This window comes from Athene noctua, chromosome 5 (genome assembly GCF_965140245.1).
Source record: "Athene noctua chromosome 5, bAthNoc1.hap1.1, whole genome shotgun sequence".
Classification (NCBI taxonomy): Eukaryota; Metazoa; Chordata; class Aves; order Strigiformes; family Strigidae; genus Athene; species Athene noctua.
The window spans coordinates 54,154,469-54,731,184 of NC_134041.1; the positions used below are offsets into that span (position 1 = coordinate 54,154,469).

At 41.9% G+C, this 576,716-nt stretch overlaps 1 protein-coding gene across 2 annotated transcripts; it reads left to right on the top strand.

Moving 5' to 3' along the window:
• The first annotated feature begins 111,320 nt into the window (after positions 1-111,320).
• On the top strand, positions 111,321-421,061 carry SORCS3 (sortilin related VPS10 domain containing receptor 3). 2 transcript variants are annotated; one of them, XM_074907682.1, is made up of 27 exons: positions 111,321-112,076; positions 212,333-212,400; positions 262,168-262,267; positions 284,044-284,202; positions 312,356-312,429; positions 332,387-332,451; positions 339,493-339,611; positions 352,328-352,417; positions 355,386-355,565; positions 357,288-357,434; positions 357,922-358,024; positions 362,289-362,365; positions 362,469-362,560; positions 367,133-367,240; positions 384,727-384,844; positions 386,356-386,489; positions 390,632-390,745; positions 392,221-392,392; positions 398,672-398,858; positions 401,836-401,969; positions 406,926-407,049; positions 409,705-409,817; positions 411,726-411,857; positions 413,741-413,840; positions 415,957-416,062; positions 420,194-420,354; positions 420,964-421,061. In XM_074907682.1, the coding sequence occupies exons 1-27, from the start codon at positions 111,480-111,482 to the stop codon at positions 421,026-421,028; spliced, it is 3,639 nt and encodes a 1,212-aa protein (XP_074763783.1). In that variant the 5' UTR covers positions 111,321-111,479; the 3' UTR covers positions 421,029-421,061. The 2 variants fall into 2 exon arrangements, with proteins under 2 accessions (XP_074763783.1, XP_074763784.1); XM_074907683.1 differs by lacking the exons at positions 111,321-112,076; positions 212,333-212,400; positions 262,168-262,267 and adding an exon at positions 279,854-279,946.
• Positions 421,062-576,716: the final 155,655 nt, after the last annotated feature.

The following is a 576,716-nucleotide window of genomic DNA, read 5'->3' on the forward strand; positions in this document are numbered from 1 at the left end:
AGTGTTGCCCTCAGCTCACTCCAATGTGAAGAGGCTGAATAGGGGTCTCCAAATGTTGAGCAGCTGGTGTAATGTGGCCACCCCCAGGTTAGGACCTACCCTGTGGCTGTCTCACGATGCAGCTCGGGAGGTGGGTGTCCCCACCGGGAGTAACTGAGTAGCGAGTGACCACAAGCAGGATGCCCAGGAGAAGTGGCATTGATTTTTAGGGTAAAGGGGGTGTTATTGAAGGGAAGGAATTGAGTGCTAAACTCTGCAGACTTCTCTGAAACAAAGGTGAAGGTAGGCTTTGCTCTTGTAATCTACCTTGGCTAGAAGCAGTATGTTTCTGAGGCTGTTGCATCTAATCCGAGGACCAGGGTGGCCACCATTAGTGCTGACCTTCTGCAGGTTGGCTGCTCTTGGCCAAGGCTTTGGCAGTATGGGGGGCATTTCCAAAGAGATGGTTTTAGCTTGGTTTTCAAGAGGAATTGGTATTCTCTGTGCCTTTGTGTATCCAATAGCCCTTGCTTTGCTCGCTGCTGGGTCTCCTAGTTTCTCTGCTGCCTTGCTGGCTTGTGTGGTGCTCATCTCTCCTGCAGCACCTCCTCTGAGAGGGCAACGAACACAAATGTGTAAGTCATGGCAAATTGTGGAACTGGTTCTTAATCAGAGGGTATTTGTGGATTTTCTGTTTGGGATCCTTCTTGTCTTAGCCGGAGTGCTTTCAAGGTGACTCCATGGTTTTCAAGGAGGTACTGCATCCTCCAGGGATGATGAAAGGCTGGCAAGGCTGACCTTGTCATGGCTAGTCAGAGATTTTTCCTAACAGAGAATTTCCTGGTTCTGCGTCCTATGCTGGCTTTAAGGGCAGTCTTGTTCCCTTTTTCCATTTCTGTGAGGCCTAGACCAGCCATTTTCTTTATTTTTACTATTTTTTATTATTTTTCAGATATTGTCAGTATTTCCCCCCCCCCCTTTTTTTTTTTTTTTTTTTGAGCTCTTCTGCTTACCTAACATCCAGAGAGAAAAAAGGCTGCAAAGGTTGTTCTGAAGGATGTTATTTTTGCAGGCTGGATCTTGGCAGATCTGAGTGTCCCTCCAAGATGGCCAGGAGCCTCCCTTTCTGGTGGGGGGCACTTTCATCTGTCCAGGTGTGAAGTGGATATAACAACTATGCTTTCAGCCAGTCTTGACTATTTAAACTTCACAGTTCTTCACAGCAAGAACCATTTCTCGGGGCTTTTTTTTTTTTTTTGGCAGAAGACTAAGCAGTAATTTAAAGCCATTTTAATCTGAAATGAGAATCTACACAGGGTTTGAATGTACTTCAAGTGAAGTATGTATTTGCAACTTTTATTGATACCTCTTAATTTTCCGAGTGTTCCTGTAGAAACAAGGTACGTTTGTGTAGCAGCAAAACGTGCTGATAGCTCGGCTTCATTGAGAGCTGTAGGGTGATGAAAGCAAAAATACTAAGTGAGAGTGGTTTATTTGGGATCAGCACTGGAATGCAGGTGATTAACCATTCTTTCCTGCAGAAAATAGAAAGAAACTGGTCAGTATGGGCTCCTGTCTCCCCTCCCCTGGAACACCCTGAAATTTTATGCTGAGCACAGTGTACCTCTGGAGGAAAACCATATGTTTTGTTCAAAACATTAAAATAATAAAAAAATTTTCGAGTGCTGTGTTCAGCTCCTGTGGGAAAGCACAGTTTTCTAGGACTGCTCTGACATTCTTGTGATCACAGGTGATCATTGCCAGAAGCAACCCTGTGGCAGCTGAGCTGCAGGAATTGACCACAGGTAATTGGCCAGATTTTTAGCTGACCCCAATTGCAGAGTAAAATGTGTTTGCTTAAACCATCTTTGTCACTTCAAATGAAAAATGCCTGGAGCAGTAGTTTAAACAAGCCTGTTTTACTTTGCAATCAGGGCAGGCTATGAGCAAATACATGCTCAGTTACTGCATCTCACTTGAAGGGTGGTAACTTGCAAATTTGTGAACATCCTCAGAATTTCTTGGTTTTGCTCTGCAAAAGTTGTGCCTCATTGCAGCCCCCTTTGATGAAGGATGTGCAGAGGCACGTGGTATGGTTGAATGGCAGGTCAAACTCTGGGGGCTGGCTGAGTAATAAATGTTCTCGACTCCAAGTCCCCGTTTGAGCTACCTCATCCCCTGCAATTTCTGTGTTATCGTTCAGATGTATTCCCTCTTGATGGGTTAGGAAAACTCATCACTGGAGTTTTATTTTAACAGAGTGTACACAAGTCTTCCAGAAATTACCAAGTCCCTTGCTGATTCAGATGCTGTAGAGGAAAGAGAGAGGCTGATCTGAAATGTCTCAGACCAGCCTTCTTTCACAGCCCTGCATTGCTTTATTTGCTTAGTGGTGAGCTATTTGCTAAGTCCTGATGCTTGCACCGGTCCTGAATTTGGAGCAGCTTCAGAAGTCAGCTTTTGCCAAAGTTACCTTCAAAATTCCTTAAAGCAACCTCTGTTGTGGTTTTGGAGTGGATCCTGTTGTCCTTGTTGCAGAAATAAGTGTTTCAATTGGTATGCAGCACAGCAGACGAGTTAAAGCTACCTGTATTAACTGGAAGAAGTGAGCAATTAAGTGAACTTTGGTTACAGAAGTCAACAGGTCTCTGCTTGAGTACATTAGCTGAGGGTTTAGTGTATTTCCATTTGCATCTCATCAGATGAATTTTTTTCTTTGTTTTTAATTTGATGTGTGCTTACTGGATTCAAGTCTGATTTTTTTTTTTTTTTTTTTCTCTGACTTTTATCATTGATATTGAATGTTCATGGGACACAAACCATTTCCAGGCCAATTCCTGTCCCATGGTCAGTAATACAGGATAAGCAGCCTGATGCTCTGGATGGATACACCGGGGGTCTTCCTCAGAAATGAGGTGCTTCTGTTTTACAGGAGTGTGGGGGCTCTGGTGGTGGGGTTTCTGATGGGTTTAGCTGTTGGTAGACCTCATGGTGGATCCTGTAGTGGGGAGGTGCTAAGGGAGGATGGGATGTCCAAGAAACTACTTTGGTATTCAGCCAGTGTTTGAACACATGCTCCCCTCATCTCTGCACCTCACATCCATCTCTCATGGTGTGGAGAAGTGTCAGAAGGATGTGATTCATAACCTTGAGAGATGTCATATTTCTTGGTGGCAAACCTGATTTTTTGCCTGTCTAATACAGGACAGATGACTGTCCCCACAAGGAACCAGGTGGCCCCTGCATGCCCAGCTCTGGTGGGGAGTGCAAAGGCAGGATGAAGCGGGGGATGAGCTCTGTCCTTCTCCAGCCAGCAGCAGAGCTGGCACCAGGATACTCATGCCCAGGGCTGTGTGCTCTGCTCCTTCTGCATCGGAACAGAGGCCTGTGGTTTCCAGAGCACCTGTGAAGGGTGCACAACTAAAATTCAAATCGGGTGATATCAAGGGGAATTGCATGCCAGCAACGCTTGGCTGATCAAGAGATTCACCTTGCGCTCTTGAGGGATGCGTCATGTAATTTACTTCAGGCTGAAGAATAACTGATTTTTCTTTCCTGTCTGCTCTAGTGCAATCTGGCAACAAACTACCCAAACCCTCTGCTGTCTGGTGCATCTCCCCTGTCCATTTCCTTTGCTAGCAGCATGCAGGTTTCTGCTGGGCTTTGATCAAGTTTTGCAGCTGGGGCCTTGCTTTCTTCACTTTCTTTTGTTCCATGTGCTGGCAGTTCTGGTTTCCTCAGTATCATCCCATGTCCCAGGGCTGCACCTGCTTTGTCCTCGGTTGGCTCCAGCTCCTAAATTGATGCATCCAAACAGCCCGGGGTCTGCCTGGGGGAAAAGTGGTGACGCTTGCTGCTGTACCACGGGGTCTGGCCTCTGCTTTCATCCAGGTACTTGCTCTGCCTGGGTTGAAGCTGAATTTGAGGAAAGAAGAGAAGCAGGAGGTGATGGCCATGTGTTGCCTTTGGTGCCCTGAAGGCACCGTGGACAAGACAGACAGGTCACGGAGGGTTTTTCTGCTGGAGCTGAGGATGGGAACCTGAGACTTCTAGTGCCAAATCTTGAGCTGAAATTTACCTGAGCACAGCATAGAGTAGTATCGGGGTCTGTGTTACAGGCCTGTGTCCTGGCACCAGAAAAAACAGATTTCTCATGCTCTTCTGATACTGTAACCTGCCCGATTCTCTCCCATCACCTCTGCCCACAGCCTGGTGCGTGCATGGACAAATCCTCCCAGGTGAGCTAGGCAGGGCTGCTTGCCCATTTTGCAGAGAGCCCCTCTCCTCCCCTCTTCCCCCAGCTCACTGGGAGAGGCTGAGTTTGCTGAGCAGCCAGTGGGTTTAATTAAACATGTCATGAAGTGCAGCTCTGGGAAAGGCTTCTCCTAGGGCTGCGGCAGCACAGGCTGCTGGCCTTGGGAAACTGCCTTTGTCAGCTGCCTAATGGGAGAGCTGTCAAATGGTTTTTACTGGACTCTTGGAAGAACAATAAGACTGGGTTTGGTGATCCATCCTTCAACTAGGAAATGTTGCTATTTATAGCACAGTCCATACAGCAATATACTGTGGGCAAAATGTTGCTCAGGGAGCAGGGATGTGTTGGGAGCTGAGATTCTTGGGGTAGATGAGAGGCTGAAGTGTTGTCCCTAATTTGAGCATGTGTTACCTTCATCCCTCTCATCTCCAAGCACCTGTAAGGCAGAGGACTGCAGAAGTGTGTTACCATGCAAGGCTTCCAAACCGTGGCTTGCCTCTTCCCTGATCTTGCCCTGGGCCCGTGCTGAGGCTGGAGAAGGGCACTGGGAATAAAGGTGTTGGGTTAATTGCCTGCTCAGAGAATGACTCTTGCCTAGGATCATAACATGCCATCACCAACAAGTTATTCACCTGGCCAATGCGGAGCCCATGAGCTCTGCTGAGCTTTATCTGCCCATCAGATTGTCCAGGGAAACCTCTCCACCCCACTGTTCTCTGGTTCAATGGCACTGCAGTAGACAGTGAATTTCAGGGACCACACCTGGCTCCAGATGTGACGAGGTCTGTAACAGTCTTTCCGCTTTTTCTAGCACTTTCCAGATGAAGACTAAAAGGAATGGGGCCAACATTAACCACATCATAACAACCCTACTCAGGAGAGATACCCACATCACATCTCAGACAGGTAGCTGAAATCTCAAGGTGATTTCTTCCCAGTCAAGTTTGTGGCAGAGTCCCTCAGAGAAGTGTTTAAGGTGTGAAGGATCACTGAGTCAGCATCCAAGCATCTCCCAATTTTTAACTGTTACCCGGCACAGCAGTGATGGGGAAAGGCCTCCCAGGCCTGGCGCACAGATGGGGCAGTGGAGCAGAGCTGGGGAGGGCAGCTGGGAGATGCTTCACAGCCAGGATGTGAGCCAGGTCCCCCATACCAAGCATACTGGCCCCAGGCATTTTTCCTCTTTGATTTGTTCACAAAAAAATTCCTGTTCCAATGCCAAGCCTCGGGCAATCCCTTGCTGGATTAGGATTTTACAAGCATGGCTGCAAATCTACTAAGGAGTTTTTCAAGTCGCTGCTTTCCCTGTGGAGTCAGCACAGCAAAAGCCATGTATAGGTGAGATGCTTCATCCCTTTTTTGAATTTTTTCATCTAATACCTTTGTCAAAGACTTGCGGGCAGATGCAGCTCAAATCATCCTGCATTTTTCTTATGATTGCTTTGCCTGATATCGTGGTGAGCATTTGTATCAAGTCAGTGTGTGATAGAGGGTTAGCTTTATGCGGTATGTTGTGATCCGGGGAAATAAATGTATTTAAGTGACTTATTCAGTTTAAACACCAGCACTGTCTGCTGCTCCCTCATCAGCATTACAGGCAGAGAGAGATAAAATAGCAGTAGTAATTGTGGTGATAGAGTGTCACTGGCAAATAATATGAGCACAAAGACCACTTTCAGAGACAGAAGTAGTATAACTCCTCTGTAATTTCTCTTGAATTATTTTTTGAGTAGGACAGACTGAAAGCCCCTTGAGGAGAAGGGTGGTATGGTTTGTAGGAAGGGATGGAAGCCTGAGCAAACATTAGGACTTCTGCAGTTTGATGCTTATTAAAAAAAACAAAGGCAGAGAGAGAAGAAACCTAAAAGTGAGAGACACAGCGATCCCAGAAGCACGAGCAGTTTTCCAGGGAAATTGCTCCCAGAACTGGAGCAGAATTTAGTGAGAGCCATAGTGATAAATGCAGCTGGCTGGATCATGGGGTTATAACCACAGCTCAGGGCTGGTGCTCTGCATAAATCACTGTCATGCATTTACGGCCCTTTTATGACATCTCCCTCATTTAAACTTAATTTACTGTGTGGATCAGGTGCCAAAGTCCCTTTGCCCTCAGCTTCTGGGGCTTCCTGCTCTGCTTGCAGAGTTTAGGGGTGGCAATTCAGGGGTCCTCCAAAAGAACTTCACCCCAGGGCTCATCTTGCCTCCAGGCTGGTGTGTCTGCCAGAGGCATTTTGGGCCATCTATCTTTTGAATGCCTTTAACAATTCTGCTGCTCCTTGCCTTTTACTTGGTGCTTTCTTGAGGGCAAAGTGAGCTCTGAAAACTGGGGGTTCTGGGAAAGGGCCTCAATGCAATGGGTGTGAAGCTGCCCTGGTCTCCATATAATGGGAAGGTCTCTGGGATTCCTTTCTCTGGGAACATGTTGGTCATGTCTTGCTCCACAGAAGCACTAATAAGCCAGCCTGTGGTTTTGTGCTGGCCCAGGGCCAAACCCTGCAGCAGTGAAGTCCACTGAATGTTTTGAATTATTTTTTTGTGAGTTTAGGGTTTTGTTCTCCAAGCTATCCTGTTGCTTTGGCTGGTGAGTACCATGTGGAAGAAGATATTATGCAGTTTTGGTGGGAAGGCTTTCTTATGGCCCAGTGTGATTCCAGGTGCTGAGAGGGTGGAGGGAACACATGGAGCTTGGCTTGTGCAGAAGCAACAGCAGAAAACAAACAACCCCCCAAATCCAAATGGTGCCAACAGGGGAAATTAGAATAATGAATGAGAAGGACCAGTGCGGTCAGTATTTCTGGCACAGAGTGAGCATGAGGGAGAAAACGTGCTTCCTCTGTGATATGTGGTAGCTTTTGACGGCTGGATGACACTTTGTCTTGCTTGGTGAGCAGGGGATAGAGATAGACTAATGAGGAGCTGCAGTAATTTGGGATGAAAAGCCAGAGACTCCTGGGAGATGCATAAGGAACATTTGCATAATCTTAACATCTTCCTTTGGCTCAAATCCCCAAGGTCTCCATCCTGGGAACTTCACAAACCCTTCTTCTGAATGCTGCTGTAACAACGCCCTCCGCTCCCCTCCCTGTGCGGCCCCCCTTTGCACTTGCATAGCGCAGTGGTGTTGAGTTTGTGTAAGGGACTCTGCTGCTCTGCTTGCTCGCTGCTTCTCCAGGTCTGCTGGAGAGGAGCCAGAAATGTGCCTGTGGCATAGCCCGGTGCCTGCTGTTGATCCAGTCATGTATGCATCAGGAGGCCAGGCTCTGGGCAGGAGCATGAAGCCAGGGTTAGTGCTGCCATGGTGTAAGCTGGGGTCTGCTGGGATGCTCTGAGCTGTTGCTGCTCCTCTCTGGAGCCACTCATGGTGGTGATGGTGCGTGATGGATGCCCTCACCATTACAGCAAGTCCTGAGCAGCTCAGCTGTAACCACATGGGCGAGAGCTGACCTTTGTTTGCTGGGGGCTATTGCCGTTTCTGGGCAGGCAGGCACTTGGTGCAATATGATTGTTCCTGAGTTATGCCCAGGCTTATGGCACTTGGTAAAACCACACTTAGGCAGGGAGAGCTATGTCTGTACCTGTGCAATAGATGAATTTGATGGCAGCATTGGCAGGGATGTGTTACAGGAGCAGGTGGTGGCTGGTGGAGCACTGGAAGCCCTCTCCTGGGCAGCAGGAGGAGGAGCAGAGCATGTTGCTCAATGTGTCTCAGGGGCTGAGTTTTGAATAAAGGAGGGGGCTGGTCTTCTTGCAGTCACCTTGTGTCCCCTCCCCAGTGTCCCAGCTCCAGTGTCCCGGGCTGATGCCTGCAAGCACTGAGCCTGCAGCCCTGCTCATGTAATGCCAGTCCTCCCATCTCCACTTAATCTACAGTGCTTTTCTTGTAACCGTTCTTATGGGGCTATAATTAAAGGTTTGGTGCAAGCTGCCAGTCCCTGAGGAATTGGTTAAGAGTGTTTCCAGTACAAAAATGGGTTCTTCTTTTATAGCACAATGTGTAAGTGTAATGATTGTATCCTGCACAGGAAAATTAATTGCTGATCTTTATTGGTGGAGAAGAGAAAGGAGGAAGGGGATGTGCAGCAGGTCTACTGTAAAGAGCGAAGCATCTTTCTTTTGTGCTGGGGATGCAAAGCCTCATTTCATTTGCAATGTACTGGCCAAATGTACAGTGAAGGGATAGTCTCACTCACAAGGACCTTTTATGGTCTCAAAGATTTAAAATGATGGTCAGGAGAGCATGGGCTAAAGAGAATGAACAAAGGGTCATGGGCTATGACCAAGCTACCAGGACAGACTTTCCCTAGCCACATGCAAGTCTGAAGCGTCCAGATGAGCTGCAAGGATTTTTCTTTTGAGTTGGATGAGATAAGGATCATTGCCCTTTTCTCTGAGAGCACCAGGCTGTGGTGAGGGCTCTGACTTTCTGGATTTATATGGACATTAAATACCTCTATCCCATGTGGCTCTTTGCTGTGTCCTGGCTCCCTCTCTGTGCCAGGAGGCCTCTGGTCCTGCAGAGCAGCTGCGTGGATGGTGAGACTTGGAGTACTGGAGCATCCTCCTGGATCTGCTCTGTTATCTTGGGGCAGATGCACTGCTTTGGAGACCTTTGCAGGTAGGAACAAGTTAAGTTTTTTGCTCCACTTGTCTTTATTGTTGATACACAAATACTGTGGTTTTCTCCTAGAGGGTCCTCTCTCTATCCTTTTTTCAAAAGTGTCCCTACATTTAACCAGACATCATGGGATGGGAAATAACAGGTGAATGGATCATTGAAGCAAATAGCATCATTCTTTATCGTTAGAGGAATAATATTAGTAGGAGTCCCAGATTGCCTTGCATGAGAGCTGTTGTGCCAGGGCAGGCTCTTCCCTAGCTCGGGGATACAGATGTCCCTGGTTCCTTCCTGTGGGTGAGCAGTGGCAACTGGGAACTTTGAGGCACCAAGGACCACTGAACACTCTCAGATGAGGAATAGCTCCACCATGTTGCTACCAACAGGACTCCTTCTCCCTGGCTGCTTGGTCAGGGGCACAGCACGCACTTGCTCTGAATGTCACTTTCCTTAATTCGACCAAAAGTGGTGTTAAGAACGCAAGGAAAGCAGCACAGCTGTGCCAACGTGCTGCTCTTCAGCGCTGCTGTGTGTTCAGGATGGGAAAGCTGTTCTGACTTACAGAGCTGAAGGTATATTTTCCCCTCTTCTTCCTAATTTTATTTTATTTTGTTACATTTTTGCAATTATCCCCTCTGGGGCTATGATTTTTGTTTAATATCTAATTCATTTTTAAAGGCAAAGTCATTACTGTTTTGGAACTATGGGTAGGTTTTATTTTTATTTTTTTCATACAGCAGCCGTAAGCAACTTTAAAGCACTGCTTTACTATATAAAACGATCTTCCCTTATGATTTGACATTGATACTGCAGCCTGATTTATTGTGGAGGACTGCAGCAAATGGTATAAATGCTTAAAAGATAATAGTGTTGGTGATGGACATATGGGTAGCATACGCACAGCATGTATTTAAAAGATAGGATGGCAAGGCTAGTATTGTTCTTCTGCCAACATTTCCTGATGTATATGGGTTATACTGGTAACTACATCAGCCTGCAGAGGTTGTGATCTTCCAGCCTTGATTTGGGTGCTTGACCCAAGGTCAACCTGGTACCAGATTGAGAGCAGATGGGCAAAATTTTTGGATCCTGTCTCAGTAATGGGCTGTGTAGATGGCTATAAGAGTTTCTCAGGCCCAAATGTGGAGGATTTAGGAGAAGAGGTGGGAAGGGCAGAGCTGCAGGAGCACAGAGGAGCAGCAACAGACATTCAGGGCCTGTGGCAGGAGCCAGGGCTGCAGGAGTGACCATACGCATACAGAGGGACCCTGGGCTTGGCCCCCACCTCCTCCTCCGTTGGTTCCTGTTGCTGTGCTGCCTCCCCAGGCAGCAAGGCTGTCCCAGAGATGCTGTGTGTGTCCCCACCTGTTCCCAGGCTATGTGTAGGACTGGCTTTTTTGTGCCAGCCTCTGTGAGGTGCCTGTACCAAGATGTATTTTAGCACTGGGAGCTGAGTGTGTTTCTTCTCCAATACGTAATTGGGATCTGGATTAGAGAGGGGAGCCTTTATCTCTCTATCAAAACCAATGAGGACAGCCTAACAGGTAGTAGGAAGGCTTGCTGAAGTGTAGTGAGAAGTGTTCAGAAACCAAATACTCAAGTCCAAAAAGAAGCAGTAGGCCTGGCTGGACAGCAGAGGTTTGGGTCAGGAGACTCCACCTGATTTATTTCCATGCCTGTGGTGCTTGTTGCCTGATAACCACCTCCACAGCCTCCTCCAGGACTTTTGTGCTGTCATGCAGCCCAGGCAGTTGTCTCTGCTGTGCTTTGCAAGTGCAATGGGTTATGATCCCTGCTTTTCTGCCGTGAGGGCACAGGATACCTCTGGGATGGGCAGCCTGGGCCAGTGTGAAACACAGAGGTGTCAAAGCCTGGGTGGGTCTGAAGGTGCAGGAGCAGCTGACTGAAGGGGATGCTCCTGTATGAAGTGGGCTGAGGCTTTTTGCCATGCTCGTCTCCAGCACATGTTATCTGAATGGCATCAGTCAGGACTGGTGTCGTAGCAACAAGTTACTCTGCTTCCCTTCAGTTTTCTGATTTGCAGTGAAAGCATACGTTGGTTATGCAGTCTAGTTCTGCTCTAGTTCCGCTCTAGTCCTGCTACTGTTGCCCAGCCCTGTGCCTAGAGTCCACCTTCGTCCATCGCCATCAGTACCATGCCATTTCTCTGAAGGAGAGAAGCATGGGTACAACTGTGGTGGCATCTTATTGCTGGACTCTTCTCCCCCTGCTCAGCTGAAGGGTTTTTCTTTGGATAAGGCCCAGAGGATGTGGCTGTAGGGTCATCAAATAGACCAGACACTGGGATAATGTTAGGCATTCAAGTACCACCACACCAACAAATGTTTTGGTGGGCTGAGCTGCTGTAAAATCATTAACGTCTGATTTGCGGGGAGATAAAGGTGGCTGACAGCAGTTATCATCTGTACTAAAAATGAACACAGCTTTTATTCAATAATATAAATTTTGTGCTCTCTCACAGTATAACTTGTTGGGGAAGGCCTGCTGCCCCTGTCCCTCTGCTATCCCTGTAAAGGCAAGAAGGCTGGTTTTATTTCTTCCTTCTGGAGCAGGACTCATGTTCTTATTTTCTGTCTCTGCTGTCATTAATGTACAATAAAATAGTCAGTTAAGTGGAAGCTGCCACAAAGAAGGGTTCAGGGGGAGGAGAGGGAAAGAGGTGGTGTGAGGTGAAGAGGGCAGTGAGTAGAAGATCGGGGAGGAGCAGTATAGTAAGAGCAGGAAAGCTGCTTCGTGCCTTTGCAGTCTGACTGCAGAGATGGTGAAGGAGACTAGCCCTCCAATAGTGCTGCTGTAGGGGGCTTAATATCACTGCCCTTCGCAGTGTAGGGTTGTGCTACCACTGTTTCAGGTGCCCTTGGGCCAGGGGAGGTCTCAGTGCTCAGTCATTTAGTCCCTACTGAAACTGTTTCTTGTGAAGTTTCTGGAAGCCTCTCAAACTTTTTTTTTTTTTTCCTCCCTCTGAGTGGATGAAATGCAGACCAGGTGATGGATGTGCTGGAGATGTGTGTGTTTGAAGTTTGCATCAATCCTCTTTGGTCTGAAAATCTCAAGTGCAGGCTCCCCTCTGTGGCCCTCACCAGCTTGGAGTGGTGAACTGCACTGAGGTAAATTAGAAAGGTTTGGGTGATGGCACTCAGTTCAGCATCTCCCTGCCTCAGCTGCCTGCCATTCCAGAAGGGGAGGAAGGGGCTGACCTCTTCAAAGAGCTGCATTCCTGTAGCTTTGCTGGCCTTCCCTTCCCTTAACCCAGATTTGTCTCCCTGTGCTGGTCATCCAGCTGCTGCACTGAATATCCTCCGCGCTTAGCCTGCTGCAGCCCTGTCTCCTCCAGCTTCTGTGGTGTGACGAATTGAGCAGGGAGTTAACCTCCTCTGCCCCAGCCTTAAGCATCCCCTGAACGGAAGATCTGTGCAAGGAATTGGATGCATCTCCTGCTGCTGACATAACCCTGAGCAAAATCTGCTTTATAGCCAAAGGGCACCTTTAAAAACTTTTAACATATGTATTCAGGGCTTCTTCATTGGAAACAGTGAATTTGCATAGGGCAGTGGTGGACAGTTTCCTGTCTTTGTAGAGGATTTTTTTTTTTTTTGTAATGTTTCAGACTTACACTATGATAAGGGGCAGGACTGAAACAGAAGGACGAATTCTTGGCTGCCTCCCTGTGAGGTGCTTCAGGTTCAGTACAAACTGTTTAAGTAATGGGACACCTCACACAGCTGCTTCATTTTCCTGACTCCCAATGAAGTGAGACAGTGAATACCTCACCAACCATGAAGGCTGTGGCAGTTCAATGCAACATATCTAAGGATGGCTAATCTGGAGAAATAGCTTGGCAATTTAGCTAGCTCAGGTTCCAGCTGCTGTATTGGTTTGTCTGGGGTGTGCAAAATGTAGTGCAGTGGGATTGTAGCCAGGGCAGGATGCTCAGCACTGGTGTCAGCGCAGCTCTGCTGACTTGCACCAGTGTAAACTCCAGAACAGAAGGATGCTGGCCAAAGAGCAGGGAACGAGGGTGTGTGGTGTCAGGGTTGAACATCCTGCCCAGTGTCCTGCCTGAGTCAACCCAAGCCCAGGAGCTGGGGCAAATGTTGGGGAGCAGCCTTTGTGCAGCCGGTGAGGGAAGCTCTTCTCAATCCCATATTCAACAGTGCCAAGGTGTGAGTGCATTGCTGTCCAGCTCTTCCAAATGTTTCATTTAGCTCAAGGCATTTATTTACACCCTATCAGACTGAAGTAAAACCTGTAGCACTCTGTTCTGTCCTTTTTTTTTTTCCCCTCTCCTTCTCCTGACCTAGTGCAGCTGGACTGTCCTTTCTCATGTCCTACCCTGTATGTCCACCTGGAAGAAGGATTTGGGCAGAGGTGATGGATAGTGCTTTCTAAACAGGGCACCCTGGGCCCAGGCCGATCATGAGCTTTGTCCTGAAGCTGCTGGGTGAACCTCTCACTGGAGCTCTGGCATGATCCTCCTTTGCCCAGTATATCAGAAAGGCTACAACATAGAAGATGTTCTGTCCCTTGCTGTAGCTTCTGTGGCAGTGGCACATCCAGGCAGTGGCTCATGGAGGGTTGCTGGAGCACCCTGAACCTTGAGGCTGCAGCAGGAGTGAGAGGCAGACAGGCACAACTCATGTCCCCAGATGCTCTATTTTTTTCCCCTCCAGTGACACCATGCACAAGCACAGGGGACTGATGCCGTGGCAGATCTGACGATCTCCAGGCTCAAGGCAGGTGCTGATCTCACTGCTCCAGCAGGATTGGAGCCTGCGGTGCTGCTTTTGATGTTAAAGATGTGACAGGACTCATCATGGGGAGCCTGGGTGCTGTGAGCATGGGAGGCGAGGAACGGCTGAGAAAGGCCACGTGCTGGGAAAGAAAATAGCTGCTGTCTGTGCAGCAGCTGCTTTTCCCTTCACTGTCTGGCTCAGGCGCTGCGACATGCTCTGAGCTCCCTTGCACTGTGCTCAGCCCTAAGTGCATGGAGAGCTGAGCCCATTTTTGGCTGGGAGGAGAGCAAACCGAGAGGCTTCACATCTTCTAACTTTATTCTCTTACATGCCTTGCAGGGGAGCTGTTGGCAGATTATGACTGAGCTGCTAAAGCAGATGATTTCATAACTTCTACAGGACCTTGCTCTTTAATTTGATTTCTTCCACTTGAAATATCTGTCTGGGGAGAGGCTATTCAGCTATTTGAACCACTGTTTTGATCTGTTGTGCCAATGCCTCTGTTGATAACTTGTTTCTGTGATGTGAGTGCAGAGAGAAAGCAGAACCACTCTACGTCCCTCTACAACCGACTGAAGGAAGCAAAATGCCTCCATCTAATTGCTAGAGATGAGTTTATTCTGGATACTCGTGGGGGGCTCATAAGCTTCTGGACAGTCCCTTATATGTGTCTGCACTCACAGAGACTGGGGAAGCTTAAAGTGAAACAGGAGCCGGTGAAGATGGAGTGTGAATCAGAGCAACCTCCAAACGTGGGCAAACTGGAGAGGAGGCTCTGCCACTATGCTCTGTGCTGCAGTATGAAGAAGGACCAAGCTGCTTTCTCCAAGCAGCCTGACTGTGTTTTGTTACTGGCTTAGCTGGAAGAGCCTGCAGAAAGCAGACAGGTGCAGACAGGAGCTAATTGTGCTGTTTTTCTCCTCAGGCCACCTAATCTTCTCCATTGATGCTTCTGTAGCCTTCCCCTTCTCTTTTAAAATTAAGGCTATTGTTTCTCCTGTTGAGGAACTGCCACTAAAGAATGCAATCTTGGGGGCATAAAAACTTTTTTCTGTCACTTTATAATGTAAAAATATAGACAGTCTTTATGAATGAAAAAGAAATTTCATAGAAATGTTGAATGCTATTACAGCTAGCTGGGAGTTTTCTAACTACATGCTTTTTAGCAGAATATGCTGACTTGTTGAAACTGAAACTCCTCAAATACATATGCTTATTTTAACAAAACTTGCAATGGCAAGGTATTCTTGGCTCCATCACAAAATTTCTGGCTAGAAATGGCAGCGAAGGAGCTGGGGCAGCTAATAATGCCCTAGTGCTGGGGTGTTTGCTTCTAATGTGGGATGCTCCTGCTAGACTAACTGCTTAACTCTGTGTTAAGAATTGACTTGGTGTTGGGAGAGGAGTGTCCCCTTCAGCTGCTGCTGAGCCTTGGTCCTGTCTCGTGACTTGTCTCTTCTGCACAGTGTCTGTTGTAATGTAATGCTGAACCAGGATATATCAGTCTCTGGAGTCCCTGTGGGTCTTGTGGGGGGAGCAATTAGCGGGTCACATGCAGCTGCATTGCAACATGCCAATTTCTATAAAACAAAGATGCTTTTTAAGGCCAAACTAGATTCCCTCATGAAGAAGGGATGAAAAGGAGGCAGGGGCCAGCTGCAGCGAGAATGCCACCGGAAAGGCTATTCTTTGATTTGGGGTTAAAAGCAGATTTCTGTGCATTTCAGCTATAAGCCCTGTTAAGTGCAGCTCTAGGCAGTCTGGAGCTCTGTGACAAGCACTAATTTTGAGAGATTGTTCTTTGCTGGTGGACGATTACACACCGATCACAGCAGGAATCTGAGCATGGCTAATCTAAATGTCCTGGCATTTTGCTATTCAGGAAGTAATGTTTTTTGATTTGTTAATGTTATAGAGCATTTACCCCGTACAATAAAAGTTCAAATGTTCTCCCCGGGTTTCATTATTTCTCAGGTTTACTCAATAAAGGCAGAAATGAAATACACGGGCATCAACGTTGTTTACAATTAGCAGAAAATTGCTATTTTACTGTAGCTAACCATTCCTGCGCATGCCACCTATAGCACTGCAGACAAGCTCCTGGTAGAGGCATGTTCCTGGTGGGTCTTGAATCACTAACTCTCTGTGCTGAGCTCTGCTGAGTCCCGCAGACCAACAGGACCTGCTGATGGCTGGCAGCCCAAGGGACCTGCATCTTAAACAACAAGCTCTTTGTGAACATGGTGTCCTTGGGACTGTGCATTTGTCATTGTCAGATGGAAGCTGTAGGGTAGGTGGCGGAAAGAGAAATTAATATGTACTGAGGCATATTTTTTTCCTGGTAATGTACTGTAGGAATGCCCGAGCTGTTTGGTGTCTGTCTGTTACAGTTGAGAGCAGTTTTGACATTTGGAGGTTGCTCTGCATGTGGATAGTACAGCTTCTCTCACTGAGCAGCACTGCCCAAAGGTCAGTGCCATCTGCCACAAGTACAAGACCTCAGCCAATTTATGATGTTGCTGTTCGGTGCTGTGAATTCAGCTACAAAGAGATCATTGGTATTTAAGAGGTATTTGACTGGACAGTTACCTGGACAGAAATCAGCCCCTCTTCTCTCCATCTCTCCAGGGAGTTAGTGCTTGGATTAAATGTGTGAAAATTTGCTTTGAGTTGCTCTCATCCCTGCTGAAGGCAAAGATGACACACGGAGGTGTCCCACTGCATTACTTCTGCACTAGCCACCAGAAGATCCAGGGCCAGTTATGTTGGAAGTGAAGGGCAGACACTGTTGTGCTGTGCAATATGCTGTCTTGTTCCTACTGTTGCTGCATCCAGTACTGGGATCCAGCAGTGCCACACGGGGTAAGGAGGATAGTCAGTAAATCCTTGGCTAGTATAAAACAGCTGATTTCAAGAGTTGCATTTCCTTGCATCAAAAAATCCAGCCATGAGCATCTAAATTCTTCTGAGAGCAGCTTGTTAGTAGCACCTAGATAACACAGTAATTGGTGAGCTATAAATACTGAAGGCAGACATAATATTAAACAGGCTGTGTCATCAATTAGCTAATGACAGAAGCATAGAAATGTTGGATAAAAATAACCTGTAATAGCACAATCCTTTCTTCTTACCACCCTCCTACTCTCCCTCACCCAGAAATGAGCAGCTCTGGGACACCTCATTTTTTACTATTAATAATTTAGGAGCTGTAACGTTCTGTGATGAGCAGTGTCTGATCTGCAAAACATTCACTTTTTCAGATTGCTTTACACTACCAATCATTTGCAAGAAGCAAAGCTGGTGAAAACAAGAGTATCTGATGCACAGGATTCTTTCAGGTAATGAGGTGGAGCATGTGGTGCAGCTTCTAAACGGAGTTTTTTTAGTTCAGTGGCATTATTGTGATGGCAACAGCTGCCCATTGTGCCTAAGTGTGGCACAACAAAGAGGACACCCAGGCACAAGATGTGGAGGGGGCTCCCAGAAAACAAACTTAGTGTTGGGCTTGAATTTGCAGCTGTGGATCAAACCCCACAAATGCAGATCAATAAAAACCTGAACTAACCCTGTCACAGACAACATAGTGTCAGAGTCCTCCTTGTGCTTTCACAGCACAGCAGGGCCCTGATCCACTGGCTACAAGTGGGCAAATGCTGTTATGGGTGAAGAAATCTGGCTCCCTGAAGAGCACTGGCAATAGCCCCTCTGTTTCTCCTTGATCATGCTTGTGCTTCTGGGCAGAGGATGAGGCTTTGGTCCTCACATCAGCCGTGTGACAGCTGCATGGTCCATAGAAATGCAGAGGGGTTGAGAGGACAGACTGGCCCATCACTAAGGAATGAAGCTTCTTTCCCTGAGTGCGGGCGTTGTGAGGCACAGATAGCTGCAGTCATAACTGCACGGCTCTGGTAAGGGAAGAGAGCAGATTGTCAGTCTGTTCAAAACTGACTACCAAGATTAAAAGGTTGTGGACAAGGAGGATACAAGGAAAGGGGAGCGCAGACAGACTGACCCACAGACAGTGTGATCATGCAAACCCTCTTCTGAAGTTTATCAGCCTGAGGAAAACCCCTTGTCAGGTTTCCAGAAAAAATGGAAACACAGAGAGCTCTCCTGAGTCTGTGTCTCAGCCATTAACCCCCTTATCAAGATTTTTTTTGTTTTGGCAAGGAAATGTTCTGGGTATGAGAGGCTGACCTGAGAGCTAGAGTCTGAGAACCATTTTTCCCCCCTCTAAGTTTCTGTCTGTGATTTAATAATAACTCAGGATCCTTTATATAAAACAGCAAGGCAAATGAGCCCTGACTTTCCATTGGTGTTTAAGTGGGCACAGAGCTCACTGGCAGGTTGCTGGGTTGCTCCCTCTCTCTGAAAGCCTTGGCCCTGCTGTATGTCCGTGCCACCACTGAGCTTGTCTCTGAACTTCAGATGCAGCCCTGGGTTCCCCCTTCCCCCTGGGCAGGGAGTGCAGGTGGCTCTCAGGGCACGGAGAGATGTTTTTAATGATGTTTTAACTCAAATGGTGCATAGCACCGTAATAAAAGTGGTTTCTGCTACTCTCTGCTCTGTCCCATCTATTTTTGGTTTGTTTGCATGAGAGTGCTTGAGGCAACAGTTTAAGATTTGGGTCACGTGGATTAAGCACTGAAGCAGACTGTGTGAGACTGGGGACAGGGATTCACAGAGGTAAACTTTCCGCTAAACTTTCCAGTTCCTTTTGCAGTCGGAGAGCAGCCATCTCTGCAGGGTGATTCAGAGAGGCTAAATTAAGCTCTTTCTCTGAATCAGCCTCCTGGGCAACTCACTTTGCAGTTCTCATCTCTACAACAGTCTCGAGTGCTACAGCTGGGCCAGGGCTTGAAGCCCAGAGATGGCTATGAGAAACGGGGGTCTTGGTGCCCCAACCCTGTGAGGCTGGGGCTGGACCAGCCCAAGGGAGGCACCTGTCCCTCCAGGAGGAAGGTCTTGCCACTGCCACTGTATGTGTTACATGCTGCTGATTTGGGGAATCTGGAATTCCCCAGAAAAAACTGTGATTTGGGCAATTCTTGAAAATCCTGCTTTATTTCTGGGAGGAGTTATGAGTTGGGAAACCCCTGCAGAGCCAGCTGCATGGTCAGCATTCCTCTAAGCAAAGTTGCTCAAGAGCCAAACAATGGCAAGAGGGAAAAATGCTGAATCTGATCTTGAGCAGAGAAGAGAAGCTGTCCTGATGCAGCTCTCATCTCTGTTGAAATTTCCTGCTGTTTTTTAGCAAAGTCAAAACCAATTTCTATTTAAATAATGAAATTGCATTGCAAATGTTGAAATTCAAACATTTTGGCTTTTCCAATTTTCAGGTTCATTTCTTGCCTTTGTCTTCACATCATTTTCTCCCTTCCAGGTTCTGAAGATTAGGATAAGGTTTGATGGGGATATCCTGAAATACCTCAGCTTTCAAAAATGGAAACAAAATAGGTTTAATTTTTGTTTGTTTGCTTGCTTCTTTGGGAACTTCTGTTAGTCTTTAGAAAAGAAAAAAGATCAACAACTTCCAAATATTCCATACGAAATGCTCTGTTTCTTTTTTGCCGGCTGTAACACATGCGTGTATGCAAGAAGCAATGCCCTTGTCTAGTTGTGGGGAGCTTGTGCTCACTGATGGGCAGGAAAAGCCTTTAAAAAAAGGCTCTTGCTAACCTGTGCTGTTGGGAATACCCAGACTCATAGCGAAGAAAACCAAGACAGTGAAAACAGCGCTGGATATGTGGGAGAAAAGAGCTGTGGCAGGCACATATAGGGAGGATGAGGGGATGGAGCTGGCCTGGAGGGAAGGCTGGGAGGGGTGCGAGGGGCCTGCTGGGACTCACCTCTTGGCAATGGTGGGAGCTGCAGCTCGTTCTCAGGCGAGCAGGTGGTAACTCCCCTCGTGGCTCCTTCTTCCCACTTCTGGCTTTTGTGGAGCTCTAGAAATTGCAAGCGGGGGTGATTTAGCATGTCAGTGCTGAACATGGGAGGCTTTGTGATAATTATCTTACTGCTAATTAGGAATATCTTTGGGTATTTCTCTGGAAGAAAACACTGATCCATTTATAACAAGTCACCGCTTTCGAGCAGTTGCCTGAAATGTTTTTCCCTTTCTGTATAAAAAATAAACTTTTAAAAAAATTTTAAAATCAAAATATGTCGAAGATGCCTGTCAAAAATGATAGGTCTTTAATTTAAATGTTGCAAATGTACCCTGTGAAATGTCTGTGATAAGTCTTGGTTTTATTAGTTTGAAAAAAAAAAAAAATCAACCAAGAAACCCAAAACACAAAAGAAAGTATGACTAACTACTCAGAGTATAAAAGGGACATTTTATTTTTCTAAAACAGTGACAAACTTCTGAAAGCTGAAGGCTTCTGCATACATATTTCCATGTAAATACCACAACACCTGTGGGTTTTCTGCCTCATTCTTTTTTACTGTTGACTTCTGTGACTGGCTGCATGTACAAGTGGTGGAGGTGACTGGTCTCTTCTTGGCTGGTTACAAGAAACAGGTTTAATCCAGGTGGTGCTCGTGTGTGATATGTTTGGATGCCCAGCTTTGTTGCCTGCTATAAACGTTGGACTGTTAAAATGTGGATGTTTCACATGGAGCCAAAAGATGGAAATAGAACTGGTGTCAAAACTGTTTTATGTGGAGTGAGTAGAAATGACTTTAGTGAACTCTTACAGTGAAGCAGAAAGCAATCATAGAAGTGAGGGACCAAGACAAATTTTTAAGCAACAGAGATTCATGGTAGAGCTGAAAACCGATCTGAGCTGTTGTGTGCACAGTGTCTGAACCTTATATATTCTTGGATATCTTAGTTGTATTACAAATGTCCTAATCACAGAGGTCACTGCTCTGCAAGTCAGCATGTGTAGCCACTGCTCTGTGGCCACTGAGGGTCCCTACTGCTGGTCCCTTCTGCCTATTTTTTTCTGTGCGTCTCCAACCTGCCTGCTAGTGGCAACAGGTTGCTATTTCTGATTTTGTTTGTGGACTGCAGAGACAATTAGAGCAAGGACTGAGTCTTTGGCACAACTCTCTGCCTCTGTAAACTAAGCAGAGCAAGAGAGGCCAAGGTTTGCTGGGATTAGAGGGGCACCAGTGCTTCAAGCTCTGCGCTGGAAACATTGCTCCCCGTGACTTGGAGGAAGCTAAATGCCATCTTGGTCTCCAGACTGTTCTAACAGTGAGGATGGTGAGTTTGGCTGAATAAATTGAAATATTTGAGAGCTTAAAGGGGGATGAAATGTTACTTGTGTTTATTTTAAAAAATACATACCACTTTTTACAATATTTTCATGGCTCATTAAGTTCTCCTTTATTTTAATTTCCTTCCTGGAAACTGTATGATGTGCTACTTATTGCTCAAACGCAAAATGGGATTTTTATCATTGGTACTATCTGTTTAAAATATTTTTGACAGATAAATCCCTCTTATTTCCCCTTTTCTACCCACCCCAGGGCTTAAATAGCTCATAAACAACAACAACATCAACAAAAATTGTTTTGTTATTCAAATGAGACTTCTTTTCCCCACTGCAAATTCCTTCCTCCCTGCAAACTATGTTTTTTAACAATAGCAACTGCCTAAAGCTCTCTGATTTTTCTTCATAGGCAATCATTCTGGCCAAAACTGAACAAAATAGGGAGCCTATTAAGCTAGAACCTGTTTTGCATACACCTGCAATAATTATTTAGATATGCACATCAAAGTGAATAAGCTGTTGCACAACATAATTGATTAATTTTGATTATGCAGGAGCATCATCTTGCTGCATTGATAAAGGCAGCTCTTGTTGTAGGCTGGACAGTTACTGGTTAGAAATGGGCAGGGTACTTCTGAAACACAGGACACGTACCTGTGAGGATAGGGGGGATTTGCCATCTGTCCACAGATGCTTTTGGTACTTTCCTACTTGCTAACCACCTGCCTGTTGCTAGAGACTTCTTGGTGTACTCAAATCAAGGACTGGCACTCACAGAATTACTGATGTTTTGCCTATGTGTGCTCATATTACAAATATGTAAACATCTTCAAGTGCATTAAAATAATTAACTAAACCTCACTGCAACCTGGTGAGATACTATCAACCTCATTTGACAGATTATTGAATGAGATATGGAGAGTTCAAGTGATTTGACCAATGTTGACTTGCTCTTGTAGACTTGGGTTCAGAGCTGCAGTGTGATACCGAGACAGCTTCCATCCAACAATAAGTTTCTGTGCTTCTGAAACAGAAAAAACTGAAATAGTAATGTGAACTTTTGCAGACTGGCTCTTCTGGTGGCCAGGTGGTGCCGTGGCAGCTGAGAAACCAAGTAGGAGAGGGGAGATCCTTGTAGAAAGCACTGAGGAGGCCAGGCAGATGGACTGGCTGCTCCACTTGCCTGATCCCTGCGGTGGTGTGTTTTGAGGGGTAGGGGGTAGCAGAGAGCTGGTGTTCCCAAAGGGAAGACCCTACTGATGCCAGTCTACCTTACTCTGGCTCCATGTTGTCATCAGAAGCTGGGGCATGGCACCAGGTGTCCTCAGATGGTAGTTGCTGGTGTTAGAGATGGAGGATGCAAGTTGCTGACGTGGGTCTGCATGGGGATGTGGCTATGGGGGGGCTTGGTGCCACAGTCACAGGTGGTGGAGAGTGAGTGGGCTTCATCGCAGTCGGTAGTCTGAGGAGGGCCCGAGTCACTGTTTTTCAGACAGCTTGAAGACTTTAAAGTGCTTTCTGGATAGCAAAATGCTTTCTTTTACATCTACTAGTCTGGGTGGCAGATATTACCAGCCTGTTTTCTACCCTTTGGAGGGATGTGACTGCCCCAGCCCTACTTATGGAAGGGCTCACCTGAGCTCTCTGACCTGCTGCATGGAAGGTCTACCAGCCTGCGCAAACACAGCCACAAAATGAGCTTGAAAGTCCTCAAGCTAATTTTCTGTCAGTTATACTAAGAAAAACTTTAGAGCCCCCTGCTGTATTACACAGGCGTGAGAGCTGGCAGGTGGCAACATGGCCGTGGGATGGCAATCTTTTTAATCAGCATGTCTGCCTGCAGAGAGCACCTGTATCTAGTGATCACAAAATGACAGAGTTTTCAATTGTTGGAGAAGTAAGAAAGGGGGGTCTGCAGAACTTGGATTTCCAGAGGGCAGACTTTGGCCTGTTTAGGGGACTGGTTGGCAGAGTCCCTTGGAATGCAGTCCTGAAGGGCAAAGGAGTCCAGGAAGGCTGGACATTCTTCAAGAAAGAAATCTTAAAGGTGCAGGAACAGGCCATCCCCATGTGCCAAAAGATGAGCTGGCTGGAAAGAAGACCAGTCTGGCCGATCAGAGAGCTTTGGCTGGAACTCAGGAAAAAAGAAGAGATTCTGACCTTTGGAAGAAGGGACAGGCAACTCAGGACTACAAGGATGTCATGCGGTTATGCAGGGAGAAAATTAGAACAGCCAAAGCCCACCTAGAACTTAATCTGGCTACTGCCATAAAAGACAATAACAATTGTTTCTCTAAATACTTTAGCAACAAAAGGAGGTCTAAGGAGAATCTCCATCCTATATTGGATGCATGAGGAAAACAGAGTGACAAAGGATGAGGAAAAGGTTGAGGCACTTAATGCCTTCTTTGAATCAGTCTTTAATAGTAAGACCAGTTGTTCTCTGGGTACCCAACCCCCTGAGCTGGAAGACAGGGACAGGGAGCAGAATGAAGCCCCCATAACCCAAAGGAAAATGGTTAGCGACGTGCTACACCATGTAGATACACACAGGTCTATGGGGATGGATGGGACTCACCCAAGGGCACTGAGAGAGCTGGCGCAAGTGCTCACCAAGCCACTTTCAATCATTTATCAGCACTCCTGGCTAACCAGGGAGGTCCCAGGTGACTGGAGGTTAGCAAATGTGACAGCCATCTGAAAGAAGATGCAGAGAATGACAGGCCTGTCAGTCTGAACTCAGTGCTGGGGAAGATTATGGAAGAGATCATCTTGAGTGCCATCATGCAGCATGTGCAGGACAACCCAGTGAGATCAGGCCCAGTCAGCAGGGGTTTATGAAAGGCAGGTCCTGCTTGACTAGCCTGATCTTCTGTGGCAAGGTGACCTGCCTAGTGGATGAGGAAAAGGCTATGGATGTTGTTTATCTTAGACTTTAGTAAAGCCTTTGACTCCATTTCCCACAACATTCTTGTGGGGAAACTGACTGCTCATGGCTTGGACAGGTATATGCTTCACTGAGTAAAGAAACTGCCTGGGTGCCCAGGACCAAAGAATTGTGGTAAATGGAGTTAAATTCAGTTGGCAGCTAGTCATGACTGGTGTTCCCCAGGGCTCAGTATTTGGGCCAGTTCTGTTCAATATCTCGATCAATGATCTGGATGAGCGGATTGAGTGGACCCTGGCTAAATTTGCAGACAGCACCAAGTTAGGCGGGAGCATTGATCTGCTTGAGGGCTGGAAGGCTCTACAGAGGGATCTGGACAGGCTGGATCGATGGGCCGAGACCAAATGTATGAGATCCAACAAGGCCAAGTGCCGGGTCCTGCACTTGGGTCACATCAGCCCCATGCAACACTACAGGTTGGGGAAGAGTGGCTGGAAAGCTGCCTGGCGGAAAAGGACCTGGGGGTGTTGGTCAACAGCCGGCTGAATATGAGCCATCAGTGTGCCTAGGTGGCCAAGAAGGCCAATAGCATCCTGGCTTGTATCAGAAATAGTGTGGCCAGCAGGGACAGGGAAGTGATCGTCCCCCTGTACTTGGCACTGGTGAGGCTGCACCTTGAAGACTGTTTTCATTTTGGGCCCCTCACTCCAAGAAAAAGACTGAGGTGCTGGAGCATGTCCAAAGAAGGGGAACAAAGCAGGTGAAGGGTCTAGAGAATAAGTCTTCTGAGGACTGACTGAGGGAATTGGGGTTGTTTAGTCTTGGAGAAAAGGAGGCTCAGGGGAGACCTTATCACTCTCTACAATTACCTGAAAGGAGGTTGTAGTGAGGTAGGTGTTTGTCTTTTCTCCCAAGTGACAAGCAATAGAAAAGAAGAAATGGCCTGAAGTTGTTCCAGGAGAGGTTTAGGTTGGATATTAGGAAAAATTTCTTTACTGAAAAGGTTGTCAAGCATTGGGACAGGCTGCCCAGGGAAGTGGTTGAGTCACCATCTCTGCAGGTGTTTAAAAGTTGTGTGGATGTGGTGCTTAGGTACATGGTTTAATGGTGGACCTGGCAGTGGTAGGTTAGTGGTTGGACTTGATCTTAAAGGTCTTTTCCAACCTAAATGATTCTATGATCTTTCTCCTCAATATTTGCTATAATCACTGCAATTGGCTTCTTCTGGAACCTCTTTTGAACTCAAGTTCTTAACAAGCCAAAGGAGAGCACAGCATCAGGTAAATGATCTTTATTAACCAAACTGTCCTTGGGTTTGCTATACGAGCAGCAATCATTCAGGACTGGTCATAAAAGCAACCCTATTACTAAGGGGTGGGGTGTGGGGAGCCCAACCTCAAACAAAGCTAAGGCAGTTGATAAAAAGGCAGCAATACTAAGATGGTGAAATAGATGGCTATAGTTCACTGGTGTTTCACAAATGAATAGTGTTTCTGATCACAGACTCACCTCCCGGCACAGAGTTGTGTGATGTTAGCTGCTGGCTGGTCCAAGGGTGTTGTGCTGAGGCCCAGCTCTGGGCAAGGTTTTGGCTGCTGTTGGACAGAGGAGCAGATGACTCCTTTGTACCTATGAAGGAGGTCTGTAGGCTCAGATTGAACAGATCCTGAGCAGGGAGAGCTGAAGTATGTGGTTCACTTTTCCAATCATTTAAACCCTTTTCTCTTTCCTTGTTCTGCTTTTTGCTGAAGAATAAGGTTCTCCCTTGTGCTTTGGACAAATGAATTCACACAAACCCAGGGACTTTTGGGTGCCCATAGCCAAGGCCATGCAGAACTGTGCAATGTGGGAACAGGCAAACACACACAACCAAGCCACTGATTTCACCAATACAGTGATTTTCCCTTCATCTTTGTGTCCCCAGCCCCAGTGAGTGTTATGAGCTGGGACACATGGAAAGCCTTTTCCCTGAACCCAAGGGGCATGTTTTGGCCAAGAGGAATGTAATGGTGAAAAGGATGAGGAATTTCAATCCATTTGCTGAAAGGATGGAAAAAGGGAAATCTTGCCTTGACTTCTTGTACATGTTGTCCCAGCTGAGAGACACAAGGCAGTCCTTTTAGTCTGGGCTAATCCATGAGAAGAAAGTCATGCTCTGTATCTCTATAATGTACTATTTTTGCACTGGTTGGTGGTGGCATGGAGGAGAGGCCTGGTTAATGACAGAGAAGGGCTTTTTGATGGCAATCCAGAAGGCAACTGCCAACTCATATAACCTTTTATGTTTTGGTTATTAAAACCACATGTGGCAGGGGGGTGGACTGCGAGGAAGGTGAACATTTGGGAAGAGAATTTTCATCACATGTTTCATCAACTGCTCTTGAACGTGCACTGTGGCACTTGGGGGGAAAAGAACTGAAATTCTGGGGTGCATGCTGACACCACAGCATAAGCATCTTTACACAGTGTTTTGGGAATTCTCCATTGACTATTATAGCACAGCCCTGGACCTTGTTATAACTCTTTTCTGTGTAAAGTACCTTGATCTATAGCTAAAAAGCACTATTTAAGAGCTAGGTATTAGAATGATTTTATTTATTTATTGATTGATTTTTAATGCACTCTGATCTTCTAGTCCTGAAGCAGAAGATTTGAAGTGTGACATGAGAAGTGGTACTGCAGGAATTACTCTCGACACATCTGGATTTGCAGAAGAGAGCATATCTGCAAAGCTGAGCCTTGTGGGCTCCTCCAAGGGGGACTTTTAGGCTGTTTGAGGTTTTCCCACCACTCCCTTATTGGACACTGAATGGTTAATGCAGTGAAGGTGAGTCTTTTCTTGCAGTTTTGATCATTGTGCTTCCCTGTGAGGTTTGGGGTGGAAGGGTGCATAAGACTCCAAAAACGTGGTAAAGGACTGTGCCAGGAGACAGGCTCTGTGCTGGGAAAGCAGAGCTGGCTCTGAGGCATAAGGAGTCATAGATGTGCAGTCTTGGACATTGTTCAGCGGGTTTTGCAGTCTGGCAGGGAGAAATGGTTGTTTTCTCTCTGCCTCAGCTGATCCTACCACTGATGCTGTTGCGGGAGTTGCCTTTATGTTTTCCTGAATGGGCTGGCTGGTCTCTCTAACTGGCACAGGAGGGAAATGGCACAGCCTGTGACTGCTGAAAGAAAAGGTCTCAGCTCAGGCAGCAGAGTTGTGTGGCCTGGGAAATGGACCTCTTCAGCTTTATCCCTGCCAATTGGCATCTTTTCCACGGCTCCTTCTCTCCAAAGCAAGCCAGTCTGTCCCTTGTCACATAGCCCCTAATGACCAGCATGCACGCTCAAAGTGGCACATGTAGCCTGATGTGACCTGAGGGTGTGAAGCCACATGTGCACTGAAGGGCTTTGATGGAGCTGTGAGTTCCGAATGCTAAATGCTTGTTCATTGCTTGGTGGCTCTCTAGATTGACTGTAGTATTCAAGGAGGAGGTGGTGAGTGGAGAAACAAGCCCAGTGCTTATTCCAGAATTGTGCAGAATAAGGCTGGAAGGGGCCTTGAAGGTCACCTAATTTTTCTTGTGCGGGATCAGTTTGACCTAAAGCACCAGCTATATCTGAACAGAAACCAAGTCACATTTGCATGTAAAGAAGCTTGCTAAGAGCCAGGATTTCATTGTCTGAAAGTAGGCAGAGACTCAGATCTATGTTGCTGAAAAAGGCAAACTGTATTTAAAAAGATGTTCTTGAAAATTTAGGCAATTTTCGCAATGCTGTGCAATGTCTCAGTGTAACTTCAAAAATCAATTATTTCCTTTTACACTAAACAATGATTAAGCTGTTCAAACCACTTGGCAAACAAAGAGCTGCAACATCCAGAGAATGAGAACTTCTGGAAAGGATCATAATGATTGCTTAGATACTCGCCTTTGATTAAATTAGAAATACAGATTCCCTGCCTCCCCCCCTTACTCCAGTTCTGAGATGGGTTATGCAGGAGGCTCTGAACTTGTATTTTACATTCTTGTGCCTACCTCTGAACCCATCCTGTAATAAATATTTGAAAGTTTGACTTAAACTGCTCCAAATGGTTTCTAGATTCCCAGATGAAATGTTAAATTGACTAAAAGAGGAGCCTGAAGATGAAACAAATTCTGCAGTAGAAAAGCAGACCTGAAGGTTATGTATTTCAGTAATTGATAAAAGTGACGCCTTTTCAGACCTTTCAGAAAAGAAGGGACCCGTGTATTAATGCTTCAGATTATCTGGGCAGACTCTGTAGCCATAGGAATCAAAGGCAAACTGTCAGTTCTCCCTCTGTTTTCCTCTCCTTTCCAGGTGTTGAACTTCTCTTCAAAAGGAAAATTTTTCAATGGGATCCTGGAAGGAAATCTTGGAAAACAGAGGTTAATATCCTTGATGTGCAACATAAAAGTGGGGGCAGAAAGCAAGGTATTAAACTCATGCAAGGCTGATAGTCTGCAGGTGTCAGGGTGGTGGTGCCCAGACATCGGGAAAGTAACTCTTAATTCCTCACCATTTGGCTTGGTGGTTTGGGAAGAAACATGTATCTCTTGTGCCAGAAAGTTGCCTCCCTGCATAAATCAATTCCATTCTCTTTGTAATATGGATCGTTTTTGTGAGCACCATGGTTGTGTTCATTTTGTTTCATACTGGGCTACAAGCTTGAGTTGAAATTTAGGTAAAGCAGCTGCACATATAGGAGATGCAACAGCATGTAAGAGTGCTGTCACCAAGGGGCCAGGGCTGTGCAGGGGATTTATTTGGAGTAACCAAGAGGGGATGTGTAAGTTGGCATTTGTGTTTCAGGACCTGTCATTTTTAACACGCAATACGTTCTCACTTACAGGTGTAATTCTTGCTAAGAGGCAGGTCCTGCTTCAGCCATGGCATTTTGAAAGCCCTATTGCTACTATCTTCCTACAGAAGTGTTTGGTTTTCTGTTATTTTTATGATCTTGCTGCACTCTAGCTGCATGGGATGTCCTGTCTGCATGCAGCAGGGGTTGAATGCAGTGGGTCACCTAATGCTCTGCATCCAGAGGGGGTGGCATGCCTGTGGGACCGGCTGCTTGGGACAGCGAGACACCTACACTCTGCATGGGACAGCCCACCTGGTACCCATGCTCAGACTTGTGGTTTCAGGATACCTTTGTGCCTTCCTTTGCTCTGGGGTTGACTGGAGGGTTGTCTGTCCTATGCAATTCAGAGCAACCTTGCTCGCAGGGCACAGCCGTGGCAGGAAACTGGGCACTGCAGAAGACCCAGACCCTGTACCGCAGCTCAGCACAGGTGCCCGCTGCCTGCAAAAGGCAAATGTGGTCTGATTGTTTATCATGTGATGGTGTACAGCCCCCGAAAGCTTATTCTTTTTGTCAGTTCTTTTTTCCCCTTTGGGTTTTAACTTTCTGCTGCTACTTAACTTTGTAAAATAATAAATGGTAAAAAATATGTTCTTAGAAATTCATGCCTGAGGCTGGGGCTTTTTCTAAGTGGTTTTGACTCTTCAGAGGGAAGCTACTACTAAGCAAAAATTACCATAATTAACTATAGTAAACTGCCTACCATTTGATGTCTGAGACTTAAAAGCTGCTGTTGGGATCCAGACAGTTTTTGAAAACAAGGCCTCAATGGCCTAATTAAAAAAAGAAAGTAGGGTGGGGGGGAATCAGGAAAGCCTGGTGATAAATCTAAACAAATCACAATGAGCTGACAAGATGAAAAGTAAATGCAGGCTTGCTTCTTGGTCCAAAAATATATCCTGGGAAGTCTGGATTTCGTCTTGCCCCAACATGCTTTTCCTCTGAAGCAAATGGTCCCTGTTCCTCTGGATCCACTTCAGCAGAAGGGAATTTTGGATCAGGGTGCAGTGTTTCTCTGAGCATGTAAAATAGACACATCCCCTTTAAGATTTCCAGTCTTGGGAAAACACATCAGATTTGAAGTAAGTTCACCCGGAGGCAGCAGCAGCCTTGTGATGAATGTGGGCAACACAAATATTTGTAGAGCAATTAACTGTGCAGTGCAATGATAATAACACAAATATGTTTTTAGTGCTAGTTCTTATAGCAGTCTAAATTGTGGCTGTAAATACATTGATTTCCCGGGAAGCAGGGGTATTCACACCAGCAGAAGTGCTTTCTCTGAGCTTGTAAATTGTTATACTGCTACTGCCTTGGTGGGGGGCAAGGAGGTTTCAAAGGGCCAGTGCTGATCGGTCAGGTACATCTGCAGCACGACAGAGGTCAGGCACATAGCACCAGGGAAGGGTCTTCCCTTGCTCTTCTGCATGCTCAGACTGCTTAGCTGCTCAGTGAAATGTGAGGAGGTGAGGCTGCTCTTCATCATTATGTGTGGAAGAAGACTGGAAAAGGAGTTCATGTGGACAGCAACCTCTAGAAGTGAGCGTGGTGGATTCCTGTTGCTTTCTAGTTGCTTTCCAAGGGCTCTGACTGACAAAATTGGCTTGTGTTCTTATGTTGGAGGGGATTTCCATCCCAGTGCTACTAGAGAAGCTTGTGGGTCACTTCCTGAGCCTAGGTCACAACCCCACAGGGCAACACCAGCCACATCCTGGTGTATGTCTGTACCTGGTGGGAAACATCCATTGAGGCTTTGAATTGCAATGTTGCTACAGCAGCATTTTGCAGTGCCCCCAAGAATGTAGCCAACTTTCTCACAACGGAAAAGCTTTTCTGGGATATTTGGAGCAGAGGAGCTTTGGTGGTGCTGTACAGCTAGAGTATGGGTGCGTGTCTGGCTGCTTTGAAGGCAAAATGCATCGCAGTGGGAGTTACCACCAAAAATAAGGGTGTTTTATGGCTTGAGGACCTCATGGTACCTACTCATACTGCTGTGCATGGAGGGAACACATCTACAGGCTCCAGCCTCAGGGGAACAGCCTGTATCTAGCCCTACAGGTGTTACAGCCTGGGCTGATGGTGGTGACCTCACATGGACAGAGCTGTTCGTCCATGCAAGGATGTTGTTCCAGCCAGCTGGCTGCAGTTGAGAAGGAAGCACTACCTTCTCAGAGGCTGCACCTTGTACCTGGTCATGCAGCACACGCAGGGTTGTGATGTGACCGTGTCACATCACATTTGTGAGTTGGAGGCTGACATAGGTGAACCGTGTCTCCCAGGTTGAGCTCTTCTTTGAGGTCCTCCTGCAGCCTCCTTCAGTGCTGCTGCAAGGCAAGATGCCAGGAGGTATGCGGGGCCTTTACAACCTCACAACTTCTGGCTGAAACAAAATAAGGAGCAAAGAGAACTGCTTGAGGGAGTTTGCACTTCTAAAAGAATAATCAGACTTTGCCCTCAAGAAAGAAGTGCACTGGATTGCAACTGCTTGCCTGCTCTGATAATGACTAGATATTTCCCTAAGCCTTTTAATGAGAATAATTGTGCTCACCTTTCTCAAAACCCTGATGTGATGCTGGGTTTCCTGCCTGTCCCTTTTGGCATTTTGTGTGGTGGAAGAAGCAATTTCTTTTCCTTCTGATGTTGATTCATCTCCAGTTGTGGCTCTCTGATGTACAAGTGAGCTTTTGAGTTTGGCTCCATGAATCCTGCTGTTTTCCCCAAGTCCACGAATGAGGCTGTAACCATGGCAATTCTGTTGCTGCTCAGACAAACCATCAATGTCAAAGACTCTCGGTCTGACATACATAAATGGAAAAGCAAAGCTCTCTTTGCTGTGACAGCTCAAAGCAGAAGAGAAAGAAGGGGTCAAGAAAGGTTTCTGGCCACTGTCTGTGGCTGCAGAGTGTCTAGCCTAGACATGAAGACAGACCTGGCAGGTCAGAGCAGAGATCTGTGATGATGCTGTGCTGTCACCAGCAGTGACCAGCAGCAAACACCTGTGCAGAAACAGGGTGAGCAAAGAGTGATCTGCTCTCCTCACCTTCGTGCTGTACTTCTGGTGATCTCAGAGACTTCCAGAACCAGGTGTGGTGTCACTGCGTGCAATAGCCCTAAAATATGGGCTAAGTCCCATTCCAGCTACAGAGAGTTTGCAAAAGCTTTGACAAAAGCTTCAAGACTTCATTAGTCTATCTGCTAAAATCCTGGCCAGGTTATGGTTTCTGTAAGGCTGTGCAAGTCCAGTGTGATTCCACTCACTAAAAGGGGATCACCTTGGCAGTCGTTTCCCATACTGCTACCATTACAGATGTCATAGCTGCATCCTGCCAAACTTCCTCAGGGAAAACTCCAAGCACAAATGAGAGAGCACTACATTTTTTGGCCAATAGAGCCAAACAATCCAGCAATGAGAATAAACTAGACCAGTAAAAATATAATTTCTTATATCCTGTGGGCTATAAGAGAGAAGTCACATATTTGTCTAATAAAAGGAAGACCAAAATGAGAGGCTCGATGTGTAATGGGAGGTACAGTTCAGTAGTGCAGCTGAGCTGATCCTGAGTATTTTTACTTTCTGTTTGTGTGTCTTTGGTGGTACAGCTATTGTGAGCTTTGATTTTGGTTTTGCCAGTTGCTCCTGCTGAGATGATTCAACTCACTAAATTGGCAGAAAAATAAACTTGGCCAAAAGTTTTTGCCCAGGATAGAATAAAAGCAGCACTTTGTCAGATTAGCAAGCTGAACTGGCTCTATGAAGGGTCTGATACAAGGGCAATGGAGGGAGTGGGACCGTGTGGCTGATAATCAGGCTGGGGAAAGGAAGGAGGACTGACTTTTCTGGTGTCAGAAAACTTTATAATAATCTTGTGTGTGGCTGAAACATGCCATTAGCTGTGACATCTAGCATTACAAGAGATTAATCCTGCCTACAGATTTTCAGCCACAGTGATCGGGTCAGTCAGTCTGTTGTTAAATGCAGTGCAAATGCCAAGTGTGAGGACATCTCTGCTTTCTGGGGAATAGATGTAGTAGGAGTTACAAATGATTCTGTCTGAAATTTCTCCCAGAAAGTCTCTACAAGATTGCTTATGTGGTTGTGCCTTCTTTAACCTAATTATTCAGCAGAAGCCCCACGTGGAGCTGCAGCGTATGCTAGCAGAAGCACTTGCTGGTAGACCTATTTTACCTTCCCAAGCAGCATTAGACATGGCAAAGAAAGCAGCTGTCTATGCTACAGTTGTTACAAGCTGTTATTCCCGCCTCCTACCTATCCTTTGTGATGATAATGTCTGCAAAATGCTGCAGTATATATACAGTATTTATGCTATAAATTGTAGTGCTTACTGTGCAGTGCACTGTGGTGATGGAACTCCCTTTTCTCGTTCCCTGTCTATCTGGGAGATGTATTGCATAGCTTGGTGGAAAGGCCCAGCAGCAGCTTACACCTGCAGCAGAATTTTCTCCCAGGAAGCCAGACACAGCTCTAGCTTCACTTACAAGTGACGTGGGGGGGGGGGGGGTAGTGGGAACCACTGGGGCCTTGTGATGGCCCTGGATCCTGGAGACCACTCATCTTTTCATTGGATTGGGCCAACCCTCTGGACCTGTCTCTACCATTGCATGAAAAACAATGTGGTCTCCTTGTTGCATTCATGTTTCCTTGTGGTCCTGACAATCTGCCTGGTCAAGAAGGCCTTTCCATGAACAGTAAAGTTAGTGCCTCCTGTTCTAATCCCACTTGCTGGGTGCAGAAATGAAGCAATAAGGAGACCTTGCAGCGTGATGCCATTGTCTGAGGAAGGATGAAAGGAGAGATATATGATGGTAAAGACAGTGGGCCAGGAAGCTGTACAGGAAGAAGGTTTATTGTAGTTGTAGGTAATCTGGGGATGATTTAGGCATTTTCCCCTAATGAGCTCCTTGCTTTTGGAGTGAACTGGATATGGGAGTAAACATGGCTCTTGCTTTCTCTTAACTGTCTGCTAGGTGCTGAATAAATTTCTGTGGCTTTTAGTCTTGCATGCTAACGGTCTCAGGCTGCACAACACGTGACTGGCAGTATCATGGGCCCTGTGGGATGTCTGTGTGTGATCTTGCAGACTAGATGGTTTGTGGGCCTGTTGTTAGGACCCAAACAAGCCACCCAGAGGTAGAAATGTAGTCACCACTGGCTCCATACATAGGCAATGGGAGGAAAGGGACATACCTTCAGCACTTGGCCAGGCATCTGGACCTGAATACCCATCTTACAACTGCTCAGTGTAGCAGTGTTGGGTATTCCTGCAAATACAGTGTTTACTCTGCGCTTTGCTATTACATTCTGCCCATGCCTTGCTTTGAAAGAGGACCAGTCCTGTGCTTCATGCCAGTAAGTGCCCAATTACAGCACTAACACAACATGAACTGCATGTTATTAACGTCAGCTGGCTGCAATTTCACCAAATTTGAAACTTCAGGAGCCAGGTGCTGGGCTGCCTTCTCCACATCACTCTGCCAAAGCACCTGTTTCTGAGCACCATCTCTTTCCTTCTCAAACTCCTCATGCCAAAGGCCATGCTGTCTGCAACCCCCGCTGTAGCTCCCTAAGGTGCAGACTGTGTGCAGATCTGTCCTGACACCTCCTCTTGCCTCCTCTTCTAGCTTTGTGCATCTCCCTGCCCTCATCTCCTCTCATAACTGCTGCGTCTCTCAGCAGCTGAAATAGCAGGAGTGAGTGGTTTGTGAACTCTGGCTGAACTGACAGGATCTCTTCATAACACTCCACATTTCTGCAATTAGTTTTGGGGTTTTTTAAATTTAATTTTATTTATTTTTAACAGGCTCTGCTCCCAGATTTACTGAGCTGAATGCAATTGCTTAGCTTCATTATTCTGTTGCAATAGGTCTGCTGGCAAGTTTATTAAGCAATAAGGGATGAAAGGCAGCAAGTTTCTAGGTGGTTATAGTGTGTGTTGTGTAGTGATGATAAGGCACAAGGTCGAAGGCTCACAGCTTTAATCACCAGAGAAAAACACCCTGGAGAGACAGGATCTTATTGGTATAATGACATGGAAGTGAGTCATAAAAAAGGAACTGCTATAAAAACTGCCGATTCCTCTTTGCCTGGAGAAACTGATGCTTAGGAGAGATCATTTGTAGAATTGCTCTAATATTAGTCACATCTACAGCTATCTTCCCCTCAAGCATTATAGACCAGGTGTGAACCTGAAATGGAAATCCCTTGAACCAGCTCCTTTATCTGCTAGTCAGAGAGTGCTCCAGTTTTGTTGATGAAATTCATGCAGAGGGACTTTCTCCCCCTGCAGAAACCCATGAGCTTTCTGTGTCTGCAGGGAACTTGTCAGATCTTATAAAGTCTGGCAAACTGCTGCTGGTGGCCCTGTTGGTGTGGTTGTGGCTTGACCCTGTGTTGCTGCTGCTGCTTCTCACCCGCTGGGATCCATTGAGTGTCCTTCATGACTGTAGAGAAAGAGCATTTTCCTTGGGCCTCAATATAGCTGAAGCCATGCCATTTTGTGAATGTGGACTCCAGTTTCCCTAAACAAGCAGGTCATGGACTGCTGTCTCTCATTCTTTCTTATCCTTACCTGCTGGTGTGAAATCCAACTTTAAAATCTCTGCTTGTATGTCTACTTTGTCACTGGTCATGACTGATGTTTGGTAAGTCATGCCATTGCTACCAGGCTCCTGGTTTTACACACACCCTGTCTGTCTGGGCTAATAGTACATCCCAACATAATACAGTAATTTTAGGATGCATTAATGAATTTTGGAAGATTAGAGACATATCCTTTAGAAATACTAAGTAATAATATTGTCTCCCTGTGGAGGCTATTAGAGATTGAAACATGACATCTGAGGGAAAGATACCATTATAACAACGCAGAGAAGCCAGACGGGCAAGTGATCCACACAGCTTATGTCATGAAAACGGGAAGCATCTGTCTCTGTGGGGAATGGAAGAAATAATTAATGTATCCATGTACAGCCTGGGAGATTGATAGCTGTAATTTAGCAGTGGCTGTTCAGCACTTATATCAGCAATGACAAAGTGGCCTGCAGTGTTACCTGTTTCTTAATCAGGCTCTTGATTGCAGTGTGGAAGGGTATGGAGTTACTCTCTAAAGAGAGAGATCTTATAAAGTGAAGCAGCAGTGACACACAACCATATGGGAGAGCATATGTGAGGACAACATCTGCAGAGGGCTTCATCTTTTCTTTCTCCTTTTTTCCCTCCTTCTCATCTTAATTCATTGCAAAGGGTTATTGGATTGATATGCAGATCAGCTCAACAGCCATAGATGAAGAGCCCAATACTGTGAATCAGACTCCTGTGGCAGGGAAATGTAAGCAGCAGAGTCTCGTGACAGCATCAGAGAAGTAGTGGATTGCTGATTTAATGCCCCAGTGTGCAAAGCCTGCCCTTGTTGTAGGGAACGGAGGCTGGAGGGGAGCTGTGCATTACTTGGTCTCTGGGATTAATGCTGAATGCTGTTGTCATCACCACTTCAGGTCAATGTAGATTGCTGGGATCACAGGGGACTGTTGAAAGTGCTCATCCTTGGTTTGTAGCTTTCCACCAGCAGTGTTGTAGCCCCAGTGCTCTGGTGGCTGGAATAGTCTAAGCCTTCTGTAGTTGGGGTGATGTGAGAAGGGTTAATGTGCTCAAAAGCTTCTCTGTTTCCCCCACCCTACATCCCAGATTATTTAATGTGAGAGATTACCTATGACTGCTAGTGTTATCCCATCTATACGACATCTTGCAGTGCACCAAGCTGCCTGCGGTGTGCTCTTGCTCAGAAAGCGAACCTTCCAGACGTTTCCTCCTCCTGGGCTGTGGGAGGAAGCAGGGTATGGCAGAGCTCAGTATTTGGAATAAGGAGTTGCAGGTATGTTCCTGACCCTGGTTCTCTGTGGCAGAGACCTCAGGGCAGGGGATTTGCAACAATGCAATGAAGAGAGGCAAAGCAGAAAGATGAGGGAGGGGTGGCCAGGAGAGAAGCACCCAGTGTCATGGGGTCCAGTCTCTGGACATCAACTGAAGGTGTTTTTTTCCACAGATATTCATTGGTGTCAGTGCAAGGTAGTCCTGAAGACTGACTGGTTAAGACATAACCTAAAAGTCTTGCTAAGGAACAGCTGTAGTAGAAGCAAGGATGGAGCCCAGGCCTCTGAAATCTCATACCTGTGCTGCCATCCTTGGAGCCAGCTTTGCATCTGGAGAAAGGACTTAAATGATGGGATGAAGTGACTGGGGGGGAGGGGGGGCTGGGCCCATCAATCTATCAGCTATGCTTCCTGCTGTGGCAAGTGGGTTATATCTGGCAGGTCTTGTCAGGGTCCATCTTTTTTCTTGTCTAAGTCAACAAATGGGGGGCCTTGTCTTGCACCTGACATGGCCCACAGATTTGAAATCCAGTGTGGGAAAGAGATTTACTTTGAGGACAGAAAATTGTGGTTTACTGGTTTTTAACAGTAATTTAATTTTTAATAATAATTTTAACATTTAATTTTAAATAATTTTAACAGCGATTCTGTTTATAACACTTGTTCTGTTCAACTTAGTGAAACAAATTTTCATCTGGAGTAAATAATGTAACTGTTCCATCCAGTGGAACTGTAATGATTCACACAAGCTTGGATTTGGTTCCACTAACCTTAACTCCTCAGTGTAATTTACTAACATAATTGCCCTCACATACCCGTGTTTCACATCTCTGAGACTACTGTGAATATTTTCTATAGCCTGGGATAAATTCAACCCCGATAAAACTTCTTTAAGGTTACTCTGCTTCTGTTAGGGATGGAGATACTCCTTTGGTCCTTATGATTTGCCAAGCATGATTTTCATATGACTCAAGCTGGCCAAGTGCATAAGGTTTTTAGTAGCACAGTAGGTACATGACATCTCTTTGCTTTAGGAGCCCTGATGCCACTGGTAGTTTAGTGTGGTGCTCAGGCTTAGCACTGTTACTCCAGTGAGGACCCCTAGAGAGGACTGTGGTGATGGCTCTCTGGCTGAACTGTACTGGAGACAACTAGGAGGAAGGCAGTTTGGAAACAGCCTCAGCACCTGCATCTTTTAATTTGACGCTTTGCTGCTGTGGTTAAACTGCAAGGATTTCTGGACAGGGTTTATACAGAAATGTGGATGTTCACCCTGCACCAATCATAGTAGGAGAGCTAGAGTTAACAGAGGGTTAATAGGGAAACACAATGTGTTCTGTATGCAGCTTGAACAGCAGCTGAACTGCACTGATCAGTTCACTTTTCTTGAATGTCCTGAGTCATAAGACAAGAAGGGATATGAAAGAAAGAGGTAGTGAATTGACATTATGGCAATGGATACTTTATTGCCCCATCATCTGGTTCCTGCATCCAGCTTGAGTCTAGTTGTTCATCACACAGCCCTTTAACTGAAAGCTCTATCTTGCCACATCCTAGCATGACGGCTTTGTTGTACATGAGAGTGTACAATGGATCCTTCTGTGGCTGCTGCAGTGGCTCTGGCCAAGGACCCATGCCATGGATTTCTTGCCCCCAGAAAAGATTAGAGTGAGCCAGGGAGAGGCAATGAGCCCCAGTAAATTAAGCCTGTGAGGCACTACAAAGCTCTTTTGCCTCAACATCCTCCCTTCACTGATGAAGGCAAAGTGGCTTGGTGATGGATTTCATGCAATGGGACACCCGAGAGCAACAGCTATTTGAGTATAGAGGTGTGCTTTATGGAGAGATTATGGTTTTGTTTAAGGTTGCTTGGATGTTGAGATGATAACTGTGTAGAGATTGTGTGGACAAATGAAGTGAGAGCTAATGCTCAGCAAGAGGGATGCAAGCTTCCCAGGGGGTATGGATTTGCAGTACAACACAAAATCGGATTTCAGAGATCAGCCGTGCTGAAAAGGTATCGACTGAAGATAAAATGCAAGTACTTACCTGCTCATTTTCTGCAGTGCTTTATTGCTCACTTTTGTTTGGTTTTGCAGTAAGTAAAGGGATCTTTGTCTTCTCTCTCAGGCAGGGCTACCCTTTGCAGGCCCACAGAGCTCATCACTCTTTCCTCATATAGAAAAGGCTGAATTACAAAGGAGAAGGCAAGGCTTCATTTTCTGAGTACACTAACAAACAAAAATTTGTATGATTTTGCCTTATCTGCCACGGACTGATGTGACCCCCTTCACCTCTTGAGAGTTTTTGGCCTCATTTCCCATTATGGGGTGAGAGAAGAAATGAGGACAAAGAAATTACGTGGCTGAGTGCTGCCAACTGTACTTCCTTGGCAGTGTAGGGGGATCATCTGGTTCCTCACCCACAATCCTGACCATGGACGGAGGCTGTAAAGGGAGCTGTTGGTGAAGGCTGTTCTGTGCCATGGAAATCCTAAATGTTTAAGTTGTTTTAAATGAAAATCCAAAGGTCAGGAATTCTCCAGAGTGCCCCAGGATGATCTGCTGAGGAACCTTTCCTTTGCTATGGGCAACCACAGGCATGTGGAGACTGAGTGTGGCTGTTAGCTGTGAACCATCAATATTGAAGAGGCGAGACTGCTGCAGATCCAGAAAGCAGGGGAGAAGGGCTGAGACAGTGACTGGGGAATTTGGCCTCTCAGGTTTTTTTAGGCATTCATTAATACTCAGGTGTGTGAAAACTAGCAAGTTTTTGAGATCGTCCCTGTTCCCATCACAGTTTAGCTGAAAATGGAGAAAATGGACTGTCTGTTTGGGATGAGCAGGTGGATCTTGTGGCCCTATGCTGCTGGATCTCATGCATTCAGGAGAAAAAGTCACTGTGGTTTAATGTCTTTCTGCAACCTATGCGGTCCCAGTTCAACTCCTTGTGATTAATGTCTTATTTCCAAACACTTTGGGGTTGATTGGACATGGAAATTGAGGTTTTCTCCATCAGTCAGGGTGGATGGACAGCATGGACTAAGGTTGTCCTGTACCCCTGTTATAAGGACAGGAATTGATTCCTCATGCTTTCAGCAGTCATCTTCCACTGTCAATAAATTCCCTTTGTAAAACATTGTGAAAATGCAGGCTGGTTGTCACTTTCTGCAGGCTGTGAAATCAAACTGACTCCTCTGTAAAAGAAAGCCAAGATATGGGCACAGGGGTTCAGGTGGCTGCAACCTGCTCTCTGCTCTTCCAAGGTCTCTAGGTGAGAAGCACACCAAAAGGTGGGCAGAAATCCAGAGCTGCTGAAGCAGCTACAAAGGAAATTGTGCATCTCTGTGTATGCATTTATCTCTCTGCATGTCTGTTTCCCTGGATTTGTCCTTTTCCGTGTTCAGAGCTGGTTGACTAAGTAAAAAAAAAAAAAAAGTGCATAAATGATTTGCCAATCAAAAATTATAAATAATTTATCTAGAGAATGTAATTTGTCCCTGTTAAGCTAGCCAAATTGCTGGAAAATGGATTTTCCATGACATAAGTGACCTATCAACAGTCTAAATGCTGGGGGGAACAATACCCGTGAGTGCCAGCAGGCAAGCTGTTGTGCACTGCTGGTGGAAGAAGGGTAAGAGCAAAGTAAAAAAACAGGTAAGAGGGTGTATGATGAAGTGCTTAATAAGTGATTCTATTATTATTATAATGTCTTTTGATCTTTTAAATGATTTATTTATCATATAATCCTAAAACACTATATATATATATATATAAAAAAATGAATAGTTTGAAAAACAGTATTAAGCTGTAGGAATCTGTCTAGAGAAACTGTGGAGGCATTGCAGCTATAACAGAATCCAGCATGTTGGGAAGAACTCTGCCTGCTAGAAGTGTGTGTGTGGTATGCATGGCCACAGTATCACAGAATTATGGCTGTTCATAGTAATGTAATAGCTTGTACTGTACAAGGGATCTGTAAATTCCAAAATGCCTTGGACAGTGAGATCTGCTGGTAGCATTCCCATCTGGGAGATGGCAAAGTGGAGGCAAAGCTGAGGAGTGGTTCTAGGTCTTTTTCCGTCTCCCCTGGGATATTTTGTTCTCCTTTCCTGGGGACCAAAAATGTGTTCATGGGGATTATATCCAAGGACACAATCTTGTTTTGTACAGGGAGGGAGGTCTCTATGGCTGTCTGGACCATGAGATCTCTCACACCAGGGTTACTTCACAGTAAGAGCTATAAGGTGTTCTGGGTATCCTAGAAGACTGGTCGTCATCAGTGTATTCATCTGGGAAGTCCAAGATCCTGCCTATGTTCCTGCATTTGTTGATCCCCTTTAAATCCCAGCAGTGCTGACAGGAAAAGAGGTTCGTGACGATTCTATTTCCCTTGAAGCTGAAGGAAAGCTACTGTTGACCCTGGTAATTGTGAATCAGGTACTTCTTTTTTCTGTCCCTGCAATCAGGGCTTCCATCTGCTTTTCCATAAATAGAAAGCACCAACCGCCTCAGAAAATCCTATCCCCACTCTTGACAGCCAGGGTCATGAAGGACTCATTAAAGAAAGTAAATAAAGGATGTGGCCAGGCCTGGCAGCAAGAGCTTTCTCATGGTGCCAGCAGGCCTTCTGCCAGGTAAAGCCAGACTCCCAGTGAGAGCTTCTCAGAGCACCTTTGGGGTGTGTACAGAAGAGTTCTGTGGTGAGATGAAATATTTAAAACTGCTTTGGGTTGAAGCGAGGTGGGAGAGCAGCAGCCTCTTTAATCTGTGCACAGTTTTAAGACTGCAAGTGAATCATTGATGAGGAGGGCAGAGTGTTTCTAAAGCTTTGGCAGGTCATTAAACCTAGTGATGGACTCATTAAACAGGGAGCTGCACGGAAAGCCCAGGACGAAAGTGCTGGAGTATTTCACATGCATTGCCCTGTGGAGTGCCAGCACGTTTTACTTGTGACTTTCAGGGTATCATAGCAGTATTTATTAATAAAGGTAAACATCTTAGGCCAGTGGATTGTGTTGCATAAGAAGATATGTATCAAAGAAGCTCTTTGATCTGTCAGGCAAAAGCATAAGATACAATAGTTGGAATTCAGGACTTGGGGTGTTTCTAACATTGCACATGGGGCTTGGGTAAATCACCACTGCCAACTTGTAACTGGGACTTAACGGTGGCAGGGAAGGGGGGGGAGTGTTGCAGTGTTAGTGCTCCCATGACTTTGGTGGAAGGGAAGTAGGCAATGCCACTTTGTCAAGCCGTGTCCTCGAGCCCGTTTGTGTTCAGGGTTTCTGCTGGCCTCAGTGCCCACACCATAGTGCTGTTTGACCTCTGCTGTACCTGCTTTTCTGTGCCTCGGGCTTTTTCTGACCCATCTGCAAAGATTCTATATATTGTTCCAGTCACTGCAATGACAAATACAGCATCACATTATCCCTTCAACTGGTTTAAATTTTGTTCTCTTCTGAGAGAATTTTGCTTTTCAGTAAAACTGTGCATAAGTGTTGGCCATAGACCTGAATTAACCCAGTCTTATTGTTTACAGCCCTTATGCTTCTTCTCTAATTGTTAATTACACAGACCTAGATACTTGGATGGTGTAAACTGGCATTACCCTTTTGGCTTCAGATAGGTTTACAGGATTTGAACAGTATCCCCTGACTGTCTTACATTTACATAGCTGTGTTCCAAAGCATTGTGTAAATGTCATGCAGAGGAGATGATATGGGCCTTCCTCAGGGGGCTGGACATTGTCCCTCAGCTGGCAAGCAAGCAGCGAATGCCCTTTTCTGCAGAAAGGCCACAACTGTGTGTCCTTGATTCCCTGGCCCTCAGGAGAGAGTGGAAACAGCTGTAAAGGAAAAGATCCTTCAAATCTGCAACGTGGAGGAGGAGCAAGGGGTTAGCAATGTGGAGGATGCTTCTGAGTTGAGAGCTCCGAGTTCCTCTTCCCTCTGCTTTTTGGTTGGGGCGAGAATGAAAGGAGCTGGAGGTAACTTAAAGGAGGGGCTTGGCTGGTATGGCAGAGGTGTGGGGATTTCTTGCTCAGATGCTGGGCTCATGGCTCAGGTAAGTCCATGCATTGCTTGAAGCCATAGGTGGTGAAAAAGCTCCATCCCCCTTGCGGGATGCACCTTGATGTTTATGCTTTCTATTTAAACTTTTGTTGGGACAGCTTACTTCTAAAATGCAGTTGCTTTTGGCAGAGTAGAGAGCTGATTGCTGCTTACTACTGCTAGTAGGAGTCCATAAGAGGAAATGAAGAAGAATTAAATATGAAATGCATTTTTTGCTGCATATAAAGGTATCAAAGGTGGTCTAGTTTTGTCTTCAAGTAAGCAGTAATTGACTTGTTCCTTTTGCTTTTTTTTGTTTATTGCCTGAAACAAATAAGCTCTCCCTTGAATGATCCATTTCCAGAAATCCTGCCAGCAGCATGCTCAGTGTAGGTGGGAAGAGGGGTGTGTGCGATGGCTTGGGAATGCACAATTGGGAACACGGAGTGCAGTGGGAAAGAACAAATGAATTCTGACAGTGTAAGTGAAGATTAAGCAGTGAAGAGAGTGCAGTTTCAGCTGGCAGTCATTGCATGAACAGCTTGGATATTTCAATAATCAGTTTAAAGTTGAGTTTATCAGGCATGCAAAAAGCTCAGCTCTTCAAGGTGTGTGGTTGTAGCTCAAAGCCATTAAAAGTCAAGAGAGATTATGATGGTGTGGTGTAAAAACTTATTAATGCAATCTCCTCCATCCATTGGAGGAAGAGACAGAGCTGGCATAATCAGGAGCAGATTTCTGTTTCCTGTGATCCTAAACTCCTCTTCAGCTAGGAGTAGAGAGGGAGGAAGCTGTTATTTATCCTCTGTAGAAAGCTCAGTGCAGAGCTAGTAGTCTGTGGCTCTCCAGTCACATGAAAGTCTCTGTTTTCTTTTCCCTCCAGATGAACAAAGTGGCCTGCAGTGGACAGACACAGAAGCATGAGCTCATTGTCCTGCTCATCCTTGCCCAGATGTGCTGTGGCTGACACATGCCACTCCCTCTGAAGTCAGTGGGGCTGTGGGGGATGACCTGTATGGCTGTGCTCTCCTGGCCAGACCTTCATCAGATACAAATCTGCAAAAGTTTCTTGCTTCAGTGGGACTGGAGTAATTTGTAGTGTGTTTTGCAGTATTTCTACTTGGGCAAGCCAGCAGGCAATTGCCTTGAGAAGAGCTGGCTCCCCGGGGAACCTCCACCTGGGACTATCTAGTGGCCATGCTGTGCTGTCTGTGACACTCCTCTGCCTGTAATTACAGGTGGCAACTCTGCTAGATGCCATGCTAAGAAATTACTCTTTATATCCTACTTAAGCAAAAACATATTGTAAGAACTGTTTATTCTGTTTTGGGGCTCTGTGATGTGTGATCCCTCTTACCTTCAGTCCCTCTCTGATTTCCAGCCCTCAGATTGAAAGGCACTCTGTCTCCACTGATTCTTCCAGCATGTAGCCAGTCTCTGGTTGTGCTTTTTGACATCTAGCAAGGGGCAGTCCTGGCCCAGTCCCACAAGTGGTAACTGCAGATGCTCTCAATTTCTGAACACGGGGAAGTTGAGACTTGACCCAGAGATAGGATTGGTGCTTTGAGTTCCAAACCTCTGCTGTGGCTGGATGTAGTAATGGTGTCAATATGGAATGTGCTTGCCTGGAAATGTCTTTTGTGTGCTCATGCTTTCCTTTTTTCTCTGTACCAGAAGTTAGCTTGATCCTTCTGCTAGGCAGGTAAAGGTGCACTCAAAGGACAACTCTTGCAGATAGAGGAGTGAACAGCCAATCTCCCATCCTGTTGCTTCACCAGAGAAGAAAAATGTCTGTGTTATATTTTCCCTTCTGAAAGGAATTTAGTGCAATTGATATAATTCCATAGTCTACTGTGTTCTTTTAGTCCTATTTCTTTCAGCAGATCAGTGTGGCAGTCTGAGCTTTTCAAATACAGTGGGAAAGCAGAACATAAAGACAAGTGGGAGGGAAGTTCAGGGAAAAAACATCGCAAAAGAAGCTGCCACTTTTCCCCAAATCTAAAGGGCTGGAAGAAGATGTGTTTACATGGCTAGAGGATAAGGAAGGATGCATGCACACATGCAGAATGCGTGCTGGGGAATGGCCTACAAAGCAGGCCACAAAAGGTTGCTGAGAGCAGTAACGTAAAATTAAGAAAAGGAGAAACTGTAGGCTGGAAAGAATTGAAATTGTCCTGGTGAGAGATCTTTAACAAGCTCTTGATAATCTCCTCAAGGGAAGCAATAGACTCTTTATTGCTGGGGTTGTTTAAAAAGTAAACTGGATGAAACAGTAAGAAATATGCTCTAAGGACTAATCTTCTGTCAAACTGATGGATTAATGACCTAATTGGTCCTTTGGTTTTCTTCCATCTCCTATGCCTACTGCTCTGTGAGCAGCAGCTTCTAGGCATTAGGAATAAGTCTAGGTGAAAAGAGTAGTATTACTGAAAATATGCATTTACTTTCAGTGATTTGGTCTTCTTCCAGAGATCTTGGCCATGAGAAGGCCTTAGTACTGTAGAAGATAGAATGGGTGTGGGACTTGGAGTCCTGAACTGTAACTTGCTTTCTGCTTTCTCTGTAATGCCTTGAGTTGTTTCTGTCCCTCAGACAGGATAGTCTTCTGAGACCTGTCACAAACCAAGCTATTTTCACAAAGCTATGGTAATTCATTGTCACTCCTGCATCTATTGGTTGAATTGTGCCAGCCTACTCTTTCTGTATGCTCCCTGGGGCTTTTTCAAGGCACAAATAGGCATCAGGTGTCATGATTTTGGGCTATTTGGTGATGCAAAACAGATGGGAAACTGTGAACATCCTTCTCCCTTCCCTACATGTTTTCCATCTACTAAATTTCCTGTGCTGCTTAACTTAGCAAATGTCCCACCTAGGAATCGGGCATGTGGTCAGGGAGAGGAGGAGCGTGATGTCTGTGTTTGGGTATTCTAGTGCCACGCATTGGAGGAAACTTCAGGAAGCTCAAGATACTCAAGAGATCAGAACCTGCCCTGCACTGAGAGAACATCAAGGAAGTTGGAGATAAACCCAGCAAGACACAAATACAGCTGGGTCTTGCACATATTTCATCCCAGTTATGATGAAGGGCATCCTTTTTTCTTCCCATTCTCCTTGACTGTTTACCTTTCCCTTTGTAAGGGAAGAAGTAGAGAAAGTACTGTTTAAGATATGTGGATCATAGCTACATCTACTGTGCCGCTATACTCAGGATTGCAAGTGCTAAGAAAATTGTCTTGCAGTAGTTTCCTTGTCATCCCTTTCCCTTTGTACATCTGCTGGTAAAGCAGCCTGGCAATAGACAAAACTTTAAATACATTAGACATGCATTTGCATTTGAAGAAGGGAAATAAAATATACATGACTCATCCTAATTCAGACTTGCAGACTGTTTCCAGATTACCTTCCTGCAATCAAAATTTGACTTCTTAAAACAATTTTAATTGCTGTAGGTTGTTTTTCTTTTTTTTTTTTTTTCTCCATGTTTAAATGGTAGAGTTCTCAGGGCATTCAATGAAAACTTCCTCAGTCGATAGAATTGATTTCTGGATTTCATGATTTCTTTTCGGAGTCTTCAGATCCGGTCCGTGAACTTCTAAGCATCATCAGTCCCTCTAATCTTGGGCGGGGTTACGTAGGCTGAGCCTTGGTTGGAATTGGTCCCAGTATTTTCTGTGTGCCTGAAGTCATCTCAGCTCTAGTCTTTTCTTGTCTTCTTTTAATGGTTTTTCTTAAACTGCTTTCAGATGTATGTTCCCTTGGAGCTTCTTAGCAGATTGCATCTACTGTTTTTAACTTGACCAGCACAACCCTGGCAAATGCCACTTGAAGCTGCAGCTCCTGTGACTCCCCTTATGTTTTACCTTTCATTGTTTCAGTGCTTACGTGTTCTGTTCAGCATTACCCAGTTGTAAAATTACCAGAAGGAAATAGCAGTGGAGTAGGATCACTGATCTTCTGTTTATAGTTCAGGCTAAACTTAGTTCATTGGCATAGAGCACAAGCTTTATGTTGAAAGGGGATTTCTGCAGACTGTATCCCTAGCTTGTTCAGTGCAACACAGGATTTATGCATGTATGGGAAGGCATGTGGTTGTGAAGACTAGCGCAGGTCTTGGAGTCCTCTGAGAGAAGTAGTAGTGAGATTTTCAGCCAGTGAAGAGCAGTGATGCAGGGAGATGAAACTGGTGACTGAGTGATCTGTTAATATTAAATGCTGGAAAATAACTATGTCTTCTGAAGGGAATGGTATGTAGTCCTGGTTGTGGGCAGTGATCCCAGTCTTTATCTCCAAATAATTGGGAGGGAAATTGAGGAGAGAGGTCTTGGTGAGGAATGTAAACAGCTACTTTAATAACTCTGGAAAGGTTCTGAACAGCCAGTTATTCAGTGTCCATATTCAGTCCTTTCTTGAGCTGCTAAAACTGAGGAAGAAAAGTAGGAAGGCTTTCAGCAGATATTCATTGGCAATTATAAGGGAAATATCCACTGTGCTGTGTCTGTTTCCCTTGGCCACTTCCACTTAACGAATGCCCTCAGAATAGCAGCTCTGCTATTGAGCCAGAACAAATTCTGCACCGTGTTGGCTAGTTCTGTGTGCCCTGCAGACAGAGAACAAAAGTGCTAATGCATGATTTATGTATCAAACCAGCACAGTAACATTAACTAGCTAAGCTACACAACGTGCCTGTTGAATAGAGACTACATCTCCATAAGCTAAAGTGCTTCTCACCCTGACCCATCTGTTTTACTGAGGTTGTTCTAGCTGTTCCTCCCCCAGCCTTTGGAGGTAAAAGCATCCTCTGTGCTGCTGCTGTGATACTCAAGCACAGGGAGGAAAACTCTCTGTGCTTAGCTGCTGTACAACAACTAGGATGCAACGTTATTAATCAAGGGTGCCACAGAGGTGAGTGTACCTGCTGAACTGGGGGAATGCAGGAAGGTAACAGAAAGAGTCTCTAGGCAGGTTTATTGCAGCCAATTCCCTGTTGATAGGAATGTATAAATTTTGGGGTTAATATTTGCATAGCAGGTTTGTGGTTCTTCCTTCTGGAGTCTGCTAAGGCCTGACTGAGCAGGGGTGGGGAAAGGGAACATGTAAAGAGATTAAATCAGAACTGTAAACCCAAGAGGGGTGGGACAGTTTGACTTGGAAGTCAGATCATTTTCCTTTTTCCTGGTTTTGTATTTTTGTGCTCTCTGTTCCGAACTTGTCTACAGCTCCTGGGTCTGTGTGCAGGTGCTGCCTCTTGGAAATGCTTCTGGGGCATGGCCAGCTATATGCTGTGTCTTCAAGCTGTGTAGGTTTGTGGCACAGGGGCAATAGTACAGCAGATGCAAGTAAATGCTGCGAGTACCATGTGGATAATGGCTATTTATTGATAATATCTATTCTCTGGCTACCATTTGGCAAACACAACAGCTGGACTGCCCTATAAAGAAATTCAAATGACTTCTAGGAATGGAGACATTCACTTGCTCAGTGAACTTTTTGCAGAAGGTATATTACCTGCAACGGTATGCTATTTTCCACTGGTCCTTACTTCTTACAGTTTTATTTCTATTGTTGATTCATAGCGTGAGGTCTAGGAAAGCCTTGTGTAACCCAGTGGGTGGTTGTCACCTTTATCTTGCTGGCAAGGTGTGGCAACAGGATAAACGTTAGGAATGATCTTCTCTATTGGCTTAACATCTATTCAGCAGAGAGCATGTTAAATGCAGATATACAGCTCTTCCTGGCTGGGTGGTCCTATCACCCCTTAATGTGGGTGATGGTGAATAGAAATATCAATCCTAGCTGTCAGAGTGCTTCCTCTTTTGAACCTGTGCCATTGTGCCATGTTTTAAAAAAGTGTGAAGGTTGTTCTTTAGTGTCTCTGGTATTGTGTTGGCTCAGTTAGAAATCCTAGCTTTGGGAGGCAGTCCACCTGTGAATGGGGAGATTGCAGGAGAAGGAAATAGCTACAAAACATCTTCCTCTTCTTGTGGTATAAGGATGTTCTCTGCTGTGCTCACTCAGCACCCAGGGTTAAGTAGTAGACTTGTTCCCAGCTGAGCTGAAATGGGACAACACTGCGCAGAGGTTCTTGATCAAGCAGATCTTCTTGGTATGAATCAGTGTTGGGATGTTATATTTTGAAGCTCCTCAGTTTTATTTGCTAATGCACCTATGATGGCAGTCCCTGTGAAAGAGCTGTGGTGTGTTTGGAACTGGCATGGTGCTTTTCATGATCTTAAGTGTGCCTATTAAAACAAAAAAAGGCCATATTGAAAAACAATTTTCTCCTTGCAGGTCTTGAGCAATTTTGTAAGATATAATAAGATGAGCAATCTGGTTCTGGCAGTGAAAAGAACAGATGCCAAGCTATAATTTCCCTTACCAGAAAATGCTGTGGAGTCACTTTGTGTTGCAGAAAGAAGGATCTGTGTTATTAATAGAGGACAGTTAAAACTTGGAGTCCTGAGAGTATGCACTTCATCTGGTCTGTGCCATATGGAGGATGGTAGGCAGGAAAACATCCTGGTCAGCCAGGAGAGAGATGACAAGATCTTAGAGCATAAGAGGTTGTCTGTACCTTGACTGAGTGGTGGAAATTGTTGGGTAACACATCCCATAACACCAAGAGGTGGTGTTTCTGACCATAGCAACTCTTCTTGTTTTTTTGTGGGGGTGTTTTTTTGGTTTGTTTGTTTTTTTGTTTGTGGGTTTTGTTTTTTTGTGTGTGGGTTTTTTGTTTTTTTTTTTTTTCAGGGCCAGTTTCCATGGAAGATGGCAGAGCAAAGCTGGCATTGCTCATTTGCACAGAGCTAGTAGCTGTGATGCCCTGACCTGGATCCTTTGTGTACTTCTCAGCTGAACAGATTCAAGGAACTGGCCAAAAAGGTAAAAGAAACTATCTTGGAAGAGTGCTGAAATTTGCCTCTAAATATATTCCTTCTCTTATCTCTAGAAATATCTTGGGTCTATTGCCACCACCTCCTTGTCAAGGTCAGACATCAACCAGCTTCTGGAACAATACAGTACCCCTGCCTACTTTACAGATATGGATGTGCATCACTTTTAAAGCAGGTGCTGGCTGGTGCAGGGTCACAGGGGTAAATTCACACCTGAATTTACTACATTTTTACGTCCCTGGGTAAGCAAGCCCTAACTCATTTAAACAGTCTTCAACTTGTTCCCTACTCCGGCCAGCTCTCTCATATCATTAGAATTTTGTTAAGCATCGAGTCACAACTAACTTTTATTTTTTTTTTTTTTTCCTGGAGGCTGTGGCAGAGATTGTTGCATTCTCAGCATCATCAGATTTGTTCTTCTCCATTAACTGATAGGCTTATGCTTTTCTTTGCTCTTCTCTTACTTTTAATGTATTTATAGAGCCTTCTTTGTTGCCTTTATGTCCTTGTTAGTTGTAATTCATCTTATGCCTTAGCCTTTCTGATTTATCCCTGCATGCTTATGCTATTCCTTTATACTTTTTCTTAGTTGTCTGTCCTTGTTCCCACTTTCTATACAGTTGCTTTTTGATTGTTCAGTCTTTAAAGTGCTCCTAATGTAACCATATTGGTTTCAAGCTATGTTCACTATCTTTCCTCTGTACTGGGATAGATTCCTATTGTGCTTTTGATACAGTTGCTTTCAGCAGTATCAGATCTCCTGCATTCCTCTATACCTTAGATTATCTTCCCAAGAGACCATGCCTCACAGTTCTGAATATGTTGAAGTCTGCCGCTTTTTTTTCCCATTTTTTTGAAGTCCATTGTCCTCATTCTCCTGGTCTCTTTTCCTTTACTCTGCTGTCTTATGATCACTTCCACCTGCATTGCCTTCCCTCTCTCAGTCCTTAACAGTTTCTCTTTACTGGAATAAAATCTAAATACCCACCTACTTACTATAGTTTTCTTCACCTTTTAAAACAAAAACTTATCACCATCACAAAGACCTTAAACTCTCTGTGTCCTAGTGTACTGTTTCTAGTAATCAAAACCCTCCAGGAAAGGTGGTATTTCTGCTATTTACCCAGAAATGACTCATCTACTTGCTTCTCTTTGGATCATCCCCTCCTCCCTGCTTTCTCTAGAACAAGAGATCTGAAATAGGCCCTAACATTTCTCCTGTTTCTGAGCTTCAAGCAAGCACTGCTGCCATGGAATACAGCACCCCTTCCCTTTTTCTATGTTGTTATTCCCTTGAATATGTGTGTGTATATATAACTTTCCCTTTATTTTTTTCCTTGTGGATTTATTTCTGATAACATCACTTTAAGTATGGAAAAGCCCAAAATTTACAGACCAAGTAAGTGAAAGCAGAATAGGATCCTTTATAACCTATTCCAGAAATTTGCTTTTTTTCTCCACAATGAACTTTGAGCTACTGTGAAACATCTCTACTCATTATTGGGTTCCAATACAAAAGCTGGTAAATTACTGCTTTAAAAGATGTGCGGATGTAGTGCTTAGGGACATTGTTTAGTGGTGGACTTGGCAGCGTTTGGTTTATGGTTGGACTCAATGATCCTGAGGTCTTGTTCAACCTAAATGATTCTATGATTCTACTTGTTTCTCCAGAGCAGAGCTATCTGGTAAGATAACTCTGGGAATCAAGAGGCTACGTGAATTCTCATTTGTCTTTTCCCCTCACAGTGTTTACAGTCGTGCCTCTTCTGGCTTTCTGTGAAAATAGTCAGTCTTTTTCCCAAAGAAGACATATTTGCAAGCTTGGCTGGTCTCAGGTGAAGACTGTTGCCACTAGTTTAGCAGCAGAAACAGATAAAGGTGGATGTGAAAAGAGGCAAACATTTTCAGTAGAACTGATGCATAATGAAATGAAGGAAACAATAAAGATGCAAAATGATAATATTTTTTTATTGGACCTACACTGCCTTGCACTATTTGACATATCCATAAGTGCTGTCCACCAGCACAAGACCTATTAGTTAAGTATTTACGTGGATAAGACCCAAGAGTGTTCATCCAACATCTGGAACGTTTACCACTAGAGCAGAAACACCTGTTGTTCCCTTCTTTGGTAGCAACAATAAGTGATTATACTGGACCAGTGACAAAGGATGGTGTGATTCACACCTTACTAATGAGGGCAAATGTATCAAAATGAGATGCTTCAAAGCCTCCTGTTGCCCCATGTTTAGGGCTCTATGCTGGTGTTGTACTTTTTTTTTTTTTTTTTTTCAGTGAGTCAATTTTCAAAATGTTTCTAGTGACAGGAAGGGATTCAAAACGCAGTTCAAACTCAAGGTCTGGGAGGTTTACATTCTGAATTTCCTTTTTTCTGGTTCCCCTCCAGAGTTGCTTCAGCTTGTAACTCATTTGCCAGAAAGTGAGGGGGACAAAGTTTTTTCCAGTGTCTGCTGCAGATGTCAGAATTGATAGATCTGCCTGGCTAGTACAAAATTGTAACTCTAGGTACTTAAATATGTTGCATATTTCATAATCTTATTCACAATGTAAAGCCATAAACACACATTGTTCCAGTGCTGTTTATTACAGTGGCTTTAGAACACCATAACATTTAATTCAGAGTTTTGCTCATTTTGGACAATTTCAAAAAGAATCCTCTTTCATAGGTCATGTGCTATGGTTTCTTACTGTCTAATTGTGAGTCATAAAGCACCCAGAATGGGATGCTTATATAAGTGTTTTGGCTTTTGATTCATTTGGCACAAAAAAAACCCCCAACAACCACAGATGCACAGAAAAGCTTGAGATTAGGAATTTTAACAGGTTCAAAAGTCAGAGTAACTAGAAAGTTGGGATGCATTATCTATTTTTGATCCCATTACTTTTGAAGCACATTTTTTTCTTTGAGTTCTTAAGATGTAAGTATTAACTCATTATATTAGATGCCACTGCAGTCTTGCTGATTTAGGATGGCTTCGAAAAGGTTGTTTGCCTCAAGTGAGAAAGAAATGCTTCAATCATAAAAAGTTTAGCAGATCATTTGCCATTCATGTAGGTTGATTGGCTCAGGTGGCACAAATCACAGATGAGCAAACGGTTTGACTACCATCTGGGATAAGAGTGGTAGGTTCAAGTTTCTGCTCTGGAGTTAATCCATTACCAAAATCAGAGGTGTTCAGTAGCATAACTCTGTAGAGGGGTTAGATATGCAAGTGATTCATTTAGATATCACAGTCTCTGAAGTCCCCGCTTGTTAAAGGCATCTGTAAATACTTCTGGAGGCCAGAAACTTTAAAGGTTCTTTAGTAATAAGTAGCTGGGACAGAGCTTGTCTACAGAAGTAAACTCAAGGGAGGTACAGTGTATAAACTAATGGAATAAATTAGCTTCCTAAGATCACATGAATGTCCTCATTCAGAAATAAAGTGGCCTTAGATTAGAGGAATGAGTGGCAGGGCTTGAAAACCTTCCAGAACACTGATGTCCATTTGGGATTTTAGAGAACTTTAATTTTTGTGTGCTACCTCCATGTCACTTGCTGATTCACCTCATCTTTTCTGAGAATTCCCATGATGAAATGGGCCACAGTTAAGTCTTGTACTCAATTATCTGGGCATAATCCTAAGGCTGAGGTTTCCTTTGCAAACAGCGATAGCAACACATTCAAAACCTGTTCTCCACAACTGTAACTGTTGTCAGTATTCCCCCTCTCTGGCAGCATTCCTGCCTGAAGCATCATTCCCTCCAGCTGTGCTATTCAAACATCTGTGCCAAGTTAAGAAGATTTCTCTGCATCTTGCCATATCTGTATGTGTCTGATATATTTTGAACCTTACTCTCTGTCTCACAGGGACATCCCCATGATGCTGCATACCTAGGCTTGACAACTGCAGCAGTAGGTTGCATAGATGTTGAACTGAAGTGCAGGGCCTATGTACTGGCCTGTTCCCAGGAGAAAATTAACAATGAATTGGTCTTCATATTGCCTTTTGCACACCTGGTAATTTTTAACCTAGACATGAAAACAAAAGCTGCTTTAATACACACTCTGAACAAACCAAGGTCAGCATTCAGCTCTGAAGGAAATAATTTGTAGCATTAACAAGAGAATTATTAGGGCGGCCTGTATCATTGCATGAAGTGTAAGCTTCCCTTCTGTGTGCAACAAGATAACAACCAGCTGTCCAGGGATCTTTAACCTCTAGCGTTGACAGCATGAGGATGAAAACAGAACAGCCTTCCTGTTAGAGCAAAGGGATCAGGGGAGGCCTGTGTAATTACTAGTCATTAAATAAAGTATGCTCCTACATCTTCAAATGCCAGGGCACATGTATAATTAGCTGATAAACTGCAAATGAATAATTATCCAGCAGCAAAATCCAAAGGAGTGAAGGTATGCTGTTCACCTTCTCTCTCTTCCTGCAGGGATGACTGTTATGTAAATTGCTTATTTTAATGAAAAGTTGGTTATTTGATGTTAAATGGCACAATGACCATCTGAACTGGGAGACAGCATTTCATAACTGGCCCCAGAATTTGCTGTTTTATGAACTGCTGGTGAGATTTCTGTAGCTTGGAGATGGATGGTGGATGCAACTTCAGTTATTTCATGTGGCTGTGTTTGCACACAGACAGTCTGAGGGTTCTGAAACAGAAGCTTCTGCTGAGCTACCTGGCAGTTGCTCTGCCCAGGGAGGTTAGCAGCCTGGGGATGTTTGTAGGACTGAAGATCATGTCCAGATCTGCAGGATGGATATTCAGTTGCCTTGTGCTGGTGCAGTGATGGGGATGTGAGAATTGCTCCCACATGCTGATTTCCACCACCTGTGATGTGGCTGTGAGGTACAGTTCATCACTCAGGTTACTGTGTTGAATTATTGCATATCAGCTGAGCTGTGGTAACTGTCCTTGGCTACTGGGTCAAAAGAAAAATAATACAATTAATTTTAATATCGTTGCAGTCTAAACTGTGCTAGATAATCTCACTCTTTCTGTGATGTGATAGTGTTCCCATGGATGTTTACAGTACCTCAGATATGTCATCAATTAAATGACTGTATGATCCTCTCCTATCTTCATAATTACTGAATCTCTAAAACCAGTTTTCCTCTAGGCATGTGAACATTTGTAGATTGGGCAAAAATGGGAATGAAACAAATAGAATCAGGCACAAGGAACTGAGGTCAGATTTTCTTTCAATTTATGCCCCAACTCAGGAATTCTCAAATCGCAGAATATAGATAGAAAGGTATTGATTGTCCTGAGTATTTCTCAACCTCAACAGTATGTAATGTAATGTTACTCTGTGCCTAATAATCTGAAGCATACTTGTTTTGTGTTAAAGGAATGAGCTGTTGAATGGAATTACATGTTTACTTGCAGTGTGTTACTCGGCCTTTAGATGTCTCCTCCTACTGAAAACAGTTTGGAAAGGGCACTCCATGGTTAACAGGAACAAGAAAGAGCATAAATTTTGCTGAAGCCTCTTTCTGTTACCTTTAATGGGTGTCTTCAAATGTTTTTTGAGAAAATCTCTAATTCTATATACCATGGTAGCTAACAAGGGTGGGTAGTGATGCTTATAGTTTCCAAAACAGTTCACCCATTTCTTTCTACAGCAGCTTTTTTGAATTTTGAAGCTTACAATTAAGTCTAAATATAACACTTCAAGTAAAGTATGTATGTATTTTTAAAGTTGGAACACATAGAAAGTGATTCATGATCATAAAATAGCAAAGATGGTTTTTAACATTAGATTAATTTATGCTCTAGAAGAAATAGCATTAACATGCTGGAAATGACTTTAGAATTTGCTCTTTTAATAGGTATGTACATAAAAATTATTTCATATGCATAAGCTTTTCCTCTTAAAAAATCATAGACTGGTTTGGGTTGGAAGGGACCTTAAAGATCATCTAGTTCCACCCCCCTGCCATGGGCAGGGACACCTTCCACTAGCTCAAGTTGCTCAAAGCCCCGTCCAACCTGGCCTTGAACACTGCCAGGGAGGGGCAGCCACAGCTGCTCTGGGCAGCCTGTGACAGTGTCTCACCACCCTCACAGTGAAGAAATTCTTCCTTACATCTAACCTAAATCTACCCTCTTTAAAACTGTTCCACTTGTCCTGTCCCTACACTCCCTGATCAAGAGTCTCTCCCTATCACTCCTGTAGCCCCTTTAAGTACTGGAATGCTGCTGGAACCTTCTCTTCTTGAGGCTGAACAACTCCAACTCTCTCTGCCTGTCCTCACAGGGAAAGTGCCCCAGCCCCTCGATCATCTTCGCGGCCTCCTCTGGACCTGCTCAAGCAGGTCTATGTTGTTCTTATACTGGGGGCCCCAGAGCAGGACACAATACTCCAAGTGGGGTCTAAGAGTGGAGTAGAGGGGCAGAATCACCTCCTTCGACCTGCTGACCTTACTTCTCTTGATACAGCCCAGGATACAGTTGACTTTCTGGGCTGTGAGCACACATTGCTGTCTCATATTCATTTTTCCTTCCACTAATACCTGCAAGTCCTTCTCTGCAGAGCTGTTCTTAATGCACTCATCGCCCAGCCTGTATTTGTGCATGGGATTGCCCTGACCCATGCGCAGGACCTTGCACTTGGCCTTGTTGAACTCCTTGAGGTTTGCACAGCCTGCCTCTCCAGCCTGTCAAGGTCCCTCTGGATGGCACATCCCTTCCCTCCAGTGTGTCAACTGCACCACATAGCTTGGTGTCATTGTCAGACTTGCTGACTCAATCCCACTGTCCGTGTCGCCAACAAAGATGTTATACAATGCTGGTCTCAACACTGACCCCTGAGGAACACTGCTCATCACTGTTTTCCGCTTGGCCATCAAGCTGTTGACTGCAACTCTTTGAGTGTGACCATCCAGTCAATTCCTTATCCACTGGGTGGTCCATTTGTCATATCCACGTCTCTCCAATTTAGAGACAAGGATGTCATGAGGGACAGTGTTCAATGTTTTGCACAAATCCAGGTAGGTGATGTCAGTTGTCCTTCCCTTATCCATCAACGCTGTAACCCTGTTGTAGAAGGCCACCAAATTTGTCAGGCATGACTTGCCTGTAGTGAAGCCATGTTTGAGGTCACCAGTGACCTCTTTATTTTCCTTGTGACCTAGCCTATATTCTAAGAGGATCCACTCCATGATTTTACCAGACACAGAGGTGAGACTGACTGGCCTGTAGTGCCTTGGGACCTCTTTTTTCCTCTTTTCAAAAATGGGAGTTATATTACTTCTTTTCTAACCAGTGAGGACTTTACCATATTGTCACAACTTCTTAAATATGATGGAGAGTGGCTTAACTGCTTTCAGCAGTTCCTTCAGAACTCACAGATGCATTTTGCAGATTGGTGTACTAACTTGAGCCAGTGAAATTAAAAAATTAAATGCACATTGAGAAGTGCTAAGTTTCAGAAAGATTAGAAGATTTTGAAAAAACTGAAGAATTGCTCCAGCAGTAGTTTTAAAATGAAATGGGTTTTATTTTTCTGTCTCTGATTTGCATAAAACTATTCCCACCAGAAATACATTTTTTTTCTACAAAACTTTTTTGAGAATCTGTTGTGTTTTGATTATTTTTTAATTTTTTATTTTTTTTTTTCCCAGGAATACACCCAATATGAGCTAATGTAAATGTGATGGTGCTGAATATGGAAGCAGCTGAACAGTGAGTGACTCCATCACATGTTTAACTCTGGTAGTCAAGGCTATGAAATAGGAAGTCAAAATTGAAGGAAACTTGGGAGAGCTGTGGTTCAGAGGGTTAAAAACCTGTTTGGAAGTGGAAGGTTTATGCCCCACCTCTTTCAATCAGTGCACTCCTCTTTTGATTATCAGGGTTAATGATCTTGTAGCTCCCAATCAAAGGGCAATGTCTCCAGTGCGATTAATTTCTCCTATCAAACAGTTGGTTTAGAAGCCATTAAACTACCTTCAGAATCTGCAGTATTGCTAGAAGCAGCTGTGACTGAGGTTAGTGGATAGCTTCTGGTTGGAGTTGATTAGGTAGTTTCTCCATCCCACTACTCTTTTTTTTTTTTTTTTTTTTTTTTTTTTAATTCAAAAGCTTTCTGCTTTGAGATCTTTCTGGATGTACTGGTGACAGAATGACCAGTGTAACCTGGTGGAAAGAAGTGTGTGTAATGAGTAGGCAAGAAAGTTCCCCCCTGCAATTCATTGCAGAGTGTGTGACCAGAGACTGTGAGGCTTTAGGTCAAAGGCTTCAGCTGCCACAAGGATCTCTGCTTCAGTGTGCCCCATATATGATGTGCTTGTGTTTCCATGTCTCTGCTTCTCGGAATCTTTTCTTTGTATGAAGAATTAGGCAATCCCTATGGTGATTCTACAGGGCAGTAGTTGAAGTATTTACCTGCAACAAAGATGACAAAGGTCCAGGTCTGAAATGGACACAGAAGAGACCTCAGCACAGATTTCCCACACATTACCCCACTGGTAGGTTATGATGTGTGTTGGGTTGCATGAACATCCACGTCTAGATACTGATCAGAAATCCCAGTCTTGTCAAGATAAGTTTCTCCTGAGAGGAAAATTAGTTTGAATTGATAATTTCTTGTGGAATACAGGTTTTGACGCAAAAATTCCTGCCCTGCTTTGGTTTTAACCCTGCTTGCTTTGTGAGATCCTATTCGATCAAAGTCATGCCTACATGGCTGCAAGCACAATATAATCGGTGGTGAACCTTTAAAGTTCACAAAAGGAAGGGAAATGAAACTCATTTTCTTCACAGTAGGCTTCCTGAAACACTTTAGTATGTAAAACCCAACATTGTTCATAGACATTTCTTATCCTTAGGGTGCCACTCCTAAATTCTGAAGGCCTTCAGAGACACGCACAGCGGTGTTTGATAAGATATACCTCCTTAAAATTTTAGCTGGCTCCTCCTACTTCTCATTGCCATTATAAAATAAAATAAAAGGAAGGGGGGAATTCCAAGTGCTAAATTTACTGGGACCAGAGAGGGGATAACAGGAGAAAGCTTTATTGTGAAGTCTTTTGCAGCTTTTTGAACTGTGCCCAATTAGGATGGAGAATATTTGGTTTTACTCAAAAGCAGCTAATATTCCCTGTATGCTAGCATTCAGTATAGAAGGAGGTATTTGGTTCCCAGAGAGTAGCGACAATAGAAATAAGACTGTAGTACTTGGAATAATTTTACAAATTAAAGATTGTGTTCTTGGATGGTACAAAATAGCATTGTCCATTTTGCATCCTCAGCACTGCAGTGACAATTTGCTGTCTGTTACTCTTCTTAGGCTTTTGTTCAGTGCTAAATGTCTCTATTTATATGGGGAAGTTCAGATTGGTACAAGGGAATTTTCTAATGAACCTCACTGAAAAAATAAGAAGAAATGTCTGTCATGAAGAGAGGGATTGTTCACTCTTACATGCTTTTATATGAAGTTTCCAATATTGGTTGAACCTCTGAGTCTTTATAAACCACTGAAACTATAAAAGAAAAAGAGGGTGGAGTAAGGGACTTCTCCAAGGTCGTGAACTGAATGCACTAAATTCTGACTTAGCTGTGAAGAAAGCTCTTATTTCAAGATGCCAGTCTTCTGAACAATGTGAAGGATGTGATTTTTTTTTTAAACACCCTTAAGAAAAATTAAGATTTATTTGGATTGGTTTACATTAAGGGGGTCATTTCTGAGGGCATAGAAATTGATTAGACAAGGTCATTTGCTAGCTGTGTCTTGTGTAATTTTGATTACCTCTCATTTCATACTGTATCATGGGATGTGAAAATTTGGTTTGGAATATTTGGACCTTCTCAGTGATTTTCTTGCTCACTCTTATTATGGCAAGGTTAGTGCTAAGAAGCACATTGCTGGAACATATTATATGGAAACATTAATCAACTGACCTCTACAGAAGACATGCTACATGTTGCTCACACTGTTGAAGTTATGCCTAGCTTTTAATTTGTCTTAATTTTAGAATGACCTAAAGAGACATTAAATGCTAATTTTTTTAATTACACAAGCAGAGATGAAAGTGTTTAAGTATTTAAAGAGTAGCTGGGTTAATTCATCATACTTCTCATGCCAGTTTGATCTTTTCTGTCAGCTACTACTGTCTTCCTAGTAGCTTTAACTATACTAGAAGACTACTGTTGATTCCCTTCCTGTGTCTCCTAGAAGAGCTTTGCACAGTTCTGAAATATATATGTAGAGAGAGGGAAGACTTCATGCTTAGAAAAGTTCTGTTTAAGAAAACCATCCAGTTTGATTTACCCTTGCCTTAAGGACTTCTAGGCCAACACTTTCAGTTGAAAGCCTCTAAGAGGAGTGAGATTATCTAATGTTGCTCACAGTCATGAAAAGTTAAGGAGTTAAAAGTGCAGTTGGGACTGTATTATTCTCTGAAGTCACAAAAATTAAAAATTGAAGGTGCCTTTTAGGATTTCACTCTGAGATTGTGGCACCAAATAATTGCATAAAGGAAGTAGCAGGACAACCAGGTGCTTGGCGGATACTGCAAGCTGCATCAGGTCAATAGAATTGTTTCTTCTTCAGTGTCATGTAGAAGTGAAAATAAGCGTAAATGGTTTTGCCACTGGTTTTCTGTGTGTTGCTTGGCTAGTCTTTAGCTTTCTGGCTGTAATCTCCTAGTATGTGAAGAATTGAAATCACCCTTTGGGTCTTGGATCTTTGGCTAGAAAAGGGAGGTTTGGGTTCGGATCTTGACCGCACTAACGAATGTTCCATGCTGCTTCCTATGCAATTGTCTTGAAGCAAAGAGATTACATATATTGGTAGATTACCCTCCTCCTTCAAAATGATGGACAGAAAATTACCACAAAATGAGCTTTTTCAATTCTGGTTTCTTCGGGATCAGATTTCATTCAGGACAATAACAAACTTTGTTGCCTTCAGCTACAGACGGTCATACTCTAGCTGAATTTTAGCAAGCAATAGGATTGCTTGGGCTAAAAAAAGAGGAGGATGTGGAAGTTTTGGTGTTACCTTGTTGCATTGAGTAATGCCCTTAAAAGGAAGCGCTTCAGTTTAAGGGAAGGTGTAAATAATTGCAAGAGGATGATATCCCTCCTGAACAAATTCAAGAATACTTGACAGCCACAGGCACTCTGAATGTGAGTGTAAACAGCTTATAGACAAGTGTTACAGCAGTAATGAGTATTATATGTGCAGAGATGCCAACAACAGGAATACAGAAATTGATGGGGGCAGAGTCTCTTCTTTTGTAGGTAATGCTTTACAGGTTTTAATAAATCAATACTTAAATCAGAAGTGAGAGCAGGACTGGGGTCTAAACATCTGGCCTCCTACAGACCCTATATTATGAAAGGTGAGAGTAAAAAGAAGGTTTCATCTTGGTCTTATCTCACTCTAGCTTTTTGCCACAGCTAGCTCCCCTGGTTTCCATAGTATATCTTGTTGATTTGGTCATATACCGCTTCACAGGCTTCAGGTCTCTTAATCTCATTTTCTGAATGGAAGAAAATCCATATTATTATTTTGTTCCTCATTCCCTTATATCTGTCTGGATGTAGGGACAGTCAGGCAAGCCTTAGCTGAGCTCAGCCTATGTTTGCTATAATTTGCTTTAAGACTACTTTCCTTTTAATCCCAGCTTGAGAATCTTGGAGCTGGCAGTAAGCAAAAGATCACAGGTGAGGATGTAAGTCCTTGGATGACTGAAATGGCTTCTCATCAGTGCAATTAAAAAGTAGGTGGCGTGAGGAAAGCAAGCTGAGATCTCCAAGTTACTAGATTAATCTAAACCAGTGCCATGCTTAGGGAATATGAATATCTGCAAATGGTTCTACTGGGGACTGAGAAACTAGTTGCAAACCACATAATGCATCATACGTGCACTTTGCTGTTTGCTAACACAGCCGTTCACAGGGATGGCCCTTCACTGCCTGAACCTCCAGAGAGGCACAAACAGGACAGAAAAGCACTGCATGAAGACCTACTCAACAGAGGCCCAAAGCTCCAGCTGCCAGAGGAGATTGCTCATCTTTGCATTGCAGCAGAGTGAGATTTGCATTACAAGAAAAGCTCTGGAAAAGAGCAAGTCTCAGTGGCTTTGAAAGCCGTGCTTCCATGGAGCTCCTTACAGTGTTTTCAAGGCAAGTTGTCTTAAGCTATTTCATGGGTGCTTGTCAGCCCAGAGAAAGGTTCTGGAGAAAGTTTTCTGACTAAATTGCTGTCTTTGTTAGTCCTTTGGCTGCAAGAATCTTACAAGAATCTCCTTGAAAGGCTTTTCTGGAGATAAAGGAGGCTTTAAAATCTCCAGGAAAATGTAGAAATTTGTAAATGAAAAAATTACCGAAGACTTCAGATACTCATGCAATCGGAACCTATAAATACACTTTATAAAAAGCCCCTGTTATGGCAACAATCCATCACAGTACTTCTCTTCATTAATTTCTGAGGCTGACTCTGGAGCTTGGTGGGAACCCATCTGGTGGTTGAATCCCTTCTGAGAGACTGCAGTGACTTGTTTTGTGTTCACAGGCTTTTGACCGCTACTAATGGTCAGACAGCAGGGAGTTAAGAGCAGAATGTTGAGGAGGGTGCAGAGGAAAGGTCTTTCACCCCGTGTTCCTGAGGTTGTCTTAATTAAAGTATAAAGGGCAAGCAGGTTTTTTTCCTCTTATGTACGTTGAAAACAACTGCTTGTATGTGTCAAAAACATTTCATTCCCTTCATGGCCTTCTCTGTTTATTGATTTACTCAATTAGTAGTGCATGGCATGTTTCTCTTTTTAACAAAACAGTGTGGGGTTTTTGACATTTAAAGGGTTAGACAATGCACATGAAACACATGCTGTTTAAGACAGTTTTGGTATAGAGATCCCTAGGTCTTTTTTTCACTGAGTACTTACAGCTTCTACAAAGCACCCCATCCTTCCCATCTTTGCAAAGTATTTATGGCAACAGAAACCTACTTTGTTTCCTGTAATTGATGAGACTCTTATAACACCACTAGCTGCAAGGAAAATAATGAATTATATATTCCTCTGGGAAAACTGACTGCTTGCGGCTTGGATGGGCACACGCTTCGCTGGGTAAAAAACTGGCTGGATGGCCGGGCCCAAAGAGTTGTGGTGAACGGAGTTAAGTCCAGTTGGCGGCTGGTCTTGAGTGGCGCCCCCCAGGGCTGGGTTTTGGGGCCACTCCTGTTTCACATCTTTATTGATGATCTAGACAAGGAAATCGAGTGCACCCTCAGTCAGTTTGCAGGTGACACCCAGTTGGGTGGGAGTGTTGATCTGCTCGAGGGTAGGGAGGCTCTGCAGAGAGACCTGGACAGGCTGGAGCCATGGGCTGAGCCCAACTGGAGGAGTTTCAATAAGGGCAAATGCCGGGGGCTGCCCTTGGGTCACAACAACCCCCAGCAGCGCTATAGGCTTGGGGAGGAGTGGCTGGAGAGCTGCCAGTCAGAGAGGGACCTGGGGGTGTTGATTGACAGCTGGCTGAACAGGAGCCAGCAGTGTGCCCAGGTGGCCAAGAAGGCCAATGGCATCCTGGCTTGTGTCAGCAATAGCGTGGCCAGCAGGGACAGGGAAGGGATCTGACCCCTGTACTTGGCACTGGTGAGGCCGCCCCTCGATTCCTGTGTTCAGTTTTGGGCCCCTCACTACAAAAAGGACATTGAATGACTCGAGCGTGTCCAGAGAAGGGCAACGGAGCTGGTGCAGGGTCTGGAGCACAGGTCGTATGAGGAGCGGCTGAGGGAACTGGGGTTGTTTAGTGTGGAGAAGAGGAGGCTGAGGGGAGACCTCATCGCCCTCTACAGCTCCCTGAAAGGAGGGTGCAGAGAGCTGGGGATGAGCCTCTTTAACCAGGTAACAAGTGATAGAACAAGAGGTAATGGCCTCAAGTTGCGCCAGGGAAGGTTTAGACTGGATATTAGGAAGCATTTCTTTACAGAACGGGTTGTTAGGCGTTGGAATGGGCTGCCCAGGGAGGTGGTGGAGTCCCCATCCCTGGAGGTGTTTAAGAGTAGAGTCGACATAGTGCTTAGGGATATGGTGTGGTTGGGAACTGTCAATGTTGGGTTAATGGTTGGACTGGATGATCTTCAAGGTCTTTTCCAACCTAGACAATTCTGTGATATAGAGAAGGAAAAAAACCCTCATCTTTAGTTGATTTTTTTTTTCGGAAATGTTGACATCAAATACCAGACATCAAATGAAGTGAAACAAAGCCCCTAATGTCTTGGGTTTTTTGAAAAGATATAATGATCTCTCCCTCTCTAACAGGCAGTTTATTTTTGGTCACCTTCAAAGCTCTGTTTCCTTTGCTCCTGGTAATGGGAAGATGTGTCCCTGAAATGTGTCTGTATGGGACAAGACTGGAGTTTGAACTGAACGTTTGAAGAAGGATAATCAAACATTTGTGCTGCGTGCTGCTGTGGTTTTCCCACTCTGCCAACTGCAAGCCAGAGACACTGCTTGATCAGAGCACAAGGGCTGAGGTCTGGCCTGGTTGATGACTTATTGATTACACTGCCATATTGACTCTGTCATACTATCACTTTGTGCCTCTGTTTTCTTTTGTAATGTTGGGCTGTGATTCACCAGTTTTTCAGCCAGATTCCAGAGGAGCTTTCTGGGCTCCTCTTGTTTCATTTTCATTAGGATTAAGATGGTTTCAAACTGGAATGAGCAAAACATTTAAAGAAGCTGTAACAAATGTTGGTCACTCACTTTGCCCTGTTTCCTTGCTGTGTAGGTTACTCACTTGGAAACTCATGTTGGTGGAGGGAACAGAACCTGGATGTTTCTGTTCTGAAATGGCAGGCTCTCTATCAGACTTAGGCATAACCTAATGTGGCTCTTAGCAATATGAGGGCTGCAATATTGCTGTCTGTAAGAAACCATGCTGATGCTTGTCAGCTTGACATAACTCAGTAGGGGTGGGTTTGTGTAGCTAAACTCCATGTGACTCGCTAAGCAAATCTTGCCTCAAGGTTAAAGTGTCAAATTTGAGTAGAATTTAAATATATCTTCATGGGCATTTTTGAAGATCTCAGTCTTGGTGACCTGCTGGGTAGCTTCCATTTATTGTGCATTGTTTTACCTGCCCTTCTGCTCTAATTTTAAAAAATAAACTAGGTGGATGTTCATCAGAAATGAAATATCTGTTTTCTTGGCAGAGATGCTATAATCAGTAATTTAAGCATTTTCCTTGAAAGAGGGGGGAAAAAATAATTTTTAAATTTAGTAGGTCTTTGTTAAATACTGAGCAAAAATACAGGTGTTGGGGAAACTTATCTAGTCCAATTTGAGTCCTGTAGATTTTGTGAGATGTTCATTTATTTCAGGTTGGTCTATACGATATTAGTTCCTGATTTGCTCAGTATTTGAGGTCTTAAAGATTGTTTAGGTGAAAAAAATGCTGATGGGATAAAACACTTTCCTGATATAATTGCATTTGTCCACGGTGACTGTATGCAAGCCTTTCCTTCAGTTAGCAGCCTGCCCCAGAGCTCCCTCTTTCTTTTGGCATACGTGCTCACTTGTAGAACCTCCCATGGGTTGATAAACAGTCTAGTTTCTCTGTCACGACTTCCCTGTCTTTCACTCTCACTGAACAGACGGGTTCCCCCATTCCATCCAAATGGAATAAAGCTACCAAACCAATCTTCTGCAAAGTGATGTGAGTGCCTATAGATCAAACCAAGAGAGCAGTGGGACATAGAAGCTCAAATATAACCATATTTGGACCTTGGCATGCAGAAAACTAATTTATTTCTAAGGCTTTGTTTAGGTAGTTGTACGGAGAAATGATTACTTGTTTTAAGATTTATTTACTTATAGAAAACTGTTTAGCAACTTATTTATTTACTTATAGTGTTTTTTTAATATTGTTAAGAATCCTGCTTGCCCAGACTGTTCTGTGGAATTTTACCAAGGACTGCAATGTTCATCAAAACAAAGCAGTTCACTGTGAAAATCTAACAAGGGCTACAATGTTCAGCAAAATATTATACTTTTGTCCTTGAGGAACAGGTGGCTCTAACTAGTTGGAATTTTGCTAATGAGTAAAGATAGCCATATGCGAATGGTAGAAATTCTGTTGGTTCTCTTAGATAAGATAGAAAGTAAACTGTCTGAAAAACACTCTTGTTATTTAAAAAATTGGCCAAGAGAACCTGCGCATGCTCCGGGAGAAAAAAACAAGGTGAGAAAGACTACGAGCCTTCCTCCCAAAGACCCCTGAAGACGACCACCAGGAGGCAATGCGCAGGTGCAGAGAGAACATAAACTGCTGACACCATGCTTTCTAACTAGCCCAGCCCTACTCATGCATATGTATGTTTGTGTTATGTAACCCAATGAATAGGGATATCCACACTCTATAAGTTTTGGTAAAATGTGTGGTGGGTGTGCAAGCTTTGTGGAGAGATCCCCTTGGACCCTGGTCGGAGTAAACATCCCTGCTTTATAACTCTATTCGACTTGTAGAGTCTTTTTTCTGTGAATCAGTAGCATATCAAAAATATTATTTTTCTTCCCACTCAGAACATACTTTGTCTCACCCATTTTTACTGTGCCCCTGCTTTTTGTCACAATGCACCGAATAATATGTGGTACCCAGCAGAACACAGGACAGAGTTCTGTTGTCTTATTAGCTGTGAAGGAGCCCTGAGAAATATACTGTTAGAGCTCTTGCTGACTGCTGATTTATTTCTGACAGCTTGCTCAGGAAAGGAATAAATTTATTGAGATGTATTAAACTCTTTACTTTCCCCCTCTGTTCTTTGGAAGGGTGGTCCCCTTATGACTACTGAAAGACAGCACCGTGAAACGAGGGTGTTCAGTGTGTGAGGTAGATACTTGCCCCAGCTGTCCACCTGATAGTAGCATAACTGCAGCATAACTGCTTGGCTGGGTTTCCTTTGTTCTGCACATCCTACTGCTCAAGGGGGTTCCCTTGTGAATTTGAATGCCAGCTGCAATCAAGTTAAAGTAGAAGGGCTGAAATCCCTTACCTGCTACTGCTGGGGTGCTTGTAGCAGGACTCTGGTCTGTGTGCAGGATTAAAGTGGCCTCGGGCATTTTACAAGCTCCATATCCTAAACTGCTGTAACTTTTTGAGAGTCACAGGGTCTATCTGATTTGTGACAGGAGGATCCAGCCTTCTTTGTCATCTGAAGGTGCTTCTAGCCTGGTGTCCAGAACATGGCAAATTCATACAGAAGTCCATGAACTGCTTCACCAGAGCAAGTCATGTTCTAGAAACAAAACTGTACCCTCTTGAACTGGCAGACCTGGTGTAACACAATGACTCAGGTGCTCTTGGGAAGCTTCACTCAGTCTTCTGCTAAAGGCGACTATTCATTCACTCTGCAGCATAATTGCCCTATTTCAAAGCTAGAGCTACCTTCCCTTGGGACAAGTTTCACCTTTGTTCAGCTGAGCATGTGCAGGAGTGATCCACAGGAGCACATGGAAAGCAATTTAAAGCAGAAAATTCCCTGCTGCTTTCGGAAACTGTTAAATCAGGTAGTTCTGGAGTGAAGAGAGGGTACAATGCAAGAAATTTTCCCATTCTGAATAGGCTTTCTGTTGTTGTGAGCTGACATGGCTATCTTCCTCCAATGCTAAATTGTTTCAGTATAAATTTTTCAACAAGGATTTTCTTTTTCCTTAACAGAAATGGTAAAAGCCCACAATAAAGGCAGGAATTTTGATGAATATGTTGTGTATTTGTAGCATGGTATTTCCTCTAGCTCAGTAGATCTGTGATTAAAAAAGAGGTGTGGATACAGAGGACTAATATTTTTCCCACTTGTTTGGCACTGATTGATGGGGAGGCTACATCTGGCTGTATGTTCTGTCTGAAACGACACAAATAGGTCATGAGACTGAGCGAAGTTAATAAATGATAAAGGGTACTGCTCAAATTTCTGCATGTCTCCTCCCCAGCAAAAGAGTTTTAATTTGGGCAATAAACCACTCTGTCTGGTTTGTCTTTGACTGCAGTGGGCTGTGCTGATGCTTGACCTAAGAATCAGGCAACTTATGCTATAGAAACGAAGGTCTTTGTTCTGGAGCCTGCTGTAGGTCCAGTGGGAGTGGTCCTCAGACACTGCTTGGTGAACTCTTTCCATGGCTTCAGGATGGTTAAAATTTCTCTGTTAGTTGAAGGCTTCAGCATCCTTCAGTTTGGGGTTGTTTGTGCAGCTGAGATTCTGCTTGCTCTTAGTCCTTCACAATGCTAAGTAAAATAGGCTTGGGTTTAACCATTCAGTTAAAAACCTGGCTTCCTAGGCCTCTGTTTTGCTACTTACTGCACATGCAGCAAAGCCACAGAGCTGATTTTATGCATGGCCTGATGGGTTTAATTGGTTTGATTTTCCAAAATCTTGGAATTTTTTTACCAACATGAATTAACTCTTTCTGCTCTCTGAGATGCATAACTCTTTCTGTTGTGCTTAGGAGAAATACCCCAAATAGTTTGAAAACAGGCATTCATAGAGAATCAGTTTTAGACTGGTTATTGTTGTTCATCTGTGATCAATGTATAGACAGCATTTTGCAAATGAGTGACCCTGTGCGACTTCTAGAAGTCTGTAGAAATCATCTGCTTGGATTTTTTGTTTGATCTATTTTACATAAAATTCCCAGGCAGTTTAACAGATATTAAACCAATAAAGTTCTGTGCCAATAAAATACCATAAATTCCTCCCAACTTTAATAGAAGAGAGAATCATCTTTGGATTTTAAATTTTATATTTTTCTAGCTGGTAGCACTTTTATTACCGATATCTCTGCTTTAAAATTGGACAGAAATATATTTTCTTTCAATTATTTTTAGTCACACTTTAAGTTTCCATTTATAAACAGTTCATAAACAATTTGTTTTAATTAAGCAATTATTAAAACGTTATCTTTTTCTCCAGCAGATCAATAGGACATTCTCCAGAGGTGTGTGTAGCCACCTGTAACACACAATATTCATGTTCATAATAAGTTTGTGCTGTCCATGGCTCAGCTACAGTTTGCTAGTGGTTAAAGCCCACAGCAAAGATACCACATAAAATTTGATTTCTGTTGCCTAACCTTTTGTTTCCTGTCTATGCCATAGTTTTTCCTACCTTCCTTTCAGAGATTATATTAATTAACCCTTTATAAAGAAAGCATTAGTTGAGAACCAAGATTATTGTAATAAATTACATATGGAACATTAACAAATAGTGTGGGATATTAATGAATTTTATGTTTCTCACAGAGTAATTTCTCTCTGTACTCCTAATAGTTTCAATCATTAATATGCTCAAGTCATCAGCATCTTGCAGTAAGGCAGAGGGATTAGCTTGGAAAATTCCTAGCTACCAGTCAGTGGAAAGAGATGGGCACAATACCTAAATTAAGCCCTACTGTAGCTTCTCATTTATCATTCTTTCAATTTTGGACATCACAGTAGAACTCTGAGAATTTTTTTGGTGCCAGAGAAGGTGCTATGAACAGGGGCCTGTGTGACCCGCTTACAAGAAGCCCATGTTACAGGAGGGAGGTGAAACTTGATCTCTCAAGTCCTTGACTGATGGGCTAATAACTGGGAACTCGCACAGTTTCTGTCAACAACTAGCTTTGGTTCTTGTTTTCCATCTTACAGATAGGGAAAAGGGAGGTTCACAAAGGAGAAATTATTGCCCCCAAGCACTTAAGATGTCAAAGGCAGAGCTGGCACCAGCTGCCAGCCACAGAGAGCTTTTGATGCAAGATGTTGCCTCGCTGTTTTTAAACATGTACAACTAAAACTACTCTGAGTTAGTGCATCTTTCTCTTTTGTCTCCATTATGTGTAGCTCTTCACTGTAACTGCTATACAAATTGTCAGCCTGACCTCTCTCAGAAGCTGCTCTGATTGGAGAATGATATTCTGAAAAAAACCCCAGCCTGTAAATTCATGCCTGCAAAGCCCTTGGAAACAACAGTGGAGTGATACCTGCCCGCCTGTCTTCCAGACTCAAAAAACCCAGGTAGCCTGTCATGAGAAGCCCATGTGTGTTTTTGTGGGTGCGCCGATTCCTCTGTGTACCCAAACCCAGGGCTGAAGGTGCACCTTTGAAATCACTTTCACAGAAGGTGTCTTAACTCTCAAGAACTTGTACCAGGAGCAGCAGAAGGTATGAAGACTGCTTCCCAGTGTGGCTGTGACTCTTTCCTTTGGCCTTTTCCATTTGGACCAGGGTGAGAAAGGGCTAAATTTTCTGATTTCTAATAGAAAACCCTTCCCAGGAGGAGACATTATCTTGGGGATCTCTCCTCTGCCCTACTACTTGTACTGAAAGTCTTTTGAGGGAGTTCATAACTCTGAAGCCTCTGTTTCATGGAAATGGTTTGAAAATGATGAGTGAATTCAAAAGCAATAGGGTGGGTGGGAGGGACAGCTGGCCAGGCACTCCCTAAGGGATTTCCAAGTTATAATGAGCGTGTCAGAGGGCATATGGGTGGGTGAGTTAATACCATTAACCTGTACTGCCCAGACTAAGATTTGTATGCTGATACTACTTTCAGAACCAGGGAATTTTCATCTCCAGATATATTGGTACTGGACTGTGCATTTAGAGTGGAGATATTGGGGTTTACTGTAGCGGCCTTTGCTTGATGCTTGTGTTGCTGCAATGCATTTGCTGCAGAGCCGTTACAATAAATTAAACTGAATTCCTGAGAGCCTCTGCTTGCTGGGATGACATGAAAGTCGACCCTGGCTGTTGTCCCAGGAGATGTATGTGGAAGCAGGTGTGTCTGTATGCTTTTACTGGTTTACTTTGAATTAAGCACTAGAATTCAGTTCATTTTGCTAAAAGGAGAACATGTTGCAGCACTGCTTTAACTTGAGAGATAACAAACAGGCTAGCTCTCAACACTGATTAATTGGGAGACCCCTTCTCTGTCAGAGCAGTCTTTTAACTGTGCTGTTCTGGCTGCCTTGCTCCAGAGGGCCCCTCACAGGACTGCTAGGTTGACTCTTCTACCCTTGGAGTAATGCACCAGACAGCTATCTGTTTACTTTTGTGAGCTGTATTGCTGGAAATGGTGGGAAGCTGGGAGACAGGAAGGACTTAGTGGAAATATGTTACACACATGACTAAACCTTCACCTTAAAGATAGGGTGTCAGTTATGGTCTAAGTAGTTACTCAGTTAATTCAAGCAAGACACTACGTAGATGGTAGGAGCACTGGCTTTGGTGGTATTTATAGACTACACGCAGTGTTCAATGGATAGAATGAAAGTGAAGCTCAAACTCTTCCAGCAATTTGGCCTTGCTAATCTTTTAAGCAGTGCTTGTGCTTCAGCAGCAGATGTCATTATAATAATTTTATTCATCCCTGCATATTCACTTTACAACTGACACCCAAGATGGACTAGGCTGTGCACATAATCAACTCACAGGTTTTGAAAAGAGTTGTTAAAAAAAAAAAATCAACGTTAAAAAAATAGTCAATGTTTGGTTCTTGGGGCTCTCATATAGAGCGGAAAGGAACTTTTCACTTGTCTTATTCTGAGAACTGTTTCTCCAAACTCTCTTCTCAGAGTTCTTTTCTGTTCCTTACTCTCTTGGTTGGGAAATGGAATAAGCTTGTGCTATCTAGTCATAATTCTAAAAAATCTTTTCCTCTTCATTTATGTTATTTCAATGAGGACTCTGTTTCTCCATTTCAATTGTTCGTCATTGATTTATAGTGATACAACTCTTAATCAGGTGAATTAGCTCATCATTTTCCTCTTGTATCTTTATGTTGGCAGGATAAGCAACCTGGTTTGTGTTCTCCGAATGCTTAAAATTCCCTACAGCAGTCTTTTCCCTCATACAATTTTTGATGTTTTTACCTATGTGACTGTTTTTTATTATTAAATTTTGTGTTTAATGGGATTTCTTTTATTAGCAGCACTGAGAATAGAATTGCTTTACCCTAGGTTAGGGACAGCATTTATTTATAAAAAAAAAAAAGAAATCATCCAAGCAGAAGAAAAGCAACATGTTCACACTCAAAGAGCAGAGACAGTTGGCTAACTAGTTTTGCTTGGCACATGGAGTCCTTCTGCCTGCCGCCAGCCTGTACTCTGCCTAGAAATAACAATCTCGCTCCCATGTCGCACCCTGATTTGGCTCTGTGGCTCTATTTGGTAAGATACTGCTGGAGTATCTGACACCACTCTTAAGCCTAGAACATAACACTCCTGTGTGAAATGGCTCTCACTCCCAACTCTTGCTGGGTCTGGTCTTTGCTGCTAGGCTATGTGCTTTTATTCTGCAACTTGACACTAAGTTCTGTTAATAAATATATAATATTGACCTTCATATAATTATCTTCTGAACTGTTTTTCTTCAATACATCTCATAAATGGCAAGCCATAAAAGAGTAGGAGGACAAGTTTTAATCATTCCCTTACTTAAAAGGCAAAACTCCCAGTGGTGAACAATCCAGACTCTATTAAATTGTTCCTATTTTATTTCCCTCTTGTATCCAGTGGACAATAAGAACCATTTCTTGATGGCCAAAGCTGAAACTTTTATGATCATACCCTAGAGATGTGCTCTCTTCAGTTTCCAGTTAAGAATGATGTGGCTATAGTGTGCTAAGTGCGTTTAGCTTCTTGCTCTTTAAGAAGAGAAGATTTTATGAGGTATCTCAGCAACAACTGTGTGTGTCCAGCCACGGGAAGCAGGAGCTACTGTAGCAGTGGGGTTTGCTGAAGTTGGGCACAACACACAGAGGGCAATGGTGTTTCAGATAAAGAGTGGAAACTTGACATGAGGGGGTAAAAGCTATCAACCATCCTGCAACCTAGCAAGCAATGAGGTGATCTATACCTGTGTAGGAACTCCTTAATAATACCATGTAGCAGTAGAATGCTCCTAGAGTGAATGTAGCTGTATGGACACAGTGCACTTTACAGAGTAAAGCAGCATCCTGGAAATGTTCTCTTTGCTTAATAACGTTCTCTTTGCTTTGCAGGTATTCGTTGTTACTATTAAATCAGTCTATATGACTGGAAAACCATCTCCTCCTCAGCTGTAGACACTGCAACACAGATGGATCTGCTAGGCAGGTCAGCTGCAGCAATATGGCATTAAAGAAATCAGTGCAGCTTTGACAAGCACATGGTCTGGTCAGCCAATATTGATTCACTAATGACACACTATTACATAATCCTCTCCTATTTGGATCTGATGGTTTCTAGATGTGATTGATTTCAGTGTTTGCAAGGAAGCATATAAGAAAGAAAGAATATAAATTATTCTGTGAAAGTTGGTTCTTGAAAGTAAAAATGTTTTGGACACTAGAGGGGAATTCTGTAGCAAACTGGCAGATTTGTGTATCCTCATACTGTGAATCTTAATGCTAACTTAGGAACATGTGACTGAATGGTCATCAAATCCAATTGCTTCTACTCATGGCAAATGTTATAGCTATTTGCTCTTCAGGGATGATAGAAAACGCGCTTTTCCTTCCCGTCACATCTCCACAAAGACTCCAGTTCATTGTCACACTTTTGGTACTAAATACCCAAGTTTTTTGAATTGCAAAGTACCACAGAACAGAGGAGACCTCAAGGGCTTTGCTAAAATTCTGTGTACCTGCAAAAGCCAGGAATTGAAAGTGCTCAAAGGACTTCAAGATGAGGACAACCTCTCACTTAGGGCGGATTCTTTCTGGCAAAGGGCTGAGGAAAGAGTAGAAAATATAAGGGATGAAGACTGTAAATCTCAAAGGCTTCCTTTCTGTTTACTTCAGCAGATTCTGAGAAGTTTCTACCTGGATTATTTCAAACATTGTGCAGGACTTGGTTTAGCAGTTCTCCTGCTTTGTTGCCTTGTACAGTTTGAGGAACATGAAGCTTGATCCTTTTTCCAGGGTATATTTATTATTTTCGAACTACCTGTCAGTTTCTTAGTTTCAAATCATGTTTTCAAGGAAACTCCTAATTCAGATTTGTGTAGCCATTCATCAGGTAAAGGACATGGATGCAAAATCTATATGGAAAATAGCTTTATGTCTGTCAGCCAGCTCCTTCCTTTCAGGCACCTCATTAAGACTTGTCATACACATATGGTCTGCACCTCTGAATTGCTCAGATTTGTGTGAGGGCATGTTGGGAATTCTGTGAAATTGGAAAGCAGATAGTGAGGGAATATAAAATGAAAATATGTTTGTAATTAAGTGTTTCCAGTGTAACCAGAATCTCAAAAGTAATCGTGTGCATTCAGTGCAGAATTCTTCTGTATCTGTAACAGCTAAAAGAGCCATTGCTTTCTCAGTTCAAACCCCAACCAGGGCATTATTTAACTGTATGAAACTCTTCAAAGCAAATAGGAATGGAAACATTACATCTTGGCTTAAAAAATTCATTCAAAATGGGTTTCTATTTGTAAAATATTTAAACATTTGCCTGCAGTTGTAGGAATACAAGCAAAATTATTCTGCTGCATGAAAATCTTATGAACTAGCACATAAATGGAGGTCTAGATGCAACTGCATTTTAGTAGATGACTCGTGTATGTAACTGTAAATTATTCTCTAGAAGAATTACTGACAAACACTTTATGACAATTTCATAACGGTCACAAAGGAAAGAAATACATATCTCTATACACACATATATAACATTTCATATGATAATATTCTACGGCAGATTTTTGAACCTGCCAAAACCAGACCAGAGCTCTGCTTCCACTGAACTTTTCTTTATCCTTCCATCCATCCCTGCCCCTTTGACCAGGACTGTAGTTTGTGTGCTTTTGTGATGTGTAAAATTTATGGTTTCTGTGCTGCCAGCAAATGAAGGCATTTTGTGTTCAGGAAAATATTCTCCAAGTACTGTCTGCCTGAAACCCTTTGCCAAAGTTTATTTTTGACCTGACTGGAGTCAGGTTTTTTTTTTTCCAGCTTCTTTCTTGCTTGCTATCTAAACATGAACACAAGGGAGCACTAGAGCATCCTTTTTTTTTTTTTTTTCTCTTGAGGAGAAAAATTCAGTGAGTGGGTGTGTTCGGGGAGGGAGTATGCCTCGAAGAAGGCATGAGCTGGATGGGAAGTGTGGCCAAAGCAGACAGTTAAAGACTACTCTTTATGGCCAGTCCTCTTCAGATCCAAGTGACCCGGGCCACATTACTGCCCCGCCGTACGGCTGTTGGAACGGCCGCAGCAGCCCCCGAGGGACATGTCAGCAGTTGCCAGGCCTCCAGGGCCTTGTGGTTTAGCGGCGGCCCAGGGTGCGTTAGGAGTGTTGTGTGGCTGTGGCATTGGTGCCAGGTGCCTGGTCATGGTCCTTGGGGAAGGCAGAGCAGGAACCCTTTCCACCAAGGTGTGTGTTTGCGTTTGCAGCTGAGAGTTGAGGCCTCTGTGCAGCTCTGCAGGACAAGGAGCAGCACAGAGCTGGGTGTATTAATATATTTATGTTGTTGTACAGCCCAAAGAAGCAAAACTATGATGTGCTAAAGCTACTTATCTGTTGCTTATGACTACTGCACTACTTCTGTGTAATCAGCCAGAAAACTATCTTAGGAAGCCCTATTTTGCTTCTCTTGATGTCAAGAAAAAAATCCCATTTACAGCAGTGATACAGAAACAGGAAGGAGCAGATGTTGGAAAAAATTCACGTGAAAATTATCTTGAAGAGGGAGAGAGAGGGTGCAGAAGGGACTATAGAATAAATTTACCAGGTTTGATCAGGTGTGTGACACAAAAAGCACAGAAAATTAAGAAATCTTTTAACAGGTGTACTTATAGGGCTATAAACACTGAAGACTAATTCCTGAGAACTGGGGATGACATTATATAGAGGTTTGAAATGTAATGAATCTGGGTCCTCTAGCGGGTGCTGCTGGGAACCTTGTGATTCTTCAGTGATGTTTGTCCATACCAAGGTGCCACAGGGCTTAATGTTGTCTTCTTCCAACAAGTGCAGGGATCCTGCGTGTGAAGTGTCCAGCGAGCTCCACTAAGCATTATGGCAGGGCATTTTGGCTTTCAGCTGCTTCAGCCCCGGACAGAAGGCTTTGGGATGGAGGCAGGACTCTGCACAACTGTTGGGGGTGAGTATGCAGTTGTCTGCTATTTGTCTCCTAGCAGGTAGGTCACTCTGGAGTGGCTCACTTACTGTACTGTTGTAGGGCAGCAGTGGGGCTCCTGGAAGAACAGTTCTTGTTATGTACACAGGTCAGTGTCCAGGCTGTGTGGAGGATACTACACTCATCCTCACATGGCTCCAGGAGAGACTCACTTTCTTAGGAGCTGCAGCACACTGCTGCAGATCCGTATTGTGCTGACAGTGTTGTTTCTAGCTGAGAGGAGAGAGTAGGATGGGACCCTGGTGAACAGTACCAGACCTGTAACCCTCAGCTTGAGTCTCTGTAAGCAACAATCTGCACCTTTTAAGTAAAACTCCTGCATTGTAGGTTCAGTCCCACAGTCTATGCTCCCATTAAAGGGAGTGTTGATACAGAGAAATGATTACTTGTTTTAAGATTTATTTACTTATAGAAAACTGTTTAGCAACTTATTTACTTACTTACAGTGTTTTTTGAATCCTGCTTGCTCCGACTGTTCTGTGAAATTTTACCAAGGACTACAGTATTCATCAAAACAAAACAGTTTACTGTGAAAATCTACCAGGGGCTACAATGTTCAGCAAAATATTATGCTCTGTCCTTGAGAAACAGGTGGCTGACACTAACTAGTTGGAATTTTGCTAATGAGTAGAGATAGTCATAGATGAATGGTAGAAGTTCTATTGGTTCTCTTAGATAAGATAGAAAAATAAATTGGCTGTAAAACACTTTCGTTATTCAAGAAATTGGCCAAGACAATCTGCGCATGCTCCGTGGAAAAAACAGGGTAAGAAAGACTACGAGCCTTCCTCCCAAAGACCCCCGAAGACGACCACCAGGAGGCAATGCGCAGGTGCAGAGAGAACATAAACTGCTGACACCATGCTTTCTAACTAGCCCAGCCCTACTCATGCATATGTATGTTTGTGTTATGTAACCCAATGAATAGGGATATCCACACTCTATAAGTTTTGGTAAAATGTGCGGTGGGTGTGCAAGCTTTGTGGAGAAATCCCCTTGCACCCCGGCCAGAGTAAACATACCTGCTTTATAACTCTATTTGAGTTGTAGAGTCTTTTTTTCTGTGAATCAGTGTTATGAGGACTGCATCAAAATAGGGTCATTAGTGACGATGCATTACAGTTCCATTGCCTGCAGCCAATGCAATTCTCCTCGGCATTCTCCAGGCTTCTGTCTGTTCTTTACTTTCAGTTTGACAGCTTATAGTTGCAGCTCCTTGACCAGGAGGCAGCATCTGTGTGCCTATAACTGTGCAGTTATATCAGGTCAATAAAAGTGTTAGTGCTGTCAGTAATGGCCTGCTATCAAGCTTATAGGCTTGAGCTGGGTCCTCTGGTTTGGCTGGGATGGTGGAAATCTGGGAAGCCATCATGCCCTCTCCTGCCGTGCAATCTCTCATGCAGTCTGCAGGCTTGGTGCTGTGTCTGCTGACTTGCTTGCATGAGACCTGCATGTGGGCAGTTCTCCAGGACTATGACTCTGGCTTTACAGAAGCTGGCTGCTAGAACAGTTGCTCCTTTGATGCTTATTATCACGCTGTGTCTTTAGTGGTGCTAAATGCACTGATGCATGCAGAATTAAGTGATTGCTTTTAGCCAGATTACAACAGTTCACACACCATGCCGGGTTCACAATTACACTGTGGCCTGCTGCAAGCTTGAGAGAGGCATTAACTTTGCTGTGGATCTCTTTTTACTACATGAGCATTGTGCCCTTGTCTCATCTGCCTGCTCCTGGGAGCAAGGGCCAGTCCAGCTGTATTTCTTTCACTGTCTGTATTGACTTATAGTTAACGTTTCTCAAGGCTTTTTAAATACAAGTAAAATGTAACTCCTGGGCCTTCTGGGAATACATGTCTGCTATTTCAGGTTTTATCTTTGTCATTGATCCCTTTCCAGTTACTTCAGCCAAAGGTGAGGAAGTGATGTGTGAATGATGGAGCAGCTCTTTTTTGTAACTAGACTGTATGAAAGGGTCAACTGTTAAGCTGGGATTCTTACAGAAGCCCCAGAAATAGGTTCTCTCTGCTTTTGTGCAGCCAAGACAATTACTCCAGGGAGAACATGCTTCAATGCACTGAATTCGCCTTTTTGCTCTTATTCTTTTTTCTATTCCCCTCCCTGAAGGTGAACTGGACAAAGACTACATAAGGGATGTATCCTGTGAGGTCAAATCCATTGCAGATATTTAGTATGGCCTCCGCAGTAAGAATTGCTCAAGTTGCAAGGAAGTGATGATAAATGATTTCTGTACCGGGTTTACTTTAAAAGCATTTGAAATTGATTCTGAGCTGACTTGAAGTAGATCATAGAAGAGGAGAATAACTGATGCTTAGTTTCATCTGATAAGGGTCTTCAGGTCATCGTGACATGGTAAATGGGCCTATAATTAAGTGGTGAACGCTAACAGGGTAGAGAATGTCTCCTGTCCTTAGTGACACTCTAGCATTGCCTGTTCCTTTTTCGATAGTCATAACATGGGCTGATAAAAGGCCCAATAACTTGGTGGACCAATTTGAGGGAGGATATACATCTTTGATGCAGGCTCAAGAGGAAATGGAAGTTTTTCCAGCAGTATTCAAGAAATATTATTTTTAGGACTTAATTATGCCATCTGGAACTATTATCCTTCTTACATATTTCATAATTCAGAGAGAAGAGGTACAAATAAATGTGTAAGAAGGTTACCATTCAGTGGTAAGTTCCAGGTTTGTTTCTTTTGTTAACCAGATACCACACTGTGGACAATATTTCACATAAAAACATAATTTCAAATCTAGGAAACACAACTGCCAGACTTCTGAGCATTATAGAACAAAGTAGATGTATATAGTTGATCTGCCATCTTGCTGAGGCCAACCTTCATAAGGAAACCTATCCTTGAGAGGGAAGGATCTAGACATGTTAGTTTTCTGGGTTTTGGTGGAACAGATGGCTTAACATTTTCCTACTACTGAGGAAGAACATAACCAATGGAGAGGTGTAGCTATGGGATAGCGGAAGGTGCTTGAACCCAGTGACAAGTTTTTGGGCAGCTGACAAGCAGTTCTCAGATGCATGAAGTCATGTCAATGTGCACTATTACCTGCTCCCTGTGTAGCAATACCAGAACACATTTACAGCAAAGCTATACGTGTGATGTAGGTCCATGTCATAACTAGATTTAACATGTTTCTTCATCAAGTGACTTTCTTGCATTGTGTAGCTACATGGACTGCCCCGTGTGTTTGGTCTTAAAGCACAGACTGCTACTGCTTGAGCAGAAAATACAATTCTGCTTCTCAAGGCAATATTCATCAGCCTCTGTCTTTGACCTGCAGCAAGTGGAGACATACTAGCAATGGAAGCCCTTTATTAAAAGAACCTTTTGGAAAGTATAGGCAAGGGACAGTGTCTTTAACGTTTTTTCTCCATGGTGTGCAGGTACAATGTGAATGCAGAGCATACCTGAACAAGGAATGTGGCAGAGTATAATGTTAAAAATGCAGAGGCAGAACCAGAAAATAACTTTTATGAATTTATTGAAATGAGAACAAGCAAAACAAAAAGGTTTGGTACTCTGGGGAGCTGGGGGCTTTCCGCTCCGCACTGACGGCCCGAGGACGCTGCATTGATGGATGCTCAATGACAATGAGTAAACAAACCCACCACTCTTTATAGTCTTTCTGATACATATTCATAAGATGGGTGTTTTTTAGTCCAGTGGACTTTCTCGAATTTTCTCAACTTTTCTGGTGTTGGGGGGGTGGGGGTAGGTTTCCAGTACTTTTCCACATTCACAATAACAGTCCAAATGAGTCTATGTTTACTTGAGGAAAAAACCCCCTCCAAACCATTTTAACAATAAACCCATGATAAATCTCTTAACTTATGTACATAGCAAAACACCAGCAGCACCTATGCTCCTCATATTAAAGGCATTATATTTTTAACATGAATCACCCCATATTCTTCACAATAATAATATCATGAGGATCCAAGTGCCACACACTTGGGTAGAAGCATTCATTTCTGAGGAGATGAAATCAAGTCTGCTTTTGGCTACATGTCTTGAAACCACTCTTGCAGGTCCAGGATTACTGCAGTGTAGATTTAATTCTCCCTTACTGAGGTTTTCTGCCAATTGATTGGTTAGGTAATTGACAGACTCTTAAGGAGAAGGAGCTAATGAGTAGAGATGCATGGCAAGGTTTCCCTATTCCAGGTGGACTGGAACGTCACACGGGGCAGCAATGTAGGAGATGAGTTCTGGTGACTGATGTTCAGCACCAGGGCTTGCACTAGAGGTCCAGGTTCCCTCATACACAATAGCATATATGGGGCTTAGCGCTTCAAGGACCTAAGGCAAAATCATGCATGTCACACGTAAGTAGGTACTTGGGATAACCTACTGTCAAACTGTCTGGAAGATTATTTTTTTTTCCCACCTACTCATCAAAGTCCAGCTTAGACTGAACAGTCTGGTTCTTAAATGCTTTTCCATTGCTCTTTAGGCAATAGTAATTATCCTGGATGCTGTATGATCATCTGCCTTGTAAAACATTCTCTGATATGGGTATGAGGGCATAGTCAAACAGAAACTTGATTGGGAATTGTAAGCAATCTGCAAAACTGGATCTGAGGTACTGGTTCATTGTCTTGAACAGTGAAGATGGCTGGTGGGATTTCTGTCCCTTTTTCCCCTCACAAAAGTGACATTTTTAATTAGAGTAATTCAGTTGTCCAGTTTCCAGGAGAACCCCATGAACAGCCTTATTAACATACCTCAGAAGAAGGTGAACCACCTCAAGAACTGGAAGAAATAGAATTGGTGGGGTAAAGAGGGGAGCATTTTAAGTTGGCATCAGTGCCAAAAACGTGATGCTACTTCCCAGTATCTCCACAGAGTCTGTGGAGAAGCATAGATGTTTCAAGAGATGTAGAGAACCTTAATTCAGTGCCTACAGTAGATATCAGCAGAATGTCAACCCCAATGAGTCTGACTCACTCCTGTTTTTTTAGTCTTTGTGCCTGGTTCTCTAGGTGCCCTTTAGTTTTCAACTGTGCTTGAAGATGTAATTTGATTGCTGGGGCCACCTCCAATCCCTCCTTTCTCCTTTATGTGTGTGGAGTTCTTCCACCCCGATTTGTTCCTCCCACCCATCCCTTTGTATAGAACGGGCGAGCAGCCTCCAACACAATGTGCCCAAAAAAGGATTGTGCAGTTGTAAGGTGCTTGTCACCATCACACCTCGTTCACAGCAGGGAGATGACTCAGCTGCCACCCCACATGGCTGGGATGTGTCACCAAGTGAACGGTGACATTTTCAAAAGCAGTGGAATCTGAAAGTGGAGTAGTGGGGAGAGGAGTTAGGCTGTGGAAGGACATTGGGGAACATCAATGTTTCCAATAATCTGAAGCTTTTAGTTAAAGAAATATGAAATTTAGAGAAGTATAACACTGTCATCTGAGAATCTTGCTATCTATTATTTTATAGTGAAGGACAGGCTGGTTCACTACTTAGAGACTTTGCATATGGCTTGAGTAATCTAAGTTCAACTCTGTTCTACAGTGAAGTTCTTGGATCTCTTACCCCAGCTCTAAAACAAGGTTGAAAATAGTGTTCCCCTCATGAGACCATGGGGAGATTTCAGTCACTGTCTATATACACTGTTGTCATGGAGTAGATCTGATTGATGGACCCCCCTGATGCATTAGTGTTTGAGAAGCATTTGAAGCTCTTATGATAAGAAGGACATGGACCTGTTGGAATGAGTCCAGAGGAGGGCCCCGCAGGTGATCAGAGGGCTGGAGCGCCTCTCCTATGAAGACAGGCTGAGCTTGGGTTTGTTCAGCCTGGAGAAGAGAAGGCTCCAGGAAACATCATAGCAGCCTTCCAGTACCTAAAGGGGGCCTACAGGAAAGATGGGGAGGAGCAAGGGCATGTAGTGACAGGACAAGGGGTAATTGCTTTAAACTGAAAGAGGGAAGATATTGATTTGATATATGAAAGAAATTCTTCCTTGTGAGGGTGGTGAGACACTGGCACAGATTGCCCGGAGAGGCTGTGGCTGCCCCCTCCCTGGCAGTGTTCAAGGCCAGGTTGGACGGGGCTTTGAGCAACATGGGCTAGTGGAAGGTGTCCCTGCCCATGGCAGAGGGGTTGGAACTACATGATCTTTAAGGTCCCAAACCATTCTATGATTCTTTGATGGGTAAAGCCATGAAAAGGGAAAATTTTATTTTAGCTATTCTGGAGGACATTCACTACTTGTGGTGGCATAGTTTGGACTAAAAGTAAATCTATTGTATTTAAATGGTACATAGACAAATGAATCTCAAGGCTCACATGGAAACTAATGTAAGGTGGCAGCTTTTTTTGAAAGGACAGTCTCCTTGAGTGCTTCAGTTACTAGAGACAGCAAAATAGATGTTGTTGAAACCCAAGCAGTTAGTCTGGGTTTTTGTGTAGAGACGCTTTATAAGTATGGGAGATTTTCACTGCCATGGATAAACCTCATATTTATTCTTCACAGCAATGGGCAGCTTCATGAACAGCTAAAGGAGGAACAACTAGAGTATGAAATGGGGTTCAATCCATCACAGATTTCCTTTGCTACTGTGGAGAAGTCACTTAGACACTCTAAGCCTGTAAACTGAGAAAAATAGCCTTATCCTGCCTCGCAGTGGTCCTAGGTCCTAATGCTCATTTATCAGATAAAAGACCATTTATGTGCCATCCTGCTGTCTGGGACAGTAGAGAGTCTCATTTGGATGTAGCCTAAAACAAAGTTCCCTGATAATTCAAAGACATTATGGGACCAGTTGTTGATGTTAGACGTGAAGTCCTGGACAGAGTCCAAGTTTAGTCTAGTCCCAGCTTGTCTACCAGAAAATCTTCTTTGCATGTTCAGCAGGATATGCTCTTGTTTGTTATACATGTCTATTGTGTGCTGTTAAAACAGCTGACACATTTCACCCTAGAGGAGCTGCGTGCTATAATTGGTAAATAGTTTCTTTTACTGTAAAGCAGTGCATAGCATTTAAGTGTTTTGAGATTCCTTTTGAGAGAAAGAAACCTATATAAAAGGATGAAAGAGCATTCTGTTTAGATGGGAAGTGCCTAAATATTTTCTTTCTTTGGTAGAGCTGTAATCCCATATTCAGTGCTTAATGAAAAGATGACAATGATAAATGTTTGAAGAATATAATTATTGAACAAATGTTTCAAGCCAGCAGGTGGAAACATGGATTCAGTTAGTGTTTAGGAGTCCAGAAACATGAAAGCAAAGGCAGAATAAATCTTCCGTGTCAAGAAGTCCAGGTCTGTGCTGTCAAAGACATTAACTGTTTCACTGATTAAACTCACTTTAAAACAAGCTAGGAATCACTGCTACCAAACAGTTGTTCCATAGTGCAGCATTTGTCGTTAGAAATGTTTCTTTATTCCTCAGCTTAAATATTAATGCATGTGAGTTCTTTCCTTAATGTTAATCACCTAAGAATTATACGGAAAACAATCATATCCCTTTTCCCTTTAGTTTTTCTAAACTAATCTCCCCTCGTAGGATAGATTTTTCTCTTCCTGATCATCCTGTTAGCCCTATTTCATACCATGTCTGATCTTAGATCTTTAACTATAGGTGACAGGGGAGAGTTCTTGTAATGGCCTAACAGCTTTCTCCCTTACTGGAATGGCAGCACTTCATGTGTTGCAATGATGTTTTTTTCCTGTTCCTGCATTTTGTTGGTGACATCTGCTGAGCAAATAATACAACACGCTCTGTCTTTTCTTTTGCTTAGCTCCTGGCTTAAAGACACAACTCTTATTAGACTTTAACGGCTTGCCTTGACTGTGTGATCCTTCAGTGTCTTCATGATGATTCTTCCATAAGTGTAATTTCATAAGTGGAAAAAGAGCAAGACTGGTCCTTGTGGGAATATGCTAGTAAATTCCCTCCATCTTCATATTTCCCTGTTCAGTACTACCTATAGCCATTTCCCCTGTCAGCATTTCTTGCAATTCCTGACCTAACCCCCTTTTTTTCCAGCTTGACTAACAACTTCCAATTTAGCACCATAAGCAGCTGGTTGACTTGGAGTCCGGGTAGCTGAGATGTACTCCAGTTCCTTTGCAGGTTAGCCTATCAAACAGTTATTGTAATATTCTAGATCTAGCTTTGGGAAAGTCTACCTTTGATTTAACTTTGTCTTGGATTTTTTTTTTTTTTGGAAAAGATTGTAAGTTCCTGCACATGGATGAGGCCAAAATAACTGGCCTGTAGCTGCCTAAATACAATTTTAAAAATCCCCTTCTAGCAGTTAGATAATCAAGGAACCAACTACAAGTCCTTGAAGCCAGGTTTGTGGATTCATACGTGGATTGCCCAATCTCTGACTGGCACAAATAGAACAGGTAGAGTTTTACTTTTTTGCCATGGAACTGGTAATTTCATCTCCTCTGTATATTTCCAAACATTATTTTGATCCTATTTTCGTTATTATCATCTTTAAGAAAAACTGAGGTAGACTACTTATTCTGAGTTCCTATCTCAATCACTCTAAATCTTTACCTCCTATTTGTTGTGGACTCATTTCTTCCTTTTTTGCTTTCCTTTCAAACATGGAAAAACTCTTTCTGTGAAGTCCTTAGTTTCCATTTCTTTTGCCAAATCTAATTCAGTTTGATTTTGGAGAAGTCTTGTTTTGTGTTTCTGAACTACCAGATCCTGTGGCTCACCACTGCTTCTTGTATCCTTCCTGAAGTACCTGTTCAGCCAGCTGTATCCAGAACCCTTCCCTATGACCCTTTTTCTCCTCTCTGGGGACACATGATTCAGGTAATCCTCTCACTGTCAGTTTAAAAAATAGTTACCAAATTTGATATGGATTAAAGTTCCTGAGATCTCTGGCCCTGGTAACTTTACTCATTCTCTTTATTTTTCCAAGTAACATGAAGAAATATGGTTGTTTGGAAGAGAAATGTGCAATATCCCAGGAAAAGCTTATGTGAGTCTGGAATATTTTGCACCTAAGTAGAATAGCCTACTTATGGAAGAAGGATAAAGCCTCATATTTACGTGAAATCCAGTGACAGGGGAGATAATTTCATAGAAAATGCCAAATTCAGTAGAACCAGAGAAGCCTGTGTGCTAAAAGAGGTAGAAATGGAGAGACATGAGCTGTCCAACAGGATGAGCATATAGCAAAACATACAAGTTTCCCTGCAGGTGTCCCGGCAACATTGCAGCAGAATTGCCTTAAAACCTTGATTTCTGGTAGGCTTCTACTGCCAGTCTGGTTATTCTGGGAATTTTTTTCTGTTGTGTTTTCCTTTGAGTGAAATGTGAGAGTCCTTGTCCTCATGTCCCATTAATCCATGCATTAATCTGACAGAGTGGGACCAGCCAAGGAGGGACACCACTTCATTTCCTGCATGCAAGAATTCTGTTTGGTTGCTTCTGATGCCATCATAGAAGACTGTGACCTGTATCCTGAACTGGCATAAACTGGGAGAGGCTTGCTGAAGTCAAGGGAATTGTGCTGGGTATAACAGAGATGAGTGTATTCACCTCTGTCCATATTCTAGGGTTGGTCCAGATCTGCAAACAAATATGGGGCCAATTCTTATTTTGTTCAGAAAGTCTTTCTGTGGCTTGATTGTATTGGATGATGAAGTCATATTTTCCAGATTAAGAGGGCTCAAACTAGGCATTCCACAGCAGAAGAGTACAGATACAGAGTGAAAAAAATCATCCCCATAGGGAAAAGCTGTAGCAGACTAGAATTCCCTCTGAAGGTAGGCAGACACACAGCATTGTTGTCATTTGCAACCTTTACTGCTGACAAGTCAGATTATTTAAACAAAGGAATATTTGTGAAGAAAGATGATGTGATATAGTCGTGTCATCAGTTATTCCTCACTACTGTCATGTTTAGGCTATTTCCCCTATAACCTGTCCATGTTTATTTGTTGCCTGGTTTTAGATTGTAAGGGTACCTTATTGCTTGCTGTCTGTACAGTGCCTTGCACAGTCCACATGCAATAACAACTGTCACATTGCTCAAGCAAGCATGGGAGGACAGAGATGAAATATTATATTATGTAGATCAATACAGGGAATTCTAACAGCCTAAGATGGGGAGCTGTGGCTGCAGTGTATATAATTTAATTTTTCTGGTAGAATAGTTTCACTTCAAAATTTGTCATAGCTGCTGAAACACTGTACTTGGATTGCAAATTATGACAATGCACATAGTCCCACAGAGCGCTCCCCTGCTTGATAAAGATGCTTCTGTGGATCCTGAGCTAACACAGGATATTATTTGATTTTGATTTAAACCCAGAAAAACTAGAAATGATTGGCTGCAGTGCTGGTAGTTCCCTCCCTCTTTCCCCTTCCCCTTCCCTCAGTGTAAGCAAGTTGCACTGAGGTTAGTTAAAATATGGATTTACAGAACATCAACTCCACTTCCACTGTAGGATAAACTACCTCATACTTACAAGGTAAAAGTCTGTAGACAGGCAGCAGCAACAGAGTAATCAATATGTAGTAAATCTATAATACATATAACTGGCTTCTGTAGGCACCACATCAGATTCTTGTCTCCTTCCATCCCCTTGGCAAGTAGATTCAGAAATTAAATAGCTGTAATTTTGTGAATACTCATTGGCTTAACTCAACAGAATCAGCTGTAGGCACTTGCAAAGAAAAGTTGGGAGCTGCAGTGTCACTAATTTGGCTGCCTTAAGCTGTAGACTACTCATCCTCCTAATTTATGTATGTGTTTGCCACTCACTAAGAGTGGCTCACCTGTGGAAGAGTTCCCATCTGGATTCATTGATCCCAACCCTGGACTTTAGTAGACAAGGGATGTGTCATGGCTTTTTGAAGAAGGGAAGGCAGCATAAGGTAAAGTGAGAAGGCTGCTGGAGGTGTGAGGTGAAAGTCAAGATTGAAAGACAGAACAAATAATGAAGATGCCTGACCTCAGTATGGAAGAAAACACATCACTGCCTAACATGAGACAGTGCAGAATCTGAAATATATAAATGCAAGATTTGGAAAGCAGATGACCTCTGCACATAGCCACTCTAGTTGCTGGAAATTATCCAGGAGATCTGGCTGTCTTTTTGCATGTTACCTCCAATCACAAAGTATTTTAGTTATAAATCTTACTTCATGCAGACATAAAAATCCATCTCAGGACTTAAGCAGTTAAATGAAATATAATCTTCCTGCCATTGTCTGTCAGGACCTCACTGTGTATAACTTGTTCCTAAGACAAGGCCTTTATTGCCAGGAAACCAGCAACAAGGCAACGAGACATTTCTCAGAGTGCAAAAAAACAGTTATCCTGACAATTGCTGAGGAAGGTTGACATTGCAGTGTAATAATATGTAGCCCTTTACTACATCATGTAGATTCAAAAAAGCTTTTAACATATACATGCCTGTTGTCAAACTGCCTCAACACCAACTTCTTGAGTCTCAAGCTCTATACAGCACAGTAGTAAAGAGATGCCTGGGGGAGGAACTCAGGTGGGTTTGAGTTAAGGTAAGATAGGTTCATGTCCACACAAGCATTCTGACTGTCAGACTTCAGTGGCTTCTAGTCAAAGTTCTCTGATGGAAAACTTTTTGCTGAATAGTTATTTTCTTCAAATTTGCTTGTGAAATTTTTAGTTGCTTCTAAAAAACATAAATAAAATGCTGTTTTCCATAAAAGCTTTCAAGTAAGTTCTCATTATCTCCTGAAAAATATGGGTTTTTAAACCTTCTGAAGAGGGGTGGGAGGAGTGAGATACTTTAATGCTTTCCCTATTCTTTGTGTAAATAGGAACAGACTGCAAGAAGAGGGAAAAAATGGAAGCAATCAGAAAAACTTGTTGTAAAATTATTGCCATTTTTAAACATCTATAGCTTAGTTTTGAATCTTCTTTATGGGAAAAACAAATTGCCAGTGGTTACAAATCTGAAGTGAAAATATGCATTTTATTTAAAATTTTGAAAATACATTTCTCCCAAACCAGCCCTATTTTTTACCAAAACTTCACAAAAGGAGAAAATGTGGCAATCTAGCTTCTCGAAGTAGCACACTATGAATTAGAAGCCTAAAGTGCAGCAAATGATGAGCAGCAGCTAGCGGAGCCTGATCTGGAAGATGGAAGCCTGAAATCTGAGCTGTCTCTGAGAAGGGGCAAGGAAAATGGTGCTCGTAGAATCTCCTGCCTTCTGTCCCTGTTGCAGCTCTGTCTGGCAGGCTGCAGTTCTGTGGCTGCTGTGATTGAGACATGCCTGTAGCACGGGGACCTTCAGTGCTGGAGGGTGTCTCTGGCTGCATCAGGCAGGCTGGTGTAGAGACAATTGTATGTATTTACCCTTGGCTTGATCCACAACTGGTTTTAAACTGTAGGACAAGCAATTATCAATAAATCTAATAGTAAAATTAATTCAAATTATTATTAATTTATTATTAATTTCCCCCCTTTGACCTCAGGAAAGTGGGGGAAATTACATAAGTCCTGGTCCTAGCATCTTTGCTTTCTTTATAGATCCACCACCACTCCAGCCTTTGCTGATGCCTGACAGCAAGCCAGGGTGCTGCATGCTTATAGCAGATGACTGTTAATATCTGGGAAAGAAAGGCAGCTGTAGGCTTGGAGCTGCTGCCATTTTGTATCAGACCTACAGGCTATAATTCTTTGCCTTTGAACGTGTGAGTAGGCTTATTTGGTTCCTGTTATATTCCCTTTACCTTCTTACTAGGGAGGTATAGCATCCTCCTAAGATACACAGTTTCTGAAAATGCTGTTATAGACAGTTGCTATGGTGGAAAACCACATTGCCCAGCATCCCCACATTGCTTCTGCTAGAATCTCCCTCCCCTACTACCACAAGCACTGGGAGCTGCAGATGTAGACCTGACATGGAGGTACAAAGTTCCGCACAGCCCCTGCCTCTACAGTGTATGCTCCTTAGTATGTCAGATTGCTCTGATTGTGCTCCAGGAGTCACAATCAAAGGAGTCAACCTGCAAAATATGATCCTTCCACCACAAATCTTCTTGAGAATATTGAAGCTGGCTCAGAAACCAGTCTACAAGAGTTTAGTATTAAAGAGTAGGGTTTTGTGTTTAGATTGCTGGGAACTCTTCTTTCTGGTCTAACAAAAGAGTTTAACTCTTGTTCTGTGTGGCCTGGTATCAGATACATGGGCTAGTGGAAAGCGGAGTCACTGACCCTGACCTCAGTGACAGGGAAGGTTGAGTGATGTCACATGACATGTGCAAGACAGTCAGCCGATCAGGCCCAGTCAGCAGGGATTTATGAAGGGCACATCCTGCTTGACTAACCTGTTCTGCTTCTATGATAAGGGGACCTGCTTAGTGGATGAGGGCAAGGCTGTGGATGTTGTCTACCTAGATTTTAGTAAAGCCTTTTCACACCGTTTCCCTGGAGCATTCTCCTGGAGAAACTGGCTGCTCATAGCTTGGATGGGCATACACTTCATTGGGTAAAAAACTGTCTGGATGGCCAGGTCCAAAGAGTTGTGGTGAATGGTGTTAAATCCACTTGGTAGCCAGACACAAGTGGTGTCCCCCAGGGCTCAGTATTTGGGCCAGTTCTGTTCAATATCTCGATCAATGATCTGGATGAGCGGATTGAGTGGACCCTGGCTAAATTTTCAGACAGCACCAAGTTAGGCGGGAGCATTGATCTGCTTGAGGGCTGGAAGGCTCTACAGAGGGATCTGGACAGGCTGGATCGATGGGCCGAGACCAAATGTATGAGATCCAACAAGGCCAAGTGCCGGGTCCTGCACTTGGGTCACATCAGCCCCATGCAACACTACAGGCTTGGGGAAGAGTGGCTGGAAAGCTGCCTGGTGGAAAAGGACCTGGGGGTGTTGGTCAACAGCCGGCTGAATATGAGCCATCAGTGTGCCCAGGTAGCCAAGTAGGCCAATAGCATCCTGGCTTGTATCAGAAATAGTGTGGCCAGCAGGGACAGGGAAGTGATCGTCCCCCTGTACTTGGCACTGGTGAGGCTGCACCTTGAACATCGTTTTCATTTTGGGCCCCTCACTACAAGAAAAAGACTGAGGTGCTGGAGCATGTCCAAAGAAGGGGAACAAAGCAGGTGAAGGGTCTAGAGAATAAGTCTTCTGAGGACTGACTGAGGGAATTGGGGTTGTTTAGTCTTGGAGAAAAGGAGGCTCAGGGGAGACCTTATCACTCTCTACAATTACCTGGAAAGAGGTTGTAGCAAGGTGGGTGTTGGTCTCTTCCCCCAAGTAACAAGCAGTAGAACAAGAAGAAATGGATTGGATATTAGGAAAAATTTCTTTACTGACAGGATTGTCAAGCATTGGAACAGCCTGCTCAGGGAAGTGGTTGAGTCACCATCTCTGCAGGTATTTAAAAGATGTGTAGACATGGCACTCAGGGACTTGGAAGTGTTAGGATAAAGGTTGGAGCTGATTATCTTAAAAGTAATTTTCAACCTAAATGATTCTGTCATTCTATGAAGACTGTGATGTGTGATGCTTATTCCCACCCTGACATACTGGTTCATGTGCCGTGTTAATATGAAGTTCTTTAAGCATGGATGCATGGGACTAGACCCTGAAGTAGTATGCACTGCGCCTGATACTTGCTGCTCCCACTGTGCAAGCTGCATTTGCTCTCCAGCTCTGTTAAGACAGACCTGGCTTGGTGGCTGCAAATTATTTATCTTCCTACCCTTTGTTTGTGTGCTTAACATGAAAACAGGTTTTGCCAGTGACGATCTCTGTACTACATTTGATATGACAGAGTCCCAGATGTGGTTGCAAAAATGCTGTTGCAGTACCTCTGCTATTGAGTTCTTGCCAGAATTACTAAACTAAATCCTGTGGATGAGGGCGTATTTGTATTAAAAGGAAGTTCTCCCTCTTCTTCTCTCTGAACTTGGTTTCCTATTTCCCAAAGCCAATGCTGACATCAGGTATATGTATCTAGTCACACAGACAATGGCTCCTTCTCTAAGCTGAACTATTCCTGTCTCAAAAGAATGGAGAATTTTGTGACTTACCCTGGAGCACTGCGGTGTAGCTGGCAGCAATGAAAAAAGCTACAGCAGTGAATGAAGGAAGGTCTTTTCTAGACGATTGGGAGTTCAGGATGCACTCACAATTGAGCTTTTGTTTGCTGTTGTTCTTTTTAAATAACTAAAAATTCAGGGAGTGTTTTGGGGGAAGCCACTTTGATATGTTGGGTGCTCATCTATCCGGGAGGATGTGGTCTGAGCAGGGTGGACAGTTTCCTTCTCTGCACAGAACAGAGCAAGGATTGTCTGAGCATGAGAAAGGCAAAGCAGTGATCCTTCAGGCCACGGCCTTATTACTCTGAGCTTTTATGTTTGGAATCAGGAGTTTCTTTAGCTCTGCAATTTGTACTGTGCTGTAAGGGAAAATGGATGAAAAACACAGTCTAGGGAAAAGACTGAGGCTTTCTTGGGTTTGCACTTATGTTGCCCCCTTGAAATATTTGTTTTTTCTGAGATTTGTCATTTCTTTGAAATAGGTAGGGAGGTCTGGGGCTTTGCTTTCAGAACCTGGGAGAGACTGGGCTTTGAAGAGATACATACTATCGCTCAATGTATGTAATAATACAAAGCTGATTTTTTCAATGTTTGGCATCACATGTTGTTTGATTCTTACCTCCATGACTCTCCATTCTTCCACTTAAGAGCAATACACAACTTATTTTGTGTATTTGCTTTGGTGGGGGAGGAAATCTATTTCCTTTTGATGCAGCTGATAGCAGCCTTTATTTAGGGGCAAAATCGTGAGTAGAAGTTCTGGTAGCTTGACTTCATTTGATAGACTCCATACTACAGCGGTGTCAATGAAAGGAGATGTAGAATCAGACAGCAATTAGAAATTAGCTTCTGTCTGTGCCCATATTCAGCAGTTCGGTGAGGAATCTCTCTCCTTTACACCTAAGGGTTGTGTTGAACTGCCTGCTGTGGTGAGGTCCCCACATCGCTGCACAAGCTGTCCACCTCTGCAGGATCTCTCCTCAGTTTGTGCTGGCGAGCTGCTCCTGGCTGGTAGCTCTGCCTCAGGCCCTTCCCGTACTCGTTCAAATGATGACAAAAAAGGACAGAGGAGTTATTCCAGCACCTTACTTTTTTTCTCGAGGCTATCCTGACTCTGCAGGGATTTTGAAAGCTCTACTGTTTTCTTTTTTCTCTTAGAAGCCTCTGTGCGTGTTTTTCCTGTTTGCAGGGGTTTGGATTTGCTAAACCAGTTCCCTTGCTGGTGGGCACACCTTTTTGTTTTTGAAACACGAGCTGCAGGATGCATATTCTATTTCTTTCATCAACTTTGTTAACCTCGCTGCAGGAAGGTGAGCTGTGAAGCTGGTGCTGGATGAGGGATAAATGTGATGAAGGGCTTTTCCCCCTCTCATATTCAGGCAAACATTCAGGTTTGTTTCATTTTTATGGAATCAGGATGGTATGAACTCAAATTGAGTGTTGCTTTCTCTTGATTATTCACCTAGTTAGGACCTTGTTTTCCTTGTTTGTCTTTCCTGTAATTACATATGTTCTTCTTACCTTGACACACATTTGATAGATTCAGGTCCTGGTATAAATTTTAGGTAACTGTCTTAATTTTAGTGGAGCTGTTTTTTTGGGACAACTCTCGCAGCTCATGCAGTTAGATGTAAGCCAGAAATGAATCAGGGAACAGTGTTCTAGTAGCTTTTGACCTCCCAGCAACAGATGCTGGCCCCATTGCCTTTCCTGTGCTATTGCCTTAAAGTTGCTCTCTTTTACTCCCCCCCCATACTTCAGGGATCAGAGTCTGACTCTCTCTGCTGCCTCTTACATAGGGCTGGTCCAATGCCACAGGAGATTAATGGAGAAAAGGCAGGCACTCCCTAGAAAAACATGGTAATTCTGTCCAGTGTTGAACTTGGAGTCTCTTACCCATGTTTATAATGTGACTTCTAATTCGGCTACAGCCAGTCACATTAAAGGTGAGCCCATGCCGTGTTTACACACATGAGTTCAGGAGTGACAGATCTTCCTGGGAGCTTCTAGCAACAGAAAACACAGAGCAACTAGAGGCTTATGAATGAATGAATGATTTATTGTGGGGCTGGGTAATGCTGTTATTGTGGCATGGGACAGGAGTATTTGATGTGCCGGTCTCTAATTCATGTGCAAAGCCCCAAGCATTGATCTGTGTGGATTAAATGCATGCTGAAGATGTTTTCAGTACTGTGCCACTTGAAATTCTCATGATGCAAGGCATTCAAAGCAAATCATTTTCCGTTTCCCATTTGCCAGTGAATGCGTACCATTTAGTTTGTAATTGGAACACAGCATGCTGCATATGCCTTTGCTAGATCATGAAAAGTGGTCCATTTTCTAAATTGTACAAGTATTTGTCACCTTTGTTTTAAAATGGGAGCCATAAATTTTATGGGGCATGTGAATATATATATTAGTTTTCTCACACAGGTGAATCAGTCGTATTCTGATCTGACCATGGGCTTTATCACCCTGCTCCAGGTTACATTCTGTACTAAACTTTGTCTGTTGCTTCTATATTTAGATTTTAGCTTTGAATATTTTTTAAGGAAACAAAAATATTGAAAAAAGTAGACATATCAAAGGGACTGTGCTTCTACATGTTATTCATAAGCCAGGAGGTTCAATGAGCTATACGAATTTGGCATGTTGAAGTTTGACAGTCCATTTCTTATTAAATATGGTACACTTAAAAACTTTGATTTTACACAACTGTGGATCCATTTGATTAATGTGTTTTCTAGGGAGTGTTTAAATACTTGTATTGGTTGAGAAAAGTCCCCTAATGCTTAATGGGGCATGAGAGTGGCCTCAGCCTAGCTGTAATGTGGAATGTCATCTGATGGGAGAAAGAGAAAGGGTTATGTTCCTAATGTTATGGGGGATAAAATGCAAATGAATTAATGGAACAGATTTTCTTCACACTTCTGGAAATACAATTTTTTTTCAGGTCAGCAAACATTATGAACACCTTGTCATCTCTGCCTCTAAAGAAACATGTGCCTTTCAGAAAGTGAGAACAAAACTCCTCTTATTTTTTCCTTTTCTGATCCTATTTTTTTCCTTGAATATGTGGGGTTTTTTGTTGTTTGGTGGAGAGACTGAGGGAGGGAAATGGGAGCAATCTGCAAACAACGAGACTTAACACAAGTTAATCGGAGTTCATGTGCAAAGCCAGCATTAGTCAAAAAAAGAACTGATGCTCTTTCTGGGAGGGTAAACATCTTTGTGCTCTTTGGCTGTCTTTCTATTTTTGTGGGGAAAAAGGATTCCAAGAAATGCTGTAGGATTCCTGTCTGTCTGTGATTTGTAATATATATGACATCTGTAGTGCAAAGAGGACTGCAAAGTGCAGTGCAGAGAAAAACGCTGTTGAAGTGGGGTTATCCGAAGCACCTAATATTGCTCTTGGTGCTGTTGGTGAAAATTTTTACTGTTGCTCAAGGAAATTGAATTTAGGCCACTGCCAAGAGCTGCTGAAAACTCCATCAGCGGCTAAGATCCCTTTTCTGAGGTTAACTCAGAAGGAGCTTTACCATTTTGTGAAGCAGGATTGAAACCAATGAGGAAATAGGAAATAAGAGGAAATCTGGAAATGCTCAGAGTAGTTAATGGGTAGTGAGGCTGGGAGACTGATGGTAGAGGGAAGCTCTCTTTTCAGTTCATTGGACTGAGTGGTGCTAAACTGAGGGGTGAGGTGGTTTGCGGGACTGAGTTGTATGTTGGCAGGAATAAGTACAGGGATTACAGAGAGACTGACCCTGAGTTTAATTCACTTTTGTTCTCATGGACTCAGTAGACAGTAGGATCTTATTCTCCAGTGGATTTGTTTGTCTATTTAAAGCATAACTCTGTGCTTATTCCTCTGGGATTCAGTAGTCTTATCTCAATTTTGTTATTTATCGGTAAGGAACAAACTTGACTGGAAATACGGGTACAATATGCATTCTAACACAACAGCCTTTAGATCAGGATTGTACTATGTGGAAGCTAGGTTTACATTACATCTAAATAAAATACGGTCAGCATCTTGCTCTGCCCACACCAGTACATTTTCTAAGATTCAGAGACAATTTCTATCCTCTTGCTGTCTCCTCTTGTCACCAATAGCCAGATTTTCACAAGAGAGTGTCACTCAGCAGGTCTCATTTTCACATATACCAGTTTCCTGTGCATTGTTTAAGGTGTCATAGTATGACTGTAATTTACATCCCTATTGAGGAGGCTTTACTGTAGATTTAAGAAGCTTTAGCATATGGGAGAACCAGACAAACATGATTTTGCTTCTATTTTTCCAAATGCACAATATGCAGAGGATTTTCTGAGCCAGGTGCCCAAGGAATGGTGAAACCCATTCAGGCAATGTACCTCTTGACACTCAAAGTATGAGTCAAGAATTCTTCCACACTCTAACTGGCTTGGAAACAAGATGTTGTACATAATTTTTTCTTCATGATACAAACCAGGTCATTCATCTCCTCACTTATCAATTAAAGAGTTGCTTTAGAACACACAGGTCTCATTAGATCTGGAAACTAAATGCCTTCATCCATCATAAATGGCTTAGGATTAATACGGAGGAGGCTAGCTTTCTTTTAGTACTTCACAGTTTGATTTAGCGTAGATAGTATTTCCCAATGGAGAAGGAGTTGTTTACTTTAGAAATATCATAAGTGATGGAACATTGACAATCAAGCAATCATTGCCTTGATGCTTACACACAGACATCACTGAGATGAAGGGATAATTACAAAATGTAGCGTCCAGATAGAGTCGCTTAGAGAAGTGGTTTGTTTAAACCTCATCAACTAATGACGAGTTGAATCCATACCTAGCAGCTACTATGAGTGCATTATGAAGGAGCCATTCTAACTTTTGTCTTTGAAAGGTATTGTACCATTCAGAGATATTAGAGTGTATAAAATTATACCACCTTTGTTAACATAAAACTTGTATCTATCTGACTCAATTCCATGTGTTGCCAACGGTAATGAAAAGTCCATCCTTCCACTCCTGGAGAGTTTCTTTGAAGTGGTGCAATTTAGAACAGGCTGTGGTTCCAAGTTTCTTTCATTCTCATTTGCTTATATTGACAACCAGTATAAATCTATGAGGGCAAAGAGTAAATTTGTTCTCTCTTTAATGGGACCACTCATGCAAGGGCTTTGGGATTAGATCTTAAATTGGCACCTTTTAAATCTCTGATACAGTTACAGACTCAGTGAGCCATGTAGAGCTCTCACCTTTCTTACAGCTAGAACTAGCTGGAAATTACTTTTCTCCTTTGTCAAAACATGTTTTCTAACAAACACTTAGCCTGCCTGCTAAAAACAGTGCAAAACACTGAACAACTAACGTAGTTTAGATGAAATTATTCAGCTTTATTTTCTGTTCTAGAGAAACAAACCACAGACAAACAAAAAATAGCTAGGAAAAAGTAGATGGCATCTGGGGATAAAATCTATTGCTGTGTTTAAAAGAAAATCTTGGGGAGGGGAAGGAAGAGGAAAGAAGCACCAGGTAAACAGTTTTACGATTCTAATCACCAGTATGTTTAAAGAAATACCTTCTCTTTGCACCTCCTCCAATGCAAAATGGCAAGATAGACTAACTAGTGAAAATGTTGTCTGTTCACTTCACTGTCCTCAGGTTTCCTTGCACTATCTCTTCCATATAAGAAGGAAAACAGTCAAAGAAAGATAGCAGATATATCCCTACTGTTGTAGCGGTGAGATAACTGCTCTTACAATGCAACTGTTGTGGTGACAGTCCAAACTTCAGGGGGGCAGATGCCGTGAGCATTCTACAAGGAAATGGACAGCTTCAGTCTCCGCCAGGTTTGTCAGGGGCTTGCACACCTAGAAATCAGGGTAGCTTGCATGTCTGAATGTGTTGTCTCTGGAAGAGTACTTTCTCCCTGTGAACAAGGTGGGCAAGGGGCTGGAGGTGGGTTTGTGTGGCAGGGAAGTTTGCGGTAGTGAAAGTTTATATTATACTGCCACAGCCATGCGTGCAATGTTAAGTGGTCATGAAATGGCTTGATTTTCACATTGTACCCTGGGTGTCTGAGACTACAATGTCTCAAGGCTTGGTTTGCAGCTTGTATTTAAATAATAGAGCTCAGATATTTAAAAAAGATCCTTGGCAACTTCTAGCACAAGACCCTTTTGTTAGTGACACTATTGTAACAATCCAGTCTTTAATATTACGTCTGTTGGGAGATATTGACAAGGAATTGTTGATCATACCTTCTCTGAGTACACCCTTGTAATTAGTTGCTATGCAAAATAGTATTAATGCTAGTCCTGCAGGCACCTATGTCCTTCAGTCGCAGCAAGAACTGGTCAATGCATCATGCAAGATGAGGAGGGTTGTAGAATAGGTGTAAAGACAATTTGTAGGCCTAAGAATGAATAAGATTTGTCATCTGAGATAGCAGAGTGGGGAAAGGGAGCATATAAGTGAGGAGAAATCCCCCTTTAAAATGAAGTGCAGTCCCTGTCAGAAATAAGTAAGTTTTAGATCTCTGCTCAGGGCAGTGAGTGAAATGAATTAAAAGTGCAGAAAACCTGACCATGCGTTTGTCAGAAGGCAGAGATTCTGGGCTTTTTAGTTCACTTTGCCATTGATACTATCTTAGTTGACCAGCTGAGCCTGTTCTAACTTTAAATCCTTTAAATCGTTAAAAAAAACAAGGTATGACCTGCATTCCCCTTTAAGAGTGATATAGTTTGCAAAACCTTCTGGGATCTGCTGGAAGAAGGGGATAAGAATATCACATATGTTCTGTTGGCTCCTCTCATAGCAGGGTATATTCAGAGCAGTTGGGGTTGCTAACTCACACTTTCAGTTCTGGAGGTATTTGTTCAGTAATGAATGAGGCAGAGGAGAAGACCCTGAGAAATCTGCACTCTTGGACACCCTGCTGAGTCTGCTCAGACGGTAATGTAGAATGTCTGTTCTCTCCAGGGGTATAAAGTACACCATCAAAATGCAGAAAAACAGGCCTCTTAGAAAAATCGTGCCTGTAGATACAAGGAAAAGGGAGAAATGAAAAATTAAATTAAGCCAGACTTTTCTTCCTCAAATGAAGACAGTTCTCACATTGCAAATGATGAGAAGCCTGCAAGATAATGCACCAGTTGGGGGCTTCTGTATAGCTTTAACTGGAAAGAGGACAACTAGCAGCAGCATCCCAGCACTGGTTTGCAAGAAGGTTGCTAATAATCACATTCCTGTATCAGTCATGAGAAGTAGAAATTAGGAAAAGAAGGAAGAAGTTAAAAGTCAGCAATTTTCCTTACATGTAATGATGTGCTCTTGGACATGCACTTTCTGCTGAGATCTTCTAATGCATCCAAATTCATCCTTGGTGCTGTGGCTGTTACAGACTTTTATTGCTCTGGTGCTCAAAGACAGTGCCTAAGTTGGGTTTCATAGTATGAGGACTGTAAAGAAATACAGTAAATAATCACATCCTGCAAAACCTCTTCTGAAGAAGTTAGAACAAAAGTAGCTTTCTCTCCAAAATTTACCTGACACTGCTGATGTTGAAAAAAGAAGGAAAAGGTAGAATAATAGGCTATACTGTCAGTGCCTACTCCATTTTTTATAGAAATATCTGCTGAAATAAAATGATGTGCTCTTTTTGGCCATAGTCTGGCAAATGAGCAAACACTTAATCTTGGTGTCTGCTCACAGTTGCTTGACTTCAAGGTGATTTCATCAAAACCTTCATTTAATTGTATGACAAGCAGCCTCTAGGGCTCCCTGACCTCAAGTGTGTGATGTGAAAACGGCTGACAACAGCTGGTATAGGCTATGTCTGTAGATTCTCCCTTCCGTGAATTAATTTTGGATGCCTGTAAGAATTTATTTTGGATTCTTACATTCTGCTTCATTTATAATGATGAAAGTGAACTTGGGTTAAATTACCAGATTCAAATATTTTTATTTTGGTGGATGAAATACTCGACATGATCCAGCAATGTGTGCTCACAGCCCAGAAAGCCAGTCATATCCTGGCCTCCATAAAAAGAAACATGGCTAGCAGGTTGGGGGAGGTGATTCTCCCCCTCTGCTCTGCATTCTGAGACCCCACCTGGAGTTCTGTGTCCAATTCTGGGAGCCCTAGCACAAGAAAGACATGGACCTGTTAGAGCAGGTCCAGAGGAGGCCACAAAAACGATCAGAGGGTTGGAGCACCTCTCCTATGAGGAAAGGCTGAGGGAGTTGGGGTTGTTCAGCCTGGAGAAGAGAAGGGTCTGGAAAAGCCTTATTGCAGCCTTTCAATATATAAAGGGTGTTTATGAGAAAGCTGGAAATGGACTTTTTACCAAGGCCTGTAGTGACAGGACAAAGGGCAACAGTTTTAAACTGAAAGAGGGCAGGTTTTATATTGAACATAAGGAGGACAGGTTTTTTATGAGGGTTGTGAATCACAGGAACAGGTTGCCCAGAGAGGCTGTGGCTACCTCATCATTGGAAGTGTTCAAGATCAGGTTGGACAGGGCTTTGAGCGATCTGATCTTGTGAAAGATGTCTCTGCTCATGGCAGGGGGGTTGACTAGATGATCTTCGAAGGTCCCTTCCAATACAAACCATTCTATAATTCTATGAAATATACTTATGAAGGGCGATGGGAAAGAGAATAAAAATAAGGGGAATAAAACCTGTTGTAGAAAGGAATGTAAAGGGTCAGTGGGCATTACCTTCAAGAGCTCTGCCTAAGTGGCTGCACAAATAAAGAAAGCCTCTGTGAATAGAGGGAAGCCCTGCTCCCTCTTCCCCATGAGATGGCTTTTGCTGCACTCATGAACTCATGAACTGAAAGTTCAGCCAGGAGTACTAAGAGCAGTGTTACACTACAGGTGTGTGTGCACCCTCATCTGTGACTGCCAAATCGGGTGAGCAAAGATTTCATCCCTCTGGTCTCAACTCAGCCAACGCTGCTACAGATTTTCTGTTTCTGATATAGAGGGGGGCACATGTCTGTTGCTCTGCTACCTAAAAAAGGAGACCTCTATTCTAGCAGGTGTGCAAATCTAAATCCAAGACCTAAAAGAACCTTGAATTGAGGATTAGAGATGTTAAATCACTTGCTGCAGGGAGAGATGTAACCTCAGTGTGAATGGGGTTGTGTGAGCTCCCTCCTGTGTCTACTTGTGTGATAAAGGTGGACCTAGGAGAGACCTAAGCAGAGAAGACTCTAGTTGCCAGTTTAAAGTATTTCTGAATCTCCTGTGCTGGTATGCAGTGATAATGGCAGAATAGGGGAAAGTCTCATCAGAGGAATAAGAAATATTCTGTTAAGTCTGGGTTGAGAAAAGTTAATTGCAACATAAAAACGCTGTTATGTTATTCATGAGGAATCCACTTGTCAACAGCACAGTGTCAGGCTGAACCTGCTATTTGTATAATTTACACAGCAATTCACTAATTCTAATCTGTTTCATTTAGTAAAAAACTTCAGTTTAAAAATTGTTTAAAGAAAAATGTAAAGATTTAAAGAAAAGACTGTCTCTGTTAAGGTCTTTGTGAATTTTTTTTTCTCTTATCCCTCTGATTTTCACTGAGACTAGAAATCTCAGTATTTCAGAATTTCAGTGGTGTTTGAAGATCATATTTTAACCCATTTTTGTCCCTTTTTTCTTCAGTATATGATAGAATAGTGGAACAAAAAACTTCCAGCTGATTTCTTGTTCTGTTTCTGTGTTACTTCCATTGCTCCTTTTGCCACATTGTCAAGCTTCCAGGGGTAAAGAAGTATTGAAAAGTTGCAGTGTGAGGAAAGGGAAAACATGCACACTCCAATATGGAAAAATAACAAAAAAATTCTGAAATCTTTAGTTCCTCTGGGTTAAACTGCAAAAGGTAGAAAGGAGGAAAGAAGGGAAGAACCTTTCCTTTCCTCAGAGTAAGAAAACTGAACTGGCAATGATGTATGGCCAAATGAAAGGTTTGTGTGCCTTTAAGCTCCTCTTTTTCTCAAAGTACCTTGAATGATCTATGAGAAGCTACCACTCCTTTCCAGCAAACCTTGCTTTCAAGTCTCAACTGCTCATAACTTTGAAATGATCGTAAAAAAGAGTCAACAAAAAGCTGTGAATGAAGAGCATGTTCTATCTTGGGATAAAGTGGGGTCCAGGTGTCCTCAACCTCTTTTTTCACCCAGATCTGATTCAGTGTTGTCCTATTGCCAGAAAGAAGGCAAGTGAGTGGTATCAGTCACAAAGTGTGGTCATCAGTCTTTTGTAACTGGGCTGAGATAAATCCCTCAGGTGTCAAGGTTATGTTTCTCAATTCCTTACTCAGGACATCCCTCTATAAAGAAGCAATAATTTAAGCAAAGTATTGTGAGGAGCAGGAGAGTGAATGCTTTCTGTGGAACGTATAATTGTATAAAAGGGTAGGAGGCGTGGGATAGCCAAAGCCCTGCTAAGAACTTTGCCTTCAAAGTGGTGAGGCAATTTCATCTCCATTTTACAGATGGAAAACAGTTTTAAATGATCAGCTCCAGGCTCTGAAGGGTAAATCAGTGCTGGTTTCACCACTAGAATTATCATCTCTATCTTTGTTTGGACTACAGTCAACCCCTTAAGGATTAATAATCGTAATAGTGCCGTTCAGCTTTTATCAGACCGTGTGATTTGATCTAACCTGTGGATGTGAAGATGAAAGGTTAATCCCTCAGGACATTTACTTTCCTTTACCTTTTCTGTCTGAATGCTTGTTTCCTTGTCTTTCCCGCCCATTTTTGGCTTATATCTCCTGATGTCTCATAAGACTAATACTACATCTGACTCTGTGCAGAGGACTGCAGCCTCTCCTAACAGCAGTTGCCTCTTTAGAGATGCTTATGAGTTTCCTTTAGTATTTCCTCTCCTCTCCTGGCAACTCCTCTCAGTATGATTTATGAATAGCAAGCATAGCTGGGGGTGATGTGAAGTATCAACACCTCTGAATTCCAGTGATAGGAGCTGGGGTAATTAATAATAACAAATCAGGAGTGTTTGCTTTGCATGGAGATCACGTAGCAGAGAAGTGTTATTCTGTATTCTTTGGGAATGGGGGAAGTCAGTCCTATCCCTTCCCTGTGCTGTTAAATTTGCATGTCATTTTCTTTAGATAATTAAGTAATTCCAGCCTTTCAAGGAGAGAGACTCCCTCCTTTTTCCCTGTTAGCTTGCAGATGTAGTACATGTACCTTGCGGCAAATCAATTCTAACTATATTACCATGCATTATTGCAGTAATGGAGTAGAGTAAGCCCAAGGAAAAATGTTCAACCCTTGCTGATTGCATTATGAGCATGAGGCTCTTTTATGTAGCAGACTTATTAATTGCATTTTCATTTATGTCCCTGAATTTTAACCCTTTTGAGATTGCTCTTCAGCTTCAGAGCATCACTAAAATTGCCAGGTGTTGGACAGATTCAGAAAAGGGAGAATGACAAGAGTGGTCTTTGCTGTACTGCACTGGAACCTGGATATCTGTGACAATAGATGAGGAATAAATTTAAGCCACCACCAAAAGAAGGCAGCTGTTAAATCACTTAATAGAACACAGAACAAATGTCCTCTGTGTTTCAGGTGACAAATGTTGTGATCGGGTGCTCTTAAGGGAAGGGAAATGAGGGGTTTTGGTCCCTCTGCCTGTGTACCCACTGGCCTGCTGCATGCTTTTGCATTGCACAAAATGCCTGCACAAGTTTTTCCTCCTCCCTCCCCGGATGGTTTCCCTGATTTGCACCAGCAGCATTTTTATTTTGTGAAGGTCAACCTCCTTAGCTGTTGTTGTTTGCACTCTGCAGGCAGTGGACTTGTGTGTTGTCTTCAGGTCATAATCTAAACGTCAGAGTGGGGATTGTTTCTTTGCTGCATTTGCAGGCCTTTTACTGGAGCCCGATAGGAACTCTAGGCATTGCTAGAGTTTAAATTATTATTAACTTAGTAATTGGCATTTCCATCATGAAAGTGCATACAGCAGTGATGCCTGGCCTTTGCCATCCCACTACTGAGCATGCATTACACTGTGTGTGTGTTACATGTTACTCTTTTCATTGTATTATTTTTTCTAATTTCCTCTGGTTATGTGAAACTTCAGTTAGTCCCCTGTGAGTTGAAGCTATCAGCCAAGACAGTCTAGCAAAGGCTGTAACAGCTGCCACTTAGTTTTGTCCTACTTCCTATTTTAGAGGTGTTGGGAACATAAATTTGCCTGAGACTCCCCCTTTCAGAACGTTTTGAACTCTATTTACATGAGATTTGATTCAACCTGGCTCCGTTTAGGAGTAAGTTGTTGCTGAATCAGTGTGCAGGAGATATGGGGGACTGCCAGGACTGGCTTGATAAGAAACACCTGCCTACAGCCAACTGCTTGCTGCTGTAGTTCTGTGTTATTTTTCTCTATATTAATACTTCCTTTTTGCTTTGTTCTTCCCCTCTAAATATACACTTTTCCATTGTATAAAGTCTTTCCTCAGTGCTGTAGTTCATTTTCTCTCTTGACTGGTGGTGTTCTTAAAAGAAAGGAAGGAAATAGCCATAGGTGAGAATCTTAAAAGGTGGTGTTTGTTGTGGGAGAGAAAACAGCATCAAGCTGTGACAGGTTGAACATCCTCCTGCAAAGTCCCACCATCAAAGCTGGGGTCCCTGCCAGACTTGTTTCTCTCTAGCTTGCTAAGAAAATTCTGCCTTTGCACACACATGCACACACACACAAATTGCTTTGGATTTAGCTTGAGTAGAGAAGAACCAAAACCAGCTTGTTCCCCTTCCAGGTCTGTCTCAAGCTTTGGGGTGGGGGGGAGTGAAAGAGGGAAAGATTTGCCTGGAAGAGGATACAAAGCAGAAAAAGTACCTGGGGTGAGACCAAAGTCTTAACTGTAAAGAACTGCTTCTGTGTCACTGACCACAGCAGCTTCATTCTTCCAGTATGTTCTCTGTGGAGTGGGAGAAGGCTGTTTGAGTCATTTTTCTGTCTTGTTTCTGATTTCTTACAGGAAAGTTTTCTAAAACACCTCCTGTGCAGTAACTGGTTGGCTGAAGGCTGTCAAAGAAGTTTTCCATCCTTGTGGACTTGTGGGTTGTTGATATTTCTTTTGCCTGTGGAGACCTGGATGTGTCTGATGTTTGGGGTCCCTCTTTATTTTAAGCTACTAAGTCCTTTTAGTTTCTTCCCTGGGGCCTTCTCCCCCAGACTAGGGGAGGAAGTAAGTCTGCTGGGATTGCTGAGAACAACATTATCTGGTTGCCCTGGGAGCTAGCACTGTGCTGCATGGGAACGCTCGGAGAAGGCATGGTCATCCGTGGTCAGTGACACGTTCCTAAGCTATCCCCTTAGTTGTGGTTTGTGTTGTATGGCATGTGGCCTTATGGGACATTGGTTTACAGCACTGAAGGGCTGATTACTCCTTAATTGGCTTTAGGGATGTCACTGTTGCAATCTTCGTATCATAACAGTGATCTCCACAATATGACAGTCCTAGAACTCCTCTAGAAGGGAAATCTTGTGTCAGACAAAAATCAGTGGGTCTTAGATGGTAGCATCCCTTGGTGGAGACTGGAAAAATACAAGTAATATTGCACACTCCGCTAGCTACACTTGATAATATTCATTTTTTCTTCAATGACTGGTCTATAAATAGGATCCCAACCAGCAGATGCTTGGGAGTCATGGAAATTTAATCTTTTTGAACTGAAGTGGGAGCAGCTGACTTCATTGAGTCTACAAGCCATGCGAAGCCTTGGAGAATTGGAGCCTAAGGAGATGTTTAGGGCAGGAGGGGGTATAGGCTCCTGAGGCATCCCATCAGGATACAGGATGAACATGGGATATTTTCCATTTCTTTCTCTTGCCTAGAGCCACCAGCTGTTGCTGTCTTTTTAGTGGGATTGTTGAGAGGATGGATAGATGGGCTCTGGCAATTGACCTTCTACCACAATGCAGGGTGTTGAGGGACAGTTTGAGCCTGATAGAGCACAATTTGTCTTTCATTGGCTGATTTCACATCTTCCAAAAATCTCTTTTAACTGAGTCTCATACTGCTATTTTAGCTGCAATTTTCACATTGTACTGTGCTTTGGTTTAAATACAGTTGAGTCTGTTTTAGCGAAAGATAAATTAACTGTGTGACCTCTCAAGGTCCCAATTTTTGAGGGTTGTATAAATGCTAGTCACTTCTGAGATAGTGTCACCCTAGTGACTAGTGAAACCTGGTGGTTTTTAAACCTGATTCAAAGCCTGTGCTTAAATACAAAGTATGTTTGGGTCACAGGGACAAGTCCTGCTCTGACAGTACAGTCATCAACTACTTTTTTACTGCACCTTCAGATACAGCAGCTGTGCTCCTCCATTATCCCAAACCTGTTTCAGCCAAAAAAAGGAATAGCTGAAATGGTGACTGTTAACGTGGGTCACCTGGACAGCTCAGGCAGCAGGGCTGAACTGGGTGGTAACTGGTTGCTTCCAGCAGGCACGGTGGCTAAGGATGGATACATCTTCTCCAGGCACAACAGGAAGGGTGTTTACCCAGCAGCAAGAAGTGGAAAGATTCAGCACTATGTTTTCCTTCTACCAAAAGTTTGCGCTAAACCTTGCCCTGTTCAAGGGCCTGAAATCACAGTAGCTGTAGCTACTGCTGTCCTGTGTGTTGAGACCTGAACCTTTCTAGATCCCACTGTGCCCCAGGGAAGGAGGGGAACAAGCAGAAGTGAAGTTTCATGTTCACAAAGACTCTTTTTGCACAGCAAGGCAGTATCTGTGCTTTGCTTCTTAGCAGCAAAAGCCATTCCTAAGCAATCATAGACATGAGGCTTTATTAGCAACCAGAAATGAAAAGCTGATGAGAGGTGCACAAAATTTCTAACACTAAGGAGGATTCATTTTCTCCATGGAATCTCCAAGACTGAGGTATACCTTGGGACGCAAAGGGAGACGAGGGTCATTGACTCTTTCTGAATCAATGACCATGCGAATATTAGTCTGTTTTTAATCAGATTTTCTCCAAATGAGATATCTTAGTACTCATAGCATGTTCTTGGATATTATGACATCTTAAGCCATGAATATGCCCCTCTTCATTATACATGGTGCAGTTGGACCAGGCTTTTTAGATGAGATATTTGAATCCCGAAGACAAAGAGGGGGGCTGCAGGTTTGAATGTCCTGACCCAGAGCTTTCTAAGTGACGCTAAGGAGCATACTTCCAAAAACTTGGCAAATGCTTCTGAAAATCTAGGATCTTATTGTGGTCCTGGATGATTTGAAATCTGGGAGACAGAGGATCCTGTATTTCTGACTGGGGTCTCCAGGACAGAAATATGTGCAACCTGCAGTATACAGTGAATTCAACACAGTGAACTTGTGTGCTGCACAATTTATCTTTGTATATGCTGCAAATGCATGAATTTATTCCACTCTGATAAGCTCTTTGGCATTCCTGATGATGCTGATTATCAGCAGAAGAGGATTTTCTTATCTTGGCTTTAGGACCAAGACCAGAACCCAGCATTAACTAGGAGCGTGATCTAAAACCTGCAGAATCTCCCCAGAGCATCCAAAACGCCTCTGCCTTCCCTGTGTGTTGCCAACTCCTTCACCTGCGCTGTGCAGGTTGTGCACCTTTTGGGCAGCCTTAGCAGTGGGTGAAGATAATGGAGCTGTCTGAGCATTCCTGAATGGAAAGGGCTCTTCTGTCTCCCACAGACAAGGTGTTTGGATAGAAAAAATCAAAAGGAGGGGTGCAGACAGGCTGGTCACCAAACCTGGCATCGCATCTGCTCACACTGGTGAAGTTGTGAGCCCGAGGGTGAGATCTGCAGAAGTGGTCCTTCACTCCTCTAAGCATCTACCTGCTGCAGTTCCAGTGTGGCCTGTGGCACCCTCTTCTGCTCTGGGACATCATGTAGATGATGTTGAGCAAGAGGATAGTGGTGCTGTGATGAGGTGAGGGAACTCACTACTTCATGAGAACCCTACTCTAAGATCTGCTGTGATCAAATTGTCCCACTACTGTCCCATGACCCAGGATGTGTAAAACACTTCCCTTGGCATGCCGGAATGTGGTATCCGTGTTGCATGCTTATGTGCTTGTCTGCCAGACTTGCACTTCATCATTTAGTGCAGGAGCTAGATTCCCTCTTGCAGCACCTGTGCAGTGGTTTTTCTGCAGCCCCTGGTTGGGAGCTTTGCAGCAAGTCTGGCAATGCGAAAGGTTCCCTGCCATGGGCCTGCTCTACTTCAGAGGCAGACTGCTGCACCCCTGACTGGCTGTGCTAGGAGAAAATCTGTCCCATAATGGGGGTGGTACTGTACCAGCAGAAATGGCGGGGGGCCTCCCTGCAGGTGATGTTTAGTCTGAAGCTACAGGGACACTTCAGCTTTTAATGATTTTTGTTTAGGTAGATTCAGGCCTTTCCTTAGTAAACAAGCATTATCACAGAGCTGCTTTGTTTTCCAGTGACTGGTCTCACACATAATAAATAGGTTGAAGTTAACTGAAGCAAGCATTGATTTTTCTCTTAGTACGTGTGGGATTTCCTCCCTTGGGAGGGCTTGACTAGTGTGGCAGACCTTCACAGGAGGGTGTATGTGTGTGAAGAGAGTGATGTGTAGCTGGTGCATTATTTTTTTTTTTCCCACTCTAAATTTTCCTCTTACGGTCTCCTCCCAACTCCCCCCTGCCTTTCTTTCAGGTTCCAGCAAGCAAGGTTCCAGCTCCCACTCAGAAATTTTCCAGGGTGACAGTGACTGGGAAACACACTCTGGGCCTTCAGGGAGACCTGGGTGTGTGTAGTCTTACAGGAAGAGAGAGCACAGAGCAGTGCTGGGCAGAGCTGAGCGAAACAGGAGGGATGAGGGTACTGGGGAGCAGGTCTACAACCAGCAGTGGAGGTAGTGATGGTGAAGTTATTGATATGCGTGATAGGAGGTAATGCTTTGGTTTCTTCTTCTTTTTTTTTTTTTTTTTTTTTATATGAAAGTCACAGAATAGAGAAAAAAAATATGAAAACCTCAAACAATCAATGCTGCTTTAGAAGGCTTTGGCATGAAATGGTTGCCAGGCTTTATTTCTTTCAATAGTGTCATTAGACTTCTTCCATCCAAATCATCCCCTCCAAACAAACATAACTCCCCCAATTGTCTTTCTCTCCTTAATTGAACCCAGCTCCCCCTTGGTTATAGCCATGTTCTGCTGCTTTATATTTGTGCCACAATTTGCCTTCCAGAACATTTACTTACTTGCTTACTTAGAAATCTACTGCATTGCCTGGTGTTATGGCATATGTTTGCCTTACATCAATTAAAAATCAACATGGTCCAACAGAATCTAACACCAACCCCTGCTTCTTTGAATGGCTGTTTGCAGCTGGGTAGGGATTAAAGCAGATTGTAATGAATTAGACCAGGGATTAAAACAGCCTGTAATAGATACTGTGTTGGACTATTCCATCTCTATTCTTGGATATAGACTCGGCAAATCTAGGGTTTTCAAATGACACCCTGCCACCTTGTCATGCAAGAGGCTAGGTTTTGAAGCAAACCTGATATTCCTGAAACAGGGTTGGTACAAACTCGAAAAACCCCTTTTCTGTCTGCTGGTGATGGGCACGCAGTTCGCGAATTGTGCAGGAGATGGGGGTGTTGCTCACGTTACCTTTGTCTTCTTGAGAAGGAAAGGGATCAGAGAGCATTGCTGCTTCTCTCTCTGGCACTGAGGCCCCTGCTAAGGGCCAGGAAATTTTAATAGACAGTCCCCCATCATCAGTGGGACTTCATCTGTGCATCCTATTATTTAACAGTAATAAGCAGGCTCTGATGAAGGGGTTTTGGATCTTCTTTAGAAACACCAGCCTTTGCTGTGGGTATGTCTGAGAAATAAGGGCCTGGGGTAATCTTGCTGACATAGTATGAATTGAACATCTGAGATTGTCCCTGAGTGTGGCAGGAATGGATGAGGTGATTTTAGTTGCAGGTAACAGCTCTTCAGTCTGTAGGGTAAGAGAGACCTGCTGCTGGGGTGGTAAAAATACTGCCCTAAAGAAAGTGATGGTGAACACCCCTGTGCATGAAGCCTGTCCCATTCTGTGCCACGTCCAGCACAACTGGGCTCTTGTGATGACAAAGAGTGATGTGGTGGACACAAAGCAATGCCTTGTGCTGGCAAGATTTGGGAAAGGAGATGTATCCACAAGTCCTGTCATGGTGTGCGCAGGCTTTGGTTATGAAGTCAGGGATGATGCTGCACAAATGAGTGGCAGATCCAGGTGTGAGGACTAGGTCTTAAACAGTGACCAGCAAGGCTGAGAAGATAGATGGGACTGGGTGGACTGCACAATGGCTAAGCAGTGACAATTGCTAGCCCCATGGTAGCTTTTACTTTGTTGTGACAGGGGTTGCAGACGTGCAGAGATCTTCAGGAGCAGCAGCAAGCTGCTGCTGCTGGGTGCAGAGGGACTGGAGAAACTTTAATCATAACGTAAGGACAAGTTCTGCGTGTCACAGCTGCAGCCTTGCTGTAGGAGGATGCCATGAGCCGGGCAGTGCCTCCCCTCAACAGTGCAGACCAATGGCAGGATCCAGGGGTGGCACGCGTGCCGCTGATGCCACATACCTGGGGACACTGTTCTGGCAGCGGTCGATCCGGGGAGGCAGCTGAGGTCCTTCCCGGTCCCCGTACCGTGTTGTTCCTCTACAGGCAGCAGGAGGCTGCAACCTCGGGGCTGGCCCTGCTCTGTGCGGGCAGGGCAGCGCTGCCACAGGTGTGTGCAACTTGTGCAGTCCCCTCGCCCGCGGTTTTATGGATCGGCTCTGGCTGAGGCCCACGTCACTGCTCCCACACAAACGAAATGTCATCTCCTAAACATCTTGGCAGCGTAGTTTGAAAAGGAGCCGATTCCACCCCAGAAATAACATCCGTTGGGTTGGGGGCGGGTGATTTGCTTCCCCTGCCCCCACCTCCCACTTTCCCACTCTGCGTCGGGATTTGCGGCTCAGGGGCAGGGCCGTGCCCGTGGGTTGCGGCCCCCCCCGCCCCGCCTTCCCGCACCTGTTAGCGCTTCTCTCTGCAAACCGGCTGCCACCCTGGACCCTCTTTTCACTCCCGCGGGACAACCGTTTAGCGACAGCCCCCCCCCGTTTGCAACAGACAGCGGTGTTTGCAGTGTCCGTCCGCCCCCCCCCTTGCTTCTCGCTGTCCCCAGCGGCAGCCGGGCTGCACACCCCTCCCCAGCCCCAGGCACCCGCTCTGCAGCAGGCGGTGCCGAAGCGCGGGGTATCGGCAAGCAAGGAAACCTCCCCCAGCGCGGACACGGCCATCCATACCCCCCACACCCCCCTTTTCTCCGTCCCTCAGCTCCCGGGCGGGCTGGGAGACCCACGTTAGGCGGGAGAAACTGTTGAACCGTCCCCGCTCTGGGGCTGGCGGTGGAGAGCGGGGGGCGGGTGGGGGCGGCGGGGAGATGCGCGTAGCTGGTGGATCCGTCCTTGGACGGCAAAGGATGGCTGGTGTGGTAAGTGGGAGGGTGGGACGATTAACAAAACCGCTAATTATTGACACTTTTCAAAGGGAGGAGGAGAACGGGGGAAGGTCGACCGTGGGTTTGATGTGAAGAGAAAGTGCCGACGTGTTGCTGCAATGAATCGCTCCGGAGGGACGTGGCACAGGCACGAATGGCTCAGACAAGGGTGACCCCCGGGAGGGTGGGGGACGCCCCGCAGCCGTGGGAGGCGGCAGCCTGCCCTCTCCCCTTCGCACCGTGCGATTACTCACACCTTTGTCCGGGGGCTGAAGCTGCAAAGGCTCCTTGGGCTTTGCCAGCAGAAAGCAGATGTCCTGGCCGGGGGAATGTTGCGTGTCTGCGGTGGGAGCGCTGCGCTGCCACGACCTACAGGAACACATCTGCCCGCTCCTTCTCCCGACTCGGTCCCGACATGCAGCTGCAGTGAGCTGCCTGTAGATCCTGCCCTTTCTCCCCCCCCCAATAAATCCGGCTAGTCTCCCTTCCTGGACGGTGGCAAGGTTGCTGGGATTACCACGCACACGCGCGAGTTCCCACGGCCGGGAGGTTCCGCTCGGGACGGGCACATCCCCCTGCCCGGAGCCGGCCCTGGAGCGGTGCTGCCGGATGGCCGGGTCGGTGGGTCCGCTGTTACACACGGGGAGTCACCCCGGAGCCGCTCGCCCCAGCCGCGCTGCCTTGTGCCCCTTACCCGTGCCCAGCCTTTGTGCTTACGCACGCATGCACACACACGGGGTGAGGAGCACCTACACTGCCGCAAATCCGACTGTGTGTAAATACACACCAGGAGGAACAGTGGGTGACGGCTGCTTTGTCTCCGGCAGGAGCACACATACCAAATCAGGAGAACGGGCTGGGTGATGCTCCAGCTGATTCGGTGCGGCGCGGTGTCCCGCTCCCGCCCCCGGCCCCGCTCCCGGCCCCCGGCGGCGCGGCTGGTGACTCGGTGCTGTATTTCAGCGGCGGCGGCTTGGCAAGGCTCGGGGCTCCTCCCCCCGTGTGGTGTTACCCTCTCACTTGATCAAATCCTTGAACGTGAACAGTTTTACTGAAAAGCACTTTTCAAAAAAAAAAAAAAAAATCCACCAACAGTAAGGAACAGAATCCAACTACCGGGGAGAGAGTTTTTTTCTTTTTTCCTTCTTTCCTTTTTTTTTTTTTTTTTTTTTTCCTGGTCATCGTCTCAGAGGCTGAGAAAGGGGGAAGAGAAAGAAGGAGAGCGAGAGAAAGAGGAGCCTTTTACAAATAATAATTATTATAATTAGAATCCGGCCCCTTTCTCCTTAAAAAAAAAAAAAAAAGCTCTAAACGCAGCGCCTCGTCCCCCCTCCCTCTGCAAGCCCCCCGACTCGCTCCGCAAAGGCATGGAGAAGGGGACCAACTGCTTTCCGACCTGCCACACCGTTTTCCTCGCCTGGACATGGCTCTTACTTCTCTCGTGGTGTTGCACCGGCGCCGAAATAACTTGCAGATCCTGCTCGTCTCCATCGCCCTCCTGGCCGTCCTCCTCGCCTCGCCTTAGGCAGGAGCAGCGACAGGCGCCGCCGCTGCGAGGATTACGGAGCTGGCCGGGCGGCCGAGCGCGGGGCTCGGCCGGGGCGGCGGCCGCCGCGGAGCCGCTGCCGGGCGGGGAGCCGGGGGGCCGCGGGGGGCCGCGGGGAGCGCCGCTCCGCTCGGCGGGGGCGGGCGGCGGCGCGCCCGGGGGCCGGGGCCCGGCGGCGCCGCGGACCCGGCGGAGCAGCGAGGGGCGCCGGGCGCTGCCGGCGGGCGGCGGCCGGGGGGTGCCCGCGGGCGAGGGGCAGCGCGGCGGCCGGGCTCAGCCCCGCGGGCCCCCGGAGGAGGGGAGAGCGGCGCGGCTGCGGGGGGCCGAGGAGCTGCGGCTGGGCAGCACCACCTTCGCGCTCACCGGGGATGCGGCGCACAACCAAGCCATGGTGCACTGGTCCGGGCACAACAGCAGCGTGAGTATCGCCCCACCGGCCCGGCCCGGCCCGGCTCGGCGGGGAGGCGGCGGGGCCGCGGGGCGGGTGAGGGGCGCGGGGTGGCGAGGGGCGCTTGGCGGGCACCGTGCGCTCAGCGCCCGCGGGAGGGGGACGGGGAGCGGTGGCCGCGGAAAAGGAGAAAAGTTTTCCCGGGGAGAGATGAAGGAGGAGGCTGGGAACACCTTTCCCCCCCCCCCCCCCCCCCCGCCCCCCGGGGCAGAGCTGTGGTCTCCGGGGTAGCGCGGTCCGAGCCCGCTCCCCGGCGCCGGGGAGAGCCCGGCTGCCCGCTCCCGGCTGTCCCGTGTGCCCGCACAGCCGGGGCCCCTTTCCCTCTGCCGATGTGATATACACGCCGGCACGCTTCGCTGCCTCTGTGCCAGGGGATGGATGATGTACAGCGGTGGTGGAAAAGCCCTCCCGCTCCCCCGCTCTGCATGCTGGCGACAGGAGTGATCCCGTTAATTCATTAAGGGGTGGAAAGCCCCCCTGCACGTTAGGGGTCTCTGACAGGAGGCAGGGAGTGCAAGCACAGGGAAAAGTTTAGAAAAAATCAGCGGCATCTCATGCCTTTTCCCTGAAGTCAGTAATAACGAGTCACTGAGGTGTCCCTGGCAGTCTGTGGGACTGTGTGGGGGGTGTCCCAAAAGCCCCCACACCATCGTGCTGTGATAGTGCAGGGCCCTCCCTCACACCCTGCTTTGCAACTCCCGGCAGATGGCTGTGGACAGAACTTCAATCTTCTTTTAACTTGGTATCACGAATGCTATTTCCACTAGGATGTAAAGTCTGTGAGCAGGTGTAATTGAAAGGACTCCAGGAAACCTTTTATGTCTGGTGACAGCATTCCCATTATTCTGGTTATTATAGCTTGTCACTGCCTTGAAAATGCCTCTTTTATTGTTTTGCTGCTATTGGAAATGGGCATAAAGCAATTAACAGCATAAACCAGATTGCCTAGATTTTCAAATACATTCTTTGTGAAACTTGCTAGTCATTAAAAAGCAAATTGTCCATCTATCTATCTGTCTGTCTATGGGTCTATCTGTGCATCAGCTGTAGCTTCATAATGTGCAATTCAACTACCTCTTAATTTCTTTGACTAGAAGTTTTTTTCTCTATTTATTATTACTTAGGCAATAATTCTGACAGCAATGTAGATGTTACTTTGATTTAACCAAATTTTAAAGGCAGTTGTGTTTGCCAGACGTCAATTCCACTCTCATTAAAGACGAAAGCAAACATTCAAGAGAAAACAGCTGCCTGGTATATTCTAGCGCTACACTCGTCTCTAGGATCATTTATTTTTAATATAACATGGCATGTAATGAAAAAAACAACCTATATGCCCTCTCTTGTTTAATTTCAGTGCTGAATCAAGGGGTGCTGAGCAAAAGAAGCTAAAATCCCCCCTACGAGTTTCCAATAGTTTTGAGTATTTCTGGTTAAGGTAGCAGAGAAAACTCATTCTGTAGGCATTTTCAGGGGAAGGAAAGGTTATTTTTTCTGAAGTGCAGGTCAGAAAGTGATTTTCACAAAATTCTCCCTTCTTCCTTGGTCTCTTTTACAGAAATATACAATTTAAATAACTAGTTTTCTTTATTCTTTAACTCCAGGTGACTGAGAAGGGTAACATTTCCATTGTTCACGACTTTCCACTAAGATTTTGCACCTCAGGATACCATGGATTGAAAGCTTCCAACTCAAAAGCACAAGCAAAAGCAAAAGACTGGTGTTTATTGCCAGTGCAGTGTTTGTAGGAAGGAAAAACAAGCATGTTAATAAATACTAGTGTTATCTTTTTGTAATTTTTCTATCATGAGGTTTAGCATCTGGAGACTTTTTCTCTCTGTCTCTTGGAGAAAACACACTGCATTTAGTGATTAATTGGATTTTTTTTTAAACAGTGTAGGGGGAAAGTTAAATGCTTGAACCTGAGTCCTCTAATTTATTAGCAGAGAAGGTTGAATCCAACGCCTGTTTTCGTGCTGCAGTTCAGTTTTTACCTGATTCTACTGTTGGGGTGGCTGTGGCACAGGCCATCAAGGAATTTGTACAAGGTCACTCAGGAAAACTGTGCCTTCTTTTGCCAGCCATATTGGTTCCCAGTCTCTCACCTCAAAGCGTGTATTTTCTTAGGTCACAGTAGACGTAAAGCAGCGGGAAGATGTTACTGAAAATGGACAAATGATATTAACTCATGTCATGATTATGCCAGATTACCTAGGAGAGCAGGTAGAACATGTCTATATGCTATTGTTTTCAGGCTACCAAAGCAGTACAGAGGTGTACAGCTTGCTTTTACCAATTCCCTGTTACCTGAACAGACTTAAGAACCTAAGCTTTTGTTGCTTACGATTTATTAAAAACGTGATCAATAAAATTTCACGCAATGAAGCTGTATATTTCAAATCAGACATTAGTGGTGAGGGATTCCTAACAACTGGATGGATTTGCAAAGAAGAGGAAAGCATGGTAATAAAAAAATCAGGTTTTTACTAGGACGTATAGCTCTACAGACACTCCACAAAAGGGAGATCTTTGCAACTGCTGCATGTCGCGTTACCTAGAATGTTAAAAACCTCCTGTGGGTTTTTTTTATTATTTTAATAGTAACTCCCCCTCCATCTCCTATGCCCATTTTCTCTCACGTCCCTCAAATTTCAATTTAACTTATTAAAAAATAATCCCTTCCAGGCAACAAACTTTTGTTTTCTCCATTGGAAGATAGTGAGGTCAGGATTAGGACAGAGGCAAAAGGCTGGTAAGATTGGGGAATGTGGGTTCTCTGCTTTGTCCTGCCCAGAGGCTTTTTCTGTGACCTTAGGAAAGACAATTAACCTCTCTGGATCTCTTCTTCCATATTAAATGAGGATAGTACTACTTAGCTACCACAAAGTGGTGGTGTGGAGCAGAATTCATTTCTGCTTTGTACAATACCTGAAGGTCTTCAAGTGGAAGTTATTAGGAAAACGCAAAAATACTGTTCTGTGTAGAAATGAGGTTTGTGTTTTCTGTGTTCTTGGGAAGGGGACTTGGCTTAATTTGGTGGGTCTGATATTAGAAAAAGGAGACTTGTATTTGGGCTTCGAGTATCAGTCTGCCCTGATGGAAACATTTATTGAGAGAGGTCACTGAAGCTCTTGAGGGACTTGGTAGAGATCAGATAAAATGTTTTCTGGCTGAGGCTTTTCTGAAGGAAGGAGAATTTTTAGTGAAAAATGCTATTATTCCCAGAAGATTTGCAAGCCATTGTTTTTTCAAAGCCATTCCTCTCTGAACACACACTGTGTAGAAATGTGCCATTCGGTGAGCAGTTGTATCCTCTACGCCTGTTTTCCCTCTCTTTGGATGGTTATGTTATTGCATGAAATTTGCCCTCGTTCTGCTCACCAGATGCTCTCTCCAACCTTCTTGTGAAGATGATCCGATTCCTCAGATTATCTTTTTTTCCTTCCTCTCTCCCTGATTTCTAGGATAAGGACCTGCAGAAATAAATAGCAACACCTTTAATGCTGTTACAGCTTTAAGTCTCGCTATCTTGTTTCTTGACAATAGTTTTTTCAAGAGATTTCAACAAGCTACAGTGGATAAAACACACTTAGATTGCTCTCCTGATATGATCACTAGTGGAATGGTAAATGGGGACTGTTGTCATTAGGTTTCAGAGTTGTCACTCTGATGAATGTAGCTGTTTATAAGAAGTACTTAATTCTGTCTGTGCTTTTTCCATGATGAAGTACTACAAATTCTGTGGTGTTGTGGTGGGTGGTTTTTTTTCAATATAAGAAGCAAAGATGCACATTTTTAGCTTTCTTTTAGTCTCTAGAAGACGTTTTCAATCCTTTATCTATGGAGAGTCCTCAGCTTATGATCACAGTGTGCTTTAGCTATCCCATGTATATATACATGCTTTTGCCTTTCTGGTAACCAGAGGCAAAGTTCAGACATAAAGATGAGGAAATGCACTATAATGCCACAGTAAGAGAAGGAGAGCGTGTTTGTCTAAGGCATGTGCAGTATTGCAGGTTGCTTCAGCCAGGCCAAGTTCCTGTATGATCCTAGGGGTTGGAATTTTCATACTGTAGGAAAAATGTCAGAAGTGCATATTTTTATCACAGTGCAGCAGTGCAGCAGATAAACGTGGAGAAGTATAGTGTGCCTAGGTGATAGCGCTGCTGCTTGTGCAGACCATGGAATTGCATTGATGCTTATAAGTATGAGCCAGGCTCTGAAAGCTGAGGAAGGCAGCTGAGAGCTGGTGAGAGACTGGACTGGGGCATTGTTTTGTCTTGTCAGCCATGCTACGCTGTTTTGTCCAGAGGTCCAGTCAGCCTGTGGAGTCTTGGTGTATGAGATGTCTTTGGGACAAGACTCTGGTAAAGAGGAGGCTAATAGTACTACAGTAGCCTACAGTCACCTGAAGTAGAGTTAGAAAGAAGACGCAGCTTGTCTTGTTGGTTGAAGAGGAAATAACATGTGGCAACAGCCACAAACATATGTCAGATTGGACATTAGGAAGAGTTTCTTCTCAAAGAAAGTGGTGCAGCAAGGCACCAGAAAGTTTTCTCTGCCTTTGGAGATTTTCAAGAGTCATGTAGACATGATTTGATGGGAACAACTCTGATCTGAACGGTCTTCTGCAATTCTTTTCCTTCTGCTACCGCTGATCCTACTGCTTTACCCTGCGCAAGCTCTGACAGCTGGCAGTGAAAAGCAGGTTGTACAAGTTCTCACAGTGAAGCCTGTCTCTTCCGGGAATGATTCTTCTGAATGCTGTTGGCAGCGTTCTGGTGTGATCTGCTAATGTACTGGTGGTTTGATGCTGAGACATTACTCACTCCCATGGTGAATTGCAAGCTGGGGAGGCTGATGGGCTTGCCGTGTGCCAGGTAGTTTTTCATTAAGATGCCTAGCAATGCAGTGTGTGATGGGCAGAACGAGATGGGCAATATTTGCAATTCCAAATAGACTGCTGTGCTTGGAAGGGAGGAAGGGGAGAAAATGAATCTAGGCAGGCAGTGCTCATTTAGTTGTTAGCCATGGCTAACTGCTCCAATAGTCCAGTTGGATTTTGGTCTAAAATGTTTACTCCTAAAGTGCAAGATGGTAACAGAGCAATCATATTAATTTCACTGCATTTGGTAGATATTTTAATTGCTATTATAGACTGCTTCTTTCTCAAATGGCTTTCTGCTACATTGTGGTCTCGTTGCCTTTGAAGGTAGGCTGGTTGTGTCACAATGTCTTGATGCATTTCCACTTCTCCACTACCTTTAGTAATGAAGTTTACCACTAAATTCCTTCTCCAGGACTTTACCAATCAATTTTTAATTAATATTCAAATAGAAGATGGGGAAATAAAAATGAAACTCTTGTATGGCAATTGCTTTTATGGTTGTGTTGAGTCAGTAGAGCAGGAAGAAGGCATCTGGAAAATATTTTTCGGGTTATTTCTCCCCAGACTGGTTTCATTGCAAAGTCAGGTCGGTGTCCAGTGGATGGATGTTACTTGTGGATCCTCTGAAGCTAGCAGATTCCCTGGGCCATTACCCTGCCTAGTGCAGAAAGCTGTCAATGTTCTTGTAGCTCCGAGTTCAGTAGCAGGACTGTTCCTGTTCTAGGTGCCTGTCACCAGTTTCCCTTCAGGCCGTGGTACTCAGACTTTTTCATGCTCAGGGATGAGGCCTAGGATTTGTGGCTAAGCTTTCACAGTGATTTAAATGCAAACAGAAACAGCTATGCAATTCTTCAATTATTTTTTTTAGTGGAAAACATTCATCCAATTAGATGACAAAGTATTCTGAAAATGGGTGTGAGCCAATAATTGATGTTAGGCGGGAGAAATTTTTCCCAAATGGGAGGTGAGATGAGACAAATATTTTCTTCAATGCAAAGCTGTGAGAAGATGAAACTTTCTGAGAGTTTCAAAATTTATAGATGGATTCATAGTAGAGATTTTAGAAAAAATATGAAAGCTGTGTCATCTAATGGGCAAAGCTCAGGTTAAGGAGCTTTGATGTTGGTAGTACTAAAGGATACTGGAAGCCAGTCTTGCAAACAGGCAAGAATTTCCTTAAGTCATACCATAGTGTCATGCTCCTTAAGCTCCCTGGATGTCTGTGGATAGAATGGAGGAGAGCAGTACATGCTCGCCTGAGTGAGTACTCTCTTACAAATCCAGAATCATTTCAGGATTGAAGGCCAAGCCTGAGCTCATGGTTGAGATTGGTTCCAGGACAACTGCAAGGAACCTGTCAGTTATAGAGTTGAGACTTGGCTTTGGCTGGGATCTGGTCAAGTTTATCTTCCAGTGGAAATCTGTGTTTGAAGGTGTGGAGTCCAGCCTGCCTCTAAGCACGACAATAAATTAAATGACATGATGCTTGCGAAGCATTTAATGCTGTAAATGCAGAAAGTCCCCAAAGCAGCAAAGTATTTGGTTGGATCATTAGTGTAAATTGATGTAGGACTGATCTAGGCCAGTTTACTGTAGTTGAGAATTCAACCTGCAATATCCTATAGCAGTGAAAAATGCAAGGTAAGAATGAAAAAGGATTACAGAGGTGAGGAAACATGGGGAGTACAGCAAGGAGACTGTGGGCCCTTTACATTCTCTGAATTACAGCCTCAGGGCTGTGGGTGGAGGAGCCTCCTTCTCTCCTGTGCACAGCCCTTCCCTCTTTTTGCTTGACTCTAGGAGGTGGGAGTTTGACCCCCACCATAATCCATGCTAGAGACTGATCTGGTGACTTTCTTGGCAGAGCCCAGTAGGGGTTTTAAGATGAAATAACCCTTAGCTGGAAAATACTGCTTTGCTGAAGTCACACCTTTGCATGCAAGTTTCTCGGTTTGCTTAAACTCCCTGCAGAAATCCAAGGCAAACAGATTCCCAAATCCAAAGTTCCTCTTAATGTCCAGGAAAAAACCTGCAGCATCGTTGTTAACATTTCCTCCATGCAAAAAGAAGGGCATGGCAGCATTCCCTTTCCTGCCTTTATGGCGTGTTGTGAGACTGAGGGAACTGAATAAAGTTTGCTGCATGTTTGAAGAGCATGGCTGTGTCGACGTTAAACATATTTGATAAATAATCTGCTCTGGAAATTTTGGGGTCAGTTCCCTTGTGGCCAGCAGAGTTCTAGCAAACAATAAAAATCAGAAAAGATTGATGCTGAATAATCAAGCCTCTCTTTTTTTTTTTTTTTTTTTTTTTTCCCCTCCCTCTCCGTCCTGAAGGAGATGTGATTGCTCTCTCACTGAAATGAGTGGCGAAGCCCTCTTGTTCAGGGAGGGTCCCTGTCACTGAGGCTGTCACGGTGTTGTCTCCCCTTCGTATTCCGATATGCGACACAAACGCTGGCCAGGCAGACCTGCAGAGCGCTACAGGGCCTCTGTGCCCAGAACAGCATCACGTTTAATTAGCTGCAGCGTGATTTGGGCACCGCGGGGCGCAGGCTGTACGGAAGGGTGGCGGGTTGCCGGTGTGTGGAAAGCAGAGCCGGGCGCTAGAGGGAGCGTGGGCATTTGCTAAAGGAAGGAAAATGCTGCAACGGGTGGGGAGGGGAGCTGAGACCTGGGAAACGCACGCTGGAAAGACAGACGCTGCTGAAATATTGATATGAAAACCCGCCTGGAGTCATTGACTCTGTGAAATTCCTGCTGTCTGGGGTTCCCTGTGCGAGAGAGGAAAATAGTCTTAGCGTGCACTCGGCCGTGGTAAAGCATTTCACCCCCCTTGCAGCTGATACTATCTTCCTTTTGTGTCGCCTCTAATTGCTGTCAGGCTTTTTCCTGAAGATGGGAGTCCCAGTGCCGGGGTCTCTCATCTGCTCCGGTCCCTTCCAGCCTGCGTCATGTGCCTGTAAAGCCACCAGCATCCCCCCTGCAACTGCCGGCAGCGCTGCTGGGTTGGGAGAAGGGACGATGTTAACCTTTGCAGTGCCAGGAAGCAGCAATCTGAGCCCTGGCTGCTCCTGCGGAGGATACGCTTGTCCTGACAGGTCCCTGCCTCTTGGGACTCAACAGGATTTTTACCACCTTGAGGGTGTTGCACAAGCATTTCTGTTCCTCTCTCCTTTTATTTCTTTTGAGTGTGTAGGAACAGAAGGGACTGGAATTCACCCCTGCCACTGTATGGTGGGACAAAGTAACATTTCTTCCTGGGAAAAGTGATTGCACTTGCTGGTGTCCTTAGGACTAAAATGGATGTTTGGTCAGTGATGGGCTAAAGGCCTCGGGATCTTAAAAGCAAGTGCTTTGGTGCTGCTTCAGACACGACACCAGTCTATAACATACAAATACTGCTGGTGTGTTTTCAGTGGACAGTGATGCTGCTGATACGCTCTGGAAACACGTTTTGCCCCTTGTGGGGATTTGGTAGAGGCCTCCAAGTGAGGGGTTGGTGGAGTGGAAGGCTTGAGCACAGAGCTCCTGTTGGCTTCCAAGGCAGAGAGAAAGGCATGGATTGAGTTCAGATATGCTTCCTTGGGGTGCCAGAGGAGAGCAGGCTGTGCATGCAGGTTGTCTTCGTGATTTTTGGACTTGCCATTGTGCCTAATGGGGTGTGCATTGCCCCATGGCTTGGTTTCCCCATCTACAAGGAAGAGTTAACTCACGTGCGGGGCTGTTGCTGAGGCTTAAAATGGATGGATATTTGCAAAAGCTGTTGGGTGGATGAGAATGTATAAAAGATGATTATTTAGCTCTTGCCAAAAGAGCTTTAGGACCTCATAGGTGCAGGGAGGAAGGAATCTGAGCGTTAATTGGTTGTTAGCCTTTCCCTGCTGTTTGTGCCTGATTGGAAAATCCCCCTCCAGCTGTGATCAATGCCATCAGGCACAGGCAAACAGGGCCGCCTGTCTGCAGTCCTTACTTGCCTCTGTCAGAAGCCCTGGGGGAAATTCTTTCTTCTTAAGGTGGGGGGTTGGATGATTATCTATTTGTGAGCATTTCTGTGCTCTAGACTTCCTGTCCTTTACCAGCAAACCCTGCCAATTTTGTGCTTACACGGTGACAGACATGACTGTACTTATAAAGCTCTTATGCTGCCTACTTTAGGTGTGTATTTCAAAGGTCACTAAGAGGAAGGTCAGTATTATTAGTTGGGGTTTTGGGGTTTTTTTTGAGAAACTGAGACATGCAAGAGAGGAGGGGTCTGTTCTGGGTTGTGCTGCTGATCAGATCTGAAGTTGGAAGGCAAGTTTTCTGACTCCTGTTCCTTATTGATAGGGTTTCTTAATGACAAATGACTTATTTTACTTTGTCAGCCACAGCTCAGATGCTGTGTGTATTTTCTATTTAGAAGAGATTGCATGAAAGAAAGGAAAAAAATAAGTGAGGAGAGGAGCTAAGAGGGGGAAGAACAGGACTCTCAATAACAGAAAGCAGAATGTGCTGAGTTAAAATCATTAACAGATTGATCAAGCAAAGGCGCTGCAGAGTTCTGGCTGAAAGTGATTTAAGAGCATTGTCTGCTGTTCTAACCCTTTACCAGTATGGCTGCATGGATTGAGTTATTTCAAATTGCAGCTCCTTTTGAGCTGGATGAGCATGGAGGTAGCGAGACTGTGGGAGCCATGAGTTTGACTTCCCTTGGAAATACAGAGATAGGAGAGGGATCACATCTGTCTGCTGAGGGGGTTGGGAGCTGGCTCAGAATTATGTGGCTTGTTTATAATGGGTTGGAATCATTCAGGATGATAGTTATAGCAGGGCACATGTAGGTCTGTGTGCTTGTTTGTGCAATCTTGTCATGGGATAACGTGGTATGATGTAAAGTTCAAGGGTCTTGTTAGCTTTTGAAACCATTAAGGTGGCTTCTCCACCCTTTCTATTACCCTTCACAACCCAAGGGAAAACATCTCTGCACCAAACCACGTGCAGGTGGAGGACTCTGGAGTGAGCCAGGGCAGTTAAATTTTCCTTCCGCCCTCTTGAACAGGGCCTGGGCTGGGTGTCTCCATGTCAGTCTTCTGCATGGTGGAGGGCTGGGGCAGTATGTGAAGGGTAATGTTCTTGTCCTGCCACCCACAATGTCTTTCTAGCTTTGTTCTCAATCACCAAAATGTTGGTAGCACTTGACACTGTAGTGGGAGTATGGATGGGGGGGCAGAAGGGTACCAGGGGCTGAGGCCCTGCACTGCTGCACAGACCTGCAAGCTGAACCAGCATGAACTCTGTGTTTGCAGTGGGACAGGGATTTGCTTCTGTTTGGGTATTGAAAGCCTGGTGCAAGACACAAGACTGATGAACCTGCATGTAAAGGATCATGATAACCTTGTGCACAGGAAGCCTTGCTCACAGTGCGTGGTGGGAGAGGCAGGCAGGCAGACCCGTGTATCAGGCAGGAGGTCTCTGAAAACTTCATTTGACATCTGGCCTGAAAAAAGGTTTGCCTATGAGATGGTGAGGTTGCAAACCAATATGATAACTGTTCTATCAAGTAGCAATGGTTATTTTAGACGAGAGAGAATCTTTATCCAAGTGTGCTTTGGCAACTATTGGAGCAACACCAGGAGAAAGCCCCATGCAGTCAGTGTCTGTATCAGGTGTTACAGAGATATAATTAATAGAGGTGGTTCAACTATCATTGGACAGACTTTTCTGTGTAGCTGAGCCTTAAAAGAAGGGCTTTCAGAAAAGCATCGGATATGGAATTTGTCTGAGAAAGATCTGGCCAGGGCACCCCATGGGGTTATAATTTCTGCTGAGTGTTTTTGAGGCTCTGCCCCAGCAGCTGCACTGAACACTTAGTTATCTGGCCTGTGAGAGCTGTCTGCTCTCTGAAGGATCAGAAAATTAGTAAAATGCCTGTGATTTTGTTAAGCAACAGAAGTTAGCCATCCCTTAACTGTTTGCCCTTCCAGGACTTTTCTGTCTCTCAGTGTTTTCTTTCATCTCTGCCGTGATCCCTCATTCTGCTGCCCACTTGGAGGAGTAAATAGTGGCACAGGGTGTACTTGAATGAGCGTTACAGGTGTGCTGGAGGGCTGGCTGGCTGTGGCTGATACGCTGATCAGCTGGAGATCTGCCAGCTATGAGAATGGACACTGAATGGCTTATGGTTCAGCCCAGATAATATTTTGGGACCTGCTTCTTCACCCAGATGATTTTACAGGAGCATGGTATACCTGTGACCATTTTCCCCTGTTGCATTCAGTTCAACTTGGTTAATAGATTATCCCTCCTATCCCAAAGTTATCCTTCCTATGGTTTATTTCATCCACAGCTAAAATGTTATTTCTTTTTGAAGTCAACTTAAAACACAGCTACAGCATCAGCCCCGAGGAGGCCTTAATTTACAATTAATACTTTTCACTGTTGTTTTTTTGCCAGCCTGCCTGGAAACTCTGTTCCTTTAATCTAAAGGCAACATCGATGGCAGCTTAGCATTCTTCATTTGCTTGCACTGCATATGTTTGTTGCAGGCTCAATTCTACCCTTCCTTGCTTTTAATTAATTTAAGATTATCTTCATTACTTGTTACTTGTAGCATGTGAGATAGGAACAACGCCTGGCTTTCTGAGTTGTGCCGAGGTTTTGTTCTGGTGGGTCTTTAGCTCTGTGCTTTTAAAATTATTTTATTTATTTGTGCTTCCTGTAGTGCTACTGGAAACAGGCAATAAACTCGATTGGGGAGAAGGTGTTTTAGTGAAAATTTACAGAAAGGGGAAAGAGTCAGGTCTAACTCCAGTGCTGAAGAATGAGAGCAAATGTTAGATGGTAAAATAAAATATTGGATCATTTGAGAATTCTACATCTTCTGTAAAATGTGAGAGTCTCATCATCTTCCCCAAAGGCAAAGGTTAACTAACAGTGATGAAAGTCACTGACTAGGGGAGGCTCTTGGACTGGAGTCTGAATGAGCCACAGAGACTTCTTCATGTGCTCATCCTAATGGAGACAAGGGCAAGAGGCAAGAGCTGATCCATGGAATGTGTGAGGACACAGGAATGAGTTGATACGTGTGTGAAAGCATGCACCGATGTTGTTTCTGTTTTGTGGCTCATAGGGAGACACCTTGTCTAACGCTGTGCATTCTTACCTGTGAGAGCTGTCTGTAAACGTGTATTGCCCTGTGTAGTGAACAGGTTTATCAGTACAAAACTTGCTATACCTGTGTTCATCAAAATGAGCTGTATCTGAGAGGAAGATGGGAAGGGACAGAGTGGAGATTTTTGGGCTGCTTATGTCTTTTAAAATCCGATTTCAACCACTGTGTGCTTATTAAAAAAAAAAAAAAAGTGTTTTAGAAGCATAGAAGATACTATGTGTGTCAGGATATGTGACCTGATACTTATAGAACCACGTATATAGCTATTTAACTAGATGTAAGTACCATGAAACCAGAGATGATTTGGGGCTGTAGTCTGATTCTGCCTGCTTTTCCTCCATTACTTCTCTACACTCTCCTGTTGTAGCTCATGTGCTCTGATCCCTTTATATGTGGTTGCAAGTCCCTTCCTTCTCCTTCCCTTGCTATGGTCTTTGGACAATGGTAGCAACTCATACAGCCTATGGTATTAGTCAGAAGTGAAGGGCTTTTTCTGTGCCTGGCATTGTTGGATCTTGGCATCCTTCAGTTATACACCAAGTTTCTTAGGTTGAATGTGGTTTTTCATGTGCTGGATTTGGAACTCTTGTAAAGCACGTGTGCTCCCTGGGTTCCGTTCTGCTCTGGTCTCATGTGCAGATCTAACTGATCAGGAGATGGGAGGGAATGGTAGAAAGGTGGAAAAGAACTGGCAATTTTCTGTCCTGAGCTAAAAGTGGTTTTTTTTCCAGAAAATGCCTGTGGAGTTATAGGGCTTTGAGAGAGAAATAGAAAACTCTGCTTAATGGTAAACATTTGGAAACAAGAAAGGCTTTACCCCCCCCAGGTCCCCCACGTGTACATACTGCATCTTGCACCAATCTTGTGTCTTTAAAGGGTGCTGTATTTAATATGGATGGCATAACCTTTCTGTTTGTTTTTTTGCCTGCATACACAGAATTTAAACTCCCTGAAGAGAAGGCAGCATGGGCATCCCCTGCTAGCCTGTTCTACAGACCACAGATGATCAGTTGTGATGGGGAAGATCTGGCCTTTTCTGTTGTTTCTGTCTTTTTGACGTGGCCTGTGCTAGTCTCTGGGGTGGCACACTAGTCAGTTTTTGCTCACTTTCTCTCTCCTGAATGTGGGGCCAGAAAATATTTTGCTCTTGCGTCGTAGTCCCCTGTGGTGAATTTGTGCTGACAGACAGTGATGACTACAGGGAAGCTGGTAGCTATTTCAGGTTCATTCTTTATTTAAATGTTCTCCCTCTAGAGGCAGGCTTGTGCTTGACTTGTACTGATGCATTTTCCTTGTGCATCCTTCTGCTACGGCAGCTCCTGCCCAGGGCAGGGACAGAGAATGAACCTAATGGAAGGAATTAACACCAGAAGGGAAAAAAAACCCCAAACAATACAACAACAAACTCCCCTGAACAAGGCATGCACAACTACTGGGAACTTGAGCAGTATTTTGATGCTGTGCTACTTTGTGGCTAAGTCTAATCCTCACTGGGAGAGGAGGGAAGAAAGTGATTATCTGGAGTCAGTGTGCAAGTGCCTGGGACATGGTCAGTTCAGGTTAGATGTGCCGTGACTGAATGATACCTGCAGTTGTCTCAGACAAGAACTGGGTAGAGAAATGCTGCCAGGAGGCTTTTCTCCTACTTATTTAGGTCGATAGAGCTGAGTGGGTCATTCTCACCTGCCAGGGTGCATAGATTGCTGTCATGCAAGCTAAAGCTTTAGACCAGTGGTTAACTGGTCTGTCCTGCCATTAACTGAAAGGAGAGGAAGGATCTCACTAGATACATATTACCTTTTGGAGGGATACTGCTCAGCTGATGTTCATGGTCCAAAATCCACTCTGCTTTATGGTGATTTTTTTGCTGGTGTTGCTTCAAGAGACCTTGATTTATACTAGTGTGAACAGGACCCTAGTGTGAATATTTCTGTATGCAGCCTTAGTTTTGCAAGTGTGGGTCTTTATGTGTCTCCTTGGCTTTGATTTTTTTAAATTTATTTTGTCATTCTTCTTGGATTTTCTTTTTCATTGTTCTGAGCTTGGGACATGAGTTGCCTGATTGTGAGGAACATGACTAAGTCTGCAACTTGAGGGAGGAAGATTAAGATATTGCCACAGTGTGGGCAAATATTTCTCTCCCTGTCTTGCATTGGTGGGAAACTTGGATTGGATGTTCAAGTGCAGATTTGCTGGAGTGAACTAATGTGTCCCTGTGTTACTGGTATTAGCAATGCAAACATAGATGTTTATTTGCTATCAGTGATTTAGACACCTTAGGGTGAGAATTACCGAGCTGGACTTGCCAAGTCTCTGTACTTTTGGAATGTTTCTAATGAAAACCTCAGTGTGAAAACATATTCTAAATGGTACTGTGCTGGTTCTGGTAAAAGACAGGTGTCCATTCCTGGCTCTCATGGTATTTCTCAAAGTCTTTCAGGCAACTGTGTTCTCTCAGTTCACTACTTTGCTAAATATCTTCACTGCTTATGAGAGGCTGTTGTTTTGAGGTATTGCAGCCACCTTCCTGAATGGAAGTTGTAGAGAAGGAACAGTTTGTAATAAACTAGCAAAATGGATTTTTAAAAATTGTGGTGTGATGTAGCCTTGAGCTGGGATTGCAGACTCTTCTACACTTGCTGGAGGAACAGCTGCTATGAAGAAAACTCTCAATTTTCTTTTTTTTGTTTTTATATGGCTGGGTAGATAAATAGTACACAGAGTTGGCCAGACAGGCCAAGTGCTGTGAGTGATCCCTTTGCCAGAGTGGAAATGCTGTTCTAGATCCTCACACTTCTACTTGGAGTAACTTGTCACTAGAACCTTTTGGTGTCTCTTTTGTTCTCTCTTTAATGGAACTGCTGTGCTTGTTTTAAAAAAACACTTGCCTTGCTAAGGACCCTACCTGACAAAGCAATGGCTTCTGTCAGAGCAGCATGTTTTATTTCAAGGGCTTATTTTTCATCTTCCTGATGCTGAAGTAGGACAGCAGTAATACCTTCAAAGTCAGTGGTGATACACTGATGGAGTGTCAGCAAGATGAGAATTAGACCACGTGTGCCTTCCCCTTCTCTGGCTGCTGGCAGGCTTGGACAAGATGGAATTTGAAAGTTGCTTCCGTCTACGTGTCTGTGCTTCAACCTGTGTTTCATAACATAGCAACCAGAAAAGCATTAATGTTATGAAAAATTACCACGTGTTACAAGTCACTGAGCTGCATGCTAAAGTAGAGGGTTGTCTCTTGAAGGGAGTGAGCAATCCAGGAATACAGTCCTTTAGCTTTTAATAATGATGAGGGCTTTGATTGCAAAGTTCCACAAAGCAGTGTCCAAACATTATGTCAAACAAAAATGATGCTTCTTTGCTGTCTTGGTGGAGACCACCCTGGCCTGTGATGTGGCACATTCTCTTGCTGCTTTGCTCATTGGCTGAGCAATGAATCACTTTCCCAGGTTCCCATGTTGGCAGTGACTGTCTCTAGCCATGCTGTACTGACCCTTCACTGGTCCTGGGTTTAGGTTTCCCACTAGCTCAAGTGTTAGTGGCTCATCTGAGGAGTGCAGCCAGTGCTTTATAGGGTCTTGGTGAAAGCTTAGAGAAATCATCTGGACTTTGGCTCAGGAGTTAAGGCTCCTTAGCTCTTGAGGCTTAATGACTTAAAGCACAAATAGACAGTGCAGTAAAGGTGGTGTATTTATTAGAACAAGTTCCCATTAACTCTTCTCCTTGACAGGTTAAATATCTCTAGCTTTTCCTGTCCGATGTCATACAAGATCTAACTCAAAGCCAGTGAATTCTTATTTTATACTGAGTTTAATGGGTTTTGGACATGTGCCCAGGAACATAAGATCAGATGTGCTGGATGAGACCAAAAGTCCATGTATTCCCAATGTCACATATCTGACATTGCTCAGTAGTGCAGCTCTATCTGGCATTGAATTGGCATATGGCATATCTAGCATCTATCTGGAATCAAGCATACGTAGTACACAGACCTCTACAAATAACTTACTGCTCAGCTTGGTGTTTTCTTGTATGTGTGTGGTGGTTGACAGAAGAAGAATAATTTTGGTTTAATTCTTAACCCACATCTCCGCCCTGACAGGTGTCCTTAGATTCTTTTTCAGACCAAGCATAGACTCATTCTGATTTAAAAAAACCTCAACCCAACCAACCAAATAAAAAACCCACTTCTTCCTAATTTTTAAAGATATAAGGGATTTTTTTTTATAGAAAAGCTGAGATTTTAATGTAAAAGGTTGAAAAGAAATATTTATAATTGTGTACTTATGAAAGCAAACTCAGCACAATTTAGGAGATATAAAATATTCTGGCCTTATTAAGATGCTACTTTACTGTAAAAATTCATGCTTGAAGATACTACCCCCTTTGATTTTCAGTGCTATGCTGTATCTTGATATAAAGTTGGTGAAAAGAAGGTTTCAGTGTTTATGTGCTCTTGCTGGAGGAAAGCAGCGAGTTCCATCAATAAAAATAGATAGTATCTGATGCAGGCCCTGCTAGTGAGACTGTGCTAGTGAGACACTGTTGCTTTGTTTTAATTACGGGAATTACCTTGCTGATGTCACTTCAGTCAGTAGGGTGGGTGCTTACATGCCGTTCTGGAGGTGTCCAGAAAGTAACAGTTACTTTAGAGAGTGGGGGTTTTTGTGGTTTGTTTTGGTGTGGGTTTTTGTTTGTTTTGTTTTTTTTTTTTTTCTTCTGTGGGAGAAGCTTTTAAACAGAAAAATTCAAACTGAAAAGTATGTCTCTGGTTTTGTTGTTTTGGTTTTAATATGGGTTTGGTAACATTTTTTGCTAATAATAGCAGTTGACAAAAACGAAAATCAAATGCCCTCTTCTTTGTCCTGTTAGAAACTCACCAGTTAATGGCTGGGGAGGTTGGGAGGTTTTTGTGTTTGAGAGTGGATGGGGAGTTGCACTTCAGGTTTACATCACTAGGTCCCATTTCTGAGATCCAAGAAAATATTTTGGCAAATGCTTTCATTTTGCCTAAAGGGCTGATTTTTGGTTTTGGGGTTTTTTTGTGGGTTTTTTTGTTTGTTTGTTTGTTTTTTATCCCAATGTTAAGTTGCCACTGAAATGGAGTCAGGAGTGCCTTTGGAGGAAATGGGGTAGAGCTCATGTGCTAATGAATCTTGTGCATGATGGAGAAATATATATGAGCTCAGTCTGTAGCCTTTACATTAACTACTGACAAGCTGTTTCCCCTCTGTGCCTCAGTTTCCCCATCTGTGAGATGAATCTGACCTCCTTTGCAAAGTCCTTTGAGACTGCCTGATGAAAAGCAGTGGATATGCAATGTTATCTATAGCTATTGGCAGCTGAGGTTTGGACTAAGATGTTTTTTCATTCTCCTTCACACAGAGAATCAGGCACTGGCCACTCTTCAAGGCCGGCAGTAAATACAAACAATTCTATTGTATTTTTTCCAATCTTAATTTCAATGGGTTGCATAAACAGCATAAAAAAGTTGTGAGACTTGTGGCCTGTTGGGCTGTAATCCCATCAGTCCTCAAGGGATTGTAGTCTAAGACCTGCTGCTCTAAGAGATGTTCCAGTTGAATTCAATTTATGCTTTGCTTTTTGAAACATTTCATTTCTAAATGTGGAAAATGTATGGAGCTGGAGATGTGTCCTGGTGCTGGGAGGAGAGTCCTAGTCTGATTATTTAAAATGAATTAGTTCTGATGAAATATTTAGCCTTTAAACAACACATTTAATACAGTGAATTGCATTTTATTTATTAATGGCTGTAGCAATGAGATTTGGAGAGGAGTTCTGCTAAAATGCACTGTTGTGTTATTGCAAAATATAGTAATGACTATAATATTTTGCTGAATTATTAATATCCACTGTGCCTACAGAACTGCATCAGTGTCAGATTTCAAAACTGTTTTTATCCAAAGATTCATGTGTGGGCATTGTTTTACTTTTTTGGATAGTTTTTCATACCTTTTTTTTTTTGCTGTTGTTAATTAAAGGGACAAAAATGAAAGCAGGAAGGAGAGTCAGGTGTTGCCAGTGTTTAACTCACCCCCATGAAACATGTCAAAGATTATTTCTCTCTGCCAGAGCCAGGTCTTTTTGCAAAAACAGATTCCTTATAGTGTAAAGATTGTAGCTAAAGGGAAGGGTGTGTGGAAGAGCCAGGCACAGGGCTGACTGAGACTACTGCTTCTTTAGCAAAGCACTCTTGGTTATTGCTACCTTCTCTACTGCCAGCTTGCTTATTTGTACATATCATCCATCCCTTGGTGGTTATTGTCAAAGAAAGCTGGGCAGAGCACTCTTACCCTCTGTGGACCAGATTTTCTTTCACTAGAACAGACGCTATTCTGTCAAAGGTTTGACTCAACAACCAGTGACTCTGCTCAGTTCACTTTGTGGCTGTGGTGAATGATGGCAAATTCTGCCCGTGGGACCCCAGTGCCCACCTCAGGAGGGATGGATGATCCTTACCTACCGCATTGCACGTGGTGCCCAGAGAGCTCCTTGATGTTGACTGGCACATGCTCAGGCTGGTGTGGGAGTGTGATGGTTTTGCTGTTGGTGTTCCCCCAGCACAGTTGTGTCCCATGCCAGTCAATGCTTTTAGACAAACTCAGACCTCATTTAAGGACAGGGTAGCCCAAGGGTGTTTCCTTTTGGCACCTTGTCTTGGGGAAGAAGGACATTTAGCCAGATGGAGGCAGACCCTGATGTGCCAAGTGGTCTCTGCCCAACAAATTGGGCCTGTGTTATTTTCTAATATGGACATAGCAAATGAAGGGCAAAAGTTATATGAAAGTAAAGGTATCTCTTCAGCGGTTGTTTTTCTACTGTTCCTTGTGAATGGAATAGAATTTGTTTGAAGTCTCCTGGACTTTATTTGGGGCCTGTAATACTAGTACAGAATAGTCAAGATGTGGGAATACACCAAAGATTTCCCTTATCCACCTAAAGCTACTGCTCTGGAAACATCTGGTTAAATTACACTTGATCTCTGGTGTGACTTTCTGGGTTGCCAAGCAACTGGGAAAAGCTTGCAAGGCATACTTGTTAATTACTCGCAACCAGAATGTTTTCCTCTTCTTCCCAGCATCTTTCCGATTTTATTTAATTTTCCAGCTGAAGCTGTCTATCCAAAGGAAGTATTTCTGGATATTTGGGTGTATCCTGAGGCACTTTGAAAAATCTAATTTGTAAGTCTGCACCTGGAGATGTCATTTTGGGTTTGGTTGGGATGGAATTGACTTTCCCCATAGCAGCCCTCATAGTGCTGTGCTTTGTAGCTATAAAGGTGTTAACACACCAGTGTTTTGGCTACTGCTGAGCAGTGTTGGCACAGCATCCAGGTGCCTCCCCCTGCACCCCCAAAAGCCAGTAGGTTGGGGGTGGGCAAGAGGTTGGGAGTGGATATAGCCAGACCAGATGGCCCAAACTGACCAAAGAGATATTCCATACCATGTGACATTGTGCTAAGCAATAAAAGCTAAGATAAAGGAGGAGGAGGAGACATTTGTTAAGGTGTTTGTCTTTTGAAGCAACTGCTATGCATACTGAGGCCCTACTTCCCAGGAGGTGGCTGGGCATTGCCTGCTGATGGGAAGCAGAGAATTTGTTTGTTTGCCTTTGCTACCATGTGTGGCCTTTGCTTTTCTTATTAAACTGCCTTTACCTTGACCCAAGAATTGTTTTAATCTATTTTCTTCCCCCTGTCCTGTTGAGGAGGGGGGTGATAGAGAGGCTTGGTGGGTACCTGGCAGCCAACCAAGGGCAACCCACCACAGATATATATAATACACATATAGACCCTATTTGATAATAAATTAGAAACTCTGAGAAGGAAATTCGGGTAGGAAGAAGGTGAAGTACTATGAGCATTCTGGGCATTAAGGAGTACAGATCTTCAGGATAAACTCCTAGCTGCTTGTTTTAGAGTAGAAATCTTTAAGGTGATCCAACCGATTGCAATAAGCAACTCTGACGTGTCCAAAGTCACCTGGATTAGGATGACCAACTTAACTTTAGGAGCCAAATATCTGAATCATTGTTCAGGAGCCAAAGGATATGGATTGCAGAGAATTGGTGGGAGAGGGAGCTCTGAACTTCATCTGAAGACAGGCAATTACATGGCTTTTTGCAGGCCCTGCCATGGGATAAATTTGGACTTTGTGTGCCAGTCTCAGAGCTAGTGAAGTCAAGAGAGTAATTCTGAGGAGGATAAGGTAAAGCCAGTAGGAGAAAGGGAAAAATAAGCTTAGGGTTACATATGAATCCCAGGAAGACTTAAAAAACTTTTGATCTATTAGAAATTTTCTTTCATCTCATACTTGATAATGCTGCTCCTACTCTTTGGCTTTCAGAGAACACACCTGAGTCTTTCAGCACAGCTATGTTTATGCAAACAGAACTAGTCTTAAAATAGCATCTATCATTAAACTGTCATAAAAATGTATTAGGTGGTAGTAATACTAAAATGAATAAATATACCACCTTAACCTTCTTAAGAGAGACATTAGTCTTCATGCTCTTTTAAAGACAATCCTTTAGTTGTAGGTAATCTACTGGAAAAGAAGGCATTAGTCTGGTCCTTTTTTCTAAAATCCTGCTGACAAGGGGAGCAAGCAGCAGTAATCTAATGGCTAAGTCTAGCAAAGAGGGATGCAGCTGCCTGGGCAAGTTTGCTCTGTGCTTGCTGCAAACTGTGGGATCTGTTTGTCTTTAAAGGGGAACTTTTGGAAGACATCAGTAAAAAGGCACAGTCAAGCAGCAGTCTGAATGGCACCAGTCTGAGATCACTTTTCATTGTGAGATGATCAGGAGCACAGTACAACATATCAGGATGACTGGTTGTTGACTCGTGCTGCAGGTAGGTCTTGACAGTAGGGTGAAGGTGAACATTTTCAAACTGTGATACCTAAGAATATCTATAGACTTTCATGCTTTCTAGGGGGATTCTTCCAATTCAAGGACACAATCTCCAGGGAAGGCTTGTGAATTCAAGGCTATTTCTATTCAGACAAGAATATACATTAGCTTGCTCGTGGAACAGGAACTTGCCCAGATATGGAGAAGATGCATCTAGTTGTGGTGGAAGCTTCAGGCTTAGAGAGAGAGAAAAATGGGACTCTTGTGAGAGAAAGATGTTTGAGAGTGGCAGTATTCCAGAAAGTTTCTCTCCGTGTATCTTCAAGAGCCCAAGTACCCAGGGCCCAAATCCACAGTTTGCATTATCTTTGTCATTCTTGACCAAGATGAGTTTTTCCCTCTGTTAGCTCTTCCATAACCCATTGACATCTTGAACATATTTGAGCATGGGGTGGCCTCAGTGTTGTGAGCACCATCTTCTGCAGTCTTGGACACCTACTTTGCCCTGCTGATGTAGATGCAGTTACCCTTGTTTATATTTGAAAGTCTATGGTGCAGCGGGACTCCTGGGCACTGGTATATTGCTTATGGTAGTAGAAGAGTGTGGAAGTGACAGTGCTGAATATTTGAGAGGTTGGTTTATCTGTGTTATTAAGTATAATAACAGAGGGGAAAGAGAGCTAGAATTAATGGAAACAGACACAGTTGAAACTCATCCTTGCAGTAGCAGTGAAGATGATCTGCTTAGTGAAATCCAATTCTTTATTAACCTTTAGGGCCTTTGCTTAGAATGCTCCGCACTTACAGAGAAAACAGGAAGGAAACATGGCTTTGTCTTCCAATGACTGAGTCTGTAGATGGATTGAGGACTGGTCCTAGGCAGAGTTTGTCAGCCTCCATGGGTATGCCAGCTGTCCCCTGACTCTGACTCCCGTAACTGCAATGAAATGATGGGAATAGGGAGGAGACATCCAGACTTACCTGGGAGCTGGTGAGAATCAAGTCTGCATGTGACTGATTCTTCCTTCTCTAAGTTCAAACATACTAGAGAGATTTGCTGTCAACAGCCAGCACAGGCATCTTCTCTCTCTCATCTTAGGCCAGACAGACCCTTCAGTTAGGGGCCAGTGTGGTCAACAGAAAGCAGTGGACTTGCATCAGCAAGAGGGAATTGATGGAAAGGGCAGTAATAGCAGGCAAAAATAGCTTCGGTTGTGAATACTGACAGGTAGCAGATAGTTCTGCATGGATAGGGTATGTGTCCAAAGCAGCACCTTTGAACACTCAAGCACAAGCCTGCTACTTGCAAGCTACAACTGGGGTTGGATGTAAATTTTGTCAACACCCTAACTAAACAAAAATTGCATGTTGTAAGCTTGTCTTTTGAGTCCGCTGTGTATCCATACAATGTTATTGCAGAAGGAGTGGGTGCTGTGGTCGCTGCAGCAATGCAAGTATAGAGAAGTGGATTTTGCAGAGTAGGTCCCCTGAACCTGAGTTATGCTGTGAAGCATCCAATAGCTCCCGTCTGTCTACACATCCTCTTTAATCCAGGCCCCTACTCTGTCTCTGCTGTATTGCCTGTAGCTGTGGCCTGGGGAGCTGGTGGTGAGGGAAAATAGCAGGCTTTTCCCCAGGGATAGCTCTTAGCTTCCCCAGGGCTTTCCACTGCCTGATTAGTTGATAGGGAAGAATCAGTGCTTTCACTGGTCTCCCTGGCTGCTGGTGGGAGGGTGCCCTGCATCACTGGGGGATTTCAGTGACACTAGTAGAATGCTGCAGGGGTGAGAGGAGGCAGGTTCTTTGGAGGACTAGCTGATCGTTCAGTTAGCTTTGAACAGTCCTACCTCAGAACTATGTAAAGGAAAGGAAAGCATCGGGGGGGCTAGAGCTGACTTCAAACTCCTTTGGGGATTTAATCCAGAAAGAATACAAGGGGAGGAGGAAATGCCCATTTATTTCCTGCCTGTAATAATGACCTCTGGCAATTATCTGCCACCTTCTGGTGAGACAAGGGGAGATGTAATAGGAGAAAGGAAGGGAGAGGAAACTGGGGTCTTAGTGTAGTGGTTGGGGGGTTCAGGGAGGCAAAACACTTGGGAGCCAAGGAGGAATATGGGAGCAGGGAGGCCAAGTGACAGTGAGATCTGAATCCATAGAGCTGCAGAAAGTGGTGCCCAGAATAAGACTTACTGTGGATAAGCAATTTGACAGGACTCTTTAGTCAGCCATGCTATCTTTAGTCCGTGTTAGGCAATCTTTGGGCCACTGTCTTTCCTCAAGAGTATTTGTGTTTGAGGGAGCAACATGGTCCTTTGACCTGCCTTTGGTCAGCATAGCTAAATGTTCCTCCATGGTGAGGCTGTGGTCCTCTAAGCCGTGAGTGCCAAGCTCCCATTAATTACATTGGCAGCAAGGCATCAAAATCCACTGAGGAGCTGGAGTACAGACCTTCTTTCACTAGAAATTATCATGGGAGAAATCTTGAAGCTCGTGCTCCTGTTTAACCTCAGAGATGTTCCTCTGATGGTAACGAACATGTGCCACAGTGATTGCACAGGGGGACTGCACAGATATTTGGATTTGTCTCATTGACTTTGCAGAGTGTAATAATCTATTGAAGAAGAAAACCATTTCAGCTCAAAGAGACAAAACTTTGTAGTAAACAAACTTTTGCTTTTGTGCAGGGGTTTGTCAGAGAGAACTGATGGCAATAAATAGATTAATTGGATTTAAAGAATAGGTTATATACAACTTCTGTCTGGGTTATACATAGAGGGTTCTAAGCAGATGATGAGCTGAGTGAACACACCATTCTTGATCCCCTTAACTGCTCCAGGTAGCAAACACTTCCCTCTTGCTTATTTGTAGACTTGTTTCTGGTGCTTGTTGCTTATGTTTTGCCACCAGACATTAGCAGCCTGCTTCCACTTGCTGGAAGACAGATTTTTTGCTTATCACTGCAAGAGACTGTGATGTAATTGTGACCACCCAAGGCTTAGTCTGAAGCCTTGCTTCCTGAAAAAATTAATGGAGATTGACTCATCCTTGATTAGCTTTCACTTCCATTGTAGTCTTAGGCTGTGAAATGCATTTATGTGGTGATTGTCCCAGCAAAGATATCACCCATCTTTTCTGAATTTACAGATGATGTTTTGTTTGTTTTATATGCGTGTTACTGGAAATGCGATGTGCTAAAGTGATTCTTGCTTGATAGTTTTCCCTACTTAGGCTGTAAGGGTATGAACACAGAGGGAAAATGGTTTGCTTGGAGGCATGAATTGCTTGGGAAGAGGGAGAAGGACCAGCCCCTACTATGTGTGTAGCCAGCTGGATCTGATCTAGATCAGGTTCTGGAGATGACTTTGTCCCTGTGCAGTTCCTTCATCTGTGTTAGAGCTGCAGCAAGCCCTGAATGCAAAGAATATGAAAAGGTGACTGAGGATTGTAGTGTGACCTGTGCTACTTCTGATCTATTGAGCTATTCCCCTGTAAGTTAAACATCCTCTTGCAGTGGTGTTACCCTGCTGCCACTTAAATAAATACTAATTTGAAGTGCAATCTGTAAAGAGTTTGAAGTATACAGCTTACTGTCTCTTTCTGTTGATTCAGGCAAGAGAGCGCTAGGAGAGCGCCAGGAGAGCTTGAGTTTCCTTGGGGGAAGTCTAGCGTCGATCTCTGAGCTGACTGAGAAGAGCAAACTGGATTTTGGGCAAAGTAAAGCAGAATGAATTTGTCTGAGTTGACCCTGGGCATGTTCTATTGACTGCTGGTGTTGATGTTCATAGGGAAGTAAACTGCAGTTAAGGAGCATGAATATTTTGTGAGAAAACTACATATGAAATATTTATGCCAAAGTACTTCCCCAAAATTGCTTTTGTTCTTTCTGCAGCTGGAAGAAGACAGAAAAAAGGAGGAAGGCACAATGAAAACCTATTGAAATGCTTTATTAATGTATTATCTAAAGTGACTTTGCTTTCAAAAGAATATTTTTTCATGTTTAGGTGATACCATTGAAAAATATTAGTCCTACTAAAAATTTGCTTTTGATATTTCATGTTGGTGTTTACTGGTTTTATGGAAATGTTAAATTGAGTAAGAATTTTCACTTAAAGTTTTCAACCTCATGTAGTTCTAGTTTTTAACACGAGAATAAAATTGATACCATGGGTCTCTGTAAGACATGGAAGAGGAGAGTGATTACAAAATTACATCAATTATTATTGATGTGTTTCTCAGTGCAATCAGTTCTTCAAGAAAATTGAAAATTTCTTGAAAGTTTCAGTTTTAATCGAAGGATTTTAAGAATTTTTTTAGATCATTGCTTTGATTTTTATTTTTTTGTTGTTGTTCAGTGCTGGAAAAATCTTTTAAGTATTTTGAGCAATTTTAAAAATGGTATGATAAATTTTATAAAAATGAGGAAAATGCTGAAACTTTAAATGGGAGCACAGATGATCCTTTCCAATCAGCTCCAGTCATAGATAAATCTGTCAACATTTATAATCTGAGTCAGTAAGTTTAAATATCAAGTATCATGTGCTGAATGTTTATATTGAACTGCCTACAATCAATCCATAGGGTCAACTTTTAAAATGTCAGAGGTTTAAATAGTACGTGTTGACAGGAAGCTGAGATTTGCTCAGAGCACTCGTATGCAGACCAAGATGCCATGTTTCTCAAATGTGGTACTTGTGGCTGATCAGTTACCTGGTTCTTGCTGGGAACATTTCTTAAATTATTGGAGCTGTCTTTAAAGACGTTTGGTGTGGTTGGGTTTGGGCACTGGAGCTGGTTCTCTGTTACTAACATATCACTAGGAGCTTTGGCCCTTGGTACTTTTGGCCTTAGTGGAAGGGAAGATCTGTCTGTTCTTGAAAATCAGGAAAGAAATGAACATGCGCTTTCAGGGCAAGGCTGAACAACAGATGAGGAGACACCAAGTGAGTTTTGCCTATTTGTGTAGCTGTTGAGAAATGAAGAAGGGAGAAAAGAAAGCTTAAGACATTAATGATCAGTTGGGAGATTTGGGTTTATTTAGACTTCAAATGTTAGCAGGTTGCTGATGCTACTGCTTCCATTGCCTCTGGAAATGTGGAAATGCTTCCCTTCTTCCACCTGTTAGGGCTTGGATCACAGATAGGAGTACCGTGGCTATAGGTGTAACGAGAGGGTTCAGTGAGAGTTGATGGGAGCGAGGTATGTTAGGTGACAGACATGAGGATGCAGACACATGATTATCAACAGGGCTGACAGGGTTTGGGGGTAGGGGACATCCCTCGCTCTTTGAAAAAGCAGTGTCTGGAATGATGAGAACCTGATCACAGTTGGAATTTCTGTGCTATTGTAATATAAGTTAAACCACCACAATACTGGGCTTCAAAGAGCTGATGTGAATCAGTAAGATAACTGCAATGTGCCTATCCTTTCTTTCTGTTGGAGCCATTCTTTCTGTTGGAGCCATTCTTTCTGTTGGAGCCATTCTTTCTGTTGGAGCCATTCTTTCTGTTGGAGCCATTCTTTCTGTTGGAGCCATTCACTTGGAGAGAAGTTAAAATGCTGTTGGTCACTCTGGCTTCTGGAGAAAATATATATGAAAATCTGACCTTCAGTAGAATTTTATGATACAATACATAACTGTGTTCAGGAAAAACAATGGTGAAAACCAGTGAATGGCAAGCTTCTCAATATCTCACCAGCCTCTAATCTTGAATTTAAAAGCAAACTGTTTGCTGCTGTGCTGATTTCTCTGTATCCACCACTTAATGTGCCCAGATGGAGTGGGAATTTTTCTCAAGGCCTGTGGAATCTGGGGGTCAGGTTGATGCAGCTGTCAGTGATGAGAGAAGTGTCTGGCTTGGAGACATTTGACTCTGGACTCTGCCACAAGTCCATTTGCAATGCTAGCCAGGACTCTGAGGGAGACACTGCAAGATCATACCTTCCCTCAGCCTGTGCTTTCTTATTCTGATCTCCTGGCTTGATGTCCAAGACAGGAAATTTGTTCCCTTTCAAGTGGTTCCCCAAAAAACGGATCATTTAAGTGTTTTTAAGGAAAGTTGAGGAATATTAGTCTTGACAATAGCAAGGAGCCATAGTTCTTCAGCTGTCTATATTACATAAGCCAAACTCAGCTCCAGCCTGTCAGCCCTTGGTGAGTTTGTTTTGGCATCTGTGGATTTTTCTTGTTTGGTTTTCTCTCCCTTGGCTTTTTTATTTTAAGGATGCTTGTTAGCCAGTGGCTGTAAAGAAGTATGTTTATTAAGTTCTTCCTTATCTCAGGGTTGAAGATGATACATATCGAAGGTTGCCACTGCAGGAGGCAGGCTTCCCCACAGAATATGAATGCTTTGAGCCTTGAAGTCAGTAGTGTCTGTCCTGCAAAGTGTGATCAGGGGTTGTGCTAGTGCGGAGGGTGTCATCATAGCCCATAGAAACACACCACTTCTGCGGGGTGGCACACTTGAAAATGGCTCCACTTAAATAAGCAGCTTACTGGTTAGCTGATAAAGACCTTTACAGGAGCCGAGAGAGCAGCCTGCTCATCAGTGAGCTGTAATCTGGCATGAGTATTTTGTGCCATCTATTGGTGTTTTCAGACTCCTTGTTACTCTAAGTCAGAGGGGCTCCTCGCAAGGACTGAGGCACCCTGGTCCTTTGGGAATTTTGCCCACAGATTAATTAATGCCTGCTATGAGGCTGAGAACTTATGATAGATCAGGCATGTTTGGGTGCAGCAATGAAACATGATTCATCAAAAGTGAAAGCCGAAATCTTTATGGTGAGAGGAGAAAATAATGCAGTAAAAAAGTTTACCCAGCTTTTCTGGTTATTGTCAGTATTATTATTTACTATGTTCGTAGTTTAAAACTCTGACTTTCGATCCAGTCCTCTCTGCTTCACCCCTTATGGTGCTAATGCCCAAAGAGCCTTCCGCTCAAGCTTAGCATCCTGTGAATGAGAAGAGATCCCCCAGGCCTTGACCACTAGGTCTCCCCAGTGTTCTGCAAGGCATGATGTCCTGGGTGCTGGGAGAAGAGCTGCCATTCAGGTATTACTCAGTGTGTCGTGGGCTGAAGGAGTTGAACTGCTCTTCTCTGAGTCTCTCAATGTTTGAGAACACACTGATTAGGAGCAGGTAAAAATAGCAGTGTAGGAGGATGCATGCTGAAAGACTGCCTTAAGTAGGCAGGAGAAAATAGAAACTTTGCTGATTATCTACATATATATATATGTATATACACACCCACCCCCCCCACTAGGAAACTCTGCAGGGAGTTGGAAATGCAGCAGCCTCTTGTGATCTGGAAGCAGCTGGTTGGAATATCCATGAAATCTGCTTTATGACTTCAGTCATCAGCTTCAGCATGTCTGGCACTGTCTTCAGGCTTTTTTTCCTTATCTGCCTGGTCTGCCAGAACCCTTTTCCCACCCCTAAAATCTTTGCTTGAGGAGATAATCTTCCAAGAAGTTCTTCCTTGTTTAGTCTTGGAAGCAAACTGTGCAAGTAACATGTCCTGTGCCAGCCTCATCCCAGTCCTTTCCTATATGTGAGTCTTGTGTGCTTACATCAGCAAGTGCGGTGGCCTTTCATGTAGTGCTGTACGATGCCATGGGGCACAAAATGTCCAGAAATTTCAAGATGTGTGTTCTTGAGGAAGGGATGTGCCTGGGCTTCTTAAGACTTCAGTGCACTTCAGACTTTTCAGATTGACACCTTGTTTTAAACTTTATGGTGATGTCCCAGCTTGTCATCCTGGGTAAACCAGTCTCTACATGGATCTCTAGCAATTACTTTTGCTCCCTTGTGCCTGGCGGAGCAGAGCATTGAGCTACAAAGGTAGTTGGCAGAGATGGTATGCTGCCAAGCATGGTCCTCCATCCGTGTCCACCTCCATTCTCTAATCCTTCAATCCTTGCTCAATTTCTGTATCAGCTGGCTGTTGTTTGCCAGTCTCAGCTGTTTTTTTTTTTTTTTAATGTGGAGCATCTACACTCCCTTGGTGGATTTTGATCCCTGTACTCTGTCTCTTCATGGAACTCTTGGGTATTTAAAAATATTCTCTTAGTATAGGTATTCATGGATTTGGCTGGCTAGGGAAGTGTTTAGAGAGAGGCACTTTAAGAGTTAACTGTATTCTAGACAGTTGTGCTGATTCCCTGGATCTCCTTCAAGCCTTTAACTCCATAGCAACCACATGTGCATCTCTGCCTCTTCCCCATCTCTCATCACAGCCTGATTGAAGTGTGCCAAAGGCAGGATGTTACTGAGTGATGAATTTGTAGAGTTGGTTCTTCTCATGTGTTGCTGTGACCCATTTACCCTCTTGGGATTAGAGCTGACCCTAAAATAATGTAAATGCACTATTTCTGGGGATGCTTCCTCCTGCTCCCATCTGGTTGCTCTCATCTTGTAGCCAAGTATTGTGCAGTTGTTTTATGGTAATTTTCCTCAAAAATGTGAAACTTTTTTCTGGGTATTTACTGCAAGCAAGGGAGGCTGTAAGTCTATTTTGACATAAAACTAAAGGTATTCATATGTTCAAATTCTATGTCTTTCAAAAGAAAATGCATAATTTCAGGTATACTTCTGCGTTAATCATCTAGAGAAGGAACAATTAGCAAGTAATTCTGTTTGTTTTTTCCCTGCTGCATGTCTTCTCTAGGTCTTAAATAAATAGCAAGGTCTTTGCTTCTGTTTAGAATGAAACTGGTTTTGGTTTTGAAGTGTGAGTTGTTTGCTGAGGTGGGACTTAAGTAATACTGACAAACTGTAAAGGTTTCACAGTGGGCGTGGACAGATAACTTGTAGGTATCTTCTTAAACCACAGATATCAACTGATGCCTTGGACTGTGGTATTTGACCATGGTTGTTGTTTTACTCCCTTCCAAAATGTGTTACCACAAAATACAAGTTAAACCAATTTGCTTGACCATTGGGACTAAGTGTGAGTGTGCATATGGCCAATTACCTTTGCTTATCTGAGAAACAGTAATTTCTTATGTGTGGTAATTTAATTGTTTATAACTGTCCTGTCTGTACCCTGTGATTTCAAAGCACCAGATAGATGGAAAAGCTCAAATTGATCTATAAACAGATGTGATCCAGACAGCCAGCAGGGTTTTTTTTACAGATAGATGGCATGCTGGATCTGTGCAGACGTAAGATGTTTTTTGATTATCTGGTTTGGAACGGATGGACAGAGAGCACCAACTCTTGTAAGACTGCAAGACTCCACTTTACTTGCTGAAGATACAACCTAATAAGCCAGCTGTCCTTTAGGGCCTGTGCAAAGAGCAAAGGAAATCTCATGGCATTTCTCGTCTTGGAAACAAAGCCACTGCAGGTAGAATGTCTGGGTTTTTTTGTTCAGTTATAGTAAATTGTCGTGCTGGTCTGTTGTAGCCTCAGTCACCAGAAAGAACTCAAAGAATCCCTTTAGCTGAAAATAGACAGATACTGTGAAAGTATTAGGGTTAAAGCTATATATATTTAGCCTGGCCTTATTCTTCCTTAGGTGTCTACTAGTGGCCGCTGTTGCAAAGTGGGATAGTGGATTAAATGGACCCTTGTTCTGACTCAGCATGGCCTTCCTTATGTTTCTGTAGGACTAGTGAGGTAGTTTTATAACAGCTGACATTCAGTGAATCGGCTCCTTTCATTTAGACAGGTATTCTTATGAGAGGCTCGTGATCTGTTCTGAACCAAATCTTTTACTTTAGTTGAATTCTCCTTACTCTGAGCAGGATCTGGACTTGTCTATCAAAGATTCTGAACAGGGTAGTTGGCCAAGAGCAAGGAGGCACATTGGGGAATAACATCTGCTTGTTGTAGGATGGTGACTTGGTGGCTGGCCTGACTACTGTGTTTGGTGGGAGACTGCTGGGATGCCAGGGAAGGCCCTTCTGAGAACATGGGTGCTGGAGGGTCTCTTAGAAGAGGATGGGGCAGGTTAAAGAAGTCTCATACCTGATGGCTCTCCTTTTCCTGGATCTTGGGACAGCACCAAGGTCTGGCAGTTGGGGCAAATTTTTGACAGTCAACTTTTGGCTCAAACCTAACTTTCAGCTAAGAACTATTGTTGTATGGAGCAGTTTAGAGCTCTGTATTCAGTAAGCTGTCATTGCCATTCCAGCCGGTGGTATGACAGTGCTTCATCTCTCTTGAGAAGCCATAATGCTAGTGAGGAGAGCATCAGTCCCTTCTGGGATTAGACTGATGTCACCTTAATGCCTTAAAGGTTTCATTTTGAGAGATAAGGGGGAAAAAGATATACCTTTGGAGATGTTGTGGAGTAGAGAGGGAGAAATATGGTCCTTCTGCCTTAGTGTTTGGTCTGTACCTAGGAGATTTCCTAGAGATCGAGTGTTAAAGTTGCATCTTAAACTACTCCTTTTGGAAGGAGGACCCAAGAGCTTCCAGCTCCTCAAGCTTATTGTGTGAACATTGCTCACCTTTCCTCAGCTGTGTGTTGTGCTGTGTTGTCCATCTCAAGCTGGGCTGTCACTAAAAACTGCTATGACAAACCATCTTCATTACCCTGGCAAACAGTAGCTGAAATTTTTTGTCACTTCTAATGGTTTTTAATGTGAAGTGCTGTTTGACAAATGGAACAGAGTCAAAGCCAATTTTTAACTCCATGCAGAGTTGGTGCTGGTGAGTGGAGTGACTTCTGATTCATGCTGAGGTCTGTGCACATGTTGATTTTCCAGTTGCAAGCCATGGACAAGAACTAACCAATAGATGTGAGGGGATTTTACCCTGGCCACCTGTATCTTGGTTCCCCAGGTAAGCAGAAGGATGCAAAAGGAAGGGGAGACTTTGTGCAAAGGAAGAGGTTGGAAAGAGAGGAGGGAAAGAAGTTCAGTGAAATCACCTAGGATCGGTACTCAGGAGCAAGTGTTTGGGAGTGAGATAAAGGTGAACAACTTGATGGGACTTCCTGCAAGAATGCTGTCGGTGAATTTAGGCTTTATCTCCAAATGTTTATGCCTGTTGTGGTGCAAGTTGTGCCTGGATTCTGGTTTTGGCAGAACTCTTGCTGCCTCGGCTACTTTTGCAGAATGCTGATATAGAAAGGGATTCTTCACACACGCAGGGAGTATCAGCCATGTTGGAGATGTGGGAGTGAAATAAATGCTTTTGTGGGACTGAAATCCCAGAACCACACCTGGAGAAGGCCTTCCTCTTGGAAGGTAGCTAGGCTTCTGTAAAACTGACTCATTTTTCTCTTGTTCAAGAGGTCACTGTTTGCTCTGAAGAGCTAAAGGAAAAAGATATGAAAAGATGAGCTTCTGAGATAACAAGCAGCAGTGTAATACTCGATAAATGTCTGCATTCTGGGTAACAGAATTGTATGCTTCAGTGTCTGTGGGCTAACATCTTGCAGCCTCCTACTTTCCCTTTCTTTTCTTCCCAAAACTCCTTGGTCCATGTCCTCACAGTGTCTGAGAGCAATGAGGACACTCATCTATATACATCTGATCCATTCCGGAGAGTGAGTCAGAGAAATCTCTCTCCCCTTCTCCAAAACTAGAGTTTTCCTGCAGTTCACATTTTCTCTGACCACTTGTTTCTTGTCCTGCCCAGCTCACCCACAATTCCCTAGACTCTTGCCAGCTACCTTGATGTATGGGAATGATCTAAGGCCTGCCTGTATGTGTGATGTTCTTGATGCCAAGATGACTTTGATATACATGGCTGTGATGTTGGTTCATTATTCTGATATATGTCTTGCTGAAGTTTGAAGATTGATTCCTGGAGGCACTAATCTTATTTCTTTTGTTTTTCAAAATGTTCCTTAATTACTCTGTTTAAGGTGTTTCTGGTGAGCCAGGCTCTACTACTCTCCTAAACACTGGTGGATGTAGCAATATAACACTGATTCAATTAAAAAACAAAACCAAAATATCAAACTAAGCAACTTTTATAAAGTACTGAATGCTGCTTTATTTTTCTCTCTTTGCTAGTAACAAGGGTTTTGTGACATTAATGCTGTCACAAATTGGTGACTGCCTACGATTGTCATTATCCTGCAATTCTCTGTGACCATTTGGATTCCACTGCACTCACAGGGATCAAACAGCTGCATGACGAGAAGGCACTTAGCATAAAAGAGTCTCAGGGACACTAGTCAAATAGTTCTGATCTCATCTACTGTAAAAGATGGTGGTATAGTTATATTCTTGCTGATTCATTGTAAGTGTTCCCTAGAGGAAGACTAATTTTCTTGATACTTGATTTAGCAAAGGATTTGGCTATTGAACACTGAGGCTTTAGGGGTTGTAAGATGTGGTCTTGCAATGAGATTTAAACAGTTTCTGTCCCTCAGCAGAGACAAGGTAAATTATTTTTGCAGGAGCAACCTTGCCTTAACTCAGTGTGAAGTCAAACAGGTTTTTTATTAGCTAATTAACATTGATGTAATGTTTAGCCAACTTTCCTTTGTGTTTTCCAAACTGATCTTCTAAATAACAGTGGTCTCCAGGGTACTGCTTGTGGAACCCCACTGATCCGCAGAAAGAGTTTGAGTTTGATGCGGCTGCTTCATGGTAACTGAAGGTGACAGAGTTGAGAATGCTCCTTTGACCCAAAGTTTGGGAACTGGCGATGTAAGTGTGGGGAAAAAGTTGTCCTTAGCAAATCGTGAGACTACTGTCCACTCTGGAATGTAACAGCAATAGTGTGCTGTACCTTCTCTTCCTAAGCAAAGAAGGAATTTGTTTTGTTTGGGGAGTTTGGTGACTGGGAATCTTAAAAGCTGGATTTTATTGTCTACTTGTATTGCTGTTGAACTAATTGATGCTTTGAGGGAAGTTAGAAAAATTTGCCATCTTAGGAACTACTCTGTTGCCATCTTGGGAGTGTTCTGTATTTCATCTTTTCTTTTTTTGCTTGTGAAGATGTCTGCATAAGGATGGGATATTTTGCTTATGAGTCTTACCTACTTGCTCCAACTATGGCCAGCATAATCTCTGATGTAAAGAGCCTAACGACTTGGTTCTTCAGGCTTTAGGAGAATAAAGATGATTAATAAAGAGGGGATAAACATGAGATTAAAAAAAGCTTTCCAGGGACTCCTCTGAAATCCTTTATTGGTGCTGTTGATGCTAATTTTGCAGGAGTATTTTTGCATTACCACATGAAAGTCTGAGCTCTGGGGAAGCCCTGTCATGCAGTTCTGTGGAGACCTGCAGTATCTCCATTCCTCAGGTTGCACAGTGTTAAGAGGCCGGCCGATGTGACTCTCTCAAGGCTTGAAACATGCTTGAGTTTTGCAAAGTGCATGATGGAGAGAGCTGCCTGGGAGCTGGAGCTCTGAAGACATGCATCATGCACTTTGCATTGTGCCACGTTAACAGTTGATTTCTCCTGGCAGTTGGCTGAGGACTGGGAGGATGGCTTACATTTCAGCAGAGGGCTTGCTGAAAGAGAGGTGCTCCTGCAAAACTTATTCAGTTATTATTTTTTTCTGGGGAGAAGCTGTTAGAAACTTCTGAGCAACCATAGTTGCAACATGCATATAGGGTAGGGATCACCTGGTGGTAGGAGTGGGGGAAAAGGAGGCATTCATATCTTATTTCTCATGTGTTTCAATAATACTGTTGGAGTCTGATTCTCTGAGTATTGAATTCCTGTGTGCCAAACTGCTGATATTGACAGGAGGCTTGTTAACCTCAGCACTTGGTGGAATTAGTGATTTGTAGAAACACAATGAGATGATTATTCTGTGTGACCCATATAGATTGCTTGAGATTGCAGTGATTCTACTGACTGGCTCCTGCTGCAGCCAGTGGATTCCTGCTTGGCTGTTGTGTCCAAGCATGGCTGATTCTCCTTTGCTTGTACCAGTGCTCTGAGGAGTAAATGATATTTTACGGATGTGGTTACACATTGAATTCTGCATGTGCTTTGCTCGGTATTACAAGTTAAGGTTGTCACCCTATGGCTTTTTTGTTTCCTTAAGGTTACCCATGTTGTCCTGTTCCTTAAAGTTTGCAGTCATCCCACCTGTAATAAATTACAGACATTTGATTCTGGTGAGCTGTCACAAGAGATATTGATGGAAAGATGGTTAATAGCAACAAGAGATGGAAAATGGAGATGAAAATAAAGTGTTTTCAGGGAGCTCTTAGCAATTCCCTTGTGATCTTGCTGTTGATCTTGACTGCACAGAAATGACAAGCATGTACTGAGACACCTTTTGCTATGTGGAGAAAAGTACAAATGACCTGTCTTCAGGGTGAACTGTAGAGGAAGGCTTGAGTCCTAGAGGCTAGCACAAGATTCTTGTCTCCAGAGACAGAAGGTGTTGGGTCAATTTGTTGTTGAAAGCTAGGTTTCTATATCCATATATAAGAAAACAGAACTGCAAAGAGTTCTTTAGAGACATATCAAAATCCTTCCTAAGGAGAGATGAACAAATTCAGAGTGGCTGAAGCTGTTGTTTATGTTGCTTTTGGTGTTAGGGGTTTTCTGTGTGGTTTTGGTGGTGGTTTTAATTTTTCTTTTAAATCAGGTACAAGACACACATGTGGGCACACACACGTATATGCAGTCCTTGGAAGTCAGGGCCCTCTGTTTGGAGCAATGGATTCAGATGCCAAAGCCTGAGTGAAAATGTAGATACAGACACCCACTGACGAGCAACTAATCCTGTACCCTGTGCTTTACTGATTTTCTCCTTAGGTGGTGGTTGAGGGAGGGCAAATAAAAGGAAGAGCTGGATTCCTACTCTGAGCCACTGAAGCAGCTGGTGCTTGGGAATGTGTTCCTGGGCATGTTCTAGCTGGAGACTAGGATTGGTGGCTTTTCATTAACTGACTCTTCATTTACCCAGTTGAGTTATAGTCTTTAGAGCAGAGATAGGGCTGTGGGGCTAAATCATGCCTGTGTGATGGCAGAAAATGTAAGCTAAAATTGTAAGCACAGTTTAGTTGGTATTCTTGCCTGTTAGAGAAGATGATGATTTCCCTGCCCTGTCCCGTTCTCTCACAGCCCTTGATGCACACTCCCCATCACACACCACAAGCCTTAGGAAGATGGTAAGGCATGTGGGAAAGTGATTCATTTTCTGCCAGATGAGGAGGTGGTTTATCCCAGAAAATTTTGTAAGGTCTTGCAGGCTCTGGCTCTACCTGCTATCCAAAGCTTTGAGGGAAAGGATGCTCCCATCAGTGCAGGTAGCATTGTGTAACACCTTATGCACTGAATTTGGAATGGGAGCAGACAGGGACCTAAACTGAAGGTTTGAGTATTTGTTTCTCTTGTGTATTGCTGTTGTCCTGTCTTGCCACTTCCTACTTGGCTTCCCCTTTTGGAAAGAAGACGAAGAAACACAAATGGATTTTGTCACCTTGCTGCTCTGGGAAGCTGTATGTTTTGGTGATTAGACAGTAGCCATGTAAGATCTTGGGACTTATGATTTTTAAGATGTATCATACAAAGACCCTTATGGGAAGCTTTATGGTTTACAATCCTCCTTACTCTTTGAGATTACAGCTTTTTTTTTTTACTGTGTTGTCCTGCAGTTGATTTTTAAGCCAGGTAGGTGAGTTCTTTACTCTTTTTCTTTTTTTTTTTTTTTTTTTTTAATTAAAAAGAAGCTATTCTTCTGCAGGGCAGGAGGAACTTTAAAAGGCCAGATTAGTAAATATACATTAATTTCACCAACTAGTTATTATTCCCATGGGTTTGAGTTACTTGCTGTTTCTTCCTTCTTTTTCTTAACTTTTTTCATCAGTTCTAGTTAAGTTATTTTGGGGAAGAAAGTGCGAGGAGGTGAAAGCTTGTTTGAAATGCTGTGGGTTTTTAGCGGGGGTTGTTTGTTTTGTGGGGTTTTTTGTTTTAATAATATTTAACAAAAGTGTTCTTTTGTGTTCACTTGGGGGCGGCACTTCAGTTTTTTATGGCTGGGAAAAGGACAGAATGTTTAGATCAAAAGGGCAGCGAAATGTTTGCCTTTGGTCAAAGGAATATGCCATTAGAAAGATGTTTGGAAGGAAAATTATTGACAAAGTCTAATATTTAGGTACTGAAGTGTTTCTGAGTGCTTTTTGTGCTTTATAACTCCTCACATTTATTGATCACTTGAGCTTTCTCTAACCTTAGTCCTTCCAGCTGCTTGTCCGGCAGTACATTACACGTTGTATCCCTTTTAGAAATCCCTCACATAAAACATCTTAGCTTTGGGCAAATATATTCATAAAGCATTACAGCAAAGAACCTGAAAGTAGAATGAATAGCACTGTCCCATTGTCACTTCATTATATGTGGCAGTGACTCTAAGCTGTATATTTACTAAGCTTCAGCAAGCCACAGGCTATTTGAATTCAGCGTTTATCTGGCAGTTTTTTAGCATGGACTAGATTTTAGTCCTGTTGGTTACATGGGGGTAAGATGACAGTAATAGCATTTTCTATCTTGCAGAATAGTGCATTCAGGAATGTTATGAACAATTTAGTAGAAGGCTACATGACAGGAACATTTCTTAAATGGGAAAGTTAAAGATTGTAGCTAACGCTGTGTTTCCCATCTGACACTATCTGCTGCTGGCAGAGACTCTTGCATTTGGCTCTGCTGCAGCCTGTTACCATGGCCAACCCTGGGCTAGCACTGCAGTTGGTGCAGCATCAGCCAGGCCAGGGAGCTGATCCATTATGTGGGGGACTCAAAAACCCCAAACTTGTCTGTGTAGCTGTCTTTTCTTCCCCCTGAATTTATCACTCATCAGGACTGACACAAGGTTTGCAGTGGGAATGAATAGCTGGGGGTTGTCAAGGGACATACGACCGCTGTTTCTGGGAGGAACAGGAGTTTGTGCTACATCCAGGTGGCTGCATAACCAAGTCCTTGGTTTATTTCTGCATTGACCAGCCATTTGTGTTGTTTAGTTCTGTTGTACTTATATTTCAAAGCTTATCCTCCCTGTCTGCCCTTTTAGATCTTCCACTAATGCTTTTTCAACCAAAGCATCTCTGGATGAGATTGTTCTGGTTCCGCACTGACTGGGAGTATGCAGTGTCTCAAAAAGTAGCACTCTCTTGGTGATAGGTAGCCAAGAACTGATGGCAATGGAGGAGAAAAGATAAAAAGAGAAAAAGGAAGCATTTCCTGCAGCTTCCATTCATCTAGGTCTCATCAGTGTCTGGAAAGATTGAGGTCTTTCAGGCCCAAATTGCGCTGCTGCATTGTGATATGTGCTTATCTGAAGCTTTGAGTAGTCCTGAAAATTGTTTGCTAAGTCATTTGAAAGTCATTACTTGAAGTTCAGGCCACCAGTGGGTTTTTTTGTGTTAACCCAGCCTGCTTGTCATGACCCAGCAGTAAGGAAAACTAGTTGAGAGCTTGGGAGTTCAAGGGCAACAATTTAGCAGCTATACTTCACTTGCAGCCTGGCTCAGAGTGGGTTAAGTGAAGCTTTGCTCTTTTGATTTCAGTAAGTGTTGCTCTGTACTTACATGAGTGCTAGGTGGTTGTGGATCTGCCTCTGTGTCTTAAGCATGTGTGATGGGGGTCATGAGTTTCCTTCACTTTTCTGTGGCTTTTCAGGTATTTTTCAGCTCTCCCAACCTCATCAGGATCAACTTCCAGACCTCACTTGGGCAGGAGGGGTGTAAGACTATTATTACTTTAGCTGGACTCAGAACTGAGTCCTAGTCCTACTACAGCTGTATAGCTATCAGGTGAGTTTGAGCATCTGGTCAAAAAAGGATGAATATACTATCCCCTCCTATAGTTGAAAACTATAAAATCCTTTCCAGACTGACTAAATGTTTTGCATTTCAAGTAGTGCTGTGAAAACTGATCCATTTGGCATTACGCATTAGTTGGTCTGTTAGAAGATGTAGGATATTGAATGCTGATTACATTTCCTACCAGTGAATCGTGGGAGCCTTTAGCTAGCTGCTTTGTTACTCATTTGGGATTTAAGGGCTGGTTATACATATGGGGTCCAATACCAGATGGATGGGTGAGTCTCATGGGAGATGGGTGCCAGTGCTGGCATGCAGAGAGGGTTTACTTGAGAGGGTTTATTTTACTTTCATCCTGCAGGGAGATGTTCCCCTGGCTTTGATGTGACTGTAGGTAGTCATAAAACCTATGTGCTTTATCCTGAAACAGATAACATGCTTGGCAGAACTGGGGTCAGTGACGGACGGCTTTAAGAAGTTAATTAGTTAGAACAGTGTTCTTTGGCTGGTGGTCAGTCTTCTGTCAATAAGCTGTGTGGCACTAAACATGACTACAAATTAAAAAAGCTGTACAATCCTATGCACACATCCATCCCCATACCTGCAGGTTGGCAAAAACTGCTTGGGTTTCTTCTAAGACAATTTAGGTTGGCGAGGGCTAGATATAAAAGGGTTCAGAAACATGGAATTGGGGGTATGATGTTATAATGTTTTGAGTGACAAAGCTGACTAAGGAAGTTCCTACACTTTCTGAAATCCCCATCTCTGGGTGTTGTTCCTCTCGGTTGTGCTGATGCCACTGTTTGTGGGACTGTACTTGTCATGAATTGTTGACAAGAAGATCAAAAGCAACACTTGAAGGGAAGGGAGGGTGAGTGGAACCTAAATCTAAATTTAGTCCCAGGAATGTCTGTGGGGATGGTAAGTCACTGTAGGGAGGGTTGGAGTGAACACAGTGGGAATTTCTTGAGGAATTTGCAGCCAGAGAGATTGTAAGGTGGAATTGTGCCTCTGTGTCCCTCAAAAAGTTAGTGCTGCAAGTAAGTTGTGCATCTGTCAGTGCTGGGTTTTATTGTGTGGTCTAGGAGTGGGAAAGGAGAAATAGCAAATGTGTACCACGTGTTAGAAGATACCTTTCTTTCTTGAACCTATATGTTGTGCTTGAACCTTCAGAAATATTTCTCCTTGCTCTGAGGGACTTAGGTGTTTGGGGAAGTTTTGGTTTCAGGTAGCAGGAGGTTACGGATACAAGAGGGCTGCAGGAGCCTCTGCCTTTGATGCTGGGACTATACGGGCACTTACCTGTGGGGGGGCAGGTGAAGGGGTGTGGACTTAAACAGAACAGTGTGACTTGATAGCCAAGCAATGCATCTGAACAAAGGATTTTCTTAAATGGGCAGAAGAAGATCTGATTTTTAAATATTTATTTTCAGTGGAAAGGAGTTGTTAGTGATCTCTCCTGATTATTAGGAAGGAACTGGCGTAGGGGATATTTCAGCAGCTGCAGGGGCAAAGGAAGGAGTGGCTGTTCTCTGAACTGTCTGAGGCCTTGGTATTTCCTATCGCCTTTCTTTAATTAACGATGAGTTTGTGGACAGTGGCCAGTAGGAATTAGCAGTTCTGTTTTTCTGCTGGTGTGAGAGGGCTATGGGTCAGTGTGTGATCTCTCTGATATGTCTGCAGTGGGTCTGTGAGCTAGGAGTACTCAGGCAAGTGTCAACTATTGGAAAAACTAAGGCAGCTTTATTTTGGTGGCACTAGATTTTCTTCTGGGGTGTATCTCCAGAGTGTGTTGTTGATATACATTACAGTAACTCTCATTAAAGTCAGAGACACCTTTAGTAGAGATGCGCATTGCTCAACTGTGGCATGTAGACCACAACAGCAGCCCACTGTAGGTATGTTGATGTGGCTAGAGCTGTCTGACTAATTCACAGCAATTAACTTCTTTTGTAAATGGAATGTGTTTTTTCTACTTGCATATTGTTCATTGGCAATTTGGGATTTTTCTCAGGTTTAGTCATTCTTCAAAATTACCTCCTATGTATCTCCTCTGACTCATTCTTTGTCCATGGCTGACTCATGAACTCCTTCATACAAGCATTTGATGTGCCAGTTAATTTGAATGGGCTTCATAGGTCATTCAACATTGGTTTGGTGGCTGATTTGACAAGTCCAAATGTTAGGTTCAGGGTCCTTGAGAAGAGTTCAGATCAATCTGTACAAAATTGTGCTCCTATACACATATAAATTTGCTCTTTCTGTGAACTTTTAGACAGAAATGTGCTCATTTACAGTTTTTTAAGAACGATTTCATCAAAAGATGCTGGAGCAAGATCAAGGCCAGATCTGTAGGTTGTCTGGGGAGACAGAATAATAGTACTGGACTAAATTTTTAGCAGTCGGTTGTGGTAAGTTTTCTGATCACTACATCAAGATTGGTAAAAGGTGTTCTTCAGCAATAGCTTATTCAACCTTCTCTTTTTGTTGTCTGAGCAAATCTGACTGTAGGCACACGCATGGAATGGGATGCCGTTAAGTCACACTGCTGTAATCACTCGCTACCTCTCATCTGAGTCTTCAGCACTGAATGATGTGCAGCCTTTTTGTGTGCTACTGCTGAACTCTGGAGAGACAAACACCAGTGTCAGTTGAAGCCAGTAACTTCTGTCTCATCCTTCCTTCGGTGTGGGATCATGGCTGTAGCAGAGAGGCAGAAGTGAAAGTATGTCCTCTTAGCAGCTGCTCCTCCCTCAGGTTAGGATGGTATGTGCTCTGAAAGAGATGTGGCATGTATGCTATCATCTGCAGATCTAGCATTTGTTGTGTTTCACATCCTGGCATATTAACTTAAGAATTCTGTCAGTCTGTAGGTAGGTCTGTGTGGCTCAGGAGCACTCTATTTTTGCTGTGAATGAGTGTGTCCTCTGGCAGAGGGGCAGAAGCAGCAGCTCAGGAAAGGAACATGTTAGAGCTGCAGGAATTGTGCAAGCTCTTCTCTCAGTACCCTTTTAATCATTTGTGATCTGTTTAACTGATGCATAAACTGACTATGGGACAGGTCACCTGTACCTTAGCAATTATAGCAGCCGAGCTTAAACAGTCTTTAGTCAATACACTTGATTCTGTTTGCATCTGGTATTGGCAAAAATGTAGCTTGGCTTCTGACTTTGCTGAAGGTTCCTGCCAGTCTTGCTGGGGTTGTATCTCATCATGGCCCTGACTGGCAGAGCCATGCTGATGGATGCTTGAAGGGAATTTTCTTGTGAAGAGCAGTGGGTAATAATAGCTATTTGCAAAAGCTGTGTTAGTGAAAATGAAATCCTACCCACTTGCAAGAAAATCTAAAATACTGTAGCAGTTCAGCACATTGGAATTGTGAGAGCAAGCCCATTTCCAAGGGCACTGGAGATGTCTTAGTGTAGACAGAAGGCTCATCCTTTACATGTCTTGTAGGCTCAGAGCTTGCCTGGATCTGTAACTTGCTGCTGGTGGCTTACGTGTTTTCCTCCTCACTGGTCTCATCCATCGTGGCCTCTGCCTGGCTGTGGCAGCAGTTCTGCAGGCAGAGGTGGGTTAAGCTATGGCAGAGCTTTTTATTATTGAAAGCACGTTCAGCCTGTGGATGTTAATCAATGGTAAATTAGAATGCAATTGATATATGCATATGACATGCACATTAATTTTAAATGTGTTTATTGTAATTAATGCTATTACAATGAATGCCAAAGGAAATGGGGAGTGATTAACCTCACGTAAGCTTTGTTATAATTTGTTTAAAAAGTTCAACTTTAAGATGAGAGAATAAAAATATTGCTGATTGGTAAGAGGGAAAGACATAGAAGGGATGTGTTTGACTGTTGTTTCCCAATGAGGTTTCTATGGAGCCTTTGGCATTCTCCTCTGACTTGCCCAGGTAACTCCTTCTCTACTATCTCTCTTTTTCCAATTAAGGCTTTAGACTTGGATCTGAAAACTTTCCAGTGCAGAAGCTTCTCTACTCCTCTGTGATACTCTCTGCCTCTGTCATCTGCTCTGTCTGTTGCCTCTGATTTATAGGGTCTGTGTGGGGCTGGAGTGAGCAGCTGTTGGGAGAGTCCCACCTAGCAGGGCCTTGTGTTCGAAGAGCTTCAGAAACCAGGGTTTCTCCTGACAATACACACCCACAATGGTGTGATCTCATGTAGCAGGGCAAGAGGAGGCTGAAAAGTCTGTTTGAAGTTTAAGTTGTATCTAGCAGAGGTGGTGGCTGGAGTATCCTACTCAAAGTGACAATGTCCCTCTCTGGTATCTCACTAATTCCTTACCCAGACCGTGTTGCTCATGTTAGAAACCTTGCTTGCTCTCATCCTACTGGTGTTTCCCAGTGGGTGCTGGTCCAGGAAGAGACAGATGTGAGCCTGCCAGAGATGTGGTGAACAGAGCTAGGTTTTAGCCAGCGGGCTGGGGGAAGACCAAGACTCCCTGGCTTGTGTTTTGTTCTTGGCAATCTGCTTGGAGCGTGGTGTTAGCTATGTCTTCTGCAAGTGCCAAAAAGGGTTGCTTCATTGTCTCTGTGCCCTGTCTGGTCTTAATTAACCGTAGGGATTAGGCAAAGGAAAAACAAAAAGCTGATGTAGAGGTCTAGCAGAAACTTGCCTCAGACCAAGTGCTGTGGGTGACTCGCTACATCCCTCCTCCTCTCTGCCAGCCACTACTGCCTACATAGTTCTGCTGATGCATCCTCATCCTGGTAAACTGCATTCATGGAGGAAGTTGTTCTGGTCCACCTGATTAATAATATATACACCAATAAAACTCACCACCACTTCAGCATTGTTATATAAGTATAAATCTATAAGTAGATCAGGCTTTGTTCCATGGACAAAAAACAACTATGAGAGCAGAAATTAAAGAGATCAAAGAGACTGGATATTAGAGATCCTTGCCTGCTATGCAAAAGTAGGGTTGGAGTATAGCTGTGGGTCCCTGCTATTTAACTGATAGAACTTTGATATTTTATCTTTCTTTCTTTGTGAAGTTCTTTTGGTTTCCATGAAGACTGATTCTGTATTTCTGGGTGTACACGTTCTGTGCAGGGACCCAGATCTTGAAGGAGCTGGCAGCTACCCAGCTATGTTGAGGCTGTTGCAGAGAGGTCATAGTGGAATGGTACTGAAAATATTTTTTTCTCACAGATACGCCCTGATCTGCTGTAGACAGAGCGTTTTTGGTACATGAGATTGTGTCTTTGCAAAGTGCTGTGCATGTATGTGGACTGGAGAAGCTGTGGGGCTTCTCTGCTGAACCCCTTCAGATGATGCTGACATGTTCCGAATATAGTAACCTGGCCTGTCCACTTTCTGCTTCTCCCCGCCCCCCCCAAGTTGTGCTAATCTGTGCAACTCTAAAGAAAATATGGATAAGCCAGTGCCTTTTATTTTTTTCTGCCTAGTTCTTCTGTCTGAAGTATGGCTGAAAACCAGCTCTGAAAACAGGTGTATTTTCTCTCATGTGCCTGTTCTCACCAATAGAATATAGCCTTTCAAGAACGATGGCAAAGTCATGACCAAGTTGAGAGAAGCCCTGTGGAACCTCTGGTGGCTGTATCTTGGGTAAAGGGCCTTGAAATCCTACCCTGCAGCTTACTTAGCTCAAGATCTTGGTGTTTGGTATTAGTTGGGGTTCCCAAAATGCCCTTCATCTTCTCTACAGCCCATTGAGAAGAAGAGGAAGATGTGATTGGAGACGAAATGTTTCAACTAGCCAGATTTCAAAGGTAGAGGCATTCTTCAGGGTTGTCTAACCTGATATACCCTGATAGAGGCCAGGTGTTTACACTGATTTCTGCCTCTACTGAGCATGGTTAGGTTATATTTGTAGTCTAAGAGCAATGGCAACGTGTGGCTTCATCAGGGGCTGCCGTTCTTGATTACAATGACAGCATGTCTTTGTTTCGGTCATGTACTCTGAGATCTTTGGTTTTGCTGGGGGTCGGCTTGTTGGGAATACATTTTGCTTCTGGGACAGCATAAATAGTTTGGCCAGCATCGTGCCTTCCTGAACTTAATGGCTGTCCTAGTTTTGGAAAGTATTTATAATGGCCAGCCTTCCAGACATCAGCTACTAATAGCTCATGTAGGAAGAGTGAATGCGTAGGAATTGCATTTGATAACGACTGCATGATGCTGTTGCAAAACAGCACTTTCACAGCTAACTTTTGTCTGCTTGTCCGTCATTTACCTTCAGCATCTCAGGAGAGATGCTTTCTTCATACTGGACTTGCTTGGTCTATTTGGTTTCCATGGGAAACAGTGGTCACTCAATCCAGGACTCTTAAACCAACTTCTTCCAATCTACTGGGGACATTGCCTGTGAGTCATGGTTAAGGAGTGGTAAATCTGCTGGCTTTAGGGATTTTTTGGGGTATAGGCCTTAAATATTATCCTGGCCTATAACATGCTGGAAGTGAAGAGGTGGTTACTGGTATGTGTTACTCCCTTGCTGCATTAAGCTGCCTTAACAACTGTGGCTGCCGCTGTGGCAGACAAACATGTGTAAATATACCCGTCCATTTTTTGAGACCTGTGTTCTAGTGATTGAGGTTTTGACTCTTGACAGAGGCTCAACTGATTTAGCTGGCAAGGTAATCCTCTGTGTTTGTGCTTCAAAATGGTAAATGGCTGGGTCAGGGCATGAATTTCTCAGGTTTGTGTCCTCAGAGTGACCATAAACTAGTATTGTCCACAGCCTCTGAATGCTACATGGAAGCCAGGGAAGGATCTGCCATTGTTTGAGCATTAAGCCTGTGTTTGGCACTTTCCCAGGGAGATGACTGTTATGTTTATGCTTATTAGGGTATACCAATCCCCTTTGCTTTTTTAAAAAACTTCTCTTTTTAAAGTTTATTTTTAAACACATTGGCTGATATCAGCCAAATTTGGCAAAAAGGCAGAGGCATCGATGCTAGAAAGCCTTTATAAATTTCCAGATAGAAGATGGCCAGAGAAGGGAGAGAGACCTTTGAACTGGGATGGCAGCTACTGTCACCCTGTATCTGATGTGAGGGAATCTACATAGGGACCTCAGGCACTCTGTGCTGAGCAGCTGGGAAACATTGGACAGTAGGGACCAGATTTATGCCCTGCTCTTGTCTCCTTTCTTAACACCTCGGTGTCAGGTCTGCATCCTTATGACTGGATGGTCGGAGATTGGAGTTTGAAGATCACCACCTCATCTACAGGGATTATTTCACGTCTCAGTAGAAAAGCACCCAAGGGTGGAAAGCAGGTGAAACAGCTTTGTGCTCAGGGAGTGACTGGGTGGTGAGCATCCCAAAGAAGAAGTCTTCCAAGGAGTGGAGAGTGATGGCCCTGAACATGCTTGCTTTGTGTTATGTGGTAGGTCTGTGATGGAGGCAGTAAAACTGGGGTGTCTGCAGTAAAAGAAGTCGGGGTGTTTAAGAGGGAGAGTTACACAGCAGAAGGTGGAAGGGCTGACTGCAAGCTGAGGAAGTGTCCATTGCTGTGTTACATGAAGTTTGAAATACAGGACACAATGGTGAGGTAGGAGCCCTCTGTACTTTAAAGAACAACACAGACCAACTTACAGCCAGCTGTGTGCTTTATTCAAACTGATGACTCACTGTCCTGCTAAAGAGTAGCTTTTGGCTTTTAATCTTGGAAATAATAACAGCGTGTTGCATGAGTCATAATTGACCAGTACAGTCCTGTGATGTGCTTCAGCCAGACTCGTGCTGCCGTGGTGGGTACCTAGTGCAGAAGCTGCCGGGGGGGCGGGGTGGGTCGGGTGGAAGGAGTGATGTGAGATCCGGATTCACAAAGGCTGGCTGTGTTTATAGCCATACAGACAACACAGCAGTAGTTAATGTTCACGTTGAACATACAAACCATGGTTTTTGTGGTTTAAAATGGACGTTGTCAACTATTTATTTATTGCTTTTAATTTCTTACTTGCTCTTTGCAATATACCCCACAGGTTCTTGAATTACATTTCTTTACCAACCAATTTTTCATCCTATTCTATTTCAAAAAGACAGACAAGATTTTTCCTCTTTTTTTTTTTTTGTTTGTTTGTTTGTTTTGGGTTTTTTCCCCCCTTAAACCTTTTTGTCACATCTTGTGTAGTTTCTGTGGGCAATTTAACCACTTAATTTTTCTACCTCTGAGGTAGCTGAATAGGAAATAAATTGTGATTAAGTGTAGGAAAATTGTGACTAACTGAAAAGAATTACAAGAGAATGCAATATTTTCCTTTCAAAAGAAAAATGTCATAAAAATTTCTGAATCCTTGAAAACTTCAGTGCATCAAGTCCTGTACATCTTTAATAAGCTGGACTATAGTTAAAAGAAAAATACCCTGCAGTGTGATCTGAAATTGTGTATTTAGCAAACAATGCCTTACATGATCTAAATGAACAAGTGCTATGCAGTGAAGAGAACTTAAAAATGCAGACTCTCCCTTGCTTTGTGATTTTCATCAGTTATCAAAAGCATCAGTCCACATTGTGAGCTAGCTGCTGGGCTCTTTCTTGTAATGAGAGCTGAGTATGAGTGTTAGAAATCTAAATGGAGTAATCAGAACCTGCATCTTTGCTTTTCCTACTTCTGCAACTTCTCTGATGGGACTGAATGGAAATAAATCAGCTTTAAAAAATCCCACCAAACAACCCATTTCATTGCTTTTCTGAAAACTTACATGCTGGGTTTTGGCAAAAGCTAATTTTTTCCACCAAACTGTAAACCCTTTGGCAGTGGTGAGGAAGGGGCTTTGCAGTGGTAACAGCAGGAGGGATCCTTGTCTGCGACAGTGTTAATGGGTGCTGTTAGATGGTGAGATTCTAGACGGTGAGAGCTGTCAGGGTGATTATCCCAGTAGCCCAATGAAAGAGAAAAGGCTTCAAGAGAGAAAGGAGATCAGGGGACCCAGAATCAATTGCGCATGTGTTCAGTGAGGGAAAGAAAACATGTTCAGCACTGAACAGCCCTCTAACCTTTACGGATTTCTTCTCCATCTGCATGTCCAAGGCCTGGCATTGGACATGTGGACAGGACACAGCTCAGAAGCTATTAGGATGGAGCTACTTGGTGGTTGCTGTCTGTGGGGCTGTCAGTCTGTCTTCTTTAGCACTAGCTTGACTTAAATGTTGTTAATCATCAGGTTTCTTTGGAAAAGGGGGAAAGAGATCCACAAGTAACACTAAGACTTGTTGCAAACAGACTACACTGTGGAGGGCAGAGTAGAGATGTGGTCGTGGTGACAGTATCTCCTTTCTCTTTAACAGGGCAAAGGTGCACATTGATAGTGTTCTTTAGCATGCAAAGGTGAGACTGAAGCCAGCCTTGTGAGCACATCTGCTAATTGAATAATGACGGGATGTAACAAACCCAGTTCCTTATTGATAGGAAGAAAGGTTTCTGTCTTTTGAAACTTCATTAGACTCTCTGTAGTAATTAACCACTGTGTAAAGGTAGCTCTCTGCAGTGCTGTCAGCTGGGCTAGTTCCAATTAGATGCACTGCCTGGACATACCTTATTGACTAATCTAGGCTGAACATCAAGCTGCTTGAGAGAAATGACTGGGAGAAAACATGCGTTTCTTTACTGCCTTGTTGGGTGAGGATCAGGTAATTTGTTTTTAAGGGAGCAGTGAGCCTGGTTGTAAGAGGTTTTTTTCCTTGTTTTGCTTTTTGTCTTGCCAGGAGACTGAAGCCAAGGAGTTTTTCACAATGCCATGTGTGACCAGGGCTGAATGTGATAATGGCCATTTGGGACCAACCTAAAGACTATCTAACTTAGCATCCTGGCTCCAGGGTTGATGGATAAGTAGAAGAGAATGAAAGGAGTGGGGCAAATTGGATTCTTTAGTTGGCTTTTGGCCATCTTTGTATTTAACTTTTTGTTGGAGTCCATTCTTGTTCAAAAGACCTGTGAACTGTATAGTAAAAATGAGCACAGTCTAGGGAAGGAAAGGCCAATAACTGTACAGGAAGGAAGGGCAGTGATTGGACCGCAGGGTGTTAAATCCAAGTACCCTGGTTCTCAGACGTCTTTTCCATTGGTATATTTTAAATTTTGCTTTAGATCTACCTTTAGCATAGTTTGTCTATAGTAGAATGCTTAAGTGCACTCAGCGCCCTTTTATGCATTAGACACACTGTTCCAGTTGTGTCCTTGAGTCTTTTTTCATTTGCTGTGAAAATGCGCTGTTTGCTCCTGCAAGCTCTGTAGAGCTAATATAGCTATAGGAAGAAGATGGATTCTCTTTGCCTCATCTATCATCAGCAGCATTGTCACCCGTGTACGTTTCTGTTGCTGAGCCCTTTATTTCAGGTATGGAATGGGAGAATGCCGTTCGCTGGCAAGTGAGGATATACCGCTGGTGCCCTCTCCTGGAGGCAAAGCTGTGCTCTGCTAGTGCTCATAAGAGTATCCCCTGCTAGCTTTTAGTGATTCATGACTTGGAGAGTATAAGGCATCGGGATGGGGATTGTGGTGGGGGGATCAGGAGAATGAAGTGTGCAGTCCCATACCTTGTGACAAATACCAGATGCTTCAGAAAAATGCTTGATATCTGATAATACACGCTGCAGGGAAGATTCTTCTCTGTCCTAGTTTGGTACAGGCCCAGGAGTATGATGCTTTAGATCTGTATGTAATGGTGTAATGTGGCAGTGTCATTTAATGTGATGAGGAAGCTTTGTGTGGCTTTCTGGGGCTTTGCTGTACCAGTAGATAGCCCATGTAGGATGTGGGCTGTGCTCTGTGTTCTGCTTTGGGGTTCAGGAGCTTGGAGCCTGTAGGGATGAGGTGTTGTTTGCTTTGTTGTTCTCAGCAGTCAGTAAGACAGTGAGAATTTGTCCACCAGAAATCTGCAAAGTCAAATTACACCACTGAAGGGCAAAACTGAGGGACAGTTCCACATATTTCCCCCCCCCCCCAACAATTAAAAGCTGTTGAGGTGGCAGGGGGCAGGGGTAAGTGCACTCTCTTGGCCTGTTTTTATATGGAGGCTGGCCCAAGAGAGGCTCTGCTCTATGACTGGGCACTATCTCAATGTGTGCCCATAAAGCCTGTCTTGTTCACTAGGTAGCCACAACCTTTCTTTTAAGAGCCTTCATTCAAGATGCAACCTCTAGCCATTAGGCTGGCCTATCCTTAAAACTACCAGTAATGCAGGTTATTTTATCCATGTGGTCATTTTTCACAAACATCATACAGCTTTTCTTGTCCTCTTCCCCTGCAATTCTTTTAGCTATCACAAGGATGAACAGTGTATTGATTGAATCTGTGAGGCTAAGCATGGACAACCCATTGTTAAAGCATTTATGTTGAGTAAAGAGAGACTGACTACCAGAGTCTAACAATGCCATGTAGTAGTCCCACTGATCTAGACCAAGGCCTGTCTAACCCTGGATCAATGGTATTAAAGAGGATAGACACATGGCCTGAGACCAGGTTTATAAACTGAACTGGATCAGGAGCAGTGAGTGCTACCAGATATGGAAGGGAGCTGAGATGAAGTATGTGGCAGCCTGGGAAAAAGAAGGTGAGGAGACAACAGTGTGGGTGTGAACATTGTGTAAGGAGATGAATGCAAGGGCGTAGGAGCTGGTAGAGTGCTAGGAGGCAGAAGGAGAAGGATAAGGTTGCTGGGGGTGCATTCAGTGAGGTGGAGGCCAAATGGCAGCAGATGAGTTGACAGGAGGGGAGCAGTTGGTAATGGGAAAAATGGGTGACAGAAATTGTGTAAGTTGCTCTAGCATCCAAAGCAGGTGGTCCTGTTCTTCCTCCATCTCCTGCCTGCTTTCTTGCAATTCCCAACCCATCCCCTGCCCTGTTCACACACAAGTCTCTATGTGGTCCTGAGGTGAACAGGACTGATACAACAGATCAAAGCTTGTTATTCCTCTGGGACAATTTCCCAGTCTATTTTTCTGTGTGGTTGCTCACACAGCAGAACTGGTAAAAGGCAATTTGTAGCTCCTGAGAAACGGCCCAAAGAGGGACAAGTTCCTTTAGCAGCAATGTTAGCTTCTGCTGACTTTGCTTGTGTCAAACCAGCGTGTGAATATGAAGGTGCACCAAGTCCAGGTCTTCCCCTTGCTTTATCTTTTGTAGGGATGTGTAAATGCCTTTAGGAACCTATGCCACAGAAACACAACCTTAGTGAACAAGTTGCTATCTTAGACACCAAATCTCTTTTCTGGTATTTGTGTCTCCCTTTGATAGCCCCTTTCTGCACTATCTGTGAAGCATGTACAAACCCAAGGATGCTTAAGGCAGTGCACACTGCTGGACAGTGAGATGCCTCCTTGGCAGACACTTGCAGTGCTTATGTTTGTGAAAAGGGTATGATGGCATTTCCAAGTTTCTCCTAGTGCTATAGGAAAAGCTGTGTTAGAGGTGGGTGAGGTGTAAGGAGATTAATTTTGTGTTAAGAGGGCTAAGAAAGAACCTGTGATACATTATGGAAAATACAGAAAACTGGCAAACTGAGTGAAGCCATCAGCTGCCTGGCAAGGCCTATATTAATTTACTCTACTGGGATGCTGAATTTTAAAAACTAAAAAAACTCCTCCAATAATACTGAGTCTCTGTATTCCCAGCCAGCTGGCTACAGTTGCTGTGATAGTCACCTCATTTGCAAGAAAACAATGAGTTGCCAGGATCAATTGAACTTTGAAACATCAGCAAAGACCAAGAAGTTTTGCTTTAGGGGACTCTGTGATGGGTGTGGGGCAATTTGACTGTTGCACCTCAAATTCTTCAGGTCCCTTGCCAGATATTTCAGTTTTCTTTAGATATGAGCTCCTCTTCCCCTTTTTGTTTTAAGGTTGTTTTGTTTTTTTTTCTTCTCACTGTTTTGTTTTGAGACTTTTTTCTGATCTGGAATTTGAACCTTTATTTTTAGCTAAGTTTGTGTGTGTGTATATATAAGTTCATATTTTATACATGTTGGATATTTTATGTTTCAGAAGAAAATTTTCTTCTCATCCTTTTACTTTGGGGAGCGTCTGGAAAGGGAGAGCAAGTGGGAGGGACAGGACTGCAATATTTTGCTTTATATCACTGATTTCTAAAGAGATTTCCCTGTCTTAGACTATGTTGGTGGAAAGTCATTGAAATCATTTACTCTCAGAGAAGTCTGACTCTTGGGACAAATCTCTGGAGTGCATCTGAGCTTTCTGTCTATTGAATTCTCCTTGCTGAATATTGATACTGTTGTCTGGGTTACAGAGAGAGATTTGAGCTTGCAAGTTAACATTAGTTCTTTATTGCATCTTCTTAGTTATGGCTGTATTTCATTTGTTCCTGAAGCAGCCAAAGAACTTCGAGTTTGAGTTGTAAAGCCATGACAGCACTCAAGAAACAGGTTTTTCTCTCATTAGTAACAGGTTGTTGGAACCAGAGCGTGCAAGATGGAAAGCTGACATGGTCTGCTCTGACACTGGGGCAAGGGGAGGGCTACAGTTCAGCTGGAGTTCAGCAAAGATCAGTGGTACATCCTGAGTGACTCAAGGTGCAGATGAGATTGAGCCACTGTAGCAAACTGTAGTAATCGATTTTGGTAAGACATGCTTCCAGATGAAACCTGGGAATATAGGCGTGTGACTTCCTCTGAGGTCTGGTCCTGTCCTTTCCTCTTGTCAGGTATTTTTGTAACTCAAAAATCCTGCCTGGGGACTGAAAGTGGCTTCTGATATTTAGTCTGTGTTGTGTGTGCGTGGGGAAGGAGATAACTTATCTTGCCACCACTGGTTTTGCTGATTTGTTTTTCTATTTAGTGGTGTGTAGCCAGACTAATGTAAGCACTTTTATGCCTTGGCCAGACCTGCGTTGCTGTCAGTGTCTGCTTACCAGCCTCATTCAAGCGTTTCCATAGCTATATGTAATCCTTGGCACAGGTAATGGGGTATCTTTGTTGGTGCTGAAAGCTTGAGCAAGTCTGTTCCCATTTGTGCCTTTCGCAAAACTAACCCATCAATAATTTATAAGCACTAGAAATATCTCACCTAGAAAACAATGTATAATTCTTGTCAGCCATGTTCAAGGAAGAAGAATTGAAAATGGAACAAGATGGGCAGAGATGGACTACTAAGATGACTGGGGAAAAGAGATTCCTTTTCACGAGAGGAGACTAAAAGCTCGTAAAACTGGTGGAAAGTATGACAGAGATGGGAAGTGCTTGTTCTCTATAAATGCATCAGGGTCACGGTACTAGGGAGGGAGAAGAGCTATTAAAAACAGAGGGCAGACTTGGTTCAGGAACAATCAGCTGTTAACTGTTAGTGAATGAGCTGAAAGTAAAATGGGAAAAAGGCTTCTGTGCAGAGCAGTGAGCCTGTGTAATGGCCTTCTTGGAGGTAGCATGAAGGAAATGGAACATTTTACTAATGGGAGGTAGTTGCTGATGATACTTTCGGAACACTTTGGCACACAGAAGGTCCCTGCCATTTGTGTGTTCCTAGACAAAAGTCGTGGAACACTTTGTAGAATTCTAGGCACCATGTTTTTCTAAGATGAATTTAAATGGAAATGGTCCAGCCCTCCAAGAGTTTTCACTTGATCATACTGTTACTGTGTGCATGTGCAACTCCTGCGTGTAAACAGCTGCTGCATTTCACTCCAGAACAGCTCATGTTTTAACCTGCGGAAAGTGTAAGTGGTGCTTTTGGATAATTCTGTACATCAACCTTGGCTCCTTTGAAGGTGTTTTGGAGTGAACAGTGTTTCTGCATACATAGGGAACAGGTGCTTGCTTCAGGAGATGATGATGAAGATTGAAATAGTTCTACTTGTTGATAGCATAAAACTATCTTCCCTTCAGAATGGAATGATAATTGGAAAAACTTTCTTGGACATCTAGAGGGTGATCTGGGGCATTTTGCATTATTAGCCCACCTCTCTGCAGAAGAATCTTCGATTTGTCTTTTAAGGAATAGGGCACAGTGTTTGCACTGACTTTGGATGGGAGCCCAGGTATTCTTTTCTTCTTTTCTTTGCAAAGAGCAGGTGGAAGATGACAAGTAAATGATGACATTATTACGCTTGCACTTTAATAGTTTCCAAGGAACTTGAAAGTAAGGAAGGCAACACATGAAATATTCATGGTTTGTCTTTGCTCGCATACAAAAGGTTGAAAGCTTCCAGAGCGGGAGTTCAGGGTACAATGAAGCATATGGAAATAGCACCTGCAGCTTTGCCTGAAGGGCTAACGCTGACCTTTCTTGGAGTGATAAATAAGTTCTTTTCTTTCATCTCAATTGAAAAAAGAGATCTTGTTTCCACACGGAGGATTCAGTCATTTTTGTCTGGAGCCGACTTCCCTCTAGATCTCTAGCATCTCTCCTCTACTGCCACCCCTCTTTTTGAAGTCAAAATAAGGTTTTGAAGGAAAATATTTCCCTTGTGCCTCCTTTCCCCCCAGTTTATCGAAGGACCACAACTAGAAGTGTGTCTCTGTAAATGAACAGACGAAAATGGACATTGCAACAGCAGAACTTCTGCAGTTGGTTATACCCAAGAGAAAGCTCTACTTTTCAGCATAGCGCCACAGATCTGTAAGCAGGAGGAATGCTCAGGTTGCTCAGTAGGTGTTAGGTGCCCATTTCCTCTAAGGGCCATGCTTCTCTCTTACAGGGGTTTCTGGTAACTCAAAAGGCAACAGAAATGCCTGTATACCTCCCTGCTATTTTCCCTTCAGGCCTTTCTCTGTTCCAGCACTTGATTGGCATTAATTCAAGATCCTGCTGTTCCTAGTCAGCTGTAATTGACTGGCTAAATGTGAAGAGCAGGCATGTGAGATCTTGCGCCTCTGACGGTAGGTGCTTGCCTCTCGAAGCACCCTGTGTCCTACCGCTCCTCAGTGCTGCCCTGCTGCCCCTGCCATGGATGGAGAGAGCTTTGTGCCCCAGGTTGGAGCAGTAAATTCTTGCAGGTTTCTGCATGTGTAAGCCCCTGCAGGGAGCATGCAGGATGTGGAGATTCAGTGTATAGGTGGGATCTTGATACTGTGGCCACAGCACTGTCAGTGGTAAATTAAGCCAAGGAGCACTTTGTCCCGGCTTCTTGTCATTGCTGGTGATACCTGGAATGCAAGAGAGAAAGGGAGACTTGCAGGTCTGTGATGGCTCTTTCTCTCTAGGTGACTAGAAAACTAGTCAGGAATTTACCTGGGAGTTGGAGACAGATAATCTCTAGTAGCAGGGCTCAGTGCAGGACTGTTCTTGAGCAGGTGAGAGGTCTTAGAACTGAGAGGCAGCGTTTACCTTCTCATCTGCCTAAATCCAGATGTGTACTGTATATTGCATGAGATAGGTACTGCTGTTGCTGTATTGTGTCCCCACTCTACCCTGGATATTTGTACTCCTGTGATGGGATGTCAGAAGGATTGCTTCAGTAGTGTGATCAGAGGCTCGTTGACTCCTTGCTGTCCATGTCCAGGGGCAGTCAGAGATCCTCTGATTCTTAAAGCTACTCTTACTGGTACTGATACTGAGAGCTGGTAGCTTTAGTTAAGTGTGGGTGTGAGGTCCCAGGAGGTGAGTGGTTCCAGCCACAGTGTGCTGACTGGCTCTAGAAGCCAATTCTGTGCATGAGCAGGTTCCTTCTGTGGGCCAAAATTCCCTGAGAAGCAGTTGGTTCACCTCAAACTCATGTCTGTGGAAGAGGGCAGACAGTATTGCTATGACCAGGTGCTGAAGGAATTGGAATAGGTTGTGTGCTCATGCCCTGAATGACTTCCTATAAGGGAGGATCACTTACTGTATTATCAAAACAGTGATGATTTATAGGCCTGGTTATCTGAAGCAGGCAGCTACACATGTTCATTTTATCTGTTTGAAAAAACCTTTAGTCATGGAGGTAGCAAACTAACAGCCCTATGACTTGTTTTTGACCTGCAGAATGGGCAGAGCACAGTACTTACCCTGGTAATGTCACTGGGAGCCTGCATTGACTTGGGGTAGGGGGAATTGCCAGCACTGCAACCTGTTTTGGCTTGCAGGAGAGGGATCCCTTTTATGGGATGTCAGGGAAACGCAGCATAACTTTGAGGCTGATGTAATTAAATTAGTTCAGAGACCAATGGCCTGTTGTTTAACCAACAATTCAGTGTGGTTGCATAGATTTTAATATTTGATTTACTTGAAAATAATGAATACATTTTGGGAAGATGAGTTCTCAACTAGAGAGTATTTGTACTTACTGCTGAAGTCTGAATTTCTCCTATGTATTTTTACTTACACAGACTGTCATTAGTTTTTAGTTTGGAGAATTTAATACCAAGTTGTTTCTTCTTTGGATAATGACATATCTGCAGAGATAGGTCTAGTTCTTGGTACCTCCCTCTCTTCACATTAGTAATGCCCTTTAAAGGGTTCAACCACCCACCTACCCTTTTCTCCATACTCTGGTGGTGTTAAAGGAAACCAGTAATCATGAAAATTTAGTATTTGGAGGTAAAATTAAAGGTGAAATAAGAATAGACTGAGTAGAAGAGTAGGTGTTCAGACAGTACATCCAGTCAGTGCAATATGAGAGAAGTGGCGAGAGAGGAGCAATGATACAGAAACACTCACTCTATATCTGTGAAACTTTCCTACATATAATTGTGTGGCTTTTATTTTTGCTGTGTTGGAGAACAGAGCAGTGATGGTGACTGGCATTAGTAGCTGAGCTGTTACTGGTGGGTATGCCAAGGAAATTATCATAGCCAGGAGTTGCAGAGGTTTGCAGATATTCCTCAGCACTTCAGATGTCAGCAGTTCTGGCATTTTATAATCCCACCTACTTTATTAATCTCTGCTGCAAGTGATTGATTTTTTTTTTTTTTTCCTTGTGTACATATGCGTGTTCTATAGTAATGCCCCATCAGGTCTGCCCTGTCATCCAGTGCTGCACAGCACTGGAGATGACATTTGCAAAGTGTCAGCAATCCAGCAGCTTGGAAAGGCCAGTCTGCTCTGTTGAGAGTGGATCTCACCTGAATGCTATTGTTACAGCCTGCCCAGGAAGCCTGGCCTCAGAAGGGTTTCTTTAGCACTGATAAAGAATAAATCCAAAGAGAGGAATGAATCTGTGGAGTATTTGTAACAGGTGGAAACCGAAGCAAAGAGAAACCAACAGTGTTATGAATAATGTGGGTCAACAGAAGGCAGTTTCTAAATGGGAATTAATTTTGTTTCATCTGTATCCTACAATAGTCAAACCAGAAACTCGAAGTGTTTCAGTTGTGGGAGAAAGATACATTTTTATCAAAATGCAAATGTTTTGTGAAGGCAGTTTTAGTTTTGAAACCAGCTTTCATTTCTGAAAAGTATTTGGGAAATAAATCCATTTGAAAAGTGAGTGGAGTATGAAGCAAGTAGGAAATATTTTAGCTTGCTTTCACCTCTCAAAAGCAAAAAATTTTAATAGGCTATGAAGACTTAATGGAAATTTTTTTGGTAGTAGCTTTGAATATTAATTTTTCTAAAGATTTTTTTTTTTTCCTACTCGCCTCCCCCCAAACTAAAGGAGTTTGAAAGCCTTGGCTGGTAGTACTGGCAAGAGTTTCCCAGTTGCTGTTCCAGTACAGGATTTCAGGACTGGGATCCCAGTGAACTTTGCTCTCTCAAGCTTTTGAGTCCACTAGTATGAAGCCTGATGTTTCTTTTGTTGATCTTTACGCAGATTAGTTCTTCTGCAGTTTTGTTCATACAGTTAGCATTTGTTCTGGAGCCTGGAATTTAGTGTAGTTTGAAGGAGTAGAAGTGGCATAGTTTAGCTGAGATAGAATCATAGAATGATTTGGATTGGGAGGGACCTTAAAGATCATCTATTTCCAACCCTCGTGCCATGTGCAGGGACACCTTACACTAGCCCAGGTTGCCCAAAGCCCCGTCCAACCTGGCCTTGAACACTGCCAGGGAGGGGGCAGCCACAGCCTCTCTGGGCAACCTGTTCCAGTGCCTCACCACCCTCACAGTGAAGAACAGATAAATGCCTCCCAGCTTTGGGTTCTGGTTGGTTTCCTTAATTTATGGGCAGTTTCATTCTAGCAACAATGGGAAAAAAAAAAAAAAAAAAAGAATATTCTTTAGGCTGGTATCAGAGCTGGGTAGAAATTGCAGTTCTATCACCAGCATTTTATTCCTGCAAAGTGTGATTGTCCAGATATGTGAATAATCCTCTGACATCATGGCAGTCATTTACCTATGCGTTTTGTTCTCTGATTTACCACCTAAAAGGCAAAATACCTCTGCTTATTAATTTTGATATCAACACTGAAAGTGAGAAAATAAAAATTTAATTTCGTATTTGATGTGAACAATATCAGGCTCAATTCATCAGGATACTTGGGTGTATTGAAGTATGGTGAAGTGTGCCAAATCATAGCTGCTATTCTCCTTGGTGACAAGCAGCAGGAGGAATGGATGCCGAGTAACAGCTAATAAGCTGCAGTGCTGGTACAGGAGGGAGCACAGCAATGAACTCTCAGACTGATGGTAGCTCTAGCTACAAAGTGTGAGAATGAGGTGCTGAACTCATCCTATACAAAGCTGCTGGACTGAGTTGCTTCTGCTGTTTGGTTGTTTGTTTTTTTTTTTTCTCCTTTGAATGATCTGGTGAGACTTATGTCCGGTTTCACCTTTAAATAAGGAGCTATAGGAGGAAGCACTCAAAGCTGTGCTGTAACAGGTCAGAGAAGGACCCTTGGACTCAGGTTTATCCCAGACCTGCAAGTGGTGGAGGACAGATGAACAGGCTCTTGCTGTCATGCCTTAGTGTCCTGCCTTCCTGTCATCCCCATTGGAGTTCTCATGGCCTCTCAAGGGACTTGCTTTCTGCTCTCTCACTGCACTGCTGGGTGGTAGATGTAGAGGGATGGCCTGCTCACTTCACTCAACGTCTACAGCTTTTACTGTCTTTTGAGTACAGGCCAGGGTGGGTCACTGACAGGTCTGTGGATGGGGGAACTTATTCAGCACCTGAAAGATGTCTGCATGTCAAGCAACACAAAGAATGCTTTCAGTGGGAACTGCTGAGCTTTAGGGCTTTTGTAAGCTGAGAATTTATAGGTGCAGATACACTTTAATGCCTTGTTGTTGAGAGCTGTTATCACATCAAAGTAGAAGAGCTGGACTCTACGCTTAGGACGGTCTGACCTGTCCTGAGAAGAGGTGCTGCTTGCACACACTTCTGGTCTAAGAAGCTGGTCCTTCCAGTAAAATAAACCTTTTTTGTGTTTAATCCTCCTAGTTTGGTTCAGTTTTGGTCTGTGTATAAAGGGCCAAGTGGCAGTGCTGGTGGTACTGAGAGCTCTTCCACTTGTGATTTCTGTGTTTTCTTATCACTGAAGGTAAGTGTACCAAGAAAGCCCTGTGAACACTTTTTCTATGGCTGATGAGCTAATACTGAAAACTCATTGTCCCCTCCTTCCACCCCTTTTTGTATGCATCTAAATATATTTCTAGGAGAAGGATGGATTTGTCATTGTTATGAAGCAATAGAAATAATCTTAATTCAGACTCATGCTCTGATGTTTTCTAAGAGAAGATTCAGTGTCTATTTTCTTTGCATAATTGGAACTGCTCTGCATTATTACTGACTTGCAGCAGTGTCTGACCTATGAATGTGTGGCAATTTCTGTGTGGATGCTAGCAGGTTTCATGTGGTGAAGATGGCAGAGGGGAGGAGGCTCTGCGATGTGGGAGTATGGTTGTTTTAATCTCAGTGAGCAAACAGGATCAGGATGGCTTTATTAAGGTGAGAGCAATCTCATGCTGCCATTTTTTTGTAGTCAGTCATGACAGCTGGTTTGGCTGCAGCATTCTCTTTGCCTTCCCCTTTCTAAACTTTTATGTTTCTCACATTGTTAGCAGGGAAATAAGATGCATAGCACCCATGTCCCCCAGCAGTCTCCCCAGATCATGGTGAAAGGGGGACACTGTGAGTAGTTATTCCCCTTGAGCAAGCATTATACAAATCTAGAAACTTGTTGATTAGGACCTGCCCATGTGCTAAGGCTGGCTTAAGTTGGGGAATGCTTTTGCTCATGTCCTGGCTGCAGTCTGTTGCTCTGAGTGTTTTTCTGGCTTAGTGTTTGTACAGCCCTTTGGGCATGTCACAGTGGGCTTTCACCCTTCCAATATACCAGTGGTGTCAGGAGTGGGTATCTCTGTTTCACTAGGAACCAGGTCATATTTAGTGACTTGTTTAGCATCAGACTGAAAGTTTGGGCTGGAACTGAAAACTAGTCTCTCAAAAAGAGAGGGCTGTGAGACATTAATTATTCTCATTTTCATGTCTAAACTTGCTTGAAAATAACTGCCAATGTCTCTATTACCCAGTATCAGTAAAAATATTGTAGCCTGGCCCCTGCCTTGTGTTTTCTCTCTACAGGTGTCCAATCCCAGCTGTTACATGCCATGATAATTATGTTACAGCTGAGGAGACTCTGTGACAGAAAGATTAAGTGTCTTACTGGTATATGCACAGATCAGTGAAGAATCAGCAATGGGGCAAGCTGCCAGATTTCCTGATCTGAAAACTATAGAAAAGAGCATTTGGGGAGCTGATCTGTTGAGGTATGCTCAATTTCTTTCAAACTCTCCCAGCTAAACATCTCTAGCAATCTCTTAGATTCTTCCAAGGTGTGTGTTTTGCTCCAGGGTAAATTGTGTCAGTACTTCACTAGCTCTGTGCATGGTGACATTTTCATGTCTGACTTAAGGGGTTTGGCACTGGCTTTTTTACCTTGGTTACTTCTTTAAGCTTGAGGAGACAACAGGAGACCATCCTTGGGCTTGTCCTTTTAGCTGTGTTACCACCTGTCCTCTGGTCTTTCTGCAGCTGGAAGCAGATTTTTCCCAATAGCATATGTTGTCACTAATTAACATGATACTGGGTCAGCACAGTGTCCCCCCCTGTAGAGGAGAACCAGCTGATAATGTGTGACATCTATGTAATGTAGCCTGAGCTGGCTGAATCTCCTATTTGTGCTCATGCACTTGTGTTGATTAACAATAGTTTGGCTCCCTTGCAGCAGTGTACAAGCACCACACAAATTAACAATTCTTAGGAGTCTTGCAAGGCAGGACAGGTCTTTCACGTTTTACCAAAAGCCTGGCCGGTAAAACTAGGAAAACTGCCAGGCTTTATCTCTTCTCCAGATGTGTGGGAGAGGGATGTGAACAGTCGTGGCTGAACTGCTGTGGAGCTCAAGGCTTGCAGTAGGTGAGGACAGAAGATCTTAGGTAAGGAGCATTGACCAAGCTGTAAAGGGAGCCGACCCGGAGAACAGCAAAGGGCAACAGGCAGCTTCAGGAGGGAGGGGATGCGTCTTCCCTTGTGCCTGTTCTTTGGCTACTGCTATTAATTTTCCCATGTACTAAATGATTTACTCAGCTACCTTTTTTTTTTTTTTTTTTTAAAGAACCAATTAATTGCTTAATTTCCCTTTGCCTGGCTCTTCTGTTGCACTGGGGCACAGCAGGGAGGCTGTGTGTAGAGGAAATGCCTGTTCTATTGGCTATTTCTAGGGAATTAAAGACCCGAACAGCAGCTAATCAGTGTTTTAGCTGTAGTTTTCAATATTCTCTCAGTGTTAATGTTGATAATAGATAGCTGGCCCAATTAAAACAAAAAATTATCAAAGCGTGTTTGAAGTGCCCTTAGGTAATTCTGCATGCGTTTGTTGGAGAGCAGCGAGGAAAACAAAATTTGACCTTCTGCAGAACAAAATCATGTTACAGAGAAAGATGGAGACTGTGGGAGAGTAAGAAGTAAAAGCTGATGTTAAATTGTGGCAGAGATTTGGCTCTACTGGATCATTTTACTGGTTAAATGCAGTATCCTGCTTATGGATGGCACTGAGCAATAAAGGGGTGTTATGTTTGAATCGTATAATCCTCTATACTAGTTCTTCAGTGATATCCAGAGGCAAGGAAGTAGGTATCTTTCTGACCCTGAAGGCAGTTAATTCACATTCTGAAGCATGAGATTTGATTACTGTTACCTTAGCTGCTGCTGTTATTGACAGTAAAATTAACCAGCTTTTTTAAGGTCTAGACTTGTTCTGAGTATACTGGCCATTTAATGGGGTCCCCTTTCACTGATGCATGAGGCAGTGGCATGACAAGTGGGTAGAGGGTTAGATTTCTGCTGGGATTTACACTCAGATATTTCCCAAACACCCAGCGCAGTTGGGCACTGAATTTGCGTGTATGCTTGCTGAGATCACGTAAGCAGAAATGGATGACTGCATATGACAGAAAACCATCAGACACAGTCAGTATTTGCTGGTGCACTTGGCATGCTGTGTGCTGTTGTGATAACGACATGCCCCCAGGGGGTAAAGTTGCTTTGTAGAATCAGGCCCCTTTAATTTATCATAGAAGTACAGGTACCAAAGTTGAGAAGTTCTGGCTTTGATTCTGTGTGTTAAGCTAGGTTTGGGCTAATTATTTTCTAAGAGGGTGCAAACGAAGTGCTAGATGAAAGCAGGAGAAAGTTGTGGCAATTAAGAGAGAGTGAGACTTCCATTTTGAAGTCAGCAGTAAGTTTTGATGCTGAAGATACCCTCTTTTGGATCTGATGTCTAGAATGTGGCTTAGCTTGGTTGTGGTCTTAACACACAAATAGACCTAATCCTGTGTATTATGGTGAACCCTGTGGTTACTGTGTGTGTTTTGTGGCACTTCAGTATCCTTTTAAACTCCAAAACACTAAGAGGGCTATCTGTTGTTACTTGGCTGGTCTTAATGTCATATCAGCAGACATGAAATATGCCATGGTTGTTAGCAGTGGGTTCTTGGAACTGGTCAGACAATGGACAATTGTTTGTACCATATCAAATCAAAGAAACAAACTTCAGTAGGATGGCATAGTCATCTTTGTCACTCTAAGAGCTTGATAGAGCAAAGCTTTGTAAAACCACCTCTTTCCACCCCATGAGAAGGAAAAACAGAAGACTAAAAGATTACTGTCCTTACAAGTTGGTTGATGAGTTTGAATGTAGTTTCAAAGTGTCTAGAGAGTGGGTCAGTTTGAGTTCGCTGAAGGCTGTGAAGTTGAGGGCTGTGTTGTTGGGGTGCTTTAGGACTGTAATACTAGTACCAGCTCTTGGAAGGACCTGCTTGTCTACTCAGGATTGTTGTAAATGGTGAGAACTGCTCAGTCTGAGTAGTATTATTTGAAAAGGAACTGCAGCACAAGTGATAAAGAGGAGGGATCAACTTTTTATTGGGTTGTAGGACCAGTTTCATTAAAGGAAGATAAAGAAGATTTTTCCTCTAAACCCTGGTTTTGCCAAGTCATTGTGCCACAGAGCAAGACACTAGGCTCAAATCCTCAAGGGGATTTAGGTGCCTGATGTCAGTGGCTGCCAAGTGCTTGAATGGGAGTTGGAGCTGTGTGAACCTGGTATCTCAGGCCCAGGAAAGTTGTTCAGTATAATGCAGAGGTGGTGTGCAAAGAATCTGCAGCTATTTGTTAAAACACCTTCATGGGACACAGTAATTCCAGAATAAACTTGTTCCTGTGGGGTGTTGCTACACTTAGTTAAAAATGCATTTCTTGCACCAGTTTCCCTTTGCAGACAGCCCATGGTCTCTGCAGCCTAATTGTCCACATGTAAAGCAGGTATAATGTCCATTTTTCTCATGTCTTAAGATCTTCTGGGGGCAGAGTTTGGCAATATTCTTACAAAAGACCTGACAATCCATAGGTTTGCTCCAGTTTGGATCTTGAAGTGCTATTTTTGTGTGAGCAATTGCTTGCAAAAGTACAGTTCAGAATCTGTCCTCTTGTGCTGAGCTTCTTAGCTCTGATCACACAAGGGGAACCAATTTGTCCAAAACAACATTCTCCAGCCCCTCTGTCTGTGTTCTGGAGCATTAGTCTATATGCTTGGTGTAGCCAAATGCAGCACTCAGAAGTAAATGAAATGGCCTAGATACTGCAAGTGTCTTTAAATGTAATATCCATAAAGGAGTTGAAAGTTTCTCAAAACCCCTTGTAGCTGTCTTTCTAGATCTTCTAGTCCTTAGCAAAAATGCTGCAGATCGAACTGCCAATACTAGCAAGTATTTTTCCTTGCATTAGCTTCTTTGGGGGCATGGCTTACTGGGCTCTATTAGTTGGTGCTGCAGACTGAAGTGCAGCTGAGGTTTGCAAGTCTTGGACTCTGAACTGTCTGCAGAGGCAGCATTGTTTTTTGGGGCTATACAACATTAAAATGCAAAGTGAAGATGTAATGCTGCTGGACAATTCTGAGCTGCAGATGATGTATTGGCTGTTAGTAGATGCTTACTCTGCTAGTAGAGTGCTTGAGGCCATGTTTGTGGCATTGTGCCAAAAGCTTCTGAGCTGCATGTTATTAATGGCTAAAGTTCTTGAGGAAAGGAGTGCATAAATGCCTTTTGCTGGTTTCATTTCCCAGTTCTCTGCAGAAGTACTCAGCACCTACTTGGCAGCTTGCAGAGTTGGATCCTGGATTCAGAAGGGGCTCTGCCTGGGAAACATTCTCTGTGTTAAGAAAGAAAAAGATGATTTGATAAGTCATGGCACAGAAATACTCCTTTCACATTAGTTAAGAGGCCTGGCACAGTCTGTGCTGGTGGGTGGCATGAGCAAGAGTCAGTAGTATTAGGCACAATGGATTCATCTGGGAAGGTGAAGGGCTTGGCTATTTGGAGATGTGTGTTTGAAGAGGTATTGAGGGATGTGAGGCAAAACCCAGTTAGTCCAAAACCTGTCAACTGTACTTGAGCAGTGTTCAGAAGTTCTTATCCTGTGGGATTCAGGCATGCAAGTTCAGGTCCTGGCTTGGCTACCGATTTCCCATGTGCCTTCAGGGTGGGTGTTCAAAAGGGATTTGTAATTTACAGAGCAGACTAGTAGGTAGCAGTTTCAGTCTTCTCAGGCTCTATCCTGTGGTTTTCTGAATACTTCAGCTCCTCACTGGTAAAGCAGGAATAAATATACTTTTCAGAACACCTGGAACAGTTGAGAACAAGTGTATTAATATATGAGGAAACCAGATACGATGATGATGGAAAGTCTTGAAATGCCCATATCAGTGTTCTCAGACAGATGAGGCATTCTTCCTTCAGGCAGAACTGAAATAACTACAGTGTTTCAAATATTAGATACCATCTTCCCAGAAGACAGATGTGAAACTGCATAAACGTGTATAAACAGCCCTAGCTTGAGCGGTTATTTATCTGCACAACTGGGTCTAGTTTTGAGCTAATAAACTCATTATGTCACTAAAGAAGGCAACACCTGTTTATCTTTTTTTCCAAGCTTTGAATGTTTGTCATATCAGCTGGAATGGATCAGATTTGTGGGACATTGTATTAGCATTTGGTGTTTTTCACATTGTCATCTCTTTCATTTTAATGGTTTGCAACCATTTAAAACAACAATATTAATAAAAGAACTTGAAAATGTTTTCCTCTTTTCAGCCCCACACATTGTCTCGCATTTTTCCTCCCAGCACCCCATGACTGCTTCTCCATTGACAAACCTGTGCAGAATCACCTGTATTGAGACATGGCATGAAGTACTTTCTGTGGGTGGTGAGCTCCATGTGCTGATGACCCTGGGCTGGAGGAGCTTTTTAGATCAGCCCCTAAAGTGACATATTAGAATCATTTTTAAAAAAGGGGGCGAGTGGGCAGGGGGAGGGAACCCCACACTCCCTTTTTCTTTCTGGTGAAGTATGACCTATATAATTTGTCTGGTGGGTCTACATTTGTGAAAGATAGCACCTTTGTGCTACAGAACTAGTGTCCAAAAGATCTGTTACCCAAAAGAGGTTTTTTTGGGAAGTTGGTGACTTAGAGAAGAGCTCCCTCTACAACAGCAACAAGGACAGACATTGTTTCTTCTGTTGTCTTGTCTCTGAGCCCAAAGAGGAATTTAGGCTGTGATAATGAATTTAGGTCTGCATTTTGTCTGTTTTGTATAATCCCCTCTCCTTGTGCCTGATGCACTGATAGTGTTTAAAGTGTTCCTTCCTTTGGCTCATCCCAAGTATAATTATTATAATTTTTAATTATTGGTGAAGTGATTATTACCATAGGGTAATTTACTTTGACCTTTTTGGAGCCCAACTCTGTAAGGTGGCTGAGTTTGTGTTCCTTCCATGTTGTGAGGAGTAACAACTTACTCTGTCCAGCTGGAGAAGCAGCTGTCTATGGGTTGGAAAGCACCACCACTACTGAACAGCTATCCATAGGGTCTGGAGACCTCAGGAAAACTGGAGATTAGATGTTTGCATTTTGGTGGAACTTTCCATTTTGAGGATGGGGACACTAGCCACAGAGTCAAACAGCGTCATTTGCTATCTTTGACTACAGACTTTCCAAGGACTTTGGGACTCAGTTTTCTTACCTTTGCCCTTTCACTTCATGGATCTAAAGGCCATGCTGAAGCTCTCTGAGGGTAGCTGGCATCTACTTCTGACAGGATTTATTGTTCCAGTAAATGGGATAAAGCTGATGTTATGAACCAACAAAAGCATGCTTACTGTGGGCTGTGGATGTCTGAGACGTATTTTGCAAGGGGTCATGTAATGAGAGTAGTTTTCAGTGCTGTTCTGTCTCACCTCTGCTGACCCACTGCCACACTGAATCAGTAGTGCTGTTCCCTGGGCACCAGAGTCTTTGCTTTACTGTGGTCACTGGAAGGCAAAAACTTAAACAATCGTAAGCCCTGTGCTGTAATAGTCTATGTATTAAAACCATGCCGGAGACTACTTTATGGCCTTCATTACAGCAAAATCAAGGCTCTAATTCTCCCTTGGAGCAGAAGTAAACAACTTCAGATCTCATGAGCATTATAGGCCTTTTGGACGGATGAGCTAATTTTTGTTGTGGCAGAGCACTGTGTGACCCAGTTTCAAAAGATGTACATTTTTCATGTCTCCTGATGCTAATAAATAATGCTGACTTGGACCACTTCTTGGGATGGCTTTCTGATATTAATAGGCCATGCTTGTTTTTTCTCCCAAGTGGGAAGGGAATGCGAACACATGCCTTAATTGTGACTAGGTGTGAAAGATACTACCTTATTCTTAGAAGAGCATAAAAGTAGTAAATCCCTTCCTGTCTTCTAATTGAAGATACCAAGCAAGATCCATATGGAAACTGTTGCTGAGTTTTGAAGTCAGTTTTGGACAAGTGACTTCTATGCTCTTTATCAGCAATCTTTCCTCTAGGGTTGGGTGAACAGATGCTATGCTGGTAGGTTTTATTAGAAATCTGTGGGTGGAAAAAATGACTACGTCAGCCACCAAGCTACACTGCCTCCTGCTTGCTATGGAAAAAGGAATTTGGATCTAGGTAATATCACCTAATTTAGGAAGTGTGGTGTGGCATGGCATTTTGCAAGAGGAAGCAATCCCTGCTTATGGCCTTTCTTTAGGTTGAGCTTTTGTTCACTGAGACTTTTAAGGAAAAGAAGCTCCTCTTTTGGTTAATATGAGCCCCTCTCCTGGTTGCTAGCAAGAAGAGCTGTGAAGACAAGAGAGAGCATCCTCTGTTCTGGTTGTGAATTTTATCCTTCCTCTTGTGGCAAAGGCAAATTAGTCAGTCTGCTGCCTCAGACCCTGTTTCTGGGTTGCAGAGAGAAGCAATGCTTCCATAGTCACAGTCAGTTTGGACTTGCAGTTCTGTTGGTAATGTGAGATTACCAATTGCTTGTTCCTTTAGGCCAGCAAGAAGATTGAATGGCACAGATCTCCGGTAGCTAGCTGTAAGTCTTGGTTTTATTTTGCTGAAGTAACACTAAGTTATGTGTATATGGGGTGCAAGGTTTGCCAGAGCAGCTGTTGTGTTTACATGTGTGTGTGAAATCCCAGTATTGTCACCCTTGAGGAGTAAAATGCTCAAGACTCCTAACCTGATCTCCTCAGGAGTGGCTACTGCATTTACACAGCTTTCCTTTCACTTGAAATGTTTGCTGGGAAAATCTATATTCTTCTACGTCTTTTCTGGGCACACATGCCCACCCTTGACCTAGACAAGTGCATGTTCAGAAGCAGCAAGTTCCTTCTGTGAAAAACAAATGAATGGTGCAAGAACTGAGTCACCTTATTGTTAGGATAGTGACTTATTTAACTCTCTGCACATCGTATATCATTCATCACAGCAGAGTTTGACAGGTATACTAACCACATTCAAACTACTGTTTGCTTGTAGGAGAACAGATGGGTGTTAGTCAGCTTTATATAGCAGAATGAAAGGCCTCAAACTCAATTAGATATGAAACATTAAGGAGAATTGGACATTAAGGTGAAGTTCAGGCTGAGTTTTCTTACGAGTACAAGTAATAAAATGTACTTTTATTATTTTAATGACCATGGCATGGCTTGAATTGCAAAGGTCACTCTGAGATCTAGAGAAAGAAAGAAGAGAGTATGGTCAAGGGAACAACTCTTTCCATCTTCTCTGCTATTATCTGTAAACGAGGTTACATTCTTCTTGTGCCAAATCATTATAGCACCAGTAAGTTTGAATGTGATTTAGCTGTATTACTTTATATATACCTATGATTTTGTTTGGGAGACAGGCAAATGTATGCTAAAAGATAAGGTTTTAAGTGTGATGACTGCTCACAGTACCACCTGGCAATAATGGAAGGGCATCTAACATCTAGTGTGGACTCTTCCATGCCTGAAGATCCTTCATGCACTCCAGTTCAGGGGTGGCATCCCTTCTTGCGATTGTGCAGAAGGATTCGAACTAGCTGTCTTTCCATAATGGTTGTATCTTGCTTGTGGTGTTATGAACACATGCAACTAACTGTGGTGTCGTCCTGCTTTAGAACTACTTAGAGTTATTTTCTTGCCATGGTATTCCAGTGCTTTGTGTTCCTCGACACTCAGGATGAAGTTTGACCCCTAGATTCTTTGCACAGATTGAAGTACTAGCAAGAGGAAGGGAGGAAGGCATCTAGTGCTGCAGGTAGATTCAGGTTCCTTTGGGATATCCAGCAGGACCTGAGATGCATCTTTAAAGTAATCCTTGGCGATGTGGTTGAAGAATGGCTGGGAATTTGACTCTTCCCCTTCTCCCCCATGGCCTTTAGTGTGTTAATAGCTGGAGCAATCCTGTTTCTGTTTAGGGGGATTGCACTGCTGTGATTACAGCAGGTTAGAACTTTGCTGATGAGGTTTTTGTTGGGTGCTATTTCCAGTGCCTGGTCTACTAATTCCTTTTGGGTTTTCAGTCTACCTGTCAGCTCCTTATTCATTATTTGGAGCTTTCTGTTCTGCAAATGGTGACCTTTTCTAAAAGAAGAATGTACAAAGAGAGCTGGCTTTCCTAAGAAGTGAGTTATACAATAGGAGTAAAATACCCTAAGGAAGGAGAAAGAGGGGAGGAAAAAAAAAAAAAAAAGGAAAAAAAGTCAGAAATTCATTTTTGAGCATGGCAGTGAGAGAAGTCAGAAGGCAGTATAACAAGCCTGGATTAAGTGATAAACCAGCCCATACTGTGCTTACAGAAGGCAAATACTAAGGTTATTACGTTATCTACAGTGGCAACAGAACTACTCTTGCTATTAATCTAAGGATGTTGATATCGCAGTGGCTGGAATTTAGGTAATTGTGCCTGTGGCAGATGCTTCTAAAAGTTCATGCCTGAGTGATACTTTTTGGGGAGAAAGCCTGACAAGAAGTGCATTGCCTTGAAACAGTGTTCACTTAATAGCCAATGTCCTATACATCCATCACTTACCACACAGCTTGCGTTCCTGAATCTGAGTGTGTGCTTGAGTTCTTTTTCTCACTTTATATGCATTTTTATTCACTTGCCCACATACACAAATATACATCATCCTAGCCTTTATGGTTATGCAGAAAATGTCAGAATGTGAACTGAAGCATTAGCTGCCTCCCCAGGAGTTCAGGCAGCCAGAACGAATAACTTTCAGAGGTTTGAACAAGCTTGTTCATTAAGTGAGGTGTTAACCCTGGAATTTGCAGATGACCAATTAAGCACTCGTAATGATTCACAAGTGATGATTTTTAGCAAAAACACCCAGCTAATTTGTCTAGTCATGAACTCATCCTGTTGAAGTCCTGTGTAGCACAACACAGAAGTCTTTGGCTACTTCTTTCTCATCTTCACATGTATCTTTGGTACAGTGAAAACAGAATATTTAGGGAAAAAAAAATCCATGCAGAACACTCTGAATACAAATAGTGATGATCATTCATGGTCTTAATTTACCTAGTTAGATGGGATCTGAATTAATTGGATGATATGTGAGAGAGTCCAGAGCTTCTGTCCCAGAATGTTGGTCCATTTTGTTCTAGGATGTGAAATAATTTATTGCATGGAAACCTCTGCTCTGAATTGTCCATCTGTAGGCAGACTTGCCTTGATTACATGTGTGTGGTGGTTTGAGGGTGAATAAGCCTTGTCACGGTCCCCGTCCCTCACCTCTGTTATAATTAACACTGGACCAGAGCTATCTATGGCAACAATAAATGTCTAACTTGGGCCTGGCAGCACTAGAAAGAATTGCTGACTTGTGGTCTGTTGAATGAAAGTTGTGTGTCTTCATCTACAAAGCAAAGTGTTAGGTGGGTGAGAACCACCTCCTATGGAAATGGTAAGCTCTCATCTGCCATATGACAGCCTCATGGTACCATCTCACACCAGTCAGAGATGGCCTACTGATGCTACTCAAGACCCATGTTAGGGTAAGGCCTGGCAAATTACTGTTTTGTGGACTGGAAATTATAACTTAATACAGAGAATGGAAGAGGAAGACCACCATGCTTTCTGCTTCCTACCAGCAAGATTATTTTAACTGTCAGGAAGACAGTATAACTTTGAGTCTATAACAAAGTTGAAAGGGAGGCTTAAACTAAGAGATAGGAGGAGTCTGGTACAGATCATTTGAGTCAGGGAGGACAGAAACAACCATGAACTTAAGGGCTCTGAGTCAAATTTGCTGGCATTCTGCTCCTTATTTCAGTGTGTTTTTAAACTACTGACCCAAGACATTAGGTATCTTGGACACAGCTGCACATTTTAGTCAGGGAAGTAACTCTAAATGTGTTATGATGGAATGTGTTTATATTATACTTTTGTACAGGGATGGAGAGGATTTACTCTGGAGTGGTATAAGTAGCTATTTGAAAGAGGAATTTTCCTTTTCCTTTCTGTGTTTGGAGGCAAAAGGGAATAGGATATTTAAATAAAGATTGACCCATCCATTATCCAAGACCTATTAGTTCATTATGTCAAACAGGCTGGGGAAAAGCAATGAGAAAATGCTGAATCCAAGCTTATTGTCAAAGCTCTGAGTTTGGCTAACTGCTCCCTGGAGCTCAGACTGGAAATGGGAACTTTCTGGACCCCATTGGCCTTCCTCAGTTTCATGATTGAATGAACTGAGTGTTGGCTAAATCCTAAATGTGGTGTAAGCTGCCTTTATTCATTTTCCTGATGAATTGCATAGAATTACTTGATTTCATGTTTTCTTGTATTTTTGTTCCCTCACCTGTCCTGGGGCAGATAACTGCCATCAAAGGAACAGGGAACCAAGTTCTTAAGATGTTTGCTTTATTTTTTGAGTAGAGATAAACAGTAAAGAGGATCATAAGTCTGGAAAGGTGCAGTTTATCTCTTCTGTTGCAAACATTTTCCAGATGAGCAAGGGTGGGCAAAGACAGTGCCACCTTTCATTCCTGGCTCCTTATAGTCAGAATTTTGTCCTGGTTGTCAGTGGGACAGGATGATACGAAGTGGTGGTGTAAAGGGCTGAGAAACATTTTTTCACACCCATAGTAGGCAACTAAGCAATATTTGCCCTTTAATTGCCGCTAGGAACTTGACTAGCGAAGCAGATGTGCTAAATATATCACAGGCCAGATTCAGCTTTGGTTGAGGAGGACCCATTGCTGCTGAAATCAATTACCATCAAGGTAAAATTAAGTTCTCTGGAAGGAGTCGGAGCAGTTGGTTCAGCAACTAATTCTTTCTTCAGCGCACTGGAAGGCACAGGTTGTGTATGCACGTGTGAAACAGGATCATGTAACACCTGCACTCCTGTGGTCCAGGAGATGGGCTTGACACTTACGTAGTAGAACAAACTGCATAGTCATGGCTGCACCTTCTTTTCAGTGGTAGCTGCACAGATTCAGCCACGTGCAGTGCTGGAGCCAGGGAACGAATTAATGTATTCATGCACAGCAGCAGTTTCCATTCCCTGTCGTGTCCCATTAGCAAAAAATGCACAAAAATATCTGATGTGTTACTGTCTAGACTTATGGCAGTGCAGTATTCCTCTTAGCTTTTCTCTTTCCATCTTCTCTTCACTTTGGACGTTATATATGAGATACTAATTTTTGCCTGGACAGTTGCTCAGGAGATGGTACAGAGAGACCAAACAGTTTAGTTGTCTCAAGGGGCTTGTAATCTAAGTATAGAAACAGCATGAGCTAGGAAAATAAACGAAAAAGAATGTCACCGTTAATGCTTAGCAGGCCAGATCCAGTGCTTCACTAGTACCTGAAACCCTTTCTGTTGTAAGGTATTTTGGAGACATAATGGTAAAGGAAAGGTTTAAAAGAAACTTAAAAGAATTTATTGTGCAGAAGCTCACAGGGGGTTCCTTCAAATGGCAAGGGAAGGGTACTGGGGGGGGATGGGCTCCTGTATCTAATGTGGGGGCAGAGAGTGTGGCAGATGATCAAGGACAAGTGACAGAAAAGTCAAGAAGGAGAAAAGAAAGAAGTGCTGTGTGTTGGTGATATAATTTAGGAAGAAATAGTCAGGGAAAAATTGAAGGAATTGAAGAGTAACTAGAAAGGAGTTGTGAAAAGACAGGCATGATTTCAGGGTTGGAAGCCTTTAGGATGAAGAGTACATTTAGTTTAAACCGTTGCAAAGAGAGAGAGACAGAGGCTCTAAGTCCTCCAGGACTTACTCCCAGAAATGAAGGGAGCTCATGAGTGGAAGCAGCAGTTGTTGAGAATAAGGGAAACCAGTCATTGTTGGCAAAGTAAACCGGAATGAAGAGCAAAACAGTTCAGAGTGCCCCACAGGGAAACCACAAAACTTCTTCCTGCTACCTGGCACTGGTGTTGCAAAGTGCCTGTTGCACTGCTGCCTGTTGCCCACCAGCCTGTTGTTGTTCTGAAAACACGCTCTTGCTCTCAGCAGCAAGAGCTTTTTGGGAACTCAGACTGCTAAGCTTGGTATGAGTTGTCTCTTTCCATAATGTGAAGCAAAGAAATGTATAAAGAGGTAGGAAGGTCTCAGATGAACTCCCTCTATTATAAGCCATTTCTTAACAGCTAGGACAGCAAATAAATGCCATTTATACACTGAATTAAATCATACACGTGGAGTTGCCAACCTCAGGGTTCTGAGCAGCTTGATCTATTAGTAAATCTGTTCTGCACATTCCTCCACACAAAGTTAGATGCTATAAATGAGACCTTTAGTAACTGTTACAGGTCTTCTATTTACAGTGGCCCTTTGCTTCTCAGAGATTACAGTTTCCTTTTGCTTGAAGCTACATACATTCACACGGTGAAAATTGGAGTTTATCCCCCATGCTTTTAGATGTGATTGCCTCCAGTGCAGGTTAAAATTCAGCTAGCCGGTAAAGCAGGGGCTTTTGTTAAACCATCAGCTATGCTATTATATGCCTCTGGGAAAGTTGCAGCACAGGGAAAAATGGAGAGCACAAGAAGTATCCTATGGAATTGCACTCTTAAATATGTATTGAGAATCACTTACAATAATACTGGTTTTTACCATTATGGATTTATGGGATGCCATTTTCTAGTTTCATTTTATTTTTTGTCAAGGAAAAGAAATACCTGCATTGGAACTTGAATACTTCATAAAGCCTGGAAAAAGATAACAAGTATTCCTTTGGATTCCTCTCTTACATTACTTTCCTTTCTCCTCTTTTCTAAGTCTACTAACATGACTCCATGTTTTGTTTTCTTTTATTCTGAACAGCCTTATTTGGCAGATACATAAGTAAATACATGTTTGAAAGTTTAAAAAGAGCAAATACTGTTATGCAGTTGTATGTACCCCAGGTTCTTCCGCTAGATGGATGTGTATTTGTAAAACTATAATATAAATATTCTTTTTATAATCAAATACTTTAAAAAGCCCTCATATGTGTATGGAAATTAGAGCATAAGTTAAGAATTCTAGTCTACCTCTACTGGTGAAAGATTTAATCTTCTCTGGGTTCTTGCCTCGTGGGCACTGGGTAATTGCAGCCTGGGAGGGGTCAAAGAATGTACAGGGCATCCATGTGGAAAGAAAAAAAATACCAGCTTCAGATGTTTTGCTGATGGAAACATGGTTTTTGTGGAAATGGAAATAAGGGACTCTCTTAGATTGGATGATATGCATAGTTTGGGTCCATTTCCTAGTGGATAGGCATCCATGTGACAGAGTCTACTAGTGCAGTTGGTAGAAATGGTTGGTGTCAACGGGGAGGTTGACTCTGATCATGAAAAACTGACTTGTGCTCTCACTCTTGGAGACGGGTCTCCCTGAGCCAAGGCTGATGCACACTGGGAGTGATGCATAGGCAACTTGCCTTGAGCTGCATATCTGTTATGATGGCAAAGAAATTGCTTGTTCTCAACTCTCGTCAGACTGATGCTTTTAATAAGCACCAGAGGAGGAGGAATAAAAAAAAAAAAAAAGAACCACAATTAAAAAAATGTGGTTGGATATGTGTCATTTCTGTATTGCCACAGAGACTGTCACATTAAGGTTAGCTTAAGCTACCCAGAAATGAAAAGTCAGGTACAGAAACTTGGGCTAAATTTATCACCACAAGTGACGGTAAGAACCAGAACCTGTCTAGTGAGTTACAGTGTCGCCTTCCTTTATGGGGATAAATTAACTACGTTATAGTCCACATAAATTGCATTTATATCACACAGATTTGTTAGGGCTGTATATCAGGAAGCACTGTCTTCTGTGCTAATGACGAAGTTGCTTTGGCCTTTCCAGAACTTGGTATATTGGAGCATAATCCAGCTATTTCTTTGCTCTTTCTCCAGCAATTGTCATCTTGTCTTTGATTGTTTTGCTTGTTCAGTGGCTGTGTTTTCTCCTTAATTCCTGCCTTCTTGCTCCCTTTCTATGTGAGGATAGGGTGACAGTGATTCTTGATATCTGCTATATTTGACAGGGATTTTTTTTTTTAATACCATTGCTGAAATACCTATACAACTATGTAGCACTGAATTTGTTTACTAAAATATTTGTTGAGGACTGAAAGGGAATCAGATTGGCTTGGAGGCAGGAGAAGAGGAATGTGTCTAGACTGGGCTCTCAGTTGCTTGCACGTGAACCTGTAAGCTTCTCTGCTGTGTCCTCTGGCTTTTCTTTTGGGCCACTTAGACCAGCAGACTTCACTGTGTCATCTTTTACTTCTGAAACAAAGCAGGTCAGACACTAATCCAGCCTCATTGTATTAGAAAGGGGTCAATAACAGAACCCTGTTTAATACCCTGAATGCTAGGAAGTTGGCCAGGCCCTTTTGCATTGTGTGTGCAGTGTACTTGATTCTCCTTTTCCTTAGTGCATGGCATGTAGTCTTGGAAGACTTGTTCTTCCTATGTACTTAGTGCACAAAGCCAGACTGGATTTGATTCTCACTCATACTGTTTTACTATTACCTTGCTTCACCGTCCCACCTCTTAAACTGGTTCTTTAATTTGTCCCATCCCAGGGTGTGTTGTTCTTTTGTTCTAAGGGAAGCTCCTGAAAAGCTCTCTCCCTCTGTACAACAGCCCTGACAGTGTCATCTTCTCTGGCCTGCCAGCAAATACACAAACATTTATTCCACCTTCCCTTCCCCTAGCTTGCTCTCACTCTTGTCAGTCTCTCATTTAGCAACTAAAATCTGCAGTGCACTGAGGGTAGGTCTTGCAGAGGGGAGAGTGTTTCCAGAAAGCAAATCCCCTGCTGCTTCCATGAGTAGGATTATAGATAGCCTGCAAGATACACAGGTAATCCTTGCAATGTACTCAGTGCAAGTAAGGCCTCAGCATTAGCTCAGTGGCCAGCCTTAAGTTCACTTAAAGATCAAGATCATTCTGAGAGAACCTGAAAGAGAAGAATGAAGATGCTGAAACATAGTGTAACCTGGCTTACAGGGACATCTTGAATGGGTGGGAGTTGTTTAGCTAAGGAAGAGGAAACTGAAGAGGGGTGATAAAATGAATGTAAAAGACAGTTGTTAAAGGTAATAATCTTTTCCCTATATCTGTGAAGGGTTGGATGAGAAATCATATGCTTGAAGTGCAGCAAGAAGGAGAAGGCTAGTTCATGCGAAAAGGCTTATAATGATAAAGTGTATAAAGCCTGGTATAGATCCTTTGGAGGTTGTAGTGTTTCTGGCTTCAGAGATCTTTAAAAACAGCCTAGGCAAGTATCTCTTGGGAGTGATTCAGAGAAGGTAGATCCTACCTGGGGAATGGAGGTTGGTTAGATAGCCTCTCCAGATGTTACTAGTTCAATTGTTCTACACTTCCAAACTGGAATGATCCTCCAGGTTTGTTACTTGTGGCAGTATAGTGGCAGCAGGTTTTGGTTCCAGTTGCATCTCTCTATCAATATCAGTGACATCTTGATTTGCAAGAATTGGTGTGTATCATGGCCTTCAGGCTTGTTAAATAACAAGAACCTTTGGAATAGCTTGTCATGTTTTTTCTGATACAACTACATTTAGGCTTCTGAGACAGAAATACTTTATAATTCTGGCAGATAAGACCTGGTGTCATTTTCATGGGTTTTCTTTAAGGAAACGTACAAGTACTTTCTATTGCTATACATATAGGTACAAGTTTTCAGTCTTTTCCTGGAAAGTAGGAAGCACTTTAAAACTGGGTTCCCTCTAAGCCACTGTAGCTAAAGAAAGTAATTGTATTTTTGCACTTTTCCCTGTGACAAAGTAATTTCTGGAGGATAACACCACAGCTATGGTGATTACATCTTTACTTCAGACTGCGGGAAGAGTGATAAGAAAAACAAGTTTAAGTAGGTTGTGCAGGAAAAGCTGCAGTGAGGACTAGATTAAGCTACCTTCTGCAGAGGAAGAAAATGGAGACTGCCCTTGTGTGCTGCTAAGTGGCAACAAAGCCTGTGTGGGGGGCAGAGGCAGGAGTCTGAATTTCCAGCTGGAGAGGAGAGCTGAGCAATGTCAAGACAGCAAGAGGTGGGAGAGCAGTGTGTGACTTCAGCTGATCTTAGCGGAGTACAGCTCAGGGGTGAAGTCAGATGGGGCTCTGCTTTCTGCCTTCCCAGCAGTGCTTGCTTCTGTTCAGAGGTCGATTCCTAGATGTCCGCTGGATCTGCTGGTATTTCCACTTTGTTGGGAGAGTAGTATCCTAGTCCAGGGTTGGTGAAGAAGGTTAACTCATTTACTGCCTTGCGGCTAGGGGAAGCAAAAGGCACTTAACATGTCTGAACTGTAACAGCATGTAGCTGTTGGAGGTAACTCTTTAAGCTGCTAGTCTCACTTTTGCTCAGGTGCCTGTCACCAAAGCTCATTCCTGACATTCAGATGTAATGAAGCTGTAACAGTGGCAGCGCACTGTGAAGTCCTCCCTTCTTTGTGAGTTCTGCCTATTTTTGGCATTCTCTGCTGTGTCTCCTCCATCTAAGGCTGTAGTTGCGCACTGTCCAGCTTGTGTTATTGCTATCTGCTGTTTCTGTGAAGTCAGCCAGCCACTACGGCCCCAGTGGCCTGGGCATCTAACAGCTTTGTGCAGTATGGCAGTATTGACTACCAGGAGACGGATGCTGCACTTCGGGTCTTCATTTGGAATATGGTTGAGAACATCTGTGTAAGAAATCAGACGTGGGCAAGACAGAGTGGACTTCACATTCACTTTCTAATGACAACATTTAGAAACAGCTTGAAATTGTCAATGCGCTGTCGTCTTTATGCGTGTGTTTGAAGGGTCCAGACTCTGCATCTCTAGGTGCCACATTCCTTATAGGGTAGCCCCAGAGTAATCTTGAGTTAGGCAGCATCTTGATTACTTTAAGTACACAGCGGCAAAGCAGGTGTGATCTGACTTTAAAGCACTTACCTTAGGCATTCTCAACACATATTCCTCCTCTGAGGTAGTCACTTCTTGGGCTGTGTAAAGGCAAGGCACACAGACAAATTGGTGTGTTGTCTGGATCTCAGAGTGACTCCTGTAGATGGGACAGTGAGTCTCAGTAGGTGGGATGGGAAACTGCTTCTAGGTTTAAAAGATGCAGTTTGCAGTTTCCAATGTGTTTTGACAGGTAAGTGCTATCAGCCAGTCCTGGATATTGCCAGGAGACACTTCAGGTATAATTAGGAGTGTAGGCTGCAGTTGGAAGCTGTCTATTGTTCATTTGCTCTGCTGCTGTGGCAGATGGGCTTTGAGTCACAAAGACATTGCCAAGGTCTGTACTGTCTGTCCATATATCTCTATAAGGCATTGGTTACATGACCATGAAGCTTGGAACAGTTGGACATCGGTCTACCTACCTGCAAGGCTGCCTCTTGCTACATGATTCATGGCTACTGCTCAGGGGAGCTCAGAGAAGAACATTATGCTCTTGTAATGAACAAGACGGTCATGTTTAAGAATGCACTGAGGTGATAGATCTTATCCACACCTTAATCGTGCAACCTTTCTGGACATGATGCAAAGTCCACTTGTGTAGCAGGGAAGGAAAGATTTTGATTCACCGGCTGGTTAAGCTTGTTGTCTGGCAGGTTGGTTGCCAATAAACTGTGGTGAAAACTTGGCCTTCCTGAAATCAGTAGGGATGGGCCTTTTGATTTACACGTATCTCTCAGTGAATCACCTCTGTGCACAGATGTCGAGATACTTATGCTTACTGAACATATGCACTTTGCAAAGCCTCATTTGTTGCTCACCTTTAGCAGATTGAATTCCGGCAGCCTTTGAAAACTAGTGATATGGGTCAGCATGGAGAGGGAGGCACACACATACTATATGTGATAAGAGGTAGCATTTCCAAGGGTTTATTTTCTCTTGCTTTTTTTGTTTGTTTGTTTACAGAAAAAAATTGATGATCTGAAATTAAACTTGCATCTGCTTGATGGAATGAGGAAACCACTTTATTTGTGTTTTCCAGATTAAATTAAGTGAATAGGGGGTTTGTTCATTTTGCTTTTTATATTTCAGAGATGCATTCCTGATTGAATTTAGGTGAACTTGGTTCTGAAATACAATTTTGAAACAGAAAATCCAAGCTCTGTAAGAAACCAGTGTGAAAGCCAGATAGCATTATCAACTGCTTTTTTGTTCTGACCTTATCAGACCTTTTGAAGCCATCATGCTCCCAGCCCTCCAATATGAGAGTTCATTATTCTGGGCTGAAAATAGGACCGTTTCTGTACCAGACCTAGGAAGAATCTCATAAATTGGAGTTTTGGAGTACAGTGCAGAATTTCTGCTGCGGTTTAGCTCTGCAGAGGAAATGGTTCTAGCACAACCTTGTCTGCTTTGTGTGGTACTGCTGGAACAGTGCTGCCCTGCCCTGCTAGGCTGCCGTAAATGGAGAGGATGTGTAGAGGTGTATATGTTGACTCCACATGGAGCTGTCTGGGATCTGGCAGTTCATTTGCATCTCTTCCAAGCTGTGTTACAACCCACTAGACTGTCTCCAGAAGTGGGTGTCACGTCCCGCTCAGATAAGGGAGACAAGTGACTCAGATTCACAAATCACCAGTGGAGCGGACAACAACTCTTCAAGTCCAAACATTTATTAACTACCCACAATGTACTAATTGAACACATGATAATTGGCTGAGTGTATAGCAAGTTGTGGCAAGCAATACGATATGCCTTGCATTTGTTAATTGGAAAGGGAAAAGAGGGAGATAGAGGGAATGGGGAAATACAGATCACCGGTCTGGGTTTCTGTGCTGATCCCATCAGCGAGGGTTCCAGGAGGCAGCCGTCTCTTTCGCTTGCATCTGTCTTCTTAGCTTCACTGCACTCTCCACTTTCTTTTCATGCCCCTTGATTTACATCCACTTTCACTGGGTCCGTCCCCTAGGTCGACCCTCATACCTACGTATCCCATGTATGGGGAGAGGTAAGGTGTTTCATGGGATGATGTAATTAACATGATCATGTTAGCCTTCGTTAGCATATTGAGGGATATTAACTTTAATATGCATTTTGTGGATAATGAAGCAAAGGTCATTCACTGGATGGATGGCCCTTGAAATTTGGCCAGGTGCACCAGAGTAGAGCCATCCTATCTCCATAGGGCTCCCTCCTTCAGCTGCATCTTGTGTTATTCGGGCAGCCTTATCAGCTTCGACCTCCACACTATGCTCCCCATGACTCACAGTTTTGTCTTGTGAGTGCTTGAGGCGTTTCTTCAATCAGCCTCAACTTTTACTTTCTCAGGCTGCTTTTCTTAGTTTCTTGCAGGCCTGGTTTCTCGTCTCTCACAGTTGGTTTCCATAAATGAACTGAAAGTTTTGACTCACCTTGACTTGTCTTTTTTTTCTTCTATAGGAGGAATGGTGGTAGATGATTTTATTTTTTAAAAAAATAGTGATCAACTGTCTTAAGTTAGAAAAGCATATGGTGTGATAGACACAGGGGCCTCTGGCTTTAGTGCTGTGTGACTGCTTGTGCTACTCAGTGATGAGTGGTGTTTCTATGTGAAGGGAGCAGAACTCATTAAATTGCAGAGTGATTTAGATTGGGCTGGTGGGGTGGGGTGTGTGTCTTCTGGTCCAGCTCCTGCTCAGATCAGCTTCAAAGCTGGATCAAGATGCAAAGTTAGATCAAGTTGCTCAGAGCCTTGTCCAGTCAAGTTCTGAATATCTCCAAGAACAGAGATCCCCCAACCTCCCTGAGTCCCTGATGTAGCAGTTGATCACCTTAATTGTGAAGGACTTTTCCCCCTCCTTTATACCTCACTGAAAATTCCCTTGGTGCAGCTTGTGTGTCATTGTCTGCCAGCAAAGTTGGTGCTTGTTAGTGATACTTGATACCCCTTTTTGTGATGATGACTCATAAGTATAGGGGTATCGTAGATAAGGGAAGTCAAATAATGCATCCCTGAGATATTACTATTTCTGAACAGGGCGAAGGCTGCACAGTGAAAGTAAGATTCATTTTCTGCCCGTCTCCCTGTTTCATTAAATTCCTGGTCTCAGCAACAGATTCATTTTGGACTATTTACTGTTCTTGTTGCCATCTTTGTCATTGGAATGGGATATCAGCATGTTAATGCCTCATATAACCTGTGAATGATGGTAGAACACTGTCGCTCTTTGACATTTTCAATGCTCTGTAATTTCATTATCTGGCCATTCTTCCCTTTCCCTGCAGTGTAGTGTGTCTGACATGGTGATTGCCACTTCTAATGTCTTTTTCTGCTACTACTTCCAAAGATTTTCCTCTGTCATTATGGGTGGTTTGTCTTTCCCAAAAGGAAGATAATTCTTCAGGTTAAAAAGAACTTTCTCTTACATCCTCAAACTAATTTTTTTTCTTGTGGTAGAAATAATCAATTGCTGCTGCCTTGAGATTTTCATCCTGAAGGATTTTATAGTACCATGTTATATATATAAGCATTACTCTTCACTGTAACATGGTCACTTGCTGAGTGGAACAGGAGAGGTCTATAATAGAGAACTGTTAGTTCTGCTCTTTGTTCTGTATCTTGTTTCTTTGGGTGCCGTGATCTTTACCTGCAAATGCTAACACAAGCCAAACACTTGGCAACTCTTAATGTGAAAATGCATTTTGAAAGCATGTTAAAATAGCAGAATGTTTAAAAAGTGTTTCCTCGTTCAGCTAGGGAGAAGGAAGATGTCATGTATCTAACGTGGTTTACTGCTCTCTGTGGTCTGCTTCAGATGACCATCTTGGCATTTCTCAGACTCCTCATTATTGCAAGGATGGAGGATGGTGGCAGTGCCCTTGACTTCTCTTTTCCTGTCTTTCTATGGTACAATAGAAGATTTTTTTGTGGGTTTTTCTTTGTTTTGGCCTTTGCAGTGAAGGTCTGAATTTTGTCCAGAGGAGTTGCGAAGTGTCTTGGGATTTGCAGGGTGCGCACATGCGAAGTTCTGTGGATTGCTCTAGACAAAATGTTGTCCCTTGTAGTCCTGCCTTTCTCTGATAGTGTAACGACCTCATGGAGTAAGTGTATGCAGGTGACTGGTTGAAATCCTGCTTGCAAATGTCTCTGGTTATCAAGGATAGTAGTGTTAGGGCTTATTTTAGAGAAGTGGTTAGGGCACTCACTGAATGCTTATACTAAACAAGAAGAATATGACCAACATTAACAACAATTCAGTTAACAGCCAGGGAATTTTGTAGTGTGTTTAAGAGTGGGCTGGAAATCCCAGAGAGTTTCTCAGTCATGGACATGTCAGTTTTTACTGTAAGTTTTGAAAGAGTGATAGAAGCAAGTTCTGAAGAAACTTTTCTCAGCAAAATGAAGTTAGAGATGCAAAAGTTAAAAAGCTTGATTTGTACATGCTCTTTTCCTTTGTTCTTGGAAAACTCAAAGCTGTTATGGGGGTCATTACTCATGTGCTGGTAACTGTTACAGTTTGAAAGGGTTTTTCATGGAATGCTTGGAGTTAAGAGGCAGCTTCTCTTGAGTTCCGGCTCTGTCTCGTCACGTGGAAAATCATTTCACCTTCTCATCTCTTGTTTTTTAAAAGGCAGATGGTAATATATACTGACCTAACATGTACAAGCTGAAGACTTAGTTTTGTCACTTTGGATCTGTAGTGGTTTTTGCCCAGAGGGCAACTGAACATCACACAGCTGTTCACTCACCCCTTCCTCCCCAGCACTGGGAAGCAGAAAAATGAATCAAAAGGCAGGGGAATCGAGATAAGGATGGGGAGGGGTCAACCACTTGTTTAACAGTCACAGGCAAAAGACAGGCTCCTTAGGGGAAGAAATCAAGAACATCACTTTACTTCAAACACTGACGAAACCAACACTTAACAGACAGAATAGGACAGTGAGAAGCGTTACCTTAAGCGATATCTTAAAACACCTCCTCCTACTCCTGCCTTCTTCCCAGGCTCAGTTTTGTTCCTGATATTTCTACCTCGTCCCCCAGTGGTGCAGGGGATGAGGGGTGGAGTCAGCAGTCCACTGTTTCTTCCTCCAAGGTAGAGGGGAAACACTCTTCTACATTCTTCCCCCTGCTCCACGTGGTGTCCCTCTCAAGGGACAGTTCTCCACAAACTCTCTCTGCCATGAGTCCTCCTCATGGGATGCATTCTTCTCAAAATGCTCCAGCATGTCACCATTATGTGTTGCAGTCCCCCCAGTGTAACTAAAACAGTGGGGGCTTCTCCTTCCCACAGAGTCCAGGGGGTCCTCCACAGGACACAGTCAAATCTCTGCTCCTCTAGTGACCTCCATGGGTGGTAGGGGGATGGCCCTGCTGTCTCACCATGGATACAGGGGGACTCTCTGCTCTGGGAGCTTCCTCCCCTTTCCTTCCACTGACCTTGGTGTTTGCATAGGTGTCATTCTTATAATTCCTCCTCAAAGTCTTCACCCCTCTCAGGTTCCCCCCTTCTTAAATACATTATCACAGAGGTGTCGTCACTGTCACTAATTGGCCTGGCCTTGCCCAGAGGTGGGTCCAATTTGGAGCCAGGGGAACTTTTGAGAAACTTCTCACAGGGGGCCACCACTAGCCCCCTCTCCCTGCTACCAAAAACCCGACACTCAAACCCACCACAGGATCTGTTGAAGTTCTAATTAGTGCCAAATGTTGCTGTTTCCACCCTCACACACAAATTTCTCATGATGGCATTACTGACTCTCCTGGGCACGAAGCAAGATGTCATTGGTCTTCAAGATGCCTGATAGTGACACCTGTAAGACTTCAGATTTAGCTTGGATAGTGGTATAATTGTTACGATTCCTATGTCTGCAAATCTCCTAATCCCCTTCCTCCCTCCTTCCCAGACATATCTGAGTTGTTCTTGTACACATATTAATTCTCTGTTAATTCTGGACTCTCCAAGGGGCTGATGCCGTGCATGGACACTTACTGAGTGGTGGAAATACAGCTTGGTATTTGGAGCCATAACTCGTACTGGTCACAGCAAGGACTTTTAACTAGATACAACCTTGTGCCAGAGTCCCTGTCCTGGTACAGGACACAGTGAGCTACTGTCCCACGCACTAGAGCTGCCAGTCTTTGCGCTAGCAGTGTTGTCACATATGCTCATTGAGGTATGGCTGAAGTGGATGTAGTGCACAGACACACGATGGGAGTGTTCAGTGAGTTGGAAGATGTGATTTACTGAATGAATATTTAGAGTGAAATCCCTATATGCATATATGGCCAAAGGACTTCTGAGGTGAAAAGAGGGGCATGAGTTCCTTTGTAGTGAGCAAAGGGAAGAGGTGGTGCTGAGGGTACTGTTATGGACAAGAGTTGGCAAGGACTACCTGGGTAGAGGGGAGATTGGTTTGTGAAGGCTGTTAGCCAAAGAAGGTCAGTCTCTATATGCTGCTGCTTTGTAACAAAAAGGGACCAACTCTCCCCTCTCTTCACTGACTAGAGGGGAATCCAAAGGAGGCCAGGCTCCTTGGACTAGCTTTAACCTTTTAAAAGAGAGGAAACATTTAAATATAATGTCGAGAAAAGGCTTTATGGAACTGAGTTCTCAGCCACTCTTGAGTAATCTTGCTAAAGAGGCTACCTTGTTTTATGGCTTTCAATCTACTTTGCACAGAGTATTAGCAATTATCCCATAGGGAACAATCCTGTATTTTCTGGATGAGCTAATAGGCCTCTTGCATCTCTAATTTCTATTGTGCTGTGAAGATGTGGATGATTGTTATTAAAGGCCGTGAGAAGCAACTGGTCAGCTCATTGCCAAACTGCTATAATTCATGGGTGTTATACATGGGCTGCAGTTTGCTTAACACTGCAATCCGTGTATTCTAAATTGTTTCCATAGTGCTTGGCCAATAAAATTACAGGTTTATTATGTTCGTGCGGATCTCTTGTTTAATCAAGAATGCCATGCGTGCTGTGAATGCTAAGCTGTTGCTCTAAAAATACCCCTTGTTCTCTTGGTGTAAGAGCGTGTGAATCAAATTGGTTTTATTTTTCTTTTATGTTTGAATGTAATTCCAGTATTCTTGAATGTGAAGGCCTCATGGCATCTGCAAGTACTGGCAATAGCTGTTCAAGAGTGCTCTGTGCTATTCTGACTGTAAATTGCTAATCTGAGGCATTTAAAACGTCGTGGGTCAATTTTCCATCTTCTTTCTTGGGAGGAGAAAAAAAATAATGCAATGGAGTTTAAAACTGTTATGTAGCTGCATCTATAGTTAGGAACAGATACGTAGTTAGGCAGTTGCCTCTACATATGTGGTATAAAAAAAAAGAAGAAGAAAAAAGAGAATGTGCAGTGTTTTGGGAAGTAGAAGTCAAAGACTTTAAATGGAGTTCTGAGTGTATTTTAAAAGTCACCCTCTGAATTCAGAAGAGTAGAGCTGAGATTGGGTTAATTTTATTTTGTTGTTTTAAGTCATCACTTACTTCCAAGACCTAGGGTTTTAAGAAAAACAAAATGCAACAGTCCATGAGAGATGACTTGAGCTCTTTGATGCAGTAGAAGACTCTGTGGTGCTCCAAGAGCTCGGTTCAAGCCTGAGCCCCTGATGCCTGTTTGTTGTAGCATTGATTTTCTAATGAGAGCTGCTCTGACTGTAGTAGTCTCAGGGAGGGGTCTGTGGAGCTGTTGGAATCAGTCTTGTTCTGGTGTAGTTACTGGAGAGGCCTGTATCAATTGCCTCTTGAAAGCCTGGAGTGGATAGTGCCTTCATTCTGATGTGTTGTGTATGTGAATTCACAACAGGTTATGCTGTTCCAGTTACTAGCTTTGCTGAAGATTATCTTTGGAGTGCTTGCTGTTGGTCCTGCTGTAAAAGGACCCAGAGAAATATTTCTGATTTGGGAGGTGCTTTATAAGAAGTAGTTCATGGATGATCACTTTTGTGAAAGGACAGTCATCAAATCCAAGGGCCTGTTTGCCTTTGTTTTTTCTTTAGTCTGTCACAGCTACTTAAAAGACTTGCTGCTCACCTTTTCTTACATGTGCATCTTGCCAGGTAAGACGAAGAACCCGTACAGAGTTGATATCCTGACACCATCAGCTTGAATCAGTCCTCTGTTCCAGACCATGCTTCAGCCTCTGGCAACGTTTGGAGCTCTAATCCTTCACCACCTCAACATTTACTCATGAAAAGCATGTTGCTGTTTGTCTTTGAACTTCTTTGGAGCAGGTGCTTGTCATGATGAACTTCTGCACAGTCACAAAGGCAGAACAGGAGACTTTTTGATCTAGTTTATGTTATAGTTCTCTGTTTGGAGGCTGTTATGCTTATTAGAATTATTCCTAACGATGGGTCTGCAGTCACCATATAATGAAATTTGATGCGGGGGGTGAGTTTGTTCACTGAGGGATCACAGAGAGAGAACTCACAGTGGAACTTGTGGAGATGACCTAGCTTTAGCTAGAGAGGAATTGGCACATTTATTCCCTAGTGCCCTATTCGAGATTTTGTGGTCATAAATCATGCAAGAATGGAATTGAATTTCACCTTCAGATAAGTCTTGTCACCTCTCTCTGTCTTTAGTGCTGTCCAGACTATTGCTCCTTTCTAGTCTAGGCTCTAATAAAACCGGACAAGCTGGTGTGTCTGGCCCATCTCCAGCCTATGTTTTCATTTTGGAGCAGGTGCGAATCTTCAGTTCTATTGCATAGTCATAACATGCTAGAGAAACTGTGTGGCAAGGAGAGAGGAGGAGGTGGGGAGTGTTTGAAGTCCCGCTCCTGTGTTCATGAAGACAGAACCTTGCAGCATGGTTGGTGAGGGAGAGAAGAGGATAGTCCAGTAGAAATCCAGGGCTTTTGAGGTAGCAAAGAGAACAAAGCTATCACAGACCTTGCATAATGGCCATTACAGATCTTGTTTAGTCAATTTGCATCTTCCTTTGTCTCCTTGTGCAGCCATTCCCTGTTATGTTCCTCAAGGGGCAGAAGAATTTTTGGAAGTTTTGAGAAACTTCTGGTGCTCAACTGAGAACATGCCAATGCTATGTATCCTACTCAGTCAGTGGGACTATTCATGTTATTTAGAGCCCTTCTGCAGTGATGGGCCGTTTTTGATGTCTCAGTACAACATGCAAGCCAACCCTACAGACCATGTATTTGAAACTCCTTGAAAGTTATCTGGAGACCCTGAAGAACTACACAGTATTTTGATAAAATATGAGACTCTTTCTTCTCCCTTTTCTACCTCCAGGTTTTGGGTCCCAGATGTTCTTGTGATGGTGAACAGAGCTAATGTAGGTGCTAGCAGAGCAAAGCACTGAGCCTTCTCTTTAAATCTGTCCTTTGTCATGCGAGAGTGACAGGGATCCATCTCCTAGGTTATAGCATCCTAAATTCTGATCTTAAAAGCAGTTCCAGTTTAAATGTCAGTCAGCAGTCCCAGTTGTCATAACTGGGATTCTTATGAGGAAGGATACAGATGGTGGCTTGAAATGAAGACTGTGCTTCAGTTTCTCTATGGGCTAGAGGGCAAAAATTTTTCAGGTCCAAACAAATTTTTAAATCCTTAAGTAAGAGGAGGAGGTTGATGTTGCAAGGTCAAACCTTCTGAAAGTGTTCTACTTCAGTGAGGGTTGCAATATGGAGTGAGTAGGTATTTTCATCTGACGAACTGCCCCTGGGCCCCAGTGACCCCTAAAAGGAGCTGCAGAAGTCACTAGTGCTTTGGATTTCTGCAGTGGTGATTTGCCTCTTTTATACAGTCTGTGTGCATAATGTAGAATCTGTACTTCTGAATTTCCTACTTTTACAGCTTTGAAATTCTCAGCCATAATGTTGCATTAAAGGAGATCTGAATTCAAGTTCCTCTATTTTCCCGGCTTCTTTTTCTTCAAGTAACAGAACACTTAAGTCTGTAAGAAAAATTGCCCTTGACAGCTTTAACTGCGCCGTTCCACATCTCCCTGTGTCGACATTAGCACAAGGTATTCCTAAAGTGGAAAAAATATATTCTCTTTCTTGCAGAACTCAAAAACAGATGAATGGATTTTTTTTTTCTTAATTTGCCCCCTAAAATTGCAATATTGGGCTGACACCAGAAGTTATGATTTTATTGTGGTTCGTGACACATTCCTTCTTGCTTTTCCTTCCCCTCCCCTGCCCCTAAGTTGGTGCCAGTTCTTCAGCGGACAGTTTTTTGGGGCAGAGCGGGGAAGGAAGGTAGTATGGGTTTTTGCCTTTTTTTTTTTTTTTTTTCTTTTTTCTTCCTACAGGGTCAGATTTTAAGCAAATATATTTTACCTGTCTTTAGGAAATACTCAGAGAAAAAGACTCACTGTGTTATCTGTATCATTCTTGCAAAGCTTCATTTCCTTGGCAGGCACAGAAATGGTAACTGGCTGCTTTGGAAGATAGGTTGTCTGGCTTGAGACACAAACCAGAGCTCTGAATTGGGGGTTCAGGTCCCTCTTCTGTCTTGACTCTCCCTCTCAGGCCCTGGGTATATACCAGGGCTAAGTTCACGGAGTGTGGCTATTGTGGCCTCTTGCTGCCTGGAGGAATCCTTAGCCTTAAGTTAGGTTCCCATGGTGGGGCATCTTAGGGTCCTGCTCTTTCAGCTGACATGGAAGGAGGCATTCCATCAGTCCCTTGAATTCACAGTTTTGAAATCTTCATGTGGCCAAGCATGAAGGAGGAGAAACTACAGTGTGTTCCTTCTGTTAGGCAGTACAGCACCTGCTCACATTTCCCCTTCTACTTGCTAGGAGGCTGCTTTATCTTGGGGTGAGGCTGTTTACAGGCTATTGTGATACAGGTCATGTACATTTTTGCTGATGTAGCTGCAATCTGAAATAGTTAAATGTCAGTTGGAGGCAGACCTGAACCCCATGACATCTGCGTACTGTGAATGTCCATCAAACGGCTTATACAGTTCTTTGAGTTATCAGGCAGAATCCAAACAACTCTGACCCCGTGGTGCTTAGGGTGGCTCTCTGGAGGGGATGGTGTGCAAGCTTGGATGCCTTATAAGGAAGGGAGAAGCTGAATTTTGAATTTAAGAATTATCTATCCTCTGTTCTGTTGCATAATTTGGAAGCTGTTGCTAGTGTCTTGCATAAGCCACTTTGCTGTTATCATACCTGTTCCTCTGGATCCATAGGAAGAACAGAAGCTGTTTTAGTGCCCTTAGGTGGAAGATGTTATATCTGGCTGACTCAATGTGGTGTATGTACGCAGAGGAATCATTCCCAGACCAGTTTCTGGAAATAGTTAGTGAGCTAGATTTCATGAAGGTCTGCTTGAGTATGCCCTTTAAAGGAGATAACATCAGGGCTTCAGGGGTGTTTGGCATGAGCCAAGGAGCTGCTCTGCACAGGAACAAAGACAGACAATTGCCCAAAGAGAGTTTGTTTTCACATCAACAGATGAAAATGATTTTGCTTAACTACTTAATGATACAACACAAATAATAATAATAATAATAATAATAATAATAATAATAATAATAATAATAAAAGCTGTGTAGCTGTGGCACAAGTTTGGGCACTGTGGTGAGGATGAAACATATGCACATGATGAATACAGAATAAAAATGAAAATAAATATAATAAATATGCTAAAAATAAAGCATAAAGATTAGTTCAAATGAATATCAGTAGGAAAAGGTGATGCTAGGACAGATTTTGACCTTACCACAGCTGAGCCACTAAGTTTCAAAGTAGGTTTGGGCATCTGCAGATAGGAACTGCTGCATAAACATAGGTTCAAGGTCAGAAGAGTACAGTCAGTTGGACTGACTGCGATTTTATTACCTTAATATATAAGATAATCAGATCATTTAATCTTTGTGGAATCTATAATAACGTAAAAAATATGTTAATTGGCTAGTTAGCACTCAAACTATTGCTTCTGACCTTTTGTCTATGTAGAGCCCTGACTCGTGCTTGTCTTTTACCTCCAGCACTTTCCTATTCTTTGTGTAGTCCTCAGCCTGACTGACCCAAGCTGTCTGTGATAGTTACTCATATATTCTAAACTACCACTTATATTTTTATCTTATGAGAATCATTGCAGGAAGAATAGTTCACTTTCCCTTTTTAATTATATTTATAAATATAATATATATATTCAAAGAATTATGATTAAATCATGGGTTTATACTAATGTGTTACACTCATTCAAGGTTGGGTAGTGAATGGGGAGGAAATAGAAATATTGGACTTTAGTACCTGCAGTAACCTTAACAGAACAATTTTGCTCATTTTTTCCTCTGTGCCTACACTTGCCACCTGGCAAACTTCAACAATCCGTATTTCCCTGGACTGTTGCAAGGAAGAGAATAAGCCAAAGTCTAAGGTACTTGGATTTGTTGGTTATAAGGATACAGTGGTAGGAGTGGAAGGTCTTTTAACTGGCTACTAAAAGCAGATGCAAGGGCTTGTCTTCCAGTAGGTACATCCTTTACTTTCATGGTAACATCTGTGAAACTCTAACTTCTGGGCTATTTCCCCTGAAGGGAGAAGGATGTTTTCTCAGAGTAATATTGTTCAGAATTAAATAATATTGTCTCAGAATAACATTGCCATCACAAATTAATCTCCTTGCAGGTGAGTGAGCTGGCATCAAAGCTGGGAATAGAGTGGTGAGGCTCCAATGTCCTTCCCTGCTCTGAGTGCCAGGGCAGTGACCAGACTGCACTGCTGTCACGGTCGCTTCTCCAGCATCCATCCACTGCTGTCGTGTTGAAGGCAAGGCTCCGTGTTTTAGGGAGCACAACAGGCGTGTGTTTCTGTGGCATGGCACCTGATTCCCTGCTGCTGTTCCCCTGTGTTAGCAGTGGGGCATTTTCACATGAACAAGTAAATCTTTGTGTCATAGACATGAGGCTGGAAAAGACTTCAACAGGTTATTTAGTCCATCTCCTGTCCCTGGGGAGAGAGGCAATCTCTTGCCCATTCTCCGTTCAATGCCAATTATTTGAGTTGCTAATTGGAACCTGAGGAAGGTCAGTAATAGTTATATATGTATATGTACATATGGGGGGAGAGAAAGTGTGGAGGAGTGAGAGTTCCTGTGTAGAGCCTGGAGTCTGAAATGGAAGAATAAGCAGTTTGAATTTTCTTGAAAAATCAGCTTTATGGGAGCTTTTTTCTCTTCCTTTCAGAAATGGCTTAGACACAAAATTCCCCATATAGTTTAGCTTCCTGTATAGAACCAGTTAGTCTTGCCTTCAGTCCTCAAGAAAAACCCTCACCTGTCCTGGGAGTTTATGACATCTCAAAGGACTGTGCTGTCTTACTTGCTGTCAACCATTTTTTTTCTTTTTTAAATTGAGACCTGTCCTGTGAAGGTAATGTACTTACTTGCAGTTCAAGTCATTCATTCCTTTCAGGTCCCCATGTCAGAAGCTTTAAGTAGCCTTTCAGTAGGTATATGACTACAAAGAGTAAAATTGCTGCACAAAATCTGCTGGTTCGCAGATAGTATCCGGAGATAACTGGAAGAACAACAGAGCCAGCAAAGTTACTGGGGCCTTTTTTTCATCTTCTTCTTGAATTTAGGTAGAGATGTGCACACAGCAGCTTTAAAAGGAAGGCAGAGAATGGAAAAAAAAGATAAAATTAAATTTCCCAATGCTTTGGTGGAGATTTCTTAGTAAGGGGGAAGAATTGGGAGATATAATCCAGCATGGGTTGCTGAATCAATAAAAATAAATTATGAGTTCTTTGCTATCACCTCTTATAATGTATGATAGGGGACCCTTAAATCATATCACTACCTGCCAGGAGAGATTGTATTTATGTTTAACTGAGTTACACAGAGATAAAGCTCAGGCTTCTGTTATTTTAAGCAATCTAGATGTCTTTTCTGGTGGGAATGTGTGTTTATGTGCAGCAAGGCCATCTTGAAGAGCTGGGAAAGAATGTGTTTTGTCAGGGAGGTGGGTCAGATAACCTGGGGTGTCTTTTCTCCCTCTGACTTCTCTGACTAGTGCTACTTGCTAGCTGCTGACAGTATTGCTGTACCCACCCTCCCCTCTAATGCATTTATTTGTAAAGGTCTGGAATTCTACTTAAATGTCTCCTGTGTTTTACTGCTGTCCTTAAAAACGTGACTAATTCACCACACCTTTCCCAGACACTCTCTATTGATGCTGTGTGGCTAATAATTCTAAAAATGCTTAACTTTTATGGAGTGATTTTTTTATCCCACCCCTGCAAAGAGGACAAAGGCTTTATGTTCTGAACTGGTAGCTATGTTTAGGGCTCTACTGTAGCCTCTGGGACAGAATCCAGCTGCTCTTTAAGGGCTGATAACCTTTCTGGAGGCCTTTCTATTATTTCTTTAGGAAGGAGGTGTTAAGAATGTGGTTGTAATTTTTTTGTGTATGTGTGTGTACTAAAGATATGCAGGAGGTATATTTCCTGAAACTGAGGCACGATTTACCTGTGTGTCTTTTTTTTCTGTTTCCTTGGAAAAAATGTGAAGCATACTGCCTAAGTTTTACTATGTAGTGGAGATGGAAGAGCAATGTGGCTCACTTGTAGATGCTATACAGCTAGTGGCTATGAATACCCCTCATTTGAGTGACAATTGGAACCTGTGGTTTGGGAGGAGGAGAATTTGACTTCTTTTCCCATGTTACTTTCAAACTTTATAGTCATGAGTCCTGGAAACATTAGTCATTGCTTTGGTGGTGGTGTTACTCAGCTGCATTCACAAACACTGTATGGACTTCTATGTGCAAGGCACTTCTGAGCTAAGTTACAGTTCCTGCACCAAAATGCTTAAGACTAAAAGCATGAGAAACTCTGTTGGGTTCAATTCAAAATCCTTTCTGGATTTGTGTGAGCCCAGAAAGGTAAATTCATGACACGAAGCAGTGTCTGTGTCAGTGTTGATGCCAATTTCTCTGCTTTTTCTCTGACAGGCTGGGCTTGCCCTTGAACTGCCAAAGGAGAGAACCAACATACAAGAGTCCTGCCCTGCTCCTGCTGGTAATCGCGCAGGAGGAGGGAGTTGGGCTTTCCAAAGCTGGCTCTTTCTGCAAAGCACTGTAGTCGTTTTAGTTATTTTCCACTCTCAGATTCTGTTCATTCACTGCAAGCCCTGTAATTGGGAATTTCAATCTGCTGCTTACATCCCGAGGGCTCTTTTGTGAAGATAATGTGATCTGTCTCTAGCATCCCAGGAGAATCCATGGGAAGACTTCTCCCTGGCTCCTGCTTATTCTGCTGCCTGATTTACATTGAAAGGGAGGAGAACAGGGGACAGAAAGAGCATACAGTGACAGTTTTCATACTGGGAAGTGAAAAGCAACACAGGCAAAGCCAGGATTAAAGGCACGTATCTTTCTTTTAGTTACTGGTGCTTGTTTTGAGGACAAATTTGACAGTCTCAGCTGTTCAGAGATCACAAGTTCACTGGAACATGTTTTGCTTTTGTGTGTGATCCTGGGACTTGTCTCTTTCAATTTCAGAGGGTTCTTTTGCCTGCACTGCCTGAAGCCACCCACAGATCGTTTTCATCTCTCTTGAGATTAAAAAAAAAAAAAAAAAAAAAAAAAAGGTCCTTTGCTGCCGCTTAAGTTGGCATCACTTTACTCTTGCAAAAGTGCCACTCTGATTTCCAGTGGGCAGGATTTGGCCTGTGTTTGTTGTTAGTACCTCTGCAGTTTTCTTCTTGTGTTTTAGGATGTATTCCTTAACTGCTAGTGTCTGGAAATATGTTTTCTTCAGACATGCTCACCAGGCAGGGGAAAAGAAAGTAGATTGATATTTAAGGTGTGTGTGTTCTTTTTTTTGCTAATTGTTGTGTTATTGTGGGTGAACTTGGATTGGTGCTTTATCTTTCAGGTGATGCTTCTGAACTTAAATTAACTACATGTGTTGAAGTGGATTATTTCAGCTATGTTGAATTCCTGGATGGAGACTTTTTTCAGAATAAAGTGGTCTTTAATTTGATTTTTCTGATGTATTTGCAAAATGAATTGAAGCAAACTCTTAAAGGTTGATTTGGATTCTTCTTCCTGAGTGTTTCCATGTAGAGAAACACTTAATCTCTCTGCCTCTGGTTCCTCATCAGTAAAACAATGATGACATTACTTGCCTTGTTTCACAGTGGGGATGCTTGAAGAATCTGTTAACACCTGTGGAATATAAATTCCTCACCTGGGGAGTTTTGTAATAATGCTGTATTCTTCTCACAACTGGAGATGGCACTCCTGGGTATTAGCAACTGCCCTTAGACCTCCAGGGTAAATGGGGATGGTGATGTGTAGTGTGATCACACACATATGTTTTTGAGGGTCTATTTGTATGAAGTGATTTTTGTGGGACCAGGGTTATGTAGTAATTGTTTTTGAGAATCACTGATCTAGGAAAACACTTGTATTGGAATAGAGTTAATTTTCTTCAGAGCAGCCTATGTCATGCTGTGTTTTGAATTTTTTGGCTAGAACAGTTTTGATAACACACTAGTGTTTTAGGTGTAGCTGAACAGTGCTTCCACAGTGTCAGGTTTTCAGTTTCTCATTCTGCCTGCCTTAGGAGCAGGGTGGGGGCAGTCAAGAACTTGGAAGGGGGAGCAGCTAAGACAGCAGGCACGAATTAGCCAAAGAGATATTCTGTCCTATATAATATCACCCTCAGCAATAATAACTGTGGAGAGGTCTTTTTCAAAGTAGCCATTGTTCAGAGACCAGCTTTGCACTGGTCTGCTGTGGGAGGCAGTCAATGACTGCCTTTGCATCATTTGGTTTTTGTTTTTTCACTCTTTCTTTCACTTATTAAGCAGTCTTTGTCTGGAATTACAAGTTTTTCTCACTTTTGCTCATCTGGTTCTCTCTTGCATCCCCTGGGGTGGGGAAAGAGTGAGTGTGTCTGTGTGGGTGCTTAGTTGCTGGCTGGTGTCAATCCACCACACACTTAAGCACAAATGTATGTTGAGCATGTAAACAATCCTCATATTCTGAGTGTTTATAAGGGGAAAATTAGGCTGATATTGGTGACTTTTGCCTGAACTAGCTTTGAATGCAGAGGTTATATGAAAAACCACCTTACTTAGCAAATTTGTCACCCTGAATAACTCTGTGAGTTTGATCAGTTCATCTTTAATTGTTAATTTTGTGCCTTGAAAAATCACAACTACAAAAACCAAAAAGAAAGAAACAGCTAGGGACCTCCTAGAGCAGTGCTGCTGGCTTTTATATCCCAGAGCATTTTAAACCAATTTGCCTTCAGCTGTGAGCAATTTACTGATACTGGTTCCCAGTAGCTGTGGCTGTTCACATTTTAAAGTTACTTGTTGGATGCTCTTGCTCTCATATGGATTGGGGAAAGGCAGAGGAAAATTACAGACAAGCTTCCTGTGGGTGCAAGAAAAGGTTACAAATATCACGGAAATCTCGGTTTGTAGGCAGGAGACCCCAGCATGCCAGGGCAAGTGACTGGAGAGGTCTTATTTTTCATGTATAAATCTGTCCGCAATTTCTTTGTTGTGCTGTGCGCTGCTCAGTGCTCATCCCTTTGCTCATTGTTAATTACACTGGGTAAATATGTGGACAGGGCTACTGATGAGTTGTGTTAATCTCTGTGCTGATATAGCAGGATCACTTAGAGAGGTGATGAATCTTACGAAGTGGATCAGTGTTGGCCTTTCAGATGTCTACCTGAAATGATCGCATACTCTCTCTGGCTGCTGTGCTCTTCTCATTCCTGTCTCTGAGTGTTGCCTGATACAGGAGCATGACTGCCTCTGATATGGCACTTTTCAGTTATTCTGAAGTTCATTGTCAACCTGCTGAAGGAACTGCAGTGCCTTTACACTCTAGTTTCTGGGAAACAGTTATATATTCCACTGTGGAATATATGCAAAGCACTGTGCCAGTTTAGAATTGGCAAGATCTGGAGGAGGGTTTAATGAACTAAAGTAATTTTCCTTCATAGTAAAATTTTATAGGTATGAAAGATTGTTACACCACCAAATACTCTGAACAGCTTCTGAGCACTTCTCTGATTTATGGGCTCAGAGATTCCAAATAATTTTCTGAACAATAGGGATCTCTTCAGGGATGTGTTTTCAAGATTGAATGAAATTTGGGCTACCATTTCTGGTTATATGTTTTCTGCTTTCATGCCAGTCAAGTTGTGGCAAGACTCAAGGCTGCTGGAGTAGGCATTCTTGGAGATTTTCTGGTCTTATTTTAGAGATGTGGTCTAAGACATTAAATCTGGATTTAGTGGTTCAGTGTACTATACAGCATGATGGTGGGATTTCTCAGTGCCAGAGACTCTTACTCTGTATTGTAGTATAAGCCATTGAAGCTAAATAATTGACAGGGGTTGGCATTTTTGTCATGCAAGCTGTATAGCAGGGTACTCAGCAGACAGTGTAGTTTTGGAAAAACAAAAATACATGAACTGTGGAGAAGGGGGTGTGTGTGTAAAATAAAGAGCATAAAGAAGTTCTTGCAGGACTGGAACATCGCTTGTTTCCAAAGAGAAAATATTTTTTCAGATTATCTTTTTTCCATCCCCACTTCTGTCTAGAAAACCAAAACAGTTTATTGAATTATTCAGGTCATTTAGTTTTGTGTAAGCTCAGCTTGAAATTGTGTTTTCCAGAGGGTTTGTACTGCCTTAAGGGAGCTGTAATTCAGCCTGGCCTATTTTCTCACTCTGTCCTGCAGGCTGGTTTTCCTTTTTTTCATTTTCAAACAGCTGAGCCTCTTGGTGCCCCGAGGGGCACCTGCTCCTGGAGTGTCCTGGGAAGCACATTGAGGTCCACAGGGGATGGGGAAATTTCACATCTGAGCTGTATTCCCTGGAGTGAGCAGTATGACCCTGGAGAAACAGTTCAGCATTGAGCTGACTTGAAATTAATTTTGGGAGATTGGTTTGATGAACAGAAATAGTTTAATTTGGCACTATAAGAGTGTTTTCTTATTTTGTAAAGAATGCTTTAGTGTCAGTTTTTGCTGTTTCTGAATCAGTATAACTCGGAACTTTTTTGGTTTTATTTCTTAGAGTGAATTATTTTCATCATAAATTAAGTTGAAGAGTAGAAATTTTCTATGGGATAGCAATCCTAGATTTCCCTTGGTTTGGGGGAAGAAAATGTTTTTTTGAAATAGTACATTAAATATGAAATCTCCAATTTTTAATCTAATTCAGCTTTTAAAAATCAAAAACATCAAGATTTTCATGCAAAATTACTCTGGCACAGAAAAGCCACGGTTATTCATTAGCATTGACAAAAACAAGCTAAGCTTCTTCAACTACAAAGTAGAAATCGGAATCAAATGTCTCAGCTTGAATCAGTAAGGGTTTTTTCTTTATCGTTTTTTTCTTTTGTCAGAATTCAGTTTTGGAAAATACGTCCAGTGTTTTTTCCATTCTCTTTCAACTAAAGCATTCAAACAACAGAATGTCTTAGAAAATCTGGTACTTGTCCACGTCTGCCGCTGATATCCTTGCTTCTAGTTTCTTCTTAGCATGGTTGCGGCAACATGATGTGGAGGCCTCAGAATAGCCTCTTGAAATGCTTTGAAGTTTCCTCTGCAATGCTGTTGTCAAAAGCACCCCATGAAAAGAACTCGGGAGCCAGCTGTGCCTTTCAGGCTTTGATTTGTCTTAACCGCATGTGACACTTCTTTAGTAGTTACATTTGCTCCGCAGTCTCGCGAGGCAGCGTTGTGGGGGAATTTGCTTTCAGGGCTTTTCTTGGGGAGGTTTTGTGTTCGGTCTCTCCAATCCTCTCTGGTTTTCAAACTCCCAAACCACTCCACGAGTTGCCTTTATTGAATCTGAAATGTCTTGTCCCAAAAGCAAGGGGGGACAGGGTAGAGGCCACGTGGGGTTGTGGTGCAAGGGTCTGTCTGTCCTGGGCATGTGGCGAGTGATTTTATGGACAGGTTGCTGTAGGTGACTGTACTGTGTATTACCACTGCCTCAGGCAACTCCTGCTATTTCCTGGGACCCTTTGTGAGGTTTAACTGTATCCCAATGCTCATGCTGTTGCTTTCAATGCATTAACAACAGGCAGAGCTGGATTTTTGTTAGTCATCCTGGGCAAAAATCCAGAAAAGCCGTACTAAACAATATGCTTTTACTTTGGATTTATAACCAGGAGCTGAGTAGGATTCAACCCACTCCTATAAAGCTGGTGTTATCCTGTGGTTTGCAGGGTTTATAATAGGTAAGTGACATCTTAGAAAATACAGGGCATAGGAGATCTGCAGAGAGGGACACGAAGAGCTGGGAGAGTATGGATGTTGCCTTTAGTTGTAATTGCAATTACTCTGTTTAAATTTGACCAGGATACAGAGATTTTTACTTAATATGTTTAGGGTTAGATCCAGGATCTGCTGAACTCAACAGAAGTCATCCTGCTGTCTTCAATGGGATTAGGCTCTGAAACTGGAAAACTAACTTTGGGAACCCTCACCATAGTTGTAGCAATAAGAAGACTGTAATATCTGTCAGGGCAGGGCTTGTGCTGTGGTACAAGGCCTCCTAGAAACTCTGGAGAGGGGTCCTGTATGAGTCCCTGTGGGAATATAAGAAATGTGCTAAAAATGTCACACTCATCAAGTTTTAGCTGGGAGCAGGCTGCGCTGCTTCCTTCAGTTGGTGTAAGGGGAGGAGGCATACAAACCTTGGTTGCTGCAACTTGCTTCCCCCTTTATATGGGAAGGTGTGTTCAGTGTTTAAGTTGCGATAAAAAGGATATGGTCCTCGTTTCCCCACTGCACAGCATCGGTTTAGGTTGACATGGGCTCACATATGCTGACTCAAATCTGCCTGGCAGGTTTCTTTTCACACCCTGCTGGAAGCAGCTTGGCTTTTATCTTCCTCCTAAAGGTCTCTGCGTGGGGAAATAAAGGGACAAAATGCAATCAAGGACGGGGAAAGTGAATCCAGTGGAGAGAAGAATGCTCAGAGCATCTATTCTAAAGCCATTAAATCGGGCACTGACTGCATAGTCACGTACCAAGGTCCCTTACTATTTGAACAGGTCTCTTCCCAGTATTATGCTGACAGTAACTGACTGCTACAGCCATTGTGATATTGATTAATCCTTTGGCATTTTTCTTCAAAGCTTTAAATGCCTCAACCAGCAGCCTTTCAGCTGGGAAACCTAAATGAAAGGTGTGGTGAGTCCCACTGCTGTGGGAGGAGGAAGAGGCAGACAGATGTGGCTTTTGTTGTAGAAAAGATCCTTGTTGCATAGGAAAACATTAATTAAAACTCAACCCTTTGGGTCACATCTGTCATTCGGACCCATCTTTTAGCAAAAATGTGAAGTACAAAACCAACAACCCCCCCCCCCAAGTACTTAGTAAAAATTTCCCTAGGTGCTTTCACAGCCCAAGCAGATGCAAGGGGAAGTAGTCTGTATCCTGAAAGGACGCAACAATGCTGAAGTGTTAAAAGGATGCAAACCAGAAATTAAGAGATGCCCCAGAGCTCTTCCTGAGGCTAGTCCCATAGGATCTGAGGGACTGAACTGTGTGACATTAAAAAAGCAAGGAGCAGATGTTCAAATGCTCTCAACGTTCACTGAGGAACCTCTATATTCTTCCTGCAGAAGCTCCCATCCCATCTGAGCCTGGGAGCTTGCACTGCCGCTCACAGTTTATGCTTACATAGCTGCCTTTCTGGGAGAAAGGGTCATTGGGGGATGTAGCTGGTAACTAGGAGATTACATTTACCTTTGAAATCTGCAGTCAGAGCACCAAGGATATCAGAGGAAAGTTATATTCTCCTGTGGTCCCCCATGTACTGCTTAACTGCTCTGTCCTCCTACCTCAGTTTTGCAAGGGCATGACTCAGGAGTGTTCATGGCTTGTCAGAAAGTTAGTGGGTCCTGAAGACTCTGACTCTTTCAGCACTGAAGGTACAGCTGAAGTTGTCTTGTTTAGTGTCCAAGTTGAATGCCATGTTCTGTGTCCCTCTATTTTACAACTGCAGAAAGGTGGTAGTGTGTGGAAATTCCCATGCTCCCCGAGTCAGTGACAGCAGATAGAGAACAACAAAGCTCATTCTGGGCAAAATGGGCTGTTTTGCTGGATAGAGATCTTCATAAACAAACTTGCCAATCCTTTCCATGGAGACTCACCAATTTGTGGTAGCACCTTGAGAAACAGCAACAGTTGACTATAATTTCTAATTGGGCTGTTGGGTTAACAAGGGTGCATCCAATTCCATCCCTGACCTTGAATAATCACAGTTATAGAGAGGACAGCTCACGACGTTTGATTAATTCCTGTTGACATGTTTTATTTCAAATGCAAAAAACATTTTGAGACTAAAATAAACGTTACTGGTTACATGATGAATTAAGATAATGATTTTTTTTTTTTTTTAAATAAACTTACTTGAGCCTATAATACTGCAATTTTAATGGATAAATGCTAAGCTCTCCTTTGGGTGATTTCAGATGCCTTGTGTATTGTTACACAGTCTAAAGGAAAATTTTTTTCTTTCTTTTCCTTTTCTCTTCCTCCCTCCCTTTCCCCTCCCTAGGTGATTCTCATTCTGACAAAGCTCTATGACTTCAACTTGGGGAGCGTTACAGAGAGCTCACTGTGGAGGTAAGTGGATTGTAGAAATCACAGTAACTGTCATAGAGGGGTTGCACTCTGTCTATTATAAAACTGGAAGGCTGAGCAAGAAGGGTATCTGAGTTGATCAGGGGAGGAGGTAGGAGGGAATCTGAGATAACTGGAGTTGCTTTTTGGAAAAGGGACACATGATTAAGAACATGTTGCTTTAATGAAGTGGGATCTGCAAACGGGGGTTTCTTGATGTAAGGACACTTCACTGGCACACAGAGGGGCTTGCCTTCATTCTTGCCTTTGTGTATCCTTAGACAAGTCCCTTTATTCCTCAGTGTCTCCGCTATGAAGCGGGCAATGAGATGGTCTCTGTAGATGGTACATGCTTGCTAGAACAATGTCCAAGATGGTATACAACACGGTGTGTGATATAATCTCATCTGATTTTAGCCACATTCTTCAGCCCTGTGATCTGAGATAGTCATCTTGGCAGTGAATCTGTGTTGCCTTGGGCTGTAAGGACCGTAGCCACTGAAGGACTAGACATGTCAGTGAGGTACTGGTGTCTTCTCTGTGGATCGATTTGGATGGTGTCATGTACCTGACATGCTTCTAGTCTGACATGGGAGATGGAGTGTCCTGGCCTAGGGAAGCATGCTGCTGGACTGAGTGTGTCTTTGTCAGTTTTTGTGCATTTAAATAAAACGCCAAAAATCTCCCTCCCCTCCAAAAACCCAAACTCACCTCTATAAACAGGTGAGTTCTCCAACACCTGAAATCACCAATAGTTTCTCTCTGTTGGGGATCGCTCTTCCGCCTAGCATCCTGCCTGCGGTGTGGAAAGTGTATGCCTCTAACAGAATTGTTAGGTGTTTTTTACCCTAAGGACAAAAAAAGGCAGCCAGGGATTGGGCGAGACCGAGTGCCTTGTGTCAGATTTAACCGGTGTGTTACAGCAACCTGCTCAAAGTGTAGTTGGTGGAACTGTTGATGCATTGTTGCCATTGCTCTGGGTGTGAGCAGCTTCTTGGCAGATGATTTCTTGTATTTCCCAGCTAATTTAAAAGCCACGGTTTGGAGCAGACTTTGGGCATGTGCTGCAGGTTTAGTCCCGTTAATGTATTTAAGGGTTAATTGTTCAGTAGAGCTCTTGAAACTTCTCAATTTGAACAGTACTTCCAAAGCCTAATTGCACTGTACCATGGTAATCTGCAAAAGTATAAATAACTATGCAGCTAATAAGAGAGAACACAGTCATTTCCACTTACCCTGGTACTTTTCAAGGTATTAAAGCCTTAAAAAACTTTTCCCTCTTTGCCTAATAAGTACAAATGAGACTGTGATTGTACTTTAAACGTAATTGCCAAGCAATCTGCTCTGCATAATTAATGTAACAAGCGGGCAAACCGTGTCCTGATACTGAACTCAATGTTACCTGAGCTCAGTAGAAAGGTACTAGCAACATCCCTTTCAGAGGTTTCCCAGAGTGACAGAAATGCGGTTTGTCATCAGTACAGCTGAAGAAGGCATCCAGTACTTGGTCAGCTGGGGAAACACACTGATTTGTGTGTTTCAGTGTGTCTGGGACACGTCTGCATCTTTTCTCTAGGGAAATAGAGGCCAGTGTTGGGGCTTAGAGATGTTGAGAAGTCAGAACTTCCTGGGTTCTCATCCAAGGTTTGGGAGGCAAGCTCAGGGTAAGAGCTAGTATGTAGAGTTCCTGGCTCTAAACCTTAGTTTCCTACCTGGAAAATTCAGGATTAAGCCATGTTGTATTTCAGTGAGCAGTGTGGAATCTTACAGACGGGCTATGAGTTTCTTTGGAAAGGACATTGTAGAAATGCAAATAGATACTAAGTGGAAGCAATAAGCCAAAAGAAAGACTCATTTTTTTAGGATTTTCTGTTCTATTTGCACATTAAGGCCTCTGAATCTTTGCATTATTTAAATTGGTACTTTTCAATATTTTATTTTAATTTTTGAGACCCTGAAAATTTCAAAAGGAGGATCTGTCTTTGCAGAGTGAATTTAAGCTTTCTGGCAGTAGGTTTGCTTTCCCTAGTTACTTTTTGTAGACTCCTTCAAAGCCATCTTTGAGCCCCCAAAACTGACAGGTCACAAACTGAACGCAACTATCAATTATCAGAAGGAGGTCTGGACATTTCTAGGAGATTGATGTTTTGAATTGTTTTCCCCCCCCCCCCCCCCCTTCCTGTTTTCTGGGAATATGACACAACCTTTCTGCTAACCAGGAGTCCTGCCCATCTGAGCAGTGGTGCTGCATGATATCTATTATGTACATTTGGCAAACACAGTTGCTTCCACAAGAGAGGAGTGGCTTTTGTGGCAGAGAGCAATGAATCACATGGCAGGGCTTCAAAGGATGCTAAGATAGAGCAGAGTGCAATGCAATCTCCAAATATTATCTTGCCTCTGCCTGCTTCATGCATCAAAAGCTTTTTCTCAGTTCCCCCTGGGTTATAGCATGAGAGGCTTCTTTTAATGGAAAACTGAATTGCCATATAAGAGAAATTTCTAATCCCTGCATCTAAATACAAAGACAAGTAAATCAATAAGAAAACATCCTGAATGTAATTAAAAAAGGGAGCGAGACCAAGAGAGGGAGAAAGGAGAATTAAAAGTTATGTTGGAAGCTGTTCCTACATCAGGCTGATAGGAATTTAGACAGAGGAAATGCTAGTCATCCTTTGAATGCAGGAACACAGACATTGCTCTAATAAGCAAATTCATGCTTCTGAGGCCCAAAAAAATCACAGAAAAGGCGTCGATTGCTACTGAAGCAGCCAGCCTTGAAGGAGTCAGTTTCAAAGAAAACACCACCACCCCCCCCCCCCCCATCCACCCAGCCACACCCCTGTCCCTTGTGAATGACATCTCTTCTTGGTCACAAGAGATACCTGTCAGTTTTGGTTTAGATTTTTTTTTTTTTTTTCTCACCGAATTGAGTGGAGATGATCGTTTTCCTGTGAAAGGGAGCTACTTTATTGCAGTTGTACTTGTGATGGTGTGAGACATCAGTATCTGTGGAGTCTTTGTAGGTCAGCAAATATAACTGTAAAAATTATTTAAGCTTTTCAGGCATGCAAACCCTTCATCAGTTCTCATTGCCTAGCAAAGTATCTAACTGGGTAACTGAGAATCTAGCTACATCCTGCCTGCCTGAAGTGAAAATTGGATTTAGGGTTGGACACATCATTTCTGCAGAATTCCCACCCCAACATTTCTCTATCAACAAAAGGAAAACTGTTCTCCCTCTTAATCTGTAAAATTATATAGTTTTGATTTAAGTGCTGTTGGAATACCTCTAATTCCCAGACTCTCTATAGGCCAGAGTCCCTGCATCAAACTTCATTGGCCGTGATGAACTGTAAGCACACAGGAGTGATTTGTCACAAAATATGAACACTCTGTTAATAGTAGGGGCCAGGCTGAATGAGAGGGTTAGATATGCAAAATATGGTGTCTAAAAGGCACCGTTCACAACCAAGAGTTGAAGGTTTGGGTAAGGGGCTTTTTTGGCCTATTTTTCTATTGCAAATCTCAGGCAAATTTTGTTAGGAGGAGGAGAGAAGGGAAAGTCTATTCAGTGGCTTATTTCTTCAAATGTGTGTGTTCATAACACTTCCAAATCTGACCATAGAAACTGTGATTGCAATAAATGAGTTTTAGTTTCAGGTGTATGTTGTTTGGATATATGAGGAGTTCAGTAGGTTATATGGTGGTCAGTAAGTCCTTTCATTAGTTAATCTTGTTGCTGTCCAGTGGTTTCCTTCTTGTGTTGTGAGTGTGAATAAACAGGAGGAATCTGTCAAGCTCCTTTTCTTATTCTGTGTGTGGGAATTTCAGATTTCACACGTTTTACATTCAAAGGAAGAGCCTTGTGACCGTTTCCTTGCTTGTTGCTAGTCCTGTGTCCTGTTTAAGCTGTACAGTATTGAGACAGGGTTATGTGAATGTGACATTCTGGGTAAGTAAAGGTGTTATTGTAATATTTAAAATGTTTTCAACTGTTTCAGCCAGCGTAGGTTGAGCAGTTATTTCTGTTAAGAGAACAGGAATAAGAATTTTTCCACTGTTGCCTTTTTTAGTATCCAGGAACAGTTATATTTATTTGGATTGCCGTAGCTAAAAAGATAGCCTCCATCCCAAGGGAGCTTTCAATCTCAGATGAAGACAAAGAGACAACAGGGCAATCCAACAGACAGGAGAAGTGCAAGTTAGCAGGGCAGTATTTATGATCAATGTGATAGCCATGACTACAACACATCAGCTAATTAGGCAATGGGGAGTAGTTCAGATTTTCTTCGAAAGTGCAAGCACTTGCATGTGTCAGCTCTGAAGTCCCTGCTACCATTTTACCCAACCTTTGATGGGTCCCTTGGAGTTCCCCTCCTCTGGCTGTGGTCCCGGTTAAATTATCTGATGGTACATAATGCTGGCCCATGCATTAACCCATACTCAAATCTGTGATTGACTCTTTCTGCTTAAGAGGCTAAAATGCTGATGAAGGAATTTATACAAATATGCCTTCTTGATTTCTTGTTTATTGACCAAGAAATTATGTTTCCATGGCAGCAGTCAAAAATCCCCAAGCATTTTGTGACTCTTGTGGCCACTGTACCTGAAGAGGTTGGTCTGTCGTCTTAGCCTCTGTGTTGAGTTAAAAGAACAACAGAAACTTTTAGCTTTTTAATAAAGACAGCTGCAACTCCCAGCAGCTGCAACTCCTAACTTGGAACTGAGAGGAGTAAAACTTCTCAGCTTGGTTGCAAGCTGCCTTATATCTTGCATTGCTCTTTCATTCAGTTTTGTTTGAATTACCAAAGGGCTTTATGCTGTTCCTCCTATGTCCTTGCCTCTTCTCTAGAGATACTGCAGGAAAGTGACCATCAGTATGTTTCAGTATATCTCTAGCATTTGTTGCCTCTGCAGAGTTTCACAGCTCACGATTTCTGAGACCTAGGTTCATGAATTGCACATGGAGCTGGCTTCACATAGGGCTTTTCTGTAGGTGCTAAATGGTGAATGTGGTATGAAATGCCATGTCTCCCCTTTGGGAACTAGGACTTAGTTGTAGCAGCCTCTAAAATGGGTGAGTAGAAAGGCAATGAGTAGGACATTGAAGAAACCTGACTCAGATTTCCATATCATCCTCTGTGAAACAAGCTAAACCTGAAATAAGTCAGGGCGCAGTTAGAGCTTGCTTAACAGTGTTTCTGTCCCAGTGGCAGTGCATTATTTACACTGTGGTGCTGAGAATGGCAATTTCTGGTTTGTGCCACAACCTCTTGCTCAGTACTGCTCAGGTTCCACATGTTTTGCAATGGGGCATTGTAGTTTTTCTGGAATTTGTTGTATTGAAATGCAGTCTCCAGGCAGCCACCATGACCAGCTGACATCTCCCTGCAGTATTGACAAAACTGATTATATTTACTTTTTCACTTTTATGCTGGTGACATGCATATTAGATACATTTTATTTTCTGGGGTCTGTATTCAGGCATCAAGTCAATGGAGCTGGTTTTCAAATTAGTAATGCTTCCCATTATTGCTCTTATTTGTCATTTTTTAACAATGTTATAAAGTGCAGAAATCCTGTACTGATGATGAGGAGAAGGGTTTCTTATATCTGCAATCAGTCATCAGGGCATGGAGGGAAGTAGCCAGATGGGTGTGCAAGCATATCCCTGGCCTCTCTTGGATTTGAAAAGCAGACTGCCCAAAAGTCTGGCATTACCACTGTTGTTGTTTGTTAGAGTGTATTAATAGCCTAGTTTGATGGTGGCTAGTTTTTTTCAGGCTATGGGAGCCACCTCTCAGAATCTTCATGACTGAGAGCTGCTAGGTGTAGACTATGTTTGCTGAAGAACTAAGCGAATGGCAAACTGCAGCAGGTGACTGCAGTATGAGATAGGAGAGTTGTTCCTCAGGGCTCACAGCACCCTGAGTTGCAATTAGTGTGGGCGTTCAGCAGCATCCCAGTTCTTAACCTCTAGTATTGCTGATTTGTCTTTTCCCCACAGCGGGTGATTCAGTTTACCCTGGCGCAGTGCAGCCTGGCTGTCACTCACAGATGCCATCTTGACATGGAGCCATACTTGAACTATTTGGGAAAGGCATAGTAGCTGCATGTGGGCTGTTCCTGAGCTAGCTGCTCCCAAATGAAGATCATGGCCATTTAATAGAGAAGTTCTTTGACCCAAAGAGCTAGGTAGTCACTAGCTGTGAAAAATAGAAAATGGAGCATTCTAGAGCTACATGAAAATTTTTTATGTGTTCTCATGGCTAAATTCCTGCTTATTTTGGAGAAACAGGTCTTGTTTTCTTGCTCAGGTTGACACACAAGGTTTGGCAGAGGCTCCTGACATCTGTATTTGTTCAGCTGTACATGTGTTGCAGCAGGCATTGGAAAGTGGGTCCCAGTTAATAAACAAGAGCAAGAGAGAAAGTTTTACAGGTGAAAATAGCTGTTGAGTGTCAGCAAGGAGACACGCTGATGAGTAAAGGGCATTGCATAGTTACACTGTAAGGATGCTAAATGTTCGTAAAAGGCTATACATACAATGGCTTTTCTGTGCTCTTTTCATAACTATTAAAAGCGATAAAGGGGTGGCTTACCTTCCTTGTGTTTGCTGGTTTAGGGGGATACCTGTGACAAAGTTAGAAGTTGCAGGTTATCAGGTGGTGATAACCACTGACCACCTTATCCTACTGTGTAAGTGAAGCTATTTGAAGGAACTAATTATGTCCTGATTGAAAATGTTTTTCCGGCTTGAGGTGATTCGTCATCCTTCCAGTTGTGGCTCTCCAAAGGCCTAAACAAATCTTTTATTGTGGACTTCAGGAAATGTACATAAGGGATTGTTTGGATTTGCTTGGGCTGTGTGTGGCTGAATGTGAAGATCCATGAGAATTTAAAAAAACCCCACACCACAAAGCAACAAAAAACCCAAAACAAAAAGGAAAGAAAATTCAAGGGGTGGACCAGAATGAACTATATAGGTTTAGCCTTCCTTGAATGTTCCAGACAGTCCCAGGTGGTGTCCGGAGCATATAGTCTTTGCAGTTCAAAATGGAAGCAGGTGCTCTCATTGCAACAAATGGATAACATGAGTTAAAAGTGTTTTAAACACTTGTTTCAGTAACCAGTGAAAATTAACAGGCTTATCTTAAATTCAGGGCTATGTTTTAGAGTTAGGTAAACTCATTAATGGTAACAAAAATAAGACCTCATACTTTAATTTTTTATTTAATTCTTTAAGTATATGACTAACTTCTGGAGAGAAGTTTAATTGATCTCCATGTTGCTTACCTAGACCTATTATGTCCCACAGGATTTTTCCACAAATGAATAGTAATGGTCACACCTCTACTTTCTAATGGTTTGTTGCTTTAACGAGCAACCACATTCATGTTACCTCAGGGATGGTGGGGACCAAAGGGAGCAATGCAAAATCATGTGAAAAATAGCCTAGCAAATGAGTCTAAAAGCTTTTGTATGTGTCTTGAGGTGGTGTGTAGATCAAAGTACCACCTGTGCTTATTAAGATGCCTGAGTCATGTTGTTTCACAGAGCTCATTTGTCTTTCATGAACCAGCCTTCTGGCTGGTCCATTTGTTGTGTCTCTTAATTGCTCCATCAATGACCTTTCTGTGGGGGTGGGGATATCATCAGACAGGGGACCTTTTGGATTTATTAATTTTTTGTTTGCCAAGAAAGCGCTGAGACTAATTGCCAAGACTTCCCAGAAGATATTAGTTTACAAATTTTAATGACACTTATGATTTATTAATATGCTTCCCCCTGCATCTGCTCATCCCTATTCCTTGGTGGAATTCCTGCTGAATCGGAGAGAATTAATAAAAACAGAACTGCAGATTGTAATGGTGTTTTAGCTAGGCTGTTAATTAAAAAAATTTACCAATATTCAGAGTGGTTTATTCATATCGGTGATTCTCTGAAGACAGAAGTAAGCCTTGGCTTTGCTTACATTCTGCCCCAGAATCTTGATTTGGTGAGGGTGTTGCATGGTGGCGGCACAGAGGTTCATGTTTACATGTACATGTAACTCACTGTTCAACAGGTGCTACACATCCCGACTCCGTGTTTCATTCACAGATCTTTTGCAGCTTGAAAGTGGGGGCTGCTTTGGTGAAGTTGTCAAACATGTGGCTGTGGAAGGGCTGGACTGGTCGCTAATGATGGATGCTGCAGATATGTTTGTGAGAGGATTGTGTTCATTAAGTAAGTCTAGAAAGGGCGTGTGGTTGTACATCAGTTTTGATCTCATAGAAAACTGAGTTATTGGGATGTTCCTGTTAATAGGTAGGCCTGGGAATTTTTGGATACATCTTGTTGTTTGGCTGGAGACACGGAGCCAGGATATCCACCTTTGTTCTTAGAACAAAGGTGGAATTCCAGATAAAATGTAGAGAGGGCAACTAAGCTGTATTTTGTTTTAATTTTCCATGTTTCATTTAAGAGTCCCAGCCATCTCTCTTTTCCTTTCTTCCTCATAACTGTTGAATTATTTATACCCTGCAAAAGAGCTCCAACAGGAGAGACTGAGAATCTCTCCAGGGAGAGACTGATACTAATCTTACGTGTGGAAGATCCAAGTTCAAGCCCTTGCTCTGAATAAGCATAAAAGGAAGTGCTTTTTTATTCCACAAGTAATTAAATTGTGTAACTCATTGGTACAGGATGTTGTGAGGTAGAAATAATAAAAGCATAACTGGATTTCAAAAGGGGATTCAGTGAATTAATGGAGGATATTTCTGTGGTGGCTGTTAAACGTGATAGTGTGGCAGTAGCCTGTGGCTTACATTAATTATTTTATGATATGACATTCAAGGAACAGACAGGTCTACAGCTTTTGGATCAGTGTTGCAGAAACATCATCCATTCTTTCTTATCTGTTCTTCAGCAATGAGCTATTCATGTTTTAGGTTTGTTAATGGAATAGCTAGGATTGTACTGGAGACAGGACATGCCACAGCATTTTAGTGGTTTTGGGATTTGAAGATCTCTAAGTCAAGAGAGCTGGGAGAGAGACCATGGGCAGATTCATGCTGTCTTTTATCTCTTCCTTATACTTTTCCAAGAATATTCTGTGGCAGATTAGCAGGCATACAAAGTTTTGATCTGACCTACAGTGGCTCTCTTATTCAACCAAGGGATTTGAGTCTTCTGCACCACGGGTAGGTTCTCCATCCATTGTCCAACTGGTGGCGATTTTGGATGCTGTCACATTTTCTTAGTAAAGCTGTTTTATTGGCTAAAAGTATATTTTGTAGTTAAAAAAAAGACGAACAAAACAAACCCCACAACAAAACCTTAGAGCATCTCTGATGACATTTAATTTTCTAGCCAGTCCTTTCAGGCATACAGCTGGGTTTCATCGTCCTGACAATGGAAACTTAAACCAGGTCAGATCTCTAGTCTTTCTATTCCAGAAAACTAGATGATGGAATTGGGAAATTTAAGGAATTAAGTACAAAAAGATGCTTCTGGTGTTGACACAATCATGAGGATCTCAGTGTGAATTAATATCTGTTGTGGAAAAAAAAAAGGTGTTCTAGAGAGCTGTAAGAGTGTGCTTGTCCCTGCTTTTTGTAGCTTGTATACACTATATTTAACATAGTATTCCTGTCCTTGTTAATGAATTTCTTTAATTTTGAGCTTCTCAAGAAGGGAGACATCCTGTCTCATCAGAAAAGAATTCTGGGCTCAGGTCATGTTCCCAGGTATTTAGTCCTGGGGCTTTGGTGGAGAAGGTCAGAGGAAGCTTTGCCAAAAGTGCATGTGGGTTTTTTTTAAGCATCACAGTCCCTGTGAGGTTATCTTGTCAGGGATGGCAGGCAAAGCGTGTTTGTAGTGCTTTGCCTACTTGTTTAGAAAAGTAGCAAGGCAGCATTCAGGAGGGAGTTAGTAGCCAAGAACCTGCTGTTGCAGATCCTGTGGGTGTTGTGACTGTTGCTGCATCAGCAGAGCTGCATCTGTTAACAGGAATTGGCTATTCCATCTCTTCTTTATCATTTGGAGCAGCAATTCCATTGCTCTCATTAGAGAGCTGCTCCTTTTGTTGAGTTATCTCATCTTACATTCTAATTAGATTTGGATGCCCACTGCAAAACTTCTCACAGGAAGCCACACTTAAAGATGAATTTGCTTTGGCCTTACTAATGTCTTTTTCTGATCGCTCTTTACAGTGCAGAGGAGTTTTGTTGGCACAAATTAGTAGTGGAACCATTCAACGTGGATATGTGCCAATATTAATGAAAACCACATGTTAAATTCACTTATAAATATGCAAATAGATAATTGCAAAATAGAACTTTCATAATAAATTACATAAGAACTTTCATACTAGATCTGATCTAGTAGGACTTGGAAAGCCTGAAAAGAGATGCCAAGAAAGAATTTGGTAAAAATCTTACAAAATTATGTGGCGTGGATTGGGTCTCTACTAAAGCAAGTGGGTGGAGCATCTTTCATATGAGGAAAGGCTGAGAGAGCTGGGACTGTTCAGCCTAGAGAATAAAAGGCTTGGGGTGGGAGTGAATCTCATCAATGTATGCAAATACCTGAAGGGTGGATGCAAAGAAAATGATACCAGGCTCTTCAGTAGTGCTCAGTGACAGGACAGGAGAAAAGAAATGGGCATGAACTGAAACTCAGGAGGTTCCCTCTGAGTATTGGGAATCCTTTTTTACTGTGTAAGTGACTGAGCACTGGCACAGATTGTCCAGGGAGGTTGTGGAGTCTCCATTCTTGGACATATTCAAAAGTCATCTGGAGGAGTCCTGGGCAACTGGCTCTAGGTGGCCCTGCTTGAGCAGGAGATTGGACCAGATGAGCTCCAGAGGTCCTTTCCAACCTCAACCTTTCTCTGATTCTGTGAAGAATAAAGGAGCATTGGACAAAGGTTTGTATCAAGTAGAATTTGGTTCTTAGGACAATGTTGTAGTTAACCTGTGGATCTCCTTGTTGGAGCATGTTTTAGTAGGTAAAGTTCACGTGGGTTCAGGTGGAGTCTAGACTTGTTCCTAGAAGCAAAAAAAAATCTTTCAGGGATTATATTACATGCAAAGACTTTTATCTGTGTCTCAGAAAGTTCCCTGGCCTCTGATTAGATAGAGATAAGCACTGCCACTTACTCTACAGGCCATCAGGTTTGGATCAGGAGCCAGCAGGTACTTGCACTGAACAGTTTCTGTAATGGTGCCACCTCGGGGCTTTCTGTGGGATGCAGTTCCCCTGTCACACTAAACCTAGGCTTTACATCAGCTTACATGATTTGTTTCTATTTGAGTGAGCTGTTCTTTTCCTTGCTCTTCCCCTCTCCCTTCTCCCTTGACTTTTCTTTTCTTTCCAATTAGGTTTGGGACTAAGTCATATAAATCTTTCATGCTTTGTACAGTGGCTGGTAGAATTTAGTACTTTAACATGGGTTGTGTCTGTTTATATTGGTGTTTTATTATGTTGTGTTTTTTTCCCTCAAATGCACTGCCATTTTATAATGGCTATAAATAATCTGAAGGATGGAGAAACATTGTTAAAAAATGTGCAAGAAATCCTTCAATCTTCCTTTTAGTCTGGTCTGTCTCTTTCATTATCTCTGTGGTACATTCATTAGGCTTCTAATGAAGTTAATAAGTGCCCAGTATCAAGCAGTCACTTCTCCAAATAATATTTACAAAGGGCTACATTCCCCTAGCCTGGAAGGTAGCCTTTGATTTATTTACTTACTGTGTCTTCTTCATCTGTAAAATCTGTCAGCCCATTCTTTTACAGTATATGCCTGACCAAGTGAAAATGAAAGCTCCTGTAAAATACTAGATCATGGGAAGCTAGTGCATTTTTGCATGTAGGACTTCTGCCTTGGGATAAAAACTGTAAAAAGACTAGTGAAGCCATTCTGTAACCAGATTATTAGGGCTTGCTTCTGGGTCTTTGATGGCCAGTTACTCCAGAGAATTGCCCTTGTAAATATTAGTAGTCACTCATATCCAGCTATCCCTGAAGCTTGCTGCCCAGATGCCTGAATCTAGCAACAGGCTATCTGCAGGAGCTGGGCATTCAGCATCCTGCAAGTCTGGTCAGGGATGCAAATGTGGTGCTGTATTGGAGTAGTTGAGGGATATTACCCCATGATAAATCTAAGAATATTGTATGGCATCTGTAACGGGACTGTTACATTTGCTTTTATGGATCTTGTAGTTTAGCTCAGGTGATCTGTGAGGAAGATGGTAATAGGATACTGGTTACAGGAAAATGGCTGGGCTTTTAATACAACCATTACTGCCAAACCTTACTGCAAAGTCAGGTAGTACTTTTGCCCAGGGGTGAGAGGCCCACTATGAACTTCCCTGAGTGAGTTCTGGTGCAGTTGAGATGCATCAGTCTCCATCTCTCTGTAACTACCGCCAGAAGTACAGGGCTTCACAGCAGAGTTAACTGGGCTGAATGGATGTATGCAGCTCAGGTGTGCCCAGGGTCTTGGCATGGACTCACATACCTTGGGGTCTAAGTTCATACACTGTGCTGTGCAGGGCAGTGGGGCAGGCAAGTAATAATCTGGAACTAGTACCATCTGTGATCACCAGTTTGTAGAAGCCCTGGGAGGTTCCAAGGCCACCTGTGGAGAGGTACACAGAAAGGAAGAACAACCAATCACTGGGACATGGGTTCAGGTCTTGTGGGCATCTGAAGCTCACAAGAAGTAATCAGCCCCATGGAAAGAAATGCACTTACCATCTGTCCTCTTTCATAATTTTCTCTGAAATGTTAGAAATTCTAATAGTGATTTGCTTTAAGAAGGAAGCCTGGTTCTTGGTTATTGGCCCTGGAGGGGGAAGAGCAAGCAGCGGGTTCAGAGCAGAAGCCCGCAGACAGGGAATAGGTTCCAGGACCTGGTGTGGGAACAGGAGAATCATACAACTTCCATCAGCACCAAGGGTTGTATGCATTCCCTGAGGACTTCGCAGACTATGATCCACCTGTGGATCTTGTGTAATTACTGCAGGGATCACAGACAAGCTGTTAACTTCAGTGCCTCAGACACAGGTCTCTATAAAGCCAGTGCGTGGGAGGGCTTGTCCTTTCTTTGAGTTACTTGCAGCTGTAAGCGTGACTGAGGAAAACCAGAGCAGTAAGATCATCTGTTAAAACGTAAGGTTCCAGATATAATGTTATATTGCCATGGAGTAGTTAAAGATACAGAGTAAGCAGTGGACCATGGTACATCATTCAGTGTGTCTCTAGTAGAGTAGAGAATAAATGTTCCATGGAAGATTAAAATCCCACTTGTTCTATTATCTGTAACCAATAAAGGTAAAAGAGACATCTATGAGAAATACAGAGTTAGCACAGCATGTTTTAGCTTTGTACCCACAAATGCTTGTTTTCTTTATGGACAAGGCACAGGAAACAAAGACAAGTGTTGTGTTTTGTTTGTTTGTTTGTTTTCCTGGAAGAGTATATGGCAGGGGAGACTGTGGTGGACCATGTGCCTCTCTGAGGACTTGGAAGGTGGTCTGCACCAATATTACCTCATTGCAGGGGCTGAGGGGTGTTAGTCACACCACCTGGGAAGTTAATATCTTGTCCTGTGGTGTTTTAATGGTGATGAGCACATCTGGCTCATCCCATCTCTTCTGTGGTGGGAGATATAGAAGAAGCCCCTATTTCCTCTTTAAGTGCTCGTTTTTTATAGTGACAGTGCATGTGATTTGTCTGGGGGACAGATGAGGGTGAAATCAGGCTGTAGTCTAGCTTAGCTGTTTAGCTATATCTGATCCAATCAGGGTGCAGGCACCTGGTGACTGTGGTTTATTGTGAAATATCCTCTGTTGCATACCATATCAGAAGAATCAGAGCTATGACTGTGCAGACATGGGAATAGTGCTTTTCCTTGGTATGCCCACCTGGCAAATCAGGCAATTGATTTGGTACTTGCACTGCTAGGAAGCTTTTGAGGCGTGCTTGGCAGTGCCGGTGCGGAGTAGCTCAAGTCTCATGGAAAAGTGGGTTCTTGAATTCTTCAGGGCAGATGTTCCACCTTTGTATTGTTAGTCTTTGGATCACTTGCAGGAAGGAAAGGTAAAATCCTTTGTTCCTAGGGCTTCTTTCTTGTGCTACCTTTATCTTGCTTCAGTGGTCACTGTATTCCCTCTTGTTTTATGTGACAAAACCCATTACAAATGCTGCAGTAGGCCATGTTGCAAACTCTTATCTTTAAAAATGACATTCATAAAGGTTAATAATCGGAATGAGCTCTGGCAGTTACTAATTAGCACCATTACACAATCAGCTCACATTCTGGCAGCATTAAGCATGCTTAATCAGTCAATTATCATTGATCTCGTAAAGTACTGCTCTAAAGTTAGCATAAGGTGCCTTTGTGAGTGGAGGGAGGGAATTTGACAGCACTACAGTGGTCAGGCTGCTGGGAACGTGTGGTTTGAGGGACCAGTGTTGTGTACCTGATTGTGATGGATGGATCTGAATTAGAAATCAAATAGTAGAGACTTGCCTTCAAACAGAGGTGTAAATAGATTCTACCACTGTCTCTCTGTACCATTCCAAACAATAGGGGTGTTCAGGGAAAGAGCTGGCTTTGGGGAAAAAGGGGTTAATGATTTCAATGAATTTTAGTTAAGGTGATGATTTACAAGCTTTCCAAAGGACAGCTGGAGTGTAAGGTATTTTTTCCTTGTTTTTATTTTTCTTCATGTGACTAATTGTTCTTGAGGTAAGGAAGTTCCAAACAAGGTGGGAGGCACAGGATTTCCCTTTAGAAGTGTTGCATAAAGGTATTAATCTCATTAATCCAAATGTTATGACTGTTTAGTGCTCTCAGAAACTCACAGGTGTGGAGCCTTTGCTGTTTGTGCTGGTTTAGAGTGCAGAGGGTGCAGGCTTGACTACTGCACAGAATAGCTATGGTTTTCTAGCCAGTGTTTTGCTCTTCCCGACTTGAGTGTGGGCAGAACATGCATCTCTTCTAAAACCATCTGTTGTTTGTGCCTGGTCAGGAAGGTGTGCAGAGACGTGTGGCCCACGCAAGCAAGGATGGTGGCTACAGTCCAGTGTGTGAAGGAGATTTTACAGATCACTGTATGGAAAATGAATGTGTGGAGCAGAGGTGATCAGGGCTGACGCATTGGTCTCTGCTCTTTGTTGCTTACTTCTCTAATTCTATCATTTGACTGTTCAAGATATGGTCTGCAATGTGTGTAAATTCACAGGGGATTGCATACACCTGGATAGAATGGGAACATCGTTGACATGTTGTAATGCAAGGGGAGTTCAGGATACTGTGAGAGTTAAAGAGACTTGTATAGGTGAAAGCACCAGGAAAAACGTGGGTTGTGCTTGATTTCCCTTTGGAATTTGACCCAGGGCCTCAGTCTATTTAGGATAAAGAAAAATGTATCGTTGTGATTATCTTGAAGTGCATTTTTAACCTCCCTCTTGCTCTCTTGCTGCTTATCCTCTGGAACTTTTCATTGTGGGCAAATGACCCAGAAAAAAAATCTGGTTAGACTCTTACAGGGTAGATGCTTCCCCAAAATCTTTTTGTTTCTGTGCAACAGAAATCTGAGAATACACTTCAGGGCTGACTGAAATCAAAAGTACATTGATTCTTTCTGTATGTCTCAACTTTTGCCTTTGCTCTTGGCAAAAATCTGCAAGGGATCTTGGGAGTAGGCACAAGAAGAAACATGTCAGAAGGTCAACTCTGGCTCTAGCTCCTGTAAAAAAATTAGCCCAATGCAAAGGGCTATGTTTAAAAACTACTTTCCCATACATCTGATTACAGTACTAGAAAGTGAGTGCAAGCATGAAATACCCAGACCCCTAAAATTTCCTTTCTGCTATTAAATTTATTCATAAAACTGTGCCCCCATATCAACAAAAGACTTTCAGGTTATTGTTAAGTGTACATACTTTAAGGATGCTCAATGATTCATTGTTGTGGATGATACGAGGCATAGGGCTAAGGGTCAATTGAGTTGCAAATGCTTCTCAGAAGGGTAAAGGAAGCTTGGTAGAAGAGATGTGAAGAGTTTGTATGTGGTTAGTGACTGTACAATGATTATTGAACCTGGAGAGAGGAAATACTTAGAGGAACCTATTTAGACATAAGTCACTACTGTAGGATTCACATCTGGAGGGAGTTGGACTAGATGACCTTTAAAGATCCATTCCAACACCTTCCCATGTGTCTTTGTGTATCAGGTTCTTAGCCTGAGAAACTCCTCTGAGCAAACCCTGGGGGAGCCCTGTGGAAATCTGTGCCTCAGGAGAAGCTGGTAAGAGCTGCTGCTTGGGCTGAATGCCAAGGCAGAGATCTGGCTTCTGGGCACAGATGCTGTGCTGCAGAGCTCAGGCAGGGGTTTCCTCCCAAACCCTCCAACAATGCATAAGCTGTGTTGGCGTCTCCTGGGGTTGATGGATATTCTTGAAGAAATGTGCAAGACTTGGGACTTGGAATTGGTAGATAGCTCCATCATGCTGCTCTATGACAAATGATGCCTTCTCTGGTGGCAAGTGACATCACCTATGAAGTGTGACTTGGTATGGCAACAAATACTAACGTAACATCTGTAAGTGGAGCTAATTTTGGTAAAGAGGTGCCAGACCATAGTAGCTCAGTTAAAAAAAAATCCAAAACTGTTGGACGCTTTGTTTTTACAGCAGTCTTGTAAGCATATAAATATATACAGAACAACCGTCCTTGCCTTCCCCCTGCCCCTAGCATCTATTCTCAGTTACTGAATAACTTGCAGCAGTGCAGAGGTAGGTTTTAGGGAAAACCTCCTTAAAGGTGAGCATGGATTGCTTGGCAAGCTGGGAAGTCTCCATTTTAAAAGACTTTAAGTACATGCTAGACAGCCTTCTGAGGTAGATGTCTCGTTCTAGTTAGTCTTCTTTTGGGGAGTGAGGCAGAATGTTGAAGGTGCTTTCTTAATCCTATTTCTGTGGTCCTGTAATAGGAGAGTCTCCCACCATATGCCTTGGGAAGAGCCGCACAGCAGGCTTCATAATAGAAACCAGGTATGGAAGGAGCCAAGAGGCTGAATAACTTTTGAGTGCATTCAGTACACTTTGGCATCTTGTAACCCATCCTACTTTGTCTTGAAATGTTCCCATTAGAATATTATGTAAATGGGATAGTGAAGTCAGTGTGGAAATTGGACAATATGCAATAACAAGTGTGAACTTGATTGAGACTGAGGGCATGCTCTCTGCAGTGCATTAGTTCCAATTTAGATCGCATCAACAAACAAAATATTGCACTGCAGGTGTGCGGTTTGATAGGTTGCATGGGTCTCATGGCTCAAGAGCATGAAGAACTGTGATCTCACCTCTTTGACCTCCTCTCCAACCAATTAAACAATGGACACCACAGAGGGCAAAAATTAGCTAGCTGATGTTGGAGCAATGCTAGAAACATGCAAGTGCTATCAGAGCAACTGTGTTGAAGCCAACAATGCGCTGGCAGAATGGCTGGTGGAAGAGTAAAAATGTGTTTGAAATGGGAGTGATCCTGAGCAGCTCTGAATCTAGCATTTCTTTCTTGAAGAGGCATGAAGCTGTGGCAAATTTGGTATTTAAACCAAAATGCTGTTGTGTTTGTAAAGCTCTAGGCAATGGAAGATTTTTAGACATAATGTAAGGGTAAAGTGGTGAATGTAGGCAAGGACACCTGGATAGTGACTTCTTTAGCTCATGGTGCGAGGATAGGTGGAATCATGCCAAAAAGAGAGTCTTTGTATGACTGGTTGGCTGGAATAGATTGTTGCTTTTCTTTCCAGTAGTAACCTTTCTTTATGAAGTAAAAATATCAAGTGATTAATTACTTGCATGCAGAGTGGGATAGTAACGTGGTAGGAAGTCTTTTGACACTATAGTTTTCCTCAGAGCAGGTGCTTTTCGAAAATATTGGGTTACACTCTTGGTGTAATCCTAAATAAAAAATGTTTGTCTAGAAGCAGCTATGTGGATAAACAGTGAAGTAATAGCTGTGTCAATGGTGATTTATTGATGTGTAACTATTAAAAACAATTCCTAGGTTATAGACAGGAGGAGCATTATGCTCAGACACTGTGCATGATGATGGAGGAGAAGAAAATCACTTGTCACATATACCAAGCAGAGATTAATTCTTCAGACTGATACCTGCTTGATCAAGAGCAAAACTCTTGGGAAAATATCGCATCTTGATTGAAAAAATCAGCAGCGATGAAGAATTTATTTCTGTCATTAGTACAGTCTGCCTGCAACAATTGCCCTTCCTGTTTTTAAAAAACAAAACAAAACACAAATCAGCCAAAATAGAACAAAACATCCTCTTATCCGTACTCGTCTAACCTTAGTTTGTCAAGTTTTGGCTCTTGTACTTTTGTGGACCAGGTGGAAAGGCCCTGTACTTCCCCAAGTAGGTACTCACATCCTGACTAAACACAAGAAGTTTTTCATAAGGCAGCAGGTTTTTCCATTCTTTAATGATTCTTGTTTGGGTGATTCTTCTCTTCTCACATGGCATCAATCCGGTGTCCTCAGAATTCTTATTTTCCTGTTTGTAAGAGATAACATAGATATCATAGAATAGAATGGCTTGAGTTAGAAGGGATCTTAAAGAGCATCCAGTTCCAACCCCCTGCCATGGGCAGGGACACCTTCCACTAGCCCAGATTGCCTAAAGCCCCATCCAACTTGGCCTTGGACACTGCCAGGGAGGGGGCAGCCACAGCTTCTCTGTGCAACTTGTTCCAGTGCCTCACCACTCTCAAAGTAAAGAATCTCTCCTTTATATCTAAATTAAATCTATCCTCTTTCAGTTTAAAATTGTTACCTCTTGTCCTATCATTACACTCCCTGATAAAAAGTCTCTCTTGATCTTTCCTGTAGATCCCCTTTAAGTACTGGAAGGCTGCTATAAGGTCTTCCCAGAGCCTTCTCTTTAGGCTAAAAAACCTCACCTCTCTCAGACTGTCCTCACGGGATGGTGCTCCAGCGCCATGATCATCTTCATGGCCCTTCTCTGGACCCACTCAAGCAGGTCATGTCCTCCCTACATTGGAGGCACCAGAGCTGGATGCAGTATTGCAGGTGGGGTCTCACAAATGCAGAGTAGAATCCCCTCTCTCACTCAGCCTGCTGGCCACACTTGTCTTGATGCAGCCCAGGATACGGTTGGCTTTCTGGGCTGTGAGTACACATTGCTGGGTCACATTCACTTTTCCATCCACTAATACCCCCAAGTCCTTCTCTGCAGGCTGCTTTCAATCCATGCATCGCCCAGCCTGTATTTGTGCATGGGATTGCCTTGACCCATATGCAGGACCTTGCACTTGGCCTTGTTGAACTTTGTGAGGTTTGCACAGGCCCACCTCTCCAGCCTGTCAAGGTCCCTCTGATTGGCACCCCTTCCCTCCAGCATGTTGACTGCACCACACAGCTTGGTATCATCAGCTAATGTGCTGAGGGTGCACTCAACCCCACTGTCCATGTCACCAACAAAGGTGTTAAACAGCTCTGGTCCCAACACTGACCCCTGAGGAACACCACTCATCACTGCTCCCCACCTGGACATCGAGCCGTTGACCACAACTCTGAGTGTGACCTTCTAGCCTGTTCCTTGTCTGCCGAGTGGTCCATCCATCAAATCCATGTGTCTCTGATTTAGAGACAATGATGTTGTTCAGGACAGTGTCAAATGTTTTGCACGAGTCCAGGTAGATGATGTCAGTTGCTTTTCCCTAATCCACCAATTCTGTAACCCTGTCGTAGAAGGCCACCAAATTGATCAGGCAGGATTTGCCATTATTGAAGCAATGTTTGCTGTCACCAATTACCTCCTTATTTTCCATGTGCCCTAGGAGTGTTTCCAGGATGATCCATCCCATGATCTTGCTGAGCACTGAGGTGAGACTGGCTGGTCTCTAGTTCCCTGGGTCTTCTTTATTTGCTTTTTTAAAAATGGGGGTTACATTTCCCATTTTCCAGTCAGTGAGTGCGGGAGAGCTGAGCACGCACACGACCAATGTGATCAAGCAATGCCTGTTTATTACAACTAAGAAAGCCCTTTTATAATGTTCTCCCACACACGTAACATGCAGTGCAAGTCCTCAAGATTGGACAGTTAACCTAGCCCACGCTTTAAACCTTCTTATGACTGGATAAAAAGTGCCACATCAGCCTTGCCAGGCTTCCTGCCTTGTGGAATTTCCTCTTCTGTCCCAACCCCTTCTGGGGGTTGTTTGTCTCGTTGAGTTTCTCCCCCCTCATTCAGGGTTACATCCTTAGAAACTTGAGATTCTTGCTTAGGCTGAGGCTCTTATCAGTCTTTTTCTCACGCAGGATTGCTCACATGGCCATTCTCTTGCAGAAAGTCCTCTTGAATCCCAACAAGTGAACCTCACTAGACTTCCACAACTTCTCAAATATGACGGATAGTGGCTTAGCCACTTCATCCGCCAGTTCCCTCAGGACCTGTGGATGCATCTCATCAGGTCACATGGACCTGTGCGCCTTCAGGTTACTTAGACCTGATCTTCTCCTGCAGCGGGTTGTTCTTCATTCTCCTAGTCCCTGCCTTTTCATTCTGTGACTTGGGCAGTGTGGCTGGAGCACTTGCCTGTAAAAACTGAAGAAAAAAATTCATTGAGTATCTCAGCTGTCTCTATGTCCTGGGTGACCAGGTGTCCTCTTTATTTCCATACAGGGCCCACATTTTTTCTAGTCATCCTTTTATCATCAGCATACCCATAAAAGCTTTCCTTGTTGCCCTTGATATCCTTGGCCAGATTTAATTCTATCAGTGCTTTGGCCTTTCTAAGGCTGACCCTTGACCTGACCCCTGGCTGCTTGGACAGTTTCTCTGTATTCCTCCCAGGCTACCTGTCCTTACTTCCACCCTCTGTAGGCTTCATTTTTCTGTGTGAGCCTTTCCAGGAGCTCTTTGTCCATCCATGCAGGCTTCCTGGCATTCTTACCTGACTTCCTCTTTGGTGGGATGCATTGCTCCTGAGCTTTGAGAAGATGATCCTTGAATATTAACGAGCTTTCTTGGGCCCCTCTTCCCTCTGGGGCTTTATCCCATGGTATTCTGCCAAGCAGAGCCCAGAAGAGGCCGAAATCTGCTCTCCTGATGCGGGAAGGGAAGTCTCAAGAGGGTGCTCTTCATAGAAGTGCAGCTCTGCATGTCTCAGATTCATATATTTAAAGCACAAAGAAGAGCTAATGATGATAATCGAGTCATGTAGTGCAGGCCAGAGAATCTTACTCAATAATTTCCACATTGAGTCCACAGTATAGTTTGAAGTATTGCTTGTTGGCTGGAAACATATTCAGTCTTTACCAATACTTATAATCTTTCAATTATGTGATCTGATTTACATTGCTGCTAGTACTGCATTTCATTTTTGATGCTGCAGCAAATGGTCTCTGGGCTGAGTTGGCCAAATTCAGTGATGCTGAAAACCAGGCTGGTTTGCTACGTGTCTGAGAGCCCCAGCACCTGTGAAATTTCAAATTGCAGCCATTATTTCTTGATGATGAAAACCAAGCCTTGGAGCTCTTTTGTTCCTCATTTTCCCTTTCATGGCATTAAAATTATTTGCGTAAAGAACTGAGAGTATAAAATTCAGGGGGATGAAATAAAGCACTGGCTTATTCACGTGGATCTCTTTTTTTCCTGAGCTGTTTTGTTTGGTCTTTAAAGGACCCTTGAAAGCAGGGAGATTTCCTTCTTGAGACTGAGGATTGAGAAGGTTTTGTTTCCTTTTCAACTCTGTCATGACTGATGAGTGTCTCCCTGGATGGCTGCAGGCAGACTCAAGCTCTCTGGGAGTCTCTCATAAGGCTGGCTGGCGCCTGAGAATCTTTACTTGAGCTCAGTGCTGCTGTAAAATAGCTTATTAAGCTTCCATCTTGCAGATACCTGAGATGCAACCAGCCCTAAGGGTGAACAAGAGGAGCTGAGGTTCACCTGCACCCATCAGTACAGAGCCACCTGTTTGTTGTTATGACTGTGGCACCTGCTGCCTCTGTACTACGTGGGTGCATCTGCAAGCAGGTTGCAGCCTTCATCAGGATTCACATCACCTGGGAGCTGTTGTCAACTGTGAATAGTGCTGAGTGGCGCCAACTCCTCATCACCAGCTGGGAATGAAGATGCTTAGTACATTGAACGGCAAGTGCTCACGACGCTGTATCAGCGTTGCAATAAGAAGGTCCCTGCAAATGAAGATCCTGTCTGCCTTGGCAGGGGTAAGGAGTTAAAGACACTGTACTGCTCATGAAGATTGGATGAGGTGCCCAGCTCCTTCTTTGATTGCTTCTCCTTCAAAAATTCCTCTTGGTTCAAGGGGAACAAAATAAAAATGTGCAAATTCTATGGCTTTGTTTCTCAGTTATGGACTGAAATAGGAAATGGTGAACAGTAGAGCCATGTCGGAGGATTTTATTTGCTGTGGGTATAAGATCAGGGGGGTACAGATACAGCATGCAGCTTTTCTACAGCAGGAACTGAGAAACTATTTTGTAAAGGCATGGTTTTGGCTGATCTGACCATTCTGGCACAAGAAAAATGGCTCTGCATTTTGGAAAAACTGACTCGTGTTTCTTCATGTTATGTTATTAGTTACCTGAAAATAGCTCTCTGCCCTTTGTACAGACGGTTTAATTTCTCTTCCTGGGCTAGGATATTTTATTTTAGCTTTGCAACTGTATTGTTTACTTTTCTTAATGTATTTTCAGGTGCAGTGGTAGGATGCACACTGCACAAAATAAGGCATAGTTGATATTTGTATTGGATTGCAGATCTCCATACATTAAGGAGAAAAAGCTGTCTTTGATTCCCTGCCATTAAATAGCTGTTATGTTGTTTATAGGGTTCTAAAATTAAAACCTCATCTAGTCATTTCAGCACTAGTTGCCTTCTACCTTTCTGCCTCTTAGTAGAGCATTTACAAGTGTTTATATGGGCTTTTTCTGCCTAGCAACATTGTTGCAAGTAATTTCAGGAAAAAAAATGGTTCACCTTCATAAATCCAAAGCTGCAGCAAGTCTTAACAACCTTTAGTTATCCTTCCTCAGAGTTCCCTTTAGAAAGAAAGAGCTATCTGATGTGATAAAAATGAAGACTTGGTGCTATGAAATCTCTGTTTACGTTCTGTAAACCTGACTATTCCATCAGAATTTTTTTTTTATAAAGCAAGTTGTGAGATGTCCCTCACTTCCATTTGTTTTGCTGAAATAATAGAAATGATGCTGTGGTGTCTGTAGCTGATTGCTGTAGCACGCAAGCAAATTCTGGGGCTGGCGTGTGTGATACTTTATGCTAAGAGAGGGCTCAAATGAAAGCCCAGTTTGACAAATTACCCTGCAGATAATAGCCGCTTCCCTGCATGTTTGTACTCTCTTTTTGCTGCATAGGTCTAATGTGACTGGTTAGTTTTTGTTGCATTTGAGCAATGAGGTTTCTGTCACTTGCTTTGGGAGCCAGTTTCATGGCTTAAGTGCCAGAGCTGGCCCAAACTTGAATTGTCTATCTGACAAGAAAGTGGTGTTTCAATTTTTTTGTCCATCTAGGTATCTTGATGAAGTTTCTCCAACCATCACTACTGATGATTCTGCAAGTTACAGGATTTTACTGACATTTAGCCTAAAGTTTCCTTTTTCCAGTTCCAATTTTTGCATCCATTTTGAAGAGGCAAATAGGATTTTTTTTTAACTGGCTGAATCCAGGGGACATTGGTTCAAACTTTTAGATACTTCACATTCTGATGATTATTTTATAGCACACCCCACACACCCCTTGCTTTGCCAAATTGTATACCTAATTATTTAGTTTTACCTGCAAACAATACAGTTCACTCTGGAACATTTAAAATTTTTATTCTATTAATTTTGCCCAAATTCTTGTTCTTCAGTACACAATGTGATTAAAAACTGATTTTTGACTAGTGAACTGAGAATAAATCTCCTGGATTCATTGGGGGTCCCTAACACAGTGTAACTAAGATCTGACTCAGGTTTGTTTGTCTAAGTGTGGTTTTCCCAGTACTACATATAGATGTATTTTAGGAACAAAATATTTTAATGTTTTCCTACTTATAAGCTGTTGGGGTTATAGAACAGTCAGGGTGATGGTGGGTTTCATTAAACAGAAGCTTGCTTCCAGTGTTTTTGGATTAGTTTGTGTTGAAATGCCAATAATCTAGAGGAAGAAGAAATATGTCACAGCGTAGAGATGGTTTCACATGTGGTTTTTGTAGACAAAATGTGGAAAGTGTTCTTCACATGATGTCATTTTACCAGAGGTCATATATGAAAGAGTGTGAATCAAATGGAGTATTGAATTGTGCAGATGTTTTTCTTTCTGTTTGTTGAAAATAAATACGGTAAATATACTTTTTTTTCTTTTTTTTTTTTTTAAAGGACCAATGTCTTATAACAGACTTGAGCCTGTTTCAATCTTTAAGATCCTGTGAACCTTCCCCTACCTTGTAGTTGGACCACAAGTATGAAGTCTGGGGGGTACAGGAGCTCAGAGGCTAGTACAGGTGCTTTCAAAATCTTCCAGGAGGGAGATATGGATGCTTTCCCACAACTTGCAGATCTATCTTTAACATGAAAAACTTTACATTTCAGTGTCCATCTACTTCCAATGGATATCCACATTTGAAGCATGATCACTGGAAAGAGGGTCTAATGCCTCATGTGGACTCTTGCAGTTAGTATAGACTGAGGAGTCTCTTTGGGGAGGGGATTGTCAAAACTCAAGAGAAAAACTAGGGATTCTGTGTTTTTCTCATGGGCAATATGGAGATAATAGTGTTTGCTCACTTGAGGAATGTATAAGTCAATGCATTCAGACTCTTGTGGAAATGAGAAGTGTTGCATTATTATTATAAGCATCATATAAGGTCGAAGCTTATCTGTACTTGTATTTTTCTCAGTACAAAGTTAAGCATGGACTCACCGAAGCATTTATTGTGAAAAGCCCCTAAAAGCCTCACCTCTGCTTCCAAACCCCATGTTGGGTGCAAGAAAGCATTATTCTTTCAGTTAATGTCAGCAAGGATTTAATGCTGTCTTCGTCCCTTGACAGTTTTCAAAGTACAGCCTTTGATTCTTTCACAGATTGTCAACAGTAAAAGCTTTTTGCATATTTGATGTTCAGTGTTTTGTGTGATTGGTTGGGAGTGTCACATGCAGCAGTTTATGTAGCAAGAATGGAGGGCTGAAGAGAAGGTGAAAATATCTCAGGAGCAGGGTAAAATGGATTTTTAGAAGAAAGATGCTTCAGGAGATAGATATAGGAAAACTTACGATGTTTAGATTGAGATTGTCAAAGCTGCACGTTTAAACTGAAGATCAACTCTCGTTAAGTTTAATAGGACATCTGTAATAGGTAGGTGGCTTTGAAAATCTTTCCCTTTGCATATATCCATTCCTGTTTTTCTGCACAGAGAATATTATCCACAAAAATATATCTGGCCTCCAAATTCTGAAGCTTTTTTGTTTTTCACTAAGGGAGAAGGTAGATAAATATTTATGGGATGGAGTAGGTATTTGTCCTCTTCAGCTACTAATTATATTTATATAAATCAGTTAACAAAATGAACATTGCTTTTCTGATAGTCTCATTAGGACTCAGTATATTGTTTTGCATGGGAATATTTGATTAATGTCAATATCTCCCCACCAAGCACTCATACTTGCATCTTTCAAACACCTGAAAAATGACTGCTGGAGATGGAATGCATGTTTGCAAAATAGTAATAAGACTTACAGAGAAGAGTTGTTGTGCTTATCTTTGGAGACTGACAGTTTCTCTAGAACGGTGATCTGTCATTGCCTGGGACTGCAGTCAATAAGCGGTTAGGTTTCTGCATCTTGCTTTGCTGCTGGAGACCTTTCTCTGGAGATCCTTCTCTGGATTCTAGTTCACCTGTTCAGCAGCACAGTAGTTATGAACCAGGGCAGCATGCTTCTGTGAAAACCCCATTTGGCAAAGATTTGAAAGAGCATTCATGAAGCAGGAGAGCGAGGGTGTAACTAGCTTTGGGTGACACATGTCAAGGGAAGAGCTTGGTGCTGCGCTTCGCTGGCTGGGCTTGTGGTGCTTGGCACATGGTTGTGAGCCACCTGTCAGGTCACATGCCATGCTGGGCATTATGCTTCCCTCCAGACTGCAGAGCAGCCAAGAAAAGAAGTGGCTTTTTTCCTGCCAACAGCTTAATCTTGGAAATGGAACAGTAGGAGTGCAGAAGACTAAAGGCATCCTTGATTTGATACCGCTCTGGCACACCGGTGCTTGGTGTCAGCTGTCTCTTGGCTGAGTGGATAAGGGAAGACTGGTGCAATGTGAGGGAGCTGTTGGGGTGTGGTGACAGTGTTGCCTTTGCTGTCTTCCTCCAGTCCACAGACACTGCAGCCACCATCTTGAGGAAACTGTAGCTGGCACAGTGCCCCCTCTTGCTTCTGCATCAACTTGTTCCTTTCTAGAAACAATTTTTGTTGGAACCAAATGTAAGCTGACATCAAAGATGTTTTCACTTTTCTTAAAGGATATTACAGAGCACGGTTTTTACTGTCCCCTCCTTTTTTTTTTTTTTTTTTTTTTTTTTTCTGGTGACAAGCTGATTACTTTCCTTGCTATTTTTCATTTTTCTGTTTTTGTTGTTCCCCAGACTTTCAACTGCTACAAAAACTCCCAAGTGGCTTTTGCCCAAGTGCATGCAGGTGAGCTTTTAAATGTGAATTGCTTGGTAGATAAATGAGGATCGGTTGCTATATTTAATTATACAGTCTTCTGTAATGTGTCTCCAACAAGCATTCATCTTATGGATAGTAATTATTCTTAGCATGCCCATCTGAGCAAGATTATGCTTTGGTAATTGGTTTTGAATCCTATATCCATTTTATTTTAAGCAGCACTCTCTTTAATCCTTTCTATCAATGTTTGGGGATTGAAGGCAAGGTGAGCATGTGGAGCAAGGGAAGGATTTCTCTTTTTCTTTGTTAGAATGCTGCAGAGCTGACATGGTAGAAGTGGAGGGCGGTTGCTGGAGAGCACAGATGATGACAAACGAGGCTGCTGGCTCATTTTTTCTGCACACTGATACACTGCGCATTGAGGCAGCCCAGGCGACGCTGTCAGCAGGCAGCTTGTGCAGACCCTCATGCTATTGCTGGCCCTGGAGCTGCAGTGAAAGTGGGAAACTCTTTCTCTGGTGATGCAGAGCCACACTGTTACTCGTCTGCAATGGAAGTGTGATGATTTCTCGTTGTGGCTTATGTACAGACCAATTGCCTGGCAGTTCTGGACAGCAGGTGGTCAAATAGCTCTTCATGCTTTTGAAATGGAAGTTATGATTCTTCAGCTAAGTGCCTGTATTGAACAGATCTGGGTATAACCTAGGGAATTGATTGAGCTGTAGCTTTATTTTCCTTTTCTATGCTTATTTGGTCCGGTTGGTCACACCGGCTATTTTATTTATGCAAATAAGCTCAGAAGATGCTTTCTGCAAAGATGAATTAGATCTCTGTGCTCATATCCTCTTTTCAGCAGGGAAACTGAAGCAAAGGAGTTGACAGCAAAACGTTTTCATGATCCTAGTGAGTGCTTCCAGCCAGGGGTAGTAACTCTTAGGGGGGAGAAAGAAAAAGGAGTAGATGCTCATGGCCTGGCTTATGGCTGCTGGCAGAGCCATGTGTGGAAGCTCTTTCTATTGCTCTGATGTGTTAATAGATCCCCTCAAACTCAGCATGATGTAGCCATTTGCCATGCATTGTCTCCAATGTCACAGAATCATCTAGGTTGGAGAAGACCTTGAAGATAATCTAACCATTAACCTAACATTGACAGTTCCTAACTACACCGTATGGGTCAGTGCTCTGTTGACTCTACTCTTAAACACCCCCAGGGATGGGGACTCCACCACCTCCCTGGGCAGCCCATTCCAATGCCCAACAACCCCTTCTGTAAAGAAATGCTTCCTAATATCCAGTCTAAGCCTTCCCTGGTGCAACTTGAGGCCATTCCCTCTTGTTCTATCACTTGTTACCTGGTTAAAGAGACTCATCCCCAGCTCTCTGCACCCTCCTTTCAGGTAGCTGTAGAGGGCGATGAGGTCTCCCCTCAGCCTCCTCTTCTCCACACTAAACCCCCCCAGTTCCCTCAGCCGCTCCTCGCTCCTCATACGACCTGTGCTCCAGACCCTGCACCAGCTCCGTTGCCCTTCTCTGGACACGCTCGAGTCATTCAATGTCCTTTTTGTAGTGAGGGGCCCAAAACTGAACACAGGAATCGAGGGGCGGCCTCACCAGTGCCGAGTACAGGGGTCAGATCCCTTCCCTGTCCCTGCTGGCCACGCTATTGCTGATACAAGCCAGGATGCCATTGGCCTTCTTGGCCCCCTGGGCACACTGCTGGCTCCTGTTCAGCCGGCTGTCAATCACCCCCCAGGTCCCTCTCTGACTGGCAGCTCTCCAGCCACTCCTCCCGGAGCCTGTAGCGCTGCTGGGGGTTGTTGTGGCCCAAGGGCAGCCCCCGGCATTTGGCCTTATGGAAACTCCTCCAGTTGGGCTCAGCCCATGGCTCCAGCCTGTCCAGGTCTCTCTGCAGAGCCTCCCTACCCTCGAGCAGATCAACACTCCCACCCAACTGGGTGTCATCTGCAAACTGACTGAGGGTGCACTCGATCTCCTTGTCTAGATCATCAATAAAGATGTGAAACAGGAGTGGCCCCAAAACTGAGCCATGGGGGACACCACTCGTGACTGGCCACCAGCTGGATTTAACTCCATTAACCACAACTGGCCATCCAACCATTTATCTTACATGTATGTCTGGGTACCTCCAGAGATCTCTCCTGTAAAAGCCAGTCTGGTAACCTGCTTATCCTTCCACATCCAGCACAGTCCATCTGCTGAGCTGTGCGGAAGGCCAGGGAGCAGAGTGTCCTTCATTCTCCCTGACTGCCCTCTGACCTGTGCAGTATTTATGAAGGCACTAGACTTCAAGAGTTCTTGTCCTAGTGAAGCATGGCATCCTCTGCTAGGTCATTCCCTAGAGCAAAGAGTGTTGTGTTTACACAGCATATGTAATAAACACAGCTCTTGGGAGCAACTGAAATCTCTGTTCAAAAACTGGTTGCTGAAGTCCTTAACTCAGCAACAACAAAAAAAATCTGGCATACTAAGATAATTCTTTAGTTCTCTGAAGGCAGAAGAGCTGCTTGCAGAGTACCCGCACCACTTAACTACTTCCCCATACACTATGCTTATTTTTGCTACCGGTAACTAGGATGTGTTTAGTCCAAGGCAGGTGTACCCTGAACTATTTTTTTTTAAATCGGGTGGATCCAAGTGAATAGTTTGAGATCCCTAGTTCCATCTGGAGTGGCATGATGCATCTAGCTCCTGGCAGGGAAAAAAATAGTATTGTGCCAAGTGAACTTTGCTACCCATTAAAGTTTATTCCTACAAGGTCTGATATTCCATTTGCAGAAAGGAATTTATAATTGTGCTTGCTCATACAACAGCAGCAACAACAGTGTTCTTATGAAAGAAGTTAAAAGGGAGATTCATGTTTTTTGCTCAGGAGAGGTAAGATGGATACATATTTGAGACCACGGATTTAGCTGTTCACTGTTAGAAATGAGGTCAGGAAGCCCTGTCAGTCAAGATTTTAAATAGTCACATTACCATGGAGCATTTCAAAGTCAGATTTTAAAAGTGTGTTTGTTTGCTTGTGTATGTGTGGTGTTTTGTGGGTTTTTTTTGTTTGTGGTGTTGGCTTGGATTTTTTCTTTGTTTGTTTGGGTTTTTGTTCTTCTGATTGGAAGACCAGAGTGATTGTTACCATTAGGGATCTAAGGGAGTCTTCAATCTATTCCAAGGCATGCCATGTGTTGGTGGTCTCTGCAGGGAGAGGCCAAAGGCTAGCATAGACCGAGAGAAGATGGTCCTGTCTGGAGAAGGCAAAACTGTGTTGCTGTTATTGGTGAAGAGTCTAGAAAGAATAACTGTGGTGTGTTTTTGCCAGAAATGTTGGTCCAGAGACATGGTTTATCCTCCTGAGTCTGTTTAGTCTGCTTTAGTCATGATTTTTGAGTGTAGCCTGAGTAGAAGGCTTCTCTTAGATGAAAAGAGGGAGGAAGGTACTGTTTTGTTGCCTGGGCCACTTTTCTCTTTCCTATTTTGGCCCACTGATAGTGCTTTCTTATGTGACACTGTGTAGTGTAGGCACAGTTGAGAGAGTGGCTCAGATCTAGAAGTGATGGCTGGTGAATGATGAAAGGGAAGGGACATTGCTGTTGAGGAAATGCGGTGGTGGTCTGACTGGGCTCTTGGGGCTGCTTTTGGGAAAGTCAGACATCATTGGAATACTCTTGGTATGCTACAGGCTTCCTGATGATTATGGGTAAGTCAAAAATAGTCAAGGCCGCATGTCCAGAAGATGTCATGGCTATTTAGTGACTTATTTTGTCCCATAAGTTACCTCTGTTGGTGGGGAAAGCTGTGCTCTACAAGAAGTGAAAACTGGAGTGCTCTTAGACGTGGTTCCACATTAACTTCAAAGATGTGGTCTCAGTTACAGAGTGATTCAGACCTAGCTTTTTCTACACTTGTGGGGTAAGGAGTCCGAAGCTGAATGTCTGAATATCAGTGATGCTCCCTCGCACCTTTAAATGGAAAACATTTGTGTTGGTTCCTTGTTGATTTGGCCTGATTCTTACCTCTACAGGAGGAAATTTTCATCCTGGGATCCCTGCTTGTCCCATCTTTGGGACTTGGCAAAAGTTGGATGGCTTTGGGAAGTTTTCTTACTGATCTCTGTCCTCCATCTATCTTTAAAAAAAATAAAATAAAAAAAAAATTCTCTTTCCATCTTTCTTTGTTCTTTGGGGGCAAAACTAACTTTCCAAGACGGAAGATGAATTTGAGATGCTGCTAACAGGAGGGGAGGTAGCTTTCTCATGCAAGTGTACCTCCACCAAGGGCTGAACACATGGTGAATGTAGCTGCTAGCATTAGGAATAATTGTTAACATCCTGGAGAGCTGTGATGGGGGAGATAAGGACAGACAAACTAGCACGCTCTGCATGTGATAGTCATACCATCAGCCTTTAGAGCCAGACAGTCTTTCATTTTTATTATAATTGTGGCATCTCTTTAATTTTCTTGGCATAATGCACTTAATCCATAATTATAAAATACGCAACTAGCCCTTGGCTTTGCTGTGTTCTCGTAATGTGAGAGTGATTCTCTGTTTTTATTAATTTAACTTCCTACAAGCTAACAGATTGCCATAAAGGAAAACAGAATTTCTCAACCAGTACAGCTAATAGCTGTATTTCAGCAAAGGCCCCATGGTACATGTTGAACAATAACTACCACTCCTGTGCCACTTGCAGTTTTTAATTGAATTTCTATCCCATGGATATCATGTCAGAGCCATTCATCTGCTCCACTAAGTCTTCTGATATTAAACAAGTTCTTCCAAGTTATTATTATAGTACAAATACTGCTTGACGGTTGATTTGCATTACATATGCACTGGTCTGGTGGAGGTAATGCAGTGCAGAAAAGCTTAACTTGCATAGGCACGAGCAAAGGAATCGTATTATTATGGATAAAATTATTGTACTGTACCATTCCACTTCTTTTCTTGTTGGAATGATACGATCTGCTCTGCCTGTCCTGCTCAGACTGAGACACTGACATGGGAAAAATTATTGTACAACTGTGTGATGGTCTTGGAACCAGCAATGGAGACCTGCCTGGCTCATCAAATATTTAGAGTCTTTGTTCTGTAAGGAAGGGTTTCTGGACAATTTCTGTTTGCAGCACAGTGAAAACCTTTCATGGTTCATTATGTTTATCTGGTATTGATGAACAGAAGTCACAGTGCTTGTGTAAACAACACAGGGCAGGTCAGTGCTGGGGCAGAGCTGGGAACAGGTCATATGGTCATATCTCCCAGTTATGTGCATGGAACAAATCAGTTCTTGTTTCTGAGGTGGTGCTCTTGCTTGGAGGCTTGGGTCTTGGAATTGACTGTCGTGGCATGAACTTGGACCAGACTGCCATGTTGTGCGGTCTAAATAGCTCCAGAATAGTAAACTCTGACACCAGTGAAATTGTGCTCTCAGGTTCAGTGTGTGGAGCTGAGGGGATCCATAGTTTAGACTTTGCTGTCATCTTAACTCTGCTCTTTTCTTTCATCTACATAACTTTTTTTAAAAGATGAGTGAAAACATTGTGTTTTGTGGAAGGATGTGATTTCAGCCCCACTTTCCCCCTGCCAAATTCAGAGACTTCTTATGTCTGACAGTGCGTTTATGATACTGGAGTATTACAGTCTATGACTCTATGATGAGTCATTACTCATCTCTGGGCTCTTTTTACTGAAGGGTGTTCCTGGCCGATAGCATAGCGTGGATGAAAGCGGGGTGAAGTTCCTATGTAAGCTGGGGAAAGGGTCTGCATAGATGGACTGTTTAGGAGGGAAGGTCTGAACTGTGTTCACTAACCATCAGTGAGAAAAAGCAGAATAAATGTCTTCATTCCTAGACTGGAAATGAAGCACTGTCTTGCAGACTTCTTGATGGGAGTTTTCTCAGGGATTGCCACAAGAAGTGCAAGTGTGCCATGCTGACTATTAATGACATAGAGATTCTAACATGCAGAATTAAAGGGGATTTGCTAGCATGCTTTTCCCCTTTCCTTTGTTCTCTGTTGTTTAATATACTAATCTATTGGTGAATTAAAATGCAGTCACTTGGGAAGTCATAGTGACCCCAGGCATTTGGACTCTGGAATTGCTACCTCCCAGCTGAAGTCAGGGCTGACTGTGTTAAGTCAGTCTCCTTCTCTGTTCCAGTCTGAAGTACAAGCCTGGTTGCACTAGCAGGGTGCAGAGAAGAACTCAAATGACTGGCCCGTTCTTGGTTTGATGTTGTGCAAATACGTAATGGTTGTCAGTGTCTGGCCTTCAACATATTAACAAGAAGTTCTCAGGCAATGGGAGCACTGTTGCTTGTCTGCAGATTAGTGGTGTGAGGGCAAGTCTTTGCAGGTTGCAGGTAGTGTCATGGCACCCAGGCTGCCAATATTTGAAGAGAAGTTGATCTCACTTCTGCAGCCACAGGTTTCATCTAGGAACCATTCAGTCTCTTTTTAAAAGCATCTTGGAGTACAAATTCTCTTAATGGTGTCTAGATTGCAATGATAAGGTCTTAGCTGCACAGTAACTTTTCAGTGGCGTAGGGACCAAAGGGCATCTGGGTACTTCTCATTGGGGAGTTACTAGAATCTAATGCATGAAGAAGTGGCTGCCTAGGGATATCCTTGATGTCCAAGGAACTGCCATCAAAGGTGTAAGCCTTGCTGTAAAGACAGCATTTGTTGTATTTGCATGCTGCTTTCTGGATCCAACACCATTCTGGGAGGTTCATAGGACAACTCTAGGTTTAGTACTCCCTGTCTGGATTCAACCTGCTTTTAATTTCCACTGCCCTGTAAGCTATCCACGCAGCGTTTAAAAGCATGTGGCCAAATCCTATTTATAGCTTGTCTAGAAACCACGATCTGAAAACCTCTGCCTCTTTATCTTCCTTGTAAGGTTGCAATTCTGATATTAGCTTGTGACAGCAATTATTGATGGTGTCATTAAGGATGAGATCCCATTCCCAGCAGTGCATTTAATATTTTTTTCCCCTTTTTTTTTTCTGTGGGGACACTGATAAGTGGTGGCAGAAAGAGATTTTAAAAAAAAAAAAAAAAAAAGTGTGTAGGTAGGGGTGTTAAAGAATGTTTATTGTTTGCCGTCATCTGTGAAGAAGGGAGTCATTCATGTAAATATTTTGTGTATCAGAGTTATTAAAGTGTAATTTTTGCAAAATAATGACTTGTAGCAAACCCTCATCATTATTTCTTTTCTCCATTTTCAGCATCAGTTATGTAGTAAAGTATGGACAAAGAAACAACCCTTTCAGATAGCACTCCTAACATGCATTTACTGTTGGCTTGAAAAGACAGCTGCTATTTCACTACGGTACTCTGATTATTACACACACATTGTTTTAAAACTCAGCAGCTGTGTAATAGATGCACATATACATGATGTAATATCTCTTTCTGCATTCCCTTTTTCGATAATCACAGCACCTAAGTCTCAATATGAACTTTATCGATCCATGACTGTAGCTCATTAACATGGAAGTGTTCTCTTACATCTGACTCAAGCACAAATAAATGTGTTTGTCTAAAATGGAGTCTGGGGAAAAGCATTTTTGACTGCATGGACTGTGATTAATAGAAGCACACACCAGAGGGATTAAAGAGGTACTGGCAGGGGGAGAGAGGGGGAGGAATTAATTGAGGGAAACTTGGTTAAAGCTTGGTGGTTTTTCTGTAGTCAGAGATCTTAAACTGTTTGTATTTTCAACTGGCTAAATGATGCAGGTGGTACTTAGTTGAAAGTGGGTGATGGGGCTGTGTGGAGTCAATGTTCTGCGAAACATGCTTTACTGTATTGAGGCTTCCAGTTTTGGATAAGTAGATTTTTTGGCACATACTAGCCGAGGGTCTAATATTGAAACATCAAGGCAGCGGTGCAAATCCATCAGGTTTCCTGTCCAGGCAACTTCCGAGGGACCCTCTGAAGGGGCACAGGTGGGGGAGAAAAGTTCATCTGCTCTGAGCCGTTGGCTGCTCATCACTGCCCTTATTCTTTTGCAATAAACTGCAGAGATGCATCACTTCCCCTACATATTCTTGTACTCAGCATGTCCATGCACTGCTCACTGATGTCTCAATCATGACTAAATGCTTTTGCTAGAAATAATGGCACTGTGTGAACCTTCCTTTTTTGTACCCATATTTCATTTTCTCCTCTGTCCTCTCAGAGTAAAACCCGTAGGGATATGCAGTCTGCAGGACTGCCCCTTCACAGAGCGGTTGATCAGATCCTTGTTGACTGCAGAGGGCTTGTTTTCAGAGTGTTACTATTCAGCCTGCAGGAAGATTCATTCCCAGAATGTTAAAGCTGATGTTAAAACATACCACGTGCCTTCTGGTAAGGCAGCTAAAAAGGATGAGGAAATGGCCAATGCTGAGCAGCCACTATTTCCTAATTAATCACAGGCTATTGCAATCTACCTGCTAAAAGATGGGCAACACTTTTATGCTGACATTATCCCTGGAGGTCTTAATGGTGCCCTCCAGGAATGTAGTATCATGCTTCATTTTCTTATTGGCTTTTTAAGCATCAGCTTGACTAAAGTGAAGAAAAAAAAGCCATTTCCCTCCTGGGTCTAAATAATATCACTGCAAGAACAAAGTGCCACTGCTTTAAAACTGTCCAGGGGCTGTGAGTGAACCATGCTGGGTGAGACTACAATTAAAAATACAGTGCATAATTTAATGAGTTCTGCTCTAATGTTTTTTGAAGCATGGATCCATGGACAGTGCTGTCAGAAACATGAGGAAGAGTTGGTTCATGAACAGGCAGATATCCTGAGTGGGACTGGAGCCCAAGTTCAAGTAGAAAGCATGGCCAAAGACCCAAAACATACTGAGTCATAGACTTGAATGCTAGGGTAAACAATTACATTGATGTACTCTGAGCTCTGACGTAGTATGGGGCATGGGACCGCACACAGTAAGTCTAAGCCACCTGTCATGGCTAAGAAAGTGTGGATCTCAGTTTACAGGTTGAAATGTATGCACCCATGTGAACCTTTGTGGGAGATGCCATACTCCAACCTAGGTGGTCAGAACAACAGCAAAGTATGTCATCGTGTGTAACTGCCAAAAAGATCACAACCACACAGGAAGTCTGTGGCAAAGTAGGAACCTTGCAGGTCTCCCAAGATGCCTTCCAATGCCTTTAGTACAATAGAATTCTTTCTTCAGTGAACTTCACAGTCTGCTGCTTAGGTATTTGTGTTTGATCCTTTTCATAAGTAGTTAAGCTATGATTAAATACAAAACCATAAAGAAAATCCATGGTGTGTCTAGAGAAAGGACTTCAGCATCTTGGATCACAGACAACTTTCCTCTTCCATTTGCCTTGATAATATGCAGGGTGCTTAACTCTTCATAAACTCAATTTAGGAAAAAGTCATTACTTTAACATGAATAAAGAACCACATTTTCAGCACACTACTTAGGATCAAAGACATAAGGGGATATTTATCCTTGTATTTCAGAGCCTAAACAAAAATATTCTTCATTTAATTTCCTGGAGGAAATATCATTCTGTAGTGTAGTACTGAAGCTAATTATCAGTTTGAGGTTTAAGTTAGCTCTTTCTATGGCTTATCAAGCTAGAGAGATGACTGGTCCCTTCCAGTGCTTCCTTATCTTTCCCTGTTTCTTAGCCTGAGATATTCTCCCTCATGAGTTTGAAGGGGATGCGCGTTTCCTCGTGCTCCTTACTATTCTTTCATTAAAATGACAATCATCCAGCCATCTCCTGGGGGACTTGCTGAAGCTGATTGACTTTTCAAGCTGTTCCCACTTTATTGATCTTCTGTCTGAAAAAAATCCAACAGGTTTATTCTCCCACGACAAAGTGTTTTGTGTTAGATGAGCTTTTGAGCGCCGAGTACAAAAGATGACAGGAAAAGAAGGCTTTTCTGGGGTAAAATTAAGTTTGAACCAACTGTGGTTTGAAAGATATTAGGCAGTGAGGTCTTAGGGCATGATAGTGCAGGAGTGATCAATTGTGTTTTCCGAGCTGACCACTACTCACAGGCAGTTGGTGGGGAAGAAGGGGATCCCCATGTTGAGCATCTGCCATAAGCACCATGATCATTTATTAGTCTTGAACAGCAAACTTACCTCTGTGGAAAGTCTGTATAGATGCAATCTTAGACCTCTGTCTGCATTTTGAAGGCATGCTAACTAGAATTGAGGCTGTTAATCCTCGTGCTCACGGAATAAGACTTGCACTCAGCCAGGGCTAGTGTGAAATATCTACATGTGGTGTAGCACTGGATTAAACTGTATTATTAGAGGCTCACTGCAGCTGCTGATCTGACTGTTGCCCAAGCCAAGAAACTGGGTGACAGATGACTGTTTTCTTCCACTTTTGCCCTTATATCCCTGTCCTTATGTTTCTCAACCAAAATTCTCTGCTCTGAGGAACTAGGAGAGTAAGTAGTGGCATAACCTGACTGTCTGGATGCGAAAGCAAGAGAGTCATTTGGACCATTCAGAACAACTTCAGCTTATTGTCCAGGGACCCAGCTGTATAACTAGGCTACCCTGCAAACCAGGTGGTACACCCAATATACAGGCATTGTCAGCCGTGTAACCCAGCCTGAGGGCTCCTCCTCTCTTGTGAACTCTTATGTCTGTGTTATGAGATGCTCAAAACTGTTAGCGTATGGTTCAGAAGGCTGGGAGGGTTTGCAGGCCCTGGCATGGTAAGCTTCAAAGGATTCAGGAATGGGCTGATTTAACGTTTCAATTTACTTATTTACTGAAAGAGAGTTTGTGCTGGAGACTGTTCTGGTGGGAAGATGTCATTACAAAAACCTGTTTAAAGAAATATTAGCCTTAAAATTATTTGTGTTCTTTTATGGCTCCAAATTCTCTTTGCTTCATAAGACAACCAAACTTGCACTATTGCTTTGTCTTGTCTGGGTAGGTTTAATCTTCTGAAGTATTTTTAGAATGCAGAATTCTCACAAATGCAAAAATATGAAATGCTTGCAAAATGCTAGCATTCTCCTGTTAATGCTTAGTCTATATGTTTATAGATGTACATAGGTATAGTGAGTCCTGACCTTTATTGTGTACATTTGTGTAGATCTACCAGTATTATTCATTCACTTGAATATAATAGGGTCACTGACTTTAACTGGTGATCTGGTGCTGTCTTATTAGTTGTAGAAAAGTAGCATGTAAAGGCTCTCAAGCCATGTTGTGACTGGAGGTAAAGATGTGTTCCTAAGTCTGGAAGGGACTTCTTACATTGACAGTACTCAACTGTCTCAGGTGGCTGCATCTCATGAGCTTTTTTTTTTTGAGAACAGTGAGAGCCAATCTTTTCCCAGGAAGCTAATTAACAAAATGGGAAAGTGGAGTGCTGAAGCACCTTGCCTGGGTTCAGATGGGATTTCTGTGGTATTGATGTTCTTGTTGTGTGGGTGTGCTGCTGGGGGCAGTAACCTTTGTGGGCCACAATTAGGGGAGTTGCAGGTAGACATAAGGCTTGTGGGAGAGGGGTTGGCTGAGGTAGGGAACGGAATGTCTTGCAGGCTGACTGTAAAAGTTGGTTCGGGAATTGTCTGCAGTTTTTAATATCTGTGTCTAAGAAACTGGACTAAACTGCCTCCATCACTGCCCTCTTTTAACTTATAGTTTTGCAAAGATTTGCTGATAGTTTGAAAAAGTTAACATGCCTTGTGTTACATTAGAGATGACTTAGGTTCGTCTGATGTCCCCACAGTACTGCCTACCACTGATCCCAAAACAGGCAAAGTTAAAGGCAAGTTTCTGGTAAACCCTGGCCATAGCTACCATCCCAGGGAACATGAGTGGACACTGATATTAGTATTCCCAGCTGGAAAGCTGATATCTGAGTCACCTGTCCCCCTCTCTTAAAAGGGTGAGGTGACCTACTGTCAGGGTAGTTTGTGTTGCCCATTGTGTATCCTCCAAGTGGTTGTAAGGATTTTTTGTTATCCATATCTAGTACAGAAATACAGAGGTTAGTGATGGGGCAGTTCCGTAGTCTTCCCTTGGCATTCTGTTCAATACACATTTAAGGGGAATTCCAGTTTAAATGTACCTAACAGCATGGATCTTAAATTGAACTTCTACAGTTGCTTCAGAAAATCCTACGTTCAAAGCACTTTCCTTTTGCTACAAAATAATGCAAATTGAAATGATTAGCTGGTGAAGAGAATTGATACAGAAGCTTTTTTAGCTATAGCAATAAAAGTAGAAAAGGGCCTGGGAAGGGCCTAGTTTCTAATTAATAACCTAATTAAGATCTGATTAATTAATGAGGCTTTGTCATCAAAGCTGCCTTTTATCTTTGAGGCTATTAAAGTGTCCTCTGGACTAAATTTCTTCAGTATGTCTTGATAAGCACCATCTTTGCTGAGCCAGTCAAGTGCTTGGAATCAAATCAGTATGCTGCCTTATCAGGGATGCATAAAACACCTCTTTGGAAAATTAGAATACATCAGAATCAAGAACACGATAAATATGTCAGATCTTTTAGGCAGTACAAATGGAAAGTGAGTAACAATGAGGTGTAGTTCTTCAGAGCTGTACAAAAGTAATGCTTTTACATAGATTTCACAGTAGTAAAATTACCAGAGCAGAAAAAAGAGAGGCCTTTGTGAAGCCAGACTGTCTTGGCTCCAAATTGTCCCTGTTTCATGGCAATTGAACTGTGTCTTGGGTGGTGTCTGCAGGAATGTGATGTTCTTGTCTCAGGTCAGAAGCAGTAAGAGTATGATTCAGATTCTGACGTGTTTGATGTGGATATTGCATGATGCGTGTATAGGTTTCATGTTTGTGCTTCCATGAGGGACAGTTTCTGTCAGTGGGCACCAAGTTTGCCTGGCTGCAATAAGAAACTGCTAGCAGGTCATCAGTGATGTAATGGGGTAACCACACAAAGTGCTTATCCCAGCTTTTGAGGAAAAGACATTTCACATTTACTCAGGTCTTTGCTTATGTTCTTGATTCTGCCAACGGCTGCTGGGAAATATATATCCCATTTCTCTGCTTATCTCTGCTCTCTTCACTTTGTAATGCTATAGTGTAAGGCACCTGATATTGTTTGGCTTCTACGTCTAGTAGCAGTTCTCATACATGTCTGCATAGAATAATAGTACTTAAAATGTAGAGCACTGGTACATTATGACAAATGATGAACTTCTGATCTCATCCAGGATGACTGAGGTCCTTCCCTTCATTTGTACTGACAGCTCAGTGCATGAACTTTTCTAATCCATTTAGTGTGAGATACACCTTGCCTTGTGCTAGCCATCCAGCTGTTGAGTGTGTGTGTTAGCTGCTCTGGTCTCCCTTTATATTGGAGGGAGGAAGACACCTTAGAGAGCAATACATCCTCACCTATTTTAGGATGAATAAGTAATCCTCTGAAGTTAACAGTCTCTGTTTATAGTTAGAGAGAAAATGTGGACAGGCTTGAGAGCTAGCGCTAAATACCTAGTTTGTAGGTAGCTAAATTTGAGATAAACAGCCACGGTATAGAGAAGCTGGAGTCTTACAGCTGGGGAAGTAGAGTTATTTTAGTATCACAGTAGGAGGCACCAATCTTTTGTGCCTCCTTATTGTGGGCTATTCTGCAGCAGAATATAAAGTGATGCTTAGTAACAACTACACCTGCAGCCTACTTGCTTTGATCAGGATCCCAGGTTCTCTAAAAGCAAAGCATACTTTGCCACAGGCTTTTGTAGTTCAGCCTTTTGCCTGCCATGAGGTGTTAGGATCTATTAGTTTGATTTGTGTTTGTCTCTGCTTCAGAGGAAAGATTTTTGTCCTCATTTGGCAGAAGCAAAATGGTGAGACAGCTTCAGAGCTGCCTTTAGCCAAACCTGTGTCCCACAGTAGTTGAGCTATACTGCCTCTAAAAGTCCTAGAGCAGGGAACATCACACTCAAAGTCTGGTACTTGAAGTCATTCTTTGATTTGATCTGGCAACTCCTACTTCTGCTTTGCAAGCATCTCTCACTTTTTCCGTCATTCTTTTCCTGCAAGAAAACCCATTTCCTGCCCCCCCCCCCCCCCCCCCTTCTTTGTGTCTCAGAAGAGACTTTTGCTAGTTGGGGGTGGTTCTACAGATTATTTTAGATTTGAAACTGCTATCTTGTCACAGAAATGGTGTATCTGGAGGAAGAGTCCAGGTGCAGAAGAGAGAGGAGGTTGGAAAGGACAGCCCGTTTGGTGATGGTGAATGCTGTTTAGGCACCCAATGGCACATTGTTCTGGATAGTCGATGGTTACTGGGGATATCCAAAGCACACCTGTGTTCCTGTGAGACAGGTACAGAGGTCATGTGAACATATGGCTTTCAAGTAGTCCCCACCATCCCTGTAGGCTAAATATACAAACCCTACATTTCCAGACACCATTCATGCCCATCTGAGTAGTCATCTCTACTAAGGAATGGCTGGTGTAAACAGTCCCCCTGCCTTGTGGATAACGATCAAATGAAATGCTGATGAGCAAACAGCCATCAGAAATGTGACCGATATTTACATCTCTTGTGCTTTATTGCCTGCAAATCCAGAGGTGGAATATACTTTTCATAGAATCATAGAATGGTTTGGGTTGGAAAGGACCTTAAAGATCATCTAGTTCCACCTCCCCTGCCATGTGCAGGGACACCTTACACTATATCAGGTTGTTCAAAGTCCTGTCCCACCTGGCCTTGAACACTGCCAGGGAGGGGGCAGCCACAGCCTCTCTGGGCAACCTGTGTCAGTGTCTCACCACCCTCACAGGAAAGAATTTCTTCCTTATATTTAATCTGAATCTGAGCAAAACCCAATCCTTAGGTATGATTGTAGGATACACACCTATCAACATGCCAGTGAAAAATCTCCTGTGCCACAGCTGTTTGTTAACAGTACCAGTCGTGCACTTGCTTATACTACATTGCCAACTTTTGTGTTCCAATCTTATAAATAACAGGCAAACTCTAGTAAAGAGTTCAGTTCTGCTTTACTAGAAACAAGGTTGACAAAGTTTTGTCCAAACTATTGCCTATGCCTCCCTACAGTAACATGTTCTGAATAAGATGTGCACCTTAAAGAAATAAATCTATTTCCACACCATTAATAAAAGTTATAAATCTCATATGTCCATTTCTCTTATGACAGCAGATATGAGGCCCAATTCAAAACAGCATGTGGATCAATAACACTTAATATCTTACATATCAAAGAATTAAAATAATGAAAGTATTCTAAGCTGTATTATACAAACCATCCAGTTATGTGTGACACTTGCTCTGAGACCACCACTTCAGGCACTTTGTAATTATCTGAATTGCATCAAAAATCTAATGTCCAAATAGCACGGGTATACAAGAACTTTAACTCTTTCAGTTTAAAACCATTACCCCTTGTCCTGTCGCTACACTCCCTGATAAAGAGTCCCTCCCCATCTTTCCTGTACCCCCCTATATGGTCTTCTCGGATCCTTCTCTTCTCCAGGCTGAACAACCTCAACTCTCTCAGCTTGTCCTCATAAGGGAGGTGCTTCAGCCCTTGATCATTTTCATGGCCCTCCTCTGGACCTGCTTGAGCGGCGTCCTTCTTATGTTGGGGACTCCAGAGCTGGACACAGCACTGCAGGTGGTGTCTCACATGAAGTAGAGGGGGAGAATTATCTTCCTTGACCTGCTAGCCAAGCTCTGGGACATCCAGAATTCTCCCCCAAGTCTTGTGTTGCATAAACAAGAAAGGATACCTTTTCTGTCAAAATTAAAAAAGAACAGAAGAATCTGTGAGGAAAAAAAAAAAAAAAGGAAGCCAGTGTTCCTAGTTAGCTCCTATCTCCTTGTTTTTGAACTGCAAATCAGAATTACTAATGCATCATGGCAGCTAATTTTCCCTTGCCAGTCTCCACTGTACATTATAATTTGAATTTTATCAACAAAGGTCGTCTTTAAGTCTTTTGGATGTTTGGTGATGGGAATTGTCATTAATCAGAAAAGAAAGGGAGTGGAGGAGCGGTGCTGGTATCATAATAGAAATTGGGGTGGGTATTCTGCTGTTTAGAGTACATGCAAACTAAAAGGAAAAAGTTAAATTTTTAAGATAAATTACCAAAACTGTGATCTTCTTGATCATCTTTTTCCCCAGTGGAATCTCTCATTGTAGTTTTGAAACTCTGTGGAACTGAAAGTCCTCCAGAACTGATGGGTTATGGTTCTAGAAGTATTGAGAATGGTAGACCTTCCGTATGATGGCAGAAAGTGTTTTTATTTAGTATGTTTTAAATACTCTGGCTTTTTACTGATATACTTGGGTAGTTGTTTTTTTCAAGAAAGATCTTCCTGTTAAAGATTGGTCTCTGAGGCATCCATGACAAAAGATGTAATTGGACTAGAAAGAGTAGTCATAGAATGATCAGAGACATGAACAGGTTGTACAAGGAGTGGCTAAATAAAAGAAGAGTGTTCAGACTGGAAGATGATCTGTGGGGAATATGACAACAATCAGTGAAATCACAAATGGCAGCATGGGGCTCCATGGTTTCATTCTTGTTAAGTGGTAGCAGTGGGTTCTGAATTATATTATCAAGTTAAAACAAAAAGGAGCATCTCTTCCTACAGCATACAGTTGTGGTGTTTATTACTGTGTGATAATGAAGTTGCCAAAAGTTTTCCAGTGGGGTTAGACAAATTTATGGAACTAAAAGTCCACTGATGGCTCTTGCACACAAAGGCATCATCTTCAATTTAGGAAGTCCATGATATTGCTGTAGGCTGGAAAAATACACCAGGAAGCAGTACCATATGCTTTCTCAGTTTCTGTTGACTTCCCCAGACTTCCATTGTCGTCTTTAGTTTTCTTTAGTGGGATGGGGACAAAGGGAGGCAGATGTTTCTGTTTGTAGTTGTAAAACATTCTGACTTTATATTTATTACAGTCACTCTAAAATCATGGTTGGATAAAAGCAAGCTCTCGGCACAGCAAATGTTGTGCTTTGCTAAGTGAAAGATTCACAGAGTAGAGATGCTTAGATTTCCTTGGTTAGTAAGTAGGCACAGCCTGGCATGGCTGTTAGGGTTTTGTTTGTTTGTAATGTTTTTTTTCTTGTCAAAAATAGTGTCCTTGTGTGTGACCCGGTCTGCCAGACAGCCTTGCACTGGTAAGAACGGTTATTTCTGTGAACTGCCTCATTACAAGTGAAATTAGGCTCCACTGTTGCAGACTGGGAGTGGGACCTGGGCTCCCCTGGTTGCCTTGAGGTTGGGAATGAAATAGTCTTGGAGAGGCAGGGAAGGAGAGCCTGGGGAGCTGGGCTAGCAGCAGTGAGTGGCACCATGTCCACTGCTTCTGGGGGAGCATTGTTATATTTGCACTTGTTCCCAGCCTCAGCAGTGGCAGTGGTCCCCCTGCCTTTCCAGAGCTCCAGCCGTGGCTGGATTAGCTGCAGGGCCAACTCTGTGTTTCTGTCTCAGGCATTTGGCTGCCCAAGGCAGACTCTGACTTTGGGCTCCTAAGCAGCCTTTAAGACAGGAGAGGTTGTTTCTCTCTGTTATATCTAAACATGGAAAAGGCTTTGGGAGTGGCGGATATTTTGCCACTGGCAGCCATAGTCGTCAAAAGCCACGAACTAGTCTGAAATACTCAACAAGAAAGAAAAAGAATAATCTCAGAAATTTCAGAGAGGCAGTACCAGAGCATGCCGAATGACTTTAGAACAGGAGCAGCTCTCTGCGCTGCCTGTAAATTAGTGGGACCAGCTTCCCACGTGGTGCGATAATTATTGTGTGGTTGGCCCTGTTCTTGATTTAGGACTCTCTGCTCCAGTAAGAACCTGTTTAGCTGTTTGCGGCAAAGCAGTGTGGTGAGGTCAGTGCTGAGCCAGCTTTTCCCTGAGTCCTGAACCACTTACGGTCACTAAGGTAGCTGGCCAAAAGGATTTACAGTTGGGGCTACCACAGTGGGAAGTCAAGCTCAACGCAGTAGGAATCTCTTTCCAGTGTGTCATAGCTTCAGAAAGGCCTTTATCCTGGGGAGGGTAATTTGAAGGGGAGGATGCTGAAGGGAGAGACGGAAACAAATTCTTTCACAAGCAATGGAAGTTTGGCAGCCTGACTTACTGTGTTGTGTGGCTGGGTTCTTTGTAGTGTATTAATATGTGAGTTGTGTTTGAATGTTTTCCTGCAGCTGGATGTTCAGAGAGATGTGCCTGCTCTCATGTCCCATGGGATTTGGTTTCATCTTGCAGCTTTTCTCTGAGCGCTAATAAATTTGCTCTCCTTTTTGCTGGCTGCTGGTTTTCATGAAACTTCTAGAAACTTTGTTCCTCTTGGGTCTTTGTTTCTCTGTCAAACTGGGAGAAAACTGGCCAATGGGTAGAAAAAAAAGATGTTTGGGTGATACGGAGACAGGCACACTGCAGGCGGGCAGTTTGCAGGCATGTGAGAGGAGAAACAAATGTTAATCTGGGCTCTGTGTGTTGCTGTTGCTCTCTGAAGTGCACGGAGAATTGGGATACTCTCCTGTTCGTTTAAGTGGAGCTGTGCCTCCACACAGTTCTCGATGTGGGGCTGCGGATGTGTGTGTAGCGGGAGTCTGATCTGGACATGAATGCATAAGCTTTAGTATTTTAGGAAAAAGGCTGAGAATATAAAATCAAAACCAAACCTGTTCCTTCTCCACATACAGTTGGGGAAGTCACAGGCACAGAGGAGAAACCCCCTGACAGGAGAGTCGGTGGCACATGTACACTCTAGGAGGTTGCCTTTTTTCCTCCCAGCCATCCAGTGCTGGCATTTGCAGCTCTTTTGTTCCTGAGAGACTGATACATATTTTATAGCCTATCTCCATAGCAGAGTAGCTGAGACTGCAAACAAACAAAACCTCCTTTCTCTGCCTGACAGAGGTGGAAACCATCCAAGAGGGAGGACTCCTCTAAAAGCTGTTCTCTCTGCCTCTTCACACCTTTACTTCATATCCCTGGGATGAGCAAGTCTTATCATAATATTAAAGTCTGCTGGCTCTCAGACCTGTTTGTTGGATTCACGGGGAAGCTCAGGCTTAGACCTACAGGAACATGATGGATTTTGTTAGCTCTCGGTGTGCTGAGTTATGACCAGGTTTGGTAGAGAGAAGCTTCTCTGCCTGGCTGTGCCCCCTGAGCCCTGCTCTGTGGGACAACACTTGCAGCAGTGGTAAAAAACACATCACAGCCCATCAGGGGAGGGCAGTGGAATCGAGCAGGTGTTTTTTGTTCACAACTGCTTATAATAAATACGATTTTGAGAGAATTTACAGTCTCCTAATAAATTACATTATAAACCTTGTTTTTCCAAAAAGAATATGTAGAATTTGGTGCCACAGCCTGTTCAGGGAAAGCTCACATTTATTTGGTTATATGAATACGACACTTGTGTTGCCCTGGATCAAGTCTGTCTTCATGTTAACCACGACTAGCAAAGAGATTCTTCCTCATGGCTGGTAGGAAATGCTAGCTATAAAATGCAAAAAGCTGAATTGGAGTAGACAAAGGTCCATTCAAGAGTGGATTACCCCTTGAGTTTTATTGCTTTTCACGTGCAGCCTTTCTGGGGGTACTGCCAGCAGCTTGGTTTGCAAAGTAGAAGGGACAATGAAATGCTGCAAGATCAATGTATATGGTCACATGGAACAAAATCCATAGACTGAGTTTTACAGGCTTTGTATATATAGCCCGAGTCCATTCTGCATCGTAACAGTGTCTGTGCTACCAGCAGTGTAACGAGGTGCAACAATTTGTTTTATGAAAGCATTGTTAATAACACTTTTATGTATACATGTGTGTATGTGTGTGATTAGAAGCAATCTGCAAATATCAACTTGAGGCTGAAGACAATGACAGCCTTCCTAGATGATACTCTGGTGGTGGCTTCAATGGAGCAACCCAGAGGAGAGCCAGCTAGGCAGGATCAGTTGGCTGTAAAAGGCTCAAGCAAAGTTAAAGCAAGCATTTGGGGTGTGACTCATGGAAAGGTCTTTTGTATCACTGAGTCTTTTGCCATTTTGATGTAACTGGAACCTTCCTTGCCCTCGACTTCTTTAATAATATGCTTTGAAGTGGATCCTGTTCTGATCTGAGGAATGGAAGAAAACATGGTATCCAGTCTGCTTGTAGTGTCAAGCAACTGTAAGGACATGTGGGCTAGTTCACCTGCAGTTAGAAGTCTTTAACTGCAAAGTTAAATAATTAGTAAAGGAGAAGGGTTCGAGTTAAGATTAAAAGCTGAGCCAGAACAGTTCTCTTCCACCCGTGGGTCACATGTCATCAGATGTTCAGGCTTGGGTTGCTAAGATCAGGCAGCCAACTTTTTAAAAATGTAAATAATTGTCTTCCAAATAGGCAGTTAGGTGGTAGTTTAGCAGGTTTGAGTATCAAGCCGTACACTAGATGATTACAGAACTGAAATGGCTAATTGTAGGTGCCTACTTTTGAAAAAATGAACCATTACCTATGCAAGCTTTCAGCTTCTTCATCTCTAGAATAGAGATAATATTTCCCACTGTGACCCTTGAGACTTTGTTAGTTTAACTGGATTAACATGAGACAAAAGCTTCAGATTCTTTGGATGGGAAAGTGCTATGGAAATACAGTATATTATTGTGATATCCTTTGAGATGTTTCTGTGAAGCTGGTGGTGACTGTCATGATAATAAAGAAAGTCTTAGAGCAGCTAACGAAATAATGATCCCACTTCCTTTCTAGCTGTTCTTTGAAAGGGCAAATGCAATGAGTGATAATGGTTTAATGAGAAAAAGTCATTAGGGCATCCAGCCTGCATCTTTAGAAGTGCAAAGCATTCTGGGAGATCTGAAAATGACTTGGAGAACAAAACCAAAGTAGCTCTGTCAGAATATTAAACTGTTATTTGTATTCTCTTTGAATGCTGATTGAAACCAGTGATCTCTTTCCCTGGCTGGTGGCTGGTACATGTGTAGCCACAAATGTGGCTTGTTCAGATCTTCACTGCTGTTGGAAGGGTGAGATCAAGGGATTACTTTAGTGCTTGCCCTCTGTGTTACCCTCTGCTTAGAGTTTAGCATTACTTGAGGATTCCTGACCTGTTGAATTTGCATGTATAGGAGGCCTCCTGTAGTGGAATTCATTGAACTGCTTCAATTTCAAGCTTGGCTGGAGGGGCAAAGTTGCTAGTTTTTTTGTGTGGCATTGATACCTAGCGAGACAAACTTCAGATTCTTTGGATGGGAAAGTGCTATGGAAATTATGAAAATACAGTACATTATTGTAGTATCCTTTGGGATGTCTCTGTGAAACCCAGTGAGTATCAATACTATGCATTAGTGCAAAAGGGTATTAAGTGTAAACAGATCTAGTATTAGCTCTATTTTAGTATTAAAGAGATAAACCAGAACACAAGGAAGTTGTTTAAGATTTGAAGCACCCCTGATTGCTCAGTGTTCAAAGGAGGAAGGTTGGTTCAACCTTTAAGGAAAGAACTAGTTTGCAAAACATTTAGGAATTGTGCATGAAAGATGCACAGAAGAGAGTATGTGGGAGCCACACCAGTGATAAAACAAGCTTTTGACTTCATGGTTCCTACTACTTGGAAGCCTGAAATAGCTGTCTGGTTTTGCAGCGTGGCGGTTTCGGTGTTGTTCTGGACTTCACTAGCAGCAGGGAAACCACTGGAGTTGGGTGCAAATTCTGGCATCTCTCAGTTTCTGCAGCCACTTGAGAGGGATCCTTGAGCCGCTGGGCTCAGTGGCACTGTTCACTGTGATGCCAGAAGGGTGACTTGGACCATTTCTCTGCCAAACAGACAAGGAGCAGAGGGTTGGTCTCAGGCAGAACCACAAAGTTGCAGATGCTGGAGGCTTGCTGAAATTAGGAAATCAGAAAATGACTGGAGCTAGTTACTGGGAAAAGCACTGAATTACTATCTGTTCTCTAATCATCTTTTAGTAAAAAGTGTGATTATAGAGGAGGGCAGGGGCCATGAATTCTCATTTTAATAACATCATTGGTATGTCCAGGTAGGCTTTTGGGGAGGGTCTTTCCTTGTCCACCTGATAAGGTTTGTATTTGCTCTGTCCATATGATAGAAGATGTGTAGCGTCAGGAGCCAGGCTCTCCCCACTGTTTGGATGGGGTGGGTGGGATTTTCATGCAGGTTGTGACACCCCTCCTAAAGCAAGCTGGTGCTGACCACACTTGAGGTGTGGGATCCTGTACTAGGTAGCTGTTGATTTGTTCTGGTAGGAAAAATCTTGTTTGGTAGGAAGAGCAGAGTACAAAACCAGTAGAGAAACACGCAGGGCAAAGAGAGGTTTCAAACATGCCCACAAATGAGGAGGAGGAAGCTACAGAAAACCCTCTGTGACGAAGCAGCCCTTTTCCCCAGTCACGAATGGGTAATGCCACCCCCAGATCATCTGCTCCTCTGGGTGGGATTTGCTAGTGTAGGGGCCTGAATCTGTCTCTGTAACTCAGAAAAATTAAATGCTTGGCACAAAGTAGGATGGGGGTGACTGAGGACTCAAGATGCCAGTTTAGGTACGTTTTTATCTAGACATGAGTTCAGCTGTTACAATTCTGAGCCACATTTGGATCTCCATCTCCAAGTCGAAAATCAGCCTACTTAAATAAAACTGTTGTTGATGGCTTTAATTTGGATTTTTCTGTTGAATTTGTCTGAAAAGCGAATTTGTGCTAAGTGTGCTGCTGAGATCAGAGTCCTCTCATGTAGATATCATTTGCAATCCCACACTGGCACATGAGAGCAGAGCCTGCCCCCAAAGTCCATCTTCACAAGTGCACCACAGCTCCCCAGGTGCATAGGATTAATTGATGCAGAGACAGATCCTGCCCCAAAAGATTTGATTTTTCTTCTCTTTTCTGCTGGCTACTCTGAATGAAACACAAAAACTCTAGTTTTAAGGGTAATAGTGCTCAAGCTGTAATTTTGATTATCTATTCACACAGTCATTTCCTTCTCCTGAGCTCTAATAACCACATAAACTCTTCTTGTCTCCTCTCCAGGTCAACAGACTATGGCACTACCTATGAAAAGCTAAATGACAAAGTAGGCCTGAAGACTGTGCTGAGCTACCTTTATGTCAGTCCCACTAACAAGAGGAAGGTAAGAGAAAGCCATCAAGCTGGTAGCTATAGAAACAAAATTACAGCATTCTGTTCATTCTGATCCTAAAGTGAAATCTGTTGGTAATTCACAAGAGCTTGAATTTGCTGTGTAAATTGCACTAGTGCAATTCTATGGAATCCAGTAGAATTATGTCTGGTTTTGTTATAAGGATGGAGTCCTTAATCTCCTGCTGAATTGTTAGAGAAATAAAAGTGTTGCTTTTATTTGCTTCTGACAGTTACACCTTTAAAGAAGTTGAACTCACGCCTGTTTCTGGGACTCTTGCTTACACTGGCTTTGGCTAGCACACCTCTCTCTGCCTTCTCTGTCTCCTTAGAAGTACTGAGTAAAAGGCATTTATTTCTGCATTTGACTCTTTACCCCTTCATGCTTTCTCTAGCTAGAAGTTGAAGATGTAAATGACATTTCCATTGGTTACATCATGTAAGGGGGTTGGAAGCAGAATATGCCTAGGAGAGTAGGTGGGAGACCTAAGATTTGATTTGAATGTGTAGGAGAGAAGATGAGGTCATAGCTTTCAAACCCCCTGCTCACGCTTCCCACGTGATGCAATTAGGGCTGCAGCTGGCTCACTGAGCGCAGCCCAGGAGTTACTCCTCGTTGCCTTTTTGGTTTAAAATTATTGCTTATGTTGATTCAAGGGAGGTAGTGGGACAAAGAGGCTTTCAGCTACCCACAGAAATCAATGTGGGAGGGCTGCAGCACATAGCTAATCTCTGGCACTGGAGTTGTGTTTGGATGGGGTGCAGCTCATTCGGCTTGATCACTTCCAAACTGCCCATCTCCTGTCTCCAGTAGGTTTCCAAACTACTATTTTGCTAGTTGTGTTGTTCTTATTACTACTATTGTTTTTTCCACCACTGGTCAATCTACAGAGTTTTCAGGATTGATGATTATTTCAGTGTATGCAACCTTAAGGCAGTCATAGTTTTGATTACTGTTGGCAACAATATGTGTGTCCGGATGTATGGAGGAGAGGAAGAATGCAGTGGGCAGGGGTCGGCTTATATTTTTTCTGATGCAGAAGCTGAATTATTGTGAGAACTACCATGAGTTCTTTTTTTCTGAGGAAAATGGAATGAAGATGTTTTGTAACAAGCTCTCCTGGCCTTCACAGCCCTCCCTTATCCAATATGGTAGGCACTGAAGAGTTAATTCTTCTTCATTCTGTTTCCAGAGCAACTCTGCCCACCTAAAATCAGAGGCAATATGCTCAGTTACAAATCCTACATCACTGGTGTAAAGTTTCCCTCACAAATTGGAGTACTAGGATGTGTGATTATCTTCTAGCAATTTCTTAAACTCTCGAGTTTTGCAGATTAGCAGTCTTCTCTCTTTTATGAATAACACCTACATTTCATCGTATAGCGCCATGCAGACCTATCTTTACCTGTTATTTTCTTATTTCCGATTATAATTGTTAAAATTTTTTTTGGTCTTATGTTTTAACGAAGTTTTTTCTGGACCTGTCTGTCTCTCTCTTCTCCTTTCTTCTGAAAAATTTTTGAAATGATGAGGCAAGCTGTAAGGAAAACCCACAGAAAACCAGCTTCAGTGCTGGCTGCTGTGGGAACAACTTAATTTCGTTCTTTCTACCTCTGCTAAATATATGGGCACTGTTACTGTGCATGATTAAACAGATGGTGTGGCTGAACCTGGTGCTGACTCCAACCGTCAAAGAATTGCAAACATCCATGCAGCATTTGAAAAGTGCTGGGAGAAGGTGTCACTGGATTGGAGCACCTGCGGTTTGTCAGATTCAGTATCAGGTTTATCGTCCACCTAGCCCTTTACAGATTCACAAAGTTGTGCACCACAAAAAATGCACTTGGGTTGTAATCTTCTCCAAGTCTCTCTGGGTGAATATTGTTACGGTGACCCTCAGAGTAAGCATCATGGTTTTGCTGAGCTCCTGAGGACAACCAGCAATAATGAGTCACAAAGCAGTAGGTGGGGTGAATCAGCTGCACCCCGGTAGAGAAAGTCCAGATCCCTTGTGTTTCCCCTGTAACATCACAAGTGCTGCCTACTTGAACACAATGCAGTATCTCTTGTGAGCCTCAAAAATAGGTCTATGTTTGAGGCAATAAGCAGGGAGGAAGATACCAAAAGGAACACATGTGTCCAGGGCCTGTGTGTACACAGTGAATTGTGCAGACCCTGTCCGGGTATGATATTTTCGCCTGGGTGTGTGCAGCTCCTGTTGATTTTTGATGGGTTTGCCCACTGTTGCTAGCCTTGACTGCTCATTAGTGCTTAGAGGATTAGCAGTTACTTGGAGGAGGGGAAAAGCTTTCCATACATTCATTCCTAATTGATTTACTAGTGAGAAGGATAATTACCTCTCAGCTACCCTGCAGAACTACAGTGGGAATTACCTGTCAAATTTCTTTGAAGACCCAAAACGCCTCTCTTCAGCTGTTAAATAGGAATTATGCATTCAACCAAATGCCAGTTATATAAACATCACTTACCTGAATTGTGGCATAACCCTAGGCTCAATTATAAGGCAAGAGGATTTAAACACTGGCTTTTTCCTTTCTTCTTTTAAAAGAAAATATTTTTGTTTCTAATTTCTTTTTTGAAAATTTTTGGTGGGAATATTGTAAGTTTTCTGGCAACTTCTGCTGTATTTCTCTTCTCAGTGTTGTGCTAGGTCATGGTGGGACACTAATTTCTCAGTACCAACATCTCTGTTTACTGCAGTATGGGGGATCAGATGGGTTGTGGCTACAATCCGTGGTCTGGGAACCTGTGTCATTTCCTTTCTCTCATGGTCCCAAGAAAGCCACACATGATGCATGCCTTACCCACCTGAATTATGGCACTTCAACACTCTTATAAAGTGTATTCCTTTCTGGGCAAAAAATTGAACTTAATGTAGGAATGAATTGGTGAAATTCTGGAAGATGTGCTACACATGGAAGTCAGACTTGATGACCTAATGGCTCTTTAAGCCTTAAAGTATTTAATTCTATTTAGGTTTTATTCTGCTCCCAGCAAAGTTAATGTCTGAGCATCTGCTATATAATAGTGGTAATAGCAAGTCCCCAGTTAGCTTTATGTATCATTGGCCTTCCTCTTTTTGGGCTATATATTTAATCCATTTTATTTTATGTTCTCTTCAGGCTTCCTTCTAAGCTTGCTCCTCTGTGCATCTCCCATCCCTAACTGGAGAGCCCCATCAGGGTATTGAATATTATACCTCTTTGTATTTGGTGCCCTGACAAGTATTGAAATGTCTTTCCTGACACAGCAGACTGGAAAATGCTGGAGCAGCCTGGAGTCAGCTGGTCCCTCCGTCCTGCCCTTTGCTCCTCAGTGGAAGACATCAGTCACTAGTGTTTATCAATGGGCAAAATGGAGAGATCATGTATTTGTGCCTGAAGAAGAAGGAGGCAGCAAAGAGGGGAAGAGGTGAAGAAACAAAATCTCTGTGGTTATCATGGTGATAAATTCAGGGCAGCCTTGGTTCTCCCTGGGCACCTCTTGGTTGTGCTGGTGTTTGGCACTTAGAGGTCAGATTTAGTCTATGGGTGTTCCTTGGTTTCACACACTGCCACTGGGAGATATCAGCCCTCTGTATGCACAGAGTTAACCAAGGCACAGAGCTGAGGTGGTTTTGGCTGTGTCCCCACATGGTATTGGTCAGAGACAGGTCTGGGTAACAGACAGCCGGCTTCCAGCTGCTGCCCCAACCTGCTGATGGCTGGTTTTGGAACTGAGATAGGGGGTGTCCATTTCCTAGAAATCGCAAGAAGGTATTTGGAAAATGCACTTGCCATTGTGTAATTTGAGGCTTGCAGTTATAATTAAGTCAATATAACAACGTGCAGATACCAAAGGAAGTTGTGGAGAGTACTTCTTCCCAGCTATGACTCCTCTTGCCTCTCAAGTATCATTGCTAGAGATCAGGGCCACCTTGGTGATCTGAGAGCACCCATCATTTGAAATGAGACCACCCTGGAGTGCTGACATCAGGAAACAGTCAGGCAGGCTGCAGCCCACTGTGAAAATGTAGCTTCTGGCTTCCTGTGTGAGCCAGGACGACTTCATCTTCCTGTGGAGCAGTCATACTGCTAATTCCCCTCTTCTAAGAACTAACAAGCTCAGGGTTTCACAACACTTTGCAACTGTGCATACAGCCTCTGCGGCTGGGAGCTGATACTGCCAGACTTGCATCCGCTCTCCTGCAGATGCTTGGGCTGTTTCTTCTTTTACTTGCACACTAAGGACTCGTATTTGGATCAGGAAAATCTGCATTGAGTTCTCATTAATACTGTGAAATGCCAGGTGATTATTGGACCTTGCAGTCAGACAACTCTGAAGTCCTGGGGACTGTGGCTTACTTAAGAGTTACTGTTTTGAGCCCTGGTGAGAAGCCAAGTGCCTGCAGTTTTGACACTTCTGCTACTATGAAGATGCTCTAATAGGCAGAGTGTATTCTAGGGCACATCTTCCCCTTCAGTGCATCTTCCTACCTGGTTGTTTGCCTGAGAGACCACATGAGAAGCATCTGCTTTGCCCAGTTGACACATAGGTTGCAACAAGCCTGATAATTCTGTGGTGAACTTCAGAAAGGAGAAACTTTCTTATTTTTTTTAGCAGCACCCCTTCTTTACAGATGAATGGGATTTAAGGGCAGATGGTTAAGTACTCTGAAAAGCTGAGACTTGTGAAATGCTTAGCTTTGGCTTTTCTACCCTATAGCCTCTTCCCTGTCTTTAGGGATGTGACAAAAGGCTGCTTATTCTATGCTGGGCAGAGATCTCAGTTCCCTGCTGACCTTTAATTTAATGCTCTATTTTGGGCATTAGTTACATTTTACTAGAGGCAGATTTTCGCAGCAGTCTGGGAATTAGAATTGTTTATATCTTCCAAAGCACTAAGTTTTTTTCTATTTTAATAAGAGAGCATTTCTCTTGACTTTTAAAATCCCCATTTTCTTTCTATCCTTTTTTTTTTTTTTTTTTCCCTCTTCTCTTTTTGGATGCTGAAAAATTTCTGTTAGAAAATTGGATAATTTCCAAAAAATTAAGCCTGGGATTCTTTGACTCACTGCCTGCACTCCAAAATGGCATGGCTTGGTGCTGAAGTGATGCAAGTCCCTATTTTCTAGCATGGGTTGGTCTGCTGGGTAGATCCCCTATACCAACAGCATTTGTGTTCTTCTTGGTTGTCAGTAACAGGATTCATTTTAGAATTGATGTCTCAGGGGGATGCAAAATCCTTCCAAAGGGTGCAGAAAGAAGATGAAATTGGAAGTTCCATATATCTGAAACACTGTTCCTTTCAGGCACTGAGGTGCCATTTTGAATCTCAAGGAATTGTTGTTGAACCATAGATTTCATGAGTTATTTTTCCATGAAATGTTCTGTGAAGGGGGCATATTCTTGGTGAAGGTGTTGTTAGTTGAAAACCCAATATTCACTATGAAACTTTTATCTCTACCCTTGGGATTCCTGTGGAGGTTGAGAGGATGGAGTTAAAAAGCATTTAAAAGAAAAAAAAAGAAAGGAAAAAGAAAGAGAATGACAACTCTGACAAAACCAAACCAAACAGCACTTGTCTGTATATAGTATTGCTCAGATGAGATCTGGATAAATGGGAGGCCCTGATTGCATTTAAGATCTAGGGTGACAGTTCTGATGAAATACCTTCCTTCATGAATTTGCTTTGCAATTCAATTGGATGCAGTCGTCTTTAGCTTTTCTCCTGCACTGTTACCATCGTTGTTGTGGGTAATAACTTGAAGAATTAAAAGGTCTGTAGTCTTTTATGCTGACGCTCTGCACAGAAAGATCACCCAGGGGCAGTGATTGAAATTATGATTCCGCCCATTTTTCCCTTATACCAGAACTGAAACATTAGAAATTTTATTTATAGAGAGACCTTCTAGCTAAGGGATTTGAACAGTAGTTGCAAACAGCATAAAGCAGAAATAAAGTTATGGTGCTCAGTTAAAGAGCGTTGAGAAAATGGTTTTGCAGACTAGTTTCCCAGTTGTCACAGAGTCTAAAAGGAGGGGCAGTCCAAATCACTGAAGCTATAAAAGCCAAAGGCATGCTGCACCTCAATCCTAGTGATGCCTCTGTACTTGGCCCATTAGAATGAGAAATGTTTAGAGGTATGTGGAGAGTCAGAAGCTCTGAAAACTAAAACTAATTAGATTTGTTTGTTTCTGTGTAGCTTCTTGGGGTTGAAGCACAGCAGCTGTTTATGAGCTGGCAGAGAGCAATGCTGCGTTGCAGTTCAGGTTAATGAAGGAAGAAGTTAATTGTGACTGTAATATTAAAATTGCAGAGGAATGCATCTACCTAACTGGAAACTAGCTAGCACATTGGGAGTGACACCTCGTCTTACAGATGTTGGAGATTCTAAATGAGCGCAAGTCGCTTTGACCTCATCTTTATGTCTTTTTGCTCACTTGGAGAGTAACTGAGAGCAAACCCTGTTATTTGAGCCTCAGGGCAAAACTATGGTCCAAACTGATTTTGGTTTTGCCTTAATTAGCTCATTTGATCCCAAAGGGAATTCCACAGCATTTTGTTTTCTCCTTACTCATCGAATGTGTGGTAGGCTGATGAGGCAGAGGTTCCAGCATGCACCTCATGCTTGCTAACCCAGCCTGAACTGAGCTGCCATCCTTTGCCACAGGTCCCGTTAGTCATCTACTGCTTTTTCCCAAAATTTCATCCCAAGCTGTTGGTGAGGAACTGAGCTCTGGAGTGTCCTAAAGCCATTTGGCAGATGGAATGTTTCTTTGGACACTTTCCTTATTACGCTGACACTGTGGTAAACAGCATGTGCTGCAAACTGGCACTTGATGATGTGATCTTGGAGAATGTATTTCTAACACAAAGGCAGCAGGGCTGAGTTAGAGCCACAGGGCAGGAGTGATAGAACTAGTTGTTTCTTCTGTCTTTTATCCCTAATCTTTCCCTTCAGCCCAGTGAAATAGTTACTAAATAGCTCTTGGTTTTTCAGCTGCCATTAACAGGGCCTATATTACCTGAGCTGTAAATGCAGTTGTAATAATCTCTTCATGCACCCCTTCTCTGGACCTGTTGAGCTGCGTATGATGTTTCTATGCTTCTCAGCACTCTAAATGCCATGCCACCCAGTCCAGAGCCTATGTGGGCAGAACCTGCCCACTGCTGAACAGGAAAGGCTCTAAACCACAGTATTTTTCTGCTCTGGTTGTATCAGTGGATTGTACAAACGTGACTGTAATCTTGTTAACGTAGCAGTGTATTCTTTCTCATAAATACACTACAGGGACAATCACTGTCAGTCTCCAGAACTGACAATTTAAATAGAGGAATAAAATGTGAATGAAGAAGTAATATTTTTCTTCACTTAGTGAAGAAGCAAAGATTATTTCCTCAAGGTCACCCACAATATCCATGGGCAAAGTCAGAGGATATGTGACGTGATGTGTTTTATGTACAAGGTGTGCAGTCTGAGCTGTAGTGCTCTCTGCTTGTCCAATTAATTCAGCTTGAAGTTGTCACCTGAGAAAAGAGAGAATTTTTGTGTATGTTTGCAGAACCATGACCTCAAACTGTGTGAAAGAAATCTCTTGAGTTACAGATGTGTTGTAATACTTGAAGAAGAGGTCTTTGGGAACTTCTCCTTTTGAAGGGATTTTTATTGTCTCTTTTGAACTCAGAAAAGTCATGTTTTCACAGTAGGTTTCTCTGACCTTTCCTATGTAAGTCATCCAACATCAGGAAATGATATTTTGTAGTTTATTAGTGTTTTAAACATGGTTCAAGATCAATGAATGGAAGTTGCTGAGATGTAAAGGCAAAACATGAGTGTTATTAGAATACTCTTAAAATATAGAGTCTTTTTCAGTATGCCCAAATATGTTCTATTTAATTTATTAAAAATTTTATTTTATTAATTTAAACAAATTTGTTTTATTTTGTTTTTTTTTTTTTTTGTTGGTTGTTTGTGGGGTTTTTCATTAAATTATTATTATTACTATATTTGAGGATTGTGCCTCCTTATGGATCTTGGTAGTCAAGGGGCCCCTGTGAGAGAGTGCTCTGCCCTGCTGCAGCCTGGGAGTGTGGGACCTGCCGTGTCAGATGCCCCACTGGGACCTGACCTGACCTGTAGGCTCTTATACTTAAAGAAGGAATGAACTTCTGTTTGTTTCTTTGAAGGTTTTAATTTTACTACTTCTGACTTGACATAAATCCTAGAGATAAATGGAGGTTGTACAGCATCTGGGGTATGACTATTTGTCAGCTTAGACAGCACAGAATTCGGACCCAAGCTTATGAAAGATCCCCAGTAGAATTTTTCCCATTTCTTAAACAGGGACAATGTGATGGTTGTACTCCAGGGAAGACTGTCCCTTGGTATGCAAGAACATGAAAACTGTAGATTCCTGGGGCTTTTCCAGTTAATTCGCTGAAAAAGCAGATGCATTAGATAACAAACAAACAAAAAACCCCAAACCTCACTGAATCTCACCCACTGCTCATCAGCTATTTCTAAAAATAAACATAATTGAGATAATTAACAAAACGCTGACATATGGCATTATTTAATGGGGGTGGAGGGGAGGGGGTTAGAAGAGAGATGGGTATCTGTTTCTGTTTATAGCTATCTTAAAGATACTACGTTAAATGCCATCATTTCAGTGTTCCTGAAGAAAAAAAAGTTTGTATATTATGAAACTCAAGAATTAGGGTTGCCTGTGTATGCCTTTATGCATCTTCATATCCTCTCTTTGTACTTACATATTCCAAGAGCTGTTACTTGCATTCCTCATAGCTTTCTGAACTCATTTAATATGCATTTGGTTAGTGCTGAGGTAAGTATTTAAAGCTAATGGAAACCTAATGCAGGATTTAGTTAATAAACAGAGGGAATAAAATGAGGGCTAAGTTGGCTTTATGAAAAAAGTTTTGTTAAATAAGTGTTGTTTTAGCCTTCACAGATATTGCAAGTCTGATAAAAGTAAGCATGTAGACACAAGATGTATAATAAGAAAAAAAAAAAGCAGTCAGATACCTGCTATGTCATTTATCCACCAAGGACTAGAATTCTCATCCTGAGATCCCAGCTTAGGTGCTGCCTGGGACTTTGGGAAAAATTGTCCACTTGAATGAAAGCAGGCACAGATTTTAGGAAAAGAAGCCAGAATTCATATTCTTTGGACTTATTTACCATGCACAATTCCCTGAGGTTGCTTTGTGTACAGGAACCGAATGGGTGAGTAGTGTTTGTTTGGCATTGTTTCGATGGTAAATGTAGGTATCTACCATTTTAAACATACAATTCACAGCCTTGTCATCATAAAAAAAGCCTAAAATTGTTTGGAGGGTATCACTGCACTTCATTGTCTACTGGAATGGCTGGAGATTCAAATGTGAGATGGAAAGATGAGAGAAACTCAAGATAGTATGTCAGCTTTGTTTTTATAGGACTTGAAAATAATGTTTGGAGAAAAAAGACCAATGATCAGGTACAAGTCAGCTTAGCAGGATACTGGTGCGTATCTGTGACAGAGCTGCCTTGTCTCGGCTTCCTAGAAGTCGGTCCATCTCTCCTGTTGTTCTCTTTGCCTGCTTCACCTTGTATTGCTAGAGTCAGGGCCCTACAGAGCCTTAGGGATGGTATGAGGTCCTAAAGAGAAAAGATGGGGTGAAATTGGAAAGGTCACATCCACATTAAGATGTAGACTTTTCAGAGTTAGCTGTCAGTATTTAATAAAGAGGTAGTTTGCTCCAATTTAGCCGGCAAGTGTTAAGGGTCAGATCAGAAGTTATAATATCCACTGAAATAAAGCTTCAATTTTGTCACTTAGCTTGGCCATTGCTTTTATGAAGTGGGCAGAGTGGACCTGTGTGAGCTTTCAGAGTGCTCTGCCTTGGTTACAGGGACAAAGAAGGACTGTCAGGATGCATCACCTTGTAAGGGGCCACCTGTACCTAACACCCAGCATATCGGCAGGGCAGACACAGCTGCAGGCCCTGATTCAGGGCATGTTTATGAGAATTCCTTCCTTTCTACACCCCCCCCTACCTCTCTATGAAACATGGCCATCTCCTTCACTGCTGCAGCTCCAATAATATATTAATTTATGAAGTATGAAAAATGAGGTAGTTTTAAATTAACAAGGAGGGCAATGGTGCTTCACAGACAGCAGGATAATCAATCAATAATAACTAGTCAGCATGTCCTGTTATTAAAAAGGAGAAAAATAATAGAATGGGTGGAGAATACCTCTTGGAAACGGGGCAGGTGGATCCTTCTGAAGGCTGACCTTGATCTTTAGTGATAAGAACTGGTTCACAAGAACACAGTTATTTTTCTTTTAGGAAAATCATTCCCCCCCACAAACCTCAACCTCCAAACCCATGGCAAAATGTCTTTTTAGTTCATTCTTTTCTAAAGTGAAGAACAGAGAAAGTCATCATTACTTATTGAGTGAATTCTCATTTTTAATAGATTAGTAGTCTGCAGGGTACATGTTGACCACTGTCATAAGTTTCTGCCATGTATGCACATCTGCCTCTTATAGTGTAAATGCAGTAGCTCTAGTTGCAGCTCTGATGTGATTGGTTCTCTGTAAAATGCTTTATCCCAAGCAGCACTGTGAATCCTGCAAGCCCTTGCATAGCTGTGTTAGGAACACTTTTTCTTTGGCATGGAGCTTGGCTGGACTAGATCTTAGAGAAACATTCTGGCACATCTCAGAGTGCTTGAGGCTTATTTTTGCACTAGCTAGAGTTCATTGCCCTTGACCCTACCCATCCTAAAGTGCTTTCTGCATTGTATACAGACAGACATTGCTGGACTGTGAAAGTAATGATAGGGATCGTCTAGTGGTGCACAGATGCAGTTAGAGGAAACTCAGGCTGTAGTTTTCTTGCAAATCTAGGGAATCAACACTTAGCCCACTCCTTGTGAGGAGAGATCGGTGTTGCCTTTTGCAGTGGGCCCCAAGATACTTTAATTCTCTGTTGCAACAAATCAGGTTGTCATTTTTCTGACAAAGAAGCATATCTGACATCTTTTGCCTCCCTTGGAGCCATTCCATGGCAGGCCAATGTGATCCTTAAAAATGACTGCAAAAAAGCAACAAAACTTATGAAGCAGCTGTATTTGGAGACTTAATTGGCAATAGAGTAAAGACAATGACCATAGTTCTCAGGACCTGGAAATGGGTGGAAAGATGGAGTCAGTTTGGCAATTTTCTGACTTTTGCCAATTGATTCCTAAACCAGAGTGTCAGGGTTGTCTGCAGATAAAACCTTCATCCTGTCTTCCCTTTCCTCTTAGACTAGTTTTTCAGGACACTGCAGTGACCAGGGCTTATGTATGTGCATGGGAGGATACAGAAAGAAAAGTAGGTGGTTTTCCCAACATTGCAAGGTATCGGTGACCCCGTTGGAACAGGACATAGTAGTTGTGGTTCGCAGTCACTGGGGCAGTCATTCACCTTCTCAGTGTGCGATTGCAAACAAGACTTCTACAATAAACCTGTGAGGACTGTATCATTGGGAGCTAATTTTACAAATGCGATGGAAAATGTCAGACAGTGGGCTGGTAGTTGTGAATCAGGTTCTGAGGTCCTGAACCTTCATATATATTAGTATCTCTGGCATCTGAGTTAACATGTGGTACTTGCAACCACGGTTGATAGCTTAGAGGTGAGTGCTACTGTGCAGAGCACTGCAATGCCATCATGTTTTGTAACTTTAACCTTTAATTTTTGGGGGCCTTAGCCTCACATCCAGAAAATGGATAAAGCTTACCTTATCTCTTGGCTTCCACCAGTGGACATTAGGGATGGAAGTACCTTAGGGACAGTGAAGGACATGAGTAATATATACCAGGTAAGTAAATTGAGATAGATCATTAGCATCTGTATGTAAACATTGATAAAGCTGACGGTTGTCTACGTTCTCTCTGCAGTCTGACTAAAAAGCAGAAAAAGAAAATGTGTAAGCAGTGGAGAAGCAATGATGCATTTAAAATTGTATTCAGGTTTAATGGTCTCAAGGGAGATACATAATAAAATTTTTAGTTTTCTAAAGAGTCATGAAACTCTACTGTCCTCAAATCAAATAGACTGCTCTATATGGACTGCAAAAGTTTACCCCATGAGTAACTATCCATGCGTGTCTCTGTTTTCTGTAATGGGGCAACTACTGTGAGTAAACTTATTCCCACATGTAAAGTGTTCTCCCAAGTGAGACCTATAATCAGAGGAATGTTTTTATATAAATGATGTTCTCAGTTCCAGCAGCTGTGGTGCACACAACCGCTCCTTACTGATAACATTATTTTCTATAACTATTTCTGCTTACACGATAAGTTACCATAATGGTGAAAATTACTTTGTAGTTCTATGGAGAATAGCACAACCATGCATTTACTCAAATAACATATAATTATAACAGTGAATGCTGCTTTTCTCTTTCGGTGCACACAGTTTGGGATCAGAGCTGTTCGGTGCCACTAGAAAAAGCGGGTGACCACAAAACAATGTGTCAGGTGTTGCAGCACTCAGGAATTTCCTGTGTAGAATCCAGAAGAGTAAAAGGGCATCATGCAGAACCAACTAGACCAGAGCAAAGCATAATATAGATCAGAAGCTTTACATTGCTCTTCTCCTGTTTTGCTCTCTGTTTTTTCTGTGGAAGTGCTGGTTGTTGCCTAAGGTCACCAGCCAAGGGCCCTTCTACTTGTAGTCTAGGCCCAGTCACAGAAGTGCTGGTCAGACTGGTTATATACAAAACACCCATAAGTGGTGATGCTTGTAACCCATTTGGCAGTTTGTAGAGGGGAACTATGCATGAACATGGTGTGATATGGAAAAGCCTTTGGCAAAATAGCTGAACAACATGCAGCACTGAATTGGCTGCAGGAAGGTGGGATTACTGTGGCAGAGGACTTTGCTCTGATGATCTGTGTGGAACTGGAGAGTGTGCAGCTGTAATGAGTATAATGAGATGGAGTAACCTTATGTAAACTCTGCCTTGCTGTGACAATGAAAAGGTTTTACAACCAAGCATGTGGATGTTGCCAGTCAGTCACTCTGCCAGGTCAAACACATGCTTTTTGGATGGCTTCCATCCCTGCTGACACCTGAAATTTAACAAGCAAATGCTTGTTGTGCCTTGTAATTAAAAGTGGAAAGTACATGTGTCCAGTGCCAAAAAGATAAGAGAAAGCAGGGAGACATGTTGTTGTGACCTGCTTAGCAATAAAACAAAGATGAGATGTTCTGCTTTGTTGGGTCTAGTATGATGACTTATTCCACTCCCATGCATGCAAATGGCATCCAGCCTGGGATTTGGCATTGTGGGCACAATAGGGTGGCAGCCTTAGAGCATGTGAGTTCTCTTCCCAGCTCTGATTTTGCCTAAGCCTTACAGCCATGATATATTTTCATTTCCCACTTGCCAAAGAAGATGGCAGAGTGGTTTTCCTTGAAGGGGCGCTTGCTCTGTATCCAATTTAGCCTTGATTTGCTCCTGATCCTCAGGGCACCCTGCAAGGTGCATCTGTGCTTTTGTGCAGCTGCTGGAGGTGGTAATTAAATGAAGCGCTCTCTCCATAGGGAATGGGGTGTGTGAGCTTGGAATTCTGTGAGGTGTTTTGTTTTGGTATGGCAACTTATGTCATGTAGGGCTGCAATGCTAAGAGCCTGTTTTAATTTTGTACAAATCTGAACAATTAATTGTAATTGTAATCTGGATATAATTAGAAAAGAAAAATACTAGAGGTCAGAAAGATTAACCAGAGTTATTCACTGTAATCAAGCATGATGGGCTGATGCGCATCTCCTTAGAGAAGGCAAGGTGGTGCCAGTCCTCATTTGACTAGCTTTTACTAATCTCTTTTCTCAGAGTTAATCATGTAAGTACTAGGATGATATCTCTCTGGATTTTCAGACAGGAGGATGATAGATAATTTTTCTTTTGCCACCAAACTGCTTTATCTCAGACCCTCTCCAGACTCTTTCTGGCATCTTTATCCTTTTTAATTTTTGCGAAAAGCAAATGAAAGAATTACTGAGATGCTGTCATCTTAAATGTGTTCTTGTACCTGACTGATTCAACTGTACGTAGCACATGCTGGGACTATATATTCCAATTGCATGTTGAGTGTCTGAGTGTAATACTAGTATCTCATGCATGTAGTTTATTCGTCCTCACGGGCTAGACTTATTCTCCTTTGGACTACTGGTTCCAAGTTCTACTGAGATGAGGCACATATTGGGTTGGTTATGGCTAAAAGTTTTATCTCTGACAGTGCCAGGATTCTGCTGAGGGGATTTTCAAGTTAATAATGAACCTGAGGCTTGTGTGCTTGATCCTGGTAGGGAGGGTGTACTCTCTGCACAGCAGATTTATGCTTGCATCATTTCTGATTGACAAAATGGTCTTGATATCTATGCAGAATATTATTGTGGTACAACTTAAAAATTTATGATGAAACTTGCTCTCAATTTTGAAGATGGGCTGTCTAAATATGTATAACAAGGGGACAGCAGAATAATTACATACTGCATTTCAGAAGAGGATTTGATGTTAATAAAACCAAACAAGTATTCCAGTGATGCCCTCTTCTGTGTTACAGTATCACCAGAAGACCCTGCTGTTTTAGGTTAAAAAAAAAAAGTTTTCATTTTATAGGTTATTACTTTCTAACTTGTAGTGGTCCTCTTCTTTCATGTACCCTCTATAAAAGACAAAATGTTCTACAAAGACATAGGACCTGCATGTAACCTCAACAGTATGATGTGCTCTCATCATTCTCTCTCAGTGCTGGAAAGATGAGGAACCCACGGATGGGCTCCCCTGACTTTAGTGTTGGAGACCTATGCTGTCTTCTCAAACCAACTTACTGGAGTACACAGATGCAGTCTCCAGCACAGCTGGAGGAGGTTCTTCGCAGGAGTTGGATGCTTATGGAAATTGTCATTGACATCTGGAAAGTTCAGTGACAAGCAGTGGGATTATGCAGAGTAGAGATTGGTTTGTAATTACAGAGAAGTCCTAATGGGAAGGAAGTTCTGGAGAGAGGTTAGTATGAAGTGCTTGAAAGGTCTTGAGAGCACTATTTGGTTCTTTGGTCACAGTACATATAATGAACACCCAGTGCAGAAGTGTCAGGAAACTCTATTTCATTGCTCAGTTTCTATGGGTGTCTGATTCATTTTTCATTATCCAATAATAAATACAGTAGTGAAAGTCACCTTTAACACTTAAAGATTGCTTGGATTTTATGGGATTGTATTGAAGTGAGTGCCAAGGTATAAAAACCTTATGGTTGAGGTACTTTTATAACACATGCTTCATAAACCCTTATAAAGTGAGTGCAGTGTGCTTCATCCTTTAAGATTACAGTGTTATGGTTCTGAGATATGGTGATCTGGTGCTATATTCATCAATTAAATCTGTTATTAATGTTAAATTTCAGGCAATTAGAAGTGAAGTTACAAGAAGTTGAAATGGGGTAGGTCCAGGCAATTTACCTCTCATGGAAGTTCAGTGCATCTTCATTGCTTGACTGATGCTCACAGATTATTCGTAACATTAAGGAAGACTTTGAGCCATGTGAAGCAAGAAGGAGCCCCAAATTTGGTCGGTTCTGTAATACAGGGGATTACAATAAGTTTTCCTTTTGGGACACAAATTAGTAATTATGTGGAAGCTGTTGCCCTCTTCATGACTGTCTTGTTTGGCTTCCCAGAGAACGGATGTCCCTCTCGTCATCGTTGCCGATCACTAATTAATGGGGTTGGTTGCTTTACTTGTATGTAAATAAATAGAATTTTTTCTAGAGCATATTTTTAACACTGCTATCTCCCATTTTTTCCTGACTGATATGCTGGTCTTGGTGTCTGGAAAGTAGAGGTTGGCTTCCTTTTCCCCTGATTATTGCAGGAGTCAGTATCTACAGGGCGGTGAGCAGCTATCTAGCCATTTCTGAACATCTTCTGTAAAAGTTAGTGTAAAATTAAGGTGCGCTTTCTAAATCAGTGCAAATTATGCAAAGGTATTTTTTTAGCTTAATGCTTGTTTATATGAGTGTTACTTTTACTGGTAAGTAGACAGTTAGGACACCAGTACATTTTTGTCTCAGAGGGGTGTGGGCTGATTTAATTAAACTAAAGATTTTTAATTGAACTGACATGAGGAAAGAAGAAAAAAAGATTTCCTTTGCAATGAGTTACATCTGTCCTCTGTGGGACTGGCACAGAAGGGCTTTGGGTATACTGTGTCGCTGTGTTTGAAGAGGTTAAGGTGGTGTATGCATCTCTGAGGGCATCCTTTAGTCTTCAGGGCAAGTAAATCGCAATAATGATTTAGGAGAGAGGAAGAATGGGAGTGGAATGTATAACCAGTGAGAAATTTCATATGGTCAAACATTTAATCTAAATGCTTCAGCAGTAAAAAATTATTTTTCCCATAAGAGATTTCCAAACTATTCACATTGAACATACTTTTGATAAGCTGATGTTTTGAAGGAAGAAAATAATTTTTGTATCTTTAAGCCTTTAAATGTCATTTGATTACATTTTTTCAGTTTCAAAGGAGGAAAGGACATCCTAAGTCCAAACAAAGCAAAAATCCTCCATTTCCATTGACATTTCAACATAAATTGTTGAAACTTTTTTGGTTTTTTAAACTCAAAGCTAATATGGAACTTGGTTGGGAAGTAGGCTTATCTCCAGAGGTCTCGTGAGACCATACAATCCTTTAAATGTTTTAAATCAAAATGGGAAAGAAAAGAAAATAAGCTTTTTTGTTTTTAAAATCAGATTTGTGTTTTCCTGTTGTTGATGTAACCTGGCTTTAGGAAGGACCTAAGGTTATTCTGAGCTTAGGGTCTAGTAGGAGGAGGCCAAAAAAAAAAAAGCAAGCTTTTTCATGTTTAAGCTGAGCTCATTCGACATGGAAATCACTATGAAGGTGTAAACATGGAGCTTTAAGTTTCTGTTTTTGCCGCAGTGTTTGTGGCAGAGCTGTGTTTTCAATTGCAGAAGAGGACAGTGCACTGTTGCAGAGCAAATTGCTAATACTCTGCTAAGGAGCTAGGTTTCTTTTGTAGCCATGGAGGCTTGGGTGGTTTGTAGGTGTATTTTTTTTTTTTAAACACTTTTGTTTATTTCTTTTTAGAATAGCACTTTATAGAGGCGAATGAGAATGTGACTGGGACGTCTCAAAAAGACCGCTGATGAAAAGCGCATTAAAATGAAGAAGAAAATCAGAAGGCAGTACACAATAGTTTAATGCTATCTACTTATTTCTGGGATCAAAAGACATTTATTTTGAACCTGTCTTCTTTATTAATTTACTAGGATGCTTCCTGCTAATGTAGCTAAGTTGTACTACTGCTACAGATATTGTATTTATAAAACTCTGTGCTGATTTAAAGAGATGTACTTTGGTAATTTACAGTGAAAATTTATGTTGGTTGAGAAAAATAAAAGGATTCAATGAAAATGAATATTAATAAAAATGCCTTTTATGTGGCACATTGTTTCATTTTTTTTGTCCAGATATATATTAAAAGGTTCAGTTGTGTACAAACCACATCTCTTGTGTTGGGATAATGCAGAGCCAAGGAGCAAGAGTGGTGATAAAGCTTTTGAATCTGATGCTATGGATACAGGTAATATTATGGGGGTGTCTGTATGCGTTTTTTCTTGTGCCTTGGGTGCAGAAGGAGGAGAATAGCAGTGACATGCCAAGCAGGACTGCTAACATGAGGGCAGAGAGATGAAGGGTACGAATGCCAAGCTATAGGGGAGTTTTTAGCATAACTGCAGTAGACAGATTCAGGCAGATGCGAGCTCAGGCTGGGCTCACTGTAGTATTGTGGTCATGAGAAGTGTGCTAGCTCATTATTGGTGTGGTTCAGTATTCTAAATCACAGTCATCTTTGTGCCTGACTAGCTTGGAGCAGAGGAAGAGGAGTGTGCTGCTGTCTTGACTCATCCACCCAGACATAGTCTTTGTGAAACCAGTACTGAGGAAGATGTTTGTGTTAAGCTAGTTACACACCTGGGATTTTAATCAGAGTAACAGAAACTCAGATTCTTTGTTACAAATCCTGCCTTAGTTTTTATTATATCAGCCCCATCAGAGACCACGCTGTTTTAGTGGATTTTTGCTGTGATATGGTGTCCTTCTTTCCCACTTCTGTATTTGTTCAGAGCTCCTTTAAGGGCCCTACATGCTCCTCAACAAATATGAGTGACTCTTAGCTACTTCTGTGCATCATGTACAAAATACATCATGGCAAGTGTAGGTGTGACACCTCCCCTCCTTGTTCTTTTTGCCTGCAGCCTGTGCTTCTTATTTCCTGGCATAAATCCCCTTGAACTATTCAGAGCTGGATGTGTTTCCAGATCACATGCCAAAGATCTCAGTCCATATATCATAGTTTATGTTCTTGCAACGTGGCCTCTCTGAATCATCTACCTTCTATGCACTTTCCTTGCTGGTGTCTGGTGTTCTGCTGAGCTGGAGTTCATTCAGAACAGCTCCTTATCTGCCCACATCATTGCCTGCAAAGCTGCTGCTTTAAAGGACACACACCACATACCAGACAGCTTTCTTCCTCTGCATTCATCTCCTAAGGAGCTACCTGAAATTCAGTCTGATTGTCAGCCTGGTTTGTTTTGTCTGGTACTTGCCGTTCATTGTCCATTGAATTTTGGAGGTCATGCTATAGCCTCTAGAGAAAAAGCTCTGTAGTATAAACTACCTCATCTCAAGTATGTTTTCAGGGACTTACCCTTAGCAGTAATCAATCCTGCTTCCCCTTCCCCTCTCCACTTAAACTATAGAAGACAGCAACTGAAAACAGTGTTTTTTCATATATATAGAGGTGTGTGTATATATATGTATTCTAGAATGTAGCAAGGTGAAATGTAATTTCCTTTTTAATAAGGGCTGCCATTTAATTTAATATTATAGAGAATTATTAGATCTTAAAAAACCCTATAAATTACATTTGACAACTCTGGTGCTCCTTTGCTATTCCTTATGGCAATTATAAATGGCAACATAGGGTGCTGGCAGAAATGCTCATTCTGACTGGAGTTTGTTTATTGGCTCTTAATGAAAAGCAATTAATCTAAATCACTACTGGGGTGAATCCTTCACCTTGGCCCCATAATGAGAAGTGGTGGTTTCAGGCCTTTGACAAATGTCCTGCTATTTCCCCTGCCAAAAGTTGTCCCTTCCCCCCATATCTTCTAGAAGAAAAAATACAAACAATAATAAAAAAATAAAGCCTAGAGTCTCTCCCACTCTTCTTTCCTGCTTGCCACATAACAAAACTGTGGACCAGTCCTAGCTTCATGATTGTTTTTCACTCTGAGCCTTAGTTCTTCCGTCCTGCTTTGTGTAGGATCAGCCTTGTCTGGGAGGATGGATGACAACAGAGATGCTGGGTGTTTTCTTTTCTCCATTTGAAGATATCAGAACTGGGTGAAAGGGGGTAGGCGACTAGTGCAATGGCATTTACAACAAGGTATGACTGTTGCTAGACTCTTTCAGCTTTCCCTCTAGCTCTTAATTTCTCTAGCTTGATGGTTTTATTATTTGATCTTGCAACCACTGTTAGGCTTTCAGAGGAACAAATTGCCAGACTTTATGAACCATTTGGTGGAAACATCACCTTTTCAGTCTCATCTGACCCATTTCTTGAACTATCCACTGAAGTGTTGCAGAACGTGTGCGAAAGGGCAGAGTGGATGTTTTGCATGTGTACCACAACAGGTCTGTGCAACTGTTAGCTGTCTTGTGCTCCTTGTCTGAGGGTGGAACTTTTAACAGTGAACTTCTAATGTACGGTATTATTAACTTTGTAACCTTCTGTGACATCAGGTGGAAAATCTTTTTAGTCCTGAAGTGTCCTTCCTTTTAAATGTAAGATCTCTCAGGAATATCTTGTTTATTGGCAATCTTACATCCTTCTTCCATTCTGCAGAAGCAAGCGATTTTTACTAAACTATGTTACAGTTCTCTGTCTGGCATAGGCAATATGCTTTAGGTGAACAGGGGTATACTTGGGGGACAAAATGTCTTTGAAATTTAAGATACCAGTGACAGAAAAAATATCTTGGAATAATGGGGAAACCTTTTTTGTTTGGAACAAAATGAAATACATCTTTTGATCTGATTAGAAAGAAGAAATGTACCAAAACTTCCATTTAGGTGGAGGCCATTGGGACCCTATACACAAGACTAGTTCCCAGGGAGTCAGTTGCCTGTGGGGGACATTTCTCATTTCCCATGTTGTGCTCCAGAGCACAATGGAAATGCACTTTTTCAGGACTTGATGTGTGGCTTTCTGTGGGAATGGGTAGGGATTGCTTTACGAGGCTGTTAAGCAGTATATGTGAGGGATGTTGAAGGAGCTCTGAGGTCAAGCTAGATTCATACAGGTGGCTTCACCCTGGGACAATGTTCAGCTCTAGTTTTAAAGGCCCTTTTCATTTCATAATGGAAAGGATCAGAAACCATTTACATTATATTCACTTTCCCTTGGTGGCTTCATGGAGTTAATGAGGTGCTTAAGATTAAACATGTGCTGGAAATTTTTTGATTGATCAAGGTCTAACATACCAAGGGTCTTACCATTACTTGTAACTGATTTTGCTGACAAAATTAATGTATTTCCCTAGTCTTGAAATTGGAGCTCTGTGAAGTTGGATAGAAGTCAACATGGACATGAGTGTAACAAAACTGCAGTGGATCTCAGCTAGCTGATCATCCTGCAGCTAGCTAAAAAAGGCAGTTTCTGAATATGTTTTCCTTCTGAAAGGCAGTTTCTATTTTTGTTTCAGTTACTGTATCAATAACCTGCTGTGTTTAGCCCAGCTCTAATTTATTTCCCACTGTTTGCCTTTATTTTATGGTACTGGCATTTGCTTTAATGTGATGTCATTTTCTCCAGATGTTAATAAGATGGTGTTAATGTTTCCACAACATTTTTCTTGATAACATTTATGTAGAGCATGCCATCTGATAATGTGGAATCAACCCATTTTAAAATATTGGTAATAATTTTCTAATTAAAATTAGAGGCTCAGAAGTGTTTTCCTCCCTGTACAAATTGAGGTCATACACTTTCCCGCACTTGGGGAAAATTATGTGTTCACTGAATGAATGAATATCTCCTACTGTATAAATTGGAAGCATGATATATGAGATCATATATCAATGTTTGCACACATACACATGGACTGTTTTCAGATGCTAGCAGCTGATCCAGGTAGGCATTCTGTGTTTCTGGTGAAGTGATGCTTTCATTCGTAGCTCTGCAGTCCTTAAATCTCAGGAGTGCCCTGTTGTGTACTTTTGGAGAGAGTATTCCACATTTGGGAACAGAGGTGGTAGAGTGGAAAGGGACCAGAGAAGCCTGGTGTGGCTGTCTGAAATTGTTATACTCAACCAAAATTAGCTTTGATATCAACATAGCATTTTTCATTCTTGCTGGGCTTTCTGAATTTATCTGGATAAAAATATAATGAAAAAAAGGAATCACTGAATGAATCTATGAATGAATCACCAAATAAAATGGAAGTGAAATACTGAAAAGAAAAAACCTATTTGGGAAATCCTATGGGATTTCTACACTGTTGAGCAATGTTCTGAATACATCTAATAGGAATCCGTGCTGTATGATCTCACTTTTAAATGATGTTCAGTTTCATTTTTCCATTAACACTCTTTTCCCTCCATTTTTCTGTTTAGATCATGCTTCTTAGTGATCCAGAGATTGAGAGCAGCATCCTCATCAGCTCTGATGAAGGGGCTACCTACCAGAAATATCGTCTGAACTTCTATATCCAGAGCTTGCTCTTCCACCCCAAGCAGGAGGAGTGGATCTTGGCCTATAGTCTGGATCAAAAGGTGAGCAATTGATTCCTTATCTTGATTTCATATCTTCTTGAGCCAGCTGTTGAATGGGATAGTGTCTAGAACAGTACACTTCCAGAGATGGTGAAGAAATTATGGTGGGCTTTGCTGCTCTTGCCTTGCAGGTTTAAATATGCTCAAAACCCACCCAGTGACTCCAAAGCAAGCTTGGTAAAGGGAATGGAGTTATAAAGTGGTGGTGATGGGTATGAAAACTATAGTAGTGGTCATGATATGAAAGATGATAAGAATCTCAGATTTCACATGACGTATGGAGCTGTTCTAAAAATCTGTTGATTTGTAGGCCTTGGTGACTGCTGAGCTGTCTTTGAGGATCAAGCACTCAGGCTAAGTTGGTCCATAACAACTGGGTGTTGTGCGTGAGGGGATGCTCTTTCTGCTTGCAAACTGAACTCAGTTATTTGGAAATCAGTGAGCAGCAACAGATGACAAACTCCTCTGTGCCACTTTTTAAGTCACTTTGCAGTGCCTTCTGTTAGTGAGACAGCTCTTAAGTCTGTTACTTGTCCTTAGCAAGCCTGCTCTTACATGGCACTCATCTGTCTTGAAAGATGCTGAGCAATGCAGGTGCAGTGTGACTTGTAAAGTGTTGTGGCTATGGAATGTGTGCTTTGGTCTGGAACAGCAATCTCACTATAACCAAAAACTGAGACACAGACTGGATGATCAAGTCACAAATTTTAGAAAGCTTAAAACTTGCCAAGCTTTCATCTTTCTTTTCTTCCATTTCTGTCATTCATAGACTCTGGAAAGTAAAAACATGCTGAAGAGGCACTTAAAGTTTTTTCGCACTAATCTGTCAAGTGTGTGTGTGTTCTGGGTGGGATTTTTAATTCTTACAGTTATTTTTGAAGTTTTCTAAAGTAGTCAGTCTCACATCCCAGATATAAGGATAATACACCCGAAATATTGTGCCTCTTGCATTTGATATAATTTCCTTTGGAAGGCTAGTGAAAGTCTTTACCCAAGCAGTCACTGAGAGTATAATCAAATAATCTACTTTTGTGTTACTTTCAATGCAACCTTTCCATCCACTTGTTAGGAGAATGCTATGACAGGCACCAGGTGGTTTGCTGCTATGCTACTGATGATGCTTGAGTGACATTTGCAAGCACAAAGCTATTGCAGATACATTCCTTTCATAGCATCAAGTCCTTACTGTATGAAGGAGTTAGTCAAATGTCAGATAGTTTTATGCACTCAGATGTTCAGTGTAACAGGGATTTTGAAGTAGGCTAGAAAGACCAATCTGTTTATTTGATGTCATGGAATGGTTTGATGCCACTTTTAAACTGGAGGTAAAGGTTTTAAACTGTACTGGTGTTTGCAAAGCAGCAGCCCTGATAGAAACAGACGTGTGAAGAGGCACTCATGGTTGTGAGATGCCATGTAGGACATGATGAGTATGTGTTTGCAAGGAGACTAGCTGGAGCGAGTGTGGAGCATCAGCTCTTGGACTGAAAAACTGTATTTCTATTTCCAGTGCTTTGTAGGCTTTTTATGACATGTTAGCCACTGGAAGGAGAAATCAAAATACAAAGTATGCACACAGACTAGACTGTGAGGTTGTAATTATGCTCCCTTGGTCTAATACAGTGGTTCAGGAGCATTTTTTCTTTTGCTCCTTCAAACTGTCGCATCTGAGTGCCCCCCTCAGCTGTTCTCTTCTGCTCAGAAGAGAGCCAGGGAAAATGACCTGTAGGTTAGAAACACCCTGAGGCTGCTGGCATTTTAGCCCAGGAACTGAACAAATTTATCACAGTGTAAGAGCAAAGATGCTCTGCAGCTTGTTGGCCAAATGGAAAGGGAGCAATGCAAAGTTCAGGCTTTGTCTTTGTCTGCCTTTGGGTTCAAAGCCACTCATGATGCCTTCTTCAGTGTTCAGAAAGATGGCCTTAAGTACTGATTGAAAGTTGATCTTTGAGTGGAACCATGGAGGCAGCCTTCTTCCTAGTTGAAGCATTTGCTTAACATAACCCAGGTACAGATTGTGCTCGGTCACATCTTGGCTTAGTAAGTGCTGTAGAAGAATTGTCACTCTGGCTCAGGATCATGCAGCTTCGTTGCAGTTGCAGTTGATACTGAGATAATGGGCAGTGTTGTTAGAGTGCAAAGGCAGTGCTGTAGATTGTGGCAGTGGTGCTACGTGAAGTCTTCAGACGAAGTCTGCTGAGAAGCTGGTGTAATACATTCCTGCCTGTTTGGAAACAAGAGTACTGTCACAGCTGAGTGGGAACCAGAGGTCAGCCATGACCTTCTGTTAGGTGGAGGCTAGGCCAATGACAAAGTGTCTTTTAGGCTAAAAATTCTAAACCCTTATGTAGCTTCATCAGGTCTTGTGCATTTTCTTAAGATTTTTGTGGTGGTTCTCTCTTTTTCTCTAGAAGCCAGGTCTGGTTCTCACACCTTCCCACACTGCTGTGCCATGCCCTCTCTCCTAGCTGTGATCATGGGATCATGCCAGTGGCAATGACCATTTGATCTCTCTATTGCTGATCGAAAGAGGGTTATCAAGAGCTCCTAACATAAGTGGCTAGAGAGGCTGCAGTTGTGCAGAGGCTGCAGTTGTGAGAAGCCTATCCAAAGAGATGCCATGCTGTTGTCAGGGGCTAGTTCTCCAACTGCAGCCTGGTTCAGCTGGTACTCCTCTGTTCTTTGTTTTCGTGCCCATTTTCCTGTGAGGCAGCATGAAGTCACCTGGCACAAAATAGGTGGTGCTGCTCTGAAACACTTTTGATTTAAAAGCATGAAAGGACAATAAAATAGAAAGTTTATTACTAGTCTGTAACCTGCAGGTAATATTCGTCCACAGACACTGCGACAAGGAAGGTGCTGATGAAAGTCAGTGACTTGCTGTATGTTCAGTGCTGCAGCCACCCCTACAGTGGGAGACCATAATGTTCCACCTCTCTCAGTTAAAAGTGTGTTTGACCTTTAAAGGCTATTTGTAATGACTACTTTAGAGGCAGATTTAAAAATACACATAACTGAAAACAAATCAAATACATACAGTTTGACTCCTAGCAGTAGGAACTATTAAGGGAAGATCTAATCCATCCTCTCATAACTGTGAATGTGTAATCAAGTCTGCAAATTAAGATTAAAAAATAGATTTCAGAGTAATATTTATTAATTTTATTTCAATTAAAATTAATAATATGGTGTTTTAAGCAAACTGTGGTCAGCTTGGAAATTAATGAGAAAATCCATTTTGCCTAGGATGTTGTTCCACATAGTAAAATGAAATATCAACAGCTAGTGCCCTACAAATAATTGATTTGGTCAGTGCCTAGATCAGAAGATTTTAAAGTTGTTTTGTGTATAGCAATAGAAAACGATATTAAAGTTTTTGTGTGAAATAAAAATAGTCAATGTTTTGGATCTTCCTGTGAGAAAGTTTTCCTGAGGTCTTTTTAACCTAAAGTTCCATGGCTGTGATTCAAGCCTCTTTTTTAATCATTGTTTTGTCCTAAGCATTCCTCCTTTTTAGCTAATGTCTCCACATTTGACAATATTAGGCTATTTATTCAGTTGATTGAAAAAAACCAACCAACCAACTAAAAAAATGCATCATATTTTTAAATTATGTCTTCTAATGGAATTATTGTGCCTTTCAAGTTGGTGTATTAGAAGGTATATTCACTATTCCAAACCTAGAAGGTGTATTCACTATTCAAAGGCAGTAGTAAATAAATGGAATAATGTAGAACTCTGACACCCTGTGGAGCCACAGTCTTTACATGTCCCCTTCTGTTTGACAGTGGCCAAGTGATAACTGTTTTCAGAATATGGTATCCCAGTTAGTTTTCTACCCAGCTAATTGTAACTTCCTACAGTCTTTTAGCTTGCTTAAGAGAATGCTATGAGACCTCACATCGACAGTATGTATCCATGATATACAAGGCTTGTCCTCTCTTTCCTGAACAAGTGATGCCTTCCTGTGGTAAAATTCTAGTTGTGAATCTCCTCAGCCAGTCACTGTTACACCAGTATTACGTGTAGATTTGATTGTAAATTTATGCTTTCAGCTTCTCCTGCTGGTGCTCTCTTACTCAGCCTTGATTCTCAGGTGTTGCAGGATGCTCTGCAGATAGACTTACTGTTCTCACTGTTCCTGCTATAGGCTTGTCGTTGAATAATCCCACTCCCCTTGTTTATCCCTTGCACGGGCCTGTTTTTATACTAACCTGTGGACTTTTGCTACGAGTCTCATGTGATTCTAGTTTGAAGCCCAAGCCTCACAGAAATCATACGTCTGAAAATGACTCTCTCCTTCTTTAAGAGAAGGAGCCTATCTCTTCTCAACAGAACTTGTTGAAATATGTCTTTGTAGCTGAGAAAGCAAAAGGCTTTCTGACAATATTATCTCTTCCATCAGCTGAAATAATTGCATACAGCATCAGTTCAGTCCCGGAATCTTTTATTACCACTCTCATATGGGTATTGTCCCACTTTTTCTTGCCTGGGGCTATTCACAGGAGCAAGGAAGGAGATTTAGTGAGAGGAATGGAGCTCAGCAGGCTTTCTGCAAGATGTTTTGCTGTGTGGCTGCTGGTTAACTCATTGATTTAAGGACAAATCACAGCTGCCACCATTTGTTTTCTTTTCGAAGTATCCAAAGAGTTTTTGAGGATACTTCGTCAGTATGAGTTGACACAGCATATAATTCCTGTTCTTCCTTTTTTTAGTCAATTATGACCCTCCTCTGCCTTGCTAACTCTCTTGTATCATCAAATAAATGCAGTATAGCTGAGCCAAAAAATCTGTTTATGTGGGCATGAACGTATAGCAAGTTTGTAGACCCTAATGTCTTCTCACAACGTATAAAGCACAGACAGGAGTAATTTTTGCAGGGCTTTAAGCAAGCATGGGTGGGTGTACTACTTCCCCCTGAGCAGCCATGTGGCATTGTGCAATTATCAGGCCCTGGGAGGTTAATTTCATCTTGTGAGTTGAAAATCTTGGATGTCTTCCCAGTAGCTTTGTGTGTGTCTATTTTATTGATAAAATAGTGCGGTCTCATGTGTGCATGTGTTGGTTCTGTTAATGGGCCCCCTGTGGCCTTTGACAGAAGGTGGACATTATTTAAAAGTTATAGCCAATTTTGCTGTGAGTCGGGTTGGGTCCCATTAGTAGTGTCCGTATTGGCACTTGGATATGTGAGCCAATACAAAGGTAAAATGGGGCTTCATCCTCCACTTCTCACAGGTTTTTGCAAAAAATATATGTGAAGCCATTTTAAATGACCCTTGTATCAAAGTGTGATGGGAAGGGGAATATATGAAATAGATGTGATGTTCTCTGTTGAGAGTATTGGAAACTGCTTTATGGAGTACTGTGAAATCTCTACCAGCATATACGTGAGGTATAGTCATTGTTGCTGCCTTTCGTAGTGATTGGGGATGAAAATCTTGAATTGGTCTTGCATTTCTGATATTAATATTTCAAGTGCCTCATGATTTGTCTCATTTATCCAGGGAACAAAGTAATTCTCAATAAGCTCAACTTTCTTCACCCCTGTACCTCTCTGAGGAATGGATCAGTCTGGAGGTGGAAACACGGGAGTCTCCAGCTCCATGGAATTTGTCTCATAATGATACTGAAACTTCTTTCAGAGCAACACGCACTACTCTCTTCCATGAATATTTGTTTAAAAGATAATTTAAAAAGGAGACAAAATATTAGGGAAATAGGGAGATATTTAAAATATTTCAAATCACCATTGTTAAGAGAAAAGAACTGTGCAGAGAGATACAGTTCCACCTGTTCCTTACAGGCCAAACTGTGATTGGGAACCTGCTGGGAATAGGTGAGAGACTGAATAATTCACAGGCCAATTGAAATTCCCCAGCTACACCATTATGAATTTGAGAACACTGGATAAACAAGATTTGGCAATCGGTGACTTCTCCCTCCATAGGGCTTAATCTTCAGCAGAAAGAGAACAAAAGAAAGTGAGTGTCTTAATATCTCTTTGAATGAGATGATAAATAAAATGTACAAGATGGCATTCTGCTGTACCATAAAGTTGCACCTGGCAGACAATATCAGGTCTGACTGGGGAGATTCCTTCAGTGCTGGGGATGTGGCAAGTGATGATCTGAAAACTGAATGTGGTGCCTGTCAGAGCCCTGACTATATTGACTAGACACTGCTGAATTTATCAAAAAGAATCACAGATAGCACTGGGACTACATGGGAAAGTTGTTTTTTTTTAAAAATAGTCTAGACACACAGAGCCAGAGCTACAAAGGAGGTGCTTCTTTGCTGCCAGGAGAAACTCTCCCCTGGAGTTTGGGCCCAGACTCCTAGTACAACATGAGGCAGTTAGGCAGCTAAGGGTGGGATTTTTTTTTTTTGGACAGTGTCCGGTTGAGTAGGATGCTGCCAAAGAAATCCAGTGGGATTTGCTGAGAGGAGGCCAAGGCTGGGTTCACATTCTTCTCAAAACATAGGCACCTTATTCCAGGCAGTCATCCATCTTTATCTGGGATTCTTTGTGATGAACCATTTTCATAGACTTATAGAACAGCCCAGGTTGAGAAGGATCATGAAAGATCATCTGGTCCAGCCTTTTATGAGAAAGGAAGCATACATGTGATTATCTAGCACCCTGTCTAGTCACGTCTTGAAAGCCACCACTTAGAGGGACTCCATTTCATCCCTGGGGAGGGAAGTTCCAATGATTGATTGTTCTCATTGTAAAAAACGTCTTTCTGAAGATGAAACCTCTGTCTTTCTGAAGATGAAACCTCTCCTGGTGCAATGTACACCCCTTGTCTCTTGTCCTTTCCCTTATGAAGAAGAGTCATATAAAGAAATCAAGTCAGACCTTTATATGTACATGCACACATACACATGGAGAAAAAGACAACTCTTCATCTCCTCTTCCTGGCATAATAGGTCACTGAGCTGGGACATTAGAGAGCCCTCAGTGCCCTGAAGGACCCTTGGTCTCTGTATCTTGGGGAGTGCCAGTGCTGCAGGCTTTCAGGCCTAGCTCCCCCTCCATCTGCTCTGCTCAGCTTCACTAGCACAGAGACTGGGGGGTTGTATTCTCCTTCATTCCCAGTAAGTGCCCCAGCCCCTGGTCTCAGATTTTTCTGTGCCTCTCATGGAAACTTAGGCACATGGGGGACTTCAGGGTTGCGTTCAGGTGAAGATATTGCAGTCTGTGTTGGAACTCCTAATGTTGTACAGTGCAATTCTAAGATAATAGCTGCATACTGCAGATGTGTTGAAATTAAGCAGTGTGTGCTGCTGCACGTCCAAAGGGAGATGTGACTCCAGCCCAGGCCTGTAGGTTTCCTTTCCTTAGGAATTGAGGTATGGGGCTGATGACGAGAGGTGGGTTGGTGTCTACCTCACATCTCATTTTGTTATAAATCAGCAGGCACCCAGAGCTGTCACCTGGTTCTCAGCAGCACTCCTGGTCCTGGAATTTAGATGTAACTGTAGTTTTCAGAAGTGTGAGCAACCTCTCCTTTTATCAGCAACAGCTCGAAACTGCACCTCTTGGGTGAAACTCAGCTTTTCTTAGCAAGATGTGAACATTATATTTAACAAGGAAACTAAGCTCTTTTTGCTCCCTCATGGATCCTCATGGTAGAATCGCTGCTTCATTGTGTGATGTGAGAGAACACACTGGGGCTAATTTCTCATCATGGCTCATTGATATCTGAAGAGCATGATGACTGTGGTTCCAGTCCTATGGATACAATACTCAGCTTTCAAATTTATCTTGCACCAGTCACTTGGCATTTGAGCATCCTACAGAGTGAAGCTGGAGGCACATCTACTGCTTTCTTTTCTTCACCCAGAAGGGAAAGAAATGGAGGAAGCTGCCATAATAGCAATTACTCCTACAGGCCTATCATCTTGAGCAATGAAATAAAGTGAGTATGTTGCCCAGCTATAAAGGAACACTTAAGTGTTTCATGTTTAATACAAGCCAGATTACAGTAACTGCCCTTAGAAATCCCTACTATACTGACTGGTCCATTGTACTACACATTCATATTAAGAAGCAGTCCCTGCCCCAGAGAGCTTGCAATTAAACGTCAGACTGACAGACAAAGCATTGTCCCTGGAGTATCCATAGTGTATTCAGGCGCAGGTCATTAAAGTGTTTCATTGCCTAACTACCACTGAGGACTATAACGAAGTCAGAAACTGAACCCAGATAGAGTCCTGTTCCCATGACTTAACCACAAATAAGCCTTTCATCTCTTTGCCTTTTGAATGCTCTTCTGAGAACATCAGGTTCTACAAACATATCGTGTGTCCTTTGCTGGACAAGCCACCTGCCAGCAGCTATCCCAGGCAGGCAGGGCTCCATCAAACAGATAAACTGAAATGTTAGTAAAGTTTAAAAAAACCCAAACCAAACACTGCCCCCCCACCTTCCCAAACTCTTGAGATTGGGAATATTTAAAGGTAATTTACAGAAGTCTCTTCTTCAATATGGTAATGAACTGAAGAATCAAAATCACTTAACTTCATTTACAAATCATGAATATGTATCAGTGCCTTTAAATGAAAGGACGACTAAAACAGATATAGTGTTTGTTCAATTCATTAAAAGGAAGACAATTTATCAGGAGGTTTTTTCCACTCTTAAACTAAAGCTATATGCAAATGTAGGGAAATCAAAACCTTGCGCTAATTCTGCTGCATGATGAATATTTTTATAATTCTAATTAGAACCAGTCATTTAGTTCGGCAATTTCACCCAATCTAGCCAATTTGAAATTAAAATAGATGCCTTGATTACAAAACTCATTAGCAAAGAAGCACCCTTTTCGATAACCAGTTCATTTGGAATGCACAAACTGAATGAAGTGAGGAGCACTTGTGTTGTCAATTGCTGTAAGTGAAGTGAGCCTTAATTGTTAGCATTGTGAAGTATTTGTATTGCTGCATGTTTCATTGCAGTATAATATATCATTCATTAAATGTAACAAAAGTAGTTTTTAAATGATTTAATTAAGTGGTGTTGGTGCACCAGGTAATTTTTATAAAGTCAAATGTCGCAATTGTTTGCACTTGAAGTATTGATGGCCATTACTGTCGGAAGGAAGACGTATGACTCTGCATTTATCATTCTGATTATGGTAAGCCTGACAGTTTTAATAGAAGATGAGAAATCAAGTTATGCAACCCTGGCTCTACTTCAGAAATGCCCAATGAATTTTGTCTTAGCAAAACAGTGAACTTTGGGCGTTTGATGATTTGTGGTGGCAAAAATAGGGTAACTGCTCGTGAAACTTGATTTAGCTAGAACAGACTTTCCTATTGCTTTTTATTTATGTTATAGATACTTCATGAACAGGTTTCACTTTGAAAAGGAAAATATAGAGATAAATGGAGCGAGACACATTCAATGCTTAAATGTGCTCTTCTGCTGAAGCAGCCTAGTTTATTGTGTAATAGAGCAGGGGTCCTGTGGTTTATTCCTGGTCCATGCTAAATCATGGCTCTCTGTTGATTTTATCTGGTGCCTAAGTGGGGTGAGGAGTGGTTATAAATGTAGCAGATGAGAATAAACATGAAGGAATGAAGTGTAAGAACAGCAGGGGCATGATTTATTTTGCCTGACTGTAGAGATCTAAAATGTAGCAATGTGGACCTATATTAGGTGCCAAGGCTGCATGTAATAGTTGTTGGTGATCTACTGAATGATATTGATTGATTTCTGGAAGCAAATGTAGGTGACTATTTTAGGATGAGGTAAATTGTACCTTACTCATTTGACTAGGCCTCTACTGACTGTCAAGGAAGTAATTTTCTTTGCTGAGATATAAGTATTTGCTATATTACTTGAGATTAGGGGACTTGAAACCAACCCTGCTGTCTGGATGTGTGCAAAATGGATTACATGGGATATGATTACAATATGATCAAAGCAACAAAAAGCATTACATTTCCGAGTTCCTGGTATTGTGCCTACAGGTTATATTGACCCCCACCCTGGAGGAGAGACTAAACATGACGTGCAAGCAAAGATGGAATTCTGAATTTTTAGTTTTTCTTTATCAGGATTCATTTGTGTAGATGCAAGTTACCTACCAGGCTGCTTCACTGGAAGGAGAGAAATCCAGAAGGGTTCCTTTCCCTTCTTTTTCCTTTTCCTTTTCTTTCTTTCTCATTATTTTTTTGTTGTTGTTTGTTTGTTTGTTTTTATTTTCCTTTTTCTTTGTCTTCCATATTGCTTTTCAAAGCTCTGTCTCATTTGCCTGTCCTGATGGCAACATTGTGTCCTCTGAAATCTGTTGAGCAGAATTATAGATGATATCACTTTCAATTGAAGAAAGAGCACAATTCAGCTGTTGACTATGCTCAGATGTCTGCTGATGCTGAATATGGAAGGCTTCAGTCTGGTTCCTTTCCCCTCTCATTGAATTGATTCAATGTGGTGCTTGAGTTTAGAAATGTGACTATTCCAAGCCAAAGAACAACAGGATTAATTTTACCCAAAATATCACAGCTGAAGTAACAGAGAGGAGCCTTTGACAATTAATATAAACTTATGTGAATTGTCATTAAATTTTCCTTTTGAATGGCACTACATACAAAATGTAAAACTTAATAGAAAAAAAGGCAATCCTTACCTCATAGCATCCAAATGGTTTAGCCTGGGCCTAATTTTAAGGTTATGCATAAATGCTTTTTTGGATTAAAGACTCTGAGTACATAAGCTTTTACACATTGTGGTGTGAAGTGGTTATACAGACAGGCTTTCACTATTGCAGAGTGTCTGCAAAGACATAAAAATCATGTATGGGCTTTTAGGGTTGGAATTTAGGTAAGTTCACACTCTTGGGTTTTGCTGTTTTCTCATAATTCTTGAACGTTAAAGCCATAAAGCCAGGGAAGATGGGTCTGCCAGCACCTGAAAGTACGCCAGTGGACATGTAGAATTCAATACAGAGGGAGACTGTTTAAATTCCTCAGACCAAGAGTGCTTTCTGCAAGATGGAGATGAAGAAGCTGTTATGTTTTGTTAACCAAGAAGGGTCTTGCTTTATCCAGAAGTATTTGGAACCCAGCAGCTTTCATTACTGTCGGTGATTCAGGCAGCTGAGAACTGTTGGAAATCTGCTTGACAGGTACTATTCTTTCTCTCTGTGAAATGGTGACATTAATTAGTGTTTGCACATTGCCTTGACAATACAAGACCTCACTGATTGGAAGTATTTCACATTAGGATGGCAGTGGGCTACTTAAGACGATACTTTCATCTTTAATGTCCTCAAAGGTGGATGAATGGGATGGGATAGACTGGTGTCCTTCAGGCAACCAGCTGGATGGATGATGCTGAGGGGTGAAGGTACAGTCGTTCTCCCCTATGCAAGCACCTGCACATGCCTGTTTATTACATCAGCAGCAGCCAAGAACTGAGACAGTCTGAGAGGGTGCTTTGCATAATCTGAGAAAAATGCTTGTACTTGGTAAGTGGGCTATGTTGAACCATCCAGGGATGGTTCTTTAGGAAGTGTACAGTCCTGATCCTGACACAGTCTTGGCTGTAGTTGGCAGTGCTGAGCACCATAGTCTTTGTTGACATTTACTTGCCTTCTGTTGTGGGAATTGAGGATGTGCAGGTCCCAGTCAGGTCATCAGATCCTACAGGCTAGACCACACAGGGCGTCTGTGACTCTCTTTCAGTGGGGTCTGTTGTTGTGATGGTAATATCTGTATGGTGCTTTCCTGCTGGGCATGTCACATCTATTTAGCAGGATATTGTTATTAGATCTTATTTCTATCAGTATATTATCAAAATCTTTTTATACAGCTGAGATGTGTATATGAGAGCCAAAGAAAGAGAAACTCCAGAAGAGGAGCAGGCAGGAGCTGACATTTCCTCTCCACCACTCTTCAGTGAAGCATAACTAGATTTTGTAAATCCCAGGATGCCCTGGTGATTTTTGCATCATGTGGTTCTTAGTAGGTCCCTTCATGCCATGACCAGGAGGAATCATCTGGTTTAGCCAGCAGTGCCAGTGTTACCACAGTCTTGTCCTAGTCACTGTCATGCAAAGGGTATTGAAATGGCTCAGAAGTCACAGCTCGATGGTTGACAGTACAGAAGCACAGTCAACAAAGCAGTGAGAGAGACTGAAGGGAAATTGAAGCAGAGGTGAAGTAAAGCTATGCAAGGTTAGCCAGCCAACCAATGACAGACCTGCAACATTACCAAGACTTCCTAAGTCATGGTCTATTTTCCTTTCCACTGGCCCAGATGGCCCTACAGAAATGTTACAGGAGTTCCTCTTCTTGCAACCTTGTCTCTACCCAGGCTTCAGTCTGTGGCAGAACTTCCAGTGTGGTTGGTGTGGGGACCCCGTGTGGGAATTTTGCATCGGCAAGTGCTGTAGTTATAGATGTGCCACAGGGCAGAGAGGGCCCTTCATTTATATTGTAGCACAGCAGTATACTAAAAAGCTCATACATTTAATTACAAATAATTTAGTGGCTATTGAGTGAAACAGATTTCTGTAATACTGGAAGCTGGTATGTGGCCCTAGTTTTTTTTTTTCACATTGCCCTCTGCAAATAGGTAGAGACAGACAGCGAGAAACCTTTTTGACTCACTGCAGACCATCCCTGCCTCCAGTGCTTGGTTTCAGTGGGGAAATGGACCATGTTCTGATCTAACAGCACACCTCAGCTGATTTACAGAAGATGTGTGCAGTCACAGATGCAGCAGCTGAAATTCAGTGTGGGTCCATTGATTTTGGCAGAGAAATGGTGATTTATATCGCTGGAGTGTCTGGCCTGATAACATGTATGCTATTCTGTTTCCTCAAGAAAACAAGATAGATGTAGTTTACTCCTTCCAGTATACAGGGTTTTCTTCCTTAAAATCTACCTACTGAGAGGTACAGATTCTCTGGGTTTATCTGCTTGTGTGCAAGCTCTCGCTTGCGTTAAGGCAACTATTTGTTTCCATTGTCCAACCTTGACATACAAAATCTCACCTCTTTTTTTTTTTTTTTTAAACTTATTTTCCCTTCTTTTTTTTTCCTTTTCTTTTTTCCTTCTGAAAGAAACTACATGTAATCAATATTATTCTGGGAAATAAAGGTGTAAGAGGAACAGCTGTAAATCCTTTGTCCCCACAGTAAGAACAGAAGATTCAAATTTCCCGTACAGTCAATGGTAACCCAGTATGTCTTTCAGGTTTTCATGCTCATTACTTCAGTGGTAAAAAAGGAGGCCAGTGCCTGGATTTTCTGGTCTAGTACCTCAGAACTAGCAATCCCAAGCTTTTAGAAGTCATGTATTGGTCCTTTGAAAGTCATGAGTTTGGCAGAGAAAAAAATCAGGAAGGTATTTGAATAATTTCAGTTGTCCTGTCTTATATTTTTCTTGATGCTTCTGTGACTGAGGAAATGTTGCAAATCATGTTTTTTCAAATGCTTCCTCTTAAGTTATTAGAACTAGAAGCTTTACCTTTAAAAGGAAAAAAAGGCATCAAAAAAGCCAAGGTTTTCATAATCTCCTGATTGTAGCACTGTTTTACTGCAGGCCATTTATGCTTCTAAGAGATATCTTTATTCATCATTGCAAATGTGGCACATCTTTAGTTGCATTTTGGTGCTATTTCAAACTAGTGTTCCATACAGGTTGTCTGAGAGAAGGCTGGTGGCCTGTTTGTGTGGGGTATATACACACTTGTGTTTGAATTTTTGCGGTAGAAGCTCCAGAACAGTTCTGTCAGTTACAAGGAGTTCTTCCAGTGTAATAAAATTTTTTAGGTTTGTGTTCATTTGATTTTTATAGGACCATGGGTGGCTATAAAATGAAAGTTAGGGCATGATGCAGTAGAATTTTGGCACATCTGAAGTATTGTGTATATGATAAAAGGAGAAGCTGAGACACCAAAATGAAGGGTGATATTTTTTGAGCGAAGGACAATTGATAAAACAAACAACAAAACTTAAAGCTTTATAGAAAATCCTTAGGATTCTATAGTGCAAAAGGAAGAAAACCTGATCCTTCTCACAGCCTCTTACTGTGGGCATTTCGTTTCTGCCAGAGGGTCAGTGATCATAAACCATCTGAATGTAGATTTGGTAGTATTTAATACTTGCAGTGTTGAAGAGATAACAGCACGTACAAATAACATGTTAGCAGAATATACTGTACCCAGGGGGACTTTTCTGCCGTATAGTAAGAGAGCAATAATGTCATCAAAAGTTTTGCTGCCAAAACAGGATTCTGGTTTTGTCCTCTAACACAGTACTGGCTTCAGGGCAGTTGATTTCCTCAGAAAATGTGTATGCACACATACCCAACAGCATAAAGTGTGACAAACCTGAAAGTTCTGCTGCAAAATTGAGTCTGATGTTCCCTAGCCAGATGATTTGTGTTTTTTCTCTAGTGACAGGATGGAGAAAGCTGCTTTATTCTTCCTCTGCGGCCTTCCCTTATCTTATGAATTATGCTGTACCTTTGCTGTGAACATTGGTTAACTTCAGGAATTAAAATTACAATATATTGTTTGATGACTTGTTGACTATAGCTGTTGCCTTGGGTCAGGTTTACGGATTGTTGTTGAGTTTTTGTGTGTGGTGGTTGTTTTTTTTCCCTCACCCTGCTCCATAAGGTGGCTTGAAGGTACCTAGAGTTTGAATTAAATATGATAAATAGCTGAAATATAGACACCACTGAATATATAGAAACCTAGAGAGCTCCTGAGAGAGGTTAGATAAGAGCGTCCTTTTTCCTGCATGATCTGCAATTGCAGATTCATTTATTTCAAATGTACAATTTTCCACTGTTTGATTGCAGGAACCGGGTGATGGATGTATCAGAGATGACAGTGTAAATGGTGTCTGCCCGGCAGCCCTAGGGGATCCCTGAAACATGCGAGTTTCTCATTTGGTGATTTTTCTGGCAGTGATGCCTCAGTGCGGGGACAGTTTCTGCCACAACTGTCAAGCTAAATTGTTCCTGATGGTGGCTGACATTTACAATAATGCTGTTCATTTGGGTTCCTCCTGTAAACATCCGGATGCTACTTTTCATGCTGGTGTGTGGATGGTATCATCAGTCTCCCCTGCTCCTGTGGATCAGGATGAACTGAATCCCTGTGAAGTTCAGGGAGGACACAGTCTCCCACCTTCTATGAGACCACTTGCTGTGCAGGATGAAGGAAAGGATATTCCCTGGAGCTTTCCAGAGTTGAAACCCCTTCCTACATGTCATCTCTAGCTTGGCTGTGTGTGTCCGTAGAGATAGTTGCCTGTGTAAGCAGGATCTACTTTTCCCTTCAATAGTTGCTTGTTGTCAGTGTATGGATTGCTGGGGAATCTGGCCAATGAGAAATTTGGCTAGCTAGAGCTGGACTGAATTACCTCACGTGATTTTAAGAGTGTTATAATTAGAGCAGTGCTGGAGAACATCTGCAAGCTAGCAGAGCCCCTGGTGGAGACCAGAGCTAACTGAGGAGTAGGAGAGTAAGGGCTGAAAGGAACTGTGCATTTCTGTATTATATAATATGTTCAAGCTCTTGGAAGCAAGTTTGCTTTGGCACTTGAGTCATCCAGTGAATCAAGATGTATGGGCCATTTAATCTTAAATTTTAGTTCTCTTGATTTATTATAGGACAGGATATGACAAGCATGTGGTAATAAGGATGACCTAAAAGAGTGAATTGTAGATGATGGTATAAGAGCTAGGGTGTTTGAATAGGAAATAATATTTGCTAAAGCTGCATCTTCAACACTATCAAAAGCTGAAGTTTTTTACCTTATTTTTATAATATTTGTACTCATGGAAGTTACTTCACAGTCACAGTTGTCCTGTGGGCAGCATCTGTATTCTGTTTTGGGGAACATAAGACTCCTGTTAAGTACGGTGGGCCTTTCTTTGTGTTGGTTTGGTCCAGTAACTGGCCTTGGTCCCAGGCAGTATAGCCCATAGGCTGTGTGTAGGGACCAGAATTGCCCAGGGAGTGATTCCTTCCAGTTTAGGACCCATGCACTTCCTAAGCAGTGCCTATTCATCCACTATAGGGTCCCAGCAGCCTTTCAGGATGGCATCAGGGGCATATCCATGACCAAAAGAGCTGGAAGTAGCATGGTGTGTGCATGCCTGCTGTAAGGCCCAAGAAGCAGAATCAAGCTAGAGTAAATCCAGTGAAAGGCAAGTTGTGCCATCCTTCCTCACTTATGGATCTCCTAACAGGTAGAGCTGAGAATATGGCCCTTTGGCCTCTTTGTAGACTACATTGCCATGAGAGGCAATAGACACAGTGATAAAATGGAGAGGAAATGATTAAAAATTAGTATTTGCAATGATTGTGTTGAACTGTTTTAGGAAGTGTATTTAGGAAGGGTCTCTAAGGATTAGAAATGTCTGTCTCTGCCTTCTCATCCCTGCTAGCCTTCAAAGCTTCTCATTTCCATGGTGTTAACCCATTTACATACAGGTAGACAGTTCTGTTCTTCCTTTTTGCAATCCCTGGAGAAATTCTGCACATTCAACTCTTGGAAACTCTCTCCTCGGGTCACTTTTTAAATTACCTTTTCACAACTTCTATTCAAGCTATCTGGCACCTGTGATGCATTTCTTGGTGTGTGCATCTTTGCCTCAGACTCAGTGAAACCCCTGCCATGGAGAGCAAAGTGTTTAGCTGCTCTGAATGCACAGCACTGGCTCATGGACATGCTGGGCTGATGTGCTAATGCCACTGAGCAGAGCAAACCCTTCCAGCTTCACAGCTTTGTTACCGTATGTGCACGCAGAGAGGCTGCAATGGTCTGGCAGCAGAGAAGGATGGGATCAGAGCAGGATTAATTGGAACAGCCTGTATTTATTCAGTGCCCAGCCACAAGCTTCCTCAATCATGAGAAAGTATGTATTTTTTATAGCTTAGTCTCTGCTCACCCTGAATTTGGGTGCTTGTAGGAAATGTGCTTGGCACAATGGGCCTGTGCAATGCTGCTTTCTCGCTTTTCCTGAGGATGACTAGAGCTACTTGTCAGCATTTGAAATCTGTTAATATTCTGGCTGAGTTCCTCTCTTAGGAAAGGTGTGAATTAGTGGTCACTAAACATTTGGCAGGAATCTCTTCTTTGTATTGTAAGTCCCTGATGGAACCCGTGGCCTCAGGCTGAGGGAGCAGGGTGTCCTTGTAGGTGAACGGGGTAGAAGAATATGGACAATCTGTGAGAGTGCCCTTTGTGAAGAAAGAGTTACACACCACTGTGAAATGGGGTGCAGGTCTTAAACACCTGGGATTTTTGCTGCTTTTCAGCTGGCGAAATGAGAACTGTATGGGGAGGGTGGACACCTACTCTCTGCTGGGGCTGGCCCCAAGTGGGAGCAGCTTTGCTTTACAGGGTTTTTACCTGAGCTACATTAGTTTCAGGTGTGTGTTCAGTGTCTATAGGGTAATGGGTCACATAACTTGTGAACTGTCTGGAATAATCTCCCTTGCCTGTGAAAATGCTATTGAATAAAAAAGTGAAGCTGAATTGGGTGGCAGGTGTGTGTGTTAAATAACATACAATTTAATCTGGAGCAAAATATGTTGCTTTAATTTTGCCAAAATGACATGTTCTGCTTGAGCCCAAATTAATATTTATTTCTTTCAAGCCATGTGAAATTTTTTACATAAGCAACAATTACATCTCAGAATAAAATGCTGTTATGAATGCAGTTTCAAACCCTTTTCATTAATATCCACAGATACACTTTCAGAACTGTTGTTTTTACCACATAAAGAAATAACTCAACAAAATCTTATATGAATTTGGAAGGTGTTTTGGTGATGTGTAATCTATAAAAAACCCCTCTTCTATTATATCCTGCTCTGCATAATACAGAGGTTACCCTATAGGTAGTGCCACAGGGTTCATAAAGGAGAAGAAGAGGGAGAGCCAAGCATGTGCTTGTAGCTTTATGTCCCACTCTGGCTAGTATCTGAGCCTCTCCTGCTTTACCAGTTGTAGTCTTCTGCTCAATAAACATGAAAGATTAGTCTGTAATAGCAACGAATGTACTCAGATGCTTGCACTGTAATTAAAAGCATATATCACACAATAAAGCACATTTGAATGAAAAATCTACCCATTACACATGTGGTTCCCATTTATTTCCCCTTATTGTTAAACTTTTGGAGTATAAGCATTGATAGAGTGTAAGAAGGGGCTTCTAAAGGGCTGCAGTGTGGATTCCCCAGGAGCAAACAGGATTTTCCTCTTGGTCTGAGAGGGCACAGAGCTCCTTGGTGCAGGCTGACCTGCATGGCTCCACTGGCTGTGGCTGGTGGATCCAGTTAGCACAGACCTTGTATCAAAAACGGCCTAATGATTTTTAAACTGAGAAGCAGCTGAGCAAAGGGATAAGCCTTGCTTAGAGGGAGAAAAGTCAGCAGCCCTTAGAGCTGATTCAGTCTTTTGTCACTGTTAAAGAGCTGATCCTAGGGAAAAAGGGAGTGAAGCAGCAGCTGGGGACAACAGGAGCAGCCTGCCACCCTCCTCTGCCTCTGGCTGAGCCTATTGGATGCCAGTGGAAGAAATACTGGCAAAGGTACCTCCTGGTGCACCTTGTAGACCCTGGCAGCCCGAGGCAGTTCTGCCACCTTCATCCCATTCTGATCTCTTCACAGTCCCATTACTGCCTCTCCCTTCCCCATTCTGCATCCTTGCCCCTTTCTGTGTCTGGTCTCACTCTCTGCTCTTCCCACTGATGTGGGAAACCGTCCCCCTGCATGGCACATTGCTTGCCTTGTCTGTTATGTCTCAGTCTGTTCTCACACTCTGGAAGTAGGATTTTTTGGTTTCTGGGGTTTTTCCCCTTTTATGTCCTTAGTTTTCAATAAGGCTTGTTAACAAAACATTCATCAGAAGGGGATCAGTGGCAACTTTAGCCCTCCCCCAGACTCCAGAACTGATTTTGAAGTGGTTAAAATGTCATGAAGAAAGGAATAAACAAGCAATCGAAAAAGTTAGCCTTCTCTCAAAATGGCATTTCTATTTATAGTACCTTTTGCAAGTTGCTAAAGCTAAATTATTTAGAAATGATTGAAATGTGTTTTGACTGACCGAAGTGAACATATTTTTTCCCCAGATTTTCAGTTTAAGAAAAAAAAATCTGAAAGTAATACTTTTCAACTCTGTTCTGAGCCACTCCAGCATTTCTGGAGGTGGGGAGCGAGTAGGAAAAAGAGAGGCTGTTCTTCACCCAGGACTGGAACATGCCTTAACTTCTTTAGTGAAGTCTTTATGTCACTGCTCCTGTTCCAGCTGTATCTGGACTTCTTGTTCCACTACAAACCAGTCAAGCAGTAGAAACGAAAAAGATATGCTGTGATCTCAGCAGAAATGTAATTTTTTTTTTTTTTTTTTTTTTGGCTGAGTACGCTCAATACAAATTAGGCTTAAGAGAAACTGAAATGTGAAGGTTTTCTAGTGGATTTTTTTTCACCAGTTTAATCCACTTTCCTCTTTTTCTTGGACATGAAGTGGAGAAGCAGAGAGGAAAGTCTTGCTTTGAGCATCAGGTTTAAGCAAACTGCACTGCTGTGAGTGGACCTATCAGGTGAAAGCATTTTTTCTAACTGTAAAACCATGAAACATGCTACCAGTGCCTTGTCTTAACCTGTCTGGTTTCTTTATAAGTCAGGTCTGGGCTGAGCTATACAATTACAAGATAAAAGTCAAACATTTCCAGAGTTTTTGGGCTTTGTGTAGAAGATCCCTGACCAGTTTCTTATACTACTGGAGTGGAGTCTGAGTTTCTTTTGTCTGAAGACCTACTTTTGCCAGCCAGTATGTGAAATATTTCAGTATTAGATTTTAAAGTGCAAAGAGAACTTCCCAGTTTCTGATCCTTTTTTTTTTTTTTTTTTTCCCCTCTGTATGAGACAGATGACGGAAATGCATTTACTATTTAACTTCTGTCTAGACCAGCTTCTCATCAGAACAGTCTGTTGCCAGTGCCTCTTCTACCATACAACATCTGTAGGGAAATAAGCAGCTCTGGTGAGTCTCAGACATGCAACAGTCTGTGGACACGTTCTCTTTCCATGCCCAAGACAATCTGGCTGTACCAAGCTAGAGAAGAACATTGGGCTGTAATGAGGTCTCTTGATGCAGCCTTTAATCACCTGGAAAGGAAATCAAAGCAGAGAGATAAACTGGCCCATTTGTTTTCATTACAATTACTAGTTTTTACAACTCTCTGTAAACAAAGCCCATAAATATGGTGCTGGTAGACTTCTTTCTCCTAAGCCCAGCTCCACCAGCTGTTACACAAACCTTTTGGCTTGAGAAGCAGGATTTGTTTTTAGGTTCTTTATTGTGGAGCTGTCAAGGATGACTTACTTGAATTGTGATTTCCAGCAGCTTGTAGCAAGAGAAGAGCGTGAGCAGCTCTTCTTTCCCTTCTCTAAAGGTCCAGAAGCACCTTCAAGCTTCAGATCTTGGTTCCTCTGGAACCCTAGCAAAGCAAGGTGGCAAGGACAGATACAGATATTTCCCTGGGAGGAGGTGGAAGGAACAAGAACAGATGATGTCATTGTTCTTGAGTTGGTCATCAGCTTTAAGGTGACGTTAGCTCTTGTGTCCCCAATGACTTTCACTAAGACCCAGACTGAGGGGAATCATCAAAGAGAGGAATCAGAGGAAGGCCCTGAATCTTTCCTTGAGTATGGATTTTCTTAATGTGAGTAATAAAGCCTGTTTCATGACAAGGGTTGCCCCGACCTGGTTTCAGCCACTCAACTGAAGCATGTTAAACCTGAGTCCTGTCCCTATTACACTGCAAGTAACATATCCTGACTCACATGAGAACCTGAGAAAGGGGGCTGCATAGATCCTACAGCTTAAACATTTTACTGGTGTTGTGAAAGTGAGAAGTATCCACCTGTCCTCAGAAAAGGAAGGATGGAAGATAGGCAAGGAAGGTAAGATGGAAGATGTGATATAGAAGTTGGGCATGTTTTTGTAGTAATAACCTCTGTCTTCATGGCTACACCAAATCTATCCTGTCTTCTTACCCAATTCTTCTCAATTCTGTCATCTTTCTTTTATTGCTCTGCTCTGATGAGGCTTCTCAGTCTGGTCTGCCCATAAAGACACACCATGCCTGAGGTGCCTGAAGGCAACTAATGGCTGCTGGATTATTGTGGGCGGTCTTCACAAGTGGATTTAGCATGTTGGGCTATGAGAAGGAGGAAAACCACAATTTTACGACATCTCAAATGGAAAAATTGGTAAAGGGAAATGACTTCTGTGTTGTGGGTATTGGTTGGAAATCTTTGGGTCAGTCTTGGCTGTTTTGGGAGTTTACTCTTCCAACTTTGATTCCTTGTTGATTTGGGGATCTGATTACTGTTTGTATAAATGAAGAGTTTTAGGTAGATAGTGTCTCAGGGATTCAGATGGAGCTGAAGGAAGAAGACACCATTTTCAAATGATGAAACAGTAAAACAGAAAAAAAAAAGAAATGCTTTGGCAGCTTGGAATTTCTTGCTAAATTCAACAAGTGGAGAGCATGGTGACTAGATGGATTTGAGTGTCAGGAGCAGTCTTACAGTGGTTGAGTAGGGGTAAGTTTTATTTTAGAGTTAAAGAAATATAGGATAACAGGGAGAAATGCAATTGTTACATCCTTTCACTTGCTGAAGCAGTTCTCTCCTACGATAGACTCCGTTGTTTGGTTGGGGCTTTTTTTGCAAAGTAAGGGCAACCTTATCGAATTCTTCCTATGTCTAATTTTAGGTGTGGAAAAAAGATCTTTCTTTGCAGTGGGTGAAGTGAGGGCTATCCATTTATTGTGTACTGAATATTATTTCAAGATGTTCCAAATATGTTTCTCCTGCAGTACTCGGCTGCTTAGTGTGCCTTTATAGAAAACATTGGTGTTATCTCCTGAAATATTTTCACTGCAACTTTAATTTATTGCGTAATGGCTCTTTTCTTCCATGTGATGGCTCATCTCTGGCAGTTGTCAGACATGGCTTCTCTGTGGTGTATTCTCAAGGCTAAGAGGTACTGTGAGTTTTTCCTTCAGTTCATGTTCATTTTCCTTTTAGGAATGAACTTTCTGACATGTTAATTATGGCACCTTCTTCTCCTTTTGTAATTTCATCTGTAACATAGAAGTGTAGAGAAAATACAGACCTTGCGATTTTTGGAGTGGTTTACAACTTTTTTTCAGTTTCTGAGCCTCTAATTTTTTTCCAGTGATCATGGTCACTTGCCCTCTGTAGAGAAAATTTAATACCCTGCAGCAGACTTTTTTTTCTGAGTTACTCTTTGCAGACTGATTGCATGCAGTCCAATTTCCTACAGAAATGTTGACCTAATTTTATTTTTCTTCTGTCCCAGTTTGATTTTTTGGCAGGAACCCTCCACACATCTTGTAGATTTTTCCCACCAGCTCTGGCTGAGGCGTTAGTTTGCTTTTGTGCTTTTCTGGGATCAGAGCCATCTTTTCATGTAAGCAATCCAAGCTACCGCTCGGGATCATGCTCTTCTGAGGACATGGCAGGCCAGGCTAGTCTGTCCCTTCTCTTCCATCGTGTTACCATGTGTCAGCTGCTGCCCAGTAATTACCACAAGCTGACTCTCACCCTGCTGGATTAATATGAATACATCTTTCCATCATCAGCTGGATGTATTGTCTGGGGAAAGTATAATTTTGTGTGTAATAAATGAATTGTTCCTTTAAGTGCATGTAGTCCAGCTGTTCTTCCTCACTTTATCTGACACCATTATTTGCATTCCCGGGTTGGCTGGCAGACAGGAAACTTTTGAGATTCTCACCAGATGTTTGCTCAGGCCAATAGACCGGATTTCATAGCAACAAAGAATATTTGATTTTATTTGGATATAAGCTTTTTATGTATGTTCCTGATGCCTAATTCTTCTGTGTTTGAGCATGAAAGTCTAAAAACATCAAAGCTCTCTTGAATTTCTTTAGTCTGTGGTCTATGCTTCTCAGTCTATACATGACATTATCAGTGTGCTTCTTGCTGTGGTAAAGTGTACCCAGCATATTGTATGCTTGGTCTTTCTCCAGCTCTCCTTGAATCTTCAGTCTTCTGCCTGCTCCACCCCAAGACGACCAAGCAGGTCAACCTGGAGACAGGGAACCCGACATGAAATCCATCTCAGCTAAATCATCTATCTATGGTGGGGTTATCTCCTTCTGAACTAGTCACTGTGGACTTTCTTTAGTGTTTATGGAGAGAAATGGAGGCTTTTAAGACGTAAATAATAAGCAATTTTAGAAGTGTATCTTAGAATGGGAACTGTGACTCTAGAAGCGCCTGTTTTAAGCCTGTTTCTTGCCTGTCTAAAAATAAACCTTGGTGACTAGCTTGGACATGGATGACTAACATCAGGGGGTTGAGTCTCTTCCTGTGGTTTCCATGTTTTTCCTTCATTGCTTCCTCTTCTCTCCGTAAGTGGAATTTAAGCAGGCCAGTTTATCACACTGCTCCAGTTCTAGGAAGCTTGACTTCTTCAGTAAAATAATCCTGTTGTATTTTTTTGCTAGCTCTCATTGGGAAAAATAAACAAAATACCCCAAACAAATTACCCCAGCCCCAAATAAGATCATCCAAGTAAACAAGCAGGATGTGTCACCCTGAGAGTTTGTACTGGAGAATTGCAACATCATGGAGACATTTTTCATATGTGACACTGTGCATGCATGCATATGTGTATAACTCCTTCCTTTCCAGCTCTGTACTTTTGATTGTGTTTCTGGCACGTTGAACATGTTCATGGCATAGAATCTAACACCAGGGATAAAGGTCCCTCTTCAAGGGGCTCACTGCTTATCTTGGAAAAAATGCTGGGGTTACATAAAATGTTGGAAATGTTCTTAGAGTTTTAAGAAGCAGCATTCTGCCTGTGGTATGTAATAGTCTTGTGAATCAGACTTGTGCTGAGCAAGACAAGCATGAGTTAATATTCCGGCCTATGGTGAAATAAAGTTGTGTATCACTTGAGCTGCCAAGGTCTTTCCTCACACAGATTGTGTGTTCTTGGTAAAACACAGGACTGTGTTGGTGGATGTGATATGTCTGGTGCTACAATCCTTGAGTGTGAAGTATTGTGATGCTGTTTAGATAAACATTTACTGTTTACCTTCTTGATGGTATGGCCTTTTCTTTTTTTTGATGGTAGGTGTAACTAGGCTCATGAGCATAGACAGATTTTCCCCAGTGCTCAGCACCCATTCTTAAAGACTGTACCTGTACTGCTGAGCTGGGCTGATCTCAAAGCCAAGTGTGAAAGCAGAACTGCTCTTGGATCCTGCTAGTATGACTAGGGAATAGTATTTCAGGGAAATACTTTAGGTGCTTCATCAGGTCTGAGAGTGCATTAAAAGGTATATTTATTTGACATACAGTGCTGACTCCTTCATCTTTCTGAATTCCATCTACCCTGTGGCAGTGTTGCATGTGTCTGCAGGCAAGCAGGAATTTTAGAGTCATGCCTAGTAAAAAACCCTGTTGTCTGATGCAAGGGTGGGTGAAATTCATAAGCGTTATTCAGATGTCTCAGTAGGGAATTTGAACATCATGTGTTTGTTCTCAAAAGCACCTCAGCTTTCAGGAGGCTGCTCCTGTCCACTCAAATAGGTGCAGAGGTTGCTGGGATTGGACAAGTGCTGTGACTGTGTTTAATGAGGTGCCTCTGTACAGGATTCTGAGTTCGTTTTCTTGTTAGAAAATGAATTTTGTCACCCTTGCCTTGAACCAGAACTTTGTCTTTCTGTTTTGGGTCCCACTTCTGAATTGCTCCTTAGTCAAGTCCTTTGCATGACACTCTTTAGATGCATTGAGGCACAAGACCAGCCCATACAGACATAAAGACCCATAAGAGTCTTAATTTTTCATTCATCAGAGCAGGTTAAATAACACAGGAGGTTGCAGAAAGGGCATACCCTCGCAGTACACCTTCATGGTACACTGAAGTCCATCTCGAACCAGTGTGTTGGAGTGCTCTGGGAGGTGGAAGTGCCAGAGATTACTCATCACTAAAGAGCCAGAGCAAAGCTTTAAACAAGGAAAATCTTGGCACCAAACAGACCTGATTTCTTTCCATTGCTTAGTATTCAGCTTTAGGACAAATTAATCTCTATTGAAATCTACTATACTTACTACTAAATTTGTTGTCTCTACTAAAAGCATCTCTTGTCCCATGAAGGGAAATGAACAGAAACTGTGTGTGTATATATATATATATATATATATATTCAATTTTAATGCATATTAGAAAACTCTTTATTGTATGTTTTATTTAGTAATTCAACATTAATATTTACATTTACATCTGTAAATAATACTGTGAAAGTAAACTGGGTCAGAGAGACCTTTCAGGAATTTATTCTGCCATACAGCTTTAAGACTCAATCATCTGGTTAAAATTCAAAGTGGATGCTTAGAATGAGTAGGTGAATAGATAAATAAAGTTCTTCAGATGAATAATATTCTCCTTATCTCTTTATCTAGATCACCTAAAGGCTACAAGTTCAATTTAATCCTTCTACCACCAGTCAGCCTGAGCTTTAGTAGAAAGAAGGGAGGAACAATACTCAGTAACTGGTCTCAGGTTTTTAACTTGATAGGGGGAAGGATGAGTAGTTAGAGATTGTGCTTCATTCCACTGAGCTACTACAGATGTGCGGCTCCAAAAGAAAAGGAAATGCTAGGGGCAAAAGATAAAAGAGAATCTAAGGAAATGGATGTATTTTGCTAATCCTTTTCTCTCAAGGTGAGGATGGTTAATCTGTTGCAGAATACAATAAAAATGGTAGTCCCACTTGCTTGTGAACATGAGTTAACTGAGGCTAAGCTGCCTAAAGCCTGTGATTTGTATAGCGCCGTGGCTCAATCTGCAAGTCAGGAAAGGGAAAGAATAGCCAAGTTGTTTGATGAAACTGATGCAACTCCGTCTGCATGCAGAAGTCCTTGTGTCTATAAAAGCATGTCAAATGACTCAAGGAATATTTTTGGCAGGCACCATGCTAAAGTCAAGGCAGAGTAGTAGCACTTTTGACTGTTAGAGTGTGGATTTTCCATTATTGTTCCTAAAAATCCAGGTAGTTATCTTAATATCGATGTTGACTTCATAAGCCTATCCTCAAATTTGGAGGAGTTTTCCTGGTTCCTTTAATTAAAAAAAAAAAAAGAATAAATCAGTGCTTTATTTTGTATCTGTGGAGAATTCCTTTTGGGGCAGAGGATTCTCTACAGTATTTTTTTAGACTGTCACTGGGATTGGTTTATCAGAAAAGCAGAGGAAGCCCAGATAACGTGGGCTTTTTTAGTGCACTATCTTACCTAGTAACAGTGCCAAAGAAATACTGCCAAATCGTAATATTCAGATTGTGGTTTATGTCCTGCAGAACATGGGGCAGAAAATCTTTCCTAATATTTCTTACCATGAGCCCAGTGACGTTGGTTGGAGTGAAGTCTACATAACTGGAGCCAATTATGACATGAAGATTGGAGGATGTCTGCTTCCATCTCTTTTCCCCTGATGTTCTCTTCACTGGCAGCTTGAGCTGTCATTGGCAGAAACTGGACTTCCTGTTGGCATAAAAGCAAAGGACTGATTCTTTTGTCTTTGCACATACCAGTTGTATTAGATACTTGATGGGGTCTGAATTTCAGTTTTTGTTTTGCTAGCTATATAGTGGTTTGATTGTGTAGTTGAGTACAAATGTAGTAAGAATTAATCAGCTGCCTCAGGCTTTGGACACTGCTCGAAGAGCTCTTTCCAAACACCTTTGTAAATTGTCCCATGGTCCACCTCTGATGTGGCTGCTGGATCACTGGTCAAAGACACTGCCCCATTGAAGAAACTTCAATTTTTGGTGCGAGCACATATAGTTTATCTTCCCAGTCACACTTTGCCATCTGTCATAGCTGTGCCACAGTACACATCACTAGCTTGTGAACCTTTCTAATCTGAACATGGACCTGCCTCTGATTTGTAATTCCAGTTACTCAAAATCAAATCAAATGCAGAACATTTACTCTAATGATACCATTTTCCCATTAAGGACCTAAACTTGGATATTACAAACATTTAATTTTTTTCAGTTCTGCTATTTACTATCTTAGCCTGCAATCAATGCTTATTTTATTAAGATAAAATAAGCATTGATTGCAGGCTAAGATAGTAGATATTAAGAATTTATTTTAGATTAAATTTATTTGAAATTCTGTTCAAAACACTGCCTGATATTTATTTCTCTATGATCTAGTTGTAAAGCAGAGTAGTTATTTCTCAAAGTGTATTTTTTTCCTGAAAAAAAAAGAAACTTGCTCAAAGTTGGAGAAAAGGACCTTACATATGCTTTGATTATGAGCGGATTGTGGGTAATAAACTAATTGTATGGAGAACGGTGTTTGTGGTACTAAGCAGAGTATGTATGAAGCAAAGGGATGTCTGAGACTTAGTGTGGAGCTGCATGGAAATTTGGTTACATTACAGTTGCACCATTTGTTAGCCAGAAAGACTCAAAGCAATCATTAGATTGAAAATTTGGCTTTCAAGAAGAGCCACTTCACTATCTTTAATGTTTAACTAATGAGCAGATTGATTTCTAACTTACTTCAAAATTTAGACCTTCTTCTGAACATAGAAGTTGTAAATTAGAAGCAATTTTCTTTCCCCCACAGAAGAGCTGTAATCCACATCATAAAAATGAATCGCAGCATGACCTTGAGTATAGAGTCACTACCTACCACATCATAGTCATGTTATCTAATCTAATTTGCCTCTCATTCTATTTAATGTGAGGAATTTACATATCATCAATCACCTGCTTCCTGTTGGGCTGAAAAAGCCAGGACACTGCCAGCTTTGTCCTGTGGCAGTCAAAATGAACATGTTGACAACTGAAATCAGAAGGCACAAAAATGTTTGAAAAGGTTTTGGAAAAGCCTACCTGCTTTTGAGTCTCAGGAGCTCAGTCTAGGTTAATGTGAGGGGAGGAAATTGCCTTATTAGCCTTCCCTGGGAGCAAGGCTAATCAATAATTGTGCAGGACAATCCATGCCTGTTCTTCAATTTTATTACTTCATTTAGTAGCAGTCCTTATTCTTCTTCCTCAAATTTTATACTTCCTCTCTGTCTTTCAGCTGTACAGCTCCATGGATTTTGGAAGAAAATGGCAGCTCATGCAGGAGCGGGTCACTCCGAACAGGTTTTACTGGTGAGTTATGTCCTCAGGCCTTGCTTGCTTTGGGCAGGTCATGGTGGGGGAGAAGGGCATCTAACCCGAAGGGATTGATTGCTTTACCTGGACATTAAGTATATGTTTGGTTTCGGTCATCATCAACGTTATATACTTAGTCCATAGCACAGATCTTGCAGCGCTGTAGTCCCCATGTTTCTGTCTCCTTTTTGTCTGATAACAGCCGTGTCTTGTACAGACAAGTACAAGTTTTTTGATAATTGCAAAACTTCTACTTCTTTGTTATATACGTACTTACCACAAACTGCTTGTTGCTTCAGTGACAAAGTTATGATCGTTAGACCTCCTATTTTTCAACCCTTCTGAGAGCTACTTTAGACTACAACACAGTCTTTGTGCAGAGCCAGCCACTCTGACCAGTATCGTTATGCAACCACTGGGAGAAAGGATGATTCAGACTCTGCTTTGAATCACTCTCTGAGGAGCCAGTTTCTTTCTACTGACTGGTGAGAGCCCAGGATTTGCGAACAGTTTGCTAAAAATCTGCTTTGTGACTATCTTCCCTGCTATTTCCCAAGCGTCAGCCTCCAAAATTGGGAGTGTCTTAAAAGCAGATGATTAAACAAATTTAGTTCCTGTCTCCAGGGTCCTCCATTTCATATGCCACTTTTTCAAGCTTCTTTCCACCATGTGAAGGCCCAAGAATTTACTTTAGAGAGAAAGAGAAAACCCATCAATATTCTTCTGTTGTTGAGTCTAGGATAAGAGGCTCAAATCAGATTCTCAACACTGTACTGATGACATGCCAGATGATGGTGTGTGTGTGAAGGTATGTGTGTGAATGTGTATAAGTGCTGATTTACAGGATCTGCAAATAGTTAAGTGCCTGGTCCTTAATGCCAAAAGGATTGTAATATTAAGGAACCATAGACTCTTATTTTTGAATGGTTAAAAATAAAAAGGACTTGGCTGACTTAAGAATTGACTCCCAATTGCAAAACATTATGTATATATTTTAGAGTTAAATTCCCATAGAAATTCTTATGCGTCATTAAAAGTACATGGAATCCAGACCCCAAACATCGATAGATTGGATTTGCAGTATTTCCATACCTTGCAGTGGAGATAGGCACCTCATGGGATTTTCAAATTGTCTAGGTTCTTCTGCAGATGTCACTTAACAGCTTTTGACTTCCACATTTACAACATGGCTTTTTGGGACCAAGTCTGGAAATTTCCCTTAGAGTGCCTTGGGTTTTGGACACTGTAAGAAGGTTTTTGAATATCGAGGAAAGGAAGTTGTAAGGCTCTTATGTCACATAGACCTTCAAAATGTATTGAAGATCTAGAACCTTGTCTGACCATGTTACTGTTTCACATTTCCATAGTGAAGGAAAGGTGGTTTTGTTCTCCTGGTGGCAGGTGGTTAATTGACCTGACTATCCAAAATCTTTTGATTTCATGACAAAGATGAGTGTAGATCCTCTCCAGGCATATCGTTCTGTGGAGCAGAATAGCTGGTCCTATGGGGTAAGTGTACCCTACCCTTCTAATAGCACAGATGAGCTTAGGGGAGAGGCTTTCTTGGAGGATAAAGTGCAAGGGCTGAATTGACTTGGGAACAAAGCAGAATCTCTTTTTAAAGGATAGTCTGTGTGTAGTTTATTTTCTACTTTCATATAATAATGGTTAATGAAACTTGCCTGTTTGTCCATTTGACACCCAAACCTGTATATTCTTTTCCACAATCTACCTCATTTTTCATACAGTCTTTTGGCTGCACAGTTTGAATGCTGTTTTTTAACACTGCATTATATAATGCCTCTGTTTCAAGTGTCTCTTCCTCTTAGAAAATGTATGTCTTCTATAGTTAAAACCTGTATGGAATAGATCTAGAAATCTTTATTCTACTCAGAAACAGTAGAATCCCATTGACGATGAACTTTCCAAGAGAGTGAATTAGTTTTTTCCCAGAGTGAGAGAGATTTGAACAAATTTGTAGTGCAAGGGTCAGAGGTGTTGGAATTTTAGAACATAATAACTCCCTTTAGCTGTCTCATTTCTTTTTTTTTCCTTCCTTTCTTTCTTTTTAAAGCTGCAAACTGTGATGGCTCATAAGGTCTGGCTTGTAAGATGTGTACAGAAAGAAATGCAAAGAGAACACTTTAGCCTTGGGAATTCAGTGATTTCTTTTTATTAGGCTGTGAAAGAGGGAGAAAGAGGGTATAGCTATAAGTTTCAGAGGGACATGAGCCACTACTCTGTGGAATTCATCAGCCCATCAAATACTAAATTATCGAACGTCTTAATTAAAACTTTAAGGAAAGGTGAAATAATGATAGGGAGATGACAAAATCAGAGATAAGATACTAGTTAGTGTTGCTCTGCATTATTTATTATTTAGGGGCTCTGGTAAGCATCCTTCATCAAATGGGACAATTTTCGTCTGATTTGAATAGAGATGGCTTTATCTGGGGCAGCCTTTGTCAAATGTTTTTGCCTTCGAAGCATGACTTTCATCTCTCAGGCTGCCGTGAATGGGCTTGTGAAGACTATAATCTTCATCTGGTTCATGGGATCAGTCAGCCTGACAGGGAGAGGTCTTATTTTTCTCTCTGAGACCTTTCCAAATAATAATATCTTCCCTGAGAGAGCTCAGATATAGAGAGTTTAAGACCAGGAGAAAATTATGACTGCATCAGAACTCGTGAGGTTGGGATGGGAATTTTCACTAGCAGAGTAAGCAAGACCTCTCTGTTAGTCATGGACACATAAGTCAGTCTGTGCATTTTGCTGGAGCTCCAGCATGCAGCATCTGTGATGGCTCCCCACTGGTCAAAAACAAAGTCCCAAGCTTCAATCCTGATCTGTGGCTTTGTGTCCTGGCTCTTGCCTTCAACAGCTCTCCTTAGTCCCAAATGTTACTAATCACTGAGTTGTAGTTTTGTGTTCTCATCCCATATGGATGTCACATGTCCTGCAGTTATAGGACATCTCTCATCAGTTCCTGCAGCCAGCTCAAAGTTTGTGCCTGAGCTGAGATTCACCTCTGGGCCACGCATAGTTATAAAAACTAGGATTTCAGATCTTTGCTTCTGTAGTAGTGATTCACTTGTTAGATACACCCACTGATGGCAGTGGCAGAGCTTGAACAGAATGTGTTCCTTGATGTGAGTACAGGCATCCAAATTTGGCTCCCACGTGCCTTGGCCTCAGAGATATTATTAACTTAGGATCCTGTAAGGCTGGAAATAGGAGCTTACGCTAATGTGATATAGAAATTCCCAGATCACTCATCACTCTGAAATTACTCAAGATAACTGGAACCAGCATGGGTGCAAAGTTTGTTAAAGACTTACTCAATGTTCTTTTCTTTTAAAACACATTTCTGTGGCTCCCTTTGGGCCCTGTTTATTTTCTCTCACTGTAACTTAGACACCTGTGCTGTCATGTGGAGGGATATAAAAAAGACAGTCCATATTTTGTACTGTAGAAATGTTGGGGAAGTTTCCTCGTCTGTAAAACACATGGTGTGTACTGTGCTGATTAAATACTGTCTCTGTTCAGATAAGAACTCAAAGTACTTGAATAGTCCTGAAGTTGCTTTACTGCCTGTCTTTTCCTGTGGTGGGACAACAGGACTAAGCAGGTGGGCAGGACAGTTTTGTTAGCAGAGCATTCACCAAGCCTTGTTCAGCACTTTACTGGACCACAACTTTTCCATGTTATCTTGGGTGACTCAAGCTGGCTTTGCCTTGTTACCCCTAGGTAAGATTAGGATAGAAGAGCATTTCTTTTCCTTGTTGGGTGTAGTGGGTGAGTACCAGGTTCTACAGTAGTCAATTAAGAGCACTGAAGGGCTCTAGAGAGTTAAAAGATGTTTTAGGGGTGTATGAAGTCCTTTTATAATCTTATGGTTTAATTCTTTAAAATGTGGAGTTCTACAAGGTGACCTACATTTTCTGGCTAATCAACTAAATGACTGTGAATATCATCCCCTGTCCATCTGTCTTTGGAGACCCTGTCTGTGTTTGCTGAGTAATGGCAGGGATCATCATTCTGTGCAGAGGACAGAGCTATATTTCTTGGGACACCCACCCCCTTTCTTAGGGTCTCCCTAGGCGGCTCTTTGCTGGAGGACTCATTCATGCTTCTTGCCTCCCATCACCATCATCACTGGGGAACATGAAGTTGTGAATGTGAGACTGTTTTCCTCCTTTTTTTTTTTTTTTCTTTTTTCCCCTGGTCCATCTAGACATTTACCCTTCTTTCTCTGTCTAATTTTTTTAAACATGCTCTCTGGGACTTGGTGTGATTCTGTCAAAGCCCAAAGCCTGGGAGCGGGAAAGTGGGGAAAACCCATTTGTATGGAAGGAGGAGAAATCTGCACAGCATTTCTGATGGCTACTGGGATATTTGGAGCACTGAAATCAGTGCCCAGGATGAGCCTAGTCAGTAAAAGACATTGAAATACATGCTAATGATGAAAGCTGGGCAGAAAATGCCAACAAGGCAGGGGGAGAGAGACAGTAGTAGTAGGAAAATAGGACATACACTAGCCTGGCTTCAAGGAGCAGTGTTTGTATCCACAAATAGGAAAAATGTGGTATAACAAGCAGTTCTCGAATACACTGCCGATTTCCTCACTTGGTCGGTCCAGAATTTTATTTTTTTCTCTTTCTATGATAACTGACTAGATTTCTGGTTGTTTTGGTATCCATGAATGCCAGCCACAATTGTTTTGAACTCCAGGATTAAAAATTGGGAGAATATAACAGGCCATGCTTTCACTGGGAGAAGGGAAAAGACTGTACATTCATTTAGGCTGTGCTCTGTAGTTATGGGTTTCTGTCACAGTTGTTTGAGGCATGAGCCAGCAAATTTTGTCTCTTGAGAGTAAGGTTTTCAGTCCTTTTTGTCATGATTTTGGATGGGAACAGTGATAAAATTTAGCCAGTGTATTTCTGTTTATTTGCAGCTTGAATTTCATGAAGGCTGTAGCGAAGGCTTGTTTGGATATCTGAGAGTAATGTAGCAGAAGATAAGGGATTTACCTCAATGTTTCTAAAGGTTATGATCTGGGTTTGGATCTGCAGTTGGGCAGAGGTTTGTGTCTGTTTTTATTTCCTCATCTCTGTGACAGCACTGATATTTCCTAATCCCAGTGCCAGTTTGAGTCCACACAGACTGTTTCAGCAGCAGTTCCAGAAGTGACCTTTGAATACAGCTAAGGTTACCTTTACTTTTGACTAGTTTGCCAGCAATGAAATGGTTAGTCAAATATGTGCCTGTCTCTCTTGTAAATCCCACTAATCATTAACTACCAGATGGTGTCATTGCATAGTGCTGGGGAAACATCGCCTGATTTTTTACAGCCAAGTTTAGTGTTAAGAAAACAGAGTCTTGTAAATGTCAAATTGACTATTAAGTAATTCTGCATTAGAGTTTTTCAGAATTAAAACCATACCGTATATGGAGCTGTGGATAAAAGCAGTAATTCCAGTTTGGCAGCCATGGATAACACCACCTATAGCATCATTGAGGCTATTCATGTAGATCGTGCATGAAGAACTGAACAGGGACTATTACTGGAGGCTCCCGTGGGCTAATGACTCATTTACCTGTGTTAAGGGACTTGCACCCCATGCCCTGTGGGTGAGAACACCTGGGAAAGATTTTTCTCCCAGAGGGTAATGATAACATAAATCTGGAATGCATTACTGAAGCCACTGTGATTATGAACTGTACTAGGATGAGGACAAAATTTTCAAACTCTAGCCTCCAGCTCTCTAGTAAGAGTTCAGGAGACATGTGACCTTCTTGGCACATATTGAAAGATTTCCTTGCAAGGTCACATTAGTTAAAGATCAAAACACCGTGGGAATAAGAAGACCAATTTTATTTTCCTTTTCACTAAAAGATGGGCAAGTGGGGGAACTGTGAGATTAGGGATTTTATTGGTATTTTGTGTGCCTACAGTTAATGCAGTTGACACTATAGATATTTAATGTTTCCAAACAGTAGGTTGTAGATGACCAACTTGTTATTACACAGTAACTCAGTGGCAGAGTTAGAAGTGGAACCTGGATATGTAGAGCTGGATACTTTTTATTGGCTGTATTAGTGTCTATTTTTGTTGAAAAAGTTTCAAGTTAATAAAGATACTTTAAAAATAATGTCAACGTTATCAAAATGTTTCTCTCAAAAAATAAACAAAGTAACATGTTTGACATTTTTTGATGTTTTCTAAAGTGATTTTAAAATTTGAGTAAAATATTTTACAATATATGAGCTTTTGAAATTAAAGTAGGGAAGGAGCACAGTCTGAATCAAAGTGTCTGGATAAAGCCAGCATAGAGGAATCCTGACTCTTGTTCCCATCTTGATTTTTTGTGATGTAGAACAGATATTGGTCCCTAATATCCAAGTGAGATGTTCAGTATGCTTATAATGTACTTCATAACTGTGATCAGTAGCTTACAGGAGTGATCAACAAAGTTTGAGAAACCTTTGTGAGTTTTATATTTTGGTTTTGACCATGAGCGTGTTTGTTCCTAAACTTAATTGTATCCTATTTTTCAACTACAGATTGCTAAGTGTTCTTTCAGGGATGTTGTGATACATTTCATGGATATCTAAGAGTGTAAAATCCTAAATTAATCTAAGAACAGGAAAATCCTTCACTTTCTGTCTCTGGGAAACCCTGCAGGACTTTATAGAGGCTGCATAGACCCCACCTGTTCTGTTTGTGCCCACAGTTAGTGTAACGTTCAGGCTACCATTCCCATTTCAGATCACAGTCCATGTTTTTTTAAACTAATTTGAGAGATACACTAATAGTTGGATCTGGGAAAGCATCTTCGTAGAAGGTGAAAAGAAAACCCTAGTATAATACTGGAGGAATATTACAGCATATTTTCTCGTTTACCTGGAACTAAAAGCAAAGACATTTGGGTTTCTGGTGTATATTTACAGAGAGACCTGGACAGGCTGGAGCCATGGGCTGAGGCCAACTGGAGGAGTTTCAATAAGGCCAAATGCCGGGGGCTGCCCTTGGGCCACAACAACCCCCAGCAGCGCTACAGGCTCCGGGAGGAGTGGCTGGAGAGCTGCCAGTCAGAGAGGGACCTGGGGGGTGATTGACAGCCGGCTGAACAGGAGCCAGCAGTGTGCCCAGGGGGCCAAGAAGGCCAATGGCATCCTGGCTTGTGTCAGCAATAGCGTGGCCAGCAGGGACAGGGAAGGGATCTGACCCCTGTACTCGGCACTGGTGAGGCCGCCCCTCGATTCCTGTGTTCACTTTTGGGCCCCTCACTACAAAAAGGACATTGAGTGACTCGAGCGTGTCCAGAGAAGGGCAATGGAGCTGGTGCAGGGTCTGGAGCACAGGTCGTACGGGGAGCGGCTGAGGGAACTGGGGGTGTTTAGTGTGGGGAAGAGGAGGCTGAGGGGAGACCTCATCGCCCTCTACAGCTCCCTGAAAGGAGGGTGCAGAGAGCTGGGGATGAGTCTCTAACCAAATAGTTAGCAGTAGGACAGAGGTAATGGCCTCAAATTACACCAGTGAAGGTTTAGACTGGATATTAGGAAGCATTTCTTTACAGAAGGGGTTGTTGGGCGTTGGAATGGGCTGCCCAGGGAGGTGGTGGAGTCCCCATCCCTGGGGGTGTTTAAGAGTAGAGTCGACATAGTGCTTAGGGATATGGTGTGGTTGGGAACTGTCAGTGTTAGGTTAATGGTTGGACTGGATGATCTTCAAGGTCTTTTCCAACCTAGACAATTCTGTAATTTATGCTGATTAATGACTTCATTTTACAAAGGAAATCTGACACAACCAGTCTCTTGTACTGTGAATGTAAGGTCTAAATAGTAGCTGATGCATTGGAAAAACTCCTGAAGGCTATTAGTTGCCTGACTTTGCTGTTGTGTGATGCTCTTACTGTCTGCTTTCCTAGGAAAATAAGTGTGACTTTTTTTACAAAGTCTTGTGGATGCCATGCTGAGAGGCTCCCTGGGCTCAAAGCTCTTTTAACAAGAAAAAACCAAACACATACTGGCTACAAGGATTGTGTGTAATCATGAAGGGAGATATTTTAAAATACTTTAAATTCTCCTTTAAAACAGATGAATTACATAATAAATGAACCACAAGAAAAGAGCCTCATGACAGCAAACTCACAATACATATACCACCTCCGAAATTTTGGCTGCTATCACAGCCAAAATGAGTTCCTTCAATGGCTGGTATATACCCTCTGTAAGGGTAATTTTGGAATAAGTCACCTCTGAGGAACTTTTTTTCTAACCTTCTTTTACTTGAGAAACACAGCATATCTTGCAGAAGGAAGGATTACCCCTTCTCCACTAATGTAACTGTGGATGTCCTTACATAAATACTATCTAGCTTTTAGAATTTGTGATTTTTTGTGATTTTAGTACAATTTGTAATGTTAGCCATATTTATGACTTTAATGTACTGTGGTTGACAGTGATTATTTTTTTTAAGACTGGAAAAGTAAGAGCTGAAATACTTCTGTTCATTGGTTTTAAATTTAATGCTTACCACTAAATGTCACATATTGTACTGCAGTTAGGGCTTTCAGCCATCAAAAAGCCTCTTCCTTTTGATCTGTCATCTGTCAAGTTTCCTTATGTCCCAGGGGCCGGTCTTCTCTTATTTCCCCCATTACTTTGTAATCCCCCCATTCTCTTGTGACTAAGTGTCTGAGACTAGTAAAAAGGTCTAAGGACAAATTTGTTGAATATTTCTCCCAGTTAAGTTTGATCCCTGGACTGGATCCCAATGCCATGTCTGTCTGGACACTGCATGGTGGAAGGATCTGTTATCTTCTCATGCAACAGGCTACCAGATAAATGTTCAGGCTTCACCGCAGTGTTTCACAGGTCACTGTTGGAAGCTTAAATGCTGTACGGCAGACTCATGCAGCCTGACTGGACTGTCTCTCCCTGATGCACGTGAACTCACACACAAATTAATTTCAGCCTGTCAGTAATAGTCCCAGAGTAATTCTCTGTGATACTTTGTAGGAAGCAGTGATGAAAGCCAGCCCTCTAATTAATATATTGAATAATGCATCTCTCTGTGGCATATGGGGATCTCCCATACTGTCATAGCTTGGCAAAGCTAATCAAAAGCTGGGCTGACAGTAGTATTGTATTTTGCACTCTCTGGCTAGCAAGGAATATTGCCCAATTTTTCTTGTGTGCTTTTTGTCTTAGCTTTTGGCCTTTGTTCTATACCACTCTAATCTTTCTGTTTCTGGGCAAATAGGTGAATTTTCAGTGTGGGAGAGAACCCCTCTTGCTTTCAGATGACTGGAAAAGAAACATTTGGGAGTTGTTTTAAAAATCACCACTGCTCTGAGAACTTTAGGGTGTTTTCACATACTCTGATTATACAGAAATTTTTCCAGCCATTTGGAAAACAGTGGCAGGACACCTGCTGGCATCAGGGAGCGAGCATCTTTCCTGGACCCAGCCTCCCCTCTGCCCCAGATGGCCCACTTGGATTTTAAGAGGAGTACTTTATGGGGGTTCTTGCAGTGCTCTCTTCTTCACAGCAGCTGGGGCTGGAAGCATTCTTGCATTGGAGAAAGTTTCAATCTAATGGAGAATTTATCCTCAGTAAAGTACATCAGTATTATTAGGGACCATTTTTGCTTGAAACTAGATTTTCAGTCATACCTCAAAGCTCTTCAGGTAGATTTTCTCAGTAAGAATCAGGAAGGACCCAGATAAATTTTGGTTCATCTCTCTGAACTGACTTTAGCCTCTGAACCTTTGGAAGTTTGCCTGCCATTAAGTTGAACAAAACCAGTTGTTTTATTTAACAGAAGGAGCTGAACCCATGCTGTGCAGAAAGAACAGTCTTATCATGGCAAAACAGACAAGATGTTTCTGCATTCATTTAAACATGAGCCATTTGTGTCGCTCAATAACATCCATTAAAGATAAGGAGGTCCCTCTTTATGCCTTCTGCCTGTTGGAAATTAACAAACTCTCTTAAAACGACAATTCATCAGCAGTTATATGAGGCAGAATTCATTCTCGGCAAGAGAAGAAATTGAAACTCCCATCCTTTCGTTCCCTGGCATTCCCCTGAGCCTCCTCTGTAGAATGAGATGAGTTTAATTCTGCTATTGTTAAGCATAGTGAGCATGAAGCTACATCGGAACGTAAGAGCAGGAAGGAGTATCTTATTAGCTGCACTACAGGTTCTTTTAAATAATGTTGATTCAGTAACTTGTCTCTTGCTGATCATATACAGAACAAGGACGAGAAGCCAGTGAGTGAGGCTGTTTCACTTGCATATTTGTAGTGAGCTAATTGGAATAGGAGATAGAGGTGGTTATCGTAACTCTGTAATTATCTCACAGATAATTGCCCTCCATTGGGCAGAAGGCAATAAAAATGGGATGTAGATACATTTCCTTGTTTAGTGAAATATCAGAAGTTCTGCAGCTGAGTTTGAGAAACATACTGACCTGTGACTGCCAGCAAGGACTGAGGAAATAATAAATAATGCCTGTAGACTTCAGAGCTGATTTCAGTAGATCTGGGTTTTCTCCCAAAGGAGAAAGTCTGCTTTTTCATTGGAAAAAATAAAGAAAACCAAACCAAAAACGCTGGTGGGTTTTTGGCCAAAGGGTACAGAAAGATTCTTAGGTTTTGCTCACAATATTTTTGGTTTTCAGGTTTTGATTGAAAATCTTTGAGGGAATGAGACATGTTCTATTATAATATTGATTTTAGGGGCAATCTGTAATAGTGACTCCCTAAAGCCATTTCTGGTTCTGCTGTAGTTTCTTCAGAATTCTTTTTTTTTTTTCTTTCTACAAATCATTAAATTGTGTTACTTTGTGTAACTGTGCATTACTTTTCATTTGGCCTTTTACTTTTCTTTCCTTTTATTGCTCATCTATAACAACAGATTAAGAACCCAACAAAGAGAAGCTCTTGATTTACCTACAGCTTGTCCATACATCTTTACTTCTTGACATGACGGTATCACAAACTCCATCGCAGCATTCTGCCTTGAGCATTCTTACTTGAAAAAGGTAATGCTTTGGTGATGGGAAAGCTTTGTGACTCTGCCATTGTGAAGAGCTGGGAGTGCATCTAGTGCTCAGCCCCCTGGGCAGTCTTGTCTCTTTACTATTTGTGCATCCATCTAGCTTGAAGCAAAGGACCCGTAAAAACTCCATGTTTCCTCTAGTCTCTACTGCTACAGTGTCACTCTTCCACTGATGGAGAGACCTGAAAGTGGCTGCAGCCATTTTATTAACTGCTTCCATTCTCTCTGCGAGGATGTGTCTGTTTTGAATGCAAACGTGTCATGAGACACATCTGCAGACCTCCTGTCACCATTGCTTTTGCCCATTGTAGCCAAGCAGACTTGGTGTTTCTACAGACAGAGTCTGTCTTTGCAGATCTGTCTGCTGCCAGAATCCTTTTTGTTCCCTGCTCCTTTGTCTTTTCCTTTTGTGGATGTTGGGACAAATGAGCATCTCACTCTCAGTGGCTAATTGAGTGTGATTTTTTGGGACAAGGAGACATGTTGATGCATTTATGCTAGCTGGTCCAGAACAGAGTATTTTATTCTCTTTGTCTTTCTCCTCCTCCCCTGCTTCTTCTTTCTTTCCTGGCTGATGGTTAAAAGTCAAAGAATGAAATAAGCCATTTGTTCTCTTCAGGTTAGCATCTGAAATACAGAGAAACAACTGTCACAAAAGGTTTGTGACAGTAATCTAGTTTTTCACATTGCTTTTCTCCAAAATGCATAAACTGAACCACAAATTTATTTCCAGAATATTAAATGTTATCCCAGGATGATTCTTCACAATACCCTGCAATAGGGAGTGTGGAAGCTCATCTTTCCTTAATTAATACTATGTACAATGCCCATATGGGGCTCATCAGCATATCCTTATACATTTTGCCTGTGCCAAGTTTCATACTGGCATCCACTCTTTGGACAATTTAAGTTTTATTTTTATTCATCTACTGCTGCATTCATTTATTAAATGATGTTCTCACTCTGAGGCTTTTCAGAGACACTGTATTCTGTCTAGGACTCTGTTAATAGCTGAATCACTGAGCCTTAGTATTTCAGGCATGTCATATTTGCAGCCAAAAAATGTTAATACAAATGAGGGCAATTAAACACACAGTGTACTGAGAATCCTTATTTTGGTGTAAAGCATTGCTTGAACAGGTCATGTTTAAGATACTTTGCTAGGAGACAAACTCCAGAGGAATGTTAGGAGTCTTCTAAATGTTCCCTTCCAGGGAGGGAAACAGTAACTCCAGTGAAGTCCTTGGCTGCAGGACTGATGGGCTGAGCTGATGGCTTCTTTGAGCATGTACTTTGCTTTTCTAAAGTCATCAGAAGCAGGGCTGATTCATGTTTCCAGAAAAATCAAAGCAATAATCTATATCAATTCCCCATCTACATGACTTTCAAAGGAGGGTAGCCAAGCACTGGGCAAACATTAATTAACTGGGCTTCATAATATAGTAGGCACTAAACTAATTTTAAACCAAATGCAGGGAAAGAGATGAAAGTCACTCAGTATGTCAGTGATCAGTCTTGGAAAAAAAAACAAAAATTCTGTGCTTGAGTTTCACAGATCTGCACAAAGCATAGCTGGCTAGTAAATGTCATTTCCCCAATTTATTTATTTTTTTCCAAAAAACTGAAAAAAGCCACACACTACACTACACCCACCCACCCCCTGCAAACTGTTCTACTCCCAAATTTTCCATTGGGAAACAAAGAGGTTTGGTTAAGTAGAATGAACTATTCCTCTGGAGAGGAATCACCCACCCCACCCCCACCCCCAATATTTTGTCTTAGATTTTGGTCACCAGAACGACTTGTATATAATTATTTCTGCATTTTGGGTTTCCACTTCTTTTTTTTTTTTTTTCCTCTCCTACTCCAAAAAAAAAGAGGGATGGTGGGTGAAGGAAAGGATGAGAAAAGAAACAAAGCTAAAAATGTGTCATTTTTTTAGTGTTTCCAAAAATATACTTTGATTCTTTTTTCCTCAAAGGGCCTGAAATTTAGCGTACTAAAAATAATTTTAAAAGAGCATCCTATAAAAAGTGTCTCTTCCTTCAGAAGGCAAAACAGAACCAGACCCTTCTGTTGGAATTGGTTTCAAACTTGTCCGTCATAAAGTTTGCAGACCTCTAATCCCAGGTAGATTCCCTCTGCTCTCCAGAAATGCCTTCCTCAAAGCATCACGATGTTGGATGCATGTGCAACAGAGTTGATGATATATTGTGCACTGAAGCTTTGAGATGTCTTCATGACAATAACATCTTAACTTGATGAGCTGATGTTTCATTACTTCTGCCATATCCTGATGCTGGTGCTGCTAGGACTTGGCAAAAAAGCGCTTCTTATTCAATTAGGATAAACCCCCAGGGCTGATTTTATATAGGCCGGATAAGCTGTACCCTGATGAGTCAGGAGCAGCTTATTTAGTTTGTAAGTAAGCAGCAGGACTGTGACTGCACCTGGGAGCACACCCACTAGGAGTGCTGGCTTGATGTAGCTGACAGATCTGCTCCCTGTTTGAGTCTCAGTCCCCATGAGAAGTTATTTCAGACACCCCTGGGAAATTAAGATGCCACCTCCAGCACATGGCCTGCCTATGCTACTGGCTCTTTCGAACCTTGACAGTAAGGATCTTCACCCTTCTGCCCACACACTTTTTTGAGTTTATGTCACAAAAATTTGATTATGTTTATTGGGGTTTATAGTATAGGTTGGGGAAGAAATGCCAGAGGACTGTGAAGGACTAAGACCTATTAACTGGATAAGAACTAGACACAGAATTATTCGTACTTTCTTAGTTTTTGGTATTGGCATACAGGGGAAGGAAAAATGTGAATCAACAGTAGTTTTGTTCTGTTGATAAATAGACTTTAAAGGTGTTCTCAGGTTCAGTGGCATTTCTCTTCCACTGCTCTTAATTTCTGTGATATAAAGAGTTACCTTCTTTTAGGTACTGCAAAGAGAACAAAAAAGTTTATGTGCTGCAGACCCTGCTGTCTTGTGTGGATTCTCGAGTGACTGGTGACATGGTTGAGCCTAAATGTCAGCTTTTCCCTCAAGGGGAGGATTGATTTGGACCTCTTTCCTCTACCTGGCCTGCTGTATCCATGAAACAAGAGTGTGTAGCAATTTTGTAGTTCTGGGACTTGTAATCCACTACGTTTACAGGTAATTTACTGCTTTAGATATTCAGCAGGTAGTGTGGATGAGATGTGGGTAGACAGATGCATGTATGCACATATGGAAACACATGCAGATGCTGTGAACACTTTATGTTTTGTTTCTTTTGAGATACCAGGCAGAACATCTCCTTAAAATTAATTGGGACCTTTATAAAATGAATTGGCTTTGCTGAAAAGAAATTAGCTGAGAATAAACACTTGGCATTTTTTTTGCCTTATCTTGCAAGCTAAGTCTCACAACAATTACTTCTGCTGATGTCCTGAATTGTGTCATCACAGAAATTAGCACTGTAAAAGACATAGAAAGCTCCAGGGACCTGGCTAAGACACTTTTTAACAGTATCTTCCTTCACAACTTCTTTTCCAAGCTTCATTTGAGATATGCTGTGCAAAGAGGTTTTGTCCATAACTCTTCAGAGACCTCATCGCATTCTACCCCATACAGCATCATCTCTTCCTGTTCAGCCATAGAGAAAGATACTGTATTATGTGTTTAATAAATACTTTCTTTCTCCCAACAGTTCAACACTTGTTTCTGTTCTTAACTAGAGTAGTTTATGGTGTGTTGTTGGCCTGGGGTATATGCGGTTTCCGTGCACATTGGCTGTTACATGTGCAGAGTTAATGCCTGATGGAGCCAGTTTTCGATTTGACTGCAGTAAATAACAGATGAATACACAGAATCCCCTTGACCATATGAAGATAACTGCAGTTACTGATACCAAGACAAACATGATGCCATATCAGATGGAGAAGATAGCCTGTTGGCTGTTGGCCCATGTTGGAAAGGCATGTATAATTCAGCAGTGGTGCTATGTGAAAAGATCCAGATCAGTTGAGCAGGAATTGTATGGATCAGTTTGTGCTCCCATCTGCCCATACAGACATGGCCCTTTTGTTGCTTGGATGAGTTAGTCCCATGCGTTCCTTCCCTGGCACTACACAGAAGTGTTCACTTTTGGGGCAGAACACAATTAAAATTGCAGCAGACTAATTGGCAACATCCACTAATTTGACTGCAGTTGCCTGCAGGAAGAGGATGTGTTTTTCCCCCTTTACATATTATTGCACAATAAATGTGCCTTGTTCCTTCCCATTTCTGGCCCTCATCTACTGCACAATATCCTGCTAAGTAGTCTCCATCTGTTTCCTCCATCTCTTTACATGAGCAGTGACAATTGCTTTCAGTCTGACATCCCAACCTGCAAAAATGAGTTTCCAAGTCGGCATCTTGGGAAAGTTTCAATCCATGGTAAACGTTTTGATTTTGTTTTCAAAGCCAGAGCTGGTGAATGCCATCTTGACTGGTCAGAAACCAGACACACCCGCGGCAAAAAGCTCAATCCAGCAGATTCTAGACCAAGTTTGAAAGGCTGATCCCTGTGGCCTGTTTTTTTTACTTTATTGTAAATCCTTAACACAAATGTCCAGTGATACCCACTCCTACCTCCCAAGCTAATGGGTCCAGGAGAATGGAGGAATAGAATAAGAGATGATCTCTATCGATGGTTTAGGGAGCAGGGATCAACAGCAGGCAGTCTGAATTGCTCAGCATTTTTGATCTAAGATGCTAGAAGAGCTAAATCTTAATGCTGCCCTTCATCATTAAATGCTTGATGTCTGGAAAATGGGTAGAAAAAAGTGCAAAAATGATTTATTCCATGAAAAGGCAGTAGAGTTGGTAGAAACAGTGAGCTGAGGTGGGCAGTAGGCAAGTAAACCAGAGAGTCTGTATTTCTTTCTTCCTTTCTTTGCATGTGCTAGCATTTTTCATTTTGAACTATGTAATGTCTTATATGGAGACATTTCAAGAACAGCTACTTACAGTGCAGCATAATGTGTTTTCCTTGCTTGCTTTCCCTCCCAGTCAGAGGTGGAGTATTAGCAGAGTGGCCTAGTATATGTGCATCCATGCACAATGCTTTTCCCTCAAGATAGAGATAAGGATCTTGCCAGAATCCTATCCATCCTTCAGTTTTCAAGAACACACAATCTTCTGTTGAAAAAGGAAGAAAAAATCTTGTGAAAACCAAGAACTACCATAAGAACAAAAAAAGAAAAGCAATGACAGAAGATAGAGGAAAAAGTAACTATTTCTTCCCTCCTCATGTGATTCATTGGCCAATGATCCTGCACCAGCTGCAGTACTGGCTGCAGGCTCCATGTTTCAAAAAGTGCCTTTACAGCGGTTGGGGAATGTGGCAGCAGGAAAAAAAATTACCTTTCCTGACACTTATGCCTGCATCCTTCCAGCATTTTCTCATCCGAGTGCTGATAAATGAATAGGGATGGTGGAGGATGTTGATTTAGTGTGGTTTAATGCAGTAAGAACGCCCTTTTTTCCTTGCCATGGCCGTCCAAGTCAGCAGGACACACAGCTACATTTTTTTGAGGTTTAGTTTTTGCTGTCTGGAGTTTGTGCACATATGAAACACAGAGCTGAGCTGTCCGTGGAGCCTGAGGTGTGACCATGTGGCAGGAAAACTGTCTTCAAGCTGATCTTAGGCTTCTGAGTGTTGTTAAATATTCTTGTCTTTGTAAGCCTCTAACATAGAGCTGTTTGTCAGCCAGAGAGCCATGAAGCCCCTTCCCAGCCATCCCACTCTGTGGGTTCTACTTGGTTGTAGAGAACACGCAAGGGAAATGGTAAGTCAGGGGATGCTGATACCTCTCCTTATCATACTATAGTAGCTCAAATAGTTTTGAGCACTCTATCCTCTAAATGTTCTTCAGAGAGATAATGTATGAGAAAATATAAGTCTGTGAAGGTATCTCTGTTTTGTTGCTGCTCTTGTATTGTCAGACCTGGTTATTGTAGTGAGTTCTCAAGACCAGAGAAACTACTTCCTGAGATAAAGGAATAGCTTTACAGTCTCTGTGTGCATTTTTGCATCTGTGCTCCGATACCTGCATTCACATCTTGCTCTTTCCACTGACTGACTTTTTTGCATTCTTCGTGTAAAGCTTCTCCAGGCAAATGATGAGAGACCATTTACTGAAAATACCCATATTCAGGAGTCAGAGCACTGCAAAGCAAAGCTGTGTTCTTTGCCAGTGGGAACAGACATGAGGTGAGGCATGAAGAAACAGCATTGATTGGGGATTTGTTTTGCAATCAGAGTCTTTGATATAAGAGAGCAGCTTGGTTTGGGAGAAGGAAGGATGGCCGATGCATTACTTTACAGGCTTGTTATCTGCCTGCAGATAACAGGAGCTTGTCTTGGGTTGCAGAAGATTGCTTTGTAAGCTTTTCCACTTGAAGTATGGTATTCGGCAAGCAGAGGAGCACCGGGGGGGGTGCTATACGCTGGTCCTTTTTCATTGTCATTGTTTTTTTGAAAAGAACCATCAGGCTTGTCAAAACTAATTAAGGAAACAAGTAGGTGGCACTGGAAAGGAACTTCAAGCTACAATGACATGTTTCATGAGACTCCTGTCGTCCCCTGGTGCTCACTTAATAGGCATTATGAGGAGATCCACAGAGCTTGTGTATGCAAATACACAACGTTAATGAGTATTTCGGATTTTGTTTGGAAGTACTTAGGTTCTTCTAATTACAATCCCTTTTAAAATGAATAGTATTGTGGCACATTGATGTTTCTTATTACCTGGGCCAGGAGTAGGCACAGTGCCCCCCCATCAGGAGGGGAGGGACCCAGGAGGTGTTGTGGGAAGCAGGTGAGGCAGCCTGGCACTGTGGTGTCAGAACCCAGCAAATGGCTCTGGGTACAAGGCTGGTGTCTTGGCATCCAGAAGGAAGCCTGGAAAGTACAGGCTTCAGGGTGAAGGCTGAATTTAAGTTATAAGCCTGTTGGGAGGGGCTGAGGGGCAGGTCCCTGACATGTTCCCAACCTCTGCTGAAATTATTGTTCCCTTTAGTAAAGTTGTGATGGATAGATACATTGGTAAGCACATACTTCTGTCCCTATTGGCATGTCACGGGTGAGGGTCATGACTGCTGGGCAGCTGAAATTACAGCATTTAGGGCCACTTATGGGGAAAAGGCAGCAAACTTCTGCTATGGACTAGAAAGATCTGTGCCCTTTCTATATATATTGGGAAATAATGTTGCTGCACACCATAATGTTTTTCACTGACATTTTAAAGAATTTTTATTTGTTCTACTGTCACTTTTAACTGTGTCCAGATACTTGGAAGATTTGACCCTGATAATTACACAGTCACAGGGACTCAGGCCTGTTCTGGCATCCTTACTGATAACAGACAGCTCTTTCTTCCATGTGGGATCATCCTGAAACTGATGGTAGCGATTAAAGAGCAGACTATTTCTCACTGGGAGTAGAATGATGAAAGTTCTGCCTGTATGGCTTTGTTTTGTTGTGTTGGGGTTTTTTGGCCACAATTCACAGTGTGTTGTGAATGGGCTCGCTATTGATGTGGTGCCTCTAGTTAACAAGCAGTTCCCGTTTCAGTTACCTACACAGTGGGTCATAATGTAGTTGTTTTGGCATTTGCAGCACTGGCTGATCTTAGCTGGACTCTGACACATTTGTATGTTTGTCATTGCTTCCATAGCTATGTTTTTTGTGAGATCCACAAAAATATATCTGTGTCTGTATTTTGTTCTTTTTTTCGTCTTTTTTTTTTTTTTTTAAATGTTTTAGCTGTTGATGCCCTAAGGATGAAAGCAGCAAAAGACTGTGGTAAAAATGTTTCAGAACATTAGGGGATTGTGGACATTTGCTGGCTCGGAGGGAATCTATTATTTACAATCTACTGTATCAAATTCAGCTTCCACCAAATTAGAAACTGATTTTTGTCGTTGTCCTCTTTTAATCTAACCCTTTGCTTAACTCAGGAGAAGCCGCTCCATAAATCACGTGGACATCTATGGATTTTTTTTTTCCCCTGCCAGCCATTGCTAGGACTAAATGTTCATCTCCCAGTGATTCTTATCAGCCAGGACACTAATAACATTTCTGTTTTGGGCTTGACTTTTCTTCTGCCAGGAGGAAAACTATCTTTGTAATGTGCCTTGCAAAACATTTTTAGGGAATAAAAGTTAACAACACACAGGAAGATTTGACTTCGGGTGCTTGGGTTTCAACTAGTGAGGTTAAAGAAACTCATCATGCCTTGTTTCATGATTATCAAGGACCATGGCATGGTATCATGGGGTAAATAATGAATACTTTCTTCTATTTTTTTTTTTTTTTTAATCAGAACTTCACCATGCATATGTGCATCATTGCTTTTCTTTTGAAAATGGAGAAACTGAGGTAAACAATAGCAAGATTGCCCAGAAAACCAGGGGCAGATCAAGAAACTCAGGTTCTCATGTTACTATTGAGCCAAGTAAAACCCCTTTTTAATTTGGTGTCTATAAGCATGAGGCTGCTGTGCCCTCATCTGTCCTTCAGCATTAAAACAGAGCTCTGATTTTACTGGATCTTGGAACCAGCTAAACCACCACAAGAATGATCATTGTAGTCTTGATCCTATAGAGAAGGGATAGGCAGGTTCACTCACCAGCAGTTGGGAAGGTGTCTATCTTAAAGGTTAGTATATGGCCCTTGAGAGTGGGTTGTGTAAAATCACAAAGGAGACAAGTTGGTAGGAGACAGGGACCTACAGGCCAGGTGTCACAAGGTAGACTTGAACTGGTTTCTCTTTCCTTCACCTTCTCTCTGACTGCAGCCTTTTATCTAACTGGCTTCCTTCCTTCTCTCTCTCTCTCTCCCCTCAGGTCAGTGACTGGTTTGGATAAAGAACCTGACCTCGTGCACATGGAAGCCCGGACAGCTGATGGACGTGAGTGCCTGCAGCCAATGCAGAAAAAGTGGGCTTTGAGTCAAGAATGGAGTGGGAATGGAAATTCAGTTTACTAATTTTGTCTCCCTATTTCCATTTTAATTGATAGGAAAGATGTGGGCCATGGGGTTTGATGTGAGGAATATTCTTATCCTTAGCCCCTGGGCAGAAATTCAAAGGCTGCAGGGCATGTGTCTGTGGAGAGGCTGGGCAGAAGCACAGTCTGTTGGACTAAGGAGCTGCCTATTGTGTTCCCTATTTAGCTGTTTCAGTATCATGTGTTTCACATGAATCATAAGAGCTGGGCTATCAGCACTGTGCAGTACATTTCCAGAGGTGTTCAGAACAGCTGGGTTGTACCTGGGAATTTGAGAAATTGCCTACAGTCAGACTTCTCCACTGGCCAGAATGTTCCTGTGCCCCAGGTATGCTTTGTCTCATACTGAAAGGATTTTTCAGTTTCACTTATGATATATGAATAGGTGCTGTATACCAAAACATTACAGGCCTGAAAAGGTGCCTGGATCTGAAGTAAGAAATAGAAAAAAACCCGTAATTCTTAACACTTTCTCCAAAGTGTTCTAGGTATTTCTCACAGGAACTACAGCATGGTAATGCATCTGTGCGTGGAGTGAAGCCGTGCCACACAGCAATGGGACATGTGTCCCTTTTACACTACAGGGACAGTGTAGAAAAGCAGCATAAGACTGAGGTAGAGTATTTCTGTTAGGAAAAGGCCTCGTTTTTGCTGGTTGCAAACTTTTCTCTGTTTTAGTCAAGTGCTGCATAGGCCAGATGCTGTGTGAACAAGCTCCTGTCTATCAGAGTGGCTTGTCTGAGGCTGTGGATCTTCTAAAATCACTCATTGGCCTCCCACTGCTATTTAGTGATGGCAGCTGAATAAATAACCAAGCAATAAAAGCTCAGAGGTGACAGCTGTTTGTTGAATATATGGAAAAAGCAAAACAGGCTGGCAGGTGGGTGGGCAAGGTAGGGAGGCTTCTTCAGTGCCTTTGCTGCTGTGTGTGCTGTTGCAGTGATGCTGGGAGAAGTGTCCAAAAACAAGTAAAAAAAGCAAGAAAGTAAGCAAACAAACTGCTGATGGAGTCTGTTTTCAAACTAAGTTTAAACTTGCTCACCCAGCTATTTGAATATTGGATGTGTCAAGGATGTGGATGCTTCATTTGAAAGATGTATCCCCTGTTTGCAGACAACTCTCTTCCTTCAGGTCCTGTTTGCTCAGGGGTTTGCTGTTTGTTCTTGTTTTAATGTATAAATTCAGCATTTTGAAGTTGGCAGTTGATGGTATTGGGGGCTTCACTGAAAGTCAGACTTAACCAGTATTGTCAGCAAGACATGCTCATTGCAAGCCATCATCCCAGCAGACAGCAGGCACAAGCGAGACCCGCTGGGCTGTGCTGGCCCTGCTGGCATGTCCTGCTGGGGGACAGTACCAGAATGACTCCTCTCCCAGCCAAACACAGCACAAAAGAGCCATGTTGCTCCAGTTAGAGTTTTTAAGCCGTAAAATGATATTAGTCTGTGTTACAAAACATCGACTGCCTCCAAGCTATAGCCTCACCTGGTGTGAAATGGTACAGCTCTGTGTACTTAGGAATGAGAGGTTTGAACTGTTCTCTTAGTTGGCTCTGTAACCAAAATGAGCCTTCATACTCTCAGCGAAATGGCTGAGGCACTTACACCTGCTGGAAATTGGGTGCCTGCAGTTATTTCCTCTTGATCAGAAAGTTTCTGGTGAAAGTTTTCCTCAGTAGTGGGGAGAAGGAAGGGGAGGCTTTTTTAATGCCACTTATGTCAGCCTGGTGCCTCAGTCACATATGTAATGCATTAACAGACATAGATTTGAGTATTCCCATTGCTCAGCTCAATTCAGGGACAAGAATCCATGCCTTCAATGTCCCTGACCACTTGAAAACTACATGATTTTTCTTTAGAGGGCATTTATCTTTCCTCTTCTTGTTTTCCTCCATGCTTTTTATTAAAAAAAAAAATTAAGAAGGGGGTGGGGAGGGAAGTGTTATTTAGGATTAGACTCCTGAACTTGATTTTGTTTGTTTGTTTGTTTGTTTTTCTTTTAACAGTAATAGGATTCAGGAACCTGTCTAACACTGATTCAGGCACTGGAATCTAAAATATGCTTTGTGGATGGGAACAGGTGTGGGACATGCTAGAGTCTCGTTCATCCATAAATGAGTCAGGATATCAATAAGCTCTTGGATCTGGGAGGTGAAAGTCCTGTTCACCGCTCTGGTGTCTGTCCTCCAAGATACCTTGCCCTATGGTTTTGTTTGTCCAGTCATTAGGAATGGTAGAGTCTCTGAAAAAGTCTGCCCCAGTGTTTGGTCTCCTTAAATATTTGAAAGATGCTGCTAATTCCAGTGCCTAGCTGATCTCAAGCTGTTCCTGTCTTTTGTAGCAGATGAAGTTTTTCACGTTTTTTCAACATCTTGGCAGAGCTATTGTAGCGGAATAATAATCTAGGCTTGCATTTTTAAATTATAAAAACATGTAGGAGCCTTGGGCACTGTACCTTCTGCCTGGGTGTAATAGGCAAGGACAGGGTTGGATGCAAGGGAACTATTACGAATACACTGACACAAACACCCACCAGCACTCCTGAGAAAGATATATTAAACTTTCTGATGTTCACTGAGATAATCTTCTCCCCACTCACAGATACAATGCAGTTTTAATTAAATGAAAAAGAGGGGAAAAACCTAACCAAAAAGATGAAGTAGGGTAACTAATTACTGGGGAATAATTTACAGTCCTGTCTACATTTCTAGATCTTCTTTTTCTTTGGGGGATAAACTGTCAAGGCCAGCTGGCTCTTTCTCCCTCCCATGGTCACTTTCATTGGCAGTTTATGATTTTAAGTCTTGCCTGGCATCAGGACCTGACTTAAGCTGAGCCAGTCTGCCAGTGCAACTTGTTTCCATCAGCTGCCCTTCTCCTTGTTAGCCATGTGGGGTAGCCATGGCTGCTTTTAGCTGCCTTGTTAACGCTGCCAGGAAGGAGCAGACGTTGCTGTCCTGTGTCTCTGTAAGTCACAGTAAACTGCACATAGGTCTGCCCTTTGCAGCCTTCAGCACAGTGACAGGTTTGACTGTTTCAGTGTCTCCCTTCAGGGACCCACATCTTTCGGTGTTACCCACCAGAGAGGGCCATTTGCGCTCCTGCTTCCTGCCAAAACTGTAATGACAGGCGGGCAAAGGAGAGACTTTGTAGCTTGGCTTATTTCACCAGTTTATCACTGCAAATTTCAAAAAATTGTTTCAGTTTTATCACTTCAAAAAGGGGTAAGAATACATTCAAGATTCTCAAGATCAGAGACAATCTTAATTAGCAATGGGGAGGTGTTTCGAACTTGAGTGGAAAGTGGCTGCACATCTGAGAAAGCCATTCTCTAATCCTAAGTGAGATAAGTTGGTGGGAAGGGTTTGTGCTGAGGTATGGATGCTGGGATTTGAGCTGCAACAAACCCTCCAGGCTGCTCGATGTCCATATTCACATATGGCTGAGAAAGTAGCTGGATGTTGGGTTATAGGCATGAGAAGTTTTTGAGGCTGTCTAGGAAATGTCTTTTTAACTCCTTTGGCAGTGGAACATAATAAAAAAACCAAAAACAAACAAAACAAAACCCCCCCACAAAAAACAAACCAAAACACCCAAACCCTCTTAATTCTGGTGTTGCATGGGATGATATATAAATTGAAAATAATCCCCAGATAGAAGCTGATCTCTCTTAAGGCATACATCTCCCAGTGAGCAAGCCTTTAAAGGCATAGCTTGGGCACATGTTACCTGCTCCTCTGGGCAGCTGTCCTTTTTCCTTGTGGCTGTGCAAAACAGGGCTGAAAAATTAACTCCTTTCAGAGAAGAAGGAGATAACAGCTTGGAAGTTAGAATGCCCCCTTCTCTCCTAATTGACATTTTTCCTGAAGGGCCCTGTACTTTCTATATAGGGGAAGATGTGCTCTGTGAATGGGACCATAGCTTATGAAGGAATCATACCCTTCAAGAAGCTTGAGCAGGAACTTAGAGTTGTTTCTTGCTTTCAGTCACACACAAATGTGGACTGAGTGCTGCCATATTTTCTACCTGATTTTTAAACATATTTTAAAAGGAATTATTTTTCATTTTCTGTGGGGCAGCAGGAAAAAAAAAACAAGACTTGAACTTACTTTGGTGTCCAAAGTCAGACAGATTTGAAGATAAATTTTTGTGTCTGTGGTTTTTTTTATAGGCCTTGTCTTGTAAAATATATGAAAATAAATAAACAAGAAACTAAATGGAAAATAGGTAGTGAACTACCCCCCCTCCTCCACCAACATGCCATGAATATTAATCAGGTGCCATTCTTTGAATATATTTTATTGCTGGTGTAACACACTCAAAATGACACATTTCCCAATAGGCAGGAAGCTAGTTGTCATGTCAACACTTGTGATTTATTTGCATTTATTTGTGACAGGTTTTTATTCCTCTTCCCATTCTGTCACTCAGCAGCAGCAAATTATCCCCTTTTTGGAGGGATAAGAATATCCAGACGACTGTGTGGGAGAACATACTGGAGGGAATGAGCTTCTAAAAATATGGCTCCTGACCTCTCTTCCTTGTTCTGCCTAATTTTAGTGCTACCTCAAAGAACAAGTCAAGGCTGCTGAGCTCTTTGGGTGGCATGGCAGTATATAAGACCTTCCTGTTTTCTGAAAAGTTGCTTTTATCCGCTGCAAAGATGTCTTAGATTTCACGTTGAGGAGGTAGATAGCAGCTTCAGACCAAGTGCGTATGTGTCAGATGATGAAGAACCTTAATTTATCCCAGCTGAGAGTCCGACCTCTTTACTGCTGATGGTATTTTATGCTGTGAGAAAGCACAACTCTTATACTCCAGTTATTTGGCACTGTCTCTAGGATAGATATTTTTCACCATGCACTTTAATTACCTCCAAATACTCTGAGCTGGCACCAGCAACAATTTCTGCTGCTTTAGCATTATCAGTGGGACTACATTTTCAATACCACACCAGACCTATGCAACTGCTCTGATCAGCCATGTAGCCCTTATTAACCTGGAAATTCCAGTGCCTCAACCCAGGACCAGGTCTGTAGCCTCTAAACATGGACTTTCAGTCATGCGACTGGGCATGAACCTTTATTAGATTAATGGTTGGTTGTAGTTTGTGACTTCTATTAGACAGTATCTTTTTTGAAATTACTCTTTTTATTAGTGCCTCTGACTTGTATTCTTTTTGTCTGTTGGTGGGACAAGGCTATGGAAGGGGAAACTGCTAGTTTGTGAACCTCGTCTTTGAATCTGGGAAGGCAGTTAGCTGAGTGTCAGAGGATTTCAGTTGTGCCCCCTAGTGCTTTCCACTGAACCACATTTTACTGTCATAAAAGGTTTTATGGGATGGAGAATCTTGTAAGCAGCTTTACTAGGCTAGTTACTGTAATTTAAGATTCCCTTTTATTCCTTTTGGTTCAGTTTGACAAGATTCTAGTTAAAAGATGCAGTTGTGAACTAAGATCACTGCACCAGGCTCACCCCAGCCCTTATAAATTCATTGTTATCTTCATTGATTGTCTTCACCCTTTGTAGAAAAGCGAAATCTAAGAAGCTGGTAGAATCACAGAATCATCTAGGTTGGAAAAGACCTTGAAGATCATCCAGTCCTCCAACCATTAACCTAAACAGTTCCCAACTACACCATATCACTAAGCACTATGTCGACTCTACTCTTAACCACCTTCAGGGATGGGGACTCCACCACCTCCCTGGGCAGCCCATTCCAACACCCAACAACCCCTTCTGTAAAGAAATGCTTCCTAATATCTAGTCTAAACCTTCCCTGCTGCAACTTGAGGCCATTACCTTTTGTCCTATTGCTTACTACTTGGTTAAAGAGACTCATCCCCAGCTCTCTGCACCCTCCTTTCAGGGAGCTGTAGAGGGCGATGAGGTCTCCCCTCAGCCTCCTCTTCTCCAGACTAAACACCCCCAGTTCCCTCAGCCGCTCCTCGTACGACCTGTGCTCCAGACCCTGCACCAGCTCCGTTGCCCTTCTCTGGACACGCTCGAGTCATTCAATGTCCTTTTTGTAGTGAGGGGCCCAAAACTGAACACAGGAATCGAGGGGCGGCCTCACCAGTGCCGAGTACAGGGATGAGATCACTTCCAGAAGTGCCTCATTATAAAATATACGACCCTTTTATCACTGGTTTTTATCTTAGTTGTATTTTCATTTTCTTCCTAATTTGCAGTTTTCAGAAAAGCAGTTGAAAGGCAGAGATGGCATATTTAGATTACATACATCCAGAGACACAGTGCCTTGACTGTTTTGTTTCATGAGTTTCTTTCTTAGCCTGAGTGAAGTAATGCTTAATCCCCTATAACCAGTGCCAACTTGCTGGAGGTGATCATGTTTCTTCTTGTCACTCTGAGCAACTTCCTGAATTTTTGCCTTTGCCGTATATCTTCTTTATGTTCTTCTCCCAGTGCTGTTCTTTCTCTCAAGCAGTGCCAAGGACTGACAAGGCCTCCCATTAGCATGCTGGTTTGGGGTTTTTCTTCTTGGGTGTTACTTCCACAATTAAAACAAGTCAGCAAGGCCTAGGGTATTTCAGGGAGAGGATGAGAATATAATTCCCAGCAGGGCAATGGAATTGATAAATTCTACCTGAGTGGCTTTTGAAATCTTCTTCACCATATGGTCTCATCATGGGTTTTCTGATGCATTTATTTGAACCCTCCATTTATGGGTTGAGCTCCCATATCCTGAGGGAAGTCTGCACGATGGGGAAGGGAACGGTGAGTGTGGAAGTGTGATGAATTCCTGACTCCATAGAGCAGTTAAAGTTTTGAAGGATGGAGGTAGATCATGCAAAAAATGTCTATCTAGTTGGAGGTGAGGTTAAGACTTACCTTCAGAGACCTTCTTTCGAGCTGTTGCTGATGTTTGCAGACAACAGGCTCCTACCTGGGCATTTCTCATGTGTACATATTCTCCCATTACAGACACTCACTATTTGACCTGTCGGATCCAAGAGTGCTCGGAGACCAAAAGGAGTGGGCCATTTTCGCGCTCCATTGACATCAGCTCCCTTGTTGTTCAGGATGAATATATCTTCATCCAGGTACGTTGGCTTGATGTGACACGAATTCTGTCTGCACGAGGTATTTGTTCTGTGCAAGAGAGGAGACATATTTTTAGGACTAGTGCATGGGATCGCAAGTCCTAAGAGCTGGGAGTCTGTACCTGCCTGTTATGGACTGACTGTGCAGTCTGAGACAAAACAGTTGATCTCTGCTCATCACTTGTCTCATGGTGAATCTGGAATATTTTGAAAGTTCATTCATCAATAATCATAAGGGTTCATGGGTTTCACAGAAGCTCTAACTTGCTATTGTTGTGGCTACTTGGAAAATACAAAGAAGCTAGTGATGAATTGGAGAGAACAAAGAAGAACAAAGGAAAAGTGTGAGTAATCATTTTAACAAATGGAAAGGTTTATGCTGATTTGACAGTCAAGTAATGCTAATGGAGCGAACAAAGATCTGCAGTAGGAGGTAAAATAGAGAGACTGGAAAAAGATGTTATAGGGCAACTTCAAAGTGGAAGATGACTGTAAATTTGTCAGCTAGTTGGTGATGATTTTGGAGATGAGGAGAAAGTGACAGAAATTGGATGAGAAACTACTTGTTTTTGAGATTTTCTGAGAATACATGGGCTGGATGGAACAAGGCCATCTTTCCTAATTTCATACCTGTGGAAGTGTGAGAATGAATAGCACAGTATGGAGGAACACTTCCTGAAGATGTGCCATTTCTGTGAAAACTGGGAGCCAGGCTGCAGTGATTCCAGGGTGTAGAAAGCTCAGGAGACAAGAGATTACAGACATGATGATGTTAACTGCTTGTCACCAATGCTGAAGAGGGGAAATGAGATGAAATGAGATGGAGCTTGGAACCAGGTGGTACAGAAAAGACATATGCTTCCCTTTCTGAGCAAGACTGGGTTACGTTAATCTTCTATGTTACTTCCTTGTGGGAACATTTTTTGTGAATGTATCCAAATTACAAGAAAGTTCTCTGTTTATTGTGAAATTTTCTTAGAAATGGGAGTTTAAGTGAGAAGGCTGATAATTCTATGCTGAATTAGGTGGAGGACTGGAACCATATGACTTGGGAGAACTGCAATATGGAACCTGCATGCACTTGAGTAACATTAGCAGACTTCTGTGAGTAGGGGAGTCTGCTGCTCTGGAGATTACCGATTGCTATGGGAGCCACAGCTCCCCTCATTCCCCCATGAAACCCAGCCTGCTATTGCTTCCTTTGGCATCATGGGGAGATCGGTTCCTCGAAAACACTGAGAATGTAGCTTTTGAAACTTAGTAATTCATGATTTGGCTAGAGGCAGTGGCTTTCCAGTCGGGAAATGCTCTACTCTCCAAGGAGTATTTTAGAGACACTCTTTTAATACGATGGTTTATGTCTGTGGCTGATGGTATTGTGGAACATCCAAGTCTTTAAGGCTAACGTGAGGCCTTACAAGGCGTTTCTCATTCCACAGCTCCTACCTATGTGAAAACAAGGCTGTTCTGTTTAGAAACTTAGGCTTGCTGTGAGGACATCTGCCTGGTGTGCGCATTCCTCTGCGAATGAGCAGCTAAAGCTAATAGTTGCTAATTGCTTCAAGTTAAAAAAAACTCTGTGTGTGTTTGTGTGTATACAAACACGTGCATATATGTATATTTAATACTTCAAGTGCCTTGACTATCCTTAGCAATGTTTTATTACAGCTTGATGAGAGTTTGAAGTGAAAATCATATACCCACCCTGTTAAAAAATGTTAAATACACAGACTGAACATTTCTGCTGCTTTGGACAGGAAACTCTCCCTTTCACAGGTTGTCTATCACGTTCCCTATTTTTTGTGTCACTCTTGCAGGATTTCTGACTGTCCAGCAGCCTTTTGTAAGAGGCTGCAGAAACAGGGCATGGATTGAGTCCATGTAGTACTTAACAGACAGACACTTGAGATTCACAGCACACACCTCTCTGAGCTGCAGGTGTGTTAAATCCACTGTGTCCCGCATATGGTTGATGGGTTATGCAGAGTATTTGCTCGGTACATATGTAGGAGTGCCGATATGTCCTGGGTGTATTAGTCTCACAAGCCATGTGGTATAGCTGCCTATTATGGGATGTGTCAAATTGATAGTGTGTGCAATGTCTCATGCATATCATTCTGTCTGGATAATCTTGGACAGGAATACAGGAGCCAGCTCTTAGAATTTCAAATATTAGACAGAGATGAATAAATAAATATCAAATTAAATGTTAAGAACCTGGTGAGCTTTAATAGATGCATAAAGGATGGGTGCATGAGTTCTGATCTGTCAGTGCTGGAACAAATAATGTCTTGATGTAGAGAGAGGAACCAGTTTCCTCTAACTTTTGTCATGAAAACAGACTTTTAGTCTAAACCAGTAGTCTGTGCTCCTCTAACGTGAGTGGAGACATCAAAATGTTTGGGGGCAATTTATCTTCTCCTATTGCACCTATTGCAGGATGAGATAGGTCTCTCTGAAATACGCCTTTCACGCTAATATTAGAAGGAACCTAAGTATAGCTGATAGAACTAACTTTCTGATAGCTAAAATTAGGGAAGATGAATCCCAGCTATTGATATCAACGTTTTAGATTATCTGCATACAGTTATTTACTAGTGAATATCCATTTTAATCAATGATGAACAGGCTTGGAGTGTAAAATTCTTGGGAAGCATTAACCTGTATAACTGTGCACTAAAAGAAAATGTGATACTATGGTGCATAATGGATAGGGGAAAGTAAAATACAGAAAATGTTATAGGGCTATTATAAATCAATGATTCCATATCATGTGGAATACTGTTGTGCAGCACTTCTGAAAGGGTCTTGCAAAAATGTAGTGCTTGAAAAAAATTTGCCTGTGAAGAGAGTTTGAAAAGACTGGGATTGGTTACCAGGCAAAGGAGATAAATAACATAGCACATGATGAAAAATGTAAAAGGTAATGAAGAAGGAAGAAAGAAATAGCTACTGAGAGCGCAGGAAGAATTCTTATGAATAAAACAGTAGGTGATCACTCTGAGTTTATTGATTGACTTTCTATTTGATTGATCAATAGTTATTTAAGGGTGCCTAGCACATCACTAAGATTGGATAATTCTGCATAAATTGATACATTAAGAGAAAATCCTGCCCTCTGTTGTGTGTGTAAGTTTTCATTCAGCTCAGAGGATTGCTCTGATGTATCCAGGAGTCAGTATCATCATCATCTTCCATGGTTAATACTTAAAATTCATACAGCTTTCAGAGCAGGTCATTTATTTGTGAGAAAACCTTGGAATATATCTGAATTTATTTACTGTACCAAAAAGGAGCTAATTTGATGAGCAACTTTGCCATTAAGGTCAGTTGTCAGTTGTATTCAATTATACAGCTGTGCAGTAGTGGAGCCTATACTTTCTCTACAGCTATAATGTGCCATTCCCTATAGCTGCACCAGACCTTTCCTTATTGGTGCCTCTGAGTACTTGCTATTGAGATAGTATCACTTTCTAAACTTAGGTGCAGAGATAATGCACAACTGCCTATAAGATTTGACTTCCTGACAATTACCTGAACTGCCTCAGTATTTTCATGTGCAGAGCCTACATTGTAAGACCCAGGGGTCAGGGATAGTCTTTTGTTTTATGTGTGAATCTAGTGTATTGATACTTTGGAGAATTTATATGGTAAAAATAAATCACGATGAATTCTGGGAAAAATACTTTTCAAGCAAGTCTTGTATCGGGATTTCTAATGGAATTGCTCACGTTGCTGAAAAGAGTCTAAAATGCAATAGGCTTTAATGAAAATAGGAATTACTTTTCAGGAGAATCTGTTTTGAGTGAGAAAGCATTAGTTGGAGAAAATCTTGTTATTTTCCTATAAGTAAACAAATAACATCAGTGCTATTTAATTCTTTAAAGACTAAAGAGAAGAGCATGAATGATCTGTGTATGTTTCCTTGCCAAATGATGAAAACTTTCCACTGAAAATGCAAGAAGGCATGAGCAAATGTCATCTCTTATTGCAGAGAGTGAGGAGAGTCTGGGCCATAAACAGTCTTAGTACAATGTTGCTGATGTGTGGTGGTCTGAGAACTCCTAAGGGGGTATGAATACAGAAGCGCATTCACTGGAAATCAGCTTTGCTCTGGGACAGTGGTTTCTGCAGAAAGCAGCATTGATGTGGACCTACAGCTGCCATAGGGAGCTAATTATTGCTGAGTTAAAGTTGTTGTTAAGTATTCTTAAGTTAAGTAGTTGTTCCCAGTTACCCAAAGGTTACGTGCAAGCCACCTCAGGAACAATAGCTGGGTGGCTGGGGTCCTGTGTTGGACAAGTCTGTCTGCTAGTGAGGACTGATGACATTCCCAGTGCACTGGTGCAGACCCATGTAGGGGCTGTATTTTCACACAGAACCCAAGGTATCAGGAGAGGGACAAACATAGTGATGAAACTCTTCAGAATGTGTGGTGTGAAGACTGCTGGCAGTACTGCTGTTATGGCGCTGCTGGCATAAGGTTGTAAGTGAGACAAAGTTTATGGGGAGAGGTAGTATTTTTTATGAGGTTGGAATTGATAGATTTAGAAAAGGGACAGATAAGCTTTTGGGCATACTCATGAGATCCTAAGGGACTTGGGGAAGGATTTGGTCTCTGAAAATTGTCCTTTCATTTTTTTTCCCTAGCTATAGATGTATGTCTCATAAAATAGGTTTTCTCCCCCTATTAATCTTGTTGTTTTTTCCTGTGTAAACCCTTCAGTGTGTGGCTTTCCTCCCAGAGGTCATACCAGTCTAGTTCAACGTCTAGTTAACACTGTCCCCATTCCTCCCCTAAGCTTCTGTCTCTGTCAGTGCCTGGAGACCCTCAGGGTAACTTTGGCCTTTTTGATTTGAACTGGCTGTAAGTCAGTGCAGAGATGTGTGGATGGGCGATCAATACCTATCTCGATTGTTTTATATGTCTTTATTTTTCTCTGGGATGGTGCAGACTCTGCTATCCCAACAGAGTGCAGCTGAAGTCGATCTGAAATGTAGCTTGGACTTTCAGCACTTTCTGTGGCAGTGACAAAGCTACTAGGCATAGAAGACTCCTCAGAGATTTAGAAGCTGATACCTGCTTTGAATTTGGGGGTGATTCCTGTTTTCTCTAGCAGGCCAAACAAATGTCTGTGGAGATAAACACTCTCAGATCTGCCTTTGCAGATGCTCTCAGCGCATAAGGACAAGGAAGGACACCTGCAAGCTCTGATTGAAAAGGGCTGGCTGTTTGCTTCAGACCTTGCTCCATTTCCACTTTAAATGGGAAGTTTTTTGCACCATTAACCAGAGAGGCATGCTGAAGGCAGTACATTATCACTTTCCAAGGCCTTTAAAAAGTGGGAACATGGGTGCCCCTTCCCTTTTCCACTCCCATAGCATAATTTAATCAAGGTGTTTAACTGCAGACTGAAATTCATAAGACTATCTTGTCTCTCACCTGACCTTTCCTGACATTTCACCTCTTGCTTTCTTGGCAGCTTTCTTGGCAAGTCATTTGGGAATCAGTCTCCTGGGAACCCTGGGAACTGCACAGCTCTGTCTTGGTGCTAGATACCTTCAGGTCAGGTTGTCCTGGGACATATGATGGTCCCATGTCCAAAAAGCTAAGCTGTTCTCATGGTTGCCCTTTTTTTTGAGGTTGATGTGATGAAGGAAGAAAGGAGTGTGAGGGATGGTGAGAAGGGAGAGAGAGTCTTGGTTGTGGTTATTAATCCTCCTGAATGTGGGGGGGTCTGTAGTGTTGCCATTTAGGAGCAGCGCGTGGTGGTTTTGTGTAGCTTGCACATGCAGCAGTGTGGGAGCAGCTGCAGTTCTTATAGATGGCAGGAATTCCACGTGGAAAGTGAAAAGTTTAAATCAAAATGCTCTTCATCAGTACTGATCATGTGTCTGGCTCTTCTTCACCCTCTGAAGTAACTTTGCGCATAGAAGACTTTTCCTTAATTCAGAGAATTGCACAGCAGGGCAGCATCTCAGCCTGCTCACTAGCATGAGTGAGAATGAGTAAACATAGAGTTTCTCCAGATGTTGTTGTGGGGTGCAGCTAAGTGGGACTCTCACAATACACATCTGAATAATTCCTCTGGCTCAGAGGAGCAAACACTTCTGCCAAAAGCTGTTGAACTAATTCACTCTTCTTCTGCATCAGAAGGTCTCCTTAAAACATACACAGATGTCAGTATTCACCCACAATCACTGATAGCTTCTTATAGAACCTATGGATATTGTTGCCTTATTTGGATGCCTGGAGTCTCATCAGAGTGTGTCCAAAAATTTCTGAAGTAATTTGATGGGAAATGGCTATTGTAGAAAAAGCCTTTTTAATTATTTGTTTGTTTTTATCTGAATCTAATTCTGGTTTTACCAAAGTGGATATATTTATGAGAATTTTTTTTTTCAGGCTCAGTAAAAAGAAAAATATTATTTATAGTCTTAGAACTGGGGTTGGGGGACATTTTTCTAAGTTTTTATAGAAGGGAACGAAAAATTTCTTAATTTTATGAGCTAAATATGTCTAAGCTTAGCTCAGAGAAGTAGTTTATTACTGTTACTGGTTCTAACTGTGTTTAGGAAAACTTGGAAGTGCTTATGTTTTGAAGGACATGAGTGTATGTTTCAAGTTTATTAGGTATATAGAACTAGGCTAAATGAGCATATCTGCTGAGTTGAAGTCAGTTATCAGGTGAGTAGACTTCAACCAGCAGCCTCAGCTGTGATTATGCCAGTTCATATGGATTCTTGACCTCAGTTCTCAAGCTGTCAATTTAATAACTTAAATAAGTAGCAAATTTCCCCAGGAATAAAGAAAAGAAAAAGATTACTTTTTTCTTTTTTTTTTTTTTTTTTTTTAATGTGAAACTTCTCAGCAGTGAAACAAGATAGGAGGGGAAAAATTAAACTTTGATTTCCTGGTCTAGAGCTTTCTCTTTATTTTCATAGAAGCTAAATACACCATGTTCAAATATATATTTCTTTCCTCCATTTTTTAACTAGGAGCCAAAGGTCTTAACAGAAATCAATCCATGCAATTTATTTTTAACTTCACCCTGCTTAGCTACGATTGATTTTTATCTTTGCGATCAATGGTAGATAAAACGGCTTGGCGGGACAATGGAGCACTCTCCAACTTGTAGGGTTTGGTCTTTGAGTCTTTTATTGAAGAAATCATTAAAAGCTTATTATGAAACTAATAGGATGAAGACGTTTGAATGATGAACATGATTACACCTGTTTTACTGGTGAATAATGTGTGCTACAGCTGATCTTCTCTTGCCCCTATTTAAAATGCTGGACAGCACTCCAGTGGGGGAAATTAATCCATACAGATGAAAGAAAGTGCATCCTAGGTGCTAGGTAAAAGCTCTTCTTAAAGCAAGGCAGGCAGCAAGTAGTTAGCTACTTTCCTAATCACTGCTGGGTGCTTTTCATCCATTTCTAGTACTGTTTCATCTTTGCTGTGCCAAATACCAGATTTGGAACTTGAACCTAAATATCTGTTGATAAAAACTTATTAACATTTCCTTTGTTTATTTCTATTTATTTTATTTCTAGGGCTCTCTGTGCTGTAATTTCTTTCATCACTCTCTCCCCTCCCCTCATGTTGCCTGATTTATCAGCAGTGTCTGCAGCTGAAGATGTAAAGGATTACCTTGGCATGTTCCCTCTGAAATCCTTCAAAAGGAGATTTAATGTGTCCATTTATGCTCCTCTCTTAAGTTTGTTTCTGTGTGGGTAATGTGCATTTGCAGCTCTAATGTGGCTCATGTTTTGGTGTAACTGTGCACATTTTCTTCAGTACTTGCTTTTAAAACAAATCCAATATTTTCACTAAAGATTACTCTGTCCTATAGCTGTGCCATCATAGCTCTGAGGGGAGAGGGAAGTGAACAGGGACTGGGCCAGTATAATAAATGCTCCTTTATCTTAGCAGATTTTCACTGATGGGTCTGACACTCTAGAAAGTGGCATGTTTTCAAAGCCTGCTGAATTTACCAGGCAGCTTGAGGGTGGTTGGCACACACACTAATCTGTATGTCTCTGCAGCACACTCAGGTAATTGCCTGTTGCTTTAATGATTGTCCAGAAGGTATGATATTAATGAAAACAACAGGGAGATAATTCAAACTATATTGTGCGTGTTGTGGTGTGATTTATTCTGGGCAAGTAGAGAACATCAGTAAACAGAAATATCTGGAAGATGTTTTGTCCTGGCCATGCTGAATAATCATGAAGTAGGGTTATACCAGGCTCATCCAGATGTGTTCTTCCTCATCTTCTGAATCTCTTGTAACTGGCATTGGGGTTAGGCTTGGGAAAGGAAGCACAACTTTTCAATCCTCATGCTGACAAAACTGTGCGAGACCTAGACAGTAGCTGGCTCTGAAGAACACCAAAATCCCTTGCTAAACGTGTGAGCATAGCAGCCTGCCTGCTTAACTTGTCATCGCTCCTCGTGTTAATGTGATTTAGGAGAGCTTATGCCCACAGGGAGAAAGGGTAACTAAAGTTAAAGCAGCAAAGAGGGATGCCAGGGTGCCCTGTGGAGGTGGAGAACACAGATCCAGGATGCCACTACAATACTGATACAGTGTTTTTCAACTTTTGACTTTTACTGACTCATTTTATGTCACTGGGAAGGAGGGAACTCTACAAGCAGAGGAACTCACCTCAGAAAAAAATGAGGGGTTTATTGAAAATAACACCAACTGTGTCCTATCAACTACTTACTATCAACAAGGAAGTTTAAAATTTGGTTCTGTAATGGTCTGAGTCGCTATGTACTGTACCTGAAGTGTGAGACAAATTACAGGAATCACAAACCTCTAAACATGTCTGGTCATTGTGGGTTGATTTGTGCTACTACTAATTCTCTTTTGCTTTGAATGTTATCAATAGTGTAAAAAGTTCCAATAAAAATAAAAAAACCCTGTTCCAATAACTGTGCAGAGCAAGCGGCTGTTACCGTGAACCACCCAGGCTGATAAACTATGGGGAAAAGACCCCTCCATTCTCTTACAGCCATTCACTTAGGAAGCGTTTGCTATCTACACACTGTCACTTTTCTTCACCAAGGCTGTGCCTCTAATATATGGTGTTTCATTGTCAGCATCAGTGCATGTTCCTTTAGGCTTTCTGCAAGTTCTTTGCGCAGCAGGAGGCAGATGGGATCTTGCTTAGCCCAGGGTCATGTCAGGGATTTAGTAGTTCTACGTTTGTTAAATCAATACCTGCCTTACATTGGAAATAACAGGTCCCAGCTAGCCAGGAAGATGAGAATGAAGCCTGGTACACTGTGATCTACAGTTCCTGACGTCATCTAGGGTGTCTCTACATTCTGGGACCTCATAACTCATTCTGCTTGCTTTCCAAACTCGTTTAGATGACATGTGGGGTTTTTTTTGTTGAGATGAACATCTAGCCAAGAAAAAATAGAAACAAAACCTGCCTTTAAAGAATCACATTCAGTCATTACCATGAGAAATGGCTTAGTGTGTTTCTAGACATATCACAGAAATTATGGAGATGGATAGATTCCATGACAGATTTTCTATAATTCTCCGCAGCCTTGTGAACATATTTGTTGTCTTCTGTGTTTGATGTGCTCTGTCCCATTGCAGGTCAGGAGGGGGGATGAGTCAGCATACTGAAACTTTCAGGGCTTTAAAAGAGAAACTTCTTGTGTTTCTGTTCTTAAGTGTCAACTGATGTGAGACCAGACTTTGGTCTTGAGGCAAAATGTGGAAATATTAAAGAAAAGTAGTAGATCATCAGTGGAGGAGGAAGAAAGAATACAGCTTAGGAAAGACAGATGTGTTTAATGACAAATACACTTGTCCAAAGGAATAATTTCCACTGGCCAGAAGCCCAATTAAACACATAAAATAGAAATCCAAAAAAACAGATTAACGAACGAGTCATTAGCAAAGGAGGAAGAAAAAGACAAACCCAGCTAATTCTGTACTGAGCATGACAGATGAGCTTACAGCAAATAATTGGGTGACATTCGTCAAATGTGAACTAAAAGGAGGCATTAGAGGGCAAAACACTATCATAATCTCTGGGATTTGCAGTGCTGGAGAGTTTGCTCATAGGAGAAGGAAAAGTTGATCAAAATAAATGAAGTTGGGCCTTCCAAAATTCATTCTCTACCACAGTCCTTGCCAAAACTTTATTGAAGGCTTGATCATTTTTTGGAACTGTTATAACCATGCCTGTAAATCATGCAAAGATGAGGGCTTGGCTGGGAAAAGCTTCACACAACTCCTGCCAACAGAATTGTGGGTGGCTTCATATTAACTGTCTCAGAAAGACCATGGGCCACAAAGATTTCTATTTCTAAACCTTTGTCAAGGTGACCTAGTCCAGGTAGAGGACTGAAAGGGAGTTTAGCTAATGCATAGTGAATGTAAACAGTATTTGAATCCCTCCTTAAAAAACAGACAAACAAACAAACAATCCAAACAAAAAGCCTTCAAGTACCTGTTTGCAGTGGCATAAAGCAAAAAAACCCTATCTTTTGAGTGTGGCAGACTTGGAGTAGATCTTGTCTTGACACAGAGGGGAGAATTGAATCACCCCTTGATATTTCTGCTACTGTATGTTCTTTTGATTAACTTGAAGATTGTTGCCCTGTTCCCAGTGTTAGTCATCACAGCATTTACAAAGTAGGTAAATATTCATGTCTGCATCTTAAAGATGAGTTGATGACCGTGTCTCAGCCCATCAGGAACCCAGAGTCCTTACTGAGTAGTCACTGGACACATTCAGTCCTATCTGGACTCTGCTACAAATAGTGATCTGGTGCTGCAATCGTGAGTGGTGTAAAGTGAGTTCATGTGGTAGAGTTATATCATTTGAGAGTTGGGATCTTCCACTGGAGGTCAGAAATATCACTAAGAGGGGATATTTAAATATTCCCTGTGCTATTTAGGTAATATGACCTAGAAATGTGGGATCCTTTGGGCAGTCCTTCTACAACTGATACATACAGTTACTACAAACATGAAGTTTTGCCTTTGAGTTGGACTGAGCATGAATCAACTGCATAGTCTGTTCTCTCCTGTGAAAACTTTATTTTGGTGTGGTAGCATTACATGAGAAGGATGTCCTTCAGAAATAACACTCTCAGCCCTTTCACCATCCTCACAGCTGGAGAGCAGGACCCTGAAATGCTACTGTACCAGTCCACAGTGCACTTTACATGAAATGAGAGTCAAGTGACTCCTGTTCATTCCCTGTCTCTGCCACTGGCTTGTTTTGAGACTGAAGGCAAATCAATTTAGATTTTCATGTCTGCATTTCCATTTGACTTTAGATATCAGTTGTCTGTATAAAGTTTGTTTTCTGTCTTACAGGTCACTCTTCTGCCTTCTTATGCAGTGTGTAATATAATGATTTTTTTTAGAGGCAGCTATGATAACATTACAAGTAAAAATGAGAAACAAGCAGAAGGGGAAGTCCTAGTGTAGAAGCCTGTCCTATTTTTAAACCTTCCTTTCTTTCCAGTTCTTCAAACTGTCAATAGAAAGCCTTATCTTGACTTGATTAGGTATCAAAATTCACGACCAGTAATATAGTGTCCTTCGAATGACAGCTTCTCTAGGGAAAAAAGCCACTATCTAGAGGTGATATCATTGCTGAGAATATAATTGATGCTATAGCAATATTCCATGTAAGCTCATTCTGAAATATCACTGTCAGATAAAAGGAAGCGTATCTAGGAGAGAATCTAGGACCTTTCTGTTAGCTTTATTGGAAACTTTAGAAGCCAACAAACGACACTCCATTTAATACAGAAGTGCTTTGTGTATTGTTTTATCTTAAAACCTGAAAGACTACCAAAACAGCAGAATATAGGAAATTCACCGATGTAAGCCTTGTTGTAGCCAGGCCTGAAATGGTGCCAGAAAGAACACCCACAGCAAGAGTAAGTGACTAGTGACAGGTTTAAAAACCCATATTTTACAAATTATCAGGGCTAGAGCTCATCGATGCATGGCATTTATGTGTAGCCTTTACAGCTCATTCAGTCCGTAAAATGGCAGATTTGGATGTCTATCAGATCCTCCCCACATCCTCATTCAGAGACAGTATGATTTCAGAGAAACCAGTTTTATAGTGATAAAGAGCATCTAAGAGCTTAGCTCCAGCTTTCCAAGAGCGCATTCATTGCATTTACTGTTTGCATTAAATGGTGCTAGTGTGGATCTCTGCTGTTAGTCACTGTAAAAGGTTGTTGGAAGACAAGCCTGTCCCTATGGGACTTATCGTGCAAACCGACAAGGCTGAGAAGCAGCAGAGAAAAGAGGTATTATCTCCTTCTTACGGGAAAGGAAAAGGAGCACAAAGACTTTAAATGACTTGCCCAAAGTAGTTGTGCTGGAACCGTCTGATGAAACCAGATCGTCTTCTTTCTTCCACTCGAGACCTTGAACTTTATACACGCTTTTCCCTTTTTCCTAAGATGTTAAAATCATGCTGGATTTAAAGCATGAGAGACAAAATGGAAAGTTCAATAGCACAGCTTAAATAAATAATGCTCCAGCCCTCTCAAGTCTGGGTTTTCTTTGGAGTTATATGGATGCTTTTAGGGACAGCTGTGCAAGTCATAGAAAAGATACCTGAAAAAAAGGTTGTCAAACCCTCTTAAAGGTGTCAGCATAGGGTTTCTTGGAAGGGTCATCATTCACTTTCTTTTGGTGTTCCCACAGGTGACAGCTGGTGGAAGAGCAAATTACTATGTGTCATACAGACGGGAGCCTTTCGCACAGATTAAATTGCCGAAATACTCTCTTCCTAAGGTGAGTGCACCATTTATGATGAACGCAGACATATATCATCTTGAATAGCACAGCCTGCCCAGTGGTGAAGCACCTCGGTGGGGCTCCTCTCTGGGGAGCTCCATTTATTGTGCTACTTGAATGATCTTTCTTAAATACAGATTTGGGATCTTTACCTTTCTCTGCCTTTGATTAGCAAGCATTTCAGGAAGAACAGGTTTTTTTCCTCTGTAAAGAGCAAATTGGAATGAACAGGCACCTCAGAAAACAGAGCTCAAACCATCTTCTCCTTGACCAGTCTTCTATGAACAGCTTTCCCCAGTCCTACTCTGTTCTCTGTTAAAGATTTATCTGTAAGCCTGACTGTGACACTGGGGGTCCTCAAGAACGGTTAGGATGCTGAGCACTAGTGGTCTCCATACAGTGAAAGAAGCACTCTACTGTCCCCGTCCTATGGCTGGGTGTTGCCAGGAAGTCATAGAGATGGAGTTATCTCCATAAAAGTTGGGCCTTATAGATGCTTTGGACACACAGAAGTACTGTGTGATGCTGCTTAGGAGATGACTGAGATGGGCTGAGATTAACACCAACTGGCAAAGCTGGGAGGGAAGGAGGAAAGTTAGTACATTCCACACAACTGTGCCTGGATTTACCTTTTTAGGCCCTAGCTTTCTGTGAGATCAAATGGTGCAAGTCTTAGAAAGGAGAATGTGTGCCTGGATTTATATTCCATAGTGTAGTCATTGCTTGGGATTGTGTAGAACAGAAAGGACCAGCCTTCCCAGTGCCTTGGCTGGATACAAGTTTCTGCATAGTCTAATGGGTAGCTGAGACTGTCACTGTTCTTTGGAGCCTCAGAATGGCTGTTGAGGCTACTGTCATAGAGGGCTGATAATCAACAGTAGTGGCCTTCCCCTTCCTTCCACAAGTGAAAATTTCTTGGGATAATTGTAAGATAGCTGACTAGATTTTTCTTGTAGGCTGGATCTACCCTTCTGATTGCCTATGGGATATCTGCAGTTTAGCAGATACAGCATGTTTTCTTTAACTTGTATCTGAAAACTTAAAAGTTTTGAGAAATTTGCATCTCAAACTCCCAGTGTTGCACCTCAACTTCTTCCCATTTGGGATGATCACAGTCCTCGGTGTATTGACACCTGCATAGCACAGATAAAGTTTCTTTTGTTTGTCATTCCATGGTGGTGGTGTGGGATTCAGAATGTCTGACCACATGCCAACTTTTGGAAACCCTGCTGCCATTTTTCAGGAGAAGATCATTATTTATGCTCCCACCTTATGGATTGGACTTGAAAGCTGCCCCTCATTAAAAAGACAAGTGGATAGAGAGAATGACTGCCCTATGATTGTTGTGCTTTATTGACTGATGCTGTCACAGTTGCTAGCCTGTTATAAGACAGATTTGTTGGTGGTCCTGGTTTGGAATTGGTGCACAGTATGAAATAAGGGATACTTTTCTCATTTAAAAATCAAAAGTACTTTTAAGCTAGGTGTCATGGCAAAGTCTTCTAGCCATGTAAAGGAGGCTTGTTTATGCTGCCCTTAGTCACGAGAACATTTTTGCTGTACAGTAATAACTATACTGTCAGGAGTAGATTAATGACCTCTGCTGGAGTTTTACATGTATGAGGCTGGCAATAGGGTAATGCAATATTTCCACTGCAACTAGTCAAAACAGATTGAAGTCATTGGGTGTTTTGCTTTATTTTCACACTGCTGGAATAGGTCAGATATGTACTTAATCTTTAAGGAATTAGAGCTGTTGAGCAAGAACAAACTTCCTGGTTTGGTGGTCTTTCACTGAGGAAAATGGCAAATCACTCACTGATTATGCTCACTGGGGCAGAATTAGGACCTCAAATGTATTTTCTCTCCATCCCATGATGATAGTCTATGTTAGCTCTATTAGAAGTAACCCCATCTAATTAACCTCAATTTTTCATCTAGGTACCTCCCACTTTTCATCTAGTTCCTCCTAGGCAAGATGGGGATACTGAGCCAATCTTCCCCCATATATTCTTCCCAAAAATCAGGTCACTCAGTCCTTTGGGAGACTAGAAGTATGGTTTCTTAATGCAGAAACAGTGCAAGAAATTAATCAAGGGTCCTTGCCACCCTGGGGAAACTTTAAATAGATACCAACAGATAAATGAAGTCCTACATAACCACAGTAATTTTGCTTTTAGCTGAACCGGTGTTAGTTTGTTCAACAACAGTGCAAGGATGAAGTGTTTCAATACTCATCACCACCCTGGAAATCATTTCCATGAAACTGCTTTAAAAGAATATTGAGAAAATGCACTGTCACATCTCTTGATATTAAAACTAAATGGGGAAACCCTTGCCGGACCTTCGTATCTTGGTCAGCAGCAGAAATCCAACAAAGGTTAGTGGGTGGATTATTTGGATAGCCTGCATAAGGTGGGTTAATAGACCTCAGACAAATACTCAATAAAAAAGTATGTTAATAAAAATCACTACCAGCATTAGATGAAACCGATCCCTACACCTCAGCTTCAAATAAATGTGAACTCCCATTTTTTTACAAGTTGGAAATACAAACTTGTTAGTTCAGCATGTGGATGGAAATTGTCACTGCTTTTAGCCTAGTCCTACACCATGCTTAGTGACTATGGGGACCTCAGGCTCCAAGGTTTTGAATCTTCCATGAGTGATAAAACTGACTTTCAAATTTATAAATAAAAAATGAAACTGAATGAAATTCCTTGAAGCTACCAAAAATGAAGAACGCAAAACCCCTTCGCCCAGCTGGTGATCATTAAAAAAATGAAATGCAGAAAAGTCACAATGGTGGTAATTTATTGGCTTGCTCTAACAGAAAATTGTTTAACATACCTATAATTCATGCTCCATCTCCATTCTTCCATAAGTCATGGTAATTACTACATGTCCCAAAGGGCAAAGAAATACAGAGATCCTCAGTAATAGGCCTTTTGTCTTCTTTTAACAGGACATGCATATTATCAGCACAGATGAGAATCAGGTGTTTGCAGCTGTTCAAGAGTGGAACCAGAATGATACGTACAACCTGTATATCTCGGACACCCGAGGGGTGTACTTCACCCTGGCCTTGGAAAATGTGAAAAGCAGTAGAGGATTGGAGGGGAATATCATCATTGACCTTTATGAGGTATGTAGTAAAGGTCACCCTACAAAGAACAGCACTTGCTTGCTAGTTCAAGCAAGTGAAAATCTCTCACCAGCCTTTCAGGATCTTCATTTGTTTTGGGATCAGACCAGAGGCATTACTGGATTTGATGCTGAGCCAACTCATGTGGGAATAGATGCAGTGCGTTCTGCTGTAGGTGTGACAACAAGTGGTTGCTTTCAAGTCAATAACTGGTTAGCTATGTGGCATTACTGAGAGGGAAAACCATTATCCTTCTGTTTTTCACCTTGGACAGCTAGAGACACGATTTTGCAGGTAGGCAATGGGGATTCCACCCTTGTGAGCACTGAACAGATTTTGAATTATATGAATTTGCCCCGATATAACAGTTACCCTGAATCATCTTCCATTCTCATTTTTCTGCCAGGCCTTTCAGCCTTGGCCAACAGCAGTCCATTCAGAGCAGTCGCTCCAGTTCCTGGTTTCTTCAGATCATTCTGGTTTGGGTGTGTCATAATTTGTTGGATAGACGGTCTGCTAAGATTCAGGGCTCAGTGCTTTGCCAGTTACAAACATCTAATAATAATACTAATAGTAATGGCTGCAGGCTGACTTCCACTGCTACATGGAGAAATGTTTTTGCAGTTACATGTAGAAGTTAGGATTATACATTTACTGATTTCAACCAGAATAAAACCCATTTAACATCATCATCGTCAATTTGTTTATAAAAATCCAGGTAGTTTAAGACAGTAAGAGAAAACTCACAAATAACGCATGGATCAGTATGAAGGATAGGGTTTAGATTTTATTTCCACCTATTTAGATATATTATCCTGCCTCCGAAAGAAAGATCTATTTCTGTGTTGTGATGAACCAGCTAAAATAAACCTGCCTCGTCTCCCATTCCTGGGAAAACTCTGTGTATCATAGATTCTTTACTATTAAATGCTGATAGAGATTTTCACAGGGTCATTAAAAGGGTAGTGTGACTCAGTGGGCTTTAGAGTAGAAGGATTTGTGTCCTGACTATTGCCAGGAAGTTGCAGATTTGCAGCAAGTTTCTTCTTCCTGTGTCACTTTTACAGCTGTGCAAGAGACCAGACTCAAGGTGAAATCTTCTTGGGAACATTTAGACAGAACCATACTCTGCAGGAATGGGTTCTGGTGACAAAAATCAAAACATTTGGAACAACTGGGTTGATTTTGACAAAAATTGGGAGTGGAAAGAAAGCGAGGAAATCAAGTTTGAGAAACACCGGAGTTTCAACATATTCAGGATTTTCATCTTTTGTATAAAAGAAAAATAAAACCAACACAAAAAGATCCCACACTGCTTCTGATGTGACCTGCTGTCTCCCATGTCATGGCAATTTGGAGAGGAAGTGGAGCTCATCCTCAGGCTCACAGAGCTCATGTGTGACATGGTGCATTGTCTACCTTCAAGCCCATTGTCAGCCTGTCTGCAAGCACTGAAGGAAATCCAAAAGTGGCCTGTTTCCTAGGGATTTGCTCTGTGATCATCCTTGTCTTTTTCTTCCAGAGAGGGAGACTGTGCAAGGCCTTTCAGCTGTGCAGGCATCATCAAGATGTGCTTGTAATACCATTCACAGTCTTCAGAGGCTGGATTGAGATTACTTTATTGCTTTTTCAGAAACCTTCCGCTCCTGAGGGTGCTCAGATGAGCCTTAATTTTGGCCTGTTCTTCCGATGTATTTTTTCATCTCTCTCCATTTTTCCTAGGTAGCAGGGATCAAAGGCATATTCCTGGCTAACAGGAAGATAGATGACCAAATCAAGACTTTCATTACCTACAACAAGGGCAGAGACTGGCGTTTGCTGCAGGCACCGGACACTGATCTAAGAGGGGATCCTGTAGTTTGCCAGCTGGTGAGTGGCAGACCTTTTCCAAAGCACAGTTGACTCCTTTAGAGCTGCTTATTTTAGCCACTGGATTAACAAAACTCTGCCTGTGTTTTTTCCTTGATCTGGGGGTTAAGTGAATTAGGTAGATTTGTTTTTCTATAGCTTCGTAGATTTTAAGGGAAAATTCTGACCATCTTTTTTGACCTTTTTAATGGCAGATAAGTCAGAATAAGAAAGTTGCGGGGAAAAAAGTGCTCTAGATCAGATTGTTGTTAAAAACAAGTGAAGACATTCTTGTTTGTAATGCAGCGTTCCTGCTTCTCTTCCTCTCAGCTACTTATATGATGTTTATTCAGAAAATGAACATATGCTGCTATTTGTAACAGTGCTAAGAGCAGAGGGGTCATTTTCAGAAGGATCAGAGCATCTGTGTGCAGTCACCAAGGGTTCCTCTGATATTTAACTTGTTGCATATTAAAGCTTCTGCCTTTTGTTTGTTTCCTGTCAACAGCCCTTTTGCTCATTGCACTTACATCTGCAACTCTCAGAGAATCCATATACTTCAGGAAGCATTTCCAGCAAAGAGACAGCCCCTGGGCTGCTAGTGGCAACAGGTAAGAACATGAGTGCTTCTCACCACTCACCCATGCCTCACTGGGAGCCCGAGAGTATAGAGGATGTTTCCTGTTGGTGCAAAAGCTTTCAGTTCTATTTCAGCATATGTTGAGCTAATTCACATTAATTCGCATTTGCTATGGGCTAGGAGAAGGCATGTGGCCCCTGACTTCAAAAAAGGTAATGCCTGTCAAATATTTGTTGCTCTACAGTAACCCATATGCAGGTCTAAGCCCACACCTGAAAGGGATCATTACCAACTGGCATTACTATCTCAGCTTACTTGACATCATTACAACCATTGATGTAGGTGTCTACCTGCTTGCTGGAGTTACCATGAATGAGAATAGGATCTGTAATCATGGCTACACTCCTAGGAGGTCTGAACACTTTCCACCTTTTGAGTAGCAAGCACAGAGTTGTCACAAAGCCTGTCAGGTGAAGCCTGGACTTCACGATTGCCTGTCTTGTGCATGGCACCTACTTTCAACACTGTATTGCTCTAAGACTAGAAACACTTCATCAACACTGCATGGGTCATTGTTATTGCGGGTTGTTCTGGAAAACAGTGCTTTGGCAGGCTGTGATGTTTTAATGGCAGCCTGCTACAGTGCTTCACAGTGGCAATGACTGACCCACTGTAATTAATCTGACAATTGTCACAGGCCCTGTGTGCACACAGCATGCAGCTTAATCAGTGTGGTTGGGGCTACCAACCACACTCAGAACTCCTACAGCTCTATGGGAGCTACTGGGCTAACAAAGTGCATTCTGAATGGCTGGTGCTATTGAAAGCTGGCCTCTGAAGCAGGCAGGCTGTCCTGCCTTTTCACAGGGAGGCTTCTACATATGCTCAAATATGTCCAAATATCTTAACCGTTCTTTCTGAGGCTTAATTTATCTACTTTGTTCTGTTCAGCCTAGCAATGGCTTGCAAGTGTGTCATGTTAGCATATTGCCTATATGAATTTACAGTCTTTCTTCCAACCATTTCCATTCTCATGTCCTTCTGTTCTTCCATGTGTCTGCCAGACTAAGCCAGAACCTGAGACAGGTTCCCTTCATGACATTTATATCTCACCAAGGGAAACACCATGTGATTTCTAGTTCACTGATCCAGGACAAATGGAGCAAGATAATTTTGTTTAAACCTTCAGATCTTCCTATGCATAGCCAAGTGGAGTCATCACTTCTGGCAGGTCACACTTGCTAGATGGATGCTTAGAAGCAAGCCCTACTCATGATGCTGTGATTGCAGAGGCTTTTTTCCTTTAACCTTTCAGGAAGCAAATAGACAGCAGAACAGTGAGATTCTAGGCGTTGATCTAAATTGTTAGTAAATTAGGTTCTTTTCAAGCTGCCAGTGCATGGGATGAATGCTTTCCCAGTCTAACAATTAACCTTTAAAAGGCAGAATATAATTTCTTGCCTTACTACTTTGTACAATAAAAAGCTTAACCTATTGGGAATATACACATCTGTTTTCACAACAACAGGAACATCTCACCAAGTTGGTGAATGTGTTCCGGGATGAGCATTGCAACTTATTCTCACAGGCATTGGCTGTTCAAACCTTCTGTGTCTTAGTCTTTGATTTACAGTGGTACGTTTCCAATGATGGTTGGAAACTTGGACTCTTGATATGGAGACAGAGGTTAGATTCTTGCGAAGGGAAGAATTATGTTGTAGTATCTAATTGTACAGCTGCCAAATGCTTTTGACTTCTTTGGGACTTAGTTATGTTTGGTGGGGTCTGAATCCATGGAGCTGAAAGAAAGTAGATGAAGAGAATGAAGAAAATAATGGCATCAGTTTGCACAGGAAAACAGACAGAAAGAAGTGATAGCAACTGAATCTCACCTTTTTACTCTCTTTTCTTGCCACAGTCTGGAAATCCCTGTTTGGAAAGTTGTTTTTCCAGATTTGATATTTAAAATAAGATGATACAAAACTTACGCTTCTGCCTCTAAGTCAGTTTCTAGTTCTTGAGGGCTTCCACTCATAAGACACTGGGCCAAACAGGCCTTTGGACTGACACACTAGATTTGTGCTTGTGAACCTGGATGTCCCTATAGACTGTCCTGTATGGTTGCCCATGGCAGGTTTTCCTTGTAGCTTCAACTAAAGCAGTTGGTCACTCTTGCTGGTGTCAAGGAAGAAGGTTAGGTGGGTGGGCAGTGTGACATTTTCTACATCCTGAGCACTTATGGAAAAGCCTTTCTTGAATTGTCCTGCTTCCCTGAGCCAGAGTTTTTATTTTTTGAAACAACGCTGTTACAACAATGTGGCTAGTTGGATTCCATGATGGTGACAGGAGAGTGTCAACCTGCATCTGGGTTTTAATTTATCATTTTCCAGCATTAAATGTCAGAAATCTAATTAACATTTTCATTAGTGTGTTTTTATTATGCTCTTGTTGATGCTACAGATGTGTAAGAGTGCCACTTCTCTCTTTGCTATTTTTGAAGAAAAAATATTAGTTCTTCCTTCCTTCCATGGAAGTTACACCTACTGTAAAAAGTCTCATTTGGAAGGTATAAGAGTGGCTCACTGGCTAAAGAATTCATGGACTTTGAACAAAGTCATGGGTTTGACCACAATAGGGTGGCTGTGGGCCATTATCATTGGGAGGCCTTCTGATTTGTCTGTGTTACATCTGCCTGCTTCCTATGGGGCAGAGGTTCATGCCACCAGAATCCCACCTAGCACTGACTGAAGGCACTGTTGGCAGACGAGCCGAAAAAACTGTTCCTGGGTGACTGTGGTAGCTTTACCCTGAACCTCCGGGTGCTTTGGGATGTGGGGAGGTGAAAACGTGTTCATTTAGAGCAGACCAAACAGAATTGTTCAGTGGGCCTGGTGTTTCTGGCAATTTTAACTCTGGAAGCAGAAGCAAGATGCTGACCTTGGGGCAGTGTGGAGAATAAAGTAGTAAGATCTATTAATTGCTTGTGCAATTTTTTCAGATACTGGGCAACTTTCTCTTCAATTGGTGGATGCTCAGAGGTTGCAGAAGGCTGGGGATTTAGTCCAAGTTCATTATTTACTCTGTATTAAGGTTTATCACTGTAACATTTGAGGTTCTCTCTGCCATCTCAGGTGAAGGACCTTGGAAAATACCCTGTTTCAAGATATGAGGTAGTGTCTCCAAGTGGTGTTCTGCTTTGCTTTCTCTATGTATGGTTGAGGTTGATGTTTGAGCTTTTCATTGCATTGTTCTGATGTGTGGCATATCCATTCCCTAATACATGGTGAAGGCAAAGTAGTTCATCCTATAAGGCTGTCAGCAGAATAGTTCCCATCATAATGGAAGTTACAAGATGAAAATTAAGAACTGTACCAAATAACCAGGAAATTTAAACTCACAATTTGGGACAGCTAGGTCAATGAGAACAATCAACATAGTCTAGAATGCTGTTCTGCCTGGTCTCTCCCTCTCTGCTGCAAAATCATTTAACCCACCTTAATTCTCTGAACTGTTTCTGCCCCCAGGTGAGGTTCAAACCTAAACAAACAAGGTTTCCTTCAAGTGGAACTTATATTTCATTACATCATAGTTCTCATTAATTGAAAACTATTCGTAAACCCGGGAAGAAGCTTTGTGTATTTGACTGCAGGCTCTGAGATCAGTTAGGTATTTGAGAATTTTAACAGAATCTTGAGTAGACTTTCTAGCCCTGTAATAACAGGCTTCAGTGGGGCCTGGGTTTCACTTTTAAACTCAGCTGTATGAGTAACTTCCCTTTGAATGATCTCTTTTACACAAAAATTAGAAAAGGTAATTACGTTACCCTTGACAAAGACTGGCAGATCACAGAAATGCAACTCACCAGCCAGAGCGCAAACACTACAAGTTCAGAGAAAAATGTATATGGAATGAAATAGCTCGTAGCTGGGGACAGTGGCCACTATTCTGCTGCCAGTCTGATGATTTTTATGCACAAAATGGGCATGGGGTTTCATACGCATATTTTCAAGTATGTAGGTCCTTGACTAGAATAAGCTTGCCTTTAGTGACTTGCAGTTATGGGCAATTCTATCTGTTGGGAAAATAAGCTAACAATACTGTTTCTCCCCAGTGGCAGTTTGCAAATGGCACAGCTTTTGTAAGTGAATGTTGCCACCTGACCATGATGTTGTTTTTAGATGAAAATAGAATCAGGAACACCAAAAAATCACTGGTTGGGCCAAGTAATTTTGGTTTCTTGGAAAACTGCAGTTCTGTGTTCATCCTTACAAGAATGTCTGACACTTATGTTGCAGGCAATATTGGCTCTGAGCTCTCCTACACTGATGTTGGCGTGTTCATCTCTCCTGATGGTGGAAATTCCTGGAGACAGGTATGTTTTGCAGAGCGAAGAAAATCATGGAGCCTTTTGCTATTCTTCTTCTGAGTCTTCCCAGTGTAGTGGAGCACTTATGCAGTACCTAATTTGTTTGCAGATCTTTGAGGAGGAATACAACGTGTGGTTTCTGGACTGGGGAGGGACACTAGTTGCCATGAAACACACGTCAGTGCCCATCCGGCACATGTGGTAAGGAAACTTGTTACTTTAAGAAGATTTCCCGTTGTGGATAAGCTGACAGTTGTGCTAATATCTTTTGCATCACCTGGTCAACATCTGCTAGTGTTGACAAAATAAGCAAATGAGATCATTCTTATCTATGTTTTACCATCATTTTGGTTCTGTTGATAAATATAATGATTATTGTACTATTTTATAAATGGCTCTGTACATAATCACACACATATATGAATTATTCTTTGCACTAGTAATGTACTATGAGACTTCAGGTGAGGTTTCTTTCCCACAGACATGTATATACTGAGTGGGAAGTCATCCTTTGTGCTTCAGATATTTCTGAGATGATGGGTGTCTCATTTCTGCTCTTTGTTTACAGAATTTAGTGTTAAACAGGTAAGACAGATAGGTGGAGGAAGAGGAGAGGGCAGTAGGTGTTGATAAGGACAATAAAGATATGTTGCTAGTGTCACTGTCTCCTATAGAATTTCACTGTCAATTTCCAGAGTTACAGTGATGGCAACTGAATAGAGTTGGGGGCAGAATAGGGCAAAATGATACTGAAGATACGGTTTGGCTATAAATGGGTTATAATACTCTAAGCACTAAAGATCCCGCTCAAAATTATCCTCTCCTTAGCCTTTGCCCCTCTTGCTCCTGCACCAGCTAAGCACTGGAGAAAGGCATTGTGAAATTCAGAACTAACCTTGTTTACAGAAAATGTGTGTATTAGCATCACCTTCAGTCTCTGGTCTTGAGTGGAAGAGGGGCATGGCTAATGGACTGACCTACCCAACTTCTAATGTTGTTTAGAAGTGAATCAGTTAGAAATAGCCTTCAGAGACAAGATTTGTGCTCCTGTCTGCAAGATTGAGTCGTCTCTCAGCTTGATGGTGCTAAGCACATGTCTATCTCATGCTTTTCAGGCGGAAGAGGAAATGTGGCCTTCAGTCAAATAGAAAAAGAAAGCAATGGTGTTTGGCAGCAGTGTTAAGGTCTCCTCTACCTGAGTCATTATTGTACAAAATCCTTCAATTCAATTACAGTCATTCAGAAGCTGGAGACCTCAGGACAGGCTGTCTTTACCCATCACAAGCTTAATGTTCCAGAGATGTACCTTAAGAACATTAATGACTACTTTTTCAATATGAAAAGATTCTGGACTTAATATTCCTGACCTGACAGATGACTCTGGGATGACTGCAACATAGATTTCTGTTAAAGTCTGAGTATGTTGCATTTGAGCACATTTCTTTACCACCTGAGCTAAAGAAATTATTATTTTAGTTTTGGTGTGATAGTGGATGGTTAACCACAGGATGTATTGGCTCATATTCTTAAGGCTTTGTAATTTTTCTAGGATAGGGACACCACATGTTCTCTGTGAGGTCTGTGCCTCTGTGTGGGATTGCAAGCAAGTCATTATATGCAAAGTGAGGGTTGCAATCTTTGTCTTGCTTTTTAGTGTTCAGTAAACAGGTTGTTTGTTTTATCATAAGGAAGCCTGTTACAGTCATCACTTAATATACGTAGCCATACTGAGACAGGGCCAAGGTTAGTCTAGGCAAGCATCCTCTGGCCAACAGCCTCCATAACTGGACACAGAGGAGAGTAGTAACATGGCAGACCCACAATGATGCTTCCAGCAGACTTCAGCTTTCTGTCTGTGGTTAGAATGTGTTGTTGTGTCACTAGAAACATTTGCCTCTGATAGGTAACTCAGCCACGACTATACCTGAAGTGCCCTCAGGAAAGAGGACATCAAGACCATGTTGAAGTCTTTATACCAAACCAGGTATGAGCCAAGGCAGGAGAAGTGTGTGTTAGCCAAGGGTAGGTGTCACCAGCAATAAGTAGTACACCAGGCTGTGGCAAGTTTTGCTCTGAAGAGTGAAAGGTGAACCACTTACACGATCTACAGCTCTTTTAGTATTAACCATTTATTACTGTATTATTCAACCTAGGTGTAACTGTTTTAATTGTGTCTTACCTTGTGAAGGCTCTTTGGACATAAAAAGCACACTACATACAAGTGCCTGTGCTTAGACGCTGGCAAAGATTTGGTTCCAGGCTGACTTTCCATAGCAGCTGAGCACCCAGTTCACCTTTGTTTGGTTTGCAGAGGCTCCTTTCAGATGTTCTCCCTTCCACTGAGTCTCATGAAATGGCATGTGCAGTGCTATGAGTGCCCCACCCACTCTATTAAATGAGTAATGAATTAGAGCTGTTATCGAGAAGGTCCAACAGGTTTACTCCAAAATTGTACCCTTAGGGGCTTTGGAATTTGCTTCATATTGCCTCAGTAGGCACCTGTTTTATGGGCAGGAGTGGAATAGATTAAAGGGTACATGTATATCTATTAGTTCTCAGGCTGAGACATTGTACAATAAGTTTCATCCTGGAGAAAAGAGGGGCGGATAATTGAAAATCCAAGAGAACTTTAGCTAAGCTAATGAAGCATGCTGTTCCCCAGAAATTGAAATGCTATTTAGATAAATCAGCATGCAAGCAGAACAGCATACAAATGCACAGGTATATGGGAAGATACATACATTTAAATAAATAGATTTAGGGCAGATAAGCTTTTTGTATGCTGTTGTACTCCCAGCTTTCTGTCTTTGGTCTGTAGTCAGCTTCCTAATCTGGCAGATGTGCATTGTGAGACAGTTGAAGGTATTTTGTTAGGTGCTGTGAGAAGCAGATTATTTAGGGAGTGGTGACTGCAAGCCTTGGCACACTAGACACCTGAGGTTGGTGTAAGCTGTTGTTTATAATGCATATTACACTGGCCTCCTAGTCTTTTGGTGGCATCTCAGATAGTGTCCCCGATGCTGCCTACTTGGAGTGGGGAGGATTCGGTTCCCAGCAAGGCGCTCTCAGACACATCCAGGTGCTCAGATGCATGTACACATACACACACGTGCATGCATCCCACCCAAACTCTCCTCTCCTAGAAAACAGGGAAAGCTGCTTTTTTACTCTTACTTTAAAATGAGAAGTCTTTCCTGCTATTCAGAGAAGTAGTTTGTGCCATGATTGTCTCTTTGGTAATGTCCATGGAGGGTAATCTGTCAGCCTTCACAGCCCAAGTACCTCACGGAATTACAGAGAACTCTAACAACCGTGCTGGGAGAGGATCAAATAATTTTATAGCCAGTAAACCTTTCCACTTCTCTGTTTGTTCTTCCTTTGCTGGTATAATTTGCAGCTGAAATTCCAGGCAGAAATTTTGTGGAGAGTCTGGTGGCAGAGAGAAACTTGGTTGTTTTTAGAACTGTTCATGGGCAGCAGGTGTGGGAGCTGGATGCTGACAACCTGCAGGTTGCTGGGTGTGCATACCCTCCTCTGGCTGCTTTCTGTGGTGTTGTCAGCACAGGCTGTTGAGGTGACATGAGGACTGGTAGATCACTGGGAGCTGGGAAGCTGGGAGTCCACTGAGGTCCCTGGGACAGCAGAGCAGGATCTTGCAGCCAGGGCCCATCCCACCACCCCAGCTAGGAGCAGGGCAGCCCCAGCCCTGAGTGTCAGACAGCTCACGGGGGACAGAAACAGGCTGAGGCCAGGCGGGGACATCAGCCTGGGTGTCAGGCCCATGGCCAGGCAAGGCTGTGTCAGAGCTGGTGTCAAAGAGGCTCCTGAGCCAGGCATGGGGTGGGAGGCTGGTAAGTGGCACTAAAGCAGAGGCCACCAGAGTCCTGACCCAGTTTGCCTGCTGGTGTAGTCCATTAGCCTGTTCATCGTCTTATTCCTTTGCAGTTGTCAAGAGATAGAGAGGTTGCTGGGGTGTAGCTGAGAGCAGGGCTGGCTAACCCTCCTCTGCTAATCTAAAAGCCTGCTGTACTAACTCTAATTCAACCAAGACCTTGCCAGCTAGGTTAGGATACATGTGCTCTTCGAAAAAAACAGGAAGTAAGGTGCACAGTGGTTGTGGCTGGGGACAGATGATCAAAACCCACTGAATTACCACGGCTTGTCACTGACAGTATGAACACTATCAGCCTCTAAGGAAAATGCCTTAATTTTATCTAGCATACAACTTTGCTCAGAACTGTAACAGGCAAAGAACCCCCAGACTGTGGCTCGGTTTGGCCTCTTTCCTCTACCTCTCTGTAAAATGGAGACTACCTCTGAGATAGCATGCAAAAAAATATTAATAGGGCTAGAGAGATTGTAGCTAATGCCATATGGTGGCATTGATACATGCATGTGTGAAAATGTCCCATGGTGTTGACAGCAATTTTCATGCGTTCAGGCCAGGACTGCTTATGCTCAGTGATGCCTCATGTGAGGTGCTATTGGAGATCCAGAAGCAGGACTTGGCAATGCCCCTTGATCCCTTGAGGTCTGATGTACATCTGGAGCAAGTATATCGATGTCTTTATTGCCAGTGTTTATACTTTTTAAGACTTTGATCTTTCAGAGTACACCAAGAGCATGAATTAGTGGGCTGGGAAATGGCAAAGATTGGTGCTTGTCTATAAATCTAGCTGCTGGAGCTTGCAGACCTTAGCCAACATTTAATTGCTGCAGTTGCTCTAGAGTAAGTCTTCTTATGTGTATATATCTTGTCTGCTTCTATCCCAGGGTGAGTTTTGATGAGGGAAGATCCTGGAGTAAATACAGTTTCACATCAACACCACTTTTTGTGGATGGATCCCTTGTAGACCCTGGCATAGAGACCCAGATAATGACGTAAGTATAGCAGCTCTTAACTTTTTTAAAATGTGATGTCAGAAGGCTGCATGGAGATCCCCAAGTGCATGGTGAGCCTCATGGTGTGTAGTGCAGCATTGTGTAGCTACACATGTGGTATTTCATGAAGGCATGGTGCTGTTTTGTGGTTTTCGCAGATGGTCTCCACAGGTGGAGAGTCCATGCATCATGTGGCAAACAGATGCCCTGATCTATAGTTGGCAACAGTCTGTCTTGGAGTAAGAGCTTGGACTAGTGACATCCAGAGGTCCCTTCTCATAAATTGCTGAGATTGAGTTCCTTGGATCTGATGGCCCATAGACTGCAGTGCTCCTCAGAAGCCCAGAGATCTTTATGGTTGCACCTAATGTCAGTTCTGCCCTTGCTCCGGTTGTGCAGCTTGACTGTCTTTTTAGACTGCTGCTGTTTGGGGGTATATGAATATCCCCAAACCTTGTTGGTTGACATCTGCATTGTGGGCTTTATGTCTGGTTTTAGTTCAAGCTAAAGGTGTTCTTAGTGTGCATATGCAGAGCTGAGCTCAGAACAACCTTCCTGATCTGGGATGTATTATGCTATGATTCATCCATGCCATGGAAAGAAGAGACTGAATTAGCACGGAAGGTGCTTGGACCTTTTCCTCCCAAGAGGACTGAATCACCGGGTAATGCTGGTGGAATTGGTGGAGTAATGTTGGTCCAAGAACAGGTCAGGATCTGAGTTTAACCACCAGAGGAGAGAGGGAACTTTTTAAGTTCAAAGGAATCTTCAAAGAGTCATCCGACCTCTTGCACAAAGCTGATCAGAACACTCTGCTCTGAAATTCTGAACAAAGCAAGGACTACATGCACTGCCTTTATTGCTTGAAAAAGATCAAAAAGCAAGGTGGCTAAGATGCCTTAGACTGTGGCATGCCCGAGAAGCATATCTGCACTGGCATGAAGGAGTGCTGGAGTGCTTCTGGTTAATCACATCAGACACTGTTGCAGTACTCCAACTCGGGCAGGAGATATACTGTGAATGTCACCTTGCAGTCAGTTTGCGTTTCCTGCACCAACACCTGAAGTTCCTGCATATTTTCGCTGCTTGCAAGAGAAAAGAGATTCAGGCCCAGTATATTTTCTTCTAGGCTTCAGTCCATCTGCTTACTTATGTGGCAGAAATGTGTAGGTGGATCTCATTGCTGGTGTCACAGGTAGTGACAGACTGAGAGTAGACTGCTGGGTATGCTTGTCATCAGTTTCTGAGGAAGCTTGGATCAGATGACAGTTGTGTATCTTGCGCATTTCTGCTAGTGATTTGAATTTATTCCAAGTGGATTGTGTGATTTGTGTTGGTATACCTTTGAAAAAACAGACCGACATCAGCCTTACACAAACATAAGTGACTGTGTGGTGAGGAGTGGTCTATACTTGCAGTTGAGCTCACCTTAGCTGTACAAAAGGAGCTGGGGAGAAATCCTCTTCCGGCAAAGGGTCATTTGAGTTGGCTTCTTTGCGATCTACTCCATGACAAAAGAAGTGTGTTGGTGCTGTAGTTGTGGGAGGATCAGCAAGGTGTAGCCAGTTCCTGTATAGCCCATCTATATCACCTGTGCTAGTGTCCTAGGAAGGCCAGGCTAAATAATTATGGTTGTCCTTTATGTCTATAGAGCATAGGAGTGGCACTCTTGTTTCCCAAACAGTGCTGTGGCAGGATGAGGCAGCCTCTGTGTCTATGTCACAGACACTTGTTGAGATTTTATTGCAGTAGAGGTGGTATTAATTCTGGTAGGGTTGGTAGTTTTTTCTTTACTCCCAAACCGTGCCTTGGCTTTGGCTTTTTCCTCGTGAAAGTAAGTGCTTGTTTGTGTAGAAGAATGTATCTGTTCATCTGCTACCTTTCTGTCTGCAAATAATGCCCCTGTTTTTGCAAAGAGCAAAACACAACAGCATATGATATACCTGTGAACCTTTTCATAAGACTGCTGTGAGAATCCTCACAATTACATGCCAATCCTCAGCTAAAGATTAGAGCCTCATTCTGTTCAGTCTACACATACTTCTACAAATGCAGCAATAATGTGTCACTTTTGGTGTTGGTTAATTCGGTGTTTTTCTGTGAAATTCTTTGTGCAGTGCACAATGTGTATCACTTTCCAGCCACACACACATGCAGACACACACACATACAGGTGAAGAGAGAGGGATCTGAGCTCAAGTAAATCTACACATCAGCACCTTCATTGAAATCAATGAAGCTAATCAGTTGCAACTAGCTATGGATTTACCCCATTTACTTTATAAATCAATGCAGTTTTCTTTTGAGATGAAACATGCATTTTAAATCTAAGGTTATTGTTACTTACATTTTTGTAGTCTTCTGATGGAGAACGTAGGAAGTGAGTTACCTTGCTGAATATTGTGTATCAGCTTTGTTGAGAGCTAACTCTTTTTCTTCTGAAATTTTGACAGGTGTATTATTATTGCTATTGTTATTGTTCTTATTATTATGGCCATCATTAGCAATTTTGAAAACTGTTCTTAATAGTCTGTAAAAGCCATACAAAGAAATTTCACATGATACTTGCCATAAATGTTTTGAGAAATTCCTTTTCACAGCGTTAAAGGAACTGAGGAGGAAAGAGCCCATTTATAAAGCCTGTATGCAAACCACTTCTATGCAGACCACTTAGGTATTTCTTGCAATGAGAATTTTAGTGAACTCATCTGCAAAGGCAGTGTAGGATCATGCTGAGCTTGTGGAAAGCTTTGGCTGAGAAGAAATCAATGCCTTGCTATTGCTACTGGCCATCCTCTGAACAAAGATAACACATGGTGGTGGGAGGTACATGGAATTCGTGTTTGCAGGTAGAAATCCCAATGATTTCAAGAAGCTGATGAGACGAGCACAACAGTTTGGGATTAACATCCCCCAGCTGACGATGGGATCAGTGGGAGCACGTAGAGAAGAAGCAGAGCTGAGGCAGAGCAACTAAGACTGTGTTTATGTTTGTGTATCACCAAACTGGGTAGCTTAGTGTCTTTTAAAGATTTGTCTTTCATCCTGGAAAGTGCAAGATAGTTCATCTAGTGGTCTTGGCTAATTCCTGTTAGTGAAAATTTTGTCCATTAATTTGTATCAAAGTGGTCTGTGTTAAACTACTTCCAAAACATAATATTCTGAGGGAAATGTGTATTAAATAGTCATTACACTCCAACTATTATTAATGTATTGCATTATTAACAATATTATTATAGTACTATCTTATTAAAATCAGTATATCAGTAGAATGACTATTATTCCCAACCTTCATTTTGTGGCACATCCTGTGAGGGGCTCCCTGGGCTGTAGGAAGCAGCAACAGTTTTAGCACATGATTTCACACCACTTCATGGCTGTTATGTGAACAGTTGCAGTATCTGTACTGTACAAGCATCCTGGGCGTTCTAGATCTTCTGTGTTTTGTGCTGTGTATACATGTCTTAAGACAGTCCTAAGGAACTTATCAATATGGTAAAATCTGTAGATTTGCATGTAGGGGCATTATATGATTCCGAATACCTTAGTGTACTTTGAATGGGGAACAGTTTTTAGTGGGGAATTGGACAAGATGTCTTGCAGATGTCCGTTCCAACCTAAAGTATTCTATGTTTTTTTTATTTCATGCTGCTGTAAGGATGCGAGAATGAGTTATTTCCTTACAAGCATAGCTGAGTGGGCTCTACTAAGAATGTAGTTTTGTGACACACAGGGAAGTACCATGAGACTGTGTGAGCTGGTCTAACTTAGAGCTACTGCCTAACCCAGGTGAATCCACTCTCTCTTCCTCCATTCCTGGCTGATCATCCACTTCTGCAGTTCCTTTCACTGTTGTTTTGACACTCATCTCATCTGACAAGATGGTCAGCTCAGCCCCCTTAGTGTCACAGCACTTCAAGGGGTGTGTACCAAAGCACATCACAGTGTTTGGTGGTGAGGAAAGCAGCTGTAGAAAAACAAAAGGTCCTTTAGAAAAATAATGCAAATACATAAGGGTGATGCGTTAGGCAGGCTCTTAGGTGAATGCTAATGAATGCCTAGGAAGCACTAGTCTTTTTCAGTTCTGCAGTTTTCTAAACTTCTGTCCTGTAGCCCTCATTGGCGACTAGTATATCTTTTAATGATTTCATGTTCTAATGGGTCAGATCTAACATTTCTGTGTTGACAGGCTGTAGGCACAGCATGTTACTTGCCTGAGGTTGTCCACCAGGGAAAAGGAATCAGATCGTATTCTCCTTCTAGTCGGTTGTGATATATCTGAACAGAAGCAGTATTTGCTCTAGAGAGTTGCTATTCTGTACCATTCAAATCAGAGACAAGATGTTTTTGTGGGTCCAGAGAAGGGCTTTGTGTTGTTCCAGCTCTGACTCATAATTACTATGACTGCCACTTCATCTCCTGTGCTAAGCACCTCTCCAAACCTACCTATTAAGAGAAATAACCTTTTTACTTCACAGCCCTGCAGAGCTTTGCTATCATTTTAGTAGACTCATTATACATGTGTGTGTGCAGACACTCATTTATAGATGGGGATCATTAAATTTGTCTGTGCTGATAAATATATATTTATGTAGACACACCCACATGTGTGTATATAAATATATATGTGTTTCTATGTACGTATACTTAATGATCCATATATAACTGTGTATGCATCATTGAGCATTAACATTTTCAGTGAGAGGATTTAATACAAGCTAGTCTCCAAAATTGCTGTGACTGCTGCCCTTGTCTATGTGTATGTTAGAAAATGTTCCTGATTGTAAATGAATAGGTTATGAGCCCTGGCCCTCGTTTACCTGATCATGCAGCTTTACCAGAGATGAAGTGGGAGCATTTATCTTCTAGGAGACCCACAAAATTACTGGCAATCCATCACTGAGTGGCAGAAGAGTGGGGCAGAATGAATAAATAATTGAGAAATGTTGGATGTAAGATGGATGCCTGGAAAGGTTTGAGGTGAGAAAGAGAACATTAAGAGCACAGACCATACTGGGTCAGACCAGAGATCCCTTTAGCTCAGTTCCATGCTCCAACAGTAGCAAGCAGAGGATGCTAAAAATACATATTTAAAAAAAAAAAAAAAAAATTATGATTCTCTTGTTCACTTTTCTCATTTACAGAGCTTTACATAAAAGGGACTGTCTTGGCCAAATATCGTATTCTTTGTATTTCTAAGACATACATTATTCTTTTCTATTTTTTGAGGGTTTTTTCCTTAAATCCCTTTAAAATTTCAGCAGTCACATTATCATGTGGCCAGGAGTTCCGTGAGTTAATTCTTATTCTGAAGAACTGACTGATTTGTGGAAGACATCATCAAAGTAAGTACAGGTATGAAGGCAACATGAACAGATTCCGATTAGCACTCAGCAGATATTCGGGAGACTGAGTATGAGAGAGGGGCAACAGTTCCCAGGTCCAAGCTCCCACTGAGTTCAAAATTACATGGGAGCCAAGAGTCATTTTCCTGTCACTTTCTGATAAGGTGATTATCATCTGTCGTCTTTAAGCCAGGCAACATTCACTGCCTTCTGCTCAAGTCTTGCTGTCACATTTAAAAGCTGATACAGGAAAGAAGATTACAAGCTGACACAATGTCCTTGAAAGTTTCTGCCCCTTTGCTTAGGGGTAAGGGGAGCTGTGGATCTGCCACCTCTGAGTGGTTGTGCTGAGAAAAGTGAGGTGAAAACAAAGGGGTGATAGAAAATAATGCCTTTGCTGGGATGTGGTCAGGGAAATTGGCTGCTCCTCCAGGGAATATGCTGGGCCACCCTTCACCCTCCGTAACTGGCACCCCTAAAAAGAGAAAGAAGCTGTCTGAATATTTTCTTCTGCAACTTCTGCTGCTGCAAAGCTCAACAGAGGATTTGGTGAAGAGGGAATCTGGAGGAAAGATTTCACCAGATGTCTGTAGAAAGCTAAATCCAACTTGCAGCTTCCAGCAGAAGAGCTCATGTGGGGGTGGCTGTGGTGAAGGATTCTGAACTCTATCCTTAGTTATCGTTATATCTTTTGGGACCCAGGCCAGCCTGTGCATTCTCTCAGGCCTGCCAAAACTGTGGGACTTTTGAAAGATTGGAGGGCAGATTTCAAAACTTGGCTTACCCAAGTTGTGTAGGTACCATTAGATACCTACAAAGGACTGGTAGGTTTTACTTCTTGTCCCCATTGTAGTTTTATCTCACACTTTAGTTTTCCTTTCTTTTTATGTTTATTGCAATATCTGTTTGTGGTACAACTGGCTTTATTATTGTCTATGGATTTTACTGCAAGGCTCTGATATATCCTTGTGAGTTCATTGCATTGTCCTCATTCATGGGGCTGTGCAAACTGCAGTGTGTAAACCTACATAAGGACTCTTTATGAGGATCCATGAAATTAAAATGAATCTGTGAAAATAATGACTTCACACAGAAAGAAAAGTAAAATTCAGAACTTATCTGAGAACAAAAATTGCAAATACAATAATTAAGTTAGGAAACCAAAATGAAACGATATCGGCGTTTGCTGTAGTGAACTGCATTCCTGTATCATCTAATCTAATTTCAAAACCTTCTGGAAGTAATGAATAGCTGGGACTTTGTGAGAAAAATTATCATTCTGCTAATGCCATCAAGTGACTTTACAATGGACAAGAAAATGTGTGTTATAGGAATTCCCATTTTATCCCAGCAGATGATCAGTTTATACCCTGGAGCAAGACAGTTGATTACCCATATCATTATCTTTGTTTGCAAGACTTAAAAACATTATTAATGATCACAGATTAATCAATGTCACTTCCTCCTCCCATCTCCCTCCCTACCAGAGGAGTATTCTATTTGTTCGTCTTTGGATTGCTGCATGAATTCACCTAAACATCCCACAGAGGCACAATATTGATTATGTGGCTGATACCTGCAGTATGAGCTGAGGTATTTCTGTGGCACTTGAATAGACAAATCAGATGATGAGAACAACTGCTTAGAGTAATCTTTCTCAGACAGTATTGCGTGATTTATTGGGCCTTAAAAGAGGATGTCTGTGACCTGAGATCAGTTCCCAGAAGTTGTGCCATGTACTTGAAGATTCCTGGCAGAAGCCATAACACATGAAGAAGGCACTGGGCTTTGTGGCAAGTATTGTCTGTCTCTGGCTTTCTGGGGCAAACATTACTCTCACTGGAGTCGAGTGCTATTTATGGACAGTAGATCCAATATTATCCTAAAGAAATCAGCATTGTTAGTTGTATTCTGCAGGTAGGGAAATTGAGGCAGAATGAGGGACATGCCTGTGGTCAGCCACTCAGCAGACTGTCATGTGGAGATCTTGGCATTAAATCAGGTCTCCTGAGTCCCAGATAAGTACCCACTGTGCAGATTTTTCCCATTCCTCAGGGGGAAGGAGGTGATGAGTCATGTCTGTAATGCTCAGACAAGGTGGATGGAGAAGTAAGCATGTGCAGGGAAGAGGACTAGAAAAAGGTGTGCTGGATGAAGGTTTTATTCACTGAAGTAAATAAAAAAAACCCTTACAGAAGGAGCCAAGATGAGCAGCAGGCTGATACATGATTTCTTTTCCTTAAGTAAAAGGACAAGGTTTGCCTGATGACAATACAACCAAGATATTCTCATCTAGAGGCTAAAATGCTTTGTTTCTTTTGCTTTTAAGTAAGGACAGATGGATTATAGGTCCTGTGCTGTCATCCTGCTAGCAGCTGGGCTGGGTTATAGAAAGCACTCAGGCCTGGTGTGGGGTGCACAGCTGGGGTAGGGTGCTGTGCACACATACATTCCTCGGAGTTTTTCACCTTTCCATTAGAGCAAGCCATGAAATATTCTGGTGCCCCGATCCCACCAGCCCTCAGGGGACTGAGAAACCATATGGCCTCAGCACCCTTTCGTCTCAGCCTGGCCCTGATCCTGCACAGGGCAGAGGGTGGTCCAGCACACCAGCTTTTGTGGGCGCTGGGAAGGCTCAGTGCTGGGTTGGCTGCAGACTGCATTCTAACAGATTTTTCATCATTGGTCTGTAAAGAGTGGTGCAGAGCAGCTCTCCAGAGGAGCCATGCTATAGTTTGAGGCATCTCACATAGTTCAGGTAGTGCTACAAACCTTTATTCCTAAGGTGAGTTTGTCCTTATTTGATCATTGTACATAGTTTCCTTGTTTCATGCTCCCTTTTACCAAAACCTGTGAAAATTCCCCTACTATAACTGGTCAACCACTTCATCACGCTGTTGCCCAGCCAGGTACAGAACTCATCCCCTCTCTGAGCCGCCTTCTCTCTGATACCCCATGCTAGGCAAAGATTGTCACCCTGCTCCACCACAGACTGTCCTGTCATGTGTGTTTGGAGCTTACCTGTTCTGAGCAATGGCTTCCACATTTCTGTTGGACACCTCTGGTTGGAAATCTGCTGATTCATAGGATGAAAGATTGAAATGACTGAACATGCTGTGTTATCCAGCTTCTGGCAAAGGGGCAGCACCTGCCTCTCAGTGGAGGAAACACTCAGATTGCTGATACCTGCCAGTATCTTTTCCAGAAGAGGGAGGCAGCATGTTCAGGTTTCATAGCTGTCAGTAACTGGTTGTCTTTCATGAGTGCTTCGAAGAAGAGAGAGAACACTTCTGAAAAACAGCATTAAAAATTAACATGCTTTCTCATCCCCCTTACCAGGTGTCTCTCATTCCCTTTCATGTTGCTGAGATTTCTTTTCAAGCAATTGTCATGTAAAGTGGTTTGGGAACATTGGCAATAAATTTTTTAGAGACCAGATTTCAAAAGGTTTGGTTTGTCATTTAGTAAGTTCTTATTTTGATAGCAGTTTTTATTAAAAAAAAAAAAATAAGAAAAATATCCCTGTCTCCCCCATTGCTTTGTGCAGTATTTGTGTGGCTAATGGAGAAATTGAGCCCAAACTGTAGGGCTGCTTTGTAATTACACATTCTGGAGATTACTTACTAATTGCACTTGGCATTACTTGCTAACTAAAAGATCATGCTGTACTATGTCATTTGCAGTGGTATTCCTCTTCTGCTGGTACTTTAAAGGAAGTGCCCATTGAGCTGATGAATAATCTAGGATTGTTTTCCAAGCTGAGAATAGGGTCTGCCATGATTGTACTGCAGGATTTTTATTGCAAAATTTTGTTTTTTCTCTGTATTCACAGAAACTCTCTTCCCCTGCCCCATCTCCTCTTTCCCTCCTGACCTGGAATCTGGCAGTGGTACAGCTTTCCATGACCAGTTCAGTGTGAATGGCTAGTCAGTGAGCTCTGGCCAACACTTTGAATTTCTCTTCGGTGTAAAAACTCCATGTCATGGCATTCAGTTTCACTTGGAAATGGGAATAAACCACTTCTTTCAGATTTCATCCGCATGAGAAATTCTGTGAAATTCTCGTTTGACCCTTTCCCTTGGGAAAAAGAATACAGATCAAGATTTTTTTTGAACAAATTTGTCATCGTGCAAGCTGCTGTCTGCTGTTGGTGTATTCTTGGGAGTTTCACTGCTGGTTTTAGTCCCTCTGAATCATAGGAGTAGAACAAGGCCTTGTGTCTGAGATGGTCTATGGGAATTACGCTAATTTGCACCAGGCAGGATTACAACAGCCCTGAATCATCACCCAGTTGCCCTCAGGCTACTGTTCCTAGTTAACAGGTCAGCCAAAGGCAACTGAATTAAAAGCGCCGAAGTGGCTCTTAAAGACCACTTGTTGGCAATTGCACACCTTTCCAGTGTCATCTTTCATCTTTTATGTTTCCTTTGTTTCCAGTCTCTTGCTCCTTGCATCATCTTGCCAGTCATAAGACAGTATAACTCTCCCTCTCCCTCTTCCACTCTCCCTAATTGCTGATCTGTGTCTCTTCCAATTAGGTTCTACCGCCTTGTCTCAGTCCCTTTCCATCCAATTTCCATGTAACTGGTGACCTTCTTTAACGCTAATTCCATCTAAACCCTAATAAAAAACGATCAGGACGTTACACAGCCTATTTGGTTTTCTCTAAAGTCATGATTTATGTTTAATTCATGGGGAAGTAGCTCATCTCTCAGTTCCCATTCATAAAACCTAACCCTGCCAGCACAATTTGCAACTGCTTGTGTGGTTTTGACCCTAACACCTCAGCCTGCACATAAGAGCTAGTCTTGCTTTACTGATACTTTCTTACACACAGATGGCTTCAGATCCAGATTTTATAACAGTCCCTCTTTTTTGTGTGAAATTTTCAACATTTTATTGTCTCAGAAGCTATAAATGTCAACATGTGATGGAAGTACATTAATGTACCAAGTCCTTCTGTAAGTGTGTGTGCTGAGTCAGGATCTCTAGCACAGGCTCACCATTTTCTCAGGTAATACAGGCCCAGGGTAGCCTGGCTAGTGGGGAGAAAAGTCCAGACCAAACCAATTATGGAAATGAGAGAACCTTGTACAGGGACACAGACAGTTCTGAGTTAGAGCTACCATGTTTGTCTGGATCTTAACTTTCTGCTAGGCCATCGCCTCCACCTCTGGTCCATATTAGCCAGGACTCTGGATCAGAGGAAATGGCAGCAACCAGTTTGTTTTATGTCCATAGATTCATGCCATGCTGATGCTGAACTAATCAATTCTCCTGGAGCATGGAACACTGGGGTATAAAGTACAATAACCAACAGTAAACTCTAACTCAGATCTGGCTAGGCTTTTTAGCTCCATCTCAGTGCTGGTTGTATAAATACCAGATTAGGTCTTGCAGAAGAGCTTTATTCTGCAAGCTTGCGAAGAGCCACAGGAATGGAAATGCAGAGCTTAGACATATGTAGGCTTTACCTGACAACTGCTCAGATCCACATCTACACAGCATGCCCAAAAGTGAAATGACTGATTTAGAGTTCATGAGGGCAGACCAGCCAAATTTGAATAGTTCTTGTCCTTGACTGTTGCACTGATGGCTCCAAGCTGATGCTGCATGGACCTACCCTGGGTGGCTAGAGAGTCCCATCTGATACTTATCCAAGCAGTTTGTAGAGAGGAACACTATGTTGAGGGTAGCTTTGACCAAGCTCTGCTCATAAAGCCACATTGGTGATATTTGCTGGGAAGGGAGGTTTCCCTTGGATACCTGATTAGCTGTTAAAATTGCAGCAGTAGCAACATGTGCTTCTCTGCTGGCCATCAAAAAGAGAATGAGCACCTTCAACGGTGATGGATTAACCACTCAGTGCTCCTGTAGCTTTGATTGCCCAGATCTGGGGATCCCTCTGCTTTTGGTGAGAGAACTCCAGGGGACTAGGAGAAAAAACAACACAGACTTGCTTCCCTGCCAGGAGGTGGTTCTTCCAGATTGTGCTTCGTAGCACTTCTTGGGTTTGCCCATTAAATAACTACTTCTGGCACTACCTGTTAGAGGCACAGATTTAAATAAAGAAGGATTTAAACTGAAATCAGACATCAATCTTGCTTGACTTTCTCCCTCTCTGCATTCCCACAACAGAAGCAGAAGCACAGATTCAGGTCAGCTGAAGCATTTACTGATATGGGTGATTTTACTACTGGGGATTTTTTACTTGCTAAGACACTTCGTCTACAAGAATTTTTCTGCTACAGTAAAAGGGGGGAGAAAAAAACAGGGTTGGTTTCAGGCTTTACTAAATGAAACAGCATTTGATGACACTGCAGTTAGCTTTTCTTTCAGTATTAATCAATCAAAGTATATATTTGGCTCTCTATCTGGTTTTCTGTTGATCCATCTGTCTGCTTGTGTAGTCATCTCAAAAGGTGCTGTATATTAAACATATTATTTTTAAAATTTTATTTATTAGTTTTAGATATTCAAAATGCTTAAAACCCAGTCTATTCTGTAGGGCTTAATCTTGTTAAAAACTGACTTCAGAGGCCCACAGGTTACTTTGTGAGAAGCAAAATGAGATACCTTTTCATCTCACCTTGTTGATGTCCAGTGAAGAAAAAATGCTTTAGAAAGGACATTTGATGTTTTGTGTTGTGAAGATGACCTTATGAGCTGTTTCCTTTCTTTGTATCTCTGGTCATCTGTCTCATTGATGGGCACAGCTGAGGACAGGAGGTGTTACCAGAGACTTTGACCCTTATCTCCCATTACTGGAGAAGGAGCTAGGCTGACTAGTGAAGATAAAAGTCCTCTATCTATCCAGACCAGACCAGCCAAGTACAGAGAGCTTCAGTGTGTGCTTGCTTCATATAACGTCCTGCCAGTTCACTTCAGAAATGTTGGAAGGGGTCTTGGTTTAGGTGTGAGTTTCCATGCTTGAGCAACTCGTCTGAAACTGCCAGCAGGGATAGATTCAGCTGATGCCTTTCCTGTGAGCAATATAGGAGCTATTACTTGAGAAGATCTGTTTCTCATACACTAGGCAGGGACAGGGGTTGAATCTATGTACCAGAGGTGGATGAGTTGTTATCTTGTGACCCTCGAGTCATTCTGTTGACCTGTCAGGAATGAGCAGTATTGAATTACATAAAAAACCCAACTACCAACAGTGCAAGCCAAAGCAATGCAATGCAATTTGACAAGAGAGCACTGTATAAATGTAAAAAGCCTTTTAAATATTTTCTGTACGAGGTTATCCAGTGAGTATATACTGCATTTGTAAGTTACTGTGTATTTAAAAAATTAATGAAAGATATAATTATAGCAGCATTGCCAATGACCTTTTTCAAAATGACTCCGTCATGAATCTGTAAGCATTTTGAAATTGTTTTCCAGGTTTCTAACAATTTTTCTGCAAATAAATGACAACCACCCTGGCAATAAAAGCCTTTCCTTGTTTCTCCAAAGAAGGGATTGAGAAGCCTTTTCTGGTTTCCTAGCAATGATTTCACTGTGAGTTATGCATAGAGCCGTTTGAGAAGATGCTGTACTATTAGCTAAGATTTTATGTGGAGTTTTAACTGCTTACTCTGAGGGACAGAACAAAATCTCTCCTGTCTAAAGCCTGTAAATTACCATTCCATGGCTTAGGTTGGAGAACTTTTGTTAAATTGAGCTTAGTCAGAAAACTGACTCTGTCTAAATGCCATCTGGGCTCTTGTATTTATTGCTTCTCAAGGACTTCCAGATCAGAATGCTTAGATGGAAAAAATCAAAACGTACTTCCCAGAGTTGGACCTTGAAAACCCGGTTCTCTTCTTTTGTCTTCTATCCTTGCAACAAGCAGTTAAGAGCTTTCAGTTAGACCATGGTAAACAAAGTTATTGACGGAAAATTCATAGTACTTTGTCCCTTTTTTCCATGTCCCAACTTGATAGTCTGCGTAGCAATATTTATTAAAAAAAAATCCACTTCCCTAATTTAGTGAGCAGACGAATTAAATGAGAAACAAAGGCACATAGGAATCATATAAGATAAATGCGATGGTATCTTCAAAGCAATGTGAGGACTCACCAGTTGAGTAGGGAAAAATAAACTCCCACCAATCTCTTTTTCCATCTCTTTCCTTGGGACTTGTTTTGTCCAGCCACACTGGATACAGAAATTCAGATGTACGTACTGGAGCACTTAATGCTAAGCACTTATTGATAGCCAAACACTAGCAGTTTTAACGTGTTGCAGTTCTTTGCTGTCTGCCCAATTCTTTTTGTTGGGCCTGGCCACCCCAAAACGGATATGGTGGGGAGAAGTCATGTGCATGCACCTTATGGAAAAATATCCAATGATGTAGTTCACAAAAATGATGAAAGCAGGGTTCAGCTGTAATACCTGATTTTGCTCAGTCAGGGTTTGTCCCTGTGATGGTTTGTTTAGCCCATTTTAAATTCCACAAAAGTTGAGGGTTTTCTTCACCTCTCAAGGAAGGCTGTTTGAGAATCCAGTGGAGCCCCACAGAAGACATAACCCACTTCCATTCCTTATGTTTGCTTACTCTCATAGAAGTTTCAAATGCACAAGAGTAATCTTGAAATGTAACGTAACCTTCATCATGTTGACTGGTCAATCAAAATGTGCTGTAGGTGTCCAGGTTGGATTTATTATTGGTGAGCGGTGCTCACAGGGTGCGGTTGCTTGCCATCTTCTCTGCATTTGAGTAGCTCTTATCTCTGAAGGCTACACTGTAATGCTTGATCAGGCTTAAGAAGCTTTTTATGAGCAAGGGGGGGGGGGGGGGGGAAGTTACTGCTTTAGAAATCAGGTGACCTAGAACCATCTCTGCAGCACACAGGAGAACATCCCTCTCTGTTCACACTCCTCTAATTACATTTAGTGTAGTATTGTTTCCATCTAAATTATAGCAATTATATACAAAGATCTTCTTTGAAATCATTTAATTAAAGAGTAGCTAATGCTCTGTGCTTTTGGAATGCTAATATATTGCCTTCCACTTAGGAAACTTTGGTTTTTTCCATTAATTATCATTATCATGGAAGAATTTCAATGGCAAAGGGGTTTTATAGCTTATTTGAATAGATTTATAAAGCAAGCATTTCTGGCTTGTAAAGCACAAAGATGCCTTTTGCCTTCTTGCTGGACAGATAGCTAAGGGTCAGTCTGAGGAACAACAATTTCTTTGAGATGGCATTGGTTGCTGAAATGTTGGATTTCTCCAGCTCTGTTATCTTATGGATTCAGGCAAGTGTCTGTGTTTGATTACGTTCTCCCCTCCTCTTGCTATGTTTTCTGTGTAATAAACACCCAGGTCAAATCCTGAACTGGTATAAATCTGCTGGACTAAATGACTTCTGCTTACTGAGTTGCTGCTTTGAAGGAATGATATTTCAGTCATGCATCACCTCCAGGATAAACAAAATTCATGGGAGAGCTGCCCCGCTGTGCAATAGTACCATGAGCAGACACGCTCTGTAAGAGTATGTGCTGAAAACAGTTGTGGCGTAAGAGCTGGTGGGATTTACCCAGTGCCAAGGGAAAATGGGGAGGGGAACTGGAGTTAGAATTCGTACTTGAGTACAGTTTCAGAGCCTTCTGCATCCTGCCTCTGTGCTATTTCCCATTCCTTCCTTCTCCCTGCTTCTCCCAGCGAGTGCCCTGGCACCCCATACTGCTGTGGTTTCCATAGGTTGATCTTGGTTCAGGATGTGCCTTTTGTGTTGAGGAACAGGAATTGCAGTTTATTCTGTAGCTTTGCCTGAATGCGGTGGCATTTCCTATTGCTAATACTGCACATTTATGACTACACTAAGAAATGTGTAACCTACCTTCTAAATCCATGCCACTGCACCAGTCCTCCCCCACCTATTAATTTCTAACCTGTGTATGCATTTGTCACAGGTGGTTCTTGTAGCCTTTCCCCTTCCTGTCAGTTTGTTGGAGCTTGCCTCTGTGAGGCAGAATTTGGATACAGAAAAGTGCCCACAACAAGCCTATAACTCCAGGCTCCCAGATCTCCCCCACCCCACTTTCTCTCCCAGATACCCATGAGCTGAGACAGGTCTGAACGGGAGCACATGACTGACTTCTGGATGGTCTCTGTTTCACCAAAACCAGGACAATGCAGGGTAATTTTGGTGCAGGCTATTGTCCACAGGAGGAGGTGTTTGGACAGTGAGGGGAGAGCAAAGCCAACAACCCTGAGTAATTACAGCGTAAATTAAGATGAACTGAAGTAAAGAATGGCATACTGAGGACACAGCAGGATCTGGATTGCAGTCAGTGTTTGGAAACTGAATAGAAGTTTTCTCTTTTGTTTCTCTTTTGCTTTCATAGGGAAACTTGTAAATCATTTGTCTCTCTCCCTCTCTTTTTTAGTCTAGAATAATTAAAACAACAAAAACTTTAATCTCATAAGTGGCTTGCGTAAAAAATGCAGGTTAGTGAAAGATTTGATATAAAGAAAAAGAGCATTATTTCTCTGCTGTCTAAATCTTGCAGTAGGGGTGATACAATGGCATTTCATAAGTTTCAGAAAAGATTTGGGTTTCAGTACATGCAGAATTTTTAAAATCTGGAATGTGTATTTTAGATGAAGTTTTAGGTTCTTTTATATATTTGAGATAGCCAAGAAATTGGCATGTTATAATGACAAATCAACATGATTGTTTTAATTTTTTTGTTCTTTATGTGTACTGAGATGTTCCTGCTGATGATGAGAAGCTGTAGTTTTGTTCATGGCTTTTAAAGTCTGGTCATCCATCCTGATATGCTCCTATTACACACCTCTTTGGAAATACAGCTGCAGTTGATTGAAAAGCTGCTCCTTACTGAGAAAATCAGAGCTGGCCAAGGGAATAGGAAGCTGCTGCTTGATCAAAAACTGGGCACCCTGCAGCATTCATGCAATGTTTCTGGATAGATGGAATCTTTTGTCTGGGCACCTGGTGTTACTTATTAATTAAAGCATGTTTTTACTATGATTTTGCTTTCTTTGGTGAAGGTATGAGCTTCCAACATGTAAACGTCCTTAATATTTGTGGTGGTGGTACTTTGGTGATGTATACCATCAGTGATCATTGCTGCTTGGTCCTTCCCTTCCAGATGCTTAAGCAAGCAGGTAGTTTTCCCTGCATGTGAAGGAGGGCCATATAGTTGGAATGGCATTTAGAGACCTGTGTTCAGCAACCAGTTCTGCCTCTGACATTCTGGTCCAAGCTTGTATAGAAGCTTCTAGTGCTATTAGATTTTATATGATCTCTTTCATCATCCTATTTTTAACAGATCTGTGCCTCAGTTTTACAGTCTGAATCTTTCCACTATTTTTTGAGTGCTGACCCTTCAGTTCCAACTGCTCCTGTATACTGCCTTACTCAGTATGAGCCTTGTGTTGCCTTGGAGTCGTGTGGGAAAATGTGTAATTTTCATCCTGAAAATCAGCTTATTACGTATTGCTTAGCTAGCTGAACCATGGAGTGTTGTGACTGCTGATGATGGGTGACCTACTGTAAAGAATTAAGAAAAAACTCTACTGATAACCTTACAGTGGTGATTGTTTATAATTCCACTCCTAAGCTGCAGTCAGCATTCACCAGGTGGAAGGGATGCTGCCATTTTACAGGTCACTTGCCTACAGTCTAAAAATTATCCCAGATATTTTAGGAGTTTCTTTTACAATTCATTCAGTAGTAAGTTTGTGCAACACAAAAGTTCAGCAGTAAGAAACTGAGTCAGCTAAGAAAGTCTTGATTTTTGAGACAACCAAACCCATGTATTCATCAGAGGAGCTGCCTTGACATAAGACACATTACTTTCTAGTCTGGTTGTTTATTGTTCTTGACTGATACCTAGCTGTCTGTATTGGACTCAGGGCCCATTGTACTAAGTACTAGAGGCATGGAAGACCTTCTGACACAGGCTGTACAAGGGATCAGGAAAAGGCCAAATGATCCTAGGATGTTGTAGGAACATGTAAATGTTATTCATTACTGAATGTTATGACTGAATACCATTTTCTGACATTAAGATACAAGACTGTGTATTGGTTTCTGCAGCTTAGATTCATGAGAACTTATTTGCTTAACGGAAGCATATATCTGGTTGACTCTGGTTTTTTTTTTCCTCTCCCATGCTCAGAGTTTTTGGGCACTTCAGTCTCCGTTCTGAATGGCAGCTGGTCAAGGTGGACTACAGGTCTATCTTCAGCCGAAGGTGTAACAAAGATGACTACCAAACCTGGCATCTGCACAATCAGGTATTCTCACTTTGTAGGAAGGGGATGGTGGGAGTTCTTTTTCCCATACTCTGTGTTGCCAGATAAGAATGTACTTGTTCTTTTCAGCAGAGAATATGGATTTTTTCCATCCATCAAGTCACAGTCCTAACCTGTTGATGCTTTTCTTCCCCTGAAGCATATGCATGAATAAACACAGGGCCAGCCTTCTCCGGACAAGTTGGGAAGATTTTTAACTCCTCTTTGTATGAAAATATTCCATTGTACCATCTAGATCTTTTTGCCCTCAGTGCTCAGGGCAATGTAAAACCTCACCTTGTGATTGAATTGTAGGAGACATTGAACTCTTTGTAGCTCTGTCAGTGACTCATGAAAATAATTTTCTTTCACTTTGCCTTTATTTTCCCTACTCAAAAATGAAAATAAAAACATTTATTCATCCTGCAGGTGTCTATAAAACTCTGGGGAGCCCTTGAATAAAAGACACCAGAGAAGACCAAATTATTTTGTTCTATTCAGGGCTACATGCTTTGCTTTTCATATACTCTGGCTTATTTTCATGCTGGATAGATTCAGGTCCTGGAGCCACTAGAACTGAGAGAGCTCAGTACCCTCTGAAGATTACTTAGGGATTACTGGCCATCAGTATGATGTCCCACTCCCTGCAGGGCAACATAACTAGATCCAGAACTATTGGCACTGTGATATTCCTGAATGGAATCCATGAATTAGAAATAAGTATTAATTTGGCAAGGATGTATCATATAACTTAAGTCACAGAATTGAATAAATGAAACAAAAGGGAAGATGTGTGTAACCAGGCAGCCATCATGGGAATCACTGTTAAATGAAAAAAAGAAGTATTTCAATCAGGTTTTTTCCTGAAGTTTTTTCTTCTATGCAGACAGATGATTTCTGCATCAGAGAAAATTCTGTTCATAGCAACTCACCTAAATGTCAAATATTTCTTTTATATTAGCTACTTCCAGTAGTGCTCTTGGAAACTTTTGTGTTCAAAAACCCCAGTGTAACACACCACCAAAATTATTTGAGGTCTATAACAAAGCCAATTCTACAAAGAAAAAGGAGGGGAGCCAGGAGTCCTGGGTTCCCCACCTAGATTTTGTCCCTGTCTTGGGTTTCAGGCCTGGGCACCTCTTCCTATAGAAGATTTCATCTGACATACGGAAGAAACCCTGGAGTACATCCACGTTGTCTTTTCAGGATCATTAGTTGGACATTGGTGGATGCCTTCTGAAATATGGGTTAAGTGTGTGCAATGGCTTGGGCACCCGGGCATCTTGGACACATTGTCATTAACATCCCAACTCAATTCTGCACTTATGGGTCCTCACAAGGTGTCTTCTGAGTTTGCAAAGCCACAAAAAGGAGCTAGACTTAGCTCCTAACTGTCCCAGTGGTAATTGCTTGCTTTCATGGCATTTTGTGCGTTTTGACAAAATGCTCCATTTAGGGTTCAGCTGCCCCTACAACTCTCTGTTCTTTCTCCTCTTATTCCTTGGCTGCTGAAGGGAGAGCCTTGTGTTATGGGAGAGAGGAAGATCTATAAAAAACGCAAGCCTGGAGCCCAGTGTTCCCTAGGTCGGGACTATTCCCAAACGGTGGTGTCTGAACCATGTGTCTGCGGTCAAGGGGACTTTGAGTGGTGAGTATGTGGCTCTGGGGACTTTTGCGGGGACTGTTCTTGTAGCATTGGCAGTGTCTGAGCTACTGCCCAGAGAAAAAACCTTGCAGAGAAACTGGATCTCATGCAGCTTTGTGGCTGTGATCATACCATATAGCATAGAGGTGATCTCCATACCTGTTATGTGAGCGAAGTGTCCCCTTCATCTGCGGGAGAGATTTGTTAATCTTCATGAGAAATCCAAGCCTGGAATTCAAAATCAGAAAATTGCAAGTACAGATTGATATTTTTTTGACCATCAGTCTAGAAGAGTGACAGCCATGTCTCTTCTCTGTCCCTTACAGGAGAAAGGGGGAATTTCTCAGTCCTCATGTCCAAGGTCACTGAATACCTAGGGAGCAAGCTAGTAAAACATGCACATTTTAATCATTATTTCTTTGAATTCCTGGGAACAATTTATTGCTTTTTAGTGATGTTTTACTGAGAAATTTCTGAAAGTGCTTCTGTGACATGACTGTACACCCCACCCTTGTCAGACATAGCTACTTGTTTTGCATATGTGTTTCTAATTTAACGGGGCCATAATATCCAAACTGCTTTAAGGTCACTTTGAAAGCAGCTTAAAAATAAAACAGGGGAAAAATGAACCACTGCTTGATACTGCTTGACAATCGGAGGTAAGAGATGGGAGAATGCATAACAGTTAGGATCTCTGCACAAGGAATTCCTGCAGGGAACCTGTGATAGCCAATATTTCAAAGATTTAAGATTGTCAATAGCTGTGATGTCTGAGCTTAGATGATCAGAATGTCATTTGAATGGACTTCAAAATAACCTGAAAGCAGATCAGCTGAGAAAACATTTTCATTTTTATGGTAGGTTATCAGGACCAGTGTCTGATTCAGTATTGGTGTGATTCCTGAAAACTTCACTTACCTTTGAATCCTTCCTGAAGAGGTGTGAGGCATGAGATCTGCACACTTATTTGGACTTAGCTAACTAAGTTCTTTTTAGAACATGGACACACTGAAATGTGGCATAAATTAATAAATATAGACCAGTGTTTTCTTGAGTATCAGAGTAGTTTTGCTCTAAGAGAGGTTCAGGGATATAAAGCAGAGATTTTAATCTTATCTGGATGGATGTTTAATTTGCTCCTAATGCCAAAATTACATTTGAGACTCCTTAGCTTGACTCAGGAGATCCTTTCCTTTTGTTCTCATCATGTGAATTTGAAGGATGAACAGACTATCTTGCCTTGCAGTATCTGCCCTTGGCATTGGCATACACCTCTGAGCTGAACCAAGCACCAATCTCTAGAGATGCTTATGAATTTGCTCTTTTTTTTTTTTTTTTTAATGTGTCTTTGTGCCTCACCAGCTTTCTATTTTCACAGTGAAGCTTGTCTTTTCTAAGCTGTAAGTGGAAAACTGTGGTAGTTAAATTGGCCTTAAGTGCTGTTCTACATTGAAAAGGGTCTGCATCAGAATGCATCTTTTCAATCAATTGATGTGTTCCTTGCATTTTTGCTTAATTTTCCCACTAATATGAGAGAATATTGCTGTTAATTTTCTCAGTCCTGCAGAGGAAATGCAGTTAGAGGACAGCAAGCTGGCTTTTGTTTCAGACTCTGCACTGCCAACAGAATTGTTAACTGGCTTCCAATTGCAAAATTGTTGTAGATGATGAAGGAGAATCAGAAGAACTAGCTTCAGTTTAAGGGTGAGTTTTGATGCTAGTCTGCAGGGCTGGATGGAAGAAGGTGTGGGGGAATCAGTCTGAAGAAAATACTAGAGGTGCTGGAAATGGGGCACCAAGCTTGATTATCTTAAAGTCATTTTAGTAATTTAGAGGAAGGGTTGCTTGTGACTTCTAAAGGATGAGACAGTGATTTAGTCAGTGGCAAGATACAGGTTATTCTAGAGTATGATTCATCTGCCTTCTTTTGTGTGTCAATATGAGAAGGGGAGGTGCTGAGAAGTGCCTTTTCTCTCTGCTGACTAGAAGAAGGCTCTGGGTGGGGAGCTCATGGAGATACATCCCCACTGTAGGTATCTACAGTTGGAAGGAAAGCCTCTACTCTTTTGCCTGATGCCTTTTCTGGCAGGGTTCACAATTGGCTCTTGTTCTTGGAAGCACTGACTGGCCCGTCTCTTGTATGTGAACTGAGCAAGTCCTGTGGAGTGTCAGGGAAAGGAGGCGGGTCAGAAGCTGTGCTTATGTGAGTGCACTGACCAGGAGGTCCCAACAGGCAGGCTCTCTGCTGCCCCGGTAAGTAGGTTTGGAGGCTGGTTCTGGTCACAGAGCATCCCATGCTACTAGATGTGGTGACACCTGCCCTTGAGAGCTGTGCAGACAGCGTAAATGACTGCAGGAGCCCTTCAGCACAAGCCGTGAGGGCTGTGCTCCCTCCCATTTGGTCACAGTGCCCTTGTCCCTGTCTGTCTCATGTTGCAGTGCTATCTGTTTCCTGCTTCTTAGATATAAGGCTGATCTGAATTTCAGGGGCATAAATCATGACCCAGGGCCCCAGTTCAACAAATCTTCATGAGTCAAGATCAGGGGTGACTCCTGCCAACCCACACAGTCATTTCCAAAAGCAAATCCTGGCCTTTTTCTGACGAAGAGAATGGCAGAAGGAACTTAGAAGTGTTATTGAAGTTCTCGCTGATATTTCTTTTCCCTCCTCCTGCTTCTTTATTTACTCTGTCAAGATAGCTTTCCTGAGAAAGACAGCGCAGCAGCTGGACTTGATTATTTCCTTAACTTATGCAAACCCTGGGGTTTATGAGAAGGAAGGTGGGCAACATGCAAGGTTTTAATATACGTTTACCAGAAGTTAATGAACAAGCACAGAACCTTGAGGGCATACAGCAATGTTGTCTTTAATTTTATTAAATATTTATGCAGCTCTTTTCTTCTTTGGGGCAAAGTACAGCTCCTCCTGAATATTTTTAATTACCAAGTCACTGCCAGGCATTTTTGACTGTGGAGGTCAGACCCACTGAGAATGATTAAATTGAATGTTGAGAGAAAGAGCATTAGGGAATCTCCAAACCTTTTAAAGTAGCTTGCAGAATGTTTGCCCTCCAAAAAAGGAACAGTAGCAGCCTGGGTCACTGGGGACATAGCACAATTTTGTCTCACCAGAGCTCTTCCTAGAGACTTTCTGTTGGCAATTCAGACTCTGAATAGGGCAATGATAAAACTCAGACTGTCCTAAAGGGCACAGAGAGCTATCAAGGCAGTGGCTTCTGTAGTGTCTGTGTTTCCACAGAGGTTTAGTTTGTTGGCATTTGTTAACCTGCTTCAGGCAATAATCCAGAATCTCTCTTTATTTGCCCCTTGAATCCAGCCTGCCAATAAAAGCTATTCAGAGAAACCTGATCCAGATCCTATTAAAATTTATGGAAAGCTTTGGATTAATCCTATTGTTTCATCATTATATTGGCATGCAAAGGCAGTTGTAAAAAGAAGTCCTGGATGTGGTTGTGTACACTTCCACTCTTTGGTGGTCCAAGGAAGCATCCATACTTTGGATTACCTTCCCAATGTGACACAATACCATGTAATCCTTAGACTACCAAACTGGCTGTGTTGTTTTAGCTTAGTGTTGGAAAAACAACAGCTATGTTTTTCTTTTAGGCCAGTCATAGCTCAGTCAAAGAGCAGGTAGGCCATTAACATATGTAAATCTACATAACTTAGCTGGTTGTTCAGGAACGGCTCCTAGTGTTTTATATTCCTAACTTGTTGGGAAAAAGTGGCATTAGATCTTGGAATTAGTCTGGTTTGTTCTGAAAGCAAAGACTGCAAAAACCAAGCAAACCAAAAGAACCCAACAAGTTACATATTTATAGAGATTAATAGGAAAATAAATGAACAATACAGTTTCCTCTCTGAATCTCTGACCATGTTTTGTTACCAAATGAAACACAAGCCCTCCAGTGCTCTGCAAGGCTGGTAGTTCTGGTCTTGTCAGGTATCACATACCTCTATGAACTGTGTTACTGCCTCTCAAACTAATCAAGTACTTTGACTCTGGATGAGCCCAGTCCACGATGGTGTGCCATCCAGCAGAGAGCCACCAGGACACACTTGCTTTGGTTTGAGCTAAATCTAGTGAATGGGTACAGTGATGCACTTATGACTTGTCTCCATAGTGACTATGGGTATGAGAGGCACAGCAACAACCAGTGCGTCCCAGCCTTCTGGTTCAGCCCATCCTCCTTGTCCAAGGATTGCACTATTGGTCAAAGCTACTTGAACAGCACTGGGTAAGTGAATCTTGCAATCTCTTTGGCTTTGGTGACCTTGCAGTAGACAAGAGAACCTGAATGGTTCTTTTTTCTCTGCATTCCATCTGGCTCTTTTCCAGTCTTATTCGAGAGGTAATGTTTGCAGCAGCATCTGTATGGAACATTGCCTCATTCCTCAGAGACAGGGAGAAACACATTAACATAAGTGACATGTAGATATTGTATTGCTATCAAGTGATGTATGATCCCTGGAGCCTAGACTTGGAGCTCCCCTTTGCTGCAAAATTAAAACACGAATCAAGAAGGTCTATCTGAGAGACGGCTGAACATTTAAAAGGACAGATTCGAGGTATTTCACATTGTTTTTTCATTGAAGCTCTTCCTGTCTTACAGCTTCTATTTATAACAGCTTCTGGTAAGGCTCAAATGAGCAATTTTTAGCCTCTTTTTTTTTTTTTTCCCCTCCACCATTTGAACTTTGTATATACAATGGCGTGTGATTTCAGACAAGCTACATGTACTGGTTTCTCTTGGTTTTACCTAGAACAAATATTAAGGGTTGGTTTATTATGGTAGTATCTCTTTGCAAATGCTGTTTTATTGTGCAGGGGATACTCTGAAACTGTGGTTGCACTGTTGGTGCAAAATTGCAATGCTTCTTTTCAGGCAGTGCAGGCCCTTCAGAGTTTGCAGAGCTGCTTCCAAGTCATGGGTCCTGCATGCTCAATAGTTATGACAGGGTTGTTCATGGCTGGTGGTTGTGGGTGGCTGAACAAAGTGAGGCTTCTGGGAGTGTGGAGCCATGTAACTTCAGAGCTGAAGGTTGCTATAAATATGGAATGTAATTACAGGAGCCTTGGCCAGTATGACTGCTTGTAGCTTTCTTGGCAGAGAGCAAGAATGAAATAGTTGGAGTCTGTGTCTTCTTAACCAATTCTGTATTTTTACTGTGAAATTACTAGAAAGGGTTATTCTCCCTCAACAACACTGGGAATAACAAGAAAGTGTGTTGCTAGTTAGCTTACCTCTTCCAAGAAGAGCCAAGACAAAAAAACATTCCTTGAACCATTTTAAAATTTGACTGGACAAAGCTCTTGGCAGATCATTTTAAGTGCCTTCTAGCAGAGTAGAGGAAGACAAAATGTAATAAAAAGCATAATTAAAAAGCTGGGATGCAGGGTGCAATCCTGCAGGCATGGGGAGTTGGAGGATTTCTCTGCCTTTTAGCAGTGCAGAGTAATTCACCTCCACAAAGTGTGTCTATTCTCAGTGATGCTCCTGAGAATCTCTGGAGAAGGTTGGATTGTGATTTGTTTGGCTTTCTCCAATTTAATAAAGGTTTCTCTGAGTCTTCCTTTCAGTGAGGGAATCATGCAGGCAGTTAGCCTTTGAAAAAACACATGCTTTAGTATGGAGAAACAAATCAAAAACAAAACAAGGAAACTTTTCCACCCACCATCTGAGCCCAATCTCCTTTTCTTACTATTCACCAGGTACCGAAGGATTGTGTCTAACAACTGCACAGATGGCTTGCGAGAGAAGTACATGGCCAAGATGGAGAAATGCCCTGGAAAAGCACCTCGGGGACTGCAGATCATCACCACTGATGGAAAGTTGGTCACGGAGCAGGGACACAATGCCACCTTCATCATCCTTATGGAAGAGGTGTGTTAGTCTCAGCAAACTTCTCACTGTGTGGCAGAACTGACATTCATTCCCTTCACCTGTCAGGCTGCTGAGTGGAAAATAGCAATCAGGTGGGGTCATGAAATGATGAACACTCCTAAGATTTAGGAGAATTAATGAAAGAGGACTATACATGAAACATACAAATCATATTGGGGATGGAGTATTTGGCTGTCTATCTTGTCTATCAGTGATGATGAAGCAAACACTGAAGAAAGATAGATCTGGTCAAAAATTTATCTCTCCACTAGCTTCTTGGTGCTCCAGTGAACTGGAGTTTATGGAGTTTGGGAGGCAGAAATGGTGTCTCTATGCTTAATAATTCTGTTTCTGGGATGAAAGGCTTTAGCTGAAGCTTTGCTGGGAAAGGTTAAGAACAGTGGGGAATATTTTGAGACTCGTGGGGAGCAGTGAGGGACATTATTGTTTTGCAGTAGGAACCGAGCCTCCTCAAATCACCAATGAGGTCCCCAGCCTATATCTGTTTAATTTATTTATTGGTATGATTCTCTCTAGCCAGTAGTGATACCAGGCCATGCTTATGCCTGAAGCATCAAATTATTGAGGCACTTCTGGTGATCTCTATGAGTCAGGTACTATTTGGCAAACATGTATGGAGCAGCCTCTGTCACCAAAGCACTTGGATATATTCAGTCTGATGGGAGGATTTTTCAAATTATCTCATGCCTCTTGTCTGTGATTTGATTTGGTGTTTAGGGATATATGTGCACCACAAAAAGTTCTGCTATGTTTGCAGCTGCTGCATTCCCCTGCTGGCTTCTGACTGCTCACCTGGAAGGTGTTGTTGAAGGTCCAACAGTGATTTTCCCTCAATGGATTGCATTACATCTGTTTTCCGGTTAAACACAAGGGTCAACTCACAACTTCACTTCTAACATCTTTGGGTATCTCAGGAGGTGTAGCCAGGGAGTGAGGTGGTGTTGGAGAACCACAAGTACATTTTGTTGTCTACTCTGTCCCGTGTGCTTCATTTTGGGACAGTACCTGGAAACAGATGGGAGCCAGACATATCATGGTCATGGACATAAGAATAACGACATAGGGACAGACTAGATGCCTGTCTCCTAAGTATTCTGCTCTGACAACAAACAACATTAGGTCTTTGAGAAAATCATATTAGAAACAGTGCAAGCGTAGTGTCCCTTCCCCTCCCAGTCCCAGGAGCAGCCTCCTTTGGCAACTTAGACCTTCAAGAGTACAAGAAGCCATTGTAGATCTGAGCATAGTGCCCTGGAGAAATTTTTTTCTCATGATACCTTGTTATTTTTTTTAAACACACACACTTCTATTAATTTAAATTCTTATACAGTAACTAAATGTTTCATTGGGACCACACTAATATTGACAGGGCCTCTTTACATACTTCCTCAGAGATTCATGCATGCTCTACTTTTATACAAAGTGGATTTCTTGTCTACCTGGCTGATTCTTTTATATTCTGCAGACTTGACATGGTAAGATGATTTGTGTAGACACTGTGAGTGGGAGTTCAGAAAAGAACAGACATAATCTAAAAATTAGGAATCTAGTAGTAATTTATTAAGGATCTCAAGTGGAACTGCTGCATACAAAGAATGATAAACAGATGGGGAATAAGGCAGCAGACAAGGTAGCTGAAGAGTGGAGGCTATAAGGCTTTAGAGATTGAAGAGGTAGATGAATAAATATGTGAGGGCATTCACTCTATGTCCTTTGTTGAAAAATAAGGATAGTTAGAAAAACATTTCATTGAAACAATTTTTCCTAAGGGAAGAGGATTTTCAAGAACATGTCTTTGTGGGTGAGCAGCTCATTCCAGAGTTGTGCACTGAGTTTGTTTCTTAAAATAATAGACATTTTAAGAGGAGGGGGGGAAAGAAAAAAAGAACACTGGGATTTTGAGCAAAAATATTCCAGTCTTTCACTGTGAACCTGAGACAAATGAATTGTCATCGAAGTATTCCTTATTAGTTGGAAGAAATAATTTCTCTAGAAGTCTTAATTATTACATAGTTCACTGTCATAAAGACTCATTCCTGCCTCCTTCCACCTTCTCTGGTCAGTCTGTTTCCTGGTGGGTTGTTTTGCATCTTTGTCTACACACACTTTCTGAGCCCAACAGCAGTTTGACAAGCCCTCCGATAGATACATCTGTGTGGTCTCCATTCAACCTTCCTACTGTTTCAGACTAACCCTGATCAGCAACTTTGTGGTTGGCCGTCAGTTTCTTTCTACCTTCTAGTACACACCCTCAATATATTGGTGTGACTGACCTTTATGATGCCCAATGGCAAAAGAATACTTCTCAGGATTTATAGATTTAGCTTTAGTAGTATTGTTCACAGTTGTAATTCAGAAGGCGTGCATTACAATGACAATGGACAAAGAAATTCAGAATGACTGATGATTTTGCTGTGTTTTTAGGAATATGGGACTGGACTGTGATTTGGACTGTGTACACATGCAAGGGAACATGAAGAGATAAGCACATTTTTTTACCTTTTTTTAAAAAAAATCCACATTTGAGTTTGAGCACAGGGCTATAATAGACTGCCAAATTGCTGTTGTATGGAGTGGTGTTCTTGACCAGATCTATGAATCTGTTTTTGCACCTGATCTTCTCCATGTATCCCCACCTCCTCTCTAAAGGGTACCTAAAAAAAATAAAAAGTTCAATTACTGAACTGTTCTGTTTATGCCATCTCACAGCTTTCCTCTTTCAGCAATTACAAGGTGATGGCAAGGCTTTATAACAGGGTTGTAATTGCAAGTGAGCTGAGAACACAAGCAGTGACTATTCAAAGAATAAGCCCGACCAAGTATTAGAGCTCTGCATAACTGTTAGAAAATTGGTACACTGTTTTTATGGAAAGAGATGGCCACAACTATGTCATATTTTTATGCAAACAATTTGAGACCTTGATTAGGAAAACCAAAACGCATTGTGTATATACTCTGCACTGCCTGCCCTGCTCCGAACATATGTTGGATGAAATGTAGTTCTTCTAAAATCAGGGGAGTTGGGTCTTAACTTCAGAAGGCCAAAATTTCAACCACTATTCTGTCTCTACACTTTTTGTCACTTTGCTAGTGTGGCTTCTGGGAAGGAAAACTTTCCCAGGCTAGTTTTGATGGGGTGATGGGCAGGCTTTGCATTGAAGACCCAACTCTCATGATTGAGTAGAAAGATATCTGCTGCAGTTTAGTCACGAAAAATCTGTTCTTGCTTCTCCACTTCAAACCTTCTCATTTCAGATAGATAGGATCATATTGGAGAAGCAAGGAAGAAATAGAAGAGGATTGTAAGGCATGAGAGAGGAGTAGCCGTTGTGGGTGCAAGACATTTCAACCTGAGGTCACCAGTGATGAATCCATCCCAGATCAAATTTTTATCCTCTGTTCAGTGTCTTCCGTATGAGATGAACTTGTGGTCTTAGTACGTTCCCTTAAGAAGGTTTTGAAAGGTTTAACAAGCTGTGAGAGCCTTTCTATCAAATACCCGACTATCCCAAGAGGGTAATTTGGCCCCTGCTAGAGAATTTTTTAGAGTGACTTAAAAAACTCTCTGTCAAAAGGATGTTACTGACTACTCAATATTATAGATAGGTTTCAGTGTCACTACCACTCTACTCCTCTATGTTTTCTTTTTGGTTTACATTGTATTTTTAATGCCTTAGTAGGACAGAGGTGAAATTGGTGCCCCAATCAAGTCAATAGCCATAAGTCCCCTGACTCCTGTGGAATGGGAATGATGGAGCAAGGAAGGAAGAAGATCAAGCATATTATAACCAAATATCCGTATTTCAAAAATTACATGTAATAACCCTGATATATGGGTGTGTACCTGAAGACTCCAGGTATACATTCAAGGCAAATTTACATCTGAAAAATACCCTTCCTACACACTGATTTTTTAATGCAGGCATGGCCTATGGGGAAGATAAAGTCTGTGGGACATGCTGCTGTCCTGAGTATCTCCACAGGAGACTTGCTTCAGTGTAGTATGTAGGTGTCTTGTATGTGTTCCAAGGTTTCCATCCAAAGGACAATATTAGGTTCACTGTCAGGACCGGGACCAGTAGCAGAACACAGCAGATGTGAGTTTGGAGTCAGTAGGAGGCAGGAACTGGGACTCCTTGCCTTTCATGGATGTCTCTATCTCTTCAGGAGCCTTTGTTGTGCACCTTTGGTCTCAGTTGCTGATCATTTGGGTTAGAACATCGCATGAGCTATTTAGTCCTGATTTAAGGGCGTCTTTTTCCATGATCCAGCCAGTATTCCACCTTTATCCTGGGATGATAAGAAGTCATGATCCAAAGTGGATCTGTGCTACGTATGAATGTGTTTGGACCATATGAAAAATTGCTTACACATTCAAGTTTCACAGTCAGAATTTAGACTTAAAGCCATATGCTTTGCTGCACACAGGTAAACATAAAAACTACTGCTCAGAGGAAAGCTGGTGCTGTCAGCTCTAAAACTTTTTGGGACTGTCACAGGTGTGGCTGTCCCATGTAGTATTTTCCCTTTGTCTGATCTGCTCGTTTTTTCTAGGAGGTCATGGTTTGTTTTGTGCAATACCTGATCCAGAGGCTTTAGTGAAATCTGTGAGTTCATTGTGGTCTTTTCCAGTGAGTGCAGTGGATGTAGGACCCCGCAGGGTTTGAGCTGGCTGTGAAGGGACTGGGGGTACATCAGAACTGGCTGTGGGTCACATGGCTGTTTCTCTCCCTTAGATCAGTGTGTACTGGAACTGCACAGTAGCTTTGATCCTGATCCTGTGCGTTTACAGCTATAATGCAGTTTATGAGGTGGCTATGAAATATTTCTGAATTTCCTATTTAAAAAAACTTCAAACAAACTAGAGTTGAATTTAGGAGGAAGGATTTTTTTGAATTTTTTTTACTTTGGAATCTTGCTCTTATCGTCAATATATGTGGGGACTGGTTTCAGTTTTGGTCTAGGGGCATCTCCAAAAGGTAGTAGTATCTTCTTCACCTATAGTGAATACAGTAGAGACCTTTAATGAAAGGAAATTGCTTGGACCAACACATTTTATATATATGCAGAAAGCTACAGGCATTTAATCCAAGGTGTAGTTTTATTTCAGTAAACTGCAGTGGGCTTTAGCTCTGTTTAAATTAGCCTTGTTTTGTGTTAGTTTTAGTCAGCTGGGGACAAGTATATAGTAAGGCTCCAAGAAACTGAAATAACAGACACTTCTGCAGTTCAAGTACAGTAGTTCAAAGCATGATTTAAATTAAAGCAGTGCAGCTGCTGCCTCTAGACAATACCTGCAATGCTGGAATCTCTCGTCTGTTGTTCCCTCCTTCGTTTAATCGCTGTCATTGAAAGTAATACTAGAAGGGATTTTTCTCATCATCTACTTCACTCTCCTGTGTATCCAGGCCCTATCTCTCTGTTGACTGACATTAGACAAAAACTGTCAGTCCTTGGTGTGGGATTCAACCTGTATAAATTCAGCCATCTTGAAGTTACATGTCTAGCTGAAACTAGTCATCTAGACTCTCTGTCATCAGGGTACAGGGGTGAATATTTGCAGAAGATTATTTACGTCACCTGTCTCGGTTATCTTGGATGGAATATGTCGGTTTCTTACTGTCGTCTTCTTTCTCTTTCACTGACTATACAAGAACCCTGGAAAACTAGCCTGGACTAGACTTTGAGCATCCCAGACTAGGTTCTGTTTCTTTGGAATATATTGGAGAGCCACTTCAACCATTGTCCTGTCTCCACAGTGTTCCCGATGCTCCCATGTGCACATGGGAATTACTCTTTAATTAGCATCTATTGTACCATCAGTGTAGTGTCTCCTATCTCATTGCCTCTGATGAAGGTACTTGTTGGACACCATCCATTCAGTGAAAGGCTGTGCAAAGCCCTGACCACTTCAGTGACACCTAATCCACAACCGTGCATTGCATTAGATGATTCAAATATGGTCCCCTTGACACATGCATGTTTGTCACTCTGCCCTCCCAAAATCTGTAAACCCAACATGGGGGAATAATGTCTCTTTACAGGTGTAAATGTTCATCGATTCTAAGCATTGCTTGTACATAATTACCTGGTGTTGATTTAAGTCTGGCTGCTTTGGGGATTGACAGAACAAAGCTAGGCTTTTTTTGTAAATTTACAAGTTTGTGTCCATGCTAATACAATGGAACTGAGAACTGGAATTGAGAGGAATATAACTCTTATCAGGCCAGTTTCCTAATTCAACCTTCTCTGTTGCAGGGTGATCTCCAAAGGACAAATATTCAGCTTGATTTTGGGGACGGCATTGCAGTATCCTACGCTAATTTCAGCCCTGTTGAGGATGGCATCCGGCATGTGTATAAGAGTGCTGGAATCTTTCAGGTGACGGCATATGCAGAGAACAGCCTGGGCTCTGACACTGCTGTCCTCTTCCTGCATGTGGTCTGTAAGTACTTTTAGCTGCTAGATTCCTTGGGTGAAAACCTGACCTCACTGAAAATCCCTGCAACTTCAGTGGGGCCTAAGAATACATACAAACCCATCTACATGCGTAGCTCATGCTCTGCCAAAGGCTTGGACTATTAGACACTCTTCTGTCTAGAAAAGTTAACTTCTCTTAAGTAAACTTCACTGGAGGAAGTGAAGTTTCTTTTAACACAAGTATATGTGCAATCCTCACAGATACAGAGAAAAATGAAAATATTTCTTGGGCTTTCTGAAAGGGTCAAAGACCAAACAGCATATGAAACTAAGTCCAAATGTATGTTCTCAATAAGCTTCTAATACAAAAAGGTTTAGATTAATAAATTTTGAGTCTGTGATTCAGGATTTGGGAATTTACAGTGCTTATTAAATAAAAGAAAAACATTATGCTGAGCATACTTCCTAGGATATGAGGCTAATAGGATACTGAGGGCTAATGTGCTACTTGTATTTCGTGTTTGACATACATTCCTGACTTTTCCATCCTGTTTGGTAGATCAATGCCATTTCTTTCTGCTTGGCACATGAGCATACTCAACTATAGAGCCCCCAGCTGTCTTTCTCAAAGCCACAGGAGAGAGCAGAGGGTGTAGAATGAAGGATGAGACCAGGAAGATCCCAGTTCTTTGTCCTGTTCTCAGGCTACTAGATCTCCTGGGCAGAGAGCTCCATCTGTGTTCAGATGTACCTCATCATTTTTGCCCCTAATGGTGTTCACAGCCATGTCTGTCTTCCCCCTTAGCCTGTCAGAATATCTTCTAGTCTGTCTGTCTTTTACTTGAGCTTTTCTGCTGGAAGGAAGCAAGTCAGAAACTTCGAAAACTCAAGAAATTTTTGCTTCTTTTTAATTTCAAGCTCCCTGTGTGAAGGAATAAATGTTCCTTGAAGCTTTTATTATGCTCATAATTCCCTCACAGTCAATCATGGTTGCATTTAACAACCTGTTATTAGAGCATTAACTGTTTTTTCCTTCACCTTGGGCCATTAGCTGACAAAAGTGATGGTTATCTGGTAATAACAACTAGCTTTGTATGGATTATCTGATTTTTCTGGTAGGAACTGCTTTTTCATGGCTAGATCTTTAGAGCAGAATGTCACAAGGGGCAGTTGCTTGGCCTGGTTGTTCTACTCTACCCTCTTCTTCTGCAGCCTCTCAGATCTCTCCTTTGACTTTTATAGCATTCTTGGGTGGCCAACTTACCATCCTCTCTAGGGAAATATTTTGCAAGCATTTACATTTATACTAACACTGAAATAAGATGATACCTCAGTACTAGACTTTTAATATATTTGGATGTACTAGTCAATATAGGAGGTTTGACCTTGAAGCTCAAATGTACAGACAAAAATGCCTGATATATAAATCACCATTATTACATGATCTGTCTGGTGCTGGAATCCTATGCTAAAAAAAAGGAGAAAGAAGCTCCTTGGCCTCAAGCAGCAGTAGTTTTCTACCTTGCAGCGTTATAAGTGTTCAGTCAACTTTTCACCTTTCTGGCTGCTCATCTCTTCATTTAAAGGAAGTAAAGATATTAGTGTTTTCCCGCTTACATGCACCGACACAAAATAGTTGGGGGAACCGGCTTTTCTTGGGAACCCAGAGTACTTGCTATGGGTGCAGTTCAGGAGTTACTTGCTGATAAACACCCCTTGGGAGAGGAGGGGGAAAAAAAAAAGAACACATTTTAAAGGAGCCAAAATCAAGAATAGTGTCCCATTGTGCTTGGAGCTGTATGTTCTGGTGGTAAGAGAACAACTCTCCAAAATCCTGGTAATCCAAGTAGATGGAGAAGTGATTAATATCCCCATTTCATGCTTGAAGAGCTGAGAGGTAACACAGGAAGATTGTCTCAGTTAAAATCAGCAAAGTTCCTGCTTCACAGAATTAATGTCTTATCAAAGAAAAAAATCTCACTTCTTTCTTATTTCATCCTTTCCTTCTCACAGTGATGGTCTGTTTGCTGTTTTAAAAGGTACCATCCAGAAAGACTTAGGAACACTGTCTGATGTGCCACGATTACCAGCCTAAATTCAGTACCAGTAAAAACAAAAAAATCAAACAAGAAGGAAAACAATGGAGATAGTGAAAGCTTTAAACTAACTAGCAAATAAAACTTCAGTATTTTTTTACATTTTTTTTTATGGAGAGGAACTGGCTTCTTAGTTTTGGACTTCATGCACTGGACTCATTCTGCACATTTGCATTTATTAGACACAGCTTTTCATTGATACTTTGTTATTTTTTAAGTCACAAACAAGTTCTCTGACAGTTAAATGCTTTGATGTGCCAATGGATACATCTTTCAAGTAGTTCCCAACTTTTTGCTGGTTCTAGGTGACTCCTCAAAGACTTCTCAAGGTCAGACTGAAGTCAGAAAGATACCAACGACTTCCAAAATCATGACTTTTTCTTTTGGATACTTTCTAAAAAACTGTCAGGGTGTATTCAATCATAAATGCCTCATATATAATCAGATTTAAGCCATTTTGGCTAAAATTATTTTCCCACAAATCTTAGCAGCTCAGTTGGATATATTTTCTAGAAAACACCTTCTTTCTCTCTTTTGTCCTATCCCTCAAGCTTTCAATAGCAGCTTGCCCTATCCAGTGCAAAGCCAATTTATTGTTCTCCCTCAAACTGCATTAAAAAAAAATTCTTCTAAACACAGTGCTGACCCTGTCTAAAATGAGCACTGTGGAAAATGTGGATTTCTGGCTCCCCTGTAATTAAGAATAAGAAAAAAAAATAATGTTTGTTGATCTGATATCTTTCTCTGTTGCTTATTGACTGCTGAAATTCTCTTGTATTGCTGTAATAGAATCTCACGACTAACGTAAGACATTTGATTTATTTAAAGGAAAGCTCCTTGCTGTTCACAACTGCACAGGGAGGATTTAACTCAAAGCCTCTAATCATGAACTTTCTCTTCCCACAGGTCCAGTGGAGCACGTCCATCTGAGTGTCCCCTTTGTTGCCATCAGAAATAAGGACATCAACATTACTGCAGTAGTTTGGCCGAGCCAGGCAGGCACACTTACCTACTTCTGGTGGTTTGGCAACAGCACCAAGGTACAGCTGCTCTTCGGTTCATTTTTACTTCCTAAGCTTGTTGCACCAGACAGGGAACTCTCTCATCCGTAATAAAAACTTCTTGCCTTTGCTTCTTTTGTGTTCTAGTTTTTTTCCTTATCTAAAAAGGGTTGTCATTATCTGAACTTCATCCTTTGTGAGTTTATTTCCTCCTGCCTCAAGTTGTTCTTAGGAGTCATTACTTTTTTACATCTGGTTGTTTTCAGTCCTACTGAGCTTTGAAGACCACTGTTATTACCAGTGTTCACTTGCAACTTAACTGAATTATATACCACTATATATGGGATAATACTGGCTTTCAACACGTCGTTTAAAAACTGCTGGTGTTCAAATAACCATGGGGGTTTCCATTATGTACCAGTATTCAGTATATAATGCTGGATTCCAACACTAAACTTTAAATCTGTTGGTGTTCAAATAACCAGTTGGATCTAGAATTTAAAGTTACACTTTAACTGAATTGTTTATGTCTGTCTGTCACTATGGCTCACAGTCTTGCATATATTAGAGAGGGAGATGAGACTTCTTTGTAGTGAATTTTTAAATGATTGACAAAAATTTATTATAAGGAGCTTTTTTGTCAATATTTAAAGTAATGAAATTACAAGTTGTAGTCATGCTTTTAAATGGAGAGAGCAGGATTGCTTATTAGCTACAGATTTTATTGTAGGCTTTAGAAGTGAGACAGCTGACACAGATACTATCCTCCATTATTACAGTTGTGAAATATAGAGCTGATTACATTTTGCAATGTAATATCTGCTGTTATTTACAAAAGCAGTTTAAGTCACTTCATTGTCTACATTATTGAGTTGCAGCTGAAGGTATGCACTGAGGTGAGATCGCAGTAGAAAAAAACAGGGATTTTACATGAAATATGGAACTTGAGATAAAAAAATAGCAGGCACATAAGTATTTTATTTTCTCTTTGACAAAGCTGCTTGTGTTTTAACCTCTTACACTAGCTACCAAAAGTAGCAGGAGAAAAAAAAAATAATACTGTGTCTACTGGGACTTTACACCAAGTTAGGAAGCTTACTGTAAGAACTCACCTATTTTTGTAGAAGCATAATTGAGGCACTGGAAGAGCCTGGGAACAAAAACCACTTATTACAACTCTGCAAGTTGCTGTGCCCTAGCTGAGCTATGGCAACCACCCACATACACACATCTAGTCCATGACAAGTACAACGTAATTCCACATAGTTTATACTGCACTGGAATAGAAGGATGCAAAATCACATTACAGTTCAGATATTTTTGGCTCAGTCCTCACACAGGAACATCTGTTAAACTACATCTGAGACAATTTAGGTACCAGTACCTTGACCATCTACTTAATCCCTCAAGCATACCCAGGTGTCAGAATTTTCCTGCCATTGTTTTTGTCCTTTATATAGAAGTGGGTTGTGAATAGGGTCTTAAAAAAGATTTTTTGAAATAGGAAGTATAGAAAAGGTTGAGCAAAGCAGTGGTGTTTGCTAGATTTCCATGCAGCTGTCATGGTGCTTGCATCTGAGTTGTATACATAATCTGTTACCTGTTTTATCTTCTAGTTTAAATTTCAGACAGAGCAACAGAGTACAAGCAGATATGGATGTGTTTGGGATGGATGCTTTGGACATAGCTGCACACAGAGTAACTCATCCTTATGATACTGGGGGTAATTGTACATGTTGCTGAAATATGTTAAGATGTGGATTAGTAAAGATGGTGCCACTTAACTGTGGCCAAATCAAAGACCCAGAACACCTTTCATTCTTTACAGACCATTATCTCCAGCTACCTTCTGAAATGTACTTCAGCTCTGACAGAAGTACAGCGAGGGATATAGACATAACAGCAGCATCCACCTTTTTTTTTCAGGACAAGAGTCTGCATCATATCAAAATTCCTTCTGGGATGTTTAATGTACACATCAGATCCTTTGTGCCCACTCATGGGCATACTGTGGTGCTCTGAGTACAGGTGGAAGATGGGGACACTGATTTGTGTGTGAATTAAAGGATGAGGTGTGTAATATTGTGCATAGCAACTGGTACTGTTAGGTGATATATTCTAGTTTCATGCTGAGAGATTGCAGCTTCTTTTCCTGTTTAGCCTGTAGGCATCCCAGGCAGAACCAGATGTGTCTTCTGTCACTGTGCAGTCTCACTAAGGTACTCTCTGTGCTGCTGCACAGACGAATGTTGTCTTAGACTCAAATGACCTGGCTGAGACATTTCTGCTGCCTTCTCAATCCTGCTGGAACCATTGTACCGAATTTCTACTGTGCTAATTTTTGCTGTATACCCAAAGGCCAATTTGCTTGGATTAACACAGGTCCAGTTTAATAAATGTGTCCAGCTGTCTAATAGGTTTGAGCAAATGAACCTTAAACTATTTGATTTAATTTAGAGTTAGTTTCCAGATCTTGGTGCTTGAATTAAAATTAAGGAGTTGGCTGAATGTTAAAACTCCATGATGGAGGTGAAATCATCCATGATAATGGAATGTCCAGCATACACACATACAAAAAGGAAAAACTGTAATTTTAAAGGCCAGAATGGTTCATCTTATCTGCATTTGCACAGAATCACAACCTGTAGCCTCCAGGAAAATTGGCATTGCTCAGAGGTCAGTATTGGGACTGGTGCTGTTTAACATCTTTGTTGGCCGCATGGACGGTGGGGTTGCGTGCACCTTCAGCAAGTTTGCTGACAACACTAAGCTGTGTGGTGCAGTCGACACGCTGGAGGGAAGGGATGTGCCAGCCAGAGGGACCTTGAGAGACTTGAGAGGTGGGACTCTGCAAACCTCATGACGCTCAACAAGGCCAACTGTGAGGTACTGTGCATGGATCAAGGCAATCCCATGCACAAATACAGGCTGGGAGATGCATGGATTTAGAGCAGCCCTGTGGAGAAGGATTTGGGGGTATTAGTGGATGGAAAACTGTGAGCCAGCAATGTGTGTTCACAGCCCAGAAAACCAACTGTATCCTGGATTGCATCAAGAGAAGTGTGGTCAGCAGGCCGAGGGAGGGGATTTTCTCCCTCTGCTCTGCTCTTGTGAGACACCACCTGGAGTACTGGGTCCAATTCCGGGACCCCCCACATAAAGACATAGCTTCTTAAGCCAGTCCAGAGGAGGCCACAAAGATGCTCAGGGGGCTGGAGCCACTCCCTTATGAGGACAGGCTGAGAGAGTCGGGGTTGTTCAGCCTGGAGAACAGAAGGCTCCAGGGAGACCTTATAGTGGCTTTCCAGTACCTAAAGGGGCTACAGGAAAGATGGGGAGGGACTCTTTATCAGGGAGTGTAGTGGTAGGACGAGGAGTAATGGCTTTAAACTGGAAGAGGATAGATTTAGATTAAATATAAGGACTAAGTTCTTCCCTGTGAGGGTGGTGAGGCACTGGCACAGGTTGCCCAGAGAGGCTGTGGCTGCCCCCTCCCTGGCAGTGTTCAAGGCCAGGTTGGACGGGGCTTTGGGCAACCTGGGCTAGTGGAAGGTGTCCCTGCCCATGGCAGGGGGGGTGGAACTAGGTGATCGTTAATGTCCTTTCCAATCCAAACCATTCAATAATTGCTAATATCACTCCAGTTTGATATAGGCCCATTCTGCTTGTCCAGGATGTGTGTATATGTTAGCTAGACCTCTAGGGCTAGCACAAGCTGGCACCCTTGCTGACTTGGTCTGTGAGTCCCATGTGATCAAACAGAATTGGGTTTTTTCTACTGCTTTTTCAGCTCATGGATGAGGGGGTTAAAGAAAGGTGGCATTCTGCAGGGAGGGAAATGTGTTTGCCAGTCTGGCCTGTGCCAGTGGAAATTTTGTTTTGGCTATGAAAATGGCATATATGGCCACTGTTGTGAAACGCAGACAAGTTTGCAGTCTGAGATGAAGTGTGAGAACTGGAATGTGAATGTTTAGGGGTTTTCTTCTGGAAACAGACTGGCAGGGTAATAAAGGGACAATAGCAATGGTACAATGGCTTTATCTGTGCTTTTAGACCTGTGTGCTTTTGTAGTGGAGGCTAGTATAACTATTTCCGTTTTAATAGTTTAATCTAAACCAGGAGATTTGTCTATAGACCAGCTTGTCAGATCAATGGCACTGTGAGGGCTAAACCTTTGATTTTCAATATACGAATATCTTTTCTCAAACATGGTGTACTTTTCTCATCTAGATGTGTATCAGTGTGAGAATTTCCTGTGCAAAAAGGAGAGCTGTAGTGCTATCAAGGACATTTTTGTTTGAGAAGGTGCAGATAAAGTCAGCCTTCTCTGCCAAGGCTCTGAGCTGGCTAAATTTTGGCCAGCTTTACTCTGGAAACCATTCAGACAGCATTGTCATGCTTTCAGCTTTGTTATGGTTTGCCAGCTTATGGCTGGAACTAGTTTATAGGCTCAAAGCATGGACAGGGCAATGCTGTGTGCCCTCACTCTCACCTGAGCAGAGTTGTTCTGAGATAGATGGATTTGTGCTCATAAGAGCAAGGACTGGCCCTGAATCTGAAGAATATAGATTGTTTGAAGAAGCATCTGCATCTTTGGTTTATGTTCAGTGCTGGTTTGAGCTGGACCCTGTGTTTTGTACAGCTGATGTAGCAACTGTGCTGAGTGTGGCTGCGTGTGCGTGTACAGCGCTGCATTCTGCAGCGCTGATTCTGCAGTTGCCAACTGCACTCTGCTGAGGTATTCATAGCACAATGGTTGCAGTTCAGTGGAAGAATGTTTCAGGATGCATTTACTGAAGTGAGAGAAAGCTTTGACTATGGGATGGTTGTCACTGGGTGGTGTTTGGGCCACGTTTAGGCCCTAGAAGGACATGCACAATTCCTGTATGAGGGAGGAAGGATATCATGGCCTGGTGGATTAATCAGGTGCATGTTGTGATCCTGAGTTAATCTCACCCAGATGCTGATACTGCCATCTGTGTTTATCTTTTGCAGCCCCTCATCACCTTGGAGAGCAGCATCTCGTACATCTTCACTGTGGAAGGGATGAACACTGTCACTGTGCAAGTTGCTGCAGGCAGCATCCTCATCCAGGACACCAAGGAGATTGCAGTGCATGGTACCCTCAGCCTTTTACAATCAAATCTCAGGGGGCTATCTAGTGGTGAAGAACAGGCAGTTGCTGAAGCAAAATGAGCTCTGGGAACTTCCTAATGCCTGGAGGAACCTCTGAAGACAAACTGGAAACAGTGTAGCTCAGATATGTAATGATCACAAAATACAGAAGTGAATTGGATGGGGCAGCTAGCCAAATTTGTAAGCTCAGCACTGTAGTAAATTGGCTGGTGTCGCCTTTGCCTATTGGTCTGCCTGTGCACCCTGACTGGGAACTCCCAAAAGAAAAAACACTTAGAGCTGTAGCCAAGCTGCCTTCCCCCTGCTTCCTAGCTGCAGAAAGAAGTAGTTACAGTGCATCATTAAGGTGGCCTGAATATAGCCGGTGTTTTTCTTTATACAGTGACTGTATAAGTGACAGGGGTCTGGAAAATGGGGCAGTAATGACCTGTTGTTGCTATCTCTGCCATCTTCCATGATACAGCTGGAGGTCTGAGCACCTCCACTGGACTTCTCTGTGGGTAATATTTGGCACGTTCTTGCCATATCTGCATGTCATGGGCCCCAAAAAGCACCCTTTGGCAGACCACAGAGTTTATCCTGTTTGGGGCTTGATAAAGGCTGATTGGAAGGGTGCTCTCAGCAGTTTTGGTCAGGACTTTGAAATTTCTCCAGAGAATAATTTCCACCCTGGGCTAGTCTGCATTTTCCTTATCCAGTTATTGGCATCCAGCATTTAAGGGCAAGCTTTTCTTTGGATAGCAAGTTTTATTGAGGGACCTGGGCTTCAAATAACTTAGGTTGCACTGTGTAGTTGAACTATGTGTGTCTTGTTTCAGTTATTAAATATAAATAAATGTCCTGCTGGTAACTAGAAGGCTGTATGCTCAGATTTAACAACCAGCTAAATAGATATTTATTGATTGCTGGCTGTGAAATGCTATGGGTTTTAATAATTTGTTAATGTGATTTAGTGATATCCAAGCTTGCTATTAGCAAATGTAAGTAACCCTTTACTTGATAATTTTGAGCATTTCAAAATGCAGTGTCTACTTCTGGGAAACTTGTATCTTTCCACTAGTTTCTGGAAGAAACCTGAAGCGAGCATATCTGAGAGGGGTCTCTGCAGGTGATCTCAATCTTTGGTCCCACTAGGTCCCACACAGTGCTCCTCTTTGTTTCTAAACATATTGTAAGAAAATGTGACATTCTGTTTAAAAGATCCAAAGCTTTGGACTTTATCACAAAGAGAAACTGATCTGGTGAAATGTCCAAATAGTCCTATGCAGTGCAGCGCTGCAGACTGACCTTCCTGATCTATGGAAGGAGTCCTTCCACACCCCAGTCTGGTGATCAGTTCAAGTCTGAGTACACAAATGAATCACACCTTTGGGAAACATGTGCTCTGCTAAATTTGTATCTCAGTCTGTGTCCTGGGTTAAGTTATTATGGCTCTAGACAGGAAGACATGGCTTTCTGGTGTTAGCAGTGGAGGAGATTTATTCAGAGTTTTCTCAAATTGTGATTAACAGACCAGAATTTACTCAAAAAATAAATTGGTACTGAGGATTCAAAAGTCAAAGGCTTTAAATATCAGTCTTTTAAGCCTTCAGAACTTGAGTTTCCCTGCTCTCTTTCATGCTTGTTTTTTTAAAAATATACTGCACCATCTAGAAAGAAAGAACAGATCTTGCAAAAGATGCAACATAAATGCTGTGCTAGCACATCCCTGCTATTCCGTAGATTTCCTCATTTATACTCTTGCTGTTTTTTCTTGATCTAAAAATGGTACCTTCTTTCAAATGATTAATGGTACTTATTTGAAGTGTCTGGACATCAGGTGCTTTAAAGCGAGACACAACACATCTCCAAAACCAGAAAAGTATGTCTTCTACCCCGAGAACTTGTATCTCAGTGTGATTCCTATCTTGGATCCGTGCCTCCTGCTGACCCAAACCATTGTGCACAGTTGTCATAAGGATTCCAGGCTTGATATCTGGTGATACCAGGGGAGAGAGTTGGAATTGGAGAAAAATTAAAATTTTTCCGTATTTGAAGTCTAGGAAGTTTTTCTTCCTCCCTGCAATCAGTCAGTTAGGAAGTAATTTCGGTTTTATGGATAGCCATTGCTTGATTAGCCAGTCATTAGCACCATTGGGTTCTGAGTTGTTGGGGTATTAACCACTCCCAGCTTCCCTCCAGGACAGCAAACAGGTTATCCTTGCTTTTGAAAACATTACTTACAGTAAGTGTTGGCTCTGCAGAGCACAATACATGCAGTTGCACAGACCTTCCAAATATCAGCCAGATGCTGCCTTGTTTACTGGTCAACTTTTAAGCAGAATCTGATGAAGTTGAGTGGCAAAATTACAAAGCCTAGAGGCATCCTCTCACCTTTCTCATTCTTGTTTCCATTTCTTCTGGGAAAAGTCACAAGTTGGCATTAGGGCAAAATGTCCTTTATAAGAACCATTAGAAGAATTATTTTCTTGGAAGCTTTCTGTCCTGCTTAGTGTTATCCAGCCCTTTTTTTTTCTTTCCTCTTTCTCTTGCTTTAAGATAACTTAATTATGGTGTTCCTGTTGACTTCTGCACCCTTGGTGGTGCCCTGAACATTGCCCATTTAATCTTCTCATGAATACTGTTTTTTCTATTCTAGAGTATTTCCAATCTCAGCTCCTGTCATTTTCTCCCAATTTGGACTACCATAACCCTGACATCCCTGAATGGAGACAAGACATTGGCAAAGTCATCAAGAGAGCTCTAGCACAGGTGAGCATCTGTTTCCTCATCTGTACTAACATTGACTAGGCTGTGAAAATATGCACTTCTTCAACATGCCATCTTAAAAGAATGGGAAAGAACAGCAGTAATGAAGCTATCATTTTAAATCGATAAAAAGCTTCTTAATATGCTGAATCTTTTTTCAGAGGCAAACTATATTGGGAATTTTGTGGAAATAGTATAATTACTTTTATTAATGTTTCTATGGTGCTTTTTAGCTTTTAATATCCCCGAAGACTTTACAGATTATAGATTGTAATAGTATCTTTATTATTCTTATTTTGCCAAATTGATATTACAGTATCTGTTGTTTTCTACTCCAAATATTTGGAGAGTGTTACTGCGTGTTGTTAAACAGGTGATCCACTTCATCCCAGAAGACAGACAGTGTAGTATGTTGGATGCATGAGGAAGATATTCTTACCTCTTCCTGATACTCAGTCAGGAGTTCCACATGCAGCTAAGTGTAGCAACTGATGAATGTTATAAAGCTGTACTCCCTTTCCAACTGGGGCAAAAAATAAGGATTCAGAGGGAAAATAAATTTACCTTTAAAAAACAGGACAAAGAGAGACTTCTGTGGGTGGAAGATACTGAATCTTCCTTTGGGATTAATTAGAATATGTAAACTAGCACTCATTCTTGCAGGAAAGGGGACAGAATAATTTATGATATCAAATAACCAGAGACTTTGGTTTTGTGTGAAATCAGGAAATACATTTAGGCAAGCTTTTGTGTTTTTTACAGTCTGCCAAAAACGTATCTTGCTTTTTTTTCTTCAGCTGCAGCTGTTCTTAGAAATGGAGGCTGATTATTTTTACCAAGAAAGTGCATTTCTACTCAGCTTTTCTCATCTGCAGCCCACTCAAAAGTCACAGTTTATAAGAGTTTCCTTGATTGTTTTCCCATCCTGAGAAAACACTAAGTTCATTTGTTTAAACTGTTGTTCCCTTTTACTGTATTCAGAGTCAAGCTTGGAAAAAAAAATAAATTAATTAGCTGGTAACAATGAATGGTGACAGAAAACAGTTGAAAACATGTGGAAGTGCTTTTTTGTATATCCTTTTGTGACTGTTTGGTTGCAGCCTGTGGTCTATCCTCATAGGTTGGATCCCCGGGAATGGACTGCCCCATTGATACATTTCAGTTCAGGAATGAGGTCAAGAAGCTTGAGGTGGAGTAGAACAAGAGAGCTAATGGTGTTAGCCTCATACAGCAGAGAGTCTGAGGGAGGATAGGTTTCCTGCCCTACTGAGGATGCATAGCATGGATTTGGGGAGAGAGGGAAGTAGCCTCAGTGAGCAGGTCATGATGAAGACATGAGTCGGATGTGCAGCTGACTCTCGGTTCAGCAAACTGAGCAGCTCCTAGGACAGCCCTCCCAGTCAGCCCCAGTACTAATAAGTCTCTCACTGGAGGCAAGTTATTCATCTATGACAAATGTGGATCCTCATAACCTGGTGTTAGAAAATGATTGCAGGCAATTTTCTTCATATATCCGTGTTAGTTGCACACTTACCAGTGGTTGCTCTAAGCCAGTTGCACACTCACCAGTGGTTGCTTTCTGGATCTGACTTTGGGTCATTCTTTTATAGCAAGGAAGGGCTATATGGAAAATTCAGATCTAGAGACATGGTAAGTTTGGACTTTGGGTTGGGATCTTTGGGTCCAGGAGTGTTGTCAAAGCCTGCATTTACTTGCAGAAATTAAATAGAGTGAATCATTATCAGAACCTCTACTTCTGACCCACCAGATGGGCGGAACAGCTCATTAGGAGCACAAGACCTACAGTGGAACTGGCAAATAACAATTTGATGGGAGCACAGTTTCCCATAGTGAATGGAAGGATCAGTAACAGAATAGCAGCTAGAGACCTCCTTTTTACTTTTCTTTCAGGTGACTGGTATCCCTGATGAACAGATCTTGGTAGCTGTATTTCCTGGGCTGCCTACTTCTGCTGAACTCTTCATACTGCCCCATAAAAACACAACAGAGAGGAGGAAAAGCAGTGAGGATGATCTGGAGCAAGTAAGGAAAGAAGGATTCATGGAACATTCATTCCTGTCATACCATTTGCAGATGGGTCCCTTAACTTGTACAGCACTGGAAATGACTTACAATGAGTGTGATGGAATTGGATGCATCTGGGACTGTGGCAGTATAGTTTATGGCATTAAAGAAAATTATTTTCGGAGGAAAAACATGCTTTTCTAATACCTCACTGAGATATGTCATAGTCTACCAGGAGTGATTCTTCCTAGATCAGTGGTGTGTCCTTATTACAGTAGTTATGGCCAAAGGAACCTTGAATATGTACTTCCTCTAGTCCCTGGAGGAATGCTAATAGACAGAGGCCAAAGCAGCAAGATAATATAGTGAGGTTTAGTAAAAATAAATCAGGCTCTTCAGCTCATATATCACTGGAACAAGACCTTTTTTTCTGCAGCAGCGAATGGCGTGTGCAAACTATATTTGGAAGTTACAATATCCATCCATTTAGATAAATAGGTAATTACAGTGATGAATAGCAACAGTGATATACAGGCAAGGGAAGAGCTATGAACAACAGCACTAGTCTGCTGAAGCTTTCATGCTAGAATTACCAAATGATTAAATCAGCTCTGTAAAGGCAAAGGAGTGAAGTACTGCTGGAAACGCTCCTTAGGCCCAGCTAATGTTCTTGTATGCAGCATTTTTACTTCATGCAAGCTATGTGTGAGCCCATGTGCAAGTAACTCTTGGAGGAGTAACTCTTCTGTGATCAAACATTAAATAAATCAGAGGACTGCAGGATTCTGTGGAAGCTCTTGTCACCCACTGAGCAGTCAGTCCCCTCAGAGTAGTATATTTGTCCTAGGAAGCTAGCCGAGCTCACCTCTTAAATTTATGGTGGCAGGTGTGCAGAAGAGAGGCATTGTGGTGGGAAGGTTTGAAGGCCTTTTGGAGGGATCCTCTTGAAGTCATTTCCATCCTGTTCAGTAGGATCTACTTGTACTAGAATTCCGTCCGAACAAGCTGTTGTGTCAATATTTCATATATCAGCAGACATCTCAGATTAGGTTTCTGACTAGTTGACCGTGAGGCTTGAAGCGCTAGTGCTCTAATTTTGACTGTCTGCTGAGTTGTACTTTGGTTGGGTTCTTCTTGAGGAGCTGTGTCCTGGAGAGCAGGCCATCAGAACTATTCAGTAGCTGTGCCCTGACCATCAGAACTGCTCTGGGAAGACTAGGCATTAACAAAGTCAGGCTCTACTGTGACATGCCAAATATGTGCTCTGAGACTACCGAATAACACATCATAGTTGCTGAGCTATGAGTAAACTCCAGTCCAAGGCCCCTCTTCTAAACAAAGGAGAAACATAGCAAGTTTGCTGTTAATCTTCAAAACTGGATTGTCTCATCTCCAACAGCCTATTTAAATGGGAGCTACATGACTAGGGTTGTCCTGAATTGATGGGAGCAAAGAAGTATTACTAGGCTGGATTACCTCACTTAGTTCAATCATCCATCAATGAAAGGCCAATATGTTAGTGATTTCCAAGTGCGTTAGATCAAACTGGCAGGATATTGTGGAGGGTGAAAAGATCCTTAATTCTTTTCCGTCTTTCCCTACCAACCAAAAAACTAAAGATAAATTTGCTAACTTTCTTGGTTTGCTTCCCAGAAGAGGTATAATAACATACTCCATGAGTCTCAGAAGTCCTGTAGGGAGTCTTACATGCAGTAGCACTCAATTCCATCTAAAGCACATGTACATGTTTCTCTCCACTTCCTCAGTCTCTCTCTTCCCTCTCCTTCTGAAGACAGTAAGAGATAGTAGTCACTATTCACAGGCTACATGCATTCCTGAATGTTCTTCAGAGCTTGCTGTCTTCTATATTTTAACTATCGTATCTCTTATTGCTTCATCAGGTGGTAGAAGTTCTTTTCAATGCTCTCAACCAGAACCTGGTCCAGTTTGAGCTGAAGCCTGGTGTTGAAGTCATTGTGTATGTTACTCAGTTAACATTAGGTGAGTGTGGAGTCAAATACATAGCTGTGGTTCTATTCAGACAACTCCGGGAAAACCAGTCTACGTCAGAGAACTCAGTTTGGTATGTGCTACTGGGATATATAGGACTGGTCATATTGAGACACTGGCTGTGGTAGAAGAAGGAAGTGTCAAAAACAGCAGGGGCATCTTCATGCACCAGTTTGTACAAGTATTAAAAGTACCTTTTAAGAGTTCCCTATGGCTTAACTAACTAGTGCATTGATGTTTTTTAGGTGTTTGAGAAAATCGGGTGAATGGTGTTTTCTTAAGCTCTCATTTGACACCTGTGGAATTCAGTGGGAGTATTACTAACTCTCATGGATATTGCACCAAATCCTTATTGCAAAGGGCTTGTTAATGTAATGACTAACCAAGAAGCTTTATAGGGGCAAAGTACTCATGAAAAGAAGATCTAGGCCTCTTACAGGGAATACATGCCTGAATATTGACTTCTACAAATTAGAACTTATTTAAATTTCAATACTGCTTCTCTCCATTTTCACAGAGTCATGAATAGTCACTTTAAGCTTCATCACCCCCTTTGCTTTAAACCACCCTAGTGTGAAGCTCTCAACTGCTGCTGAGAATTTCGGCTAGCCTAGTGTGAAGCTCTCAGCTATTGCTGAGACCATGATGACTACAGAGGGGATGATGGATTTATTTTTTTGCCCTTGCTTTTTATGACTGCCCTTGCAATTATCTGAAATGTAGGATCTGTGCATGGGATAATGTTGATAGCCCCTCTGAAAGATTGGGATTCATGTCCCACGATAATACACTTCAGCTTCTTTTTACATGAGACTTTCAGAGAGACGAGAGCTGGGCTAAACAAAGGCTCATGACCTAGTTTATAGCTAATGCCTCTCTGCCTTCACTTTCTGCCTGTTGTTTGGGGATGACAGTCAGATGTTAATAGAAGCATGCTGGAATGAATTAATTTGAAAAACTTGGAATGAGATCCAAATATTTGCGGTCTCCAGGTTCAGAATCTGGGTTTGGTCTAGCAAGATACTGCCAAGTGTAGATTTAGCTCACAGTACTCAACTATTCTTGCACCCTCTCAAGTGGGGGTGCTGCATTTGTTTCATGACCATTCCCGTAGTATTTTGACTCAGGTGAAAGGACAGTCAGTTCTTTTTCACAAAAGTGTCTGTGGAAGTAGTAGAAACAGAATAATGTCAGGATCAGACTCTTTCTTAGGTGTGAAAATTTGGCAGTGGAACCAGAAGTGACTATTTGCATAGACTTTGGGTGACAGAAAAAGAATAGAGAACAGTAAAGAACCAAACCCAAATATTTATGCAGTGAGAAACACTCAGCTGCTACTTACAATCATTTGCACATCATTAGAGACTTCTCATCAGACTCTCCTTCTCAGCACAGTGCTCAGGCCATTAAGATGGTCTGCTCCAGTGAGCTCTGGGAATAGCTGCATAAACAACATATAGTAAGACACTTTATTTAGCCCACCCAAAATGTCAAGGATAGATGGATCAGATCTCCAAAATGTTATAATGTAGCACGTGCTTGGATCCAGGATTATTGCTTTGGACTCCTCCACATTTTGAAAACTGACTCAATTAAAAAGTCTGTTAGGTCTAATACAAGGATGAATCCCTGAGGCTTCTCACAAAGACCTGATCCCTGTCACATGTGAGACATACATATATCCTTGAAAGATGGGAGTCGTGAGTCGTGCTGTTCATGTATGCTCTGAGGTTGCTTCTCCAAAGGGGAATGGACATGCATCAAACCAAACTTCATAAATTTCATTTCCACTCCAGTCCCTGAAAAAAAGCCTGAAAAGAATAGCCCAGAGTGTTAACACGGGAGTCATCAGCCGTTCAGCTAAGCATGGCTTGCTGTGCCTTTTCACTAGGAGAAGTTAGACTGCACTGTCTTGAAAAAGAAGCTTGGCTTTCAAAGGACAAGAGAATCAATTCGTTTCCTACTAAGTGGTCTTGCCAAAACCAGCATGTACCACACAGTGGGGATAAAGCAGATGTGGCATAAGACAGAGTTGAGCTCAACCCATTGGTAGTTGTGTTCCCTAGTAATATCTTGCAAATGTAATGCTCTGCCTTTCCTCCCACAGCACCTCTTGTTGATTCGAGCACGGGTCATAGCAGTTCAGCGATGCTGATGTTGTTGTCTGTGGTGTTTGTAGGCTTGGCTGTTTTTTTAATCTACAAATTCAAGAGGTAAGTTGATAAACTTTGGGGGATGGGAGGAGGAGACACTGAGTGGTTTACAGGAAATGTAGGCAGAGCAGTGCCTGGATTGCAGGTATAGAGCGAGTTACGCTGACCTAAGGCTTGCACCAGTATAGTTCCCTGTATCTCATATAAAGAGAAAAGACCGTCTACTGCCCTTCCACCACAAACTCAGTGCTCTGAAAGCTCACCAAGAGTTCAGAAATCAAGCTGTGACATGCTTCAGCAGATGTTTGAACTACAAATCAGAAATGGGAACCCTGCATGCTCACTGAGTACTGAGCTACACAGTGCAGGCTTAGTCAAAAAATCACACGATGGATGTCATCCTACAGTCTGCATCCACCTGGCCAACTGCCTTAGTGCAGCAGCAGTATCTCATTTGTATCTTGCAAAGTGAATAGTTTAGTCTTACAGAGGAACAGGTGTGATTATGTTAAAGGTGGGAGACTCAAAGCCAGAAATTTTGTGTTAAGCATCAAAATGCCTTTGGGAATCTGTGCTGAGATTTTCTTTGCCAGATGTTAATATAAACCTTTTGCTAGCAGGCAACAGGCAGGACCTGTGCTGGCCCATGGCAGTTTGCTGCAAGCTGTGAAACAAAATATGGGATAAGAGTGGCCTATTTTCTGAAGGGCTGTCTTATGAGAATATATTTTAGGCAGATGGAACTGCTTAGGAGGAACTTTGCATTCAGTACAATACTTACTGTGTCAAATGGTCTATGTGCCCAGATCCTGTCCAGTGGTAAAATATTGTATTGGAAGCATAAACTAAGTCTGACTTAAAAAAAAATAAACATTTCTGAACATGAGTAGTTCCTCCAAATTGGGAAGCTAGAGCTTTCCTGTCCAGATTCCAGTTATGTGTTTCTCTCTTGAGCTTTTCTGCTGCCCACAATAAGACTGGTACTCCTTAATGATGTTGATGGTATACAACCAATATTAAACACGGGATTATAACGGGCATGTATCCTAGTGTCCAAGTTTAAAGCTCCCCTCATTTCTAACCTCTCGCATTAACCATTGTCAAAATCACTGGGTGCAACTGTTTCTAGTGCTTGTTACTAAGCTCCCACTGACTTCAGTGGTCCACAACAATTTCCAGAGCACCCGTGTGTGAACCTGCCCAGGTCCAGATTTTCAGGTCTTTGGTGTGACTTGCTTGTTGCAGTCCGAAGTCTTTTCTCTGCTTCTGTGAGGCGGAATACAGCTTCCCAGGTGCATGGGGAATGGGACACGGGACTTGTTTAAGGCATTGATTTGATAATGTGCTGGGGAAACAGCTGATGATTTCTCTGACTCCCAGATGTAGGATGAGGAAGGCAAAGAAGTCTCTCTGGGAGATGTGTCAGGATGTAGGTACAACCCTTTGTAGGATGTGCTTTCCTTTCTGTCTTGGTGAGATGTTTTCTTAGATTTGGCCTAATATCTTTGACTCTGTGGTCAGCAATCTATTTCTAGGAAGAAGGATCTGTATTTTTTGGCTGCTAGAGAGCAATGAGGAGTTTGGTAATCCACTCTGGCAGTCTCCAGGTCATGTTATGCAGCTACAGGTTATAAACTGACTCCTGCCTACTTAAGCATCCTGAGCATTGAGCATAGTAGCCATCAGCCTTGTGCTGTGCTTCAGGGCTGGGAAGACCCTGCCTTGTTAAAATCTGTTTGAAAATTTAATGTGTTACAAATTGGGAGTGAGGGCAAAGGTGGTTAAACATCGGGTTTGCTTTGCTTTGCAAAGCTCATCGACTTAGTGTCCCTTCTTATCTGCTCTGTCCCAAAGAGCACAAAACCAGGTCACACTGACAAAGTTTAGGATTAAGTCAGATGCCCAGAGTGTCCTCAGCTTGATTTTTCAGAACAGAAAGCAACTTTTCAGCTCTGTCTAAAACCTCTGGCTCAATGGATCAGAAGTGAGAGCGTGCAACAATTCTTACTGGAAAAAGGAGGTGATAACACAAGCTTTCCTCTAGCTCTCAGTGATGCAGAGGTCCATTAGCCGTATGTTCTTTTCTGATTAATGGTGATCCCAGCCTGAATAGAGAACTGCTGCTTACAGGAAAAGGTTGTGGGGAGAGCATGGGTCTGCATGAATTTTTAATTCTACAACTTCATAGAATCGGTGCTTTGCTGGTTTGCACACAGACTCCTTATTATGAGTCTGTCAAGTTGTAGACTCAGTAGGCATGTTAAACACTGCTGCCAGAGAGATGCTTGTTGGGGAGGTCTGGGTGGAAAAGAAAAGAAGGAGGAAAAGTAGGGAAATATTCTGTAAAAAGATTGTTTCTTTGCTGGAAGATTGAGCGTATAGAATGTCAATACTGGGTGTGTGGGTGGCGAGTATTAGTGGGGCAATGGGGCAGTTGGTGTGTATGTGTCCTGGGATAGGAGTGCAGGAGTGTGTGAGTGTGCATGTGTGCTCAGAGATATGTGGTGGGATGTTGTAGCCAGCTGTGTCTGTGCTGAAAGGCACAGCAGGATGGGTTATGTGTGTGTGGATTCACACATGTACAGCCATCTCAGTTTCTTTTTTCCCTAACTCTCTGAAGTACCTGGAAGCTCTCTGCCTCACAAGTCTAAAGAGCTTTTCTCACCTTTCCTCTCAAAGCTCAGAAGACTATCACTTCGCTACCATTGCATTGTTTGGAAGGAAAACTAAGTCTTCCAATATCTCCAGCTTGTTCTCATGTCCACATCTCTATACACCTCCATATGTATTCTGAGCACTTAAATCCTATGGGAATGCATTTGCCCTCTCTCACCCAATGTGTGCATTCCCTGTGTGGTGCTTATGTCTTCTAGTGATCTGTAAGGCATATCCGAAGGTTACAAAGAGAAGATAGGAGAAAGGGAGAGAACAGAAGGCTGCCAAACATCCCAAATATGTCCTGACTTGCTGCTGGTTAAGAACAAAATGCCAAATCACACCAATAGCACAAGTTTTTGAGGCCAGAAATTCACTGGACTAAAATCAGCCTAGATCTATTGAATTCATGAGAGTTGAGGCAATTTTCACTGCTTTTAATTTCTGACATATCCAACAGCGGACAGGTTGGCATAAGGAGATGGCATTTTATATAGCCTCTTTTGAACACATCTTTCCCTCTCCTGTGTGCTTTAAAGAATTGAAAATATAATCTGAATTTTCCTTATTTTAGCAGTGTGGACTGTATGGCACAGAGTCCTTTTAAGGACATTGGAAAAAGCAATCACCTTCCAACAGCCAACTACACGCAGATAATCCTAACAATCCCCATGATGCTTAACACATTACTTTTCAGTTCTCTCATTTTAAACTTGCATTCCTCCAGGGATCACTATCTAACTATCTGTCTAGGCCTATCTATCTGACTTTCAAGGATATTGTTCTATCAGTCCACGTTAACTTCTCTTGAAAGAAGGAAGAAGAAATAATCCTTTCGCTTCCTGAGCAGCAAGGGAAAATAAGTCCCTGCAAACTTGCATGATCCATAGCATGGCAGACTGTTTATGCAATGAAATGGTAACATACAGACTTTGGATGGGAGTTATGAGGCCCAAGTCCTTTCTGAACTCTGAGGCAGGACCAATTCTTTATATCTCTTTCTGATGTGCCAATTCCTACCGAGTCAGTGTGGGCCTGTCAATAGCAACAAGCCTAGCAATTTTTTTTCTTAGTTGATAGTAGTACGCAAATTGATTTCTTAGTTTTAGTTTCCAATGCACCACTGATCATGTAATAAATACCGAGGGAGTTGGCAGCTGCAGCTGGTTGTAGTTAGGTGATTGCTGCTCTCTGAACTGGGTGCAGTGTCGACTGTGTGCATGACGACTTATTTAAAAGGGCAGGACCAGAACATTTACATTTACAGCTGGAGGAGCCTTTGAGCACAGGATAGAAAGGTGGTGGCCTGAGATTTGGCATAGCTTTAGGCTGGTGTTAGAATTAGTGGATGCTAATGGCACTTTCAGAGCTGAACATCGCTGTGGTGCTTTCACCATTCTAAGAGCTGAATATTTGCATCAGTGCCAGTGCTGCATTTCTGGGATTGGTCTCAGTTTAGTTAGTCTGATTAATCAATGACCTGCCAAGGATCCCTGTGTTACAAAACATAACCTCTCATTTTCCTTTCCTGCACAGGAAAATCCCTTGGATTAACATCTATGCCCAAGTTCAGCATGACAAGGAGCAGGAAATGATTGGCTCTGTCAGCCAAAGTGAAAATGCCCCCAAAATCACTCTGAGTGAGTTCACAGACCCTGAGGAACTGATGGACAAAGAGCTGGACACACGAGTGATGGGTGAGAGACAACCCTCAGCTGGGGCTTGTTTCGCAGTCTGAGTGAGAATGTTGGTCATTGGGGTATTAGAAGAGGCAGAAACAGTGATCCCAGGTACAAGCAGAGCCTGAGGCAGTGAGGTGGGGAACAAATCTCTTTGCAAGGTGGTAACAGGGAGTTTTTCTTACAGTGTTTCAGCTTTTCTCACAGTGTTAAATGACCAGGGTAGGAACCTGGAAACAACAGGTATACAGTAGTTAGTAATGGCTGTGGCTCGGGGCTCAGACCTGTGCCTGCTCATGACCCTGTCTCTCCTGTGGAGGGGTCCCAAATTCCCTGAACCCTCAGAAGTATCATCTGGGCCAAGCTTAAACTGTTGGTGTGCTATCATTAGAAGTGAGTACGTCCCCAGTAGCTTAATGAGTTTACTGCTGGTCAACGGAGCTGTAGTAACAGGTTTTCTGCATGTTCCGTGCTGATTGCAAATACAAAAAAAAAGATGTGTTACTTTTAAGTACCTTTTCTGTCTTTGCACTTACACAAGCACATCCTAAGAAGGAGTGAGAAGCAATGTAGACCAAACTGTTGAAGCCACTGTGCTGACCCTCTTCTCCATTTTCTTCTCCGCAGGAAGCATCTCAACAATTGCCAACAGTGAAAGCACAAAGGAAATTCCCAACTGCACTAGTGTTTAATACTGAGAATACACTTGGTCTACAACATTTCTGACTTTTTATTTGTAATTATTATTGTTATTATTATTATTATTATGAAAAAAGAAAGAGTTATATGTCATTATTATCATTTGGGAGGGGATGGGGTGGGCTCTTTCTGTTTACCAGGGCTGCATTCATAAATAACAGGTGTTCTTCGTATTTAGGAAATACTCATCAGATTAGAGAGAAAAAAACAAAGAATGAGTCAAGTGTGCAACTGGATTTGAATGCCAGCCTCCTGTTAAATACAGAATGGGAATTAAATATTCAAATCCAACAGGTAGGTATAGTACCTTAGGCAACATGTTGAAGGTAAATTGTCCCTTTTCAGCCCTTTTCAAAGTAAGTCATGAATCTACTACTTCATCCTGCCAGAAGGCTCAGGCTAGGTTGTTGGACAAGGCTCTGCAACGTACCATCAGCCCTCGCTTTCCAGCAACATGCATGTCTCAGCTTTTTGCAGGATCTTGCCTCTTTTAATTGCTTTTAATTTCAGTCACCCTCCGGCACTGTTGACTGCTGAGAAAGAGGGAAAAAAAAAAAAGTCAGAGCAAACACACCCATCAGTGTTCCTTGGACTGTAGCTTGGCTGGAGGGGACAGCACCACAAGCAGTGAAGGAGCATGCCTGAGTTTATGAATGCAGCCCAAACCCCGTGCATGTGAATAGCGAGGATGCCGAAGGCCTACTGTAGATAATTACAATGTACATAGCTTTTTATTTCTTGGGAAATAATTTAATGTTTAGTAAAAGAAGATACGTTTAAAAGAAAACCTGAACCACATACACACATGCACGCACGTGCGCGCACTCACACATGTGCGCATGCTCGCACACGCCAGCCAACCAGGGACCGTGGTGAGCACTTGAATCACACTGTGGTTCCGAGTGTGTTCCAGTTGTCTGTCATATTTCAATCTGACACTGCTGTCTATAAGCAGCACGGTTTATTTCTCTGTGTATAACTGCAAGATTTTTTTTTGTTTTGTTTTTAATATATAGTATCATTTCCTATGATGGAGCAGACTCAAAGTCTGTCATTAATGTTTTAATGATGTTCATCATCTATTCACCTCTGTCACTGTTGTCCACATCTGAGAAGGATCTTGATAACATCCATTAGGGAAGATGAGGAAAACAAATGTGAAATTATCACCATCTCAGTCTGGGCAAGTATCAGTGTGCTTGCAGTACCCACTACAACCTCAGCTCAACAGTGGGCCAAGTTGCATGTAGTTTTATTCCCAGTAAGAAGTCATGCTTTTGGCAGTTAAACTGGTGAAGCAAAGTGCTGTTCAGGATGTGTAAGAGTAGTAAATTTTGGCTGAATGTGATGCATGCGATTAGGGACTGCTCTTTGGAGAAGGGGATGCAGAGTCAGACCCTGCATCACTGAGCTAGGAAAGGTCAGTCTTATGGGTGCTGCGGAATGGCTGCTTCCAGTTTTTGATGGAAGTGCCATCAGAGTAATTTCTGCATGATGGGTTGGTGTGTTCTGATTAGAACGGGGAGGTTAATGAAGAAAAGCTAGTGAAAAACCTCTTCAGGAATCTTCTAGCATGCTGAGTTGAGGATAGCCCTTAGGAATGGTAGAATTTTGGATCAGGAGTTTGTCTTAATGGTGAGTTACTTTTATCCTCTTTTTTTTTTTGAGTTGATGATGTTAAAACCAGACCTTATTCTGCTGAGTATTGAGTTATAAAACCCAGCAGGAGTGGAAGGAAGATTGGAGGCCCTTTGGGAAGATGTTCTAGTGCTTGTATGGTGACAGGAGGCAGAGGTGAGGCCCAGTGACAATATTTGTTACCATTTTTTAGGATATGAATACAGGACTCCACATCACCTTTAATATATCTGGACTGAAATGAGGAGATGGCTAGAATTTAGGTGTTAGTTGCTACCTCTCTGCATTGCAACATGCCAGATGGCTACAAACCAGCCTCAGCTACATGTGTTCACTCTGTTAATGGGCTGGAATGTCTTTCAGAGGTTATAATCCTGATGGGTCTGCAGGTGGAGAGAAAAGTGGTTAAACACAGTTTTGCAGAAAAACACAGGAGGTATTTCAGGATTAAAACTGTAAAATCAGAACATATGGAAATACTGTTTTGTGTGAAGTACTAAAACTAAATATTCTTAGTTCTTCTCCATTTCAGTTAGGCTTGTGGACCATTTCTGTTGATTTAAAAATAATTATTTTCTGTTTCCTCCCTCACTTTTCTGCTCTAGTTCTTAATATAAACTGGAGAGCAATGGCTGTGTTATTCTATTTAACCCTGAGTTTCCATCCATCAGGTGCATAAACTGTTGCATTACTGTCTCTGTTCTGCTGAAACACCAAAGCAGTTTACAGTAATGGCCCAGTCTGGAGATAACACTGTTAGCACAAGGCCATTGCTTCCCATTTAGTTATAGATGGGAGGCACATACATAAACAATGGTTCAGTGGTCCTTGAGCTAAATTGTGGGCTGATCTCAGTCTTTGCTGATCATTAAGATTTGAGGGACTGCTTTTGTGAGCTGTGTAAAGGACTGAATGTGAGATAGTAATTATTTTCCATATTAACTTTTTCTTTTAGAAACCAGGAAATGAAGTGAAAATGTTCATTGTTTGCCATTTTCTGGGTTTTTCATGAGTTTGATCTCATGTTGATTTAAAGAGAAAGGCAGGGGATTTAAAAAGAAAGGCAGAGGATTAGTTTTCACAATTTCTTTTCACTATTTTTCACAATTTTTTACAATTTTTCCCTTTACACTCCTAAAGATGGCTGTTAAATATCTCATAACAGATGGGAGGAAGCAAGGAGGAAAAATTGGGAGTAAGCTGCTGAAAAAATGGAAACATTTTCACTTCTCAAAAAGAAATTTAATCTCAGTGAAGGCTGAGAAGTTTCTGAATGATACAGTTAGTTTTTGGAGAAACATCTGTCCAGAAAGCCATTTTCAATCCAAAATTGGCCTAAAGACTCCACAAAGCAATCAAAAAAAATAAATAAAAATCCATGGAGCCAAAATTAAATGTCAAAAAACCCTGCCTGTTTCTTGAGTTGTCTTGGACTTCATGTTCTATGAGACTTAGTGGGTATCACAACCTCTCAATGTAACTTGTCACACTGCTGTGTGGACCAGGGTCTGTTCTGTGCACATCTGGAAAGAGCTCACTAGGATGCACATGGGACCACATTTACCAGATCATACCTGCATCATTAGGGCACAACCATGGCTGATGGCAGCTGAAAAATGCTTGTGTTCATGACTGAAAGATGCTCCTTTGGGATACTAGAAGGGTATCTACTGCATCCCATGGGATACCCAGGGCTGTATCTATCCATGGGACCTTGTAAGTTTTGGATTGGGCAACCAGCACAGTCCATCTTTTGTTGAAGGCACCAAGCTGTGGCATTAGCACAGACTTGGGGTATTGGACACTTGTATTTGTGTATGTAATTCTGGGAAATAACAATTTGGGGATCTCATTAGGGTTTTTTCCCCTGCAAGTTTTACCCCTCAGGAAAATGTAATGGAAATCCTTGAAGCTGTAGATTATTATTTACCTGAGTAAGGCGGAAAGAGCCAATGTCATGAGCAGAATGTAAATAGCTTCCACCCTGTAGTTATGTATAAAGAGGAAGAGAGAGAGAGAGTGAGTAAGAAGGTCAGTGCCCTCTATCACTGCCAGCCTTTCCCCCATGATGGTTTCTACTGTATTAGCTGTAATTTAGGAATAATGCATGAGACCTGGAGACTAGATGCAGCTTTTGGCTCTGTATGGCTGTCAATCTGATGTAAACACTCAATATATCCTCTACTTAGTTTAACCTGTGCTTGAGAACCCCAACACTAAGCCCAGAAGGATCGAAAATGAGACTAGGGTGACTGGGAACTGCAGAGTTTTTCTGTTGCCATCAATAAGGGCATATGCAGGAGTCTGTGCCTTTTCATCAGGACTAAGGTTTGGTTTCAGAGACATGCAGAGATGTTCTCCTCCCTTTCCCTTCAGTCAGTTCCCACACACATTCCAGGTCTGACAAACCAAACCAGAATCTTCACATTCCTTCTGATGATGTCGGACAGCACGTTAAACCACCACCATGGTTTTAAAGGATTAAATGAGGCAGACAATTGCAATACCTGTATTCAACACAGTAATACAAATGCATGAGTCATATATATACATATATATATATATACTGTTCTTGGTTTTATTGTTCCATTTGAATATTTCTACTGTAAAAAAGGCAGTGGTTTTGAAATTGTTGAAAATAAATGTATTTTTGTACATCAGAGGTACCCCTGGCTGCTCTTTCAGTGCTGTTCTCAAATTTTCTTTTGGCAAAGTCTGCTCTGTCTTCACTGAATTTCCCTTGCCATATCTAGCCCTCCAACACTGTCTGTTATTCGGGGTCATGCAAAGCACATGGAGGGTGAGCACAGAAATGTAAGGCAAGATTTTCAAGATAAAATACGAAACAGCTATCTCTCCTTCCTTCTTACTGCTCCCCTCCAAAAATAATTATCAACTTTCCACAGGCTGATTCTTCTTTGAGCCTGGGAGGTGAATAGGAGGGGAGAACTACCTGCTTATACAAACAAGGCCCTGTGAATTCCATGCTCTCATCTAACAGACTTTAGTCTAGAAGCGGCTGTAGAGTGCCCATGCAAAAAAACCAACCAACCAACCAAACAAACAAAACCCCACCCAAAAAGCACCTTCTTCACTCCTTGGCACAAGAGACATTTAAAAAGGAAAAGAGAGCATGGAAATGTGTCTCTGAATATGCATCAGCCATCTCCCTCCATGAGCATGCATACACATCCTCCATTCCCTGACCCTGCTCCTTTCCTTTGGCTCTGGAGGTCTGTAAACTGCAGATTTCTGGAGTGTGGCAGTTACCTGGGAAACACCTCTCCACAGCTGTCTCCTCCTTAAGCTCCTTTCCAGCTGTCCCCTACTGGTCACTGGTGGAGGTGAGACTAATGGGCCAAATCTTTTCTCTAACATAATGCAGCTAATCTCTTATGTACATGTTACTTAAGAATGCAACTGGTATGTGTTTTTTCTCCCTTTTATAATCAATGATCAGTTGTGTCTGTTTTTCCTTTATGTCAGTAAGCTGAAAAGGTCAGACAACCAAAGACTAGGTTGGCCATCTCTGTGAGTGATGTGTAAGAAACCTCTAGCATCACAGAAAATCTCTCAGCCTTTGAAATCTTTGAGTCTGGCTCTCTTTACAGCAATACCAGTGTAATGTTTCTGTTCATGGAATCCTGAAATACAGGTTATGAACAGACAAGCAGAAATGATGAAATTACTGTGGTTTTAACAAGCTATCACTGAGACCCAGTAAAAGACTATGTGCAGAAATCCAGCTAAGTGAAGTCAAATGCAGGCACTTAAACATCAAGGAAGAAATTCTTCCCTGTTAGGGCGGTGAGGCACTGGGCTGGGTCACCCAGAGAAGCTGTGGCTGCCCCCTCCCTGGCAGTGTTCAAGGCCAGGTTTGACAGGGCTTTGGGCAACCTGGGCTAGTGGAAGGTGTTCCTGCCCAGGGCAGAGGGGTTGGAACTACATGATCTTTAAGGTCCCTCCAATCCAAACCATTCTATGATTCTATGATACTCTGGAAACATGAACAATAGCTCAATCTTAGCCTGAATCCAGCTGTTTTTCTGTGACAGATGGATTTATTATTCCCTTTATTAAAGGCAGTGTAAACACTGTTTACTACAATGGTTGTGCCAAATACACCTCTATCAGGGGATATGGTGCTGCTCAGGAAAAGTGCATCATAAGTGCTCCTAGAGTCAGCTCATCACTGCCTTGTTTCACTCCTTGCCATGGTGCTCAACAGCACCCATAAGACCCAAGGCTGCCATGTCCGATGTGGGACACTGGTAGTAGAGGAGAGTGAAGTACTGTCGAGGTAATTTTCCTCAGATTGGTGTGTTGATAACTGAAAAGTTTGACTTAGTTTTTGCTCACCGACAAACAATGCTCTTGTGTTCCTTGTGCAGAGAGAGCATTTCATTACTTGTATAATGGGAACACCTAGAGGGCCTGGCTGAGAACACATCCCCCTTGCGCCTGCCACTGAGTAAACCACGTTGCAGAGATGTCTGTGATGGAGTGCACAAGTGCAATGGGGGTTGACTGGGACTGGCTGCATCCTTACTCACACGCTGCAGCGTAGGACAGAGATGGAGGAAGGTGCATGCCTGAACCAGCCGAGGCTCTGTCTTCCCACTCTGGGGCATTGGGTTGGATTCTCCTGCTGTAAAACAGAATCTGAGAGGCACCTGATGGACCTTCTGTACTGTTCTGGAAGATGAGTGCCCTTCTAAAATCATCAGCCTGAAGAGGCTTTTACTCACTGCTTCTGTTTGCTAGGAGCGTGCCTCGCCTTGCCAAGGTAGGAGAGGAGCCTCTTTCCCTTGGTCCAGTCCAGGCCTTGGTGCAACCAGAAATACAAGTTCTCATGCCCCAGAGAATTAGCCCAAGACTCTTGTGCTTCAGGTACCTCTTTGCCAATGCTGCTGCCCAACTTTTAGTCCTTGTTCTGGGGACAAATGAGATATTTCCCATCCAGATCTCATAGCACCACACACTTCAACAGGGTAAGGCAGTGCTTAGCTGGATTTGCCTTCTGTCCAGGTCTTTCTTTTTCCTTGGCCCTCTCCCTAGTGAAGTACTCTGATTATTAAGCACTACCAAAGCACTATTGCATTACTGACATTATTGTAATGTATCACTTGAGTGCTGGTCTGCTGTCATATATCAGTGTGCTACATCAGAGGACTGACAGGTGACAGGAACCCCAGAGACGTATCACTGCTCTAAGCATTATGGGCTGATTTTTTTCTCTAAGACGGCAAGCAAAGTCAAAGAACACAGTGTTGGAGTGCTGCCACGAAGCTTTCAAAGCCTTTAAATATATTTATCTATACATTTTTGCCTTGACCCCGAAACATTAATTAAACAAGACTGCTGATGTTTCTATATGAGCCCATAGAGATGGGTTTATTTTGGGTCATGGAGGAGGGAACGATTGCTCACTGTGAATTGTTTCATGACACTAGCATGTGTGAGTGTCTGTGTGTGAGCAGAAGAGAAAGATTTCTCCTTGCAAAACAAAAAAAGGTTTGTTCCTGAGTTTCAGAGTAGTTATTATTAGTAGATCTCTTGACTATATTTTTAATGCAGCTGTGCAGGTAGACACAGGACAGAAGGTAATTGTGGTGTTTGTTGTTGGGATTTTACCATGATTAATACAAAAGGATTTGCTTTGCTATTGCTTTATGCTAGTTCTACCTGTGCAGGCCCACGAACATCAATGAATTTAGTCTTGATTTACACCAGTCTCAGCTCTCACATTAAGAGGAATTACATGCCTACTTCAAGGACAGAATAAATCCTTTTTAATACCTTGTTGTGAATGTCAAACAGTTTTCAGGCTAAAATTTAAGGGAGATTGTAATACTACTAGTAATAAAAAAACCACATACAGGGACATAGTGGGGAGAAAGGCGGAGGGTGTTTATTAAATGAAACAAATGTTATGATGGTGCATGCTTTTAAAAATCCTGTGTTGGTTACATGAACCTGGAAGACAAAAAGGGAAACAAAACTAGAGACCAAATGTGAAACGGAGCAAGGAAGAACAGAGGTGGACCGAACTGGCTGAGAGCGTGTGGCTGACCAGCATGCACTGTGAGAGGAACATGGATGTTTAATCATTTAATAGTTTTAGTATGGGAAATTTCTGAAGTCTTAAGCTGGGTCAACCAAATCAACAGGAGATGTTGCATAACCAATACATACAAGATGGGATGATCTCTGCTCCTACATCCTGAGGCTCAGCTTTAAAATTCAAGTTAAGCACCCAGTTAAGTTAACGCAGTTAAGCACCGAGGTTCCTTCTAGAGCAGTGGTGAGTGAGTGGCACTTCAGGCAGGATTTGTAGGCCATTTTCAGAGCTCAACTTAGGGTTGCATGTAATGGTATTCAAAGGGTTGGATGGATGTGTGCAAAAGAATTGGCTCCTGATGGGGGATGTAGAGAAAATGGGCCTGAAGTAGTCAGTGGGGAAAGGGCAGGAAGATGGGATCATGAAATGTCACATAATATTAGTCAGTTCATGGGACTCTCTCCTCTTCCTTGATATTAATTGGGCTGTATGCTGGGTGAAGGAATGAGTTAAAATCATTTCCTGGAATGGGAAGCAAGGATAAGTTTTTACAGGAAGCTATTTAAATGGGCCATCAAGAACTGACTAAGGCAAGTGGCTGGTCTAAGATGTAGCTACCTGTCCTTGTCTTTTCAAAATGAACATCCCCTGAAGAGACCCTCAGAGAGAACAGGGAAGTTAGAATAGTTTAGAGGAGGAGAAGAGGTGATGGAAATGAAAGTGAGGCAATCTGACAACCAAGATAAGGCAAAAAGTCAACTTGGGCAGCATCTCTTGTTGCCAGACCTGGAAACGTTTTGCTGCACTTACGGTGTCCCAACACACACACCCCCCTCATCATTTCAGAGTGGTTCTGGGTCTCCTGAGAGTCCACAAGGATGGAGAAGGACTGAGATCCAAAACATGCGCTTGGATGTTTGGGGACAGACAGTGCTGCCAGTAGAAGGAGAAAAGTTGCTGTTGCCTCAAGAGGTCTGCTCCACAGAGTGCATGTGCTAAAATGTCTAAAGCTTATTGTAGGCAAGTTTGGGAATGTAAATCCATTTGCAGCTCTGGACCTCACTGCCTAATAATATCGTCTACACTTGGAATAATCTGAGATATTGTTAGGAATACCTGTGAGACTGTGGTTTTAATCTTTTTTTTAACCTTGAAATGTTCCTGTCAGTTCTACTTTACAGGCTGCTAGAGATCTGAACCCTCTTATAAGAGAGGCTGAGGGACTTTCGTCTGTTTTCAGTATAAAAATTCCCTTCCTTTTGTAGGTTACCCAGCAAAGTCTCAACATGTTTCACCCCCCACCCATTGCACTTTGGGACTATGAACAATTTACAGTATGAACAATATTTAGATTATGAACAATCTGTCCATTTCTAAAAGGAAAATCCACAGAAGGGACAAACGCATGCATTTCTGTGGCTTTGGTGCAGGAGAGCCTGGAGATGGTTTTCAGCATCAGTGGGCACATTCACTGTAGATCTGTCATTAACTCCTACAGGCCTTGGGGCACACACCTACTCCATGTGAACACTCACACGAGTCCCACAGCCTCTACACCTTGTCAGCAGAGGAGGAGGATTTAAGAACTGCTGCAAATCATTTAGTCATTCAAGATATTTTAATCTGTCTCCAAACATTAACTGATTCTGAGTAGTGGGAGGGAATTGATATAATTTATTCATCTTTCTATTGATGAATTTTGGACAAAATTATTTTAGGTCAAGGAGTGAAGACAATGCAAGGTCTAAGCAAATTAGGACAGACTATGCTAGGCTGAGAACCAAGTATCTGTATGCGGGAGTTATGGACACGCACAGGACCAGTATGATCAAGCAATGCCAATTTATTGAAGGTAAGCAAGCCCCTTTATAGCTTTCTCCTGTGCACGCGAACGGTACGTGGTACAATCCTTATGATTGGATAGTTAGCTTTGTCCACACGCTTCAAGCCTTCTTGCGATTGGATAATAAGTGCCACCCCCAATGTCTTTTTCCGCCCAACCCATCTGCTGGAGTTGTTTGTTTGCTGAGTTCTTTGTTCTATGTCCTTGTCATGTCCTTGCCGAGGCGTGCACACATGCAGGATTGCTCACATGTCCATTATCTCCCAACACCTGTAAGTCAGGTGGAAGTTTCTGGGCTTAGGTACTCGAGTCAGCCCAAGGCTGCTCCTCAAGTGCCCTTTATATGGTCTGTGGGGATGGAGGGCAAGATGGGTCTGAAGAAAAGGCTGAGTTACTTACTTAAATGACTATTTGGACTTACTTAAATCACTAACCTAAGGTCATGCATTAGCTTCTGGTTTGGGCTAAGGTGAATCTCTGCATGCAGTTAAGCTCCATTATGTTTGAATCTGAATCTCTGGTTGTAGCTGCTGCACAGCAACAATCTGAAAACTGGAGTGAACCTCCCCTAAAGACCACCTGGCTTTCATTAGGATCCCTGACTGTGAGGAAGCCTAAAAGGGACACTTGGGTCATTTGACTGGAAGGCGTTGAAGGTGGTAGTGGGTGGAAAAGACTTCAAAGGGAGGCTGGGGGTTCACTCTGAGCCCAGAATGGTGCTAGGCTTTTTGTTTTGTTTTGTGGGTTTTTTGTGCTAAAAACCTGCCTCTAATTTTTAAATCAGAATTAATAGCTAGTCAGGAACATTGGCTTCAAAAGTTATTATTATGTTTCAACAGATGTTCAACCAGTCAGATTATTTAATTAGCTTCATGCTCCTTAACCTCATAAATCTGTGAAAGCTGTGACAAGGAAAAAGAAAAGGAATTAATGATAATAAATCAATACCCTAGACCTTCTTAGTACAGTCTGAAAATTTTGGATCAAAGCACCATTGAAATGTTTGGGTAGCAAACTGAATGTCTCTGTCTGGGATATAAATCTCACTTGAGCAGAGTTTTGGAGAAAAATTCCCAAGATTCTCAGGACAACATCCTTGGGAAATGGGGAGAGCCTTTGTGTCTAGGGAGCTGGTTCAGCACTGGGGAGACCTGCATACAGTCTCTGCCACTGATTTAAAATGTGACTTTCAGAAAATGCCCGTTCCTTAACCCTACTTAAACAATGTCTGAAGCAGAGGCCAACCTTAGGTACAGATGTGCATCTCCATGCACAGAAAGTCTGCATCATGTTTACATCTATGGTGATGTAGAGATGGTTACTTTGGGAACTTCAGGGACAGAAGTGAATATAATAAACAGCAGCATAAGAGCAAGGAGATAAGACATATTCTGACATTTTTTTCTTCTTTCTGTATTACTGTGTCCATGGGCTTTCAAATACTTACCTAGAAAACAACTGATTTTCTGAAAACAAAACAAAAAATGGAGCACCCTCTTTCCACAAAAGCATTACTGCCTTTTTTACTTTCCTTTAACTTATGGTTCTGTTGCAGACCTGTTTATTTCTCCTCTGATGCTCCAGAACCTTTTATTAAAAAGAAGACAATTAATAACTTAGTCTCTGTCATTAATCCACTTCTGCCTGACACAATTCTGTTTTCCACCTGGACAGTTCTTCCCCAGCATGGGAAAATACAACTTATCCTCAACATCCAACCTAAACCAGCCCAGCTCCTACAGGTCCTAGGACACTCTCATACTGAGAAAATTAAATAGGTTTGTACACGCACACACACACACATATAAATATATGGGGATTTTTCTCGAAATTACTCCAGAGAACAGGGTGATCATTTAAGACACTATTTAGAAGAAAGCCTTCTTTTTTCTCTCTGCTTGAGAGGATTGAGAGCATTGACAAGGATGCCTTAGGAGACTGGCTTTCTGATTCCTGTATCTCCGTTACTCCCTTAACTTGGCTAATAGCAGTTATCACCCCTTTTCCCACCTTTACATAACACAAAAAGACTTTATTTTTATTTTTCTGAGATGGGTGTCTGAATAGATGGCCCTAGGGACCTGCTAGCACATCTGTGGAGTAGCAATGCAGATGGAGAGCTAGTGACAATTTGCTTCACCATAGTTCATCTGAAGTAGCTGGTGTTATTGCAGACAATCTTAGTACTCAATGGGTATGACTCTGACCTTGAAAAGTAATCCTCCCCATTAGATTTCAAGCAACTCAGTATGCAAATCTTTCTATTGTATGTCAAGAACTAACCATTGCCAGGATCCTGGGCCAGCCATCACCAGCAACTGGACTGGTATGTCTGCATTTACTGCACTCATATGTTACATGATTACAGGAGAAACGAGTTAGTGAATCAAAGTGTACAGTGACCCAATTCATCCTCAGCATGCCTGGAAGAACAAGGCTTTATTCCTATGTGTGGTACTTTAAAATGTATTGCCCTCATCTTCATTTCAGAAAAATATTTTATTGACAGACTTTTGCCCTTCCAGAGACCGACTTCAAACTAGAGATTGTTTATAGAGGAAAACCTCCATTTGGTAAGGGCTTTTTTGTACTCTCATTGGCTCCAGCAAGCCATTTTTTTGGTCTTAATTTTTCCTTCTAACAATTATATATAATGTGTCTCATAATATGCCTGCCCTTTATAAGCCAGATAAATCAGAGCGGACAGAAACCTGGGCATGGCAGGAATGGACTTGCAACAGAAACTTCTGAAGGTCATTTTTGACTTTGCTCTGAGCTCTGTGCAGTGGGATTTAGGTCAATCATGGACAATATGGTTGTCCCCCTGAGATCTACAATTAAATGTTTTTTCCCTGTGTGGAGCTGGTAGCACTTGCTACACAGCGTGCACCTGTCGTTGCTCTGGACTCTGTTATGCCGACTGGGGTCTGCAGCTCCTGATGTAAGTGCCGTAGTGGGAACTGACATCACCTATTGAGTTTGTCCATTTTTTTATAAAATACTTTCCACTGGCTGTGTTATGGTTTGGGTTTTTTGGTTACCTGCTTCCTTTCATCTTCAGAACCATCACCTGTATCTCTGCCTTCCTTTCCTTTCAAACGGAATCATATCCCTTCTCAGAAATTCCCATCTATGCAGCCAGTTTAGTGGGGAGGTGAAATTCACCCTTGTTATTTCAAAGGCACAGAAGAGGAGGAATCTGAGTGTAGAGAATGTCCATTTTTTGCACGTTTGCATGACTGTCACAAAATTTAAGTTAAAAAAGGTCCAAGCAATGTGACCTCCCTTCTACTAAGGGTTAAAAATCATTACCTGCTGTGTCTGCCTGCAGCTCAGTGACACCCTTCTGCTAAAACCATCTTGCTCAAGCCAGGCTTTGATGTAACCTGTGAAGAAATGGGAAGGACTCCCAGCTAATACTCCATTTATCTTGTTTCCCCCTCCCATCCTGTAGGAAAGCAAACAAATTATGTTTACATTTATTGCTTTTGTTGCCTCTCTTTGGAAACTATGCTACTATTATATATGTTTTTTCTCATCATTTTTTAGCAGGGACAGAATTAAGAATGAAATTACAAGGGAGGAAAATGTTTGTAACAGCTACATCTTTTATTTCATGAGAAATACTTCTCAGGTAAAAGGAGACATTCTTGAACAAATTCCACATTTTCTGCAGAGCACGAACTGGTAGGCTGAGGTTTTGCATGGTAACCCATCATTAGTACCACTATTACTGCCACTAACCAAACAATCTTCTGTTTTCTAGCAGTTAGAAAGAAACCATAAAAATATCTTTAAGTGCAATCAGGAAAGCTTCTTTTAGAAGCTCTTCTTTTAGAACTCCAATGCCGTTTAAAAATATAGGGTTTTTTCCTTCCCCTTTCATTGCTTTAAGGTTTTATTTTATTTTTTTATTTTTTTTTTTTTTAAATGAAGAATACGACAGGGATTAAAATGAAAAAGGATGTGGAATCATTTTGACTGAGAGGAAAGAAATATTTGTACATTATTCATCGTACTCTCGGTTATTCATCAAAAGTTTCATTCTTCAACTAAAGTCTTTTCCTTATCTTAAAGCCACTGACATGAATATATATCACCAAGTTAAAAAGATTGAATTACACTTCTCCCGCTGCTGCTGAGATTCATGGAAGCTCAAAGCCCAGCCTAGTCCCTAGGTGTACCGAGCCAGTGCATTTTATGATTTTCGGAGAACAACGCTAACACGGTTTGTCTCTTCATTGTGATACAGAGATGATTGAAAATGTGCTGCTGTATCGCTTGATAAAAGACCGTTGCCAAAAAGGAGAGCTGCTTTGTCATTTGAGAACATTACCCATGGGGCTTAAGAGACCTACTTGACAGCAAAATCTCTAGCAGATTTTTTTTTTTTTTTTTAAACAGTATGTTCTCCATTGCCAAGCAACTCGAACAAGAGAAAAGAAGGAGCTGAGATGTGATCCATAAAATCTTCCCTGAGTATTGTGTTGCCCCATGAGTACCGGGGAAACAAGTGGTATTTTCTTGCTCTGGTTCCTAATGCTTATTCAGAGGGAGAGTCACTGTTGGTTCGTGCCACTCTGCTACACTGGTTTGTGGCTTCACAAGGTGTTGGCTGTTCTTCAGGTGCCCACCTTTAAAATGAGCACAGACATAGCGGCATGCTGCAGCGCTCAGTACAGAGTGACTGCATCCTGCCTGATTTAATTTTCCAAGTGCCGGGGAGAGCTTTGCTGCCACAGTAACACTTGGAGTGCAAAGAAAGGTGGTTCAAAGTGAGTTTGGTGTGTCTAATGTGCACAGGCAAGGCGTGTCTTTGCTGGATGCACTGTGTGCTGGCTTGAGGCAGAGATGTCTGGAGTCTCTGATCCCCAACCCTCTACTTCATGGAAAATACATAGAGCTGTTTTTAGGTCCTGCACAGGGATTCAGGTCAGTCGTATGGGGACAGCAGCCTTGTGGCAGACAGGCTGAGTTGGCCAGCGTGCAGGATATGGCACTGGGCAGTCTCAGCTCTCAGCCCTGCCTCCTTACTACCCACAGCAAGGGGAGAAAGGACTGTCCCTGGCACTGTTGTACCAGGACATAAACTTTGTGGCATCAACCCCAGACTCACTGAGAAAGGAAACTAAGACAGGCTTGTGGGTATCCTGAATTTCCTATGGGTCTTCATCACATGGGTCTTGGCTGATTTTACATTTGAAACACAAGGGCTTAATTTTTTCCTGATCTTTTTTAAGATGCATTAAAAGACCCAGTTCATACCAAGGGGCCTCAACTGTATGCCAGACAGGAGACAAGTCCTCATCCTCTCTCTCATACCTGTGTTGCAGGTGCTGACACGGGTGCAAGGGGTGAGGCAGGTGTTAGCATCTCTGCAGACATCCCAGGACCAAAGGGGCACCTCAAGGCTGGCAAAAAGATGCTGTGACCTTCAGCAAGATGGAGCTCAGTGAAGAAAAATCCCCTTACTCCTCAGTCTATGAAGCGTGAATTCAAATTCATGACACAGATTCTAACTCTTAAATAGAATAACTTTTCCACCAGTTTTGGCCTGCATTTATGGATCCAGGGCTACCAAATAGTATTTAGTATCAAATAACAGCAGTAACTGCAGCAATGCAATAATATTGTCAAATGCTACTGTACGACTATTTGTTTTGATGGCATTTCAGACCTAGGGCTATCATCAGGCATTTCACTGCAGAACCGGTATATTTTACACAAACACACAGAGCCCTCCTTAGCCAGCTTCTCCTGTAGTGAGTCACAAGTGCATTTTTCTACCTGTGCAGGTTGTTGGGCACCCACCAATCCTTGTTTTGCTCCATAACAAGGACGGTGTTAGATGATCTGTCATACAGTCATACATCATTCTGCAACAACAAGCCTTTGATGGGAAAATGGACCACTGTAATTTGAACAGGGCTGAGCTCTGACTTGCCAAGGGCGTGTGGCGATAACTTGAACTGAGGGGAGCTTGGAAGAGGAGAATTGTAATTAAAATCTTCACTGAAGTTCAGGAAAGCTGGGTAAAATAATGATAAACTGGCCCAGAAAAAAAAGTAGTGACACGATTGTTGTCATTTCAGATTAAGTGAATCCAATTTAGTGTGGTGATGGTGAGAAATATATTTTTAGAAGACATAAAGGGCCTTTATATATCTCTTTCTTGTCCTTGGCAATTTAGCAAATGCTGGTTTTGTATTTGCTCCCCCAAACCATAATATTTGCAGGTTTTGCCCCCTCTTGCTGCTGTTAAGTCCAGAAAAAAAGGATGGGTTTTAAACTCAGCCCACGTAGCCCTTGACTTACCTATTGCAAGAAACAGACTGTGAGAGACCCAACAGGAAATCACATTTTCTGTGATTTGAATACCCTTCTTTCTCCCAAAATTATAAAGTGGTGCTGGGCAAAAGGTTGCTGAGGAAGCATGGTTTGCTCTTGAGCTGGTTGAGCAGCAGGGCTGAACCAGACAGATGACCAATTAGTGAAGGCAAATAGCACAGGAGCAAACTCTTTTTGAGCCAGGCTGCTGCTGCAAATAAAATGAAGGTTTTTCGGCCTGTGCCCAAAAACAAATGAGGCTGAAGTTAATCCAGCTGTCCTATCTATGCCCTCAGTATCAATATCCATATACCCTATAGCTATGCTAGTGAATGTTATTTTTAACAACAGGACAAAGGCTATGAGGAATTTAGAGAGGTGCCTGCTTTATTTTGAGCTCTTAAACCTTTTAATTACTGAGACCTGTGAGAAAGTATAAAGACGCTTTTAAAATTCGCATAAGAAAATACTGAAAAATCTCACTGTGCCCTTTCTGTTACCAGAAAATGTGCTGGTGGTAGTAGGTCCCTAAGGTATTAAAGAAGGTCACAGTCCATCAGCTCCTGAAGCTGCATAACTGGGAGGGTGGTGTAAATCTCTGACACCAGTCACTCACACCGACTTTCAGAGAACTGCGCGGATTTATGGCAGCCCTGGCTCTGACCCCTTGCAGTGCTGAACTAACATGTACTAGGGCAAAACTGGGAACGATCTCTTCAGCACCTGCCCTTATTTTACAACTTTTTTCTCTGTTTCCCCCTTCTGAACTCTGGAGCTCTCTCTTACCACACGAGCTGAGGTTTCTTAAAAACGATTGTTTAATGGGAACATCTGGTGTGTGAATGGAAGACTTATTCCTCCTTTTCCCTTCAGTAAATGCTCATTGCATACTTTAAAAGTTGATCTTTTTTTCCCTTCCCCAAGCAGAGAAAAAAATATGGATCACTGCTTGACAGAACAGACTGTGCTCTTTAGTTACTTAATGTGTGAGGGTGTAACCTGCAAGCCATGACGTAAGAGCTTTCCCCATAATTAAAAGTTTTCTGCTGTAAAATCTTGGTTTCTGATTAAAGTGTAGCAGTCCTTCCTATTGTTCAATTAGTGCTAATTAGATAGTACCTGTGCGCAATACTCCTTGCAATTCAATAACCACGATCTGGGATATTTATTTTTTGTGAGGAAAATAATCTTAAAAAAAACCCCTCACAAAAAATTCTGAGTTTACTTGTGTGCTGTTTAGACCTGTAGAAAATTAAAAAATGGAGATATGAGAAGGCAGTAATAAGAATAATATTTACATTCTTATTCTCCCCTCCCCTTTCCTCCCCTCTTCCTGTTTACAACAGAGGTGCTACAGAAAGACGACCTCTTCATGGGCTTTTATAATAACTGTCTTGGTTAGTTGGCGGTGAATTCATAGGCTCCATAAAGTTGTATTCATGCACTCTGATGCCTTTTTGGCTAAGCCAGCTTTAGCTGAACTCTCTGCTAGCTGAAAATGATTTACGATGATCCAATGGGATATGCATAGGCCATATAGAAAGAGTGGATGTGCAAAGTTTTCATGCAAGGTACTCCATATAAACACAGCTGCTCTGATGCCAGTCAATCATGATGACTCCCAGCAGACCTATGCTGATTTATGCCAGGCCTGCCCCTGACATGGGCAGATGGCAGACACCCACACCGTTGGCATCAGAAAAGTGGAGTGCCACCTTCTCAATGTACTCAGGAATGTCTTAAATGGGGAGCTAGTATCCCTGATTTGTTTAGAACAGGCTCATATATTCTACAGATGAGAGCAGTTTCACAAACCACACCGCAAGGAAAATAGATGCAGCAGTGGGCAACATCCATCTGTGCCTTGAGTTGCAGGATTCCGTTGTGGATCAGCCTGGTACAGTAGTGGCACTGGCTGTAAAACTGAAGTGATGGGCATTGATTTACCTAAACGTGCTGAAGCTTCCAAAGAAGGTAAAATAGAATCATATTGCTACCCCTAGGATCAAAGCACGAGATAGTTTGCCTGAGAGGGTGGGGCAAACTTACAGTGTGAAGTGGCAGCTTAAACTGAGAATCACAAAACAGAAGCCAATCACCATTCTTTTGGCATCATTTAGTGTCAACCAGACAGAAAGTGATGCCAATGTTTAGAAAATGCCATCCAGACCTCTCTGTGTCAGGTAGAATTACTCTCTCTTTCTAGTTTTGGTTAAAATGAAAAAGCAAAATGATTTTAAATGGCATGACTCATCAGCCGTGCCTCATGTAACTGCCCAGGCAAATGTCTGGGAAGCACTGGCGTAATCCAAGAGCTCTGCAGTTGTTCTAGGTCATTCCCAGTTAAGCCAAGCAAGGTGTATGCACCATTTGAAACTGCCTGCACAAGCTTATTACATGACAAGCAGAAAAAAACCCTCCAAATCAGAAACCAGAGCCTTATTTCCAATGACTGAGATGCTAGGGCATGCAGTGCTTGTGAGGAACCCCTATCCTCCACTGGCCCTGTGTGCTGGAGAAAGAAGCATCTTGTCTATCTATTCTTGCTCTACTTTTGACCAGTTCTGCATTGCCAAAAAATCGTATTTTGAATAAAGATGAGAATTTGTTACTTTTAAAATCTACTTGTGGTTCCATGCAGGGGACCTCTGGGTGCCCCGTAAAAGACCTCTTGGTCTTTTGGCCTCCACTTGTCTGATATATTCAGACAATCTGTGTCACATCAGCGGGGACTTTCAAATGAACCCATGTAGCACCAGGGATAGCCTACATAGGACTGATTAGAATATATCAACCTGGTAAATGAGAATTTAGCTATCCTGAAAAACAAACCACCCCCTCTCTAATTTTGAGTCACTGTGTCCCACTGTCTTTATTCCTGCCTGCCCATTTCGTCTTTTGCTCTGAGAAGACTGTTCTCTGTTAAGGTTCCACTCCTCCTCCCCTCTACTGCTTCTCTTTTAAAAATGCAAACATTCAGCTGTTCATCAGAAGCCTGCTGTTTTCCTAGACATTTTACTATCAGCCTTGTGACACTGGCAATTTGGATCATTTTGCTCTAAGCATCTTTTATTTGTAATTATAATATCGAGACTGTGTCAGGTGTGTTATACAAATGACACTTTGAATGCCTCTTTGGGGGTTTTGTTTATGTGGTATTGTTTTGGTTTGCTTTTACTGAGCTTCAGTCTCAGAAATAATAGACGGCTCATTTATTCTCTAGGTTCAACAACAACTATGGTAACTATCAGAAACTGCAGTGATACAGTGCTGCACGCCTTCCTTCACTATTTGACCTCCTTCTTCTAAATTTGTCAAGGAAATGTGCTTGATGAGTTAGATGCAGATAAAAGGGGGGCAGAGGGGACAAAAGCCAGGGCCAACAATGTCTGTCACAGCCAGAAGTTTATCTTTCATTTTGATTTACCGACACCTACATTTGAAGTAATAGGACTTAATGACAAGAGAGTGGCTGAGACGCTGAAGGTTTCTCCTAGAAACAGAAGAGATTGGAAGGGGTGTTATGAACATAAAAGCTGGAATTAGTGCTCCCCCAGACTATCCAAACCAGGATTATTTTCCTAAATTATGTTCAGTCAGGCACTTGGAGCAAAGATAAATGGTCTTGTTTTAGTAGGAGTTTCTTTGGTAAAAAGGAAAAGATGACCTGTAGCATGGACAGTATCCCTCTTGGTCTCGCACTTTCCACATCCCTCTGGGCAGATCTTTATTTAACGTTGTAGAGATGAACATTTAGCTGGGCAAAAAAATCAAACCCAAAAAACCATACCCAAATCCTTCACAACTCAGTGATTTATTTCTCCAAATGGCTCGTGTACTCTTATCCGTGGAGCAACTCTACATACAGGCCTCTATTTTGCTGTTTCCCCTTAAAGGGCTATTAACTAAGTAAACAACTTCAAAACAAAGATCCTGGGCCATTTCATTAGGGGAAACCATCTCTGCTTCCAAAAGCCTCCTGGGAAACAGGAGTTGTTCATTAAAGCTGGGGTGGTAAAAGACTTTGTGCACATGCAGAAATGGAACCACCATGAAACATTAATGACCTCAATGCATTAGCAAATCTTAAACTAGAGTAGAATTATGCTGTCTCTGGGGACCTGAGTACACCTCCTTGGATTTTATTTTTTTAATGCTAGGGAAAATGTAGGCTTCAAATTTTAATGTGAAGAGCAAAACACTTTGGTGGTGTGAACTGAAGGCGTCAATCAAGCTGGCCCTAGGCCAGTGACATGTAGAAAGTAAACATCCTAATTGTCAGCTGCTGCTTTTGCTCCAGTCAGTGATAGTGCCAAGACATAGGCTAATTCATATTGGCAAATAAAGGCTCACCCGATTTCTTTTCCTTTTGATTCTCCATGAGCAGAATCTACTGCTGAAGCACTTTTCCTGATTTGATAAGTAGCTATATGTCTTGCCATTTATAAAGCACCGAAGAGACCTAGTTACATCAAAAGGAGGCAACTGTTCAGGGCAGCATTGATCCCAACGGAAATTACTGTGTAAGTCTCTCCTGTGAGTTATGATCTCTACTAAAGTTGGGTGACATTTCTCCAAGGAATACTTTGTTCAGTAATGGCAGAAAAAGCACAATTTCAAATGCAGTGAAACCCTGCAGAACTATTTATGCTGAAATCTGCAATCATTATCAGTCCCAAGAAAAATATATACCACTCTTCCTGAAGAAATTTAGTTCAGAAATGGGGGCTGAATTTTGTTTAAAAGTTGCTGTTGAAAAGGGAAAAACAAGTCTTTGATGAGAGGCAGTGTCTTCAGCAATTTTTGATTTCTTTTGTCTTCCACCACAGGGTGCAGTGAATGTGTCTCACATGGATGGCAAACCTTTCAAGTCTAGAGGATGTGGGTAAACTGGGGAACGTGCCTGTGATATGGATTATTTGGGAAGGCAGCATATAGTACAGCCCACTGTTTCTCATCCTGGGAAGTCTGTATGTATCATCGAAAGGCAGGATTGGTCATCCAGGGCCAAAATAAGGGATGACCTAGCCCAAGATCCTCCTTTCCAACCTGGCCATAAGCAATGGCTTACAGAAGAGAAGGAACAAGCAAATCTTTGAGATATTTCCTTCCTAGTGCTCTGTCTGCCTCCAACCAGTATTAGCTTGGGACTTTCTGAATCTGATGGGGTTTATGTAACTTGTAACTCTGAAGGTGTCGCTTTTCCAAGTACCTCACCAGTCTCCCCTTGACCTCTGTCTGAGCCCACAGCATCCTTTGGCAAAGGATACTTCTCCCTGTAGTACTTTTTTCAGTCTGAGAACCAGTGGTCTTGAAGAGAAGCAGGCTAACCTTTCTGTTTAGTCCTAATTGTTTTCAGTCACTGTTTTCAGATAGTCAGTTTATTGCCTTCTGACCCAAAGGACAATGACATATCTATGATACAACAACTGTCCATTGCTTGTGGTGTATAAAGCATGCTGGGATTGCCTGAGACAAAGAACTAATGATTCAGTGTTATGTCTAATGCCATTTTGCCCAGTGCTAACTGAGCTGTTGGGCTCTGTTCCAGTCCTAAGGTTAACCCAAAATATTAGATCCAGCCCTTAGCAAGATCCATGAGGCACCCACAGTATTAAGTTCCCACCTTGCCATGATTCCTGAATAGCACTAACTGGTAAGGTCAGGGTGGAGACAAAAATAATAGCTATGTCCACAAATTTTGTAACGCAGGTAGTTAACAAGCAAAAATATTAAATATTCCTTGCTACCACAAGAGCTGAGGAACCCCAGCAAGCAGGGTATGTGTGTATGGGGAAGGAATCAGAGAGAGTATCTTTGCACTGGCAATCATTCTGAGCTCCGGTTTGATTTTACATGTTTATCCAGACCCAACACTAAGAACAAACATTTCCCCCCAAAAATCCTCAGCACTGACAAAATTAAAGCTAATGCCACAGAAAGTGCATTTTAAAATTTTCATTTACTTTTTTTGAAGAAAATGGAATTTTAAGGATTTATGTTTGCAGACACATGATGTGGTGTATTTCCTGTTTGTCTGAAGGACAAGTTCTTCTTGTATGAGGCAAGGCTTTTATTCTGGTTTTAAACTTTAATGTTTGTTAAAAAGTAATAATGCATCTTTGTGGCATGGTTATGGCGGTAAATATTTAAAGGAACTGCATAAATCTGCCCTGTATCAGAGGCAAGAGTTCAGGAAAGATGCTGCCAAATTTGGAAAGGAAACATTTTTTCTTTCTGAAGCAGATCAGGCATCAGTCCATCCTCCTCTGCCTTTCCCCAGCACAAATTCTGCAGAGCAGGACGTACTTCTGTTCACTGTCAATGGAGAAGCTGAGCACCTCTGCCATAAAGAAACATCAAACAGAGCAGTGTCATTTTCTTTGTGGTCTGTGCATGCCTGGTGCATTGATGTTTCCATGGCAGAAAGCAGAGCAAGCTCTCTCTTCAATGGAGAACTCAGGAAGAATCAGAAAGACATTGTGTAAAAGTGAATGGTTGTTAAAAATATGGCAGCTTTTCTCTGTTCTTGATTCTAGCCAAGACAAACAGTTACGGGAACATACTTAGACTGAGCCTGCCAGCATGTATCTTATCAGCCTGTGGGTAATTTGCCTAGGTTGGAAGTAGGAAGTGTTTTGAAGACTGATACCACATGCAGCTCATGGCACTATTAGGACAGTCTAACTTGGTACACCCTTAGAGGAGCAGAAGCACCTTGATCCTTGGATGTCCTGGTGGTGCAAACACATGCTGTCTTTTAGCTCGCTCAAGTTCTTACCCTATTAGCTGGCATAGGCAGAGCTGTAGTTACCCATCCTGGATGTCCAATTTACATTCTTCTCCCAGAGGCTGGAAGGGAGACATATCTTTGACTAGATGTAGTAATTTTCTCAGGTTTCAAAACTGGAGGCTTGACAGCCTCTGATATTCTAATTTTAACTGAGGAAATAAATATCTAAGCTTTATTTATATTTTTAAATAATGAAAGTAAGGTTTTAGCTGCTAAGTTTAAAAGTACCAGAGGGAAAGCTGGGAGGTTTGTCACTAGCTGGGAGTCTGTACCAGTCCCTGGGCCCGTGTGTTGTCTGATAACTTCAAGCGACTATTAAATAGAGCAAGTAGCTAGTTTTTTTTCAGAGAGGCTTAGTTTTGTTGCTTGTGCAAATCACAGAACAAGGAAGATAAAAGCCCACATGTGACTCTCTCTAACCCTCTTGATGTACAGGGTAGTAGTATCTGCTCCAGGAACAGGCCTGTCTTTTTGTGCTAAGAGGTGAACACCACAAATTCACCACTTTTAAGAGCTTCTCAGCTTGGCACACTTTATTAGACTCTCTTTGCAGCCATGATCAGAGAAATTAAAGTCAGAGAGAATTCCAGTGCTTCCTGGGACAGCATTTTCCATCAAAATAATGACAGAAATGCTGTTTGGAAGGGACCCATGGAGGTCTAAAGACCAACTTCCCACTCAAAGGAAGACTTTCACCGGCACTAGAGCAGGCCAGCTGTGACTTTGTGTAGCCAAGCCTAGAAAGTTGCCCAGGACAGAGATCCACCAGCTCTGGTGACCTGTTTCTGTCCTGCAGCAACCTCCTTGTGAAGAAATTTTGCCTGCTGTCCCACCTGAACTGCCCAAGCTGAAAGTTGTGTCCACTTGCTGCTTGTTTTATTAAATAAAAGAAGCAGCTCTAGGCATCCTTGTTAGGCTTCCTTAAAGCATTTGTGTCAAACACAGAACATTATTTATAGATCAGGCAGATTTTGTTGTATTATAGAGCATGTTAGACATTACCAGTTAGATCTGTGAGTACATCCTTGTCAATCTACCTTCTGTAGATGAATGATACAATGCACAATACAGCAGTTGGTGCCTTGCCACAAATGATTTTTGGTGGAGAAAAAAACTTGAGGGAAAGGAAAAACAAATACAAATCAGACAGCTCTCCAGGTTGCTCTAAGTCTTGTGTTTGTAGCCCCCTGCTTCCCTCCCTCCTCCAGTTAATTACATGGCCAGTCTGTGAAGGTAGCAGGAATATTTAAAAAGCCCATGTGACAGACTCGTTGCTGCAGCCAGCTGCCATGATTACTCAAAGTCGAGGAAAGGAAACCAATTAAATGGTCTTGCCTTGCACATGGAGGATGATGCTGCTACTGAGCAGAGAAACAATCTCATCAGTTCCCATGGAATGAGGGAGAGCTGTGGAAGACAAGAGGAAAAGGGAGTGAACAGCAGCTGGTGGAGGGCAAGCAAGTAGCATTTTCCTATTATAGGCCCTAAAAGGAATTGGTTTATGGATCTCATTCTTTTCACATTTGGCACCTTTCATCTGAAATCGGGAGACCACAGGCAGCACACAAACTAAGCTTGGCAACCTCTCATTCAGAGCTGCTTCTGGATGGCCATGATGCAACTTTTGACATAGTCACTCCTCACTCTCCCACCCCCAGTATCCTTCCCTCGTTTAAGTTAACTAATTCTTTTTCTTGCTCCTATTGTGCGGCTTTGCCTGCCATAATAAGAGACACGATCATTAGTGTCTGAGGCTTTGAATGCCTTTCTGAGGAGACCACTGCACAAGATCATTAGCAAGGAGAAAATAAAAATTACAAAGCCCTACAAAACAACAGCCCTGCTCCAAAACAGAATTATAAGCCTGTGTTTTCCAGTTGGTATTTTGTACAGGGAGACACTCTGGAGTCACATGAGCAGATATGACATTCTTATCACTACCAGCTGACCTAGTCATATGTGTTGTGTCACCCATCTAGCCCTGAAATGCAAGGCAAAAATTGCACCTGTCTGAAAGAATGAGTCAGCTGTGAATCACACCTTGTCAGGATCACAGCCGCAGCCAGAATTTGCAAGGGTTTTAGGGAAATACCAGTTCCAACAGAAAATGGCAATTTGGCTTGATTTGTGAAGACTGGCCAAGTGAGGGATGCTACTGAATATATATTTACTTTCTCTTCAGGTTCATACAAATGGCCATGGCCACCCAACCTATCTATCATCACGGCATTTGGCTTCTAAATTTAAACTGCAACACAACACCACCAAAGAACAACAACTATAAATGTGTACTTTGGCTTCTTGAATCTCAGGAAGCTTTCCCCCAAAATCATCATTCTGCAGAAATACTAAAAGAGAAAGAAGAAAATAGTCACCATCCTGTGTCTAGAATTATACATGAAGAAACAAGAATGTTTGAGGCTTTACTGGAGGGAATATCCCACTGTTAATCCATACCTGTTCAGAGTGTGGTGTCTCTGTTCTCACACACATAGCTGCTGAACATGATTGTAACACTGCGAGAGTAGGGGAGGTAGGCATGTCTGCAAAACCCACAATGTGCATGGCAGAAAATTTAAAGCCTTTAAAGAATAATGTGGGGAGGTGATTGGAAACATGTTTTGATGACGAAGCTAATCATAAAATGGAAAAGTTCTGCCTATAAAGGAAACCATTTAAAGAAATGTGTGTCATTGCAACACACAGAAAATTGGGACCCCAAACTAGGCAATGGATGGTGTAATTATGCTATTCATAGTGATATGCTGAAACGCTTGAAAGGGAGTTATCTGGTCCAGAAGTCGGATCTACCCTTTCTGTGCCCAATATTTTGAAGATGTGGAAACAGACAAAGACTATCAGTAACTTTCCCAGGAGCATACACATTGTACACATTTCTGTGCTTGGCAGCAGATCTAAGCCCCTACCTTCAGAACTCCCTTGGTTTACCATCAAGTGCATTTTCCTTTCCTTTGCAGTCAGAAAAAGACTACATTAATCTGGAATAGCTCATTCTGTTCTTAGCAAGGATATGAAAAAGCCTTTGGTCAGATTTTTCCATTCAGGTATTTCGCTTTTTCTGAAACTCGAATACTCGTCTGTGCTTTCATTAGTTTTTTGGTGTGTTTTTTTTTTTTTTTTAAAGAACAACAACCCAAAATGTAATTTAATTACTAATAGCACTGTGATTAAATTTGGCCTTTCGCTTTCCTTCACAGTCAACCTCCTCAATTCCATCTCCCTGATGCCTCTCTCTGTAGTATCGATTCAGTATTGTTAACCTTTCTTTATTACTTGTTTATGTTCCCCCGTCAGTTTAAAAACATCAATAAGAGGCTTTTTAAAAAGGACAGAAGCAACAAATAGAGAGACATTGAGGAAAGGTCAGGGATGCAGAAGGGGGCAGGGCCTACTTTGTGGAAGAAGCAGACAGTACAGAAAGGTTAGTGGTCCTGCTGCTGAAGGGAAGGAAGGACTTGTTTATTCTACAGAAATGCCTGCTACTGGTGCAGCTTTCGCAGCAGACACAAATATCTGTTCCGCCCAGTCTGAACTTGGGGCTACGGGGAAGGGCTGGACCTAGCCTCAGTAATGCAGCTGAGATGATCTGTAGGATCTTTCCCTTCAGGAATCAGGAAGCTTTAGGTGTGTTTGGGTGTTTCTACTTTAAGCATAAACCCAGTCTGAGGGTGTTTGAGCATAAACCCAATCTGAGGGCATTAAGTGCTCTGCACAGGGTTGTGCTGCATGAAGATGTGTTAGTTGGCTGTGACAAGGAAGCAGAGTGGCTGCACCAGTGTGCGACTGAATGCATTCAGCCACCCGCATTTATGTCCTCAGGCCAAGCACCACCTAGGAGCCCAAGATAGCTTTCTCTGAGACTCTGCTGAACTAGGAAAGCACTCCAGCTTGGAGCACCTAGCTCAGGGTCCTCTGCCACCTCCTCTTTCTCTTGGCCCATAAAGATGTGTTTTAGGCCACACAGAGTTCACATCAAATCTTGTCCTCAGTGATGTTAGTCCATTTGCTTTGAAAGGGACTTTCAAAGATTGAGCCATTATAGCAATAACTCTTTGATAACTTCAGAGGAGATGTAAATCTTGCTTAAGGGTCTCCATCAAGGGGAGAAGCCCATTAAGGGCTTTCCATTCCTGGTTCCCCAGAGAGATCATGTCAGCTGGGGAGTAGAAAGTTGGTGTGATGGATGAGGGGAGAGACACATTGCCCAGCTTCAGCCCTCTGAAACTTTAGATATTCCTGGGACATAAAAGGTGACTGCATCACACTGCTTTCTCTAGTGTTACCACTGCCACCACCAGACACGGATCACTATGATGAGAGATCACATTTCTACTGTTTATTATGAACTCTGATGACAGAATAGGTGTGCTCCATCACAGCTTTAAATGTAAATGCATCTTCTATAAGCTTTGCTGGGAAATAAAACCTGCCATGAGAAGGCAAGGAGTAGTGACTGATTCAGCTCTGGGCTGTGCTCAGCTCACAGAGCATGTCAGCGGGCAAAGGGAACTGAAAGCCACTGAAGAACAGTAAGGGTTCCCTGGGCATATTCAGCAGTTGGACTGTGAGAGACATTATTTATGTTCATATCAAAAGGAGCCTGGCAATTATACAAGGTCATGTATGAACTGTGATGAAGGGGTCAGTCCTTGGCATAGTTGATGTTGAGGTCATTTTGAGGGTTAGTATTGACCATCCACGTTAAGAATCTCTCAGTTCAACTCCTGACATCCGGTGACCCAGCCCTTCCCGAAACATGACTAGACCTTACCCATACATGTATATCCTGAGTATAGGAAGCCAGTCTCCTGCTTTTGAATCTTGTCCTTCTTGTCCATGACTCACATGTTGTGTCTCTGCTTAGATGTAAAGATAAAGTTATTCTGAGAAGGGGTCTATATGTGGATGAGGAACAAACCTGGGATGGTAATGCTAGGGATTCTGAAGGAGAAAAACACTGAAGAGTGCTATTCATGTCTCTTGGGCTGCTGAAAGCTCTTCAGGGTTGGCTTTAAAGGTCTGTAGGGATATACCTTGTAGGTGGTGTTAATACCAGTTGAAAGAATCCATCTCCTGAAAGCAGAGAGACCTGAAGCAAAACTATACACACACTTCATAGAATCATAGAGATCATCTCATCATAGGAAAATTCAAGTTGGAAGGTACCTCAGAAGTCATCTACTCCAATTGCCTGTTTCAGCTTTAGAGAACCTCTGGCTTAGCAGAGCTGTGGGTAATTAAGCCAATGATGTTGTCTGATGCAGTATTTTCTTCAGAACTACACAATCCTAATGATATATATCCAGAAGCTACAATTTCTACTTCTAAGCAACTTTCTACTGGGACAAAGTACTGTATTTCAACTGGTGCTGTTACAGAACCAATCCACAGCTTTTATGCAGCTTCAGTGATTTATAATGGCTGAACATATTCATCTATATGAATAGTCTTAACACAACAAGCTTAAATTAACAAATAAAGCTGAGAGAAAGATTCCACTTTCATAAGATACCAAACAGCTGCAAAGATCTAAAATTCATTTAAAAGTGAGAGAACTCTGTAAGACCTGTTTTAGGTTCTCATCAGGAGTGAAGGAAAGCCCATGTTCATATGCCTGGCATGGAACAGAATCTTGAACTGAACTACTTGCAGACCTGGAATTGAGATTCACCATGTGACTCCTCTGTCTTCAAGAATGAATCCTGGTTTCAGATTTTTCCAGTCTCCAGAAACTCTGTCTTGCATTTGAGTGGGTTTTCCCAATGAAACTGTAAGAAAACAATCTCTTTCCCTGAAAATGTTCCTTCTTTTGCAGGCCAGTACAGACACAGTGTAGGAAATATGATTCAACATGTAGAAGACCTCCATTCCACACATTCAGAGTGTTCTGTTAAAAGAAGAAAGAAAAGCCATCTTAGTTATTGAACATACATTTCTCATGACCTTCTGAGAACAGCTGTAATTACATATGACATATAACTCTTCAACTCAGAAAGTTGTATAAATAACAGATGTTTACTATTAATTCTGAGAGGCAACATTGTAGTTAGAGGGGTTCTTGAAGTTTTGCTTTGAAACACAAAGATGATGAGCTAATATCCTTCAACGTAATTTGCAGTATTGGCAGGGGAAAAAAGTAAAAACAAACAACATACCAAAAATAAAGTAACATCTTTGATCTTTATGGTAAATGCAATGTGGTCAGGCAATTGGATTCTTATTTTGCTTCTGCAAATAGGATGGTGTATACAGATGAATATTGTGCATTCTCTCACACAGTATTGTTAATTACTATGAAAGTTCACCTGACAGAACAATTTTCACTCACACTTCATGAACAGACATTTTCTCCCACCTTACTCTTCAGTCTAAAAACGAGATCTTTACTAAGCACATTATGGCTATTTGTACAGAAACAATGTGTATTTATATTACGTTGCACGAGGGGATTTAATTTTTCTGAAAGGTACCTTCCCATCTATAAATAGGATGTCCTGGCTTGGGACTGTTCAGTTACCTCATGAGATCAGTGTTTTTGACATTTAGCACCTTAGGCTCCATTTTCTATCCCAAGGAATAAAGTCCAAGAGTTTAAATGCTGCTCATTACTAATGTTCAGCTTTCACCCAATATTATGGAAGGGCAAGGGGTAGCATACATTTATCCTTTTGACTTCCAGTCACCTGAAGACCTTTACAGACAGTCAGCAAAAGTGTGTTAAAGCTGTCATTTTTCTTTTATTTTGAAGTTATTTTTTCTATTATGTCATGGATATTTTAGCCTTAGGCATATTGCATTGCTGCTGGTTTACAGTAAGTAAACAGTAAACAGTAACTTGGAATCTGATCCACATTTCAGGAGGGGGACTATGTACATCTTGTACGTGACATGTTAGCAACGGTTTAGATGGGAAATTGTAATAACCAAAGTTAGTTCGTTTCTTCTGGCTGAGGTTGCTTTCAGGGCTGACATTGGCATAGAAGTTAGTGATGAAGCTCACCATCCCAAGAACCACATTTTTGGGCAGGATTTCTGGCATGTCCTGATTCTGGGCATGACACAAAGAAAGGAATGTTGTGCCTTCTACTCTCCCTGAAGATTTTCAGTGCATTTAAAAAAACCCTCAAGAGTGTCTAGGTCTACCACTTCTTTTCCGCCTAAATAACTGTTGGGAGGAACAGTGGCTTAGCTGTCACAGAGACAGAGATACCAGTACCATGCTGCTCTTCATCAACAGAAGATATACTTGCAAATCACGCTGCTAGATGACAGAAAGGTTGAAAGCTAATAGAGAGCAGTCTGTGTGAGTCAATCTCAGAGAAACTACAGCTGCAGCCTTGTCTCCTTACTCCTGTACTTTGCTTCATTTGGCGAATGTGCAGTTGCAGGGTGAAGTCAGCATTACCTCTGCTATGGGATTTGTAGATGAAACACTGAGGAACTGTCACTGTGTGCTTGATTGAAGAACACAGTCATACTTTCAGGGTGACCAGTTTTACAAATGAAAATGAAAAGAGGGAGGTTACTCCCTGGGCCATGTGATAAGGGAATGACCTTGCAGTAAGTCATTTGATTCAATATAGGCTCTGGGTCACCGTCTCTCTCTATCTCCTGTTTTACCCAGGTTACTCCACATCACTTTCCTGCAAACATTGACATAAGAGTTTTCTGCAGCAGTACATTTACCTAGCCAAGAGCATGATATGTGCAAGGGAAAAGAGTTTCTGCCTGAATGGCCTTTCTTGATGCTTCTTATTATCTTATTTGGAAATGAGTTTGTCACCCAGTCAGGGAACAAAAACAAAGTCTAAAACAACAATGAATGATCAGTGGAATTTATATGTCTCTTACACCCAGACAGTTGCGTAAGTGTTCCAGTCCTTGGCGACACTTTTTAATGAACCAAAACCCAACCTATTATAATACACAGGCGGTAAATCTTCATTTACAAAAAACAAAAAACAACAAAAAAAGCTCTCCCTCTTGGCGGTTCCAAAGAACTGCAAGTGCTTAATCTCCAGGAGGAGAGATAGTAGAATGAATGGTTTGCTCAGAGAGACAGTGGAATAAAAAATTAAAGCCAGTGTGAGAAAAGTCGTTTCAGCAGCAGAGAGAAATCACAGCTAAGTCTTTGAAGACAGTGGTTAACAGTGATTCACAGAGATCTAAGTATCTTCTATTTAAGGTAACTCTTTACACCAGGGAAACTAACACATCCTCAACAGTGTCAAGATGGGTTAACAGAGGAGATTAACAATCACTGACAGTATTATCAGGGAAGAGGTTTTTGCTTCCTTTTTACAGACAGTGGTGCTGCCTTTCTTAGATCCCTGGTGTAGGTCATCTTAGATGTATAGGTTCAAGATGGAAAACATTAAACTTGTGCATGTAATGACCCAGCAGAGAGATTCAGGCTATTGGAAGCAGGACAGCTCTAGGACTAGAAGCATTACAGAAACAGTTTCTGCCTTTGCCTGGACTGACAAACTTTTGCTGCTTTCAAGACCAGACTACAATGTCTCCACTGTGCTGCACTCTGCAGCTGTGTGGTATTGCTATGCTGAATGTCTCTGCATTGTTTTCCACAGAATGATGTGGACATCCCATAAGAAAGCCTCTATCTATGAAAAAATAACCAACTTCTCATCAACCCAAAATGATAAAGACTGTTTCAGTCTGTTTTGTCATTTTTTTCTTGTTCAGACTTTTCAAATTCAGCATAGTAACCGTTTACTGTGACTGAAGAACAATGCTTTTCAGTAAGTAAACAACTCATACCATAAGAAATCAGCAGCTCTCCTGAAGAGAAGTTGCAGAATTCACAGTTTGTAGACTGTTCTAGCAGAGAAGACTGTATTATAAATAAAAATCAGTGCTTGAACTAACCTATTAGTGAATTCAGAATTCCAACTTTTAAATCAATGCACAATAAGTTTAAGTATAATAAGGGCAGACAAATTGAAACTGGGAAATAAAAAAAGGTACAAGTATTAGCAGTATGATGGAGGAAGACGATAACAAGAAAAATGAAGGTTTACTATTGATGTCTTCTTGTGAAGGACGCCTTTGTAGAAGATATGCTTGGTCCAAGCACATGTTTTGTGTTGGTTAATTACCTATCAGTTAGAAGTATCAATGAACCTGATGCCTAACCAGCTCTTGGCTTCATAGTGAAGCACTTTTACCCCTCAAACATATACTACCATAGCTCAGTGCAGCCTTCAAATGCAGAGAAAATTGTTTTTATTCTGTGACTATAAGTAGCACTGTTATGGTCTGAGCCCAGAGGGCAACTGAACATCACGTAGTCATTCACTCCTTCCCCCTCAAGACCGGGAAGGAGAAATAAAGCTAAAGGGTCAGGAATCAAGATAAGGGCAGGGAGGAATGACTCACACATTAGGGTCACACGCAAAAGATTCATTAGGGGAAGAAAAAGAACGTCTGTTCAGTTCAAACACTAACGACAACAACACTTAACAGAGAGAGTGGGACAGTGTTACCACATCTTTAAAAATACCTTCCCCACCCCTCCCTTCTTCCCAGGCTCAGTTTAACTCCTGGTTTCTCTACCTTCTCCCTGCCAGCATTGCAGAGAGCAGGGAATGGGGGAACAGTCAATCCCACCACCCCTTCCTCCTCAGGGGGAAGACTCCTTGCATTCTTGCCCTGCTCCACCATGGTGTCCCTCTCATGAGAGACAGTCCTCCACAAATTTTGTCGAATGTGAGTCCTTCCCACAGACCACAGCTGCTTCTGAGCTGCTCGGGCATGGATCTGTCCCTTGTGTTGAAATCCTCCCAGTGCTGAACTACAACAGCAAGGGCTTCTTCCCACAGAGTCCTGGCCTTCTTCAGGGCCAGCCACCTACTGCAGTGTGGGGTCCTCCACAGGCTGCAGATGGGCATCTGCTCCACTGGTGACCTCCATGGTGGCAGGGGGGTGGCCCTACCATCTCAGCATGGGATACACCGGGGGGCTCTGCACTGGCATATCTCCCCCTTCCTTCTTCTTTCTTCCACTGACCTTGGTGCTTGCATAGGTGTCTCCATCACAACTCCTCCCAGGTTCCCCTTCTTAAATACATTACCACAGAGGCGCAGCCACCATCACTACTGGGCTCAGCCTTGGCCGGAGGCAAGTCCAACTTGAAGCCAGGGGAGCTTTGAGAAGCTTCTCACAGGTGTCCATGGCTGTAGCTCCCTCCCCTGCTACCAAAAACCCTGCCACACACACAAACCCAGCACAAGCACTTTCAAGAAAGGATCCAAGTGATACACAATGGAGTAATTTGCTGTAATTATGATTATGTACTGTTGATAATTAGTACAACCTAAAGAAAGAAAGGAACCAAGAAATTTTTGTGAAATTAATTAAGTGGAAAGGAAAAAGAGACGATGGATAATGAGATACTCTAAATAGCAAGAGTTTCATTTATGTGAACTGTGCCGCAGGGTAGACAGAGCATTTATGGGTGATGTCATGCATTTATAGACAGAGCATTTATGGGACAGAGGATATCATGCCTTGGCAGCAAACTACTTCCTTCTTTCCTTGAAAGATCACTTACCTCAGTAACTAGAGATCAGACTGAAGGTAAAAAGATTCAAAACATCAGGTGGGAATTAAGATCTTTCAGAAGAAAATTGTCTTCTTTATCATTACACTGTAAATTAAGATCATTTCAGGATTTGTGACAGAGGGCATTTTAAAACCATGGAGGTAATTTTTGACCAGAGAAATCTAGTGATGGGCAGTCTTAAATTCTTCTACTGCAAGATATTTTTTATGCATGTAATTTCTGCAAGGACACTGTGAGGGTGGTCAAACACTGGAACAGGTTGCCCTGAGAGGCTGTAGGTGATGTTCAGTACCTGACTGAACATGGTCCTGGGCACCCTGCCCTAGCTGACCCTTCTTTGAGAAGGGGGGGTTGGACTAACCTACCCTGAGAAGCCTGAGAAAGTAATGCTAAGCTTTTTGATACTCAACCAGGTAATTTATTTACTCACAAATGCATGGTATGAATGACTAAACAAACAGTAATTCTAAGAGAAAGAAAAAATTTTAAAAGATATTCTAACAAGGAAGATAAACTAGCAATAACTAATGCCTGAATTTTAACTATACCAACAATGATTAACTGTCCTTTCCTTTGGGTAGAAAACTGCTAAGCCACTTCTTCTACCCTCCTTAAGTAACCTTGCATGATAGCTTATGATTTGAAGTTTTGCTGGACAACAAAGACCTGATTTAAGATGATCTGATCTGTTGCCTGGTTTATTTTTTTTTCTAGCTGCTCCTTGCTTCACCAGCCTCTATCAGTCTTAGCTATGCTTCACTCCAGTTCTTGACTCACTTTATTCTCTAGCTGTCTCCCTGTTTTGCTGCCAGATTTTGCTACTTCAGCTCCTATGAGAGAATGGAGAACAATGCTCAAGTCACAGCTCAGCTCACAGGAAATTAGGAAGTATCTTTTTCTGTTCATACAGCTGCAAAATCTCCTGCTTCTCCATGTCTCATTTCTAGCCTTTGAACTATATTGCTGGAAGCAACTGTCTAAAATTAACAGGATGCCCAGACTGAGCTAATTAGCTGAAATTTCTGTACACTACTATAAACATAAACTTCATCTACTTTACTATATAATTTCTTGTTTTTCAAGTATAACACAACACCACAAAGCAGCCATGCTTTAGGCCTCCCCTTTCCTCCTTTCCATTCTTATTCTTTTTTCACCACATGTCCACTACCTACTCCTTTCTTTCTGATTTTTCTTCTGGGTTCGTTCCTTCTGTAACTCAGGGTGAAGAATGAGACAGGGGAATCTTGCCTTCATTTAAGTTTTGGCCACATACCTTTTGTGTGCATTTAAACCTTTGGCCAGTGGTGATCAGAAACGGATGCTGGGCAGATCCACTTTTATCAGGACTCTCTGTCTAAACCATTACCAGTTCCCAAGAACAGATTGTACCAGAAAAATGTGATCTCTGAGAAAAACTAATGTTTGAAATAAACTCTATTCATTGCAGTATCTTCTTAGGAGAGAAGCAATGCCTCATATTTAACTGTACTTTATTACTTGAAACAGCCTGGAGTGCTTTTCCTCTTAGGAAGCAATATGTAATTGTATGTAATGGTATTAGCTGGTAATCCTTGCTACAATATTTAAGTTTTAGGACAACTGGTGGCACTGTACAGTTCCTATGTATACATATAATAAAAGAAAGTTCCTATCTCAAGCAGCATACTGTTTAAACTGACAAGCCAGATGAAGGCACAAAGAGACTCTCATCACCCCCATCTTAGAGCTAGAAATTCAAAGCTCAGGGACATTAGACAAGTGTTTCATCACCATAAACTGATTTGCTGCTGAAAAGGGAGATGGACAGAATCTCACCTTCATGTTTCACAACAACTGAACTAGTCTGGAAAAATAATTTTCAGGTGTACAATCCAGCAGTGAGAGGTCTCCTGGATTCAACTCAGTCTTGTGGGACAATGTGCCAGAAAGAAGAATCATGCAGGCATGACACACACAAAAATATGTGCTATTAGGATAGTATGATAAGGTTGTAATTTGAATTAGCTCTCAAATCAGAAAGTTAAGAAGGAGGAAAATATAGACTGGAAAACCTGCAATAAACAGCGACAAGACGTAGTTTTGACTGTGTTTGATTAAAGGATCTTGTTAGCTCCTTTGTTGGGGTATGTTCTGTAACTAACATGGTCAACAATCAACTGATTTTCTGTAGGGAGTGCTTGGGTGTGAAGACGGCTCCCTCTGGGGTGCTGGTCCCAGCAATGAAACCCATCCCCATACTGCTCCTGTCTACCACTGGCCCTCCTGCTCTCCCAGGTAAGTTTTGTTCCTCCACCAACAGCTTCCACAGCCTGTGAATCAAATGTCTGTGCTGGCTCTGTTAAAGACCCATTGGATTCAGGTGTTCAGCTGCACTGGTGCAGAAAATGTAGTTATAATGCATCTGGAAACAGCTCAGGTCTTACTCTCCAAGGCAGAGCACCCAGTTTGCCTGAAGACCTGAGCAGGGGCTCTATATCCACTTGATATCGCAGTTATTCTGACTATATGTTGACAGCACAAGGTCTTGCTACAAAGGTCTTTCAGCTCCTGAAGGCAAAATACTTTCGGGAGGGAGGGAGCACAGCCATCTCCAGAAACTGATGCAGGTCACCTCCTGGCTACATGGTTTACAGAGGGCACCTTCCCAACTGAAGTGGTTATATACACAGCTGAGGACTTCTCTGAGCCTCCTCTGGGCCTCAGGTTTCAGCTTAAAATGCCTGATATAATGAGAGGGCCATGCTGCAGCCTGCCAAATTGTTGTTTTCCTACTATGATGATGAGAATGTGTTTCACGTGCCCTGAGGCTGCCTGGATAGTGTTAGAAGGCTGGCCTGGGTAGAGGAAAGCAAACTTTTTTGTTATTCCCACTGAAAATTGCTAGCTTCTTTCTACATATATAAAGAAAAAGCTGCACTGGATCTGAAGACTGTGCGGCTGGAAAGGTGAAAGTATACAATATTTCTGTCAGAGCAATAGTGGAAACAGGAATGCAGTGTGAATGTGAGTCCCATAGTGTCAGGCGGCATCCTGGAAGAAAATCAGAACTATGATAGCCATTTTTACCTTAAGAAGCTTAGTGCAGCCTGGGAGAGTGTCTCAAGGAAGTACTGCGATTTGCTTGTCCTCCTCTTATATTCTTCCTAGGGGATCTTTTACAGTCTAATTTTGGAGATAGTGAACTGATGGGATGGAACCTTGGGGTGGAGCTTTGATGTGGGCCCTTACTAAAAGTTTTGCAGTGTCACCCATAATTCTCTTTCAGAACCAACCAACCAACCAACCAAATAAGTTATTGAAGAAGGCTGAAGAAGCTTCTGAGGTCAGAAGCTAAGCCCTCATTGTAAAAATAATAATAGTAATAGTAATAAATGATCTGTCTTGCTCCAAAAAAGGGTACAGTCTTTTTAAGAGCTCTGATCTTGATTTTTCTTAGTGGTGGCATAAGCTACTCAGGAGAGCTGCTGTCTTCCATCCCCCATCTTGTACACTTTAAAATGGAGGTAGGATGTTTTAACAGCTGAGAAATAAGAAAATGTGAAATCTTTTCATACCCATCTCACTCACCGTAACATCACTGTGCCTACATAAACTGGAAAGGGAGACAACTTTAAAGCACTTTGGAGGCAGACCTTCAGGGACTGAAATTGCTATGCTTTGCTAGTAAAGTGGGACATGGTGTCAAAGTGATTCTGTGCCCTAAGTATGTGCACAGAAACAGATATCCATTGACAAGTGCAGAACTGCTTTCAGGATCACCTTATTATTATGCAGTAAAACTGGTGGTCTTTGCTTCTTGCCAATAGACTCGTGCTTAATGCTGTATACAGGAGCAAACGGTTCAAAGCATAATGAATCAGAGAGCAGAGCAGTGCCTAGATGGTCTTATAATCCTGAATCATTTTAACCTGTGTTGTTGGAGAGAGTTGATACAGCTGGTGTGCATGGCTTTCACTGAGTGGCTTCAGGAGGTGGCCAGACCTGGCTTCCCTAATGGTTACAAGTCTCAGCTCCCCAGAATTAAAAATCCATGCAAACAGATTGAAGTGTTTGCAACTTCCAGCCATGTCTGAATTTTAAGAGTAGCTCAGAGGAATGGATTTAAATCCACATCCCAAAGGCAAACAACGCCATAAGCTACTGAATTACTCCTGGCCCTTTTTCAGTATGTGTATAGCACTGTCTTTACAAGCAAATCCCTAATGTCCTTTCATTCATCTATACATCCAGGTGGTGTATTTAACCTGCATCATCCTCAAACCTGCTCTTCTCAGCATTTAATAATCCACCATCTGGGTCAGTTTTAGTTGTGGAAATTATTCCCACTGAGCAATGTGAAACCTTGAGCTCAGGGCTCCTTGGGCCTTTTCCCTCCGTTAGACCACTCTTACATACACTGAACAAGTCCCTGTGGGATCAAATCAACACTGATTTGATGTGACTGACATTTATAGCTGCTTCTCTTGGCTGCAGTGGTTTTAGGATGACCTGCTTCATAAATGAGTATTTTTAAATATGTACATTTTAAAGTAATTTTAGGAGCATTTAAAAGTGGATAGATGGACAGACAGATAGTTAGATAGTAGCACAAACATGAGGCTTGACACAGTGTCCCAAGAAAGTGGGTTTAGGAGAAAACTTGAGAGCATAAGCAAACCCCAAGAAACCTTCATCTGAAATGGCCACAGTTCTTTTGCCCCCTTTAGTTTTTCTGATAGGAAAGTACCTTGCAAAGAATCGGTAATCTTCAAATGCCCTTTCACCTGAGTCATTCAACCTGTCAGGGAGATGAACCCATTGCCACACGTTTCATGGTGCCCAGACAGTACCTGCTCCTCACCTCAGTTTGGATACAGATAATTCTTGGCCATCAGACCTTGGATTTAAAACCCTTTGGGGAGTCTCTTGTCTGAATAATGCATAAGGCTGAGGAAATATCCACAAGCTGAAGGAAAAAAAAAAAAAAAGAGATGAGGTTTGTCAAACTGGCACAAGTTATTTGCTCAGTGTTAATAAGGTGGTGTTGACAGCTGAGCAGAACAGTTACAGCTTTTTTACACTGCTTGAGGCTTGAAGGACTCTGTTTTAAGCTGGAATACTCCATCTATAAGTGTGGTAGATCTTGCCTCTGCTTTCGTCATCATCATCCTTGGCCATCTTTTACTGTCATCACCTACTGCTGGATTTTTTGTGGGTTTGGTTATCCATGACCCCAGTTTTGATAGCTCTGTGGTGTTCATGAGGTGAATGTTTGTGAATCCCTTGCAGTGCTGGCACATTAAAAGACTTCAGGTCTTTCCGAATATCTGAAGCATCCCACCTCAATTTGCTGTGCCTCAGTTTCCTCGGCTACATTGTATAGATGAAATAGCTTAGCCTTTTTCCTAGATCTGAGAGCTGTGTCTCTGAAATAATTTTCTAAGTGGAATATGATTCATGAATTATCTAAGGGAAATAAGAAGCTTCATGAGTTATGGGTCCTTCCAAGCTACTGTTACTTGAGATGCTTTGCGCTGCTGAAAAAAGCAGGGCTTTACATCGACACAGCAAAAGAACATACCATCTCATTAAAAGTGCACCTATAGACAAAGAAGTTGCTCTCATTAAGCATCTCACTGGCCATTTCTGACCTGTGTAACATGTCTCTGCCACGTGGACTTAACCAAGCTCTTGCTTAACAGGGACCAGCAGAGCTCCTGAGAGAAACAAAATAATCTTTGATGCCTGTGGATTCAAGGAGCAACTGTCTCCAACTGCTACACCAGAGCAAGTAACAACTGCTCAGCTGAGCCATGGGACATACGTGTGCTTCTAGTCCATTGTTAAGAAAAGCTGTCAGGAATCCGTTTTAAGTGAATCTGCTTTTTTTTTTTTTTTTTGTCTGTGATGGATTAACAATCTGGTCAACAGATGACTGGTAGCTTTTTAAGATGCTACCTGAATTGCTTTCTACTGAAGCACAATTCCCAGAATTTTTTCTGTGCCTTCCAGTGCTTCTCTATGCTTTTCATCTTTGTCCTGTGAAGTAAGATAGAGCTATACTACTTCCATTAAAGAGATAAAGTAGTACATCTCCATGATCCCCATTAACATCAGGAGTGGATCTGGGGTAAAAAAAGGGCATCTTTCAGCTCTCTTCCTCCAGTCCCTCAGTTCCTGCAGACTGCACAGCTAAGTCTGAATTTCAGATGATTATGGGCTGGAGCCTACTCCTTGATTATAGTGGTATAAAACTGGAGTCATCTGGCTTTGAGGGACAGGTCTATTGTATTTGCAAACAGACACATATTTACTGATAGCATTTTTGCTTCCAGCCTGCTGTGCTGGTGTGCAAACTTCCCCCACCTTCCTCCCTGGCTGCCAGCTTTCTCCAATCACTCATTCTAAGATTTTTATTTGTAAATGAACAACGAACAGGGAGAGAGTAAATGTTCTACTGAGGCAACTGGGATGAACTTGATTAATATTCTGTCATTTCTCCCAAGTCACAGGGTAGGTGAGCACAGCCCCATCAGAGACATCCCGCCTGACCAGTTCTTTGGAGAAACAATTATAAAATGCAAATATTAAGAGAATACCTCAGTATCTCACAATCTTCAATATTATTTCCTGAACATGTTTTACATGTAAGAAACAAAGTTTAATAAGCCTTTTTCTCATTAGCCTGGGGTTGGTCTTCAAATATGATGGGGTAGGGCAGGGAGAAGGCTGAAGTGGATGCTCTTTTTTCATGATCCAAAATCCACTGAACAAGAGTCAGTCCAGACACAGCCTAGAAACTTCTTACTTGCACTTTTAACTGACTGCCAGGGCCACAGGTCCTCCTGTCAGCTGCATCCTGGAAATGTCTGCTCTTATTTCACTGGAAAGAGAAAGGCTTTACAAGCTCAAGTTGTGGTGGGGGGAATGAGGCCTCCTGGTGTCCAGTCCCTTCTTCACAATGTACCCAGGAAAAAAGCAAAGCAGATCTCTCCTGTGCCCCAGTTTGTTTCTCAATGAAAACAGGTGCCACCCTGCTGTTCTCTCCTTTGTCAAGGCTGGTTTTGAATCACAGGAAAAATCCTTGTAGGCCCTGGATCAGAACCAAGGCTCTTGAATGAGGTGATGCATGTTAAAGTTATCAAACAGACATCCAAGGAAAGGCCTTCTGATATCATAGCCAAAAAAAAAAAGATAGAACAATTGATTCCCATTCTCTGGTGTTGCATTTAAGGCAATGAACTAATTTGGTAAGAGATTAATCCCCTTGCGTTCTAGCTGGTCCTCAGAGTTTAGAGGAGCTAGGGGTGGCTGGACTTATCTCTTAATAGTTATGCCAGTTATTGCTATAACTATAGGCCTGACACCAGATGCATGAACAGCTTGTATGCTGTAGGTCCAGTTGCATTCAAGAGAAGCAGTCAGGTTCACAAGTAGTACAGTTTATTCTTATGGAACATCTACAGATTCTTTGAGATTGCCTATGATAAACACATAAACTGCAGGTTGGTTATACAGCACTACACACAGAAAATGATTGCAATCTCACATGCTTAATTCCTGGGCAATCACTTGGCATAGCTGAGAGCCCAAATCTCACCAAAAGGCAACCCTTCTGGGGGAGGGGCAAGGAGCACAAACCCATCAATCTGTCCCTCCGATTTGGTATCGGATTATTGTCCCTCCGTGTTATATACAAACTTGGGGTAGTATTTATCTCAGTACTTATGTGTGAGTGGGTAAGACTGTGGTCAAGCCATTGTTTCTTGAGTAACGACACAGCACATTCCTTGGTGCAAGGTGTTTGCTGTTTTTGTGGGAAAAGAGAAAGAATAGAGTTAAGGTCCACAGAGTATTGTAAAACAGTCCTTGAGAGAAGGGGAAAAGCAGGAGCTAAATCTGCACAGCCATGTCAAATGTTCCTTGAGAAAAGTGGAAGAACAGTACTTCACAGCCTCCACCTCCTTGGTGCCATGGCAACACAAATCACTGGATCTCCATCCTGTCTTGGGTTTGTTCTGGGCACCATGTGTTAAGGAAATGTGTGTTTTGCAGTTTTTTCGTTGTTTTGCTTTTCCCACACTTCTAACATCTGGTAACACCATTTGGCAAAGAATGACATGAAGACAGGGAGAATTTAATGAAGAAATGAGTCCTGAACTTGTTTATCTAGCTGTTCTGCCTTTTGATGGATACTGCAAACTATGTACATTATTAAGCAGCAAGGAACATTCCAAATTAAAACTGCAATCAAATAGAATTTGTTGAGAGGCATGAATATATTAGTCTAAAATAAACAAAACTAAGAAGGAAAATAAATGTTAGAATGAGTCCATGGCTTCTTTTTAATAGTAGGCTACTACTAAAGTGGCTCCTGTGTGAGAAAAACGAAGTCTCAGTTATTCATCTTGATGATGGGACAGTATTTTTGCCTTGTAAGGCTGTATCACACTAATGCTATTGCTGTCATACAAACCAGGTTTGTAGTTTTCTCCTGAATCTTCTTGCTGTTCTCCATTTTTAAAAGCTTATTAAAATAACCACGTTACTTGTGAAGAATAGTCTTGCAGTATTCACACATGGAAATGAGACTCAAGAGATCTAGATCTGACTACTGATAGTCTCACTGGTCTCCTACACAAGCACAGGTAGTAGCCTAGGTCGTGAATATGCAACGGTTAATAGTGCAAGGCAAACTGTCTTAACTAAACCCCAAAAATCTGAAGCCTGCAAACACAAGATAAAGGCTTTGCCTGTTCTGGTAGTGTCCCAGGAATGACAGATTTACCCATGGATTAATAAGGGATAAGCATTTCATCATAGAATCATAGAACGGTTTGGGTTGGAAGGGACCTCAAAAATCACCTAGTTTCATCCCCCCTGCCATGGGCAGGGACACCTTCCACTAGACCAGGTTGCTCAGATCCCCATCCAACCTGGCCTTGAACACTGCCAGGGAGGGACCATCCTCAACTTCTCTGTGCCACCTGTTCCAGTGTCTCACCACACTCACAGGAAATAATTTCTTCCTTATATCTAATATAAATATATTCTCTTTCAGTTTAAAACTGTTACCATTCATCCTATCCCTATACTCCCTGATAATCTTTCCTGTAGGCCCCATTTAGGTACTGGAAGGCCACTGTAAGGGCTCCCAAGAGCCTTCTCTTCTCTAGGTTGAACAACCCCAGCTCTCTCAACCTGCTCTCCTAAGAGAGGTGCTCCATCCCCCTGATCACCTTTGTGTCCCTCCTCTAGACCCACTCAAGCAGGTCTGCGTCTTTATGTCGGGGTCCTAGAGCTGAACACAGTACTCCAGGTACTAATCATCTAGGACATTTGCCTTTTCATACACTTTTTCCTCCTTCATACACAGCTGTGATGGGGTGATTCATTGGGTTTTATACCTTATATTTCATTTCTCAGTTCAGGTTATGCTTATTCACAGTCCATCATATGTTATGTCTTAAGCTGGGAGAAATGTTTTCAGATGAATGGCTATTCAGCAATTCAGGGTGCTTTGGATGAACCATTTTCATCAAAAAAAAACCCCAAAAGTGAAAATAACTTGACAAGAGCCCTGCTGTGTTGATTCAAAGCTTTTGCAGAGGTTCCACTTCTTTTGGAAATAGCAATTACACATCTTTTGCTAATTAATCTTTACAATAATCCTGGAAAACAAATATTTTTTTATACACTATGAGTTATTCTTTAGTGAAGGGATTCCAGTTAGAAATATAGAAACCCTTTCATCAACCTAAATTGATTGATTTTTTTCTTTATTTGATCAGTGGTGCAATGGCTTAAAAGAAAAATAAATTAGATGTTTGCAAGGTCTGTGTTTTATGAAGTGAGGGCCATAACACCTCTTGTCTGTGGGTCTGCCCACTCCAGAGGCTGTGGTTACAAAAGCATGCAGCTGTTCTGATTTTAGCTGTCCCCCTGTTCCTCCCCTAAGTGCCCAGTCCCCCTGTTCCTAACCTAAGTTCCCACTATCTGGTCACCTCATTCCCACCCTTGGCCGTGCATTTCTGTTCCCAAATGGCTCTCTTCATCATGATCCTTTAAGGGGATCACAGAGCTGAGCTGGTTTAAAATAACCATTCATTCTCTTACCCCTTTTTAAAGATTTATATTTAATCTGGATCAGTTTCTTGGGTAACTGATCAGAGAACAATGTGATTCACCAGAGGGTTGCGTCAATGCAGTTGAACTGGTATTCTACGTAAATGGGATTTCAGTGGTAAGAGGGGAGGTGGTTCTGGGAGAGGGGAGTTGCAGTTATTGAATTAAATGCTCTGTAACAATGGTCTGCAGTCAGAGCTGTGATAGGAGGTTCCTTCAGACTCCACTGACTTTAATCTACTGGTAACTGCATAGGTTTGTCAGTGCAGGATAAGGCTTAGTATGGACTCTTAGATGAAGAATTTATCAAGTATTGATTTAGCTCCTGCAATGTTATCCAGTCTTTCCTGACCCTTCTGCCGCTTCAGTTTCATTGTTATGCATGTCTGAATAACTGTTAGTAAAAATTAGGGCTGGTAATTTGCATTTGTAATTGGATCTGATAACTAAATAAGTAGGAGCAGAAAAAAAAAAAAAAGGAGAAATGTGCTAATCATGAATAATTACAGTCCCAAATTAACAACTCTATTACCTCTTCTCCCAAAAACACAGACACCCCTTCAATCTTAGTTTCAGAAACTGAAAAGAATGAGTTGCAGGTTCCTAAACAAAACTTAGAAAGGGAGATCATTCTAGCAAGTCTTCAGCACTGAGACCTTTCAGAATAAAGATACTGGACTTGAAAATGTCCCTGTCCCAGGTTCATGGCACAGAAGTGGTAGCTCTGGCAAAAGGCAGTGCCTTGAGACTCCAACTGCTAAGGCAGATGTGTACTCTGCCAAGTTTTCAGAGATCAGCAAGAGCTTTGGGACAGAGCACACGGGGAAATTTCTGCAATGCCTTTCATTCCCTGCTGCGACACAGAAAGGGAAGTAGGATGAGTCTGAAGAGTTTGTGTGAGAGAGAGTTATAGGCAAATAGAAAATCAACCCAAAATTCTCTGTCCCTCACTGTATCCTTCAGCTGCCATCTCAAGGCCCTACCTGTCATGCTGAGGAAGTGATTTTGGAAATGCACCTCACCTTAACCATCTTTCACTCGTCTATTTTATGATGCGTGGCCTTCTGACAAGTTGCCTTGTATAAAATGTAACATATGTTAATTGACTGACTGAGGGGAAGGCTGGGCTGTATGTGGGGTGGGTCAATCCCCAGAAAAGATGTAGGCTTATTTTCAAAAAGACTTTCTGTGTGGCTGCAGTTTTATCACCAACAAGCAGCCCTGTTGCTCTAGCCCCGATCAGCATGGCTGGGAAGCTGTCTGTACAGACTGGACAAGTGAGTGGATATTTCTGTCCCTTCGTTGAATCGCAGTTATGGGAATCACACTGTAGGCATTAATTTGTGATTAGCAAAATAGAGACTATATCTCTTTAGAAATACAGGGAAGCATATATGTGATACAAGCAAGTTTTGTACTGCTTATCCAAACCTCTGTCATGGAAGAATGCAGCCTGATGTATTTATTGAGTGCTGGTAAATGGTCTGTGCGTTAACTGGAGTTGGATCACATACTTCTAGGATTGGAAGAGGCCTTTTTGCGTAAAATGGTCACAATGTATCCTGCAAGTCCATGAAACTCTTATGGCTCTGATACAGAGAAATGATTACTTTTTTTGAGATTTATTTACTTATAGAAAACTGCTTAGCAACTTATTTACTTACTTATAGCAAGTTATAGTATTACTTATAATATTTTTTAATATTGCTAAGAATCCTGCTTGCCCAGACTGTTCTGTGGAATTTTACCAAGGACTACTGTGTTCATAAAACAAAGCAGTTCACTGTGAGAATCTACCAAGAACTACAGTGTTCAGCAAAATATTATACTTTTGTCCTTGAGGAACAGGTGGCTCTAACTAGTTGGAATCTCGATAATGAGTAAAGATAGCCATATACGAATGGTAGAAGTTCTATTGGTTCTCTTAGATAAGATAGAATGAGTAAATCGGCTGAAAACCACTCTTGTTATTCAAGAAATTGGCCAAGAGAACCTGTGCATGCTCCGGGGGAAAAAAACAAGGTGAGAAAGACTACGAGCCTTCCTCCCAAAGGCCCCCGAAGACGACCACCAGGAGGCAATGCGCAAGTGCAGAGAGAACATAAACTGTTGACATCAGCCTTTCTAACTAACCCAGCCTTACTCATGCATATGTATGTTTGTGTTATGTAACCCAATGAATATGGATATCCACACTCTACAAGGTTTTGGTAAAATATGCGGTGGGTGTGCAAGCTTTGCGGAGAGATCCCCTTGCACTCCGGTGCTGGAGTAAACACCCCTGCTTTATAAATCTATTTGAGCTGTAGAGTCTTTTCTCCGCAAATCAGCTCCATGTGTCATTTAGAGACAGAGCTGTGATTAACAATCTAGAGAGGGATCCTTGTCCAAAAACTTTTGCACCATTCAGTGCTGGGGCATTGTCTTCTGACAGAGAAACGTTATAGTGCTTTACTATGAATTTATAGATGAGACCTGAATCTTGAATGGTGCATGGCAGCATCAAAATGTTCTTTCCCAAAAAGAAAAAATATTTAGGTAGTCTGAAAACATTTGAGTTGTCACCAATATTTCCATAGCTAGGTGGGGTTAATAGGATACTCTTTAAGGATTCAGAAGTAGCAGTTCATTTGAAGGTTCACGTCACCTTGGCTTGAGAAAATAGCTTTACCTCTAACTGATACTCTTGGGTTTTTTTCCTCCCAAAGCAGCAATGGAGCCTTCTTTGCCCATTGCAGTGTCCTAGTTTAAGCCTACATGTGACATTCCTAATAAGAGTTGTCATGAAGTGGCAGATCTGATCTGTTTTCTTATGATATTTCAAAAAAAGCTTTAACTACAGTTCAGTGTGTATGACAGTATTCCCCCATTGTTTTCCAACATTTTACATTACAAGCTATTGGTAAAGAGGCAAGGAAGCAATCAATAACTAGATCATTCAGCACCTTGAGGAGGGGTCTAAACCATGGAGTACTGTTATCCTCTGGGACTTGCATGTACAGTCCAGAAATACTGCAGCTGGGTGGACATGAAGATAAAAATCATTATGATAGACGTTCCAGAGGCAGTTTTTCCCAGTGTCTTCTTGTTGAGAGAGAGAAAAAAGCCACTCTGAAAGCCTGTATACCTTTCTCAGAAGAAACCATTGCTCACAAAGTGTTAATTTACAAAACTGTCAATTTTTTCTCTCTTTCTTGAGGTATCCTTTATGCATCTCCTCATTTGGACTTGCTCCTAATTTTGCAAGCCCCTGTTTATTCTAACAAAATGCCTCTGCTCCTCCATGTACAGAGGAACATTTTGCTCCTTCTGTTCTCCCTCCATTAATATACACTGTGTCCATCTTGTTGTTGCATTCATCTACAAGTAGGGAATACAACAGTTGGTACATCACGACACTCAGCAACATAGGTCACCTTTTTTGATGTCTACTTCTTAGACCAGCTTTAGTCTTTAGAAATTTGCATCACCATGTCTCTTTTCCCTTGGGAATCTTTTACTTTCATGCGTTGGTTCAGAATATTGTACACGTAACACATTTACCAGCAGTTTGTTACAGTAACTCTTGGGCATTGTGCAAAGTCCTAGGCAGAACATAGAAAGATGAAACAAAGCTGGGATTAAAGCTCTACAAATGCTCTTCTCTTGTCACCAGAGTTGCTGTCCTCCAAGAACACATGGGACTGAAGTGCTCTGCATCCTTACAATGACTGCAACACTTGCAGGTGTACTGATAAAAACACATGCTGAGCAGGGGGTCTCATACGTCTCTGAGAGATATATACATCTCTATATCTCTATATCTCTCTCTCTCTCTCTCTCTCTCTCTGTATATATGTCTCCATAAATGGGAAGATGGGGTTGAAATGTCTTCTCAGTCCTCCCACCCTCCTTTTTTTTTTTTTTTTTTTTCTTTTTTTGTGAAGCCTTTCTCCTCCTCCTTATCCTATTCTTCGTGTCGGTTGCAAAGTATGCTGAAGCAGTCTGCTCCTTGTCACATTTTAGGAGGAAAATGACATTGATATTGGACTAAATGCAAAAAAGAGACTTTCCCCTAGTGAAAACTGGCTAATTGATGTCAAATCAAATAACTTTAAAGAGCTGTGATGGCTACAAATCAGATCAGAGAGGGCAATACCAGTTCATTCTACTTCACACAGGGGTTGTGCTTTGCAGTTTAAGCGACAGCACTTTGGCATTCAGGGCTTCTTTATAACCCAAACAAATCAAATCTCAAATCTTTTTGATCTTGACATCTGACAATAGTTGATGATTAAAACTACCACAGTGGAGCCTGGGAATGGATTATTATTATAAATAGCTGCTGTCTTGCCTTTTCCTGTTCTCTTCTGTGGGTCTGGAAGCTAGAGGCAAGAAAAACTGGGGAGAGTATAATAGATGCTAACAAGAGAGGTCAAATGAGACCAGGGAAAAAGTTATTTCTAATAGATTAATTTTAAGGATACCAGACTTCTCTGTCTCTTTACCTCTGTGCTTTAGATTTCAATCTAAAAGGTAACAAAACATAAAGGATACTTAAAAAGCTAAAAAATAGTTTCCCAGTGATGATTCTCTGAATTATAACTGAATTATCCATTGGTCTGGATTAAAGAAGTACAGTTTTAGACTGTCTCTACTCATTGTTGCACAGAGCTGCAAGCTCACTCTCCACAGGTTCCTTGGGGCACAAGTTAATCTGAACTCTGCTCTGGGCATTAGAATATGGCAAATCTTTTAAAGAACAACAGGGAGGCTAAAAATTAAGCGAAGAAGAATCATGAGCAGTGGTGGCTGACAGGAGTAAAGGGTCTATTTTATTTAATCGGACAGCTCATCAATTGACTGATGAGGGGAACAGTTTTCTTTAGAAAGGTTAATTTGGACCCAAAAGTTTTAGAGGGACACAGACCTTTTCTAGTAAGTCTTACGAGTGTGTAGGACACAAGGCACTTTCACCCCAGAAGTCTTGTGGGTATGTTGTAGTCCCTTGCTTATGCTAGCCTGCCCGAGAGCCCAGATACTGCACAGGACACTGCCAACACAATTGCGAGGCTCTCAGGCAGTGGGTGGCTTGTAATCACTTGAAAAAAGTCACTTCTGTATTTCTGCAAAGACCTGTGAGTTTATGTTTATGGAAGGAAAGACATGGAATGGTCTGAATATGGAGTATGGATATGATTTACTATGTCTTTATGAAGATATGGTCCAGGCAAGGTTCCTCTGTGTGGGAATGTCCTGTGTCCCTCTTAGCCTCCACCCTTGTTTTTGCTGCAGAGCATAGGGCAGTCCTCAGACTAACTCTGAAGCTGATCTGCCCTAATTTGTGCTCAAATAATCCTGAGGTTTAAACAGATACCATTAAGAACGACTGCAGTTTTTCACCAGAAACAGAAACTATCATGCTAGAAAAGGGTCTCAGGGAAAAAAGCCTGTAATTGGAGAAAGGGTTAGAAATCTTACCCAAAAACCTGTTTCCATCCTGGATTGGAGTGAATGCAACATCAGTAGACACATTGGCAGCAAAATATTTGGCATACGTCACTGCTGTCATCCTTTCCAAAGACCTGGAAGGGACTATTACTCTCTTCTTGCAGATCTTTCGTATTAATAGTATGATGAGAGCATAGCAATATCTGTGCCTGTTCAGATCAAGGGCTGTCAGAGTTTTGTCTCCAGAAGTAGCCATCAGCATGTGCCTAGAGAAGAATAAGAATGACAAGTAATTTTTCAGTTTCTCCCCAATAGTCTCCCTACCAGACTATTTCATATCAGAAAATTTCCTGAACCTGGTTTTATTTGCCTACCATTCATAGAAAAATGGGATAATGAAGAAGAATATTACTGGAAAACAGGAAAATCTGCAAGAAGAAAATTATTTGGATGATTTTTAAGGCAGTAGACTAGATCTTCAAGTGTATTAAATTAGCACAGTGGAGATGAGGTTAATTAGTTGATAGCAGTGCAGGCAAAATGATACTTCTTTCCAAAATTGTGTTGAAGTGTATTTTTTTTTTTTTTTTTAAAAAAAGTCTCTCTTTTCTTTTTCAGATTTCTACATATATATATATATATATATATATATATATATAAAGATGAAAATCATTAATGAAAACCTTGGAAAATATTGTTGCTTTTGAAGAAAACCCTTGATTAACAATGTTCTATTACACTATTAGGAACAGTCCAATCTAAATCAAAACCCAGGACCTTTTGGAAAGCATAAACCAGATCTGCTCTGTGGCATTCCTTTTATGCCAGTTCTCTAAGAAGGTACCTGCTATTGTGTATTTTCAGAAGAAGCATGTCAGATTTTAAAGCTGGCTTTAATTTTTTCATTTTATTTTATTTTTTTTAAAGAATAAAAATGGAAAAAAAAAGTGAGCCATGTGCTCAGCTTGGTTTAGTATGAATTAACATCATTCCTTGCAGCAGGGACTTTGCATATTCTAAGACAACCAGGTTGTAGATAATTTTTTTCTCTCTATAGGATGATAATTAGTAATAAAGACTGAATATTCTCAGTCTGATTGCTGACACACATTTACAATTTATCTCATGGCAAGCTCTGGACAGAGGACATTTTCAGAACAGATTGGGAGTTAAGCAAAAGAGATTCATGTTCAAAGACATCCTTTAAAATTTAGTTAGCAGACAATGTCCTAAAACTAAGATTAGCTTTTCAGGTTGGTTTTAGTATTGGCAAAATGAAAAATTCAACTGTTATATAGGAGGGTGGATGAGGGGAAGTGTGGAGAAAGGGTGTACATTTAGACTCGAGAGAGCAGACAAGTTGAACCAAGTGGTGAAAGCTAATAGTGAGAAAACAGCATAGGAGAAGACAAAGTTTTCCCACTGCTTTTCCACTATTTAGTTGTGGTACTGGGAGTAAAACAAGCTTAGTTTCTTTATTATGTGCCTATAGCACAAACAGGAGCTGATGGCAGATCAATTTTGATGTTGGAAACTATTTGTCTTGTAAACACAAATGGCGACCAATTAAATAAAATTGGAAAAGAAAAGGATGCCTCTTCTGCTCTTTACATTACAATACAAAGTTGATCTGACATATGAGCAAGAAATCTTACGCTGAAGACTGGTCATGGGTGGCCAAAAGTAGATGGACAGAAAGAGCTTCAAACGATCATTAGTAACACAAACCAAGTAGAATGTCCCATAAAAAGACTTTTTTTTTTCCCTTAGAATTCTACAAAACTGTGAACATGCCTGCTGAACTTGGCTTTGGGAGTTTCATCAGAAAGAATTTAAAGGACAGCAGTCTAAACCCACCTCAACCTTATACCACAATATTGACCTGGAAGGACCTTCATTACAAGCATTCCTACTGCTTTTTATCTCCAGGCTTGTTCAGTGAACTTTGCCCATTCAGTCCTTGCTCCCTCTATTGAGGTTATCCACAATGAGGATCACTTAATGTCTGTGTGTGGTGGTAATTTTTGTGATGTGAAAATAGCTTCAGCAAAAAGATCCTGAAGACATCATATTCCTTTAATAAAAGTTATTCAGCCTAAAGCAAGACAAGAGTTACCATGTTGCTGTGCCTTGGATGAGAAATGCCAGCCTTTGAAATTCTGCTGCGTTGAGCTAACAAGCCTGCCTGGTGATGTGGTATGAAGGGACAGTGATTTGAAGATCATTTTAAACATTTACTCTGGTTTATTGCAGTGAAGACTTTCCCCTCCACAAAATTTAAAATTTAAAACATGCCTCCTCTGAGCCTGAGGGCAGTGCTTTTTGCTTTCTGAGATGGAACAAAGTATTTCCTTGATGAAAAAAAAAAAAAAGATTTTGATTTTAAGCAGTAGGAACATTCTCCCATTGCATAATTTTCATGCTGTGGAAACTAACTGTCCACCAAATATTTCAAATGTGAATTCTCAAACAGCTCTGCTGAAAGACATTTTCCTCCTCATTTATTATTAAAGCATAACTCTGAATGTTGTGATCCCAAACAATACTCTCCCAGCATCCCCTCCCTCCAGATATCAGGGCATCATCCTCAAAACCCCTATGCCTAAAGGAAGTTTTCCATTCCACTTGTAGAACCTGAAAAACAGGAGGATGAAGTTAATGGACTGGAAAGGAACAGAAAAGACAGGAATAACATAATTTCATTTTTAAACCTCAAAATGAGGAAAAAATAAAGACAGACAGAACAAACAACCTAAACACATGCACCACAGACATGCACATGAAAAAGTACAATGGCACAGATTCTTTCATCTAGTGAAAAACTGGACAGGTTCCCTTGAGCTTTGATGTATAACCACTGATTTACACCTTCGAAGAATCTGGCCTGGGAGATCAGTGGGGCTAATTCCTCTTTAAAAGAAAAAAAATCGCATCAATCCATTTAACATTCAAACATCCCATTAACCTAAATTAAATGCTTTCTTGTAGGTTTTTAATTTAGCACACTGACCCCCAAAATGGAAAGGCCACTTACAATTACAAACCCCATAGTGCAGCCACCACAGTCTCCGACTTTCAGTCATCTTTATCATACCAAACATGTTTCTCATCTTGGCAAGCAGGAAGCCTTTTTTCTCTCTGTGTATATGTGTGTGCTGGCAGATTTTTACCTATGATGTACTTCTCTGTTAATGTTCATTAATTTATGTGGCTTTGACAAACTAATGAAGGAAAGGGATATATGGCCATTATTTTATTTCTTGAGGGTTCCTAGGTTCTACAGAAATGGTCCAAAGGGAGAAAATCCACCTGCAATCTATGCACCAAAAGGACAGCCCAGAAAAGTTTCCCTGCACCACGTGGCAGCTCAGATCCGCCCTGTGCTTTGCAAGGTAAGGTTAGAGGTCAGGGATGAAGATGCCACTGAAGGGGCAGGTTTAGTTTTCTTTGGAAGTTTAACAGAAATCTCTCTGAGGCAGCTCTGAGTTCTCCTGAAAAACATCTGGGTGCTTCTCATCATGGCAAAAGGGCCTTTTGAAGAGAGACAGAAGCAAATGCTTTCAGAATGGCTATGCCGTGTTCCTGTCATGTGGAGCATGCAAGGATGCTTCAGTTATGAGCATAAGCTGGAGAAACAATCCTGAAGCTCTTGAGATACAAGGACTTTTTTATGCAACCTGTTGATATGCCTTCACTGATGATGGCACCCTGCATTATGCTGGAGAGCAAGCATTGCCTAATTTGTTTCAAAGACAGCCCAGTGATCTATCAGCCTGGGTAGCTTAATTAACTGGAAGGTGTTGCAGAGATAAGTTTTTAGGTACCCAAATTACCTATCTGGTATGTTTGCTCAACTCTCTGTACAGTATATGCTGCCAGCACACATTAGTCTGTGGGCTCAGTAGGCCACTGAGCCCACTGAAATATGGAAAGTGTCCTGTGTGCCCTTACCCTGCAGCTCATATGAAGATGATGGTAATTATGGGGTTGTATTTTCATAGAATGCAACAGTGTTTGTGAAGTTGTCACTGTGTGCTCACTCAGGTGAAGTGTCCCACCAAGCTGTCCATCCGCAACAGGTCTGCCCAGCTCAGTCTGGCTCTGGGGTAGCCTCAGAGTTGACCTACACAGAGTCAAATGATAAGAGTTTCTGCCTGCTATTATAAACAAACGAACAAAAAGATCAAGCACCTATTTATGACTAAAGACTAAGTCTTGGTTTAGGTATCTAAACCAAAAATTAAGATTAGCTCCATGCTAATCCAGAAAGAGCCAGAACTCTGGTTGTAGCTTTCAGATTGTTTGCACACAGGTGTCTGGATGTATCTCAGGATTGCCAGCCCTGAAAACCTGTTGTTGGTTGGAAAACCTGAATCTCAACCAAGTTTTCCTCTGCCTGTGGTCCTCATGGACCCAAACACAGGTTTTCTACTGAAGCCAGAGTTGGTTAGTGATTTTTTTAAAAGATGGTGTGGTATCAGTGTCTGTGAGGAGTCTTCTGCCTCCTTCCCTCCCCTCTGGTCCTCCCCACAGTGAAGGACATGTTCAATTCTTGTCTTTGCCTGTGAGAATTATAAATCTGCCTCTTTGCTAGCCCTGGTGAACGACCTGCACACCTTATTAGACCAGTCTGGGCTATCTGCTTCAGCTGCTGCACTCTATAGAAGAAAAATAATTAAGGCAGAGAGATAGTATCTGAGAAGAGAGTTTCCGTCTACAACAGTTGGGGTACCTGTGTCCCAAACACTGCAAACCACAAGGCACAGAGACAAAGTCCCTTTCTCCTTTCTCCCCAAGAGTTACCCTACAGCAAAGAGCTGGATCTGCTGTCTGTGACCTGACAAACTGTGGGTCTGTTGGGCACATTTCTAGCTCTGTTTTCACCAAGAAATTGTGAGCCCCAGTGGTAGGTTGTACAGCCCAAATTCAGGGTATCAACCTTTCAGAGCAGCTCAGTTGTCTGTGAGGAAGGATTATACTGAACCTCATGACACCTAGAAGAAGGGCAGCTCATCAGAATAAAAGTATTGTCCCTCACCACACACATCCACACCTCTTTCCAACCCCTTCCCCATGGATTCGTGCAAGAATACCAGTGTATATTATCCAGGCCAGCCAAGTGATGAAGGGCAGGATTTAATACACTGAGAAAAATATATCTATTATTTCTTAGTTTCAGATCTCCTTTTAAAATAAAAAGGAATTCAATACACCAAAATCCCAGTGGATCCACCAGCCTCCCAGTCATCTGTTTTAATAGGGAATGAAATAAATTTAATCTCCATAGATTGTATTGCACACCGCACTGCCAGCTGTCTTCTAGCAGGAGCTGCCATTGCTCAAAGGTCATAGTACAAATCCCTTGATTAAAAAACAACAACAAACATGTTTTAAATGGGTAAAACCATAAGACGCTGCCATAAAGCAGATTATGTGAAGCAGATACTGTTAAAACAGTTTAAATGCCTCTTTCAGGCATGAGTTTCGTTATCTCAAAGCATATTAGAGAGAGCAATAAAATTTAATGGCCAGCAGTAAAGTGTTTATGCATGGCCCTGAACATAGTACTGCCCACCGCAGAACGTGTTAACTTTCCTGCACAGGTCAGTCGTACCCAGTAAATGGAGTCTGGGCCCCCGATGGAGTTGGCATTAGATCTGCTTGGGGAGAGCTCAGCAGAGAGACCCCAGAGAACCCACAAATTGGGAAATGAGGAAACGTAATGCTCCGGCTTGCACCTCTGGAGGAGCCAATTCAGTCGGAAAACCTGTGCAATGTGTGTGTGCGTGCATGTGTTCAGACACAGCCCTTGAGAGGATAGCATTGGGTTTCAACCTAAAAGCAATCATTTTTCCAGCCCAGCATAAAGGCTGGAGTTCTTCCATGCTGACTTATGCGCCCATCAAGATCCTGATTTTACAAGGTAATTGCAAGGTCCCTTGAGTCTTTCCTCAGTTATATTGTGGTGCATCCTAGGACACGCCAGAATTGTGACATGTCAGAGATGATTCTGACAGTCATTTGATGTCAGCCATAAACTTTTGATGAACCAGCCTTGGGAGTGTAAACCTGTCAGTGCATATGGACACCAGTAAAGACATGGCCCTACAAAAAAGACAAGGATCTCATCCTTACCTGAAAAAAAAAAAAAATCTAAAAAGGAAATGTATAACATTTTGTGGGTCACATTTGGGGTGAGTATTTACAATGACAACAGGCTGAGAGGCAGATAGTAGGAGTCCATGCCACTAGCCAAGATGCCAGGTTGGGATTCAAAATGTGATCTCCTTTTTCTGATCTGTCAATGACTGTGATGTGCCACGCTGCAAAAGTCACTTTACAAGCCACCCATTTCCATCTGTGTTTTTATTTAGATTGTTGGACTTCTGCTTTTCCATGCATTTGTGTAGCACCTAAACATGATGATCTAGAGTGGTGTACTTAAGCATAAGAAAAAATCTTGGTCTGTCAGTGCAAGAAAACATCTGGAGTACGGTTGTTTGAAAGGTGTTACATAAAGATACAGGAGATGGATTGTAATATGCCGTCATATTCCTTTAATAACTTCATCCTATTTCCAAAGTGAGCAGATATGTTTCTGGCTTTTCAATACTTCTATTTGCTGCTTCTTAAGCATACAAGTTTCCCAGACCTTTTGCTTCAGACAGCAGGCCAGCTGGTTACACCTGACTGCATGGTTGCCTAATGCTGCCTGCATAGCTGTTTGACCTTTTCAAAGCCCAAGAGCTCATTTAATATCAAGGATTGTGTTCCCTGTTAGGGACAAACCTGAGCAGTAGCTTGTGACATAGTTAGTCAAGTGCCTTATTCCCAAGTCTGGTTCCTGGACTCTGTTGTGGTGTTGCTGTGCTTTTTCCCTTCCCTCAGCTCACTGGGAGCCCTACATCTACAACACGGAGAGTGCATTCTTCCATGGTAGAGCCTCTGCTCATGCACAGAAAGCAGTGCCCTTCCCTGCCTGCAGCTCTCCAAACCAGGGTGGGATGCAGGCACATTTTTGTTAGAAGTGGGCAGAAAAGGGAAGTCAAGAGAGGATCAATTCAGAGTCCCCTGCTAACCCCAGCTGAACCCTGAAAAAAGGCAATGAGGAGAGGAGAGGAGAGGAGAGGAGAGGAGAGGAGAGGAGAGGAGAGGAGAGGAGAGGAGAGGAGAGGAGAGGAGCTGGAACGCTGCCATAAGTAGCAGGCAGTAATGCATATTCAGGATGACTGGAGCAAGCAGAGATGTATGCATGAGCACAGTTTTTTCTTTACCTCAGAGCATGCATTACAATATTCCTTAAATAAGTTTAAAAAACCCATTTTCGTCAGTTCTACTTGTTTTCAGCAGGGAGATGTGGATAGGCAAGGAGGTGAGTGGGAAAGGGGCTTGCATTTTAATTTGCAAACTAGCTAACTTATTATACTTTAACCTCCTTCATCTTTGCTTGTCTCCCAGGACTGTGCTAACCTCTCTTGCAGAATAAAGCAGGGAAGGGGTTGTGTTACACAGGCAACAATCTTTTGCCTTCATTTTTTTCTGCTGTTTATTACTAGCCAGTCTGCACATCCCAGATGGTTAGAAGAGCTCTCCAACAGGGTCTAGCAAAGGACCTCAGTGAGATCTTCTGTAAGTGCTTTCATGTTGGACTGGGCTGGTGTAGGTATTTGTAATTGAAATGTTCTGTTATTTTATAAATAGGAGCAGTGATGCTTCAGCATGTCACTGCCATGTATCAGGAGTCATTCTGACAGTATACCTTAACCCCAGAGCTCACAGGAGAGCATTCAGTATACCCCTTCAAGGTGAATAAACCAGTCCTTGGCCTTGCTTCAGGATACCATGTTCATGAAACTGAAGTGCTGCCATCATTGCTTATCAATACATTGCTTTGGACTGTGAATCTCCTGATTATCTTCAGTTATGGCTCAACCTGCTTATACTTAAAACTTTATTTGACATGTGCAGAATTTTACTCATGTACCCAGCAATGCAAGTTGCTGATTATTACACGGCTGTTAGGTTTGGCTACTTACGAGACTGATCAACCAAGCCAACAAGTAATGAATTCTCTTTACAGCTTGCAGTCCTCATTTGTATAAGCAATTGACTAAGCAAGAGGCTGTTTTTAATTCGTGTTCATTGTGCACAGCTCAGCTGTTACTCCTCATATGGTACAAGGGAACATCTCACCTTTCTCCCATCAGTTATGCACTGCTTCCCTCTCCATCATGCCATACCTAGCAACTGTAGCAAGAGTTATTTCATTCCATTTCCTTGTTTTTGGAGCAGAAACTTAGGTGCCTTTTGGCTCAGGTGGATGAACACTCTCCTGAAATCACCAAATCCTAGGCTCAGAAAGCAATGGGAATATAAGGCTTTAAGTCTACCCATTTTGAAAGTGACCTAAATGAGCTAAAACCCACAAATGCCAGATCTGGTCCAAAGGTCTCCTGCCTCAGCAAGATTTACCTGTTCTTTTCCTCCTGCTAGACAAGAGAAGGCTTTTCTTTTTTTTTTTTTTTTTTTTTTGACCAAATATGTTTGTGTGGGAGAAAATGTATTAGAACTTAGGAAATTACTGTAAAAGAAAGGAGATGAAGTTTTTGTGTACAACAAAATTGCCTCAGCATTTGGAAAGTGGAAGGAAGAGGGAAAGTAGGGAAAAGGAATAAAAAACATAAAAAAATAAAATCCATATTTGTTGCATAATGTACCTTGTGGGGATTTTTAAGAACAGTGGAATTACATATTATTTTTTGGTAATCACATGTCTAATGAAGTGTTCAGTATCTGCTGACATAAGTAGCTAAAGGAAGAGAGGTATTTCTCTTCTCAATATTTAAATGTCTCGTAAAATCCCTGCTAACTGAATTATCACCATGCTAGAGCTGTCATTGTGCAGGTCTAGCTGCCAGACTAGTATGAGTAACTTTCAGGGTTTAACCCCAGCCAGCAACTAAGGCCCACACAGCCACTCCCTCCCTCCCTCCCCACAGTGGGATCAGGGAGGCAATTGGAAGGGTAAAAGTGAGAAAACTTGTGGGCTGATGTAAAGACAGTTTAATAAGTAAAGCAAAAGCCATGTTCACAAGCAAAGCAAAACAAGAAATTCATTCACCACTTCCCATTAGCAGGCAGGTGTTCAGCCATCTCCAGGACAGCCGGGCTCCATCACATGTATTGGTTACTTGGGAACTTGGCTCCCTTCCCCCTTCCTCCCCCAGCCCCCTACGCTGAGCATGGTGCCATATGGTCTGGGATACCCCTTTGGTCAGTTGGGGTCAGCTGTCCCACCTGTGTCCCCTCCCAACCCCTTGTGCACCCCCCAGCCTACTCACTGGTGGGGTGGGGTGAGGAGCAGAAAGGACCTTGACTCTGTGTGAGCACTGATCAGCAACAGCAAAAACATCCCTGTATTATCACCCCTGTTTTCATCACAAATCCAAAACATAACCCCGTATTAGCTACTATGCAGAAATTTAACTCTCTCCCAGGCAAAACCAGCAGAACAGCAGAAGTGTGTGTATTTGTATACAGTTTGGTCCCTACTTCTCCTTGCTGTAAGGAGAGATCTGGGACATTTAACTGGGTCTGTTCAGAAGAGTATTGCACAGCTCTGTTCCAACTTTTCTACCTATGAGAGCTGAAGAAAAGTACTGGCTTTTCCTGTTTATCCCAATGATTCCAAAAGTATTAGAAACCTTGCATATATCCTGAAAAACAGTAAAATGGTCAACGAGATAATTTTAAAAAATCGGTATAGAGATTCCCTTCTGTTTGAGCCAGGCTGTGAAGCATTAGAATTCAGATTTCTTTAAAATGAAGAGCCCCATAATCTTACTTTTAAAAATAAATAATGATTTTCCAGTATAACACGACTCCAGAAAAAGGGGGTTTAAAGAAATAGAATTACTATGCATTTCCTGGTAGAGCAGAAAAATAACTACACCTCCTTCCAGACTAAGAGCAGTGGGAGAAAAAAAAAAAAAAAAAGTATTGATTTTAGGGATGAATACATTAAACCACATATTATTAAGGAAACAGAAACAATTTTCTTGCAACTGTAATGAAGCACGTAATCGGATGGGTTCTTGCAAACCACTTTCAATTAGTGAACACCAGTCAGCAGCAGTTATTGGTTGTTTAGCTGAGATGAGCCACTGGGGTAGTAGGAAAAGTTCTTTAGTTAAGTTGCTATCTAGCTTATTTTGTGAGCTATGGCCATGGCTCTGGAGGATCTGCTTTTCTCAGAAACAAGAACTGTTGAGAAAAAGGGCAGTTGTTAGGACTGAAGAGCAGAGATAGATCTCATCATGACTCTTCACATCAGACTCTATCACTCTCTGAGGCGTGAGCCCGTCTCCCTCTGAAGCCACTAGGAATTCTTGCGGCTCCCCTTCAGATTGTAGAAACTACTACATAAAGTTGTGATGAGCTGCTTTAAACTGAGAGTTTGCTGCTATGGAAGAGGGTGGTCTTCCTTGTTCATCCTCCCCCTTCTGATTATTTCCCTGTGCCAATTCATGTGACCCCTGCTGAATGGATTCAGCTCTCGAAGCAGGCAGAAAGTACCTTACTTTTTACTGGTTGTGGCTTTTCTGATCGCCTGTTGAGCAGAATCAGTTCAACAGATTTCAGGTGAGCATCAAAACCTGTGTAGATAAGTGGAGAGACCATAGAGCAGTACTTTTTTTTTTTGTTGTCACCATGTTTAATTCTGTTTGTCTCACCTTACTGCACCTTAAAAAACAGAGAATAAGACACCCTTGTCAAACGTGGAAGGGCTGAGGGCATAGGTTGTGAGTGGGTGTAGTTGGACATGTTTCTGAAGGTGGCAGACTACAGTGAGAAGAGCTGTCATGGCTTAAGCTTTTGCCTAGACGTTGTACACTCTGTGCTAGATCTTGAGAAGGCTGTGATCATTCTTGTCTATTGTCACATAGCATAAACACTGTATGGCTGCATTATAGATTATGAAATTACAATCACTATAGGATTAAGATAAAAAGGAAATTTGGCTAGATGTGAGGAAAATGGTTTAAAATTAAGAAGAAATGTTCTGTCAGCGAATACTGCTAGAAGAATAACTCTGGAGATTGAAACCTTTTTTAATTCAGGTTGGCCAGCACTGGGTGAAAACTACAGTCCACACCTTGGTAAAGGCTGTTGCAACAGCCTAGAGCCATATCAAAGAGAAGTTTGATTCCTGCAGTCTGATTTCCCTTACATCTTTAATGGATTAGCTGATGTAATGACAAACAGAGAAGGTGGCAGGATTTCAGATGTAGATAGATGTCCATGAGGAGTTTGAATGACTTAATCTAATCCTCCTACAGAGGACTCTATCCATAGCAGAGTAATAACTTCTGAAAATAAATCAGTTCTTGAACGACAGGTTCTTGCTTGAGTTCACGACTCCAGTGCAGCTATCTTTATTTACACAGTAGTTCCCAATTCTGTTCACAATTAATCTAGCTTCTCTGTTGACACCAGCATGCTCACTCATGCAATTTTGTAAGAGCACAGTCAGGCCCTCTAGAGAAAAAAATCTCTTTATTTCCTGGAGCCACATGTTCCCCAACTGCTTGTTATTTCCAGCATCTTCTATTTCTCCTGACATGAAGGTACATTTCTCACTTTAAATTGACTTCACCCAATCATCTTTCTGTTTTTCTGACTCTTGTACTATATTTATTTTCCTTAGAACACACTCACTGCTCTCATTACTGTAATGATTTAATGGGACTTAAGTCTCTTCAGCCTTCATCAGTGAGCTTTCAGTTTTTCTGCTGCAATATTTAAAACAACTGTAGTGGAGGAGGGCGTGGAAGAAAGGGAGAAAGGACATCTTACATTGAACTGTTCTCCAGGAAAGTGACTTGTACATAGGTATCTATGAATTGGGTTCTTCTAGTTTTCCAGTTCTACACAGCCAATTTTAAAATCTTTTTCCTCACCTGAAAAATCTAAAAAAACCCTGGTTTAATTCCATTTTATCATCAAGGTGAATATAAAAAAGCAAAGTGATCTGCCTTCACAGAGCTAATCAAAACTGGAAGTGTGACATATGGGGATATATGGGATGGCAGAGATTTCATCTCATCTTGAAGATGGACAGAAGTTAATGGCAGTACTCTCTCTTCGTACCTTCTTCTTGACATCTCTCATATATATTTATATTTTACTTCCTTTCCCAGTGGGATCTTTATGTTTTGAGAAATTAGAAAGACTTCTGGTGGAATAAATATTTTCTTGCACCTGTGTATGTCTTTGGCTATTTGCACAGTGCTCTACAAAATACAGGCTCTCCCTCCTGCTCTCTCTCCACAGCTGTACCTATGCTGTGGGCTGTGTGTTTCATAATGCAGAGGGAAATTCAAAGCATCCTTTGGAAAGCATGGGCTTTACAGGACTGCAGTTCAAAGGTCTGTTCACAACTTACTGCATAATGCTGGCTAAAGAGATGTCCTTCACTGGCTCTTCTAGATATCTCCAGTGATCACTCATCAAGATCCTGGTGCTGCAGGATATTCGAGGAACAGCCTAGCAATGCCTTTCATCTTGTTTAGGTATGGGCAATGTCTTGCAAGGGACACTGTCTCCTGCTGAAATATCCCATTTCATAAAGACCACAAGTGGTTTTTAGAGGTATTGAAGGAGATACTGCAGTGCTAAGAATGATATTCAGAGAGACAGCTGGATGTGCTAAGTAAAGCAGAGATCAGGAGATATAACAGGAATTCAGTGACGGGCAATGAAACCACGTATTAGCTGAGATTTATACCTTTCTGCAGCTCCTGTATTGCTGGTGTTACTGAGAAAAAAAAAAAAAAACTAAAAAAGTGCTAGGTAAGATATACTGGTGATATGATCACACGTGACAATTCTAAGGATGCTGCAGAAGCTGCTGCATCCAGAAAATTATAGAGGTTCCTTTAGCAGATTTAAGCATGGGACAAGCTGCTATATTAATGTAAAATAGCTTCAAGAATTTGCAGTTCCAATCAAACCTGCAGGCCTCGTGACTGGTGAAAGCAGAATGAAACTGCAGTGGGAAATTCCCCAGTCCAGGGCAAAAGGAAGCTGCAGAGGCAGGAAATAGTTAAAGCAAAGCTCACCTCTCAGCAGAGGGTGAGATGTTCAGATCTCCCAGCAATATATCTTCTAGCCAATCTTAGCTGCTGGCAAGCTCAAATAACTGAAACAGTTAAATGAAGGAAAAAGTGAAGCACTTTTGGAAAGCTTTTTTGCTACTAGACGAAGTGCTCCATAACCAAAAGCTGGAGCCATGATAAATCAGTTCCAGTCCGCATCAGAAACCATTGCTCTGTATCTGCCTTCCAGAGCCCAGACTGGCCTTCTGCATCAAGGTTCATCATTGATCTTCCAAATCTTGCTCAAGCAACCAATGCTGGGAATACATAAGCAAGTACTTTTGCTCTCCAAAAGGACTGCCAGAATGAAAGATGTATTGAATATATGCTTGAAAGTATCTCATGGCATAAAAACTCATGGAAACAAGAACTACTTGACTCTTGTTTCCTTGTTTCACTCAGGATGTGACTGCTGGATATGCATATGAACTTGCACAAATAGTATCATAGCAGAAGTTACTGATATATAATGTAAGTCTGAGATCAAGTAAGCAAAGCTTTAGTAGGCCCTTGTCACTGAAAAAAGAAAAAGTTATTGTTTTCTGAGATAAGTGTGGTCCTGTGGCAAATGGATTGTTCAGACCACAAGAGATACGGATCCGATATAGAAACATTTGAAGACTTCTGTGTCCTGAAGTTAAGAAAGACAGTTTTCTTGGTGAAGGGAAACTTTTTTAGTGTGCATCTCACCTAACCTATAGATGACATCTATTTTACAGTGTTTGAATTTGGTTGGATAATCAATATATCAGAGTAAAAGAGCTTTTCCTGACTTTAGAGGGTTACTGCGAGTATAAATGCTATGGCAGAGTCAACTGATTATCATGATGATAGGGGCTCCAGACCTCACAACCCACCTGTTTGCAATAGCAGAAATAAATCCTTCTTGCCAGTAGTTTACATCCATAGAAACATCCCAAAGTAGCTCAGGGATGCCAAGGCACACATACTAGAAGCCAGCAACAGCTACACATTAGCAATCATTTGTGGGTTTACTGTGTTCATCAGTATAACTGAGCTCCTAACAGAATTTATCACAACTATAATCTACAGGTCTGTTGTTACATTATAGGATTTTAGGAGGTGAAGTGAATAGTAACTTCCCTCCTTCAGGTTGCATCATAAATTTATACATAAACAACCTTTCTAGAAACTCCTTTTTTTGACTCAGAAAGCTAGAGATTTCTTTGTATCAGTGTTACTCAGTGTGAAAGTTCAGAGATGGAGTGAAAAATAGGGAAGCTAAGATCAGTCACTGATTCTGGATGATCAACTTGTGAGCAATAGCATAGGCTGTATCTGTCTAAAAATTAGTATCTACAAAGTGGACTCCTGAATCTGAACTAATTATCCTGAGCCCTCTCAGTGTGAAAAGAGAGGAACTATGTGCAATTTATCTCAAAATAAAATAGACATTTAGAAGTTGATGGACTGTGTTCCATGTTCCATATGTGTATTTATTTCTCTCCACTGACTGTGAAGGAGGTACAATAGCTAGCACAGGTAGAGATGTTCACACCATACACAGCTAAAGCTAGGTGAGATGAATTACAGCCCTGGGTCTCATCCTGTGAGGCATCAGTGTTTACATATTCCATTGATACCAGCTACAGAGGCTAGGTGTTTCTGAGAAATCTGGAGAGCAACAAGTGGGTTCAAGCCAAAAACGGAGACACCGTTGGAAATCGTTTGCCTTAAAAAAGTACATAAAATGTTCTTCATCTCACAAGCATTGTTATTAGTAGTGGAAGATACTCACATTGCTTTGCCTGAATTAGTTAACTATATTCTCTAATCCACCCTCTTGAGGAACTTCTAGAGGGATCCCAGCATATGCATCTTCTATTTTATGTAGTGTGAATGAACTTCAGGGGGAACTTTGATCCCTCTCACCATTCACAGCAACTCATTGCAGTACTACAAGACAGCTGGGTCAGATTCAATTACTTCATATCAGATTCAGTTGCTTAATTGGAGACTGTGCTGGAGAAACTTTGTGAACTTGCAGCAAAAATAACCCAATTAAACACACTTTGCTTCTGAAAATGGACCCAGTATATGAACTAGCCATCTACTTTCTCAGCAAAACTTAACAATAACTAAATGAAGCTAACATTTTCCAACTCAACAATTCTCTAATACACAGCATTTAGGTAGGAAATAAAAAAGGGTTTATTAGCTGACCCAGAAATTATGACCAATGCCCAGAAAAAGCCCATTCCTAGCAAGAGGAGGAAATGCAAATTGTTCAACTACAACAAGGAAGATGACTGAAGAAATAGACGCATTCAAAAGTCTGGTTACGGGAGAGGGAACTCCAGAAGTGCTCAGTGACCAAGATCATAATTAATTGATAACTACAGATCCTAGTCAATATCTGAAAAGATGCTTCTCACTCCAATCTTTAAGCAAAAGCAGGAGAAAATTCGGGAACAGCCCACGGTCTCTGCACTGATTTCAGTGGATGCAGTTGGTAGCTTGGATACAGCATGGCTGAACATTTCAGATTGCACTGGGCCTGAATTTAAACTTTGTTGCCATGGAAGATGGAGAATTGTCATATTTGGGTGCTTTCTTGACCACCTCAAACAAGAGACCAATCACAAAATGGCGTTCAAACTTGCAAAATAAATGCATGAAGAAGAAGAGGAACTGGGTGGTAAGGAGTTCTAACATGTGGGTTAACAAAATGAATGGAATAAAACAGATGGTCTGCAGTCTCATTCAAAAAGCAAAAGAGTAGACACTGGTGCATTGTCTATAATATTAAATGAACATAAGCCTTATATAGAACTGAAGCCGACAACATGAAAGAACATTTCTAACAATATTATTAAACTCTCTTACCCTGCAGAGATAGGATGGCTGTATCCAAAATTGCTTATTGCAACTGTCTCTGATCATCTCCTCAGAAACTAGAAATAATTTTTGGAGAGTCCTAGATCACCTATGCCAAGAGCGGGCCTGAGAATGATCCTTAGCCTTGTTTAATCTACTGGTACAGCCAAGCGCTGGGGTAGCAGGAGAGATTTCCCAGAGCCCATACCAGAACTGTGACAATTCCTTCTGCCTCATTTAATTTCTGTTAACAAAAGCATCACGATAGAGAAAACACAGATGTGGTGTTGTTTGCTTGACTGAGGGTAAAGATGATTGAGGCATGATGGAGAACCCAAGCAAAACCCTTTTTTGAGAAGGGCAATCTTTCCAGAACTGAAGCTTCAAGTCAGAGCTGAGAGGTTTAAAAAAAACCCCAAACCACAGCACACCTCTACAGCAGCCTAATCCTTCTTATCTTCTCCCCAAATTACTCTCTCTATTCCCTCTCCAGGAAAAATGTAATGAGTCAATGCCACCCCTGAATACTAAAAGATTTTCATGAAAACTGTAGCTGTGTTGGGTGACTGGGCTGGTTTTGGGATAGAGTTGATTTTCTTCATAGTAGCTAATACGGGGCTATGTTTGGATTCGTGATGAAAACAGTGTTGATAATACAGGGATGTTTTTGCTGTTGCTGATCAGTGCTCACACAGAGTCAAGGTCCTTTCTGCTCCTCACCCCACCAGTGAGTAGGCTGGGGGGTGCACAAGGAGTTGAGAGGGGACACATTTGGGACAGCTGACCCCAACTGACCAAAGGGGTATCCCAGACCATATGGCACCATGCTCAGCGTAGGGGGCGGGGGGAGGAAGAGGGAAGGGGGGGATGTTTGGAGTGATGGTGTTTGTCTTCCCAAATAACCGTTATTCATGATGGAGCCTGGCTGTCCTGGAGATGGCTGAACACCTGCCTGCCGATGGGAAGTGGTGAATGAATTTCTTGTTTTGCTTTGCTTGTGAACATGGCTTTTGCTTTACCTACTAAACTGTCTTTACCTCAGCCCACAAGTTTTCTCACTTTTACCCTTCCAATTGTCTCCCTGATCCCACTGGGGGGGGGGGGGGGGAGGGAGTGAGTGGCTGTGTGGGCCTTAGTTGCTGGCTCAGGTTAAACCATGACAGTGACTTAAAACAACAAGCCTGGCAGCAATATGTGCTCTGAGTGAATTCCTTGATAAACAATTCCCACTTTGTCTTCCTTTCAAATCATTCACTTTAATTAGTCCAGCTCTAGACAGCAGATTATTCACTCATAAGCATGCTCTGAGAGGCATATGGAAGTTAATTTCAGACATTGGATGTAAAGATTTATATTCCTGCTCCTTGTCATCACATACTGAAGTTTTTTTCTCATACCACTCAGCCACTCCACTTTCAGAAGGCAAAACCACCTGCTGTGGGTAGAGCATGGGGATCCCAGATTTACTGATATTTGTGGAGCCACTGCACCTGCTGACAATAACCTGTGGTGAGGATGCTTTGATTTTCCACTATTCACTTCGGCTGGTGTGCTGAATGACAGAAAATATTTTCTGGTTCTTCACTGTAGCTGTCTGAAACAAGACAGGAATGGTAGAGAATTGGAGATTAGCACTTCAGGACAATGAATAAGGATCAGAAAATGGGAAGTTATGCACACATATGGACAGCTTTGGAGGTACTTTTTGCGTTTATTTTAGCACTTCTGTATTCTGATTTTAAAAGGTAGATGTCAGCTTTGCTTTTCTAAATAAAATGTCTATATTTTCATTTCTAGTCAGGGAGGTTGTGTATGCATTGTCAGGAGTGTACTACAAAAAATCCTAAATAAATGAATATGTTGGTGGGGTAGTCAGTGGTTAGAAACTGTATTATATAAGAGAAAGCCTCACAAGCTTAATGAGGAAAATAAAAGAAGGATTAAATAGATTCACCCAGTTACACTATTTTTATTCACTGGAAGCAGAATTAATTATCAACTAATGCAAGCTGACTCTGAGGTCTCTAACACTGCACTGTGACCTGTTCAGTGAAGGCATTCATGCTATATGCCAAATAAGACACAGTTCCCAGGAAAGTTTTTGGGGAAAGGAAAAGGCTGGGAAAGGATCATGCAAGCTGTGGTTGTAATAAATGCAGCTACACACAGGCATTTCCTACCTGGTTGTGAAGCCCTAACATTCTTCATGTAAGGAATCTACATTTTCCAATTAACTTGATATCCTAGGTTGGGTTAGGGTTTTACCATACCAGCTCATTTCTTACCTCTAATAATTCCTCATCTAAAGTGACAAAGCACACAAAAAGCTGTTGGCAAAAACAGAGGAAGAGGTGAAAATTGTCAAAGATCATAAAAACCTGCCCCCGAATTAGTGTTTTACCCACTGAGACATACCAGCTCCTAAAAGTATGCATTAAGCCATCACACAAAAAACCTTCAATCATGTCCAAAAGACAACAATTATTCTTTCTTCTTCTGTCCCCACATTTCTCTTCTTCTGTCCCTATTTCATCTGATAGTTTAACAGCATATTTTACCTCATACTGATTCTCAACTCTCTGTTTTATTTCTCCCTGTCTTAGTAACAGCATTTCAAGGCTCACATTTCACTTTCACCCTGTGGAGTAGCAATACTGATTTGCTTTCCTTCCAGATGTGAAGCAACCCGTTTATGCTTAATATTCGCTCTTCAGTCACACAGCGGCCTGCATTTAACTACATTTTTATGCATTATAAATGCACATACATTTGAAAGAATAAAATTCCCTCTACCCGACATCACTCTAAATGCAGCTGAGGTGAGCTTTTGTTTCCCTGAGGCAGCCTGACATTTGAAGATAATTTTTAACCATTTCAGTTTTGAACTGTACTTTTTCACTTCCTAGTTCCTTATGTTGGTGGGTCTCCAAGCACTTCCCAAAATAGGCACCGAGTAACACTCCAGACAGTGTGCTAAGGAATATAAATGTAACTTTTATCAGAGGAGGAAAGTGGCTGCAAGAAAAGAACAGTCAAGTTTACGAAAGGTCTTGTAGGGATTTAGTGTCAGCTCCCACAGATGTCTGATGCCTAAGTCTACGCTGTGCTTCTTGGAAGAAACTGAATCCAAGTAAAGTGTCCAAAATTTGTTTTCTTTCTTGGACTTGGATGATAACAGAATCACAGAATCATCTAGGTTGGAAAAGACCTTGAAGGTCATCTAGTCCAACCATTAAGCTACCACTGTCCGTTCTCTACACCATATCCGTATGTCAACCCGAAACTGATGAATCTGCTACACACACACACACACACAACCGCACCTCTTGTCTCCTGGAACACTGTCATCATGCGCTGCAGCTTGTCTCTAAGCTCCCTGATGTAAACAGCAAGTGTGGGTGACTGTATGTGTGTGACTAAGTTACCCAAACTGACCAGGGGACAGTATCAAGCCTGGAGGTATCTTACAAACTCAATGGAGGGCTCAGGATTCATTCACAAGATGTGGAGGGAGCACTCACAACCCTGCAGCCCACTGCCACCTTGACTTCGTTCTCTTTTTTAGTCAAGTGAACCTGTCAGGTCTAGAACAAGCCTCCACAAACCCATGCTACATCCACCAAGTTGTAATAATTCATAGCCTAACCTGAACGTCAGTGTCAAGTGTCTAGGCTCCAAGGCTCTGAAATGCCAGAAGCACAGGAGATACTGGCTTTGTATTTTGGACAAGACACATCCCTTGGCACCAGTCTGTGTCTTCTGTAGCCCTTGCAACCCCACTGTGATTGGCACAATGCTCCTTTTGTCTCAGTGTGGCAGAAACAGGGATCATTTATCAAGATTCATAGTACTACAAAACTCTTGCTGAAAAGAGGGCAAAATTTTCTAAAGCAAGTCACATTTCATTAGACTTCTTAATTCACGTGTTTATGAACAGCTTGTTTCTGAATGGACTGTGCAAGCCTCATTCTCAAGTCACAACACATGGTGAATAATTGCAGTTACTGATCACTTAATGAGACAATGATGCTTTGTTTTAAAAAATGCCCCACATTTTTTAACCTGTCTGCCTTCAAGTGTGTGTGTGTGTAAAAGAGCCAGTTGGAAAAGAATTTATGGAGTGACAGCTACTTGTCACATGATGTGAAATGCAGTATTTTATGGATTGATCCTTTTACATCTCCAAACCTAAGCACAATTTTTGTTTAATTAGAAATCAGAGTAGATGCCACTACAGAGCACCAGATGGTAAAGTGGCATTGACTATTCTCTTTCAATCTGTTTAAAGACAATGCCTCACCATGACGTTGTTGTCTTTGATTTTTGAAAACATGTAGAGAGAAACTGCTGACAATAGATACTGCCATAATCTAGCAAGCAAAGACTGATTAGAAATCAGTGACATGGATTTCAACAAATAAAGCATGACCCATCTTACAACAGTGAAAGGAGTCACTGAACAAGGTGTCTAAGGATATAGTAGGTTTACCAGCATATAAAGCCTTGAAATCAGTTTTCAGCCATAGCAGTTTGTGCTGTTTACCACATAGCCACATCAGCGCTTCACCCCACCATAAGGGAGTGGGAAAGGCTGCACAGAAAAGGATAAGACTATCCATTATGGCAGTGTGCTTACATCAGATGAAAGCCTGCTGCACCCTGAGGAAGCACAGGATACTTTGCAGTATGAATAAGATTATTACTCTTGAGAAGCTTATTCTTTGTGTTTGGAATTATCCCATACAACTCTGGTTGCCTACATCTGAGGTAGTTACCTTAGGCTTCTATTATAATTAGTGAAGGAAAAATAGGGCACAACTCATAAGGCTTGGATGAATCATATCTTAGAAGTGTCTGTTTCTCTCCATTGACTGGGAGAAGTTAACAAGGAGGCTAACAAGGAGGTTAAGGGTGGCTTAGAGATGACTGCTTTGTGTCTCTCCTGAACCATTCTCTGGTAGCAGAGACAGTGAAGTGATACACAAGAAATTCCATGCTTATTGATGCTTCCCAAGATCCCTGATGTCATAACTACCCAGTTCCTACAAGTTACTTAAGGAGGTCATTTTCTGAAAAACTTCTGCCAAATTCTGTTGTGTTGTGCAGTCAAGGAAGTGAGACAAAGTACTATCTTCTGCTGATCTCAGTTTGGCCATTACTTCAAGCTGGAAGCAACAATTCAATGCTTTGGGGTAGATAGACTCTTTTACAGACATGACTGGATCTTGACCAACTTGCTCCTAGGCAACTCTTTCAATCTGGAGTTACCATGGTCTTGATTCACCAGACTGAAAACAAGCCCTGATGTAGGAAGGAAATCTGGATTGTATCCCAGCAGCAGAGTCCATCCTAATTTCTTAAGATGTCAGAAGGGGTTTCTCTGGGATAGATATTATGGGCATATTAAGGAAGTTGAGGACAGCAATATCTAGACAGAGAGTTCAGAAATTCAGAGTTGCTAGAAAGCAGACCCCAGACATCTTCTCTTAAAAGAGAAAAGCAATGTCTTTCCTGAACACAGGGGAGAGAGGTGGGAAAAAAATATTAAATGGTAATTATTTAATTTTTAAACTTTTAAAATGCAATTTCAGTATATGAATGATAGGAGCATGAGCAGAGATTGTTACTTTAATAGGATTATTGTCAGATGTTGGCTGTCTTTGTACCACACCAATGTATTTCCTGCAGTGTGGATACATTTCCATGTTTCATAAGTTACAAAGACTGCATTTTAAATACCAGGTTTGCAGCATTCTCTATTTTTCTCCTGTTTGAAAGATTATACCTGTGGACATCTCACCCACAAGGTTGAGATCCTGCTTGTAAATTTTAAAGGCGGTTTGTTAAAAGTTTGTCACATGGTGTTGATTTACTAGTATCAATTGTGTGTGTAAGTACCTGTCTTGAAGAACCTTTCTTCCTTCTCTGGTTGGAACCAGAGACTGGGGCCATATCTCTATTTCTAAGTGTTAATTTCCCTGAATTCACTCAAATCAAGTGTTTGGATGCAGACACACAGGCTTTGAGCTAGGCTGGGCAGCAGGACCCTGAGCCTTCCTTACACCTTAGTATAGTTCCAAATGTACCCTTTCATACCTTTCATATAGGACAGAGAGCCTGCTTGGGGGCTCTGGCTATCCTTTCGTATGAGGATCGCAACCTTTGCAATGATATTATAAGGACAAGCACCAGGGAGAAAAGTCAGATGGACTTTTACCATCTGTGACAAGGGACTGCAGAAGTCTTGAGGAGCTAAGCCTGTAGGTATCCAACATGAATACACAGTGTGTATCTCTAGACTGTTCTCGGACTCTTTCACAGGAGCCTTAGCTTTGATATTATATCTAGTGCTAGATTTCATTTTCCTGAGCTGGCAGACTGCCAATTAATTCTTTGTAGCCTGTATTTAAGCAATGATGATTTACAGTTAAGATGTCTCAGCTAATCATAATGTAATTAATAGTCTGTAATGTTTTTAGGTCTTGGAGAAGGAAGCATTTCACACCTAGGAGCTTTGGCTGCACTGCAATGATGGACTGTAGAACATTACTTTTTTTTAAAGCTATTGCCTATTGTTTTGGAAACTGAGAATTACAAAGAGCTTGAATGTAAATTTGACATTTTGATACATTGCTCATTACTGCAGCATATTCAGCTCTTTGATAGGATAAGTAAACATAAACCAGTTGAATTTCCTTTGCTGGCACACTGTGAAATTTCCCAGTAAGAATGCAGCAGACAGTATCAAATATATTAATTCAGTATTTTTGTATGTATACCAGGATGTGCTACGAAAAGAAAGTCACTGTGCTGGGAATCAAGACAGACATCTGTTCCTACCTGTTTAATGGACTGTCCTTGTAACCTGGAGGAGCCCCATGACCTCCAGTGCCAAGAGTTCTTCTTGAGAGTATGAGCAGAGGTGGTCTGGAAAAAACAAGGAAAGGTGACTTCAGGCAGCCACAAAACCCCATGAGAGGTAAATCTGAACTTCAGATGCCATGTGGGAACAGGATGAGCTGCAGTCAGCTTTCCCTGGCCAAGCCCAGTGTAGGCAAACCTTTCCCAGGAGCTGCACATCTGCATGACCATCCTTTGCTGGATGAATCATGCCTCTGCTGAAATCTTCAGAAGCTTTATGCTATAAGAAATGCTGATTACGTCTCTTTCAATCATTCACAATCCTGATGTCAAAACCACCTGTGTCCGGTAAGACCACGTGCAATGCCATTGTTATGTCTTCTAGACAGAAGGTTTTGGAGAGACTGTAGTGTAAGGTTCTCTAGGCTCTTGCTAGCACAGCTGATCTGATCCTCTTGAGAAGGGGACATAGATTAGAGACATGTCCTGGGGAATTTCATAATGTCCTTTGCATTGTGTGGTGTCCTGAGATGCTTGGCCAAGCTCAGGGCTGGATGTGTCAGCAGAAGAAAATTATAGCCAGTGCTGTAGGCCCAGGCCTGGAAAGTGATTCCTGGCAGGTACTGCTTGAAAACTAAGCTCTGGGCCTTTTTAGCAAGCTTTGTTTGGAGAGGCAAGTTTAATTGTCAGGAATATCTTTTCTTGCTGTTTGATGGTTGGCCTTTGAATTAGACAATTGTTGCAGCCTCCCTACTGGTTATACTAGAAAGCTATCAGCTGAAATCTTGCCACTTCATTAAAAAATAGTAAAGTGATTAAAGACAACTCTCTGGAACGATATTAAGATTTTGAGAGAGACAACTGACTGAAAATGTGTAAATAGTTTTTGTATTTGTGTCTGTTAAGAGAAAAATAACTATCTGGATACTTTTTATTTTCATTTCAAATAAAGCATTCTGTTATGAGTTACAACTATTAAGAGATAGGGACATACATGTATTTTTAAAACACTGAATAAAAATACCATACTAAACCAGAAGAGAAATTCACTATTGTGTATACAAAATTCTGTTATGCTGTCATACCAAGCCAGTTGAAGAGAAACAGCTTTTCCATCACCAGTCCCTCAATTAATACTGATAACTGAAGGTCCATGAGGAACCCTTACAAATCATGAGGAACCCTTACAAACAGGTTTCGCATCAAAGCTTGCAAAATGTGTAAGTAATGTAAAACAGTCATCTACAGTCACAGTCTTCTGTCTTTGCATAAAAGTAGTGATTCTTTCTTTCAAGCTCCAAAGTGAATGACCACTTTTTCATTTGACACATCTGGAGAATACCCAGTATAGTAGCACTCTGAAAATGATTCAATATTATTCAAAAAAACATTAGAGATAAGTGAATTTCAGTCCATGGGTCTCTTGGAAGCTGGATTTGCCATCTGGGCTGTGGATGATTTCATTAGGAGGAACATTGGCTCAGATGATTCACACAGGGCCTTGTAGCTTTATTTGGGACAAATTTAGTCATTACAACAGAGACAGAGAGATCACATCCCTGAGTCTTTGATTCTCTCTGGCCTGATATGGGAAGGAGAAACATCATTTGTGCCGTTCAAAGAAATCAGCAAGAAAGGATTTGCTCTCTAAGACTTTTAAAGAGATTTTCGTTCTACTTAAGTCAGGTCTGATCTTACTGGAGGCCTCACTGCTACTTACCAAAAAAAAAATTACTGTTATATCCATGACACTTCAATTAACCCGTTTTTACTTCATGCAAATGAGTCATTGGGTGAGGAAATATTCTCTGTGCAATGGTGGATGCTACCCTTCAGGTAACCAGGAAGGGGACACACAACCATGGCACAGGGTGACAGTTTGGGTCACTATCAGTCAAAAATTGTATCTCATTCACTCTAGTGAACTAACCAAACAGGCTTGGGACTCCGATTCTGAGTTCAGAGGCTTGACTCAGGATTAAATTTTTATTTGACTATTTTTTCTGTGGAGAGGTGGTGGTGATGAAGAAGGGCTCACAGATGGCAAAGTTAATCATATTATCATCTTGCCTGCAAGTAACCTCAGAAATTTCTGTTTTAGCCACACCAAACCTATGGAACAATTAAGCTCAGGTGGAACTTTGATTAACAATAACAGTTAGGAATATTTACAAATGCAAAGGGAATACTTTATATTTTTACAGCATAGGTGGAAGAATGACAGACAGCTTCATGATTCCAGCATGAAAAATTTTAATTAAGATCAATTTAATTAATTGCTACAGACCAAATTAGTAGTCTGTTGGTGCCAGGAATTTAGGTTTCTCCTTTCTCTTTTTTTTCCAAAGCTGTGGAGTTTTCTCTCAAATGCTCAATCTATTCCTGGGCAATACTGTTGAATTTACACACTAAAAAAAAGTTTGATAATAACTGCCAAGGAAAATTAACCTTTTTCTTTTCTCATTTACTGTGGGTCATTTTCTTCTCCCCTCTCTTTCATTGTGGTATTTTTTCCTTGTGCATCATTTGTCATGGTTCTTGGGCTCCAAACTCTGACAACAGCAGGTGGGATACAGCCCTCTCATTTCTTTAGGGTATCAAGTGCAAGTAGGCATCCAACCCACTCTCTGAACCTGGCAGACTTGTGTCTGCTGAGAACCATTTCCTGACAAAATCTGCTCATCAAACAAAGCAGCTTCTATAACAGGAATAAAAATGTATCATGCCAACCCTCTCCCACTTTCTGTGGAGAGTCGTGAATAGCACTCTGCTCACTCAGCTGACAGTGTTTATCTCTTTAGGGTTGGACCATAGGAGAAGGCCTTAAATTTTGTGGTAGGTGTCACAACCTAGGTTAGGAAGAGAAAGGTCTTGAGCTTGTTCCCAAAGAAGCCAATGGATTTCAAAGACTAAGAAAAAAATTATTTATGTAAATAGCTTTCAGCTACTGTCCCTACCCCTATGCTAGGAGTGGGCATGTGTCTATCACTATAGTTCACAATCCAATGTGATACATACACTGATCTTTGCTGGCTGTTCAAACCAACAGAGGAGAGAGAGCTGGGGTGGTGAAACGTTGCCATCTTCCCACTCTTGTTACAGCAGGAAACTGAGGATGGATGTGTAAGCATGACAACATCCTAAATATCCTGTGCACCTCCTCTGGAATTCAGAAGCTCTCTTGTCCCTGATTTCAGATCTGAGGAAATGTGGCAGAGGTCTGATGTGAATTTATGCAACAGCACAAATCCACACCAGGATACTACTGCTTGATCAACAGTGACAACTCTGAAAGTCCCCAGCTGGGAGATATCCGTTTTTTCATCAGTAAATCCTTGCCTTTGCCATTTCTGCTTGTTGATATTTTCTGCCTGTAACCTTGGATAAATCTCACATGTAAGGTCTAAATCTAATAGTCACTTGAAGCACTGCATTTGATAGTAGAAGTAATCAGAGGGACTTGAGGGTGCTCCTCTTATCACAGAATAGCTCAGCAGAGGCACCCATGTTAGAAATAGGGTTCAGTTCAGGAGAGCACCTTCTAGAAAAATACAGAAAAATCTATGTCTGTCTACACTTTCCAATTCAGTTTTTTTAAGGAAAATGCTTGTGAAGGAAAAAAGACAACTGTTTCTAATGGTTCACACGAAAAGGAGAACTAGAATAACCAGATCCCATCATTTAAAACATTGGTGTCAGAGAGCACTGTACAATCCATGCTTATGACTGCAGTCAGTCTATCCTCTATGAGGTTTCAGGACAAGTGCTAGCTAGTTGCCTCAAAAATAAATTTTTCTTCGTTTCTAACTTAAAATATAGAGGGAGTTTTTTCTCCCCTACAGGAAAAAAGTATGAAAACAATTAGGATGTGCTCTTGAAGCTCATATGCCAAGAGCAAAGAACTGATGTTTATTACTTTAAAAATTATCTTTATTTAAGGAAAACAGCATTGAAGTGAGCTAAATTCAGTGGGAAGATACTAGCAGGAGAACTTCCCCCAGGCTTCAGCTTTAGAGGTTGGCACAACTAAAGAGTCCTATTTTGAGTATGGGAAAACAAAGCAGAGGATCTGGCTTGGAAGCCAAGCACTGAACACGGAGTATTGTTTATTTGCTTTGGAGACATAACTACAATACTGGATAGTGCATCTCAGCACTAAAACATTTCCCAGCTGCTGGTTTGGAGGAAGCCATCAATAAGTAACTTCTAACCCAGACAGTGCTTGTGTTTCATGACTCATCTTGAAGGCTGAACCCCAGAGGTGTGTTGGGCCAGTCATCACTGGTCCAAGACGACACACAGCAGATGTACTAGTGACTTCACTTCATCTAAGCTCTGTTATTAAAGTCAGTGCAGCTGTCTGGGGAAATGTCCATCCACTGATGAAATTCTTCCCATTTTAAATATTTTGTAGGTAATTGTACAAGACATGCCAGTATTTAAGTAGTATGAAATAATGACAAAGATCATCTTTCCAAGTGTAAGAAGGATGGATGTACTTGAATTCTTTAATTTGCCTTTGAAGCTACAAAAGAAATCTCTATCTATCAAGAAGCATGGTTATGAATATACAGTTCATAAATTTATTTTGGCGAGTAATGCTTATGAAATCAGCAGCAAAACTCTCCTCACAAATGGAGCTACACAGACATGTAGGTTGTTTTCTGGTCAGAAATTTTAGAAGGATCATCCACCATGGCCTAAAGTTTTGTGGGTGTTCTTTCCCCAGTACTGAGTGCTCACCTTGAAACTCCATAAAGCAATAAAGTCAGTGATCTAAAATTCCTGATGACCAGGACCTTTAATGAAATCTTGGGTTTGATGCCAAAATCATGTGTAAAATATATTTTATACATGTCTGCATAATTTGTTAATTTCACCAATATATCTTCCTGTAATTCTTAAAACCACCCTTAGATAATCACATTATTCACTCAAAAAGAGCATCCCATAATTGTACATAAAAATTATTGCTCAAAAGGTCATCTGTTAATAAAGTATAAAAGCCAAATACTCCTTTTTTCCTCCTATCCATTATAAACTACTGCTTTCCCTCCTTCCTAATATTTTTAAATACTAGTTTCTCCAAAACTTTAATACACAAATTTACAGCGATTAATTTTTGAGATAATCCCAAAGTCAAAATGTCACCATTGAGAAGATGAAATAACTTCTTGCCTGAAGAAAAATATCTTTGCTTCTTCCAGCTACTGCCTCAACATTGTGGGACCCACAAGAACTGAGGCATCATGAGCACCTTGAGAGAAGAGGAGTCAACAGCTCTTCATGCCGAAACTTCAGCCCTTTTATGGGGTGAACTGATGGCTTAGGTCAATAGCACTTGGGTAGTCCCTCCACTGAGTTTTCTATATGGTAATGACTTGTACAGAGTTATATGGCCAGGTTTGTTCAAAGGAGATAGTATCTCCAGTGTGACCCAATAATTTCTCGCCCAGGCATGGAAAGAGCATCACAGAGCAAAAAGATGCAGAAACTCTCCCTGTTCAGTCCTCCTCCATCTTCTAGAACTGACTCTTAAATCAAGCTCCCTGCTCACCCAGCTTGGGAAGCAAGGTGTGCCAGTTCTGTTCCACATGGACATCATATCCCTGCCCTGTATTTAATGCCATTGTTTCAAAACAAAGCAGGCAAACCAAAAGAAACTTGTATGCGAGACATATCTCCCAAAGGAAGATGCAGACATGGTTGTCCCCCTTTCACATCCACAAACAAAAGTATATAACTAATCTGGGTTTGGGGGAACATATCTGGCACATAGACATAGTAGCATCAGAAGACAGAAAGAAAAGATACAGCACATACCACCAGCTGTTATCAAATCTCCTCTAAATACCTATAAGAAAAGGCTTCCTGTCTTCACTGTAGAATATGACTCCTTTGATGATCTGTCACATCCTGTTCTGCTCTTCAGTGAAAGACAGGAGCTGGGCAGGGCAGCTCTTATCTTCCTGCATGCACTGTTTCCCACCCCTCTACTCCTATGAAGGAGGAGGGACACGGTGCTATTAGGGAGCATGGGGCCTGGAGGCAGCATCAATTTATAAGCCATCTTTACAGGATATTAACTCAGAGTCCACACCAAGTTTAGTAACATCATTGCAGATGCCCACCACATTTGTTTGCAGAGCAGTCACTAAAAATACTATTTGTTTAAAAAAAGAGATTTCTTTTGTTAAGGTTAGACAAGGAGAAAGAATCTGTTGCAGACTGGGAACAGAGGAAAGAAATACCAAAATATCAGTACAACGAAAGCATTAGAAGAGAGCACAAGGAAAACAAGCATATCTTCTCTATAACAAATAGCACATTTGTGTTTCTCAGCCTCAGAGTACCCCAGATTAAATGCTATCCAGACATTTATATCCAATGAAGCAAGAGAATGCAAAATATTTATAGTAAAGGCACTTGGTTCAGTCAGCATTGCAGGCAGTCAAGTCAGCCACCTCTAAAGGCAAAGCTCTGCACTGCATCTGCTCAGCCATACAGGCTGCTGTAAACCGATCTCATCTGCCCTCAGTCAGCAGATTTGTTAGGTTTCCAAACTCCATAAAGGGATCCAACCCAATTCCTGAGCATCCCCAAACTATTTAAAGGGATAATATGATCTTTATATATACTATTATAATATATATAAAAACCATATGCTCTTATACATATATATAATATATACTCTTAAATAAGCTCTTCAAAGTTCTCAGCAAGGAAGGTCCCCACATGGGGAAACCAAGATGTAAGGTGCAATTATCTTTGCTTTATTCCACACAGGATAACTAGTATCCTGATTCCCAGCTAGGATTTCCCAGAGGATGCTCTGGAAATCTGATGTCCTCCACAGAGGAAAAATGGACTCACTCATCTCAGATATGGGTCTTTTGTGTTACAGGCTATCAGCAAAGCTGTTTGGAGAAAAACAGCTCTTTTCAGTGCTTGTGCTCAGGATATAAAGGACTATAATCTGGAACATTAGACAAGGATTTAAATCCCTTGAAAGAAATGAATTTAAGAAATATATTTAAGGGATGCAATTGAACTGCACCTTGGAAACACATTTTCCAGCACTTGAATGGCCTGGACCAGGCCCAGCTCCAGGATTCCTTCACATCTGAAAATGTGAGAGTTGCTTCAATCATTCAGAAAATGACTATCTATCAAATGACCACATCTCAAATTCTCCTGACAGGGTGCCACACTCATCACATGGCAAAGATGCAGATTACAGAAAAATGTTGTTGCCAGAGGACTTTCCTTCCTCCCCCATCGAATAGGTAAAGGTCACTGGAATCGGAACGTGGTTTTCTGACTAACAGACCATGTGACTGAAGTCCTTGGACATGTCCCTTGGTGTATCTTACTATGTTCCTGACATCTACAGGGGAAAGTGTTTTTCTCTTCTGGATGCAGGGCAGGTGAGATGTGGGTGAAAGATGATTGCTTGCAGACCCCCCCCACAATCCACAGAATCAACAGCATTAAAATAATACAAACATTATTAGTGACAAAGATAGATTTATTGCCTCCAGCCAGACTACGCTTGTTAAGGGAGCCAGGTACAGCTCTATAACTGGATATGAATTCTAATAAAGTTTGTTTAAAAATATGGTGGTGTTCCAAAAGCAACTGTGCAAAATTGGCAGTTCTGATTTTAACAAATCTACTCCTTGTAACTCCTCAGAGACATACATGTTTGCTGAGAAAGGCCTTTTTTTAAACACCTCTTACTAAGAATGCAGCAAGTCGTATACTTTCCTCACTCCCACTCCAGAATATTGTGGTACTACTTAAAGAAAGCAATTGTTTGTTTATTTCTGCATGTATTGTGAAGTTGCCCAAATATGCATGCAAGCAGAAATCCATGTAGAAAATTTATTCACAGTAATGAGGCATAAACCATGCTCTAATCCCAGAGGAGAAAGGTTGCTCAAGTTCCTTCACCAGAAGGTCATGTTCACTTTGAGATGATGCTGTTGCAGCTCCCATCAGTGTTAGATTTTATTGGAAAGAAATAGAGTGTATCTGTACTGATAGATATCCTGGGAAATCTTCCTGGATATACAGTACTTCTGGAAAAGTAATGGCCATTCTGTTACTGAAAAATTTAGTCTGGATTAACCCTCGGATGTAGACGGAATCAGCATAAATGGCAATTATGAAAGAAAAATACACCAGAGGAGGACACAATAATACCGAATACAAAGAATGTGCCCTGAGGACAGATGCTCCATTCCCCCTTTTGAAACAGACTCTCGGTCTTTGTCCCAGCCATGGATTTTATAGGAGGACAGAAACCATCACCTGGAGCTGAAAGTAGGAGTCTGTGGCTTTTGTTGTGGGATTTTTCAATAATATTCAAATTAGAGGTAAAGAGGGGGGGGGCGGGGGGAAGATGTTCACAGAACATTTAGCAATGTACAGCCAAGTGATAATTTCACCACACTACCTATGGTGTTGCATAGTGGCAGCTGTAGTTTGGGAAGATAAAGCCATGGCTGAGAAATGCTACCCCCACTCTGCCCAAATCACAGCTCAGCCCTATCAGTCAGAGCTTCTGGACTTCAGGTGTGATTGTGGGAGCAAAGTACAGGGGCAGGGGATCAACAGGTTAGCTAAGTAAACTGATTCACTTGAGAAGCTTCTGAGGGAACAGGAAATTAAAATGTGTCTTTAGGTTTCTCCATATCGGAATACAGGTACAGCCTTTGAGCCTGAACCACACCAGCATAGTAAATAAGAAAATCCTACATCTTTCTTTACACAGTTTTGGAGAGTATATTTGAAAGAGAGAAAGAGGCAAGGCTACTCGTATGATTTTGTGTCCGGTGGGGGGTGTTTCAGACTTCAGAGTTGAAGCAATTACAACAGTAAATAAAACTACTATTAAAAACCGTATGTTTTTAACTGCTATTTGCGTGTAATCACTCTTAAATAAATGAAGGGAAAGTAAATGTTAGGAGAATAATTTGCTGTTAATCAAGAGTAATAAAGTGAGCAGCCTCATTTCCTTTCCAGAATTCTCTGACTTTAATGTTGTTTTATCTCTCATAAGTTTGATGGCAGGAGGAAGCAAAAGGTGAAACAATGCTATGAGTGTGTGTGCATGTGTGTGAAGAAATTCTGGGGTCTCAGGACTCTGAGTCTTGTTTTCTCTCCCTTCCTTTTCCCATCTCTGATACAGCTCATCTCTTTAGCTGTGCATTTTGACACACTGGGATAGGAAGTAACATGATGCTGAAGACTGCAATCCTGAACATGTTGCCTTGGCCTGAGAAACACCTTTCCTTTCTGGAAACTGGACACTTCTCTAAGAAATAAAGTTCAAAAATGTTTTGTAAGGCAGATGAAAAGGGTCTCACTGAGTTTGACAAGGTTCAGATCACCCCTGCTCCCTATCTCTAACAACCTAACTTACAGACTTTCACTTAACAGTGGGGCCATCTATAGAACTGTAGAATAAAAAAATGGAATCAACCTCATTTTCATAACCTAATTTCCATTGATTTTGCTAACTGGAAGAGTGAGATTTTTTTCTTTAGGAGACCATATTTGGGAACTGAGTAGGAATTCTATTCCAAGGTTATAATGTTGGTATAGTGTCTGACATAGGTAAGCAGAAGTGACGATTTGGCTCAACTTTATTGAGCCCCTGTAATAGTATCTTCTGTGTACAGCAGTGATGAAGGCACATGATGCTGTATAACCACAGGCAAAACATTTATGGACGGGTGCTTATTATTCAGTTCTACATTGCGCATCTAATCATTTTTGAATGGAAAAGAAAATTCAATTCACTCCAAACAGAATACATTGTTGCTGGTAAAACTGAATATAGCTTCAACAATGAAAAAGAACTGCCAATAAATCTATGCTGGATGTAAACAAGGGTGGGGGAAACTTTCACAGTTGTTACACAGTATTTTAAACAAGCAAAGTTTGATTTTCATAATGACTATTCTCAAAGCACCTAATTCTTTTAAATTTATTCTGTCATTAGCCCATTCAGGAGGAACAACACCGGTAATAAAAGAGAAAACACAGAGGTTAGATGTTTCATGAGAGTCCTACAGCACCATGTCTGAGCTCCCTCCTCCCTGTTTTTCTGTATCATCCCTACACCTGTGCATTCACACTGTCTCCAACCAGGGCTGGGCTGCGCTCACTCCAAAACCACTCACATAAGACTAAGTGGGGTGGGTCTTCAATGCAGCATTAGTGACTTACATGGGTGAGATAATCCCAACCAGCCCGTGCACAATAGCTGATATATCTGACAACTCCAGCTCCATCTCACTATGTGGCATGCCAAAGGCCACAGAAATAGTAAGGTCTGGGATTCAGATCCCTGCCTTCCAGCTCCATCTGCTCTTTTTGTCACTTGTTCCAGCCTGTCCTAAGTACTTCTTCACATAGTCATGTTCCTGAGCTTTCCCATGGCTCTGTAGTTCACCTATTCCTCTTCCCTTCCTCCTCTATCTTTCATCTACATTTTTGCTGCCTTCAGTATGTTCCAGGAGCTTCCAAAAAACATGTCATATATGTCAGGGCTTGGCCCAAGGTCAGATGCAATAGAGCTGCTGGTAGGTTACAGAAGGGAAGGAGGGGCTGTTCTACAACATGACAGCTCCATCCTTACTCCATCCACAGTCCAGACTAAGGACAGTGAACAGGATGAATGGTGAGGCGATTTTTTTTTCTTAAGATTCCTATTTTATCTCATGTCTTCATTCAGAATTTAATATGGGCAGAAAATAAAGCAGAGGGTAGAAGATCCAGTATATTTGCTGAGGAAATGTATCACTCAAGAAATCAAACATTTTTCTGACACTTCGTGTCAGAAAACATGTAGAAGGGGGTTCTCAGGGCCCTGATTTTACAGCTGGGACATGACCCTTGCAGGCTCATTGCCCTTAGTGCAAAGTGTTGGGAGGGCAAGCAGGGCTGAGATTCTGCAACCCAGTCAGCAATGGGTTTTAAGGAAAGGGGGTGGGAGAGGGCCTAGACCAGGAAACTCTTATCAGAGCATTGTGATTAGACAATGTCTCTTTTGTACTTTCAGCTATGCTTTGGAGCAGTATAGCTTAATCAGTCAGGTGATTAGCACTACAATGACATTTTGCTTATTGTGTCAGTGAATGTCCATAAATCCTGAGTAGAATCCAGTTTAATAAAAGCTTCTATTATTATTATTTTACTCACTCTGGCATAGAATAAAGACAGTGAAATAAATATGCCAGCTTCATATATACTGTCCTCTTGATGACAAGACCTTACTGGTTTGTTCTTACCCTTGCAAAGTCCTTCCCTTGGGAGGATGAGAAATGGAACTAGAACAACAAAATTGGGTTGTGGGAAGTACTGTGATGTGGAGAGGTGGATCTAGTAAATCAGGAAACATTTCAAAGCTAGTGACTCCTCTGGATGTGGGACCTTCCACATATTTTGGCTGTTAAGCTACCAAAGCTATGAGTGATCAAGAAGCTTCCATCACTCTTCTCAAAGTGGTCACAGATTCTTGAACTGCCTCTAATATAACATTTTAGGCCAAACATTTAGACCACTAAGAAATTCTACAATTTATCTTCCTGGAATACCTCCCCTTCTCATTACATTTTCAAGTGAATATTAACTCCTTTGAATCATACCACTGTTTCATTCTGACTTTTTCTTAGTGTTTCAAAGTCCTACCATGAGAGAAATATCAGCATGTTTTATTTTGGTTTCTGGGATATTTTTTTTCTTTCCCTTAAAAAAGGTTTCTCATGGGAAAGTTCTTATTGATGGAAACTTCTTCACCTGGCTTCTACTTACAGAAAGTACAAGGAAGATTCATCCCCAAATCTTCTATTTATTTATTATGCTTTCTCATCTGAAATGAGAGCCGAGGCACAATATAACTGGTTTGCCTAATATGATACAGGAAGCTTGTGGAAACTGTACCTAAATCTATGGCACCCAGAGGCTTGAGCACTAGGCTCTTCATCTGCTTCTCCATTTTATCTCCAGCTTTCCATGAATACATTCATCAAATAAATTTATGAAACAAAGGAATAAATTTGAAATCCCTGTTACGGAATATTTCCAAGCAAGGATTTCATATTCATCTTATTCTAACCAGACATATGATGCCTCTCCAGTTGGAGCACACAGACTTGTAACTGTTGGACCAGGATTTGGCTTTCAATAACTTGGTATTTGCAATGGATGGCTTGGACTCCATCTGCAGATGATGAATAATTCACAGAAATCAAATGGTAAACACTTGTAAATGACAGCTAAATACAAGAAAGACAGCTCTTTCTTTGAAATGGACAGTTTTCAAGGAATGGAAGAATCAAATTTGTAGAGTAATAAGGAACCCAGTGTCCACAGCTGGTTTAGCCCTCACTTTTTCCCAGGAAGTATCTCTCCCTAAACTGTTGACAGTAACCTGGGAAGAATAGGACAAAAAGTTGAAAACCTACACTGTGGTATGGTAGGCTTTCTCAGCACAGTCCTTTGGTAAATCTCTGGAATTTCTGTGTATACCTCAGGAGGGAATTTAATCTGTACAATAACTGAAATAACTTCTATTCCAAGAAATACAGAATGTAATTGCAGGGGGTTTTTTTACTATTATTATATCTCCTTGTTTGGTTGGGTTTTTTTGTTTTTTTTTTTTTTATTCCTATTTGGAAACTTTAATGGAAAACATTTACCCTAATTTAAAAAACAAATGCACAAACTCCAAATACTTCTCTTTTATTCAGACTGTTTTTGGAGCTACCTAAGTTGATTGGTTGCAGGCTTTGGTCCTTTTAAAAATTTCTTTGTCAATCTTGGGTCAATGGACAGTTTTTGCTAAATCAAGAAGATCTGACAAGAGGAAGAAAAGCAAAGAGTGGGGGAAATGAAGCACAAAATAAATGTCTAAGTGATGAAGCTGTGGTCTGACTAGCCAGGATGGGGGGTAGGAGATTGCTAAAGACAGAATACAGGGCCAGCATCACTGAACTGTGCAGACTTACAGAGAAAGGGTCTTTGTGCCATTCAGATGATGCTGGCATTTGAAATCTCTACACTGGGTCTGTTTTTCAGAATGCAGTTCCCCTTGCATCTCTTTTTTTTTTTTTTTCTCCTTTCCCCTAATGCTCAAATTATTGAAGATTGCTCAGATATTTTAGCAGCAGCCTCCAAGATTGGTAACTGCTACCTTAAACAAACACTTAAACAAGAAATGTACACCTCTGATGGGTGTAAAAGCTTCTGTGCAAGCATAGACTGATCTTCCCATCTCAGCAACCATTCAAAGGAGGCCATTAAAAAACAGTCAAAGGTCAGAGCTCTTCCAACAAATTCAGCCTCTTTTCTCATTCTTGCAGCCATAGTACCTCTTCTTCAAATCCTACCATCTTTATCAAAGTTAAGTTTTCAGGTGTTACTGTGGCTTTGAGGCCAAATCTAATTTTTGTGATAAATCTACACCAGATGCTTGAGTCAGAGAGACCTTCAGCGAAGTCAATGTATGTTACCTGGAGAAATATCATAACTAGACTGTCAAAATCGTCTAATTTTTATGCATGTATTATAACCTCTCTGGCCTAGATAGGCTGTGGACTGTACACAGGATGTCTAACAGTATCTCATATCTAAACAGGCTTTTATCTTGCTATCTCTCCTTTCTTTATCAGCAGTGACAAACCCCATATCTAAATTAATTTCTCTACTGAATGCAGCTTCCTCTTGTACAAGCAGACATTACAATATTGATACTCAAACCTGAGCCAAATTTAGGGTGAATTTCTGAGTTTGGCACAAGCCTTTATGACCTCCTGCAAATACTTCAATTCTTATAGAGGTAGGGTGTAAGAACAAGGAATAACTTGTAACAGGCATAAGCAATCTCCAGGAAAAAGTTCTGTAGTTGCAGATGGAAACTTGAAGTACTTCTGGAACAAAATCTGTAGTGATTATATGCTTTTTAAACTGTTCTTTGACTTCTTATTCTGTCCTTGTAAGTTCTTGTCTCACTAGATGTGCAGCTGAGGCTGCAAAACAGCATTGACATACAAATAATCAATCACTGTAGTTATCTTTTTAATTATGGCACAGGGAGAGATTCCTTCATTTAACTAGTTTGCTGATAAAATTGGACTTCAGACTTTCATGTTCACTGCAGAAGGAAAACACCTTTTTCAGCTGTTTCTGTGGAAAGCAGTGAGAAATGTCCCAACCTTTCCAAGAAATTCCTTTGGGAATGGTCAGACTCGAGTCAGTAGCCCTCCTCAGCCTGACTGGATTTGAACTCACATTTTTCCTAACCTGGGGTTGATCACTAGTTTAATAGACATTGAGGGCAGAGTAAAGGAAGCAGCTTTGCTCTTCTTCCTTCTGAAGTTGAATCACTGTGTAGCCAAGAATATAAAAGGCGTAGGTTAAGCAAGAGAAATAACCTCTGTGGACTGGAGGCCTTCTGCGTTTATAGCATCTGTACATTTCAGGCACTGTCAAGTTCCCAGCACCCTAGGAAATAAACAGTGCTTTTAGGCACCAAGTATGCTGAGATACAAAGTGAATAAATACGTATTCTTTCTGCTGTTTTGCATATAGGTGGACTGCAGTCATTCTTCAGGCACCATGTGCTTCAGCAGTGAGACTCCTTGTCATGGAAAACTGGTTATTCAGACTGACTCGGGTTCAAAAGCAACTGCACAAGCTCATGTGTAGAAATCCCTTCAAAGTTATGAAATATGAAGATAATACTTCTGGCTCTGGGTGTGCCTGTGCTGCTGGTCACTGGAAAGTAAAACTTTCTGGTCAGCGGTATCCTGCGCTTGCTGTTCTTATTCACGCTTGGACATGGGGATAGAAAAAAGATACCAGGTTTGGTATCCTGTTTTCTGATGCCTTATGGTCATTCACACATTTTCAAGTACACCAGTGCTAACTCAGATGGTATCTAGGAGCACAAATTCGATTTCATAATGAACTTGCTTAGAGCAGAGGTTGGATCTGTGGAAAAGCCCTTGAGACATGCTTTCTAGGTACAAACCCAACACGACTATGTGGGTCTCTTGTTACAGTGACAAGGCTCCCTCTGGAGTGACAGCACTGAAGGATCTGCCATCTTCTCTCCCAACACCCATCTCCTCTATCAAACACCAGTGCTTTTGGGGAGTGTCTTTCTGGATTTAACACACCCAACTGAGCTCTCTGTAGACCAGCCCAAGAAAGCCAGTTTGCCACAAGTTCCTGTCTTGCTTTCCAAGTCTTCCTCTATTCCTTGTTGGTTATCCTTGGCATGGGCCTTTCAGCAAACGTGAGGCAAACACTAGACATGTGGCAGCTGTGCTGGCATAGCCAGAAAACACATCAGTGGGAGATCCAGAAGAACAGATGCAACCCAGCAAGCCTGTGTGGACTGTCTGAACAAGCCTCTCCGTGCACAAAGCAGTGCCAAGTGCCTCGGCAACATGTAATGGGCACCATGCCCTCCAAACAGACGGACATGAGCATTGACAAACCAGAGACCACATCCAAGCATTAAACATATGCTTGTTGTGGGGCACTTGTCATAGCCAGACAAGTCAAAACAGATGGCTAGACCTGTAGATCTTTGTTTTACACATCTTAATTACACAGCATATTTACTGACCCTGTTGGAAAGGCTCTGGTTTTTAGGACCTTCACTGTGTGCAAAACTGAGGTTTAAAAAGATATGTCAAATGTGTGACATGGGAACAATTGCCCTATGAAAAGAAGCAGCTAATTTCTCTGTCTTTGGTAGATAATGTTTATATAGGAGGGAGCTGGACTATAATTAATCAGATTAAATTCAGAACAGATAGATGAGAAAGAAAAAAGCAGACTCAAAGAGCAGTGAGGGGGAGATGGCTGTGCAGCCAGGCTGCAGATCAGGCTCTGAGGATTTCTGTAGGCCACAAGATGAAGGGGACTCGGTAGCACACTGCTGTTACGAGGATAGACTGCTTTCCAAAATAGAGTCTTGGTCACCAACATTTTGAAGCTTAGGGAAGGTGGTCTCTCTGTACTTAGTAACCTTCACTGGACCTTTCTTTTTCCGCCCCTGTTGCTGAATTTGCAAGACCTGTGATACAATTATTTCAATGCCCTCATGAGGTCTCACAGTAGGGTATAATTTTAGACATCCTAAATTAAGACATTTAGACAAAATGGAGAAAGTCTAAAGAAAAGCAACATGGGTAATAAGAGGTGGAGGAAACATGACCCATAGAGAAAGGCAATAGAAATGAGGTCTATTTAACCTGAAAAAGAGAGGCCTATAATAATAGTTCTTTACATTGTCAAATGCTCTTAATGGCACAGGCAGAGCTTAGCTGTTTTTTGAAGGTGATAGGACATGATGTAATCAACTTCATTTGTTAGTAGAACATGACAATTTAGGATTAAAAATACAGAAATTTGCACACAAACTTGGAGGAGGATTTTAAGGCATTAAATTATAAATTGCACCAGGTAGAAACACCACAGGATCTAAGAAGAGGTTGTGATTAACAAGCACTGTCCAACTCTGATGTTACCCCACAAGACAGCAAAGATATTTTTACATCATTGCCATGACAGAGTCATGCTGTCTGTATAGTAAACCAGGACAACATTTCAAAGGGAATTTCAGAAAACCCCATGTCTGATATTTTCAGTTTTTCCCCAGTAACTTTTTAGAAAACCATTCTTGAAGTTCTAAAATTTTAGTATAGATTTGTAGCAGCAGCTCTCTTAAGTCAATGGGGAATATTAGCAGAATAAGATGCTTTTGAAGATGAGTAAAGGAAACAACTCAGACCTGAGCTTTCCTGCATGTTGTTTTCTTGGTTACTGCGGGGGTTAATGAAGCCATTTTTACAGAAAAGCATGGTTCACAATTAGCAAGGTGCTGGATTTCCATCATATAATCTGATATCAGAAAGAACCTTTGTGTCTATCTACTTTCAGAACAAGACATCTCATTGAGTAATTTTTACTCCATACTTTTATTTTGGGTTTTTTTGTGAATTTCTTCTATGCACTTGGCCTTGAACAGCTGCAATTTCTATACTGGATATCAGATCTTTTTCTTAGAGAGGAGATTGGGTAGATATGCCTGTGCCAATATCAGGTTCATATGTGAAGTGACAGATCTTGAAGAACATCCAACAGACACACAAACATGCAGGGAGAAAAACACACATACATACACACACACACTCTCTCCCCCCTCGCTCCCAGAGATCATCATGCAGAAGAAATATTCTCCTCAGTACATTAGCCATAGTGCACCCTGGTAAATCATTGGTTCAGGTGCATGAAAAATTGAATATTAAAAATGTGTCTCATATTTGGATTTTTTTTTTTAAAGCCCAAGATCTTATAAGCCTCCAGGCATTTGTAATATTCTCATTTGGAAGTTATAAAGCAACCAAGCTGGTTATGTACTGAATACAAGAATAAATAACCAAGAATGAAATATTAAGAATTCAAAGCCAAAACCATTTGCTAAAAAGCATAAATAGAGCATCATTTCAATTGATCAGATGCCAAATTAAATGTAAAAAGAGACTAACAAAATAAAATTAGAGCAGAAAATGTTATTAGAAGTTAAGCTAACAGAAAGTGTATGTATGTATTTTCTGGCTTTTGTGATTATCGGAGGTATTTTTGGAATGGAGGGGGTAACATTAAAGGGCAGATGATAGATTTGCATGTCAAAATAGCAGGATGCTCTGGTCAACATCTAATGAAAAGAAAGTAAATAATGTATAACATACTTTTTCAGATCATGTTTGTAACAGACAACAGACAACTCTCTAACAAAGTGATGTTGTTGTGGTGCAGGGGATAAAAGATTTGTGGTAGAAAGGATACCTCCATTCACATTTCTGAAGCGCTGTGAGAATGTGTCCTAAACCCTATGATTCTGCATGTCTGGGTGTTGCTGGAGGAGCAGTCCTGGATCTGTCTGGAGAGCACTTTTGAAACAGTTGGGACCCCCCACCCCAGCATTAGGGTGATTTGGTGGAGCAGGTGACCACTGACTATTTGCACAGACAGCCTGGGGAGGCAGTCCTGCGTAATGGTCAGCCATCAGGGAGCTCGACCTGTTCCTGGACACCACCATGATGGCACTTCATGGAGTGAAGGTGCCATCAGGTTTCACACCCCATCCTTCTCACTGGGTGGTGAAAAGTGTGTATCGTATTAGAGAGACCCATTCATGTCCTGGGGACATGTCTGGGAACACCATCACCTTTGCTGTCACAGGACCCACCTTGGGCTGCCCTTGCCTACACCTCCAGTACCAGAGCAATTGCTTTCAGGAATGGATGAAGCCATGGGAAGCAGGTAACAGTGTAGAAAATGGGGATGATGGCACAGAGCAGGGTATCTCTACTGTGTTAGAGAGAGACCTAAGAGGGATTTTTTGCAGAAAGGGAGCTCTTCCAGAGGAGCCCACACAGTTGTTAAGGAGACAAATGCTCTCTAAAGCTCTGTCTCATCAGTATATAAGAAAGGAGCAGAGGTTAACTATGCTTTCTCAGGTAAAGGAGAAGAAAAAAGCTTCCCTTATGCTTTCTGGAGTCCTCTTGTCCCGTCTTCTTTTAACCCCTCTGTTACAGAGGCTCTCAAAGAAACCACCAAAATTAAAAATTTAATATTAACAACATTAACTAGCTCTCCATAAATTATAGGTTCAAATGTCTGGGAGAGAGCAGAACAATTTTCTAGGGTTTAATGGCAACCCAAAACGCATAACAAGGAACTCCATAGGGTTTAACGACAACCCCAAACGCTTTACAAAGCCCCACTTCGGCAACACAAAACGCTTTATCACTAACCTGACAAGTGAGGGCTCTCACCCTCGCGGACATGCTCAGGGCAGCGTCCTGACCCAAAACCCCTCGAGGAGTTTCCTTGGGCCGCGTCCTGACCCAAGGGGAGAGTCCTCGACCACAGCTGCTGCTCCAGGGGACACCCCCAGGGGCCTCCATTTATACCCGGGCCCAATCTGACCTGTAGTCAGTAGCGGCTCCCACTGCCCCAAGGCCCCAGTTACCACGAGGCCCTGAGAACGCAGGCAGCCCCGAGCTGCTGCCCTTCAGCAGCCAAGAAGCTCTGCTCTCATCATTAAAAAGAATTTGTTTTGCAGCCTGCTGTCCTACTGGTCGTGGAGGAAACTCCTGAGCTAATCACACCAGAGGCCACTCTATTCCTGTCCCTGATACATGAATTGTGGAGTTAACACAAGATCTGTGCAGACATGTGTAGGGCTCTTACTGAGTAAGAATATTAACACATGGTTATATCTAGAAACAAGTGGCTCATCCTGAATAACTTATTCCAGCACAACTTGATGTTGAGACAAGCTATTCAGGAAAGAAAAGAACCTGTCATCAAGGAGATTTAAATACAGATGGGTGAGAATTTTTTTCTCCAAATATTTTCTTGATTAAACAGACATTTCCATTTTAAATTGGATGGAAATCCAGAAAATCAAGCATTTAATTTTCTGACATAAACTCAGCATTTTTTCATCAAAACAGTTTTGATTTCTGTTGATCATAGATACTTTTTTTCAGTAAAATCAAGTTTGTAATCAGATGTTTTTACAGTTTTAAACAAAATAAGGGGATGGCCACTGTCAGTTGTAAGAGTTTTTTTACTAAAAACTTGCCTTTTTTAGTTTTGCTAAAAAAAAAGACTTTTTTTTACATGCCTACTTACAGCATCACTGGTATACATCCTATTAGAAACACCACTGCATATTGCAATTGTTGCAATCACTGCCACTTATGTTTGCATCACAAAAGCATGCATTGCAGTGCTGGTGTCTGAGGTAATTACTTCCATGCCATTTTGAATGACTGCAAGAAAGACTATCTATTAGATCTTTCACAGGTTATGTTTTAGGCATGCCTTCACCTCTCCCAGGCAGAGCCATCTCAAGGCTTGTCATCCATATCGGCATATCTGGTGGGAGCTGTGCTCAGGGGAGTGCTGCCCTGGGTGTCTGCTCTCTTCACCTCTGCAGCAGCCTGCTCCCATGTGTGAGAATCCAGGCCCACACGCCGGACAGTGTGAACTGGGATCCATGGCCAGTTCAGCTGGCAGCAGGGCCTGGTCTGTGGCCAAACTGAAAAAGCAAGTGTTGACCTGAAAGCAAAAAGACAGAAAGGCCTTGGTTTTATCCTCTGTGCCCTAGCAGGGAGGCTTGGTTACTGTAGGAAAATGGTGATACCTTACTGTTGCCATGTGGCTGGAAGCAACTTGGCTTAAGAGCATGGTTTGATTGATATGGCCTGTCTGTGCAACTTAGGTTAACTGAGAGAAAGACAAGGTACAGCTAGTGGAGTAGCTGCAGGATTCATAGATGCCCGCAGAGCAGAGCAGTAATAATGTCTTGTGAATCTCTATTTAACAGGTCCACAATTTGTGAGGAAGAACAAGCAAAAAGAAAACCCCAAATCTCATTTTAGACATAGGAGGAAACACTCTACAGCTCTACCCATGCCATTTTGAATTAGCAAGTTGTTCTCAGATAAGGTGTAATGGGAAACAAACCCCAATGAAAGCAAACAGTACCTTGTGTTTCACAACCTGTCACTTTGCTTGATTGCTACCCAAGAGGAAGGCACTGAGAAATTTCTCACAGAAACAGTTTTAGTCTCCACACAACTTAATACTGACAGATATACACCCACTAGTACCACTTCTCTCCTTTACTGATATATTATCTTTTCTGTTTTCCTTTCAGGATGAACAGGACAAAAACCATCTACTTGTTCTACACACCGTCAATCTACCTGTTGTTGTGGGATAAGACTTTCCTCTACATACACCAATATGAACTTTAAATTAGGTGGGAGAAAGTACCAAAGGGAAAAATGTTTGTTTTCAATGAGCAGCAGAAACAGAGCTAAGAAAAGACCTTTCTCAGAATATGCTTTTGCTCAGACTTGTCAGGGGGTCATTAAGGTGAGGACCTGCTGGATAAACCCTATTCTCATTTAACACAACTGGGAGCCACAGGCAACTGCCAACTTTCCCCAGTGCTGCCACATGCCCAGACATCAGCTGTCAGCCCAGCTCTCCACAACACTGACATCATCTGAGTAGGCAATAACCATTTTATAGCCCTCATCAGACTCCTGTCTGAGGCATTTGTTTAGTCTCCTTGACCTTAAACCTGGCCTTAAATTTACTCACGTGATTATGGAGACTGGTCCTCCCAAAGCTCATAATACTAATGAATCTCAGAGTAACTCAATTTTCATAAAACCTTACCTCCAGAAGTCATGTGAATTTCATGTGATTCCCGCTTTTACAAAGTATAGACTTAATAATTCTCATAGTTTTGGGAGAAAGCTGTAAAAAAGTAATTGGTCATTGTATCTTAAATACACAAAACTAGAATACCCAAGAAATACTCCATAATTAATCTTAAATACAGAAACATCATGTAATGTAAAAAAATACCTAAGTGTTCTGGGGCTCATAGGTGCCAGAGTTGTTATGCTATTTTTATAAAGTGGGTGTTTTGTATCCAGTGAGAGACAGTCCATCAGTGAGACAGGCTGAGCTGGCTCCCCAGAGCTGTGTGTTCAGCAAAGGCCCCAGCAGCATTTGAGCAATTTAGCACTTTCCAGGAAGCCAGACAAACTAACACAGCCTGTTTATTTCCTCTTTCTTTCAGTACTCCCACGCTGGTGCCTCTGTAAAGGAAAATATTGATGGATCTGAAATATGTACGACATAGGCTGGGAGTCCATGGCAGTCGTACCCCAGCAAGCTGTTTCTGAGGCTGTTTCCTTTAGTGAGACCATGAATTATTCTCCATCTTCCTCTTACACTTTTTTTGGGGGCATATGAATTTGCCACCTACTAAGGTGCTGCGCAATTACAGCCACCAGTGGCGTGGAGAAAGAAATAGCAAAGGTTGCTCTACAGTTGTTTGCAGAAGATTTCAAGATTCAGTAAAGAAATCATTTCCCCACTTAAAAAAGAGGAGAATAATGTTTGGGGCCCATCTGTCAAATTTTTAAAATTTAACTGAAATTTCTGTTGATCCATTTAATTTCTAGAGGGTGTTAGGCTTCATTTCAAAGTGGATTCCTATTTATGTGTTGAATATTTTTGAACCATATCCTTCATCAGGTTGCAGTGAAAGATAGTGAGAAAACTTCAGTGAAAGCTGTGTAAAACCCTACTCCTTGTTTGTTGATTTGCAGACAGAACAGGGCTGGGTGGTCTTAGTGGCTGGAAATGGGAACAGGGAGCCAGTGGGAGCCCAGTGGCAGCTGGAGGGAGCCCTGTGGGACACGAAGTAGTGAGGTGGGGAAGCGATCAGGTGCAGTGTGTCAGCTCCTTCAGCAACAGCTGAAATGAAGACATCCAAAGGTGCTGTCCCCACTCCCACTCTCCCATCCCTTCTGTAAGCATAAATAAAATTGCTTTGCCTCAGTATGAAGTTCCCACTTCCACACACTGTAACAGAGAGGAGTGATTTGCAGCTCAGTTCCCACTCTTTAACAAAACCCGAAGAGAAAACCCTTCCACTGGATGACTAATTCCCGCAGATGACTTCAAAACTCACTAGGGGGAGTTTAAACCTCTGTGAGAAAAACAAGGAGCCGAGAGATTTTTTAGGAAACACAAACTGAGCAGATCTCGTTCAGTCCTTTTGTGCCAATGTTTTCTTGTAGCAAACAAAGAATACTCCCTTTGGAGGATGTGCTTGGCACTGTGCATCAGCCAGTAGAAGCCACAGCACAGTCATGGTGTGAGTAACTTCCTAGCATGCAAATGGATTGTGGCAGATATAATATCACGAGATTCAATGAAATAACAATGAAACTTGTTTTGGGTTTTTGTTTTGTTTTGGTTTGGTTTGGTTTGTTTTTTTTTTAGTATATGCAGAGAGATTATTTATTTTAATAATGACCAGAAGGAGGCAAGTGTTGAAATCTCTCGATGTTAACCTTTATTCTCTGCTGAGCCTTTGTTTGGTCAAGAAGAACTCAGCAATATAATAGAAACCGTGTTCTTTATTTTCTTTCAAAAATTAACTCCTTTTCACTTTTATGCAAAATTCATAGCACTGCAAAACATTTCAGAAACAGCCTTATTACTATCATTTCCTTTCCCTTCAGAAAGAATATTCCTCTGTGAAAATATCTGGTAAAACAGGTCCACCTTCAAGGGGTGTTAGATCACAGTTGGTAGCCAAAGATCAGACACATACACCTGACAAACTCTTTGAAACCCAAGCAAGGACATTTTAACATCCAGAAAAGATAGCTACTCATGTGGTTGTATTTTCTTTTCCCATTGTACCATGTATTTGTCTGTTGGGCTTCTCTGTTACATCTCATCTCTAAGACCTGAATTAATCAAGATCCTGAATTTGCTTCTTTCCTGGCAAACTCCCTAAGGCAGGGTGCCCAGGGGGTCTGCAATCCACAGGCAATGATTGTATTCTTGTATTTGTATTATTTTCTGTGGTTTTAGCAGCAAGTTCACACATTTTTAAAGAGAGAACAAGGAATTTCTACATAATGAAAGCATGTCTACCAAAAAATATGTTCAGGGGCTTTGTCTGTGCCTATGTGGGCCCTCTCCAAAAGAAAACAGGAGATCTGGTTTCCCAGGATATGGAGAAGGCTGAGGTACTCAATGACCTTTTTGCCTCATTCTTCACTGGCAAGTGCTCCAAACTGCCAAGATGCAGAAGGCAAAGGGAGAATGAAGAACTGCCAGCTATAGGAGAAGATCAGGTTTAGACCACTGAAGAAACCTGAAGGTGCACAAGTCCATGGGACCTGATGAGATGTATCTGCGGGTCTTGAGGAAATGGGTGGATAAAGTGGCTAAGCCACTATCCACCATATTTTAGAAGTGGCAGTTCGGTGAAGTTCTCACTGGCTGGAAATGGGGAAACATAACCCCCATTTTTAAAAAGGGAAAAAGGAAGACCTGGGGAACTACAAGCCAGTCAGGCTCACCTCTGTGCCCAGCAAGGTCGTGGAGCTGATCCTACTGTAAACTATGCCAGGACATATGGAAAATAAGCAGGTGATTGGTGACAGCCAGCAGGGCTTCAGTAAGGGTAAATCCTGCCTGAATTATTTGGTGGCATTCTACAACAAGGTTACAGTGATGGTGCATTAATGAAGAGCCACTGAGAGATTTTACAAAACATTTAACACTGACCCACATGACATCCTTGTCTCTAAATTAGAGAGACATAGATTTGATGGATGGACCACTGAGTGGATAAGGAATTGACTTGATGGCACCACTCAATGTGTTGCAGTCAACTGCTCAATGTCCAAGTGGACAAAAGTCAAAAGTGGCAAAAGAGCATTTATGAATCTTTAAGATGATGGGGGAAAGAGGTGATATTTTTGAGGGTGGAACAGAGATATAAAGGGAAACCTCCTCTTCTCATCTTGTCCTATTGCATAGAAGAAAATTGCTGTGAAGGGATGTAATCTTTTGGTTTCTCCGTCTATGTTCCCTAAGGCTATGTGGCCATGCAAAGGGTCTCCTGATACACACCCAATTTCAGTCCAGTTTTTAGTCTTCTAAGACTGATCAATCTTAGGCAGAGATTTTGATAGCCATCTGAGAAGAGATATTGGGTGAAAAATTTGGAGGTTCAGCCTGGGTGATAGTACTGATGGTAGAGAGCAGAAAACCCGCTGTCTTCATCTTTCTGTTCTGTCTTCTGCAGACTCAGTGGCAGTGAGAAGCTGCAGCTCTGCTCTATGCAGGGAGCATAAACATTTTCAACAGGGAAAATAAAAATTTGTAGAGAAATACATATCCTTGTTACTCTGAGGATATATATGAGCAAGTGAAGGAGAAAACAGGAAATTTGCAAGAATATTGCACTCAGCAGGACATACCATCACAATGGGGTAAGAATGAAATTGTGCTGGAAAGAAACCTGAAAAAAAATCTGAAACCACAAGAAAGTTTGGTTTGCAGAAATCTAACCCATATCTCAGCAGTGTATTATATTCCATTGTCTTGTTTTCCCTTTGGGTGTTTATTTGCATTTAAACGAGCCCAACATCTGGTGGAGGATAGCATCACATGTTTCAAAACCTTCGCTTGAATAGCATCACTTTAAAATAAATGAATGCCTGAATGCACTGTGTAGGGAATTCAGTGATTTGTGTGGTTGGGTTTTACACATTCATTTGGAGAGGCAAGTGGGATTTGGAGCAGGTGACAAGGGAAGAACTGCATGTGTGGTTAACTCAACATGTGCCACATTTTCTGGATGTAGGAAGAAAAGTGAAAAACATGTTATGTTACAGTCTAGATAAGAACATTTTTTAAATTATGTCTCCATGATGAAAGGGTAGCTTTGAGGAACATTGTTGCTAAATCACATGGAGCTGCGCAGACAAGGAAAAAAAAAAAGGTAATGTTTGTTAATATCATGTGAACTCTGTGGACACACAGAAATGTGTTTTTTATAATCCAGTTTCTAGGTCTCTATTTTCTATAAATGCAAACAATTTGTCCAGCTTGTCTGTTTGTCTTTTGCACTGCATTTCTAACAAAATGCCCTTAGTCCTGGCAAATCAAGCAAGATGCATGATGACGTGCCAGCTTCTCTGAAGCATCTTAGGGACTATTGATTGCACATCCATTCATCTGCACATAATCTACTTGAGTTTGTCTGCTGCAGACAGCGGCATTCAGCTACCTCTTATGTGTTTTCACCATAGTCTCTGATACTCGCTGCAGACCTAAAGGACGCACGATCTTTGGTCATGATCTTGAGTCTTTTAGAAGTCTGACTCAACATAAAAGATCTTGGCTTAGGTAGAAACAACCTGGAAGATGAGATGGCTGATTCTTTTTTAATTAAGTGGGGAGATGGAGTTATTATGGTAAAAATATGAGACCTGAGTGCATAACATGGAAAACTCTAGACAGAGGAACCTGCAAGTGAAGCAGTGTGTGTGAGGCCCTGAAGAGGGGACAGCAGAAATGCATAGAGTCAAGAATTAGGCCACCAATTGTATATAATTTAAAAAAAAAACCACCTTGTAAAACATCTTGCAAACGTACTTACATGTTAAAATGTAACCTTTTCCCTCCTCAAACCTCAGAAAAATTCCCTGTTCTTCCATTATAAACAAGTTACTCTTATTAAAAAATAACATATATCCCTTGATAGGCTTTTGCATAGAAGATGTTTATATGTACTTACTTTTTGAACCACCATCTGCAATGTCTAATGTCCTCCCTGTGGTCTGTATACCCTAGTGCTTTTTTAAGGAAATGCAAAAAGAGAAAGATAACAGTGGACAGCTGTACAGAGCTATCTAAGCTCGTTATGGGACTGAATGACATCTGGGTCAACTCCAGTGATGTATTGAATGTATAGGCCAAACAATGGTCCCCTCCTTCTCTCAGCAAAACAAGAGGAAAAAAAAGTGGGAGGTGAGACTTGGTGGATCAGATTGATTCAAGAACCTGATAGCTGGTCAGGTAGGAGCTTCATTACTTAAAAGCAGAGCAACATAGAAAGCTATGTAGAATCATCTGGGAGCTCTGTAAGTCTCAGTTTCCCTGAGAAATGCCTCAATTCTACACGGCACAGAACTACAGGAGACAGAAAGATCAGCAAACAAGTTTTGAACAGTGTATTTCAGACACACTCAGGCCTTTCCTGCACTCAGGAATTTATGGATGACTGAAAAAGAAAAATCACTGGGAAAACATGATTTTCAATTGAGTGTTTCGCATGAGCAGCAATAGTCTTGCTCTCACAGTCTTTTTTATGGGACTGAAAGCAGTTGCTTTTATTTTACTCATATCTCTTTGATTTGGGAGAGGTTTTGTGCATAATGATTTTCACCAGAGAGGTGCTGTATGTCCTATGTCTCAAGCAGTTAGAGTAAAAAAAAAAAAAGATTGGATGAAGTTAATTCTTTTGTAGATGCCACAGATAGATGGGAAAGACCTTGAGTGTCTACTTTGATAAGAGATCTGTCATGTCAGGGAATAAGGAAAAGTGCAATATTCCTGGAAGAGCTTTAAATTACATTTTCATTTTGACCTACTTTTCCTCCAGTTTTTAAGGTCTGCTTGGTGATGACTTGATAAGGGTGAAGCTATGAGTGACTGATAGGAAATCTAGCTTGAGCAAAGCAAAACTACCTTGTTCTGAGGGCTCTGACTGAAAATAATGCTTGATTTACTATGATTCTTCACATTTATTTAGTCCTTTCATTGGAAGTCTCACTACTGTAAGCATTAGTTGCAGGAGGCTAGCAAAGATTGCAGATAGCCCTTCATCAAAAAAATCCTTTTATAGTAGAAGAGGTTCTCCAAACCATCAATCCATCAATCACGCTAATCCCCTAGAAATGGAATTATCAGATTGTGTTTTGGACTAGGACCTTGTCTGACATGAGTGTCCAGCTCATTGTCCAGCACACACATCCTCAGAAGTGCAAGCTTCCAAAGTGTCCCAGCTGCTGGCTCCAGCACAGGTTCATTCCATATGACTCTCAATACTTCCACATGAATTTAGATACTTTATTGTATCTCCTGCACTGGAAGTCAGTTTCATCCCCTTTTCTATTAATTAAGAAAGAGAGGCACTTCTAGAAGATCGTGCAAGGCTTGGTCAATCTCTCAGAACCCTTTTAAGTGCCTCCTGACACTGGAAGAAATAAAACTCCTGAGTTAGATGCTAAAGAGAGACAGGCATTTGGCTCCAGCTCCACTACACTGTGAGCCTCCTCTCAGGGCCGCTGTTCAATTCCAGCTGCTAGTTTGTGCTGAAGGTCAATACAAATGGCTTGTGGGAGCACGGCACATGGCACGATTCTGACTGTGAGGAAAAAATAAAAAAACCTAATAGGCATCCAGCAGTCACTCATGCTGAAAAACTGAATGAAAACCAAGTCCTCTGCACACAGGATAGTCCCAGAGACAAAACTGTGTATTTAAGCATATAGTTCCTTGACTACTGACAAAATTTCATAAAAGTACAGGAAAGACATGCTAGGGATAAAATACAAAAGATAAATGGTGGATGACCCTTAAGATGTTGCATACTAAATCCGAGGAACTGGAAAAAGCAGCAATATGGTGTTCACATTTCCTTGGCTTCTCCATGCATAGCCATCAAATCAGCACCTGCTGGGCTCAGTAGTTTCCTCTGTCTCCAACAGCTACAGGAACCCAGTTTCTCAGGAGCTTTTGATAAACTTTCAAAGCCCTATCACTGGAAACATTCATTTTGTACGCAATCTCCATTAAACAAAGAGGGTTACAATTCAACCAAGGCTTTCCAGATCTAGGACATCCAGAAGTACTTAAGTTGATGGTTTCAGACAGTTTCTAGACTATAACATGGGGTTAGTGGGAAGCTCAACACCTGCATTTACATAATTGTTTTTTAATTATGTTAGACTTTTTCAGGCAGAATATTCCTAATTTGTATCTCTTTAAATAATCTTTTAAAATAAATCCAGCCAAATGATCTCTCAGGGGTATATATGGAAGTAAAAGAAACAACTTACTGTTTTTTTTGTAGGGTTTGTTTTGATTTTTAACTCTTCAGATAATGCTGTGGATAGAAGTGTTTTTAAAAGAAACAAAACTGAGTTTATAAAATACTTGTGTATCAGAATATTTTAATGGATGGTATAGATTTGAGTGAAGCAACATCCAAAACATTTGCATGATCTGAACGGCAGATAGATAAACACTGCACAATCAAAATACTTCCTTAAGCAACTGCATTATAGGGAAACATTCCTACTGAGGTATAAATTGGCACTGTAAAAAGAGCAGCAGGTGCTAAAGCAAATCCCAGACTCATTTATACAAGAGGAAAACTTGCCAAACCACGTACATGTCAAATCTGCTGCTCCCAGTAATACTGGGGACTGTTCCATTAAGGGCTGAGTTTCCCAGACAGAGAAACCAGGAGAAACCCTGTGATGTTTTTCTGTAGCTAGGCACAGCCAATTGGACCTGCAGTAAAATGAATCTCTTCCAAGCATGTGGAGCATTGACCGTTCACTAAGCCCCATGCGGTATCAGGCACTCCTCCAGAACTAAGGAGTGTAGTAAAGTGATTATGGGATTCTGTGACTGATGGCTCTATCACATGCCTGAGATTCATGGCTTACATAGCCACGCCAGTGATGGGTAGTGGTGTGCCTGCAGAAAATGCAAAGGAATTTGCATTTTAATGTAGTTTAGCCAACAGCATAGAAGGGTTAAGACTAGTCATCTTAATTTGCATTTGCAGTGGGCAAAATAAGTGCCTAAAAATGGCCACAGCTTGAAGTTGTGTGTGCTGATTTAATTTGGCATCTGAGGCTCTACCATGGAAAAATCCTTAGCGGTCTGGTTAAACCACATACCCGCAGGCTCACTAACTTTTAGGTATCTGTTCACACCGAGTTTCAGCTTTCTCTTGTTCCCTTTCACTGTTTCTTCTGTTGCCTGTGGCTATCAGCAAGCTGTGTACATTAAAAAGGCAGCATTGCCTCTCAGGATATTTCAGGCTTTCCTTCTTTTGCAAGATTAGACAGTCTTCTCTCTGTTCCTTAGCTAGAGGAAAAAGAGCTACCCTTTCAGCCTTTCCATCCTTTTAAGGATTAATATACCCCTAGTTTCTTCATTTCTTTCTCCCTTTTTCCATGGTCTTCAGTGCAATACTTTATGTGCTGTCTTTCCAGAATGATTAGGTTTTAACACCATTCATCTAGATTTAAAAATAATGGTTCAGACTTGGTGTAATACTCACCCTGCTGCCTTATTTGAAAGAACTTGGGTTTTAGTGGCCAGCTTCTCTTTCTTGACAAAATCCTTATGCAGGTTTCCCAAGGAAATGGTTCCCCTTCCATGTAGTGCTTGTTTCTTGGGTTATGCAACTTCCATCTAGACAAATGAAATGGGGTGTGCCTCTCAGCCTTGCAGTCTGATTAGCAGTGAAGATCAAACCAGACACCTTTGGGGTGGAGCATTGGGTCATAAAAAAAAAAAAAAAAATCATGATTATGGAAGCTGTATTTCTGTTCTCTCAACACAAGTAATAAATGGAAGGCAGCTGCATTCCCATGATTTAAGGACTATTATTTCAGTGTGTATAGATTATAGACACTTTGAGTATCCCTGGAGCTGCCCATGGCCCCTTCTTGGAGGGGGGAACATGTCTACTGTTTTTTCACAGACTAGGTGCTAAGATACATCAAGATTTCTCTGATTTATTCACAGTCATAGTGGAAAAAACTGGAGCAGAGCAGGAAACTGAACCTTATCAGATCCCATGAATGCATGCTACCTAGTGTCCTGTGCTTCCTCCACATCCTGAAATGAACAAAAGCTGATTAGAGAATGATGTTATCAGAGACAAGCACTGAACATAACAGAAGCCAATGAAATTATTCCAGCACTATTCCCCATCCAAAGTTTAGAAGGCCAAGAAAAGGACATTTTTAAAAGAAAACTGTCCTCCTTCCCTTTGGGCTAGTTTACATGAGGAAAAATCACAGAACTTTAAAACCCCATGGACAAAGGTTAATGCAAATGAGTCGTTGAGGACCAGAGAAAAGACTTTCTGAAGATCGGTCCCTGCTGTTGCAAGTGGAAGGATTATGGAAGCTGTCCCATTATGTTATCAATATTAATCCTGAAACCAGTTAGGATTCTTTCCTTTGCTAGTCCTTCTGAAAGGCTTTTCCAGAGCTGTTCTCTGCTGGTTAGCAGCTTTCTCCCAATTACCAGACTAAATTATTATCTTTATTTTGCCATTGTTTTGCTCCTGCCTGTTTTACTTTTTTGTTTCACAGCTTCTTCCAAATAAAACCACCGTCCTGGATCTTTTTCAACTGGTTATTTGAGGCAAATTTCATTTCAGGCCTGGTCTAGAGCCCATTTAAGTCAATGGGAGTCTCTGTTGAATTCAGTATGCTTCCAAGTGGGTCTTTATAAGCTATCCCTGTAGTCAGCTGGATATAAAAGTCTATGTTGATAAAACAGTGTGCCTAACAAAATTGTACTGCAATACAGACTGTAGAATCCTTCATTTACCTGCGTTTGTTGGCCAGTTCAGGAGGGAAAGATGGGAAGGCACAATATCCAACATTTCAATAACAAGTGGGATCTAAAAACCAACAGGAAAGGCACTAAACTTAAAAGCAAGTGCAGTGGAGCTCTTTCTTATGAAGGCATTATGATGAAGCCACCTCTAGAATTATTTTACTGCTATTTATCTTCATTTCTCTCCTCTGCTCACTTGGGCACTGCATGAAACTTGTGTTCCTGGGGAGAAAAACACACCAAATGCTGTTTTCATGTTCCTTTCCTTTTTTTTTTTTTTTTTAATTGCCTGGAAAAGGGAAACCCTTCAAAGGTGACATTATCATCAATGATATTTAACTATTTACAAAATGTAGACCTTTTTAAATTGCCATCTAATACATAAAGGGTCTCTCATTCTATCATTTTACAGTTTTTAGCAAGTATCATAATGCAAATTTGTTTTTTACAGTTACAAAGTAATCATGTAACTTTAGCAATGAAAACACTACACCTTAAGAAATGGTCAGAAAAATACACTTTAAGAAATAAACAAAGTTTTTAAGTTGTCAAGGGATTGATTGACCAACCTTACAGACATTAGAAACTCAAGTAATGAACCACGCAGTTAAATTATTCACATAATATTAAGCAATATACATTAAAGAACTACAAAACTAACTGTAGATTGAGATACAATGTGGGGAAAAAAAAAAATGGTCCCGGTTTGGGACTTAATGTGACCTAAACACAGCACAACAGAAGTGAAAGTAGAAACAGCATGAGCTGGAATATCTCAATAGTAAGTTAAAACCCAGCAATCAGAAAGGACACAAAACCCACAACACCTCAAAAAATCCTCAGTAGCCTTCCGAGAAGAGCTAGGATTGCTGGTCCCTTCCCATATAACTCCAGTCCTAGCTAAGGCGTTGATTTAACTATTTAAATGTTTGTAATCATTAACCTTTCAATAAAAACACAGATTCAGCTTATTAAGCTCATTAGCTTGTAACAAATGAAGCTTTTGAACATGCCAAGGAGCAAAACATAACTGAATTCAGAAAGCAATTAGATGCGTTTGGAGAGGATGATAGGTCTCTTGAGGGCTATTCCACACATAGATGTGGATACAGTTTCTGATTCAGGAGGTCCCTAGGCTGCAGACTGCAGGGTGGTTATATCAAGGGAACACCATACGTGTTTGTCTAGCTCTTCTTGTCTCTGTTAGTCTTTGGTTCCTGGGTCAGGTGGCCCTTTGATCTGATTTACTACAGCTGTTCTTATGAACTATTAATGCTTGGCCAGCAGCCAACACACAGTGTCAAACAACCTGAAAGAAAGTAGTAGAAAGCACTGGTTTACACCTTATAAACTAAGCAGCCCCTACAGCAGAACAGTGGTACAAATACTACAGATGAAGCCCTCTGTTAAGTCTAGCTTTTGACCGGGAATGAATGTTACTCAGCATGGCAGATAAAGGCTTATTCAACAGCAGTTGATACCAGAGTAATTATCAACCACATGCAGCTATAACAAAATCTCCTAAGTCGTTGATTTTTGTCCTTGCCATTTTTCTTTTTTTCAGTGTAGGCAGGAACACCCTTGAAATAGATGTATTTGCATTACTGCACATTATAAAATAAAAACAGTTTTCAGTGCCTAGGCTGAGTCAGGAAGGAATACTTGGCTGTATCACCTTGCATTTTTCATTTTCAGTCAGTGCATTGCTTTCTTGGAGGATCACTCTTCTTATCAAAGCTCTAAGATGTTTTCAGGACACTTCCTGGGATCTCTCCTAGGACCAAAGCTTCATGCACACAGATTTCAACACTGTCACATGCATCTCATGGACCTGCTTCAAATGTCGCCAAAATACAGGTGAAACTTTCACTTGTCAGAAGGCACAGTCGCTTGACACACTGAAAACAATACCAAAAGGATAGAAAAGAATTCAAGCTACCTCTATGATTAGTGAGAGGTAAACAGTATAAGTCCACCACCAGCATAGTTCTTATTCCAGTTTTCATGCTTGCCACACTCTCTACAAATTTCTCATCTTCAGTCTTGTGTGCTCTTAATGCCCCAGAGTAACTTTATTTCTCCATTAAACTCTAAATCTCAAGGAACTACTCAAAATCACCGAGCTGACTGTGCATCTGGTTTATTACAGGGAACGTTAAGAACAAGAAAAATGGAAATTAAACGTTTTGTTCTGGATTACTCAACCTGAGCTGCATTTACTGAACTTCAGTGTGTCCTAGAAAATTTTTGTGTTCTTAATGGTGGGCATTATCTGTATTGTCTATGATGCACCGTGGAGATGAGATTCAGTGAAACATTAGTGTAACAGGTCTCCCTGCTACCAGGCCAAGCATAGCTGGGAGCCTGTTCCTTTAGACCAGGTCCCTAAATCACTTTCATGAAGGGAAAAGCTGTTCCTTTCAATCTTATCTGTGTGGAAGATATCGATGCCACATGTGTCAGTTGTGGCTAGTACAAGATCATCATCTTGTGGAAAGTTGTCTGGAAAGCTGCCTGTGTTCTTGATATAGCTCTTGGAGGCTTAGAGTTTTATGCATCATTGCATGAATTTCTGGCTATATCCCCACCCAACTCTCATCACACAGAAAGTCTCAAATATACCGTAGTTTGTGTATCTGATCATCAGAATTGCCTGTATTTTTTTTTCCAGATGGAGAAGAGCTCTAAGACCCTGGCATGGGGTCCAGCTGGAAACACTGTGATGAGCACTACACAAGCCAAGCAAGGAAGATAAACTAGATGTGGTACATAGATCCAATGGCTTCTCAAGTGAATAAGCAGAGATCTATCAGAATATCATCATTAAAATGGGGTGGTGACACCTGGTAAGGTGACCACTGCGTTAAATGGTGTAGATGATGAGGGCAGGGTGAGGGACAGTATGGAGAGACAAAATACATCAGCACAGAAGTCCAACCCCAGGAACTTGATGACTATAAGCAAACTCACTCATATGCGAAATTACTCCATCTTCTAATAGGAACAAAAGTCACATAGCAATTTACCAGTTGCAAAGATGCAAAGTTGTGTCATATGTATTCAAAAGCTTTTACAACAGAGCAGTTATGTTTGGACTGCAACAAATGACTGCACAGATGATCCTTAAGAACAATACTAGGACCTTTGTGGTTTGGGTGTTTCAGGGTTTTTTTGATGGAGTTTTTGTTTTGCTTTGTTTTGTTTTTTTCCCCTAATTTCCTGAGATTTCAGTTAGAGGAGACAGTGGCATTGTTGATTTTAAAAGGGCAGACTTCACAAGCAGATTAACATGCTCCATATGTCTGGTCAGTTTGTTGAAGAGCTCAAAATGTGCATCTATTAGATATAATGAACGAGGAATGATAGATGATGTCTCACACTCCCAAGCTTGTAATTAAACAGGAGGGAGAGGCTACAGGGTAAAGAGTGGAGAAAGCATCCTTCAGTCTCAAATCCTTGACAGAGAGATGTCAGTTCTTCAAAAGAGGTTTTAACATCTCTGACATGAGGACAGCAAGGGAATGGAAAAGTAAGCAAAACAAAGCACTGGAAGGGCATTTTAACACTGTGTTAGGCAAATGAGAGGATAAATGATGACTGTATATTGGATGGCTGTGGGAGGGTTATAAACATTACAGAGACAATTGCCGCTAAATGAGGTGTATCACAGGCAGCTGTCCCGATGCATTAGGAAGCTGTTTTCAAAAGAAGAGAGTCTCCCATCAACATTAAAACAAAGCAAAATAAAAAGATCTCTTCCACACAGCTCACATGTCATGAATAACTCAGCAGCATGTGAATCAAACACTTCTAGAGGCAGGCTGTGTTCTGGCTGCCTCCTTTTGGGCATTATTTGAGGATGGACCTGCACTCTGTAAGCCTTAAGTATCAGAGCAAGCTAGCCTGTCCTGTTTGTGTGAACTTGTGTCTTTTATGCCTCTTTGATCTATGCATGGTAAATCTGAGAGCCTCCATGCTGGCCCAGCCCCTGTCAGAGGGATTTAGTTGATTACTGTCTTGCTGGATTGCTCTGATCATAAGAATTGTTTTCTTTCAAGGTCCATTTTCTTTTTTTCATGCCATATGAATATGTGACCATCTGAGCTTTCTGTATTCCTTTAATAGAAATTTCCAGCATATAGATGTAAATGCAGCACAGTCTGAGACTGTAATACTCTTATTAAGCAGTTGCTATTAATAATATATTCAGCTCTTTCAGTGCACTTCCCTTCAGTACACTTTGGATTACATTATTTCACAGGCAGGGAAACTAAGGCAGAAACAAACACAGAATCTTGTGCTGGAAAACAGTGCCACAGCTGAAATACGATTTAAGACTTCTTAAATGTAGTGCAGTGACCTATCCAGAAAGCTTCTCTTTGGTCTGTAGGTAAATTATAGTCTAAAACAACTGTGGTTGCTACTTCAGTGAAATATTCTTATTTCTGAAACTGAGCTCATGTCCAATACTCTTTCATGTTGTTGTTAGCCTCAATGATGCTGACTTCAGGGAACTGAAAGACTGGGTCTCCTCCATTGCATTAACTGGTTGACAGTGGCTAGTAGAAGGTTTTCAAACCACATTTCTTTTCCAGTGGCCAGTAGATCAACAGTGATCCATGGTGCAGCCTCAGGTGTTCCACAGAATGACTGCAAGTCCTTTTTAATCACCAAAAAATGTCTACACATAATGCAAAATCAAAACAAAGGAAGATAAATGAAGAAAGTCTACAACTAAGTTTTACTTGGTTGACAGTGAAATCTATCCTGGCACAAGATGGTACCTAAGTTTATTTTTTAAAAAACTTCACTTACTAGAGACTGAGAATTACTTCTCTCAAAGATTTGTAAACTGGCTGTCCTCCTAGGAGCGCTGAGAAGTAGGATGCAGAGATTCTGCCACTACACAGCCTGTCACCTTAGAAAGGAATGAGAGCTACCTGCTGTTTACAGCTGTGACAGGAGAGAGCCATGTCAGAGATAATGATATATCCTTCTGAAACGACAAGATGGTCTGGAGCAAAAGAGCATCTCAGTAGGATGGACTCTGTTTGCATAGACAGAGTAGTGCTTTCTATGAGAGTTATTGCAGCTGTTTGTACTACAATGGCATCCAGATTTGCCCCAGGGCATCAGGGCTCTGTGTACATACTACAGTCATCTCATGGAGTAAGAATCATCTCTGACCCCAGAGCTTTGGAGCCAAGTGGGTAAAGGGAGAAATGGCAGTTGAAACACAAAGAAAAGCTAGACTCTGCTAGCTCTGTCAGTCAACACTAACCATTTAGGATAAAGTTCCATTCAGAAAAAAATTCTTATAAAACTGCTTGTAAGATGTTGCATTTTCTGACAAAAAAGCTGTCAGAATAGAAAAAAGCTGGCCCATCTGAATCTGGGAAGTGAAGTAACACAGCCATCTCTAAACAGCTGGCCAGTGGCAACTGCAGCGGAAGAGACAAATTGCCTGCCTGAGTTGGTCATCAAAAAGGGATGCTTCCCCCTTCAGTGGTGCCACATGCACCCTTGCAGAAAACTCACCTCAGAGCACGGCAGGCTCACAACAGCCTTGGGGCTGGCTCCATCTCTTCACACTTTGCGCAGCCATAGAGTGCTTGGGCTGTACTGCTGTGATGACTGGGCTCGGCTGAACAGGCTGGAGAGAGTATGTGTCCACTTCTAAAACTGTGACAGAGTGGAAGTCTCCACTGTTGACTTTTAGAAGTCCCTTTTGTGAGAGATAACATAGGGAAAGCAGCAACAATGAAAGTCTGGCATAGGCTTGGCGAGAGTGATAGTGGCAATGAAGGTCAGAGTAAACCTGAAAAAAAAGAAGCATTTTCCTTCAGGCTGAAAATAACTGGGTTTCTAGCTACAATCCACTATCACCTGGTTGAGGAACTCCATAGGGGTGTTCCCAAATCTCACAGTAAAACAAGAACATCATGAAAACCTCTCCCCTCCCTGGATAGGGGAGCAGTCACACTGCCCAGGAACAGGATGGATCTTGGTTTCATCATCTTCTGCTTTGCCACCTGGATGGGTGGAGGGAAAGGGACTTGCTTGCCCCCCATGCATAACCTTTGAAAACTGTAATTTTGTTGTAGGATTGCCTCCATCAAAAAATTCCCCTGAAATAATTTTCTATCTCTGTGCTCCTCTGCCCCAGTTTCTCTCCTTTTTTTTCAGCAGCTGAATATGAAACCAGTTCAACATTGGAAGAAAAAATGATTTTTTTTCTTTTTCTTATTTTAAGAAATAAAATCTCATACTTGATTTGATGAAAGTTGCTGTTTTACAGGGAAATCAATTCCTCCTCCAACCCCATTTCATTTTGTTACAGACACTAGAAAAATACCCATTCTCTCTAAACTTGACAGATGCCACCACAAGGTGAGAGGGAACCACTGTTTCTTTCAGTATAGTCTTACGCTATGTACACAGAAACACTTCTTCATCCATCAAATGAAAAGTTCATTTCTTTCTGCTGCCCTTCACCCTACTTTCAGGTCTCCCAAGCCAACCGTGACTCTGCAACGTAACTGACTCTGGTATAAATAAGAGCTGAGGAAATGTAAGAAATTAAGAACTCCTCCAGCCCTAAGGCTGAGTATTGCCCTCCTATTTGTTTTCCCTGTATACTAGGCTTAATACTTTTTCTCAGCTGGGTACATGAGCTAATATACTACATAATCAGAGGGAAAATATTGCCTTATAGAAATCTCATTTCTTATCACGCTTGAGGTTTCTGTGGATACAGGAAATACTTTACTGTTTCATAGTATGTGGGCAGAATAGGGGAGAAACAACACAAGTGAATAATTATTTTCAGCTTTAGGGTCTTATTTGTATTGAAGAATCTAAGCACTGAAAGTGGAGGGAGACTCAGTCTTCTTCCATGTCATGTGTGCTACCTTGTTGCTGAAATCCAAATAATTTCCATGGAGCATGTGCAAAAACTTTCTGTGTTTGGGGTGCATTTGGTGATGGACACTCACAGTCCACCTATAGTACACGTATGCCCATCATAGCAATGGTATGAAACTGTCTCTTTATCTACCTTACCTGTTATGTTCAGACACTCAGTGGGGCACATTGTTCTGTGTGATCAGTATATCTGCGGGACACATCTGTCTGGGTGGCCTTGGTCTGTGGCAGGGTCTGCAGGAATTCAACCTGTGAGTAATAACTTCCTCGCAGTGAGCCTATCTATCTAAAATGGGGCATGAGACTAAAAGCGTGCAAGTCTTAGAGCAATCTTCCAGCCAGCTGATTTTCACCATTGATCAACTCATAATTCATCTGAGGTTAAAAAAAGGAGAAAAATGTTCGGCTAAAGACGTTCATGTTAGGCGAGATGCAAGTTCATCAATACAGCTGACACCAGCAAGCTCGCCACAGCAGTTGCAGCCACAGGACCAGCCCCTCTGCTGCTTTCTCCCCACTTTTTCAAACCATATCCCGTGCTAGTCAAGCATCTTGCTCTGAAGGTAATTAAATATTTGGTTAAAATATTTGCAGACTATCCACAACTCTTACATTAACTCTGTTATTTCAGTTGCCAAGAATCTCAGAGCATTGCTGTGAGGAAGAAGGGCAGTTGCAATGAGAGAGGCCAAAGTCCATGCTCAGACCATGTGCTGCAATGCTGGAAATTAGGCCAGTGTGTGTAAATTCACGCAATCTGTGGACAATTCACATTTCCCTTTACCCAACATCATATCTTACAGTGCATAACACTGAACATGTCTCCGTATGCTGTCAGTGAGGAAAAGTATGATGCCAAGGTTGCATACCCCTACTAGATCCTTCTGACTACAGCTTCCTTTTTCTCTACAGCGTGTAGAGTTGAAGTAAGATGGAGTCTATTTTAATGTTTAAAGTGCCACCGTACTGATAAGAATATGGCTGGTGATTTATCTGAGGCAACACAGGAGATTTGAAATAAAACAAAGACTTGCACTGATCCCTTTCAAGTAATAAAGAAAGGTCCTTAACATCTTCCACACAAGATTCAAAGGACCAGACAATTTTTTTAACTGTCAAATCTCTTCTATCTTTCATAAATCTGTAAAAATAGGAGTTGTTGCTTACAGTGTATATTTTAGCTCCATCTTTTATATAGACAAGGGAGTATTGAATAGTATTGCCACATTTGCAATGTAAGATGTTCTTTGCAAGCTTTTTTTTTCCCTAAATCTCAGGATCCTGGAGATATCTGATTCTGCAATACTCTTAGACTTTAATTCACACACACTCTTTCTCTAGTTTCCAATATTTCAGGAAAAATTGAAAAATTCTGATCTTCCTTTTCACTCCATCTTCCCATGAACAGTAACAGAAAACAAGTGAAAAGATCACAATATGACTTTTTAAAGCCTTCTGACTACTGAGCTAATATCGTGAACTGTCTGGCAAGGGTTTCACTCGGGATTTATCCTTGTCTGAGCTTGGCAGTGTGCACGTTGGTCTACTTATTATAGCAGACAGATGTATGATCCTCAGAGTACTTAGTTTCCTGTACTTCTTCCTGAATTGGTTAATGCTTCACAAACGCTAGGAAGGAGAAGCGCCTGAGTCTGTGTGTTGTGGACCTGGATGCTGCTGGCAGTGCACTGCTCATGGGAGGGAAGGGAAAAGATGGATATCACCAGGCTTTCAGTGCAATCATTACCACATGGAAGTGGTTGCGCTTCCTTAAAGGATATCTTTATGGGTAGTAATAAGAAAGCCAGAAAGCCCTGCAGAGTGACTTACTCTGGAGGTTATGGCATGAAAAGCCATGGGCTATGAGTCTGATGAACAATAATGACTCTTTCCTTTGCACTGAAGTCCCATTTGTTCCTAGCACACATGACTGGTGCTGACAGGCTGCCGTTGGATTCACTAGGAAGAGGACATTGCCCATAGGTGTATCTAAATTGATGACGCACACTAAATATCCTTGTCCTGAGTATCCTGTATCACAGTGGAGACAGAGAAAGGAAAGAAAGAAAGAAAGAAAGAAAGAAAGAAAGAAAGAAAGAAAGAAAGAAAGAAAGAAAGAAAGAAAGAAAGAGAGAGAGAGAGAGAGAGAAAGAAAGAAAGAAAGAAAGAAAGAAAGAAAGAAAGAAAGAAAGAAAGAAAGAAAGAAAGAAAGAAAGAAAGAAAGAAAGAAAGAAAGAAAGAAAGAAAGAAAAGAAAGAAAGAAAAGGGAATCTTGTACTCAGGTATGGCCAAAACGGAAAATTATGAAGTGGGGATCCGGAAGGGATAAACAAATGAATTTGTGGAGCAAATAATGCATCACATTAAAGACAGAGACCAAGTTTTCTTGCCTTGGGACTGCTTTCCCTTATACAGTTGGCTTGTTGGTTTCTTTGGTCACTTGCTAAACCCTAATTAAGGAGACACTATCAGAAGCAGTCCCTATTCCTGACAGTCACACTTTTTCAAGTTGAGCCTTTCTGAAAAGCTGGCTCCTCGATCAATTAGAAAACATACATGTCTTGGTTATTGGAAGAGACCTTTTTTCTCCATCACAAGCTATTTAGCTTTCCAATCATGTGGCAGCATCATGTAGTCTTCAAGAGGGAAGGAAGAATGTCATATGGCAGAACGGCTTGTGAACTCCCCTAGGAGAACCTGCAGCTGCTTTCTGCCCGCACATCCACGCTCATCTCTGAACCAAGCCATGAGCTGACACTACACAACTGCTATGAGGTATTATGTCAGGGCTTCATTTGCCAGCATTTCTGCCACTCTGGATTACACCGTCTCGTAACAGCTCCCAGAGCAGCTTCATCAAGATGCTAATGTCAACCAAGTAAATAATGCATGCTTCAACTTTGGGCTAAATCTACATTTGTCTGATAGACCGTAACAGCAACCAAGTCTGTTGTGCTAAGCAATCCTTGGCTGTATATTTACCAGATCAATGGAGTGCTTACAGCTTTGACACATAGATCAGTATTTAGGTAAGTTTTAAGATAATTTTTAAAAATAAAAGAGCATTGCTGTCTATATATAGCACTTACATGGAATGAAACTTCTCTCTTCTCTTGTTTGCTTTGGTTTGTGGGTTTTTTTGTTGTTGTTGTTGGTTTTTTTTTTTTTTTTTCTGAAGCCCCAGACCCCTGATCAGCAGAGGTACTTAAACACAACTGAGTAAGCTAAAGCCAGTGTCTGAGCTTCACTCATTTTAAGCATGACTTCTGCAGAACGTGGAAGGTCCTCACAGGATCCAATATCTCCCCTCAGTATCATTTCAGAGCAGTTGACACTATCCAAGGCACTGAAATGATGCCTTGTTTGTTGTACAGGAAGAAAGAGAAAACACTGCGATACTGGCCTACTTGCTCTGGGGTCTACATCTGGTAAGGACAATAGGACTGCCTGAGGATGTTTCTGCAGGACTAGAATGTACAAGGACAAAATATAGATGGCTTATGCACTTGAACAAGGATCACAATTTATTACTCATTTCCCTTATGGGCTCTGAGATACATCAGCTTGCAATGTATCATCTCCCTCCTCTAGATGGTCATGGGAGTTGGAGGAGACATCTGGTTTTATCACTCAGGTCAGTCATATAGAATAGGAGGTACCAGTGACTGTAGACCCTCTCTGAAGAAACTGAGGAAGCTACATGGTGGATGCTGGAATGAAATTCATTACTCTCGCGGTAAGAAGGGATCCGTTCTCAGACATGAACCAGATCCAAAGATTTCTGCTCCCAGTCTGTTGATAACCAGGATGGTGGACACAGAGTCTTGCCTCTTTCCATATATATTAGGTATACAATGTTGTGTACACACACCTGAAGCTCTCTGAGTTTAAGCTAGGTAAAGCCAAAGCTGTACTTAAATTTCAGGGAATAATGCTATCTATGACATGGTGATTCCAGCTTGTCCAGTTTCTCCATTGAGTACGATCTGTGGGAAGAAATCTGCATTAACTCAGGACACTATGAAGGTGTCATGAGCATTGAGAGCCCACTGTCACCTAGCCAGCAGTAAGAACATTGACTAGATAGCTGCTTAGTACAAAATTACTGCAAACATCTTTGGGTAAAAATCTCTGAGGGATGTTGAGCTGAGGGACACTCCTACTAAGGTCTGATGTCTATCGTCTAACACAGAGGAAATGAGAAATTTCTAACTAAAGACAGAGGAATAGTTGCACAACTGACTACAACAATCTTCTTTTCAAATGTATTTACTCCAAAGTCTATTCTTTAATTTTCTTTCACCCAAGACCCAATATTACTCTGACCCAGAAACAAAGTCTGTTTGAACTTGACTCTCAACTGACAACACACAACATTTCATAATTAACTCTTATTACTATTTTCTCTGGAGTCCTGACTCTCATTTTCCATGTCAAAGTATCAACTGTCTGTTCCAGACCCTAATTGTGTTGACTGTGACCTTTAAACTAATGTGCTACAGCCATTTGAGTAATTAATGTCTTATGCAAAGATTAGTACAAACTGAATAAATACATAAAATAAACAAAAATAAAAATTTGTAATAAACAGCGTGTTTGGAAGCAAAATATTGGTTTAAGAATTATAATGATGATTATGATTTATTAATACACTTGTCAGCATCTGTTACTGAGAACATTATGTATGACTCAGTAGCATTTGCCTTGATTTGTTGAATGTAAGTCAGATAGACAGTGATCATGTAATGAAAAGTATTACAGTTTCTGAATCCCATATTTTTAATGTCTAGGGGAGAGTTGCGTCATGCCTTCTCTGACTCTGCCCTTTCTGTATAACTTTATTATTAACAATGAAAAACATCTCCAAATCAATTTCTGAGTCTGTGTACCATGTTCTGTCAGCTTCCATGATCAGGCACATCCACCCCACCAAAACTGATTTGAATATTTCAATGCCTGATGGTGAATTGAAGATTAACATGTTATTTTTATGTAATCCTCTCTAGATGGAGAAATAGCAAATGTGATAGATCTCAGAAATGGATAAATTTTAGATTTCCTACTCAGATACCTTCACATATGTCACCATTTCTGGAGATGTTAAAAGTGGATTAAAATGAAGAATGGATACACATTGTATTTATACTATACATATCATGGTGCTTATTTAAGTGGGATATTTTACAGTCATGACTGATATTTGCATGTTGATTTGCATTTTCTTTATACTTTCAGCTGTGCTGTCATATATCTGAATTTTCTCTTCAAGCTTTTACTAGGGATTGATAGAAAACAACACAAACCCAAAAGGATCACTATTATTTTCACACTTGGGTGAAGAAGGGTAGTTAAATCCTGGGGAATTTAAAATTCATTTTTTGTTGTCACTTTCATTGCAAAAGATCCTCAAATGCTTTAAAGTAGGGCTGACTAAAAATCAAATTCTTACAGTCACTTTTGAAATAATATTTCTTATCACTTCTGTAGTATCCTCACTGTCCATGAACTGCATCTCTTTTGGGTGGGAAAAGTGCAGTGGTGGAAGTTCTAGAATCTCTGGATTCCCATTCCTCAATCAAAATCAAAATTTCATGGTTTAATCACTGAAACTTGAGGCATTAGGGAGAAGTTATCTTGTCCTCTCCTGGGTTTAAGTACACAAATATCTTGAGCAGTATAAAGTCAATATCTCATTCATCCTACTACCCAACATATCCTATCAGGTATAGAGGCTATTTCCCTATCTAGCGTGCTGTGGTCTTGGCAATCCCATTTGAGTTAAACTAGCAGTCTCCAGTTTCCTGCCACTTAGAAAAAGAAGGCCTTACCTTTTCTCTCTTGAATCAAGCATAGGCAGGCAATCTGTAGCACAGTAGTGAACGCTGCAGTGAGTCTGAGGGAAGGTGGCACCCTCTGGAAGCAAATATTACTCAGATATCTCTCTGGTGCCTCTAGGCACAGTACCTGTAGGCTGATGGTGGTAGGATGAGCAGGAAACAGCAAGTGGAAGGAGCCCTAATAAAACTGACTTTGAGATGCCCAAATATTTTAGAAATCTTCATAATCCCACCCTCATTCTTTAAAACCAGGATTAAAAGTTCAGTCTTTCCAGTCACATCAGCAATAAGAACCTTAGACTGGAAAATGATAGACAAAGTGATCCATTGATCTATTAGTCAGAAGCTCTACATCAAATCTAATGAACAGCAGAAAAGTTTTTCCAATGCAGTAGAAGCCTGTTAAACAGAATGCACTGGTGTACGGAAATGTCATTTTCTTAACAGCCCTATAACACAGATAAATAGTGACTTAAGGACAGAGGTGGCCTTTACTGAACCTCATACATTCTCTTTTGATCTCTGTTTGTGAACCCGGCTCTCTAGAGGTTTATTCCAGATATTCATGCAATGTTTCTTTTTAGATAAACAATAACAAAATTCTGTCTTTCCCTGGACACACCAGTCCTTTTGTTAAGGATTGTTTATTTCTCTGTATCTGTTAAGAGGTCTTTCTTCTCGAAGGCATTTAATGAAATACTACTTGGTGTGATATCAGCAAGGAAATCTATTAATTTAACAAATTCAGTCTTTTATCCTGTTCAGTTCTGTATTGTACTTGACCTTTTGATCTCCTGTGTGTTTAGACTCCTAGCAAGTTTATACCTTCAACTGATAATGTTTCTTAAGGAGACAACTGAATTGTCAAAAGTATGATGCATTATTTATGTATTCATTAATATTTTTTGATCCTGTGGAAGGTAAATCTGTTCTGTTAACAAAGATCTGTTCTTTTAACCTGTTGGAAACTCAGTTTCTCTGTAGTAAGGAGCAGCAGAAACATTCTTCTTCAGGAAAAAAAAAGAAATGTAAAGAACTGTACAGATGTCATGGAAGCATGATATAAAAAACTGGCAAGCACACTATCATTGCTATACTGCTCCTCTGTTGCTCCTCTTGTTCAGGAGAGCCAGCGTATGATAAAGATATAAGAAAATACAACTAGTACTCAAATGAGGGTGACATTTTTGCAGTTATCTCAGGGAAGAGTCACAAAGCATATGAAGCAGAGGGGGAGCCTTGCAGTTTCAGTTTTATCAGGACAAATACAGCAACTACTGAAAAGAAAAACAAAACAAGCAACAAGCACTGGCTGGCTTCATCACTGCTTTTTAAAATAAAATTCCTTGCATGGAGAGGAAGTTGGAAAGAGAAAGTAGCAAAGCCTTTCAGGTAACTGAAAAAAGCTCTAGAAATGTTGGAAGGATTAGTGGACAGAAGCAGCCATTTTTTTGCATAGCATTTCTACTTTCATTGTGTTGCAACAGTTCCTAAGCAAAGTGCAAGAGGGTTTTTATTGTCCTATCAGATTTACATGGTAAAATTTAACGTAGTACTTGTCAGCTTTAAATACTGGAAGTATCAATAAAATATCAAATTATACTCGACTTCCATCCTAAATGGTTATAAAAACGCAATCTAAATTTACAATTATTTAGCCTTTCTTCCCTGACCCCCCCTTTTTTCTCAGTAAAGTTCATCATATGAGATTGTTTGGGAGGAGCTAATTTTTTTTTTATTTTTTTTTTCTCCTTGAAGTCTGGTGATTCATTGGGGTTTACATCACCACTGAAACATTCTTCCCTTTGAAATCAATGGCTGAGGACTGGAGTGCGGACCCAACTTTTTAATTATGGCTTGAAGTAATGTAATTGTGGATTTTAATGGCTCATACATCTCTTTGACAGATCATCTCAGTTTGTTGAAAGTTTTGAAAGCAATGAAATCAGTTTCTTGGACAGACAGCAAAAAGAGAAAGCATTGATGTTAATTGGAGTATAGACATAATATCACCTAATATCTCTGTATTTTTCTGAGATGTTTTATACATTGAAGATTCCAGCCAGGTGCACAGTAAAGGGGAGCATAAGAAGAGATGCCTGCTGCTCCTTCTATTCAGTGATATTTTATATTCCTGGGGCCTCAGTGAGCATAACAGATCTGACTGAATGATAATATCAACACTGGCAGCCCTGGCTATGCAGATAGTTAGTCTAGGAAGATTTCTGAAGGTTAGGATAGGTTGGCTGATGATACAGGGTATCAGAGTCATAGCACCCTATTCCAACATTTAGTATGCTCTTATCCAATACTCTGCAATAAGGCTTTTGTCTCAAGCCTATATCAAAAAAAGTCAATTTAGGAAGCCTGCCTAGCCAACAGGGAGCTATAGTAAATAATCTAACAGTCCTTTCAGTCTTCAGATGTCTGTCCACTAGCCTCTGACTTTAGAAATCATCACCCACATAAGGATTAAGCAATTGCCTTTAAAAGCAATAAACACCTTTCCCAGAAGCTTTGACTGAAACTATCTGTAAATGTCATGGCTTCAATATTAATAGCCACAGCTGATACTGGTTAGGCTAATTCTCATTGACATTAAGCAAACTCATTCATTTGTTGTCTTGTCCCGGTTAGTCTACTATCCCACAAGGAACTGCTTGTGCCTATTAACGTCCTTTTCATTAGTGATTTTATGATTCATGTGAAATACAGAGCAACAGGACAAAACACAACTCAGAAAGGAAGAGACATATCTCATTTAGTAAGACATTGCCAGCATGTGTTGAGGCTTTATTCTGTCAGATTAGTTGTTGCAGTTGTCAAAAAACTTGGCTTGAGCCAAATCAGGAGGAAATTAATTATCTAGAGTTATTCACTTGTTACTATGTGGAAAAACAGGAAGGACATTGGAAAAGAGGAAATAAATATTGCTAAGTTCATTATTTCCAAAAAGACTCCGAGGGAAAAAAAAACCAAACAATGAAACAACAATGCCTTCTTTGCAAAAGACAGAGAATAACCATATGTAAGCAATGGAGAATGGCAGGCAGAAAAAAGGCTTCCCAAGGAAATCCTTGGGCAAGGAGGTCCATAAGTATTTCAAGAGGAAGGTAGGATTCATCAACAATCTAAGTAAAATAAAATCCAGCACTTAAAAGGCCTTCTTGATGACAGAATAGCTTCCTGAAGTGACTTAATACTTCAGTATTCAGACTCTCTTCTTCAGACTCTCAAGAGTTAAGATTTCAACTACCTAAGAAATTAAAATGATCTCCGAAGTATTCATTGAAGTGGAATCACACCTGTAGTTGAGGGCCAGCCCTGACAACCCAAAATGAAGAGAGTGAGAAGGGACAATGTTCAATGCTACAATGATCTTTGCTGCCATCATTGGAGTAACATCACTTGACAAGATGTTGAGTGTCCTTTAGGCCAAAGCACTGTGTGATTGAACAGATGGAATTTGTCCACGAAATTTGGCAGCGTAAGCCTGATTTGACAGTGAAAAGACAGGGAAGTCATGTGACTTTTTTAACATAATGCAGTTCTCAAAGATCAAGCAGGAGAGAGACCTCTTCAATCCTGTGCTGCTTCTTGGCACCAAAGTCACAGTGAAGCAGCATCTGCCAACCCTGACAGACAAAGGAGCCTGTGGCAGTTTATCTGCTCCTCATTCTGGATGTATCAACTGCTTCTCACATCAGGTAGAATTGCCTGACACATACTCACTGCTGTCAGTGGCTTTCTGGTGTCAGATCAATAGCACAGTACTGCTTTGGAGTGACAGCTCAATTGGAGAACAATTCTGGCATCCACATTTTAGAAGAAAAGACAAATCCTGCAGTGGAGAGCCACAGGAATGACCCTTGAAAGAATTAAATGGTGTTTGCCAAAGATGGCTCAGATTTTCTCAGCGATTAACTCCTAGCAGCTGGCTTACATGGTGTGCTGGGAAACTGTGACAGCTTAGAAACTATTACAATTTTACTTTTATTTTTTCTCCTCAAAAACCCTCATTTTTGAACCTTGAGGTGCACTGGACAAACCTCATCAGATAACTAGATGTAAAGCAATCTTTTTTCTTTTTCAGTTGGATAAGAATCTGACTTCTTGTGTGATACTGCCTTAGGATGTATGACTGCATCATTCCAGAGCTAAACATTTCTATTGTGAATGCAGTAATTTGCTCATAACAGGTAATTACACAAATATACATATATAATAAAATCTGTCAATGGCTGCATGCTAACTTGATAAACAAAAAAGTAGTGATGTTGTCTTTGAGAAATCTTTGCAAAACTCTTGCTAGGAAAGCCTGTACCTCCATAAGTGAAGACTGGGAGTCAAGTGAAGCTTCCAGGCCTTTAGATCCAACAAAATCGCCATGTTTCAATCTTACAGCCTTAAAAGTCTCAAGGTGCAAGCTTACATCAGTTCCAAACAGATCCAGTTACATTTTAGCTAAAAGAAAGTACAGTCACCGCTGTCTAATAATTACTCTTGAGCATTCACAATTTAGTTTTCACTGAATAATTAGATTTCCCAGGTCATTTGCAGACTATCTTATAAGTTTGATTGGAAGTCCACATCCTTTTGGGAAGGCAACTTATATTCACCTTCAATTCCTCTGTTCAGATCTGACTGGTGGTAACAAGGAGACAGGGTAAAATTTCAGAGGTCTTTAATGAAACAACACAGTGTGCTCTCACCCACAAAAAGTAGGACTTTCCAAAAGTAGACATGGAAAGCACAGTCATTTCCTCTCCAAATTTAGACATGAGACTGCAATGAATATATGACCTTGATGTTTGAATAAATCCCAGGCATCATAATTTAACTCTTGTCTGCTAATCAATTTCTCTTCAACCACATTTCTGTGCTGTTTTTTCCCTGGCAAAGGGCAATGGGCAAAACTTTTGTCAAGTCAGACAGTGGAGAGCAGATGTAAAGCTGATGAAGCAGCAACCTTCACAGACCCTGAAAGGCCGCATTATCACTGTGTTGCTCTCTCCTAACAAAAGTCAGCCCAGTCTTATTTCCTTTTTCTACTGAAAAACAGACCTGAATTGTAAATCCTGTGTATATAGGGTATAAATCAGATTTGGTACATCTCCACCACCTGAAAACTGACTCCAGATTCCCTCCTATTTTGGGCATGGGATGGTAGAACCCCCACCAGGAGCTGCTGCTTCTGATCTGCAACTCCAAAGACATCTCTGCAGAGGGAAGCTATATGTAACACTGAAAAATGAAGAGCTTTACGCCGGTAACCCAGGAAAAACTACTGATAATAAAAAACACTTTGGAGAGGACCCTAGGGTATCCTAGGGCCTATAAAAGCTTCTGTCTAGGGAAAAGAAACTAATGAAAAAAAGGGAAAGGCAGTACTTTTTGAGCTCCTCAAGAGAAGCCTGGCCCAAAAGACATGGGACATGTTAAAATGGGGCAGAACAGATGGCAGTCAGGTCTTCTGGGGTCTGTGCCTTGCTCTGCTATAAACTCACAGCATGGTATTGGACAAGTCTAACTGAGAGTTCTTACAGAAAAAATGCTGCCCAGTGTAAAGTGCCCAGGATATAACATCTTTCTGTTAGGAAAGTTCAGTGATACGCAGTGCTATAGTTTTCTGCACTTTGGGTTAGAGGACAGGCAAGCTTAGTTAGGGGGTTATGGCACTACTTGGGGAACTACAGCACCTGAGCAATAAAAGCAAGGTCCTGGAATAACAAGGAAAGCACATCACCTGCACATCTCTGTCCTGGTAAATTTGCAGTGTTTGCACAGATGTCTGGAAATGAAATTGTTTTCTGCAGTCAGAATATGAGGAGAAAGAATAGATAGTAGCTAAGTTTGGTGCAATATACAAACAAACTTTCCAGTTAGTCACACAAAGCCTAGGAAATCCACTTTCTAACAGATTAGAAACTTTATATTAAGGAGTCTGTCATTATAATGCTGCAGAGAAGGCTCCTGAAAGGTTTCAAAAGCCAAACAAGAGCCGATTAACTTCAATATCAAAGCAGAGGGGCTCATTTAGTCCAATGCTATTGATCTTAAATGCAATCTCTTCTTAGACAGACAGCAACTTCAAAAAGAAAAATAACAATAAAAAAGAAGAAAAAACCTCACTCAAAAGCAAATCACAACATGACAATTGTAAAGAAAATGGAAACATCTTATTTCAGTTCTTACAAAAGGCACAGGAGAAATGCTGTCGATGATTTTGCATCTAAATACACTTTGAATCAAAGGTTTTCATCAGCCCGCCAAAGAGCAACTTTTTAAAAGTTAAAATAGAAATGCCTCCAATCTGGTCAGCTGTAGTAACACCCAGTGGTTCACATAATAGGGATAGTTACTAGGTGAAATATTTTAAAAATACATCTACCTTGACTCTACAGTTCCAGAAAATACTCAGCAAGATAGATTTGTCTCTCCTTTTACTGAGATCAGGTGAGGATGAAACTGATTATGATTCCCCACATGCTGGCCAAAATTCCAAGTCTATGAGAAACTTTCCTTTACAAATTCGTCTACCATGGAGCAGTCTTTTGAACACTAGGCCCATGTAACATTGAACTCACATGTTTTTTGAATGTATTCATAGGCAATGTCTTGGCCATATTTTCATGGTCAGAGATATTAATATTTTTCCTTATAGGGGAAAGTGGGAAAGACACAAGCTCCAGTTGTAGTAGTTCAGAATGACATAGTAGTGGTAGGTACTAAGCCTACTTAGTATGGCTAAAATGTTTCCAGTAGGTCTACAACATTATATATTGTCTAGGCAGTGGCCATTATTGCTGTTCGGTTTATTTTTCCATGAAAAGTGACTGTATGACTACAGCACACATGAATATGAAGAAATCTGTGCATCAGGATGAGGAAATCATGCACGCGTTTAGGCACCTGAAAGTGCTATGTCTACGACAGGGGTGAGACCCTTCCAATGTCTGAAGTAGGAGGAGATATCAAGAAAAATAGTAGAGACCAAGGAATCATCCAGGAATATGCCCACTAAAGAGACATCTGCTTCTGAGCATCATAAAGGAGTGCAGATAGGGAAATAGAAATAATTATTCAAAAATACTTTGCAGTGAAACAACAGCACTGCTTATCTGATCTCATCAACTATAATGACAGATTCATCTGCTTGATGTCCTTTGGTGGGACAGTGTTATCTAGAAGACAATACACTAGGTGGGGATTTTGGGGCTGTCCCAGTTCTTCCCGTCTCAGCATCCCCTTTTTTTTCAATGTCTTAATTTCATCCGAGGGTACTGGCTGCTTTTGACGAACAGCTTTGAGTTCTGCCACTTAGAAACACTTTTTCATAACCAGGTAGGAGCCACTTCAGAATGACACAATCGAGACATAAGTGGTGCTTTTCACACACTTTTTCAATGATCTATCTTCTCTCTTCTGAAGGATGAGCTACTATAGAACAAAAAAAGATCAGTTAGATTCAATCCTTGCTTGCTCTGGCCATTCTGACAAAACAGACTGCCACCTAGAGTGAATTATCCAGATATTTGGAAAGGAAATATATGCAAAAAGATGTACCAGTGGAGGAGAGGATGACGTTGTGACCCAGGCAATTGCTGGCTAGAAAACGCAACTTATTTTGTACATGGCAAAGTTCTGAAGAGATACTGGATTGTGTGCTTTGAGTAAAGAAATACTTAAGTACAGGACTGAATGCTCTGTTGAATTGAAAATACGTATTTTTTTGAATCAGTACCAGCTGGAGACAAATTTGAATTCACTTGCTGGATATTCAAGGCTGTAGTAAAGTCCTGCTTCAATGCAGCAGGGCACCAATGACATCAAAGCTGAATGTGATCTTTTGATACTATGTATTATCTGTACCACAGATGTTGCTCTTGAACAAGTTCAGAGGAACCCCATGTGGTTGCATTAGGAGTAGTTGGGTCACTGAGGATGGAAAGTTGACCTTGCATAAACCAAACCACCTATTTTCTGAGTCCCACTCAGACAAATTTCTGCAAGTCCACTTAAGCAAAGACATTTGAACTGTTTGGACAACCCTGGTGGAATATGATAGAAAGAGCCCCATTTTAGGATTAGAATGGATTCATTTTTTTAATGTCTTTCAGATTTCCAGAGGAAAAACACCAGCATTTACAGTTATACCCCAGATGATCTGTAAATACATAATACACATGAAATAAACTTCCTCCTTCAAACAAAACCCTGCAAAGTTTTGCAGTCAATTGTGTTTTTATTAACAGATGATTGTTTTACAACCAGCAGACAGAGCATCAGAATAATAAATGAATGGCTACAGCTACAGGAGAGGAAAAGGGAGAAGTGTCTAACTGCCTCTCTATGATGTGATGTAACAAGGGTTTTCTGCAGTGAGGAATTAAAGACAGGCAGATGCAGAGTTTGCTGCTTTGACTACCAAATCTGCTAGCCTGCTGTAGGTCCAAGAAGCCCACTTGGCTTGGGCAGATGTCCAACTTTGACCCATGTTAAAGAAGTAGACAAAGAGTAATTTAACAACTCTTTCTAGGACCTTTCCAGAACTCCTTTTCCCCTAATATTTTTTTCTTCTCTTCCTTTCTCTCACTGGTATTATTAGTATTTTGAGTACTTAAATCAAAAAAGAAAACATCTTTGGGTATTACACACGTGCTAAATTAATCAGACGTGCATAAGAGTCCTTCAGCTGCTTGTATATGTTATTGCTATACATCTGAAATATTTGAATATAATTTGCATAATTTAACTGTCTGATCTTTCTCCAGAAGCTCCCAGTGTTTATATCTGCTCTTTCCTGCCCCAAAAAAACCTGCATTTGGGATCAAGGTGCAGTTTATATTCAGAGTTAAAATGATTAGTTATTTCTATACTCCTGTCCATCCCTGTGAAAGTCTCACAGGTAAGTATGTGCAGCCTCACATACTTTTAAATCATGAATGTCTTGCAAAAATCAATGTATTTCTTGAGATGTTAGTAAACTGATGCGCTATTGCAAGGTGGATCTAAAAACCATTATTGTTCTTTACAGCAAAGAATTGCAATATGGAAAAAGGAGTAATGAGTAGCTGAGGACAACAGGACAATTACTTCTTCTCTGTCCTTTTTAGCAATACTGTCGTATCTAGTACACACATGCACACAGACATATTAATGTAGTTAAAAGTGAATGGTTTATTCAGCTATGTGACTGGGGCCCATCTTTAATGCACATAGTGTTCATGCTTTCAACATGAATTTAACACCACTTGCTTGGACTGAATATAATGTCCTTAAATCTTTTAATTTTCCTTAGAGTTCCTAGCAACTCTGCCCCTGAGATTGTGCATTTATGAAAATCTGCAATGAAAATTTATGGGTAGGAATCCCAAGGATCCTGATAAATAAGGAGGTACATTTTAATTAAAGACTTTAAATTGATCTTTTAAATACTCAAGGCATTCTTTTTTTCCTCTTTTTCTTTTTTTTTCTTTTTTTAAAATTTTCGATAATGAAATATTATCCTTCAATAAAAACTGCTTCATTCTGGGGCTCATATTACTCTGTCAGTCATTCTTCAGAGACAAAGCAAAACATTCAGCTTCTTAATGATATTTGGAAATGGAAAATAGACATCTTTCAATTCAAAGGGAGCTAAAAGTATATGTATTTGGGAAAATCTCTGTTAGTATAATGTATTTGTGTGCAGTTGCAGTATGAAAGAATACTGTGTGAAGAGAAGTGCAATGAAGGGAGCTACATGTGAAAAGCCCTTTGTCCTGACATGTTGATTAAAGATAAAGAGAAAAAGAATATAGAAAAAAACAGTAATAATTAAAAATTAAGACACCTTGCTCAAATTGAAGCTCCTATTTATTTCTCAGATGCCTCAGAATAGGCCAATCTGGTATTACCTAAAATGGTAGAGGATTCGCATTCTTATCTAGGCAGGCAACTGGCACTTGACTAGTTCAAGTTGCAGCTAAACGTAAGTGCTCCTGGCAAAAAAGCTATTAAGACATGTTAGTTCCAACAGTTGTACAGATGCCTACAGGCACTTCTGCATAACTAAGCTTTAATGGAGATGTTCATGATATTTGCTGAGTGTTTGCTGTGTAAGTTACACACTGAGTCAGGAGAGGGATGAGAGAGGTTTCTATAACCCTAAGGTTATATGTTGATGATCTTGCAGTTATAGACTGAAAAAATGCATACAACTCGGTTTAATGGCCCTCTTGGTTTAATAATGTAGCATATCATCATTTGTAGACATGAAACATCTGCTACAATCACATATCATAGATTTTGTAGTGGTAAAGAAATAAAGAAACAGATGGGTACCCTAATGCCAATAGTGTTAGTGTTTATTTAGAAACCACATACTGAATCACAGGCAATCTTTTCTTTTCTTTCCCCTCCTCCAGCAGCAGGGTAGCACTGCTAATTTTATAAACAGCATGAAGCCCTTTTCAAAGGGAGGATGACTGGATTCCAGGCACTCCCCTGGATTTGGATGTCACCAAAAAAAGCTAATTTCCAGGAAAGAGGGAGATTTTATTTTGGGCAATTTGAAGACTGTGCCTGCTATGAAAACATTAATTTTACAGCAGTTTAGACTTTTAGATACCCAAGTTAATTGTACTCTGACTGCCAAGGTACCAGTAGCCATGACAACACAGGCTGTAGAGTGGACCAGATTTTCAAATCCACATCAAGGAGCCCCAAAGTGTTTGTATGGTGTCTGCTGGTGGTGTGACTCAGTGTCCATCAACTTTCAGGCTAGATGGTATACAGCAAGTTCAGGTACACCTGTGGGCAAGGCAAAATTATCACTAAGATGAAGATTGTTATTTCAGCTAGCTGTTATCACTGGACTTCATGATGTTTGCTGGAAATACTTCTCTTCATTTATTTATAAAGTTTATTTTTCCTGGAAAAGTCAGTTCTTCAAGTTTTAACAGTTTTGTTTTCCCATAAGCTTTTCACCTTCTACTCTGCCAGCCTGTACCTAAATTTAACAACTGCTAAATGCTAAAACCTTCCTTGTGCACATTTCCATAGCATGTCAGAAACATAAGATTTGAATGCCATGATCACTGAATCACCATATCAAGTGAGATCAGATCTCAAATATTTTATCAGCTATCCAAAGAAAGTTGTATTTTACTTCATGACGTGGCAGGAATGTGAAAATAAAGTGCCTCAAGATCACTGAAATTACATTGCCACCATGCAGACTAACTTGGGAATTGTATGTGGAGATGGCATTTACCTTTGCATCTCTCAGCCCCAAAAGCAAAAATGCATTTACTACCTTTATTTAGAAGCAGTCTTATCTCTTGTTGTTCATCCTTTTTGGGTTTTTAGTTCCATCAGAATTGCCGTTAGTTATCAAATTCTTGGCTGCATCTCACACTTATAATTAAATTTGAGGTTCCTCTTGTCCAGAAACCAACAGAGAATAGTTAAATGGGGCTTCTATAGTGACTGATGCAAAACAGCTGTATTCATGATGAAATACAATTAAAAATTCAATATATCTTATCTGCTCTAGCCAGTAATTCAGTTGGAACAAGTCAGTTGCTGCTGTCGAGTGTGTCCTTGTAAACAGGTATTCAGAAAAGTAACTCTGCCTGTACTGAATTGTGTTGCTTTTCTTAAAAAATACCAAAAAAAGAGAGAAAGGATCAAGGTCAAGATGTATAACTTCATATATTTTAATTCTATATACCAGAACTGGGTTTTTTTTGCAGTCTGTGAAGTTAAACTGATTTATGCCACTTTAATTTCTGTCCCACAAACTGTTGAAGCAACAATCAAACATTTGTTTCCAAGTCAGTCAAAGGCTGTCGAGTTATGTGTACTCATATACAATATATATGCCAGGCTTGGAGAAGAGAAATCAACACAAATCAAAGCAGCAACTACAAAAAAATTACAATGTGCTTTTTCAGACAACATACGATAGTCCATTCCTCTCAGTAAACAAGGGAAGATGGTTGATTATATGGGAGGAATTAATCATAACCACAAGTATGTATCTTTTTTAGTCCATGGTATCTGACAGTGGCTAAATAGATTTCTAAGCCTTCACCAAAGAAAGTATGAACAGAAAATCCTATGGGGAGCTTGGAAACACTAGAAGAAATGAATAAAATATGTGTCTATTTCTCACTGAATCAGTCTACACACTTTCTCTCTCCTTTATCTGTACTTTTTATTGGCTACTTTAGGGGGACCTTTTGCTATTCTTGGGAAATGAGGAAGGAATTCTCCGGAAAATGCAGGATTGCCCTTTTCTATAAATATGGTGGGAGATGATAGATACATGAAACTTATTTGCAATCTCTACTGGAGCATTTAGAAAAGTAACAATGACATTGAGTTAGAGCTATCTGCCTAAAAGTTAGATACCTAGCATAATGAAGTCTTGTATGTATCATCATACATCGTCAGTAGAGCGATTGGCACCACCAGCAAGATTGATTCCACCCTACAACAGATACTGAAAACAAATGTGAGAATGGCCTTGTGGAGGTGCCTGTGTTTTACCATGGGTAACAGTGCAGCCTGAGCATCTGATTTTTAGATAAGTGAAATGAAACTCACCCATACTATGTAGAAACCAGAGTAAAAAATGCCCTGTATATATCTACAATCCATTGTTTCATTATTCTTTGCAGCCAAGGGATAGCTGTCAAATATCCATGGGAAATGAGAGCCTCTAAGATGATGGAACTACAGGAATCAGCCCCACAGTGGGAGAGACAAAAGAGAAGCACTGGCAGTTGCCTGATCAGTGTTGTTCTTTCTCACACTAGGTACTGGACGAGCAGTGCTCCTCCAGTGAAAAATCCTTTGCAGCCCACCCTGCCATCCCTATTCTCCTTACACATGCTCCCACTTTATGACCAGTGAAGGCAACTTGGACATGGGAAATGAATTTTCAACTTGAGACTAATGTGTTGTGCCTCAGCACTCAGGCAAGCAAGAAAAAACATTCCCGGGCAGTCCTCTTGGTACAGACTCATTTAGTGAGAAACAGGCAGCCTTGATTTTAAGTGTGTGGGGTGAGAATCCTCAGCTCGGCTTTTGTAATCCATAACAAAGACAACAAAATATTATCTGCTTTAGTACTAACGATGGGTCCAGCCTATAATGTACCAGTATTTTTTAGCTATTATCACATCCTTCTGGATTGTGAGTTACAGACTTGAATAAAAATCAGAGGCTATTTGATTGCTGTGACTCCTTCCACATCCCTCTCCCTAGGTTTCCATGCGGAAGAAGCATTGCCTTGCTATGCATTTACAAAGAAGAACAACACTCTCTTTCACAGATCTTCCCTGTTAAATCCGTGAAGAAGACACATTAGCTGATATTGTAAAGGAATGGTTTCATTAGATTCCCAATTGTGCCTCTAACATGCCAAGTGTTTATAAATCCCTATTAGAGCTTTCATGAGATGTTTGTGGGGGAGAAGGGGAGAAGAAAGGGGAAAAAGGAGATGGGGCATCTGGGAGGGCAACTGGAAGATGAGTTGGTGGTGAGACCCACTATTTACATTGCCTGAACTCCTTCTATCTGGGGTAACACCTAGGGTAGTGCGTCAGCTCCTGTTATCCCCTATCACTAAAACTAAACTCAGCATGCATCTTCCTTAATATTTCATCTAGACTTGTCCTAAAGATGAGTTCCATGTGGCTAATTCTGGCTGCTGTTAAATTTCTCCACTTTAAACATGAATAAAGTCAGCCACTGAAGTTTTTATCAGAAGCTGGGCTTGCAGCTGGCAACACCCTCCCTGTTCTGTGTTTCTATTACTAAAACCCATCAACCAGGATTTATATTACAGCCATAACATTTGTTTCAGTACACTTACATTTGTTACAGTAGGTTTCAGACAGACAGCACATGAATTAGCTATTTCCAGTGACAACTACAGATGTACAAAATACAGACACCACACACAAAGAAGCACATAGAAATATAAATGTGATTTTTTTTCCATTAAAACAATTCATAGGAAAAAAGATGGGTAGACTCCAGAACTGAAACAACACCACCTTCACTCAGCTTTGTTTAAGCCCTACTGACTGCAGTAGTATAATTTGTTATAAATTGTCCTTCTTGTTGCTCTTGATGAATTTGCTCCAAGTTGTTGGCAGGGGGTGGGGTGGTGGTGTTTTTGAACCCTGATTAAGAAAGGAGTTTCCAGAAACAGTCTGACTTTAGAAACAGATTTTTTCTTTTTTTCCACCATGTTTAGTATGTCTGAAGGACAGGGGTAGAAAAGAGAAAAGGCTTTCTAATTCATGTGAATCAGGTGACAATTTGTCTTTTTGTTCATGACCATGGTTATATCCTGACCTGGTACTGGACTGGACCACAAAAGTGGCATCTTCATATTTAAAAAAAAAAAAAAATTCAGCTCAATAAAAAGTTTTATTCTAATTATTTCAGTCTGAAATTCTGTTTCCAACTTATTTCATTACAAAAGTACAAGTCATTATCAAAATAAACATAGCTTCAGATAGAATAATCCCTAGAAATTCTAATTTCTGAAATGTAAAAATAACAAGTTCTAACTTCATAGCCTTCCTTTAAAGACTGGTGTCAATTGTTTTTTTGATTTGAAAAAAATGTTTTTTACCAAATTTAAATTTTTCAAGAAAAGGAAAATTGACTATATTATTCTTTCCTAGCTCTCAGAGGAGATGAAACTTATCCGTTGAGCCCTGGATGAATGTTCATGACTCCTTTCCTATTAAAGCCACAGAATCCACATTTCAGAGTAAGGGAAGTGAGTGTATCCTTGTATTCTGCTCTGGTAGCCTATAGTATACATAGAGTAGAAAGCATCAATCCTTGGTTTACTTTATGTCTGTGAACAATTACATGTATGTCCTACATAGTTTAACTGATGCAAAACAACCTGCATCAGAGAGGAAACAGAACACTGACATCCCCATCTGATAATGCAAGATGACTTACATGTACTGAGGGAATAAAGGCAAACTTTAAAGATTATATAGGAGGATCTCTCAGTGGGTTTTTGTGTGCTCCAGAGACAATTCAGCAATACACAAAATGCATTTCCCAGGGATCAAAGCAATGCCAAAATATAAATATCGTTATTTCACCGAATAATAATATTGAGTATGAATGTTTATGAGCCCAGTGGTTCTCTCTTACTATGCATGTAAAACTAAAAAAATAATTCCATTGTGGATATATTCTCAAGTTGTACTTGTATTAATAAAAATATATACCACTGTAGTGTTTTTTCTGATTGGAAAATTTTTTGCCTTTACTAATATCTAATTGATTTAGTCAGCTGTGGTTAGTGGATTTGATATAAATAATATAATGCTACAAGGAAGCTCCTTGATCAGGCCTTAAAATAAATGAATCATTCTTTGAGGGATACAGAAAAATAATCACTTGAAATTTGTCTTTGCCTTGGAAAGCTGCGTCACTCTACCAGCAACAATGTCTCTGTTCCAACAATTATTTCAAATTGCAACTGAGGAGAAGAATTAAGTTAAACAAATAAAATTAGATCCTTTCAGCCTAGATGCATCTTTTGGTTCTGGGAGAAGTGAAGAAATCAGAACTATTTGATTATTCAGCTCTACGTGTGAGTGGTGCCTACCTGGTGCACAGCTACAGCTTTCAGACTCAGAAACAGGAGCTGACTTATGAGAAGTGAAAGCAAAAAAAAACCACACAAAGAGCAACAACAACAAAAAAAATCATGCAGAAAAAAACAGAACCTCCTGTGACAGATAACAGGCTGCAGCTAAACCCGCTAAGCTCATTTTCAGTTTTGCTTCACAGACCTTGATTCAGATTATAGCACTTCAGGGACCTTCGGAGGTATTGATTGGGGAAGTTTTTGGAAGCCACTAAGTTTGTCTGGGGCTCTTGAGAGGCCAAGAACTGAGTCAATACAGTCCTCACTGGAGTAACGGAATAAGGCACGTTGAGTTAGCATGAGTAGCTGTTGCCTCGTTGCAGCCAGTTACTGCGTGACAAAGGGAAGATTTATAGTAAATAAAAGAAAGTATTGGAAGAAAGAACTGATGATGGAGATTATCAAAAACATTCTGCTGAATTCGTTTTAAGAAGGATATGACTGTGCCAGCTGTAGAGTGGTAAGGCCTAGTTTATTTTAAACTCTGTCTTTGCAGCCATCTTAAAGTCTGAGCAGAATTGTCCAAACTCCTTGTCATTCTAGTGAGAACAGGGGTTTTCCAAACCAGAAAATGTCCATATTTTTTGTCACATCTACTGCAACAATGAAATCAGCTTCCTTCATTGTTCAGAAAGTCATTATTTCTCAGAGAACCATGATATGCAAAGTAGAGAAAATTAGGACATTTTTTTTTCTAATTCTTTCAGATTTTGGTAGTAGTCACATCAGTTGTTAGTTGATGATAGGGCTTGAACTAGAACTTGGTGTTTAATTTAGTCTTCTGCCTCCTACATCAGGTTTTTGGAGACTTAAGTTGTGGGGCCATACCTGGATTCTGAGGTTTAGACATTAGTGAAGTAACTATGGAGACATGGAGAAGGGAACTATCATAGATTCCTAGTTAACTTCCCAGTCTCTGTACCTCTTTACATCTTCATAGCTTGCCTCAAGAAAGCTGCAAAAGCATTACTCTCAGCAGCTTCACTCTTTGTCCCTACACTTGGTGTGCCCTTGGTGCATTGACTGTCTCTGACTAGGTACTTTAAAAGGCAAGGCAATATTCATGTTTGGTGACTCTCAGAAAGAATGTATGCTAATGGTCATGGTGGTCAAGTGTAGCCCCCAGAAGAACTTTGTCTCATGAGTTTTCCTCCGATCTCTTTCTGCTTAATGCAACTTGAAAATCTACATGTGTTAGATTAATACTTTAAATTTACATTTGGAGATGCCTCAGTGAATTCTAGAAGAAAAAATGCAAATAAATGTAGATTTCTGTTATTATCAGCTTCATCAAAGCAAACAAGCAGCAGCCGGGCCATTATTAGACTTTGATAAGAGTGCATATTGAATGATTTCCCTAAGGGATTCAGTAAAAATAATCTCATTCCATTTCCTTTTATATAATAATATCAATTGTTTCATACAAGAACACCTGCACAGTGTTGTCTGACCTATTTATTTATTTTATTTCTTGAAGGAGAGAAATGGAAGAACTGTTCTTTTTCAGTTCTATATTGTAATTTCAAAATGTGAGAAAGAGACTTGAACAAAGGTGTTCAGACAGAAGCTGAGGACAGTAGTGTCACAAAGGCATAATCATGCATTAATAAGAAAATGGCTCTGAAAAGAGAACATTTTAGTGCCAGAGATAAAGAAGAGACTGAAAAGAAAGAGAAGCAGGAAAGGAGAGTGCGTAAAAACTCAAATTTCTTTCCTGAGCGCCAATAAAATGAGGAAATTTGCTATGAAGAAATAACATCTATGGCATATAATACTCCGGTAGCATTTGGCAAATAATCAAAGTTGATTTTCTTTTCACTCAAAGCCATCATCAGAATTATTATTTTTTGTAATACCTATATATATAAAGCTCAGACATGTTTATAACTCTATTTCAGTGCTGAAAAATCTTGTCTTGAATAGTATTGTACAAGGTCACCCATGAAAACAAAAATCATTCCTAGAAACAATCATATCCCTGTCTGTAAAAGGAATTCTGTGTGCATTTTATGACTGATATTAAGAAACTTCTCAGCTTTGTAGAAAATATCCTTGCAAAAGAATCTATTCTCACAATGAGTGTTTGTATCCACAAACGGTTAGTGAGGAATTCTAAAGGACTATTTACTGTGAGTCACAGTGACGCAGTGTAGCCCTCTGATACTGATTCACCTTTACACTCCTGTGTAACCCTGGCAGACTCATGGTCTAGCTGTTTGGTGGGATTTCTAGCAAACTGTACTTGGACTGCGTTAAGATTACTAACAATAATTGGCAATATAACCACTTCCTGGTGTGCCTAATGGAAAAGGTGCATACATCTGCAAAGTCCTTGCTCTGTTGAATGGGGAAAATTAGAGGAGAAAGCTGCAACTGCAGAACAGAGAACTGGAAAGACATCACAGAGTCCAAGATTCTTCCACGTCTTAACCAACAGGTAATTGATTCACATTCAGAAATTTATTAAAGCTTCATCTTAAAGTTGACTGAGTGTCTTATCTTCCTCTGATTCCCAGTCTTCCTGACCAAAATCTGCTCCAGATCCCTAGTCCACTAACAGAGAAAAAGTTCCTCTAATTTTTAGTTACTCAAAACAGATTTATATCCATCTGTTTAGGATCACATCTTCCTTAGAGGAAATACTTATTTTTTTGAGACAGAGGTGGTCTGTAAATGCTCTTGGTACTGCCAGAGAACATAGCGATGTGAAATGGTCACAAACTACAGCTGGAGAGGTTCAGGTTGGATATTAGGGAAGTGCTTTCTTGAGTGTAGTGGCAATGACCACCAGAGAAGGTGTGGCTTCCCCATCTTAAAAGTTTTTTAAGACTTGTTTGTACAGAGACATGGTTGACCTAATCTACTGATGGTGACAATACTGCCTTAAGCTGCATCTGGACAAGAGAACACCCAGTGAAACCTTCCAAAAAAATGGGTCTATGACCATTCCCAGATGTTTACCTCAGAGGAATTATTTCCTTTTGAAATTAGTCTCTTTGCTGTCTTTATAACCCCTTGTCCTACAACTGCTTCTGCATTCCTCTGCTCATTCCCATCTCCCTTCTGTATCTGTAGACCAGTGTGAATGACGTTTCTGGGGTCCAGTTGACATAACTCTATGCAGTTTGTCTAATGTCTTTTCCAGAGACGTTAAATACTTCCCTGCATTTTTCCCAGAGGAATTAATATTTTCCTTTTTCTTGGTCACTTCACCCCAGTAGCTCTTGGTCATCCTTTTGTTGATTTATTTACTAAATACTGCTTTTCCTCTGTCATTTCCTAACGTGTATTTGTCACTAAATTTGACTTGTATTCCCTATTCTCTATTCTCTAGTTTCTGGAACGTGTCCTTGAATTTTAGTTATCTGATTTCAATTAATCTAGACCTTAATGACATCTCATTCATACTATGTAATATTCAGAATTTCTTTAATTTTTACTAGTGCCTCTAACTCTGTCATAGCAAATTTCATTAACACAGTCTTTTTATGTTAAATTTCTGAAAAAATATCATCCTGATGCCAGTTCTAGGGAATTCCACAAATAACTTCCCTTCATCTTAATATTTCTCATTTTAGCACATGCTGTTGTAATCTCTTCTCTAATCATAACTTGCCTTGTAGTTATTCTACTAATAATGATCTTCTGCAATGTAACTACTATATTCCCATGCTACGCCATATCAAACACTGTTCTGAAGTCTGAGTAGATTAAAGTTGTTTTATTTTCCTCACCTGAAATACAAAGATGGCAGTATCACATATTGGGAAATGAAACTTAAAGATCAGGTGATTTGTCTTTCTAATTCTGTACCATACTTTCTTCTGGCTTCCCTGGACTTCACGAGCGGACCCCTGCTTTTATTCTGGATTTAAAAGGATGGGGTTTTTTTCATCTATCAGTAATAATTTTAATTAAACATATCTGCCAAGATCCACAATAAAACTAGGTAACATAACAGGTTCTTTGATCAAAAAAACTGAAAGCAGGACAAGGTAATTCAGCCATATGTACTTTTGTTTTCCTTTTAATATTTTTCTTCGCTTTTTTGATTTTTGCCTATACAAGGGTTGGTATAAATTGACCTAAACTATATTTTAAAGACTGAAACACAGCACCAAAGAGATTCCAAATCCACACTTTGTGGATGCTAAGCTGAGATCACGGTGGAAATGAAGGATGCTCATCCTTACCATCTTGGGCATGGTGGTGTATCATGGGAAGGACTATGGTCCTGTAGTACGGAAACCAGAAGAGGCACTTCTGCCAATAACTGTGTTGCAGATTACAATGCTCAGAGAATACTGCTGTGTTAGACACCATACAAAGAAATTTGGAGATCAGTTCCTGCTTAGGACACTCCTAAGAGCTCAATTTTGTTGTCTAAGCATAGGAATCTGGTCACACTTAAAATATCCTAGAGCATCATGCCTGGTCCCCAGCTATTGTTCTATGATAGAATGTCACTGATCTTCTGTGAGCCCTGTGTCACCAGGACACCTACATGGATGAATAAGGATCTTCTGGACAAGCTCAAACATGAAAATGAAACCTACAGAGGGTAGAAGCAAGAACAGGTAACCTGGAAGAAACTGTATAGATAGCCAGGGATCAGGTTAAGAAAGCCAAAGCCCTTACAGAATTAAATCTGGCCAAGGATATCAAGGGCAACAAAAAACAGCTTTTACAGGTACGTTGGTGATAAAAGGAAGACTAGGGAAAATGTGAGACCTCTCTGGAAGGAAAAGGGAGACTTGGTCACCCAGGACATGGAGAAGGCTGAGGTACTCAATGACATTTTTGCCTCAGTCTTCACCAGCAAGGGCTCCAGCCACACCATCCAAAGACTTAGAAAGTAAAGTTGGGGTCTTGGAGAAAGAAGAACTGGCCACTGTAGGAGAAGATCAGATTCAAGACCACCTAAGAAACCTGAAGGTGCACAAGTCCATGATGACATGCATCTGCGGGTCCTGAGGGAACTGGTGGATGAAGTGGCCAAGCCACTATCTGTCATATCTAAGTCATGGCAGTCCAGTGAAGTTCTTGCTGACTGGCAAAGGGGAAATATAACTCCCATTTTTAAAAAGGGAAATAAAGAAGGCCCAGGGAACTAGAGACCAGCCAGTCTCACCTCAGTGCTCAGCAAGATCATGGGATGGATCATCCTGGAAACACCTCTAGGGCACATGGAAAATAAAGTGATTGGTGACAGCAAACATTGCTTCAATAATGGCAAATCCTGCCTGATCAATTTGGTGGCCTTCTACGACAGGGTTACAGAATTAGTGGATAAGGGAAAAGCAACTGACATCATCTACCTGGACTCGTGCAAAACACTTGACACTGCACAACATCATTGTCTCTAAATCAGAGACACATGGATTTGATGGCTGGACGACTCGGCAGATAGGAACAGGCTAGAAGGTCACACTCAAAGAGTTGTGGTCAATGGCTCGATGTCCAGGTGGGGAGCAGTGATGAGTGGTGTTCCTCAGGGGTCAGTGTTGGGACCAGAGCTGTTTAACACCTTTGTTGGTGACATGGACAGTGGGGTTGAGTGCACCCTCAGCACATTAGCTGATGATACCAAGCTGTGTGGTGCAGTCAACATGCTGGAGGGAAGGGGTGCCAATCAGAGGGACCTTGACAGGCTCAAGAGGTGGGCCCATGCAAAACTTACGAAGTTCAACAAGGTCAAGTGCAAGGTCCTGAGCATGGGTTGAGGCAATCCCATGCACAAATACAAGCTGGGCGATGTGTGGATTGTGAGCAGCCCTGCGGAGAAGGACTTGGGGGTATGAGTGGATGAAAAACTGACCATGAACAAGCAACATGCACTTGCAGCCCAGAAAGCCAACCATATCCTGGGCTGCAACAAGAGAACTGTGGCCAGCAGGTTGAGGGAGGGATTCTTCCCCTCTGCTCCACTCTCGTGAGGTCCCACCTGCAATGCTTTGTCCTACTCTGGGGCACCAACATAAGAAGGACATGGACCTACTCAAACAGGTCCAGAGGACAGCTATGATCAGGGGTCTGGAGCACCTACCCTATGAGGACAGGCTGAGAGAGTTGGGGTTTTTCAGCCTGGAGAAGAAAAGGCTCCAGGGGGACCTTATAGCAGCCTTCCAGTACTTAAAGAGGGCTACAGGAAAGATGGGAAGGGGCTCTTCTTCATCAGGGATTATAGGGATAGTATGAGGGGTAATAGTTTTAAAGTGAAAGAGGGTAGATTTAGGTTAGATATAAGGAAGAAATTCTTTCCTGTGTGGGTGGCGAGACACTGGAACAGGCTGCCCAGAGAAGTTGTGGATGGTCCCTCCCTGGAAGCAACCTGGTCTAGTGGAAGGTGTCCCCGGTCATGACAGGGGTGTTGGAACTAGATGATCTTTAATGTCCCTTCCAACCCAAACCATTCTATGCTTTTATGATTCTATGTCTGCCAAATCTCTCTGTGTGTGTTGGATAGCCCAGGATGGGCTCTACATGCATTCATTCATTGAACCATTATTCTCCTTGTAAAGTACGTGTCTTTTACAGTGCAGATTTATGGTAGCACATGGTAGTTTTTTTACTGGTTGTTCAATGATGTTCACAGAATGATAGTTCCTCTTAGGAAAGACCTGGAATTCAGATGAGGATTAAGAACTTTACCCTACATATCTGGGTGTGAGCTGATGTCTGACCTGACAGGATAGTCAATAAAGAACTTGTCATAGAGGCTGGAGAGCTGTTCATTCTGCTCAGCAACCAGTCTGGTTTGGGGAGACCTGGGTCTGCACCGACAGTCTGCACTGACTGAAGTATCTATTTAAACACCCAGCTCCAGTGTGGTACCCAGATGTAGATATCTCTATTTAAATATCTTGATCTGGAGTTGATTCCCGTCCTAAATGCCTGTTGCCCGCAACTGAAGTGTCGGATGCACTGAATAACCTGGATATTTCCTTCCATTCCTCTGCATTTATTCACTCACCAGTAGCACATTTGAACAGTTCAATGCTTCTCTCCAGCCTGGTCTTAAATGATTTGTTTGATGGAGCATCTAACTCGTGAGACTATTGCATCCTCTAATGAATCTCAGTTAGACCCATGCTCATAATATCTAACTCACATTCTCTCTTTGATCAGTGTCAGTCCATTAAACCCATCTATCAGAGATCCCTATGCTCAGCTTTATGTCTATTGGGAAATTATTAGAATATGATTATAACCAAACAGACATGCCTACTCCTTTGGGCAATGATACCACGGTCATTTTCTGGTCTGACACATCTTGCTTGTCAAAGTGATCCAGCAAGAATTTATAGGAAGGGAAATTAACTACAGTGTGAATTCATACATTTGCAGTGCTTTCGCTGATCACACGTATTGCTCAGCTGCAGCTGACTAAATGAGACCTCTTAGTGATGCAGCATTCTTAAAGTCATTTGGCCCATTCTTCATTATGTACTTTTTAAAATCGTTATAGTAGATTAACTAACTAATGGTTGCTATGCAGGAGTATTCATCCTGGGTAGATTATTTCAGAAGCTGAGATTTTGCTTCTGATAATGGGAGCAGCTAGTTCTGTTCATGGTTTATGAGAGGGAACTGGGCCATTGAGCAGATCCAGATTAGGAATGTCAGTACAGCAATGTTTTTCTATTTACAAAATCAGTGTAATGACTGCAGAAAGTGTGAGGGCTCTGTGGTATATAATGGTGTGAAAACATCCCACAGTCCTTAGAATTCATGGCCTGGGGACTTCTGAATCAGAACTGTCCTGGAAAATAGTCAATAATTTTTGAAATTGATGAGGTGGTTTGATAGGTGATAATGTAAAAAGCTATTGTGCATTAGAAATTATTACCAAAAATGTTTTTGAAGGATTTAAAATTTCAGAGAATAAATATGTTTGTTTCCTGGGGATACTTTGGAGTAATTTTACCTCTCCTTCCCCTTCACTTCCATCTGCCAAGTAAAGGGAAGTGCAGAAGTAAAAGGAGAAATTTAGAGTAATATCATAATTTAGGCATATTAAAGAATACCTCAACTTCAGAAAGTTAACTTTCCATAAATGAGAACACAATTTACAGAGAAAGGAGATTTAAAAAAAAGCATATAAAATTAAGCTAAGCCAAATCAGAATCATTTTAATGAGAAGTTTAAATTTTTTTCTGTTTGCAATACCTGCTAACAGTGAGGACAATGTCTCTATTAAAAGAGGATAAGGACTAAATTAAGTATATGCAACACAAAAAATATTGGAGCATGTACGAATCATTATAGTTAAGGCTGGTTGCCTATTGATTTCCACTGGTACGTAATTTAGGTCTAATTTCCCATGGTATCATAATTTTTAGACCTTCAAATCTAGGGACAACTGATAAAACACTGAAGGATTAGATGAAGGCATTCTTGAAATACAGATCTCCTTTTAAAGTCTTTCACAAAAAACTTTTCCCTCTCCTTTTAGACAGTGAATAATACTTTCTCATTTGAGAAGACGAAGGTTTTTTAAGCATGGGAGAGAGTATCTATGCATGTCTTTCTGTCTGTATGTCTATCCATTCATTTATGTAAGTCTCCATCACACTCACACTTGGGTGTGAAGCAAAGGAAGGAGGACTGGCAGAGACACTGAGCATGCGGTGGGGGGAGATGCCTTCATTCCCTCACCATTTTGTGGGGACCCCAAAACCACAGTCATAAGAAGAGATCATATGGATTGATGGGGCAGATTGAGGCCCACCAGGAGCATCACTGGGTAAAGAGTGATATTGCTAACAAAGTGGCATTCAAGCACAGTGTTACATTTAAGAATTTAGAGCTAAAACAATCTAAGCTGCATTTAGACATAGATTTCTGAATTAGTCCCTGCCTGGAGTAGCAGCAGGGTTCAGGAGAGAATGACCCACTCAGTTGTGTATTTGTCTTTTGGAAGTGGGAAGCATGCAAAAAGGGAGAAAAGTGTCTCAAAGAAAGTCAAGAATTTTAACGGTTAATAGAGAAGGTGTGTATTTATGAAACTTGTCTTCTCCCAAGATTGCAAGGAACGAAACTGTGAAATATGATGGTCTCCCAAGAGTTGGATCTTGATTATTATTTATAAGGAGTCCCCACAAACTGCTTTAACAGTATTTTAATTTAGTGCACTTAGTGCTTTCACAGTTATTGTAAGGAAAGAGAGGTTTTATGACCTAGCTGAATGTGCACTGGGATCCATATTACTGACAGAATAGAGGAAACTCGGTGCCTTTCTTTAGAGGCAGCCCTGCTTGGTACACATATAAGCTGTATACAGATAGGCCTTCCGAGTCTCCCATGTGATCTGATGAGAACAACCCACTTCTCTTGGTAAGGAATCCTGTAAATTGGGTAGAAAAAAAAAATCTTTGTACAAAACTGAGACTTTTGGTTCTTTTCTCATCTTGCTTCACTTGGCCTAGAAGAGGCAAGTAGGCTCACACTTTATCTGCCCTGGAAGTAGCTGCTTTCTGTGCAGCATCCTTGTCCTAGCAGAATTTAGCTGGCCACAGCTACTGGGAGAGAGTAACAGCATGAAGTTCAAGGGTGTGTGTTATGGAGGAGCACAAACTGAAGACTTTAGTGATACCTTTGACTGTAAAATCTGCAGCAAACTAAGAACTTCCGGAAAGAAGTTTCTCTTGACCTGAGGGCATATTTATCCAGTGTATTTGTTGTGAGATGTCTCTTACTAGAGGCTGTGTATTCCACAAGAAAGAGCTCATCCCAGGCACGTGCTGTGGTGGACAGACAGAAGTCTCTTTTCCAGTCTAAGTGAGATCACTTCACCTGAAGCTTCTGTGACTGTGCTTCTAGCACTCCCTTAATTTCCCAATTGTCTTCAGCAAATCAAATAGCAAATAACCCACTGAGACAATAGGCCATGCTGTAGTCCTATTGCTCATCTATGTGACACTGCAAAGACAGTAGCCGTGCCCTCACCACCATTACTGGTTGCTGGGGTCACCAAAAGACCCATTTTACCCGGTTGTTTCTGGATATGTCCTTCCCATCTTATAAAAATTCAGAGGCACTTATGCCCTGTGATAGCGCCAGAAAACATTATCTTCTTGATATATGGAAAGCTGTAACTGCTTTTAACTTCTCCAGCCTGCTTTCAAAAGCTAGCAGCTTGGGGCCCATTACAGGACTGTACCGATGGACTATGGAAACTCAAGATGAAGAACTTCCAAGGTAATTCAGCTTTGCCAAACAATACAATTGCTTACAATCAAGTTTTGTCAGTCTGCTATCACCTTCACAGTATGAAGACCAGGCCTCAGCTATGGAGAAAGTGTAACTATTTGTAGCCTCAGGCTTCTAGGAAGAATGGAGATAACCTGCAGAGTCACTGTCAAATGGAGAAAAGGATTTCCTCAGTGCAGTGATAGAGATGTACAGCAAGTTTCAGCAATCTAATTAGTTTCTTGATCAGAGGAAGACAACTCTTCAAGGCAAATGAAAAGGTCATTGCAAATCCCAGAGAAGTATTCATGTATTTTGTCATATTTGCTGACAGATATTTAAATATAACCACTCACTTTTCCTGCAGACATTGTCAGCAGACGCCAGACAGCTGACAAGCAGGAATGAATTTGTATCACTGCCCTCAAATATCAACAATGAGGAAGTGGATAAAACTACTAAGTGTACTTTTTGTGCTGCTGTGAGATAGGTCTGGGTCAGCATACACTTAACAAGTCTTGGTGATGCATAGAGGACATAGTGACTTGTCTGAAGATGGTTTAGCCCAGTGAACAATATTAGCAGAGGAAAGGAAGGCTGTTTTTTCACTGAGACACTATGAGAGGATATAGAAGACTGGGAGTCTTTCAGAGACTTTTTGTATGACCTTAGTAAAGTCTTTTAACGCGTTTCAGTACTGAAACCCAACCACATATTAACTGCAAGACTGACTACAGATACTGCTGATTAGGGGGGTTTACTCTCTTTCAGTTCTCTGTCTGTAAAACAGGGACAAAGGAACTTCCTTGCCCCACCCTTTAGTTATCACTTCTTTTAACTGTAAAAGCTTCAAGGTAAGGATAGGTCTGGATGCAATTATGATGTGAACAGACATATTCACATTATAGCACATGATCCTGAATACAAAAGATCTTAACAGAAGAACGAAGGCACCATGAACAAAGAAATAACATTTTTTTGTTGCATGTGTTAAATGTATAACTAGATTCCAGTATTAATATTTTTATAGGAAGACTAGAAAAAGTACTAGCTTCCTCCCAGCATGGTATCTCATTCCTCCAAAGAACCTGACCCTCTTCCATGATCAGGAATATTATGCATCTCCATTTCATGGTGTCATGCTTCCAGCACCCTTAACAGTGAAAAACATGTGTGCTGATGACAGGCTGCATGGACACTTCTCAGAGTATGGAACAGGAATATAGAGTCCTCCTAAAAATGTTTGTTCATACAGACTGTGAACAAGAGATTTCTGGCTGGGAAAAAGACTTCAGCAATGAAGTTATGAGCTTGGAGAGAGAGTAGGGGATTTTACTTAAATAGACTTGTATAGTGCAGACAGGTCTTTGTCTGCAGTCAGAGACCTGGCGAATCAAATCTCATGCTTCATAGTATTAGATGATTAATGCATAAATCAGAAAGGAAAGAATCTCTCACTGTTCATTCACTAATTAGGTAGAAACGTGAGTTTTAAAGTATAAGTTACTTTCCTTTGATTGGGAAAGTGATGGAAGCAGGATGCATAGCATATCCTGTATTCCTGAAGGAATATTCTTATACTGCATTAATGGCATGCACGTGTTAAAATCATAAATATGTAACGTGATGGGTGCTTTTACAAGCTTAAGTGTATCACCCACTGATCATCTCAAAACCAAAGGCAAGATTTTACTTTACATTGAGTTCCATGTCCTTCTAGCATGTAAATGTGCAAAATCGATGTGTGAAACATCTTTAGATGTTCAAGAAAAAAAGAAAAAGACAGACATGAAGACAAAGTCAAAGAACACAAATGTTCCCTAGGAAGCAGTGAGACTTTTTTTTCCTTTGCTTCTCCAACTCCCGCATACACAAAAAAAAATATGAAATTCTCAAAAGGAAGGGTTGAGTGTTAGTATTTATATCCTTTTGAATAAATCTTCAGACAGAATAAAACTTATAAGTCTGACCCATTTTAGGCTCCAAGTAGGCCAATAAATTTAATTAATTTAATTAGGGAAGCACAGAGATGGTAACCCCTCCTACCCAACAGCGTAAGCATTGTTCAATCTGATGGCTATGTGTAAGTCAAGTGGTGCATTTGTGTCATTCACATTGTGTCTGTCTCAGCTTCTAGTACCAGTTCATAAGGATGAACTGCCACTTGCATTATTTTGCAAGGTGCACCTCATGAAAAAATAATAAATCATTGCTTGGGCCAAATTGGGAGCCGAAGAGAACAACACATTCAGTGTTGTTCCTTGCATAATTTTTATGTCTGTGTACATATAAACTATGTTCTATCCATACACACTGCCTATCCATAGGCATGGATGACAGCTTTTGTAGCCTTTACAAATGTTCAAGTAGAAAAAAGTGGGTTTGAATGGATATTGAAGTTTGGGTACATCACACCAAACTGGGATGGCTGAATTACAAATCTGAAAGATAGGAATATCAAGAGGGAACAACTTTCTAAAGATGTGATTCTTCTCCCACTTATTCTCTCTTTCACTGGATTTCCTACTCTATGACTATGCAAACTCTAATGTCTTGTGAATAAATTCAGCTTAAGAAATTGGCAGAAAACTAAGCTGAGGACAGGGCAAGTAGTCTTTTCTAAAATAATTTTTCACCTGATCAGTGCTTAACTGATTCACAGCAGTCACTCGAATGCTTGTAGAGATGTAGAGACAAGGACCATACGTGGAATAGAAGTCAGAAGCCAGAGTTCAGAGGAAGGTGGGAACTGCCTTTTATAGTGAAAGTGCTGGCTTCTCCCAACTTGAATTGACATGGTAGGTAGAGCATTGGCCAGCTCACCTTAGGTCCTACAGGGCATAACATGATGTTTTGCCAATTATCAGGCCTAGCATAAAGGACACAGCCAGCATAAAGATGAACCAATAACCAAATTGTATTTCATACAAAAGGGTCAGTACATGGGTGAACCCTGGGGGTACAAACAAGTCAGTCAGATTATACATAATCAACATCAACCCCACTGACCCCAACAACACCACCACACAACCAACAAGGGGTGGAATAAATGGTGAAACGCAGTCTCCCATAGAAGGGACAGGAGACAACCAAGTCAACAAACCAAACACACAAGACCAAGGAAGCCACACACTGAATCTCTACACAGCCCACGTTTACAAAAGCCAGACCTGACTGGAGCCCAGTCCCAGGGAGGCAGGAGGTCCTTCCCCAACAGGGAACTCTGCACAGGGCATCCACCTCACACACAGACACTGCCCCTGCCTGCAATGGTCCCAGCTTTTATCCCCAAGTGGGACACCTGACCTTGGGTTACTTAATGCAGACACCTGGGGTCATTTACCCAATGGCTCTGTCTGCAAGGCCGGCCGCACCCTGGAGGGAAGCCTAAAGGCAAACTCACCCCCCCTTTGGGAAGGGCTGTGGGAATCACCCATATGTCAACCTTAACTTGGGGCTTGGGGTTGAAACCCCAGCATTTCAGATGGGATGTCATGAATAGCGATACTTTCCCTCTTCTGAGTATACCTGTTTATAGATAGGAAAAAAAGACAGGAAGGCTTTAGAGCCTGTCACCAAGATGTCCACCCTGGAAAGATGATCTGTTTGAAGTGTCTACACTGTTAAACTTAGCTTGACAGGAAATACATCTTTTCATAGGTTAGCTTGCCCCCATCCTCCATTTCTGATCAGAGCCTAACAAGCAAAATACATTTGTAACCTGGTTTTGATAGTCAGTTTCTTACCTGTATGATGTAACATATTTTATTCTTCTGACTTTATAGAGCACATCTGTGTGCACCTTTTGAAGTAGGTGCAATTATTTCACCACTCTATGTATACGGCAACTGAGGGACATAACTATTATTCAGGATGTGAATGTGCTTTCAGAAAGCCCCCCAAGACCCCTCGAGCGTCCTAGGTATTTGCTTTTGCCATAGAAGTGCATTTTCTCTGAATCAAATAACCAAAGAAGTTAGTCTCTTTTTATTAACATACCTGCAGAAAAACTCCTGAAAGAAGGAATATTTTCTCGTAAGTCAACTTGCTTGGATATAAATTATATGAATTGAATAAAAATTCTGAACTCTACAGGAAGAAAAATCATGTCCATTTATGATTTCTCATCCTGATATTTCTCATGCAAAAACTAGCACAAACTAGATTAAAAAAAATCATAATTCATTAGTACCATAAACTGAATAATTTAAAAATATAAACCTTCAGATATAATTTGAATATGAACTATTATTGCCATTTTGGTTGATCTTTAATGTGTGAACATAGGAAAAGAGAACATTAAGGAGTTTGTTCTTTTTAGAAGATTGTGCTACTTAGGAAGCAGCATGTGGTTAAGCGTTTTGATGGTGGTTTGTTACTTTTTGACCATTACTTGCAAATTATACTTCATTGTGCCTGATGCAGGGTAATGATGGTGTGTGTTTTATACCAGAGAAGATAGGGTCAAATGTGTTCCTGTTCCCAGGGATAGAACTGTTCTACTCAGGATATAGAAGGTAATAGCCAATCCTTTCACTAGTAAGAAGGATAAATAATATATGGACTAGGTCCCAGATCTGACCTCAGTATTATGTAAATCTATTGACTTTAACAGATGAGGAGCTGGAATGAGCTCACCACGTACCTGAAATACTGCTATGGTACTGAATTACAGGGGAGCTCGTCCTGACAAGAAGGACAAGCAGCTGCTCAGAACATTATACTGGGTATGATCAACATGCTTGGGAGTAGAAGAAAATTGCCATTCATTTCAATTCAGTCCTCCTAAATCAGGTAGAGATTTGATTTCAGTGGTCATTGTTGGTAGTTTAAAAAGGGAAGGCAAATGTGACAATGGGATAGATAAATTTCATAGTCATTATTTTTGCAGGAAAAGTGTTTAATTTAGTTTCCAGCTAAATAAAGTCACACATCTCTTAGCCTTAATTTCTAACAATGGACTCAGGTTTTAGAGAACAGCTTCCCATCTTCAGAGTGAAAATGATACCTGTACAAATAACTGACTTTCAGATTGAGAAGATGAATAAAATTGAAGAAAAGAAGATTTATATTTTCTGGTCAACTAGAAACACTATTTTTGTGGGCTTTTAAAAATTTGTCTTGAATGAAAAGGTTGTATGAATGTATGTGTCTATATATATAGAGAGAGTTGGGCTAAGAGCTTTCTTAGACTGGAGATAAGTTTTTTATACCCTTTTCTTTTTGGTATTAAAATCAAAGGAAACAAAGTGAAAGTATAATGTCAAAAAATACTAGTCTAAACAGAAAAAAAAATGTTAAATGAACAGAAATGTCTTGACTTCTTTCAGATGTCCCCTTTGAAGTATTTACTTTTTCAAATGAAGCAACTCATTGAAATTAAATTTAACCTGCTAACCTCTACTTTTTACTTCTATTTGAATTTTCAGGCAAAAAGAATTATTCTAAAAGTGGTGTCCACTTGGACTGTCTTAACCTTACTAGCTCTAGTGTTGTCCCCAAACCAGGATTCTTCACCTGGTGTGCAAAGAGCCAGTTAACATGTAGAGTTAACATATTTGTATTTGTTACAGTTCTGGGCAGAAAAGGATGTTAGACATCCAAAGTGGCCAGCACACCAAATTACAAAAACACATCATATTTATTTGATTCTGAACACAAAACCATGCACCTCTATACATAACTATTGGTTACTATTTGATCACAATATCATCTGTTGGCTAGTTTCATTCCTCTCTTTCATACAAAGTCACAGTATCTACCTAGTAATGTATGCATGCTCAAAGAGTGAGAGGCTTCATAAAGGGGTGTATGATTTCAGCTATAGAGGTGTGGTTTTCATGTTATAACAAGATAAATTCATCTAAAGGACACAAAAATAGAGACTTTCCACAGCATGGTTTCAGGGCACCATTCTGTTGGTCATAAATCTTAACAATACAGTAGTTCTACCTTAGAACTAAGCAACCATAGATTTGTTCGTAGCAATAGCAATTCTGGTTACAAAACAAAACTTGGATTCTGAGCTGCAGATCATATGAGAAACATTGCCTTTTTGTCTCTTGCTAAATTTTTGCCCTTTTAACCTTTCACAACACTAGGAAGGTTTCTCCCATTCACTTTAATTATAAAAGGTCCTCCCTTGGTTTTTGAGTGGTAACTGCAAAGCTAACAACTCACTCACTACCCTTGTCCTAGGTGCGCTTAGGAAATTTTTTCTATTCTCTAACATTTATTTGTCCTCAGCAATGCTCAGCCGTATCTTCAGACATTCATGCATATGCGTGCCTCTGCAGTAAGAAGCAAGGCAAAAGCCTGACTTCATACAACATAGGGCTCTTCTTATTCCCATTTTTGCTGCACTCATCTCTATGGGCATCTAAGCACAGCTCCAGTTCATTTGTTAATCAATGAATGTCCAAATACGTGTAAGCTGATAAAATGTAATGTGTTTCCCTCTCTTAATGGAACCATGACTGTAATGTCACAGTCCTATGGTTTCTTCCCCTAGTGCCAGTCCTTAAAACTTTCCAGTTAAAAGAGATGATTTACACTTCATTGCTACTGAAGACATGTTTTGTGTGAAACAATATATTCAACATATTTCACAGTCAAAATGACAAAAGAAGGTTGTGGAGGCCAGAAGGGAAGCAGCATTTCTCTGTTTTTGGGATCCTCTTCTGCAATGATGCACATCACAGGAAATTGTCTGTTATGTGTGAGCTGAATCCTACAGTCCTGATGGATCAAGGAACAACTAATACTACTGGACCCTGCATAGCTGCTTCAACAGCCTTCACAGCCCAGATTTTTAGAGCTATTTAGCTATGTAATGATGCAGGTAGATGCCTAGAGATTCTCTAAAACACCTAAGCAGATTAGGTCCTTAACACTTAGCTGCTGCAGCAGGGCCAGAATTTCACTCAATGTCTTCCAGGTGAAACTATGCCAGATGTGGGAATGAGAGATTTTTCAAAATAGAATTGCTGTACTTTGAACGTCATTGCCAAGCTGTTTCAAATTTCCTACACGTACTGTGCTGGCTTGAGAGCATAGGCATTTACTTCTGCTGCAGAGTAAGTTATGAACACCATAGTTTATCCAGGCAACATTTTTGAGATGTGTTTTGCCAGTTATTAGGTCTAGCATAAAGGACACAGCCAGCATAAAGATGAACCAATAACCAAATTGTATTTCATACAAAAGGGTCAGTACATGGGTGAGCACTGGGGGTACAAACAAATCAGTCAGATTATACATAATTGACATCAATCCCACTGACCCCAACAACAACACCACACAACCAACAATGGGTGGAATAAAGGGTGAAATGCAGTCTCCCATAGAAGGGACAAGAAACAACCCAGTCAACAAGCCAAACACATAACACCAAGGAAGCCACATACTGAATCTCTACACAGCCCACGCTTACAAAAGCCAGACCTGACTGGAGCCCAGTCCCAGGGAGGCAGGAGGTCCTTCCCCAACAGGGAACTCCGCACAGGGCATCCCCCTCACACACAGACACTGCCCCTGCCTGCAATGGTCCCAGCTTTTATCCCCAAGTGGGACACCTGACCTTGGGTTACTTAATGCAGACACCTGGGGTCATTTACCCAATGGCTCTGTCTGCAAGGCCGGCCGCACCCTGGAGGGAAGCCTAAAGGCAAACTCACCCCCCTTTGGGAAGGGCTGTGGGAATCACCCAGATGTCAACCTTAACTTGGGGCTTGGGGTTGAAACCCCAGCATTTCAAGGTGGAAGAAGGGGATTTATGTTTAAATGGAAAAAGAAAACCAATTTAACAGGTCAAAGAGTATGTGGCATTTAAAATATATAAAAATGGGGGAGATGGATTGTTTGGTTGCTTTTCTTTAAATATCTGTATTTTGCTTTATTCATGGCTCAGAATTGAATCTATTGAATCTGAGGTTAATCTAAAGTGATATTTGTTTTCATTTTAAGTCAGGAATGCAAAACAAAATCTTTCTAGGCAGAGCAGCCCAGTGTGTTTCTGTTTGAGTCCTGGTGGACTATATACATTTCAAAACAAAATTAAAGTAAATTTCAAAGCTCAACAGAATTCTAAATGTAGGAACTAGCATGTTTTTTTCCCCCAGAAAACACAAAAAAAAGCTCAAAGCTAGTTAACAGTCTGAAGGATATTTTTGCCTGATTCTTTTTGTTAGAGATAGTGTCAGGAATATTCTCCTAGGAAGCTGTGTAACACAACATACAAACATTTTGAGTAGGAGCTAAAGAAACATTTTGTAGATCTCGAGCTGCAGAGGGAGTTCAGGTGCTCATTTAAAGATTATTGGCAACGTGAGGGCCCAGATTTCTCCTTACCTGATGAATCCTAATTACTTTATAAGAGAGCAATGGACTAAATTAGCCTCTGGAGGTACCTACCTCTCTTCATTACTTCTAGGAGGAGTGTAAGGTGAATAAGCTCAAGAGTCTCCTGGGTATTAAGCAGAATTTTCTTAAGTGAATCATCATGCTGCATCTTCCTTTTTTTTCCCCAATTACTTGTATGTACACATGCTGAGGACACTGGGTTTATCTGGTTTGGAGAGGAGGCTGACTTCTGCTTTCTACAGCTTCCTGAAGAAGGAGGGAGAGGGAGGTGCTGATCTCTTTTCCCTGGTATCCAGTGACAGCACATGTGGGAATGGTTCAAAACTGTGCCAGGGGAAGTTCAGACTTGACATTAGGAAACATTTCTTTACCAACAGGATAATAAAACACTGGAACAGTGTTCCCAGAGAGGCTGTTAATGTCCCAAGGCTGTTAGTGTTTAAGAGGCATTTGGACAATGCTTTAACTTTTGGTCAGCCCTGAATTGTTTAGGTAGATGGACTAGATGAGCGTTGTAGGTCCCTTTCAGCTGAAATATTCCATTCCATGCCGTATACATGTATGTATAATCCACCCTGTGACTAGCTCTGCAGAGCTTTCAAGGTAGAGTGAGGATCTTTTTTCTTGTCCCTGGAAGTCCCAGCTGCTCTACATAGGTAACTTTGCCTGGCTTATAGATATCTATTTGATTTATTTCCACCTGATTCATGCACCTTTCATTGAAACCTTATTGGGTTTGGTCAAATGTCATACACAAACTTTTAAATGTGATCAAAGTTGATTGAATGGACTCTCTTTCTCCCTCTGCCCTTATGCTAACTATTCCAGAACTGAAATATTGCAGATTTTCCAAGAGGAGTGAAAACCTTTAGCCAGGGGATTTGTGCCAATGAGAACAGGACTTGTTCTCATCTGCAGATGACAACTCTGCACAGAAATTGAGTACTACACAATCAAAAAGAGAACAGTGACATTCATGGCAGATATCTTTTCAAGGCTCTTGGTTTGAAGAACCTCCTGTGCATTAACCTTATATATGGCTTGTGACACTAGGCTGGTATATAGAGTGTTAAAGGTGACATGAGAAAGAATACTTGTCCTTCTAAAGATTTCTGTAACTTTGGTAGTAGATTCAGCTGTGATATCTCTGAAGACCTTAGTTATGGTTTTGTCATTTCCAGTGGCAAAGAAAGGAGGAACCCTTTAGTGAGATGTGGCTGTGTTCAAATCTCTACACTTGTCAGGTACCTTTTAGGATGCAAATCAACAATGATTTAGTTAAATTCAGTTCTGCTCTTTTTTCTCTCTATTTCTTGAAGTATATATAAAACCCTCCAGATACAAGCATTCTCTCTCACTCACAAACACAGAGTCAAGTTTTGCTTAAAAAAGTCCAACAACAAAAAAAAAAACCACTTTAATACTGAGCAGTCAGAAAGAAAAATCTGCTTGTCTACTTACTGAAAAAAACAGAAAAGTATAGATTTAATTTGAAGCTAAAATATGTATATATGCACACACACACACATACACTGGTGTTTCTTTAAACATGGATAGGAGAAGAGGTCTGTCAAGACAGGTACAGTTATGGTATTCACATACAGATATGATATTTAAAGTCAGTTACTGAAGGTAAAGAAAGGTCATCTTACAAGTGAGCAGCATGTAATTACAGGAGAACCGAAAGGGTCAGGGTTGCCCCTGCTACCACTTCTGAGACATGTAGTTTTGCTTTCTCCATCATCCACTAACTACAGACATGCCCTGTGAATTTACCTGGAATTTAAGAGACCCTACTGAAATATATCATTTTGCTCCAGCTCTTTCATATACTTTCAGGCAAGTTACTAAGGCCACTCATTGTTTAAATCTTGATGGATTTTTCCTCCATTTCAGTGAAGCAGGGGATTGACAGCTCCCTGCCAGGAGTTATGGTCTCTGTCATCGTATCAGCAGAAAGAAATGCATGCCTGCTCCTGTTGATTGTTCAGTATTTTAGTGTATACATCAGCCTGTGAGCTGCAGCAGAAGAGGAGGGGAAATTGTGGTAGACTGCTAGTGATACAGAAATCTCCAGATAGGACAGGGAGGACTGCTGGAAAAGATAACATCTGAAATATCCACAAGTTTTACCAGAAGAAAGATCCTTTCTTCCCCTCCTTTTTTTGAAACAAGGAACATTACCTCACAAGCACATTATGAAGATAAGTACTTCAAAAATTTTGTAATACTCAGCTCTACTCTTAATGGGCAATACAGGAGTTCCTCAGAAACATCAATCCAACCAGCAATTTTGCCCTCTGACGAGGAAAGATTTTCACTTTCCAAAGGTCTACCTACAAAGGCAATCACCAAGATTTTAAATATCCTGTCCAGATAGAACTAGATTTATCCATTATTAGTCATGGCAGAGCATAGTCAAACTAACGTTCACAGACATTTTTCAGTGATTGTCATTCATCAACACTTCCACCTTCAAGCCAGCTCTTAACGCCGCTTGGTGTCAACTGGACATGGTAGGATCTGACAGCTGAAAATCATCACTCCTGACAAAAAGTATTTCTGTCTTGCGAACACTGAAGTTTTAGTTTACCTAACAACACTGAAAGAAGAATTAGTGCTACCCATTGGAGTCATAAGTGTCAGCAGTGGCAGTTCAGTGGGGAAAATAATCTCAGGCATTGCTGTTCACTCACTCATAATAAAAGCTACATTCAATGCAATTGTAGTGCTGCACAGAATGCAACTCCCTGGTACCATTACATTTTATCTCCAGGAATAAAATCATGCCCATTAGGCCTTCAAGAACTCGAAGATGATAGTAGGGAGATAAGCAAGGAGTAGGAATACTTCATTTTTAATTGCTAGATCATTACCTGTGAGAACCCTAATGGCTGAGATGAGGGCTCTCCTATTGATTTCAGTATTTATAGCCTCTTTTAGTTTTGGAGAGGGATTTAAAGTTGCTCCTATTTTTGCATAGATACCACAAAAATAGATAGTGATTTATATTGATAAGTAGAAGGTGATATACTCCGAGAGCAAGGGGTTATTCAGGAAGTGGTTGTTGGTAGATAGAAGGCCACTTTCCTAAAGGAGTAGCTGACTTGAGTTTTCATTCTTTCTCTCACTCTGCCTGTCAGCTTTATTTACCTGTCTTCTTGATGTTCAACCTTTTTTTTTTTTTTTTTTTTTTTTTTTTCTCAGAAAACCTGAGATTCCTTGGGCAGAGAGATACCAGAAGTGAGAGACCTCTTTTACTTCTTGCCTTTGTGATTGGACACATCTGGTATGACTTGGTACTGTTGTAGGGGACAAGAATTAGGGCCCCTGAATCACAGCAGCAGGTTAATAACATAGACTGACATCAGTGACGAAGCTAGCAACATGGAGGTTTAAAGTCAAGCCTACAAATTTATTGCTTTGGCTTTTCAGGAAAAATGTGGGTATTTGAGATCTTGGAAAAATCATCTCACAAAGACATTCCAGTAGCTGTCACAGTAAGAAAAGATGAGATTTCCTCAGGTAGATCCTGGGAAAGCACATGGCAAGTTTCCCAAGTAATATCTGATCACACTAGGAAGGGAAGCATTAGCCAGATCTAATGCAAATATACAGATCAGAATTTGAGAAGGATGCCTGTGTTAGTAGGTTTTGCATTTACAGAGAGCATCAGGTGCTATTTAACGGGCAGCATGTCTCAGCCTGATCTGAGATCCTAGCCCAAGGCAGTCTGGCTGCAGATAGCTTGTGTCTGTGAGTAACACAAAAGGATTTGTTGTGTTTGTGGGAGGTTTTTTTGGTGGTGTTTTTTTGTTTTTGTTTTTTTTTTTTTCTTTTTGTTTTTTTTTAAAAAAAGCGCAAGAGCCTTGGTAAAACAGTTTCAAAGGGGTTTAGCAATAACAGCAATGGAATATGAGAAACAAAAGCTAGATTTTTTGCTGAAGTGATCCTTAATAGAAAGATTATGCTTCTTGCTGCTTTGAAAGAAAACATGCAGGAGAAAACATAGGAAAGAAAAAGAGCATTTGTCCTTTTTCCATTGCAGCTTAATAGCCACAGCACTAAGTGGCTTAATCACTATAAGCTGCTGATGTTCTTTTCATTTTCCCCGCAGGCAGCCTCTTCCCATGGTGTGCCTGTATCAGATGGGGAATTAGGTGCCACTTGCTGCCAGTGCTGTAGAGTGAATGAATGACCACTGAACTGTTGCACGTTCTGTTTGACTGACATCCCATGATGCTCAAAGCTTTCAAAGAAAAGGAGGAACTAGTCCCAGCCTGCATCATTGCCAATATTGTTAAAAAGAATAAGATTTTTTCCAACAAAGATAACAATGGGGTTCAGCTGGGCAAGCTTTAGGAAACAGGAATATTATAGGAAATGGAATAAGGTAACTGTGATTCTCACCTGTGCTGGAGGGTGAAATGCTGGGGTTTCAACCCCAAGTTAAGGTTGACATATGGGTGATTCCCACAGCCCTTCCCAAAGGGGGGTGAGTTTGCCTTTAGGCTTCCCTCCAGGGTGCGGCCGGCCTTGCAGACAGAGCCATTGGGTAAATGACCCCAGGTGTCTGCATTAAGTAACCCAAGGTCAGGTGTCCCACTTGGGGATAAAAGCTGGGACCATTGCAGGCAGGGGCAGTGTCTGTCTGTGAGGGGGATGCCCTGTGCAGAGTTCCCTGTTGGGGAAGGACCTCCTGCCTCCCTGGGACTGGGCTCCAGTCAGGTCTGGCTTTTGTAAGCGTGGGCTGTGTAGAGATTCAGTATGTGGCTTCCTTGGTGTTATGTGTTTGGCTTGTTGACTGGGTTGTTTCTTGTCCCTTCTATGGGAGACTGCATTTTACCATTTATTCCACCCCTTGTTGGTTGTGTGGTGGTGTTGTTGGGGTCAGTGGGATTGATGTTGATTATGTATAATCTGACTTGTTTGTACCCCCAGGGTTCACCCATGTACTGACCCTTTTGTATGAAATACAATTTGGTTATTGGTTCATCTTTATGCTGGCTGTGTCCTTTATGCTCGGCCTGATAACTGGCAAAACAGAGGGTCTTACTGAATCCTAGGGAGAGCTGAGCTACTAGAATTTTGGATCAGGAGGAAAAATCAAGGTGTCTCAATAGAGGTGCATGTAGCTGTAGTTCTTCCCCTGAAAAACAGTGAAAGTGCTCAGTGTGGAAGGGACTTAAATTTGTAATTTTCAAAATGAAAAAATTCCCTTGCAGAGGATACAGGATTTCTGAGTTGACATGATTGGCTGGACCAAAACCGAAATAAAATATTTTGTTTTCCTCTTTTTCTTTCAGTTCAGCTATGCCTAAATTATCAACTACTTGGATTGGTGCATTGCCCTACAGGAAGTGCATGCCTTCTACTCTCAGTCTTTTTTGTGTCGACCACCACTGTTGAACCATGTTTCTCATAGAGCACATGGCTCCCTTCTCAGCATCAAATGCCACAGAGGTCCTGGGGAACATAGGTGTGATGTAAAGAAGTTAAAAATTTGCAAAATGGACAACCATGACTGGTCTGTTCTAATATCATGACAATGAGAATAGATAGTTCTTAAAATTATTTTCTGTAAGTACATTCCTTAAAGCTAGCTATTGTTCAAGCAAGGACAGCACCAGGATATAAGATTAAATGGTAACTTGGTAGCTGGTAGGATGAAGGTATAACCTCCAGTTACCCTAGATCATTATAATACTAAGCCCCACACCTCTAGAGGGGGATCTTACATGTAAATATAGGATCACCTTATTATAATGAGATGGATGAATGTTTCAACATGCGTTGAAGAAATAAATATCAGTAACCAATCATGTATTTCCCTATAATCTTTCCATCGTCATTTTATATAAAAGATCCCATTTGCAGGACAGAAGGTGCTGCTGGCTGTGGTAGGTGCCTGCAGAATAGCAACAAAATGCAAA

Coding starts and splice junctions, on each gene's coding strand:
- SORCS3 (XM_074907682.1), top strand. CDS start 111,480: ATGGAGAAGGGGACCAACTGCTTTCCGACCTGCCACACCGTTTTCCTC. Junction 362,366..362,468: donor GTGGAAATTCCTGGAGACAG/GTATGTTTTGCA, acceptor ATTTGTTTGCAG/ATCTTTGAGGAGGAATACAA. Junction 411,858..413,740: donor GTGAGGATGATCTGGAGCAA/GTAAGGAAAGAA, acceptor TTGCTTCATCAG/GTGGTAGAAGTTCTTTTCAA.